The sequence below is a fragment of the Hemitrygon akajei genome, chromosome 13 (assembly GCF_048418815.1).
Source record: "Hemitrygon akajei chromosome 13, sHemAka1.3, whole genome shotgun sequence".
Lineage (NCBI taxonomy): Eukaryota > Metazoa > Chordata > Chondrichthyes > Myliobatiformes > Dasyatidae > Hemitrygon > Hemitrygon akajei.
The window spans coordinates 101,762,069-102,338,784 of NC_133136.1; the positions used below are offsets into that span (position 1 = coordinate 101,762,069).

Here is a 576,716-nt window from a genome sequence, read left to right on the forward strand (position 1 = left end):
CCTGAGATTCATCTCCCTACAGACAGCCATGGACCCCGTACAAAGGATAACACCAACCCCACCACCCACGTGCAGGGAACAAACCACAACAAAAAAAACAAGCAAAAACACAGAATATGAAGCTTAAAAACAAAAGAGTCCATTTTCATTTCAGCTCAATGTTCACATCTGCAGGCTGCTCCGATTCAAAGCCCTGAAAAACACATCATAATGTGAACTACAGTCCAATCCACAAACCACACTCATCTTCCACAGTAACCTCGATGTTTGCAATCTTCATTGACACTTTAATCGAAAGTATCAGCAAGGAATGGAGTTAATCAAGACCTTGCGCCCAACTCTAAACTTCTTGGCCGTGAGGCCGCTTTCTTCCCAGAACCTTCTTGGAGACAGCAAAGCGCCAGGTCACTTAATCGGCCCAAAGAACCACCCTCAACATGTAGATCACAGGTTCCAACAGCATCAGACCAAAGTTTGAAAGAAGAATAACATGTAAAAGAAGTGAATGAAGCATTTTCATGGACCACCTTGAGGGTGTTGTCTGTGAGAGTGCTGTTTGCTGGTGCCATCTTCTTCCAAAGTGACGTCCATTTTTAGTACTTGGGAATTGTTCATGTGAAAGTAGTGGTCTGGGGTTATATGCACTGACCTGATGTTCAGCTCAGTTTATTAGACTTCTGACAACATTGACTCCTTTATTCTGGGAATACACAAGTTCCTCATGCTGTTGGATACAATTTTTTCTGTTTGTAACAATGGACCATATAATGTCTAAGGTTAGTTTTTGCAATACGTCATCTCCCTCAAAAGATAATGGTCCAAAGTTCAGGTTGGAGCATTCCATCGCATTCCATTGTTTTAAAGGAATCAGATATTCTTCAATGTCCCCATTCAATCCAATGTCAATTGAGGACACCAAGTTTTCTGTTCACATGATGAATGGAACAATGAAGCAGGGAAATTTGGCCAAGAAGTCGTGATCTGCTTTTGTTTCTATTCATACACAGGACCTTCCTATATGCACCACAGGTTAAAAAGCTGATGTCACTAATTGTAAACTGCTTCCTGAACACTACCTGCCTCTCCACCTGTTTTCGTATCATCCGCAAACTTGGTCACAATGACGTCAATTCCATCATCCAAATCAATGATATATAACAAAAAAGAAGTGGTCCACCACAGACTCCCGTGGTACACCACTAGCCACCAACAGCTAATCAGAAAAGGTTCCCTTTAGACCCACTCTTTACCACCCGGCTATCAGCCAATGCTTTTTCCATGCTAGTATCTTTCCTGTGATATCATAGTTCTTATCTTGTTAAGCAGATTCATGTGTGGCACTTTGTCAAGGGTCTTCTGTAAATCCAAGAACACAACATCCACTAATTCTCCTTTGTCTATCCTGCTTGTTATTTCTTCAAAGAATTCAAAAGATTTGTCTGGCTAACTTCAGCCAGTTTTATCATGTGCATCCAAGTACCTCAAAACCATCTCCTTAACAATCGACTCCAACATCTTCCCATCCACTGAGGTCAGGCTAACTGGCCTATAGTTTCCTTTCTTCTACTTCTCTCCCTTCTTGAAGAGTTGAATGACATTTGCAATTTTCCAGTCTTCCTGAACCATGCCAGAATCTATAGATTCTTGAAAGATCATTACTAATGCCTCCACAATCTCTTCACCCACCTCTTTCAGAACCCTGGAGTGTGCACCATCTGCTCTAGGTGATTTTTCTACGATCAGAGCTTTCAGTTTTCCAAGCACCTTCTCCTTTGTAATGTCAACTTCACTCACTTCTGCCCCCTGACACTCTTGAATTTCTGGCACACTGCTCATGTCTTCCACAATGAAAATTGATGCAAAGTACTTATTCAGTTTGTCAGCCATTTTCGTGTCCCCCTTTCCTACCTCTCCAGCACCATTTTCCAGCTGCCCAATATCTACTCTTACCTCTTTTACTCTTCATATATCTGAAGAAACATTTGGTATCCCCCCTTAATATTATTGGCTAGCTTCCCATCATGTTCCATCTTTATGACTTGTTTAGTTGCCTTCTGTGGGTTTTAAAAGTTTCCTAATTCTCTAACTTTCCACTAATTTTTGCTCAATTATATGCCCTTTCTTAGGCTTTTATGTTAGTTTTGACTTCCCTTATCAGCCATGGTTGCATCATTCTGCCTATAGAATGCTTCTTTATAGGATGTATCTATCCTGCACCTTCCAAATTGATGCCAGAAATTGCAGCCATTGCTGCTAGTGTCCCCTTACAATCAACTTTGGACAGTTCCTTTCTCATGTCTCTGTCATTCCCTTTACTCCATTGTAAATTTGATACATCTGTCTTTAGCTTCTCCCTCTCAAATTGTGGGGCCAATTCTGTCATAATATTGACACTGCCTCCCTTAAGGATTCCTTTACCTTAAGCTCCCTAATCAATTCCAGTTCATTGCACAACACCCAATTCAGAATAGCTGATCCCTTAGTGATCTCAACCATGAGCTGCACTAAAAAGCCATCTTGAGGGCATTCTACAAATTCCCCCTCTTGGGATCCAGCACCGACCTGATCTAACCAATCTACCTGCATATTAAAATCCCTCATGATTATCATAACATTGCCCTTTTGACATGACTTTTCTATCTCCTGTTGTAATTTGTCACGTCCTGTTCAGAGGTCTATATATAACTCCCATCAGGGTCTTTTCACACTTACAGTCTTTTTTAGCTCTACCCACGTGGATTCTACACCTTCTGATCCTATGTCACTTCGTTCTAACCTCCACGGCCTGGATCAACACATTGATGTCATGTGGAGGCTTGCATGCTTCAAGGACTCCATCAGGCAATGTCAGATCTGGGCCACCCATGTTGAAATGGCTGTGGACAAGATGTCAGGCAAAGACTGATCCAACCCAGGCTCCCTGAACGACTGACTGGTGTCTGTCGCTCCCGGGCCATGCCATATGAAACAACACCAACCTCTTTCCAAGGATTTGATATCATTTTTTACCAACAGATCCACCCAAACCCGCTCTGCCTACCTGCCTGTCCTTTTGATACAATGTGTATTCTAGGATATTAAGCTCCCAGCTATAATCTTCCATCAGCCACAACTCAGTGATGTCCACAATGTTATACAATCTGCTACAAGTTCATCTACCTTATTCCACACACTGCGTGTATTCAAATATAGCACCATTAGTCTTGTATTCATCACTCTTTGCAATTTTGTCCTTCTTTTCCATTGCAACTCATCCCATTGACTGCAATTTTGACCATTCATCAGCCTGTCCTTGCTAGCAGTCTCACTACATGCTACCCCTGTTTGTGAACCATCTGCCTCATCCTCGGCCCCATCAGTCCAGTTCCCATCCCCTTGCTAAATTAGTATAAACTCTCTCGAGCATCTCTAGCTAAACTGCCCACAAGAATATTGGTCCCCCTCTGGTTCAGGTGTAACCTGCCTCTTTAGTACAGGTCATACCTTCCCCTGAAGAGATCCCAAATATCCAGAAATCGGAACCCCTGCCCCTTGCACCAGTTCCTTAGATATGCATTTATCTGCCAGATACTCCTATCCTTACCCTCATTGGTGTGAGGCATAGGCAGCAATCCAGAGATTGCTACACCTGGGGTCCTGCTTTTCAGGTTTCTATCTCGCTCCCTATAATTCTCTCTTCAGGATCTCCTCACTTTTCCTACCTATGTTGTTGGTGCCTATATGCACCAAGACTTCTGGCAGCTCACTCTCCCCCTGTAGAATGGCGTGGACCCAATCTGAGACATCCCTGACCCAGGCAAACGTACCATCCAGATGTCTCTATCACAGCAAGCATTTGAGAATACTCCAACACCCAATGTAGAGGAGGGAGGAATATCAAATTGAAGCCATGTAAAGTGAATGGAAGTCCTGGATATCAGAACCTGTCCAATTAAGTTAGATACAGATGTTATAAGATTCATACATGTCAATCGTTTATTTACTCATGATAGCCAAGAGGATTGTGATCAAGAATACTTTCAGGTTGAGCATGGAATAAAGTGCAGGATTAGCCAATTATGCAGCCATTGCAGGGCAGGACATGGCTTAGTAAGCGCAGGAGATCTAAAGTCATGTGAGGACATGCAGGAAGAATGATCTACCAGAATGAGAGCATCTGCATTCGACCCTTCAGGATTGACAAACACATTTCTGCAGTTAGGAGAGATCTAAGAGCTTAATGTGATCAATAAATCTATTTAATTTATCATTAATTGAGTCCTTAACTGTCTTAATATGTAAACATCAACCTATTATTTAAGTTCAAAGCTCATTTATTATTGAAGTATGTATACCTTATACAACCTTGAGATTTGTCTCCTTAAAGTCAGCCATAAAACAAAGAAACCCAATAGAACCCATTTAAAAAAAGACCATCAAACAGCCAATGTACAGATAGCTAATTGATGTCAATAGTGTGGATCGGGTTATTACATTTTCAAAGAAAAAGCAGTATATTATATTATACAAGGAAATCTGCAGATGCTGGAAATTCAGACAACAACACAAACAAAATGCTGCCTGGTCTGCTGTGTTCCACCAGCATTTTGTGTGTGATATTATATTATATCCTATTTAAAAAGGCAAGTGTATCAAGAAATTGTACCTTGTGGTATAACATTTTGATACATCAGCATATCTGCCACTGCTATTGATTGCCTTCAGTAAGGAATTTTTATTGTCTCTACCACTGTTGTTCACCTTAAAAAGCTGAAACAACATAAAGCCTACCTGTAACAAAGGACAACACACAAGAAGTCTTACTAGTCCTAGGTAACCCCTGCATCCTAGCGTGTATATTTAAGTTTCTGGGAAAAAGTAATGATGAATTTACCTACACTCTCAAGGAGTAGAACAACATTATTAATGTGCACAATTTGTCAAGGAGGTTCTGATAAAATAATCTAAATGATTTTTAAACAACTGCTCTTAGCTTACGGAATCCCACTGATTAACAAAACAATCATGCACCCTTAAGGTCAGAAGATGTTTCACGGTAAAATAAGCAGTTAGACATTTCTGCCACCACAAAGAATGGGGTAATTGGGGAGTGATTTAAAACAAACACTTCCAGTACATTCAAACCTGCTTTCCTTCCTACCACAGAAAATACTTCTGCTCCAAGTGTAAGGTTGTCATAGAATGTCCATATAATCATTCATATGCTCAAAATGGTGTTTGTTGCAAGTGAAATAGCTTGTATTTGCACAGCACTTAAGTGCTTTACAAGCAGGTTCATTCTGAAGTGTCATCTAATTATTATGAAAATACAGGGAATATGGCAGACAATAAGAGTTCATCAATATGTACAATGTCAATGGACAGATTATGGCTGAGTTAGCCTGGATTGAGTCAGCTACATGAACTCACTGACTGTGACAACCTCCTACCTTCAATCAGCCATGGAGAGCTATTTATCTGAATCCACCAATACAAATTTCTACCAGCAAAGCAGCAGGAACCAAAAGTGGTGCCTCCCAAAGGTAAGTATGATATGGCTCGTTGTATCATAATGATGCTGAGCGAAGGATCTATATTGATCAAGCCCCAGACTCTTCCTTCATGTCCACTATTTATGAAAGAGTAGAATGGACCTTGATTAATTCAAGCAACCCACACAAAATGCTGGTGGAATGCAGCGGGCCAGGCAGCGTCTATAGGGAGAAGTACAGTCGACATTTCGGGCAGAGACCCTTCATCAGGACTAATGGAAAAAAGAGATAGTAAGAGGTTTGAAAGTGGGAGGGGGAGGGGGAGATCCGAAGTGAGAGGAGAAGACAGGAGGGGGGCGGATGAAGCTAAGAGCTGGGAAAGTGATTGGCAAAAGGGATACAAGTCTGGAGAAGTGGGAGTATCATAGGATGGATGGCCTTGGAAGAAAGAAAACTGGAGGGGAGCACCAGAGGAAGATGGAGAACAGGCAGGGAGTAATTGTGTGTGTGTGTGTGTGTGTGTGTGTGTGTGTGTGTGTGTGTGTGTGTGTGTGTGTGTGTGTGTGTGTGTGTGTGTGTGTGTGTGTGTGTGTGTGTGTGTGTGTGTGTGTGTGTGTGTGTGTGTGTGAGAGAGAGAGAGAAAAAGGGATGGGGTAAGGAGAGGAGGGGTATTAATGGAATTTAGAGTAATCAATGTTCATGCCATCAGGTTGGAAGCTATCCAGATGGTATATAAGGTGTTGTTCCTCCAGCCTGAGTGAGTATCTTGACAGTAGAGGAGGCCATGGATAGACATATCAGAATGGGAATGGGACAGGGAATTAAAATGTGTGGCCACTGGGAGATCCTGCTTTCTCTAGTGGACAGAGCATAGGTGTTCAGCGAAACAGTCTCTCAGTCTGCGTTGGGACTCACCAATATATAAAAGGCCACACCGGGAGCACCGGACACAGTATACCACACCAGCTAACTCACAGGTGAAGTGTCGCCTCACCTGGAAGGACTGTCTGGGGCCCTGAATGGTGGTGAGGGAGGAAGTGTATAGCACTTGTTCCACTTGCAAGGTTAAGTGCCAGGAGGGAGATCGGTGGGAAGGGATCGGGGAGGGGGAACGAATGGACAAGGGAGTCAAGTAGGGAATGATCCCTGTGGATTGCAGAAAGTGGAGGGGAGGGAAAGATGTGCTTGATTTAATTTCTCATTTCCATCATGCTCCATGATGAAGTCAGCTCCATCGTGGGCACTAGCCTCCCCAACAACCTGGATATGTTCAAGGAGCAATGCCTCAAAAAGGCGGCATCCATCATTAAGGACCCCCATCACCCAGGACATGCCCTCTTTTCATTGCTACCATCAGGGAAGAGGTACAGGAGCCTGAAGACACACACTCGATGACTCGGGAACACCTTCTTCTGCTCCGCCATTAGATTTCTGAATGGACATTGAACCCATGAACACTACCTCATTACTTTTTTAATTTAACTTTCTATATATTATATACACTCCTTACTGTAACTTACAGTTTATTAATATGTATTGCCACATCCTGCTGCTGCAGGACAATACATATGCTGGTGATTCCGATTGCATTCTGGAACACTGCAGCACTCCCTCAGTACGGCACAGAGCCAGTAGCCTAGATTTTGATGCTGAAGACTGGAATAGTACTGGAACTCCTCTGTCTCTGAGATAAGATTGCCACCATGCAAGCCACTGATTGAAACTGGAAACTAAATAAACTGGGAAAAGGAAATGAAATAATTGCATTGCCAAATGATATAGAAATAAATCAGGAGATGGATGAATGTGTTGATTAATGCATCTTTTAAAATGAAACAGAGCAAACTGTTTCCACCGACTTGAAATCAACAGTCCCCCTTATAGTTTGGTCTTGATAAGTTGAGCTCGTTCTGGTCTCTTAAGGTTTACTCAGAGTGTCGGCTGGAGTCAATTCATGCATTGAAAGGGAGGTATTCAGTTTCCTGTCCAACACTCATGTTGATTTTTGATTAATAGCTGGAATGTGTACAAAATTTATGTCAGGTGATTACATTAGCCTGATGAAAATCGGCATTGTACACCAGAAATGAACAGCAGATTTTGATGTGAGATGGAATCCCATTTCTTTTCTCTAGAGTGTTCGTACATGAGATTTCAGTTTGTAACAGTCCCCACATTCACAGTCAGGTACGAACAGGATGGTAGCAGCCCCACATGTTGTGCTTTAAAACATGTTTACGCTGAATCAAGGTGCTGAAATTGGGTTTAGTCAGTTAATTTGCGCTGATGGATTGGAGCCGCCTCGTAAGGCTGTGTTGTTTTTAAGTTCATGCACTTTAATGCAAGCTTTAAGAGATGCAGCATACATGTGCAAGCCAGACATGACACATACCACGCATGATAGCTCCAGCAGATCTAACGGCACACATTATAGAGTGCATACATTCAACAGAAGAAGAAAGTTGTGAGTGCAGAGCCCAGTGAGTAGAATAGTTCATCAATAATCCTCCAGATTATCCAGGAATCAATTTCACTGCAGAACTGAATTTGTGTTTGGTCAAAACTGTTCCTTTACAATCAAAATATCAGATCAATTCTGCTCAGTCGAAGTAGGCAATTAGTTGGAAATGCAAGGGTTACCAAGTATATTCCAAATAGCTTGCTGATTTTTTTCATGTTTTAAGAAGAGTTATCAGTAGGTTTTGGAAGTGACAGTACCTGTGATTGAACTAACAGGAAGATATTTACCAAGATCTTGGCATCTCCATTACATCATTCTACCCTGTTCCAACATGGATAAAATGCATGGCTACAGATTAGTTCCCTTTTTTTCAGTTTTATCAGGCTCTCTGAGCAGTCTGTTATCATGCCAACTGAGGAGCCAATCGTATTGAAATATTTTTACGAAGAACAGACCAAGAATAAAAAGAGGCACAAGTTATAACTTATATTTTACACAGTGTGGAATAAAAAATGAAACTCTCATGAAGCCAGAATAATATAAACAAACATTTCGTGGTGCTCCAGGGTGGGGGGGGGGACATGATTGACAGCTCAATCAGCATTTCTCGCAGACAGTGCTACTTATTGTTCTTGTTTTAAAATGCATTGTGGTGTGCGTGGTCAGTACAATTATGGTGGGGTAGTCAGTTCATTTATTTTAGCTCGGGTTATACAGTTGCTTGTGTGTGTGTTTTGTGCCACCCTGACCTGTAATCGGAATCACCTCCCCGTCTGTGTGGAACTGAGCTGGTGTGGTCTGTGTTATTGTGCTTGTCACAGTAAGAACAGCAGTTGAGATAAATGAGCTCTTCTTGTCTGTCCTCATGGACCGAATGCTCGTCACATTGGTGTCAGCAGTGGGATCAGAAATTGACAGCGAAATTGAAGAGCTACGATGTCGGATGGAGTGCCGTAAGACCCGGGGAATAAGTCAAGGGACTGAGCAGTATGCCTCCCCCGAACCCCTGGGCCAGCCTCTCACAGAGGAGATGCTGACCCAGAGGGAGAACCTGGGAACCGAGCGTCGTGCCTTCCCAGGGACCCCCGATGAAGTGAGCGTAACCAGGGTACACAGCGGCGTGCATCTCCTGCCTCCAGTGAACGCAAGATGCCGCAGCCATGGGAGGATAGGCCTTGTGACAGGCACTGCTGGAGAAAGAGAAGGACCAACAGGCCCTAGTGATTAGTGCAACAAGGTCACCCTGAAGCTCCCCAGATACAATGGTGCCGGCCGCCTGGAACCCTACCTGGTGCATGGCAAAGCGGGTGGAGCCCCAGTGAGACAGAGCTGCACATTGCCTTGGCATTGGAGAGTGATGCCCTGTGGGCCTTCCTCAACCTAACGCCAGTGGAGCAGCATGATTACAGGACCCTTGTAGTGGTATTTTGAATTGAGGGCATTGGAGGGCAGTGCCCTGTGGGAGAAAACCTGAAGGCATTCATGGAAGATCTCCGCCATTGTGCTCGGCATGGCTACCCCCAGTTTCCTCCTGCGTCCCAGGAAGAACTTGCCCTTCACGCCTTTGTGAAGGCACTGGCGCCGGACCGCCTTCAGCAGCATGACGTCACCATCAATGCCAGCAGAGGCGGAGAGGGCAGAAGCAATTCCAGCCCCTCAAGGTGTTCCAGCTTCGCCCTACACCTACACCACACCTCACCCCAATACAGCCATTGGGAAACACCAAGGCCTCCAGCGGAATCCCTCCATTGTCACCTCCCCGGGTGAAGATCAAGGCTTATACACAGACTGCGTGGTGGAGGGAATCAGATGCCGGGCATCAGTGGACACGGGGTCACCCATCACCATCATCCGTCCTGGTGTTCTTCCCAACACGGACCTGCTTGGGTGGACAAGGACGGCGGTCCAGGTGGTTACAGTCACTGGCGACCGTGGGTGATGAGAGGGAAGACACATTGCAGAAGGGAAACACAGCAGAGCACGAGGTGCAGCTCGCTGACATCCGTGAGTCCTGCATCATCAGCCCAGACCTGCTGTCCCGCTGGGAGGCCCATATGGATGTTCTGGGGGGCCCATGGGGATGTGTTGAGGAGCCCGTGTGGATGTGTTGAGGAGCCCGTGTGGATGTGTTGAGGGGCCCGTGTGGATGTGCTGGGGGGCCCATGTGGATGTGCTGGGGGGCCCATGTGGATGTGCTGGAGGCCCATGTGGATGTTCTGGGGGGCCCATGGGGATGTGTTGAGGAGCCCGTGTGGATGTGTTGAGGAGCCCGTGTGGATGTGCTGGGGGGCCCGTGTGGATGTGCTGGGGGGCCCATGTGGATGTGCTGGGAGGCCCATGTGGATGTTCTGGGGGGCCCATGTGGATGTGTTGAGGGGCCCGTGTGGATGTGCTGGGGGGCCCGTGTGGATGTGTTGAGGAGCCCGTGTGGATGTGCTGGGGGCCCGTGTGGATGTGTTGAGGGGCCCGTGTGGATGTGCTGGGGGGCCCGTGTGGATGTGCTGGGGGGCCCGTGTGGATGTGCTGGGAGGCCCATGTGGATGTGCTGGGGGGCCCATGTGGATGTGTTAAGGGGCCCGTGTGGATGTGCTGGGGGGCCCATGTGGATGTGCTGGGGGGCCCGTGTGGATGTGCTGGGGGGCCCGTGTGGATGTGCTGGGGGGCCATGTGGATGTGTTGAGGGGCCCGTGTGGATGTGTTGAGGAGCCCGTGTGGATGTGTTGAGGGGCCCGTGTGGATGTGCTGGGGGGCCCGTGTGGATGTGTTGAGGGGCCCATGTGGATGTGCTGGGGGGCCGTGTGGATGTGTGGAGGGGCCGTGTGGATGTGCTGGGGGGCCCGTGTGGATGTGTTGAGGGGCCCGTGTGGATGTGCTGGGGGGACCGTGTGGATGTGTTGAGGAGCCCATGTGGATGTGTTGAGGGGCCCATGTGGATGTGCTGGGGGGCCCATGTGGATGTGCTGGGGGCCCATGTGGATGTGCTGGGGGCCCGTGTGGATGTGCTGGGGGCCCGTGTGGATGTGTTGGGGGCCCGTGTGGATGTGCTGGGAGGCCCATGTGGATGTGTTGAGGGGCCCGTGTGGATGTGCTGGGGGCCCGTGTGGATATGCTGGGGGGCCTGTGTGGATGTGTTGAGGGGCCCGTGTGGATGTGCTGGGGGGCCCGTGTGGATGTGTTGAGGGGCCCATGTGGATGTGCTGGGGGGCCCGTGTGGATGTGCTGGGGGGCCCGTGTGGATGTGTTGAGGGGCCCGTGTGGATGTGTTGAGGAGCCCGTGTGGATGTGTTGAGGGGCCCGTGTGGATGTGCTGGGGGGCCCGTGTGGATGTGTTGAGGGGCCCATGTGGATGTGCTGGGGGGCCGTGTGGATGTGCTGGGGGCCCATGTGGATGTGCTGGGGGGCCTGTGTGGATGTGTTGAGGGGCCCGTGTGGATATGCTGGGGGGCCTGTGTGGATGTGTTGAGGGGCCCGTGTGGATGTGCTGGGGGGCCCGTGTGGATGTGTTGAGGGGCCCATGTGGATGTGCTGGGGGGCCCGTGTGGATGTGTTGAGGGCCCGTGTGGATGTGCTGGGGGGCCCATGTGGATGTGCTGGGGGGCCCGTGTGGATGTGCTGGGGGCCCATGGGGATGTGCTGAGGGCCCGTGTGGATGTGCTGGGGGGCCCATGTGGATGTGCTGAGGGGCCCATGTGGATGTGCTGGGGGGCCCGTGTGGATGTGCTGGGGGCCCATGGGGATGTGCTGAGGGCCCGTGTGGATGTGCTGGGGGGCCCATGTGGATGTGCTGGGGGGCCCATGTGGATGTGCTGGGGGCCCATGTGGATGTGCTGGGGGCCCATGTGGATGTGCTGGGGGGCCCATGTGGATTTGCTGGGGGGCCCATGTGGATGTGCTGGGGGCCCGTGTGGATGTGTTGAGGGGCCCATGTGGATGTGCTGGGGGGCCCATGTGGATGTGCTGGGGGCCCGTGTGGATGTGTTGAGGGGCCCATGTGGATGTGCTGGGGGGCCCATGTGGATGTGCTGGGGGCCCGTGTGGATGTGTTGAGGGGCCCATGTGGATGTGCTGGGGGGCCCATGTGGATGTGCTGGGGGCCCGTGTGGATGTGTTGAGGGGCCCATGTGGATGTGCTGGGGGGCCCATGTGGATGTGCTGGGGGGCCCATGTGGATGTGCTGGGGGGCCCATGTGGATGCGCTGGGGGCCCATGTGGATGCGCTGGGGGCAACACTCTCCCTTGGTTCTGAAGCCATGGTTCTCCGGCAGGGCCAGGCAGGCATGGCAACACAGTGGACTGCCACAACACAGAGCACCTCGCTAAAACCTGTGATGGGACAATACGTACCATCACCTGACACCGTACCACTGTCATCAGCAACTGCATCGGCTCAGAGCAACGAGGTTAGCAGCACTGCTGTGGCATCCTCTAGCAAGACCTTCCAGGTGGTACGGGAGATGTGGCACTGGGCTCAGGACCAGTGGTGGCAGCCGAAAGATCTCCTGGACCAGCATCTCGACATCTTCGCAGTCAGGGGTGAGGCCTGCGGACGCACAGGGCTTGTCCAACGCCACATTAATACCAGGGATGCCCACCCCATCCAACTATGGCCCCATCGCCTGTCCCTTCCAAATGCCAGGCAGCAGAGCAGTGGATGAAAGAGATGGCAGCGGGTGGCATCATCGAGCCCTCCAACAGCCTGTGGGCAGCTCCAACAGTGGTGGTCAGGAAGAAAGACGGGTTGCGGTGGTTCTGCGTAGACTACCGCCGTCTCAATGTCGTGACCCAGAAGGTTTCCCACCCGCTGCCCCGAATTGAAGATGCCCTGGACTGTATCACGAGTTTGACCTGGTTCATCTCCCTCGATGTCCGCAGTGGCCACTGGCAGGTCAAAATGGCCCTGGAGGTTCTGCCCAAGACTGCTTTCACCATTGTTCAGGAGCTGTGGCACTTCTGGGAAATACCGTTTGGCCTGTGTAACACCCCAGCCACATTCGAGAGACTGATGGCTCACATTCCGCGGAGCCTCTGACAGTCAGACAGACAGACTTTACTGATCCCGAGGGAAATTGGGTTTCATTACAGTCGCACCAACCGAGAATAGTGTAGAAATATAGTAATAGAAAACCATAAATAATTAAATAATAATAAGCTAATCATGCCAAGTGGAAATTAGACCAGCCTATTGGCTCAGGGTGTCTGACACTCCGAGGGAGGAGTTGTAAAGTTTGATGGCCACAGGTAGGAATGACTTCCTATGACGCTCAGTGTTACATCTCAGTGGAATGAGTCTCTGGCTGAACGTACTCCTATGCCTAACCAGTACATTATGAAGTGGATGGGAGACATTGTCCAAGATGGCATGCAACTTGGACAGCATCCTCTTTTCAGACACCACCGTCAGAGAGTCCAGTTCCACCCCCACAACATCACTGGTCTTACGAATGAGTTTGTTGATTCTGTTGGTGTCTGCTACCCTCAGTCTGCTGCCCCAGCACACAACAGCAAACATGATAGCACTGGCCACCACAGCTTCGTAGAATATCCTCAGCATCGTCCGGCAGATGTTAAAGGACCTCAGTCTCCTCAGGAAATAGAGACGGCCCTGACCCTTCTTGTAGACAGCCTCAGTGTTCTTTGACCAGTCCAGTTTATTGTCCATTCGTATCCCCAGGTATTTGTAATCCTCCATCATGTCCACACTGACCCCTTGGATGGAAACAGGGGTCACCAGTACCTTAGCCCTCCTCAGGTGCACCACCAGCTCCTGCTGCGTCATCTATCTGAACGATCTCCTGGCGCATGCAGCCGTTTTCGATGATGTGCTGTGGAAATTGGAAGAGTTCTTTGCCGCCAACCGTCAGGTGAACCTGACAGAACACTGCCTTCTGTGCCGCCAGACGAAGTTCCTGGGGCACGTGGTGAGTGTGGACGGAGTGGCGATGGACCGTGAGAAGGTGTCAGTGGCCAGGGAATGGCTCATCTCCCGCAATATCTCTGGGAATCACAGCTTGCTGGGGCTGGTATCATACTTCTGCTGTTTTTTTAAGGACTTAGCCCCCATTACCAGCTCGCTGAGAAGGGGAGGACCTTTGCCTGAACTGACACCTGGATGTCCACCTTCGACCAGCTCCAAGCTGCACTCACCCAGGCCCCGATCCAGCATGCCCCTTTATTGTTGATACAGATGCCAGCAGTAGGGGCTCGGCGGTGGCAGTTTCTCGACAGTGACAGACATCTCCTGCAGCTGGTGTTCCCCTGGGGGCTTCGCACCACGGTGCTGCGGTCGGTGCACGGGTTGGTGGGGGCCGGCCATTTTGGGGTTGAAAAAGCATTGGGCAGGCTGCGCAAATACTTCTACTGGCAGGACGTGGAGCTCTTCGTGCATTGCTGTGACACCTGCACATCCCAGAAGGGGCCGGGCCGTCAGTCTAGGGTGCCGATGCAGCAGAACCTGGTGGGGTCCCAATGGAGCACGTAGGGGTGGACATTCTGGGCCTTTTCCCTCAAGCTTTTGCTGGCAATCGCTATGTCCTCGTGGCCATGGAAACTTCAAAAAGTGGCCAGAGGCGTACATGGACCTGGACCGGAGAGTTAACTCCACCGCTGACCAGGAGCATAACTTTGAGGCACAGGTGTCTGGTGAGCCCTGCAGGTGGCTGGAAATCACCAAAGTGCGGACCACATCCCCCCTGCCCCCTCACCCACAAAGCGATGGGCTGGTGGAACACCTTGGCTACACAGCTCGTCAGCCTGCCCCGACCCAATTGGGATCGCCACCTATCCCGAGTATCGTGGGCATATCGGACAGCAGTTTAGGAGAGCACCAGCTGTACGCCAGTGCGCTGGTGTTTGGGCGGGAGCTGCGCACGCCGGTGGATCTGGATCTGGAGTTTGGCCCCCCCTCCTGAGCCAGAGTTTCCTGGGGAAGCCGGGTTGGAGTATCTGCAACTCCTCGGGGGTTCCTGCGGGCTGTTCATGATCTGGCTCGGCAGAACCAAAACGCAAACAGCGGCCGCCAAAAATGGACAGGACTGTTATGTGGGGGGACTGAGTATGGCTCTACTCCCCACCCAAAAGAAGGGACTATTCCCTCAAGCTGGGAAGCCTCTGGAAGGTGGAGGTGCTTGACCACAGCTCTGATGTGGTATACCGGGTGTGGTTCCCTGAGCGGTGGAAGGTCTTTGGCTTTGATGCACCATCAATAACTCTCGAAGACGTGAGGTGAGATATAGGCTTTTATTGGCTGGAAGAAAGAACAAGCAGCAATTGACCACCACACTGCATCCTGGAGACTGAGGGAGGAGCAGAGCCTCCAATCACCTTTATACAGGGGTCTGTGGGAGGAGCCACAGGAGCAGTCAGTGGGGGTCTGTGGGAGGAGCCACAGGAGCAGTCAGCAGGGGGGGGCGTGTCCAGACAGGTATATGTAGTTCACCACAGGCTTATTACAAAATGCTTCTGATCCAATCACTATGTTGAAGGCCATTGGTTCACTACATAATTAATAAACGGGGAAGTATTGGAACTATTCGAGTAAACGGTTTTGCTTCCTCAGAACAGCAAATGCAAGAGCCTTTACCAGTAATTGACACCGCTCAGCCATGACTGCAGCTTGAAGGCAAGATCCATTCAATCAATAGAGGAAACGATTTTCAAGCAGTGCTCCCACCCTCTGCTCTACCAAAGCCTGGCAGCAACAAATATAGGTATACCTTCTCTGTTATGGTTCCAGCCCCACTTCCAATTCTAGTTCAAAGAAGCTCTCTCCATCGGTGGCAAAATGCGTTAATTCTGTACATAATCAAACACTTCCCTGTCACATGAAAGATCTCTGTAGCAACCAGTTTATTCAAGCTGTTTACCATATTAACAATTAGCACAGCAGCAGGTTTTAACTGTGTTAGCTGTGCATATCATAAAGTTTGTTCAAACACATAGAATGTATAATGTGTAAATGCTAAATCCGTTACAAAGTGTTTGCTGTTTTCTGCAGCACACTGTAGATCCGTAATGCTTGATCCACCCAGATGATTAAGAGGCAAACAGCTGGAGACACATACCACTAACCCCCTTCAGCCCAACACAGCTGAAATATTTCACCAAGGTTTCCCATGACAGTCATCTGGGAGGAAAGGTATATTAGAAAATATTCCACAGATGATTGCCGCAGGCTTTATCTTCTTTTAAAGTGCATTCCTATCTTCTCCCACCCTGAAAGGTCATCCTCTCCAACACCGCCAACCCACAGCTCCCAGTGTTCCCTCAACTCCCTCCAGATACTTCTGCTAATGCAGCCAACCGCTCACCTCCAGCCCTTTGCTTACTCTCCGTCAAGTCTTGGAATCAGCCTGTTACTTCTGATTCTCGCATAGGAATGCAGACACACCAGAACAACTTCCAGTGGGCACTGGATGGCTTAAAGGGAAGCAGCCTGATGAATCCAGGGAGATTAAACTTCCATTGGATTGCTGCAGGGTAAATGAGTGTCTTGGTTGGCTAGGGGCTGAATGGCTTGGAAGGTCAATGAGAGAAGGACAATCAGGCGCCCACCAGTCTAGAAATGAATGCATGCACTGGATCGTGCTAACCTCTTATGGTTTGCAATTATTAAGGAAATAATGACCTAAGCATTTAACATTAGTTCTTTCAGAGCAGAAGCATTTGCTTGTTTGAACTTCTGGCTAGATGTGTCATATATATCCTGTGCAAAGCTGTGTGTCATTTTCTGTGTATTTAGTAACGAGAATAGTTTGAAATTACCTGAAGTTCTCATTAGCTTGCTGGAAACGGAAGATTGTACTGCAAGAGAGAATGCCCTGTGGAGGGGCAGGGAGTCACTAACAGCAGCGTTTCAATTCCTATATTTGACTCACTCATACAGATGTATACCTCAGAAGTTCCTGTTAGATTCATTGTGTGATGATGGCAAATACTGACAGCAAGATCTGGAGCAGTGAATACTTCAAAGTAGGATCTGATTAATTTTAAAACTAAAAGAAAGGCAAAATACAGGGGATACGGTAATTTGCTTTCCAAGTCGGTCGCAAGGTGCAGACTTCAAACAGACAGCATCAGAGATGAGGATTGATAAATCTGAGTATCTCTGTGCCACCCAAATACAAAACCAACTTGAATCAGAGTATCGCACCCTGCAACTTCTATTGTCTATATGTAGATATTACTTATGTGTGCTGTTTGGAATCCACTGGTAAACGGGAATCAATTACAAATCTTTGTTAAACAAAATTAGTATTAATTCTTCCCTTACTGGATTATGCAAAAAAACCAGAAGAATGTTTTTCATCCATTTAGTGCCAATACAGTATTTGAATTACAAATAATGCAACATTCTATGGAAAAGGACAAAGCAATAAATTTCATTCTTATTTAGCTAGATCAGAGCTGGCAGTAATATAATGGTCAAAACAAACCCCCAACAATAATCTTTTGGCTTCTGTTTATTCATATAAAGAATGTTGTTGGATAGGCCAGCAATTAATCTCAACCATTACTGACCTTCAGAAGGCAAAGGTGAGGGTGAACCATTCTATCTGTCGCAGCCCGAGCAGTAGAGGTGGGTCAGAATACCATTGGCTCAGAGGTTCCATGTTTTAGATCCAGCAGTGCTGGAAGAAAAAGGGATACTATTCCAAGATAGATGGTGTGTGACCTGGGAGGAACCTCTTCTAGGTGACAGGAATTTTGGGTTTGTGGTCACCTGTTAAAGAAGCCTTCAGAAAACTTTGCAATGAGTCTTGTGTAAGATTGTAGCCACATTGATTCAGTGGTGAGGGAGTGAAATGTAAGGTGGAAAATAAGCTATACAAGCTGCTTTGTTCTGAAAGTACTGAGCTCCTTGAGTGTTGTTGGAGTTACATTCATTCGAGTAAGTGAATGGTATTTTCTCAGGCTCCTGATCCTGCTGCAGGTGGAAGAAAGATTTTGCTGAGAGATGAGTTAAATATCCAACTGTGGAAAATCCAGCACATGGTCTTTCCTTGTAAAAAAATACTATGTGGCTGGTCAATGATCCAGGGACTCTGAAGGAATGAACATTGATAATATTACTGTATCGAACAGGGAAGCCTAATGATAATCATTGCCTGGCACTTTTAGTGCATGAATACTTCATGTCACTTATCAGCTGAGTCATGTTGTCCAGGGTTTGCTACTTTCAAGCATGGATGTTTTCATTATTAAAGAAAATGTAAATGGATCTAAATATTATAAATTATCAGCAAATATTCCCACTCTGACCCAATAATGCAAGAAAAGTCATTGATGGATCTGAGTTGTAATCCAGAAGGACTGCTGCAGGAATGTTATAGGACATAATACCTGCCCCTACGAAATACACAAGCTTTCTTTCTATTAATTATGATTGCATTTAATGGAGCGTCACAAATTTGGCTGAGCTTGCATATTAAGAAAGAAGAATCCATTGCAGCCTAGCTCCATCCATCCCGTATAAGTTTTTTAGACAGTCAAAGTATGCTGGTTACATCAGTGTCAATACCTGAGCATCCACAGTGGAATTTATTCCGCATGTGGAACATATCATTGGCCAGATTCTGCAGGAGTATAACCTAGCTGCTGTGGATGGCCACTGCAGCTCATGGAATTCTGGCAGTTGTTGCTAGAGCTGTTCTACATCCAGTTATTGGTGTGATAGTTCACAGAGAAAGGTGTCCATATTGTGAAGATCAGTCTTCATCTCCTCAGAGGGTCATGCAGAGACAATTCCTTCCAAATGTTATTAGGGACAGGTACGTTTACGGCACATAGACTGTGAGGCCAATTAAGTTTTTCTCTCACATGGTTTCCCCACCAGAAACCATAAGTCACATCTGTCAGCTGTGTTCTTCAGAATCCAATCAGCCAGGTTAAAGGCAATTCTGCTGAATGGGAATTGAAGACCCTCACACAGGTGTCTTCAGTTCCCCTTGCTGCTCTGAATTTTGATCAACATGATAGAGAACTGATTCTTAGCAGTAGGTTACAAACAGCTGGAGGTTTCCTTACCCTCCTTTTACCTGACCCAGGAAACCCATAGGTCTGGAAGTCATTGCTAAGAGCTTCTTGGTCTTGGGTTTAAAAGTTACCACAATCTTAAGATCTCATGACTGATATTGAGTTTTATTATGCATTTTATTATGTATTGGTCAACGACGGAGTGTTCACATATCTTTAACCTCTCGATTTTGCAGTCTGAGGTACCCACTTGCTTCAAGCAGGCTTCAATTACACTGGTGCCTAAGAAGAACGTGGTAACCTGGCTCAATGACCATCTCCAGTAGCACTTACATCCACTATGATGAAGTGTTTTAAGATGTTGGTGATGAAACATATCAACTCCTGCCTGAGAAGCGATTTGGATCCTCACCAATTTACTACAACAGGTCCACAGCAGATGCCATTTCATTGGCTCTTCACTCAACCTGGAACATCTGGACAGTGAAAATGCATACATCAGGATGCTCTTCATTGACTATAGCTTGACAATCAATACTATCATCCCCTCAAAGCTAATCAATAAGCTTCAAGACCTAGGCCTCAATTCCTCCTCGATTTCCTCACTTGCAAACCCCAGTCACTTCAGATTGGCTACAACATCTCCTCCACAATCTCCATCAGCACAGGTGCACTGCCAGTCTCTGTGCTTCGTCCCTTGCTGTACTCGTTTTACACTTATGGCGGTGTATCTCAGCACTGCTCCAATGTCATATTCAAGTTTGCTGATGACACCACTGTCATAGGCTGAATCAAAGCTGATGAATCAGCACAAAGGAGGGAGATTGAAAATGTGGCTGAGTGGTGCCTCAACAACAACCTCCCATTCAATATCAGCAAGACAGTGGAACTGATTATTGACTTCAGGGGGAGGAAACCAAAGGTCCATGAGCCAGTCTGCACTGGAGGATCAGAGGTGAAGATAGATAGATAGATAGATAGATAGATAGATAGATAGATAGATAGATAGATAGATAGATAGATAGATAGATAGATACTTTATTCATCCCCATGGGGAAATTCAACTTTTTTTTCCAATGTCCCATACACTTGTTGTAGCAAAACTAATTACATACAATACTTAACTCAGTAAAAAATATGATATACATCTAAATCACTATCTCAAAAAGCATTAATAATAGCTTTTAAAAAGTTCTTAAGTCCTGGCGGTAGAATTGTAAAGCCTAATGGCATTGGGGAGTATTGACCTCTTCATCCTGTCTGAGGAGCATTGCATCGATAGTAACCTGTCGCTGAAACTGCTTCTCTGTCTCTGGATGGTGCTATGTAGAGGATGTTCAGAGTTATCAGTATCTTTAAATTCCTTGGTCTTATCTTATCTTAGGATCTGTCCTGAGTCCAACACATAAGTGCCATTATCAAGAAAGCGCAGCAGAACCTTTACTTTCTTAGAGGTTTGCAAAGATTTGGAATGCATCTAAAACTTTGACAAACTTCTTAAGATGTCCAGTGGAGAGTATATTGAGGGGTTCCATGACAGCCTGATACAGAATGCACTTGAATGGAAAAGCCTACAAAATGTAGTGGGTGCAGCCCAGTCCATCATAGATAGAGCCTTCAGCAGCACTGAGCACACCTACATAGGAAAGCATCGTTCATCATCAAGGACACCCACCATCCAGGCTTGGTTCTTTTCTTGCTGCTGCCATCAGGAGCCTCAGAACTCACACCACCAGGTTCAGGAACATTTATTACCCCTCAACCATCAGGCTCTCGAACGAGAGGAGATAACTTCATACAACTTCATCCATCACTGGCAAGATACACAATTTCCAGCATCTGCAGATTTTCTCATGTTAGTGATTCATCCATCACTGAACTGTTCCCTCAAACTATGGACTCATTTTCCAGGACTCTTCATCTCATGTTCTCAATATTTATTGCTTATTAATTTATTTAATCTTCTCTTTCTTTTTGTTTTTGCACAGTTTGTTGACTTTTGCACACTGGCTGTTTGTCCATCTTGTTGGGTACGGTCTTTCATTGATTCAACTGTGTTTCTTGTATTTACTGTGAATGCCCACAGGCCACGGTAGCTTAGTGGTTAGTACGATGCTATTACAGCTCAGTGCGTTGGAGTTCGGTGTTCAATCCCAGCATTCTCTGTAAGGAGTTTCTGTACATCCTCTCCTTGAAATGTATGGGTTTTTTTCCAGGTCTTCTGGTTTCCTCTCTCAGTCTAAAGACATACCATGTGGTTTAATTAGTCATTGTAAACTGACTATGGTTAGGTTAGGTTAGGTTAGGTTAGAGTTAGTGTTAGGTTAGGTTAGGTTAGGTTAGGTTAGGTTAGGTTAGGTTAGGTTAGGTTAGGTTATGGTTAGGTTAGGTTAGGTTATGGTTAGGTTAGAGTTAACTCAGGGCTGGCAGGGATTGCTGAGCAGTGCTGAAAAGGCCTATTCTACACTGTATCACTAAGAAAATAAATAAAGAAAGAAAGAAACAAACAAATAGATAAATAAATAAATGGAATAATTCTCAAAGTTGCATATGGTGATATATATGAGCTTTGATAATAAATTTACTTTGAGTATTGAACTTTAGTGCACTGAATTCAAATGCATTTTGAACTCACATTCCTGATTATTATAAACGTTCCAATAAATATCACCTTAAAACTATCCTTTCCTTGATCAGATAATAAGAAAACCTACCAACTCTTACCACAACATCCTGTTCCTTTGCTCTGAAGTCATCCATTTATGAGCAGTGCATCGTTTCTCCTTTGCTTCAGTGCAGAGTACTGGTGAGCTTCCTCTCCATCCAGTCTTACCTGAATTTATGTGAGAGGTTCAAATATTAGTAACGCTTTTAAACAATTTTCAGCTTTCAATTTTACACATGAAAAAATGCGAACTATTTTGTTTGGCACACTTAAACATAATTTTACTAAATAAATCCATATGATGTTTCATAGGCTGTACTGGTTGTGCAGCGTTACATCACTGCACCTGGGATGCATTTGGACACCAGAAGAGAAAAAGAAACTTCACACTGAGAACATAGAATTGAGACTGAGGATCACAGGTCTCAAGGGCTGGATTGAAAGGAATCATATTACACCAGTAGCCCATGCTCTTACATTGTAGAGGAACCATTTTGTTCTGCCTGAACATTATGACGAGTTCTGCATCCTGCCATTGTAAGATACAGGAGCAGAATGAGGCCATTTGGTCCATCGAGACTGTTCCACCCTTTGATTATTATCCCTCTCAAGCACACTTTCCTGCCTTCTCCCCATACCCTTTGTAACAGTTTTCATTATGACCTGCAGCACGTTAAGACTGCAACTTGCTGGGATGGCTAAAGCCGGACTCTTAAGGTGGAGTGCGGTTGGCTGAAGCAGACACTGGCAGAGGAACAGGAAGTGCAGCTGATCCAGGAAACAGTGAAGATTGACATAGTTTCAGAGCAAGATGCCTTAATAAACATTGTGCTGTAGCAACACATACAAAATGGTGGAGGAACTCAACACGTTAGGTACCATGGAAATAAATAAGCAATCGATGTTTCAGGCTGAGACCCTTCTTCAGGATTGAGAATGAAGGGGGCAGGTGCCAGAATGAAAAGTTGAGGGAATGGAAGGAGGAGGGCTAGAAGATGATTAGTGAAGCCAGGTGGATTGGAAAGATAAAGAGCTGGAGAAGGAGGAATCTGATAAGAGCGGAGAAGGAAGGAGGAGGGGATCCAGGGGGAGATAATAGGCAGGTGAGAAGAGGTAAGAGGCTAGAGTGGGGAATAGAAGGAGGAGGGAAATTACTTTTACTGGAAGGAGCTATTAATATTCATGCCATCAGGTTGGAAGCTATCCAGATGGAATATAAGATGTTGCTCCTCCAGCCTGAGTGTGGCCTCAAGTTGGCACAAGAGGAGAAATTGATATCCATGTCTTCATTCTATTCCCCATTTGAACTTTTACCTCTACTTACCTGTCAATCATTCCCCCTTGGGTCCCTTCCTCCTTCCCTTTCTCCTTATTCCTTTACACAGCTGCTGCCTGACCTGCTGAGTTTCTCCAGCATTTTGTGTGTTGCTTTGGATTTCCAGCTCTTTCTTGATGGAGAATAGAAAGAAATAGGACAAACATCTTGTTTTCAAAGGAAACCAGGAAGAAGAAAAGTCCTGTTTTTGGCAGGATTTAAACCTCAAGGTGCTTGGTGCAGTCCTCATGAGTAAACTCAAAGCTAGGAATATATCTCTTCTAATCAATTGTACTATTAGCCTTAATCATTGCCCAAGGCATAACAACCCTATCACTCATTACTGCATTCATTAGAACTCAACTTCAACACTCGTATGCCCTAACCTAACCTCAAATCAAAACTTCACATCCATCACCTACTTCTCATATACATCACCAGCTTTGGCACGCTATGAAAGATAGACTAGTCAAAAGTCGCTAGCACACTTCCCTCATCTGCCTCACCTGACAGAAAGTGTTCCACAAACAGAATACACCATTAACTCCAAAGGGAAGAGGATTATACTTTTGTGGATAGAGATGATTAAATGACCAGCCCTTGCTTTTCTTTAAGCATTGGGACTTCACAGTGAACACAAGTTCACTGTTCACAAGTGAACTCCAAAGTGAAGAAATGTTCACTTTCTTCTGGATATAAATACTGATTCATCTTTAACGATGGCTGGTGGCAGGGCTGAAGCATGAAATGTGTCTGTGTCCTCCAACCTAATCGTTCATTTCACGTTCACTTTCCCCTCCTACCGACCTCCCACTCCATTCCACATATTCTCCCGATTCACAAGTTTCAGCTTTGATGCTTCCATCATCACTACACAGCATCACGACGTCAACATTATCCTACTTCCTTTCAGGTGCTTAAGAGAGGTGAAACTTGGCCAGGAGCTGGAGGAACAGCAAAAAAGCAGAAGTGATTAATTTGCACCATCCTAGTCACAAGTGAGGACACTGGCAATTATAATTTTCAGTTCTTAAATTAGTTGTGGCATCTCTGCTTCCCTGGTTGTAACATCCCCACAATGTGCGAGGAAGGGAACGTTTCAGAAGGCAAGGAACGAAATGAGATGCACCATAAGGTGAGGTCAAACTTGGTCAACGCCATGGAGGACTCAGATGAGAACTATAAAGGGGCAATTTCTCTTGTTTTTGGTCTATCCAGTCACAAACAAGAGGAAATCTACAGATGCTGGAAATCCAAGCAACACACACAAAATGATGGAGGAGCTCAGCAGGCCAGGCAGCATCTATGGAAAAAAGTATAGTCGATGTTTCAAGCCAAAACCCTTGGCGACAGGTGAAACTTGGAGGGGTAGGGATGAAGCAATGTGCTAGGAAGTTAATTGGTGAAAGAGACAGAAGGCATGGAAGAAAGAAGGCGGGGAGGAGCACCAGAGGGAGGCGATGGGCAGACAAAGAGTTAACATGAGAGAGGGACAAGGGGATGGGAAATGGTGGAGGGGCAGAGGAGACATTACTGGAAGTCTGAGGAATTGATGTCCATGTCATCAGGATGGAGGCTACCCAAATGAATGTAAGGTATTTTTCCTCCAACCTAAGTGTGGCCTTATCCTGAATGTGGAGTAGGCCAGGGATGGGCATATAGGAATGGGAAGTGGAATTAAAATGGGTGGCCACTGAGAGATCCCACTTGTTCTGGCATTTGGATTGTAGGTGCTTGGCAAAGCGGTTTCCTGATCTACGGCAAGTCTCACCGATATACAGGAGGCCTCACAGATGAATTGTCGCCTCACCTGGAAGGACTGTTTGGGGCCCTGAATGGTAGTGAGGAAGGAGGTGTAGAATTTCTTCCACTTGCAAGGATAAGTGCCAGGAGGGAGATCAGTGGGGAGGGACGAATGGACAAGGGAGTCACGTGGGGAGCGATCCCTGCAGAAAGCAGAAAGTGGTGGCAAGGGAAAGGTATGTTTGGTGGCGGGATCCAGTTGGAGGTGGCAGAAGTTTCAGAGAAATATGTGCTGGATGCAGAGGCTGGTGTGGTGATAGGTGAGGACAAGAGGAACCCTATGCCTGGTAGTGTGGCAGGAGGATGGGGTAAGAGCAGACATGCGTGAAATGGAAGAGATGCAGTTGAGGGCAGCATTGATGGTGGAGGAAGGGAAGCCCCTTTCTTTGAAATAGGAAGACACCTCCTTCATTCTAGAATAAAAAGACTCATTCTGAGAGCAGATGCAGCACAGACGGAGGAATTGAGAGAAGGGGATGGCATTTTTACAAGTAGCAGGGTGGGACAAGGTATAGTCCAGGTAGCTGTGAGAGTCCATTGGTTTATGATAGGCATTGGTGCATAACCTTTTTCTGGAGATAGAGACAGTGAGATCGAGAAAGGGAAGGGAAGCATCAGAAATGGACCAGGTGAATTTGAGGGATGGTGGAAGTTGGAGGCAAAGTGGATGAAATTGATGTGTTCAGAACAGGTGACCGAAGCAGCACCAATGCAGTCGTTGATGTAGCGTAGGAAGAGATCAGGACAGTCACCACTGTAGGCTTGGAACATAGACTGATCCAACAAACAGGCAGGTATAGCTGGGACCCATTCAAGTGCCCATGGCTACACCTTTTGTTTGAAGAAGTGGGAGGAGCCAAAGGAGAAATTATTTAGAGCGAGGACAGGTTCCGCTGGGCAGAGGAGAGTGGTGGTGGTTGGGTCCGGTGTCCAGAAAGAAACAGAGAGCTTTGAGGCCTTCCTGGTGGGAGATGGAGTTTGTATAGGGACTGGACATCCTTAGTAAAATTAAGATGATGGGGGCCAGGGAACCTGAAATCCTTGAAAAGATCAAGAGTGTGTGAAATGTCACGGATGTAGGTGGGAAGGGACTGAACCAGAGGGGATAAAACTGAGTTGAGGTATGCAGATATGAGTTCAGGAACAAGCTGAAACAATGGTTCTACCTGGACAAGCAGGTTTGTAGATTTTGGGTAGGAGGTAGAAACAGAAAGTGCAGGGTGTGGGAACTATGAGGTTGGTGGCAGTGGATAGGAGATCCCCAGAGTCAATAAGGTTGGTGATTGTGTGGGAGACACACAGTCACACAATTTTTTAGTGGGGTCCTGTTCAAGGGGTAAGTAAGAGGAGTTGGTGCTGGGCCTCAGCAAGGTAGAGGTCAGTTCACCAGACTACCTCAGCACCTTCCTTACCTGCGGGTTTGACGGTGAGGTTAGGATTGGGGCGGAGGCAGTGGAGAGCTGGGCATTCGGAAGAAGTGAGGTTGGAATAGGAGAGAGGAGGGTTAAAGTCTTGAGGTTAATGTCCCATCGGCGGCTGGCACTGAAAAGGTCCAGAACAGGCAGAAGACCGGGGAAGGGTGTTCAGGAAGAGGAGAATATACTGGTCTATCCAGTAATGGCCTCAAATGGCAAAAAAATAAAGCACTTAAAGCCTGTGCAATTACAACCTCACAGGTTAATTCTTACATAATTGGCTACCCTGGTAACCCGTGCTTTCCAAAGATGATGCCAGCAAACAATGCAGACAAGGGGTTGTGTTATTCAGATGGTTCACAAAATTGCTTCTTTCACTTCCTTTACATCTTCTTTTTCTTTCAAATACTGTACTACTACTTTTGGAGCCTGTGATCTACATTTTGGTGATGTGTTTTCTGGCTGATTGAGCGATCGGGTGCTTTACTGTCTCCGAGGAGGTTCAGTGAGGCTTTGAGTGAAGTATGTGGCATCAGGGTTAAGAAGCCTGGAAGTGAGGCGTGAGCTCATGTTCAACTCCATTTCTTGCCAATCTAGTTGACTAAAGCATTGAGGAAGTTTGAAATCATCATGGCAAGAGTGGAAGATGAGCAGGTGTCAGTGCCATCGACAGCCTCTCGCTCTCTGCTGCCGGAGGAAGGTCCCTATGTTCGAATGGCCTCTCTTTACCCCAGTGCTGTTGAAGGATGTCCTGGGTCAAGGCTTAATAGACACGGTTTGTGGATTGGACTATGTAGTTCATGTTACAGTGTGCTTCTGTTACCTGGTTGCTCATTTTCTGTTGCTATTTTGTATGATTTTGATCGAGACAGCCTGTAGATTACAAACGACACAGCACTTGATTGAACTGAACTCAGCTGAACTGACTATACCTGAACTGTTTTGTTAATGACCTTGAGGGTTGGTGTTCTATATTCTGTGTTTATCACTCCTTTTTTCACCATGGGCACAATTGTTTGCGTGTGGGGGGAGTTGATGTTTTCTTTGAACAGATTCCGTAGTTTTCTTTGTTTTGTGGCTGTTTGTGGGAAGACAAATCTCAGGGTTGTATACTGCATACATCCTTTGATAATAAATGTACTTTGACTCTTGGAATAAAATAACATTGACCAATTCATGTAAGTAATATTCCAAGACTAATTAGTGAAATCACAAAATTCCATTTCAGTAGATTAGATTAGATGAGGTTCCTTCTTTCCACAGTTGTTTTGCCAATAAAGTCTTTAGTATTTTGTATGTAATTTATTTTATCAGATCTTCCCTGGGAAATTGATTACTGATAATGATTTGAAAAAGCCTGAGAGATTTTTCTTTTCCCATAACTTTTAAATAATTCCTGTTAGTATGTAAGCAAAAAGAAAATTTCAGCATTGGTGTTGAAACTAAGAGGATAAAATATCTGCCATTTCAAGCTGCCTAAATTACGTGAGTTCCTGTCTCCTTTATATTCACTGTAATGCACACCGAGAGGCTTCCTAGACAATTCTCTGAGCATCCAGTGCAAAAGACTTTTAAATCTGTGGAAAAATAAATCCCCTCAGTTAAATCAATGAAGCTTCTATAAAAATTAGTTTGTCAAGTAGATATACTTATGTCAGGAATAAAACTACGGAGTAGAATTTAATGTCAGAAAAAATACATTTCAAGAGATGAGGGTGTATTTTTATGGAGAAACCTGTAAGACACACAAGAGACAAATAAATTATTCTCTGAATTACATGATAAATAGTGTGCTGCATGATTTCTTTTAAATCTGATGGAATGCTTTTAATGAATGCTATATATTTTTTTCATTTTGCAGAAATTAGAGATGTAATAACAAGATGTCTGAAAATAGATTTTAAAAAGATCATAAACTTACAAATAGCAAATTAAAATTGGCTTATGGCATATCATTATATAGGATACTTCTGGTCCCAACAGAGCAGTCATTTTGCAATTTTCCATCATGATACATTCACAAAGGGTTTGTAAAATAAGTGCTAATTTTGTGTGAAAACATTTGTACACACTCACTGACAATTTTGGTATTAACCTCACAAGGTGTGATTCAAGTTCTAAAATTCTGAATAGGTTATAATGGCCTATCACTCCCATATCCATGTTCAAATAGTTTGCTTACAGTTTGAGATGGACAGCAAGATCCCAGTAGGTTCATGTGGTGGTGGGGAGTCTGATTAAAGGGGGAAATATAATTAGGCAAATTAATTCCATCTTAATGAGATGGAAAGAGCAATTGAACAACTGTTGATAGACAAAAAAAATTTACAAGGGTGTTGCCCAGAGGACCTGAGTTATAGGGAAAAGTTGGAAAGGTTAGGATTTTATTCCCTAGAATGTAAAAGATTGAGGGGAGATTTGACAGAGGTATACAAAATTATGAGGGGTATAGGTGGGGTAAATACAAGCAGATACATCTGGAGGTCATGGATTATGGGTGAAAGGTAAGCTCTATAAGGGGTATTTGAGGAGGGACTTCTTTGCTCACTGGGTGTGAGAGTATGGAAAGAGCTGTCAGTGTAAGTCATGGACGCAGATTCGATTTCAACACTGAAGAGAAATTTGGATAGGTGCATGGTTGGGTGCGGTGTGGGCTATGCTCTGGGTGCAGGTCGATGGGAGGGCAAGTTAATGGTTCAGCTTGGATTAGATGGGCCAAAGAGCCTATTTTGTGCTATAGTGTTCCATGACTCCACGGCATGTCAGATTACACTAAAATTACAGGAAATTTTAAATCAGTATTTGCAGGACTCAATGCAATAATATCGATCAGTCCTCAGTGAGATGCAAGAGCTTACTGAATAACTGATCCTGCCTGAAGTAGCCTACAGTGATGATGGAAAGTGGTTATTCTTAATTGCTGATAAAAACATGACGTGGTCGGCAGAGTAGTGGGGGCTATAACTCGCTGTGTATAATTTTCACTTCCACCTTTAGGTGGTGAGGTAACGATGCAGATCACCTGATCACTAGAAAATCTCTCAATTTCATTGTTGTTCAGCTCAGGATAGAATCATTGACGGAAGAGAAGTGCCAGTCAACACTCCATGAAAATATGGAATATCCAGAGTATGACCTGTTGGATGCAAGTGAATCACCACTTCATGTGCTGCTGAGCAGAGGGAAGGTGAACGCTGGCTGTGCTGAATTTAGTGGAAGACCTGGCCTCATTTTGGAAATTTACCTGTTCGAGTGAGAGGATGAAAGCTTAGCAAACAGAGTTTAAAGTGGGCAAGTATGAAGTTTTGCACTTCAGTGAATGGAATCAAAAGACAGCACACACAAAATGCTGCAGGATCTCAGCAAGTCAGGTAGCATCTACGCAGAGTTTCTCATGTTTGTGAATCGAAAGGCAGACTATTACAGGTCCTTCCTCAGTCCAAATGCCTTACATATGTACAGCCGTGTTTGGCAGGGTAACAGGATGGATTTGCTGACTGCTTCATAACTGCAGGGATCTTCTGCCACCTGGAATCTTGGTACTTCCAAATCATGATTTATCTGGGTTAGAAACACTGCACAGGAACAGAGCCATGGAGCCCTGCTGTAATCTGGGAAGGACCTGTAGCTAATGGGGTAAGAGTGCAGGTGAGGGAAATACCAAGGGAACTGGGACTTCTTGTGCACAAATCACAATCAGTTGCCAGCCAGGTACAGCAAGTGATTTGGAAAGCAAATAGTATCTTGCCCTTTATTGTAAAAGAGTTGCAGATTAGAAATAGGGAAGAAATTTACAATTTGACAGTGTGCTGGTGAGACTACCCCTGGAGTGTTGAGCCGACCTTAGCCTTCCTTATCGTTCGGAAATTCCGGTACAGTATTAAGTGCAATTTAAAAATACTCTGTGGACGTCAGCACATTAGTGCAGCAGTTAGCGTAATGCTATTACTGCTCCGGCAAGGCAGGTTCAATTCTGCCACTGTCTGTAATGTTCTCTCCATCACCACGTGGCTTTTTCAGACAGCTCCGGAAACATTCCAAAACGTGGACAGGTCATTGGGTTAATTGATCACATGGGTGTAATCGGCTTGATGGCTCCAAACAGCCTTTTACCAGACTGTATTTCTAAGCTAAAATAAAAAAAATAATATTTACTGAACTAATTTCTGAATAACAGTGTTATCCTATCACATGTGGCAAATTTACATCTGTACACTACGGAGTTTAGAAATATGACAGGTAATTTTATTGTATCCTTTTGTAGACATGACAGCATTGATTCATGTTTCTACTTATAGAAAAAATATCTAAAGGGGAGTGGGGGAGACATGATTATATGATTGGGGCAATCATTTAAAATGAAGGCATATAGGATTGATTCTGACTGAGAATGGTAAACCGTTGGAATTCTAAAGGGTATGCAGTGATATTGAAAGTGGAAGTAGATTTTTGAGAGATCAGGGAATGAGGGCCATGGGATACTGTCAGAGAGGAGGAGATAAGTCTTGAGGCAAAGTAGCCATGACAGTATTGAATAGGAGGGCTAGATCGAGTGCCAAATGGCTTACTTTGGCTCCTATTCCCTTGTGTTCTTATATATTGTTATGGCTACACAGAGTGTGGGGTCTCACTTTCATCATTAAACCCTAGACTAACTGAGCATGGTGAAGACAGAATCCAATTGACATAATCGATGAGACTGAGCATGGGTGCACAGCAGTAGGCTCTCTGGTTCCTTGAACCTTGCTGCCATTCTGCCAATTAGTGTGGTCCCACTGTCTGGAGAAGTGGATGAACTCTCAAATAAACATTGCGAATGTAACCTGCTTTGTGCACTTGTGCACAGCTCTTCGCTTTCCCCAGAGACAGCCTGCCGTTTGAACCCACAGGGCCGCGTAACCATCAGAGGCACTGACTGAGCTCTGCAGCGGTGGCTGAATTGCAGGTCATGTTGTAGCACTCAACATAAGTCACTAACGGTTTCTTGTGATGTGTAGCTCTTGCAAGCAGTGCTCCTGCATGGTCCAGGATTAGAGGTACCTCAGCCTGGATAACCTGGCTGCAAGATATGAACTTCTTGGTGCCTGACCTCTCTCGACTCCTTCTGGTGCAGTTCTGCTTCATTCAAGTTCAAGTTCAACTTTAATTGTCATTCAACCATAGGTGAATACCCATGAATACAGCAAAACAAAACAGTGTTTCTCCAGGGCCATGATGCAAAACACAGTACCAACAGTCATACACAGTACTAGGCAGTAGTACAGATAGCAGTAAACATACAGTCACACAAAAAATATATAATATAGCCAAGTCCTTTAGTCCATGGATGTTGCCTGAAGAAAATGCCCGCAGCAATCCGCAAATGAATGTCATCCAGCTTCTCTTTCATAGAGTGAACACTGGAGGGCAGCACTGACAGGAGGGTCTAGCCCCCAATTCAACATGGACATCGTACCACACCGTCTCCAGTGCTACCTCTCCTGGGTGGCTGCAACAGGCAACACTATGCCATGAGGTCTAGTCTGCGCTACAACCAAGACCACACAGCTGCCCTGCCACTGGTCTCACCAATAAACCAGTGAATTGGGCTTGTGGTATTCTGCATTGCCAATGCTGAACAGAGTTTTGCAATCACGAGAAAAACATCCAAGACAGTCTCTCTCTGTTAGACTGCACACCACCTCCGCTCACTGACTCTGACGCCTTTGTCGCAAGCAGCCCCACTGTCCAGCTCCTTCAACTCGCTGACTGGGTATACCTATAGTACCTGAAGTTCTTCATGTCCAGCAGTGTCCTGTGATCTTAAAAAAAGATGTTTAAAAGAGACAATAACACCTTTGGTTGGCCCCATAGAGGCTGCTGTGTTTGAGCGTACAGCTACCTTACCGGAAGTTTAAAAAGTGAGCATCAAGGTTATTCCCAAAGGCAAGTTCAATGAGGGTTCTTTTAATTTGCAGAAGAAAAATATGGGATCAGGATCTGTCAGGGAAGCAATGAAACATTTTTCAGCAGTAAAAAAATGAAAAAAGATCTGCTAAACATATTTTTAATTTATGAATGATATCCAGAGGTTACTTGGATTTCTAAAGTTCTCTTACCATGTAGCTAAACAGCCCCTTTCATAGAATTGTGAGCAATGATGGAAGTATGTTGGTTGATTGAATTATTGACATGCTGGTGTTCCTGAGATCTGGAACATCAGCAATTCAATCAATAGGTGGGAATTCAACAAAGGGTCCTTATCTATTTTGTAAGTTTTATGGTGTCAAAACCTCCCAAGAATCCATTTTAAATACAAATGGGAAAGTAACAGCAGGCACCGTAACTGATGATCTGCTTTATGGGAAAATATGGAAAACATTTCCACAGCTCTATGTCTGCATGCACATACACCAGAGAACTATTGAATGTTATGTTAAAGCTAAAGGTGAAACCAAATGAATAACAGAAACAATGGAGGCCAGACTGAAGTGATATTCTTTAGGAAATATTTGGAATGGGTCAAGAACAAATGTCTTTCCTTTATATTATTGACATACCATTGAAGAAAAATGAGACACAATAGGGCTATTTAAAGGCAAATATGTTGAAGATATGATATCAGCTTTAGCATGCAAAAGTTTTATTGGCTGTTTTGCAGAGACAGTTAGCAAGACTTTTCCTATAACATGAGCTATTTCTTCAGATTTTTATTGGTAGCTTGTTTTCAGAATTTCACTTTCCTATAATGTCCAATTCAATTGCAGTTGGCTGCTGCAGAATTTTATTTTTTTTAATGTTGCAAGTTACAAGAAGCATTCAGTGCTTATTTCTACTGTTTGCATAGTTTGCTTTTTCCTCTGCACACTGGGTGTTTAATGGGTTCTTCTGGGGTTTCTTTGATTTGTGGCTGTAAGGAGATGAGTCTCAAGGTTGTATAATGCATACACACTTTGATAATAACTGTACTTCTATTTGAACTTTGAAGAAGCAAACTGACTCTGGTGAACACTCTAATTGAACCAGGAGTTGTTACCTCATATGGTGAACAGAACAAGCTGAATAACTGCAGGTCTCAGCGTCAATTCATGTCACCCACACATCACCTACTCCTTTGTCCAGAGTCCTCCACCAGTTTGGCTTCTTGTCGTCCATCAGTTTTCGTCACTCCTATGCTGGAGGGTATCTTTCAGCTGACCAGCCCCAAGGCCAGAGAGTTCTTCCCCAAATCTTTTCTTGCCGTTCTGCTTCCTCTAAGATGTGCTTTCTTACCATGCTGCTTCTTTATATGGACCAATGTTGAACTTTGCTCTTCTGAATACATAACAGAAGTAAAGAAATCAATAATTTTAAAGCTAGCTATCATTTGTAAATCCTCTCTGAGTTTACATCCAGTGCTGAAGGACTGGGGACTGTCAATCTAACAGCATATCGGAGAACTCTTAGAACAGGGGTTCCTAATCTTTTCTTACATCATGGGTTCCTACCGTTAACCGAGGGGTCCATGAACCTCAGTTTGGGATCCCCTGTACGTGTGTATACTGGCTGCAGTGTGCATCATTTACAGAATTTGCCACAGTTACTTACTGATGGACAGCCCAGTGGTGGAGGTAATAGACATGCTGCCTCACAGTGCCGGACACACAAGTTCAGTCCTGACACTGGTAGCTCTTTGTGTGGAGCTTACAAATTGCCCAGTAACTGCAGGGTGTTCTACCAGATGCTCCAGTTTTCTCACACATCCCGAGTACGTACAGTTTGGTGTGTTAATTGGCTACTATAAATGGCCACTCATTTGCAGGAGAGTATTGGGGTGTGTGGGGAGTTTGGGGAAGTGTAGCATCTCTGGTGAGGGGCTCCTTTGTTCATTCTGGGGCAGCTTACTCACCTTTGGTCCCCGGCAGCCTCTCACTGGAGGCTCCAAGTAGCTGTTTGCATACGACAGCAGCCATACCCCAGTACACTCTTTGACAGGCAGGTTAAACCGGGTGAGAGTAGCTGGTGGACCTCATATCCCAGTGGAATGCTTGTCCTAGCATGCAAAGTCAGCTCTGGCACACTGGGCAGATCAGATAAACGGTGGCCAGGAAGGGGCTTCTGCAACACTACATTGAGACCAAAGGCCATGACAAGGAACAGAAGAAGTCATGGTTATCGACTGCAACCAAGGAAGTCCCTTGCTGTGAGCACTATTCACACGACTGGACCCAGACATCTGAGGTGGAGAGGGCAGAACAGTTCAGCGCAGTGGCATTTTCATTTTAAAAACTCTCCTGCTCAGGTCTCTTCATGCAATTCACGTAAGCTAAATACAACAGAAAAACAGAGCAAATCTAGCTGTCATTGTCGGGTACGATGGAGTGAGAGATTCTGGGGAAAGATGATGAGAATACGGGGAGATTAAAACTGGGTTTCATATTGGATTAGTGTAAATGAGTGGTTGATTGTCAGAATGGACTCTATAGGCTGAAGGTTCTGCTCCTTTGCTGTATGTCCCTGTGACTCCATGACTACTATCACAGCTCCATCTACAGCACCTCCCAAAGCTGACATCTTTAATAAGAGCAGCGGGCAAATGAAAACATGGTTATCTGCAGGTTCACCTCCAAATTGCACACCATCCTGATTAGAAAATAAATCCCCAGTCTGTCAATATAGCTTAGTCTATGAATAACCTCTTCTCAGGCTTCAAGCCGGGTACAGGTATCAATTCTAACCAATGTTTCAATGGCAAACTCTGCCATCTTCTTCAGGAATGATGCCTGGGTACGTCTAGTCCAGTGGTATTTATCCATCCCTCCTGATTGGTTAGTACTCATCCAATCGGGTTTCCGTTACTCCACCTTGTTTACAATCAAATTCCAGTTCTTACTTAGAGCGAGACCTTCGTCTTTGTTAAAATTCTTTACCTCAAGTTTTGTTTCAATGGTGTCCTTCACCAGGCGGTCCCAAAAGCCATTGGTGTGGCACAGTGGTTTTGTGCCTTCGAAGGCAGTCCTTTAGGATTCAAAACTACTGTGGAAAATACAGTGGTCTGAGGATTCTGTCATATAGTGCTTTAATTCACAGCATCAGCATTAGATTTATATAGAGCCAAGCCCACAACTATGCACTCACTTCAGGAAAATAGAATCAAATTGCTTTCCTTTACTCAAACAATAACATGTACACCAGTGGATGCTTTACAAAAGAAGTTAGGATGAGGTTTGATGGAGTAGGGTTATAGGTTCCTTTTCTAAACAACAACATTCTGTTTTGAAAGTTATTATACATATTTCTGACAAACGAGAGCTCAATACCATCTTTATTAAAAGAATTATTAACAGAAATGCATATCAGATGGCAAGTGCTTCTGATTGACTTTTCATTGTAAGTTTTTTCCAGGGTTCCAAGAACATTGCTGAGAAAGGACTTAAGAATTTTAAAAAAGTTTACTTGCAATTATTATACATTGAGGGTCATTTCTGAGCAACAGGCATTTGAAACTTCAAAAGGGCAATTGAGGGTGAAATAATATATAAATTGCAAGATTGTTCAAGAGATGCTCTTCAATTCTCTATTAGAAAAGTTAGCAAAGCCTATTGATGTATAATGGAAATGATCAGATTTCAGCCCCTGTGCCAGGAATAATCTGGCTTCTCCCAGCTGGAGATATTTGACTTCAAAATCACCCCAACCTCACCACTCCAAGCCTCAGACCATAATACATTAGAGAATATAGAGGACAAGATCAAGTGGCTGCTATACTAGATAATAATTTGTGATCCAATCACAAACAAGAGAAGATTTGCAGATGCTGGAAATCCCGAGCAACACACAGAAAAATTCTTGTGTGTGTTGATGATTTGTGATAATGAGCAATCCTTGAGAAGCCCAGGAGAAGTGATTTCCCTCTGTACATAATGTGCAAGGTGTCATATGAATTAGCAGCATGAGCTCTGGTCCACAAGCAGGCCTTCATGTTCCTGTGGAGACCAACTTTCGTAATCAAGCCCCATTTGTTTCTTCAATACACATGCGCTAGGTGTTCTGCAACTTGGCAGTAGTGTGCACGGCTTGTGATGCCCAAGTGTTAGCATGTCACCAGCACAGAAGTCCACAAAGCATTCTCCAAATGTGTGCTGTTTGTGTGCAGGAACGCTGTTCATGCCACATAAACAGGTAAACATTTTAAAATCCACTACTTCATGCATAAGAAAATAACACGAACCGACTGACTGAATTTTCCAGCTAGAACCACCGACAAAACTTGAAGGCTGTGAAGGAGGACTGTGATGTGGCAGCTTATTTTGCCCTAAAATAGGGAAAGTCGCATTTAGTATGGGAAATACTGACAAAATGAGGTCAATTTCACCATGACAACGAGGGAAGTTCAGCTGCCCTGGAATTCAAAACAAAATAGAATTGGTAATAGTGACCATAAGACTACCAGATTGTCATAAAGCTCATTTAGTTCACTATCTTTAGTAGGGTAATCTGTTGCCATGGTAAGGTCTGGGTTATATGTGCCTCCAGACCTATATTTGGTTGACAGCATTAATTTTTAACAATAAGGGGCAGGGTGTGTCCAAAATCCTGCCTACTGGGCTTTTCGTTGCATGGGATTGGAACTTTGCAGTTAGCAGTGAAAACTGAGAAAAAAAACAACTGAGAAAACTGCAAGGAATGTTGACTGTGTATGTGGCAGCTTATTTTGCCCTAAAATAGGGAAAGTTACATTTAGTATGGGAAATACTGACACGTTCAGGGTCATAGCAATGTGGTCAACTCCTTTCTGTGCTGCTGATTTGGAGACAGCTCAAGGAAATTCAGAACTGGCAAGAAATACTGGCTGAGTGAAACCCATGTCCTATAAATGAGTTGAAATTAAAAGAGCTGTGTTTGAAATCTGCATGGATGAATCAAAATCAAGATGTGGGTTAGTCATATACAAGACCTTAATAGTAGTTTCAGCACCACGTACACATTGATCCTGAGAGGCAACTGGGGACGGTGTGAAGCATTGGGTTGAGAATGAACTTCTTCACTCGTTGCCTATGAATACATTATTGCTGGCTCTGTCACTGCTCCCCAGCACCTTTGTGAAATGGATCACTAGAACACCCCTCTTCTTGGCTATATTTCACTCTGCCTAAAAACGGTTAGCTACCCATCAGCTGATTGGCATAGGCCTTGGTTAAATAATTCATGGAGACTGTGAATTTCACAGCCGCAGGCAGGACTGCTTGAGTCACGTAAGACTACTAAATCATCTGCAACCATTTTGTGTAGTTCAGTGATTGTTTCCCTAGAGAGCCACTACTTCCTTAGATGCAGGCTCTCCCATTTGTCACGTGGAAAATGTTTTGGCTCTGCAACTCTTCCCCATCAGATATGGTCTAGTTTTGAGCAACTACATTTTATGCATTGTTAGAGCTTCAGCCTGATTTGCACAAGGCAAGATTTCTTCTTTTCTGAAGTATGAGTTTGTAAGCCCATTTTCTCTGCCCATTATTACTTGCGTGTTATTGAGTGGGCTTTATAACAGAATGGGCAGAGATCACCGGCACCAAGTTTCAGAAACATTTTGCAGTGTAACAGTTAACATCCTCTACACTAATTGTAAGCCAGGGCATCGATTGACTTTCCAGCTATTAAATCCCTTTTTAATAATCAACAGCAATCCAAGATATGAATAGCTTCCAACGGACAATGATACAAACAAAAACAACGATATTATATGACGGTATTCCATTCAATATATGGAAAATAATCGTCACTATTATTCACAGACCCCATTCTCCTCAGCAACTAGGAGAATGCTGCATCTGTCAGTGTGATATTGCATTAGAAAACTAAATTCCTTTGTGTTCAAGCTTCTACTTCATACATGGTTGCTGTCTCTTCATAGTACCTGATGAATTGCTGCCTAAACTACATTCGTGCACTCACTTCATAAGGGCTGTTTAAAGTCTGATGATCCAATGTATTTACTTCCTTTACACATGAGGTTATTTAGTTTTTGCTGCAGGAGGTTTGGAAACTGTTTGTAACATGACAAACCCCACTCATTATCCGATGTTCGGCACACAGCACTACTGTGCTCAGAGCATGATAGTTGTAAAATCACCCCAAATGCACTTGCATTTGCACTGCTACTGATTTGTTTCTTGTCTATAACTCCCAAATCTGTAATCTAAATTTTTATTATATGTCTGCACTAAATAAGTCTAAGGGATGAAAGTTAAACACGAGGAAATCTGCAGATGCTGGAAATTCAAACAACACGCACAAAATGCTGGTGGAACACAGCAGGCCAGGCAGCATCCTCCCTCCCCCCTCTGATCCCATCTCTCATCCGTGCCGCTCCCTCCCCCTCTGATCTCATCTCTCATCCATGCCGGGTCTTTACCATTCCCTCCGACCTAGTCCTGACGAAGGGTCTCGGCCCGAAACGTCGACAGTGCTTCTCCTTATAGATGCTGCCTGGCCTGCTGTGTTCCACCAGCATTTTGTGTGTGTTATTGGGATGAAAGGTAAGTGATTTTGTAGAGCATCAATAATTGATCGCAAAGTGCAATATATTGATGTATTTTAGAATATCTAACATTTGTCTTCAGCATTCCAGGGTTCCCACCTGGGATCTACAGTCCCTTGCTTAATGATATTGATAAAAAAAGTAAAGGAACGCCTAAGTTTTAAAAGTTTCCCTGTCTGCTCAGCATTTGAGTGAACCCTTGTCGTTTGAAAGTCTGGTCACAGCTTGAAATTTTGTAAGACAAATGTGCTACATAATTGACCAATCAAAATTGATCACATTTAAACTAATGTCCATGTCTGGTAGGCAGACCAACTAGGTTTTTATTCATGGCATCCAGAAGGACATAATATTATAGCTCCATGTATGAACAATTTAATGATCATCCCTCTATGTTGTCCAAAATACAGTGACAGAAAATATAACTTATTGGCAGCCATAACATTTAGAACCTAAAGCATAGAATATAGAACAGGAGAGCATAAATTTGGATGGCATTTTTACTGCACAATTGGAATACTGGCCCCAGAAAACTTAATCTACCTGCACTTTCCCATCCTGTCTTCTCATCCTTTCAAGATCTATTCCTAGCTAATTGACCACCCTATTTTTCCATGCCCTCTCTCACTCCAACCCTATTCCCTTCTGAACTTACAATGTTGCACTCACTCAGAAACAGCCCTGAAACCAACTTGTCAAATCTACAGGCAAATGCGGTGCAATTCTAGTTTAGCAAACTGACCACCCTCACAGAAGCCAAAGGTCAGCTCTCAGCCACATCTGAAGCATGACACCCCCCACCCCAGTGTACACAAAGTCATGGACCATTTTGCAGCTGAAATCTTCTCTCCATTCTTTGCAAAGTCCATTTCTATCTCCTGCACAAGAACAAGCTGGGCTCTCCATTGTTTCAGCCTGCTTTTACCCCACTGCAGTTACTTCTTCCCACCTTGAACCCATCCTTTCATCCTTTCTCGCCTGGTTCTGTTGCAAACCAATTTGATCCAGGATACCTCTGATATGGTCTGCTAATTTGCTGGTTTCCATTTCCTTGTTCCAGGGTTCATTTCTATCTGTAGTTTTTTTACACTTCATGTAAGATGAGGACCGTCTGATGGCACCCCTGCCTCTTCTTGGACAGAGGCTTAACTAGTTGCCTCCACATGCTGTACATACTCATTCACCTGGCTGAACTCTTTCCCCTATCTCTCCTTCAACTCATTCAGTGGGATATGTGAAATAGACTTTGTGGGCCACCCCCCACCCCCATCAAATTCTACTCCCCAAGCTTGTTCTTTGTTACATTGGTGGCCGCTTCCTGTACACAAACAGAACTCACAAAGGACATGACTTATGCCACCAGTTTTGACTTGCTTTCACTTTCACATGCCCCATCTCTGATTCTTCACTTTCTAGATCTCTTCCTTTCCATCTCAGAGGATAGGCTAAACACAAACATTTCATACAGGCCCAAAGACGCCCACACCTACTTTAATTATGCTTCCTCACACCCTGTAAGGTCCCCTGTAAGGACTCCATTGTCTTCTCCCAGTCTATCCATCTTAAGTGTGTTTGGAGCTGACAAAATTTATGAAGAATGCGGAAGCTGGTGGGGAGAAGGTGAGATCCAGGGAACTCCGTTCTTGCTCTCTCTAGAAGAAGAGGTGATAGGAGAGGTGCAAACAGCAAATGAAAGCAAGTAAAGCAACAATTCATTTCCATTCAGCCAATCTAATGTAATACATTTGCTGTAAAAATGTGGCTTGTTCCACACTGGTGAAACCAAGCAGAATGAGTGATCACTTGTGGTGCACCTGCTTTCAATTCAGTTACCTGACTCTGTAGCTCTCCTTCCCACTCCCAGTCTGGCCTATCTGTCTCCTCCATTATTATAATGAGGCTCAATACAAGACTGAGGAACAGCATCTTCTCTTTGACCTGAGCATGTGCTGCAGCCTTCCAGACTAATACTGAATTCTACACATTCTGGTAAAAGACAGAATTTGCCATTTCTGCCGGTCAGCCACCTGTGATAGTCGGTCATCAAGTGATCTGCCAGAGATACTCACTGGGTAGCATAGCATCTTCGCAGGGATGGGGGGAAAATTGATAATATTTTGGTTCAAAATCCAGAGTTTCTACTTCAGATTTCAGCATCTGCAATATCTTGTGCCTCATTTTTTCTATCTCTTTTCATTAGACCTTCTGGGCATTTTGCATGGCCCTGCGATTTGCAACACATTGAACTTCTTTCTTTGTGCTATCACCCTTCATCCTTTAATCTATTTACTGGAAAACCTCCTTAATTTATTCCCACACTCTGCCATGTATATCCTTTTGACTTCCAAACATCTCACAATTCCTGATGCTTTCCCCACCCTTGTGGTGGATTTTAACCAGGCCAGCTTGAAAAAGTCTCTGAGTAATTATTAGAGACTTTTAGAGAATAATTGTAGTACCAGAGAAACCAACACACTGGACCACCATTAAGAACTCTGACCATGCTATCACACACCCACACTTTGGAAAGTCTCATCTCTTGGCTGTAGTTCTCGCAGAGACTGTAGACCGCAGGAAGGTACAGACAGGGAAGCATTTACAGGGCAGCTCTGAATCCGTCGACTGGACTATATTCGGGATTCATTGTCAAGCCTGAATGAATGCATTACAGCTGTCACTGACTTCATTAAAACCTGTGTGGATGAGTGTGTGCCTATGACAGCTTACTGAAATCAAAAACTGTGGATGAACCAAGAGGTTCACGATCTGCTGAGGGTTAGATTCATGACGTTCAAATCTGGCGATCCAGATCTGTACAAGAAAACAAAGTACTACTTGCGGAGAACTATTTCAGGAGCTAAGGAACAACTCTGAATGTGGTTGGAGGTGAAACTGGAAGTGCATCAGTTCTGGCAGAGTTTGCAGGCCATTTCTTCCTACAAAGTGAACATGAAGCCTAACTTCATGAATGGCAGCAATGCTTCACTCCCTGAGGAGCACAATGCCTTTTATGCTCGCTTTGAAAGGGAGAAACAGCCTGCAGCTATGACAACCCCTGCAGCACTCAGTGAACCTGTGATCTCTGTTTCAGAGGCCAATGTCAGGCTGTCTTTCAAGAGGGTGAATCCTCGCAAGGCGACAAGCCCTAAAATTGTGTACCTGGTAGGATTCTGAAAACTTGTGGCACCCCTGCAACTGGCAGCAGGGGTGTTCAAAGACATTTTCAACCTCTCATTGTTACAGTCGGAAGTGCTTCAATAGGGCAGCAATTAAACCAGTGCTCAAGAAGAGCAAGGTGATCTGCCTCATGACTGTTGTCCAGCAGCGCTTACATCTACAATATTGAAGTGCTTTCAGAGATTGGTTATGGCTAGAATCAACTCTTGTCTCAGCAAGGACCCGGACCCAGTGAAATTTGCCTATTGCCACAATAGGTCAACAGCAGATGTGATAACATTAGCTCTTTACTTGGCCTTGGATCACCTGGACAATACAAATAACTATGTCAGTATGCTGTTTATTGACTACAGCTCAGCATTTAACATAATCATTCCTACAGTTCTGATCGAAAAGCTCCAGAACCTGGGACTCTGTAACCCTCCGCCACCTCAACTTCCTAGCCCGAAGATCAGTCTGCAAATTGAAGGCAACATCTCCACCTCACTGACAATCAACACTAGTACACCTCGGGGTTGTGTGTTTAGCCCACAGCTCTACTAGCTCTATACACATAACTGTGTGGCAATGTACAGCTCAAATGCCTTCTATAAATCTGCTGATGATACAATCATTGTTGGCAGAATTTCAGATGGTGATGAGGGGACATATAGCACAGGAGTGAGATATATTAGCTAGTTGAGTGGTGTCATAGCAATAATCTTGCATTCAGTGTCAGAAAGACTAAAGAACTGATTGTGGACTTCAAAAAGGATAAGGGGAAGGAACACACACCAGTCCTCATAGAGGGATCAGAAGTGGAAAGAGTGAGCATATTCAAGTTCCTGGGAGTCACTATCTCTGAAGGTCTTATCAGGATCCAACATATTGATGCAGCTACAAAGAAGGCACGACAGTTGCTACATTTCATTAGGAATTTGATGAGATTTGGGATGTCACCTAAACCACTCACAAGTTTCTACAGATGTACCATGGAGTGGCTGCATCACTGTTTGATATGAGGGGTGGGGGGGGGGGGCTACTGCAGGGTATCAAAATAAGCTGCAGAGAGTTCTATCAGAGTTAGTCAGCTCCTTCGTCAGCATTAGCCTCTATAGTATCCGGAACATCTTCAAGGAGCGAGGCCTCAGAAAGCCGGACGTCCATCACTAAGGGCCCCCAACATCCACACCATGCCTTGTTCTCGTCGCTACCATCAGGAAGTGTGAAAGCACAGACACAACAATTCAGGAACAACTTCTTCCCTCTGCCATGCAATTTCTGTATGGATATTGAACCCATGAACACTACCTCACTATTTTTTAAATCTATTTTTGCATTACTTATTTAATTTAACTATTATTTATACTTACTGTAAGTCACAGTTTTTTTCTCTATTATTCTGTTTTGCATGGTACTGCTGCCACTAAGTCAACAAAGCTCAAGACATATGCCACTGATATTAAAACTGATCCTGATTCAGATTTTTATTTAGAGATACAGCCCAATAACAGACCCTTCCAGCTCAACTAGCCCACGCCACTCGATTACACCCATGTGACCATTTAGCCTACTAACCCATACATCCTTGGAGTCTGGGGAGGGGGGGGGGGAGATCATGGAGCACCCTGAGGAAACTCACAGAGGCAGGGGGAGAATATACTGACAGTGGTGGAATTGAGCCCAGGTCACTAGCACTGTAATAGTGATGCACTAACTGCTCCACTACCATGTGGTTTTCCTCTGCCCCAGAGTCAACAAGTGGTCTTTGACCTGAAACATTAATTCTATTATTTTCTCCCCACAGATGTGACCTGAACTTCTGACCATTTACTTCTTACTACTAATACCACCGTTTCTTTATAGCTATAATCACATCAAGGTCTTCACACAGCACAGTGTAATGGGAATCTCAAACCTCAGAGGTCATTTTCTCCTATTAGTGACTTTTGGTGGAATGAAACAGATTGTAAGAAATTTATGTTAAGGTTTTCAAATCAATCATTTATAATTCATCAGCAAGAGGGTCAAATATACTTCATGCTTACCAATATCACAATTTCAGAATGGAACAGCTTACTCTCCCAAAGTACCTATAACGAATTCCATAAAAACAATGATTCCTTCCCCAAAAATTATAAACTATACCATTTCCTTCAACAATATCAGTACAGGTTCAGACATTGAGTTTTGCACTTTATCTCACTCTAAGTTTAATTCACTAATTATATTTGTCTTTACTTGCCCTTCCAGGGATCAGATCTGAGACCATGTCAACATTACCATATTTATCAATGTTTAAAAGTACTTCCATTGCCTCTCTTCTTTCTCATCTCCACAAACACATCTTGCCCATTAAAGCTTCTAGATTTCATGGCTCCTCCAATCCTCTGCATCCCTGCATTTATTTCTCCCCCCATTAGTGGTCAAGCTGCAAATTGCTTAGCTTCAATTTCTATAAATCTCTGATCTTCTACTTTGCTTCTCTTCTTCAAGGTTTTCTTTCAAGATGACTTCTGTGGCCCAGAGTTTGATCATTTCTGTGGCTTGTTAGCAAATTTGTGACTTGCAATGCCCTACTTAAGTAACTGGAGGTATTTTAAGACATTAAAATTGCCATACAAACCCACATGTTGTTGATTAGCAATAGAAAACCATTGTAGGTTTTGTAGCACCAAATTAAAAACCAGAAACAAACACGTGAACATGTGTGTTTTTGTTTTAATGTATCCTCAGCAAAATTGCTGGCGTGTTACGACACCTAGTTTTAAATTTCAGTTTTGGATTTCCCCATTCTCAACCAGTTCACCCAGAAGATTATACAAAACAATTTTTCTTCTTTTGCCACTCTTATAACTTCAAATAGATTAAGTAATTGGACCTGTTTACGGATAAAGATGCCTGTGGTCAGATGATTCTATGGCATGCAGTGGTACATACATGAGTCTAATAACAACAGAATAAGAGAAAGAAACTGCCTTTTCTCAAGCTCTTTCCCCTCGTAGGGTCTCACACAACACAGTGCATACAAATATATTGCACTTGCTTTGTAATTGAGAAGTTTTTGCAAAATGCTGTAGCAGATTACACAGATTGTGCACATTATTTCACTTCAGAACGAGTGCTCATTGTGATGGGCATTCTAGTTTATGCAGTTCTCAGGAACCTAACCACATGTCAGTCACCACACATGTTCCTAATGATACTAATCAAATATACGGAGAGTTGAGCATCTGAATAACTGACTGGTGTTTCTGTTTGACAGCTTCCTGTAACTTGAACCCCTTGAAATAAAAAACGTACGATCTGATCACTGTTTCAAATCAAACTGTTCACTGCAAGTTCTTGACTGTTGAAAAATTTCTTCGACAGTTTCATAAACAAGAGGTTTACCTCAAAACAATACAACTCCAATTTTTGAACATGCATACCTACTGCACTAGTCAGAAATACCAAATAGCTGGAAGGGAAGTTTAATATTTCAGCACTGGCAAAAATTACCCCTTTTATCATTACTGCAAAAACCTCCTGCAATGATTTTTATGCAGATGTAAAGTCAACTACAGCACTGTAATGACAAAGGCAATTGATGCTTATCTGCTGAGGCAGAGAAATTACAAATTGAATACTTAGCGTAGATAACTTTAAGCTAGGACTGTTGAGGAAAGAAATATTAAAATTCACGTTATTTCCTTAGGTATGTAGGATTGGTATTAATTTGCAAGTAGTGTTTGCCAATATCGTCAATGAATATTGTAATTGCCTACAGAATGAACATCATTGAATCAATGATGTCCAAGTTTACTTCTGAATGTAAATGGCTGCAGTGCATTGTTACTTGTTCCAGTCATATTGCTGCTGACAACAATTAATAAGAATGTTAAATTCTACAAGTATTTTGACTGGCAGTTTAAAGGCCACGACTCCTTGTGAACTACACAATGTTCCCTGGACCTGGCTCATTAAGTTACTCGCTGAAGGATAAATACAAACAGGCACTTTGACCTGTACAGGGGCTGCTCAAAAGTGGAAGAATTTGCAACGTATTTCTGGTAAACCATATGAAACTGAAGGTGAGATGCTGTAGCATTGATCAGTGTGTAGTTAATCTAATTTTGTGAAATGAATGGAGGATAACTATGTATCTAAATGAACAGGGATTACATAATGTGGCTGTAGTTAGAATGACATAATGGAAACCCACTTGTCAGAAACAAGGTTTAAACCTAGTTGAGTCTGGCAGAATAAAAGATTCATCTGCCTGTTGGTTGTGATATCCACATATGAACTGACCATTTCATTAGGCTGCAAACTTGCTATGGTGAAGAGGTTTACATTTTAAAATGAATCTCAGGACTATGTTGCCTGAAATCCCATAATAGTGGTACATGCTCCTTCAGCAGGTAGGGCAAATGTATAAGGTAATATGCCCCAGCAAGTCCCCAGCAGTGGAGCAGGCAGATGCGAGGACCGGTCATTTCTCAGTGTCCATGAAGACTGGGTTGAATTGCAGCAAGATGGTGGCGGTGGGAGGTGGGGGGGGGGGGGTATTGTCTCAGAACCACTGGCAGAGATCTCCACAGTCTAATATGTTTTACATGTGCTTGTGCACAGGCTCCCTTCTGCAAAAAAAAATTACCACGCAAGAGCATCTTGCCAGCTTGATATCTCTTTGCACTGAAGGATGACTTATGATGCAGGTATTATCTCATTCCTCTTCTATGGAGTTTTGTCTATCCGCACACACAATTAGGTACAACAAGTGGCTTCTTTGATTTCTACAAATTTCAAATAACACAGTTCATCAACATCTTCAAATTTTGTTTGAGCAAGCCACATGTACGTCAGTGTGCACCAATGTACTTATAGCTTAGCACATCATTTAAGCAATTTAAGATGCTTAAGTAGTTCTTTCTTAACCTAGTGGTGAAATGTACTTGCAAATCATAGCATTGCACAATGGAGTACAAGACAGAAGAAGGTCAAAGGGCTAATTATCTAGACCAATCATGCTACTGCTCTGATATTTTTTCACCAGAGCCCTCTACATTCTTCCGTACTGTTCTGGAGACCTGCACACACTGCACACCAAGAACATTGTGAAGCTCTCCCTCAAATTTTCTTCCCTGCTCAATCTTCTTTCAAAATATCTCCATTTAATTGAATGTAATTTATGGCTCAATTCACAACAATCTGGGAAGGGAAGTATACTTTTTACCCCCAAACCCACTGCATTGCTGATTAAGGAAGTCTGAGCTCAGAGCAAAATGATCAACACAGACTCCTGTTTACCATCTTTCCCTGGGTTATTGCTATGCAGATGTCACTAAAGTGGATCACCACAATTTACTTCCATTGTTAAAAGCTTTGAAGTCATGTTGAAGTTAATAACAAGTACCTGAGTTACAGTGGATCAATAACAGCAAGCAGCAGTAATGGACCTCAGCTTCTTACATTTTACAGCTTCTTAAAACACCTAAATTAACCCATAAAAATATGCCTGTAATGGCCTTGTTAAAGACAAAGCATAAGTAATTCTTATAAAGCCACCTCCTCACCTCCATTAAGGGCTCAAAAAAGTCCTTTCAGGTGAGGCCACACTTCACCTGTAAATCTGCTAGAGTCATCTGTTGTGTCCAGTGCTCCCAATGCAGCCTCCTCTACATTGGTAAGACCCATCGTAAATTGGGGGACCACTTTGTTGAGCACCTCCACTCCATCCACCAAAAGCAGAACTTCGCAGTGGCTAAACATTTTAATTCCAATTCCCATTCCCATTCTGACATGTCGGTCCATGACCTGCTCTTGATCTTGCTCTTGTGCCAAGATGAGGCCACACTCAGGGTAGAGGAGCATCTGTCTGGGTAGCCTTCAACCTGATAGCATAAATAGCTAATTTCTCCTTCTGGTAAAAAAAAATTCCCTCCCAACCCCCTCTTCCACTGTGGCCTTCTCTTCTCACCTGCCTATTACCTTCCTCTTTCCCTTTCTCCTATGACCACCTTTTCTCTTATCAGTTTCTTTCTTCTCCAGCACTTTACCTTTCCCACCCTCCTGGCTTCACCTATCACTGACCAGCTAGCCTCCTTCTCCTCTGCCCACCTTTTTATTCTGGTGTCTTCCCCCTTCCTTCCCTGTTCTGAAGAAGGGTCTCAGCCCAAAACATCAACTGTTTGTTCATTTCCATAGATGCTGCCTGACCTGCTGAGCTCCTCCAGTGTTTTGCGTGTGTTGCTTTGGATTTCCAGCATCTGCAGAATTTCTTGTGTTTATAAGTAATTCTATTTGTGAACACAAAATGTACTGAAGATACTGAAGGAACAAATACAAAACGCTGGAGGAACTCGGCAAGTCAGGCAGCATCTAGGGAAGGAAATAAAAGGTCAACATTTCAGGCTGAGACCTTTCAACATGACTGGAAGGGAAGGGAGCAGAAGATTTATTGATAATAGAAACCCATGTTTAGACCCATCATCATCATTTCCCATGTCCTATGATGGTTTTTGACCACAATTGTTCTTGGCAAACTTTTCTATGGAAGTAGTTTCCCATTGCCTTCTTCTTGGCAGTGTCTTTACAAGACAGGCAACCCCAGCCATTATCAATACTCTAGAGACTGTCGGCCTGGCGTCAGACAGGACTTGTGATATGCACCAGCTGCTCATACGACCATCCACCACCTGCTCTCGTGGCTTCACATGACCCTGATCAGGCGGTTAAACAGTAGCTACACCTTACCAAAGGGTGACCTGTAGGCTAGCAGAGGGAAGGAGCACCTCACAGCTCTTTGGTAGAGATGTATCTCCACTCTGCCACCCATTAGACCTGTAAATTAATTGAATTCTGAAAGATTGTTTGTATTTTTATACAGCCAGGTATACCTGTGAATATGTAAATAAATGGTCAGAAAGTCAGGCATTCTGGCCCACTGTTTCCAAGTTAGTATTGCCTACAAATGTGAAGATATGCAGTCTAACCATCACAACTTTAATGAAATTCAATCATTTTAGCTGGAGCAACGCTGAGGAGACTTTGTTGCATCTTGTGATATACTCTTACACTATCAAAATGGAAGTACATAGAGTAATTTTACATAGAATAGCATACACAGACTAAAAATATTCTGGAATTAATGGAGTAAAAGAACTTTAAATATATTGATGCATTGAATGGACAATCCTATCAAAATCCATTTACCTGACAAAATAAGTCTTCTAAGTCATACAGGTAGATCTTAATAACCTTAAATTCATTAACTGGGAGTTAATAGTAATTTATGGAAATGAAGTGATACCTTGTAGATAATTCATGAGGATTTATTTGGACTGAATGCATTCTGTCTGTTTTGTTGTGCATATTGTGTGCCATTCTGCACCAGTCAACTTTAAGTTATGCATTACAGTTTTTCTCATAAATTTCCATCAAACATTTGCCAATGATTTTTAAGAAGAAACACATGTGTTCTTTTCATTTTAGTTCTTGAACAGATTTTCTCTAAATTTAAAATTGAAGCCCATGATTTGTCATTAAATAAGGATGTTAAATATAAATCCGTGGTGTTGGGTTTATTCACTTTTTGGGATCTGGGCATTGTTGCCAAGGACAAATTTTATTGCACATTCCTAATTGTCCTTGAGAAGATGCTGGTAATTTAACTTCTTGAACTGCAGCATTCACTTTGATGGAGTTACTGCTATAACATTATTGCATAGGGAGCTCCTGGATTTAGAAGTAATGGTGATATACTTTCATTATTTAATGTGGGTCTTGGAAATATTCTGGTGGTGATGTTCTACGCATGCAGCCTTCATCCAGACACATAGAAGTCACTGGTATGGGGGGTTTAAGCAGTGACTACTGATGATTATGGAGTGCTAGCGATGAAGGAGGTATATGCTTAGAGTTGGTGATACATTGCCTATCAAGCAGCAGGTTACATTCAATGGCACTTGACAACACTATCAACAACATTTACCTGTACCCTACTGAAGGTGCAGACAGAGGTAGTATTTCATTTAATCAAATTAGATTCATCCTGCATTTCCTGGATAGGACATCCTTGGGCAGCTTTGCACAGTGAATATCAGATCAATTCTGTGTAGGAATGGCTTGGCTAGGGGTGTGGCTAGTGTACCACCGTTGTGATGTTATCTGCTGTCTTCAGTGTCCTTGACATTGCTTGATATTACATGGAATGAACTGAACTGGCTGAAGCTTGTGGTGGTGACCTCACGGGGCAGGATTGTCCATGCACTCAACACTTCTGACTGAAGAGAGTGGAGTGACCTGTACTATGTGTTGCAGGATTGCGTAGCTGTTGCTTTGCTGCATCCTCTGTTTAGCATAATAGTGGTGTACAACCAAGTTACTACCTCACTTCTAGATGCATTTGGTGCATGTCCTTATATGGTTTTCATTAAGCCAGTGTTGATCCTGTGCTTTGACTTACTGGAAATGTGAGGAATGTGTGATGCCTTGTCATTACAAAGTTAGTTTCGTACAACTCTGCTGCTACCTACAACTCTCCATGGATGCCCAATTTAGAACTATTCTACTAACCTCCAATAAGATATTTATACAGAAGTAACAGTGTTTGCCTTGATGAGTTAACAGACTTTTTTTGAGGATGAGGTATCTCGCTGAAGCTCAAGTATTCATCTTTTTTAATTTTCATTTTTCTTCAAGGCACAGCCACAGAGAAAGTTGAGAATTGAAGCACAGTGGAATTTGTTACGATTCCAGTTATGGGCGCGAGATTTTTCTTCACATACCGCAATGTTTCTCTGCACAAAGGAAAGGAATGCAATGTCAGACCCGAGCACTAAGTCCACTTGTTCACAATGGTACAGTGTGAGCTGTACAATTTACAAACACTGTTCCAAGCCGTCCTTACATGTGACACATGCACCACAAGTAAATTAGGCAATGTAAGTAATTTCAGGCAATGTGCAGTTTATATTGTGATGCTACTTGAACTAAATTCTTTAATGTTTCCAATGTCATGAATAGCATGGATCATCACAAGACACTTGAGTCCTACTTCTGTAAAACCTGAGAGGAAATTAACCTTCTACTTGGTCTACAGTCATAGGATGCATCTCTACCCAAGGAGGCGCAAGGTTTTCCTTCCCTTCACTAGTCAGCCTCGGGCAAGGTGTAGCTTGCTTAGCCCCCCAGTCAGGGGCATGTGAAGACATGGGAGATGGTCACATGAGCAGCTGCTGCATATCACAAGTCCTGCTTATGCGATCACTGACACCAGGCAGACAATCTCTGAAGAGTATTGATAATGGCTGGGCTCACCTGTCCTGTAAAGACACTGCCCAGAAGAAGGAAATGGCAAACCACTTCTGTAGAAAAGTTTGCCACGAGCAATCATGGTCATGGAAAAAGTCATACATCATGGCACATAATGAACAAATGAACAGTCATAGGATCTGAGATGTCACTCTTCTCTCATAGATGTCCAGCTTTAAAATGTGCAAATTTGTTGCACCACCACTATTAAGCTCATGGCCAATGACTTTCAGACATCTGTACCACATCTCTGACTCGCAGCAGAAGGACCCAGACCAGTCAGCCTCCAACTCTCCCTCTCCACACCACTGCATCTCTGAACGCATACACAAACTTCTCCCATACACCCTCAAAGATCCAACACAACTCGCAATCCCCGAATTCCCACATCATGTCACGCCTGATGCTTCTTCGATCCTCATCCGTGCACAAGCACACCTCTGTTCAAGATTCAGCAGAAGAAAATCCATTTTGTATGTTTGCACCTTTGGCCCACCTCACGACATTTATTTTACAAACCTATTGAGGTGGTAAAAACATTGCAAACTCTGCATTTCTTATCAAAGGTACTGACTTTATGGTCAATGCATTCAAAGCAAAACAGTCCTCTCAAGTAGCACAGACTGAGACACATAAACACAAAAGATTCAGCAGATGCTGGAAATCCAGAGCAACACACAAAATGCTGAAGTAACTTAGCAGATCAGGCAGCATCTATGGACAGGAATAAACATTTGATGTTTTTGGCTGAGACCCTTCATCAAGACTGTCCTGTTTATTCCTCTCCATAGAAGCTGTCTGACCTGTTGATTACCTCCAACATTTTGTGTATTTTACTGAAGTCAGCTATGACTCAGTTTACGTCCATTTATTACAATAAAGGAATGTTCAGGTCTGACTGCTGCACCAAGTGGCCATCCACGGTCATATGTACCAGCACTAGGGACCAAGGCTGCAGTCAGCATGCTCTGTACAGTACACTTCAGTAGCTCACACTGCATTGCCCGATATTATCTTGCAAACTTTGGACTCCATAACTGCAAAAACAAAGGCTGGAAATACATGGGAAAAATAAAAACCACAGTCCTGACTTGGAAACAATTTCATGATTGCTGTGTCTAAATTCTAAAAATTCCTATGTAAATCTATCGTGACACTATTTTGATTATGTCAGCAGAGCTAAGTGTGCTATAAATACATTACCCTTAACCCTTGCCTCATTAAGGCTCTAATTACTGATTCTTGACATAAAGGATAGACTTTATGAGACAGTCTACCAGATTCCAAGTAATGCCATTAGAGAACTTTGTCAAAAGCTCAGAGATCATAATGTATCAAAAATTTAACTTGCTATATTTTGTTAAGAATACAGTAATTTTTAAATTGAACATCACAACCAATGATTCAACTCTAGTTTTCACAGAAAATTCTGTATTGATTTAAAAGTTTCAGATACAGTATTTACATCAAGCTGCTAGTTTAATGCATCATTTGTGAATGAAATTGCTTCAAAAACTATTCTAATCAAACACCATTCCCTGCTGTTTGATATAACAGATTTTTCATCATACAACACACTGACATCAAGTGGTAACCAAACTGTGCATTTAGCTTCCTGGTGCAGTTTAAGACTGTAGAGATTTGTTCCATATGTCAGTGTATGTGTACCAGCCCGTCAAGGAAATTAGTTTCCCAAATCCTGGCTATCAGCCTAGAAATTCATCAAAGTTTATTAACTATTGTTCACTTATGCTTTCTGTCCAATATGTACAGGAAAATAAATATCTGCTTTACTTCAGCATGCAATTCAAGATATAAATATATTTCAAGTAAGATTTAAAAATAGTTTTATTATGAATAAACATTTTCACAGATGTTGTTAAATAATCTATTGAGGGAATTTTGCCTTTGGGTGTAATCACATTTGAGGAGGTTTGCAAGGATAATTTGAATAGTCTCTGAAAAGGGTGCAGGGTCTATAGTAGATTATTGACAGGCTGCCTTGACTCTGATGCAGCACTTTAGTTCTGTGATGCCCACTAATGATTGCTGCATGCAGGCACAGGGAGTTGATACTTTGAGAGGCTATCACCTCTTAAGTTCAGCCTGTTCTTCTTAAAGGCAGCTTGTACTTCTCAGAGGGGGTGGGGGTAGTATTGACTGTGGCCACAGCAGATGGTGGCAGGCAACATCGCAGTACGGCAGCACACAGGAGACAGCAGTCTCCATAATTCCTCAGTATCACATCGTAAGCTTTGCTACAGCAGATGGAGAGGAGGAGAGATTTAATTTTTCTGCAGCGAAGGAGGAAACCCTCCAGTCAAGCCCTGTGAAAGCATTGATAGTGAGCGCTGTCCATATTGAAACCTGAACATGAAGTTACACTGTTAACGTCAGTGAAAACGTTGTTGTATGCCATAACTTATTAAATGTACCCTGGCCTCAAAGAGTGCATAGATATGGTGGATGGTAACAGTATTTTTCCAATGGTAGAGGAATCCTAAACAATGGATCATAGGCTTAAGGTGAGAGGGGAAAGATTTAAAAGGGAGCTGAAGGACAATTTTTTCATGCAGTAGATGGAAAGTGTGTGGAATAAGCTGCCAGCAGAAATGGTCTAGGCAAGTGTCATGGTATCATTTAAGAAGAGCTTGGATAGATACATGGAAGTGGTGCTTGGAAGGTTATGGGCTAAATACAGGAAATTAGCTGCGTGGCCAATGTTGGGCTGAACAGCCTGTATTCACCTGTATTGCACTATGATTCGATAATTCTATGTACATCAGTTACTCTTCACATTCTCAATATGCAGGAATTTTCACTCAGATAGCCAGATCCCTGAACCAAACTGTGCAGCCCTCAACAAGGGTCTGCCCACTCCCACTTGGGAGAAAATGGTGCGTGAGCAGAGGGAGTGGCACCCAACCTGTCGGACACAAGGAACAGGCTGGGTGTGACTGGGGCAAAGCAGAAACAACAGAAGATCTCCTTAGTTTCTATTCAACCCTCAAATGTTTCAGATTTAAAACTTCAGATGCTGTTCATCTCTGAAAGTCTCTTTGCCACTACTGTCCTCTAGAGTTCTTCTGTCGGCTAACCAAGCATTATAATCTGGTCAAACAGTGGCAGAAGAGGAGGAAGGCAATGAAGGATAAGATATGCTGCTTCTCGATTTAACGTATCCAACAAGCATCTGAAGTTTGCTCCTGCAAGCAATTTTGCCGATAGGCAGGGTGTACATGTAGCTTTAGTGGCTTGGGCTCAGGGCAAAATCCAAGGCGGCACAAATGCCACCAGCACCGCCGAAGGCAAGGTAGGAGTTCTGTGGGGAAGAGTCCAGTGCGTGTGTTACTGGGGCAGCCGATACAGATAGTACATGCAATAGAAATCCTAGCACATGGCAGCCTGCCAGGTTCTGAAAGTATAGCCTTAACATGCTGGAAGCCATCAGAAGAACATCTCTGACAAAAGAAACAGAATTAATGGATGAAGTCAATAAATGTTCTTCTGTACTGGAGAGAATTTGCAATAAAACAAGTGAAAGGACAGAGAGGAGCTTTTCTGAAAATATGTAATCTTCTTACCTTTCCCTTCCTTCTAAGGGAAAATCAGTAGACCTGTAGCTACAGTATATTTCTCAATTGATGCCCCCAGCTTTTGGAAACAGTGCCACCAACTGCTATCCCAAGGTTATTCCAATTTGTAAGACAAAACTTGACGAGACATGTAGGATCGGAAGGGAGTACTAACTCATCAGCTCACTGCAGTTTCCCTATCCACATACTCCTCATCAATCCCACCACTATCCTGACCCATAACCTCAGGTAAAAGAAAAAAACATGTGCCTCCAGGATTCAGTACAAACAAATAGTCTTCACTCTCTTTATCTAATGAGCTGCGTACACCTCACACGTGCAAGCCTGGTAATGAGGACTAATACTGCACATAATTTACTTCATTCAGTGCATTTAATTGAATATGGATAGCTGACATGAAATGCAAAATGTTGGAAAAACTCAGCAGGTGAGGCAACATCTGTACATAGTTGATAACATGAACCATGGTGCTTTTATTGTGTCACTGTTCTGAACTTCGATAGACACAATTTTGTTTGATCTTAGTTTTTGGCTGGCTTGAAGAAAGTAAACAGATTTCCCGAAGAACACAAGTCAGCCTCCATCTATGTTAAGATAAGGCATGCTGATGATGAGGATTCTGACCAGATCTGGTTACACTGACAAATATGACTCCATATGTAACTGGGTGACCAACAAACATTGGACTTAAACCTTAAAAGACACTGATATATCTGAATACCTATTTAGTCCAAGTTCAACTTTAATTATTATTCAACTATACATGAATAGAGCTGAACAAAACAGCTTTCCTTTGGGACTAAGGTGAAAAACATACACAACACATTCAAGGTAGTGTGCTTAAATACAGTCATGCAAATAAAGATAGATATATACAAACACATTTTATATTTTTTTATTCTCAGCCCTATGGGTGGTGTGTGTGTGTATTTTTCCCTCAATCTCGGGTCCACACCTGGGAGCTTGAGGGTTCGGCACAGTATCCTTGCTGCTAACAGTAGTGAGCTCTTCTGGACCGTGATCTCAGACGTTGTTCCCAGGATTTGTTGGAGCCACTCCCTCAGTCCAGGTGTTACAGCCCCAAGTACTCTTTTCACCACTGGATTACTCTGGCTTTAACCTTCCACATCCTTTCTATCTGCTTTTTCAAGCCCTGGCATTTCTCCAGCTTCTCATATTTTTTCTTCCTGATGTTGCTGTCATTCGGGATTGCCACATCTATTACTATTGCTTTCTTCTGTTCCTTGTCCAGTATTACTGTGTCTGGTTGGTTGGCCAGTGCCTGCTTATCAGTCTGTATTTGAAAGTCCCACAGGATCTTAGCTCTATCAGTCTCCAATACCTTCTCGGGTGTTTCCCTTTTGGACGTGGGAGAGTCCAATTCATACTCAGCGCAGACGTGCCTGTACACAATTCCTGCGACTTGGTTGTGCCATTCAGTGTGTGCTGTCCCTGCCTGCATCTTGTACCCTGCTGGATGGTTCAGTGGATTCCTTGCAGTCAGCATCCTGGGTCTGCTCTGGTGTGATAGACCCTGCTCCTGTTGCTCTTCTGCTCAGTGCCTGTTCTTGAGCAGCCATGAGCAGAGCCTCTGTGCTGTCCCTCAGCCCTGTCTTTTCCAGAACTGGTAGGACTTCCTTATATCATCCACCTCTGATATCTGGTGATGGTACATCCAGTGTAGTGGTTTGTCCTGCCATGGCCTCTGATCCTCTGGCTCTGTTTCACCCACTTCCATTTCCATGTCCCCTGCCTGCTGTCTGAGGTGTTCTCCTGGCAGATCAAACTTAACCATAGAACCACAGAACCATAGAACACTACAGCACAGTACAGGCCCTTCAGCCCTCCATGTTGTGCTGACCCATATAATCCTTAAAAAAATACTAAACCCACACTACCCCATAACCCTCCATTTTTCTTTCATCCATGTGCCTGTCCAAGAGGCTCTTAAATACCCCTAATGTTTTAGCCTCCACCACCATCCCTGGCAAGTCATTCCAGGCACTCACAACCCTCTTTGTTAAAAACTTACCCCTGATGTCTCCCATAAACTTCCCTCCCTTAATTTTGTACATATGCCCTCTGGTGTTTGCTATTGGTGCCCTGGGAAACAGGTACTGACTATCCACCCTATCTATGCCTCTCATAATCTTGTAGACCTCTATCAAGTCCCCTCTCATTCTTCTACGCTCCAAAGAGAAAATTCCCAGCTCTGCTAACCTTGCTTCATATGACTTGTTCTCCAATCCAGGCAACATCCTGTTAAATCTCCTCTGTACCCTGTCCATATCTTCCACATCCTTCCTATAATGAGGTGACCAGAATTGAACACAATACTCTGTGCGGTCTCACCAGAGATTTGTAGAGTTGCAACATGACCTCTCTACTCTTGAACTCAATCCTCCTGTTAATGAAGCCTAGCGTCCCACAGGCCTTCTTAACTACCCTATCAACCTGTGCAGCGACCTTGAGGGATGTATGGATTTGATCCCCAAGGTCCCTTTGTTCATCCACACTCTTAAGTAACTGACCATTAATCCTGTACTCAGTCTTTTGGTTTGTCCTTCCAAAATGCATCACCTCACACTTGTCCAGATTGAACTCCATCTGCCATTTTTCTGCCCAATTCTGCAGCCTGTCTATATCCTCTTGTAACCTTCGACAACCTACAGTTCCATCCACAACTCCACCAATCTTCGTGTCATCTGCAAACTTACTCACCCATCCTTCCACCTCTACATCCAGGTCATTTATAAAAATCACAAATAGCAGGGGTCCCAGGACAGATCCCTGTGGCACTCCACTAGTCACCGACCTCCAGGCAGAATACTTTCCTTCCACAACTACCTTCGGCTTTCTTCCTTTAAGCCAATTTTTTATCCAAACAGCCAAGGTTCCACTTATCCCATGCCTCATGACTTTCTGGATGAGTCTCTCATGAGGGACCTTGTCAAATGCCTTGCTAAAGTCCATGTAGACCACATCCACTGCCCTACCCTCATCAATTTCTTTTGTTACCTCCTCCAAAAACTCAATCAGGCTTGTGAGGCACAATCTTCCCTTCACAAAGTCATGTTGACTATCCATGAGTAGACTGTACTTCTCCAAATGCTCATAGATCCTATCCTTAAGAATCCTTTCCAGTAGTTTGCAGACCACTGACGTAAGACTCACCGGTCTATAGTTCCCAGGTTTCTCCCTATTACCTTTTTTAAACAAGGGAACTACATTTGCCATTCTCCAGTCCTCCGGCACTTCCGCTGCAGCCAAAGAGGATTCAAAGATCATAGCTAATGCTCCTGCGATCTCTTCTCTCAATTCCCACAACAACCTGGGGTGTATCATATCCGGCCCTGGGGATTTATCAATCTTAATGTTTTTAAGAAGATCCAGCACTTCTTCTTCCTTAATCTCCACATTGTCCAGCACACAGGCCCGCTCTACTTTGACCTCATCCTGATCAAGATCCTTTCCACTTGTGAATACTGAAGCAAAATATTCATTTAGGACCTCCCCAACCTCCTCCACCTCCAGGCACATGTTGCCCTCTTTATCCTTTAGCGGTCCCACCTTCGTTCTCGTCATCCTCCTATTCTTCACATACGCATAGAACGCCTTGGGGTTCTCCTTAATCCTATATGCCAAGGCCTTCTCATGCCCCCTTCGAGCTCTCCTAAGTCCTTTCTTTAGCTCCTTCCTGGCTACCCTATATTTCTCACGAGCCCCTCTTACTTCCTGCTTCTTATATCTAACATATGCTTCCTTTTTCCTCTTGACGAGTTGCCTCACGTGTTTTGTCAGCCACGGTTCCCTTTTCCTACCATTTTTTCCTTGCCTCAGTGGGACAAACCTATCCTGATCCCAGCTCAAGTGGTCCCTAAACTTCTCCCACATTACTTCTGTGCTTTCCCCTTTGAACATCTGTTTCCAATTTACTCTTGCTAGTTCCTGCCTCATCCCTTCCAAGTTAGCCCTTCCCCAGTTAGGCATTTTACCATTTTGTCTGATTTTATCCCTTTCCGTAGCTATGCTGAAGCTAAGGGAGTTGTGGTCACTCTCACCAAAATGCTCCCCCACAAAGAGGTCTGTCACCTGACCAGGTTCATTACCCAGAACTAGATCCAGTATAGCCTCTCCTCTCATCAGCCGGTCCACATACTGTGTCAGGAATCCTTCTTGAACACACCTGACAAATTCAGCCCCATCTATCCCCCTTGCACTCAGGAGGTGCCAGTTAATATGAGGGAAGTTGAAATCACCCATAACTACTACCCTGTATTTCATGCTCCATTCTAAAATCTGCCTGCTTATCTGCTCCTTGGTGTCCCGAGGGCTATTTGGGGGCCTATAGACTACTCCCAGCACAGTGATTGATTCCTTCCTATTTCTGACTTCCACCCAGACTGACTCCGTGGACTCTCCTTCTGCAGCGTCCTCCCTTTCTATAGCTGTGATACTATCCCTGACCAGCAATGCCACTCCCACCCCCCTTCTCTACCTCCCATCCTATTCCTTTTAAAACACCTGAACCCTGGGACCTGCATCCTCCAATCCTGCCCTTCCTCCAACCAAGTTTCAGTAACGGTCACAACATCGTAGTTCCACATACTAATCCATGCTCTAAGTTCATCCTCCTTGTTCCTAATACTCCTAGCATTGAAATAGACACATTTCAACCCCTTTAACTGGCTACAATTATGTTCTGTCTCCTGCCTGTCCTTCCTCATCAACTCAGAACTCTTAGCATCATGCCCTTGTCCTTCTACCTTAATCCCTGCATTCACATTCTGATTCCCACCCCCCACCAAACTAGTTTAAACCCTCCCCAACAGCTCTATCAAACCTGCCCGCCAGGATATTGGTCCCCCCGGGATTCAATTGCAACCTGTCCTTTTTGTACAGGTCACATCTGCCCCAAAAAGAGGTCTCAATGATCCAGAAATCTGAATCTCTGCCCCCTGCTCCAATCCCTCAGTCACGCATTTATCCTCCACCTCGTTCTATTCCTATTCTCACTGTCGCGATGCACAGGCAGTAATCCTGAGATTACTACCTTTGAGGTCCTGCTTTTCAACTTCCTTCCTAACTCCCTGTAGTCTTCTTTCAGGACCTCTTCCCTTTTCCTACCTACATCATTGGTACCAATATGTACGACAACCCCTGGCTGTTCTCCCTCCCACTGCAGGATAGTTTGGACGTGATCAGAAACATCCGGGACCCTTGGGGGCCATCTTCCTGACATACTCATGGATGGTTCACATTTCTTCCAGGACTGTGGCCTTGACACTTCCAAATCCCTGTCCTCCTTTATTCCAGTGGGTGTACAGTTGCTCGATGTTGGAATTTGGATGGAATCCTCCATGTATTGTTAGTAGCTTTTGGGTCTTGATGTCTACGGCTTCCAGTTTGTTCCTTGGCCAGCACATTATCGTAGCTGGGTATCTGATGACTGGTAGGGCAAATTTGTTGATGGCTCTGATATTGTTCTTCCCATTCAGCTAGCTTTTAATGACCTGTCTCACTCTTTGGAAGTACTTGGATGTTGCAGCCTTCCTTGTGTCCTCATCGTGGCTTCCATGTGCTTGCATGTCAGGTGGACAAGGGTATATATAACCCAAGACCCTGAACAACATCTCCTGCAAATTGATGGTGCAGTTCCCAGCAGACCGCAGATGAATACATGCACACAATCGTATGGGTCCTTTCATCAATCGAACACTGGAGGGCAGCACTGATGGGAGAGGCTCCCAGCCAAGCACTGCCTCTGACTTCTCCTCTGCAGGCAAGCCTGCGGCCGGAGGCCTCATCCTCACTACAATTGAGGGCACACAGATCCCCCCCACCGCCTGTTGCACCAAAGGACAAAGGAAATGGGGTTGTGGCACCTTACATTATCAATGTCCAACAGGGTCTTGTGATCACAAGAGGAACGTCCAGGACAATCGCCCACTCTTACACTGCCTTTGTGCACCAACTCTGATACCTTCAATGCCTTCATGTAGCAGGCAGAAAGGCGGTCTGCACCAAGTCCAGGTCCTCCGCCAGCAAGCAGCTCACTGATGGGGAAAACCTGCGGTACCCACAGCTCTTGAAGTCCAGCATTGTCCAGCGGATGTTTAAATATGACAACAACATCTGTGGCTGGTCCCTGGGAGGCCGCTTCATCTGAGCGCACAGCCATCTTACCAGAAGTAACCAGCTCCTCAATCAGTGCAGATAAAAGGATTGAAGAAGTCACTGATGTGACAATGAAATTCCAGTGACAGGTTTAAACATTACCTTTATGAGTCACTCAGGCTATAGAGCTGGGGAAAAAATACCCCAGATTATAAAATACTCATTATGTTAAACTGGAGAGGGATTAGCATTCTGGTAAATACTAGGAATGAATTAAGAAATTTTAAAGACAGGTATGCACATTGAAATGTGCCCAAACCAAATTCCTTGTTCATCACAGTTCTCCACCATGTTTCTCCAAGTCAAGGTCAGAGTCTTATGATGTGTAACCAAAACGGGAGACAGAAGTTGACGGACTTCTCAGTGATTAACAGAGTCTGCTACGCATTCTGAATCAGTGGCATCCTTAGAACCGGTGTTAACGCATAATGGTTCCATTAGAATTTGTGAGTTTAGAAGTTGATTGTTAATCAATCTCCTATTCCCAGAATAGAAGGCTTATTTGCAGTTTTGTCTGGAAAGCAAAATTGGATATGAGTCATAGTGTTAGTGTTACAGGTGCAGTCTAAGAGGTTTTCAACATAAAGACAATGACTTCTTCATATATAAGCAACCAGCCTTTGCTATTCTGTCTGCATCTGTTATTTTTCAGGAAAAAAACATGGAGGGGTTGCTGCAGGGTATTCACAGAATAACTTTAATAATAGCCTAGTTACAGAAACATCACCAGACTGGAAACACACACCTGCAGAATCTGAAACAGTGCCAAGCAGACTGGACTACATGCAGGTTTGTTTTTAGAGAACATGAACAGAAGCTAGGACACCACATGTACACTAAAGACCACACCCAGTTCAAATGAAGGTAAAGCTAATTCCAGTGCTCCTGTCCCTGATAATGCATCAGAGCTAAGGCATGTCCTAGGTTGTTGAATGATTCTAACAAAATAATTGCAAATTCAACATTTTTTTTAGCTCTACTGCAACTACTGTGAAAGGATGTGGAATAGTGGTGAATTGAAGCTTAGGAAAAGGCTTTTAGCATTCCAAAGAATTGCCTGCAGTTTGTTAATATGCTAGTCCATTAGAGAGGGAAATAATCTTGTCTTGTGACTTTCTAGCGTACCATGTGGATGCTGTGTTGTCTGATCAGATGGAAAGTGGTCCTGAAAAGCCATTAGGGTCCATGTCCAGTTCTGTGAGGAGGAGAAGGTTCTGTACGTCTGTAAGTATCAGCTGCAGAGAAAGAACAACAGTTAAAGCCTTACAGTTCCCAGAACTTAGAGTTATGTGGCGAGCACGAGTTTACCCTTTCTTCTGGAGCTGTTACATTTGAATCAAGAACTAAAGGGCACAAGTTTAAAGAGAGAGGGGAGAAATTTAATCCAACACTTTTTCATGTAGAGAAATATGGGTCAACATGAGAAAATGGGACTAGCTTAGATGAGGCTTTTAAAGGGCAGTACAGTACAACAGGGGAAGGATAGCAGGGGGAACGTCCTATGGATGCTGAGTATAATACACATCTTCCCATGTACTGCACTGAAAGCTCGGATAATGGCTTAGAGCCCAGCACCGAGCACGCACAAGTGTCAGCATCATTTACACACTACAGATCAACTGGGTGATCTTGACAGTGCAATATATTGTCGAAGGTGGAACCATTAGTAGAAGGATTGATTAGCAATTAGGGGCAATGAAGCAGTTTTATTGCACAGTTGTCTTCAGCTAGATTGGTTCCATTGTAGACCTACTTATTAATATCATAGCTTGCCTGCCGCCTGTGTAGGAGACATAAGTATGATGAGAATTCCTGCCAGCAACTAAATTGCAAAGGGTGTTGCCTCCCTTAATAGAGCCATGAGGTTAACGAGGTCAAAATGTATTGGGTGGTACTCCAAGTTTCTGTCACCAAGTTCAGATGTGGCCCAAGTCCGGAGCGGGAGACACTGAAGCAGGTCAATAGTTCACAGACTTTAATGTGAACAGAGTTAAAAGGGAAAAGAAAACAATAAATGCTAGGCCAAACAGGGCCGTTAACTAAACTGTCAAATGGAAAACGAAGCCTACACTGCAGCTGAAAGGAATAACTAAATACAAAACAAATACTGCTAGTCTTGGATTCAACAGTCCAATTTCTCAGGCAAGGCCGAAGGCAAGCAGGTAGTGAAGCATTGCCGTGCTGTGTTCAAGTTTTGACAAGGACTATGACAGAAAGAATTAAGTTAACTACTATCACAATGAAGTAATAATTAGTTGACACATTCATAATCACAAGCACAATTGCCGTATCTGCTGTGCTGCCGAATCGGTGGCTGTGACAGTTTCTTAGACAGTGTCTGCTAGTAGATGATTCAAACACAAGCTGTTCAGCCACGGGGAGGACACAGTTAAGGATCTCCCTGGCAATGGCACCCTGGTGGGCAGCTGGGAGATTTCTCTGCGGTTGTCTCCTGTCCTGAAGGTGGTCAGGATTATTTTTTGAGTTGATCAGTCAGAAGTGGCCAATATGCTGCTGTGGGATAGAATCAAATGGCCTCCTGTCCCAGGACAGAATCACAGTTGAGAAGATCTTTGCAAAACAACTTCTAGCAGGTGTTGACTGCTCTTATCCATGATGAACTTATTTCTAGTTGTTAGTGTGGTTTTGGTATTAGAGCCACACGATTTTTTTACAGCACCGAAGAACTACATATGTCATGGGTGTCGGCCAGTTTCTGGCTGGATGCGCTCTCCCTATCCACCATCTGTTCTGCAATTCTTCGGCTTTCTGTTGGATCTCCGCCTTCAGGTGCCTGTAAATCTGTTTCTTTTCCCTCAAGGAAAAAAGGAGCTTCCAGTCCAGGAATTCCTTACGTTTGTAGTTAATTATCTCCTTGATTTCCTAGTCATTCTCATTAACCCAAAGTGCTTTTTAAAGAAGAACTTGTTAAAGAGGGGTATTTTGGACAAACCGAAATTTTTCCATCATCTAACATGTCTTCCTGCAATTTTCCCGAGTTTGTGTTGATGTTACTGACTGACTTCCACCAGATCTCAGGCATTGCAGTGAAAACTATGAGGAAGTTGTCGTGTTGACCGTTTCCCCAATAATAGATAGATAGATAGATAGATACTTTATTCATCCCCATGGGGAAATTCAACTTTTTTTCCAATGTCCCATACACTTGTTGTAGCAAAACTAATTACATACAATACTTAACTCAGTAAAAAATATGATATGCATCTAAATCACTATCTCAAAAAGCATTAATAATAGCTTTTAAAAAGTTCTTAAGTCCTGGCGGTTGAATTGTAAAGCCTAATGGCATTGGGGAGTATTGACCTCTTCATCCTGTCTGAGGAGCATTGCATCGATAGTAACCTGTCGCTGAAACTGCTTCTCTGTCTCTGGATGGTGCTATGTAGAGGATGTTCAGAGTTTTCCATAATTGACCGTAGCCTACTCAGTGCCCTTTGCTCAGCTACCGATGTTAAACTTTCCAGTACTTTGCCCACGACAGAGCCCGCCTTCCTTACCAGCTTATTAAGACATGGCTGCAATGCAATTGTTCTCCTGATATGTCAGAGCAATTAAGTACATTTTTCTGAATTTCAGTGTGACCATGTAGGTGTTCAGCCTTTTTAAGCAATACAATCTACTGTAACATCACTATAAGCCATATTCATGTGTATTGGACCAAGGGCCCTTTTGCACACAGCTTGGTATTCAATCTCAGTGAGCTACCATGATTAAAAAAACAGATATCTAATAAGAAACAAACCTGTTACAATCCACTTGTGCACTTCACCAATAAATGAGATTACTCTATGCCTTGAGGAGATCTGTCAGATAGAAACATGGATAATTGTACCTCATCCCCTGGTGGATGTTTACAAGTTCAATTCCTCTCAATAATTTGCACCACCAAAACTACTATATGCCACCACCATTATTAATCTGTCTTAAGAGCACTGCAAAAGTTTCTCTAAGATAATTGTCTGCATGACACATCAGTAGAAACAAACAGGTGATCTTGGTTAGTCTCCTGTATTTTACATTGTTGATGTTGCCCACGTTAGCAGATTATCTTCATCTATAATGTTTCTGCCCATCTTTGCTGTAGTACAGTCAACTCAAATGAAATACAAAATCCTAAAGGTTATTAACTAATTATCAATTTTTCATGAGGTGGGAACTCTTTGGGAATTTATATTATTAATATGAATGCTTAATTCAATATAATGGGATGATATTTTTGAAACACTGCCTTTAATTAAAATATCACTTACATATGCATTAATTTGCAGCGGTGTCTGCTCAGCACCAGCCCCAGCTGCTGAAAATGAAACACAATTCTTTGGGGAAGAGTATCCTGATGTGCCCCTCCTATTTATGTAGTTTATTCTCATGTTCCCCCCCACCCCTCCTCCACTCCAATGCAACCAAATCTCACCAATCTGAAGCATTTCATCCTAGACAACATCCAGTAAAGCTACTCTGCACCCTCTCCAATCTAATCACATCCTTCTTAGAACATGGCATGCTGAAATACAAAGAGTACCCCAACTATGCTCTAACTAATGGTTTATAAAATTGTACCATATCTCTCTGCTTTTTTATTCTAACTTCCAGTAAATTGCTTTTTTTTCACTGCCTTATTTACCTGTGTCCCATTTTCAGGGAGGTCCTCTCTGTTCCTCAGTACTCCCAGAGATGCTACTTGTGTATGTCCTGCCCTTCTTTGTCCTCCTAAGGTCATCACAGTGCACTTAATAGGATTAAGTTCCATCTGTCAAAGCTCTGCCCATCAATAGCTTTCTGTAGCCCAACTATCTTCCTTACCATTAATAACATCACCAATTTTTATGTCATATGTAAATTTACTAATCATACCTCATATATTTGTAACCAATTGTTAAAGTACCTGTATATGACAAATAGTAACTGCTAATGTATCTGAGAAACATTTCCCCACATTAAGTCAGAATCATGAATGTGAATAGCAAATCAAGCTGTTGCAGCAGTGCAATGCAAGATATAAAAACTCACTATTAAGTTACAATAAGAAATATTTAAAAAGTAGTGCAAAAAGGGAGTAAAAAAACTGAGGTAGTGTTTATGGGTTTATAGTTCATTCTGAATTCCTATGGTATTCCTAAAATGTTGAGTATGTTTCTTCAGGCTCCTGTATCTCCTTATCCTTGATGGTAGTAATGGGAAGAAGGTCTCCTCCTTAGTGATGGATTCTGTCTTCTTGATGGTGGGGTGGTTTGTGCTTATGATGGAACTGGCTGAGTTTACGACCCTCTGCAGCTTTTTCCAAACCTTTGTGTTGACACCTCCATACCAGATGGTGAGGCAACCAGTCAGGATGGTCTCCACGGTACATCTGTAGAAATTTGCTACAGTCTTTGATTAAATCTCAAATACAAAACTCCTAATGAAATATAGCCACTGGCAACCCTTCTTTGTAATTGCATCAATATGTTCAACCCAGGATACATCTTCAGAAATGTTGACATCCAAGAACCTAAAGCTGCTCACCCATTCCACTGCTGATCCCTTGATGAAAACTGATTTGTGCTACCTCCTTCCCTTGCTGAAGGTTGCAATCAGTTCTTTGGTCTTAGTGATGGTTGTTTTTGCAATGTCATTCAACCACCCAATCTATCTCACTCCTGTACTCCTTCTCATTACCATCTGGGATTCTGCCAACAGCTGTATCATTGGAGAATGTTGAGATGACATTTGAGCTGTGCCTAGCCACACAGTCATGAACGTAGAGCGAGTACAGCAGTGGGCTAAATACACATCCTTGAGGTGTGCCGGTCTTGATTGTCAGCTAGGAGGAGATACTATTTCCATCCTGCACTGACTGTAGTCTCCTGATGAGGATGTCAAGGATCTAGTTGCAGAGCAAGGACAGAGGCTTTGGTTTTGAAACTTGTTGACTAGTATTCAGGAAATGATGGTTAAAAAGCTGATCCATAATAAATAAACAGGCTCACAGGTGACATGTCGCCTCAACTGGAAGGACTGTTTGGGACACTGAATAGTAGTGAGGGAGGAGGTGTAGGGCCAGATGTAGCACCTGTTCCACTTGCAAGGATAAGTAACAGGAGGGAGATATGTGGGAAGGGATGAATTGACAAGAGAGTGGCATAGGGAGTGATCCCTGTGGAAAGGAGAATGTTGGGGGGTGGGGGGGGGGTGAGGAAGGGAAAGTTGTGCTTGGTGGTGGGATCCAGTTGGAGGTGGCGGAAGTTTTGGAGAATTACGTGCTGGACACAAAGGCTGTTGGGGTGGCCGGTGAAGACAAGAGGAACCCTATCCCTGATAGGATGGCGGGACGATGGGGTAAGAGTAGACATGCGTGAAATGGAAGAGATGCGGTTGAGGGCAGCATTGATGGTGGAGGCAGGGAAGCCCCTTTCTTTGAAAAAAGAGGACACCTTCTTCATTCTAGAAAGGAAAGCCTCATCCTGAGAGAAGATGCAGCAGAGATGGAGGAATTGAGAGAAAGGGATAGCACTTTTACAATAAAAGGGTAGGATGAGGTTAGGCCAGGTACCTGTGAGAGTCCACGGGTTTATAATAGATTTTGGTGGATAAGCTGTCTCCAGTGATAGAGACAGTGAGATCGAGAAATGGGAGGGAGGTGTTGGAAATGGACCAGGTAAATTTGCGGGCTGGGTGGAAGTTGGAGGCAAAGTTTATGAAGTCAACAAGCTTGGCATGGGTGCAGGAAGCAGCGCCAATGCAGTTGTCAACATAGCGTAGGAAAAGTGCGGGACAGAAAAAGAGGTCTCCTCTTTTTTTCAAAGAAAGAGGCTTCCCTTCCTCCACCATCAATGCTGCCCTCACCTGCATCTCTTCCATTTTACACACATCTGCTATTACCACATCGTCCTGCCACCCTATCAGGGATAGGGTTCCTCTTGTCATCACCTACCACCCCACCAGCCTCGGCTTCCAGCACATGATACTCTGAAACTACTGACACCTCCAACAGGATCCCACCACCAAGCACATCTTTCCCTCCCCCTCCACTTTCTGCTTTCCTCAGGGATCACTCCCTACGTGACTCCCTTGTCCATTTTTCCCTCCTCACTGATCTCCCTCCTGGCACTTACCCTTGCAAGTGGGACAAGTGCTACACCTGCCCCTACACCTCATTCCTCACTATCATTCAGGCCCTAAGCAGTCCTTCCAGGTGAGGTGACACTTCACCTGTAAGTCTGCTGGGGTCATATACTGTGTTCTGTGCTCCCGGAGTGGCCTCCTATATAACGGTGAGACCCAACATAGATTGGGAAACCGCTTCGTCAAGCACCCACACTCCAAATGCCAGAAAAAGCGGGATCTCCCTGTGGCCACCCATTTTAACTCCACTTCCCATTCCCATTCTGATATGTCCATCCATGGCCTCCTCCACTGTCGAGATGAGGCCAAACTTCAATTGGAGGAACAACACTTTATATTCCAATAAAAACACAAAATGCTGGCAGAACTCAACAGGCCAGACAGCATCTATGGGAGGAGGTAGTGATGACATTTTGGGCCGATTCCAGCATCTGCAGATTCTCTCGTGCTACCTTATATTCCATTTGGGTGGCCTCCAACCTGATGACATGAACATTGATTTCTCAAACTTTTGGTAATGCCCCCCCACCATCTGCCAGCCCCTCTTTCCTTTCTCACCTTATCTCCTTCCCCACCCATTACCTCCCTCTGGTGTTCCTCCCCACTTTTCTTTCTTCCATGGCCTTCTGTCTCTTTCACCAGTCAACTTCCCAGCTATTTACTTCCTTCCTCTTCTTCATGTTTCACCTATCACCTTATGTTTCTCTCTCCCATCCCCTCCCACAACCTTTTAAATCTACTTCTTAGCTTTTTTTCTCCAGTCCCACCAAAGGGTTTCGGCCTGAAACGTGAACTGTGATCTTTTTCATAGATGCTGCCTGGCCTGCTGAGTTCCTCTAGTATTTTGTGTGTGTTGCTCATCACCATAGAAGTGAGTGGTACTGCCAATTGTCATTGAGGTAGCTCAGCTCGCCCTGCTCTTCTTGGGCACTGCTTGATTGATGCCATTTTGAAGCAGATGGGAACCTCTGATTGCCAGCAGTGAGAAACTGAACACTCCCACAGGTTATCAGTGCCCTACCAGGTACACCATTAGGGACTAATGCTTTGTGAGGCTTCACCCTCTAGAAAGATGTTCTAATGTCAGCCTCTGAGATGAAATTGTTTTATTCTTCCTTTCAAAGCACGCATAAAAGATGTTCAGCTCATCAAGGAGTCAGGCTTTGTCTCGGCCCGAAACGTCGACAGTGCTTCTCCTTATAGATGCTGCCTGGCCTGCTGTGTTCCACCAGCATTTTGAATATAGTCTGGTCTACTGATTCAAAGCAGTCCTGTAAACACTCCTCTCCCTCCTTTGATCACAGTCCTCACAACTGGTGTTGTGAGTCCAAAAGAAGCCCCTTCTTTCACCAAGTCACTATTGGATGTGATAACGTGAGGGTGGTGGAATATTTATATCACATATATCATTCAGTAAAGAAAACATTGCATCTTTTTCAGTATTAGGTAATATCAGTGCAAATCTATGCCATACGTCTATTGAAATTTGGTGTCTTTTTAAACTTCCTTCGATGTTCTGTAAGACTTGTGGCTCTGGTTTCATTTGGTTCTACAATTGGGTCACTACAGGGAGTCAGTTGTCACGCAGAGCGGGCTGTGGTAATAATGCATGGAGAGGTTTATTATCTACTCAACTCTGGTTCCAAGTGCAATGGCAGTTGGTATGTCTGCTCAAAATCTCAGTGCCACCCACCGCCTTCTCCCTTTTGTCAATGGAAGTGTTGACAGGATACATACCAGTACTTGGTCTCTGATCTCACACATGTGGGAAACCTGAACCACCAGCAGGATTCATGTTGGTGTATTATTATGAAAGAAACCCTCTGCTTTGGTTTTTACCCCTAGGGATTTTGGGTTTGTTCTATTGTGTTTTTTATTGTGTGGGTGTATTCATGCATCAGCGTTTTATAAACAGTCATGTATTTATTTTAAATGTAGCTTGCACAAGCCACTATTGCCTCTTAAACATTCAATTAAAAGCCTCATTATGTCATTGGGCAAATAATTATTTTGGATTGTTAGACCATTGATTATTTCTAATATGTAGAAATCTGCATCAAAATATCATTTGGGATATAAATGCTAAAATGCATTTTTGCCTGCAAAATCAACATGCAAAGATATTGTCAAAGCATATTCACATTCTATTGATCCAGCAATGTGGTGATATGTCATTGATACATTGAACAGAATTTTCCACTTTCATTTGTAATTTAAAAAATAAATATGCTCAACATCAAAATAATTTCCTTTCATTATTCTTTTCAGCTCTTTGATTCCATCCACAATGCATCTGGTCTGTTCTTTCAACTCAATGCTTTCATGAATCGTCCTTAACGTCAACAGCTGTGCATTGTGAAGCCGATATAAATGCAGACATACAGTATAATCCTAGACTAATATTTAGAAACATCTAGTATTTATACAGCATTTTTCATATTGTTAGGACCACCCATGACATTAGAAAGGCAATGGAACACTGAAAAATCACATAGACAAACACAATGACAATTTTTGTTCAGTTGCTTGATAACTAATGTTTAAATCTGTTTTTTTTGGCCTGTGTTTCTAAGGTGGAAATGCATGGCCAAAATACTGTGAGGACTATTCTGTCACCTACATTTTGTGCCCTCATATTGTGTTGTCTACATCAGGGAGGAAAAAGGTTTTCTGGTTTTTTTAGAAAGATAATACTTCTGACTGGCCAGGGCTCCCTAAGTACTGAAGTAAACAGTATACATCTTCCCCAGTTCTGACAGAAAGTCTTGGACCTGAAATGTTAACTCTGCATCTCTTTCGTCAATTGCTGACTGACCTGCTGAGAGTTTCCAGCAATTTCCATTTTTATTTCTGATTTCCATCATCAAGGACCCCACCATCCAGGCCCTGCTCACTTCTGGCTGCTGCTGTCAGGAAGGAGATACAGGACCCTTAGATCCCATACTACCAAAGTTCAAAATTCAAAGCAAACATTATTATCAAAGTGCATATATGTCACCATATACAACCCTGAGATTCATTTCCTTGTAAGCACACTCAATAAATCCATAGAATAATATCCATAATAGAATCAGTGAAAGACTGCACAACTTGTGCATTCAACCAGTGTGCAAAAGACAACAAACTGCAAATAAAAAAAGAAGAAATAATATTAGTAAATAAATAAACAATAAATATAAAGAATATGAGATGAAAAGTCCTTGAAAATGAATCCATAGGTTGTGGGAACATTTCCATGCTAAGGTGAGTGAAATTGAGTAAAGTTATCCCCTTTGGTTCAAGAGTCAGATGGTTAAAGGGTAATAACCATTCCTGAACCTAGTCATGTGGGTCCTGAGGCTCCTATACCTCCTTCCAGGTGACAGTAGTGAGAAGAGAGCTTGTCCAGAGTGGTGGGGGTCCGGATGAACGATGCTGCTTTCCCACGACAGCGTTTCATGTAGATGTTCTCAATGGTGGGAAAGGCTTTACCCATGACGGCCTGGGCTGTATCCACTACTTTTTGTAGGAATTCCTGTTCAAAGGCATTGGCGTTTCCATTCCAGGCTGTCACGCGGCCAGTCAATGTACTCCCCACTATACATCTATAGAAGTTTATTAAAGTTTTAAATGTCATGCCAAATCTTCGCCAACCCCTAAGGAAGCAGAGATTCTTTGTAATTGCTGGGCACAGGACAGGTACTACAAAATTATAACACTGAGGAATTTAAAGTTGCTGACCCTCTCCACCTCTGATCTTCCGATGAGGACTGGCTCATGCACCGGCCTGAAATCAATAATCAGCTCCTTGGTTTTGCTGACATTGATTAAGAGGGTGCTGTTATGGCAGCACTCAGCCAGATTTTCAATCTCTCTCCTACATGCTGATTCATCACAAACTTTGATTTGGCCTACGACAGTGCTTTCATCAGCCATCTTGAATATGGCACTAGAGCTGTGTTCAGCCAGGCAGTCATAAGTGTAAAGTGTGTAGAGCAGAGAGCTCAGCACACAGCCCTGAGGGGCAACTGTGCTGATAGAGATCGTGGAGGAGATGTTGTCTATCTGAAATGACTGGAGTCTGCAAGTGACAAAATGGAGGATCCAATTGCACAAGGAAGTATTGAGACCAAGGATTGGGAGTTTATTGATTAGTTTTGAGGGGATGATGGTATTGAATGCTGAGCTGTAGTCAATAACAAACATCGCGATACCAGGCAGTGCATTCCAGACATCCACCTCCCTCTAGGTAAAAAACGTACCCCCCACATCCCTTTTGACTCTACCCCCCCTCTCACCTTCAACATTTGCCCTCTGGTATTAGATATTTCCACCATGGGAAAAAGATACTCCCTGTCTACCCTATCTATACCTCTCCTAATTTTATAAACCTCTATAAGATCTCCAATCAGTCTCCACCAATTCAGAGAAAACAACCCGAGTTTATCCAGCCTCTCATAATGGCACATGTCAGGCAGTGTCCTGGTAAACCTCTTCTGCACCTTCTCCAAAGCCTCAACATCCTCCCTATGGTGAATCGATCAGAACTGTGTGCAATACTCCAGATGTGACCTAACCAGAGTTTTATAAAGTTGCAGCATAACCTCTTGACTTTTGAACTCAATGCTTTGACTAATAAAAGCAAGCATTCTATATCCTTCTATTGATCAGTGTAGCCACTTCATGGAGCTATGAACTTGGACCCCATGATCTCTCTACTCAGCAACACGATTAATAGTCTTTCCCTTAACAAGGTACTGTCCCCTAGCACTTGCCCTACCGAGGTGCAACACCTCACATTTATCTGGGTGACTACCTTCTGCCTTCTATGCCGAGTTCTGAATCCAAACAGCTAATTCGCCATGGACCTCATGTATCTTAATCTTCTGGATTAGTCTCCCATGAGGGACTTTGCCAAGTGCCTTACTATTATCCATGTAGACAACATCCACTGCCCTACCTTCATCCATCTCTCTTGTCACCTTGTCAAAATATTCAATTAAGTTGGTAACATGACCTGCCCTGAACAAAGCCGTGCTGGCTCTCCCTAGTTAGGCCATGGGTTTCCAAATGCTCATATATCCTATCCCTAAGAATTTTCTCCAGCCATTTTCCTACAAATGATTCAAGACAAGCTGTTCTACAATACCCAGGATTTTCCCTTGTTCCCTTCTTAAATAGAGGAACAACATTAGCCACTCGCCAGTCCTCCAGGACCTCGCCTGTGCCTAAACAGGACAGGAAGATACTGATCAAGGCCCCGGTCATCTCATTTCTTGCCCTGTTAATAACCTGGAGTAAATTTCACCAGGCCCTGGGGACTTATCCACCTTAATACTCATTAGGATGCCCAAAGCTTCATCCTCCTTGACCTCTAAACACCCTAACCTATTTATACACTCAGCACTGAAGTTGGAATGGATCTAACTCACTTCTCAGGCAGGAGTTGATATATTTCATCACCAAACACTCAAAACACTTTTTCACTGTGTATCTAAGTTCTACTGGACAAAAGTCATTGAGGCAGGCCGCCAGGTAGTCCTTCTTAGACACTGGTATAATTGAAGCCTGCTTAAATCGGGTGGGTACCTGAGACTTCTGAAATGAGAGCTTCAACATTTCAGTGAATATTCCAGCCAGTTGATCAGCACAGGTCTTTTGTGCTTGGCCAGGTGCCCTGTCTGGGCAGGATGCTCATGAAGCTGTTCGTACATCGGGCACAGGGACTGAGATGATAGAATCATTGGGCGATGTGGCAGTTTGTGATGGTTCCACCATACTTTGATGGCCAAAGCGAGCAGAGAAGGCATTGAGCAAGCATCTGCAATCAAAGCCCTGCTGTTGCCTATGTCACTTGATTTAATTTTATCAGGGTTGATGGCATTCAGGCCCTACCACAATTGTACAGCATCCTTCACACATTCAACTTTAGTCCAGAATTGCCTCTTTCCTGTAATATGGCTTTCTGGAGATTGTACCTGGACCTCTTATAATTTTCTTGCTCACCAGATTTGAATGCCTCTGATATGGCTCTCGTGGTTCACCCAGGGCTTCCGGTTGGAAAAGATTCTGAATGATTTTGTGGGGACACACTTATCTACAGCTGTTTTAATAAAGTCCACGACAACCGTGGTGTATTCATTCAGATCCACAGCTGAGTCCTTGAACATGGCCCAGTCCACCAACTTTAAACTCTCCTGTGCCTCCCATGGCCACCTCTTTGCTGTCCTAATCCCTGGAGCTTTACTCTTTAGCCTCTGCCTGTGTGCAGGTAGGAGAAGGACAGCCAAGGATCCGATTTACCAAAGTGTGGTCTGGGCATGGAATAGTAGGCATTCCTTATCTTAGTATAACACTGGTCTAGGGTGTTGGGACCTCTGGTGCTATACGTGACATGCTGATGGTAGTTGGACAGGGTTTTCTCCAAAGAAGCCTCAAATCAGAGTACCACCAAGAGTTTTTCATGAAGCACACACCTCCATCTTTTGCCTTTTCCCAATCAGTTCGGTCCATACGGAACATCGTACATCAAGTTTGATCGCAGTATCTGGCATGCTGGGAGAAAGCCAAGTCACGCTCAGACATTGTATATAGCAATCTCTCATTACACTCTGATATAACAATCTTGCCCTCAGGTCCTGAATTTTGTTCTGCAGCGACTGCAAATTTGCTAATAAGATGCTGTGTAGAGGGGGCCTCATCCCTCTGCGTTTCAGCCTGGCCTGGATTCCCCCCTCAGCCCCTCCTGCCTTGCTTCTGGCCAATGTGATGAACCTTTGTTTGCCTAGTCTTCTGAGACTTCCAGACGATTGTGAGATTTGTAGATCATTAAGCTGATTTAAAAGTAAATTGCTTAAAGGAAATTACAAACCGCAAGTTGAGGTAAGAGTAATTGGAAAGTATATTTAGAAGTACTGTCTGCAGCCAGTGGAACTTTGTTCCGGTTCACCAGCACAATTGGTACGTCTACCACATTTAGAAAGTTATTACCTTCAACCAACAGGCTCCTGAATTAGCATGGACTTCTTCACTCACCACAACACTGAAATGATCATTGAACACAACCTTTGGACTGTTTCAAGGACTCCACAACTCATGTTCTCAGTTTCATTCATTCATTTATTACTTGTTTCTTTCTGTCTTTGTACAATTTGTCACTGGTGCTCCTGATGCCGCCTCTTCTACATTGGTGAGACCCATCGTAAACTGCAGGAACACTTTGTCAAACATTTCCGCTCCATCTGTCACAAGTGGAACTTCCTAGTGGATAAACATTTTAATTCTGATTCCCATTCTTGTTCCGATATGCCAATCCATGGCTTCCTCTTGTGCCAAGATGAGGCCACCCTGATACCTTATATTCTGTCTTGGTAGCCTCCAACTTGATGGCATGAATATCAATTTCTCCTTCCAGTAAATAAATCCGCCTCCCCTTCCTGGATTCTTCACACTGTCCTTTTACCTCTTTTCACTTGCCTATCACTTCACCCTAGGTCACCCCCTCCTCTCCTTTCTTCTATGGTTCACCTTTTCTCTTATCAGATTCCTTCTTCTCTAGCTCTTGACCTTTCCCACCCACCTGGTTTCACCTATTCCGTCCAGCTAGCCTCCTTCCCTCCCCCCAACTTTATTTTCTGCTGTCTTCCTCCTTCCTTCTCAGTCCTCTTGGCTTGAAACATCAACTGTTTATTAATTTCAATAGAAGCTGCCTGACCTGCTGAGTCCAGCATTTTGCTTGTGTTGTTTCAGATTTCTAGCATCTGCAGATTTTTCATATTTCTGATTTGTCTGTCTTTGTTTGTGTGTAGGTTTTCATTTATTTTCTTTATATTTCTTTGTTTGGCTGTGAATGCCTGCAAGAAAATGAACCTCAGGGTGATATTTGCTGACATAGCTGTACTTCGATGATTGATTTTCTTTGAACTTTGAACTTTGAGCATCTTCAGGTTTTTTTGATTTTCATTGTGCAGGCTCATGACTCAGATTATTTACTGAAAAGCATAACTAAAATGAAACAAGATAGCAACAGCAACACACAGAAAATGCTGGAGGCTGAAGGGGTGGTAGATGAGGACAAGAGGGTCAAGATGAGGACAAGATGGGGTGAGGGCAGACATGCGCGAAATGGAAGAGATACGGTTGAGGGCACGTTGACATTTTGGGTCTTTTCCATAGACGCTGCCTGGCTGGCTGAGTTCCTCCAGCAAATTGTGTGTGTAGCTATAGAATTTTGCCATCTTTCTCTCCAGAGCTTTTACTATCAATTGGAATAAAAAGCACTTTTTATGCATAAATCACACTTAAATTTATGTTTGTACAGCTTTAAGTGAGCTTGTTCCCATTTCTGGTTGAAAGCCTGCGCATCAGAAAATTGGATCGCGCAAAGTCATTACTTTTCCAACCAGTTCCCCTCCACCACCCCTCTCCTCCACCTAGCGGAACTTGCCCTCTCTCTGAATAAATTCTCCTTGGCTCCTCTCACTTCCTTCAAACAAAAGGTGCAGCTGTGCGTACTCGCATGGGTCTCAGCTATCCCTGCCTTTTTGTCAGCTAATGTTCCAAGCCTACACTGATGTCATTCCCCCACTTTTCCTACGCTACATCAATGACTGCATAGGTGCTGCTTCCTGTTGACTTCATAAACTTTGCCTCCAGCTTCCACCCTGCCCTCAAATTTACCTGGTCCATTTCCAGCACTTCCTTTCCCTTTCCTGATCTCACTGTCTCCATCTCTGGAAACAGCTTATCCATTGATGTCTATTAAAAACCCACTGACTCTCACAGCTAAAACAGTAAAAGTGGCAGGCAGGCAAATCCAGGGCAAAAATCAAAAAGGGCCACTTTTCAACATAATTGTGTAAGGGCCAAGAGTGTTGTAAAAACAAGCCTGAAGGCTTTGTGTGTCAATGTGACAAGCATTCGTTACAAGGTGGATGAATTGAATGTGCAGATAGTTATTAATGAATATGATATAGTTGGGATCACAGAGACATGGCTCCAGGGTGACCAAGGATAGGAGCTCAACATCCAGGGATAGTCAATATTCAGGAGGGATAGACAGGAAAGAAAAGGAGGTGGGGTAGCGTTGCTGGTTAGAGAGGAGATTAATGCAATAGAAAGGAAGGACATTAGCCTGGAAGATGTGGAATCGATATGGGTAGAGCTGCATAACACTAAGGGGCAGAAAATGCTGGTGGGAGTTGTGTACAGGCCACCTAACAGTAGTAGTGAGGTTGGGCATGGCATTAAACAGGAAATTAGAAATGCGTGCAATAAAGGAACAGCAGTTATAATGGGTGACTTCAATCTACATATAGATTGGGTGAACCAAATTGGTAAGGGTGCTGAGGAAGAGGATTTCTTGGAATGTATGCGGGATGGTTTACTGAACCAACATGTCGAGGAACGAACTAGAGAGCAGGCCATTCTAGATTGGGTATTGAGCAATGAGGAAGGGTTAGTTAGCAATCTTGTCGTGCGAGGCCCCTTGGGTAAGAGTGACCATAATATGGTGGAATTTTTCATTAAGATGGAGAGTGACATAGTTAATTCAGAAACAAAGGTTCTGAACTTAAAGAAGGGTAAATTTGAAGGTATGAGACGTGAATTAGCTAAGATAGACTGGCAAATTATACTTAAAGGATTGACGGTGGATATGCAATGGCAAGCATTTAAAGATTGCATGGATGAACTACAACAATTGTTCATTCCAGTTTGGCAAAAGAATAAACCAGGGAAGGTAGTGCACCGGTGGCTGACAAGGGAAATTAGGGAAATCAAGTCCAAAGAAGAAACATACAAATTAGCCAGAAAAAGCAGCACACCTGAGGACTGGGAGAAATTCAGAGTCCAGCAGAGGAGGACAAAGGGCTTAATTAGGAAAGGGAACAAAGATTATGAGAGAAAGCTGGCAGGGAGCATAAAAACTGACTGTAAAAGCTTTTAAAGATATGTGAAAAGAAAAAGATCGGTTAAGACAAATGTAGGTCACTTACAGTCAGAAACAGGTGAATTGATCTTGGGGAACAAGGACATGGCAGACCAATTGAATAACTACTTTGGTTTTGTCTTCACTAAGGAGGACATAAATAATCTTCAGGAAATAGCAGGGGACCGAAATTCTAGTGAGATGGAGGAACTGAGGGAAATATATGTTAGTAAGGAAGTGGTGTTAGGTAAATTGAAGGGATTAAAGGCAGATAAATCCCTAGGGCTAGATGGTCTGCATCCCAGAGTGCTTAAGGAAGTAGCCCAAGAAATAGTGGATGCATTAGTGATAATTTTTCAAAACTCCTTAGATTCTGGATTAGTTCCTGAGGATTGGAGGGTGGCTAATGTAATCCCACTTTTTAAAAAAGGAAGGAGAGAGAAACCAGGGAATTATAGCCTGACATCGGTGGTGGGGAAAATGCTAGAGTCGATTATCAAAGATGTGATAACAGCACATTTGGAAAGCGGTGAAATCATCGGACAAAGTCAGCATGGATTTGTGAAAGGAAAATCATGTCTGACGAATCTTATAGAATTTTTTGAAGATGTAACTAGTAGAGTGGATAGGGGAGAGCCAGTGGATGTGGTATATTTGGATTTTCAAAAGACTTTTGACAAGGTCCCACACAGGAGATTAGTGTGCAAACTTAAAGCACACAGTATTGGGGGTATGGTATTGATGTGGATAGAGAATTGGTTGGCAGACAGGAAGCAAAGAGTGGGAATAAACGGGACCTTTTCAGAATGGCAGGCAGTGACTAGTGGGGTACCACAAGGCTCAATGATGGGACCCCAGTTGTTTACAATATATATTAATGATTTAGGCGAGGGAATTAAATGCAGCATCTCCAAGTTTGCGGATGACTCGTGGGCAAATTCATGGCAGATGCAATTTAATATGGATAAATGTGAGGTTATCCACTTTGGTGGCAAGAACAGGAAAACAGATTATTATCTGAACGGTGGCCGATTAGGAAAAGGAGAGATGAAATGAGACCTGGGTGTCATTGTACACCAGTCATTGAAAGTGGGCATACAGGTACAGCAGGCGGTGAAAAAGGCGAATGGTATGTTGGCATTCATAGCAAGAGGATTCAAGTACAGGAGCAGGGAGGTTCTACTGCAATTGTACAAGGCCTTGGTGAGACCACACCTGAATATTGTGTGCAGTTTTGGTCGCCTAATCTGAGGAAAGACATTCTTGCCATAGAGGGAGTACAGAGAAGGTTTACCAGATTGATTCCTGGGATGGCAGTACTTTCATATGAAGAAAGACTGGATCGACTAGGCTTATACTCATTGGAATTTAGAAGATTGAGGGGGGATCTTATTGAAACGTATAAAATTCTAAAGGGATTGAACAGGCTAGATGCAGGAAGATTGTTCTCGATGTTGGGGAAGTCCAAAACGAGGGGTCACAGTTTAAGGATAAAGGGGAAGCCTTTTAGGACCGAGATGAGGAAAAACTTCTTCACACAGAGAGTGGTGAATCTGTGGAATTCTCTGCCACAGGAAACAGTTGAGGTCAGTTCATTGGCTATATTTAAGAGGGATAGATATGGCCCTTGTGACTAAAGGGATTGGGGGTATGGAGAGAAAGCAGGTACAGGGTTCTGAGTTGGATGATCAGCCATGGTCATACTGAATGGTGGTGCAGGCTCGAAGGGCCAAATGGCCTACTCCTGCACCTGTTTTCTATGTTTCTACCTGGACTAAACCTCTTCTCACTCTGTCACTTGTAAAAAATGCCATCCCCTTCTCTCAATTCCTCTGTCTCTGCTGCATCTGCTCTCAGGATGAAGATTTTCTTCTTCAAAGAAAGGGACTTCCTTCCCTCCACCATCAACACTGTCCTCAACTGTATCTTTTCAATTTTGCGTACATCTACCCTCACCCCATCCTCCTTTTGTACTCACCTACCACCCTATTAGCCTCAGCGTTCAGCACATAATTCTCCGTAAATTCCACCACCTCCAAAGGGATCCCCCCACTTACTGCTTTCTGCAGAGATCACTCCCTTGTCCTTTCTTCCCTCTCCACTGATCTCGCTTCTGGTACTTATCCTTGCAAGCGGAACAAGTGCTACACTTGGCCCTACACCTTCTCCCTCACTATCATTCAAGGCCCCAAATAGTCCTTCCAGATGAGATGACACTGTGAGTCTGTTGGGGTCATCTGATGTATCTGGTGCTCCTGGTGTGGCCTCCTGTACATCAGTGAGACCTGACCCGACGTAGATTGGGAGACTGCTTCACCAAGCACCTACACTCCATTCACCAAAAAAAGCAGGATCTCCCAGTGGCCACCCATTTTAATTCCATTCTGATATGTCCATCCATTGCCTCATCTACTGTTGCAATGAGGCCACACTCAGGTTGGAGGATCAAAACCTTACATTCTGTCTGGGTGGTCACTAACCTGATGCCATGAACATCGATTTCTCGAACTTTCAGTGATGTTCCCCTTCTCCATTTCCCATCCCCTTTTCCCGCTCTCAACTTATCTCCTTGCCCGCCTGGTCCCTCTGGTCCTCCTTCCCCTTTTCCTTTCTGCCATGGCCTTCTGTCCTCCCCTATTAGATTCCCCTTTCTCCAGCCCTGTATCTGAGTCTCCAATCAACTTCCCAGCTCTTTATGTCTCTCCCCCTCCCAATTTCACCTATCACCTTGTGTTTATCCCTCCCTCCCAATCTTCTGTTCCTGACTCCTCATTTCTTTTTCTTCACTCCTGCTGAAGGGTCTCGGCCTGAAATGTTGACAGCACTCTTTTCCATAGGTGCTGCCTGGCCTGCTGAGTTCTTGCCGCATTTTGTATGTGTTGCTTGGATTTCCAGCATCAGCAGATTTTCACTTGTTTTTTCTTACTGGCAGTATTAGTGCCAATAGATTACAACCTATGCTTTTGATTCTAACTCGGTGTCGAACCTGGAGCAGGCTTTGCAGCAAGTTGCTAAGGTGTCCTGATGGAGCAATATGTGCTGCTCTGTATATTGCAAGCACCCATTGGTATGTCTCAAATGCTAATTGAATGTAATCTCAGAACAAAAACAACCTCTGTGTCTGTATCGTGTGGTTTGACAGCTTCTGGTAATTTCTATTGGTTAGTTAGGTGCAGCCACAGACTTACAAAATTGTCCTTCTCACTCTCCACAGCAACCCCTCCCCCACCTCCCTCTTTTTCCATCCCTTCCATGTTGTTGTGTCGCAGCTGTCATGGAGAGCCCACTTTAAGACATTAAATTGCTTCGGAGCAGTCAGTGGTGGAATGATATGACAGCCACAAGCTCTGTAGAGGAGAAGAGGGGATGTTCAGGCAACGTTTTACTGAAGGGAAAGGATTTTGTAAATGTAAGTTTGTAAATGTCAGCAATGTTGTGTTTTCTTGCTGGTCCCCAGATGGGTGATAAGGTTAACACAGCTATCATTTAGCACATCAAAAAAAATCATTTTCTAAGCTTCTGTGTTTTGCCTTAATAATCAACTGAGCTTCCGAGGAAATGCTGCAGCGTATCCTTCACTTCCTACAGCACAGGCTATCGGAATCGTTTGAAAGAAATAAAACAGCAGCAATACCTTTGGCTTACTTCAAGCTTTGTTTAACCTTGGACTCACTAAATTCCCCTCTCCTGCCTTCACAGCAATTCCCAAATCACGCAGGGTAACGGCTTCACATGTTCTATCAGCCAACGGTAGTCTCCCAAGTGGCCATTCTTTATGTGTGAGCTTAGTCAATGAATGTTAGCAGGTTACTTAACCTGGAGGCATCAAAGTCAGTTTCAGCACTAATGCCAGTTGACATCCACATATATGCAGTAGGCATCACTGAACAATGAACATTGATCATTATACAAATTATGTGGACCTGCTGACTCCTAGCAGACACTTGGACTGCCCCTGCCTCAGGAGTATTTTTATAAAGAGAATTACTTTTGAAAGGTAGCAGTGGATTTGTAACAAATGTTATGGGACGCCGTATGATATGGAACACTATGGAATGCCTGGAATTTTCTTGGCTTTTAATTATCTGCATTAAAGTATAGCTGCTATTTTATTATCCCACAGAGCACCTAAAGAGGCAATAATATTGCCTCTGGATTACGGAAATCCACATAACAGTTGTTTTCATTTGTAAATATGGAACTCCTCCCTTTGTTTTTGTCTTCCCCTTTGCAAACACAGCATTGGAAATGTCTGCTTTTAAATCATCATTTACAATTTTGAATCTAACATAATGTGCATTGACATTCAAATAAAACTATAGTGGCATTAAATCAGATTAAATTAGAAAATGAAGCCTCGGGGTAGCATTACCAAACCTCTAGTAATATAATCAATTGATGTTAAATAATAAATCACAAAAACTCAAGGGAAAACATCTTTTTCTTAACATTCATTAAGAGAAAAGTTTTCTTTAAAGAAAAAAAATGTTTATTTCATTCATTTAAAGATCTATAAATACCTTGGAGGCTACTTGCAAAAGGCAGCAACTGGGACATTAAAGTAATAGAGGGAAGTTATTCATTCATAAGGGGAAATTCACACTTACTAATCTACAGTATATTCCTTGCAATTTATGAAATTTTGAGCAAAAATTGCTTCCTAATCTATAAAGGTCTCCTCTATATAACAAGGCCTCGGGCAGCAAGCAGAAAGTCCAATGTGGAAGCTTGTGATTGTATTTTTTAAACCATCTACCAACAAGCAATAACAAGAATTCAGTGTTTAGCTACCATGCAATTACTCCCATAACCCAAAAATTTAAAAACAATGTTATAAATGAAATCTAAATGTGTAAAAGGAAAGCTATGGAAACATAATGATTCGGAGCTTACAATCACCATACCCCAGCACATTTCCGACAGTGCTCACCCACGTTAACGTGATCTGTCTGGTCAGCTGAACTCCCAAGAGCCCTCTTGTGAAATAGGCTGTGATCTAGCCCACTATGATTGTTTTTTAACAGTTCATTTCTGTCAGAGATCTTTTAACTATTATTAATTGTCTCAGAAGGTATTTAAAAGTGGTTCGAATAGTATCAAATTATTAAAAAGAGGTAAGAAAGCTCATGTACTAAATTGAAAAGACTAAGTACATGAAAAATAATCTAGAGATAGTAAATAAAGAAAAATAAACAACACTCATTGGCGTTAAACATTCTGCATGATATGGAATCCAGAGCTGCAGAAGACAGTTTAACCAAGGTTTCTTATGTAATTTCCCTTTTCTAAAACTCTATTGTTCTGAATAATGGGTCATTACATTGTTCACTTATCTATGCCGCTGCATTAATGAATTAGTTATCTGAGGCATTAGAATCTTTGTCTCGTGTAGTTAATTACTTATTTATAGAGCTATAACGCAGACTAGGTCTTGCCGGGCCCTTGCGCCACACAGCCCAGTAATCTGAGTCTAATCACAGACGAATCACCATGATCAATTAACTAACCAACTGGCAAGTCTTTGGACTGTAGGAGGAAACTGGAGCACCCTGAGGAAACCTACGCAGTCACAGGAAAAATGTACAGATCCTTCCCAGGCAGAGGCAGGAATTGAACTGGGTCGCTGATACTGTAAAACGTCATGCTAACCACTATGTTATATTTGCTTTTGTTGCGGACTACATGCTTTCAGTAATTCTACCAATTGCATTGCTTCAGATTTTTCTATGTTGAAGTTCATTTTTCAACTGCATGCAATTTCTGAAGTTTACTTAATTAATATTTTCTTGTATTTTGTTGCAGTCATCTTCTGTATTAACTATACCTTACTTCCAGTGCATTAGACTTTGCCATTTTGGAGTGGACAAACTTATTCTGAATAGTATCCCAGTAAGATGTGACCAGCTTTACCAATGAATGATTATAACGGAACAATGTTTATCTGGAACCATCTCTCCTAATAAAGTCCAAGCTTGGATAACAAAGCTAAAGCAAACTCCACCAATACAAGATGCTTCTGCATTGGGGATAAGTTTTGAGCTCTTTTCTTTCATCCATCTTGACCATTCCATAAGACCATAAGACCGTAAAACATGGGAGCAGAAGTAGGCCATTCAACCCAAGTTAGCTCCAACATGTCATCATGGCTGATTTATTTCCCTCTCAACCCTATTTTTCTGCCTTCTCCCTGCAACCTTTCACATCCTGACTAATCAAAAACCTATTAATCTCTGCCTTAATTACACCCAATGACCTGACCTCCATAGCCAGCTATAGCAACAAATTTCACAGATTCACCACTCTCTGACTAAAGAAAGTCCTTCTCATCTCCATTCTAAAAGGATATCCCTCTACTCTGAGGCTGTGCCCTCTGGTCTTAGACTCCCCCCCCCCCCCCACCATAGGAAACTTCTCCACATTCATTCTCTCGAAGCCTTTCAATGTTTGATAGGTTTCAATGAGATTGCCCCCTTATTCTTTTAAATTCCAGCATGTTCAGGCACAGAATCATCAATAAATCCTTATATAATAAGCCTTTCATTCCTGGAATCATTCTCGTCAATCTCCCCTGAATCCTCTCCAATGTCAGCACATCCTTTCTTAAATAACAGACCCAAAATTGCTCACGATACTCTAAGTGTGGCCTCAGCAGTGCCTTATAAAGTCTCAAACCCTTGGTAAGATAGGGAGTTGTCTATCCCAGCATGTCAAGACAGACTCCGGCGAATTGAGCTGACGAGACCAATGGAAGGCCCAATGGTCAAGAAGGCGGTCTCTGTGTGGTCTCTGTGTGGAACATGTAGAGCATGACAAGACACAGACGATGTCTTGGTCATCCACTGTGCCTAGTCCCATCTCCAGCCATCTCAACTCTTGTCTTGCCACTGGATCTAGATGGGAATTGGGAAGAGAGAGTGAGGCTGACGCTGCACAACTCTCCCTCACTTAAATCCAAATCAAGCGCTAGTCTCGACATCATCAACAGCCAGCTGGTGGCATAGTGGCATCAGCGCTGGACTTTGGGGCCAGAGGTCCTGAGTTTGAATCCAGCCGGCTCCCGTGCACGCTTTCTATCTGTGTTGGGTTGAGCATCGAGCTAGCAACTTGAGCTCATAAAAAGTACTAATGGTGTCGAGGTCTTCATCGATGATGATGGACGAACCTTATAAAGCCTCAGCATTTTGTCCTTGCTTTTATAATCTAGTCCCCTCAAAATGACTGCTAACATAGCATTTGCCTTCCTCACCACGGACTCAAATTGTAAGTTAACCCTTATTGTGATCCTACACAAGGGCTCTCAAGTCCCTTTGCACCTCAGATTCTTGAATTTTCTTCTCATTTAGAAAATAGTCTATGCTATTATTCCTTCTATCAAAGTGCATACCCTGTATTCAAGGGTATACCCTTCCTGACACTGTATTCCATCTGCCACCTCTTTGCCCATTCTCTTCATCTGTCTAATTCTTTCTGCAGCCACCCTGCTTCCTTACTGCAAGACTGCACCTCCACCTATCTTCGTATCATTCGCAAATGCCTGCACTGTTTTGTGCACTTTATGCAGTCCTGGGTAGGTCTGTAGTCTAGTGTAGTTTTTTTTTCTCTGTGCTGTTTTTTAAGTAGCTCAGTCTAGTTGTTGTACTGTGTCATGTAACTCCATGGTCCCGAAAAACGTTGTCTCGTTTTTACTATGTACTATACATAGCAGTTATGGTTGAAATGACAATAAAAGTGACTTGACTTGACTTGACTTGAAACTTGGCCACAAAGCCATCAATTCTGTCATCCAATTCATTGACATATAACATAAAATGAAGCAGTCCCAACACTGACCCCTGCAGAACACCACCAGTCACTGGCAGCGAATTAAAAAAAGCTCCATTTATTCCCACTCGTTGTCCCTGTCAGTCAGCCAATCCTCTATCCATCTTAGTATCTTTCCTGTAATACAATGCACAGAAGTGATCAGGAATGCTAATAGAACGTTGGGCTATATAATACGCTCAGTGGAGTTCATGTCTAGAGACGTTCTCCTTAAACTGTATAATGCACTTGTGAGGTCACATCTTGAATATAGTGTACAATTTTGGTCATTCAGCATTTGCAGTTCAGTTTCAGCAACAACTCTGGAATGGCGGTGGGGTGAGGGAGCCTGGAGTGGATCCTTAACCACAAGATTCGTTTAAAAGGAGTGGCCGGCCACTGGCAGCTTGATTGGTCAATTGTAGACTGCTTGGACAGAAAGTCCGCTTCACAGAGTGAAGCTAATGATACCAGGTAGATGAGTGAGTGAAATGAAAAAAATATTATTGGCTGTGGATAGAAATGGGTAGTCTTGAGGAACTAGGGGAGAAACATTGGTAGACCTTGCATGTGTGAAAGGAGGTAAGGATAATGGTGGGGAAGGGGGGAGAAATGGGTGTTTGTGGCATTCTAGTGGTAGTTCAGGCTCTCTAGATCACTGGGTGATGAGTAAGAGCTTCTATTTAGGAGATCAGGATTCAATGGTAATCACTTGGTGCCCAGGAGAGGAAACGTGGTTGTTATTTGGCCTGTCTGATGGAAGTCAAAGTGGGGGAGAGGGGAGCAAATAACGATTGGGGAAGGGTCTGATGGTGTTTAGAAGGAGAAAATAACCATTGGGGTGGGTGGGAGTGGGTATAGATAATTACAGATTATAGATCCTGGTACTTGATATATGTTTCTAAGGGTAGATAATTATGCCTAAAGAAAATTCTTTGCTGTCTGGCTCACATGGAGTCCAATTCATGTGGAAACATTTCCTACCTTCATCCTTAAGTGACGTGACTTAGTTTTTTCTCTAATCAATGAAATTAATTTTTCTCTATCTACATTGTCAGTTCCCTTCAATGGTTTGAAGATTTCCATTAAATCATGTCTAGATTTTCTGAATTCTGTGAAGTGTTTCCGGTATGTCTATTGATAAATTACTTTATTATCATCACTTTTACTGAGGTACAGTGTTTTGCATGCCGTTCATACTGACAAATTAATTACAAGAATGTATTGAGGTAGTACATGGTAAATCAATAATAGGAATAATAAATAATGTGTAACAGCTACAGAGTAAGTACAGTGCAGGTCAATAATAAGGTGCAAGGTTATAACAAGGTAGATTGTAAGGTCCATGGTAATGTACTAGGGAACCATTCAATAGTTTGATAATGTAATCTAAGTCTGAAACATAGAACATAGTATATAGAACAGTAGAGCCCACAATGTTATGCTGAGTTTTTAACCTACTCCAAGATCAATTTAACCCTTTTCTCCCACTTAGCCCTCCATTTTTCTTTCGCCTATTGCCTTATATTTACACACGTGTTTTGCACTGCCTCCCTTTTAAAGGCAATATATTCTTCCTTTGCTGTGAGACCCAGAAGTGCTCACAGTTCTCCGAATATAGGCTAATCAGAGGTTTGATAACAGTATACCTTCTTTCCACCTGTACTAAGGTCACCCAGACTGGCAATACTTTAACCATTTTTAATAGTTTCTGTTATTTCTTGTGTACATGAAACTCAAGCTTGCCTTCTATTATAGTCCTCATTTAACAACTGGCAAGAGGAAGTCCTCATTAAAATTTTGGAATACAGTGCAATCCACTAATGAAATTAAGCATCAACACACTCATGATTCTTTTAGGTAGATAAGTAACCGATCACATTTGATATAAGTTTGTGAATCCACCAAGGCTTGTAATACACGGTTAGAATCAGGAGGGGTTAAATGACAAGGGGATAACAGTGTAAGGATATGCAGAGATGGTGTCCTTCAAATTTATGCTGATCTTTTCCATCCACTTTTTAAAATGCAGCAATGGTAACAATTTGTATTTTGATGTTTATGTTTGCATCTGTGTTATGAAAATTGACTGCACACTTGCTTGCCATGTGCCCTGAACAAGGCTGAATAAGAGTCAGTCTTTGACTAATCATTTCACTGCTTGTCTTCTTGCTGTGGTTACAGTGGTCTTGATTTGAGATTCCATCTATTAAAAATGCCCAAGTCATCCTTGTTCATTTGAAATGGGTTCATGGCTACCCATGCATTTTACAGAAGGTCTATTCCAAGTACTGTTGCTGTAGTCAATGATGGGGTTTATACTTCAGACATTGTTGCTGGTCCATTGACATTTACAAGTATATTTGGAGTCTCTTCCACAAAAGCTACATCTGTACCACAATCATTGCATAGCTTCAGTCTGGGAGGGGATTGAATGTCCTGGATTTGTCAGTGAAATAGATGACGGAGACTTCACTTTTCAGGTCAGGAGCCAGATGACAACTATTGACTACAGAGCTCCAGTAATGATACACTTTAGAAGGGAGAAAACTTTGATCCATGCAGGAGTGTAATAAATGCTGAAAACTTGCAGAAAACTCATGCTGTGACTACACGAGGAGCCCAACATTGCAGTGCAGCTGGGAAATCATTTGTGAAGCTCAGGCAGCAAGTTCAGGACTTAAATATATGTGCAGGACATTCCAACCTCTTAGTGCTTCTGCTTCAATAAAAGCCCAAAACTCAGCATTGAACTCCAGCATGTCTCGGCCGAACAACCTGATACTTAGTGGCAGGATCACAGTCCATGGGTGGCTATGAAAAGGTGTCAGTGAGTCAGCTAGAATGGTACTAGTAGTGAATTCATTTCCTTTTGTTTTTGCGTTCTTGTCGGAGCACTAATGTAGAAATTTCAGATGGTACTTAATATTTCTGTTAGGCAGACCATCTGATTTTACTCCCAATAATTTAGATGATTTCTCAGGCTCTCTGTTTACTCTCCTAATGTGAAATCTGATGTAGAAAAATTACCTTTGTTTATGTATCCGTTTCAAGTACGTGGGTGACATACCCAAAGTTGAATTTCCGATCCCTATCAGGATTAAGATCTTGGTGCCATTTCTTTCTTTCACATCACTAACTTTGGAAGTTTTCCTTTCATGTGAATGTCCAATTTATGAAGGGTATAAATTGTGGATGTGGACCTTTCATTAGAAGCTGGGCAAAGAATTCCATTGTTTTTGCATACAGCTGTCAAAATGAAGAATATTTCATGCAGTCAGTCTGGATCTGATCTAAAATCAGACCCCAGAGATGAAAGGATTGCATTCTAATCTGTTATGGCAACCAGTCTCTCCCATTTGATCTGTGGCTTCATATTGATTAGAATTACCCTTCTCTTCTAATCTAATGGCATATGGTCTATGTTCAAAGACCTTACTTTTAATGCCTTACATTATTTTATAATAACATTCATCTCTTTGGAGGACCACCAATGCAGTCATTGTCTGCCTCTGAATTTATACAGCATATACTGCCAAGTGCCACTAACAAAAGTTTTCAAGTCACAATCTCCATTCTTTAACAGAGCCGGGCATCTTGACTCATTAATTTCATAACCTCGGACAGCCTTGTTGAGATATTGGTTAAAAGAGAAGCCTAGAAATTGGATACCAACATTTGCAGACAATCAAATCCATATGTTTTGTCATTTCAGATGAGATTTGAAGGCTTCAAATGCATGGTACAACCAAAACCGACTCAATGACAGCTCATCACAGAGAAAAAAAGGGATTCTTGAGATGCTGGTGTTGTTGAGGCTACAGGTACTGCATCCACATAGCAGCAGAAGGATGTTATCAATAAGATTTGCAAGCATGGAAATCACATCCCCTTGAGAAGAGATCATCATTTGGGCAGCACGATAGCTGCAATAATGTTATTACAGTGCCAGCAACCTGGGCTCCTTTGGGTCCTGATGAAGGGTCTCGGCCCAAAACATCGACTTTCTTTTCAATTTCAGGGAAGCTACCCGACCTACTGAGCTCCTCCAGCATTTTGTGTGTGTTGCTCTGGATTCAATTCTGCTGCTCTCTATAGGGATCTTATACGTTCTCCCCATAACCATGTAGGCTTCCTCGGAACGCTCCATTTTCCTCCCACATTTAAAAATGTACAGGGTTGTAATTTATTTGGTCGCATGGGTGTGATAGGGCCAGAAGGGCTTGTTACTGTGCTGTATCCCTAAAATTCCTCAAGTGAATACTGTTCTTATGACCTTAAAAGTTAATTGTATTCATTATTGGGCAGAACTTCAATTGTTTTAAGAAGACCTGCCTCCCTATTCTAATTTGTTAAATTGGCCAAAACTAACTTGCAACTTATGTGAAAGTTTTGTTTATTATCACTGTTTCCCGACTCACCATATATCAAATACACAGTATAACTGGTTTTAGTCAGCAATGTGAAAATATAATGAGGCTGAAAATCAATATATCCATCATTCTAATATCACAACTTGTTCAGTGATTTCAGGACAGAATGTATGGCTGTGTGTATAGCTCTACTGGTTTTGAGAAGCCATTAGGCTTCTGAACTCCCTGTGGCATTGCATTCAAAGTGTTACCAGATAATTTGTATGGTACCCTCCGATATTTAATTTATGCACTTTGTTTATCTATGTGTAACTCATTTGTAGATTTAATTCTAACTTTCCCAAGTTATTGTGTTGTGTACGTGTGTTATGTGTTCTACTGTGATTTACACTCTGGTCCGGAGAAATGTCTCATTTGGCAGTTTACCTGTATATAGTTAAATGCCAATAAACTTGACTTAATTGTGTTGACATTTTCTTGATAGAAAGTAAAAATCTATGCATCTGCAGATCCCTTTCAGAGAGAATTTATTTCAATTATAAAAGGTTGACTAGCATATGGGAGGGAGGTCCTCCTGTCTTAAGGCTTTAGATCAGTACCTAGTCTTGAGGATAGAGATTTCTTTATTTCTTTTTTCTGTCTGGTTGCTTACAGAAATACTTTGGATATTAATCATCATTTGTAAGAGACGCCTGGGTGATCCTAGAAGGATGGCAACTGTAGTACCTCTCTTACATTATTGGCTATGCATAGGGCAATCAGATACTCTTTCCACTGAAATGCTGAGCACCAATTCCCTCAGGGCTCAGATCTGTCATGTTGCCAGATAATTGCCTATTGTGGAAATTACTAAAACAGTCTGAATGAAGGGCTGAAGAACCCTTCTCTTAGGATGAAGGATAAAAAACAAAACCACACATTCACGGTATTATGTATATTTATCCACAAGGACTGGAGGTAACACCCAGCATAAGAATGTGAAAATATAAGTTACATGCCAGAATATATGAATAGCAATTCCATTTGTTTAACAGAATTCTCACAAATTAAAATGATCTGAACTATAACAATAAATGGCATGAATGCATATTAGGTATCAATCTGATATGAAAAGAAGGAAATTTGGCACCCTCCCTTTGACACTCACCAAGTTTTATCAACGCAACATCAGAAGCATCCTACCAGAATGTATCATGGCTTGGTATGACAACTGTTCTGTCTGTGGCTACAAGAAACTGCAGAGGGTTGTGGAGAGACTTCACTGAAGAGAGTTCTCTTCTTCCACTGCCTCTGTCTCTGTGCCTACTTCTTTGGCAAGGACTCTCCAGCCCACACCAATGACCCCTTCTTCCGTCATCAAACCGCCTCAACATCAAACCTGCAGATAAGGGAGGTGCTATAATAGTGTGGCATATTGACCTCCACCATGCTGAGGCCCAGCGCCAACTCTCATACATCTCCTCTTACTTACCCCTCGAACAGGACCCCATTAAGGAATGCCAGGCCATTTTCTTCCACACCATCACCAACCTTAATAACTCTGGGGATCTCTCATCCATTACCACCAACCTAATAGTTCCTTCACCCTGCACCTCCCTTTTCTACTTCCTACCCAAATTCACAAATCTGCCTGTCCTGGTAGACCCATTGTTCCTGCCCCACTGAACTTATATCTGCGTACCTCGACTCAGCTTCACTTCCTCCACCATCAATGCTGCCCTTACCCGCATCTCTTTCATTTCACGCTTGTCTGCCCTCATTTCATCCTCTTGCCCCCCCCCCCCCAACCAGGGATAGGGTTCCTCTTGTCCTCACCTACAACCCTAATAGCCTCTGCACCCAGCACATAATTCTCTGTAATTTCCACCATCTCCAACGGAATTCCACCACCAAGCACATAGAACCATAGAACATTACAACACAGAAACAGGCCTTTTGGCCCTTCTTGGCTGTGCCAAAATCTTTCCTTTCCCCCCACTTACTGCTTTCCACAGGGATCGTTTACTACGCGTCTCTCCTGTCCATTTGTCCCTCCCCACTGATCTCCCTCCTGGCACAAATCTTTACAAGCTGAACAAGTGCTACACCTGCCTCCACACCTCCTCCCAAACCTACCATTCAGGGCCTCAGTCCTTCCAGGTGAGGCAACAGCTCACCTGAGAGTCTGTTGGAGACATCTACTATATCCGGTGCTCCCAGTGTGGCCTCCTGTATATTTGTGAGATCCAACATAGATTGGGAGACAGCTTTGCTGAGCACCTATGCTCCATCCGTCAGAAAATACTGGATCTCCCAGTGGCCATTCATTTCAATCCTACTTCCCATTCACATTCTGATATATGAGTCCATGGCCTCTTCTACTACTGCGATGAGGTCACACTCAGGCTGGAGGAGCAACACCTTATATTCCATCTGGGTAGCTTCCAACCAGATGGCATGAACATCAATTTCTTGAACTTTAGGTAATGGATTCCCCCCCTTCACCATTCCCATTTCCCTCTCTCACCTCATCTCCTTACCCGCCCATCACCTCCCTCTGGTGCTCCTCTCCCCCTTTCTTTCCTTTATGGATTTCTGTCCTCTCCTATCAGACTCCCCCTTCTCCACCAATCAGTTTCCTGGCTCTTTACTTCACCCTCCCTCCCCCCGGATTCACCTACTACCTTGTATTTCTTCTTCCCCTCAGACTCTCTGACCTTTTTCTCTAGTTCTGATGGAGGGTCTCAATCCAAAACATCAACTCTACTCTTTTCCAGAGACACTGCCTGGCCTGCTGAGTTCCTCCAGCATTTTGTGCGTGTTGCTTGGATTTCCAGCATCTCTAGATTTTCTCTTGTTAGAGAGTTGTGGACATGACTCTGCACATCCTGGAAATTGCCATCCCTGCATTTACTCTGTCTATACTTCTCACTGCCTCGGGATAATGAAAACCTCACCCTCCCCAGATACTCTCTCTTCTGCCTCCACCATTGGGCAGAAGATACAAGTACGGCCAGGCTCAAGGACAGCTTCTATCCCACTGGTATAGGACTATGGAACAGCTTCTTAGTATGATAAGATTGATTCTTGACCTCTCAATCTGCCTCTTATGACCTTGCGCCTTACAGCACTACACTCTCTGTAACTATAGCATATTTTTCTGCATTCTGAGACTGTTCTAATGAACTGATCTGCATGAACAGTATTCAAGACAAGCTTTTCACTCTACCTTAGTTCATGGACCAGTAATAAACCTATTTACAGTATCAGTATAAAGAATACCAGACATATATACTTGTTTTACTACTGTAAATTGGTGCTTGATTATTACATAATCCTGATAATAATAGATTGTTTAAACATTTGTACAGTGGTTTCATACTCTGGCATTTTACACCCTTAAAGATCTACAGGAATCCTTGTCACTTCTGCTTGAGATGCAAATCAGGACTTATGGTCCAGCCTTTTTTGTATGGATAAGGAGGTGATGGATATTCTCCGTGTAGCACAGTAGCCCCAGCACTGACAGGATAACTTCGACATTGAAGCAATTCCAGTGAGGTCCAGTGATGGTGGGGGATGGGTCGGAAATGTCTTTAGTTTACAGAACTTGACCGATGACACCAGCCATCACTTTTTAAATTAAAAAAAGTCTATATTATACTTGTACATAAGGTCATAAATCACAGTGCATTCTCCCAGAGACAGCAGCTGAGTTTGGCAAAACATAGTTGTAATTTCCAACTCAGATTTCTTTTGTTTGCAGCCGTGTGATATCAACCTATTCAATATGCTCTAATGCTTCTTGATTAAAATGGTACAATAATCACATGATGAAATTTCACAGCCACTTCTACTTTCCAAATGCTGTCTAAAACTATGATCAGAATTTGATCTGATCACCAAGGTCAGACCTGGGTAAACTAACTAGAAAGGAGTTCCTGTTTAGCTGAATTTTGCTACTGTGTTTAGTCAAGCAAAAAATAATATTAAGATTTTGGACCAACAAAGTTCAGTTTCAGTGGCAAATCTAGGTGAAACAAAAATGTCAAATTACAGTTAAAATGAAGTTGAGAGGTAATACATAATATAAAATTGTGCCTAAACATACAGAAAAAGTAAGAGAAAAGCAAGTAAAGCAGTAATACAATTCACATATTTATTATTTTTAAAAATGTCTAGCATGTGTAAATTGCAAATCATTATAATAATAATACATGCTGATGTGACATAAATAGTATCATTATGGGTATGAAAAGCTTTTCAGGATCAGAGGGCAAAATGAATTCTTTGGTACTGGTGACAATATGAGGATTAACGATGACAGAGTGTCTGAATCTAGATAATGATGATCAAAATGACTGGTAGAAAGTAACAAGTAGATCTTGCTGCGTTTCTGAATAAATTCTCTAACAACCACAGCAGAGTCACTGATTGCAGAGGTCATGAATCCTGAACATTTGAAATCAATATTCCCTCATTCACAGCAGGCTGTCATTTTCAATAAAACAAAACATATTAGCTGTTGAAGAATACAAATCATTTCTTTGTAAATTATCCATTTCAGGCAGGTAAAGCATTCAAAAGCTACTGACACTTGCAGTCAACCGCAGCACGGAACAATAATTGTCTGAGCTCCAGGAATTTTGAAGCTCTCTGATGGAATGTGAAGCTTCAGCTATCTGTCTCTCCATGCACATTTTCCATATGAACCTTGAGGTAGTCGTTTCTTGTGAACTTCTTGTGACAGAGTTGGCATTCTGCCATCGGTCGATTTGGGTTGTGTGTCAGTTTGTGCCTAATCAGCATTTTTTTTAAGCTGAATGATAAATCGCAGACCTAAAATAATGAAGACACAATGTTGTCAATACAAAAGAACATTTTAGAATACTCTTGTACAAGTTTTGTAAGTTGCTGTTACTGCACTTTATGCTTCTTATCAAGAAAACTAAACAAAACTACAGCAAAATGGGAGGAGCCCATTCAGCTTTCCGAGTCTGGACTAAAGAAGGGCCAACCTGCTAAATTCCTTTGCATCTGTTCCAAAGTCTTACAGATATGATACTTACTAGCCATTTCTGAGTGTACTTAAAACATAAGGAGGATTCCTGACTACAACATCCTTCTAGTCAGTGAGTTATTTTTGTGAAGAAGGTTCTCCTCATCCCTCTTCTAATCAATGCAAGATGACTTTATAACTGTTAATTACTGAAAGAATTATGATACGACAACATTTAGACGTAGAGAGAAGATCTTAACAGGAAGGGAAAGGTCATAACGAGTGTTAATTGATTGTTCAGCTAACCTGCCATCAGGGTGTCTATCACTAGGTAACTAAGAAATTTTCTGTGATAGACCCCATGTTTGAAGAAAGGTATTTTCTTTTGGGTGAAGTGGGTGGGTAGTCTTGACCATTTAGATCTTTGAACTGAGTACTAATTTTTGACAGCACCTAGTCCCAGAAACTAAGACTAATGGAGATCACTTCTATTTCTGAATCCCACCATTCCAAGCAAACATTAATCCAAATCTTCCTCACCATTTGAAGCAACACTTTGGAAATAGTTATTTTGTGTTAGTCCACAGGAAGTCCAACGCCATATACAATGGACTTTACTCCCCTGTTAAAAATTGGGATAGGTTCCTTCACAGGTTTACATCTGCTTCCATGTGTGCAGGCACTGATAGTAAGTTCACATATCTGTTATGCTTGTGTTTATAAACTGATACCAAATATCTATATAGACAATTATTGCTATTTATTTGTTTTATATATATATTTCAAAAGTATGAAAAGTTCCTGGCAAACTTCTCTGGATGATTCTTAATGTTGGGGCTTATTTTACATGCTGATAAAAGGTGATTCAGTTGTAGTTAAATAAAACATCACATTTAATAAAAAGATATGTGTTTACCAATATTATCCTTGAGCTGTTATAATAACTCCTTATTAATATCAATAAAGGTAAAACTTCTGGTAATGTTTCAGTAATTAACAATGCAAAAATATTTAAATACATTTAAATACAAATTTGAAAAAAATAGAAATATATTGTATATTAAAGATCCATAGTTCAATGGTACAGCCACATATTAATCTAACCTGACAATTTCAAACAGTAGAAGGATCTTGGTAAGAGAATACTTACACTGAATAAAAATGGCACTAAGCATTTGCCACTGATGTGATAAGCTGGTGGGCACGAGACAGCACTCAAGCCAAAGAGAAATGCCTTTTGCTTCACAAACAGGATGCTATTTCGTCTTGGAAATATAGATGTCTAGTTCAACTAACCACAGATTGTAGGTTGCAAGGAAACAGAAAAAAAATAGTCTGCATGCAAATCAAAACAGTGGAGGGGGTCCAGAATTTATTGGCATCAGAAGAAAGAAAGAATTATCAGACAGAAATCCCAGAAGGAAAAAGACGATCATGCTTAAATAAATATATGGCATTGAAGTACACACATGATCAGATACACACTTCAATCAGATGAAGGTGACCCAGTTCTGTGGAAAAATGAGGAAGGATTTTCCAAACACAATGACTAGAAACCAAGGTTCTTGCAGAATCTTTAAGTTATAAAAAGATGCAAAGAAACTCGTTCAGTTGCTTGGAAGTGTTTGTTAAAAATAAAATAATTTGCATATTAATAAGGCTCTTATGTCACTAAACACTTTGCAGCTTATGAATTACTCTGGCAATATGATCACTGTTGTTTTTGGAGGCAAATGTAGAAGACATTCTGTGTAATGTAAGATGCCAGAAACAGCAAATTAGATTAATAACTTGCTGATCTAATTTGATGCCATTGTCTGAAAAGTAAACATTGTAATGAGATCAAATGCATTCCCTTCTTCTGTGTGTAATGTCATGAAATCTTCTACTCTGGTAGAGCATCAATATATTTTTCCTTCCTAAATATTACTACACTATTTTAATAGTGATACTTTAAATGTGTAACAGGGTGTATCAGAAGATCAGAATGTTTATTACGGCCTGATTGCTAAAGTCATCCAGTGCAGCCATTTGGGCATACAGCATTAGGATTTCTACACTGACAGTTTGGTGTTTGACTCTATTGAATATCATTTTAAACGTGAGCCTTTGGTGCTCTATGTTACTGATTACTGTCATAATCATTCATTTTAGTTTCCCAAGTTCCATTCGCCCTCTTAAAATTGTAGGCAGTATGGTACCACTGCGGTTTGAATAATGCTATTCCAGCACCGGTGGCCCAGTTTCAACTCAACCGGGTAAGGAGTGCGTATGTTCTCCCAATGACCATGTGGATTTCCTCCAGGTTCTCTGCCCCCCCTCACATTCCAAAGGTGTACACGCAAGTGGGTTAATTGCTCAAATGGGTTTAGTTGAGCGGCATGGGCCCATTGGACAGGAATGGTTTGTCACCATGCTGAATCTCTAAATAAAATGAAAAAAGAAGGAAAATAAGATTTATTCCATTATGTGCCCTCTGTTTTCATCATATTGAATTCCTTATCATTCAAAAGTATGCTTTACTGTGATCATTCCTACATTAATAGTCCCCTACTCTTACTTTTTCTATCTACTCTGGTTCATTCCTCATTACAAAATGCAATAGCAATTTCATCCTTGTTGGTCCTGTTGCCCAGTCGGTTTGGAACAAAAACACTGGAATCACTCAGCAGATTTAGCAATGTCTATTGGTAGAGAAATAAGCCAATTTTTCAGGTTAAGCATCTCTCATCAGAACTGGAAAATGAGAAAACAAGTATGATTTAAGTTGATTACCTGAAGTATTGAGCTCAATATTACATCCCAATGGCTGCAGAATCTCAGCAGCAACTTTGGAGGTGGTTTTTTAATTCAACTTTGGTGGTATCTTTGGAGTATGTCAAGAGGTCAGAGGGGAACGAGGAAAGAGAATTAAAGTAACCAGTGACCAGAGATGTTGAGTTAACCTTACTGACTGAACAAAGGTCAGTTTTCGTTTTCTCTATTGCAGAGGTGGCCACATGGAGTTCTAATACTTTCTTGTCATTCATTCTTTGGTTTTTTTTTTCTGTTTTCATTGATGTCTGCAGAGACCAAGAATTTCAGGTTGTGTGTAGTATACATTCTCTGATATTGACCATTTAACATCATGAGCAATGAATGCTAAACACGAAACTGGAAGAAGAGCAACAGAGCTGGTGCCTCACCCAGGAGGTCTGTCTGCTTCCCTGGATGGCGGGAATGAAACAGGTAGAAGGGAAAGTGCTGCAAATTCTATAATTGCATGGAAATTGCCAGTGGAGGGAGGATGGCTGATGGTGATGGAGGAGCAAGTCATCATTAAAGGGAAGAATCTCTTCAGGATGCTGAATAGGTTTGGGGAAGATGGCTATGGAAAACCATTGAAAGTTGTGGAATTTTTGGAGGATAATCCTTTAAATACAGAGGCTGGTGTGGTGGAAGGTAAAGACAAGTCCTTGTTTTGGCTGCACGGAGAAGAGACAAGAACAGAGATGCAGGAAATAAAGCAGATGCAGTTATTAACTACTGTAAAGCGGAAGAAATGGGTAAGTAAAAGGAAGACATATCTAAGACTTTCCATATCATTGATTTCTAATTTCCTCCTCTGGTAGTCAATAGTCAGCTCCTTAGTTCTGCTGATGTTGAGTGAGAAGTTGCTGTTGTGACACCACTCAACCAGATTTTCAATCTCCCTCCTAAATGCTGATTCATCACCACCTTTGATTCTGCCAACGACAATCGTGTCACCAGCAAATATGGCACTGGAGCTGTGCTTAGTCTCACTGTCATAAGTTTACAGTGAGTAGAGCAGAAGGCTAAGTACACAACTTTATGGTTCACCTACACTGATGGTAATTGTGGACAAGATGTTGTTGCCACTGAAGTCTGCAAGTTAGGAAATTGAGGATCCAGTTGCACAGGAAGGTATTGAGGCCTAGGTCTCCGAGCTTATTGATTCGTTTTGAGGGGATGATAGTATTGAATGCAGAGCTGTAATCAATGAAGAACATCCTGATATACACATCTTCACTGTCCAGATGTTTCAGAGATGAGTGAAGGGCAAATGAAATGGGCTCTGCTGTTGACCTGTTGCATTGGATCCAAGTTGCTCCTCAGGCAGTTTTTTATGTTTCCTCACCCACTTCTCGAAGCACTTAGTGCCGGTGGACACGGGATGATAGTCATTGAGGCAGGTCACCATGTCCTTCTTGAGAACATGTATAATTGAAGGTAGGTACTTCAGACTGCTGAAGCGAGAGGTTAAAGTTGTTAGTGAACACTCCAGTCAGTCTTCAGCACTCGGCCAGCTATACCGTCTGGACCAGGATTCACACTCCTGAAGGATGCACTTATGTCAGCCTCAGAGGCTGAAATCACAGAGTTGTCGGGGGCTGTGGAACTTTGTGAAGATGCTGATGGTTTTGGAAAAAAATTGTTAACTTGATTGCTTTAGTCTACATCCTACCACACACATTCCCTTTTCTCTCTCCTTCCTTCTCCTACGCTAACACTTGTGCTTTCTCACTACCCAGCTTTGAAAAGGGATCCGTCAGTTGAAATGTCATCTCTGATTCTCTTCATATGGATGTCATTTGATCTGCAAAGTGCTTCCAGCATATTCTGTTTTTCTATTGGAGTTTCAACATCGGCAGTTTTTTTGCTCTTATTAGAAATGTGCTATGCATATAATATAGGAATTCATCCTACTTCTAGCCAATTCATTTTAGAGGGTTTTGAAATCTAGCACAGTTATTATTCTAATTATTCATCATTTCCCTAATGTCTTTGCACATTTTAAACTGGGAGAATTAAATACAGTAGCAAAGTTGGAGAAGAGGCAGGAAATCAAGCATTGCTTTCTTATGAATTCATCTGCATTCTTTTCAACAAATTCCAAACAAGAACAAAATTACTTAAACAACAAAATGAGACCCAGAGCTGGACAGGCTTATTTTTCTCCTGTCACCAAAAATTAACCATTTTTCATTATACTCTTGAACACTGTTAAAATAAAAATATTATTTAGATTCTGTTCCATATGTGTAGCTGTGCACAGTAATTATAATACTTAACCTCTTTTAAGCCTATTATTTTCACCTTTTTTTTAAACAATTTTACTACACTCTACACATAAGTACCAGTCAGAGACAGCCACACAGCCTTTCATTTGTAGCACTACAAGTGCTTCGGCTTGTACTGATACTAACCTTGAACCAAGCAATAAGTGATCTGAGGTACAGATTGGTGTGACTAACTTCCTCAGATTGCATCCACCCATTACAGTGTTCAGTTTGATGGCTGGTTAAATTATAACGCTGTAAAGGATCAATGCTAGACCGCTGTACTTTTCAGACAGTGCTGTGGTCAAGGCCTTCTGCAAATCAGACTGCGTAGACATGCAACCTTTCAATCTATAAATGTTGAAACTGGCAATGCATCAAATTTCTAGCAACTGTTAAATAAAGATGATATCTATAATTATCCACATTTGAAAATGGAAGTTGGGGGGTGGGGTTGGAAGTTTTTGGAGTTCTAGCAACTGAAATAAATCAACCAGTCACAAGATGTTCTTCAGCGTCTACCTTCTGTTGATAAAAGGGCTTTCTACACAGTTCAGCTATGGGTCATAAAAAACATGGAAAAGTATAACAGCTGCTAAGGATTCCATAGCAAACTGAAGAACTTTGGCAAATGCAATAATTCAGGTTCCTTAAGTTTATGCTCGGAGCAGCCTGCCAAGTTACCTAACTGTCAGAAATCCACACATCTTTTTGGAAAGAGAATGAAAGCATAACCTGGAATTTCATTCACAGTGCTGTAGGAGTTGTATAGGTACAAAGAACAGATTTCTCAACTTCTAAGAGATTTGTTAAAAGGATTTTTAGTGCACAGAGGATTTTTTGGCAAAAAGAGGTAGAGAAAAAAAGTTAATGGACATGGCATTAAAGAAAGCAGTCTGCAGCTTTGCTGTATTAGCAAAACATTCTCATTTGATACTACAAGAATTACTATTGCAATTCTCAGGCAATAGGCACTGTACGGAAAGTTGGAATTGCATCTCTCAGATATTCATCAGATAATGAATAAATGGCAGAATGGATCTTTTTTAGTTCAGTGTGCTTCATATCTTCAGAATCACCTTAAACCACAAATTTATACAAGGTGATAATCAGACACAGAATCAGGTTTAATACCACCAACATATGTCATGAAGCTTGTTGTTTTGAAGCAGCAGCTCAATGCAATACATAATAATAAAAAACTATAAATTATAATAAGAAAAATGTGTATACAATTAAATTAAATAAGTAGTGAAGTTAGAGAGGGAAAAATAGTGTGGTAATGTTCGTGGGCTCAATGTCCATTCAGAAATCTGATGGCAGAGGGGAAGAAGCTGCTTCTGAAATTTTGAATGTATGTCTTCAGGCTCCTGTACCTCCTTCTTGACGGCAATAATGAGAAGAAAGCATGTCCTGGCTGATGGGGGTGGGGGGGGGGGTCCTTAATGATGGATGTCATCTTGTTTGAGGCACCACCTTTTGAAGGTGTTCTCACTGCTGGGATGGCTATTGCCCATGATGGAGCTGGCTGAGTTTACAACTTTCTATAGATTTTTCCGATCCTGTGCAAAGCCCCCCACCCCCCCCAGATCGTGATACAAGAAGTTAGAAAGCTCTCCATGGTACAGCTGTAGAAATTTGTGTGTGTCTTTGGTGACTTTTCTAGTCTCCTCAAACACCTACTGTCTTTGTAATTGTGTCAATATGTTAGGCCCAGGATAAACCTTCAGGGATGTTGACACCCATAAACTTGAAACTGCTTACCCTTTCCACTGCACAATCAAATAGACTTACTGATATTGAGTGCAAGGTTGCAGTTGTGACACCACTCAACCAGCTGATCTATGTCACTCATGTACACTTCCTCGTCACCATCTGAAATTCATAGATGCTGTTTGAGCTGTGCCTAGCCACACAGTTGTGTGTGTAGAGAGAGTAGAGCAGTGGGCTAAGCACACATCCTTGAGGTGTACCAGTATCGATTGTCAGCAAAGAGGAGATTTTATTTTCGATCCACATAGAATATGGTCTCCTGGTGAAGACGTCAAGGATCCCATTGCAGAGGAAGGTACAACGGCCCAGGTTTTGGAGTTTGTTGATGAGAACTGAGGGTATGATTGTGCTGAATGCTGAGCAGTAATCAATAAACAGCAGCTTGGTGTAGGTATTACTAAACTCAGCATTATAAAAAGAAACAAATTAAAATTTGTTGTGAGCATTGAATGTTGACATTTTAAAAGTTCCCTTCATTTCACTGGTGGAATGGTATTTAGTTTGGCTAGGGAAACTTTCAAACTGTTGTGCAGTTCCTTATTATTTACATTAAACCAAAATAAACTATTCAGCTTTACAGAGACATTTAATGCCACTCATATATTTGAGAAACATTGAATAGATTTTCAAGCTGAGAGAGTTACTTTCATAATTTAATCTGCAAATGACACGAAGAACTAAATCGCAATGTGCATGCTGCCACCCAACAACTTACTCACCTTCAGTGCAAACCAACAGGAGTAACAGGAGATAGTCACACAATACTATGTCAAAATCATCACTTCTATAGCTCAGTGTATATTCATATCTCTACATGTGCAACCCACTGGACAGAGTATCAATGCCTACTTGCACACAGGCTTTAAAATGATTATTTTCTGATGCTGAAGAATTTGTGGTTTGCAGTGGCCAACCACAATTACGGGGAATTCTGAATACCTGAAGTGGCTTGCTGGTAATTGGAAAACATGTGACTCAGCTGACACGAGATAGTTGGTTTGACCGGTTACAGTGTATTCCTGAACAGCAGAAGGGCATTCCTCACTATAGCGTTGGGCATGAGTACTGGGGACAGGCGTTGTGGAGTAGTGCCGGTGGAGATGACAGCAGAAGGGAGATCCAGAATAAGCTCCAAATACCAAAAATATGAATAAATATTTTATAGAATATAGACGCCCCACATTCTGACATAGCCAGAGCTAACAAAAATCTTTATCTCCAACATTCAAATATTCAAGTGGTATTGAAAACTTTTTAGAAACTTGAATACATTTTATAGAAAAATATTAAAATGCAACTAAACTTACTATTACATAGCTCAGACCTTCTCAGACATTCAGGTGATTATTCCATGGTAAGCTAATCGGCTGCTGCAAGTTTTCGGTGGGTAGAAATGTGAGAAGTGTAAGGCCCAGGGAAAGTCAGTGGGGAGGGTAGGATTGCACTATAAGCTGCCATTGACCCAATGTGCCAAACAACCTACTTTTCAATCTCAGGAAATACAGAAATGTGGATCCTGGCACCGGGTGTTCATGCAGATGACCTAATTCAAGTTGTGGGTGATACTTGCAATTTCTAAATCTCACACTGCACTTCATAAGGAGTTGGACACCTGTAGCAAATAACCAACTGCAACTATTTGTATGCGTATCGAAAATGATGAGTTCATGGAGAAATAATTTGTTACCAAAATTATACACAAAAGCTCAGCTATTGGGGATTCTGTACATTTTTCTTAGAAAAAAACATATTTCTTTTCATGTACAGTACTGTTCGAAAGTCTTAGCCACATACATAGAACTAAGATGCCTAAGACTTCTGAACAGTACTGTAGTAATTTCATGTATTGCACAGTACTGCTGCTACAAAATAAAACAACTTTCATGACATTTGTGAATGACGATAAACATGATCCTGATATGGGTCTCTATTGTAGACCAAGAGTGGGAAGGGGGCAGGGAGAGGGGAATCATGGTTGGGAAAAGGGGAAGGGAGAGGGGAGGGAGCAGGAAGCACCTGAGAGACAATCTGTACTGATCAATAAACCAATTGTTTGGAATCCAATTATCTTGTCTGGTGTCTTAGGACTGGATGTGTCTGCACCTGCCCCACCACCCCTGACACTCCTTCTCTGCCACCTGTCCCACACCACTTCCGCGATGCTCCACCCTCGCCATTCCCAACATCCTTTACTCCTGCAAGATTTATAAACTCGCTCTCCACTCCATGTTGACAAATATACAGTACTGTGCAAAAGTTCTAGGCACCCTAACTATATACGTACAAAACATATACAACATACATATGTGCCTTAATACTATACAATACTATAAAACACTGAATACATAAAATCTCAAATGCTACAGAATATAAAGCTGATATTTAGCACATAGAACAAATAATAGTACAGCACAAGAACAAATCCTTCGGCCCATATGAGGAAACTTTATACTGTATCAGATTCATTATACCCTTCCTCCCGCAGATGAGTGATTGTTTCTTGATGTTTGATCCCAATTTATGAAAAAAAAGCACAGTAAGTTTCAGTTACTTACATCACACTGGAATGGTTTTTCTCCTGTGTGAGTCCTCATATGTTCATCTAGACCCCTTTTCTGACTAAAAGCTTTGTTGCATTCCGAGCACTGGTAAGGCTTTTCCTGCAAAAAAAAATAAAGCCGAATGACAATACGCGAAGTGACAGTGAGCCAAGGCAGAAACCCGGCAATTATTTGATTGTAATGTGGTGCTGGATTTGCAGGCTTTATACATCCTCACAGGGGTTCAGTGATTCATCTGGCAAAAGAACATAACTTGTTTGCAAAAGAGACAATAGCACCTAAGGAAATCAAGTTCAAGATTTCTTATCGTTACCCAACAGTAATTTAATAAAGCCATTAAGGCTGCCACTGAAGTAATTTCTACAGTTTATACTGGCAGTGTAATACTGGAGATTAGATTAAACCAAAAGAAAAGAGATACGTGCCTGTTTTACATATGCAATCAATTTACTTTAAATTCCGAAGTCAAAACATGATTATTTTTGGTTTCTCAAATTTACTCATTCTTGTAGGAACAGCGAAATAATGGCTTTCTTGCTGGTGCCGCAGATAAACAGAAATATGTAAAGATAAAGGGAAAAGGGTGACAGTACTGACCGCACTCAATTTAGAGACACACTGGTGCCTTTGTTCATTTGTATGTATTTTTTTAAACTTTTTCAAGACTCAACAAAAATAAAGTTGCTAAAAGGGCAGAATTTGTACATTGTTCTGGTAAATTATCTTTTTTAAACTTACTTATTGAGGTACAATTTATAGAGACTATGGTAGCTGCATAAGATGGCTACAAAATTACAGAAATACCAAAGGATTTTATCAAGATTCTGCAAATCGGAATAGATAGGATATTTAACAATCGGAAATTAAAATCCATCTGTTTGTGATGTTGCTGTGAAGGTTGTTGAAATCATTTAAAATATATATAAGAGCTTTTCTAGTGATCCTCAAAGGTTTAAGTTAACTGAAAATTCTGATACTGAAGGAATCACTTTCAATTTTCATCTTGTGTGACCTTGTTACAAAAACGGCCTGTTGCGTTTCTTGCATTACAACTGAGACCAGACTTCAAAAATACTTAATTGACTGTGAAGGCTTTGGGACACCCTAAGGTTATGAAAGGCACGGTAGAAAGGCAAGTTATTTATTTGCTTCTGTATCAGTACTCCTTATGGCCAGGAATGCCATTTAATGCACTTTGCTGTCTCAGAAAATTCCTTGGGTGGCTCTGGATTGAAATGTTGGCAACAAGACCCTTTAGATAAATGACTGATGGTACAGATGACCTCTCACAGGTCTCATTGATTGAAACAGGTGGAGCTTTTGCTTAATGTTGTGAACAACAGCTAACTCAATAACAACCTCCTATGCAGAAGAAGGGCAACACTTGAAAACAACAAAGTCAAGCAAGGTCTCAGGAAATTCAGCAATCCGCCTGACAGCTGGGAGAGCCGTTCCAGAGGCTCTCAGCTTGAGAAGCCGGGTCAAGGTTCATGTACTCACTATGACGAGCCACTGCAGGACTCATGCTGAGGACTACAGCCTTGCTGGGACCCAGAGCACTCATCATTGGGCAAATAACCCTGTAATCACTGAGAAAAGGTTTGCTGTTCACATACTGAGCTCGTTCTACTCCCACATCACTGCACAAGAAACCCAAACTTTATTGTATTATTTTTTGTTTGCTGGCCTTCTTTCTTTACCCACGAAAAGTGAAGCTACTAGAGGGAAATAAAGATGATTCAGGTTGTTCCTCAGTGCTGGATAAGTCAGAGGTAAAATAAACTTTCTGCTTCTGAATGTTTTTAACTGACGTCCGGGGATGCTGCATTTTGAAAACTATGTGTGAGAACAGTGTTAGGCATACCAGTGCTGCCCACTCATTTCTCCATGTCCCAGAACATCCCTGCAACAAATCAAGCCATATTGAACCGTCCACCAAAACGCTAAGCTCATAAATGAAAACTTCTGCACAATGCCAGAAGTGGTCAACAAACTATAAATAGAGATGGAATCAATGCCTATGGAAAGCAAATGCAGACACCCAGTTTTACAAAAAGTGAAATTAAATGAGAATCCTTAAATCAAAACAGTATTTGGCCTTGGCCTAGCATAATATAAAAGAGAGATGGATATAGGATAGTTGGAAAATGAGACTGGAGAAATAATTACAGGGGGCAAGATTATGACAGATGAACTAAATCAGTATTTTGCATCAGTCTTCACTGTGGAAGACACGAGCAGTGTGTCAGTTGTTGAAGAATGTGAAGGAGGAAAAGTGAGTGTAGTTACTATTACAAGGGAGAAGGTGCTCAAAAAATGGAAAGACCTATAGGTACACAAGTCACTTGGACCAGATGAACTGCACCCTAGGGTTCTGAAAGTGGTAACAGTAGAGGTTGTGGAGGCATTAATGATCTTTCAAAAACCACTGGACTCTGGCATGGTTCCGGAGGACTGGAATGCAAATGTCACTCGATTCTTTAAGAAAGGAAGGGGGAGCAGAAAGGAAATTATAGACCAGTTAGCCTGACCTCAACGGTTGGGAAGATGTTGGAGTCAATTGTTAAGAATAATGTTATGGAGTACTTGGTGACACAGGACAAGATAGGACAAAGTCATTGTGGCTTCCTGAAGAGAAAGTTTTGCCTGATGAACCTGTTGGAATTTTTTGAGATTAAAAGTAGGAATTAATTCCAACCATGACCAACCTTTTAAAGCACTTCACCACAGTAGATTTGATTGCCACTGCACCATGTTCCTTTAAGTAGCTCACCCTGCTTTTCTAGGGCATTGATATGATTGATGCCCTTTTAAAGCATGTAGGAACATCCAAGCACAGCAGCGAGAAGTTGAAAATATCCTTGAAAACTCTTAGCCTGTTGGTCAGTACGGACTTTCAGTGTTCAGCCAAGTACATGCCTTGCAAAGGTTCATCCTCTTGAAGGATGATCTGACTTCAGTCTCCAAGCCAGAGTTCAGAGGATCAAGGTGCTGGGGCATTTGCACAGGTATCATGTTATTGTCTTCTTTCAAAGGTAATTAGGCTCACTGGGGAGTGAATCACCACAGTCACTTATACTGTTAACGTTTGCCTTACAATAGGCAATGGTATACATACCCTGCTACAGTTGTTGTGCATTCATTGTTTCTAACTTCACACAGATATGTCCTTTCACTCTCATGATGCCTTCTGTAGTCACATCAGGACTTCTTGTAAGGTTCTGAATCATTGTTCTTGAATGCAACAGGTCCAGCTCTCAGCAGATTAGTGCCCTGAATGCAATTTTTCACAACCTTCTATGTACCTACAACACCACCTATTTTAGGGACATCTACAAGCACACTAAGCATGCCATGTACATTGACACCCTATTGATATTTAAGTCACCTCAGATCTCATGATCGACTGAAGAACCTGGACCATCGGGCACAGCTCGTCACCATAGCCGAAATTGTGGCAGTAGAGGGGGAATCCAAGCCAGGCTGAAACGCAGAGGGATGAGGACTCTTCTACTTGGCATCTATTGGCAAATGTGCAGTTGCTGGAGAAGAAAATTGAAGACCGAGTACCTGGCCATATACAAAAGACCTCTGCTGACAACTGGTTGGTGTGTTCTGAGATCTTTAACTTCTCACTTTGGCAGTGTGTGGTACTCACCTGCTTCAAGCAGGCTTCAATTATACCAAGAAGAGCGTGATGACCTGTCTCAGTAACTATCATCCAGTTACACTTACATCTACAGAGATGAAGTGTTTTGAGAGTTTGGTGATGAAACATAACAGCTCCTGCCTATGAGGTGACTTAGATCCATTCCAATTTTCCTACTGGGGCAACAGGTCCACAACAGATGCCAATTCATGGGCTCTTCACTCAATCCTGGAACATCTGTCAGCAAGGATGCATGCATCAGGATGCTCTTTATCGATAACAGCTCAGCACTCAACACTACCATCCCCTCAAAACTAATCAATAAACTTCAAGACCTTGGCCTCAATACCTCTTTGTGCAAATGGATCCTGGATTTCCTTACTTGTACACTTCAGTCAGTTTGGATTGACAACAACATCTCCTCCATGATCTCCATCAACACAGGTCCACCATGGGGCTGTGTGCTTAGCCCGCTGCTCTACTTTACACCTATGACTGTGTGGCTAAGCACAGCTTTGATGCCATATTCAAGCTTGCTGTTGATGTTACTGTTCTGGGTCAAATCAAAGCTGGAGATGAATCAGCATACAGGAGGAAGGTTGAAAATTTGGCTGACTGGTGTCATAACAACAACCTCTCACTCAATGTCAGCAAGGCCAAGGAACTGATTACAGACTTCAACAGAGGGAAACCAGAGGTCCATGAACCAGTCGTCATCGAAGGATCAGAAATTTAGAGGGTTAGCAACTTTACATTGCTGGGTGTTACTATTTCAGAGGAGATGTCTTGGACCCAGCATGCAAGGAAACCACCATAGTGCCTCTACTTCCTTGGGAGTCTGAGGAGATATAACATGACACCTAAAACTCTGATAAACCTTCTATAGATGTGTAGTGGAGAGTATATTAACTGGTCACAACCTGGTATGGAAACAGCAATGCCTTTGAACAGAAGGATTTAGCTAGTCCAACATAGATAAAGTCCTTCCAACCATTGAGCACATCTACATGAAATGCTGTTATAGGAAAGCAGCATCCATCATCAGGGATCCCCACCACTCAGGTCATGCTCTTTTCTCTTTTTTTCATCAGGTAGCAGGTACAGGAGCCTCAGGACTCACATCACTAGGTTCAAGAACAGTTACTACCCCTCAACCAACAGGCCCTTGAACAAAAGGGGATAACTGCTCTCACTTGCCCCATCACTGAAATGTTCTCCCAACCAATAGTCTCACTTTAAGGACTCTTTATTCCCTTGTCTCATGTTCTCATTATTTATTGCTATTTATTTATATTTGCATTTGCACAGTTTGTTGTTTTCTGCTCACTAGTTGATCTTTCATTGATCCTGTTATAGTTACTATTCTACAGCTTTACTGAGTATGCCCACAAGAAAACAGGCCCGGCACTTAAACTGACCAAATAAACGAAGAACAAAAGGCTCCAGCACCCTAGAGAGAGGAGTGAAGGTCACAGAGAGTGAACAACATCAGTCTGATCTGGGCCAGCATTTAAATTATCTAATGCACTAGGACCCGGCTACTACAAAGGAATCCAGGCCGAGACCATGCTGCCCAATCACTCGTTCCGGGCCCAGATTTCATCGTCCAGCCTGAAGCTACTCTCAAGCTCTTCAAATCAGCTCAGTGTCCAGGACAATCCAACCTCACCCACGGGCCAGTTGTACAGGCACCGAATCTCCTTTGCCCGGGCCCCGCCTTCTCCTTTTGGCACCTGGAGTAATCCAACCTCATACCCAGGCCAGCTGTACGGGCATCAGAACTCCATCTGCAATGATCTGAAACACACCATCTTGGCTCCCCAAACTCACTTCGCTATCACTCGCCCCTTCGCTGTTTGCAGCAATAATTAAACAATTTACCTCAGAAAAGGTATTTTTAATGATGTTTCAGTCAAGTTTCTGAGCTCTTTGACTATTAGAGAGTTGTTGCACACGCTCAGTAGTGCCATCTTAACCAGAAATTAGATCACATGTGATCAAATCTTCCAGACTAGTCTGCCATAAGGGACCTTATCAATTAATTTGATTAATTAGCATTCCTTCTGTTACTCATTAAGACCATGGGACTGCAAGATATAGGAGCAGAATTAGGCCATTCAACCCATCAAGTCTTCTCCTTTTCCAGTGCTCCAGTATCAATTCTCACTTCTCTTTTACTCTTTATATAACTGAAAAACTTTTGGTATCCTGCTTTATATTATTGGCTAGTCTACCCTCATATTTTATCTTTTCCCTTCTTATAGCTTTTTTAGTTGACTTTTGTTAGATTTTAAATGCTTCCCAATCACCTTTACTACATTATATGCCCTGTCCTTGACTCTTATGCACTCCTTAACTTCCTTTGTCAGCCACGGTAGCCTACCCCTGTCATTTGAGGACTTCTTCCTCTGTGAGAAATATCTACCCTGCACCTTGTGAACTAATCCCAGAAACTTCAGCCATCTCTGCTCTGCCGTCATCCCTGCCAGCATCCTCCTCCAATTCATCTGGGCAAACTGCACTCTCATGCTTCTATATTTCCCTTTGTTCCATTGCAATACTGATTAATACATGTGAGTTATGCTTCTCTCTCAAGTTGCAGTATGAATTCAAGCTTATTATGATCACTGTCTTCTAAGGGTTCCTTTACATTAAGCTTCCTAATAAGTGGTTATTGCACAAGACCCAATCTACGATAGCCTTTCTCTGAGTAAGCTCAAGCACAAGTTGCTCTAAAAACCCATTTTGTGGGCATTCAACAAATTCCCTCTCTTGCAATCCAACACCAACCTGACTTTCCCAATCCCCTTGCCTATTGAAGTCCTCCATTACAATTGTGTCATTATCCTTATGCCTTTTCCAGCTCTCTTATCCCCACATCTTGGCTACTATTTGAAGGCCTATATATAATTCCCATAATGGCTTTTTCAGTCTTGCAGTTTCTTAACTCCACCCACAAAGATTCAGCATTCTCTGACCCTATGTCACCTCTTTCTAAAGATGTAATTCCATCTCTTACCAACAGAGCCACACCACTGCTGCCTGTCCTTTTAATACAAAATATATCTTTTGATGTTAAGCTCCCAACTATGGCCTTCTATCAGCCATGGCTCAGTCATACCCACAACGTCATATCGACCAATCTCTAATTGTGCCATGAGTTCGTCCACCTGATTCTGAATGCTACAAGCATTTAAATACAGCACCTTCAGTCCTACATTCTTGCTCTTTTAAATTTTGCCTCTGTGGGATAATTTAATTATTTGCTCTGTCTGCATTTGTACCTAGTCATTGGCTTGCTGTTCCTTACATTCATGTTACACCCATCATCTACTTGTAAACCTGCTGATTCTATCATACTGGTTCCCATCCCCCTGCCATATTAGTTTAAACCATTCCCAACAGCTCTAGCAAACCTGCCCAAAGGAATATTGGTCCCCTTCGGATTCAAGTGCAGCCCATTATTGCAAGCATCTGATCAGTCAATCGCGACAGCAACTCAACGCATAAAAGCATGAAGACATGGTCAAGAAGTTCAGATGGTGTTCAGACCAAACATCAGAATAGGGAAGAAATTTGATTGTGACTTTGACTGTGGAATGATTGTTGATGCCAGATGGAATGGTTTGAGTATCTCAGAGACTGCTGATATTTAAAGATTTTCATACACAACAGTATCTAGAATGTGCGAAGAATGGTGCGAAAAATGAAAAATAAAAGCATGCAGCTAGTAGCAGTTCTATGGGCAAAAATACCTTCTAATCAGAGAAGTCAGGGAATGTCCAGACTGGCTCAATCTGACAGGAAGGCGTCAGTAAGGTTCAAGTTTCAAGCTTAATTATTATTCAACCATAGATAAATATAGCTAAATGAAACAGCACTCATACACATAGTACAAGTGGTTATGAATTCAGATAAACAGAGCAAAAAGACAAAAAAATATAGCCCAAATCCCTAAGTTGGTCCAGCCTGTTCTTCCACTGAGCGAACACTGGAGAGCAGCTCTGATGGGAGGGACCAGCCCTCAACCAAGTATGAAATCCAGCAGCACACAGCCAGTTGGTGACCGCAACGGGCAGCTCCGAGGCATGAGGGTCTTGTCTGCACAACAACCAAGGCAACACAGCCACCCACCGTCAGTCTCACCAATGAACCAGTGAACTGGACTTGTAGTATTCTACATTACCAATGTCCAACAGGGTCTTGCATTCACAATAAAAGCCTGCAAGACAATCACTTGCACCATCTTGGCACAACAGTAAGCAATAAGCCAAGGCAACAGTCAACAGTACACAACAAGTCCAGTCCCATTGCTATCAAAGCAACTCTCTGATGGGATAGTCCTGCAGTAATTGATGTTTTTGGTATCCAACAGTGACTTGCAACCATAAAAGAGACATATAGGATGAACACATACACCTTTGCTTAGTTCTGGAGCACACTGCCATCCTACGAGGAACAGACCAGTAACTCACATAACAATGGTTTACAACAGTAGTATGTCGAAGGGCATCTCTGAATGTACAACATGTCAAACCTTGAAGTGGGTGGGCTATAACAGCAGAAGTTCGTGAACGTACACTCAGTGGCCACTTTGTTAGGTACATCTATGACATTTCTTGTCTTGTGGCAACACAGCAGTGCAAGACATAAAAATGCTATAAGTTACAATAATAAGTAAGTAAATAAACAAACAGTGCGAAAGAGGAATAGTGAGATAGTATTCATGGGTTCATGAACCATTCAGAAATCTAATGGCAGGAGGGAAGAAGCTGTTCCTAAAATGCTGAGTGTGGGTCTTTAGGCTCCTGTACCTCATGCCTGGTGGTAGTAATGACAACAGGGCATGGCCTGGGCAGTGAGGGTCTTTAATAAATTATATCACCTTCTTGATGTCCTTGGTGATGGGGAGGCAAGTACCAGTGATGGAACTGGCCGAGGTTACAACCCTCTGCAGTTTCTTGTCATCCTGTGCATTGGTACCGCCACACCGGATGGTGATGAAACAATTTAGATTGCTCTCTACAGTACAGCTGCAGAAATTTGCTGCAGTCTTTGGTGACGTGCAAATCTTGTCAAATTCCTAATCAAGTATAGCCCAATCATGCCCTCATTGTGAGTACAAACTGGGAACTAAGTAAATAAGATAGCCCCCTCAAAATGACTTTTGAATGATTTGCCCTTATTTGTTCAAACTGATGCAGTAAGTGTGGCATATTAAGGTCACCCAACTCATTTTTAATTAAGTTTTATTTTTTTATTTCAGTACTGTGTATGCTGTTGAGTAATATTTCAATGGGATCCCATTAGTTTGGATAAAGCAAGGCTACATTGTTTAAAACTAATCTTGTTAAGGGGAGGGGAGGTGTACTGTGGTGCAGCATTGAGGAGTTGGATATAGATTGTCTTCATCTTCTGCAGTTACTTCTGTGCTGTACGCACTCAGTTCAATCTTTCTCACATGTGTGTTCCCAGGGGAATAATCAGTAATCCATTCTTATCTGTGAACAGCTGATTTTTTTTCAGAAGTCTCAAAGTCCAGACATTTTACCTTAGCACCTAGCACACTATTTATTGTGGAGTTTAGCTACTGATTCAAACTAGAAAGCACAACTTTTCTTTCAATTAAAAGAGACAGCTGGTTGAAATCAGTCAGCAACTAACTCAGAAATCACTGATGTTTTCTTTAAATAGAGCTACTTGGAGACTCTCCTGCTGCTGAATGCATACTCATCTGTGAGAGGTTGACATTTGACATTACCTGGAGCCGTGAGCTTTAACTTAACAGCGCTGCCAAGAGAATGAATGCCACAATGTGTGAATGCCACAATGTGCCTTACTTTTGGCAGGCTTAAACACTGGATACACTAATAGCCTATTAAACATGTACACTTTGGACATCATACATGTAGCACCCTTAATAGGTACATGGCAGCTGAACAGAGTTATTTATATCTTATGTTATTCACCTTGATTTGAATAAAAATGAACAAGTAAATACATTCCATAAACCTCAAATACTCCTTTTTTTGCAAAACATTGGCAAGTCCTTATAATTAAGTAATGTTTTAGCTACACGAGAAAACCCGCTGATGCTGGAAATTAGACACAAAATGCTGGAGGAACTCAGCAGACCAGACATCATCTATGGCAAGGAGTGAACAGCTGACATTCCGGGGCAAGAAGCTTCATCTGGACTGCCATACGTTTATATATAATAAACAGAAATGTTCGCAGTGACAGGAGACAGCTTCTAAAACCTTACAAAACTTAGATGTTGAGGTTTTAACATTCAAAATAATGAAACTGCCAATATACAGTTGACCTACTAGCTTTTGGGAAAACAGTATTTTTAATACTTTGAGTCCAGATTCCATGGAGATTTCATGTCTTTCATGTACCATCTAATTTTATTTCAAATATAATTGGAAAATTTCTTTTGCTCTGTTACTCTCAATCCAGTGACATAAACTATGGGTCACACAGTAGTACCAAAAGAAAACAGAACATCAGTTTCTATTTCTACTTGAGGTTGTCAGAAATATCAACCACTAATTAGAATAATTACATATGATAGCTCCAGAGAAAATAAAGTACAAGATGGTATGATGAGAAAAAATATATATTGTAAAGAAGTGAATAACATAAATATGTTGTTATGCCCACTGGGATCTTCTCAATGTACAGATAATTTAACAGAGGTGAAAGATTCTGTCAGTAAAGCTATTTGAAAATATATTCTGAAATCAATGATGTAAAATTTCCTGCAAAGCAGGTGGGATCAGAGGAAAGCAGTATTGCCAAGTGGCTGTCTGTGCCCTTAAGAATTTCTGACTCAATTCCAATTTTTGCTTTCTCAGAATCAGTTTTTCTTGCCTGCAAGAGGTATGTTATTTTAATCTAGCTCTCTTATGAACATAACTCACTCTAATTAAGGAGAGATACTGAGATGATAGCATAGAAACAATATTCAGAAAACCAGCAACAACATTAAAAGCCTCAAAATCCAGACACATATTTGCAAAAGAGTTATTGATGAAATACTGACAAATGATTATGATGATGAGGTAAACACAGTTCACTAAGACATCACTTCAAAAGTATAAAGAAACAGAAATAACACAAGTAGATATAGCAATATACACCCAGTGACTCATTAATAAAGCAGCCAGTGAGTGGCTGTTTGAGGTCTGCTGCTGCTGAAGGTTCAGACGCTCTTCAGCACACAACTGTTGTAACGCATGGTTACTTGAGTTACTGTTGTCTCGCTGTAAGCTTGAACCAGTTTTGGCTATTCTCCTCTCACCTCTCTCATTAACAAGGCATTTTTACCCACAGAATTGATCTTCACTGGATTTTTTTTTGTTTTTCACACCATTCTCCATAAACTCTAGAGACTATTGTGCATGACAATCCCAGATGATCATTAGTTTCTGAGATACTCAAACCACTCTGTCTGGTACCAAAGAACATTCCACAGCCAAAATCACTTAGATCACATTTTCTCCTCATTCTGATATTTAGTCTGAACAACAAATGATCCTCTTGACCAGTGGTCCCCAACCACCGGGCCGTGGACTGGTACCGGGCCACAAAGCATGTGCTACCGGGCCGTGAGGAAATGATATGATTTGTCAATATGAAACGATATGAGTCAGCTGCACCTTTCCTCATTCCGTCATGCCCACTGTTGAACTTGAACGCACACGAGGTCATTATGTACGCGAAGTCATTACCCACGCGAGGTCATCAGTTGCCTAAACGCAGTGATACCCTCGCGCTAGAGATCACTGGTTGGCAGCCGGTGAGAAGTGCCATTGCTACTGGCCTGGAGCGCGGACAGATGGGTGCCACCTCTAAACCTGTTTAGCACACCGAATGCTTGCGGGGAGCCTGGTGCTATAATCTTCGCAGACGACCTAATTCGGGCTCAGGGTTTCTTAAGTAGCAGAGCAACCACCTCACTGCGATCTACTGAAAGTCAACCCTCCAGCCAAATTTTTGTCGGCCGATAGATCCTACCTACCTACAAGGGGGGCAGGCGCGCGCCCTGTCACACTCCTCGCTCAGTCAGTCGCTTTCTCCGGACTGTGACCACCGCAGCCCCGGCACGGGTACCTCCGGCCCTTACCTTGTCCTCTCACTGGTGTGTTGCAATGATTTTATATGTCCATACAAGGAAAATACATGCTGTGTGTTTAATATCTAAAAGTTACTTAAAATGCTATGATGCTATTGACTTATGAGTTATAATTGACTTATTATGTTCATGCGAGGAAAATGTGCGTGTGTTTAATATTAAATTCGTTAGATAAACCCTTTTAGAAACAAAATTGGGTGAATTTTTTCAATGATTTTAAGTTCCCTGGCCCCCATCACCTTATTTTCACTGTGGACATCCAGTCCCTATATACCCCCATCCCCCACCAGGAAGGTTTCAAAGCTCTCCACTTCTTTTTGGATTCCAGACCTAACCAATTCCCCTCTACCACCACTTTCCTCCATCTAGTGGAATTAGTTCTTACTCTCAATAATTTCTCCTTTGGCTCCTCTCACTTCTTCCAAACCAAAGGTGTAGCCATGGGCACCCGCATGGGTCCCAGTTTTGCCTGCCTTTTTGTTGGCTTTGTGGAACAGTCCATGTTCCAAGCCTATACGGGTATCCATCCCCCTCTTTTCCTTCGCTACATCGACGACTGCATTGGCGCTGCCTCCTGCACGCATGCTGAGCTCGTTGACTTCATTAACTTTGCCTCCAACTTTCACCCTGCCCTCAAATTTACCTGGTCCATTTCCGACACCTCCCTCCCCTTTCTTGATCTTTCTGTCCCCATCTCTGGAGACGGCTTATCTACTGATATCTACTATAAGCCTACAGACTCTCACAGCTACCTGGACTATTCCTCTTCCCACCCTGTCTCTTGCAAAAATGCTATCCCCTTCTCACAATTCCTCCGTCTCCACCGCATCTGCTCTCAGGATGAGGCTTTTCATTCCAGGACGAAGGAGATGTCTTCCTTTTTTAAACAAAGGGGCTTCCCTTCTTCCACCATCAACTCTGCTCTCAAACACATCTCTCCCATTTCCTGCACATCTGCCCTCACCCCATCCACCTGTTACATTCCCCAGTAACCGGGTGACTTACCAGCAAAGATAGATAGGTCCATTGAAGCCTGATGCTACTATTTTCAAATGTTTTATTTATAAAGGGGCACAAACGTATGGTTAATACAAAACATTCAGATCATATACATCGTCAAAACTCAATCTAAAGCACAGGTGTAGTAATAATCAATCTATAATGAGCTCTATCGTTGTCTAGGGGATACTGAGTCCAATTGGGTATAAGAGTCACTCAAAGTCTGCAGGCTTCCCCGTTTTGGGAACCGCTGACATTTCATGTGTTGGAGAGAGAGAAAAGGAACACTTGCCCGTTGTCCTTGCGAGGCAAATCCCTGCTGTTAGTTAAAGCGGTTTTTCCTTTTGGGTCCAGCCACAGACTCCCGATCCGGAATCTAACGCACGTGGCTTCCTTCAGAATGGCTTCCCGTGCCGACGGGAAGCACTATCGTGTCTTCTTCGTGTGTCTCCTTGGTGCGTCTGAGGCCCCGCCTCGGCAGCCCACCTTTTATCTGGACTGGCAGGGTTGTAGATGTCAATCAGGGTGGGGGTGAGGCAATCTTTCCCCCATCACCCATCTCACATTGCCTCTAGGGTTTGCACGTAGTCCAATTCCTTATTCCACAAAGGTGTCTCCCAAGACAATGGCTATGTCCAAGGCTTTTGTCTTGCTGAGCGGCCAGACCACATTCCAAACCGTAAGGCTCTCTCTCTCTTGCGATTCTCACAAAGGAGGGGGCTGAGGTCATGACACACCCACCACCCCAATCAGGATAGGGTTCCCCTTGTCCTCACCTACCACCCCACCAGCCTCCAGCTCCAACGTGTAATTCTCCGTAACTTCCGCCACCTCCAACGGGATCCCACTACCAAGCACATCTTTCCCTCCCCCACCTTCTGCTTTCCGCAGGGATCGCTCCCTACGCGACTCCCTTGTCCACTCGTCCCCCCCATCCCTTCCCACCGATCTCCCTCCTGGCACTTATCCTTGTAAGCGGAACAAGTGCTACACCTGCCCTTACACTTCCTCCCTCACCACCATTCAGGGCCCTAGACAGTCCTTCCAGGTGAGGCAACACTTCACCTGTGAGTCGGCTGGTGTGGTATACTGCGTCTGGTGCTCCCAGTGTGGCTTTTTATATATTGGTGAGACTTGACACAGACTGAGAGACTGTTTCGCTGAACACCTATGCTTGTCCACCAGAGAAAGCAGGATCTCCCAGTGGCTGCACATTTTAATTCCACGTCCCATTCCCATTCTGATATGCCTATCCATAGCCTCCTCTACTGTCACGATGAAGCCACACTCAGGTTGGAAGAACAACACCTTATATACCAGCTGGGTAGCCTCCAACCTGATGGCATGAACATTGACTTCTCTAACTTCCGTTAATGCCCCTCCTCTCCTTCTTACCCCATCCCTGATATATTTAGTTCTTTTTTCCCCTCTCCTCCTGTTTTTATCTCTCTCTGTCCATCACTCTGCCTGTTCTCTATCTCCCTCTGGTGCTCCCCTCCCCCTTTCTTTCTCCCTAGGCCTCCCATCCCATGATCCTTTCCCTTCTCCAGCTCTGTATCCGTTTTGCCAATCACCTTTCCGGCTCTTAGCTTCACCCCACCCCCTCCGGTTTTCTCCTATCATTTCACATTTTCCCCTCCCCCTCCTACTTTCAAATCCCTTACTATCTTTCCTTTCAGTTAGTCCTGACAAAGGGTCTCAGCCCGAAACATCGACAGTGCTTCTCCCTATAGATGCTGCCTGGCTTGCTACGTTCCGCCAGCATTTTGTGTGTGTAAATTGAGTGTATCAGCCACTTATAAGTGACTTATAGTTGACTTATCATCTATATTCTGGTCGTGATTTACACCCACCCCCCTGCCCCCCCCCCCCCCCCCCCGTCAGCCGGTCCGCAAGAATATTGTCAATATTAAACCGGTCTGTGGTGCAAAAAAGGTTGGTGGACCCTGCTCTTGATTATGTCTGCCTGTTGTTGTTTGAGTTGCTGCCACATGCTTACATATTTGCATTAATGTGCAGCTGTACAAGTGTAGCTAATAAAATGGCCACTGAATATATAACTGAGAATTTAAAACCAATTAAATATGAAGTGTCAGATCAGATTCCACATGCCTATCAGGACATATTAAATGTTTAGTCATTTTTCATTGGAAACACAAGAGCAAATTGAAGTAGGGCCTGAAAACTCCATGACACGAAATCTTCAACATTATTACTGAACAGATTTACCTATGACAACAGCAGCAACTTTGCCCAAATGTTGGGTGGAGGGAGGGGTACATGGTCCGCCAAATTTATTCATTTGATTTTTATCCAATTGTGTCAGCCTGCAGCAAGGTAGCACAAACAGCAACTGCAGAGCTTGCTTGTGATGTCTGTGAGGTAAGTGTTGGTAAGCAGTTGGTAAATGAGATCCATGAGTGTATACGCAAATAGTCCAGTCTAACCCTTAAGCTTCACACACCACTTTCAAGGTTCAAGATTCAAAGTACATTTATTATCAAAAATCCAATCGTAGTTCCCCGACCATGTACTCTTCTAATTCCTTCCCAAAATCCACAAGCAGGAATATCCTGGTAGACTTTCATTTCAGCCCATTCCTGTCCAACAGAAGTTACTACTTCCTACCTTATTCTATTCTTCTTTCTCTTCTCATCCAGTCCAATCCTACTGATCGTCACAGCATTTCCAACATTCTGCACAATTCTAACAGTTTCTAGCTTCTCTGCACCATCGGAGTCACTTTCATCACGGACAGCTAGTCTCTCTACATCACATGAAGGATGGCTTGATGGGCCTTTCATTTTTCTTTGAACACAGAACCAAACAGTCTCCTACCTCACTTTTTGCTGATCACAAGTGGACAGAGTACTCAAGCTATAGTCCGACTGGCATACTTTACAATTTTAGCATGACTGTAAACAAGATATTACTGATATTACAGCTTCAAGTGGCTGTAATTGTCACAGTAGCATGACGGTTTCTTAGGCAGTGCCGCCTGAGGGCTCGAAGATCACGCGCATTCAACAGTGGTTTCCGACCTTGCCCTTTACGCACTGAGATGTCTCTGAATTCTCTGAATCTTTTCACAATACTATGTATTGTAAATGTTGAAAGACCTAAATTCTCTGCAATCTTGCATTGGGAAATGTTCCTTTTGAACTGACTAACAATTCTCTCATGAATTTTGGCACAAATGGGGTGAGCCACGACCCATCCTTGCTTGCAAAGACTGAGCTTTTGATGGACGCTACTTTTATACCCAGTCATGATACCTCACCTGCTACCAATTAGCCTGCTTAATGTGGAGTCTTCTAAACCTGTGTTACTTGAATATTCTGTGCACTTTTCAATCTTATTTTAACTCTGTCCCAACTTTTGTTGAGTGTGTTGCAGCCATCAAATTCTAAATTTGTGTATATTTACAAAATACAATTAAGTTGGTCAGTAAAACTATTGAAAATCTTTTCTTTGTACTTTTGTCAGTTAAATAAAGGTTCACGTGAATTAACATATCACAGATTTTTGTTTTTATTGCATTTTGGAAAATATCCCAACTTTTCTGGAAATGGGGTTTGTATAATCAATCGATTATCTCTCATCTGAGATTTTCAATTTCATTTACACCAGTATAAAATGATTCCATTGTTGCAGCTCTGTACTCTCAACGGTTGTCCACTGCTCTTACCATCTGAACTAAATGCCGTGCAGTTTAATAAAATTACACCAAAACAAGTGCTTGGAGTAAGGGAAACAGTCTAAAAAAAGACCATGTTATATGACCTTTATTCCATGGTTACTGGAAAATATGCTGTAACATTTGTACTCAATTGTTTCAGGCAGGAGTCTCCAGCGTCAGCCAGAGATTGACACTGTGATTTTCATTGATCCCACAGAGATGTAACACTGTGAGAGCAATGAAAAGATTTTCACTTTAGACTTATTTGCCGACTGTTCATTTTAAAAATGAAATTTTAGGTTTAAGTTTACTGCAGCTCTCAAACTTCACAGACTTACATCACATCCCCTCTTCATCTTACCGTCTCTGATGAAAGGTTTTCAAGTAGTTTTGTTAGCCTAAAGCTCCTTAACACTATTTTCTCCGATCTCTGTACATTCAGAGGCCACTTTATTACACATCTCCTGTACCTAGTAAAGTGACCACCTAGTGTATGTTTGTAGTCTTTTACAGCTGTAGCCCTCCCACTTCAAGTTTCAATGTGTTATGCATTCAGAGATGCTCTTCTGCACATCACTATAGTAATGTGTGGTTATTTGAGCTATTGTCACCTTCCTTTCAGGTTGCATCAGTCTGGCCCTTCTCCTCTGGCCTCTCTCATTATCATGGCATTTTCACCCACAAAACTGCCCCTCACTGGATTTTTCTTTGTGTTTTGCACCATTCTCCGTAAACTTTGCCTGAATATCCCGGGAGATCAATAGTCTCTGAGATACTCAAACCACCCCATCTGGCACCAACAATCAATCCACAGTCAAAATCACTTAGATCACATTTCTTCTCCAATCTGATGTCTGGTCTGAACAACAACTAAACCTCTTGACCATGTCTGCATGCTTTTATGCATTGAGTTGCTGCCAAGTGATTGTCTGATTAGGTATTTACATTAGCGAGCATCTGCAGCAAAGAAAATGACCACTCAGTGCATATTAGCAGTCACCTCAGCAGATGAAAACTTGTGGAGGTGAGGCCAAGGTTAGTCAGGGTGCCATTAGGGTTAGTTGAGCACTGCGGACCCTTGGACATTAGGATTAGGGTTAAGAGTAGGGTTGGGGGATCCCACCACCAAGCACATCTTCCCTCCTCCCCCAATTTTCCGAGGAATCTCTCTATACACAACTCCATTGTCCTTTTGTCCATCCCCACTGATCACCCTCCTGGCACTGATCCTTGCAAGCAGAACAAGTGCTACACCTGCCCCTACACCTCCTCCCTCACCACCATTCAGGACCCCAAACAGTCCTTCCAACTGAGGTGACACTTCACCGGTGAGTCTGTTGGGGTTATATACTGTGTCTGGTACTCTTGGTGTGGTCTTTTGTATATCGGTGAGACCCAATGTAGATTGGGAGATCGCTTTGCCGAGCACCTACACTCTGTCCACCAGAAAAAGCAGGATCTCCCAGTGGCCACCAATTTTAATTCCATTTCCCATTCTTATTCTGATATGTCCATCCATTGGTTCCTCTACTGTTGTGATGAGGCCATATTCAGGTTGGAGGAACAACACCTTATATTCCATCTGGGTAGCCTCCAACCTGATGGCATGAACGTCAATTTCTCAAACCTCCAGTAATGCCCCTCTCACCACACCCCGCCTTCAACATTCCCCTTTTTCCCTCTCACCTATCTCCTTGCCTGCCTTTCTCTAGTGCTCTTCCTTCTAGGACCTTTTGTCCTCTCCTATTAGATCTGCCCTTCTCCAGTCCTATATCTCTTTCACCAATCAACCTTCACCCCTCTCCCTCCTGGTCTCACCTATCACATTGTGTTACTCCCTCTCCTCCTCTACCTTTTAACTCAACTCGTCATCTTTTTTCTCCAGTGCTGCTGAAGGGTCTCGGCCCAAAACATCGACTGTTTACTCTTTTCCATAGATGTTGCTTGGCCTGCTGAGTTCTTCCAACATTCTTTGCGTGTTGCTTAGATAGAAACTACAGGTTATCTACCAGTGTCCCCATAATGTTCAATCAATTTGTTAGCACTTCAGTCAAATATATGTCTGGAGACATGCTGGAAAAGAATATCCCTTTATATTTAATTCCATTGCATCCTACAATGTTCTGTCACAATGCACATTTTTACATAAATTCAGCTTAGTCAAAATCTCTTGCTGTAAGACTGACTTCATGGAAATCAGAATTACGATCCTAATTTGCATATATAAAGATGGACCCACGGCCTTTCAGTATCTACAGAACAGACACACAGTATTAAAGGAGTAATGATGTAGTCACAGTAGGTATTTAACTAGTTATGTGCCAAGTTCACATCTGACAGCATGATTGACAATATTCATTTAATTTGATCACAACTGAACGCTGATATAAAGACAAGATATCTACAATGTGATTTTTTTAATTCTGGAATATCACTCAGCACTTAAAACAATAAAAAGATTATTAATATACTTGAAAGTTATGGCACTTCATGAAGATATACTTGGACAAAAACAGGAGTTAGCACAAGGCACATAATATTCTAACAAGAAAAATACCATGGAAGAGATGGAAAGAGAGGATGAGAACCCTAGAGTTTGCACAGTGTGCTGGTGGAGGTTACAGAGTCAACAAATAATTGGCAAGGGGCAAAACATTTGTAGAAGGAACATTTTTCATCTGGGGTTCAGTCCTTAAGTAACAATCTCTTCCAGTTTTAATAGACAATTATATATTTATATTCACTTTTACACTGGCCTTCATTAATCAAAGTATTGAGTACAGGAGATGGGATATCATGTTGAAGTTGCATAAGACATTGGTGAGGCCTACTTCAGAGTATTGTGTGCAGTCCTGGTCACCTACCTACAGGAAAGATGTAAATAAGGTTGAAAGAGTACAGAGAAAATTTACAAGGGTGTTGCTAGGAGAGGAGGACCCCAGTAATAAGGAAAGCTTCAATAGGTTAAGACTTTATTCCCTGGAACATAGAAGATTGAGGGGAGATTTGATAGAGATATACAAAATTACATGGGGTATCGATAGGGTAAATGCAAGCAGGCTTTTTCCACTGAGGTTTGGTGGGACTACAACTAGAGGTCATGGGCTAAGGGTGAAAGGTAAGAAGTTTAAGGAGAACATGAGGGGAAACTTCTTCACTCTGAGGGTCTTGATGGTGTGGAAGGAGTTGCTAGCGCAAGTGGTGCATGTGAGCTCAATTTCAACTTTTAAGAGAAGTTTGGATAGGTACATGGATGGTTAGGAGTATGGAGAGCTACTGTCATGGTACAGGTCAATGAGAGTAGGCAATTTAAATGGTACAGTATTGACTAGACGGGTTGATGTTTCTGTGTTGTACTTCTCTATGATTCTAAAAAGTATGAATTAATATAAGCCACTTGGAATATGATATAATTTATTGTAAAGTAATATACTTCTCTGTCACTATTTTTGGAGGACAGGATATGTTTATACTGGGATGCCTAGTTTAGCTATCCATTTGATCATCTCCATGAAGAAACATAGTTTAGATCCATATGGGAGGATGTGGTAATGCATTCCATAGTCAATAGTTTGTCAGTACAACTGGGCCACACATTGTTTCTTACTGGATGTTCGATCTGTCAAGTTACTGCTGCAACAACCATGTTCTGGGCAGATTCAGCTAAATACCGTCCACCGTCTTCAAAATATCAAGGCAAAGACTCCAGTTGTTAGGTCAATAATGAGGTATTGATTATGGTTCCATGTGTCATTCCCATCTTAGTGAATACTACCTGCTCTTTCCCACAGTGGGTGATGAGCTGCTTTCCCACAGCTCCAACCCTGACTGCTAAAGCCCCTCTGTTGAGTTTGTACTTGCGGATTTCCCTTCTTGATCCAGTTTCAACCCATGTCCCAAAGGCATGTCTATCAGTAGGTTAATTGGCGACTGCAATTGCCCATAGTGTATAGGAGACTGGTAGAACCTGGGGGAAGGGGGGCAATGGGGAAATTTAACAGAAATGCAAAAATGTGAGGAGAATAGATAGATAGATAGATAGATACTTTATTCATCCCCATGGGGAAATTCAACTTTTTTCCAATGTCCCATACACTTGTTGTAGCAAAACTAATTACATACAATACTTAACTCAGTAAAGAATATGATATGCATCTAAATCACTATCTCAAAAAGCATTAATAATAGCTTTTTAAAAGTTCTTAAGTCCTGGCGGTAGAATTGTAAAGCCTAATGGCATTGGGGAGTATTGACCTCTTCATCCTGTCTGAGGCGCATTGCATCGATAGTAACCTGTCGCTGAAACTGCTTCTCTGTCTCTGGATGGTGCTATGTAGAGGATGTTCAGAGTTATCCATAATTGACCGTAGCCTACTCAGCGCCCTTCGCTCAGCTACCGATGTTAAACTCTCCAGTACTTTGCCCACGACAGAGCCCGCCTTCCTTACCAGCTTATTAAGACGTGAGGCGTCCTTCTTCTTAATGCTTCCTCCCCAACACGCCACCACAAAGAAGAGGGTGCTCTCCACAACTGACCTATAGAACATCTTCAGCATCTCACTACAGACATTGAATGACGCCAACCTTCTTAGGAAGTACAGTCGACTCTGTGCCTTCCTGCACAAGGCATCTGTGTTGGCAGTCCAGTCTAGCTTCTCGTCTAACTGTACTCCCAGATACTTGTAGGTCTTAACCTGCTCCACACATTCTCCATTAATGATCACTGGCTCCATATGAGGCCTAGATCTCCTAAAGTCCACCACCATCTCCTTGGTCTTGGTGATATAGGTTACAGGGAAAATTAGTAAGGAATGTGACTGGTCTATGAGTCAGCAGAGGCCAAATGGCCTCCTTCTCAAGGGTTTAAATAATTGATCCTTATCTGTAAAAATATGGTGAGTGCTTTCATATTGAAGTCACCATGAATTGGAAAGAATTCATGAATCTTTCATCTCGTAGAGCACAAAGCAGCAAATAGGCAGAACAACAAGGGGAACTTGGTGCCTTTGGGTACTTGAAATAGCAATCTTGTTTGATTAGGATATTATAGCCTCTGTGCAACGCTTGCCGTTCTGGTGTTTGGTGCAGCAAGATGCTTCCTTACCATGAACACAGAGATTCTGCATATGATGGAAGCCATGAGCAACACACACAAAATGCTGGAGGCAGCATACTGTATATGAAGGCGGATAAACAGTCGACACTGCCAGCCGAGACCTTTCTCAGCCCGAATCATCAATTGTTTATTCTCCTCCAAAGCTGCTGCCTGATTTGCTGAGTTTCTCCAGCATTTTGCGTGTTTCTTGACCAACTGCATTGTGTTTTTCTTCATTTTTGTGAATGGTGTTGATAAATGGGACAGACAGTTAACAGTCCTGTCCAGAGTACTCGGGGTATAATATACCCGTGCTAAGAGTTCATTTTGAATGACTATGCAAAGCGTCAATAGCAAGGACACCAATAAATGGTGTTCATTCTTCAGATGATCTGGAATCAGGACTAGTACAAATTAGTCCAAAGGTCAGATTTTTTCTTCGTTGGAATTTTTTTTGCATACTTATGGTACTTGGCAATGCAAAACCTTTGTAATTATTGCAGTATTGAATGGAAGCAAATAAAGCATGGCATAGCCATCCATTATCTATGGTTCTTCAGGAATTCTGTCCCGGTGCCACTGATCTGCAGTGGCATGACTGAGCTTGGTGGCATTCACCTGATACACTCTTCCAAAGCAGCAGTAAGGTAGTGCCACCTTAATGGAATATTCGTCTTTCATGACTGAAAAATAGACCAACTTGGCTGTTTCAGATATATTCACTAACATGACTTAATGAGGATAGCTGTTTCTGCATCTTATGGAGGGCATTCAGAGTTGCCAATTCAGCGTCTAATAGCTGTTGCCTGTGTTAAATTCACAGAGAACTTTTATTCCAAAATCTGCTGCACTCTGATAGTTTTAAGGACCCTTGAGGGAAGGGGACAATTTCAAATATTCAAAGAGGGGTGAGTAAAGGAATCTGAAACCTTGTGGTCTGGTGGTAAATGTTTATTCAATCTGGCAGTCTAATAATGCTTTGTTATGTTCTATTCTTTTGGTGGCCTATTGCCAGTCTAACATTTTATGCAAAGCCTACCTAAGGGTGTATTGAGTTTACTACAGCTCAAATTCTCATCATAATCTGCTTTCCAGTAGAATCAGAACTATACACTGTCTGGTATTACAGGCCAAATAACACAGGAACAACTCCAAGCAAAAAGCTACATTTTATCAGAAGGAAATATCTGAAGCCACAAGTCTAACTTTCACAGTGTGGCAAACATTAGAAAGATAAGTTGTAAAAAGAAAATAAAGTCCTGCAGAGGCCAAAAGGAACATTTGTTTGGACAAGCAGCCCCCCTGTGGGTGTCATGTAATGGTTCTGATTGGTGTGGTGCATAGGTAATCCCCCTTTCTTTCTGGGTCAGAAACAGGCTTGTTAAACTCTCCAGCTGTGCCAACAGAAGAACCAGACCATGTGTTGTCAAAAGACACTATCTGATATTTTTTTCTTCTTCTGTGGCAATAGTCAGTTTTCTTCTTAAAAATACACAGAAATCAGGATAAGTTAATTCCAAGGTTAAGAAGTCACATTTTTCTTTGCAGAAACAGTGTAAATTGTCAACAACCATTGACACTGTGCCTGCGATCATGTGTCATGTTTTTGTTTTAACAGTTAATATTCTGAGCCTTGCAGGAAATAGAAGCTCATAAATAGCAGCGATACCCTAGTGTTGGTTTCAGAAATGCCTACAACACATCCATAACAACTCTTGCAAAGAAAAGTGACCATTTCACATAGAACACAGCTGGCAAAGTTAATGGAGGTCAAATTTCATAGCAGCATGCAAATAGTTTTAGAAGATTTGAAGCATAATGCCAGTAGAATGTAATTACTTTTCCAAAAATTACTTCTTCAAAAACCACATGCTACTGGTCCTGGTACTGATCTCCCCTTGATAATAAATGAAAAGTAGTAAAGCTACTCAAGTGCTTTATCTTCTAATTCAAATTTTGGAAAGTGTTAATCACCTTGAGTCCATACAAATTAATTATTATCAACATACTTGGAGCTTTAGGTGCTGCCAAATGTACAAAGACATATGTGAGCCTCCTTACTCAATGTGGCAATACAGTAGCATGGAAAATATACAACTAAAAAATGAAATTCTGCAATGATACCCTAAGTCACTTCTCCAGCTTTACAAAACCCATTGTTCAACGAGAAGCAGAAAATATTAAACAAACCAAATGGAATGCTTGGGTTTCAGTATCAAACCTAACTTGATGTGGGCTAGGATTTAAAATTTGACAAAATTCGGGCAGGAATGGCCAGTGATTGTCAGATTAATTCACAGACACATTTAAAATGCAACACGGGGGTGGGTGGGCAAGGGAGGTTGGTGCCAGTTTGTAAGGTACTCCTGCTTACTACTTCCAAAACTTACTGAGGAAAAGGACCTAGAGTTAGTTTTGTTGGGTTTGATTGAAGCTGACCTCCAAAAGATGAAATGTAGATGGAAAGTGAAATTTTGTACATTTAGATGTCAAAATCTAGAAATGCTAGAACAGGATCTGTGTGTAAACGTGCTGAGTTTATGAGTTCACCATGCACTGTGGAGAACTGTCAAACATATGTTGCTCACTTCTCCACAGAGAAGGGCTCAAAAAGGAAGAGCCAAGCTTGAGCACATCTGATTTCAGCACCTCAATTTTTGAGGATGAAGGCAAAAAGATTTAGAGGCATAGATACCATAGAGACAGGGCACCCTAAACATCATTGTTAATTGTCTTCTGAATTTAACGATGATGTTTGATTGATGTGCAATGATAGAATACATAATTACATGTGGTGTTGCTAAATCATTTTTCTATCCTTATGATAATAGGGTTGGTGAAATTTTATGGTTCTTTTCTCATACCACTTATCTAACAGAGGTAGATGTTTTTGTAGAAATTGTATATACATGTAGGAGATTTGTATGGATGCTCCCAAATTCCCTGCTCTAAGTATAGTAAAAGTTGAACATAAGTAATTGTTTCCTCTGTAGTCATGTTGGAGTTAAAGCAAAACTATGCATAAATTCTACCTCGTAATCATTGCAGGATTATTATAGACAGGTTTTACCATTTGAAAGCAAGTAAAACATGTAGTTTCTGATAAATAATTTATAGAGAAGAAGTCCATGTGAAAAATATTCTTCTGCATGCTACTTAAAGAGTAACAGAATAAGTTACAGGAGGCAATTGGGAAAATCCCAGTGGAAATTCAGAGTTAGGTACTCAGGTTTCACTTGAACATTGTAGAATTTGATGGATGTCACTACTTGCAACTCTACCTTCTTGTTTCTGAACCGTATCACATGCATGGTTATATATTAATATACCACTTCACTATTACAATAAAATGAATATTGGGTATATGATTTAATGACTCATATCATTTAAATATGTACTGAAGATTGCTTTATACTTTTAATAAATTTTGACCTCCTGGATTTCAACTTCCATAGACCATAAGACATAGCAACAGAATTAAGCCATTCAGCCCATCGAGTCTGTTCCACTACTTCATTATGGTTGATCCATTTCCTTCTCAAAGATTGAGGGACAACTTCTTCCCCTCTACCATCTGATTTCTAAATGGATATTGAACCCATGAACACTACCTCACTACTTTTTTTTATTTTTGCACTACATATTTAACATAATTATTATACACACACTGTAATTCAGTTTTTTTCTCTATTATCATGTACTGTATTGTATTGCTGCCACAAAGTAATAAATTTCACGACATATGCTGGTAATATTAAACCTGATTCTGAACCCCGTTTTCCTGTAACCTTTCATGCCCTGACTAATCAGGAACCCATCTACCACTGCCTTAAAGATACCCAATGACCTGGCCACCAAAGCTGCCTGTGGCAACGGATTCCACAGATTCATCACCTTCTGGCTAAACCAATTCCTCCTCATCTCCATTTGAAAGGAATGCCCCTCTGTTCTGAGGCTGTGCCCTCTAGTCCTAGACAGCCCCACTACAGGAAATATCCTCTCCACATCCACTCTATCTAGACCTTTCCGAGTTTGATAGGTTTCAATGAGCTCCCCCTTCATTCTTCTAAATTCCATTGAGTACAGGCCAAAGCCATCAATCGCTCCTCATACGATAAGTACTTCATTGCTGGATTCATTCTCATTAATCTCCTCAGAACCTTCTCCAATGTCAGTACATCCTTTCTTAAATAAGGGGCTCAGAACTGCTCACAATACTCCAAGTGGGGCTTCACAGGTGTCTTATAAAGCCTCAGCAATACATCCTTGATTTTATATTGAATTCAAAATGAATTCAAATATTGTATTCTCCTTCCTTCCCTCAGCCTCAACCTTCAGACTGACCTTGAGGTAATCCTGCACAAAGACTCCCAAATTCCTTTCCACCTCAGATTTTTGAATTCTCTCCCCATTTAGAAAATAGTCCATGGCTTTATTCCTTCTACCAGAGTGCCTCATCAAACACCTCCAAATGATTTTCTTTTGAAAACCTAAGAGTAATTCTGTAAACACTGAAGGGTGTTCCTCAACATATTGAAGCTTGCAGTCATTTTTTAAAAAGAGTTTTCAGATTTGTTGAATTATCAGTATCTCTGCTGGTTGATAATGGTACTTAATGCTGATAATAAGCTTTATCACCTACTGCTCCCCACCTGTGTTTGCTTTTGCCACCACCACTTAGACATAAGCAATCACGCTGTCCAGCTGTTTTTAGTGGATGACTACGTTTAATCCTTGATGCAGCTTTCAGTTATCAGTGAAGAGATTGGTACCAGTGATCAAGCAGCTTAATGGTCTTATATGGGCAGCTACAAACTGCCAGAAACACTTTAACATAAACAGCTTGCTGCTCTCTGCCAGCCCATCTGTCACTAACTCCTTTACCTCACTCTGCTGAGAAGCTGCCAGATTTCCTGAGCAGCCTAACCGGTGTGAATACAGGTATGAACTGAGTTTGTCTCAGACATGAAAACTGCACCCATCTCTGGGAGCAGCTTCCCGCACCTGCCCTGCATTCTTGTGAAGGATGCAAGAAAAAACTTGCCTTGTATTTGACGAGCACTCCTTCAGCCTTCAACATCTCTCTGTCTTTCTCTAGTTCAGCCCTTTACTCAATGTAAACTTTACATTTCTTTCATGCATTCTAATATGAGTTTATTTTGGCTCTTGATTCTTAAGATCATATTTAAGGGCAAGCCCCAACCATCAAAAATATCAATTCAAGTCTTGACAATAATATGTCTGGGAATTGGACAGCCAACCCCATCAGGCTATTATTTTAAGTTACTAGATTTAAATCATTGAAGTTGAATGAGCAATTAGAGCAGTGATACAGTATTGTTCGATCGTTGGAATAGGATTAATTGTGCATCTTGGGTGAATAAAATCATTAACAGCTTTAAGTTCTAATGGAGGAATTAATCTTTTCAAAATAATCACTAATATACCACCTATATGACTCAGTGTTTCTTTAAGTCCTGGTCAGTGACTGATTTAGTTGCTCTTTTAAAATATTAAACTGGCTCCACTCACTGGGGTTTTCCATATTACTCACAACATTTTCTGTGTGCATTCCATGAAAGAGTTAATGGGACTTCTCAATGTCCCAGCAGAAATTCTACCCTCCATTTCTCAATTTCAAAAATGAACCGTCAGTCAAACACAAACTGAATCAATCACACTTTGTTTACATTTGACTTCACACTCACCCAGGCCTGTAACCTATAAATTTTGCAATTCAGTTTGGGGACTGCGTGGAATTTCCTGTGTATTTGTAAGCAGAGAAACGTGGGTCAGAATTTAAGAGAAAAGCCCGGTATATGGAATCAAGAAAACCTGAATGGATCAGTTCTGCACACAGATGATGCGTCTGCTTTTTTTCACTCATCTATTGATCTCTATGTTCAATCTGATCTCAAATGATTACACTGCTGCTCCCCCGGGCTACACAGATCTATACAGCAACGTTCTACAATTTTAATTATTATAGTTCAGATGTAGGTAAAGGTTAAGTCTAGAAAAGACATTTTAAGATTTTTTTTAACTAACCCACCATGACCTGCATTGCAATTCTATCTAATACATTTTTATTGCATCAGTACAACACATTTAAAATTCAGCACACACCCCAATTCCATGTTCCATGTTTTGTAATACAGTGACCAGGAACTGGACAGAAGTGACTCAGCTAGAAGGTAGCATGGTAGCACATTGGCTAGTCCTGCGTTCAAGGAGCAGGGTTCAGTCCTAACCTTATGTTCTATTTCAGTGGGGTTTGATTTTCCCTGCGACACTGTAGGTTTGTGCAGAGAACCATGAATGCATATTGATCAACTACTGTAAATTATGCTTTAGCGCAGGGAAATGGACAAAGGATCAAAAGGGATTTGATGGGCATGTGAGAGAAAATGTTACTGAGATAATCAGTGGAAGAACAGGTCTGAAGAGAATGTTTTGAGAAAAGCGTTGACCCAAGGTGCCACACGCCCTCCTTCTATGTATGTCATGAAGAATGTGAAATCGTGAGAAACAATACATTGAGGGCTACAGGGAAATAAGGAGGTGGGGATAGAGAAAATTGTGAAATTGCTCTGCTGAAAACCAGCATGAACCAATGGCCTCCTTCAATGTTGTAATATCTATAGTTGAGATCTCTCGCATCCAACAGCAGGGTCATAATCAAGCCATTAATTATTAATACATATTAACACAGAACTATTTTAATAAAGGAATGGAATTCTGATGGATTTAGGAGGAAATGACAATCAATACATATAGAGCAAGGCTTTTTAAGACTCATAAAGGCTGCCAAGCTGTTAACTATATATGCCATTAAATACGAACTCACATAATAAAATGTAAGTAAAAGCAATTTGTAAATAGCTTAACCTCATGTCAGGTAACTACTCTTTAAGGTAAGGCAACAAAGCTGCACAGACCATGGGGGGCTGTGCAGTGCATCAGCAATGACTTGCAGGATTTTATGCTTAATTACACATGCACTTATTCCTAAAGCTGTAGCCAATTTTACACTGTAATGAAAGTGAATGCCAAGAGTTCCTCTATTATTGTAGTTGCAAGAGCTGGCCAATCACATAGGAAAATAATCTCTATCACAAGAGTAAGGAAGTTCTCCTTTTGCTGTACAGAGCCTCAGTCTGGCTTAATCCTGGATACCAAATTCTTGGATACCAGACATTGAGATTTTCTACTTTTTTGCTTTATTATATAAATTTGTATTGTTTTCTTGTGATTAAAAAACAAGAATGACTGAATTAAAATCAGTATAATGTTGCAGGGATTTGATAATTAGGCATAGACAATCTAATTTGTTCAATAGGGAAACTCAGGAAGAAGAATACATTCTAAAGGTAGAGAGAAGTTGAATCAGGAAGCACAAGAAGAAGCAGAATATAACTCTGAAACAATCTCTCAACAGGATGTAGATGCTGCACAATCCTTTGAGACTCTGATAAATGTTCGTTAGGTAGTGGCATCAAGAGATATAAAACTATTCTAGTCACAATGGAAGTAATAGGCAGTAACCTGCCTATCACCTTCCCGAGCCCCTTCCTCCTTCCCTTTCTCCTATGGTCCACTCTCATCTCCTATCAGATTCCCTCTTCTCATTCTCATTTTTAGAATCTTTTTATTGGTACATAATCTTCTACAGCTGTAAGATGATACAAAGCTTCAATAAATTAATATATATATAATTAATAAAGCTGAAGAAAATAAAAACTGATCATAAGGAAAGAAGGAAAAAAAACCCCCATCTAACTAAGAAAAAAACCCACTGACTACAAAAAAATGGGGAAAAAACCCATTAGGAATCAACCCCCGGAGCAATACGTCTTCCCATCATCTATATATGTAAAGAAAAAGAATTATCTACTGCCAATCCATATTTATATAGAATAAGATTGGAAGGAAACTATATAAAATAATTCAAATTAAATGATAATATTTGGCAAAAGAGCCCCATCTTCTCTCAAAATCGAATCAGGGATCAAAAGTTCTACTTCTAATTTTTTTCCAAACGGAGACATAACATTACTTGAGAAAACCATTCAATTAATGTAGGGACAGAGGTATCTTTCCATTTTAATAAAATAGCCCTTCTTGCCAACAATGTAACAAATGCAATTACATGTTGATCTGAGGATGAAATACCCTGAATATGATGTGGAACTATTCCAAATAGAACAGTCAATCTGTTAGGTTGTAAATTAATTTTCAGAGCTTCAGAAATTGTAGAAAATAGAGATTTCCAAAACAGTTTTAATAAAGAACATGACCAGAACATATGTGACAAAGTAGCTACTTCAGTTTTACACCTATCACAGTGGTTGTCTATACTAGGGAATATTTAAGATAGTCTCTCCTTTGTTAAATAATAACAGTGAACAATTTTAAACTGAATTAAACAGTGATTGGCACATATAGAAGAAGAATTTACGTTTTTCAAAACTCACAACCAATCTTCATTAACAAAGGTCATATATACCATCCAGAGACAGAGAAGCAGTTTCAGCGACAGGTTGCTATCGATGCAATGCTCCTCAGACAGGATGAAGAGATCAATACTCCCCAATGCCATTCGGCTTTACAATTCAACCGCCAGGAGAAAGATATGTTAAAGTGCCGGGGTTAGGACTCAATGTATTTAAGTAAACTACTTAAGAACTTTTTAAAAGCTATTATTAATGCTTTTTGAGAGGATGATTTTAGATGCATATCATATTTTTACTGAGTTAAGTATTGTACGTAATTAGTTTTGCTACAATAAGTGTATGGGACATTGGAAAAAATGTTGAATTTCCCCATGGGGATGAATAAAGTATCTATCTATCTATCTATCTATCTATTAAGTTCTCTCTTCCAATCTTGTTTAATCTTTAGTGAGAGGTTCTCTTTTTGTAGCAGAAGTTAATTATAAATTCCGCTAATGGAACCTCTCACTAAAGGATTCAACTTCAAAATGGTATCCAACAAATCAAATTCTTGCAAATATGGAAACTTAGATAAATATTGTAAAAAAATGACTAACCTGAAGATATTGCAGAAAATGTGTATGAGCAAGAGAATATTTGTTAACTAACTCTTCAAAAGTCATCAATCGACCATCACAAAATAAATCTGTAAAAGAACAGATCCCTTTATTTCTCCATAGGAGAAAAATGGGATCTGTTATTGAAGGTTTAAATAAAAAGTTCTGATATAACAAACTAGACAACTTAAATTGTTTAAAATTTAAAAAATTGCGAAACTGAAACCAAATCCTTAAGGACTGTTTAATAACAGGGTAAAGATTTAAATTTGGAATTTTAGAGAGTTGTAGAGGTAATGGAGCTCCTAATATTGAAGTTAAATGAAATTGTTTAACAGCTTTTAATTCCAAATCAACCCATAGTGGTTTTTGGCTCTTGTCAAGCCAATATAGCCAAAAACATAATTGTCTGATATTAACAGCCCAATAATAGTCTTAAATTAGGAAGTGCAAGTCCACCATCATTTTAGATTTTTGTAAATGATACTTACTAATTCTTGGTCTTTTATTGTTCCAAATAAAGGAAGAAATGAGAGAGTCAGTTTGATCAAAAAAAATTTTAGTTAAAAAGATAGGTATATTTTGGAAAATATATAAAAATCTAGGTAAAATCATCATTTTCACAGCATGAATATGACCTATTAAAGACAGAGTAAGTGGATTCCATCTAGAAAATAATTGTTTCATGGAGTCCATTAAAGGAACTATATTAGCTTTATAAAGATCTTTATATATTTTAGTAATTATAATACCTAAATATTTAAAAGTATTAACATTTCTAAAAGGAATATCATTGTGTTGCCCTTAAGGCATTCATTTAGTTTATTTTATTTTCGCTTTAGTAATTCGTTTGTAATCGTTTTCTAGTTAAAGTTAAGGTTGTTGAAAGTAAATTCATTGTCTGTGATATATCGCGGCATGCGATGACGTCACACCCGGTTTCGCTGCATCTTGTGGGAAAATACCGGTTTGGAGAAACGGGAAGGAGGGGGCTTGTGTGTGCAGGATCAGCGCGAGAAAAGTTTCTTTCTACGCATTAGAAACATCATAGAAACAATGCCGTAAGTTCATAAGATAATCGATATGTTGAAGTAAAAATGTTAACGCTGATTCTGTAAAAAGTAATGACGGTTGATAAAGTTTATATTCTTTGTTATTTAAAGAGTTGCGGTAGTTTGTGTTGAAGTGTACTTAAAGCCAGTTGATGGCGTAGGTAGATTCTGACTGTATGTTGTACTTTAATGTAGTATAGTTTGTTGTAGTTTTATTTTTGCAAGTATTTATGATGTAAATGTGATGCCAAGAAGGAAACAAATACTGTATATATTTTGTATTGTTTTATCAACAGTTTTCACCATACATTAATGTGGAAGAGTGAACAGTAAACGGTTAATCTTACTGGGATCACGCCTCATTGACTCCGGTTTATACTTCATGTTTATTTCAGAGTTTTTACACCTGTGCAAGAACACTACAATCATTATATATAAAAACAGGGGCATTTAATGGGAACAATTCACTTTTATTCAAGTTAAGTTTATATCCTGAAAATTTACCAAAATCTTTTAGTGTTTCCAAAAGATTAGGAAAATCTTAAAAGATTCCTCAGGATTTGAAATAAACACCAAAAGATCATCTGCATACAGAGAAATCTTATGCATGGTTCCATTCATAGAGATATCATGAATATTTTTAGCTTCACGTAGTGCTATTGCCAAAGGCTCCAATACAAGATTAAATAATAAAGGGCTTAATGGACATCCCTGTCTAGTACCACAAGAAAGTGAAAAAACGAGGACCTGAAATTATTAGTAATAACCGTGACAATAGGATTCTTATAAATCATTTGAATCCACCTATTAAAATTATTACCAAATCCAAATTTTTCTAATAGTTAAACAAACATGGCCACTCAACTCTATCAAATGCCTTTTCAGCGTCGAGAGAGATAGCACATTGAGGTTGCTTAGATATTGGTGAATATATAATGTTCATCAATCTCCGGACATTAGAGAAAGAGTAATGGCCTTTAATGAAGCCCGTTTGATCCATAGAAATGATTTTAGTTAAAATATTAGTTAAAATAAAGGTTAGCCATTATCTTAAAGAGAATTTTTGCATCCACACTTAATAGTGAAATAGGTCTATATGATGAACATTCAGTAGGATCTTTATCTTTCTTAAGGATTAAGGAAATAGATGCTTCATAAAAGGAAGAAGGTAAACTCCCCTTATCAAAGGATTCATGAAATATTTCCAAAAGATACGGAGAAAGTAATCTTTCAAATTTTTTATAAAATACTACTGAATAACCATCAAGTCCAGGAGCGTTACCTGATTGCATTAATAAAATAGCTTTCTGAATTTCATGCTCAGTAATTGGAGCATCAATTATCTGTTGATCTTCAGCAGAAATTTGAGGAAATTTAATCTTATGTAAAAAAGCCTTCATTTTGGAGGAATCTGCAGGAAATTGAGATCTATAAAGATCAGAATAAAAATCTTGAAAAACATTATTAATGTTTTCATGGTTACTTGCTATATCTCCATTATTTTTACGAATCTTTAAAATTGTCTTTTAGCTCTAGCTGCTCTTAATTGGGAAGCTAAGAGCTAATTATTTTTATCCCCAAAAATATAAAATTGACTTTTCAATTTAAGCAAATATCCTTCAATAGGATATGTTAATAATAAATTATATTGTGATTGTAATTCTACTCTTCTTTTAAATGAAACAACATTTGGAGAGATTGCATTGATGTTATCAAATTCTTTAATTTGTTTAGAGGTTTTATCTAGTTCTATTCTTGTTTGTTTCTTCAGTTTAGCTATATACGAAATAATCTGACCACATAAATACGTAAATGTATCCCAAATTACTAACTTTGAGACGTTTCCTGTATTATTAAAGAGAAAAAACTCTTTTATCTGAGTTTCAATAAACTCATCAAATTCTGAACTTTGTAACAAGTGTTCTGGAAAATGCCAAAATGGCCTGGTAGAAAAAACATCTTTAATTTCAAATATTAGGTTTAAAGGAGCATGATCAGAGATAACAATTGCATCATATTCACATTTCTGAACATTAAATAGAAGTCAAGGGTCAACTATAAAATAGTCGATTCCCGAATATATATTATGAACATGTGAGAAAAAAGAGTATTCTCTATCACTAGGATGCATATGCCTCCATACCTCAATTAGACCATAATCAATTAAAAATGAATTAATAAGTGATGCAGAACAATTAGGGAGTTGATGTTTGGGTGATGACTTATCCACTAAAGGATTTAAACAAGTATTAAAATCACCACCCATTAATAACATATATTCATTTAAATCAGGTAATAGAGCACAGACAGCTTTAAAAAAAGAGGGATCATCTACATTTGGTCCATAAATATTAACCAAGACCTCCACCTCCCGCTCACGGACATGTAAGACACAGTCTCTTTCTGTCCGCCTTTAATCTCTTCCTTTCCCGACTTAAACTTTGAAATTTCAACTTTATTCAGTCAGATCTGTAGAGCAACAGTTATAATTATGGCTACTTTAAGAAGCACCAAATGGAACCCGGACCCAGGCAACGGAAAGTCTAAAAAAGCTGACGAGTTCTCAGAGTAACCCCCTTGGGTGAAGGGATTAGAGTCTCAAATCAGCAGTATCAGCACTGAAATAACTCAACTAAAAGAGAAATTTGAAGAAAAAATTGACTCTCTGAGCCTCGATCTTAAAGAAATTAGTCAAAATGCGGCTGACCTTTCTTCTCGTTTGGAAAAGGCTCAACAATGAATCGTGGATCTGGAAGCTCGGTCGTGTCGGAATAAAATTCGAATTGTTGGATTAAAAGAGAATTCAGAATCTGCCGACACACTGGATTATTTTGCTAAAATTTTTCAGTCTTTATTTCCGGAGGTTTGTTCGCAACACCCAGAGATTGAAATGGCTCACAGAACCGGTGCTTTAAAACTTTTGGATCAAGGTAAAAACAGGCACACTGTTGTGCGTTTTCTCCATTTTAGAGACAAAGACCGCATTATTAAGCTTGCAAAAAAACAAAGGTTGTTTCAATTTCAAGGTTCGGAGATTCGCTTTTTTGAAGATTTTCCACACGAAATTGTTAAGAAGCGTACTGGATTTGCTTTGGTTATAAGATTAGCGTATCAAAAAAAGCTCTTCCCATCATTACAATATCCAGCTAAATTAAGGCTTTTTGTCAAAAATTTTGGGGCTCATATTTTCGGTGACTCAGCCAGAACCAGAGAGCTGTGCCTGTCACATGACAGCACTGCCCTCACCTGGTCGGAGGTCACACCACCTGCAAGTCAACATTTCGTCCCTCCTAATTAATCAATGCACACTTAACCATTGGCCACCTTAATTGGATTAACCTGTCTAGCACCAAGCCGTTGGCCCACTGACCTATAAAAGATGCTACATGTGCTTGGCTTGCTCTCTTTTGCCATCCTCGAGGGACCACCCTGCTTCACTCCAGGCTAGAGACTGCAGAACAGCACTGGAGACACATGGTATGGTGTGCATTGAATAGGGTTGTGGGAGTGTTTATTGCTATCCCTTTAGCAAAGAGCTGTGCTTGCCCTTAGCCAAGGGGGGCAAGTATTGTAGTTACTTTTCCCTTGCTTGTATGTGTACCTGTACTCCGTCCCCACACCGTTTTCCCGTGTATTGTATCTCTGAAAAAGACTGGTTTGGATGGTTTTAACCTCAGAAGACATAGCGGGAGAACTGTTGAAAGACTGTAGATAATTTTGAACCACTTAGAATTTTTTCTCTGCAGCATTTAAATGAACTAACTGTTTTTTTTGGTTCTGTATGCTTTTGTAAAGATCTTTTAAGTAATTATTTGGATTTCTTTATGTTTTAAAGATAGATTGGATAATTTAAAGATGGTGATTGTTTTTCTTTTGTGCAAATATTTCAAGAATTGTTTTGGTTGTGTTTTTCTTCCCTTATCTAATATTATGAAGGTTACTCTCAAAATTGAAGGTCGTTTTGTTTTACAAAAAAAAACTGTTCCTTCCAATTTAATTATACTGAGATACATGTCGACTGTACTGAGTTTTATGTTCGGTAGAGGGAGACAGAGATTACTCTTTTCATTTCTTTTTTATTTAGGTAGGTGGGGTTTATAATCGCTTCTATGCTTTTCTTGGGGCTTGTGTCGATTGATATCGACTCATTTCTGGGCTTTGTAGTTTGGGTGGGATTTTTTTCTTTTTTTTAATACCCATTATGGAATCCTGGACATATGCAAATTATTATTATTGTTGTTCGTCTCCGCCATTTTCCACTATCTTATCCTGACATGCGTCTAACTACTCTTTTTAGATACATAGTCTCATGATGATATCTAAACAGTTAAATGTTTTAAGTTGGAATGTCCGTGGTTGGAATCATCCTATCAAGCTTAAGAAAACATTTAAAATTATTAACCGATTCCAAACTGATATAATTTTTGTTCATGAGACGCATATCAGGTTATGTGATAAAAATCGATTTTTTAAATCTTGGAAGGATCCTCAGTTTCATGCAAACTCTCAGATTAAAATTAGAGATGTTTCTAATTTTATTGATTCCAATATCCTTTTTAATCAGGAGGATATTATAGCCGATATTAATTGTAGATTTTTGATTGTGAAAGGATTAATTTATAATAGGAAAACGGTTTTGGTTAGTATTTATGGGCCAAATGTAGAAATTCCCTCTTCTCCAGTCCTTGATCTTTCCCACCCACCTAGCTTCACCTGTCACCTTCCAGCTAGCCTCTGTCCCTTCACTCCCCACCTTTTTATTCTGGTATCTTCCCCCTTCCTTTTCAGTCCTGAAGAATGGTCTCAGACAGAAATGTTGACTATCTACTCACTTCCAGAAATGCTGCCTGACCTGCTGAATTAGGTCAGATAGCGAAATATAAAATCTGGAGCTAGCCTGTGACCTTGGACCGTCTGTATTGCTCAGCTACTAAAGGGAAAGATTTAATGAACTACAAACAAAAATAAAAAACACAAAATGCTGGCAGAACTCAGCAGGCCAGACAGCATCTATGGGAGGAGGTAATAACGACGTTTCGGGCCGAAACCCTTCATCAGGAGTGAAGTAACATGGGATGGTCGAGGGGGGTAAGAAGTGGGGGGAGGGATAAAGTAGAGAGCTGGGGAGTGATAGGCTGGAGGGAAATGGGCTGGGGGGAAGGTGGACACCATCACCAGTGTCCTCACTGTCTTCCCAATTCCAGTAAGTGAAACTACACTGGGCGTACATTATTTCTACTTCATATAGTCTGTGTATTTTTATGTGTTATTTGGTAGCTTCATAGCTTAAAGGTTACTGGAAAGACTGCTCCTGCCGGGAGCGCTTGCGCCGTGTGTTTTTGCTGCGAGTGCTGCCGAAAGTGCTTGCGTGAGATTTTCACTGCAGTGGACAGTACCGCAATAATTGTATAAAAATATTGCTACATTATATAGGCTGTGTATTTATCAGATTATTCCTGCTTTTCCAACATGTTAGTGTTATTTTAGGTTTTATGTGTTATTTGGCATGATTTGGTAGGTTTTTTTGGGTCTGCAAATGCTCACAAATTTTTCCCATATAAATAAATGGTAATTGCTTCTTCACTTTACGACATTCTGGCTTACGAACCATTTCATAGGAACACCCTACCTTCGAATAGCGGGGGAAACCTGTACTGTTTAATAGATGAAATGGTCATTGTAAATTGTCCTCTGATTAGGCTAGGTTAAATACTGTGGTGTTTGAAAGTTTGTGAAACCTGCAGATATTTTTCTATTTCTGCATAAATACGATCCGGAATAAATAAATGAACTAGTATAATGTTGTTTTGTGTTATTTATTTAATTGGGTTCTCTTTATCTAGTTTTAGAACTTACGTGAAGATCTGATCACATTTTCGGTCATATTTATGGGAAATTTTACAGGATTCACAAACACTATAGGTGGGTTGATGGGTGGTGCGGCCTCTTGGGCCAGAGGGCTGTTCTGTGCAGTTTCTCCAAATAAAAAATAAACAAATAAATAAATAAACAATCTGGCAATGGTTCACCCCAGGATGCCACTTTGGCACATTTTTCAATTTAAACAGGCAGCCATCACCGCTGTTTCAGAGCAGCTCAAAGCACAAAACAAAATTTAAAAATAGTAGGTTGAAATTAGGAACATTTGAGACTGTCAACTGGCATCTGTCTTTGAGGCCTCTGCCGAGAATGTGCGGCTTTGTAGCCAAAAATGTAATGGTATCAATCCTGAAGGAAGGCAGACTTGGCCAAATAGTTAATTGGCTATTATTTGGTTTGTTAAGGCATGCTGTTAGTACAAAATGCCTCAAGATTTTAAAATATAGTTTTCAGAAAACTGACCAAGGTGATTCTAATTAAAGTTCCTCTGTAAAATAAGCTAACCATCTAATTATCTATGTTAACTGCAGAGCATCTGTTATTCTATCACAAATCAAGTGAGTTAGTAGGTTAATTGGTCATTGTAAGTTGTCCTGTGATTAGGTTCGAGTTAAATAGGTGGGTTACTGGGCGATATGGCTTGAAGGGCCTACTCTACGCAAAGGGCACAACTACTGTAAGTAGCTACTAATAATATTGTGGGAAAATAGCTAACTTAGTTATTACATGTTGTCCTGTGGGGGTGAGCCTTATTCTGATTGTCAAAAGTCGCTCACGTTGTGATTGGTCAGTTTAGAAACTGCAGCTGCCTTTCCCATTGGATAGATGCCTGGTGTCTGGTTTCAAATATCCTTGGTATATAAAGTAGTATGTGGCAGAGGCTTGCTCTCTTCATCCTTTGTTTTAGGCAAGGCGATTGGGAAGTTATGCTCTGTGCGCACTTTTAATTAAGTATCTTTGTTGAGTATTCAGCTTTGTAGTGTCTGTAACATGAATGTTCTGTTGAAATTTTGCTGTTTGTAAGTAAATTATTAATATAAGTATTTGAAGTCTGTGCATTTCCTGTCTCGTTTGCCGGACCCGCAAACCTGCTTCAACATTATGTATAAACTAATGATAAATTCAATTCAAAGCAAATGGAAGAAACAAGTATCCACTGAATAATGAAATACTTCAAAACCAGTCAACAGAACAACATACAAGTCCATGTAGATTTCCATTATTGGCATTCATGGCATTTTCTTTTAAAACTATCAGCTCAAACCAGAAGAGTCTTAGCTTGTGGGCTTAAGATAAAGAAAAAATGGAGGAAGTCTGTGCCCTTAGAGGCATACCACTAGGAGGCAGGTGCTGAACAGGACTGATGCAGAAATGAATTCATACACATTTCCCCATTAGGTCACTGCAATAAAACAGCTGCAGTTTTGCTGCCACTTGTCGTTGAAGTGAAGCTAGGTAAGTCTGGGCACAGCAGGTTGTGCATTTTACTGGAACTATGTTTCACTTCTCAGTTATCCTCGAAGCAACTTGCTTCACGATGCTTGGGTCGGAATGGACTTTCACAGGAGCGGGTTATCTGCCTGTATACCTGATCCAGACAAACCAGGAGAACTGAGATCGTGGAGATTTTAATGAGTCCTCGTACAAATACAATTTAACTCTTAAGTAACAACTTTTAAAAACAAATCAGAAATATAACCAGAATATTTATTTATTTAAGGATGGGAGTCTGCGGACTGAACAATGAATTGTGGGATGGAGATGAGAGAAGACAATTTTTGTTTCCAGTGAGCGAAAAAATTAGTTGCTCAGACTGGTTGCTTGAACCATGGACTGCAGAATCTGGGCACAATTCATTCCACTGCCAAAGTAAACTTTGAAAAACAGGTGTAGCACACATCGACTCCTGCCTTTCTTAAAGAAAGACACATTCTTAGCACCTGATTACTTCCAAAATTTGAAGTACTCATTGTTTTTTGATGCAGCAGTTGAATTTGATTTTACTTTAAATTTTACTATTTATTGCTCTCGAGTTAAGGAATCAGATAACAAGCAATCCTAGAAGCATTACGCTACAACACAAGGTTACTTAGCCCACTGAGTCCATCCCAGCTCATTGGAGTGATTCAGTCAGCCCCTTCCACCTACTCCAACTATGTAGCTATGAGCTAAGGAGAAAAGACTTGCTCATAACATTCTAGTTGCAGTCTCCTCAGTACCCTGTATAATTGGAGCAAGGTCACCCTTACAGTAAGGAACATGAAAACAGGCCTTGAAAACATGAGAACTGACGCTAAATAATACCGGCTGTACCTGTTCCAACTTACTTAGTAAGAGAACTTCCAATTTTTTTCGATCCCAATCCACGGTAACGTACGCACATCTTCCTGTATACTTTAAATCATCTCTAGATTACTTATAATACCTAATACAATGTAAATGCCATGTAAAATACTTGTTATACTGCGTTGTTTAGGGAATAATGACAAGGAAAAAACGTCTGTACATGCACAAACAACAAGTGCTGGAAGAGCACTTCCGGGTTTTCTCGATTCGCAGTTGGTTGAATTCGTGCATGTGGAACTCGCGGATAAGGAGGGCCAACAGTACAATCTCTTGACCTTGAACCATTCTGGTGAGTTGTAAAAGGTCACCAGGACTTTCTATAAAAACCCATTACCAATGCCGCAACCAAACGTCACCATGTTTGATCTTGTCAGTTCTCAATTTGTAAATATTGTCTGTTGAAGCAAACTTAGGAATTTTATGTTCATTCCCATCTCTTACAGCTTCATAGCAAATCATTTTGCGATAAGTTGTTACGAATAAAAATTGCAAAACTAAGGATTTATCACAGCAAAACCAGATAAATAATGATAACTTTACATATGCAAAATAGAGAGGTGAGTTAAACAGTTTTATAATGAGTTTTAACATTAATACCATAGTTGCAGTTCATAAATATTAACTATGTTGTAATCAATATTGCAGCTGTTGCTTTAGTCAATAGGAAGGAGGGAACAAGGAAGGATAAACTGCTCTTACCCGTGTGTGTGTTCTAATGTGCATTTTTAATCCATCATTCTTGCTGAAAGCTTTGTCACAGTAGGGACATTGGTACGGGCGCTCACCTGCAAACGTCAGAGATAACCATCACTGAACCAGATAATAAACTACAGAGTAAGGGGACTATCTCTGCATATCAAGGGAAAACAGTGTGACCAGTGGAAGACTTTCTCCTCTATATTAATATTTTTTGATCAAACAAGCAGATCAGAGCAATGGGTAAACCTTGTATAAAGGAAGTTTTCTCTCAGCCACTTGAATGCTGGATCAAATTCCACTCTGATCTGTTTGATCTGTGCTAACAAGGTACAATACCACACATACATCTCTCTAAGAAAACACAGAAGGCTTTAGTTCTTTAAATGAACAATGACAGATTCCCACATTGAATGTTTGCTGTTATGTGGACAGCAATGTTGCATGCTTCAATATCAAAGTGAAATTTCACTGTTTAACATCAAGGTGAAAAGGTACTGAACAAATATTGAGTGCAATCAATGTATAAAATACAAAGAAAATGAAAGCAACACTACTAAAGACATGGGTTTTCCAGTTCTTAAGAAAACAGGAAATAGAAGCAAGAGTAAGCTAGTCAGTCCATGCGCCTGCTTGGCCTTTCAATCAAATCATTACTGATATTTTACCTCAGCTCCACTTTCTGGTACTATCTCCTTAATGTCTGAACTCCCTTCTTTGACTTGAACATACTTAGCAATTGGCCCTCCTCGGCCCTCTGGGTTATTGAATTCCGAAGGTTCATTATGCTTATCTGTGCAGAAATTCTCGCCAAAACAGCCCTGAATGGCCAATCCTTATTTAGAAATTAGCTCTAGACAACATTGTCCAAGCATCTATTAGATCCAAGACAAATTTTGTAAGTTTCAATATGATCAACTCTTGCTCTTCTAAACAGGGGTATTACCCATTCTGCTTCATCTATCTTCATACAACAATCTCCTCATTCCAGGAAGCAACATGATGGACTTTCTTTATTGGAAGTAAATTCTTCCTTGCATGTAGAGACCTCAGATCTGTGTACAATTCATCAGGACTAATTGCTGTGAGGTATCTCTACTCTTGAACTCAAAGCATCTTGCAATAATGGCCAACATATTGATTATCCTACTTGCTGTACCTGCATGCTGGTTTTCAGTGCTTAATGTTTAATGTCACTCGGACTCTCTGAACAGCAACCCTTTGTCATCAAACACCTTTGAAAAATACTCTGTTTTAGTACTACCATGAAGTGAATTGCACCATATTTATCCACGTTGTATCTGTTAGATGCTTACTTGAAGTCCCTTAGCATTTTCTCTTCCATTTACACAACTATACACGGTTATCCATCCATAACGATAATTATTTTTTCACTCTCCACAGGAACTGCCGATACTCAACATTTTTTGTGTCCTTCTTTTGGTCTTTGGTCTCAAGATTTTGCAACGTCACAGCTTTGACATATGTCTTTGTGTATTTTGTCTTTCATTTCCCTCATTAACCCCCCAACCTGTTGGTTCAACAAACAGCAAAATCATCTCTGCAACATTGTCCTCATCCTATCAGAATCATTCCCTTTGTCCTATCCACACATATCCAGCAGCCTCCCCACCCTTCCTACAACTTAAAAACTATACATTTTTTTGATTTCCTGGTCCTGATTTAAGTCCTTTGACCTTAAATGTTGTCCTTTTTAGTCTTTCTACAGATACTGCTTGACGTGTTGAGTGCCACCCACTTGTTGCCAACCAATTTAGTCTCATCAGCAAATTTGAATATATTTATTATTACTCACATCTAAATAACGTGCACAGATTTTGAATAATAGGGCTTCTGCTGCACACTATTAGTTACAACCAGCTGACCTAAAAACGAACAGTTCATTACTACTCTGTTTTCTGTCAGTTAATGATGCCTCACTCCATGCTAGTACATTATCACTAATTCCACATACTTTAAGTTGTTTAATAGCCTGTGGTGCAGTTCCCTTTTTGAAGGCCTTTTGAAAGTTCTAATATATTGGATGCATTGGTTCCTCCTTATTTACTATACTAGCTACAATCTCAAAAAGCTCTACTTCGCCAAACACTCTATTCCTTTCATAAATCCACGTTTTCTCTGTCCAATCCTAAATGCTCTGTTACACCAACAGAGCAATGGGTTCCACCACATACCCCACTACTGATCTCAGGCAAACTGGTCTTCAACTTCCCTCTTTATTGGATGGTCACCCACTTAACTGAATAAGTTATGAGCTAACATTTCTTTAAAATAAATAGAAACTGAAAGCCAAAAGTAAGTTTTATTTGTATTTTGACCATTTCTGACAATGGATCTTAGCAATTAATCTTACTTAATGCTTTCACACTCTCTAGTTTATGATGAATACATATCTGTGAAATATTTTAATTCCGCGGTCTACCAATTTTAACAAATAAAAAGGCAAACAAACCAAAATACTATGGAAGCTGAAAATCTAAAATTAAGAAAAGTTAACAATCTTAAGATTTTCACCAGGTCAAGCAAGAATTGATGATAAAGCAACAAAATTATTGTTTTGGGTTATGGCTTTTCATGAGAAAGAAATATTTGTTTCCAATTGTTCAGGGTTCAAAAATCTCTTCTCTTTCAACTGAAAAGGCACTTCAGAATAATCTTTCTAACACCCAACATGTATTTTTCTTAATTATGACATTGTGGAGATCAAACGATTTGCCAATTGTTGTTGGTTATCAGCTGCATTTAATCAGAAGTTTGTAATATCAATTCTGACCAACAGAAAACAAGTAGTAAGACCATAATACAATTTTTCATAATCCCTGAAGTGGTGGTATATTTCATTACCATGGAAATATGAGTACTGAAAACATTAAAAGAACAGAAACCAACAAATTCATTAATATATTCCACTGAATATTAATATGTCATGTTTCTACCATAACTTCAGCTTACACATCTGCAGTTGCATACCTTCAAAAATATTGAATACTTGGTAATAAAAATTGTTTAAAATGCTTCATAGGCCTGATTTTATTCTCACAAATCAATGAATATGTTGTAAAAAAAGATCACTCCCTACTTGTACATAGTTTTCTCCTTCTGCTTGTTCTTTCTTTCCTCTCTTTTCAGTAAGTGTATACCTCAGATAAATATTAAGTGGAGGCTTGTGGCAAATATTACTATATGATATATATGTGTAGTATCTGATATACATCTTATAGAAATGTTTGATGATGAACTTCAATAAAAAATAAATTACAAAAAAATTAAAACGTAGTCTTCATTTTTATCCCTCGTTTCATTAAGTCATGAATAAATTTAAACAGAGCTTTCCTTGTGAGTAAGAACTCAACATAAAGAATGTTCATGGCTCAAACTCTTTAGAATCCCTGCATTTACCTCATCTAAAACATAATAGAAAGCATATCAATTCAAAATGATGGCACATGACATTACTTTTTACATTTGTCTGTTATCACGCAAGCTTTGTTTATGTATTCTGCAGAACGATAACCTAGCATGCCAAATTCCATTTATGTCTGCACAATAAAGACATTCCCGCTTCAAGGCAATATATCAAACAAAATAAGCAGCATGACTGAAAGTCATTAGCTAAAATCTTATTTTCTTCTTTACCTTTGACAATAAAACCAAGCTGTTTTTTTTCCAACATACACTGCAAGGGATTTAGAAGTGAAATAGAAAAAGATAAAGAAACAGATGAGAAGCAAAACAACCAGATAAGGACGGACATAATTACATAGAGGAAAACGCTATTAAAGGGTTTGTTTCATTCTGATTGCCATTTAATGTGTGCAGTTTATAAAGTGATATAATGCCTATTGCAATGAGAAATGGAGAAAAATGGCATGCTGGCCAGAAAATCAAAAATACTTAGAAAATAAAAAAATGAAAAATGCAACAAAGCAAATTTAATGAAAACTGGGAGCCATATAAATGTCACATAATGATGATAAAGAAGTATATTTTAAAAATTGAGGCCAGTGAGCTGGAGAAATGTGGTCAGTAACAAAAGACCACTTTTGTAAAGTGATAGATAAAACTACATGTCAAAGACCAAATAGTTTCTTTCATTGGTTAATTGAATGGAAATATTATGGGGCATCAGGAAATGGTTGATGTGTTAAATGAATTCTTCACATCAGTCTTCATAAGACCTTGGACAAATTCCAGATACAGCTAAACTGATTTTGGAATCTACAACATCTGTAGAGGTCAGCAGAGCACGTGTTATGAAGAAACTCATGCAATTAAATATTTATAAGCTGCATAGCCAGATGGCATATACCTTCCAATCCTCAAGGAAATAAAGGCCAAGGTTCCACTTCATGTTTTTAGTGGTTCCAGAAGTATAGAAACTGCACCTGAGATTTCAGAATGGATGGATATCAATTCAGGAATCGTTGCTTAGTCTAAAGTGAGTGGTCTAGAAATACTCAAAATAATTTCATGGGCTATTATCAAGATCTTACCACTCCATCCTATTCAAATTCAATGAGTAAATAAATTTAATAAGCAAGAGCTAACTAGTGAATATTTGATCAATTGAATGATTCTAACTGTGCAGTTTTGAGCAAAGGTTAACCTTCATGAAATATATGTCAGGTTGACGTGATGAACTGGAAACCAGTTTGCTAATGGTTTCCCAAAGATATCCAGCTGCTGAAGGCAATGAGAAGCATTCACCCTGATTTAGCTTTATCAGTTACAGCAAGAGCAGAGTAATCACCTCAGCACACTGGACTGCAGAACAAAAGTCAGGTACAACTCACATTTCTGATTATAAGACATAGAAGCAGAATTAGGCCATTAAGCCTATTGAGTCTGCTCCACTATTCAGTCATGGATGACATGGACAACAAATTCTTGTTGTGAACGTCAATACACTCAAGTCATGCGAAGACACAGTGTGCTTGGTTCTGGCTGCAGCTGGTCATTCAATAACTTGTTGAACGTTCACACCTAAAGTAAGTAGCATTGGGTAAGATAGCAGCTGGTAAGGGATGCTCATGGAACAATAACTGATGTTGGTATCACAAGGTGTTAAGAAGAAAACTGGCAGAATTGGAGAACAGAAAGTATTAATAAATTACCCAAAGCTCCATCCATGCTATTACAATCACTCTATTCCAAAAAGTATCCTTATGCTTTGGGCAATTCAAACATGACAAAGTACCACGTAAAACTCGACCATAATTTGCTCTGGACCTCCTGCTGGGTGTACTTTTCACAAATTATATTGAGGGACATGCTTATAATATTACAAAAAGTGCTGATGGCACCAAGATATGGTCAGATAATTAGAATAGATAAGATTTATAGGATTCAAACACACTGGGTGAAGTAAGTGCTGAGCTAAAGAAAGGCAGATGGATTTCTAAATGATTAAGTATAAGGGAAACCATGCTGGTACAGGAAATATGAACCATGTGTACTTAGTGGATGGAACCTTTTTTAAATGGGCCAGTTAATTGTGGAACTAGCCAAAGCTCTACTTAGAAGGGAAACATCAACAGGTGCCTCGCTTTACAACAAGGGAACTCTGATGTTTTTTTTTCCACATTGCCTCTCAGTTTTAGAGGGGGCACCACTCTAATTTGATATCTTGAATAAAATTAGCAGTCAATATAAATATAATATCTGGGATCAGAAAAGAAAACTGTGTGTCAGGCAGACTGAATGTGTGAAATGGGATATAATAATTTTAACCCAAATTGTTTAATGGTTTGGGTCGTGTGTAATTTTAAAACACAAATACCCTCAAAGCTGAATTTATCTCATTTACTTCTGATTGTAATGGAAAGCATTATTCATTTCTCCAGTTGCAAACTAAAGCTAAAGAAAAATCTGTTCCTTGCAGCTTTCTTTGGTGGAATAAACCTACACAGTGCGACTAAAATGCATAAATAACTAATTTGCCTGTGGTGTTAGGAATGGTCAGCTTTCAACCTCTGCACATGACAGGCAAATTATTTAAACATTTTAATCACACTATGTAGGTTTATCCTGCAAACGAATGCTGCAAGGAACAGATTTTTTAGCCTTACTTTGAGACTGGAGAAATTAATAATGCTTTCTACTAACTTCCCAAGAAAATCCACTCCCAATCTCAGTGGCTGGAATATCATACCGCTCCAAATGCCTCGCATACAACAAATACTGAATTCACTGAACTCAACCACTCACCACCCACGACCAAAATCCTTGCTGTGGCATGATCTCTACCTAATACTGAAACTGACCTACAACCTTCCACCCAACAGCTTCATTGCACAAACTGTAGCCTGAGTTAAAACAGTAAGTGGGCTTTAGTACAGGGAGGGATTAATGAGACTGGTGTTGCTATTCTCACTGCAGCACAAGAGACGGAGAGATATTCTTTTGGAGATTTAAAAAATTATGTGGGACACCTATAGAGCAGTTAGATTCCTTTGCAAAGGCAGGGGGGTCTATAACTAGAGGAGATGAGCTTAAAGTCAGACAGAAAATAATTGAAGAACTGAGGGGCAAGTTTTTCACACACAGAGTGGTAGGCATATGCAACAAGCTACAGGAGGTGAGGGAGATAGGTACTATCACAGCATTTGAAAATCATTTAGGTAGGTATGTGGAGAGGCAAGTAATAATGAGATATAGGACAAAATGGGCTGAACAGCCTGATTCCATATTGAATGTCTCGGTGAGATTTTCTGCAAGAACCCACCTTCATTGATGACACTTCAACCCTTCACACAACCAGTTGGAAAATCCCACGAGTTAAGTATTAGGATCCATGTGTTTATTCATTATATACAAATATCATTTTTAGGAACTATGATAGGTGCATGTATCCTTTCTGAATATTTTTGATAATTCTGTGACTTATTGAACTGATTTTGTACTCATTGGATAAAAATCAACAGCTGTGTAGCAAGGTGTAATAACAAAGGTGTTATTATGTACATGTGGACACCTGCTCATTTATATCTTATCAGCCAATCATGTAGCAGCAACTCAATGCATTAAAGAATGCAGACATGGTCAAGACGTGCAGTTGCTCAGACCAAACATTGGAATAGGGAAAAAATGTGATCTCAGTGACCTTGTCCGTTGTATGACTGATGGTGCCAGATGGGGTGGTTGGAGTATCTCAAAAACTGCCGATGCCGATCTCCTGGGATTTTCATGTACAACAGTCACTAGACTTTATAGCAAATGATGACAAAAACAAAAAAAAATCCAGTGAGTGACAGTTTTGTGGGTACAAACACCTTGTCAATGAGAGCGGTCAGAAAAGAATGGCCAAACTGGTTCAACCTGACTGGAAAGTGACAGTAACTCAAGTAACCACATGTTATCACAGTGGTGTGCAGAAGAACATCTCTGAAGGCACAACACGTCAAATCTTGAAGTGGATGGGCTACAGCACCAGAAGACCATGAACATAAACTCAGTGGCCAAGTTATTAGGTACCCCTTTGTACCTGCAAGGGATTGTTAACTCAATTGCATCAGAGGCACTTCAGATGGCCTTGAGAGATCTACATTCCACACAAACGCTGTTACTTGTTTGGGAAGGCACCTGAGCAATCCATCAGATGGTGTATTGCTGAGAATGTGTCTCACTGCACACAGAATTAAATAAGCAATGCAAAAAGAGAGGGAAAAATACTGAGGCAGTTTTCATGGGTTCATTGTCCATTCAGAAATCAGAGAACAGGGAGGTAGCAGCAGTTCTTGAAACGGTGTGTGTGTGTGTGTGTGTGTGTGTGTGTGTGTGTGTGTGTGTGTGTGTGTGTGTGTGTGTGTGTGTGTGTGTGTGTGTGTGTGTGTGTGTGTGTGTGTGTGTGTGTGTGTCTGTGTGTGTGTGTGTGTCTTCAGGCTCTTTTACCTTCTCCCTGATGGTAGCAATGAGAAGAGGGCATGTCCTGGGTGATGGGGGTCCTTAATGATGGATGCTGCCTTTTTGAGTTATCACCTTTTGAAGGTGTCCTGGATGCTGGGGAGGCAGGTACCCATGATGGAGCTAGCTGGGTTTACAATTTCCTGCAGTTTTTTCCAATTCAGTGCAGTGGCTCCTCCAGAATAGATGGTGACGTAACCAGTTAGAATACTCTCCGCAGTACATCTGTAGAAATTTGCGAACGTATCAGTGTCTTTGGTGACATACCAATTCTCCTCCAACTCTTAATGAAATATATCCACAGACTTGCCTTCTTTGTAATTGCATCAATATTTTGGGCCCAGGATAGATCTTTAGAAATGTTGACACCTAGAAACTTGAAACTGCTCTCCCTTTCCACTGCTGATCTTTCCCTGAGGACTGGTGCGTATTCCCTCGACTTCCCCTTCCTGAAGTCCATAATCAATTATTTGGTCTTACTGATGCTGAGTGCAAGGTTGTTGTTGCAATACCAGTCAACCAGCTGATCTATCTTGCTCTTGTACACCTCATCGCCATCTGAAATTCTACCAGAAATAGTTGAGTGGTTGGCAATTATTTTATAGATGTCATTTGAGCTGTGTACATGGAAAGAGAAGAACAGTGGGCTTAGCACACATCTTTGAGGTCCCCTAGTATCAATTGTCAGTGAGGAGGAGATAATATTTCTGATCTGCACAGACTAGTCTCCTGATAACGAACTCAAGGACCTAGTTGTAGAGGGAGGTACAGAGGCTCAGGTTTTGTAGGTTGTTTATTGGAACTGAGAGTATGATGGTGTTGTTTGCTGAACTGCAGTCAATAAGCACCAGCCCGATGTAAGTATTACTATTGTCCAGGTGATCCAAGGCCATGTGGAGAGCCAGTACGATTGCATCTGCTGAAGACCTATTGTGGCAATAGGAAATTGCAATGGGTCTAGGTCCTTGCTTAGTTCTGCACCTGGACCATAGCCCACCATACATGCACCCCACCAGCCCACCATCCAGGAATTTATCCAGTCTTCTCTTAAAAGTTGTGTTTGATAAACAACGATTCATCTCCAGAACACAGTGGCAGTTACGTTGGCTCCCAGCTGCCCTCATTCTCCTGCCCCGTCATTAATGTTCTGAAGGGATTAAGGATCCCCAAACACCGGGTATATTTCTGTTTTGCTTCTGCTACAGAGTTGCTTGCAGTGTCTAGGGATCTGGGTTATTTTGTCCTCTGACTTCCTTGACACTGCTTCAGTGAATTGTTCTAAATGTGTGCAAGCACTTCCTGCTGAGGCAGAGTGTCTCTTCTCCTTAAGAGAAACAAGTATGGTTTCAATCAGCACCAGGTACAGTAGATCCAGCTTGTGGTAGGAACTCCTGAAATAACTCAATGAATTTGCACCAGGACTTAAAAGGGTCTAACGAACATTTAAAACACACTCATTTCATGAGTATCTCAGGGCACATCTTCCCAGGTGTCTGAGGCATTCCTGTCCTGATGCATGTTTTTAATACAATCGCTTAGCTCTCTTGCAAAACAAAACACTGTGCTACCAGCAAGCAGAACAAAAATGATGTATGAGTGGATTTAGTCTTCTAAATTGCAATAAAATGAATTCTGTCCAAAATACGTTCTGTTCAAACGAAGGTCAAGTTGCCATATAGATCAGCAGCAACACTCTGACAAGAATTAGATTTTAGTTATTGTCAACTCTGAATCCAATCTCTGGTATTACCTTAAACATTGGCAGCTTGTGGCTAAACACCAGATTACATGTATTTTTGGTACTCTGAAATACCGCTGTATGTAGCTTCAGTTACAAATCAGGCCCCTCTTAAATAAAATCACAACATTGATCAAAAGCAATTGATCAAAAACAAATTCAGATGTTCTCTGTCCAAAAGGAAGTACAGCAAAAAATGTGACCTTCAAGTTCACAATGCGTCAAGGGCGGCCAACACTTTCTGCAGCATTCAGAGAAAGGCATCTGCCCAGAAAGGCAAACTCCCCAAAGAGGCCAAACAGCATCAGCACACAAGAGGCTGCCTAAAAGAGAGAGCTGTTGCAGGGAAGTTGGCTTTTCTGGAAACATTCATTCATTAAATAAACTGGAGTCTTGATAACAAGAAGACCTACCTGGGTCACCAAAGGAAGAGCCTGTCAAGAGGAGGTTAAAACCTCCCCATCCAAGGACATGAATTCCCTCTCAATGGAATAATGTCACAAAAAATTCTCACAAACTCATAATGTCACAAGAAAATACCACCAGATCACTCTCCTTCTACAGACATAGGCTATTTTGTATTCCTCAATGCACACACTCCACCCTCCCCTGCACCACCTCCTACTAAAACACCAACACTAATATCCTTTCTGCTCCACCTCCCACAGAGAATGAAAAGGTGATCCAATGCCTTCCACAAACAAAAGTGATCCTGCAGATGCTGGAAAACCAGATCAACAAACATCAAATACTGGAGGAACTCAGGAGGTCAGGCAGCATCCCTGGAAAGGAATAAAGAGTCGATGTTTCGAGCCAATGTCTTTCATCTCTTTTTATCCTGAAACTGTGATGAGTAGGAGAGAGGCTATGGATGGAAGGGAGAGGGGCTAATGAGCCTCACTTGACTGCAGGACACCCTCTTCCTCACAGGCAGAAGGGCCACCATACTATAAGTTCTTTTTGAGCAAAGGCTATATATGAAAACTTTCATTTTAATTGTAACAACCCTTTAGAAATGATGTTCAAAATATCATTGCCTATAATATCACTTTAATGGTGTTTTGCGTGTAGCTCACTTGAGTATCTCTATCTGCGTTATCTTTGCAAGGCATAGGGAGATAGTTTCACCTTTAAAAGAGCAGGAGGAACACGAGACATCAGCATTTGCAGATGGACTATCAAAAGAGAAGAGATGGAACAAGAAGGAGGAAAGAAGACGCAGGACCAGATAATTAATTTGAAGACCATATTCGGGCTGATTTTGATAAGGCTAATAGTTGATGGTGTTCAGGGTATTGAGCTTGCTTGTCCAAATGTGAAGATGATATGGAGCATGGAGTTGTCTGTCTCCACATATAAACTTCTTTGCAAGGAACAGTTCTCAGGTGACAGCTAGAGGCCACACAAAATCATCCTGCTTCCATACAGTCTTCTCCACTCCAACTACGTCTGGCCTCTACTGCAGAAGAGCAAGCTGAAGCCCTGCACAAACAGCATTCCAGAAACATGTGACATTTTGGTGTGTGCACTTTGAGGGAAGATGTCACACGTGTACAGAGCAGTGAGATGTGTCTTGTGAGCAGATTGCAACTCTCAGAGAGCATTGAAGTGCTACCTATGGAGCACTTTATGATCCTTCAGGAGCAACGGAACAACACTAAATGTTCTCCATGAACAGATTGGTCTCCTGCAGGAACAGACATATGGCATGAGTAAGATTATCCCTTCTGTAGAGTGCAGAGGTATGCTCCACATCCACACAGAGCTTCCACATCATTAACAGAAGATTACACAGACAGCTGACATTGAGGAGAACACTAAAGAATCAGACACCAACACTTTGAGGTCTCTCAACCATTCAACCCTGGGTCTGAAGGGTACCCTGGATTCATGTTCACAATGTAATGTTCTTCAGGATTTCCCCATCACCAACCTTATGGCCCCCTCCTGCTCGTCACTCAGGTTGGAGAGGAAACAAATGTGAGAAGCCATTGAAATAGTCAAAAACCTTTATCAATCCATTTCATATCTCAGGTAATATTGTAGCCACAAACGTGCAGCAGAACACACTCCACCAGGATAAAGAAATTGTGTGAGCTACCAGGAAATTCTTGTAATCCACGATGATCTGAAAGAAGTGGAAAGCCTTTAATTCATGATAAATGTAGGCCATTCCTGGGCCTGTTTCCAGTCAGCCTGGCGAGATGGAAGCAATGGGTGCAAATCCCACTGCCCAGGATGTCAATTTCTCCTTACCGTTCCTCTGTGAGTCAGCTTAGTGATCCCTTAGATTCTTCAATCACTAGCAAACTCAGAAAAATCAGTGATTAAATGTCAGATCAGTGTCAGTCACTTGAAATGATCCAATAACCAGGAAATTGAGAACAATGATGACCTTCACGAGAGGAAGAGGGAGAGAAAAATGAGGGGGAAGGGAAGAGTGGAAAGGTAGGGAGGGAGGGAGTGGGAGAGGGTGAGAAGTGAGGGGGAAGAGGTTGAGAAGGTGAGGGGGAGGGGGAGAGGGGGAGAGGGAAGGAGAGGAGGAGGGGAAGGAGAGGGGGAGGGGAGAAGTAGAGAGGGAGGTATAAGGGGAGGGCATATGAGTAGAGGGGAGGGAGAGAAAGAGGGAGAGGGGAAGGAGTGGGTGTGGGAGGGAAAAGGGGTGAGGTAGAGATGGAGGGGATAGGAATAGAGGAGAAGGGAGGGGGAGAGGGGTAGGAGTAGAGGAAGAGGGAGAGAGGGAGAGGGGTGGAGTAGAGGGGAAGGCAAAGGTGGAAGGAGAGGGTGGAAGGGAGAGATGCAGCCATGTATGGCCAAAGGTTGTTCTTCAGAAAATCACACGCCTGTTACTAGAGCCGAAGAAGACTGTAATATCATGTATGTGATTACCTCTTAACCATTAAAGCGATATAAGCAGGAACATGGCTGTGGGTTGTGGACTGTAGGCATAAGAACCCTGTCCAATTTCACAACAGGCACAATCTCACCCAAAAATGATCACTAATGTAACTTACTGCAGGTTAATATGACTGGATTGTGTAGCACTGGAAACACAGCACCACATGATTCAATTTCAAGGAATTCACGTCCATTTCTAAACTGGCATCAATAGCTTAAAGAGACTGCCTCATGTTTTGTAGCCTTCAATAAAAACAACATATTGCAGCTAAGCACAAACAAGGAAAAATCTGCAGATGCTGGAAATCCAAGTAACACACAAAATGCTGGTGGAATTCAGCAGGCCAGGAAGCATCTAGAGAAAAAAGTATAGTCAATGTCTTGGGCCGAAACCCTTTGGTAGAAACATCAACTGTACTCTTCTCCATAGAAGCTGCCTGGCCTCCTGAGCTCCTCCAAAGTTTTGTGTGTACTGGAGCTGTTTGACTTCAATTGATTTTTCCCTGACTACTGGCATTACATCGTGGAAACTTGATTACTCATTGTGCATCACATAACGAACACTTAAAAGTAATTGAAACATTATACATCACTCAAATTTCCATCGTACCCCAATGAAAGATGACAGAACCAAAACAACATTGGAAAGTTGCCTGTTATTTAGTGAACCACAGAGTAGCTATAGGACCAGTGTTAACAGTTTCCAGTTGAATACCAAAGGGTACTCCATGTCTAATAATGTGATTTCCCATTTCAGATAGATGCTCATTTAAAATCAAAAGCCATAAATTACGAACAGAAAAGATTCTACAGATTCCAGAAATCCAGAGCAATGCATACAAAATTGTGGAGGGGAACTAACAGTCAATGTTTCAACCAAGACTCTTCATCAGGAATTGAAAGGAAGGGGGCAGAAGCCAGAATAAGAAAGTGGGACAAGTGGAAGGAGGACAAGCAAGCAGGTGATAGATGAAACCAGGTGGAGGGAGGGGGGGAGGTGGGTGGTTGTGGGATGGGGAATCAGACCCTTTATTGAGACGTACAAACAAGCTGGATGAACTCAACAGGTCGGGCAGCATCCGTTGAAAGGAGCAGTCAACGTTTTGGGCTGAGACCCTTTGTCAGGACCCTTTATTGTCCAGAAGTGCAGGCCACTTATCCTTAGACCACTCTACTTATTTCAACGTGGCCTTAAGCATAGTCCCCTTCTTAACAGGAGAGCAAGGGTGCTGCCTCAGCACAGATAGTTGAACAGACTTCCAGAAAGCCACTTGAACAGCCAGGTAAACAGATGCCAAACGTGCAAGTTTGATGGGGGGGCCACCAAATTCCTGATGATGATCTTTACATTCACAAACTCTGTACAGAATATGTGAAAAAATTAAAAAAATACAAATAAAAGAAAAATAGTTTAAACTTTAATTTAAAAACCAAAAAGGTACATCCAAACACTAAAAAAATCAATTAAATAACAAACCCACAATGTTTTACTGTGAATAATTTCTTATTTATTCAGTCATAGAGTACAGCACAGAAAGATGCTCTTCGGCACCTAGCTCATGATGAAACCAGTTAAACCATCTACTTCCAACAGCCTCCACTAGGACCATACAACTCTATATTCCTACTATCTATGTACCTATCCAAATTTCTCTTAAACATTGAAATCAAGCTTGCATGGACCACTTGTGCTGGCAGCTCATTCCACACTCTCACAACCATTTCATGGAAGAAGTTTCCCCTCATGTTCCTGTGGGATTCTTAGTCCCAGTAACAGCGGTGTTAACTGTTCAGGCTAACAAAATGGCTTCTCAGTATTGTTATAATGAAATGGCTTCTCTGTAATGCTGTAATGAGTTTCTGTGTCTGGTATGCTTGGGTTATGACCGCCCATAAGGGGGAAAATAACCAATGGAGAATTGTTATGCTATCTTGTATGTGTAAGCTGAGCGGGAGTTCGTGGTCTTTCTCGGGAGGAGAGCGAGGAGGACTGATGTGTGAGGAGTGGACAGCGGTTCCAGAGCGACGGATACTGGACGTCGGCGGTTCGTACGGTGGCTGAAGGCTCGGAAGGTTGTTGTGGATGGAACTGGAGGCGTGAGCTTCAACGTATTAAAATATTATGTGCACAAACTGATAAATTTATTTACTTGGCACCTTTAGGTTATCTGTTTCTACTAACCCATCACTAAGAGAGAACTATAAAATTGCAATTATTTACTCACTTTTGGGTGTATTGTCTGGTATTTGTATTGCGAGCATATACTGGGGGGGGGGGCATTACTCCGTATTTACACCAAAGTATTGCACCACTGGCGGGGCAACGCTGGCTCACCCTAGGCGAACGGGGTTCAACTGGGGGCACGGGAGCTATATTCCCCTTAAACTTCTGACCATTCTCCCTTAAACCATGACCTCTGGTTGTAGTCCCACCCATTTCAATGTAGCTTTGTGCCTGTGACAGGGGCAACCTGGTAAGATTTTGGGGAGAGGGGATAGGGGAGGGGAAAAGGGGCTGATTAAGTGCTGTGAGTTCTGCATAAAATCACACCACCCTACTGGGTGGAACAATGCTATAACTAACACAGCATCTCTCTCACAGCTCCAGTGACTGGGTTGAATACTGACATCTGATAGCTTCTGTGTAGAGTTTGCGTGTTCCTCCTGTGACCAAGTACATTTCCACCCTCACCCCAAAAATTTGTGGGCTACTGGTTTAACTGACAATGGTAAACTGCCCTTGGTGTGTAGATGAATTTGAAAATCAATAGGGGATTTGTTGGTATTGTGGGAAGAACAGAATCGGATTTGTGTTAAAATGGAAGATCTTCAGTCTTGACTCTGGGGATGTTTCTGTGTTTTAGCTGCCTGACTTGGAGAGCAGCAATGGGGCAATGCAAAAGATATTGATCACAATTCAAATAGTGCTCATTCTAGAAATTCGGTATGTAGTTAAATTGTGGCATTACTCTCGTGTCCGGGTAGTAAAAATGTAAATTTAGCAACAATACTTCAGTGGATTATTCCAGACTTATAAAGCAAAAAGAAGCCATATATCAGTGGTCTTTACATTAAAACTTTTCATAATATAAATAAATCCAACAGGTTCAACTATCTGCCACAACATATTCTTTATAAGAAATAATTTACTATTTCATTCATGGGAAATCAAAAATTACATTTGAGAAATGATATGTTGGATGGAAATGATGTAAAAGTGACATCCAACTATACAATGATCAAATAAATGCAAAACTAGCCATGTCTGATTTTATCAAAATTTGTCTGTCTTTATTAATTTGCTACCGCAGTTGTAACTTGTTTTTTTTCCACAACTGTGAAAATCCTTGGTTTATCATTAATCCCTCTCCGAAACACAAAAGCTTAAACAAGAGATATTTGGAACACCTGCTCTTTGTTCCTTGATGAAATCTTGAGAATGAGGTATAAATTGTTTTGTACTGACACTGGTGTGAGTTTCCTTTCTACTTACCTTCTATTTATTTCTCCTCTTAAAGGGGATCTTAAAAAGTCATAGTTGCAAATAAGAACATAAAGGCAAACCATTAGTGCCTCAAACGAGCCCTCAGTGAGCATTAATGGTTTGCCTTTCTGTTCTTGTTCGTAGCTATAACTTTGACCCAAGTCTTACATTTGAATACACTTCTGCATTTTAAATAATCCAAGTATTTTTGCCTCTCTCAAGTTTTTTTTATGTCAATAAATTCTTTAAGTATACAATTTAATTAAGTTATTTGCCACCAACATTTGTTTTGACTTTACTCCTCACCACTTTAAATGTACATTGTGAGTGCTTCTTTCAGACTTTGTTCGAAGTGTGGGTGCTTAACAGTCTCTCGTGTTCACAGTTGATGTGGATGAGAAGTAAATTTGAAATTCAATGGCATTTCACGTCATCTACCTCTACAATAATCATCCCTTATAAAGTTGCTTGAAGTATGCAAATTTGTTTGAATTCTTTCCAGGATTTAACACAACTTGATCATCCACCTTTAGTTAATTCAACGTTGCATTTGTGCGGGTTCCTTTCGTTGGATCTCAGTTAGACCATAAGACCATAAGAAATAGGAGCAGAATTAGGCCATTTGGCCAATCGAGGCTGCTCTACTATTTCATTATGGCTGATCCAATTTTTCTCTTACCGCCAATCTCCTATATTCTCACCGTATCCCTCCATGTCCTGACCAAACAAGAATCTATCAGACTCTGCCTTAAATATACATAAATGCTTGGCTTCCACAGCTGTCCATGGCAAAGAATTCCACAGATTTGCTACTCTCTTAGCTAAAGAAATTTCTCCACTTCTCCAAGCAGCACACACAAAATGCTGGCGGAACTCAGCAGGCCAGATAGCATCTATGGTGAAGAGCGAACAGACAATGTTTTGGGCAGAGCCCCTTCATCCTTATTTCCATTCTAAATGGATACCCCTCTGTTCTGAGGCTGTGTCCACTGATCTTAGAATCTCCCATCATAGGAAACATCCTCTCCACATTCACTCTATAAAGGCCTTTCACCATTCGATAGTTTTGCCAAAACAAATCTTCTACTCCCAGCTTAAAGAAGGCAAACATAAAAGAGGCGGACAACAGAAAAGATTCAAAGATGTCTTAAAAGCCAACATGAAGAAATGTAACATCAACATTAACAGTTGGGAAACCAATGCCAAGGACAGGAAACTCTGGCAAGCCATCATCCAAGAAGGAACAGCAACTTTCGAAGCCAACAGATGTGCAGAATTAGCAGAGGAGAAAACAGAAAGAGAGGCAGCAACAACCAAAGCCTGATCTGCCATCTGGAACTGCCTGTGCAAAATGCTGAAGAACTTTCAAAGCCAAGATTGGGCTCATAAGACACCTGAGAACCCATAAATAGATCAACAGAACGAAGACTATCATCCTCGCCCTCGAGGGATAGCCGCGACGAGGTTTCAATTAGGTCACCCCTCATTCTTCTGAATTCTAGTGAATACAGGCCCAGAGCCACCAAACGCTCTTCATATGGCAAGCCATTCAATCCTGGGATCATTTCCATGAACCTCCTTTGAACCCTCTCCAGTTTCAGCACATCCTTTCTAAGATAAGGGGCTCAAAACTGCTCACAATATTCCAAGTGAGGCCTCACCAGTGCTCTATAAAGCTTCAACATTACATCCTTGCTTTTATATTCTAGTCCTCTTGAAGTGAAAGCTGACATTGCATTTGCCTTCCTCACCAGACTCGACCTGCAAAGGAACTTTTGGGGGCTCCTGCAGATGAACTCCCAAGTTCCTTTGCGCCTCCTATTTTTGTGTTTTCTCTCCATTTAGAAAACAGTCAACCTTTTCATTTCTTCTACAAAGTACATGACCATACACTTCCTGACACTGTATTCCATCTGCCACTTCTTTGCCTGTTTTCCTAATTTGTCTAAGTCCTTCTGTAGCCTCTCTACTTCCTCAAAACCACATGCCCTTCCACTTGTCTTCATATTGTCTGCAACATTTGCAACAAAGCCATTAAATCCATTATCCAAATCATTGATATATAACGTAAAAAGAATCGTACCCAACACAGACCCCATGGAACACCACTATTTACCGGCAGCCAACCAGAAAAGGCTTCCTTTATTTCCACTCCTTGTCTCCCATCAATCAGCCACTGCTTTATCCATGCTAGAATCTGTCCTGTAAAACCACAGGCTCATAGCTGGTTAAGCAGCCTCATGTGTGGCACCTTGTCAAAGGCCTAATGAAAATCCAAGTACTCAACATTATCTGATTCTTCTTTGTCTACCCTGCTTGTTATTTCTTCAAAGAATACCAACAGATTTGACAGACAAGATTTTCCCTTGAAGAAACTATGCTGAAAGGTTTGAAGGTAGATAAGTCACCTGGAGCAAATGGTCTACACTCCAGGTTTCTGAAAAAGGTGGCTGAAGATACTACGGAGGCATTAGTAATAATCTTTCAAGAATCACTAGATTATGGAATGGTTCCGGAACTGGAGAATTTTTAAGGGTGAGGTCTCAGGGGACTACAGGTTCCCTGAGACCTCATCCTTAATAAATGACTCCAACATTTTCCCAAACACAGGTCAGACCTACTGGCCTACAGATTCCTTTCTTCTGCCTCTCTCTATTCTTGAAGAATGGAGAGACATCTGCAATTTTTCAGTCTCCCATATAGTAGGAGAGCACAAAGTGGATTAATTATAATCATGTGCATAGCCTCTTTGTGTGTATATATCCTACAAAGTTTTCTTTTAATTGAGGGACTTAGTTCCACCCTGATGTTCTTTCAGGATCCTGCTTTGCTAATGACCAGGAACATTGATGATCCAGGTTAGTATTATTCAAATGACTTCATCCACAGAATCCGAAGCTGGACAGGCAGACGAGGTGGAAAAGCTGACTTCCGTAGTTTTGGCATCAGAGAAAGGATTCCAGAGAGTCAAAGTGGAGATGTTTTTTCTCAATGTCGTCAGTGTGGAGCTGCTATTGATCATACTAACCTTCTAAAACAGGGGTTCCCAACCTTTTTATGCCATGGAGCAAGGGGTCCTTACATCCCAGGTTGGGAACCCCTATTTTTAAACTGTCAATGCGGTTTTAGAGGTGTTATTTTGTTTTCTCCACATGCCATGCATCCATTGCATTTGATCATTTTGAAACTCCAACCTGTGTAGATTTGCAGGCGTACCAGAAAAAACGATACTGTCTCAAGCACACGGGTTTTCCATTTTAAACTTGTAAGCATCACAAATCACTAATAATTGCACTCAAAAACCTGCTGCTACCAATAGACACAAATGGTGTGCAAGATTCCAGGACTGGCAGTGCAAGGTACAATATGCACTAAATGAACACACCTCACATCTGCTGAAACTTAACACTGCCTCTCCTGTGACCTATACAGTCCCTAATCACAGCAGTCACCATGCAGACACCAGGGAACCTGCTGGTGCTAAAGCTGCTAATAGGTCCATGTGCACTTTTAAGTTCAGTTTCATTTTTTTTAATGCAGAACTTTGGGCCACTGAATAAGTGATGACAGCTGAAAACTGCCACACTCTTGTCTCCACAGTTATGATTTCACCAGTGGTTGCCTGAAAGCTATTAGACCTGCATATTAGTAATTAATTACAGCTTTAGAGCTTGCCGATAAATGCCTCAGTACTGGTATTGAACACAAGCAGAAAAAGGTGGATACTGAAATGTGAGCCTGCTACTTTCAACTTCCTTTGTCGAGCCAGTTGTCCACCTGCCCTCACTAAAATAATGAAGCAAGCCAATTTGGTGCTAGGTTATTCATCATTCTTCCTTCAGTACCAAAGGAACAGGCAGAGCATCATCTCATATGCTGCTTACTAATAAATAACTGTTACTATATAGCATATTGGACATTAGATGAGAGCCCTGGGGTCATGCTCCTGGAACTCTTTGGTGCAAATGCACAGATGATGCAAATCTGCCAACAATAACCCAGCAGCTCTTGTAGTGCCAGTGCTCCCTTGTACTAATGAGCCTTTATATCAATAAGACACCAGCTGTGGCAAAAAGGTAGTACTTGCACTTCTGAGTCAAAAGGTCATTGGTTCCCAATCTATTGACATAAGCATGTAGTTTAGTGCAGTTTTGAGAGTGTACAACACTGTTGGTGGTGCCATATTATAAATGAGATATGAACTGCAGCACCATTTAATCCTTGGAAACAGGAATTACAGAATCTGCTGGGTATTTCCCTAAAGAGCATAGACAAAATTAGAGGCATAGCAGAGGAGGTTTCACACAGCATAATAGGTGGCCACCACATTCAACTAAACGAATAATACAGCTCACCTACATCACTGCCAGCACAAAAAAAAATCCCAATGACTTAGCTATGTAAATAAGTAAAATATAAGTGTTATTGTCCAAATCTATCAGCAAAGCTGAAGTAATTAGAGCTTTAATTAGAGCCACAATCATTCGTTCATTCATTTTTGCTGGCTGGTTTCCTATTGCATTTATTTCAAAGATTTGCAATGCATTTCTCAAAGACAATCACCAGAACTTTGTGGGCAATTGTAAACAGCTCTTTGCGGAGTTCCTGCAAATCAATAAGCCCAACGCGTGAAGGCAACCATGCAGATGATGCACTAGAATCTTTACTTTCTTTGGAGTTTAAGGAGATTTGACATGACATCAAAGACTGTCACAAACTTCTGCAAATGTACATTGGAAAGCTTTCTGACTGGTTACATCGTGGCCTGGTATTGAAACCTCAGTGCACAAGAACACAAGAGGCTCCAGGAAATGATGAACTCAGCCAGTTCAATGATGGATACAGCTCTCTATCAAGGATTATCCACAAAAAGCGATGTCTCAGGAAAGCAATATCCATCATTAAGGACTCCAGCATCTGTGCCACGTCTTATTCTTGCCGTTGCCATTAAGCATGAGGTATAGGAACCTGATTTCCAAAACCTGAAGGTGCAACAACAGCTTCTTCTCCAATGCTATCAGGTTCTTGAACTGACCTGAAAAACTGTAATGTCATGGTCCGGTCCATGAAATCTGCATTCCGGTTCACGGTCCGGTCCGTGGACTCTGGACTCCGAGTCTTCCGGCTGTCCCTTGCTTCAGTTGGGCTTAATCATAGGCACCTGATGTTTGTCTTGGGGCTGGGAATATAAGTGGCCCTGGGGTCAGGTGTGGTTGCTGGTTTGTCTTGTCAGTATCCCCTTGGAACACCTGCTGGGGGAAGGCTAGAGCAGCCATTCGTGATCTCAAGCCTGGTTGGAGGACCACCGCTTCATAGAGCCTTGTTGTCTCTAGTTGGAGTAGTCATCGGAGAATGGATTTGGCCGTTTCCGGGCCAGCTGAGTGGCCGTCTGCCACTCCGAGCTGGATATGGATTCGGCCGTTTCCGTAGCCTGCCAAGGCTGCTGGCCGCCCTGAGACTCAGAGCCACCCTGGATTGAGCTTCCTTTCTGTCCTCGCCTCCGTGGGGTAAGTCAGGCCGTTCTTGCCGTTACCCTGTGGTTGGATCTGTCCGTTCCTGTCCTTGCCTCTGTTGGGTAAGCCAGGCCGTCTTTGACGTTACCCTGAGGCAGAACTGTTCTCTTCCCCTACCCATCTGAATCCCTGCCAGTTTACCTTGGCAGTCATTCCGACCCTGTGTCCTAGGAAGGGTCCTGGCCCTGTGCTCTAAGAAGGAGTACCTCGTCCTGCCCAGGAAAGCCTCAAAGAACCCAAGCCTCATCCAGACTTGTAGCCACGTCTTGTCCTCACCTAGTTCCAGGATCTGAGCCTAAGTCAAGACCCAGGTTCTGGGTCCTTGTCCAGTCTCTGGCTCGGAGTCCAAGCCCAGGCTCCTAGTTCCCAGTTCCTTGTCCTGGTCCTGCTTTCCTAGCCTAAATCCTAGCCCTAGTCTGTGTTCCTGTCCCAGCTCCTAATCTGTGTCCTGTCCTGTCCCTAACTCTAGTCCAGTCCAGTTCGCAGTACTTCAGTGTCTTTGTCTTGCATTTGGGTCCGTTCCTAACGCCCCCCACCTTATGACAAGAGCACAAACAAGAGAAAATTGCAGATGCTGGAAATACAGAGCAACACACACAAAATGCTGGAGGAACTCAGCAGGCCAGGCAGCATCTATGGAAAACAAATACAGTTGACATTTCGGACCGAGATCCTTCAACAGGACTGGAGAAAAAGCATTTAGACAGTCACATGAACAAGGAGTGAATAGAGGGATATACCCTCATTGGCCACTTTATTAGGTATTTTCTGTACATAATATATTGGCTCCTGAGTGTATGTTCGTGATCTGCCGCTGCCATAGCCCATCCAATTCAAGGTTAGACACGTTGTGCATTCAGAGACGTTCTTTAGCACACCACTATTGTAATGCATGGTTATTTGAGTTACTGTTGCCTTCCTGTCAGCTTGAATCAGCCTGATCATTGTCCTCCGACCTCTTTTATTAACAAGGTGTTTTTGCCCACAAAACCGATGCTCACTGTATGTTATTTATTTTTTTCACAATTCTCTGTAAACTCTAGAGACTGTTGGGTGTGAAAATTCCAGGAGATCAGCAGTTTCTGAGACACTCAAACCACCCTGTCTGACACCAACAATCATTCTACGGTCAAAGTCACTTAAATTATATATTTCTTTCTCCATTCTGATATTTGGTCCAATCTTAGAACCATAGAACACTACAGCACAGTACAGGCCCTTCAGCCCTCCATGTTGTGCCGACCCATATAATCCTTAAAAAAAGTACTAAACCCACACTACCCATAACCCTCCATTTTTCTTTCATCCATGTGCCTGTCCAAGAGGCTCTTAAATACCCCTAATGTTTTAGCCTCCACCACCATTCCTGGCAAGTCATTCCAGGCACTCACAACCCTCTGTGTAAAAAAACTTACCCCTGATGTCTTCCCTAAACTTCCCTCCCTAATTTTGTACATATGCCCTCTGGTGTTTGCTATTGGTGCCCTGGGAAACAGGTACTGACTATCCACCCTATCTATGCCTCTCATAATCTTGTAGACCTCTATCAAGTCCCCTCTCATTCTTCTACGCTCTAAAGAGAAAAGTCCCAGCTCTGCTAACCTTGCTTCAGATGACTTGTTCTCCAAACCAGGCAACATCCTGGTAAACACGAGTGCATCTGCAGATGCTGGAAATAAATAAAAAACACACAATGCTGGCAGAACTCAGCAGGCCAGACAGCATCTATGGGAGGAGATAGTGACAATGTTTCGGGCCGAAACCCTTCATCAGGAGGGTTTCCCTCCTGATGAAGGCTTTCGGCCCGAAACGTCGTCACTACCTCCTCCCATAGACGCTGTCTGGCCTGTTGAGTTCTGCCAGCATTTTGTATTTTTTTATTAACATCCTGGTAAATCTCCTCTGCACCCTCTCCGTAGCTTCCACATCCTTCCTATAATGAGGTGACCAGAATTGAACACAATACTCTAAGTGTGGTCTCACCAGAGATTTGTAGAGTTGCAACGTGACCTCTCTACTCTTGAACTCAATCCCCGTTAATGAAGCCCAGCATCCCATAGGCCTTCTTAACTACCCTATCAACCTGTGCAGCGACCTTGAGGGATGTATAGATTTGATCCCCAAGGTCCCTTTGTTCATCCACACTCTTAAGTAACTGACCATTAATCCTGTACTCAGTCTTCTGGTTTGTCCCTCCAAAATGCATCACCACGTCTTGACCACGTCAGCATGCTTTTATGAACTGGGTTGCTCCCACATGATTGGCTGATTAGATATTTACATTAACGAGGCATACAGGTAATAAAGTGGCAACAGCGTGTAGGTCACGTACAGGTGAACAGGATTCGTGTAATTTAGCATCACCTTTGACACAGATATTGAAGACTAAAAGACTTGTTGGTCTGCTCCATTGTTCTACATTATCAGATATCTTCCCCCAATAAGTCATCCATCAGGTTTGCAAAAGTACCTGGTAGATATGTAAAGTTGACATTCTAAATGTGATTTTGCTTTGTTGTGATGGTTAAAAGAAAGTTAAACTAGTAAGTGCATTAGGTTAGGGTTGGGGTTAGGGTGTGCATGTGTGTGGTGCTATTTGTTTCCCAAACTGGCTGCCCATTTGAAACAAATTAGAAAAGTTCTGATAAATTGCAGTTTTTGACTAATATAGTCAATCTGGATAATCCTTTTATTGGAATACTACGCAGAGATCATTCCCGTATGCTGTTTTTCATCCACTCTACTCAGTTTGACAGTGATATTAACTCAGATCCTGGGTACTCGAAACACTTGACAAAAAAAATGCCTTTGATGTAATATGGTGCAATTCCCTGTCACTAATAAAGATAATAACATTATTTTTGGATCAAAGTAGTTCTTGCTAAAAACAGCCAAGACTCACTTCTAACAACAGAGAAATTTGTAATACTTTCTGCTATTTTATGTTAAATGCACAGCCTGCTTGTGATACTGACTGTCAAGTAAAGCAAGTGTCTCAATATTGATAACTGTTCATTACGTGACATGCCGTGTAACGTGGGCGATCATCTTTCCATGACTATGATTGTTCTTGGCAAATTTTCCGACAGAAGTAGTTTGCCATTGTCTTCTCCTGAGCAGTGTCTTGTCAAGCCAGGTGACCCCGGCCATTATCAATACTCTTCAGAGATTGTTTGCCAGGTGTCAGTGGTTGCATAACCAGGACTTGTGATATGCACCAGCTACTCATGTGGCATCCACCACCTGCTGACATAGCTTCATGTGACTCTAATCGGGGTGGTGGGGGGGGGGGGGTAAGCAGGTACTACATTTGCCCAATGGTGACCTACAGTCTAGCGGAAAGATGGAGCAGCTTACACCTCCTTTGGTAGCCAAGTATCTCCACCCTGTCACTCAAAGATTGCTAAATCACTTGCTAATTATTTACCTTTGAATGGGTGGAATGGGATTTAGGCTTAGCTATGATCTTCCTAATTTAAACAATACAGGAAGAAACCTTGAATCACAGTTACTTTTCTTTAAAAGTCCAGTTGTTTCACATTGCTTGAATTGCTCTGCAAAAGGGCATAATTTCAACCATTTATTCAAAGAAAAATCACTTCTCTGCTGGACATCTTCCATTAATTGGACCATGGTTAGATCTTCTTTAGCTATTTTGTTTTATATAAATAAAGGTGAAAGCAGTGTCAACATTTCTGACTAAAACACTGGTGAAGCATGACTGATAGGTAGTTTTGTCTTATAGGCCATATTGAGAAATGAACGATAAGGATATTTCATTCCACAAAACTCCTGTTATACCAAGAGAACTAATCCCATTCAAACTACAAGATTGTAGTTTTACAATATATTCATGCAAGATTGAAAATGCTGGATACCTCAGCAGTTTCTTGTTTTAGACTAAGAAAATCTTAATTCCTGCAGATGCCATACATTAGTAATCCTGAATTAAAATCTACAAAGGAATTTAAAAATTTTATTTAGAGACACAGCCCAGAATAGGCCTTTCCAACCCTTCAAGCTGCACCACTGCACAACAGTCAGAAACCCTGATTTAACTCTAACCTAACCAGAGGACAGTTTACAACGATCAATTAACATTCCCGGTACATCTTTGGACTGTGGGAGGAAACCAGAGGACCCAGAGAAAATCCACACATTCCATAGAGAGGATGTACATAATCCTTACAGAGGATGGGAACACTAAAATGGTTAAATATGTTACTGCAATGCCTTTTAAAAGCTTGGGTGTATTTTTTTTTGCCATGAATTTTACATCAACAAAGATCAGCCACAAACAAAAGAAAATCTGCAGATGCTGAAAATCCAAGCAAGACACATAAAATGCTGAGGAACTCAGCAGGCCAGACAGCATCTATGGAAAAAAGTAGTCAGTTTTTCAGGTGGATACCCTTCATCAGGACTGATGAAAGATAGAAGCCACATTAGTTGCTAAAATTATGAGACCATGCCATCATATTGATTCTTTAATGTAGCTCATAAAAGCTACAGAAAGAAAATTCTGAAATCCATTAGTCTTAGATAAAAAATAAACAATGTGCATTATCAGAAGTTCTCATCATAAAAATGGTGTCATCTAATACATCTGGAGCATGGAAGATCAGCAGAAGTAATTTGTGGGATTATTCTTCATCATCTAATTGATAAATTCATGATGCTGTGGCGACCCACTTTCTGCGCAGGTGAACCGGCTCACAAATAGCCAGCGCGCAGGGGGAGACTTTGGTAATGCAGCTCTGACATCATTTCCGCCCGGAGAGGGCGGGCGCTAGGGATTTAAATGCCAGTGCTGCGAAGTTTGAATAAACTAGTCTCGAAACGACTTACCGACTGCGTGTCATTATTTCAGCGCTGTGTGTAGCACATCGCTACATTGGTGACCCCGATGGTCCAAATGGGATTTGGACCAAAGATGACCGACTCTTCATCTGTTCACGCAGTTTCGCTAAAACTGCCGACTTTCTGGACGCTGCGACCACGCGTGTGGTTTAGCCAAGCAGAAGCCCAGTTCCAGATTCGGCAGATATCCTCTGATTCCACGCGTTACTACCACGTGGTGAGCACCCTTGACCAGGAAACGGCCGCCCAGGTTGCGGATTTCATACAGTCGCCCCCGGAAGAAGGCAAATATGAAGCATTCAAGGCGCTGTTCATTGGGACCTTTGGCCTCTCACAGCATGAGCGGGGTGCCCGCCTGCTTCACCTGGACGGTTTGGGAGGCAGACTGCTGTCAACATTGATGAACGAGATGCTGTCCCTGGCTGACGGGCACAAGCCCTGCCTCATGTTCGAGCAAGCGTTCCTAGAGCGACTGCCCGAGGACATACATCTGCTGCTGGCCGACGCAGATTTCAGCGACCCCCGGAAGGTGGCGGCCCAGGCAGACGTGCTGTGGAAAGCCAAGAGGGAGAGCGTGGCGTCCGTCCGTCAGAATACCAGGCTACGGGCCCAACAGCAGACCAGACCAGGCCCGGCAAGGGGACGCACACAACACAGAGGCAGGAGTGAGGAGGCCAGTGAACCACAAAAGCCCACCGTTGTCGCCCGCCCTGCAAGGGCCAGGGCCAGCCGCCGGTAATGACTATGGTGGCTGGCCACCAGGACAGCCTCTTGTATGTCTGGGACAAACAGTCGGGACACCGCTTCTTGGTCAACACCGGAGCGGAAATCAGCGTCTTGCCCCCGACGGGGTACGACAGCCATAACAGGAAGTCAGGACCCACCCTGAGGGCTGCAAACGGCAGAACGATATGGACCTACAGCACCCGCACAGTGCAGCTGCAGTTCGGCGCCAGCCGGTTCACGTGGGACTTCACACTGGCCGCGGTGGCCCAACCACTCCTGGGGGCGGACTTCTTGTGAGCTCACAGCCTGCTGGTCGACTTGCAAGGGAAAAGACTGGTACATGCCGAGACTTTCCAGACATTCTCCCTGGGTGAAGCCAAGTTGCCGGCCCCACACCTGGACTCCATCATGCTGTCGGACAACGAATTCACCAGAATCCTGGCGGACTTTCCACTGATTCTGACACCGCAGTTCACGGCAGCCATGCCCAGACACGGGGTACAGCCCCACATTCCAACCCAGGGACCACCCCTCTACGCCCGCGCACGAAGGCTCCCCCCCAGAAAAGCTCCGCCTGGCGAAGGAGGAGTTCAAGAGGATGGAGGAATTGGGGATCATATGGAGGTCCGACAGCCCATGGGCCTTCCCCCTGCACACGGTGCCCAAAGCAGCTGGGGGTTGGAGACCATGCAGCAACTACCGCAGATGGAACGAGGCTACAACTCCAGACCGCTACCCCGTGCCGCACATACAGGACTTTGCAGCAAACCTGCATGGGGCAAGATTCTTTTCCAAAGTAGACCTCGTCCGGGGATACCATCAAATCCCGGTGCACCCTGAAGACATCCCCAAAACAGCACTCATCACCCCGTTCGGCCTGTTCGAGTTCCTCGAATACGGCACAGATTTTCCAGTGGCTAATGGATGTGGTGGGACGCGACCTGGACTTTGCATTCACTATTTGGATGACATCCTTATAGCCAGCAGTTGTCGTCAGGAGCATCTGTCCCACCTCCGCCAGCTCTACTCCCGCCTGAGTGATTTCGGCCTCATGATCAACCGGCCAAATGCCAGTTCGGTCTCGATACCATCGACTTCCTGGGCCACAGGATTACCAAAGACGGGGCAACACCTCTGCCCGCCAAGGTAGACGTGATCCGCCACTTTGCCCGGCCCAACACGGTCAAAGGCCTGCAGGAGTTCGTTGGTATGGTGAACTTCTACCACTGTTTCCTCCCCTCAGCAGCCCGTATCATGCGCCCTTTGTACACTCTCATGTCGGGTAAAGGCAAGGACATTACTTGGGACGAGGAGGCCGCGGCTGCTTTCGTTAAAGCCAAGGAAGCCTTGGCAGATGCCGCAATGCTGCTGCACCCCAGAACGGACGTTCCGACCACCCTCACGGTGGACGCATCCGACACAGCAGTCGGCGGGGTGCTGGAGCAGCTCATCGAGGGGCGCTGGCAACCCCTGGCGTTCTTCAGCAAGCACCTACGACCACCCGAACTCAAGTACAGTGCTTTTGACCGGGAACTGTTGGCACTGTATCTGGCAATCCGGCATTTCAGGTACTTCTTAGAAGGCAGGCCATTCACCGTGTTCACGGACCACAAACCGTTGACCTTCACATTCACGAAGTTGTCCGATCCCTGGTCGGCTCGCCAGCAGCGACATCTGTCCTACATCTCCGAGTACACGACGTACATCCAGCATGTCTCGGGAAAGGACAACGTCATAGCGGATGCACTCTCCAGACCAGCTGTCCAGGCCCTGTCCCTGGGGGTGGACTATGAAGCACTGGCGGAGGCGCAGCAGGCAGATGATGAGATGCCCAGCTACAGGACCGCAGTCTCGGGTTTGCAGCTGCAGGACTTTCTTGTAGGCCCAGGTGATAGGACCCTCCTGTGCGACGTGGCTACCGGCCAACCTCGCCCCATCGTCCCGGCAGCCTGGAGGCGGCGAGTTTTCGACTCCATACACGGTTTGGCACACCCTTCTATCAGGACAACCGTCCGGCTGGTCTCCAGCAAGTTCGTGTGGCACGGACTTCGCAAGCAGGTCAGTGAATGGGCCAGAACGTGTGCACAGTGCCAAACAGCCAAGGTGCAGCGGCACACTAAAGCCCCGCCGCAGCAGTTCGAACCCACCCACCGGAGGTTCGACCACATTCATGTGGATATCGTGGGCCCCCTACCAGTGTCACGAGGAGCGCGGTACCTCCTAACTATGGTAGACCGGTTCACGAGGTGGCCAGAGGCGGTCCCGCTCACCGACACATCTGCCGATTCCTGCGCCCAAGCACTGATCGCAACCTGGGTAGCACGCTTCGGGATACCGGCCCACATTACCTCCGACAGAGGCGCCCAGTTCACCTCCGGCCTGTGGTCAGCTGTGGCCAGCCTGTTGGGAACACAGCTGCACCACACAACTGCCTACCACCCACAGTCAAATGGACTAGTGGAACGCTTCCACTGTCACTTGAAGTCGGCTCTCATGGCCCGCCTGAGAGGACCTAACTGGGTGGACGAGCTTCCCTGGGTCCTGCTTGGAATTCATACAGCGCCCAAGTAGGATCTGCACGCCTCGTCGGCCGAGTTGGTGTACGGCGCGCCCCGGCCGTCCTGGGAGAGTTCATACCAGCCCCAAGGGGGCAAGAGGAAGAACCTGCAGCAGTCCAGGACAGGTTACGCGAAAGGCTCAGCAACCTGGCCCCCGTACCCACTTCACAGCACGGACAACCCCGACCCATGTACCCAAAGACCTGCAGAACTGTAAGTTTGTGTTTGTACGTAGAGGCGGACACCGGGCACCGCTACAGCGGCCGTACGAGGGGTCATTCAAAGTGATCAACAACAATGGGTCCACATACGTTCTGGACATTGGGGGGAGAGAGGAGGTTTTCATGGTGGACCGACTCAAACCAGCCCATGTGGACTTGGCGCAGCCGGTCGAGGTTCAGGCACCGCGGCGCAGAGGCAGACCTCCCAAACAGAGGCTGATCCAGACCGTGGACATTGGGGGGGTGTATCGCCGGTTCTGGGGGGGGGGGTTTATGTGGCGACCCACTTTCTGCGCAGGCGAACTGGCTCACAAATAGCCAACGCGCAGGGGGAGACTTTGGTAATGCACCTCTGACGTCATTTCCGCCTGGAGAGGGCGGGCGCTAGGGATTAAATGCCAGCGCCGCCAAGTTTGAATAAACTAGTCTCGAAACAACTTACCGACTGCGTGTTGTTATTTCAGTGCTGTGTGTAGCACATCGCTACAATGCAATCAAATCATTTTACACATGCAGGATTGTGTAATTATAATTATAAACAATATAAATACATACATATACTAATTTTAAAATCTTCTACAAAATAAATTATATTAAACAAATTCAATACAATTGCCATACCACAAGTATGTACAAATACCTTAACACATCAACAACTGAAGCACTGTTAGATTTAAGGTTCAACTCTAATTGGGCTAGAAGTCTTTGGCAATTCCCAAAGGTTCTAATCTAAACTGGCAGCAAGCATTGTCAAATGCAGTCGACTTGAATTTACTAAATGACAGATGGCACTGTGTCTGTCAGTGCACTTTTGCTAAACTGCAATGAGCCGATTGGAAATGGTCCATCACCTCAGAGTTCAGAATCTAGCTTATTATCAATGCCTTTCATGATTAGAATTTTGTTGCTTAACAGTACAGTGCAAAGAGAAAATTACAATAAATTACAATGACTTATTTAGCACATCTCGCATAATCAGGTAGTGTTCAAAAGTTGATGGATCACTCTGAAATCAAATGGGAGAAGGGAAGAAGCAACATCTGAATCACTGAGTGTGGGTCTTCAGGCTTCTGTACCACCTCCCTGAGGGTCATAATGAGAAGAGGATGGCGTGGATCCTTAATAATAGATGTCACCTTCTGGTGGGGTGTGATGGAGTCTACAACCCTCTGCAGCTTCTTCTGATCCTGTGCTTCCTAGCCTTGATACCAGGCCGTGAAGTACTAGTTAGAATGTCCTCCAACACACATCAATAGAAATTTGCAATAGTCTTTGGTGACATACTGAATATTCCCCAACTCCTATGTCTGGTTGAATGTGGTTTACAATTCAAGACTGCAAGCATTTCTATGGAGATTTATGGTTATGGAAAATGTTGATGTTTTTCTATTATTTTGCTTTAGCTGAATGTTACAAATAACTTTCTTTTTAGATATTCTTTCAATTGGTTAAAAAATGATTAAAATTTTAAAAAGTCATTTTTTAAACTTTTAAATATCTCTGAATATCAGTCACTCTAAAACCATTAAAACATTCACCAATTTTTGCAGTTTCCATTGGAAGAGATATTCTGCATAAAGTATATCAGCTATAGGATCCTAAAATAACCTACTTTTTCACCTTACTAGTAAACTGAATGGTATCTTTACAGAGATTATAAACAAATTTTGTCAAAAAATCTTAAGACTAAAGAAGCAAATCTATTACTGTTATTTGTGTTATAAGAAACTTTAATATGACATCACTGCCATTAATGAGGCTCAATATTAATTGCAATGCTGCATTTCTCCCTATTAGCTGTATTACTGCAACTGAGCAAGCAGGGTGGGTGTTAGTTTAGTTCAGATGCATTAAAACTCCAATACTCCATGCTCTATGGAGCATGTCTGCAAATTCCTTCTGCTGTGCGCAACAGCTAAAACAGTGCAGATTACACTAAACATCTTATCAAACACTTACTGCAACTGATGAAATAAAGCAAGATGAATATAGTTATGCACAACCTTGATGAAACACTGCATCTATCTAACTGGCTCATAGCTTTACGGTAGATTATTAATTAGTACAGATTGAGAACATACTCTTCAACATTTGTCACATAAATCATTATCTTAATACACTATACTGCACACTGTTAAAATTCCTATTTAAGTTCATTATACCTTCCCCAATATCTATAAACTTGAAAGGAGCAGACATAAGATGTGTTGCACGCCTTATCCAAAAAACTGGAATTTTCCATTACATTTATAAGAGTTTGGGAACTCAGTTGACAATATTTATACTTAATAGAAAATCGTGTAAGTTTTTCATTGTACATGTGCATACGTGTACATAGAAAAGTATATACAGGACCAGGCCATTCGACCCACAATGCTGTGCTAAACCAGCTAAAAAGCAAATCAAAAACACTCAAACAACTAATCCCTCCTACCTACATAAGGTCCATATCCCTCCATCTTCCTTATATCCATGTGCCTATCTCAACATCCCTTAAAGCCCTAATGCATTTGCCTCTACCACCATACCAGGCAGTGCATTCCATGCATTCACCACTCTCTGGAAAACACTTACTCCTCACATCCCCCTTGAACCTACCCTCTCACCTTCAATGCATGCCCTTTGATATGAGACATTTCAACCATGGGGAGAAGATACTCCCTCTCCACTCTCTCTGTTCCTCTCATAATCTGATAAACCTTTATCAGGTCTCCCCTCAGCTTCCGATGCTCCAGAGAAAACAATCCAAGTTTATCCAGCCTCTCAAGATTGCAAATGCTCTTTAAACCTGGGAGAATCCTGATAAACCTCTTCTGCACCCTCTCCAAAGCATCAAAATCCTTCCTATAGTGGGGCAACCAGAACTGTACACAATACTCTCGACGTAGCATAAGAGGAGTTTTTAAAAGTTGCAACATAACCTTCTGACTTTTAAACTCAATGCCTCAACTAAATAAATCGAACATTCCATAAGCCTCCTTAAGCACTCTATCAACCTGTCTAGCCACTTTCAAGGAGTTATGAACTTGGATCCCAAGATCTCTCTGCTCAGCACCACTTAAGGATCGTGCTCTTAACAGTGTTCTGTCTCCTTGCATTTGCCCTACCGAGATGCAACACCTCATAGTTCTCTGAGTTAAACCCCATCTGCCATTTCTTAGCCCATGTCTACAATTGATCTATATTGTGCTGTATTCTTTGTCAGTCTTCTACACTATCCACAACTCCACCAATCTTGTCACCATCTGTGAACTTACTAACCCACCCATCTACATTTTCATACAAGTCATTTATGTATATACATCAGAAGACTCAGCACAGATCCCTGCGGAACTCCACTAATTACAGACCTCCAGCTCAAATAAATCCCTTCAACCACTACCCTCTGTCTTCTACGTGCAAGCCAGTTCTGAATCCAAACAGCCAATTCATTTAATCTTCTGGTTTAGCCTCCCATGGTCAAACGCCTTACTAAAATCCACATAGACAACATCCACTACCCTACCCTCATCAATAAACTCAATCAAGTTGGTCAGGCATGGCCTGCCACACACAAAGCCACGCTGGCTCTCCCTGATTAGGCCATGGGTTTCCACGTGCTCATGTATCCTATCCTTAAGAATTTTCTCTAGCAATTTCCCTGTAAATGACATGTCTATATTTTCTAAAATTTTCTCTTGTCCTCTTCTTAAATAGAGGTGTAACATTAGCCACTCGCCGTTCCTCCAGGACCTCACCTGTGGCTAGAGAGGATACAGAGAATCTGGTCAAGGGCCCAACAATCTCATCTCATGCCTCTTTCAATAAACTGGTAAATTCCATCAAGCCCTGGGGACTTAACCACCTTAAAAAGAGGCCCAACACTTTCTCCTCCTGGACCTCTAACCACCTTAACATATTAACACACTCAGCACTGATAACTACTTGTGCACACGACAATTAACCTGACTTTTACATTTTTTTGCAATTTATAGGGCTATTGGAAGCAATGCTGACTTTGTCTGGTGGATCCTTCCATGAGGTGAACATTACTTTTTAGTATCCAAAAGTACTTCTGTTACTCACTGAGGTTAATGTGCTACCCAAAAGTCCTGTTAGTACTTGTTTTAAATTTATTTAGCTAATAGGTACCGAAACTTAGTCTATCTATATCAGCCACATATTTCCTTCAAAAGTAATTACTTTTTCAAAAAAATATATATTTTCTGCTGAATTCTGCCGGAACCTGCCAGCAGATAAGTAGAAGCTGTGTTACAGAATTCCATTCAGAGCATGAGCCTTATGATATCTTACTTCGGGAATCCACAGACAGCGCCAAGTGATGTAATTGGTCAGATACCAGCCTGTTCAGCCTACATGAGATCAATATGAACAGAGAAAAATCATCCACCAGGAGTAAGATATGCAGAGCTTCTTACTGAAACAATTACATACATTTTAACTTGTTTTTAAAAGTAACAACTGTAGTATTCTTACACCCTTGAATGACCTATTTAGAAAACTTAATTTTCTTTAAGTTTATTTACCAGGTTCTTATCGCCTTTGAATAATTGGGAAATCATTTTTAGTCGCCAGAAGTATAATGCTGTCACTTACCAGGTATCAACAGGACATCTTTAGGAAATAATAAATCTCTATTTACCAAAAGGAACAGGCACACATCAGGGGCAAGGAAGGGAAGCTTAATTCAAATACGAGTGCTCATTTTATGACGCTTTTCTTTGGGATGACATATTTAAGAATGACCACATCTTTCTGATTACGATCCTGCTAGGATATTAATGGTACTTGAGTGAAGTGTAAAAACAGCTTTGATGAAAATCAAAACCAAAATGCAGATGCTGGAAATCTGAAAGAAAAATAGATAATCCTAGAAAAGCTCAGGAAGTTGGGTAGAATCTGTAGAAAGAAAAACAGTCAGTGTTTTGGGTCTGTGACTTTTGGTCAGTTCTGTTTCTTATTTTTTGTAATTTTTTTATTGAAGTTCATCATCGAACAAACATTTTCATAAGATGTATTTCAGACATTGTACATATATATAATATATGTCACAAATCTCCACATAGTATTTATCTGAGGTATACACTTAGAAAAGAGTGGAGAGGAAAAACAAGCAAAAGGAAAAAAACTATGTACAAGTAGGGAGTGATCTTTTTTCACAACATATTCATTGATTTGTGAGAATAAAATCAGGCCTATGAGGCATTATGTAGTTAAACCATTTTTTCCAGTATGAATCAAATTGTTCCAGCTCATGATTAACATATGCTGTCATCTTCTCCATTTTGTAAATGTCCATTGTAATTTCCATCTATGCATTTAAAGTTGGGCTCTCCTGTGATAACCATTTCCTAGTAAGTCTTTTTACCAGCCACCAACAGTATATTCATTAAATATTTATCTCTTTTCAACCATTCTTGAGGTAAATATCCAAAGTATATGGTCTTACTCTCTAATGGTATTTCACATTTAAAGATGTTTTGTAGGGCATTGTGTATCCCCCTCCAATAGACTTTTATAACAGGGCAGTCCCAAAAAATATGATAATGATTTGCATTTTGATTTCCACAATTTCTCCAGCAAACAGGGAGGTTACTATCATAATGGGATTTCTGAGAGGGTGTAATAAAATATTCTATCAAGTTTTTCCATCCAAACTCCCTCCATTTCTGTGAACGGGTACACTTCCATTGATACCTCCATATTATTGTCCATTCTTCCTCAGATATAATTATCCCTCCTTCCTTCTCCCATTTTGTTTTAATGTCTGAAGTCAAATGTGTTTTAAGATTTGACAACTCCTTATACATGCTTGAAATGATTCTACTACCATTATCTGAATAATACGCTTTTCTAAATAGCTCTAACAAGCATGTACTTGCCTTGGTTACATGTTTTAGTGTCTTATTAACATATTGTCGCATCTGTAAATATCAATAAAAATCTTATTTTTCTAGTAAGTGTTTCTCTTTAAGCATTTCAAAACTGAACAGTGTTCCTTCTTTCATTATGTTGCAAAGAACTGTTATTCCTTTAGCTGTCCAGTCCTTAAATCTAGCATCCACTTTATTTGGTGTAAAATCTGAGTCATATGCACACCATTTAAGAATTGCAATATCTCCCTCTAGATTATATTCTTCTATAGTAGTTTTCCATATTTTAAGAGTCAATTTCACCCATGGGTTATCAATAGTATTTATGTACCTTTGCAGGTTGCTATCAGCCAAAATTGCTTGTATGGGGATGGGAAGTACCCGCTCCTCAATGTTTTTCCATTGAGCGTCATATGTTGGGTTGCACCAACATATCACAGCTCTCAACTGTGCTGCAAAATAATAATCTCTAAGAGAAGATAGGCCCCATCCCCCCCCTTTCCTTTGCTAATCGCAAAGTTTTGAGACGAACTGTAGACCTTTTACCCTGCCAAATATACCTTGATAACATCTTGTTTCATTCATTGAATTGATTTTGATTAATCTCTATTGGTAGGGTCTGAAAGAGATATATCAGTCTGAGCAGTATATTCATTTTAATAGACTCAGTCCTTGAACTGAGACTGACAAAAGGAATCAGGTTCCATCTTGCCAAATCTTCCTTAATTTTTAAAAATAAAGGCTGATAATTACATTCTGATAATTTTGCCAAATCTTTTGGCATAATGATGCCCAAATATTTGAAAGACTCTGTTTGCCATGCCCAGGGATATCTACTTTCAATTTCCCTTGGTGGGCTATAGTAATATGAAAGTAATTGGGTTTTATCTATGTTGATCTTGTATCCTGATAATTGCCCATATTGTTCAAAGGATTGCATCAATTTAGGTAAAGAGTATGTTGGTTGCCCTAGATAGATCAAAATGTCATCCGTGTAACAAGCCAATTTATGCTCTGTCCCTTTAATAGTAATTCCCCTGATATCTTCATTTTGTCTGATGTATTGAGCTAATGGTTCCAGATATAACGTGAAGAGTAGCGGTGACCATGCACAACCCAGTCTTGTGCCCCTTTCTAGGGTAAGACTATTTGATAAATATCCATTGATTTTAATCCTAGCAGTAGGGTTGTCATATAATATCTGTATAGTTTTAATAATTGTGCCTTGGAAACCAAATCTATGTAAAAGTCTGTAAAGAAAATTCCAATTAACTGAATCAAATGCCTTTTCAGTGTCCACGCTTATCACTATTGCTTCGATTTTATTTTTTTGTATCTGATCCATAATGTGAAGTGTCCTTCGTATATTGTCTTGTGTTTGGCATTGTCATATAAAATCTGTTTGATTGTTACGTATCAGTAAGGGTAGAAACTCCTCTAATCGTCTGACCATGATGGAGGTAAATAATCTATAATCTACATTAAGAACGGATATTGGTCTAAATGACCCCCATTCCATTTTATCCTTGCCTTCTTTCGGTATAGCTGAGGTTATCACTTCCTTCCAACTGGGTGGCATTTGTGCCTTTTTTAGAGTCCAGTTCAGTGTGGGGAGTAAAACAGGAATTAACTCATTTTTAAATTCTTTGTACCACTCTGCCGTATACCCATCTGATCCTGGTGACTTGCTTAATTTAAGCCTACTAATTGCAGCTTTTAATTCAACTTCAGTTATGTCAGCAGTCACCATTCTATTTTGTTCTTCACTTAAACTGGGTAACTCTAGAGAATTCAAGAAGGAGTCAATTTGGGTTATGCTTCCCCCTGGAACTTTGGAATATAGAGTTTTGTAAAACACTTCAAAAGCTTCTTGAATTTCACTTAGCTGATTTTTTATCATTTTCGTTCTTGGGTCCCTAATTCCATGAATTGTATTTTCTGCTATCTTTTTTTTCAGTTTCCACGCCAGTATTTTCATAGACTTTGATCCACTTTCAAAATGTCTGTTTCAGAAACATTAAATTTTTCCTGATTTCTTGTGTAGCCAAACTATTAATTTCATTCCTAATTCTTTTAATTTCCCCTAATGTATCCTGTGCCAAATTCAATTTGTGTTTTTTCTCTAGTTCCTTCAGCCTATTTTGTAATTCCTCTAATGTTTTATTCCTTATTTTTTTCTTATATGATGATATCGCTAAAATTTTCCCTCTTAAGACAGCCTTCAGAGTATCCCATAAAATGGGAGGTGAAACCTCTCCATTATCATTAAATTCTAAGTAGAGACCAATTTCCTTTTTAATTTGTTCCTTAAAGTATGGATCATTGAGTAGGCTTGAATTTAGTTTCCAAGTAGTATTCTTTGGTTGTAGGTCAAAATCAACAGATAAATATACAAGTGCATGGTCACTTACATCTATTGTCCCAATTCCATAGGTGGTTATTTTGTGTTTGTCTTTTCCAAATGTTATGAAATAGTCTATTCTTGTATATACAGAATGGGAGCAGAATAATGAGTGTAATCCCTTCTGTCGGGGAAAAGGTCCCTCCAGATATCAATTAAACCAACATCCTCAACAAGTGTATTAACTTTCTTATGTAAGGATTTTGTTTCACAGGTTTTTCTATTGGAAGAGTCTAAGTTTGGTTGTAATTGTAAATTTAAGTCTCCCCCACATATCAGAGACCTTCTGTTTGCTACCATTATATCAGTAATTTTCTGAAAGAAACCAATATCACTTCCTGGGGGTGCGTATATATTCAATAGAGTAACTGAATTTCCATCTATATTTCCCCTTACCAGAATATATCTGCCCTTTTTATCTCCCATTTCAAATACTTTTTCAAAATTTAGCTTACTTGAGATACGAATAGCAACTCCTCTCCTATGTCCTGATTTATATGAGGAGAAAAACAAATTAGTGAAGCCCATTCTCTTTAGTTTTCTATGCTCATTATCACTTAAATGAGTTTCCTGTAAATATACTACATGGGCTTGTTCTTTTTTCATTTTGGATAAAATTCTATTATGTTTGATTGGATTTAATAGCCCATTGACATTAAAAGAAATTAATTTTACTTTGTCCTTAGCCATCTGTATTTATCTGTCAATGTATCATTGAAATTAGCAGAATAAAAGTTAATCGATCTACTCCCTGAACAAATAAGAACCAAGAAACGCAAACAATAACAAAAATGGCAACGAAAGTGTGATTCCAAGGCCGAGGTCTCTGGTAGATGACCCTGCGTTGAGCTAGAGGAAATGTCTAGCTGTGGGGGATAACCCCTCCTACTTGTGAGCTGAGGGCCCCCATTGCAGTATTCATAAAAGTCAGTGAACAAATCCATTACACAGAAAAGATTTCCCTGTGTACTCCTTATATATATATATATAAGTAAAATATATATACACACACACCCACACACACACATATATATTACATACATTCACATATATGCACACACACATATATATATATATTCTCATTTTGGTGGGGAGAAAGGAGAAAGTGAGCCAATAAAGAATAACAATTAAGTAACATAAAATCCATATTATAATAAGTATTTCTCGAGATAGGTATATCACCATCTACTTTTGCTTCCGTTTAGCTTCTCAACATTTTAAAATTTAGCCAAACCTTATGACTCTTCTGGAGGGGGTGAGGACTGTCTTTGGAAAACTCCCGGTCTCTTCCTGATAGACTTCTCTCGGCTTCCTCCCATCTCCCGGCTTCTCGATTCTTGCACTATTTCCTAAGCAGAGCGGGATAATTCCTCTGCCAGGCTTTCCCTCGGTTTGATTATGCTGACGGGCAACCCTCTGGCCTTCATGTCTGTAGTCGCCTCTTCCACTGTCTGATACAGTTGGATCCCATCTTGATAAAACACTCGAAGTTTAGCAGGGTACAGAGTTTGAAATCTAATCCTTTCTTGTTTTAGTATTTGCTTTACTTCAGAGTATTCTTTACGTTTCTGCAGGACCGCAGGGGGGGTAATCTTGGTCGAAATATATTAATTTATCGTCTGAAAACACCCTCTTCTTACTCCAGGCCCTTCGTAGAATCTCTGCCTTGGTACTGTACCGAAGGAATTTAATTATTATTGAGCGTGGCTTATCTGCTCTGTCTTGGGTAGACTTCGGGACTAGCGCACGATGCGCTCTCTCAATTTCCAGCTCCATAGTCGAGGGAAGCTCCAGCACGTCCCACAGCAACTTTCCGACAAACTTCGTCATAGACAAGCCCTTCGCTCCTTCGGGAACGTTGTATATTCTGATATTTTTCCGCCGTGATCTTCCCTCCAGGTCAAGAAGTTTACCTTCTTGTTGATTTAATATTTTTATCGTCTTACTTAGTATACATTCCACGTTTTGAACGTGATCTTCCACCTTCTCAATTCGAGTCTCTTCCACCGCTAATTTTTGATTGATGTTGGCGAGCTCTGACAATATCATGTAGCTGCTGTTTTATATCTTTCTGGAACCCCCTTATCTCTTTCAAAATTTCGATCATATTTGCCGCTTCAACTGAACGAGGCCCAGCGTCCGCCTCGCTAGCATGCGGTCGGGTAGGAGAGCCGCTCGCTGCACTCCTCTCGGCCGCAGGCTCCGCAGTGTCGCTTTTTTAATTTCCATTCTTTTTCCCCATTCTTGCCCCTCTTTTCAGTTCAAATATTTTTCGAAAAATACTATATTTGATGGGTTAATGGGGCTTAATACGCATTTTTCCGGAGAAGCTAGTGACTTAAGCTGCCATTCTCGATGATGACATCAATGGAACCCCCGGTCAGTTCTGTTTCAATTGCTGTTTTTAACCCAAATCAGTATCTAATTCACCACAACATTTTGGACAGATAATTCCAAATATTCACCACTCTCAGTGAAGGGATTTTTCCTTGTTTCATTCCCAAATGACCTAACTGAAGACTGGAACTGTGGATTCCGGACTCTTTAGCCAGCAGAACATTCTCCTTGTTAACAACAGTATTGAGCCTTCCAGGCATTTTTTAATATCATCGTCTACATTTCAATGCTGGATGAACAGAGCCCTTGTTTGTTCAAACCCTCTAAATGTACCAGACCTGTCATCCCATTAACTATCTGCTATATCATTGCTACATTCCATCACAACAAAATACATTCCCCTTTATGTGCATTTCTGACTCTAGATTACAAACCTGAAAACAATGTGAGCAGATTTATTAAGCTGGCAATAATAATATGTCCAACATTATAGAGTAAACTTTGTCATTATTTTTTGGAAAAACATAATAATCTCTATGCAGCATTAGATAAGAACCCTTATAACAATATTGCATCAGACGTGTCAAACAGTTGCAACCACAACCTTGGATCCTGCATTTGATTAAATTCTCTTAAAATGTATTCCATTCAATCAGTATCATGCAAATATTTGCTTCATTCCAATATCAAACACAATGTAAACTACTGGTCATATATCAGGTATTGTTTCTTTAAACTATGGTCGTCGTTGAAAAGTTGGCCTCATTCCATAAGTGTGTTGAATAATTTGATCAACTCCTATACTAATATGAGCATCTACTATACTGCAGTAACTATTTTGGTGTTAGGAACTTAAATTAATTCAGCAACAATGATCTAATTTAACCAATTTCATTGCACTAAACATGGCAAGCAGAGCATGCAAACATATCAATCTGCAGGATCGAACTCTGCTCTCCCAAGAGCAACTTGAGGAGACATTAGCAGTTCAGGTGCCCACTTGTGGCAATCTTGAAACATCACATCACTGAGCAAAATGGGAATGATTATAAGCTCTCCTTCGCCATACTTTTTCACAGCAAGAGAATAGATTTCTTGCTTGCCTGAGGTACAAGCAATCCAACTAGCGATGTCAAACAGCTCCTTATCAGATCATATTTTCATGTATTTACAGTTTTCAGAATTGTGCACAGGTCCAGTTGATTTCCATTCTGTTTAATCTCTGAGATGCAGTCAGAGCTGGGCTAAATATTTCTAACCTTTTTTTCTGATGGGCACAAGCAATAACATAGCATCTGTTGGAATTAAGCAGACAATATACTCAGTTCCAACCCATATTTCTTTTCTAACTCATTCACTTAGGAATAAGGACTACTTAAAAGATTAAACATGATTGCTCCAACACCAGCGGAATAACACACAAAGAAGAAGGAAGTGTTGAACAACTCAAGTTCATTTTCTTTGTAAAGAACAGGACAGAACTAAATTTTCATTATAATGAAGTAGATTGACAAAGCTGATCTGGAAAACACTGTCATTATTGAAAAGCATTCAAATAACACACACAAAATGCTGGAGGAACTCAGCAGGCCAGGCAGCATTAATGGAAAAAAAGTACAGCCCGCATTCAAATGTTATAGGATGGTTTTGAGTTTGCAGCCAATTATGGAAAGTCACATGATACTTCCCATGAATATAACCATTATGAATTAAGATTTATAGATGGCAATTTTTGCTCAAATTCCTGATATACTTTCCTTGTAAGCTTACAAACTTACCCTTGATTATTAATAAGGTGAAAATTATAATCAACAATGAATCCTGCCAATATTTTAATACACTTTACACGTATCCAAAATATATTTATATTCAGCAACTTCTAGCTTACATGACAGCTTTAAATGCTAATATCCTGTTACTCGTGTAATGCATTGCTTGAAGGCACAAGTGTCTTCTAGAAATATGAATACTATCATGGCTTAAAAGCAATTAGATCCTTTTGTAATTTTTGCTTATCTCCAGTTAGAATTTCTCACAGTTCAACACAAGGCACATGTTCAGCTGCTCTGGCTGCCATAAATGTAACTCCTCACTTATCAAAGGGCAAATAACTTGACATTGCACAGTTCTTGCCACTTAGGGGATTCAGTTATTGATATACAAATTAAAATATTAAAAAATCTTTAGTATTATTGAAACATTAAGAGGTGATATCTGGATTAAAATGTTTGTAAGATGAATTCCTTGTTAGTAAATATGCAAACTACTTTAGCTGTGAAGATTTTTAAAGCTGTGGCATTGTAAAACCTGGTGATGGAATGGTACCTTGACTTGTCCAAGACAGAACAGATTAATTGACCAGATAAATGAGACAAGTGTAAGCCACTCTCTCCAAAGGAAATTCCTCATACCTTTTTTCACCAGGATTTAATATTTGTATTAGTCAGTAAATCATCAGAACAGGGACATCCAGCTGCTAGATATTGTGTTTAAGCACCCTTTGAGATTTTAATTGACACACTATGAGAATTCTGAATATTTAACATATTTACAGAGAACCATTTTAATCCTGCCAAGCTTTTATCCCCAGTAAACTGAAGTCAGCAATGCAATGCAATAGGATTTATAAATCTTCTCCACATACAGAATTTCACCAGCTTCACTTAATTTTCAGTACGATACTCCCAAACTCCACTCTACTCCTTGTTGATACTCCTACACACATCACATCCACATGTGGTACTTTCCAAAACTGAAAAAGAACTTTTTTCCTCATCTTGCTGTTGAGTGGCACTACTCATTTGTTAGTAACAACCAAAAAGGACGTTTCTCAGAAGAACAGTTTTCATGGAACAACTAAGAGTTTTCATTCCAACTCTTGAGTTTTCAGTCAAAACATTCAATATCAGAAAGCTGATCTTTCCATTTCATAGTACAGTGACTGAATGATTAGAAATTACATAATTATATTATGCTTTATGCAATTGAAATTTCTTTCCCCAATATGAAATTAATTTCAAAGTAATTTTGCATCACACTGGAAACCTTGCTAGATACATTGTACCACGGACTCCTGAAGTGATTCTATGAGAATAGCTCCTCTTTGAGCATTGCAGGGGAAGTAGAGCAAACACATTCAGGCAATTCAGGATAACTTTGTCTTCTCAGTAGAGTCCTGAATTGTTCACAATGTGCACAAAAACAGCCATTGATTAATGTAAACTGACTTTTGTAGGCATGCACTCTTATCAGTGGGCAACAAATCTGGAGCTAATGCTCAAAAACAGATGAATGGAAAACACTTGCTATCATTTTCAAAGCACAAATCTCCTGCGTTGCGCCCCCGAATGCGTTCATGCCCTTACACAGCACGACCACTTTTCCAATCCAACCCATCAATCCCATGAGGGTATGGCTCTCATACAGATTAATTCACTGCAGAACAACAGTACTCTTCAGCACAATCATCCAAAATCAGGCTCTAATACTGTATGTCTAACAAACCATCCATCATGAAGCTGTAAGGTTCCTCTCCACTTCCAACAACGCTCCTCCTTCATTCCCACCTATACCGTGCCACCTCTTCCTCCACTGCAATCTCACCCCATTTCCTGCCATCCATCACAGAGTTCTGATGCTGCAGATCAGTGGGCTCCAGGCAAGCTATCCCCAGATGCAGAGCAAGCAACACTGAAGCATAGAGTGGCAGTGGGACAATAATCAAAGCAGTGGTTGGCAGAGTATTTTCCCATTTGCAGGAGAATCCTACGTCAATTCCAAGGCTGCAGTCAATTTAACGACCAACTGGCATGTCTTCTGGATGTGGAAGGAAACTGGAAACACATGTGGGTCACAGGGAGAGCATAAAATTCAAAATTGTTAGCACCAGAAGTCATGGTTGAACTTTGGTCACAGGGAGAGCATACAACTCAACATAGATAGCACTAAAAGTCAGGATTGAACTTTGGTCGCAGGAACCGTGAGACAACAGTTTACTAGTTGTGTCACTGTGCCATCTATCTATATATATATATCTATCTCTCTCTTTCTCTCTCTCTCTCTCTATATATATATATACACACACACATATACATACACAGTATGTAAGAAATATATTAGTACCTCCATATGTACTTATGAAAAAAACTAAATAGTCACTTTTTAATATGCATTCTTCATATTATTACAAAATTAAAGGCTGAACTTAGATATGTCAAATTATATAAAGTATATTTAGAATTTCAGGGTATGGGAGATTTGGTGCATTTATGAAGTTTATCTTTTAGAGTGAGCACAAAATAAACTGGGAGCAAATGACAGGCTTTTGTTAAATTTATACTAGAGATATGAGCACATATTTCAAGTGTGCCCTGCATTAGATCAAACTGGTGTAGATTACTGAACATCCCAACACACGCTTTAGGGTGCATTTCAATTACTCCCCATTCCCCATTATCATTTCACAGATTAAGATTTGAAAAAAAAAGTTAGCAGAACCCTCAGTTATATAACTAGTAGTAAGCTGCCCTAATTTTCTGCAAGGGTTGTCCGAAACGTCCACTATACGTAGACTGGATGGGTGGTTTGAAAAATATCAGCAAAATCCCAAAGTAAAAATAACACTTGCTTCCACTGTTTCTCCATAGCAGGCTTTCTTAACCTTTATTATAGAGTCTGGTGGAGCCGATGCACCCCTTCTCAGAATAATGTACCTAAATGTACAAAATAAAATACATTGAATCACAAAATAAACCAATTATATTGAAATAAAGTTATCTGAATATTAAAAACACACAAAATTATAAACACAAAGTACACTGCAGATGCTGGGGTCAAATCAACACGTACAAACACACTGGAGGAACTCAGCAGGTCGGGCAGCATCCGTGGAAACGAACAGTCAACGTTTCAGGCCGAGACCCTTTGTCAGGACTGAAGAAGGAGGGGGCAGGGACCCTATAAAGAAGGTGGGGGGAGGGTAGAAGGTGCCAGGTGAAAACCAATCAGAGGAAAGATCAAGGGGTGGGGGAGGGGAAGCAGGGAGGGAATAGGCTGGAGAGATGAAGAAGGAATGAAAGGGGAAAGCACTATGGGTAGTAGAAGAAAGCAGAATCATGAGAGAAGTGATAGGCAGCTAGAAGAGGAGGCAGAGTGAAAGTGGGATGGGTGAAGGGAGAGGGAGGGAATTACAGGAAGTTGGAGAATTCGATGTTCATACCAAGGGGCTGGAGACTACCCAGACGGTATATGAGATGTTGCTCCTCCAACCTGAGTTTGGCCTCATCATGGCAGTAGAGGAGGCCATGTATGGACCTATCCGAATGGGAATGTGAAGCAGTGTTGAAGTGGGTGGCAACTGGGAGATCCTGTCTGTTGTGGCGGACGGAGCGGAGGTGCTCGATGAAGCGGTCCCCCAATCTGCGTCGGGTCTCACCGATGTAGAGGAGGCTGCACTGGGAGTACCGGATGCGATAGGTGACCCCAACAGACTGGTGAAGTGTTGCCTCACCTGGAAGGACAGTTTGGGGCCCTGAATGGTGGTAAGGGAGGAGGTGTAGGGACAGGTGTAGCACTTACGCTTGCCCGGATAAGTACCAGGTGGGAGATCTGTGGGGAGGGACGTGTGGACCAGGCAGTCACGGAGGGAGCGATCCCTGCGAAAAGCGGAGAGGGGTAGAGAGGGAAAGATGTCCTTAGTGGTGGGGTCCTGTTGAAGGTGGTGGAAGTTGCGGAGGATAATATGCTGGATCCGGGAGGCTGGTGGGGTGGTAGGTGAGGACAAGGGGACAAGTGAGGACTGCTCCTTTCAACAGATGCTGCCCGACCTGCTGAGTTCATCCAGCTTGTTTGTACGTCTTGACAGAAAATTATAATATAGTAACACACATGCTTCTTTATTAATGCATCAAATAACAAACTATACATTTGAAATATAAGCAAGTTAAAATTAAATTTTATTTTTTTAAAGATATATCAGTGTTGTTCCTTCACTTGAATAAGAACATTAAACTGTGGGCTGGTCTTTGACAAAGCAAAATGCATATCATGCTGGACATCCCATTGCAGGGCTGCCCGACAGTTGACCAGCCACGTAGCACAAGTGTCTGCAGACAAGAAGACTGCAATCACGTTCAATCTAACCATAGAACCATAGAACATTACAGAAACAGGCCTTTTGGCCCTTCTTGGCTGTGCCGAACCATTCTTCTGCCTAGTCCCACTGACCTGCACCTGGACCATATCCCTCCATACACCTCTCATCCACGTACCTAGAACCACAGAACGAACATCTGATCTAATAACAACCATAATTTTGAAGTAGTGATGAGTGTGCCATAAATGATATTTTGAGATGTTTGCAACAAATGTCAAGTGATATGAAAACATCTGTGAATTCTATTGGTGACAAAGCCACAGGGTCAGCTAATACTACTGTGGTTTAATATCTACATTCTTTATTGAAGGAAATGCTAAATTTCAGTTAGAGGTTAGTGAAAATAAAGATATACATTTTTTTCCATCCAGGTTCACAGACCCCATGGAATCTACCTATGGACTCCCAAGGAATCTGTGGACTCTCGGTTACGAACCACTGCTCTAGGGGCTTAGCGATCTTCTACTACAACTACAGTCAGAGATCCAGGTAATATTTCTTCTGACAGTAGCACCACAAACCAGAAAGAATGCCTATACCTTCTTTGTTTTGCTCGGTACAAATACATTTGATGATCGAATCCACAGTAGTCAAAACTAATTATAAATATTCCACAACAGCAACTTTTAAAAAGAAATTTTAACATGATTTTTTGTGAAATTATTTAACTAGTATAGAAGATATTAAACATCGTAAAGACAATACTTTTCTATAATCTATTGATCACTGGTAAACTTGCTGAGACTGTGGTTGACAGGTTATAGAAAAACCTTGTCTCATTGTGTTCCACTCAACCCACAGACAGTTGATGAACACTGCTGGATTACAAAGTTGCTAGACCCAGATTTAACCTACCCTCCTATCTGCTGTGCACATGCTCATTCACTTACTCCACAACAACTCTGATTTCTGGGTAATGCTTTTGCTATTTTCTTCACAAGACAGAAGGAAAAATTGTTTTACTTCCATAGGGTCACTTTATTACAGATGAAGAGCTTAAGGAGACATATGTCAGTTATTAAACAATTACGTAAAATCTGCACATAAAAGATTAAAGAGCATCATTTTTTCAAACTTCATCTTTCAAAACAGCAGGGCTTGATCGAGCCACTCCCTAGAGGCTGGCAGCTGTGAATACCCAACAAACCAGGTCATAGAAGGCTAATGTCTTGCAGATATAGATAATGTCAAGCAGCTTGTTGGCAGTTCAGATCACAGGAGAGACAAGGGAGACCTACTCCTGACAGAAATCTCACATTGCTTTCATTTCTCTGTGTTTTTTAATTCACCTACTGATAAACCCAGGGTAGACAAGCTTACTTCAAAGAACAGGCGTCTTTCCACCAAAAGCTCACGCAAAGTTTGACTCACACCCACAATCTTGGAAAGCAATGACAGATGCTGGAAACTGAAAGTAACAGAAAATGCTGAAATTCCAAAATGTACAGAAAATAATGGAAGTAGCACATCAGGCAGCAGACATGGAGCAAGAAACAAAGATTTCAGAATCCTACTAGATGTTCATCAAACTGAAACATGTATTTTCTTCTGCAGATACTGTCTGATTCCCTAAATACTTCCAGTATTTTCTGTTTTTAATTATAGAAATGTATGACTTGCTAATATGCAATCACATCCAATTGTTTGCCTCCATTGTTAATATTTAGTCCACAGAACAGATGAGGAAATGATGGAAGTGTGCTATGAATTTGATTTACATGAACATTTGCTGAGTCATGAATAGGACGCTAAAACCATTGGGCATCTAAATCATTTTTGTAAAGGCAGTTCATGGCTAGGTCAGAGGTATGAAAGAGGATAATGTACAACACAAACATTGACCAGCTGCTCAAACAGAATGTTACTTTGCTGTAAAATTCAATAGAGTTTTTACAAAGTGGAACTGCTAACTCATTGAACTGCCTTCTGAATCTGTTCTGTAAGTTAAAGAAACATCAAAAAGATGCAATCACAGCATTTTAATCCCCCCCCCCCCCATTTTCCTAGACTTGTTTATCTGCTGCCAGAAAGCAGAAGAGCTTTATTGAGCCCTCTGCCAACATACAATGCACTTGTGGTCTTTAGCTGCTGTAGCTCGTCCATTTCAACATTCGATGCGTTGTGCGTTCAGAGATGCTCCTTTGTACACCACTGTTGGATGAATTACCATCACCTTCCTGTCACCTTGAAACAGTCTGGCCATTCTCCTCTGACCTCTCTCAAAAACAAGAACTGCCACTCACTGGATGTTCATTTTTTCACTCCAATCTCCGTGAACTCTAGAGGCTGTTGCGTGTCAAAATCTCAGGAGATCAGCAGATGCTGAGTTACTGAAACCACCCTATCAACAATCATTCCACGGTCAAAGTTACTTAGATCACATTTCTTCCCCATTCTGATGTTCACTCTGAACAACAACTGAACCTCTTGGCCATGTCTGCATGCTTTCATGCAGTGAATTGCTGCCACATAATTGGCTGATATTTGTATTAATGGGCAGATGTCCACATGTACATATTAAAGTGGCCGATGAGTGCATTACACCTTGCTACCCAGCTGTTGACTTTTATCCAATGAGTACCATAAGCACCTATCATATTTCCTCTTCACCCATGCATTGAGCTGCTGCCACATGATTTCCTGATTAGATATCTGCATTAGCAAGCCAGTGTAAGTTCCAATTTCAAGTCTTATCATTCAACCATACTCATGAATACAGCCACACAAAACAGTGTTCCTCTGGGGCTAAGGTGCAAATGCAGTACCAATAGCACACAGCATATATAGTTACGATCGCAGAAAAACAGTCACAAAAAAATAATATAGCCCAAATCCCTAAGTGGTATTGCCTGTAGACTGACAGTGTATGGAATGGAGTCCTGATCCAGCTTGTCCTGCACCAGACAAACACGGGAAGGCAGCAATGATGGGAGGGGCCAGCCTGCGACCCAGAACAGATTCCAGAAGCCTCTATTCCCTTCCACATCACCTCCAGTGTCTCCTCTCCTAGGAAGCTGCAAGTTATGACTCTGTGGCATAAGGCCTGGTCCACGCATCAACTGAGGTAATGCAGCTCTCCTGCCTTCGGTCTCGTTGATGAGCAAGTGAATTGAACTTACAGTATTCCACATTACCAAACAGGGTATTGCGATCACAATTAAAACATCCAAGACAACCATTCGCACCATTTGCGTACCGCCTCCACACAATGGTACACAACAAGTCCAGGTACAACACGGTATGCAATAATTCCAGCTCCATCACAATTGGGCAACTCGCTGATGGGGTGCACCTGCAGTATCGATGTTCTTAATATCCAGCAGTGCCATGGGATTGAGAAAAAAGACAAAGGGCAAACAATTACACTTTAGGTTGAACCCAGAGAGTCCATGCTCACCGCCATCTTACCGCCCCTAATAAAGTGACCATTAAGTGTACTTAAGACACAGTTAGATAGGTTTTTGCATAGTGAGGGAATTAAAGGTCATGGGGAATAGGCAGGCACGTGGAGCTGTGTCCCCAACCAGATCAACTATGACCTTATTGAATGGTGAAGCAAGCTCCATGGGACAGATAGCCAACTCCATTCCGATTTCTTGCTGCCTTAAGTTTCTTCAACCCACTAGGGAAGATAGTGGAACTTAATCAGTTAACTAAACTCCTCATCTTCTTTTACATTCAGATCAAAATCTTGTTTTAATTCAGATTCATTTAAAACCTATAATGTGGCTTGTGTATTTGGACAAGTTCAATTTCCATAATATTACAAAGCACTATGCCCTGAACTGTAAGTAGAAAAGCAACATGTTAACAAGTTTCATTTGAGAAGAGAATCAAAATCTTTTCCCGATCAAATGAGTACCAGAATTGTGGCACATTAACTCGTCTAGAGGACCGAGCTGTGGATGGGAATTTACATAAATGGTGAGCATCAGACAGCATACAGACATGTTGTCTCTTGTCTGCAAGTCAGGAGAACTGAGTACCACCAATGGAGATGAGAGATATAGCATTAGTACAGACTTTTCCACAGAAGATTAAATATGAGATGGAGTTGGCGATAAGGATAGGCCAACCATGGCTGATGGAAGGATTGAGCTTGACGAGCTTCACATTCTTTGCCTTTGTTCTTATGTCAGGAACCAGATAAGCACAGATCTGCAGCATTTTCTATACCTTCTGCAATCTACATTCTTTGCCTTAGTGAGACCAACAGCATTTTAAAACTGAGATAAAATGTGGTCAAAGCATGTTGTAAACCTGAAAGTAAAATACTAGGATAAACTGACTGGGATATACGAGTGAGTTTGTCATATATGATCTTAAATATGTTCAGTATTCAAAACTGCATACTATGATTATTGGCAACATCATTTCTAAAAGTTAATTTTAAAATCTATTTAATTGATATGTAATCATCCAATCTTCTTTAAAAATTTGGATTAGAAGTAGCCATACAAGAGCTGAACCTGATACAAGTTGGAGCCATTTCACTATCTTAATTTCACTTCTATTTCTCAGACTATAAACGACCAAATGACACAAGTAGGAAAGGCAAGGAGGTCCTGAAGAGAGAATTTAGGGAGCTAGGTAGAAAGCTGAAAAGTTGGACCTCCAGGGTAGTAGCCATTTGATTGCTGCCAATAAGGGTAAGAATAGGATGATTTGCAGATGATTGCATGGCTGAGCAACTGGTGCTGGGGTCAGGAGTTCAGATTATTTCTGGATCATTGGGATCTCTTCTGGGTAAGGTATGACCTGTACAAAAGGGATGGGTTACACCTGAACTTGAAGGGGACCAATATCCTTGCAAGCAGGCTTGCTAGAGCTGTTGAGGAGGGTTTAAACTAATTTAGCAAGGGAATGGGAACCAGAGTGATAGGGCTGCAGGTTGACAAGCAAAGGCAAAGTAGTGAGGCTGTCAGGAAGGACAGACAGATAGGGCAAAATTGCAGTCAATGGGATGAACTGCAGTGTAAAAGGCATACAAAATCAAAAAGAGTGACAAATATGGGACTGAAGGTGTTACATTTGAATGCACTAAGTATACGGAATAAAGATGAGTGCAGTGCAGTTAAAGATTGGCAAATATGATGTTGTGGACATCACTGAATCATGGTTCAGAGAAGATTATAGTTGGGGGCTTAACATCCAGGGATCCACATTGCATTGAAAGGACAGGCAGGTAGGCAGAGGGAGTAGCATGGCACTGATGGTAAAAAAAAATCAAATCCTTGGAAAGAGGTGACATATGATTTGAAGATGTAGAATCCTGATGGGTAGAGTTAAGAAATTGCAAGAGTAACAGAACCCTGATGGGAGTGATATACAGACCCCCACCCCTCCCGAACAGTAGCAGTAGACAGGATATGGGCTACAAATTACAAAGGGAAATAGAAAAGGCATATCAAAGGTGCAATGTTATGATAATCATGGGGTACTTCAATATACAGATAGATTGGGAAAATCAGGTTCTCCCAGAGAGAAAATCTGTAGAATGCCTACAATATGGCATTTTAGGGATTCTCATGGTTGAGCCCACTAAGGGATCAGGTATTCTGTATTGGGTGTTGGGTAATGAACCGGATCTTATTAGGGAGCTTATGGTAAATGAGCCGCTGAAGGCCAGTGATCATAATATAATAGAATTCACCCTGCTATTTGAGAGGGAGAAGCTAAAATCAGATGGTTCAGTATTAAGGTGGAGTAAAGGGAATTACAGAGGTACAAATTTGATTGGAAGGGGTTACTACCAAGGATGACGGCAGAGCAGCAATGGCTGAAGTTTCTGGGAGCAATTTAGAAGATGCAGGATAGATATATCCCAAAGAAGTATTCTAAAGGCAAAATGACACAACTGTGGCTGACATTGGAAGATAAAGCGAACATAAAAGCAAAAATCAGGGCATATAATAGAGCAAAAGTTAGTGGGAAATTAGAGGATTTGGAAACTTTGAAAAACCAACAGAAGACAACTAAAAATGCAAAATGGGGGAAAAAGAAATATGAAGGCAAGCTAGCCAACAATATCAAAGATGATTTTTTCACCTATAAAGAGAGTAAAAGAAAGATTGGACCACTTGAAAATTCACTGCAGAGGTAGTACTGTGGGACAAGGAAATGGCAGACAAACTAAATAAGTATTTTGCATTAGTCTTCACTGTGGAAGACTGTAGCAGTACGCTGTAATTTTATGAGTGTAGTTACTGTTTCTTGGGAAATGGTGTTTGGGAAATTTAAAGGTCTGAAGATACATAAATCACCTGGACCAGGTTGTCTACACCTCAGGATTCCAAAAGAGGTTAACTGTAGAAATTCTGGAGGTATTAGTAATGATCTTTCAAGAATCACTAAATTCTGGCATGGTTCTGGAAGACTAGAACATTGCAAACATCACTGCACTCTTCAAGAAGGGAGGGAGGCAGGAGAAAGGAAATTTATAGGCTAGTAATTAGGAAGGTGTTGGAGTCAATTGTTAAGGATGTGGTTTCAGGTTACTTGTAGGCACATCATAAAATAGGCCAAAGTCAGTGTGGTTTCCTTAAAGGAAAATCTTGCCTAGCAAATCTGTTAGAATTCTTTGTGGAAATAGCACATGATAAAATAGGCCAAAGTCAGTGTGGTTTCCTTAAAGGAAAATCTTGCCTAGCAAATCTGTTAGAATTCTTTGTGGAAATAACAAGCAAGATAGACAAAAGGGAATCAGCTGATGTTGTGTACTGGATTTTAAAAAGGCCTTTGACAAGATACTGTACATGAGTTAACTTCACAAGATAAGAACCCATGGTATTACAGGAAAGATACCAGCATGGATAGAGCATTGGCTGACTGGCAATGAAGGGAGCTTTTCCTGATTGGCTGCCAGTGGCTAGTGGTGTTCTGCAGGAGCTGGTGTTGGGACGGCTTCTTTTTGATGTTGTATATCAATAATTTGGATGATAAAATTGATGGCTTTGTGTGCAAGTTTTTTTAAGATCCAGAGATAGGTAGCAGGGCAGGGAAACTACAGAAGGACTTGGGCAGATTAGGAGAAATAGGCAAAGAAGTGTCAATTGAGTACAGAGCTGGGAAGTGTATAGTCATGTATTTTGGTGGACGGAATAAGGTGTGCACTATCTTCTAAATGGGGAGAAAATTCAAAAATCGAACTACAAAGGGACTTTGGAGACTTCATGCATGATTCCCTAAAGGTTAGTTTGTAGGTAGAGCTGGTGTTGAGGAAAGCAGATGTAATGTTAACATTCATTTAGAGAGGACTAGGATATAAAAGCAAGGATGTAATGCTGAGGCCTCACTTGGGAGTATTGTGAGCAGGTTTGGGCCCCTTATTTAAGACATGATTTGTTAACATTGGAGAAGGTTCAGAGGAGATTCATGAGAATGATTCCTTAAATGAAAGGCTTATTGTATGAGGAGCAATTGATGGCTTTGGGCTTTAACATGCTAGAATTTAGAAGAATGAGGAAGAGATCTCATTAAAACCCTACTAAATGTTGAACAACTTAGACAGTGTGGATGTGGAGAGGATGATCCTGTACCAGAGGAAGTTTAGGATCAGAGGGCACAGCCATGGAATAGAGGGACATACATTAGGGATGGAAGTGAGGAAGAATTTCTTTAGGCAGAGGGTGGTAAATATGTGGATTTTTACTGGCACAGACACCGGTGGAGAGCAGGTCATTGAGTGTATTTAAGGCAGAGGTTGATAAGCTCTTGATCAGTCAGGGTGTGAAGGTTTACAGGGAGAAGGCAGGAGAATGGGGTTGCGAGGGAAGTGGATCAGCCATGATGAAATGGCGGAGCAGAAATGATCGGCCAAATGGCCTAATCCTGCTCCTCTGTCTGAAAATGGCAACCCTAATATGTATTGTATTTCATTGTTCACTTACTAGAATGTCTGATATTCTGAGGCTCATCTGCTATCAAATATTAAACCACCAGCAAATTCGCACATCTAATGTATGAAGAAAAGCTGCATAATTCATCCCCATGAATTTATCAATAGAATTAATCTATCTGCTTCCCTATTCCCAAACGCAGGGTGGTTAGCAAGCTCTGCCAACTGAAATACACTATTTAATCTTTTCCTAAAGTTTAAATGAATAAATCAAAAGTAAACCACTATTCCAAACTTTGGATGGTTTCACATCATTGAAACATTCTTTCAATACACTTAGCAAATTCTAATCCTACACTACATAGGGAATCCTATCAGATTTCCCCTTTCTCCAGCCCTCCATCTCTGTCACCAATCAACATTCCAGCTCTTTACTTCCCCCCTCCCCGTTTCACCTATTACCTTGTGTTTCTCCTCCCCTCCTCTCACCTTCTAACTGTGACTCCTCATCTTCTTTTCCCCAGTCCTGATGAAGGGTCTTGGCCCAAAGCATTGTCTGTACTCTTTCCTATAGACGCTGCCTGGCCTGCTGAGTTCCTCCAGCATTTTTTTGTCCGTTGCTTTGGATTTCCAGCATCTGTAGATTTTCCCCTGTTTGAGATATAGGTGTTGACCTAGTCATGTTTTAGACTGACTGACAGAAACTTATTCTGGAAGTTTGAGTCAACAAACACTCCGCGGTGTGTAGTGTCTCAAATATTTTGGGGAATGTGGCACGAGAATTCAAAAGCTCAAGGTGCTAATCTGTTGACTACTATCTTCTCCCTTGCCCCCAATCCCAGAGCATCCTGCTCTATTGTCATGAAGACCGGGTGTATCCTAATTGGAATTTATTCAATTATCTTTTCGGGAGCATAGGGCTCGAAAGAACTTGAGTTAAACAGCAATTAGAGACAGTGTGGATTCATCCTGGTAAGAAAATCACAATACCACTCCAGATGAGCAAAATAGGATTGCACGAAACATGGGCAGTGTGTTCTGATGTGCAATTAACATACACATCTGTTTGTGCAACGCTAAGTCCCTTCTAAGTCCTCAATAATAAGATTTTAGTGACCAGCTTTCAATACAGATTCCGTACAAGAGGTTAGTGAACAACATTAGAGCATGTGGAAAAGGGAACAACATACCAGTTCAGACTGAGTGATATTCATTGGCTAGGAAACAATGAACAGGTATAAATGGATCCTTCTCAGACTAGCGGATTGTGATGAGCAAGGTGCTGCTGGAACCATGCTTCAGTCCATTTGCGCACATTTTATATCAATGATTTGGTTGAAGGTATAAAAAGCAATACTTCCCAAATTTGTTGATGACACATGATGAATGGGAATGAGAGGAGGATAGGGATATGCAGAGGCTTCAAGTAGATATAAAGGTATAGGAACAACATTGTGGTAAAGTGTGATGTCATCCACTGGCAGAAAAATGCATAAATGCATAAATATCTAAATGGTGTGGAATTATTATATGTTTAGGTGTCCTGTACACATCACTGAAAATTAATATGCAAGTGCAGTAAGAAATTTGAAAGGTAAATTCTGCTTGTTTTTATGGTAAAAAGTATGAATACAGGAGGAAAGAAGTCTCATTCCATTTATGTATGAGGTATGCCCTAATGAGACCAAACTGGAAGACCACATACAATTTTGGTCTCTTTAACTAAAACAGATATGGTGCTATCTAGGGGGTACAGTGAAGATTTGCCAGATAGCTTCCTTGGATGGCTGCTTTGTCATAGGAGGAGAGAGCAAGTAGGTTAGGCCTCTATTCTCCAGAATTTAGAAGACTTCATTGAAAATGTACAATCAGTATAGAGCTCGACAGGGTAAAAAGCAGGGAGGATAAAGTGCCTTGAAGCAAATTTGCTGTGTCAAAATAAAAGTTATTTAGGATTGAGATGATGAGAAATTTCAATGAAGGCATTCAATCACTTAGAGCCATATTTTCAGATCCCACACTAAAAAACAGACTGCTTAAGAAAATGTGTGTAGAATAGGGATTCATGCCATTTTCACAGTCGCACACAAGATCCATGCACAATTTCAGAAGTTGTATCTGAGGTCCTTAAGACAGCAGTTCTTGAAACTAGAGTTGGAATTCAAATTGAAATTAGTTTATTAGTGTTGCATGTATCAAGAAACAGTGAAAAGCTTGTAGTCGGTTCATATACAGGTAAGATCATTACATAATGCACCGAGGTAGAACAAAGTAAACCAATAACAATGCAGAATAAAGAAAGTGTAGTGCAGGTAGAGAACAAGGTACAAGATGACAAGATAGATTGTGAGGTCAAGAGTCCTACTCATCTTACTAGATAATCAGTCAATATTATTTTAACAGTGGAGTAGAAGTTATTCTTGTGCATCTTAGTAAGAGCTTACAGTCTTTTGTATCTTCTGATGATGTTAGAAGAGAAGAGAGAATATCCAGGTTGGGTGGAACCTTATTTTATACAGCCTGATTTACCACAGTCCGTGGAGGGGAGGCTGGTTTCAGTGATATTCTGAGCTCTGTCCACAATTCTCTGCAGTATCTTGTCATCACATGCAGAGCAGTTGCCATTATACATCCTGAGGGGATAGTTTCTATAATGCATTGATCAGACAAGCTAGATTTCTTTAGCCTCCTGAGGATATAGAGACACTGGTGAGCTTCAAGGGTTGTCAATGTGTTTGAACCACGGCAGGCTATTGGTGACATTCACATTCTCAACTCTCTCAATTTCAACACCAGTGAAACAGACACAAGCAGACCAAGATAGAAATGTATTCTATGCTGGGCTCAGATCTGTGTCAATAGACACTAATTTGTTTTCAACACACCTGGCATGAATTTGTTTGAGAACTCTTTGTTCAACACTTTTTTTTATTCATTTCTAAGATGTGGGTATTGTTGACAAGATCGGTAATCATCGCCCAGCCCTAATCCAAGAAAGTGAATGGTAATAAACTTTCCTAAACCACTGCAGTACTTCTCAGGCAGTTGGAAAAGGAGTTACAGCACTTAGATCCAGCAACAATAAAGCACAGGAATATGTGCCCATATCAGAATATCCATCTTGCAAAGGAACTTGCAGTTTTATCATTTTACCTAAAACTGAAATAGGATTTAAAAGACAAATTTTGTACATTTTCTGCGAAGTTGTTTTGTGTTATGCTGAAGTTGTGTGGAATAGGATCATTGGGTGACTCCAGTGATCTCTGTTACCAAAATTATTCAAACAAATAGAATACTGTAGATTCCAGTTAATTGGTCCATCGGATAATTGGGGCAGCCACCTACTTTGGACAATTCTTAAAGAACAAAACCTAACAAGAAAATAATCAGGATTATCTTTATTTATTTGGGACGCTATCCCACTTAATTGGGACTGGAGACTGTTGCCAATCAGTTTCTAACTAGTGTCAGTTGAGTGAACTTGTGTGGCCGTTAGACACTTCACAGTACTTAGAGGGAATAATTATTAAATTGCATCAGTAGCATATGTTTCTGTTCAAAAAGCAGTAATTTTTTTGAACTGATGGCTGGCAAGAAATAATTGTTTTGCTCACTGCAGTTTCAAGCATTTGGAATTGGGGATGCCAAAAACAGCTGAGAGTGAAAATGAAGCCATTTCATTTTCTTTGTTAGGAACTACAAAGAATTTGAAGGTATCGACAATCATCTTGAATGTCACAATGGAAATGAAGATTTGGAGGATGCAATTGTCAAAAGATTGTATTATCCGCACTCGGTGTCTGCTCTAATCCTGTTCATTTACAGTCAATCCAAAGAACATGGCAGCATGCTGGTTGTCCTTCATATCCAATGATGACAGTGAAATCTTTGTGTGAGAGTTTTTAAAATAGAAAAGCCTTTGCACTGGGACACCACCACACTCTCAGCCTCAGCAGTCTGGGTCCAGTGGTACAAGTACTGGGGTCTTCAGTGGTTTTCGTGGATCACCATGACTTCTTCTGGGCTTTATTATGCCCCTTGCTCTCCACAAAGCATTGCAGAATCGCCTTCCTTGCTGTTGGATCTCATCCACCCAGTCAGTTGGAGCTGACTATGCATGCTAGGCTAGGAATGACCCTATTTCATCAGTATGAGATCTGTGGCTACCCTCACCTGGTTTAGCCTGCCTATTGAGGAGTACAGTCGCCTACTGGAGTATGGTTGCTGTTCAAGTGGCTACTTGGAGCCACAGGTGATAGCTGAGTGTCTAGTGGGAATAAAAGGTAAGTAGGCTGCATCAAAATGGACATGACATGCCGCTTCACCAGAGTGGCTATTACTTTCTGAACACCCCTACATGGCAGTGTACACTGGATGAATTCCTCTGTTGATAACTATTTTTGATACTGTTGATAACTTTGAGACAGTGATATTTTGATAACTGTTGATACAGTTTTATAGCATTGTAGTGGCATTGGTAGTGTTCTGATTTGTTATGTATTTCATTTAAATACATAACTTGTTACTCAGTTAAAGGGTAGTTTATCTTTTTTATACCTTTAAATATTCCAATGAAATTTTAAACTAACTAGGGCAGCCACTTAATTGGGCAAAAACTTACTGGTCCCAATGTGTCCCAGTTAACCAGAACCCATTGTATGTCTGATCCAGTCATCCTGGTTCTATATATAAAGACACTAAACACACAAAATACTTCAATTTTCCTATATCTGTTTTTTATTTATATTTGCTCTGTTGAATGTTTATCCTTTTGTCTAAACCATGCAGGAAGACCATTTAAGATCTGTAGTCAATAAAAGAAAAATATAAAACTGAACAGAACAAAGCAAATTTGTTGCATCTGGCCCCATGTGGAGTTTAAGACTGTTAACATATTTTCTGCAACATAACTTGACATGGAATTTCTGAAGTCACTAATATTTTTGGTGCCTTATGTCACTCTGTTTAGAAGGACTTTATTGGACACGTAAACAGCTTTCATCTCAGCAGCTGCTGGTGGCTGATGGCCATGACATAGCTTAGGTAAATTAGATTAAATACACATGTTGAATACAGCAAGTTTATAAACACTAGCTAACATCAATCAGTCTTAATAGATGTAAATAAAATCCAAAATTTAAAAGTGACTTGAAAACTACTTTGAAAAAAAAAGATTAATGAAATAACAACCTCGAGAACATATTGCTGGATAAAAATACGCACTTCTGGTCTGAATGAAAATATTCACTAGTTTATCTTCTGTTCTTACAAGCAAATCTAGCAGTTGGCTGGAACTTCAAATTCAGTTTGAAAGAAATTAACTAAAATTACGCTTTATTACTTTCACATTGAAAGTAATAACAATTATCAAATATCTATTGAACACCTTTCATTCAACACATCCCTTCTAAAGTGAACTCTGTGCCTGACGGTTCTTAGACAGCACAGTTCATATTCAACATGAATAGCGACCTTTTCTCCAAATTTTTGATTGAGACTGACTTTTCACCTATTTCTGCCACCTGTTCTTACATTCCTAATTAGAATGTTAAATTATAATTCTGCCCATATCTGAAAAGTCCTTCCTGGGTGTTGATAGAGTAGTAGCAGCATGTGGCACTCTACTTCCAAAATTCAGTTACACTGATTTCATTGCAACTGATTTTTGGAAGTAGATTGCTTTACACCAGACTAACCACATAGCACATTTATTGCTGGCTGAATTTCTTGACCTTAATAATTTATTTACTTTTAATACCTTCATTCTAAATCATAAAACTTAAACTTTAGGCATTTCTTAGATCTGTTGTGATCAATTATTATTAGTGTTTTTTTTAATCTTTTCCTATTATGTCCAAATTTTCCATTGCAAACTGGCAGCACATTGTGAAACCTGAACTACAGCTCCTGTGGATTATAAAAACATATTCACTAGACCAACATGGGCGGCACGATGGTGTAGCAGTTAGCACAATTACCTTAAAGTGCAGCGTTCACCAATCGGGGTTCAATTCCCACCTCTCTGTACAAGTTTGTACGTTCTCCTCGTGATCGCGCAAGTTTCCTCTAGGTGCTCTGCTTTCCTCCCACATTCTAAAGACGCACAGTTTGGATTAGTGAATGGTGGACATGCCATGTTGGCACTAGAAGCATGGCAATACTTGCAAGTTGCCGCCAGCACAATCCTTGGACTGTGTTTGTCACTGCCGCAAATCCAATGTTTTGATATACTTGTGACAAATTAAGTTAATCTCTTTAAACATGGGCTTGTTTCAAGTGGATCTTGGACTTGAGAAACCACTTAACTCTGAATTTCTAAAAAGTACTTACAAGTCTTTACATTCTGCATCAGAAACAGAACTTCACATCAAATTAATGCTTGGTGCACACAAGCACATGCCTGTAATTTAACCCTCTCATGTAAGCATTCAATGGGATAGTCTACTGACTGCTCTTATCTGATTCTAGTTTACTAGAACAGATTTATTTTTAGTATATTTATAAACTAATAGGACCACACACTCTGCAGCAGAAAAAGAATTGGGCAGAAAGAATCATAAAGCTGATATAGAGTCCTTTTTCCTTTCTTTTTTCTGCACACAAGCCATTGGATTATTTATGCCAGCTGTAATGTGAAAAGTCTATTATACTGTTTGATTTTTTCCCCACTCTATATTAAAGTCTTGTACTTTTCTGCTCAATTTCCAATTAACTGCACTCTTTAATGCTAAGTTTTATGTATTGTTTGTTAGCCAAATATCATGGCCCAACAAAGTGGCTTTTCAAATGCTCTGCTGGACCTTGCCCCCACATGGACTTTCTTATTTGTATACCATAAGCAAATGTAAATTTTATATTCAATAATCATGCAGAATAAACGTTATAGAAATCCAGGAAAGAGCCTTCATTCAACACATTGTTCCAATTGAATAATGATGGCTTTGATTTTGCTGAGTAAGGCCCCTCGACTGAATTATTTCCATTGCTCATGTGTGAACTAGTTCATATCTACAGTACAAAGACACTAAATTCTCTGTTATTAAATTCTAGTCATGTCTGCAGGGCAGAACAAGACTTGTCCATAAATCGGTTGAGAATATCTTTGACAAGCATCATTCTCTACTTCTGAACATCCTTGGACATCAGAAACATTCAACAACTTTAAATTTGTTTAGTTATGTATTTTAGTTTTTAAAAATGAAAAAGTAAGCATTTTGTAAATCACAAAAAATGAAAATAAATAAAACCATTAATGCAAACATAAATAATTAATAAAATATATATTACTCCTGTTTATCTGCTTTGAGACTACAAAATATCCATGGAAATGAATGAGCTCTGTAATGTGTGGCAGCTGTGACTTTACACCTGGTGATCTAGTATGGGCCAAATCTGGTTCCTAATCATCCCACTACCACCAGCACTTCAGAGGGGAAAAGGGAAGTCTCTTCATATTCATGCCCATTTCTTTGATACACCTCCAGCAAGAGGCTAGGTCACCCTGAAGTATGTATAGATGTGCACAGGTAAGAGCCAGGGTACAAAAAGCCGACTTCTGTGGAGGTTTAGTCTATTAATTTTTCTTTGTTGGGACATGACATCAGACACAGTGCGAAAGTCTTAATTACTCGATGGAATTGTCCTTTGATAAATGAGTTGGAGGTACCTCAGTCTGGACGTTAATAGATTGGGTTCTTTGAAAATATCAGCTTGTTGTTTTGTGATATTTTCCTCTATTCTCTGCTTTAAACAGCCCGCTGCTGAGAACTTTGCAGTGCATGGATTACCTGACAATTAATGTTGAGTAACGTAGGATAATGTATGATACAAGATCTGAAGTTCACTGGCATTTGTTTATCTCGTTTGAGCGCCTTCTGGTAATGTGTTCATGTCTAGGATTGTTGAGTTTCTTGTTCAAGCCTGCGTACACATACTGCGATTCTGTATGTTGAACTGTTCGGATTTTGTAGTCTTAAATCGAGTCTTTGGCTTAACCCAGAATCCTCCTGTGGCTTACCTGACAGTAGACAATAGATAATAGGTGCAGGAGTAGGCCATTTGGCATTTTGAGCCAGCACTGCCATTCAATGTGATCATGGCTGATCATCCACAAACAGTACCCCGTTCCTGCCTTCTCCCCACATCCCTTAACTCCGCTATCTTTAACAGCTCTATCTAACTCTTTCTTGAAAGCAACCATATCATTTTGAAAACTTGATGCTAATTTCTGATTGCATTAACCCCCAGTAATTTAGACACAAGTGAACTAGTTTTTAATTGGAACTATTCGCAGTGGTACTGCTTATTAGTGGAAATTTCACAATCATGAGTTCGAATGTTCCAACCCTTAATGCATGGTTTGACCTGACTGTTCATTTAGTATCCTGTGATAGAAATGAAGCTACCAGTATGCAGTTATGAACATCATGCCAACAGTACCCACTTTGTGCAATGTTTTCCTCTTGTTTGTTCTCAGCATGAGGGTAACATTGGCAAGATTGCCTTCATTTTTTATTGCAGTTGATGGTCCCTTTTTTTTGAAAATAGCTTCTTTTTTAAGAGCTTGGTAGAAATCAACTTCCTAACTTGATTTTACAGCTGTTCTGCAAATTGCAAATGATGCAGAACTACCAACTTAACATCAAGCCTCAGATCCCATTCTCCAATGTCTATCCATAACCATACCACAATGCAGTGTGTGCTGTGCTTTACGTCCATATTGAATGCTTTCCAACTGGTGTAAAGCTGGAAGCAAGTCAAAGCAGGCTTAGCAATCTTGTACTGAAATTTATTTGAGGTTTACAAAGTGTTAACTTGTGTCTAGGGAAGTGGAAGTATGTTACGTGTGGTAAAGGTCTAGTTTGGCACCTACAAATTTCCTGGCACTACTGGCTTTGGAGCAAGTGCTGAGTACATAATTTTGTTAAAACAGTGCTAAAACAGGAGGCTATTTGTTTCATCAGATCCATGCTATTCCCCCTTATTTTCCTGTAACTGTACTCTCTCATGCCCAAGAGCTCCCCCTGTGTTTTTGACACCACCTACAGTACTGTGCAATAGCGTTAGGCACATTATATATAGCTAGTGTATGTGGAACTTTTGCACAGTACCGCATTTGCCTACAGGGAGCAGAGATCAAGCCTGTAAATCTGCTGGGAACAACGGATATTGCGAATGGTGAGGGAGTGTGAGGAAAGTGCCAGGGCAGCTGGTGCCACAGGTGTAGATACACCCAGTCCTGAGACACCAAGCAAGGTCAATCGATTCCAAACAATTAGTTTATTGATCACTATTGAATTTCCCTCTGGTCTTCCCACTCCATCCCCTTGCCCTTCCCTTTTCCCCAACCATGGTTTCCCCTTTCCCTGCCCCCTTTCCATTCACAGTCCACAATAGAGACCCATATCAGTATCAGGTTTATCATCACTCACATATGTCATGAAATCTGTGCTTTTTGTGGCAGCGGTATACTGCAATGCCTAAAATTACTAAAAAATACTGCGCACAAAGTCTGAGGCACCCGTTCCTGGTCAATTAACAAGACTATCCACTTCCTCCTGTTTTTCCGTGCTGCTGTTCTTGAACTCCTCCCCGCAACACTGCCACGATAGACTGATTCAGAAGTCCAAACCTTGCATCTTGCCCCACCTGCCTGCCCACCTTTCACTGGTGTTGCTGGTCTTTGCCCCTCCTTTAGTATGTTGCTTTCAAAACATCTGTCTGCAGGTCTACCCTGCTACTGCATCCCCACAGCTAACCCATGGCTGAACTTCACAGAATTATAAAGCACTACAGCTTTTTCCCCAACGAGAAATGCCACCTCTCCCTCTTTAAACCCTCCCACTCTATCATGTTTAAAACAATGGAACCCTGGAACACTAACCTGGCAGTCCTGCCCCTCCTGCAACTATGCCTCACTAATGTCTACAATGTGCTGATTGATGCCTGAAGCTCATACACCGCACCTACAATTCTTGCATTGAAATAGATGCTAATCAGTTCATTACTTATTTATTTTGTTTAGAGATGTAGAGCGGAATAGGCTCTTCTGGCCCTCAGAGCTGCACTATTGAGCAAACACCGACAATCCCAATTTCACCCTAACCTTATCACGGGACAATTTACGATGACCAACTAACCTACCCGATACACCTCTAAACTGTGACAAGAAACCAGACAACCTGAAGGATTCCCACAAATTCTACAGGGATTCCTTCGAGAGGACGCCAGGTCTGAACTCTGAATTCTGACTCCCTGGGCAGTAATAATGTTGAGCTAACAACTACACTATTATTTCCATCATGCTCAAGCTTTTAACTCTTGTCTTTGTATGTAGGCTTAACAACATCTTTTTCCACATCCACTCCACTTATTTCCCCAAGTTTGACTGCTTTCTGAAGCTTCCTCAGAACTTTACTCGAGTATGGTTTTCTTTCTTACCCCAAATCACTGAATGGGGCAATTTGCTAGAATCGATGGCTATATGGCCAAGTTTGCAGACAATATGAAGATAGATGATGTTGAGGAAGCAGGAAGGCTGCATAAGGACATAGACAAATTAGGAGAATGGGCAAAGAAGACGCAGGTGGAATAGTGTCAGGAAGTATATGGTCATGCACTTTGATAGACGGAATGAAATCATAGATTTTCTAAATGGGAAGAAAATTCAAAAATTTGAGTTACAAAGGGACTTGGGAGTCCTTGTGCAGGATTTACTAAAGGTTGAGTTGGTGGTGAGGAAGGCAAATACACTGTTAAAACTTATTTCAAGAAGACTGGAACATAAAAGCAAAGATGTAGTGCTGAGGCTTTATAAGGCACTGTTGAGGCCTCACTTGAAACTATTGTGAGCAGTTTTGGCCCCTTTTCTAAGAAAGTGTGTGCTGATGTTGGAGAACATTCAGAAGAGGTTTACAAGTCCAATTCCAGGAATGAAAGTTAATTTTATGAGGAGCGTTTCATGGCTCTGGGCCTGCACTCACTATGGTTTAGAACAAAGGGGGGGGGGGGATCTCATTGAAACCTATTGAATGTTGAAAGGTGTAGATGGAGTGGATGTGGAGAGGATGTATCCAGTAGTGTGGGAGTCTAGGACCAGAGGGCGCAGCCTCAGCATGGAGGGACATCCATTTAGAGTGGAGGTGAGGAGAAATTTCTTTAGCAAGCGGATGGCGAAGCTGTGAAATTCGTTGCCATGGGTGACTATGGAGCCCAGGTCATTTGGGGTATTCAAGGCAGAGGTTGATAGGTTCTTGATTAATCAGAGCATGGAAAGTTACTCTGAGAAGGCAGGAGAATGGGATTGAGAAGGAACATGTAGCAGCCATGAGACAGCATAGCAGAATTGATGAGCCCAATGACCTAATTCTACTTCCATCTCTTATGGTGCTGGGTCTATGAGCAGTTTCCAAGGCACCAGTACTGGGGAATTTCACCTGGCTCACACTTCGCTCTAGGATGCTACACAGAGTGCACCAATATGCTGGCAGAATCTGTCAACAAGTTCAGGACATTCATGTTTGGATGTGGAGATGAGCCAAAGTCCTAAATATACATTTGCAGAGGTAAATGTTAGCAATTCACAATTATATATGGCCTGGCCTTTCTCAAGTATACATTTTAATACTTGAATAAATGCATCATTGTACCTGTGTGGCTTCGAATGTGTACACGCAACGTTCCATTGCTGGCAAATTTCTGTCCACAGTATGGGCAAATCTTCTCTTTCTCTCCAGTATGTGTCTGAAAGACAGAAGGTAATATTCTTTTAATATCAAAAGCAAAGGCAATAAAGATAGATAGATAGATAGATAGATAGATACTTTATTCATCCCCATGGGGAAATTCAACTTTTTTTCCAATGTCCCATACACTTGTTGTAGCAGAACTAATTACATACAATACTTAACTCAGTAAAAAAAAAATATGATATGCATCTAAATCACCATCTCAAAAAGCATTAATAATAGCTTTTAAAAAGTTCTTAAGTCCTGGCGGTAGAATTGTAAAGCCTAATGGCATTGGGGAGTATTGACCTCTTCATCCTGTCTGAGGAGCATTGCATCGATAGTAACCTGTCGCTGAAACTGCTTCTCTGTCTCTAGATGGTGCTATGAAGAGGATGTTCAGAGTTATCCATAATTGACCGTAGCCTACTCAGCGCCCTTCGCTCAGCTACCGATGTTAAACTCTCCAGTACTTTGCCCACGACAGAGCCCGCCTTCCTTACCAGCTTATTAAGACGTGAGGCGTCCCTCTTCTTAATGCTTCCTCCCCAACACGCCACCACAAAGAAGAGGGCGCTCTCCACAACTGACCTATAGAACATCTTCAGCATCTCACTACAGACATTGAATGACGCCAACCTTCTTAGGAAGTACAGTTGACTCTGTGCCTTCCTGCACAAGGCATCTGTGTTGGCAGGAAGGTAACATTCAATGTTTTGGGAACAACTTCTATCCCTCTGCCAGCATATTACCTCAGTATCCATCTTTTGCATTATTTAATTATTCACTGTTCTAACTTGTAGTAATTTCTTGAGCCTGCACTGTACTGCTGCCACAAAGCAACAAATTTCACAGCCTATGTCAATGACAATAAACATGATTCTGATTATTTAGGCTGCACTTCACACACATATTTTGTGATTCTGACATGGTCACAATGTGATCAAGTTTGTGCTTTGTTTTCTGTAATCTGTGTAGGAAACACTAGCAAATATGAATAAACACTGACATAAAAAAGTGATGAGTTCTTTGACTAAAGACTCCATGAAAGAAACTGTATTCAGAATCTTTATCAAAAAAAAAATTACTAGGCTAACAGACATTGAAAATTTGGTGGCATTTTCTATTTTGCTTATATACAGTGCCTACAAGAAGTATTCACCCCCCCTTGGAAGTTTTCATGTTTTATTGTTTTACAACATTGAATCACAGTGGATTTAATATGAAAAACCAAATCATCACATAATTAGATCACTGTGTGCAGTCAAGGAGTTTCAATTGAGTGTAATAAAAATACACCTCTATCTGGAAGGTTCAACTGCTGGTGAGTCAGTATCCTGGCAAAATCTACACCATGAAGACAAAAGAACACCACAAGCAACTCCACAAAAAGTTTATTGAAAAGCACAAGTCAGGAGCTGGGTACAAGAAAATTTCTAAGTCACTGAATATCCGTTGGAGAACAGTTAAGTCAATCATCACGAAATAAAAAGAATATGGCACAGTTGTAAATCTGCCTAGAGCAGGCCCTCCTCAAAAATTGAGTGACCGTGCAAGAAGGGGACTAGTGAGGGAGGCCACTGAGAGACCTATGACAACTCTGGAGGAGTTACAAGCTTCAGTGGCTGAGATGGGAGAGACTGTGCATTCGACAACTGTTGCCCGGTGCCTCACCAGTTGCAGCTTTATGGGAGAGTGGCAAAGAGAAAGCCACTGTTGGAAAAAAAACTCACATGACATCTTGGCTAGAGTTTGCTAGAAGCATGAGAGTGAATCTGAAGTCAGCTGCAAGAAGAGTCTATGGTCTGGAGAAACCAAAATTGAGCTTTTTGGCCATCAGACTAAATACTATATTTGGTATAATCCAAGCACAACACATCATCAGAAACATATTATCCCTACCCCGTGAAGCATGGTGGTGGCTGTATCATGCTATGGGGGTGCTTCACTATAACAGGCCCTGGAAGGCTTGTGAAGGTAGAGGGTAAAATGAATGCAGCAAAATACAGGGAAATCTTAGAAGAAAACCTGATGAAGTCTGCAAGAGAACTGTAACTTGGGAGAAGATTGGTTTTTCAGCAAGACAATAACCCCAAGCATAAAGCCAAAGCTACACAGGAATGCCCTAAGAACAATAAAGTTAACATCCTGAAGTGCCCAAGTCAGAGTCAGACCTCAATCCAATTGAGAATTTGTTGCTGGAATTAAAAGGGCTGTTCACTCATGATCCCAATGCAACCTGACAGAGCTTGAGCAGTTTTGCAAAGAAGACTAGGGAAAAATTGCAGTGTCCAGATGTGCAAAATTGATAGAGACCTATCCACACAGAGTCAATACCGACTAATTTCACACATCACCTGGTGTTTCTCACTACTCCCCCCCCCCCCCCACCTTTTTTCCTCCAGTGCTGCCAAAAGGTTTCAGCCAGAAACGTTAACTGTACCTTTTTCCATAGGTGCTGCCTGGCCTGCTGAGCTCCTCCAGAATTTTGTGTGAATTACTGCCAAATTTGCATCTACTGAACACTAACTTGAAGTGGGTGAATACTTACATAATCAATTATTTTGTGTTTTATATTTTTAATTAATTTAGATCACTTTGTAGAGATCTGTTTTCACTTTGACACAAAAGTTGTTTTCTGTTGATCAGTGTCAAAAAAAAACCCAAATTAAATCCACTGTGATTCAATGCTGTAAGATGAAATTCCAAGGGTGGTGAACACTTTTTATTTGCACTGTAGATTAGTCACAAAGGATATCAGGATTAATTTTATTCCAAATCAATGAAAAATTTTAAGCTTAGCAAGAACATTCCACATCCATGAGTGTATTATACACAAAGTGAGACACATTGGCTTCATACAATACTGAACCTAATGTGCAATGCTAAATAAGCAAGACAATCTATAATATACAGTATCTATTGTATGGATCTATTTTTTTAAGAGCAATGATGCCACCCCCCCCCCCCCCACTTAACACTGTGTATTGACTTGTTGTCTGCACATGCACATCTCTCTCTCTCTCTCATTGCAATGTGAATACACTAATTATAGCCATCTCCCACGTATGTGTCTTTATTTAATCGATATGTGGTGTGCACAGACAAAGCAAACTGGTGAAGAGAACAAACCTAAATGTCAGAGAATATCATGAACTGCACTGACAGTTACGAGACGAGACAGCAAGAGTTAAAACAGCATGCGAAAGCCGAAGGACATGTGAGTAATAGTGAAAGACGCGCCGAATTCAAAATGAAAATAACGTGGCAGTAGCTTCGGCTGGGAAAGTTCACGAATTTGATAGCGTGATTGAAGTCTTATATCAAGTGGGTTGAATTGTATTGTAACGTGAACAAGGTGGAGGAGTAAAAGAAATCCCCTACACATCTTAGCTTATTGGGTAAAGTCTCTTACGCAACTTAGTAACCCCTGCAAAGCCAGCAAGCAAGACGTTCGACGAAATTGTTACAATTTTACAAAATCATTTGTGCCCGAAACTGCTGGAAATAGCTGAGAGATTCAGATTTTACAAAAGGAACCAGACAAAAGACGAAAGCCTTTCTGAATACAATGCAGAACTGCGCAAACTTTCCCAGTACCGTGAGCTTAGAGACAGACTTGCTGATGCATTAAGGGACAGGCTTGTATGTGGCATGCATAGTCAAAGCACTCAAACAAGGCTACTGGCAGAAAGAGACCTAACCTTAGAACGGGCACTGACCATTGCAATATTATTGGAGACTGCAGCAAAGGATGCAGAAGAACCACAGAAAAGGAGGTTAGAATGTGAAATGCACAAGATGTCCCTGAATGGCACAAAAATCCAAAAATGTTATCGGTGTGGCAAATCCTCCCATGATGCAAGTGACTGTTGGTTCAAAGAAAAAATGTGCAGAAAGTGTCACAGACAAGGTCACATAGAGAGAGTGTGCAAGGCAGACAAAAAGCACAACGGAGTGAAAAATCTCAAACACAAAGCTAAGCAAATGAATAAAGTTACTGAATACAAAACAGAATCAGACAACATAGAGTCTGACAAAGGTGAAACTGCATAGTATAACTGAAACAGATCACAAAATGATCTGGATCACAACAGATGTGTTCTGTGTAAAGCTGAAAATGGAGCTGGGTACGGGGTCAGCTTTGTCCATAATTCCAGAGGCTGACTGCAACAGACAGTTTTCTAAGAGAATATTAGAGAAGACCTCAGTGATTCTAAAGATTTACACAGGTGTAAAAGTGTCTTCAAAGGCAAACTGAAAGTAAATGTGACAGAATGTGGCCAAACACAGCAGTTGGAGCTTTATGTATTGAAAAGTAGAGGGCCAGCACTTTTCAGATGTGAATGGTTGAGAAAAATCCAACTAGGCTGGCTGTCAATCAAAGCTGTCAATGTGACATCAACAGGCAACTGCAGCCCAAATGATAGCACTAACCAGATAGCACAGCCCAGATGTATAATGCTAATCAGAAGGAGTTTGAGAAGGGAATAGATAAAAAGATCGGAGATTTCGCCAAAAGCAGTTTGGGATGCCAAAAAGTTCACAATACACCCCCACAGATACCGTTACACCCGTGGGAATAGCCATCTTCACCTTAGCAAAGAGTACATATTGATTTTACTGGGCCATTTGTGGAGTCCATGCTTCTGATTGCTGTGGATGCTGGTCAAAGTGGCTGGAGGTTATACCAAACAAGTCATACCACCTCAGCAAAGACTGTCTCCACTCTGAGGACTATCTTTGCTAGAAATGGTTGACCAGAACAAATTGTGAGTGACAACAGACCACAATACACATCAGAAGAATTCCGACTATTCATGAAAAAAATAGCAGACATTTTAAGCCAGTTCCTCACCACCCAGCAGTGAATGGGTTAGCTGAAAGGTTTATCCAAACTTTTAAGAAGTCCATTAAAGCGACAGACAAGGATGACAATTCTCTACAGCACAAGGTGGATTGGAACTCTGTTCATGTTATGACAAATCAAACACCTGCAAAGCTGTTCATGAGCAGGAATCTCACGTAGACATCCTGAAACCAGATCTACGGAGGGAAGTGCAGAAGAAACAGTTCAGCCAGTTGCCAAGTGAAGCAGCAAGGATTTTTGAGATTAAACAGGAAGCCCTGATGCATGAATACCGAGAGGACAAGAGGATACTCAGTAGGGTAGCTACATGAACTGGACCACTGATGTACACAGTGGATGCTGGAGATCAGACATGGAGATGTCTTGTGGACCAGATACTGGATGCTCAACAGAAGAACACACCTGAGTTGACTGCATCCAACAGACGGACACATTACAGTCCTGAGACTGACCTCTCAGTGATAATGTCACCAACAGCAACGTGACATCGGAAACCGAGAATGTTGTCTTAGACAAGACGCCTACTAAATCCTATGCCACTCCACAGGTCCAGAGGCGGCATCCTTAAAGATCACCACCCAAAAGACTGAACCTTAGAACTGTGAAGTTGTTATGGAATGTTATTGTGAAAGCATACTTATTTTGGGAATATGGGTTTATGAAAGGGAAATTGAATGTTTGATACCTATACAGTTTTATGTTACATTAATCTATAGGGGTAGCAAGTGTAATGTATGGATCTATTTGTTTAGGAGCAATGATCCCCCCCCCCCCCCCCAGCATTACATATTGACTTGCTGTCTGTGTATGTGCTGTTGTCTACACATGCGCATTGTTCTCTCTCTCACTGCAATGTGAATATACCAGTTAAATCCATTTCCCACGTTCATGCTTTTATTCAATCAATATGTAGTTTTGCTTCCAAAACATGGACTATAACACCAGAACTCCAAAGAAACTTAGAAGCAACAGAAATGTGGTTTCATAGAAGAATGTTGAAAATATCATATAGAGATAGGGTAACTAATGAGAAAGTACTCCAACATGCCCATACAAAAAGATCTTTAATGAGAACATTAAATGAGAGGAAACTTAAATTCCTGGGCCATGTCATCACAAAAGGGAGAAATAGAATGCCTTACACTACAAGGCCGTATGCCTGGGAAACGCGGCAGAGAAAGGCAAAGAAGAAAATATATGAACACTGTGAAAGAACTAACAGATCTAAGTGTACGAGATATCATTGATGCTGCATGGATGATCACCCAAGCATGTAACGCGCAAGGCACATGACGAAGAAAATGTAGTTGTACACAGACACAATACCAATACACAGATAAAAACTATGTGGATGTCAAGGTTTTCGGTTTCAATATAGTATATTTTGCTTCATTATCATTCCCTGATATTGTCTGAGTCATGTCTGTTAAGTACTCTTGATTCTAACCAAATATCTTACCAGAAAATCCATTTCTTAGCTGAGCCTGAATATTTCAGAAATAGAAATCGAACTGACCATCTGCTGAGGTGTAATCAGTACATGCTGAAGATTCAGAAGTACCTATGGGAAAGAGTGCAGTCGACGTTTCGGGCAGAGACCCTTTGGCAGGCCAACTTAAAAGTTCCTTCTCCCAGAAAGTTAATCTGATCAACCATTCCAGTTCCCCCACTCCCATCACTGTATGCTGAACACTTTAAGCCACTTTTTATAATGCCCTTTACATTATAAATATATGGTTTTTATGTATTATCCACAAATTATTCTATATCAATACTTTAACTTTATTTTTTATATAATTTTTTATACTCTAACTGTTGAATGCTGTTTTGTTTTGTTGCATGTTTGCTCTGCCCGACCACCACAGCAGATTTCTAATACATGTAAAATGTATGTGGTGAATACATTTGATTTTTGATTCTTTACACCACCAGCATCTCAGATACCTTAGATTTCATAGGTCCAACTTGATGATCAAGTTCTGCTGAGCTTTCTCTGTTCTAATTTATTTCTGCATTTCACCTGAAGCCTCATTAAAACTGATGTTTAATAAGTTACAGCACAGAAGATGCCACATCACAAGAACACAGTGAATGTTGTGTGGAGCAGGTGTGTACTGCTTGGTGTTTGAAGTGGCTTCTAATTTAGAAGGCAATATTTATACTTTTAATTCCAGAAGATAAATTTTGAGTCCAAATTTTAACTAAGGTGCTGTATTCATTAATGTGACTCCATATACCATGACATTTTCATTGTCATCACCATGGAAATGGAAATTCTATTCATTCTTAATAGCAAATGAAATCTGACACCTAATTCATTTTTAACTGATCCCTGGAGCTATAGATGCTGAGAGAATTCTATTATTATATGAGCAATGCAAACCACACAAATCATATTTTTTAAATTGACCATTGCAGACATTAAGGTCTATAGATTTATGGCTCTTATAAATTACTCTTCTAAGAATATATTTTAAGTTATAGATTTCAGTATAAGCTGCAAGATGACATTTCTGAATACAAATGTGATTTGATAAATTTAATGCAGCTTCAGATTGGAAATACGATTTATAAAAGGATATAATAGTGTTGTCATGAAAAATTCAATGTATGAAATTTTAATAACACATCCTTTGAACAAAGTACAATTATAAAATCTGTCCCTCTAAACAGGAATCATGTCCAGTTATGGAGGTATTTAACATGACCGTAGACTGTGATGGAAGCAAAGATCTACATAGCTTCCTTGTCTGAAATATGCAACAGCAGATAATCTTACACTGCAAATTCCACTCATTCAGGTATCTAATCTTTTTAGTACATTTTTCAAACATTCAGTGGAACTAAATAACCAACATCACTTTCAACAAAATCTCGAATGAAAGATGCATACATCAACATAACACTCCTAATGCTTGATTATTTTTAAAGATGTGGAAAAATGGTCTCAGCTATTAGTAGGATTAGTTTTGATTCTATGTAATTACAAATCAATTGCCTACAAACACCCAAGTAAGAGTTCTGGATGCAAATACATGAAGATACCAGATCTTCAATAAGGCCCAGTGCAACAACTGGTGGGACCAACATTACCTGGGAGCTACCACCCAGAGGTTCTGAGGGAAGAGATTCTGTGTTGACTGCAGGGTACATAATAAGAGATGCAACATATATACCATTTTCCAGGTACTCCAGCCCCTTTTGGCCACTCTAAGTTTTTTCAGAATGGTACAATGTGGCATCAAAACAAATCAGTTTTTTTAAAAAAACACACACATCAGCTGAAATTCTTTGTGGATTTAAATAAAACACCGTTGTAAGCTGAATTAACTTTAGACAGTGTGACATGTGATCTTCATCAATGTTAGAAAATTAACTTTCAGAAATCGCCTTGTATTGCTTTTTCTGTAATAGCAATTAAAAATAAATCTTGTTAAACAGGGCAAATAGCACCCATTACTTGCACTCAATTCCTCCTGATTGTAAAAGTAGTTTTTGGACAGACGGCCTGTGCACAGAAAATGAAACAAAAACAGAAGGAATTTCAGCAGGCCAGGCAGCATCTATGGAAAAGAGTACAGTCGATGGTTTAGGCAGAAACCCTCCAGCAGGACTGGAGAAAAAAAAGAAGAGGTGTCAAGAGTTAGAAGGGAGGGGAGGAAGAAACACAAGGCGTTAGGTGAAACCGGGGCGGACGGGGGGGAACAGGGTGAAGTAAAGAGTTGGAAGCTAATTGGTGAAAGAGATATAGGGGTGGAGAAGGGGTAATCTAATAGGAGAGGACAGAAGCTCATTGAAGGAAGAAAAAAGGGGGAGGAGGACCAGAGGAAGCTGACGGGCAAGCAAGGAAATGTGAGAGAGGGAAAAGGGGATGGGGAATAGAGAAGAGGGGGGCATTACCGAAAGTTTGAGAAATCAATGTTCATGCCACCAGATTGGAGGCTATCCAGATGGAATACAAGGTGTTGCTCCTCCAAACTAAGCATGGCCTCATCACAACAGTAGAGTGGGCCATGAATGGACATGTCAGAATGTGAATGGGAAGTGAAATTAAAATGGGTGGCCACTGGGAGATCCTGCTTTCTCTGGTGGATGGAGCGTAGTTGCTCAATCAATCGGTCTCCCAATTTACATCAGGTCTCATTGATACACAAAGAGGCCACACCGGGAGCACCAGATACAATAGATGACCCCAACAGACTCACAGGTGAAGTGTCTCCTCACCTGGAAGAGCTGTTTGAGGCCCCGAATGATAGTGAGGAAGGAGGTATAGGGGCAAGTGAAGCACTTGTTCCACTTTGAAGAATAAGTGCCAGGAGAGAGATCAGCAGGAAGGGACGACTGGACAAGGGAGTTGCGTGGGGAGCAGAAAGCAGAAATTGGGGCAGGGGAGGGAAAGGTGTATTCGGTGGTGGGATCCCACTGGAGAAGGCGGAAGTTACTGAGAATTATGTGCTGGACGTGGAGGCTGGGACTCCCACTCCACCATTATTGCTTAAAAACAAATAGATGTTATTCCTCCAACATAAAGAATGCAGTAAAGATTTACAAAATTATGAAAATGTTGGAAAGACAAAATAGTTGCCGTTAAATAAAATTTAAGCAACACATAAAAATGCTGGAGGAACTCAGTCTGTCAGGAAGAATCTTTGAGGGAAATGAATAGTTGATGCTTCAGACCAAGACCCTTCACCAGGACTGGATCTGAAGGGGGCAATGGCCAGAATAAAAAAGTGAGGGGAGAGGTAGGAGCACACTGTGGCAGGTGACAGGTTATAGAGAATTACAGCACAGAAACAGGACTTCAGCCCATCTAGTCCATGCTGAAACCATTTAAACTGCCTACTCCCAACAACCAGCACTGGGACCATAGCCCTATTGTCCATGTACCTATCCAAGCTTCTCTTAAACATTGAAATCACGCTCACGTAAACCAGTTGTGCTGGCAGCTCATTCTACACCCTCACAACCCTCTGAGTGAAGATGTTTCCCCTCATGTTCCCCTTAAACTTCTCACCTTTCTCCCTTAATCCATGACCTCTGGTTGTAGTCCCACCCAACCTCAATGGAAAAAGTCTGCTTGCATTTACTCCATGTCCCTCATAATTTTATATACCTCTATCAAATCTCCTCTCAATCTTCCACATTCTAAAGAATACAGTCCTAACCTATTCAATCCTTCCTTATAACTCAGGTCCTCCAGACCCAGCAACATCCTTGTCAATTTTCTCTGTACTCTTTTAACCTTCTTTATGTCTTTCCTGTAGGTAGGTGACCAAAACTGCACACCTAAAAATAGGCCTCACCAATGTCTTATACAACTTCAACATAACATCCCACCTTCTGAACTCAATACATCGATTTATGAAGGCCAATGTGCCAAACGCTTCCTGTATGACCCTATCTACCTGTGATGCCGCTTTCAAACAATTATGTACTTGTATTCCCAGATCCCTTTGCTCTACAGCACTCCTCCGTGCCTTTGTGTTCACTCTGCAAGACCTACCCTGGTTGGTTCTACTAAAGTGCAAAACCTCACACTTGTCTGTATTAAAATCCCATCTGCCATTTTTCAACTACCAGCTAACGCATATCCCTCTGCAAACCATGATAGCCTTCCCCATTGTCCATGACACCCCCAATCTTGGTGTCATCTGCAAATTTGTTGATCCAGTTAACTACATTATCAACCAGATCATGGGCATAGATAGATAGCAAACAACAAAGAATCCAGCACTGATCCTTGAGTCACGTCACTAATCACAGGCCTCCTGTCAGAGAGGCAATCATCTTCTACTACTACTCTCTGGCTTCTCCCAAAGAGCTAATGTCCAATCCAAAGGTGGATCCAGGAGAGGGTGGGTGGTTGGGCAAGGGGGAATGAAAGCTGCCCCTCCTGGTTTAAATCTTCCACCTTCTAGGAGTAGAAGGTGGAAGAGCTAAAGGACTGAAGACAGAATCTGATACGAGAGGATAGTGAACTATGGAACAATGGGAAGGAGATGGGAAAGAGAAAGGTGGTGATGGGCAGGTCAGGAAGGTGGAGGAGAGGAACAGAAGGGTGAGAGGGCCATAGGAAAGAGATAAAGGGGAATGGTCACCACAAGCTAGAGAAATTGATGTTGACGCTGTCAGATTGAGGCCACCATGACGGTATATGAGATGTTGCTTGGCCTCTTTGGGGCAGCACAGAAGACGATGGAAAGACAAGTCAGTGTGGGAATGGGCAGTGAAATTGAAGTGGGTGGTTACCAGCAGATGCTGGCTGTTGTAGCAGATAGACCGAAGATGCTCAGTGAAGTCATCCTGTAATCCACATGCAATGTAATGTAATGTAACAGCATGACAACTTCAGTTCTGTGGAGGCAGATAAATCCCCAGGGCCAGATGGTCTGCATCCCAGAGTGCTTAAGGAAGTAGCCCAAGAAATACTGGATGCATTAGTGATAATTTTTCAAAACTCCTTAGATTCTGGATTAGTTCCTGAGGATTGGAGGGTGGCTAATGTAACCCCACTTTTTAAAAAAGGAGGGAGAGAGAAACCGGGGAATTATAGACCAGTTAGTCTGACATCGGTGGTGGGGAAAATGCTGGAGTCGGTTATCAAAGATGTGATTACAACACATTTGGAAAGAGGTGAAATCATCGGACAAAGTCAGCATGGATTTGTGAAAGGAAAATCATGTCTGATGAATCTTATAGAATTTTTTGAAGATGTAACTAGTAGAGTGGATAGGGGAGAGCCAGTGGATGTGGTATATTTAGATTTTCAAAAGGCTTTTGACAAGGTCCCACACAGGAGATTAGTTTGCAAACTTAAAGCACACGGTATTGGGGGTATGGTATTGATGTGGATAGAGAATTGGTTGGCAGACAGGAAGCAAAGAGTGGGAGTAAACGGGACCTTTTCAGAATGGCAGGCAGTGACTAGTGGGGTACCGCAAGGCTCAGTGCTGGGACCCCAGTTGTTTACAATATATATTAATGATTTAGACGAGGGAATTAAATGCAGCATCTCCAAATTTGCGGATGACACGAAGCTGGGCGGCGGTGTTAGCTGTGAGGAAGATGCTAAGAGGATGCAGGGTGACTTGGATAGGTTAGGTGAGTGGGCAAATTCATGACAGATGCAATTTAATGTGGATAAATGTGAGGTTATCCACTTTGGTTGCAAGAACAGGAAAACAGATTATTATCTTAACGGTGGCCGATTAGGAAAAGGGGAGATGCAACGAGACCTGGGCATGCAGGTACAGCAGGCGGTGAAAAAGGCAAATGGTATGTTGGCATTCATAGCAAAAGGATTTGAGTACAGGAGCAGGGAGGTTCTACTGCAGCTGTACAAGGCCTTGGTGAGACCGCACCTAGAATATTGTGGGCAGTTTTGGTCCCCTAATCTGAGGAAAGACATTCTTGCCATAGAGGGAGTACAGAGAAGGTTCACCAGATTGATTCCTGGGATGGCAGGACTTTCATATGAAGAAAGACTGGATCGACTAGGCTTATACTCACTGGAATTTAGAAGATTGAGGGGGGATCTTATTGAAACGTATAAAATTCTAAAGGGATTGGACAGGCTAGATGCAGGAAGATTGCTTCCGATGTTGGGGAAGTCCAGAACAAGGGGTCACAGTTTCAGAATAATGAGGAAGCCTTTTAGGACTGAGATGAGGAAAAACTTCTTCACACAGAGAGTGGTGAATCTGTGGAATTCTCTGCTACAGGAAACAGTTGAGGCCGGTTCACTGGCTATATTTAAGAGGAAGTTAGATATGGCCCTTGTGGCTAAAGGGATCGGGGGTATGGAGAGAAAGCAGGTACAGGGTTCTGAGTTGGATGATCAGCCATGATCATACTGAATGGCGGTGCAGGCTCGAAGGGCCGAATGGCCTACTCCTGCACCTATTTTCTATGTTTCTATGAGGTCTCACCACAGTGGATGAAGCCACACTGGATGCAGTAAGTGACTCTGACAGAATATCACAAATTGCTTTCCAACCAGTGAAGAGCAGATGGAGTAGAAAAGGTGGCAAACAATTTGCACATAGCAATAGCCCAAAAATGAGACAATGATAAAATTCAATGCGTTGTTGACACAGACACAAGGATTGACAGTGATAGGAATTCCGTGTAATGTAACAGCATGATAACTTCAGTTCTGTGGAGGCAGATGTGGCCTCAGTTTAATATCCTGTTGAAAAGTTATCAAAGTTGTGGCACAGTGCACTTGGTGACAGTCCAGACTATATGTTCAACGTTCTGTAGCTGAACTTCAACTCAGAGCTAAAAGTGCTAGTGCTTTGGCTCTGGAGGAGATATGGTATGCTTGTAAATAACATTTCAGTCATGCTGTTGAGCCACTGAAATAGGAAACTCATCAAGTCACTTCTCCACTTCATCAGGCTGACACAAGTGCCATACCTCAACAGCATTCTCCAACCCTTAAACCCAAATCCCAGCAATCTGTGAGCTATTCAAGCAGACAACTCCCAGGGTATTAATTACCTGCTAGAGACATCAGCAGTTCCCCTGGACAAACTTGAATAATTGCATCTTTTGAAGCAATTATTATCTCAGCACAGAGTATAAACTTTAATGTTACACAAATAAAAGTCACCAAGCTAAATTCACCACTGTAACTTATGAAGAAATATTTATAAGAGATATTTATATCATTGTATCATAAAAATATTGGAACTTATGAATAATACATTATTTTCAATTTATATCTACATCCACTGCAATTATAAAATTTACAAGATGTGATTTTTTCCAGTTATTGGCAATGAATCCAATTTTCCATGTGAATAGCTCATGTGGATGAAGTTTAATTTTTGAGTTATAAGATTGTACATTCCTCCTGTTTGGAATGTATTCTGCTATTAAGGATGTGCTTCAAAGAGATGAGAAACAATAATGTCAGTTACACCACATCATTTTTTAAGCAAAATCTTCTATGTGGAAGGCCATAAAGGAAAACAGTTGATTGATTACAACTTACAGAGAAACTGGAAATATGCATTTACTACTATACTACCATCAACCGATTTCTCCCAAATACAGTGCCTATAAAATGTATTCAGCCCTCCCCCTTTGAAGTTTACATGTAGATCATCAGGTCCCGGGGACTTATCAGCCTTCAGACTCAACAGTCTATCCAACACCATTTCTTGCCTAATATAAATTTCCTTCAGTTCATCCTTTACACTAGTTCCTTTGGCCACTATTACATCTGGGAGATAGTCTGTGTCTTCCCTAGTGAAGACAGATCCAAAGTACCTGTTCAACTCGTCTGCCATTTCCTTGTTCCCCATAATAAATTCACCCGTTTCCGTCTTCAATGGTCCAATTTTGGTCTTAACTATTTTTTTGCTATTCACATACCTAAAGAAGCTTTTACTATCCTCCCTTATATTCTTGGCTAGTTTACCTTTGTACCTAATTTTTTCTTGGCGTATTGCCTTTTTTGTTATTTTCTGTTGCTCTTTAAAAGCTTCCCAGTCCTCCGGTTTCCCGCTCATCTTTGCTATGTTATACTTCTTCTCTTTTATTTTTATACTGCCCTTTACTTCCCTCGCCAGCCACGGCCGCCCCTTACTCCCCTTAGGATCCTTCTTCCTCTTTGGAATGAACCGATCCTGCACCTTCTGCATTATTCCTTGAAAGACCTGCCATTGTTGTTCCACTGCCTTCCCTGCTAGGGTATTGTTCCATTGAACTTTGGCCAGCTCCTCCCTCATAACTCCATAGTTCCCTTTGTTCAACTGTAATACTGACACATCTGATTTTCCCTTCTCCTTCTCAAATTGTAGGTTAAAACGTATCATATTATGGTCACTACCTCCTAATGGTTCCTTTACCTCGAGGTCACTGATCAAATCCGGTTCATTGCACAACACTAAATCTAGAATTGCCTTCTCCCTGGTAGGCTCCAGAACAAGCTGTTCTAAGAATCCATCTCGGAGGCACTCCACAAACCTCCTTTCTTGGGGTCCAGTACCATTCTGATTCTCCCAGTCTACCTGCATGTTGAAATCCCCCATGACAACTGTATCATTACCTTTGCGACATGCCAATTTTAACTCTTCATTCAACTTACACCCTACATCCAGACTGCTGTTTGGGGGCCTGTAGATAACTCCCATTAGGGTCTTTCTACCCTTAGAATTTCTCAGTTCTATCCATACTGACTCTACATCCCCAGATTCTATGTCCCCCCTCGCAAGGGACTGAATATCATTCTTCACCAACAGAGCCACCCCACCTCCTCTGCCAGTCAGTCTGTCCTTTCGATAAGATCTATATCCTTGAATATTCATTTCCCAGGCCCCGTCCGCTTGAAGCCATGTCTCTGTTATTCCCACAACATCGTACTTGCCAATTTCCAACTGAGCCTCAAGCTCATCTACCTTATTCCTTATACTTCGTGCATTCATATATAATACTTTTAATTCGTTACTCCCCTCTCCTTTCATATCAATTCCTATTTCACTTGGCCATACTGTATGATCTCTTCTTGAGCTTTCTACTCCATTGATCCTGTTGTCCTTTTTAACTTTTCTTATTTTCACTTTCCCTTTAACTCCATCCTTATATTTCCAGTTCATCCCCTCCCCCCCACTACTTAGTTTAAACACATCCATGTTGCAGTGGCAAACCTGTCTGCCAGAATACTGGTCCCCCGCCTATTAAGGTGCAACTCGTCCCTTTTGTACAATTCATCCCTACCCCAAAACAGATCCCAGTGGTCCAAGAACGTAAATCCTTACTTCCTGCACCAGTTCCTCAGCCACACATTCAGATCCATTATCTCCCTGTTCCTGCCCTCTCCAGCATGAGGAACTGGAAGCAAACCAGAGATAACCACCCTGGAAGTCCTGCTTTTCAGCCTTCTTCCAAGTTCTCTTAAGTCCCGCTGCAGAATGTCCTTCCTCTTCTTCCCGATGTCATTTGTGCCGACATGCACTACCACTTCCGGCTGTTCACCTTCACCCTTGAGGATTCCCTGCAATTGGTCCATGATGTCCTGGATCCTAGCACCAGGGAGGCACATCTGGACATTGCAATCTTTCCTCATTCTTCTTTACAAAACTGCCCAAACTCTGTCAGATTGCATGGGGATTGTGAGTGAACAGCCATTTTCAAGCCCAGCTACAAATTCTCCATTGGATTGAGATCTGGTCTCTGGCTTGGCCACATCAAGACATTAATTTTGTTGTTTTTAAGCCATTCCTTTGTAGCTTTGGCTTTATGGTCATAGGTCACTGGTCATTGTCTTGCTGAAAAACAAATCTTCCAAGTAGCAGATCTCTGGCAGACTGCATCAGGTTCTCCTCCAGGATTTCCCTGTATTTTTCTGCATTCATTTTACCCTCTACCTTCACAAGCCTTCCAGGGCCTGCTGCAGTGAAGCGTCCCCACAGCATGATGTAGCAACCTCCATGTTTCATGGTAGGGATGGTGTGTTTTTGATGATGTGCAGTGTTTGGTTTATGCCAAACATAGTGTTTAGTCTGATGGCCAAAAAGCTCAATTTTGATTTCATCAGACCATAGAACCTTCATCCAGCTGACTTCAGAGTCTCCCATGTGCCTTCTGGTAAACTCTAGATGAGATTTCATGGGAGGTTTTTTTTCCAACAGTTACTTTCTCTTTGCCAATCTCCCATGAAGCTGCAACAGGTGAAGCACCTGGGCAATAGTTGTCATATGCTCAATCTCTCCCATCTCAGCCACTGAAGCTTGTAACTCCTCAGAGTTGTCATAGGTTTCTTCGTGGCCTCCCTCACCAGTCCCCTTCCTGCATGGTCACTCAGTTTTTGAGGATGGCCTGCTCTGGGCAGATTTAAATCTGTGCCATATTCTTTCCATTTCTTGATGATTGACTTAACTATACTCTAAGGGATATTCAGTGACTTGGAGATTTTCTTGTGTCTATCTCCTGACTTGTGTTATTCAATAACTTTTTTGTGGAGTTGCCTGGAGTGTTCTTTTGTCTTCGTGGTGTAGTTTTTCCCAGGATACTGACTATCAGTTGGATTTCCAGACACAGGTGTATTTTTACTACAATCAATTGAAATACCTTGACTGCACACGGGTGATCTCCATTTAACTAATTATATGACCTCTAAAACCAAATGGCTGCACCAGTGATGATTTGGTGTGTCATATCAAAGGGGGTGAATACTTATGCAACAATTATTCTGTGTAAATATTTGTAATTAATTTAGATCTATTTGTAGAGATCTGTTTTCACTTTGACATGAGTCTTTTTATGTTGATCAGTGTCAAAAAAAGCCAAATTAAATCCACTGTGATTCAATGGTGTAAAACAATAAAACATGAAAAACTTCCAAGGGGTGTGAATACTTTTTATAGGCACTATATATGGTTAAAGAGTCTATCTTTGCTCAGAAGCCTAAAAATAGGGAAAGTATTTTTGCTACTTTCTTCATGAACATGTTTAATCGGTTAGGTGCATATTTTATTGTTTTTTTTAAGAGTATTAACCATTACTTCTTAATTGCGTGGCATCATTGTTAACAGAGAGGAAAGGAAATTATTGCAAGGATTAATAAGGTTATTCCATCAACAATTAAGGAACTACAGAGTTTAAGAGCCTGAATCTGTATCACAATTATATTAAAGAATTCAACCTCAGGACCACCGGACTCAAAATCAGTTACTTTCCCCAAGCAGCAAGGCTGATCAGCACCTCCACTCACTAACCAACCCCATCACCACTACTTTATCATTTCCCGTCAGTCATCTTATGTGCAGACACTCCTGTTCCTAGTGTCACTTTATGGAGATACATTCAATCTCTGCCTGTAAGCTATTGTATGTATTTGTATTTATTGTGTTTTTTTATTAATGTGATCTTTATCTTATTGCGATTTTGTGCCGCAATGAACTTGGCGTAACAATTGTTTCATTCTCCTTTCCATATGTGTACTGGAAATGGCATTAAACACTTCTTGAATCCTGAACTACAGGCTATTGCAGACTTTGAATAGTAAGTCGCCAATAATAGATTCCCTTTATTAGGGCTCCCTTGACTTGACCTGTCATGACCATCAGAAGACCTGTGAAGCTGGCTACTTTTCATATTTTACCCCTGATTAATTAAATCAGCAAAGATTATATAAAAGAATGCCAGCAGTTACTTGTACATGTCTGTATTGTTACTTGTAATCACACAACTAAGACAAGGGTTCGGGAAAATAGTGGTAAACACATGCAACAAGAATATTCAGCTCTAAATTATGTAGCATGTAAAGACTTTGTTTCTGTTGTGAGAATCTTGAAATAAATAATAATAACAAATTCCTCCTTAACCTGCTGGGACTAAACTACTTACCACTGTATATGAATGTTTAGGCCAATCAGCTTCCTAAACCAAATCGGGCATTCAATTAGAATACTGGTGATATTAATTGGTCATTGTAAATTGTTCTGTGTCTAGACTAGGGTTAAATGAGTGAGTTACTGGGTGGTGTGGCTCATTGGGTTGGAAGGGCCTGTTCTGCACTGTATTTATAAATAAATAAATATTGCAGATTATTTGCAATGCACATCAACAATCAACTCAATTCTCATAAAGGGATCAGTAGTGGAGAGAGTGAGCAATTTCAGGTTTCTGGGTGTCAAGATCTCTGAGGAACTAACCCGGTCCCAACATACCGATGCAGGTATAAACAAGACAAAACAGTAGCTATATTTCATTAGGAGTATGAAGTCATTTGGTTTGCCAATTGAAACACTTGAAAACTTCTATAGATGTACTGTGGAGAGCATTCTGACAGGCTGCATCACTGTCTGGTATGGTGGGGGGAAGTGACTACTGCACAGGACCAAAAGAAGTTACAGCAAGTCATAAAATTAGTCAGCTCCATCTTGGGTTCTAGCCTCCGTAGTGCCCAAGAAACCTTTAAGGAACGGAGCCTCAGAAAGCCAGTGTCCATCATTAAGGACCCCCACCACCCAGGACATGCCCTCTTCCCATTAGACCACCAGGAAAGAGGTACAGAAGCCTGAAGACACACACTCAGGAATTCAGGAACAGCTGCTTCCCCTCTGCCATCCAATTCCTAAATGGACATTGAACCCGTGAGCACTACATCACTTTTATTTATATATATTTTGTTTTGCACTATTTTAGTCTAACTATTCAATACACATTGGTATACTTACTGTAATTGATTAACTTACTTTTTTCTATCTATATTACCATGTTTGTATTGTACTGCTGCTGCTAAGTTAACAAATTTCACGACACGTGCCTCGGGAACCTGATTCTGATTCCCAAGACCATATATGTCAAACTCAAGGCCCGCAGACCAAATCCGGCCCGCGGTGGAATTATCTTTGGCCTGTGAGATAATATCTAATTACTATTAAAGCTGGCCCCAGTAATCGAAGCGCCTATGGCGTATGATGTGGCTAACGCTGAGTTTATTCAGGTACCAGGTTTTCAGGGTTTTTAGTGTTTATTCGGCAGTCTTGCTCGGCAGTCTTCTTCATAAGAAACCGAATTTGTAAAGTGAAACACTGTAGTTATAGCAGAGACTGAGACACATGAGAGCAGGCTGAAAAAACGGAGGCAACGAAAGCTGCGTTCGCACGCGTCCGACTGATCCGGCCCGCATGAAGCTGCATTTTGCTCAATCCGGCCCGTGACCTAAAATGAGTTTGACACCCCTGCCCAAGACTGTAACTTTCAAGCAACCCATAAGCAGAGTGTGCAATTTGGCTGAAACAGGTGCTGGCAGAGATGGAAAAGGTGAGTCTGGTCTGGGAAATAACAAACAAGTGGAGTGAAAACCAGCTCTGCTTCCTCCAGATCCTTACAGGAGGCCTTACTGATGGTGCTGAAAAGTAGGTGACCACCAGGAAACCTTCCTCACACACAGAACTTAGCAAACCAGAACGGTGGCTGAGCATTTTGGAGATTTTAAGGTACCCAGAAAGAAGCTTAAGGTGGGACTTAGGAAAGCTAGAACAGGATATGAATAGGCTTTAGTGAGTAGGATAAAGGAAAACTCCAAGACATTCTACACATACATGGAGAACAGGCTAAAGTGAGGGTAGGGTCACTCAGGGATAAAGAGGGAAACATGTGCCTGGCTGTGGAGGAAGAATAAATAAATATTTAATAAATGGTCTTTAATAAATACTTTGCTTCAGTGTTCACCACGAAGAGAGTCTCTGATGTACAGGAGAAAAGGCTAATATGCAGATTACATCAAGGTTAAAAAAAAAAGGCAGTGCTGGAGCTCCTGAAAAACATGAGTTCAAGTCAGACCCTGAGCCAAATGGCATATCCCCCACATTATTATGGGAAGTGAGTTAGAAATTGCTAGAAAATTCACAATGATCCCCACGTCCTCCCTGAGTACAGGAGCGGTCACAGAGGACAGGACAATTGTAAATGTTGTTCCTTTGCACAGTAGCATGCGGTAAGCACAACACTATACCAGCTCAGGTTGTTTGGAGTAGGGAATTCAATTCTGTAAGGAGTTTGCACATTTCCTCTGGGAGCCCCACTTTCCACCTAAGTCTCAAATTTCTGGTAATGACCCCCACCCCCCACATCCTCTTTTCCCTCTCTCACCTTATGTCCTTGCCCGCCCAATATCCCCTCTGGTGCTCCTTCCCCTTTTTCTTCCTTTTATGGCCTTCTGTCCTTTCCTATTAGATTTCACCTTCTCCAGCCCTGCATCTCTTTCACCAATCAACTTCCCAGCTCTTTCCCCTCCCCATCCCGGTTTCACCAATCACCTCATTTTCCTCCCTCCCCTCCTGCTACTTTTTAACTCTACTCCTCAGCTTTTTTTCTCCAGTCCTGGTGAAGGGTCTTGGCCCAAAACGTGGGCTGTACACTTTTTGACAGATGTTGCCTGGCCTACTGAGTTGAGTACACAAATTGATGAAGGTCAAGTGGTGGATATGGCCTATGTGGATTTTAGTAAGGCATTTAACAAGGTTCCTCATCAAAAGGCTTGGGATCTACAGGAACTTGACAGAGTGAATTCAGAATTGTCTTGCCCACAGAAGGCAGAGGGTGGTAGTAGATGGAAATGTACTCTGCCTGGAAGTCAGTAACCAGTGGTGTTCAGCAGGGATCTGTTCTGGGACCCCTGCTCTTTGTGATTTTTATAAATGATTTGGATGATATGGTGGAAGAGTAGGTTAGTAAATTTGCAGATGGTTGGTGATGTGGATCAAGTAGAAGGTTGTTGTAAGTTACAAAGGGCTATAGAAAGTATGCAGAGCTGGGTGGAGAATTACCAAATGGAGTTCAGCCAGAAAAGTTTGAAGTGGTACACTTCGGAAGATTAAACTTGAAGGCTAAATACAACGTGAATGGTTGGATTCTTAGCAGTGTGGAGGAACAGAGATCTTGGGTCCCTTAAAGTTGCCACGCAAGTTGATAGGGTGGTTCAGATAGCAAATGGTGTGCTGGCCTTTATTAGTCATTGTAATGAGTTCCAGAGCTCTGACGTAATACTGTAGCTCTACAAGACTGTGGTTAGACGAAACGTGTTCAGCTCTGCTCACCTTGGTATAGGAAGCATGTGGAAGTTTTAGTGAGTTTGGAGAAGAGATTTACCAGGATGCTGCCTGGATTAAAGAATATACCTTATGATGCAAGGTTGAGCGAGTCAGGACTTTTGTCTCTGGAGCGAAGAAGGATGAAAAGCGACTTGATAGAGGTGTATGAGATTATGAGAGGCATTTTCCCAGGGCAGCAAAAGTCAGTACCAAGAGATATCTGTTCAAGGTGAGTGGAGGAAAGTTTAGGTGAGCTGGAGGAACTCAGCAGGCCAGGCAGCATCTATGGAAAAAAAAGTACAGTTGACATTTCAGGCCGAAACCCTTCAGCAGGTCTGGAGAAAAAAAAAGCCTGTACTGTGTTGTTTTGCTGCATGTTCTACAAACATTACCCTGCTCTAAGATGACATCATGGACATGATAGCAAGTTTTCTGCTGTTGAACAGGAAACTTTGTTCCTCAGGAAAGTGAATTGCAGATGTCCTCTTCACCTGTGTGATCTCTGCTTATTTAAAGACAGTGATGTACCACAAGGGGAATACCTAATAACATTTCTAGGAACTACTAATGGACAGAAGGTATCAAGTCAGCAACTGCCACACCAGTCCCTTTAGACATATAACTTGAAAGAGTTCTGAATATCAACAAGTACTTGCACAATGATTGTAAGAGATGTTAGAAATCAGGGAAACTAATCTGTAGTTGACTAACAATCCCTTTAAATTACACTGAAAGCCAACTCTTCCTGCCACTGAGTTAATATGTCTAGGCAGTTGAGTGTGAAAATGCATGTTGATGGACGCTCTACCCACCACATATACTTGCAGCCATTGCCAACTCTGTTCAAACTAACATTTTCACCAAATTAATTTGCAAAAGTGCACCCACAGACCATCAAATAAAAACAAATTAATACAGCAAGGGTACAGTCTTTGGTCCACTATATCTGCATTGATATAACTAATCCCATCTGCCTGCACGTGATATTCCTCATTCCCTGCCTGCTTATGCATCAGAATCAGGTTTATTATCACTGGCATGTGTTGTGGAATTTGTTCACTTAGCAGTAGCAATTCAATGCTGTACATAATATTGAAGAAGAAAATAATAAAATAATAATAAAAGTAAATTAATTACAGTATACATTTATTGAATAGATTAAAAATCATGCAAAAAACAGAAATAATATATATTTAAAAAGTGAGGCCGTGTTCACGGGTTCAAAGTCCATTTAGGAATCAGATGGCAGAGGGGAAGAAGCTGTTCCTGAATTGCTGAGTGTGTGCCTTCAGGCATCTGTACCTCCTACCGGATGGTAACTGTGAGAAAAGGACATGCCCTGGGTGCTGGGGGTCCTTAACAATGGACGCTTCCTTTTTGAGACATCACTCCTTGAAGATGTACTGGGTACTTTATAGGCTAGTATCCAAGATGAAGCTGACTAGATTTACAACCCTCTGCAGCTTCTTTCGGTCCTGTGCAGTAGCCCCTCCCTCCATACCAGACAGTGATGCAGCCTGTCAGAATGCTCTCCACAGTACAACTATATAAGTTTTTGAGTGTATTTGTTGACATACCAAATCTCTTCAAACTGCTAGTTAAGTATAGCCACTGTCTTGCCTTCTTAATAATTGCATCGATATGTTGGGACCAGGTTAGATCCTCAGAGATCTTGACACCCAGAAACTTGAAACTGCTCATTCTCTCTACATCTGATCCCTCTATAAAGATTGGTATTTGTTCCTTCATCTTACCCTTCCTGAAGTCCACAATCAGCATCCAGTGTATATTGGCAAACAAAACCTTAACAATGGATACCACAGAATCTTTTTTTTGGAGTTTTTAAACACTACGTATTAACCGTTTATACAGATTGCTTCTCATTTTCTTCAGCAGGTTCTATAACCTGTTATTTACCAATGAAATAACTGTGAGATTTATTTTTAATCAACTTCCTCCAGGACAGGATGCAAAAGGGCATAATAGACAAAAAGTAGTAATAGACAAAGAGAGGGAATAAAAGGAGTGTTGTGAGCAGGTTTAGGCCCTTATCTTAGAAAGAATGTGCTGAAACTGGAGAGGGTTCAAAGGAGGTTCACCAAAATGATTCCAGTACTGAATGGCTTGTCATATGAAGAACATTGGATGGCTTTGGGCATGTATTCACTGGAATTCAGAAGAATGAGGGGTGACCTCATTGAAACCTATCGAATGGTGAAAGGCTTTGATAGAGTGGATATGGAGATGATGCTTCCTACGATGGAAGAGTCTAAGAACAGAGAACCTAGCCTCAGAATGGAGTGTCGTCCTATTAGAATGGAGATGAGAAGAAATTCCTTTAGTCAGAGAGTGGTGAATTTGCAGAATTTTTTGACACAGACAGCTGCAGAGGCCAAGTCTTTATGTATAGTTATGGCAGAGGTTGATAGATTCTTGATTGGTTAGAGCATGAAAGGATATGGGTAGAAGGCAGGATTTTGGGGTTGAGATGAAAATTGTATCAGCGTGATGAAATGGCACTTCATGGTTTCCTGTGGCATAAACTTGAGCCAGTTTGAAAATTTTCAGAAATGATTCTCCTGGTATATTCAAAAAGAGGCAGTAGAATAAGGATTCTCACTCAGAAAGTCAATGTAATCTTGCTACAGCTACTGCCTTACCAGCACTTTTCTGAAATTGGAGGTTTCCAGCATTCAAGGTTTAATTTTTCTTTTCTTTATGAAGGAAGAATCTCTCATACCTTTTTATGACTCTTCAGCACAGAGGGGGTGACAAAGGCCTTGTCACACAGATCGCATTTGTATTTCTTGTGCCCGTCATGCACCACTTGAATGTGGACGTTCAATGTATCCTTCCTCTTGAACGTTGCATCACAGTGATCACATTTGAAGGTGCGTTCACCTAGACAAAAACAAAAAGGATTATTTATGACGTTCTAATTTCTAAATTAGCAAATGGATTAATAACAAATGAAAACTAAGTGAAATCAGGGAAAACAAAATGAATAATGAAATAACAAATAAACCAGAAAAAAATGTTCAAAAGTAAAAAAGAGACAAGGACTACTTCTGAAACCATATAATCAATTTTATACAAAGAGAATCAGCACAAATAGCAAATGAGATGGCTAAGTAGTTAATCTATTTCTCATAAATTTGCCTGAATTAGGAATGCAGCTCTCTCTTTTAAGCAACAGATCATACAGGCTCTTAGGTTAACGGATGACTATGGTTTAAAATCCACAATTACAAATCAGAAATAGAACTTTGCTGTCGCTGTCACTGTCCACACTATATATGCCAACACGGTAACCTCGGAACACTAAATTCTGCTTCTGAAATTCAGCTCAGTAAATGGAATTATATTTCAGCTGCAGTTTAGCACATCTATGTTACCACAATGAATGTTGAGTGCGTTTAACAGAGGGGGAGTTTTTATTGCTATCTTTCAAAGAAAACAGACTTTCCATTCCAAGTAACAGAATGATTCTGTTTGAATGTCAGAATTAATTTTTAGAACCATTTGTGGGCTCCACTTTAAAAGTTTATAGAGGGAGAAGCCCATTTGACTTAATACATTTTATATCATTGTCTGTTTGAGCCTCCTCACTTCCTTCCTCATCTAATGCTATCAGAATAACAATTTATTCCCTTTTCCTCATCTGGTTACCAGGCTTCCCTTTAAAGGCAGCCACACAATTTGCTTTATCCAACAGTGTGGTCAAATGGTTGCATGCAAACCACATCTTGGGGTAAAGAATATTTATTTTCCTAATTGCTTCAGTGATCACATGGTGACTCTGCATTGATTATCCTTCCTTTTGCTCTTGGGTCTTGTGGAAATCTTTGCTTTTGTGGAAATTCTTTTGTAGAAAAGAAGCAGCCGGCTCATTATATTTTCCCCTATAGTAGCTTTCAGTGTAAGTATTACTCTTGTAAATACATGGTGTACTTTCCACTACATTGTTCTTGGTATTATGATGGTAAACAGTTCTCCAAGTAGGTAGTTATATTTCGTATAACTTTGCTACCTTACAATTTTATAAATTATACTTATGGTACTTTGTTTATTTTTATGGCCTTTTCCTACCAAGTCTTGTGCATCAATTATCCAATACAATTCTTGGTATTACATGAATTTTCATGGGTTTTTAATCATTGGATGTAAGGAGTAATGTCTATTGCAACTAGTTTTGCTTGATGGGACTTACTAACTTACTGCCTGTCACTCTACTGGCATTCAGGGCAGCAGTGAAGGTCCTTCATCTCTGTCTATACCATCTCACACAGAAAAAGGGTTCTTCATTGCTGTTTCCGTAACAATTATTTTTGACCAGTCAGGGTTGTTAGCCCTGAGCTGAACCCCCAAGCCTGGAGGACCAGTGGACCACTTTTCATCTAACTTCTACCCTTTGACCAGTTTGGCACGGGTGACCATACCAAGAGCCAAAGCACAAGTTTGCTCCAAGGAAACTGGGACCATAATCCAGACATTGGCCTGGTTTCAAAGATCGTCAACATCAATACCAAAAGAGCTTGCATCAGGAAATGACTGAAAATGCCTTTGGGATTTTAGAACATTGTAGTTAGAAGCACTGATGCAAAAATTGAATGAATTCACTGACTATTATTCTTTACAAGTATTAAAAAAGTATAAAAAACATGAAAAGATACGGTGAAAGGAAATGCTCACTGTTGTGAATCAGTAGATGCCTCTGCAGGGAGAAGGGAGTTCGAAACAAAGCCTTACATTCCTCACATTGGAATGGTCTCTCTTCTGAGTGTGTCTGTCAATGAAAGAGTTTGCATAAGCAGCACAGAACTGTGATACCTACTAATCCAGCCAAGTTAATTATTTATTTTATATAAATCAAATAATGTAAGTTCACTACATTAACGAAAAAAAAATATATATAGCCAAATAATCCAGACAAGGCCAATGAAATTGAATTTCACAGCTTCCTCACATGTAAGAACACATCATTCACATACCTGTATATCTCACTTCTAAAGCTACAAAACAAGTTTAATCACCCAAAGATGGAAAGATGTGGTGACCAGACCAGGTGACAAAGCCAATGATAAAGTTAAAAAGAGAGAGCAAAATAAGAATTAATTACTTTTCTTCATTTCCTGGGTGATCAACTGGGGTATAAAGCTCACAAATGTAAAAAAGCAACAAAGATTGTCGACTAAGGTGCAAATCAGATGGAGTAAGGTAATAGCCTTCTACTCTTGTCCATCCCCCAAAGGCAGGAATCACCGATGGTCCAAGAGCTTCAAAATTAACATGGTATAAAATGGGAAGCAACATAAATACAGCAAACAAATGTGTGAAAGATGAATTGCAGATGAGAAGAAGCAGCATAGATTAGATGCTGAGAAGATGGGATATTAAATGGAGTTCAATTTAGGAAGCAGGTAGAGCTGAGACTGGAGACAAAGTTATACAATAATTCTTTACCAATAGCAGTATGGAAAAATGAAGTTTGGTAGATATATAGATATAAACAAAGTTTGAAATTCAGGAAGTACTCAGCAGGCTAGGCAGTATCTATGGAAAAGGGTAAACAGTTAATATTTAGGGCTGAGCCCCTTCATTAGGACTGGTTTTCGGCCTGAAGCAGTCACAGTTTACATTTCCAAAGACGATTCATGGCCTGCTGAGTTCCTCCAACATTTTGTGTGCATTACTTTGATTTCCAGCATTTGCAGATTTTCTCATGTTTAAAATTCAGATCAGGGTTTTAAAATTTACTCTTCCTGTGCTTCATTGGCTTCACTTTGAGTAAACATTAAATGTTCAGAGAAAGTTGGAAATCAAGAAAACTGCAGGTACGGAAAATGTGAAATAAAAAAACCCAGAACATTGGAAAAATCTGTGTTTTAGCTCTCAGACCACTGATCTGAACTGAGAGAGAATCAACTTAATTGAGGACCAGAAAGGGTGGGGAAGGGTTGTGAATTTCTCTAATTGTGTAAAATATGGTGCTTACTAAAAGGCATAAAAGCACTTTTGTCTGTGAAATATACTACTGATATTGTAAAGTCTATGTTGGCCAAACTAATGTTGAACAATCTGGCCTACAAGGAAGACTATGTGAATGAAAGAAAAAGGTATGGCAGAAAAATATAGCCTGCCCTGATAGACACATAAAGAAAGAGTGAGTTCTCCGAAGTTGGCCTGCTGAGTTCCTCCAGCATTTTGTTGCTTTAGATTGAAGGTTTAAAAGAATCGCAGCCTAACTTGGAAAGACTATTTGAGTCACTAGATAGTGTGGGGGGAAGAAGTGAAAGTGAATCTTTTGCAGTTGCATGGGGAAGTGATGTAGGCTGAGGACTATTAGCTGGGGATAGAAGGGAGGACCAGCAAGTCACAAAGGGAGTGATTTCTTCAAAATATTGAAAAGGGAGGAAATATGTTTGCTAGTGGACTTCTGTTGGTATTGGCACAAATTGATCTCTGACTCTATGGGTGCAGGTCGATGGGACAGGGCAAATTAATAGCTCAGCAGGGACTAGATGGGCTGAAGGGCCTGTTTCTGTGCTGCAGTGTTCTATGACTGTAGAACCTGGTAGGTAGAAGGTGAGGACCAGGAGAACTCCATTCTTTTTATGCAGGAGTAGATGGGTGGAAGTGCAGGAAATAGGTGAGATGTTTAAATGGACTTGGACATGAGCAGAGCTTCAACCTGGAATTAAAATCATTGATTTTAAAGCTAAAATGGAGAAAATCTTAATTTTAAACTCACAATCACAAATTTATTGCCTTCATGGATTACCTAGATTTATCTTAAATCTGTTAACCTACAATGCTATAATACTCAGAAATGACAAAATCACAGCAGCACTGTAAATTGACAGTTTGGAAAGCAGCCACTGGGCCGATTTACAGCTAAATATAGCAATTTCTTCTCTGAAACCAGAGAGAATGAGATCAAGAGCTAACATGTGCCATGACACTTTAGTTAAAGAAATGTTAATACACTCACTTTGCAGTTCTTAATAGGACATCACAATGGTTCCTGGGCCTCCACACATACAATACGTTTTCACCGTGAGCTGCCAAGGATTTGCACAACCTATCTCGGTATGACCTTGTACTTTACGGTCTACCTGCACCGCACTTTCACTTTGCACTACCTCAATGCATTGTTGTAACAAATTGATCTGCGTACAAGGCAAGCTTTCCCTACACTTTGGTACACATGACAACAATTAACTAATTAGATGTCACATGTTTATAATAAACAATTAACCTACCAGCAGGTAGGTCTTTGGACAGTGGGAGGAAAGCAGAGCACCTGAGGAAACCCACACAGTCACAGAGAGAAGATACAAACTCCTTACACGCAGCAGCAGGAATTGAACCCTGGTCACCTATACTGCAAAGCCATGTTCTAACCACTACGCAACCATGCCACCCCTAGTTTAACAGCATCTAATTTAATAGCAAAAGCCGAGGCATGAAAATGAAGCCCAATAAAGTGCAAGTAAATACATAATGAAGCGGTAACTCACATCAGCCTCAACACTCACAAATATTCTTGAGCCAAATTAGAAATAATAGAAGGCTCAATTTTACAGCAAATTCAGAAGAGGGACAACAAATCCAGTGAAACATGAAAGGCAGTTGCAAGAAAAGGGAATGTAAACGATACAAGGGATATGTAGCTCAACAGCCCTTCCCTTACTGGTAGCCATGAATTTATTAATATAGTGGCATATTCCTAGAACTGAAGTTTGGTCTTATAGGGGCAAAGAGAAATGCAATTAATGCTATGTATTTGCTGCATTCACCCATGAATTTGTAAATAACAAAGATATTTTTGCTCTAAACTTCCTACTACCGATCAGTTGATCCTTTGCCAATCACCTGCAATTTTCCTTTATAAATTTATGCATTAATTGACAATTATGTCTTCTTTTAAAAATACCAAGATCCCACTGGGCTAATTGGGATACTTCAAGCAACAATCCTGAGAAATAGATGTTTTGAGGAAGATAAGGACACAGTCTTCCTGCAGAATATAACTATGATGGATTACTGGGGTGTCAGATTAAATTACTCCCCTAAACCTAAACTCCCCTACAGTTTCTGGTATGCAATATGAACTATTGAGAAAAATGATAATCCTGTAATATGTGATCCTGTAAAAAAATTACTTTCCCATCCAACCATCCCAAATAAAATTTCATGGTTGAAGTTAACTGCAGCCAGAAACATTGCCTATCTGTACTCAATCTGTACTGTTCAGCAATATTATCCAAAACAGTTTTCCTGCCAAATTCATTCCAATAGCTTGGAGAAAAAGGTGACAAATACTAAATACAAAAGCTGTGACTTCTTTTTACTAAGATTTTAGGTTTTTTTTCTTCAAACACATCCCTATCTTTTAAGGAAGAATTCATTTTTAAAAATTCCAGAGAAGAACTCAGAAGATACTTGTGCCTACAGTGAGCAGGATAGTGTATGGAACTTGCTATTTTGTGGAATAGTTGGGAAGAATAACATGGAAGCCTTGAACAGGAACATCCATTAGTTTATGAGGTAGAAGGGTAAAGAAAGTATTGCTGATGGTGTTAGGTGATCTACCATGAGAAAATAATAGCAATATCTGTTCGGACCAAACCGTTCTGCACATGGGTCAAACAGATACATTCACGGTCTAAGTTCTACATACGGAAAACTGGTTTGAATAGGTCAGTACTGTTCTGTGTTTAATATTCTATCTTTCATCGGTGTAAATGGGTTAACCACATATCTATTCAAGGGTAGCCAAAACACACAAAAGAACTCAAAACTCCCTCAGGGAAAGAATGATTATCAATGTGTGATAAATGGCATTACTCAAAACCGCTGATTTACAATGAAGATATCAAGAAGAGTGCAGAAAGTAGATGTGAGGCAATGCATGGTGACCTTGTCTGGATCTTACAGCATTTTACAGGGGGAACATAAGAGCTTCCAAAATCTGAGAAGGAAATTGACCAAATAAATTTTAGCTGCAATCTAATAATCCCATCGCTGAAGTCATGGGCAATGTCTGCCAGCTGAAATGAGAGAAGGCATAACTATCTGTATCTGTTATCAGAATACTCAGTAAAATGATGTTTGTACAAGAACTGATTTTACTTGTGATATAGAATAAAAATTGAAAAATCTTGCAGCTCACTGTGCAAAGTAATTTAACCAAAGGGATGCAGACTTCTCCATTGTATTTGAGAAATTTTATTTAAATTGATACTGAACAATTTGCAGTGTTTCTTCAGACAATTATTTCTAAATCACCAGGAGATCTTGCACAGCGGTGCCTGGGCCAAGCCTGAAGAATGGTAGCAATTGATGCAGCTTCTATCACACAGTCTGGCTTATGCTTTATAGTTAATCTACTAAATTGGCTGGAGAAGGAAAACTCTGATTTTAAACCTCCGCTGCCTTGCGGCCATACCCACCCATGGGAAAGGCTTCAGGAGTAAATCCCGAGGAAGAAATCCGGGGTCGGGCTCCCTTGGGCAGTTTGATGTTGTTTATAACTTCACTCTGGCAAACTCTGTGATGAAACTGGTGCCAAGTTGTATCAGCACTTGCCCTTCCCTTGGACTACATCAGTGACGTGGAGAGGGGGAACCCGCACATGGACAACAGCTGGTTCTTCAAATCTTCCCGCCCAGGCTTGCACCCTGGAGGGGACACAGTCCACTAGAGGTGCAAACCCATGATCCCCTGGGATCGATGGCTGCCTACCTACTCAACTGGCCGGTGCAAATAATGAATTAAGTAGAAGCCATTAAGTTCAAACCAGCTGGCAGCAAGAATGGTCCTCCCAGTCAGATTCTTGTTTTACAGTCAAAATATTATTCCCTATGCATCCTGCCATTGGAACAGTGGCAGTGGGGAAAAGATGGTCACTCTGCTCTTTGAAGACTGGAGTTTTGCTAAGAGGATGTGGAGAAGGTTACAAGGTCCTTATATTGGCCTATTCTATAGAAACTTGTAAAAAAAGATTCTGATGTTGGGCTGTTTTCTAGTTTACACACCAAAATGGACATTAAGTGCTGGAAGATCATCAACTCAGTGGAAGACATTCTACTGTCTGCTTAAAACTTATTGGTCTTCTATTATAGCAAGATACTGTATCTGCGAGTGAACACTGTCAATTGGCACATTCCAGGCAGCAGGAATGAAAACTGACGGATACACTGACATTTGGTGCTGCCAATGCAAAGGGCTGGGGAGAGGGGGAAAGGACTGCAGTCTAGCTCCTTCGGTTGCTGTGCTGGACAGGGAAGCCCCTCACAAAATGACGGGGTATATAATCCCATGGCACCGCGAGTGGCAATGGTGCTACACTTCACAAAAAGTGTTATCATAACTGAAGGTATTGACAAAATGATACAGAGAATGTAAAGCTGTTTTTTCTTATTACGAAGCAAGCTCATGTCTAAAATTTTTTAAAGAAATCAAAGGATTGTGACTACTTATTACAATGCAGGTATAATTTAATCAAAAATTCATGAATGAAAAAGTCTATTGTAATTTCATGTAACTACTAATAGCCCAACATGAACATCAGGGCTCAAGCCATTAAAAGAATATGTTCAATTCCACCCTGTTGGTGAAAAATTATTAATAACTTACCAAGAGAATGAATTGGACAGGGGAAGGATTGAGATCCCAGATTTACCAGCAGAACTCTTCATATTTTGTGGAGCAATTCAAAAACCAAGAAATAAATCAGCTCAGTTACTAAGGTAATACCACAGTAGCAAGCATTACTTGCTTCCACTCTGGTATTGTACACTCTGTCAGAATTGGAGACTCTTTACCAAATGGGATAGGTGCAGTCTGAAGGGCTGAATGGGTGGGTAGCTTGTGAAGTAGTTCACTGCCTACACAGAGCCTTTGTATACTCCCTGTGCATAGCCTAATGATTTTCAATACCACCCTGAATGTTCCTTCTCCGCTTCTGCAAGAAAGCTTTGACAATTTCAGTAAACTTTTCCTGTTTGGTAATCTCCCTCCATGATAGACCTCAGAATATAGACTGTCTTTTTCAGGAGTTTGGATATAGGCATATGAACATCAAGGCCTGCCAAATATGGCTGACTGAGGATAAGCTGGGCTGTCAGTCTGGAAGAGCATGCTAATGTTGTTTCACTTCCAGTGAATTTGTAGGATTTTACAGAGGCAGCATTGTTCCTTCTTTTCTGGTGCCCTGAAATGCCTGCTGTAGGTGACCCAGGTGGCAGAAGCATATAAATTGGCAGGGATTACTGCTGTGCAGTAGAATAAAAGTTTATTGAAGATCTAAGGTCTCAATCTTCAAATACTATTTCTCTCAAGTGACCAAAGGTTATTTTAGTGGATTGAAGTTATGATGATTTTCATTATCAATGTTTGCCTTTACTGAGATACAGAAAGTATTTTAAGCTTTCCAAGGTCACATAATGAACCTTTGTAATTGGAGGGTGCTGTGGAACAGCGGGAAAGGTTGATAGAAGATTTTGCTTTTGGAGGTGTGTCTACTGCCTGTCCATTTTTATGTTCTCTGAAAAAGTCAACAATGTCCTGGAAATGGATCTCAAATACCAGCTTTGTTGTCTGTATATTGTACTTACCTCACTATGAAGGCAGACAACAGATTACAAAGGGATATTTCACAAAGAAAAATTAATAGCACTGGCAGCCTGCAGTCAAGTTGGAGGTGAGGAAATCTATCAGACAATTTTCTTTTCATCAAGGAATGATAAATCCTGAGTCCGAATAATGGCCACTGGTGTAATTTCAAGTTCCTATTCAGTAGAATTTAATAGTTTGGTATGTCAGTGCATAGTGAGAAAGTGATGCAGGTTCAGTTGGATATGGCTTAAGTCTCTGCAAATAATACAAAGATGACTGGTATGGTTAGTGAAGTTGGTAAGCATCCCTTTGCTGTCTGGATCTTCCATCTTCTACGAGTGGCCAAGCTCTCCTGCATTCTCCTCTTCTCACCTTCCCTAATCTTCCTTTTCATTCTCCCCCCCCCCCCCCTTCCCCTCATTATGTAAAGGCTCTACTTTTCTGTTTGCTGAGTAGGGCTGTATTCAAGCCATTGCAAAATAGGCCACCCTGATGAGAGAGCATTTGCAGTCTGCAAAATTTCTTACTAAGTAGATCAAATTTCAATCTAGCATGTTGTGACTTATAGGAGCACCCAGCTCACCATCCAATAGAAAACACAGGCATGAGAAAGTTCTGGGTTTTGAAGAGGAGCAGTTTATGACAGCCTAAACCTTGTGATGGTTTTTAATACTGGCAAGTTCTCTTGTGAAGCCTGGCTCAAATGGGCAAAGGAAGAGTAGGATATGTTATTTCTTCTTAGAGCAGTTCTCTCAGCAACACTGTGATTAGCAGTAAACTCAAACATGGAATGGATAGGCTGCATCTGCCTGGATGTATCCCAAGACTAGAAAGTTGAATATGAGGACTTTGATTTTAACCTTGACTGTATAACAGTTTGAGTACTATTGCAAACCTGCAACATACGCCACAAATCTCTGTGATAGCTGTCTTGGCAAACCTGAGATTGTGCTTTGGAAATGTGGCCTTGTAGACTGTAATGAAACCTTTGGTTATGAGCCCTCTTTTCTGCCTCCTTTTTCTGGATCCCCACTACTGCCCCAACCCTGACGTGCTTGATTCCACATCATTCAGCAGCAGCAGTTTCCAGGCAGTAAAATTGAAGAAGAGGCCTTCTCATTCTTCAGTGCTGACTGGAGGCAGATGTTGGAATTAGGATTCAGCATCCAAAGTGCCTTTGAGCAGAGGCCACCACACATGAAAGTGCAAGCATTCTATATTGCACAGCTATAGAGTAAGAGATGGAAATACATGACTGAGCTGCAAATAATCGACAGCAGGGAGTTTTTATAACAAAACAACTGAGTGTAACCAGTCAGCACATAAAAAGCTGTTGATCAATTTTGCATACATTACTAAACAGAGTGATCTGAATACTAGGTCTCTGTAAAGGGATGAATATTCTGTGAAAAGTGATTCAGTTCTTAACAATATCTCTAAGACAGTCAGAGGCACAATGGAAATAACTTCCCTGGAAGACAACAACTCAAACACCACAAAACAATCTAGAGGATATCAGGGATTGAGCAAGCCACTGATCAGCGCTGCATCCTCCACCACCATCCATCCTTTAACATTTGCACTATGCTCCTTGAGCAACTTTTACATTGCAAACTGTTTTTGTGTCCTTTAGTGAGTTTTACATTTCAAAAATACATGACTACCACCGAACTTTAGCTGGGTCTTCAGATTCAGCAATAATGGTTTTTAATAGCGCGGTTAATGTTGAGTGGTGCAAGTAGGTACAAAATGGTCATCATCCCTATACAAAGATATAACATTAGTAGCAGGTGACCAAAGACATAACAGACCAGAGGCCAATAGCAAAGAAAATGTTATCACCTCAATCATTCATTCCGCTTTGAAACACCATATAACAAAGTTAGCTTATAGCGCATATGCACACACACACTATAAAAGCATGCAAGCAAACAACTTTATCACTCCCCTCCACCACACCCCCTACACACACGCACACACAAGCATGCACACAACTTTATCACTCCCCTCCACCACACTCCCTACACACACGCACACACAAGCATGCACACACACTCCGCGGGTTCATACAGTTAAATCAATTAAACAGCCAAGGTGAGGACAAGGCTTTATGAAGATCCCTGCCATCAGTGATGGCAGGGCTCAGCACATACGTGGCAATTAAAAAGCTGAAGCATTTTCAACACTGTTGCACCAGAAGTGTTGAATAGAATATCCATCTCAACTTCCTCCCAAAATGCTCAACATCACAGAAGCCAGTGTCCAACCAATTCAATGCAATTCACATGATACTAAGGCAATACTGCATTCACTTTCATTTAATTATTCCCATGGTCACATAGGTCTTCCCTTATCAGTGACATCCCCCTTCCCCATCCTCCTTGCAGTTTAAGTAGCTTATTTTTTCTCTCTTTCCCGTTTCTGATGATGTGTCTTCGATCTGAAACATTAACTATTCTTCTTCCCACAAATGTGGCCTGAACTACTGAATATTTCCATAATATTCTAATTTTATTTTTCAAATCAAAACTAACTGCACCTCAAGACAAACTGCTCCAGTACAGTTACAACACTGGCATCTACCCTACCCAACAATGGGGAAAACTGCTCAGGTATATTCATTCACAAAATGCAATCTGACTCATTATCACTCAAAACTGGCATCAGTGGGTAATGAATAGGTAATGTCCCCTATAAACTTTTCTGCTACCATAACATGGGATGTTCACTGAAGTTTGCATAATGTTCGATTCTATCCTAAGTTGGTAACAAACATAGCAGGTTTTATGCATCATAATCTTGACAACATTCAGCATGGGCTGATAACTGGCAAGTAGCATTTGTTCCACAGAAAATCCTGGTGATGTTAATTTCCAATAAGAGAGAATCTGGCTACTTGCCCTGACATTTAATGACTAACACAAAAGTTTCAATGTCCCTGGGGACCAGAACGTGACACAAATGGACAAGTCAAATAAATGCCACACCTACATGCTGCTGTTGACGCAGCTATCTCACAACTGAGCTGCCAGACTCTGCTTAAACCACATCATCAGGTTCGCTGATGATGCAACAGTGAAGAGTCGGCATACAGAGAGGAGGTAGAGAGGCTTGTCAAATAGTGAGAGAATAACAACCTGCCTCACCGTAGACAAGACAAAAGAGCTGATTATGAACTTCAGGCGGGCATACATAGGTTGACCATTCTCCATTGAACATCAATGCCTATGTCTTGGACACAGTGTAAAGCACAAAGCTCCGTGGTATGCACATAAGGGAAAATCTCACAACACCTCTTCATTTCTCTCTCTGGCTATCCATCCCATAGGATGATGATGGTTCCTCTCTGTCAGTCAGTGGGGTTTGATACGTGCGTCCTGGAGTGGCTGTACAGGCCAATCCCTGACAGGCACTGCTTGCCACATACTTGGCAGGTGAGGCCTGGAGGGGCAGCAGGGGCAGAAGCTCTGTTGTGGCGCTTCCTGTGCCTTTCCTCTGTTGTCTCTACGAGCCTGTTCTCAGCAGCTCTACGAGTTTGTTCTGATGGCGTCCCTCCACTGTGAGCGATCTTGAGCCAGATCCTCCCATGTTGATGGGGCAATGTCAGCTTTCTTGAGGCTCCTGTGCAGAACATCCTTGTACCATAGTTACTGGCCTCCTGATTTTCGGGTACCACTGGACAGTTGGCTGTACAAGATGTCCTTGGGCAGTCTTCTGTCAGGAATTCTGACAATGTGTCCTGCCCAGCACAGTTGGGCTGACATCACCAAGGTTGAAACTGCTGGCACTCCGGCTCGAGAGAGGATCTCGGTTTTGGAGACCTTGTCTCGCCAGGTGATCTTCATCAGAGAACGTAGGTGACGCTGCTGCAGTTGGTCGAGCTGGCGTAAGTGACTCTGATATGGGCACCACGTCTCACATCCGTATAGCAAGACTGATATGACAATGGCCCTGTATATCTTGCACTTGGTGGCCAACCTGATGTTCTGTGACCAAACTCGATCTTTCAGCTGACCAAAGGCAAAGGAGGCTTTTCTGGTTCTTGACTCAATCTCTCCATCCAGAGATGCTGAGGATGTTATTTATGCTGCCCAGGTAGCAAAACTTGTTGACAGCACTGAGACGAGTGTCGTCAATGAGGACAGTTGGTTCTTCATAGCCTGAGCCAGGAGCCGGTTGGTACAAAACTTCCGTCTTTTTCAGGCTGATTGTCAGTTCCAAGCTTTTGGCTGCACTGGCAAAGCGACTGGTGATCTCCTGTAAGTCTTTGAGAGAGTGGGCAACCAGTGCACCGTCATCAGCAAACTGCAACTCACGTGCCACAATGTCCCTGACTTTTGTTTCTGCTCTCAGTCTTGCGAGGTTGAGGAGCCCGCCATCAACCCTCGTTTGTAGGAAGACCCCTGACTTCAGGTCTGATGTGGCATCCTGAAGAACAGCAGCGAAGAATAGTACAAACACAGTAGGAGCCAAAACACAACCCTGTTTCAAGCCATTGCTGATGGGAAATGGGTCTGACAACTCACCACACATGTTGATGCAGCCTTCCATGCCCTCATGGAACTGATGGATGATGTTGGTTAGGCGTGGGGGCAACTGAATTTTGGTAGGAGCTTCCACAGGCCATCTCTACCAACAGTGTCAAACGGTTTGGTTAGATCAACAAATATGACATAGAGACTTCTCTGCTGCTCAATACATTTCTCTTGGAGCTGCCTCAGTGAGAAGATCATGTCCACTGTACTACGGCCTGTTCAAAAACCACACTGGCTTTCTGGAAGAATGTTGTCAACGATGTTGAACACCAAGCATCTAAGGATGATATTCGCGAGGCATTTTTCCACAACTGACAGAAGAGAAATGCCATGGTAATTGTTGCAGTCTCTCTTGTCTCCCTTGTTCTTGTAGATGGTCAGGATTGATGCGCCTTAGTAGTCTTGTGGTAGTTCTGTAGCTCCCCACAACTTGGTGAACAGCTGGTGCAGGCATGATGTCAGTGTGTTACCACCATACTGGTAGATCCCGGCTGCGATACCGTCAGACCCTGGTGCTTTGTTGGGTTTTAGTTGTTTGATGGCTTTGATGACCACATGAAGAGTAGGGGGAGCATCTGGCTCGAGGGTGGGTCGAGGGCGTACTCTGCCTATTGCTTCATCGGTGATGATTCTTGGTCTGTTCAGCAGCTCGTGGAAGTGTTCTTGCCATCTTTCCATGTGCTCTGACTTCTCAGCGAAGATGGATGTACTGTCCTTGCTCAGGAGTTAAGCAGTGCCTTGTTTTGATGGACCATACACAACATTGATTGCTTCATAGAAGCTTCTTGAGTGATTACATTCAGCGAAGGCTTGTAACTCCTTGGCCTTGTCCGCCCACCACTGGTCTTTCATAGCTCTGAGCTGCCTCTGCAAAGCTGACTTTGCACTCAAAAAGGCATGTTTATTGGAACTTGAGTTTGGGTGTCAAAGAAGAACCTGATGTGCAGCTGCCTTAGCTCTTAGAAGGTCTTGCACAGATTGGTTGCTCTTCTCAAACCAACTTGCACTTGACTTTCCCCAAGGTGTCCCAGGCAGCGCTGTAGACTGTTTCTTTGAAGGCATTCCAGTGCTCAGTAATATCGTCTGGTGGATTCTCAACCAGTGTGCTTACAGCAGTTTCCATGGAGGATTTCAGGGCATCAACACACTCACTGTGTTTCAGCTTGGTGGTGTTCAGCTTTCTGGGTGGTTCAGTCTGTGTGGAGTTTAGTTTGTTAGTCAGGAAGGCACAGCAGCATCTACATATTCTGAGCAGAGTGTGGCATGCAAGTTTCCCAACCTCCATTCTAACAATCATGAGCGTCCTGTCTGGCTGCATCATTGTATGGGATGGAAGCTACAAGGCATCGGACCACAAGACCCCACATAGGATCATTGGGTTTATCTTCTCCCGAGTTCTTGACATTTACCAGAGCGTTATATACAAAGGACCGAAGTATTGTGGAGGATCCCTACCACCCGTCCCACGATCTCTTTGACCCACTACAATCAGGAAGGAGCTACAAGAGCATCAAGACTAGGACTTCCAGACTGGATAACAACTTCTTTCCCCAGACTGTGAAACTAATGAATACCCTGCCACCACTGAGGTCTCATCACTAGAACAGCAAGCTGTTTATTGATTACCTGTGCTGTGTTTTTCATGTGCATTTTTAATTATATTTTATTAACTTATTTGTGATGATATTTTGTTTCATGTGCTGTGTGTGAAATATGTATTGGGGATGCATCATGGCAGGGAGGAACATTATATCATTTGGTTCTAATATGTATGGTTAGATGACAATAAACCTGAACTTGAATTTGACAATTACGGTATGCAAGTCGAGGCTCAATATTCTGAGGTGAGTGATTCATCTTCTGACACCGTGGAGCCTTTCCAACATCTGCAACGCACAAATAAACAGTGAAATGGAGTAATCACCCCACCCCCACAACAGCCCTGGTTCCTGGTTGAGTGCAGTGCCAAAAGCTCTCAGAAAGCATGACATCATTCAGAACAAAGCAGCCCACATGAATGAGACCACAGCAACCACATTAAACATTCATCCCTCAATCACTGGTGCAAAGGGCTGCAGTGTGTAACATCTACAAAATGCAATGTGGTTACTCACCCAGGCTACTCCGGCAGCATCTTCCAAACCCCAGGAACTCTACTACCAAGTAGAGCGAAGGTGGCAGGCACATAGGAACACCACCATCCACAGCTTCTGCTCCACATTATGCAGCACTATGGACTAGTAATACACCACTGATTCTTCACTGTAAGACTGAAAATCCCTGCCCAATAGCAGTGTGGGTTCATCAAAAGTACTGTGTTTGTTCAAGAAAGAGGATCACTACTACCTTCTCCTGGACAATTATGTATGCACCGTAGATACTGATCTTACTGGTAATGTCCAGATCACAAAAACAAATACATAAAATGAATATCCTCCTCACTTCCCTCCACCAATTCTCATTCACAAGCCCATTAACACCCACTCCTCCATTCTCTTGCCAGCAATTTATACTCAGACAAGTTACAATAATAATTTATCTAACAGCAAGATGCTGGTGTTTGGGAGGCAAGTGGAACACCAGGGAAAGACATATAGAATATGTAAACTCTACACAGAATAGCACCTGATGTAATGAAACCCAGATCACTAAAGGTTAACAGTTTAGATAGCTTCATTTGAGATAGTTAACAAATGTCCTTCCACAGCTACTGTGGTGTTTGGGCAAAAGGAAAAAGTTAAATTAGTCACTCAGAACATTTTGCCAGTCATATTTGCAGATAGCACAGAGGAAATAAAATACCAACATAGAAGTCAAGTTGTCAAAGTATATCATGTGTGATCTCATATTATTTGCGGTTTATAACATTTGCGCAAGCATAATAGAAGAGTAGCCTGTGAGTTTTCGGGGCAGCAATAGTTGTATATGCAATGCTTCTCTATGAATCGGAACTTGCAGAAAAATGCAGTAACTACCGATGTAAATTGTGCACCTATTTCGTGCAGCGCTGTGCTCTGCCCTCCAGATAACGGGTATTATTTTTCATTTTATTTCTACGCTGGAGACCACACTGTGGTGTATTTGTTCCACTGCACAAAGCATCTAGCTCAGCATCCTCGTGAGATTGTGGAAGTTCTAAGACATACTTGGTTGGGATTTTGCCAGCTGTGCTTCAACACTGGTCTCTTCATGGACGTCAGTGGTGTAGCTCAGATTTGCTGCTACTTCAAATTGTTGTGATGACAGAGGTACAACAGAACTTCAGAGCTTAGCAACAGCTGTGAGGCAGAAAGTTAAGTATTAGCGATTTTACACTTTTTGAAATACTGGATGTTTATAAATAGTGTTCTGAGTGTTGAAACTTTTTTTCAACTTCACTTGTAACATCCCTTTTAGCAAACAAGAATAACGAGAGAAATGTGGTTGATTTTCCCAGCCCAAACACCTTGTCACATATTGATGATTCAATGGAATTTTATTTTTTCTACCAGTGGTAAATCAGAAAAGATAGATGGAATAACTTTCAGGGCAGGCAGTTTTGGACAATACGGCGATTTGTAGATATAAGTTAGGTAGGTAGATCACATCCGGAATTATTTTCAGGTAGCGGACAATTTTCCTTGCACGCTGCTCTGATATATTGGAAAATTGCGTACTAGGCAAGTTATAGCAGTGGCCTTCTGTCGGGTGAGTTTTTATTAAGAGATCACCAGCACTTAACGGGAACCGGCTGGATTCAAACTCGGGACCTCTCGCCCCGAAGTCCAGCGCTGATGCCACTACGCTACCAGCCGGCCAGATATAAGTTACAATTGGTTAATAAATAACCACATACCCAGCTTCCCCTCTGCCATCCGATTCATAAATGGACTTCGAAGCTTTGGACACTACCTCAATTTTTAATATACAGAATTTCTGTTTTTGCACATTTTTTAATAGTCTATTCAATATACATAATTGATTTACTTGTTTATTTATTATGTTTTATTTTATTTATCTTTTTTTCTCTCTCTCTGCTAGATATTGCATTGAACTCCTGCTGCTAAGTTAACAAATTTCACGTCACATGCCAGTGATAATAAACCTGATTCTGAAACGTTGATTAGGACACTGTAATGACTCATCTGTACCCATTCAAATAATGAATAGGTCTGTTTTTTATCTACAAAACTATCATCTTTAGAAGGAGCAGTGTGCCTGTTCCATTCAGAGCGCCAAGCACAAATTTCAAGATTTGTGGAAGTCATTTCAACCTAAGGTGATTGCTCAGATACCAGCTTCATAAAATCAATCCCAGTTTCATGTCCCAAGGAATTTTATTTTCTTCCTAATTGAAAGAGAGTGACTGCCACATTAATTTCCCATTGATGAATCACATTACTACCAAATATTCAAAGCATTAAGGAAGTAACCAGGGAAACAGGAATACAAAACATACGTATACTATAGAACAGCAAAAGCAACCCCATATGGAAATGTAATCCAATGTTAATATATGGGATTGGGAGCCTTAGGCACAGCTTAAACATTAAGTAACAAGATGGCCTTAAGTTGTTGTTGCAAGCAGACAACACAAAAATATAGAGCCACAAAAACTGTTGATGTTACCAAGTACTGAAGATGCTGGAAGCCCTCAGCAGTTTCAGTAGGAAGAATCATGGAGTTGCCATTCCAGTTCAAGGACCATTCATCATAAAACACAGATCACAACCTCATCTTGTAGTTCATACCCTCTAATCCAGGCAGAATTTTCTGAGTCCTTTCCAAAGCTTCCACAGGATGTACATTTCCTTAAATGAGATTAAAAGGCATGCTTTCCATGTAGGTAGACCTTACTAAAACCTTACATTTAAATTCAAACTTGATCAGATTAAACTCCATTTGCCATTTCTCTGCCCATGTCTGTAACTGAATTATATTCTGCTCTATCTTTCAACAGGCTATGCTGTCCACCATTTTTTGTAACCCCAGAAGTAAAATATTGACCATAAGACATAGGAGCAGAACTAGGCCATTCAGCCCATTGAGTCTATTTCACCATTCCATCTTGGCTGATTTATTATCCAACTCACCCCATTCTCCTACCTTCCTCCTGAGGCCCCAACCAATCAATAACCTATCAACATCCATTTTAAATATACCCAATGACTTGGTTTCCATAGCCTCCTGAGGCATTTAATTCCACAAATTCCCAACATCTGGCTAAAGAAATTCCTCATCTCAATACTAGAGGGTCATCCTTGTATTTTGAGGCTGCACCATCTTGACCTAGATTCCCCCACCTTCAAAAACATCATCTTCACGTCCACTTTATCTAGGCCTTTCAATATTCAATAGGTTTCAAAGAGATCCTCACTCATTCTTCAAACTCCAGCAAGTACATGCCCAGAGCCATCAAACACTCTTGATATGTTAACCCTTTCATCTTGTGAACCTCCTGTGGTCAGTAAGGGTGTGTTAAGTTGTAGTGAGGTGTGGGTTGATGAAGGAGAAAAGAGAATGTCTATAATGGGCGCAGGTGAAAGCTGCTAAAGTGACGATTAATTTAAGCACGTGGCAGAATTGAAAAAAGATAAACTAGAAAAGAGAGTACAATACATCTAAGGAGAAAAAGAAGTGGTTCATTGAAAATGTTAAAGTTAATATTAAATCCCAAATGTTACAAGATACCCTCATAGAAGCTAAGATGCCATTTTTGTAAATGTGTTTTTATATGTGGATTTTCAATATTTTAAGTTAAAATTTAACTAATGTAATAATAAGCTATACTGAAATATATGCCAGTGTTTTATTTTATGGATGGATAGTGGGTTTTTTTTAAACACCATCACTAAATGTGACTTAAAATATATACAGCATATTCCCATTTAAGGTTATATATATTTTAAGTCACATTTTATTAACAAAAGGTAGCAACAATCTTGGCATATTGTATGCTGACAATACTGGACAATAACATTTTAGTTCAATTGAAATCCATTTCTATTTATCAGCTATGTAACCATGCATCACCTTGCTAATATGTGTAATAAGCTTACAGTAAAGCCCTTCTAAGATCAGTGTATCAAAGATTTAAATTGTGACTGCTGGGGTACAATCGCTTTAACCAGCAAGGAAGAACTGTAGGCTATGGGATGTCCCAACTTTTATTAATATTAATTCAAAAATAAACCAATCAGCAACATTTGTACATGAAAATGTGAATCATATATTAGTCAGGTGTTCCATCCCTTTTTTCTATCCTCGAGTGCTACATCTACTCTAATATAGGAATTTAACATACTTTGGACATGACGTTCTTGAAATACTGCAATACCTTTACCAAAGTCAATGTTGTAAAATACCAACTACGGAGATCATCCTCTTCCTTATACATTTAAGATATAGGCTAATATGAGCTTGCCTTCAAATCCACTTTGCTGCTTGATCCCTACAACCCTCAACTTGCAGTACAAAATTATCTACCTTAGTCTTGAATATATTCTCAAGGAGACAATGTCCAAAGCTTTCTGGAATAGAAAAGTTCCAAAGAGTCACATCACACTGAAGAGATTCTACCTTATCTCATTGAGATTATTTATCAATCTGTTAAATTCTGTAAAGTACAGGCTAAATTTGCTTAATCTTTCCTCATGTGACAACAACCTCACCACAGCAATCCATCACTTCATCCACAGGATGTACCTTTCCATAAAAGGTGTGCTGTGATTGAGGCTGATCTCACCAAAACCTTGTACAATTCAGCAAGATGGCCCTATACTTGTACCCAGTGCCCATGGAAGAAAGGCAAACATTCTATTTGCATTTCCAGTTAGTTTTCATACTTGTGTGATAACCTACATGCTAAATGATTTCTCTGAAGATTAGCATTCATGAATCTCACAATGTACAAATCATATTCAGGTTTATATTCTCCTGACCAAAGTGAACAGTATCACACTTTCCTACAATCTATTCTATCAAGCATATTTTTGACTACTCACTTAATCTGTTAACAGATTTTTGTGTTCATCTCAGAATATACTTTCCTACCTACATAAGTATCATAAGAAAATGTAACTACGTTAACCTTATTATAAAGGGTATCAGCCTAAAATATTGTTCATTTCACTCTATAGATACCTCCTGACTCAAGTTTCTCCAGAATGCTATGCCTATTGATATATTAATCACCATCTTTTATCAAAAACATCAGTATAAATTGTACGTGGCTTAACTCTAAGGCATCAAATTAGTTACACACCCTGTCAAATAGAATTTGAGCAATATGTCCTCCTCTTATTTTCTGTGAGTTAGCTCACTGTTTATTCATGCTAAATACATTGCAAACAACACCATGAGTTCTTGGTGCATATCATTGAAAGACTTCTGGAAACTGAAAGTGTCGACATATACTGACTGCCCTTTAGCTGTACTGCAGTTACAACCTCAAATAACTCTGAAAGCTATCAAATATAATTTCCTTTTCATAAAACTAAGATGACAGTACCTGATTGTGTAATTATTTCCTAAGTGAACTACTATTACATCTTCAAGCCTTGGACTTCAGTATTCCCTGGCAACAAATACTGAGCTGACTGTTGCATATTTTTCTCTGTTAATTCTTTCTTCTCACTTGGATTTATTGGAAATGTGTTATATTTTTTGTCAGGATTCTCCAACAACGTGGCAAGTCACAACCACATTATTTCTGCAGACCGCTTTTTGGAAACTCTAGATGCATGCTAGAAGATGTAAAAGATCTGCAAATTTTGTCTTGGTACTTTTTCCCCTTAGTGATATTGAATAAGTTCTCTTCCTTTTTATTTTATATATAGTATATCTCCTGATAATTTATTCTTGTAGTCTATTTTCTTTATCAATTTTTATATTTTGCTGTTTCCTTATATAGTCTGAATCCTCTGTCATTTTATACTTTGCAACTGCATAACCTTTTCCTTTCAATCAATTATTCCTTAAATCATCCATTAAATATCACTTCTCGTGCTAGCTTTAACATTTAGATTAAAGGTCCTTAAATCTCTAACAGGCTATTTACTGTCATATCACTGGATTCACCTTAATCCCCTCAGACTTAAGCTTCTCACTCTCAAACTGAAAGTGAAATTCTTTCATGTTATGATGCTACTTCCCCAGAGATCCTTTACTATGGGATCACTAATTAGTTCCATCCATTCACACATGACCAGATCTAAGATGTCCTTTTCACCTGTAAGCTGCACTACAAACTCTCCTCAAATACTCAATAAATTTTCCTCATGAACTCAACATCTTTAACTTTGCCCATTTGATTTTCACGGTTTATTTGAAGATTAAAGTTATCCATGATTATTTTATTACCCTTCTTTCACATTCTTGATTGATATTCTCAGTGGAATGCTGCAGATCTTCTGTAGAGATCAGCATGAATGTCCACAGACTACGCACACAAGTTGTTTCCCATCTGCTTTTTGTTTCTCATCTCTACTCAAACTAATATTGTATCCTGATCTTCTAAGACAAGATTTAATCTCAAAAATTTAATTATGCCTTATTTGTCCCAAGCACTTTCCATTCTTTTTATTTTCCAAAAATATCAATACCCAGGAATATTCATTTTCAGTCTTGGTCACTTTACAATTTATTTCTTACGTGAGGTGTTGATTACCTTCAAGGACCACATCACTCCTTCTATGGTAGGGGTTCTTACAGTGAGGTCCATCGACCCCTTGCTTAATGGCATCATTAAGAAAGGTTAGAACCCGTTTGACGGTAATAAGGGACACAGTGTTCCGGGGGGAGATTGGCGTGGCCCGGGCAACACAGCTACACAAGTGACCAGCTACACTGACAGAACAACTCTGAAAGTTGGTGATGTCTCACTTCAATAAAATGGAGCAATGAAATTAATGACATAAATGAGATTTCAAAGGACTAAGGGAACACTTATAAGAAATGAATACAACATAATTGAACTAAATGAAATTTAATAAACAGATTGACTTACCTTTCTTCTGATAATCAAGTTTTCCCATAGTTTCAGACTATTATGACAATTGGAATAGCCCAACTACGAGGATGTCCAGGCAAATCTCAGCTGAAGACCTGCACCATTGCCACTTTCCTTACCTTACTTGCAGTTCAATTACTGTTTTGTGCATACGTATGGTTTACATACATTCTGAGCCACTCACAGCCTATCACGTATTAGTTCATGCTCTGCCACCCCCGTGTGTAAACGATTTTGCAGCCGCACCAATTCATTCCATTTTTTTTCCACCTATAATGTCTAGAAAACGGCCTGCAACTTCCAGTGAGTGCAGTACATCTAAGATGTATGGGAAAAGTATTAGCATGGATGTGAAACTGCAAAGGATTCAGCATTTGGAAGTGGTTGAGCATCAGGTTGATGTTGGCACCTCTTTGAAATTTGCGATGTTAATCGGTAATGATTCTGACTGGGAGCGCAGCAATAAGGCAAAAAGAGGTATTCTTTTCATGATTTCCTGCTACTGAGCACTGCTTCATGAGAGGAAACTTAAGAAACGGCAGTCAAATCTCAATGCCTATTTGAAGAAGAAGCCAAGGTCAGAGGAGAACCCACAGCCTGGTCCCTCCTCTAAGATGTAACCAACACCCGTTTCCCATTGCTGCTGCGGCGAAGTGTTACCGTTCCACTGATGTACAGGTTCGGCCTATCTGTCTGTTCCTCCACAAATTACTGTGATACACAAAAGTAAAAATCATATATCTTGGGGCTGATTTTTTTAAAAATCAGGCACACATGCCTATTTGCGTAATGTTATAATGACCCCACATTGTGCTGATTTACACAGCACTCCACCTCTGAGGAACACATCCTCTGCGTTAAGTGGGGTCTGAGTGTATACATAAAGACTTGGCCTCCACAGCCACCAGTGGCTACAAATCACTCAGATTCACCATTCTCTGGCTTAAGAAATTCCACCTCTTCTCTGTTCTAAAAGGTTGTCCTCTATTCTGAGGCTGTGTCCTCTGGTCCTAGACTCTCCCACCAGAGGAAACATCCTCTCAGTGTCCAATCAGTTAAGGCCTTTCAACCATTCGATAGGTTTCAATTAGATGATCTCTCATTCTTCTGAACACTAGTGCAAGTCAGGCCCAGAGCCATCAAACACTCTTCATTTGACAAGCCGTTCAATCTTGGAATAATTTTTGTGAACCTCCTTTGAACCCTCTCTAATGTCAGCACATCCTTTCTAAGACAAAGGGCTCAAAACTGCTCACAATACTCCAAGTGAGGCATCAATGCTAACATCGCATTTGCCTTCCGCAACACGAATTCAACCTGAAAGTTAACCTTTAGGGAATCCTGCACAAGAACTCCTAACTGCCTTTACACTTCAGATTTTTGGATTTTCTCTGTTAGAGAAAGTTCTTCTAACAAAGTTCATGACCATACATTTCCTGACACTGTACTCTATCTGCCACTTCTTTGCCCATTCTCCTAATCTAAGACCTTCTGTGACTTCCCTACTTCCTCAAAACTACCTGCCCCTCCACCTATCTTTGTATCAACCACAAACTTTCCAACAAAGCCATCAATTCTGTCATCCAAATCACTGACATATAACGTAAAATGCAGGCCCCAGTCAGATCCCTGTGGAGCATCATTAGTCACTGGCAACCAACCTGATAAAACTCACTTTATTCCTACTCTTCCCCTCCTGACAAGCAGACACTAATTAATCCATGCTAGTACTTTTCCTGTAACTTGTTAAGCAGCCTCATTTGTGGCACCTTGGCAAAGGTCTTCTAAAAAATCCAAATACCCAATATCAACTGGCTCTTCTTTGTCTATCCTGCTTGTTATTTCTTCAAAGAATTCCAACAGATTTGTCAGGCAAGATTTTCCCTTGAGGAAACCATGCTGTTGATGGCCTATTTCATCATGTGCACCCAAAACTACAATCTTAACAATCGATTCCAACATCTTCCCAACCACTGAGGTCGTAACTAGCCTATAATTTCCTTTCTGCTGCATCCCTCCCTTCTTGAAGAGTGGAGTGACATTTGTCATTTTCTAGTCTTCCGGAACCATTCTAGAATCTAGTGATTTTGAAAGATCATTATTAACGCCTCCACAATCTCTTCAGTCACCTCTTTCAGAACTCAGGGGTGGTGGAGGCGGATATGATAGGGTCTTTTAAGAGACTTTTGGATAGGTACATGGACCTTAGTAAAACAGAGGGCCATAGGTAAGCCTAGTAATTTCTAAGGTGGGGACATGTTCGCACAAGTTTTCAACCATGAGCTGCTCTAATAAGCCATCGCATGGGCATTCTAGAAAATTTCCCCTTGGATCCAAACAACCTGATTTTCACAATCTATATGAATATTCAAATCTCCCATGAATTTTGTAATATTGCCCTTTTGGTATGTTTCCTTTCTCCCATTGTAATTTGCAGACTACTGTTTGGGGGTCTGTATACAATTCCCAGTCTTTTTACCTTTGCAGTTCCTTAGCTCTACCCACAAAGAGTCAACATTTTCTGACCTTCTGTTACCTAAGGATTTGATTTCATTTTTTAACAACAAAGCCACGCCACCCTCTTTGCTTACCTGCCTGTTCTTTCAATACAACATGTATCCTTGGATGTTATACTCCCAGCTATAATCTTCTTTCAGCCATGATTCAGTGATGCCTACAACATCATACATGCCAATCTGTACCTGCACTACAAGTTCACCAAACTTATTCCACATACTGTGCACATTCAAATAATACACCTCTATCCTGTATTCACCTTTTTTGATTTTGTCCACTTTTACTTTGCACTCATCCTGTTGACTGCATTTTGCCCTATCATCAGCCTCTCCCTGCTATGAGTCTCACTACACATTACCTTTGTTTCTAAACCAACTACCTCATCTTCAGCACAATCACTCCAGTTCCTATTCTTCCTGCCAAATTAGTTTAAATCCTCCCGAACAACTCTAGCAAAGCTGCCCACAAGGATATTGGACTCCTTCTGGTTCAGGTATAACCCAACCCTTTTGTACAGGTCATATCTTCCGCAAAAGAGATCCCAATAGTCCATAAATCTAAACCCCTGCCCCCTGCACCAGACCCTCAGCCACACATTCATCTGCCAAATCATCCTATTCTTACCCTCACTGGTGCAAGGTACATGCAGTGATCCAGAGATAATAACCCTGGAGATCCTGTTTTTCAGTTTTCTACTTAGCTTCCTTAAATCTCTCTTTAGGACCTCCTCACATTGTCTACCCACGTCATTGGTGCAAAATATGTACCAAAACTTCTGGCTACTCACCTACCCATTTGAGAATGCCATGGACCAAATGTGAGACATGCCTGACCCTGGCACCTGGGAGGCAATATTGCTTCTGTTCCTCAGAGTATAAAACCTCCAGGCCACTGCAGTCCTCTTCGCCTCTCTTCTTTTCTGAGCTGCAGCACCAGACTCGGTCCCAGACACCCAGTCACTGTGGCGCCCCCATGGGAGCCCGTCCCCTCAACAGTATCCGAAGTGGGATACTTATTATTGAGAGGAACGCCCCTTGGTGTTTACCGCAAAGGTATTAAAGGTTACGAAGAAGAAGGCAGGAGAATGCAGTTGAGAGAGATAATAAAATCAGCCTAGAATGGCCGAGCAATCTCGATGGGCTGAATGTCCTAATTCTGCTCCTTTATCTTATGTCTTATGAGATGAAAGAAATACTCTTTATTTTAAGAAATGGGTGAGATGCCCATGTATCTAACCAGTTCTTTTTTAAAATTTCCAGCATTAGACAAGAGCCTGATGACTACAAGGTACTCCTTGTATTTTAGATGTAATCCCGTTACCTTTTTATCCTCTGCAGTTTACATCCCTTCTCTTTGCCATAGATCCTTGATGACTACAAGGTACTCCTTGTATTTTAGATGTAATCCCGTTACCTTTTTATCCTCTGCACAGTTTACATCCCTTCTCTTTGCCATAGATCCTTGATGATTACAAGGTACTCCTTGTATTTTAGATGTAATCCCGTTACCTTTTTATCCTCTGCAGTTTACATCCCTTCTCTTTGCCATAGATCCTTGATGACTACAAGGTACTCCTTGTATTTTAGATGTAATCCCGTTACCTTTTTATCCTCTGCACAGTTTACATCCCTTCTCTTTGCCATAGATCCTTGATGAAACATATCTTCTTGAGCCCTTCCTTATTGGTTGGGATGATGATTTAACCTAGTATCAGAAAGGCAACACATGAACTGAACGGAATATAAAACAAGAGCCTAATTTTTGCAGGGAATTGTGGCAGTGTAGCATACAACTTCTGGTATTTTCCGGTGGTAGAGATGGAGAGATTGTATGGCAGAGCACAGGAACAAGCTCTTTAGCCTGTGATCCATTTCAACCATCCAATTTACATTTTATAAGCTCCCTGCACTCTCAACTCCTCTAAGATTCTACCACTCATCTGCACACTAGCATCAATTTACAATGGTCAATTACCAAATGACCTTGGGGTGTGAGAGAAACCAGACCACCCAGAGGAAACCCATGCCGTAATGGGAAGAAAATGGAAAATCCACATAGACAGCAGTTGAAGTCGGGATTGAATCCAGCTTCTGGCACTGTGAAGCAGCAGCTCTACTGTCTTAACACCATGCTGCCTCATATGAAACCAGTTTTGATATTCTCACATTAACATGGTATTATCTACAGAAAATCTAACTAATTTTGCTGAGAAATTAAATTATGCTCTCTAGTTGCTCTATGATGGTTTTGTGATAAATTATTTCTCTGACTGACTTATTAAAACCTTTCATAATTTTCTTCGAGAGTGAAATAATACCCAACTAAACAATATAAAGTTTAAGTCTCTGTTTTCTCTCCTTGGGGTTTGCCTGAAAATGTTCAGACAAAACCAAGAAGATAAAAACAAAGCTTTTAACCAGCCAGTTATTCAGTAATATGAACTTAAGATCATATGATCCTTTGTATTTAGAAGCATGTACTTACAACAGAGTCAGGATTATGAGTTGGAGTAGAACCAACCATTTATCTTGGAAGTTAGTAACAGTTAAAATATTTGAAGGATGAAGGGAAGAAAACACTAAATAAAGATCACAAAATGCATTGAATCGGAAAATTGGAAGTCATATATTCAGATGTACACTGTAACTGCCTATGTTAGGAGGGCAGTGTCACATAATTCTCATAGAATCATGAAACATTATATTAGCAAAACACTGCTACAACACATTTAAAGTACTCTGCAGGCTAAAGGTTAATTGTGCTTTGGTTAAAATATGCCTGAGAGACAAAAGTTCAATTTTTCTTCTTCAGCAAGTTTCAGGATGTCGGCTTCTTTCTAGTCCACTGTAAAAACTTTATAAGAAGGGCAGTTAACAGACTGTGAAGGTCAACTTCAAAACTGTCAAAAATGAATCCATGAAAATCCCCGTAACGTACATTAGCTCTTCTGCCAGATAGGAGAGTAATCTGTGTCTTACCAAACAGACAAATCCTGTAACATAAGGCATGGTTTTTTTTACAGGACTTTTTTAAGACCTGGTTTTTAAGGCATGGTTTTTTAAGGACTGGTTCACTAAATAAAAGCACATTACAATTAAAGGCAAAATACCGCCAAAGCAACATAGATAAAATGCTAGAGGAACTCAGCAGGTCCATGGAAATGAACTGTAGGTGTTTTGGGTCAAGACCCTTCTTTAGAACTGGAAAGGAAGGGAGAAGATGCCAGAATAAAAAGGTGGGGGGGGGGGGGACAGCTAGAAGGTGATAAGTGAAGCCGGATGGGTGGGAAAAGGGCTGGAGATGAAGGAATCTGAAAGGAGAGAGAATGGACCATCAGAGAAAGGGACGAGGGTGGGGGGGACCCAGGGAAGGTGAGAGATAATTGAGAAGAGATAACAGGCCAGAGTGAAGAATAGAAGAAAATTACCAGAAGGAGAAATCTGTATTCATGCCATCAGGTTGGAGACTACCCAGATGGAACACAAGGTGCTCCAGCCTCCAGCCTGAGGGTGGCACAAGAGGAGCCCGTGGACCGACATGCCAAAATGGGAAATGGAATCAGAAATGTAGTGTTTGGCCACCAGGAAATTCTATTTCTGGCAGATAGAACAGAGGTGCTCGACAAAGCAGTGCCCCCAATTTACAATGGGTCTCACGAATGTATAGGACACCACATCAGGAGCATCAAATGCAATAGATCCCAGCAGATCCACAGGTGAAGGTCACCTCGCCTGTTTGGGGCCCTGAGCGGAGGTGAGGGAGGAGGTGAAGGCAAGTGTAGCACTTGGGCTGCCTGCGGGGCTAAGTACCAGGCAGGAGATTAGTGTAGAAGGATGAATGAACAAGGAAATCACAGAGGGGAGAAACCCCTGCAGGGAGGTGAAGATGTGTTTGTGGTACGATCCCTTTGGAGACGGCAGACATTAGAGAAAATAGTGTGCTGGATACAGAGGCTCATGGGCTGGTAGGTAAAACAGCAGGAACTCTCTCATTGTTAAGGTGACGGGAAGATGACTCGGTTGAGGGCAGCATCCGTGGCAGGAGGAGGGTTAGGGTTAGGGTTGTTTGGAGGAGGAAAGGGAAGCTTCACCTTGGGAACAGATGCAGTAGAGATGAAGAAACTGAGAAAAGGAGACAGGGTGGGCTAGAAGTGTACTCAGGATAGCTGTGGGTATATTAGTAGGTTTATAAAATATGGTCAGTCAGCATTTTGTCTCCAAAGATGAAGACAGAGATCAAGAAAGGGCAGGGAGGTGTCAGAAATTGACCACATGAACTTAAGGGCAGGCTGGATGTTGGAGGCATGGTTGATGAAATTTATGAGCTCAGCGTGGCTGCATGAAGCAGCACCAATGCAGTCATCAATGTAGCAGAAGATGAGTTGAAGAGCATTACCAGGAAAGGCTTGGAATAAGCACTATTCTACGTAGCTCATGAAAAGGCAGACATAGCTGAGGCTCGTGTGTCCATATCACCAAAATCTCTCATCAACTTAAGTTGACATAGCTCCCTATCTGCTGTATGAATTCCCAAAGGTAGCTAATACATTTCTTTATATTAAGTACTTTAAATGATATTTTACACAAAAACATAGTGAAACCAAATTAAAATGGATTTGTTGCGAGACAACTGTGTTTGAAACCTATGTCCATTGATCATGGTGATACAAGATGCTGAATAAGAAGCCACAAACACAGGGTTGATGGATAGGCCATCTGTACATGATTACTAAACCTGTTCTGATGAAAGGATATTGACTTGAAATATTAGCTGCTTCTCTCTCAATCAACTGCTGCCTGATCTGCTGAGTGCTTCTGTCATTTTATGGGTTTTTTTTCATTCTCTCGGCTTAAGCAAGATCATCCTAATGACATCAGTTGCAATGCCGAGGAAAGTAATCAATGTGGTCAGTCATGGTTTACCAAGATCATTTTCTCCAAAGGGTATCCTAATGATGCTTCTGCTTTATCCTGGCTGTCAAGATCTTCAGCATAATTGAGCAAAGCTAGTACTATGAAAAGGAGCTGCACTGGGAATAGGCAGTGACACGGTTTGGTCTTTCATGGCATGATGCAGTTCCCACTCACACGGCACAGCAAGCCATAGCTAAGTAGCTGATTCAGTGTAACTTCCACAAACTCAGTAGCGCTTTGGAATTTTTCTCAGCAGATAACTTGGAAAGCTGTTTAAATTGAACACACACAAAACAATCCCCTTAAGCCCTGGTCTCAATAGATTCAGTTTGAGCAACGCTAAATTAGTTATATACTCTCCCTAAACGTTGCTTCGCTCTCATATCCTTACATGCACATGGAGCATCACAGCTGCAGTTTGGCGAACAGAATGTGTTATAAAATGGAGCAACTCAAAAATGGTCTTTAATCTTTAAGGATATTATTCCTGGCTCTACTGCACAGTAGATGGAATATTAGCTGGGAGGACGGGTGCAAGGACTATGTATTCAACATAGTGGTAGCCAAAGTCACAAAACTGTACCTGCAATAACTCAATAAGAGCACCTAGTCAAATGGTGTAGTCACTGCCATCTTGGAGCAGCAACTGCCAATGAGAAAGCCAATCAGGGAAAGTTTGACTATTGAGGCAATGGATAGTGGTGGGAAGAAGAGCAAGAGGAGAGAAAATTCTACATTTTGTATATTATTCATTAGCTTATGTCGACTAATTTTCCCTCCTCTTGCTCTTCCTCCCACCACTATCCATTGCCTCAATGTTAAGTCTTTAAATGAGAAATAGTCTCAAACAGCAATCACCTCATTCAATAATCTTCCATTAATTTTCAAAGGTAGGGTCTCAGTTCTATCCAAAACAATGCTGATGCCTGAGCCCGTCAAACATTGGGACTACTAGATCTATCACTGGTGGATCTAGAAGGATTCCAAGGACAACCTCATGATATTTCCATTCAAGTCCAGTTTGCAGCTAAAATGCTGTGCTTCAAAGAAAAGAAACACTTACCTTTGCTGCATCAGAGATTCTTTCACACTTGTTAAGGGAGTAGAGACCTACCTGAAAGGGATGCTTCCCCTTTTTCTACTTCTTTCCAGTTAACACTCCAGCATGATAATATTCTCAGTAACATGCAATTTGAGGTTTTACTTTGAAGAGCTGGAACAGAGAAGATTTGGCCATTTCTTTTTGGCAGAGAATAAACCCTCCCAAAGGTACAGCAAGGTGCTGTGTGGATCAGGTGATCCAGATTGCTTCTCAGCCCTTGTCAGGAAATTAGAAAAAAATTTCATGGCTAGGTGGAGATAAAAAGATGCATTGTCCAACCCAAATGACAAGGAAAGCCCATTTAACGTTAGACATATACCCCTCAACATAGTGTGGCCAAATGCATCACTGAGGAGCAACAACATAAAGAAAAAGCAACATGCCAAATAATTAATGTCAGGCATCCTCTTTCTGCAACGACCTTCCTTTCATTGATTAGCTGGCATGGACTCGATCAAATTGCTCAACAGAGGCAAAAGCCAGGAAGAGAGTTCTCTTAATACAACAGAAGACTCCCCTCAGGAGTATTAGAATGGTCTCAAGCACAAAATGGGAATGTTGATCTTATCAAAGACACAGACTTACCAACAAAAGTAAATATCAGAGAAGCAAAAGAAAGCACCACAACATATTTCCCACCATTTTTAAAGAAAATCAATTGATGGCATCATCTTTGATATACTGTTAATACGTTCAGAAGTAATCTTAATATTATAAGTCCTAGGGTACAGCTATTTAAAGCATAGAATGATATGTGCAAGGTCTGCATACTGTGCAGAGGATGAAAGAAATTTTCAGTTAGGTTCACATTTACACATTTTGACTGCCGATCTTCTCAGTGATTAATAATATGCTATTATTGCACTGATTTTGATTTTCACTCTTCTTTACACTGCTAATCCTGCAAATAGTACTCTCTAGATTGTGTAAGTGGGATAAAAGATCTGCAGTTGTATTTAGGTACCTTCTAAGGTCTGTAGATATATTCCTCCATTCTCTGCATCCTTATTTAATATACGTATTGTTATGCATATCTCAGGACTTATCAGCAGTTCTTCATTAGTCACAGACTTACCTGGGTGCAAACTATCCCATTTATCTGCTCCTTCACAGTGAAAAGGAAATTACCTCCAATCACCTATTACTTTCTCATCTGTTTATTCTACCTGGTATATCTTCCCATTCACATAATGAAAACCTTCCCTATACATATCAGATAACTGCACAGAAATTCAATCACATTTTCAGTTTAACCCTATGTCAAACATGCTTGTGACCATTTTCAACTGGGTGCTTTAATATGGACTGAAATCTCTGTACAACAGAATTAATATTATGGGGCTTTCCGTCCATGTGTTGCTACTACTGAATGATTACACTTGTCCAAAATTTAGCAGATAAGCACTTTGGTCTCATGCTGTTAATTCATTTTTTTGAAAAACATGATTTAACAGATAGAGGTACATTGCAACACAGATGACCAAGAAATATTACAAACATCCCCAATGGTGTAAAAAGCCTAGTCATTCATAAGAAGATTCAGTTATTGCGTTGTGCACGCCTATGGTTGTATTCGGTCACAAGTGAAGACTATATTCTGGTTCTTGTAATTACTTCATAATAATTCGGTAATTTTGTGAAGCTTTAGCAGTTCTCTTGAGCTATCCTCTATAACATTTTCTTCTGTCCATTCTGTTGGGTGCAGTCTTTCATTGACTTTATGATGCTTATTGGATTTATTATATGCCTGCATGAAAATGAATCTCAGGGTTGTATATTGTGACATATATGTACTTTGATAATAAATTTACTTTGTATGTGAAGTAGTAGCTCTGAATAATATCTTTGGGCCCTTGCAAGTTCCAAGTATTGAGTACCACCCTCTTAGAGGGAATGAAATACTTTCCTATTCATATTGGCACTGTGTTACCAGTAACTCCGCCAGTTTAGTATGTCATACCTAGAATTATGGTTTTTATTATATCCACTCATATGCTTTCAAGTCTGCAATATTAAAACAGTACAAAATCTTTCTTAATTTATTTCCACTGCCTTTCATTTTGATTTACATTTAAACCTAGTGAGTGCAGACTTTAAGATCTTGTGTTTGGTATCTCCAGCGCAAGAAGTTGACTTTATGAATGATTTATCTAATATGTAATCTTGTCAATTTACTGAAAATATAAATATTCATTTCCTTGTCTATTGCTGCAGTAGACACTTAAAAAAAGACTTCTCAAACATGTTTCCTAATCCTCAATCCAGTCCTGAAGAAGGGTCTCAGTCTGAAACATCGACTGAGACGCTGAGTTCCTCCAGCATTTTGTGCGTACTGCTTTGGATTTCCAGCATCCACAGACTTTCTCATGCTTATTCTTAATCCTCTTCCCTTCTTTCTGAATCCACATGGGCTGTGCATTACCTGGCTGTGCTATTACAAATGTTCTCCCCGGAGATACCATAAAATCACCAAGGTAATTCTCCTTTCAACTAATATTAAATCATAAATATTGAAATTATAAAAATAATTTACTTCTTTATTCAAAATGTTAACAAATTTAGATTATGCTTCTAACTAGATGTAAGGCTAGGCAGATCACTTCTTTCTTGAGAGTAAGGGTTCTCTCACCCCTCTGATCATGCTTTACTATTTAAAGTAAATGCTGTTTGCTTTCCCTTGGTCTCCTCAGCCAACTCACCATCTGCAGCTAAAAACCCACAACTACATCAATGATGCTACCAAATAGGTGTTAGCATATAAAAGTTTAAGTGAAAGGAAAACAAACAGGCTAAAGAGAAAGCTTTAATGCTGTGTTATTCCATACACTGAACTGTTCCTGTAGTTCTATTTTAAGCTCTTCTTTATGACTCCAGTTTCTCTTGCTTCTCTTTGTTGTCCATGTATGATTGTACAGATGCACATACTGACCAAAATCTGCGGTGTAACAAGCTGTCCTTTATTTTCATTTTTCTATAGCCAATTCACTCCTTTCTAATTCTAGTTCATTTCCTGCTTCCCTATCTGCCCAGCTTCTTTGCTTTCATTGCGTTCTTGCATTTGTTTCTACACAACCGCACTGTTGACTGCTTTCTCCAGTTAGAGGAAAGCATGGGCAGCCATTGTTCAAACCAAATTCCTGTTCTGTCATGAATGTTTCTGTTTCTTTCAGAGCCACGTAATTGCAAATTTTGCGCAGTGAAAATGACAGAGTATTGGTTAAAATAAATAAATAATCAGCTGCCACTACGAAGCGCAAAAGCTAGCACTCTGAGCTTTCCATCAGTACCAAGTTCAAAACCGTTCCATCCAAAATCCCAAACATATAAAAATTCCTTACGTGTCATTTACTGCATTTATAGAAATTACCAAAATAACACTATGAGAGCATTTCATGAACTCTCATGTAGAAAGTTGCACAAAAGCCACCAGTTTTAAAATTATTTATTTGTCCTTCAACTGGAGCAAGTGCCAGTCTTAGCATTTTCACTGCTCATTTATTTTTATTCTCAGAAATGTCTTTGTTTCAGCAACAACCTACAATCTATATTGTAACATAATAATCTTTCTGCTGTCAATAATACCTCTGATGCAATTGCAGATGGACAATTGCAGGAGTGTTACAGCAAAGTTATTGGCTCAGAGGCCCAACTCTGAAGCCCAATTGCAAACGCTAAAAATGAGGAAATAAATGTGGTCAAGGTCCATGAATGCAGGAAAAGAAACAGTTGTTTCTTGTAAAAGTTTTGTTCCAAACTCTACCATCGCTGCCATTAACAGAAATAGTTAGTTGCCTATGTCATAAGATAATAGACTATAAATGAAAGAAAAAAAGTGGTTCACAGTGAGGCTAGCAAAGGAAATACCACTTTGGTAAGTATCTTCTTCCACGGTTGCTAGTCCAAATAAATTAGAACAGTGTCATGAGGCAATTATTGAATTGAAAATTAGCGCCATAGTCTTTTCAACCCTATTTGTAAAAAAAATAGGAAAATAGATCTAACAGAACATAAATGTTACTTAGAAATTTACTTGTATGTTAACAATAGAAAATAGCATAAAATCTCAAGCCCAAAATTGTCAGTGCTATGGTATTCTACTTCTTACATCAGCCCCTCATCAAACACCCAACAGAATTTAGCTGATGCATCAAGATTTGCAGATCTTAACACAGGCTGCCCTCAGTTACAGCAGAACAATAGGCTACAGTTACCATAGAAAGAAAAATACACAAAAACTGAAGAAACTCAGCGAGTCAGGCAGTATTTGTGGTGAAAGAACCAGTTTTATGACTCACAGTCAGGTATTGTTTGACATGCTGGGTAATTTTTCTGTTTCAGCTGTGTTTTGTTTTTCACTTACATCATTCATATTGAGTTTATTGACAATTTAAAAATAATTTTGGAGAGTTATTAATTTTGGTGATTGGAAGTTACCAACAAATCATAAGATATACTGTTTTAAACTCAGTAATTTCCATTATTGATTTATGAAAGCCAACACCTCTTTCCTCGCTGGGAAAAGCATAGTTAATGGTTGAAATATGGTTGAACAGTGTGTGTTTTATGCTAGAGCTGACCTTGGCCAAAATCATTTGCAGGAGCAAATGGAATAACTCGGGCTATTCAGTGTCATAGGTTGTAGTGAGGAGGGAACGGGGGAGGGAGGGGGGAGAGAGTTGTAAGGTGTCGCATCTATCAGAGTGAAACAGGAATGGGAGATGGTGGAGAGAGATCTATATCAGAAACTTGGGGTCAGGCTTTGGTCATTGAGAAGGAGAGAAGAAAAGAAAGGATTCAGGACCAAAATCAGGTTGGAGTGTGGCAGCTAGCCCATGGACAGGGAAGATGAAGACTTAAGAATGATGACTGTTGGGGTAGCATGGAGATGATTGCTAGTGCTATCATCATCTAAGGTTACAATGGTGGGAATCTTAAGAAGGACAAGCAGTGAATGTTAAATGGAAAAAGAGCCAGTTCTCAATAAATCCCAAGTGCCAGATTCCATTATCCAAATTTCTTAAGAAACACTGCCATTTGGACAGCACATCCACATTTAGCATACTTTCCGGACAGTGCGACCAAGCATTGGATGAGGACATCCCATAGCTTCATAGGTATAGAGAAGCAATTTATTGAATTACAATAAGAGCACAAAAAATGTCCAATGCCTTTCCTATAAAATTTCAATGTGAAGCACAAACAAATAAAGCAACTTGCAATAAGTCAAAGAGAGGTTTACCCTCCTCTAAACTTGAAAACGCCAGCCTTAGAGTCCATCTAAAATTAACAAATTAGGATGAGCTTGTTACTTATTAATGAAGTCTTCATTGCCTGAGGAAATATTGTAAGCTTACTGACTGATTGACTGCCAATTTTAAAGATTAATTAAATTCTAAAAACAATAAAAGACTATCCTTTGCAGTTAAACAGAGATTATTGTGAAAGAAATCTGTTTTCCAAAGATCTGAGAGAACATTAAGATCAGTTATGGTATATATGCAGCCTTTGCATGTTATTTGTTTACTTAGTGCCCGATTTTTTATATAAATCAATATCATGCAGATTTAGTGTGTGTGTTTACTACTGCTCTTGCTTCCACAGGTAATGGCAAGGGTAGCATTCAAATTAAGAGGACCAAGATGGCTGTAGAAGATTATGTCTTTTTTATTTATAAAAGAAGTCATCCACTTCTACAAAGAATTATTCCCAGAAAGCAGCTAGAACTGCTGAATCACACAGCTACCAATGTGCATGGAAAATAGGGAATTTTAAAGAAAGCTTTTGTTATGATTCCACAAGATCAGAGCTTCAGTGGAGATAAAATACTGGAAAAATTCATGTAATTGAAAGCCAACAAATCTCTGGACCCAAAGCCAAAAATATTGACAAATTAGATGGAAAACAATCTGAAAAACAAAGGAAATGTTGTCTCTATGTTATCAGGTTTTTAATATAAGAATATGGAAGTTCTACTTCAATTATTATAGTGTTTGTGAGACAACATTTAAAGTGTTATATACAGTCTTGGTCACCAAACAAAAGCCACATATGAAGTGCAACTTTCATTAGATTGATCCTCATCATACAAACAAAAAAATCAGTAGCTTGGGTCTATTTTCACCGCAGCTCAGAAGAATAAAAGGTCCTGTTGTGCCTGCTGACAAGCTGGGACTAGGGCATGAAAAGTCACAAGATAAAACTGAAAGTAAAACAAACAAATCTCTTTGCCCAGAGGGTAAAAATCTTCAAAATATTGTATCCAGGTCTACAAATGCTCAAGTTATTAGGAATGTTCAATGTTGAGGTTGATACATTTAGTGTGTAAAGGAAATTGGGAAAAATGGTGAGAAAATGGACTTGAGGTTGTAGAGCTCTCATAATGCGGTTGAATAGCGCCCGTCCTTCGCTAGTATTTCTTACACTCATTCCCAAATCTAACTACGTTGCCCGCATCTGAAAACTGCACACAGCAGCCAGGAGAAAGATGGAAAATGCAAGTTGATCGACCTATTTAAAGACAGAGAGTTATCAAACTCATGTTAGAAACAGCACTTTGTTTAGCAGACAAATCGATAAGTAAACCAAAGGGTTTTTTTTTGGGTCTAACATTAAATCTCAACAGACCTGAGTACTTGAGCAAACTATAAAATAGCTACTGAGCTATTCAAAGTCCAGTAATATTTTTACCCTAATTTTCAGATGTAGTCATTTCACATTAAAAAGTCAACAAATCGGTGTAGAATAAACTATACAGAAATAGAAAGCAAAATCTATGAGGAAATGTGCACAAGAAGTATTATTTTACTTTTGTGTCTGTTTCAGTCAACATTCTATCCACACACCAACCATCTCATTTTAGGCTAAGCAAATAATAGCATATCTCACCAGCAAAATCCCAGGAACATTTAGCATCTCAGTCATTCCGTTGTCAGGGGTAAGGAAAATGCAAATTATTAAAGGGCAAACAAGCAGTGTGTGCAGTGGTCAGACTGATTCAAACTTCAATATAAAATCTGGAGGTAGAATGGAAATTCAGAATCCTGCAACTGTCAGCATTTAGACGTCTGAATTGATCCAAATGAGTAAATTATATTACATACACAATAAATAGTGGTCAGTGATATAAAAGAAAAGATAAACTTTTAATTAGTTATTACAGCAGAACATAAAATGAAAGAGCTCCCAGATACTGAGGAGCCACAGAAACTCATTTGACACATTACAACCCTTATGGTTGTAAGACTTGTCCCTGTAACAGTGTGTATGACAAAGTATCGTGGATATTGGAAATCTGAAATGTGAACTGTACAGACAAAATCACAGACAGAACAAAATGAGGAATTCAGCTCTGGAAACCCTCATTACAACTTATGACTATCATAGACACACAAAGTCCATATGTTCAATGAAAAGGGTGGGGTAATTGGAACTAAAATAGATTCTCAATGTGTTAAAGGCAAAAGTAATTTAAATGACTGAAGGCTTGGTGAGATATGGCAGAAATGCATGATAAACTGATTTAGCAAAAAACGCAAGTGCTGACCAACACTTGCATGGCAAATTTTAATATCCTATTGGTTATATATTGTAAGATAGAACCAAAGATCAACATTACATCAGACAATGCACAAGGAATAAAATCTGAAATCATTCTACTAAATCAGGAAATCAGAAAGTTCATTGGTCAGGCAGTTTTCATTCAAAACTTTCTTAGGATTAATGATAAAAAAAACTGCTCAAAGGCATTCATACAGCAGAAAAAAGTAATGATAATATATAACACATCGGCTTTCATATTTCAGGCATCTAATCAGTACATTGATTCTTTCCCATTGTTTCAACTTGGACCACAAAGAGCTCAAAAGATGCTATACACCTATTTAGCATTTTTACAGAAGTATGAGCACTAGAGTATCCCCAGTATCAAACTAAAATTAGCAGGAGCAAATTATAAGGAAGGAGCACAACTACATTTGAACAGCATTTCAAATCCAAACAAAAATTGAATAGTTTGACATGCTATTCATCACCCAGAATGGTATTAACAGCATTGACATCCCCTACCTGTACTCAAAAGTACTTATTAAAAAAAATGTTCAACTGGGAAATTACTAATGACTTACCGATATGCAGAGCTTCCCCAGGTCCTTGTGCTGTGGAAAGGGTGATGTCAGTCAGTGCAGATTACAGACATTGTGATATAAGCAAGTGCAAATTTATCAAATTATGAGTGATAGTCGGCCATTTTAAAGATTTTTATTGCAGCCATTCGCAGGGTTAATTATGTACTTGTGTGTTTATATATATACATACAGTATATATTGCTATACACACCAACATATATACATATTTATATACACATACATGTACATACATACGTATATATACTAAGTTCATATTTACCTTCTTGTGGTTCTTGTATACATTTCTGTGAGCAAAGCCTTTTCCACAAAGTTTGCATTTGTACGGCTTATCCTCACTATGGATAATTTTATGCGCAGTTACTTGATCTAGACGTTTGAAAGACTTACTGCAGACCTCACAGGTGTAAGGGCGTTTCTCTGTGGAGAACGAGGAGCAAATATTAAACTGTCAGTTTGTAAAGGAGGAAAGATGAAAGAAAGACTTTAACCACTGAGGGAATCTTGCAATTAGGTCAACACAATTAAGATTAAACCAATTAGAAAGACAAGCAGCATGCCTTTTGGATTATGTGTATCAAATTACTTTTGTAGAACAAGCCTCGGTATATCTTCTGCAAATTGCACATCTTAAAGCTCTGCCTTCTATATACCAACTCTCTTTAATTAGTTTCAGTCAAAAGAGAATGACTTCAAAGAAAAGTAGCTTCACACCATGAACATAGATCAGCTCTTTTTCAGATTAAAGACAGTTAAGAAGCTATGACAAATTTATTTTGTGTTGCTTAATCACCAGGAGAACAGGTCACAAGGCAAGCTACAGAGAGTGAAACTTCATACTATCTGCTTTTTTTGTAAGAAACACCAGGATGAAATTACCTGAATGGGTAATCATATGGCGTTTCAACTGGTTTGCTGATATAAATTTTTTGTCACACTCCTGGCAGTTGAAGACTTCATGAATCTTGAAATTTAAAGATAAAAAGTGATTAGCGCATGCAAGTAAGGTATCAGATCAAAGGCACAGATTTTCTGAGGTTGCTTTGAGGAAATTTAATGACTTTTCTGCCTTGGGCCAAGTTATCATTTACAATTGCACTGTAATTGCCTTCCTAATAATCTCTTAAGAGTATGGTTATGAAAATAAAACCCAACATTTTAAAAATTACAAGACAGAAAATCTATGGAGGATGAGGGATGTCAGCTAAGTATGAAGGATTTTCAAATGAAAATTAACTGAGAAAATTAGGTTTGATGAAATATTGTAATTAAACTAATTGCAGGAGATCTGATGACCCCAGAGTTCAGATTCACCTATTCATCAGAATGTACTATTAGTTTATTCTATAATGCACGGCATTTGGATTTTATGGGATTATAGAATTAAGCCCAATTCATACCTTTCCATCTATAAACCTGTACTGCTCTGCACATGTCATCATAATACAAAAGAAAATGTACTTAAAACAGACATGAACAGTATACGTAATTCTTATTTATCTCATTAATAAATGCAAATTAGTATTCCGATAAGCCAACATGCACTGCCCTTTGGTGATACTAGCAGATTTTTCAGACTATTCAATATTATTCCAATTAAGACCAAGCTAATAGTTAATGTATTTTTTTATATATTGTACTCTACAATATAAGAAGTTTTCCAGGGAACCTTATAAATGCTGGGAACAGGTTGCTGGTCAGTTTGAAGAGTGGGGAATGTCATCCTAGCCAGTTGAATTGGAGCGTGGGAATTGGGGCAATCATAAGTCAAAAGGGAGCATGGGAATAAGGGCACTATTGAGTCAGAAGGAAACAGGGATCTCAGTGAGTCTGAAGGGAGCAAGGAAACAGGGCAATGTGGGAACTGGGAGCTTCTTGAGACAGAAGGTAAAAGCAGGAATCAGGACCCCACTGCTTCAGAAAAAGAGCGTGGTAACCAAGGCTCAGTTGAGTTGGAACAGAGTGCAGAAACAGGGGCCCCAGTGAGTTAGGGAAGGGGACACAGCAAATATCGGCAAAGTAAACCAGATGCCAAATCAACAGGATTCCAAATAATCAAATGCAGATTATTACAGTTGGATCATGACATTTTTGAATTTTGTAAAGGAATTGATTGTGAAATGCTGATAACAAGGATAAAAATGTTTAAGAAACAATAGAAGGGGTATAGTAGGCAAATACTCTGCAGTCTGGTTGCACGGTTGCAAAATCTTAAAGATGACAGTCATTTTGGGAAGTTATTGTCTGAGCAAGGACTTGAGATATTTTGATTATTTCCACACAGCACAGAGGCAAGGGATAACTGTTAAAACTTGTTTTAAAATTCTTCACTGTTTTGGCAATGCAAACAGGAAAAGATCATTTCCTCTGGTTAGGGTGTCAGTGGCAATGGATCATTGATTTAAAACAGCCACTGAGAGAACGTGAAATGTGGAGTTAGGATAAATTGTGTTGTTCGATTGTTTACTGTAGCATGGAATACACTGCCACAAAAAGAAACTGGGATAGAAAATATTTTTAAAGAAAAATGAGAATAAAAATCTTAAATTGGAAGAGAAATACAATGGCATTAATCCTGGATTTCTCCAGCAAAGATCAAGCACAGATGCAATGTGGCATCTGGCCATCATCTGTATGTTGGACCACCACTGGTCCTAAACTCAATTGTAAACAGCTAAGGAAATATAAGTATTCTATATGCATGACTACAGAATGATAGAATTAACTATTTTAAAAAGGTGAGAAAATTTCTGAAATAATATGGTTTTAATTATTTTACTTGATTTTTTATTTCATTACTTCTATAAATTAATAACATTCCCCTGAATATTTTCAGCAATTGAACAATATATCATTAATAGCAGATTGAAAGTCTAAGTTAATGAAAATGGCAAAGCTATAATTAAAGTTCTCTAAATTGTACCTATTTTGCCTGACTGTAGAAAAATCAGGAATTGCTATGTTAATAGACATTAAATCCCTGCTACCTGGCAGTACCTTTTTAACATCAGACCATATGAATACATTTAACTGATCCCCTGCCATTACACTATAAGCTACAAACAGTAACATCACAGGATGTATTACAATCCTAAAAAAAATTGAACAATTGACAACTGTGTATCTTTTAGAGTAACTTAGCTTTGGGGATGAGAGGGGAATAAAGAGAGAATTTGTATTTTTGATTTGTCATTGCATTTGCTGATACTTAATTAGGTAGTGGCTTTAATTAAATAATAGCCATAAAATGAACAACAAACTGTTTAAACTTCCCTCACGAGCCAAGGAGTAGGATCAAGTGATACTTTTTTCTTCAAACACAAAATCTGAGATCTATTTCCCCCACCTTTCGCACAATTAGACTCCACCAGCACAAGAAAACTGTAGCATCAAACTTTCAAAATGAAATCGCAACAATTGTAAACATGGCGCAGTCCAACATTTTATCCAGCTTCAGGTACACACACCTGGTGACATCTCTAGTCATACTACAGATGCTTAACACTCAAATGACATAAACTGAAATCAAATGCTCCAGACAATAGGTTTGATGGAAGACTCATGGGTTCACTTTGCACTATATTCCTGCCTTTCACATTAGTTGAAGTAGCCGTCTATTGATATCAAGAGACCTAACTGAGCGATTTCGGAATTCAAATACCTATTGGATCCATTCCATTCTGAAAATGGTGGAGGTCAGGGCAGAGGAATGGTGAATGGTGTCAAGTACAGCAGCATCAAGAGCTCCTCACATCCGATGACTAAGTTCTTACTAGTTATTAAGAGGGATGACCACTCCATTGTCCCAGGTTTTATTTAACTTAGTCTGTTCACTCCTGCCAATTTTTCTGACATGGCTCAGTCCTTCCAAGCCAGATCCCTAGCACCTTCAGGTAGTTACACTCGATGGTGAAAGGGACAGTGGGCCTATCAGGTCAGTTGCTGAAGAACATTGCTTTATTCTTTCTGCAGTTGGTTCTGTCCTTGATGCCACCAAAAACTGGCCACATATGCTGATTAGTTTGCAGATTGACCATGAATCTGAGCAGGAGATGGTGACGTCCATGCACGACCAGGCATCTTCTGCCTTTACAGAGATATGTAAACTACTGTGAGAGGCAACATCGCAGAGGACTGGCGAGTAGCCAATGTTGTTCCATTATTCACAAAGGGAACTAGAGATAATCCTGGAATCTAAATATTGGTGAGTTTCACATGGTAGGGAAGTTGCTGGAGAAAGTTCTTAGGAATAGGATTTATCAGCATGAGGAAAATCATGGCCTAATTAGGGACAGCCAGCATGGCTTTGTGTGGAACAAATCACGTCTTACCAACTTGATTGAGTATCTTTGATACATGACGAGAATGACTGATGAAGGTAGAGCTGTAAATGTTGTCTACGTGGACTTTAGTGAAGCATTTGACCAGGTTCTTCATGGAAGGCTTATCCAGAAGATTAAGATGCATGGGATCAATGGTAGATTGGCTATTTGGATTCAGAACTACCTTGCCCATAGAAAAGAGAGGGTTGAGGACAAAGGGACTTATTCTAGGTGGAGGGTTGTGATTAGTGGTGTTCTGCAGGATTCTATACTAGGACCTCCAATGTTGTGATGTATATAAATGACCTGTATAAAAGTGTAGATGGGTGGGTTAGTAAGTTTGTAAATCAGAATCAGGATTATTATCACCAGATTGATTCCTGGGATGGCAGGACTTTCATATGAAGAAAGACTGGATCGACTAGGCTTATACTCACTGGAATTTAGAAGATTGAGGGGGGATCTTATTGAAATGTATAAAATTCTAAAGGGATTGGACAGGCTAGATGCAGGAAGACTGCTTCCAATGTTGGGGAAGTCCAGAATGAGGGGTCACAGTTTAAGGATAAAGGGGAAGCCTTTTAGGACCGAGATGAGGAAAAACTTCTTCACACAGAGAGTGGTGAATCTGTGGAATTCTCTGCCACAGGAAACAGTTGAGGCCGGTTCATTGGCTATATTTAAGAGGAAGTTAGATATGGCCCTTGTGGCTAAAGGGATCGGGGGTACGGAGAGAAAGCAGATACAGGGTTCTGAGTTGGATGATCAGCCATGATCATACTGAATGGCGGTGCAGGCTCGAAGGGCCAAATGACCTACTCCTGCACCTATTTTCTATGTTTCCATGTTTCTAGCAAGTGTCGTGAAATTTGTTAACTTCGCAGCAGCAGTTCAATGCAATACATAATATAGAAGAATAAATAAATAAATTACAATATATGTATATTGAATTGTTTAAAAATTTTGCAAGAACAGAAATAATATATATTTTAAAAAGTGAAGTAGTGTTCACGGGTTCAATGTGCATTTAGGAATCAGATGGAAGAAGGGAAGAAGCTGTTCCTGAATCGCTGAGTGTGTGCCTTCAGACTTCTGTACCTCCTACCTGATGGTAACAATGAGAAAAGGGCATGCCCTGGGTGCTGGGGGTCTTTAGTAATGCACATTGCCTTTCTGAGACACCGCTCCTGGGAGATGTCCTGGTTACTTTGTAGGCTAATGATACTAAGTGATACTAATGATACTAAGATTGATGGTACTGTGGATAGCATAGGTGACTGGCAAAGAATATAGCGGGATATAGATTAGCTGCAGATATAGGCAGAGAAATGGCAGATGGAGTTTAACCTGGCCAAATGTGAAGTGTTGTCCTTGGTAGATCAAACGTAAAGAGACAGTCCACTGTTAAGGGCAAAACCCTTAGCAGTGTTTGTGAGCCAGGAGATCTTGCGGTCCAAGTTGGTAGGTGCCTGAAAGTGGTTGCACACGTCAATAGGGTGGTTAGGCAGCAAAAGGCATACTTGCGTTAATTAGTCAAGGCACTGAGTTCAAAAGTAAGGACATTATGTTACAGCTTTATAAAACTCTGGTTAAGCTGCATCTGGAGTGTTGTGTACAGCTCTGGTCACCCCATTACAGGAAGGAAGTCGAGGCTTTGGAGAAGATGCCAAAGAGGTTTACCAGGATGCTACCTGGATTAGTGGGTATGTGCTAAAACGAGAGCTTAGGCAAATTTGGGTTGCTTTCTCTGGAGCAGCAGAGGCTGAGGGGAGATCTGATCGAGGTTTATAAGATTATGAGAGGCTTAGATAAACAATTTTTTTCTAGGATTTAAATGTCTAATATCAGAGGGCATGCATTAATGCTGAGAGGGGGTAACTTGAGGGGCATGTTTTTGTACACAGAGTGGTGGGAGACTGCAATGCAATGCTTGGGTGATGGTAAAGGCATAAATATTAGAGACTTTTAAGAGACATTTAGATAGGCATGTGAATGGGAGGAATGTAGATGTATATGTTATTGTGTAGGCAGAGGGGATTAATTTATCTGGCCATTTAATTGCTAATTTAATTGGGTCATTGTGGCTGAAGAGCTTGTCCCTGTGCTATACTGTTCTATGCCCTTTGATAATGCTCCCATGAACTCCTCTCCCCCTAACCATCAAACCAGCGACAATGATTTTCTACTTCCTTTCCACTGGATCACAGCAAGCAACGGTAGCAAACCAATGCCATATTTCACCATATGCTGCTTGTCACAATTACAGCCAGATCACTGAGTTCTCTATTGACAAAGGAATACTTTCAGTGAGGAGTGTTATGCCCTCGGCCCCCTCCTTTGTGAGAATCGCAAGAGCCCTAGTCAAGAGGGGGGTCAACTGACCCAAGAGGGGGAGAGACGTGCGGAAGGCCACGTTCTCCCGAGAAGCAGAATAAAGGCGATATTGACTATTGTCTCATGAAGACCACGTGTAAAGCCCTCGGGCAAAGTGGGCTGGTTGAGAGAGAGATCGCATCACCTACAACCTGATTGACACCTGCGATCCCGTGAAGAAGTATAAAGGAGGGTCTGAGGGGGGGACAACCCTCAGACGCACCAAGGAGACACCAAGGAAGCACGATACCGATTCCCGTGGGAGCGGGAAGCCATTTTGAAGGAAGCCACGTGCGTTAGATTCCAAATTTTGAATCTGTGGCTAGAACCAACGGAAGACCGCTTTTAAATAACAACGGGGAAGCCTGCTCCCCTGATTCCAAGGATTTGCTCTGTAAAGACAACGGGCAAGTGTTTATCCTTTCTAAACCATCTCTCTCTCTCTACAACGTGAAAACCCCAGCGGTTCCCAAAAGGGAAAAGCCTGCAAACTTCTGAGTGACTCTTTATATTTCAATTGGACTCAGTATTACCCCTAGACAACTATAGAGCTTATTTCTGATTGATTATTATTACACCGGTGTTTTAGATTGAGTTTTGACGATGTATATGATCTGAATGTTTTGTATTAACCATACGTTTGTGCCCCTTTTTGAATAAAACGTTTGAAAATAGTAGCATCCGACTCAGCTGATCCTGCTATCTTTGCTGGTAAGTTACCTGATTACGAGGTTACGTAACAAGTGGGGGCTCGTCCGGGATTTGAAACTAAAGGGGAGGGTCAGTGAATCGGGCTGTAAGTCCAAACTTAAATCTGGTTACGCAGGTAGCCAGACAGGAAACCAGCAAAGATGGATGTGGATGAATTTACGAGAAACCCGACGGTAGAGGCGCTAGGGAAGGCTACAAAATCAGACTTGGTAAATTTGGCGCAGGCGTTAGACCTCACAGCGGTGAAGCCAGCAATGAAAAAGCAGGAAGTGCGAAGGGTCATACAACAGTATTACGTTGGGAAGAAGGTGTTTGCAGCTGAGGATTTGGAAAATATCCCCGAAAAGAGATTAGCGAGTGGGACAGATCAGGCAGAGTTGGAGAAAGCAAGGTTAGACCATGAGCTTAAAGTAAAGCAGCTAGAAGCAGCTGAAAAGGCTGCGGAACGAGCTGAAAAGGCTGAGGAAAGAGAGCATGTGTTCAAACTAAAGGAATTAGAGATGAAACGGGGTCATGAGCTCCAGCTAAAGCAGCTAGAAGCAGAAGCAGAAGAGAAAGAGAAACAAACGAGCCATGAATTGGAGCTGGGCAGGCGAAAGCAAGAGCGAAGAGCTCAAGGGGTAGAGAGAGAGGAGGGGTTTGATGTTAGTCGGGCGTTGAGGTTGGTCCCCCCGTTCAAGGAGACGGATGTTGATAGTTATTTCTTGCTTTTTGAGAAGGTGGCAGTGAATCAGAAGTGGCCCAGAGAGCAGTGGGTGGCGTTGTTACAAAGTGTGTTACAAGGGAAAGCACAGCGGGTATATGCCGCGCTGCCCCCAGAAAGGGACGGGAATTATGATCAAATAAAGGAGGCCATTCTCCGAGGTTACGAGTTAGTACCTGAGGCGTATAGACAAAGGTTCTGAAATTTAAGGAAAGGGTGGAATCTAACATATACCGAGCTAGCCCATGAGAAGGGTGTGCTCTTGGACCGTTGGTGCACCGCTGAAAAGGTGGCCGAGAACTATAGGCGTATCAGGGAGTTATTTTTGATTGAGGAATTTAAAGGTTGCGTTCCAGAAGAGATCCGAATGTATTTAAATGAGAGGACGAATCAGTCCATCTCAGAGATGGCTAGGTTCGCAGATGAATATGCCCTAACCCACAAGCCAAAGTTTTCCTTGCCAAAAAGTTACCCGAGAGACCGTCGGAACGGCAGGGAAAGCCCGCCGGCTGAGGCGGAGATCCCGCCGGGAGCTAGCAGAAAAAGTGAGGATAACAGACAGGAAACCTGGAGACCCCCTGGTTTAACCTGCTTTAATTGTGGGAAGGTGGGTCATATCGCATCAAAATGCTTTGCTCCGAGAAAGGAGCCAGAGAGGGAGAAAGCAGCGATCCCTATCGGGCGTGCAGTGGTAATCAGGAAATCGACAAGAGGGCCCCAGGTAGATGGAATACAGGAGGGGCGAGAGACATTTAGTTCCGAAGGAACCGTGTCTTTGAAGGAAGGGGACCCCCCCCATCCCCATACGAATTTGGAGAGACATGGGGGCGGAGCTATCATTAATTAGCCGTAACGTGTTACCCTTCAGACCTCCGACGGGCGAGGTAGCCCTGAGAGGCCTAGGGAACTGGATCAAAGTAGTGCCTTTGCATAGGGTCCTTCTCGATTGCGAGTTGGTGTCAGGACCTGTGGAACTGGGAGTCCTGCCGGAGTTACCGGGGGAGGGCGTGGACCTCCTTTTGGGTAATGACCTCGCGGGTGGGAAGATGGGAACCGTCCTGATAGTTGAGGCCCCGCCCATGGAGTCCCCAAGCTGTCCCGCATGCGCGGACACTTGCAGCCTGTCGAGAAAAGCAGCTGAGAACCAGAGCAGTTTAAATCGGGCCAGTAGTGATTGGCCAAGACGTTTTTACCGACCCTATACCACGAGGGTTCCGAGGGTGGTAAAACAGAAAGGAGTAAAGTGAAAGGGGGTAAGGGCGAGGAGATAGCCCCCCCCCTTAGTGAAGAGAAAGGTCCTAGAGGTAGGAAATAAAGATGAGAAATGGATAAAGCTGTTAAAAGGTCCAGAGTTGGACGTGGTTGATCTGTCTGGTTTGGCAGAATTGTTTGGAGAAGTTGAGAGTTCTAAAGATGTTCTCGATGGTCCCGAGAGTGAAATGAGGGCAGTCTTAGAGAGGAAGGGTATCCTTGCTGTGGAGAAGTCAGCTGAAATGGCCGAGGAGGTTGTTTCAGCTCGCAGGGTTGCGCCTTCCCCAACGGGGGGCTGCCTAGAGAGTAGCCAGAAGGATCGGGGGACGTTAGAATTTGAAAAAGGTACGGGTATTGAAAGCCTGGAAGAGGCCAATGTCCCGTTTGAGTGTGTCCAAGATGGGGATGCACGTGGTGCTGAACCTAGTCACGGAGCTCAGGAAAAAGTGGAGGTATTTGACTCAGCTGGACGAGACGGCCGTCCTTTTGGAGCAGATAGACTTGGTTCGGGAAAAAAAGGGTTAACCTTGGGAAGTAAGAGTTCCCAGGTGTTTGGGCTCGAAAGTGGGTTACAAGTTGGTGAGGTAAATATTATTATTGAAGGAAAAGGGAAATGTGTAGTTCCCAAATTGAATGAAGAAAATTTAAAGGCTGGACTGATATCAGAAGCAGCAACCAGGCTACAGAGACAATGGCTTGGTACCACAAAGCCTGTGAATCAATTACAGGTTGAGTTGGAAGGTAAAGGGGCCCCACACGCTATTGTTATTCCAGAGTGTGGTGTGAAAAGGCAGAATTTGAAATGCTGTTTGAACAAAGAGTTTAAACTAAAAACTAACAGCCTGAAGGGTCCTGAAGAGGAAACTAACAACTTGCATAAAATTAAAGAATTGGGTGGAAATTCGGAAGATGGTCTAAGTTTGGAACACATTGTTGATAAAATAACTCCTATGAAAGGAGCGGGCGAAAGCCTATTTCGCCAGGGTGCCCAAGATCACCATGAGGGAATTAACCGGAAAAGAGGCGAGGGTTAATGGGGACGCCATTTTTAAATAGCAGAAGCCGGTTTTAAGGGATTTTGACAAAGTATGTGAATAATAAAGACAACACCCATGGAAGCTTGACTGTTAAGTTTGAAAGTAACATAAAAATTAGTATTTTGCATGAACTTTTGTAGTACACACGTAAGCTAAGATCACAACTCTTTAGTTATGTTGCTGAAGAAAATAAATAAATAAGGTGGTTATTAAGCTGAAATTTGATGCTACCAGACTTTAGTATGGCACGTGAGGTTAAGGTATTAAAGAAAGGGGCACTGTACTTGTTACCTGTTTAGATACTGACTTGAATGTATAACGGTAGCACTCTGTGAAGAGAAAAGCTTGTGTAGTATGTAGATTCAAAAAAAAAAGTCCTGTACCAACCTGTTTTTAACCGCTGGTAAAAAACCTGCTATGGGGGGAGGTGTTATGCCCTCAGCCCCCTCCTTTGTGAGAATCGCAAGAGCCCTAGTCAAGAGGGGGGTCAACTGACCCAAGAGGGAGAGAGACGTGCGGAAGGCCACGTTCTCCCGAGAAGCAGAATAAAGGCGATATTGACTATTGTCTCATGAAGACCACGTGAAAAGCCCTCGGGCAAAGTGGGCTGGTTGAGAGAGAGATCGCATCACCTACAGCCTGATTGACACCTGCGATCCCGTGAAGAAGTATAAAGGAGGATCTGAGGGGGGGACAACCCTCAGACGCACCAAGGAGACACCAAGGAAGCACGATACCGATTCCCGTGGGAGCGGGAAGCCATTTTGAAGGAAGCCACGTGCGTTAGATTCCAAATTTTGAATCTGTGGCTAGAACCAACGGAAGACCGCTTTTAAATAACAACGGGGAAGCCTGCTCCCCTGATTCCAAGGATTTGCTCTGTAAAGACAACGGGCAAGTGTTTATCCTTTCTAAACCATCTCTCTCTCTCTACAACGTGAAAACCCCAGCGGTTCCCAAAAGGGAAAAGCCTGCAAACTTCTGAGTGACTCTTTATATTTCAATTGGACTCAGTATTACCCCTAGACAACTATAGAGCTTATTTCTGATTGATTATTATTACACCGGTGTTTTAGATTGAGTTTTGACGATGTATATGATCTGAATGTTTTGTATTAACCATACGTTTGTGCCCCTTTTTGAATAAAACGTTTGAAAATAGTAGCATCCGACTCAGCTGATCCCGCTATCTTTGCTGGTAAGTTACCTGGTTACGAGGTTACGTAACAGGAGAACGCCACTCACCAGCACAATCACACAATTTCTTGTAAGTGTACAGAATGGACCCCTTAGTGCTCTTGCTCATCACCTGCATTCAGCATCAGACCTGATTTTGTAAGCACCATCTTCTTGCACACAGATCAAGCATTCCACATCTGAACTCTAAAGCTGTACGGTTGTATGGAGTTGCTCTGCAGCAACCACACTTCAAATTCCCTCTGCCTCGTGCCAGAATACAGCACCCTATTGCTGACTGTATCTCCCCCATAACACTCCAACCTGTTTAGTTCACCCATTGCTGAAGTAGCACTGTGGGGTGTCAGTTGCAATGAGACACTTTGATCATCATCTTCATTCCTCCCATCCTCCATTTCCTCTACTCTCCTCTCTAGAAGCTTCATCTCCACATGCTCCTCCTGATTCATGGCCCTTTGATTATAGGCTAACAGGACACCTCTCCTCTTACTCTGAAAGGATAAAGCAAAATAAATTTATAACCTCCATGGAAAATACTTCATGTTCTTAGAATAGGACTAAAAGTAATGAAGATGATTGCAGTCAATCAAATTAAATGGATGCAGTCATCAAAACAGAACATTATTAATGAACACAATTCACCTCATTCATGAGGTGGTTTGCCCCTCTGTAGTCATTATGTCTATGAAGAGTAGAGTCTTTTGAGCTTCTGGACTGTGAGGGTGACATCCTTCTTATTACTCGCTGGCTTTAGCCTCCCTAGAGGAGATGTTAGTCACTGAATATGTGAATAGAATGAGTGGGAGGAAGTGTAGAGTCTGTCTGGCTAAGTACGTCCAGATGAACCTGCAGTATTACTGGTTGTGTGCAGCCCTTCTTGATATATTTTGTGAGGTCATCTCAGTCCTAGAGGAGAGCAGTTGAGGAAGTTCCTGCTGGGCTCTACTTTCATTGGCCCTGGTGTAACTTGTGGCTCCCTGACTACATGAGACGTCCTGCCTCGTGCAGTTATAAGCATTCCTATGTCCCGTTCTGTAAACTCTCCCTCTCCTTCTCTCACGCCTCTCTATCTTAAACGGCAGCGTCTTACTTCAGCTTTGCAGGCGCTGAACAACACTGATATGAGCTCTTCAGCCAACTGGGTTCATGCCAAACATTCAGCACCTATTGACGCTAACCAGACATAAACCCCATTTTATTCTCACAAGTACCAATCAAGTCTCCCCAGATTCTAGCACTCATGTACAATCTAGGGGCGGTATACAAGTGCCAACTAATCTCCTACCCACACACCTTTGGAATACAGGAGGAAACCCATGCAATTACCAAATGTACAGAGAAGGCATCTGAAATCGGAATAAACTATGGTATCTGGCACGGTGAGATAGCCAACCTACTAGCTTTGGCACTGTGTCCTACGTTTAAGTGCTAACACCCTTCTCCAATAGCCTTGTAGTAAAGTATCTTCAGCTGAGCAGAATTAAGCTTTGCCCTATCAGAAACCACACAGTTTGTGTTTTCTGCGTGGCAACACATTAGCCCTGTACAAGCTTGCTTTTGACTAACTATAATATTTTTTAGGGTCAACTTAACTTGGCACAAGTATTAAAATGCAGAAGTAGGCGCAATCTAATTTCTAAGCTTTAACTCTTAAACAAATGAGATAATTATTTCATATTGTCCAAATATAATGTTGGACATTGTGAGCTTATTCAGCTCATAAAACAGAGTAACAGAAGAACTTATTAAGAATCTATCATGCACAACTAGACTAAATGGTTTCTTCTGACGGAATTTCAACATAAACATCATTTGCCAAATCACAGTCCATCTCATTTAATATGATGGCTCAGTGAGTTACAAATGCATTTGTGTCAGCATCTGCCACTTGATAAGTTCCCACAAATGCCGAGAAATTAGATGAAAATCAGTTCTGATGAAGGGACTTTTACCTGAAACATTAACTGTCTGTGTGCTCTAACCTGCTGAGTATTTCCAGCATTTGCTTTTTTTTCATTTTAGATCACCAAGAAATTAAACTGCACAATTATGTGTCTATTTTAAATAATACAACTTGATTTTACCCAGGTGCAACGGCTTACCAAAGTTCGCTGCCATCAATTTACAGTGGCAGATTCACTGAAAGATATTTTGACATATTTCTTACCATATCTAAATCACCATATTGATTCACAAACAACTCGCTTCTTGTAAAGCAATCCCTATATTTTAATCCTCTAAGATGTATTTTTAAAAACTTCAACCAAAATTATAGTCTTTTTAGTGTATTCTCATGTGTTTGGTGAATCCTTTTGTTTAGTAACAATCATGTGATGTGACTTGGGAATATTTGCTCTGCTAATATAATTATTACAAATATAAATTATTGTTCTATTTACTGATGCTTCAACAGTGATCAAGACAGAGACAGCTGCAGATTTCACTGCTACTACGCAATAATAAAATCAAGAAAACATTCTAAATCTGTAAATTTGTATCACTCTCATATTGAGCCATTAGTTAAAAGATTAGCAAATGTAATTTACTTTCACCCTAATCAATTAGCAAATGTTTTCATTGCTTGGGATTGCTAGAGCTCACATGGGGACTAATTCACCCAACAGAACTATCTAGAGGAAGTATCTCAGTATTAACAGCCGACAGTAGTGACCTGACACCCTCATTCAAGCATGAGCATGCTTGCATGCTGTGAGCAGTAGACTCGAAGGGGGTCTCTTGCCTGCCTGACCTTTCGATGCTCCTGTAGAGTTGCAGCCGAAGAACACTTCTTGTTACACACAGAGCACATAAATCTCCTCCGCGAGTTTCCTGCAGCCAGAAAAGAAACACCATCATATTGTAAAAGTAATAAGCTCAAATAATGAAGCTAAAATAGATGATAGACTTTTATAACTTTTCCTTTCTTGGTGTCCTCACTAGCAAACAAGCAAAGTTTCAGAGGACCAGTCAGTAGCAAATGTTCTTTTGTTCAAGAAAGGAAATGGGGATAATCCAGGTAATTATAGGCCAGTAAGCTGAATGTCTGCGGTAGGAAAGATTTTGGATAGAATATCAAGCAATAGAATTTATGCACATTTGGAAAGGCATGGCCTGCTTAAGAACCGGAAGTATAGTTTTATGTGGGACAGGTCAGGTTTTACTAACTGGAACAAGTTTTTTGTGGTGACAATGGGTAATGCAGTAGATGTTATGTACATGGACATAATCTAGGTAGGTAGGTTCAAAAGATAAAGGTGCATGGGATCCAGTGTGAATAGCAAGTTTAGATGTGGAACTGGTTTGTCCATAGAAGCTGGAGAGTAGGGATCAATGACCAAGGAACTGACTGGACGTCAGTCAGCAATGAACCAGCGGTATTCTGCAGTGATTGGCATTGGAACCTCTGTTGTTTGTGACACATTAGAATGATTTGGATGAAAATGTGGATGGGTGGATTAGCAAAGTTCCAGATGGCACCACGATTGGAGGAGTTTTAGACAGCGTAAAGGACTATCAAAGAATACAGCAGGATATAGATCAGTTACAGACCTAGGCAAATAAGTGACAGGTGGCATTTCACCCAGGCAAGTGTGAGCTGATGTATTTTGGTAAGTCATATGAAAAGAGAAAGTGTAGAGGAAATGATAGACCCCTTTACAGCACTAAGGTTCAGAGGGATCTTGGGGCACTGGTCCATAGTCCACTGGATAAAGTGATAAAAGCGACGTGTTTACTGCACTGGTAGGGGTGGTGAGTATAACAGTAAGTAAGTCACGTTGCAGCTGTATAATACATCAGTCCATGCTTGAAATATTGCATGAAGGTCTGAAAGTCCCAGTATAGAAAAGATATGGAGTCAGTGGAGAGAGTGCAGAAGAGCTTTATCAGGATACTGCCAAGATTAAAAGGTTAGAGCTATGAGGAAGGATTGGACAAGTTGGGTTGTTCTCTCTGGGCTGAGGGGAGAGGCTGGTCAGAGGTTGAGGGGAGCCTTGGTAGAGGTTTTTTTAAAATTATAAGCAGTTTAGGGTAGAGAGTAGGTGTCTCGAATAGGTTTTTAGACGTTGTAATAGAAAGCAGATGGAGTTTAAGAGACTTTTGGATAGATAAATACATATAAAGGGAATGGAGGGATATGGAAGATACACAAGAGGAGGAGATTTAGTAAAAATTGGCATCAAAATTGGCACAACATTATGGACAGGATGGCCTGTCCAATGCAGTATTGTTCCATGTTCTATGTTCGATACTTGTTTTAATTCCATTAAACAAGATTGTAATTCTCAGTGATGCATGTCATTTAATATTAACATCCAAAATTGACTTGAATTACAAAGATAATGATTACTCCAAACTATTACGTAGCAGTCTTTAAATCAATAATATCAGTACACCTCACTCTCATGATTGGAGTATGGTCAAGCTCTTCCTTCTTGTCAAATCATCATTATTTTCAGAGCCTTGTTATACTTGAAGGAATACAATTTAGCACTAATTCAGAAGGTTCATTATCCTTTACAGGAGAGCAAAGAAAAGCTCTCTCTAATGAAAATTAGTTAATTAAATGGTCTCTGCAACTTCCATGTGCAACTAACGAACAAGACTAATTCATAAACAATAAAATAACAGCAAAATGTTAACATTCCGGGAGCGTGACCAGTATCAGTAGTTTACAATGTCATCAGTTTATTCAGATAAGTGTGTAAAGTGCAATTGTCACCATTTAAAGGCAGAAATTACATTCAATACAAACCGTATGAATTTTTTAATCAAGTTTATAATCAATCTTTTGCAAGGGTCAGGTATAAGAATTCCAAGTAAAAGCCTGATACTTTGTCAGCATTGCAACTTCAGATAATGCAGCTTTTTGAAGTTGCAACATATGTTCATTACTGAAATTATTCAATAGACTGACAACCAGTTGTGACTTTCTTATACAAAAAGGCTAATACATTTTTGTTGAGATTCTACAGAGGAGATCAGAATCAAATTATGACAAAAAAGATCATTCTGAGATTCTCATACAGCCAGATTTGCTACCTACGCTATTCAACATGTATTTGTTCTGCCAGAAAATAAAACGTGCATAACAGAAAAAGATGCAAAAAGAAATGGTTAGAGGAAAAAAAACAAAGTACTCTTTTGCTAATTTGTGAATCTTGCTCAAAATTTAATTGCAGTATCCTGAAGGCTTCAACAAACTGAGCTATTTAGGCTGGCCTTTCTGGAATCAAGTTTTAACTGTAATAAAATATGTATTTTGTTTGTTAATCACATCCACCCAAAATTAAATTTTCCAAAAGACAGTAGTGCTAACAGAGGTTAAGCAGTTCATTTTTTCAATTTATGTCTCATTTACAATTCATTAAAACCCAGAACACTTAACCACATGAATTACATTTGGTTTTGTTATACTGCAGCTCAATCATTCAGTCATTAAGTTTAATATAATTTCTACATCAACTAACAAAAATATTTGAAGAATTAGCAGTTAAGAAAGAAACACCATAACTGCATGAGCATGCTGGTTCTGTACAGCCTGCTTTTATCAGTTTACACATACTTACTTGCTGTACTACTGTAGGTCATTTCCCACACATAATTACTAAATGCCACAAACTAACTGATCAAAAGGAACATGAACAACTAAAAGAGAGCCATTTCTAGGTCATTCATGATATATGTGCTGATTCAATTAGCAGTCTATTAATATCCAATGTATTTTCCAAAATCATCTTCATTTCAATAATATCCATAAATTAGATCCACTTTATCTTGCCAATGACATTAATCATGACACTCTTGCTACACCAATACTTGAATATTACATTGCATGTTAAAGGTCAATCACCAGATGTATTTCACTTCCTTTATTTAGCTGGTTCAAGAATTGATAGAACATGTAGCCAATGTACCAAGACCTGCTCCGTTCCATAACTAATGAGCATCTGTTTCATACTCACATATTTACTTCACATCTAGCGCACAATCAAAGCAATGATTGGACTTCACTATTTTTGTTCAATTTAACTGATTGAAAGCTAATGACGCTGTTGTTATATTTCTGAAAATTCAATTCCTTGTCACACCTTCAGAAAACAATGCTTACTAGGAGTTGGTAGTGAACATTACTAAAACTAATAAAAATAATTCATCCTTTCATGGGGCAATGGAGCTTGGACCTTACATTTTCTTGATTGACCAGAAGGGAAAATTCACTGTATTCTCAGTACAGGTAATGAACAACACTGCAAAAAAGACTGACTTGAACAATTTAACTGAACACCACAAATCATGTATAGTCATTTTTTTTAAAGAATGCATTTTCAAACTGCAAGAGGAGCACAAAGAATTCAAAACATTGCTTCCAGGAGTTACAACTAAACCATTTTATACCATCTTTACAATTAAGTCCAACACTAGACCTGTTAAATTCTCCATGCAATTTCAACATTTTTGTAAGGATTGATTTGTCCTTTTTAAAAATTAAATAGGTACATAGCTACTATTCATTAATTTCACCACTGAAAATCAAATAATTAAAATAATTGAGACATGCTTTAAACATCTACAGATATGATTCCTCTAAACCATAGTCCGAATTACAACTGCATTAAACCAGCTGTTGAGCAGAGAAGATTACTTATTTTAGGTGCAAACATTCAGGAATATGTTCCATGCAGAAATTAGGAAACAAGCAGTGATATTAATGTCATTGGGGATTTAGGGAGATCAAGTTCTCCCCAACATTCACTTCTACCATTTCTCACATGACCCCCACATTAGCAAAATATAATTGTATAGACCCTCAATACACATACTATAAAAAGTACAACCTGCGCCATAACTCTATGGATCATACAAATTACCAGTACTTTCTTTACTCATTGCTGTGTAGCTCCTTAAAAGCCACTACAAGAAGAAAAAGCAGGGATTAGATTTTATTAGAAACACTGTGAGCTTGCTAAAGTCAGTATGCATTCATTCCACACATGATCCTTTTTCTACCCCACAACTACTCTCCATCATTTCTACCAGAACCATCACTGGACTAACGAAAATTGGCATTTATTCCTACAAATTAGAAGAGATGCAGAAACTTCTCTAGGAAAATCAGGAACTTCTCTAAGTAAATCAATACAAATTATGACAGCAAAACCTGTCAAATTATAATCTAAACATATCCTTTCTCACAGTCATTACAATCACTAGCTTCTACACTGATGAAAATACAAAAGTTGATCATTATCAATCAATCAATAAACATAGCTATTAACTAAAGGGCAGACATACGAATATAAACATGTCCAATGACTAGTTTTTTCAAATCAGTGAAAACAAAAATAGAGCTTAATAAAAAAAGGTATAAAAAGTGCAACTGTCTTTATAGTTTATTGATTCACTCACAATAGAGATGAAATAGAAATACATGGCTACACACCTCTAACCTATAGACAATAAAATGTGACAAGCATGTTCCAAAATATGTCCAAAATTACTAATTTGATAAAGGACATAATTCACATTTTGTAAAACATATAAAGCTGTTACATCTATAAAAAAGTCAATATTAGGCAGTTAATTTTGAAACCGGCAGCTGAAATCAAGTTAACAAATTTATTAGAATTTGTTGAGAAAGTAACTAAAAGGATATAGAGGAGCCAGGGTGAAGTGCACTTGGATTTCCAAATGGTATTTTGTAAAACATTGCGCAGACATTTCAGTGACTGGGGTTCAATTAGGATTTGACCATGTGGGTATTCATTTCTATAGACACTGCCTGACCTGTTGAGTTCCTCCAGCATCTACAGAATCCCGTGTTCTTGGGTATGCTTTAGATGCCCACGTTTCTTCCCAAAGATGTGTGAACTGGTAGGTTAAACTATAACTGTAACATGCCTCTGGTGTTGAAGTGAGTGATATAATCTGGAAGGAATCGGAATATAGAACAGGCTCTTCAGCCCTCGATGTGGACCAACTAATTCCATCTGCATGTACATAGTCTACATCCCTCTATCCTCTGCCTCTTCATGTGCCTCTCTAATTGCATCTTAAACATTACTATTGTATCTGCTTCCACCACCTTCCCCGGCAATGCATTCCCAGCACCTAACATACTCAGTATAAAAAATCTTGTTTTGTAAATCATTTAACTTCCACCTCTCAAACTTAATATGAATGTAAATGACTATATATGCTATCTGCATAGCAGAATTAGCATGTCTACATAGCAGACATGGAAGCAGAATTAGGCCATTCAGCCCATCGACTCTGCTCTGCCATTCCATCATGATGACCCCAGATCCTATTCAACGCCATACACCTGCTCTCTCACCATATCCCCTGATGCCCTGACCAATCAGGAATCTATCAACTTCCACTTTAAATATAACCAAGGACTTGGCTTGGTCTCCACCACAGTCTGTGGCACAGCATTCACAGATCCACTACTCTCCGGCTAAAAAAAATTCCTCAATTCCGTTCAAAAAGGTCACCCCTCAATTTTGAGGCTGTGCTCTCTAGTTCTGGATACCCCCACCATAGGAAACATTCTCTCCACATCCACCTTATCTTTTCCTTTCGACATTCAGTAGGATTCAATGAGATCCCGTGCATTCTTCTAAATTCTGGTGAGAACTGCCAAATGCTCCTCGTATGTTAACCCCTTCATTCCCAGAATCATTCCGTGAACCTCCTTTGGACTCTCTCCAATGACAACACATCCTTTCTGAGATATGCAGCCCAGACGTGTTAACAATACTCCAATTGCAGCCTGACTAGTGTCCTTATAAAGCCTCAGCATTATCTCCTTGCTTTTATACTCTACTCCCCCCGGAATAAATGGCAACATTGCATTTCCCTTCTTTAACACAGACACAACCTGTAAACTAACCTTCTGAGAGTCTTGCAGGAAGGCTCCTAAGTCCCTTTGCACCTCTGATGTTTTATCTGCAAACTTTGCCACAAAGCCATCAACTCCATTATCTAAATCATTGACAAACAATGTGAAAAGTAGCCGTCCCAATACTGACCCCTGAGGAACAACTCTAGTCACTGGCAGCCAACGAGAAAAGGTCCCCTTTATTCCCACTTGCTGCCTCCTGCCTGTCAGCCATTCCACTATCCATGTCAATATCTTCCCCTGTAATGCCTTAGAATTTTGTCTTGTTAAGCAGCCTCATGTGGTACTTTATCAAATGCCTTCTGAAAATCTAAGTAATGACATCCACTTCCTCTCCTTTGTCCACCCTGCTTGTTACTTCCTCAAAAAACTCTAACAGATTTGTCAGGTAAGATTTCCCTTCACGGAAACTATGCTGACTTTGACTTATTTTATTATTAGTCTCCAAGTACCCCAAAACCTCATCCTTAATAATAGACTCCAACACTCTCCCAACCACTGAGGTTAGGCTAACTGGCCCATAATTTCCCTACTTTTGCCTTCCTCACTTCCTAAAGAGCGGAGTGACAACTGCAATGTTCCAATCCTCTGGGACCACGTCAGAATCAAGTGATTCTTGAAATCCTGCTGAAGGGTCTCGGCCCAAAACATTGACTGTACTGATTTCCATAGATGCTGTCTGGTCTGCTGAGTTTCTCCAGCATTGTACGTGTGTTGCATAGATTTCCAGCATCTGCGCATTTCCTCATTTTTGATCCTTGGTAGATCATGACTTTATCTCTTCAGTAACGTCTCTCAGGACTCTGGGATGTGGTCCATCTGGTGCAGGTAACTTATCCACCTTTTGAGTTTGTCTAGCACTTTTTCCTTTGTAATAGCAATGGCATTCACTCCAGCTTCCTGATGCTCATGACTCACAGACCTCTGGCACCTCTACAGCATAAAATGGAACTACTGCAGATTACTATAATACATACACACACAAAATTCCCGTTAACTGGGAAACGTTATTACCAGTACGTTTTTGTCCAATTAACTGAAGTTTCATGGAAATAGTTTAAAAGGTTTTAAAGGTATAAAAAAGACTGAGTAACAGATTATGTATTGAAATAAAATATAGAACTAATTATAATACTACAAGTATCACTGCAGTGCTATAAAATTGTGTAACTATTAACAGTTATCAAAGGTAAGCTGTCATGTACTTTTGATTAACTGTAATTGAACAAAATCAGTGCAAACACCAAGTGCAGATAATGAACTGCCTTCATACAATACCAACATCAACAGCATCCTCCAAATCTTCATTTTTATTGTAAAATTCAAGATGATCATCAATACTTTCAAATTCTCCATAGTTCCTAACTTGCTGAAGTTCCTTTTTCTTTTTGGGTACAGGAAGAATGGTGGATGTTTTGAAACAGGAGGGCACTCGACACTGGGAGAGGGAGAGATTAAAAATGTCTATAAGCACACCTGCCAGTTGTACTGCACATACTGAGTACTCGCCCTGGGATGCCGCCCGTCCCGCAGCCTTCTACTGTCCACACGTTGGAAACACCTGCGTACTTTGGCCTCAGAGATGACCAAGCTGCCGGTAAAATCAGCTGTAGGTCTCCTCAGGGGCTGATTGTTGGCAACATCAAATTGAGCGTAAAAAACATTTAGCTTGTCTGGGAGAGAGGCAGCGATGTTGGAAACTCCGCTGCATTTAGCTTTGAAGTCTGCGATGGTGTGCAGACCTTGCCATAATCTGCAGGTGTTGTTGGTGGAGAGTTGTGCCTGGATCTTGTCCGTGTGTATTCTTCTTTCGCTGCCTTGATGACTGTGCAGATCGTAGCTGTTTTTCTGGAGTTCCTGTTGTCACAAAAGAAAGCGGAAACCTGGACTTCTTTGATTTACGAAGTCATCGGTGTGGTTTTTTCTCCTTCATATTAACAGCCAACTTGTGCAATTCACTGTGATTCTGCTTGCTAGACTTAGAGCAACAATGGGATATGGGTCAGAGTCTTAAAAGGTATCCCTCCACGGGACAGCTGGTCAAAGAAGTGAAGGGAATGCATGAAACACAGTGGGAGAGTACAAGCTCTGAACAGAAAGAAATAGTGAAGAAGGGAGGAATTTTATTGACATAAACCATGAATAGGATAACTACTCCAAAAATCTGGGGGCAGGAAAGGTGGTGGGATGGAGGAAAGCAAAGAGGATTAGTCAGGTAGAATGAGACAGAATGGGAGAGTTAAGGTAAGAGAGAGAGAAAAAAGAGAGATGGAGAAAAGCAGACAGGAATAGAGGGTTAGGCAGACAAACAGAGATACACAGAGAGGCAGAGTGGCAAGTTAGTATGAGGAAGATAAAGAGCATATGGAGAAAAAAAATGAGGGAAGAATAGAGAGGTAAAAAGAGTGGTCAATATAAAGATAATGAGTGGGGAGGATAGAGAGAGTAAGCATTAGATACAATGGAGATATACAAAGAACAAAATGAGGAAAATGAAGAGGATAGAGAATGTGAGAAGAAAAAACAGAGATGGGGAAAAAGAAAAATCATGAGTGGTGAAGAGACAGTCAGAAAGTAGGGAGAAGCCAGAGAGGGAAAGCAGAATAAAGAGTAGACTGGGGAAAGTGGATGAGGGAGGGGGAGAGAATGAGAGAATATGACCAGAAGCCTGCACAGTTCAAAGCAGCATTCCTTTATGTGTGGTTTTGAATTAACAATCTTATACAAAATAGTTAGCCTTTCCAAATTAGGATCCAGAAGCCAACAGATGTACGTTCTTACCAATGCTTTGAACGTAACTTTATCTGCCATTTCCTATCTCAGGCTAAGATTGCTTCAATTTTAAAGTCATTTCCTATAGCTTTGTTTTCTAAACATTCTGAACAGACCCTCTGGAACTAACTTCAGAAGTTAATTCAACGAAGATGAGATCATTGCAATTTAAGATTTTCAGCCAAGGCTACTTCCCAGTTGGAAAACGGAAGTTTGCACTTCCCAAGAAAGTATGTGTATATAATATAAAACTGTTCAATACAAATGAATGGCTAGTTGGGACGATTTCACATGTTGTAATCACTTACTATTGGAACCTATGATACTCAATTTTATTAGTACACTCATGCAACTATAACCCAATCTTTAGTTTGAAAGAATTTCAATCCTTAGAACTTTACCAAGATTGAATAAAAGTCCATAAACACATAGTCCATATTTATTCTGAATAACTACAAAAAGGGATCTACAAAAAAGAACTGTGTATGTAATATTAAACTTCTCCTCTCTCATGCTTCCAAGGGAAGCTACTGACAAAATGCCTAAATTACAGTTGAAATTTGTAACCATTATTTGTCATTTCTGTCAATGATGAAATAATTTTGAACAATTCCTTTTGTAATTTATCCCCAAAAGTGCTCATAATCTAAGCAATGCCAAATCCAGTGCATCAGTTTCTTTTTCAGAAAGGGAAAGAATTTCTTTTAAAAAACAGCAAATAACTTATGTTGAATCTGGCCCCACAAGTCTGTTCCAATTTGTTTTAATGATATAAATGTCAGAAACCTTCCCTAACTGGAAATGTCATCAAATTTATTCTTTTAGAATACAGCACGGCTTTTGTTGGTGAGATTTGCTCAAATTCGAGCAACATGAACTAAGTCTAAATAAAAATGCATTGGAGAGGTCTACAATGAATGTTTGTGCCAACACTCAACCTCTACTTTACTACTGGCACAGCTATTGCTGGCCCATGTACAGCTTTTAATTGACCTATATCAGGATGTGGTTGATCAACTACAGCTCAGCATTTAATACCATCATTCCCACAATCCCAATTGAGAAATTACAGAACCTGGGCCTCTGTACCTCCCTCTGCAATTGGATTCTCGACTTTCTAACTGGAAGACCACAATCTGTGCAGATTGGTGATAACATCTCCTCCTCGCTGACAATCAACACTGGGGTACTTCAAGGGCATGTACTTAGCCCACTGCTCTACTCTCTCTATAACCATGATTAGGCATAGCTCAAACACCATCTATAAATTTGCTGATGATACAACTATTGTTGGTAGAATCTCAGATGGAGATGAGAGGGTGTACATGAGTGAGATATGCCAACTAGTAGAGTGGTGTAGCAGCAACAACATGGCACTCAATGTCAGTAAGACGAAAGAGCTCAATGTGGACTTCAGGAAGGAACACATACTAATCCTCATAGAGGGATCAGAAGTGGAGAGAATGAGCAACTTTAAGTTCCTAGGTGTCAAGATTTCTGAGGACCTAACCTGGTCCCAACATATCAATGCAGTTATAAAGAAGACAAGACAGCAACTATACTTCATTAGGAGTTTGAAGAGATTTGGTATGTCAACAAATAATCTCAAATACTGCTATAGATGTACCGTGGAGAGCATTCTGACAGGCTGCATCACTGTCTGGTATGGAGGGGCCACTGCACAGGACCGAAAGAAGCTACAGAGGGTTGTAAATCTAGTCAGCTCCATCTTGGGTACCAGCCTACGAAGTACCTAGGACACCTTCAAGGAGCGGTGTCTCAGAAAGGCAGCATCCATTATTATGGACCTTCAGCACCCAGGGCATGTCCTTTTCTCACTGTTACCATCAGGTAGGAGATACAGAAGCCTGAAGGCACACACTCAGCAATTCAGGAACAGCTTCTTCCCCTCTGCCATCTGATTCCTAAACGGACATTGAATCCGTGAACACTAACTCACTTTTTTAATATACAATTATTTCTGATTTTTGTACGATTTTAATCAATTCAATATACGTATACTGTAAATTGATTTACTTATTTATTATTATTTTATTTTTATTTTTCTTCTATATTATGTATTATATTGAACTGCTGCTGCTAAGTAACAAATTTCATGACACATGCCGGTGATAATAAATCTGATTCTGATTCAAAGTAATTTGTTCATGGTTCCCACGCACCCTTACCCTAGCACCATGCCCAGCCACAAAAGTTATTACCAATACAATTTTGGGATCCCATAGAGTATGCTAGAGATAAGAAATATGAACAGGGCAGAAAGTGGGGTTAATGTAAACAGACTTGGTACTCATAGGAGAGAAGGAGGAGAAGAGAGAGAAAGAGGGAAGGGGAGGGGGTGGGAGGGGGAGAGAGGGCTGGGCAGGGGTGAAGGGAGAAGGAGAGGGTGAGGGGGACAGGGAGACTGACTATAGGACGGAGGTAGCAGTCGAAGGAAATTCAAGAATTTGCAGGGCATCAAATCACCTACATATTTAATACTAATCTCACTCATTTCAGTGACTGCCATTTACGCTGACACTGGATTAATACTTTTCTACCGTAATGTCTAAAACCTCTCCAGATCACACATCTATATCACTTAAATAGTTCAACTGGACTGAATGGAAGAAATCTTTATGAATAATGCAAAGTATACCCTGAAAGACCTGAGGCAGACTCCTATATGAGAAAATTATGGGAGAAGTTCTGAGCGCCTCTGTAAAAGTAAACATTCATAAAATTGTCTGTTGAACCTCCAAAGTGTGTTAGCGTCCACTCAACAGGTGTAGGATCATTGAACACAAAAACAGGTCTTTGGTCCATGATGCCCGCAGTGAATTAAACTAAATCTCTTCTGCTTGTACACGATCCATACAGTATCTCCCCATTGTCTGCATATGCATGCATCCAGCTAGCAGCAGCTTCTTAAATGCGACTATTGTATCTGCTTTCACCACTAACCCTGCCAGTGTGCTCCAGGTACCTTCTATTCACTGCGTTAAATATTTGTCCCATGCATCTCCTTTAAACTCACCCCCTCTCGACTGAAATGCACATCCTCTAGACTTGACATTCCCAGGTAAAAGATCATGACTGTCTACCCTTTCCTTGTCTCTCATAATTTTATAAATTACTATCAGGTTTTCTCTCAGCCTACACTGCTCCATATTAAAGAACTCAATCTTGTCAAACCTCTCTTTATTACTCATACCCTCTAATCCAGGCAGCATCTGGTAAACCTCTTTTCTTCCCTTTCCAAGTCTCCACATCCTTCTTCTAATGGGGCGACCAAAGTTACACACAAAATTCCAAGTGCAGTCTTATATTGCTCTAAAAGCTGTTATACACTACAGTGTTTATATATATATATATATATATATACCTTTCGCATTGCTTTGCAGGTGTGAATTGTAGCCTCATCTACTACATGCAGACAGAAGAAGACTCTACCTCCACTCCCTGCAAAAGAACTAAAATTCCTTGGCATTCTTTGGATTCCTTAGTCAAGAGGAACTATTTCAGTCACCTCAAACCCAACTCTTCACCTCAATGGTATCGTGATCATCACCCATTCCCAGAACCTTCGGCTCACTGATAATTAATTATCCTCGCAGCGTTGCATAATTTCTCACCGTAGGTTCAACTAGGTTGGTGCTTGTTAAGTAGTTCATACACAGTTGTAAAGCACAAAGGTGATTTAATATTCAAAAGCACATTAGCTTTTGTGACTCAGAAGTCAATGAATAATGATAGAGTAACTTCTAAAGACCTGTGTATAACTCCAACCACTCACAAGATTGAAGTCAGTCTGTCATCTGCCTCATTCCTACGTGAGGACTACTTGGCCTTCCTTCACCCTATATTGCTGTTAACTATGGATTACCTGTAATTTGACAAGTTACGACAAATTGAACCTCCCTGAAGTAAACATTTCATTGTGATTACCTAATTAGATGACTACGCTCATGCTGAGGTGCAGATTCTGCCACACACTTGGCACTTTATGTTCTTTTCCTATTGCACATTATAAATAAATGCGGGATAATAAGTAGCAACAGGAGGGTGGAGGTTTATCAGGTTTTGTGCATATTAAGCATCAATATTCAGTTTTAAATCCGTTGTATGTACAGTATAAGCTACGGTTAAAATGTTTCTAGTTGTGCTTATGCTCACCAATCAGTGAGAGAAGTGACAGCGACGGGATGAGGCAATCCTTCTGATGTCGGGCCTGTATTCTGTTGTGGCAATCCTGAGGCACTGGCCAAGATGTGCATTGGAGAGTCTGTTTCTGTCCTGGTTCTTGATAGAGTTCATTGAAGAAAATGATGACTCACATATGTACATGGAGGGGAACAGTGTGAGTAGGAGCATTGCAATAACTCACATGTTTTTGAATTAAGCTTGGGGAACCACGTTGATCCAAAAGTCACTCACCCCAACGTCCTTGTGTTGTGCTTTGAGCAAATCAGATGTTCCCATTTCCAAGACCTCCATCTGAAGAGCTGCCTCATCTATGGCAACACCAGCCTTTTGGCCTCTGCAGTCCACTGGCCGTCAGCCGAAACGGAGAATGGTGTCTCAGGAAGAAGAGGATGTCACCTGAGAGTTTAGGGGAGCTTTCAAATCATTCCCTAAAGTTTTCTGCCAGGCTCGTCATGAAATCCTTCATCACTGGAACCTCCCACATTTCGTTCTTCTCGCAATGCTCCCGGAGACGTGGAAAGTGCAACTTTCTCCCGTGAATGTCTCCCCCCAAAAGGTTCAGCTTTGACCAGAAAGCAGTAGGTCATGCACTCTATGGTGGCGTAGGTCAAGCCTACGGTATGGGACAAGGTTAAAATAAATTAGAGCAGCGCGCGCTTTATTTACATGTTATGACAGGTGCATTCACGTAAGTGCCAGTGGGTCGGCACGGTCCAGACATTTGGTTCTCGTGGTCCGGACCTGGCCCGTGGTCCGCCTATTGGGGTTGTCTGACTTAGGACATGCCCTCTTCTCATTGCTTCCATCAGGAAGGAGGTACAGCAGCCTGAGGGCACATACTCAGTGACTCAGGAACAGCTTCTTCCCCTCTGCCATCAGATTCCGGAATGGACACTGAACCCATGAACACTGCCTCACTATTTTTTTTTGCACTACTTACTTAATTATTTATAGATAGGAGTTCTTAAAAACATTTCTTACTGTAATTCACAATTTTGATTATGTACAGCAATATACTACTGCCACATAACAACAAATTTCATGACAAACAGTATGCCAGTGATATAAAACCTGATTCTAATTCTGTAAAGATTATCTCTTTGTAGAGGAAGAGCAAGGTAATGCACTTGAGAAGGTGTAACAAGGGAAGAGAAACATAAAGTACATGGAGATATTAAGAAGAGTGGAAGGATAGAGGAATCTTGGAATATTATGCCTACTGATGCATAATGATATCAGGAAATAACAATAAGATAGACTAAAAAGCATACAGATGGAAGTATTCTTTTAATTAGCTAAGTGACAGAATAAAGGGAGGTTATGCTATAAATATAGACAGTGCTTGGTAGACCACAAGATACTGGAAATAAGGCAATTCTTGAAGAAGAGAAAACATTAGTTTTCACATGACATTTGTTTCTACTTCTTTTTGTCCCCGAAATGGCTGGTTACTTCAGAAAGAATATCCTCCCCATAGATTTAACTTCCTGCTTATTGTCTTACATCATTCAGTCACTTGATGAGCACTCTTCTAGGTCCTGGATCATTTCACAGCATCCGGCAGCAAAAGTTAAAAAGAAATTTCAAAGTTTCAAAAATACTGGATGAGCGGCAAAGGAGTAGAGGAAATAATTCAAGCTGCACTCCTGTGATTTGCAACATCATCTAAAACATCTGAATAGGTTAATGCTTTGCAATCTATTTCCACCTACCCAGTATCTCCTTTCAGTAAATGTTTATTACACTGGCATCCTTTAAACAGAGAAATGTTGTATGGCTTATATTAATGCTTTGATTTGTCAATAAAGGTCACAGAAACACACTGTTTTTGGGTAGTTTTGTGATAGTACTGTTTAATACTCAGAAAACACTAAAAAACATTTTGTACATTTTTCCTTGGAAGGCATTCCACAACTATCAGTTTTACAAGAACATTATGTTACATCTTCCATCGTTGAATTGAATCCCACAAGGCACTTTGAAAATCCAAAAGGATTTGAGGATAGGGTTCCCTTTCACATTTTTTAAAACAATACAGCTTCAAATCTACCAGGAATCAAAATACTAGAGCTGAAACCTGACAGAATAGTAAGGAAGGCAATCTTCAATATTTTTACTGAGGTGGCTCCTATTACATTGTTTAACCATTACATGAAATCTGATTTGGTCCTTGGGGAACCACTGAAGTGAAAATGACTTTCTTCCAATTCACTGCCAGCAAAACTGAGTTTAGGAAGTGTGAAGGAACCATGAACCAGTATTTTCGGATGAAACACTATCCGAGGCGAAGCACGGTGGGCGAGGAAACCTACCACAGCATGGATTTTCCCCTTCTCTCCAAAATTATTGGGCTGGTTATTGTTTAATAGTTTGAAGACAAGAACATTTCCCCAACTTTCCCCCCTTCCCAAAGGACATACTCCTCTTTCAGATGTAATTAGGAAAATGCTTGTGGTGGCATAGATTGAACTTGTTCCTGTTTGCAAATTTCATCATGTTCTATGTTTTACAACTTTCTTCCTGTGCAAAGTAGGTGTGGAAAACCTATCCATTCATTCTCAAGGATAAAGAAGCCTCAGTATCTATTCAGATACTGAAATGATTAAAAGCATGGTTGAATATATCCCTTTTCCCTACTTTGTATGAGAATGCTTGTTCTTAACCAAACTGAATTAGAAAGCAGTAAGCATAACATTGAATCAGAACACAACCACTGAGAGTTGGTCCTTAAATGATGCAGAAGTTTAAAAGTAACAAACACAGCATCAGAAGTTAAGCAATATCACTCTGTGAAAATGCATTCACTTGCTGAAAAAGGTGCAACTGAAAAGCAGTTTGAATCGAATAATCTTGCACTTATTTTAGTATGGAAAGATTCTCTAAACAAATAGAACAAATTCCTGAACACACAGACCGAGGAGATTTTTCAACCACCAGAAATTTTGAGCAACATGCACAAAACACTGAGGAAGTCAGGAGGTTAGGCAGCAGCAATGGAAGGAAATGAACATTCAACGCTTTGATCCAAGATCCTTTATCAGGACTGGAAAGAAATAGTGCAGAATTCAGAATAAAAAGGTAGGGGAAGGGGAGGAGAATATTAAACTAGCAATTAATAGGTGAGAAGAGCAAAATATTTGCCTGGAGATGAAAGGGAATAACGTGAGAAGCTAGGACTTAATAGGTGGGAGAGGCAAAGGACTTAAGAACAAGGAATCTGACCAGATAGGGCAGTAGACCATGGAATAAAGGGAAGGAAGTGGGGAACCAGAGGGAGGCATTGGGCAAGTCATGAGGGTGGGGAAGAGAAGCAAAGCGGCTGATGGAGCCACAGGAATATGGAAAAACAAAGGGGTGGAGTGAAAAGGAAAACAGAGGAGAGAAGTTACTGGAAGCTAAGGAAATTGTTGATAACATCATGTTGAAGACTACGAAGATGGAATATGAGGTGGTGCTACTCCAATCTGAGGGAGTCACAGAGCGATCCAAGCGGAGAGTGGAGGGGAGGCAGGGAAAGATGTGCCCAGTGGTCTGATTCTGCTGAAGTTGCAGAGAATGATACATTGGCTGTGGAGGCTTGTGGGGGTGGTAGGAAAGGACAGGGGTAACCATTTCCCTGCTATGTCAGTAGGGTGATGGGGTGAGGAAAGACATGCAAGAAACAGAGAAGATACAAATGAAGGCAGCATTGATAGTAGCAGAGGAAAACCATTTCTCCGGAAAAAAAAAGAGAACATCTCAAATGTCCTGGAACGAAAAGCCTCATCCTGAGAATAATGCAGTGGAGGCACAGAAACAGAGAGAAAGGAATGGCATTCTTATAGGTGCCAGGGTGGGAAAAAGAAGCTGTGGGAGTCAGTGGGCTTGTGAAAAAATGTCAGCGAAGAAGCTTTCTCCAGAGGTGGAGACAGAGATATCAAGAATGTTGAGAAAGATTTTAGAAATGAACGAAGTGATTTCCTGAACACAGTGACTTTAAAGTAACTTAAAGCTAAGTGCATTCTTGTCCACAGCCTGCAGTTCTTAAAAGTTAAAATCAAATAAAAGTATATTAATTAGATTTAACTCTTCACTATAAATCAAAGAGTACAGTGCAATCATAAGCAGATGAGAACATTTTTGACTCATCCTGCACACCTTTGCATATTTTGCTCTGTTCCCATGAATTCACAACACAACAGTTCAGAACGAACATACTTTATTCTGATTAGTTTTCTTACCTGTGTGCACATTCTCCTTGTGCTTCTTTAAGGCATCTTTGCTCTTGAACCTTTTCCCACAGCTGCCAGCCTTGCAAACAAACCTGGCATCCTCTTTACAGGCTTCCTTATGCTGTTCAAAACTGTGGTAGACATTTGGTAAGAACCACAATGTAATACAAAATGTACCCTCTTTCTAATGCATGCAAATCTTGTTAATACATGCCACACAGCAGAACTTCTGGTTTCCTTCATACTTTGCCGAACCAGGGTGGAGATGAAGCAAAGCAGTGTTACTTGCTTTATATATGTTTTTTTTTTAATTCACATGCAAGCTGCTCAGGTTGTTACGGAAAGTAGAAGAGGCCAAACTTGTAGCAAAATGGACAACTGTGGTTCAATACGAAACCTGGACTCAGAGCTGAAGGAGATGCTGCAGACAGAACATTGAAAGCTTCGAGAGCTGTCATCGGGAAGGACATTTTCAGTACACTGTAGAACACTACAAGCAAAGGAAAAAATGCAAAACTTAATAGAGTAATTTCTTTATCAAATCATTGCTCTAATATGCAGGAAATCAACATTATACCATGAAAGTCAATAAGCTTTCTTTAAAAATACCTGCACATGTATTTAACAGATTAAACATGTACAAAACACCAACTAGGTTACAGCAGGAATGTAGACAGTACTCCTGATTACATTACAGGAAAAATGTAATTGCACTAAAGTAAGTGCAAGCGAGAATATTGGCAGAACTAGAGAATTTCAGGTATTAAAAGATTACAGATATTTCCTTTGGAACAGAAAAGATTGAGATTTATATGAAGCCAATAAAGTATGAGGGGGGTTCACATCAAACAAATAAAAAATGTTTTCCTTTACAGAAAGATCAATAACCAAGGATGCAGAAGGAATTGGTATAAGAGCTTAAAGCAATGCTAAGGAGAGTATTTTACCAACAGAATGATGGGGACCTGAAAGATACTAGCTAAAAGGGGAGTACAGCCATAAACCTTGATCATGATGTCAAGAAAGGCACTAGATATGTCAAAACCTATGTAATGGCAGTGGACTAAGAGTGTAATCAATTTGGTGCCAAGCTGGATAATTCTTTATTTGGCTGGCAGATACATGATGGGCTGAATGCCTTCTAAAGTACAATACATTACTATCACTTTATTGTTTGTACCACTTTCCACGAATGTGAAAAAAATGACTTTAAAATTCTGACTTTAAATTCCATAAGACCATATAGGGGCAGAATAAGGCCATTCAGCCCATTGAGTCTATTCTGCCATACCATCATGGCTGATTTGATATCCCTCTCAGCCCCATCTGCCTGCATTCTCCCAACAACCTTTGATGCCCTGATTAATTAAGAACCTGTCAACCTCCACTTTAAATATACCCATTGATTTGGCCTCCACAGCCATCCATGGCAATGAATTCCACAGATTCACTACCTGTGGGAAAAGAAATTCCTCCTCATCTCTGCTCTAAATGGATGTCTCTTTATTCTGAGGCTGTGCCCTCTGGTCCTTGATTCACTCAATAGAGGGAATATCCACTCCACATCCACTCTAAATAGGCCTTTCAATACTCAATAGGTTTCAATGAGATCCTCCCTCTTTCTTAGATATTGCTCACAATACTCCCAAGTGTGGGTCTGACCAATGCTTTACAAAGTCTGGGCATTACATCTTTGCTGTTACAGCCCTCTCAAAATGAATGCTAACATTGCATTTGCCTTCCTCGCCACCGAGTCATCTTGTAAACTAACCTTTAGGGAATCTTTCACATCGACTCTGAAATCCTTTTGCGCCTCTGATTTTTTAAAATTTTCCCATGTTTAGAAAATAGGCTACACTATTATACCTTCTACCAAAGTACATGTCTACACATCTCTACGCTATATTCCATCTGCCACTTCTTTCTCCATTCTCCTTGTGTAAATCCTTCTGCAGGCTCCTCGCTTCCTCACACACAAAAAATCTACATTTCATCTAAAATTCCTTTCTCAATTTTATTAATAAAATCAGTAAACACTAAAAAAGCAAATTAATAATTCTACTAACAGTGAACAGAGAAATTTCAAACGGATGAAGGAACTCTATGATATAATTTCAGGGGTAATATTCAGATTCAGATTCAGTTTATTGTCATTTAGAAACCACAAATGCAATGCAGTTAAAAAATGAGACAACGTTCCCCAGAATGATATCACAAAAGCATATGACAAAACAGACTACACCAGAAAATCCACGTAACGTTTGGCAATCCCCAATCCAGAGTCCGGAGAGGCTGCTGCGTATTAATATCGCGCTACCGTCTAGCGCGTTCCCCGGAAAGGAGCTCCAAATCCACCAGACAAAAACAAGACCAAAAACTAAAGCTACAAGACCTGCAGAAAACCACATAATTACAACATATAGTTACAACAGTGCAAACAATAGCATAATTGATTTAAAAACAGACTATTGGCACAGTAAAAATAGTCCAAGATGTGAAAGGACTGTAAGTTCAAAAGAAATCACCACAGTTTCCACAAGTCCCCAGGGTCCCGACAGACTCGCCATCCCACGCCAGCGGCAGAAGGGAGTACCCCCGCTATGGACTTCCAAGGCGCCGCCTGACTCAGCCTTGCAGATGCAGCACACAATGGAAGCTCCGTCGAAACCAGCCTCGCAGACGCAGCACACACCGAAAGCGACCTGAGTCCGTCGAACCTCTGAGCCGACGACCATCCCCTTTAGCACAGCTTCTCCGAGCTCCATCCACTGCCGAGCGTATTAAGACGGCCCCTCCAACGGCCATCGGCAACGCGACCCCAAGGACTGGGGGCCTGTTCTTCCCAGCAGAGTTCCGGACCTCACAGCATCAGCAATGAAGAAGGTCTTCCTGGAATTTCCCGATGTTTCTCCATGCTTCCACGTACGTTTTCAATCGGTTATGATTGCACACGGCACCCCACTTCACAAATAACAGATCATCAGTTCCGGATATGATGTATAAATAATATTTAAAGTTTTCATACAAGTTTGACACACTTCTAAAATATAATAACAGCCATCATTTAATCTGGAATCCACGGAGGGGAGTGATATACAGGACCATAACTTCATAATTTTTGATTCAAATAAATTAAAATCAATTACAAAGTCTATATAAAACCTTCCATTGGACTTCCGGTAAGATGTCAATTGTTTAGCTGCTCCGAACCTTTGTTCCGTTACTGTCGCTACCTTTGCACTAAATGTCTCCATTTTATAAAGCTTAGATAGGAATTATTTCGGTATCTCTTACTTGCCTGTGAATATATCTAACCTACAATGTCTAGCAAGAGCTCTAAATCCGGGAGAAAAGAAACTACGACTTCGTCGGGCTTGATGGAGGCGCTTGCAAATCTCCGAGACGAAATCTTAAAGCAAATTAAAACCGCTTTCAAACAGTTAGAAGACAAACTGGATCGGATCAACGATAAAGTGGACAAACATGCTGAACACTTATCTCGCATCGATTCGACTTCTGAAGCTTTAGAAAGTCGGGTTCGATACTTGGAGACTCTCTGTTCCAGCTTAGAGGAAAAATCTAACAAACTTCTTTCCAAAATGGTGGATCTCGAAAATCGTAGCAGACGCTGTAACATCAGAATTCTGGGATTACCAGAGGCGACTGAAAAGGGATCAACCGTGAAGTTTTTCGCCGAGTTTCTCTGTGAGATATTCGGGAAGGATCTGCTTCCAAACCCGCCCGAGCTCGAACGGGCACACAGAGTTAATGTCCCCCCCGGAATTCTGGGCTCCCGCCCGCGACCAGTAATCTTGTGTTTCCATCAATACCAGGTAAAACACAGTCTGATTGTGGAGGCACGTCGCAGAGGCTCTTTTTCTTTCCAGGATACAACCATTCGCTTTGTGGAAGATTTTGCACCCCAGACTTTAAAGATGCGCGCTGAGTATAAAGGCGTAATGAAAGTGCTTTTTGATCGTGGTTTCAAACCTTCCTTTCATAATCTTGCTGACCTAAGAATCAAGTTTAATACCGGGGAATTCAAGTGGTTCAAATCAGCGAGGGAAGCCGAAGCGTTTGTGGCAAGTCTTCCGGCTATCCAGTCATCTTCGGAATCTGATCGGACTTCCTAAAATGGTGGATAAGTACTCCTCGTAGTAAAATTACTTTCTCTGGACTCGGAATTCACTTGAATCACTCAGACATTATTCACTGAAACTCTAAAGGCTGTTGATAATCTCTCCCGGGATTTGGTGTGTGTGTAATCTATTTTCACCTCTGTATAACTTTACCTACAGAGTTCTACAACTAAATCTAACTTGTTTTGGAGGTTTGAAGTCTTTAGTGAAGGCCTCCCTGTTTGTCGGTTCACAGTTCAACTGCTGATTTATTTTTCCTCTGTTTTAAATACTTATTTATTTTATCTTTTTCTTTTCTTCACCCCCTTTTTTTCCATTCTCTGAATGTTTTTTTCTCCCTTCTCGGTAAACGGTTGATAAATACTCGTCTTGAATTTACAATTTTCCCCTTCCTCTTTTTTTTCTTTTTCCTTCTTACCTTTTTTTTCCCTTTCTCTTACTTTATTCTTCTATAATATTTCGCGGGTAGATTAGTTTTGGTTTTCTTCCGATTTTCTCTGTATTAAGTTGTATATCTCGGCAGAAGGTGTTCTAATCTGTAGTTATGTTTCCTAGTGCATAAACTAGTTACTGTTTGTTATAGCATTTATACGGAACTGCTGTCAATGACACAGATCTGGATGTTGTATTTGGGTTAATTTCTTTGGTAGAGCTAGCTACTTGTTTTGGTAGCCGTCTAGTTTTGGGTTGTGTGGGTGGGGTGGATTTTCCAGTTCCAACATTTCTTTATTGTTTAGGACATGTTTATATTTTGACCTTACGAATCTATGTTTACATCTCTGCTCCCAGACTGCTATTGTACTGCTTGACTTTTTATATGCCTGCTGCCTTTTATGCATTAGTAATTGATAATGGCTAGTGCACTTAAATTTGTGAGCTGGAATGTAAAGGGACTGAACCACCCTGTTAAAAGGAGGAAGGTATTCTCACATATTAAACAACTCAAAGCTGACATTGCTTTCCTCCAAGAAACTCATATTCGTTCATTATTCAGTTCTCAATTCGAATTTAAAGTTCCATAAGATCTGGGGGCCTTTTATCGACTACTCTCATAACCTTCCTCTTGACTAGGGTTTTTTTTTTCCTTTCGGTCCCTTGCTTTCAGCTCCCTTTCTTTTCTGGTAGTAGGCATTATTATCCTCTGTTGCTAAGTGTATTCACAGTCTGGGAGTTTGACTGTCCGGACTTATACTCTCTATATTGTGTGGTGGTTGGTCTGGAATTGTTGTTTTTTTTTCTTGTGTTGTGGGGTTTGGGGAGGACACTAAGCTCACTTGTCTTTAATTTAGGTGCTTTTTTGTTAAATTCTCTTCCTCTGTAGCATATTGATATTGTATGCTTAACTTTGCTCTGTATTAATGCTCCTCATTGGGATTTGGGGTTTTTAATTTTGTAAAATGTTTTGAAAAACTAATTAAAAAAATTTTTTTTTAAAAAAACCTTCCATTACAGCAACTACTTGCATTTCATCTCACCGTTAAAAGTACCAAAATAATCATGCCCTCAAATAAGTAATTACATGATTACAAAAATATTGACGTCACCGGGGAAGACTGAATGCACGTGTCAACAGCTTTACATCGAAAAGAACTTCAGAAACCGATGGAATCTGACAAAATGACCCGGAAGGAAAGTTTACTGACAGCTACATGATTTACAAATAGCTCAGAGGGGGAACTCATTGAACATTCGCAATAGTAAACCATTCCTGTACACTCTTCATTTCAATCATCTATGCTTCTCATACTGGCACAACAATCTGCAAAGTTCACAAAAAATACAAAATATCCAATTAAACCACCAGGGCAACATACCCCCTAATTAATGCCCAAAAATTACACAAGGATATGTATAAGAATTTTTACAAGTAGATGCAGTAAGCTCCTTAAGCACACTCTGCCACATAACAAGATCCTGGCTGAGTCATGCGGTATCCATTTCCCATATTCTCCACGTTGTGTCCAAAAACTTACTGACCTCAGCCTTGAGCATCCTTAATGACTGAGCATTCACATCCCTCCTTCTGCGTAAAGAATCAACACACCAAGGTCCATAAGACCATAAGATATAGGAGCAGAAGTAGGCCATTCAGCCCATCGATTCTGCTCTGCCATTCATTCATGGTTGATCCAATTCTTCCAGTCGCTCCCACTCCCCTGCCTTCTCCCCACACCCTTTGATGCCCTGGCTAATCCAAGGTCCTCCTGCATGTCAATACAAACTTGTTTCTCAGCATTTGTAAAATCTGTTTTCCTAATCTTCCTACAAGCTCACATCTTAATTCTTGTCTGTACCAATTTACAGACCATGCATTCACCAGGACAGATTTCCAATTTTCCCACTTAGCTTTATCATCAAGAAATCTAGGTAGGTCACACTCTGCCTTTCCAGTTACTAATATACTGTAAATTAATAGCCAAAGGTCCAGGTCTCATTCCTTTGAAATCCACTTCTATCTAACCGTATCCTTGAAAGAAATAAGCTTGTTTTTGGCATTTAATCAGGTTCTCCTTCCACTACCTTGTTTGTTACCTCCTCCATTAGAATGGCTCAATACATAATATCACGTCAATTGTGTTTTACCATTATAAAATTTTCTGAGCACCTTTTATTAAATTCACGACAGTGAATTCAGGAATTGTACTGCCATTTCTTGAACTCATCCACCAAATTACTTTTGCCAGTCTGCTTTTCCCCCACTGGTTTTGCTTCATTCTTTATTATCAGGATAGTACGCTCCTTTTTCATTTTGGTCATCCTTTTGCAATGTTAAGAATCCTGGATTACTTAAATCTTGACCTCACTCAGCTTGTAACCACAGCTCTGAAACATACATTAGATCAAATCGATTTGTACTGTCAGTTCCTCTATTTTGCTGTAAATGCTTCTTTATTCAAAACTTTTGGTTTTTGATTTAAACAGTTTTCTTTGAATTGACTCTCCTCTGCCCTATTTGTCTCACTCTGCCTTTGATAACCCACATTGGTTGCTTGATCTATGGCCTTATCCTTTAAGCCCAAATCAACAGCCTTTCCTTCATTTGAAGTCTGCCCCCAAACCATAGCTTACTAATTTAATCGTGTTTATACCCCTAGTTATCTGATTTACTGAAACATGGGTTCCAGCCAGGTTTTCACTGGACGTACAACATGCTGGAGGAACTCAGCAGGTGGGGTAGAGCCCCTTCATCAGGACTGAAGAGGGAGGGGCAGGGGCCCTATAAAGAAGGTGGGGGGAGGGTGGGAAGGAGAAGGCTGGTAGGTGCCAGGTGAAAAACCAGTAAAGGGAAAGATCAAGGGGTGGGGAAGGGGAAGCAGGGAGGGGATAGGCAGGAAAGGCGAAGAAGGAATGTAAGGGGAAAGCACTATGGGTAATAGAAGGTGGCAGAATCATGAGAGAGGTGATAGGCAGCTGGAGGAGGAGGCAGAGTGAAACTGGGATGGGGGAAAGGAGGGGGAGGGAATTATCAGAAGTTGGAGAATTCAATGTTCATGCCAAGGGGCTGGAGACTACCCAGACAGTATATGCTCCTCCAACCTGAGTTTGGTCTCATCATGGCAATAGAGGAGGCCATGTATGGACATATCTGAATGGGAATGTGAAGTAGAGTTGAAGTGGGTGGCAACCGGGAGATCCTGTCTGTTGCGGCGGACCACCCACTTCAACTCTGCTTCACATTCCGATTCGGATATGTCTATTGCCATGATGAGGCCAAACTCAGGTTGGAGGAGCATATACTGTCTGGGTAGTCTCCAGCCCCTTTACATGAACATTGAATTCTCCAACTTCCGGTAATTCCCTCCCCCTCCCTTCCCCCATTCCAGTTTCACTCTGCCTCCTCCTCCAGCTGCCTATCACCTCTCTCATGATTCTGCCTTCTTCTGCTACCCATAGCGCTTTCCCTTTACATTCCTTCTTCACCTTTCCTGCCTATCCCATCCCTGCTTCCCCTCCCCCATCCCTTGATTTTTCCCTTTACTAGTTTTTCACCTGACACCTACCAGCCTTCTCCTCCCACCCTCTTCAGTCCTGACGAGGGCTCTTGGCCCAAAATGTTGACCGCTCGTTTCCACGGATGCTGCCCGACCTGCTGAGTTCCTCCAGCGTGTTGTACGTGTTGCTTTGACCCCAGCATCTGCAGTGTACTTTGTGTTTAGGTTTTAACTGGAGCCTGTCTAAATGGAACGGTACACTTATACCCAGCCTTGGTCCCAGAGATTCATAAGTCAAAAACCATTTGTTCGGCAACACTTTCTGAATTCCTTATTCAATATTTTGATTTGTCAAACCCTCTGCAAATATAAACAGCTCAGATAACCCTTGAGATTCCGCATTACTGTTTGATTTGGAACTCCCCAGAAGAATTTGACTCCAAGTTCTAGTTACTTCCTATGTGGATGAAGGTAAGTGGATCCCTCCCTTCCCACTTATTCCCTAGACTTCAATCAAGTACCACAGCCTTTGGAACTCTGTCAGTGCTTCAGAGAATATGAACGTTGTTCTCAATTACTATGATGTTCCACTTCATTCCCAGGTTTAATGATCCTCTATTCCTTGGTTCTGTGATCAGGTTACTCGTATTCTGTATTGTCTTTCTTCAGACAGACATTCTCCATACTCAGAGCCAAAAGTAAGTCAAATGGAATACCAGCAACAAAGGAGCCTACTCAATGAATTTAAAAAAGCAATGACACACGCTGGCAAGAAACTTAAGTTCTTTTCACCCCTTCTTTTACTTGTTAGATAAGGTGAAAGGCTGAAATTCCTGCATCATAGCATCCCTCATGCCCACAGCAACATATTGGTCAGCTGTCCAAATCTAAAGGATGTGGCAAGTTCTTAGATCAAAGGGTGCATGGAGTTATTTCTTTCCCCAATGCACCACAATAGCCAGCAACTCCTCAATGTTGCTTCTTTGATATTAAAACATTTTTCATTCACCCTACTACGATTTCAAAATGATCGAGATATTCCAAATCGCATACGATGAGGGTGGCTGTAAAACTCCTGAGAAAACTCAACACTTAAGAACAAAGAAAATGACATAATTGATACCTCTTGAGTTTAAACATTTCTTGCAACAGTGGTACTCCATGACAACAATACTTACTGCCTTGAATAACGCTGCACTACCCCAAAGCTTCCAATGTGGTAACCTCTATTTCACATCAAAGTAAAATATTTATTTTTATATACATTATACTCAGAAGGAGGCCAGTTGGTTCATTGATTCTATCATAACTCTCAGAGCAATCCCATCAATCACATTCCTTACTTACTTTCTTGTAACATATTCCTCCTCATGTCCCAACTCCAGACTAATTTACCTGCCGTGAGCCTGCTGTTGCTAACTAAAATAACAGCCACTACATCAATCAGAAGTGGTCGGAAACTGGAGCAGCTGAAAGAAACCCAGTGATGACAGACAGACAGACTATACAAGTCCCACACAGATAGCACCAAGAGAAGAGGTCAGATCAAATACGGCTGCTGAAGCTGCAGTTGTGAGGCAGTAAAATTATGACTGTACTACTGTGACATCCCATTTTTCTTACAAAGGTTTATCAAAGCCAAGGAAACCACAATGGAACAAAATGTAAAACATAATCGCGCACGCGCGCGAACACACACTTACTCGCACATCTCTAAAGTAAGTAGCATCATGAAAAGTCTCTGCCATCAAAAGACTGTCGTATAAACAGGTATGTTAGAAAGGAGCTTCCTGATGACAATGTGGGAATAATGAGGTGTGTTACTGAACAGAAAGCTCTTGATCTGAGCTCACCTAACATGTTTCACTTGTTGAGTTACAATTGAACTCTATGTCAACTGATCATAAATACAAGGATTTCCAGATCCAGACTGCAGTCTAGTGACCTCTTTCAGAAAGTCAAAGAATAAGAATGGTTTAAATACAGTGATAAAATTATCTGGTAACCCTCAATACCCATTTTTATGCATAAAGCAATTGTTACTGCATGCTGTAAACCCACTATTCTTTAGATCAAAGTAATTAACTTAAAAAGTAATTTATTTGAAGAAGATCATCCAAACCTGGCAAGATATATCAAATGAGAGCCGCATCTCCAATACCCTCCCAACAAAGGAAGTGATTATGCCCATGGTGGTTTCTTCACTTTGCGGACACCTAAAATATTTTGGGATTGTTTTATTTTACTTAATTTAGAGATACAGCATGGTAACAGGCCCTTACAGTCCAGTGAGCACACGCCACCCAATTAACCTACTAACACACACGTCTTTGGAAAGGGTGAGGAAACCGGAGCACACAGAGGAAACCCATACAGTCACGGGGAGAACGTACAGACTTCTTACAGACAGTGGTGGAATCTTTGCACAGAATTTGTATTCCAAAATTTGGATGCATGAAAAGCAGATCTAACAGCACCTAGTGCCTAGTAATATTAAAGAGTTAAAGTATTTTAGTAAACAGGGAATTTCTAACAATGCCAAAGAGATCTCTCAGATGCCCAACATTTCTGCCAACCATCTTACTGTTATTTATCATTACACTATTATATATAACACATTAATAAAGAATCCAGTTGGCTGGTTAGTAATCACAAATTAAAAATGTAATATATAGCCAAAAAATGATAAGTCTCTTCTGATGCTACATGCCATGTCCTGTTTGCACAAATTGTGAAACAAACAAGATCATGCCATGTGTTTCTCTTTATCTCTGAGAAGTGAAGCAGATGTTTTTTTGGACAACAGTTATAATGCATAAAAAACAATTAAATAATGTAGATTTCAAAATTACTGACTAGTGCAACTATTGCTTTGCTTTTGCAAAGAAGTGATTTCAGATATGCATCAAAACAAAAACATAATTACAATTTAAATGGGAAATGTGTCTGAGGACCATACTATTAAAAACTGGTTTCAGTATATTTAAGTTCCAAACATTTCTATTGCAGCTCATTGCAAAGCAGGTTTTAAGCTCTCAGGAAGCATAATAATGCCATAGTAATACCATAGCCAAAAAAATTCCATAGTGCTTAAAAATATTTCTAGTGTCAAATCAATTAGCAATAATATGCTGAATACATAATGCAAACACAGCCAGCAGCTTCTGTCCACACGATGCACAGTCAATGTGGAGTATGTACAGTGTGAATGAGGATCATCATCACCAGCCTCAACTCCACCATCCAATGTCTTATTGGAGCTGTCCTGTGAAAAGGAATCTGAAATAAACTTCAAATACATCCTTCCCTCACTGACAACCAACGGCGCACCTCAGGGGTGCATGGCTTAGCACTACTCTCTCTACAAACACAATCAGGCACGTGGCTAGGCACAGCACAAGCATGACTATAAATTCACGGATGATGAGCACTGCTGCCGGCAGAATTTCAGATGGCAACGCAGGGGTACACAGGACTGAGACAGATCAGCTGGTTGAGTGGTGTCACAACAACAACCACGTGCTCAATGTCAGTAATCCTAAGAAACTGATTGTGGACTTCAGGAAGGGGAAGTCGAGGGAACACACACCAGTCCTCATCGGGGGATCAACAGTGGAGAGGGTGAGCAGTTTCAAGTTCCTGGGTGTCATCATCTCCGAAGATCTGTCGGGGGCCCAACATATTGATGCAATTACAAAGAAGGCACAACAGTAGCTATATTTCATTGGAAGCTTGAGGATATTTGGTATGCCACCAAAGACTCCAGCACATTTCCACAGATGTACCATGGAGAGCATTCTAACTGGTTGCATCACTGTCTGGTATGGAGGACCAATGCACAGGATCAGTAAAAGCTGTAAACTCAGTCAATTCCATCATGGGTACTAACTTCTCCAGAAACTAGGACATTTTCAAAAGGAGATGCCTCACCATCATAAAGGACCCCACCAACCAGGACATGCACTCTTCGCATTACTACCATCAGGGATGAGATACAGGAGCCTGAAAACACACATTCAACATTTTAGGAACAGCTTCTTGTCCTCCACCATCAGAATGGTCCAAGAATCTCTAAACACTACCTCACTATTTTTGCTCGCTTTTATTTTTAATATCCACACAATATTTCTATTGTAATTTACAGAATATTTTATTTTTATGTATGAATTGTACTACTGCCAACAAACAACAAATTTCATGTCATTTGTCAGTGATAGTACACCTGATTCTGTTTCTGATTCAAATATTCAGTGTTCACCACATAAATAACAGCAAGGGACATTCCCTGCAACTGAGCCATTTAAATCATCACTGAATTGCACATTTGTTGATGAGTCCTTAAGGTTGCCAACCACCCAGCCCCCTACATCCCTCAGCCAGTATGCTCCAGTACAGATAAAACAACCTATCCAATTTCTCATTTTAACTATATTCTAGATAGCTGTGGACTTTTTTGTAGAAACATGGCACCAAGACAACATTCATGCACCATCAATCAACAGCCAACAACACCTTGGAATTTGGGCTACATTATTACTTTTTTTTAAATGTTTTGTTTTCTGCTATCATAACTATATGAGCACCCAGGAAATCATCAAGGAGCAATGCATCATGAAGTACACCCATCACCAAGGACATACCCTCTTCTCATTGCTACCATCAGGAAGTAGGTACAGAAGCCTGAAGGCACATACTCAATGATTCAGTAACAGCTTATTCCACCCTGCCATCAGATTTCCCATGAACACTACCTTACTATGTTTTTTACTTTCTGCACTTTTAATTATATAATTCTTACCATAATTTATAGTTTTTAGTATTATATATTGCTTCTACTGCTGTCACATACAACAAATTTCATGACAAATGCCAGTGATGTTAGACCTGATTATGATTCTGATTCTACGTACCGTGTGCTATGTGTGGCTGTTTGTTCTGTGCTTTGTACCTTGGCCCCAGAGGAACGTGGTTTCATTTGGCTCTATTCATGTGTATGGTTGAATGACAATTAAATTTGAACCTGACCTTGAACGTCGGCTTCTTCACATTCTCTGTTATTACCACTACCATGCTGTAGTGTGGCAACCAGGACTGCACACTAGGTGCAGTCTAACCAGTGCTTTGTAGACCAACACATCATGCCTCAACACTTATACTTAGTGTCTGAGCCCATGAAGGGAAGCATGCCAAATGACGACAACACTAACTGCCTATGTTGCTACCTTTCAGGGAGCCTTGGACTTGCACCTCAAGGTCTCCCTGTACTTCAATGCTCCTAAGATCCTTGCTATTTATTCTGTACGTCCAAACAGAATTTGATCTCCCAGACTGCAGTATCTCACCACTCCATCAAACTTCGAGCTGATTAACGTCCCTCGGATTCTTTAAACAAACTCCTTCATTATCTACAACTCCACCTAATTGTGTGTCATCTGCAAACTTTAATAGAGTCCCACTAAGCTGCATTTGATTGGTCAACATACAAACAATTGAAACCTTTAGTTCCTTCCTTCTTTGGATGCCTTATCAGCACTCGTGTATACTGTCTGCCATGATTTCAAGGACACCATTCATGAATCCTAGCATCCACTCTCAGCTCCCTGGGGTTGTAGTCATTCCTGTGTGCAGTGGTTACTGAACCATGTAAATAATTCATTTTAGTGGTTGGAATCAAGTCACCTTCCCTTCAAGAAATGAACATTTTATCACATTGGAAGTATGGATTCACTTCCACAAGTGGCACACATTAAAAGGACACATTAACAACAAAGACATATGTTGTTATGGTGTTGTACTTCATTGCCATTCTATCATGTTTCAATTGGCAATATAATTCCCAGTCTATGGATTTAATTTAATTTCATTACTTCATTTGTTATGCCTATCACTAAAAGATTAACTGTAAGTCAGCAAATGAAACATGGCCAATATTAGTTCTGCAACAATTTTTTTCTGGATCAGAAGCAGTACAGAAGTAAACTAGCCACATGTCTTTTAAATGTATCGCTTACTTTAGATGAATGAAAAGAATTCTATGAAGGATCCATTCAAATAAGATCAGCTCAATAATTAAATGAACACGTGAAATTAGTCGGTACTTATCCAAGGTTTACACTCAAATTCTTTGGATTATCCATGTAAAATTCTTTTAACAGAAATCAAATTTGAAGAAAAAACATGTGCTCTAAAGTAAAATAGACGTAATATTCAAAACAATGTAAGGTTAATAGGATGGATCTGTGCCACTTGCCTACAAAACATGTGCAAACAGCATCACCAGGAAAAGGAAAGGAACCAAAGGAAGTGGGTCATTTTAAATGGGTGGTCCATCTGCTAAATTCATAAAGCATGTACAAGCCATAAATGTAACATTATATTTCTTGTTTCAAAAGATCTTTTTCATGCTTACCAACCTCCGTTCCAGCAAAAAAGCAATCTCCGTTCCCTCCCCCCACCACAACTATTGCCAACATCTACAGGGGGTGTTATATATCACTCTTACTTAGTATGTAACTGTGATTGTGACTGGTCGTCTGTCATATCCAACGATGACTATTGGATTTGTGCAGTTCTGTTCTGTGTACGTAGGTGGCTGCCAAGTCCAACTTGTGAATGACAAGAAGGACATGAAAACTGTGATGGAACTAGAAGTGGAGCCACTGCTATTGTTTTCTTTCTTTGTCGGGCAGTGATTTAATTCTGCTCAGTGCCTCTCCTCCCGGTTGTTGTGACCAGTTCATCAGCCGCTTCGGTCTAGTGCACTCTGTTCCAGACATTTTGGTACAAGCCCAGCGTGTGCAATGTTAACTCTCACATGGTTACGGGACCTGCCTCGATTCCTCTTGCTCAGTAAAAGCTCACCTTATAGTAGCTGCCTGAGGATTCGGAAATCCTTCATGCCTATGACATCCCCTGTCCACCGAAGCTATGCTTTTACGATCGTGGCCTCGACGCTCGTGGTCCCTGCCCTGTCGAGGGCCTCTGGGTTGTTGACTCAGTCCAGCCTATGGATGCCAAGGATGAACCTCAGATTATATATATGGAATCCCTTTAGCAGTTTGAGGTGTCTGCTGTATACAGTTCAGGTTTCACATCTGTACGGAGATTGCTGAGTACAACAGCTTCGCACACCTTTAGTTTTGTGGACAGGTGGATGTTGCGCTGGTTCAACACACACACACAATCACAGTCAACCAAGGCTCTGTCTGGCCTTGCAAATCCTGGTGCTGATTTCTGTCTAGTGAGGCATCACTGCAATTGACACTGCTGAGATAACTGAATTCTTCTACTGTTCTCAGTCTTATTCCCTCAATACCGATTGAGGGCCAGTAGCAGCTGATTCAGGAGCAGGATGAAACTGGACTTCTGTCTTACTTGGGCTGATGGTAAAACCAAAGAAATGCAAGGCTTCAGCAAACTTGTTGACAAATAGCTGAAGATCGGACTCAGTATGAGCCATCAGAGCACAGTTGTCAGTGTAGAAGGATTCAAGGATGAATTTCTTGGCCATCTTTGCTCTGGCGCTCAGATGACGCCGGTCAACTTCAGGCAGACACCACATTCGAGATCTTTAATTGTGTATTCAGCACATTTGGGAAGAGCAGGTTGAACAACACAGAGGCCAGCATACACATTTGTTTCACACAGTCTGAAATGTTAAATGGTTGTGAAGTGTCACCACTTACGAGGATTTGGGTAGTCATATTATCATGAAAAAGGCGGATGAGGTTGACAAATTTGCGTGGACATCCCAGTTTTGACACAATTGTCCAGGGTGTCTCTCTGTTTGTGCTATCAAACACTTTAGTTATATCTGTAAAGACGATGTATACATCTAAGTTCTGCTTGACACATTTTTCTTGAAGCTGGCAAACAGAGAATTTCATGTCAACGGTGCTGCGACCCAGACAAAAATCACACTGTGTCTCCAGACTGTTCTTTTTTGACACAATGGTAATTAAGCGGGTGTGGATTAACACAAGCCAGGATCTTCCCGGTTAGACAGGAGAGAAATGTCGCAGTAGTTACCACCGTCTACTTAGTTGCCTTTGTTCTCAACAGTGGGATTATAGTGGAAAGCCTAAAGTCTTTAGGCATGTTTTCTGCCTCCTAAATGCTTGTCAGGATGTTGTGAATGTTTGCCTGAGCAGCTGGACCGATGGACTTGAATACTGGTCCATCAGCCCTCCCACACTTACTAGGAAGCAACATATTCTGCAGTCCTACAGTCCAAGTTATTCAGAACCCAAAATTATTGACATGAATAAACTACTTATTCCCTATTGAATAGCCATATATCAATCTTCCTCAATTGAAGAATGAAACAACTTTCAGACATTCGAACAGCTTACAATATTCTTCCAATAAGTGAGTCTTATCCTGTTTCTTCTTCTTAGGCACACTCTTAGAGTTAATGTTACAATCAAATCAGTCATTGCCTTGTTTAAAGGTTTGAGGGGCCTACTCATGCTCCTAATTCACATCTTTGTATATAGTCCCTCATAAGTGAGGTTAGCCAGTAGTGCCTGTGCTCAACTAACCTCCAAGTTCAGCTCCATCTTGAAAAGTTCTCCTCCATCAAAAAAGGCAAGAAGGGTCATGAAAAGCCCTTTGAGCCAAAAGAGCCTTGCACAATCTAACTCTGTTATTTAGGTGGAGCCAGAACAAACCCTTCCCAAAAGATGAAATAACTCTTCAGTTCTGATTAAACTGAATTCTAGCTTAACTTGAACTGTTAAAATTGTGATACGAGAGAATGTTTCTGACAATTGGAAAACACAAACAACAGTATTATCTCAAGTAGTTTAAAATATTTTAATACAGTCGGCCCTCCTTATCCACGGGGATTGGTTCCGAGACCCCCAGCGGATACCAAAAAACGCGGATGCTCAAGTTCCTTATTTAACCTGGCTCAGTGCGGTAGTCTTTAGGACCCAGTGGAACCCTGGTCTTTATTTAACATGTCTCTGTGCAGAGGACATTAGGACCCGGCACAGCTCTGAATCCGCAGTGTTTCTGTTCACGAAAGTAATCACGATCACGACTGAAAATAAGGTGGAAGTAATAAAGCGATCAGAAAGCGGTAAAACGCTATCAGTCATTGGAAAAACATTAGGCTACAGTCAGTCAACAATCGGAACAATTTTAATGGAGCATGTGAAAGGCCCTGCCCCGATGAAAGCTACAATTATTACTAAGCAATGCAGTGGCTTAATTATTGAAATTCGTATGTTTCTTAAGTGTTTTATATGCATAGAAAGGTAAAATATGTACTATATACTAAGAAAAATGTTTGACTAACTGATGCTAAATAATACCAGATGTACCTGTTCCACCTTCAAATCTGACTTAAAGACGGACTCAGGAATGGAACTCATTCATAACCCAGGGACTGCCTGTACTTTTAAGTCATTTCTAGATTACTTATAATACCTAATACAATGTAAATGCTATGTAAATAGTTGCTATACTGTATTGTTTAGGGAATAATGACAAGAAAAAGTAGTCTGTACATGCTCAAACAACGAGTGCTGGAGAGAGTACTTCCAGGTTTTCCCGATCCACGGTTGGTTGAATCCGTGCATGCGGAATCCACGGATACGGAGGGCCGACTGTACACTCAAACAGTAGTCAACAGTTTTTTAAAACATGTAAATTAACTTTTAATTTAGACCCTCAGTGGTTTCAGTCCATTGCCATTTTCTGGATTTCCGATAAGGGTCAGGCATATTACTCCAAATTTGGGTACCATTGCTGGATTCTTCTTAGGGATAACACGTACACATCTTGTGTACACAGTCCTGGAAACAGTTCTCAGCAGTACAGAATAACACTGGCAGGTCCACTCAAAGTCTTCTGTAAAGTGTGCATCATTGCAACCACAGTGTAGCACATGCAGACACAGCTTAGCTGCAGAACGAGACTAGTGACGATGCAAACTCAGTGGGAACTGCACATCTAAGATAGTCTCTCCTTGCAGGATTATAGCAGTAGGGCCACAAATGAGAAAGCCATCAGGATCCAGTCATACTGGCAAATACTTACTTCCATGACTAACTTAAAGATCATTCATGGAAGAGTTTAGGAAAAAGACTTCTACTTGCAAAAATAAATTAATATTTTTGAAACTAACACATGTAGCCTAGAGATGATAGGGTCAATCATAGTGGAATGTAGCAACAACAAAACTTCCCCACAACCGCTGATGATGTCATGCCCATTAGGTTTTTTTTAAATAGCACATACCTTACTTCATAATTTAGAAAGTTTGTTCAACCTCAAATAAATGAAGTTAAAAATAAATAACCTCCACTCAAAGATTGTTTAATGGCTAAATCACAAACCAGAAAATCTATAAATGCTGGAAATCAAAATAATACACAGTCCTGATGAAGGGTTTCAGCCCAAAATGTCAACTGTCCTCTTTTCCATAGATCCTGCCTGGCCTACTGAATTCCAGCATTTTGTGTGTGTTGACTAATGGTAGAGAAAGTGCACCAAGTTCCTGGGAGTTCACATCATGGATGACCTCATCTGGTCCCTTAATATCACCTCCCTGAACAGGAAGGCACAACAGTATCTCCACTTCCTCAGAAGATTGAGGCAAGCAAGTCTCCCACTCCCCATCTTAACTGCCTTTTACAGGAGCGCCAATGAAAACATCCTGACAAGCTGCAGCTCCATCTGGTACGGGAGCAGTCGAACGTCGCACCTGAAGTCCCTACAGTAGACTGTGAGAACAGCTGAGAGAATCGTAGGGGTCTCCCTAGCATTCAGCAGGGACATTTATCAAGAACACTGCAAACTCAGGAAGGATCCCACCCATCCATCCATCCAGCATCCTCTTTGACTTTCTGCCATCAGGCAGGAGACTCTGATGCATAAAAACAAGAACAGTCTGGATGAGAAACCATTTCTTCCCAAAGGCCAATAGACTTCTGTACTCCCAGTCACATCGTATTCAAGGTGTCACTGGTTAATCTGTTCCGTACCTTACAATACGTAATATTAATGCACTTTAGTTTGTTATTTAAGTGTGCTTCATCGGTAGATTTTATCCTTACCTTCATAATTTATCATGTGTAATGTGTTTTACACCCTGCTTTGAAGAAACATTGTCTCATTTGTATATACGTTATGTATGGAGTTAAATGACAATAAATCTCACTTGTCACTTGCTAATCATTCATTTTAAATCTGTGATTAACAAATCTATGGTAGCTAAAAACATTCAGACTTCTTTGGAATGAGCATATATATGAACTTGGGTCACAGATTAGCCACAATCTCATTAAATGGAGGAACAGGGTCAATTCTTATGTGCTTTTACAGTGCACCAAGGCACCTGATCCAGGGATATATACAGCAATGTAAAGAACTTGCTGGGATATTATGAAAAACAGAAAGAAAGCAAAAGGTAAAAAGCAACATAGGATTCGTCCAATTCCAATTGTTTTGACATTTGAAATGAAAGGCTCAAAAGTTGGCAAATGTCTAAGCCAGATTATTTGCAATACTTGGAACAGTTTTGCCCTCTAAGTGCCGATTCTCTAATTGTACTTACTGTCTCTGCAAGGCCTGTTTAATGGGGAACTTCTTGCCACAATTCCTACATTTGAATTCCTTTTCTTCACTGGGCTTCTGGTGTAGAGACTGAAGGTGCTCTGCCAAAATGTCCTGGCTCCGGAAACAGCTCTCACATTGTGGGCAACTGTAACCTTCTTTATTACCCAACAGATCTATGAAGATACAATTGTACTTGGGTAAATTTGATGAAGATAATAAAATGTCCACATTGTCTCTCTATTTCAGTGATGTTCGCAATAACCAAAATTCTGCAAACGTTGTCAATAGTCATCATATTAAATCCCTCAAATTATTAGTATGGGAGATATAAAATTGGGATTTTAACACTACAACAGTCAGCATAGTAATTATCGTTAATAAAAAAAAACCATTACTGAGTCAGTACTTGCGATTTTAGCTCATTTTTCCCAACCCTGTAAGAATTGCATTGTCAACTCAGAACATTCAGCATCAATGCTGAAAAGCTTAAAGATAAAACAAAGCCCAGCCATTAGTTTCTTTACTTTTATGCATTTCTACTTTATCATCAGTAAGACCAAAGAACCGAATGTGGACTTCAGAAAAGGTAAGCCAAGGAAACGCATGCCAGTCCTCATAGAGGGATAAAGGGATCAGAAGTGGAAAGAGTGAGCAATTTCAAATTCCTGGGTGTCAATGTCCCTGAGGACATAACCTGGACCCAACACGTTAATGCAGATATAAAGAAGGCACAACAGTGGCTATATTTCATTAGGAGTTTGAGAAGATTTGGTACGTCTCCAAAAAGAAACTCGATAATTTCTACAGATGTATAGTGGAGAGCATACTAACTGGGGTTGGGAGGGGGGGCTCTTGCAGCACAGGATCAAAGTAAGTTGTGAACGTAGTCAGTTCTATTATGAGCACTAGCCTCCAGGACATTTTCAAAGAGCAATGCCTCAAATAGGAGACATCCATCATTAACCATATAACAATTACAGCACGGAAACAGGCCATCTCGGCCCTTCTAGTCCATGCTGAACGCTTACTCTCACCTAGTCCCACCGACCGGCACTCAGCCCATAACCCTCCATTCCTTTTCTGTCCATGTACCTATCCAATTTTACTTTAAATGACAATATCAAACCTCAATTTTACTTTAAATGACAATATCGAACCTGGGCCCTTTAAGGGCCCCCATCACCCAGGTCAGGCCTTGTTATCACTGCTACCATCAGACAGGAGGTACAGAAGCAAGAAGGCACACACTCAAAACAATTCAGGTACAGCATCTTCCCGTCTGCCATCCAATTTCTGAATGGGTATTAATCTCATGAACACTACCCCACTACTTTTTTTTTATTTCTATGTTCGCACTACTTATTCTACTACTTCATACAGTGTCTATAAAAAGTATTCATGCCTTGTAAGTTTTCATGTTTTATTGTTTTACAACATTGAATCACACTGGATTTAATTTGACTTTTTTTGACACTGATGAAGAGAAAAAGACTTTTCCATGTCAAAGTGAAAACAGATCTCTACAAAGTGATCTAAATTAATTAAATTCCTGTGTAGCTTTGTTTTTATGCTTGGGGATCATTATCTTGTTAAAAAACAAATCTTCTCCCAAGTCACAGTTCTCTTGCAGACTGCATCAGGTTTTCCTCCAGGGTTCCCCAGTATTCTGATGCTTTAATTTTCCCCTCTACCTTCACAAGCCTTCCAGGGCCTGCTGCAGTGAAGCATCCCCACAGCAAGATGCAGCCACCACCCTCTTCTCAAGGGCTGGACAAGAAGGTATCTGAAAGGAGAGGAGTGTAGACCCTAGGAGAAAGGGAAGGGGGGGGGGGTGTGACCTGGGGAAGTGTTGGGCAGGTGGCAAAAGGTTAAAGGTCAGAGTGAGGAATAGAGGAAGGGTGGGGGGGAATTCTTACCAGAAGGAGAAATAGGTTATAATGAAAAGGACTTGGCCTGACTGTGACATGTTCATTTGAATATGAGATCTACTAGAAAACTAACAGCCAAGGGGCACTTTATCTCACTTGGAACCTTTTGTTAATTCTGCCTGTAGCCCTTCACCTCAGCAGAGGAACTCAAAATATTTGCATGCAAGCAACACTGTAAGCCATCACAATGCCAAGCTTGTGAAGCATTGTATTATATATACATATATATGTGTGTGTGTGTGTGTGTGTGTGTGTGTGTGTGTGTGTGTGTGTGTGTGTGTGTGTGTGTGTGTGTGTGTGTGTGTGTGTGTGTGTGTGTGTGTTAGATAAAGCAAGGCAAGTAGCATGCAAAGCTCAGCAATCCATGACCAATGGTTAGTTCAATGTACTCTACATTCCTTCCAAGACCAATCTTGTTTGATGTAGGATAATTGAATAACCAAATGAAGGTGAGAGCACCATGAAATTCCAGCCTCAGTGATAATGGTCTTAAGCATTCAAGTCCAAAGGACGAGACTGAGGCACTTGCAACCAGAAGTGCGAAGCAGATAATCTCTCCTGACATCCATCCATGGGCTTAACACATCAGAGAATCCAGTTTTCACTAAATATCAGAAGGATATTATGTATCAAATGGAGGATATTATGTATCAAAGTCTAAAAGCTCGAATGATGCCCCAGCTATATTCATCAGAACACGATGCAGAAATAGCCTTACTTCTAGTCAAAATCTTCCAACACAGCTCCAGCATTGGCATCCACCCAAAAACAGAGGAAAAATTCCCAGATGTTACTTGTTCATAAGATAAAGGGTAGACGCATTTTGGCTAAATAATTCTTAGACAGTTTTCTGGAGATCGTCAACAAACATGGTTGAATGATATAGAAAGCATTTCATGCAACATTCCTTCCCAAATAGCCTGTTTCCTGGTGCTCACTACAAGGACCATTTACCTTTGGAGACAAATATATCCTTCATCCAAACAAAAACAAAGAAAGGAGTTAAATCTTTCTGGTGAGGTGATAGTGACAGTTCTTTAACAGCAGAGTAGCATTTTACCAAATAAGATATCACGGAGCCATGGGAAAATACAAATAAATGGTAATGAAGCAAAAGCTTGCCAGTGGCCAGACTCATATTTAGGACAAGGGAGGGTACATGCGATTTTAAGAGGACAAATATCCCCAATCTCAACCTCCACTGCAGAACATCCCTAAAGCCATATCTGAAGACAACCAGTACCAAATAATTCATCCATGACCTACCTTCCTAAGCAAGATCAGGGAAAGGACATTGGCAAAAGATTGTACAGCATTCAGTTTCAGTGGTAATGAATCAGGCAGGATGCAGCAAAATATGAACATGAAGGTTCAAGCCAATAAAAAGAATGCAAAGTCAAGCATCAGACAATGACCATCTCAGTGAAGAAAAAGTCTAGCTATCTTCCCACTACATTCAACAAGATGAACCCCGAGGAATTTATGATTAACAGAACCTGGAAGTCACAACTGAACAAAAGTTTAACTGTTCCAGGGAGGATAAAACCTGTGGATATAAGATCTGGCTATCCTGTGACAAATTACTTACCTCCTGACTTCCTAAAGCCTTTCCATTATCCACAAAGTATGAGTTAGATGTGTGCCCAAATTATAAACACTTAACTGGGTGAGTACAGCTCCAAAAACTACTCAAAAACCTCAATATGCTTTGGGTAAACACATTCTCTGCTTTAATATTATTCCCTCCACCACTTGCAATAAATCCTGGTTTTGCTAGGGGCTCTTTCTATCAAGCTTCATATCGAAGATTTAGTCTTGTTCTCATTCCAATGCCCCCTCTAACTGAAGCTCATCCACTCCTACAGCTGTAAAAGATATCTGTACTCTCCTAATTCAGAATGCTTCATTATCTCCCCCACAATCTCCATCAGCACAAGGCTGTGTGCTTAACTCCCTGCTCTACTCACTTTATACTTATGACTGTCAGGTTAAGCACAGCTCCAATACCATATTTAAGTTAGCTGATGACACCATTGTCATTGGTCAAGTCAAAGGTAGTAATAAAGCAGCTTATAGGAGGGAGACTGAAAATCTAGCTGAGTGGTGCAACAACAACCACTTATTCAAAGTCAGCAAGACCAAGGCTCTGATTACTGACTTCAGGAGGAGGAAACCAGAGGTCTGTGAGCCAGTCCTCATCGAGGGATCAGAGTTGGAGAGGGTCAGCAACTTTAAATTCTTCTGATTTATCATTTCAGAGGATCTGTCCTGAGCCCAACACACAAGCGCCACTATGAAGAAAGCGGGGCAGTGCCTGTACTGCCTTAGAAGATTCATAATGACATCTGGAACTTTGATAACCTTCTACAGATGCATGGTGCAGAGTGTATTGACTGGTTGCATCATGGCCTGGGATGTAAACAACAATGCCCTTGAACATAAAATCCTACAAAAAGTAGTGGATACGGCCAGTCCATCATGACTAAATCCATCCCCACCACTGAGCACATCTACACAGAGTGCTGTCACAGGAAAGCAGCACCCATCATCAAGGACCCCACCCCCACCCCCAGCCTTACTCTTTTCTCATTGCTGCCATCAGGAAGAAGGCACTGGAGCCTCAGTCTTGCGACTTGTTCTCACACACACTCACATATCCATCAAATTCTCTCATTCTTTTGCCATTTGTCTGCACTATTGGATCATCTACAGTAGCCAATGTTTGGGAGGGAACAGACACAACAGGATTTAGGTTTGTGGAAAGCTTGCAAGTTCCATAAAGACAGCAGCATCCAGGGGTCAGGGTTAAACCAGGTCGTTGAAGTGTGAAACAACAGAACTAACTGCTGCATCACCATGTCACACAATGGTTCCTTCATGACAACCTTGCTTTCACCTACCAAGGCACTAATATCTGAAAATCCCTTTCTAACAACTTGGCTCCTCTCCAAATCTTCCTACTTCACAAGTCTCTATAAAATCTCCTTTTTTCCCAGAATCTTAAGTATTTTGCCTTTTATCCCCTGCAGCACATTGACAAAATTTGCTTGTTACATTTCTGTGAAGCATTTTGAAAACTTTTATTACAATGAAAGTACTAACGACATACACTTGTTATTGAATACATAAAAAGATTATACAAAGCAAAGCCTAAGGATAAACAATTACAAGTCCAAAAACTTAATTTCTGGCCTCATGTTTCATATAATATGCAAAAGAAGAAATTGATAACTATATCTTCAATGCAATGTAATGAAAATCTCAAAATGAATTGAAATATGCCACACAAATGAAAACCACAAATAACTTAACTCAGCAGATAAGTCTACCTTGTACAATTAATTTATGCCAATTGGAATAAAAATCATAATGGAAAATACCTTTGTCACCAGATGTTTGAATATCTTTAGGATTTTCTTCATCCTCTTTGTTGACTATTTTCTCTTCCTCCTCTTCCTCTAGCTCCTCCATCTCACTATCTAGGTAACCAATCAGTAATTCCGTGTCTGTTTCTATGTCATCCACAGCCAAATAAAAAATGTTTTCGCCCTCCTAAAAGTAATCAGAAAAGTGGCTAAGTTATTTCAGTGAGAATTTGCTCACAACTGTTGCATGTTATCACTGTCTGCCTTGCATACTAATCAGTTTGCTTGGCTTGAGAATATTGAGAGATCTACACTGGCTGGGCCTTCTCCTGATACTCTGTTTTCATCCAAAGATCATTTGTGACCATTATAGACACAACTTGTGGACTGCAATATGGCAGACTGTCCCAATACCTAGATGCCCACACTCCCAGTCTTAGTTTTTCTGGATGTGGAGACTCAATGGAGATAAGCTTCGGCACCCAGAAGGTGTCAAGGAGAAGGAAGAGGCTCAAAGCAATGGAAATCACAAGCAGTACACTCTTGGGCTTTCTCCCATATTAAGACATTTCTATCTTTTATAAATGTATGAAAGTAGACAGTCACAATTTCTTCAAATGGATTTAAATAATTTAAAAGCAAATAAGTAAATAATTTGAACTAAAATACTTTAAAATACAAACATTAGTTTAAAATGTTAAAATGAAGTAACATAACTCAAGCACAGAAGTTTTCTCCCAGAGCTGGCAACCTATTTGAATAAATGTAATCTTCATCAGTCCTCTTGGATGGAAAGACTTTATATCCCAACCACTGTTCTGCCTTTAACATTAATGGAGAATCTAACAACAGAGTTCTGGCAAGAGATCTTTGATTGGACGTATTAATGAGGTTTTTCACTCACAAATGCTGCCTGATCTACAATGAATTTTTTTCTAATTTTCTGCCCAACAGAGTGTCAAGGCACATGATGGTCAATGTAAAAAGTTCCAGGGTAATGTAAAAGCATTCTTGTCAATATTCCATATTCTGTGATCATGGACCAAAAGCAGATTAATAGTAAGAAAATCTATATGCCCCAAAGGAAGATAAATTCTATCCAAGATTAATGATGTGGAATTTTCAGAATAGCTTGTAATGCTACCTTAATTTTAACATGTTCGAACAATAACTACTTGGAAGATAATGCAGAAGCTCTCCAAACCTATCATATGTTTAATGCTACCAAAGGAGATAACGAAATAAATTAAAATTTCTTTTTCAAGTTTAACCAGTAGTGCTAGTTACAACTGTAGATGGTGTATAGTTAATTGATTCCAAATTAAAACCATCATGGCAATGTTGGACAGCTTTAATTTGAATAATGTATATGTTGCTGGCAGGGCTAGTATTCAATGCCTGACAAACAGTACTTAATAAAGCAGTAATGTGCTGCTGTTTGGAAAAGAAAAGGTTGTTCCAGAATTCAAGCAACACACACAAAATGCTGGTGCAGCATGCCAGACAGCATCTATAGGAAGAAGCAATGTCGACATTTCATGCCGAGACCTTTCGTCAGGACTAACTGAAATAAAAGATAGTAAGAGATTTGAAAGTGGGGGGGAGGGGGAAATCCAAAATGATAGAAGACCAGAGGGGGTGGGGTAAAGCCAAGAGCTGGAAGGGTGATTGGCAAAAGGGATACAGAGCCTCCAGATCCAACCTATAATTCTCCGCAACTTCCGCCACCTCCACCAGGATCCCACTACCAAGCACATCTTTCCCTCCCCCCCTTTCTGCTTTCCACAGGGATCGCTCCCTACGTGGCTCCCTTGTCTATTCGTCCCCCCATCTCTTCCCACCGATCTCCCTCCTGGCACTTATCCTTACAAGCAGAACAAGTGCTACACCTGCCCTTACACTTCCTCCCTCACCACCATTCAGGGCCCCAGACAGTCCTTCCAGGTGAGGCGACACTTCACCTGTGGGTTAGCTGGCGTGGTATACTGTGTCCGGTGCTCCCGGTGCGGCCTTTTATATATTGGTGAGACCCGACGCAGACTGGGAGACCGTTTCACTGAACACCTATGCTCTGTTCACCAGAGAAAGCAGCATCTCCCAGTGGCCACACATTTTAATTCCATGTCCCATTCCCATTCTGATATGTCTATCCATGGCCTCCTCTACTGTCAAGATGAAGCCACACTCAGGTTGGAGGAACAACACCTTATATATCCTTTGGGTAGCCTCTAACCTGATGGCATGAACATTGACTTCTCTAACTTCCATTAATGCCGCTCCTCCCCTTCTTACCCCATCCCTGATTTATTTATTTCCCCCCTTTTTTCTCTCTCTCTCTCTCTCTCTGCCCATCACTCTTTGCCTGTTCTCCATCTCCCTCTGGTGCTCCCCTCCCCCTTTCTTTCTCCCTAGGCCTCCCGTCCCATGATTCTTTCCCTTTTCCAGCTCTGTATCCCTTTTGCCAATCACTTTCCCAGCTCTTGGCTTCACCCCACCCCCTCCGGTCTTCTCCTATCATTTTGCATTTCCCCCCCAATCCTACTTTCAAATCTCTTACTATCTTTTATTTCAGTTAGTCCTGACAAAGGGTCTCGGCCCAAAACATCGACATTGCTTCTTCCTATAGAAGCTGCCTGGCCTGCTGCATTCCACCAGTGTTACTTGAATTTCCAGCATCTGCAGATTTCCTCGTGTTCCAGAATTAAGTTGAGCAGAAAGCTCCAGCATGAAGATCCAAGAATAATAAAGGAAAAACAATATGCTTTGAGGCAGAGATGGAGGGAAACCTAGAATCCCGCTCTCTTTGTCCTTCTCGATCAGGGTTTCTCAAACGGTTTTCTGCGACATGTCACTAGGGGTTCCTCAAGAGCAGGGGTTCCCTAAGACCTGAAAATTACTTCAAGGGTTCCTCAGGGCAAAAATATTGAGAAAGGCTGTTCTAGATGACAGAGAGCACAAGTTTGACAGATGCTATGGTACAGATAATAAAACATGAAATAGAAAAACAATTGTTCTGAATTGTGCTCCAGAGATCTAACACATGCCAGTTATTTCAGTGTTTTAATGACCTCAGTGATAAAATGGGTTTCTTCCATCACAGAAATTCCCAGGCTGGTAGGTTAATCAGCCAATTTAAATTGCCCATAGTGTGTAAATTACTGGGAGGGGAGAGTTGATCAGAATTTGAGGAGAATAAAATGGGTTGGTCCAGATACATGTAAAAGTGGATGCATGGTGGTCAGCATGGACTCACTGGGCTGACTATGACTTTACAGACTTCTGTAAGTTCCACCATTTATTTATTCAGGAATACAATGCAGGGTATGCCCTTTTGGCCTTTTGAGTCACCCCGCCCCACCCTAGCAACCCCACAACCCCGATTAGCCCTAACCTAATCACAGGACAGCTTACAAGGACCAATTAAGCGACCTGGTATGTCTTTGGACTGTGGGAGTAAACAGGAGCGCCCGGGGAAAACCCGCACATTTCATGGGGAGGACGTGCAGAGACACCTTTCAGAATGGGGCCAGAATTGACCTTCAAACCCTGGAATGCCCCGAGCTGTAATAGTGTCGCACTTACCACTGTGGTGCCTATCTACAGGATGTTATTAATACCATTGAAACTCCTATCTCTACAGTCAACAAGGAACAAAGAAACAGTCATGGGAGGCATAATTTGAAAAGAAAGATGAGGAAGGAGTGGGACAGAGAAGTGTGGGGCTTGTTATAAATGGTGGAGGAAGTAGAAGAACAAAAAATGGGCAACTGAGATTCAGCCAAGAAATAGACATTTGGACAGATAAGAAAAGACATACACAGGCATCAACAAGAGCAGTGGAAGCAAAAAGCAAGTGTTAATGATAGTGACAAAGGTTGGGAGAAACTGAGCTCAATAGACAATATGCCAGGCTTGCTTATAAGAGATCATAACCAACCCTCAAGGCACAGAGGTCAATGTCACTTTCTTTTAACATCTGAGCACCAGAGCAGGAAACTAAACATGTGCTGGCACGCTTTTGCAGCGTCTTGGAAAACCTACTCAACAGGTGTGTACGTTTTCTCCATGTCTCTCACTTTCACTGCCTCACGATCCTACAGCGGATATCTAATACACCTCAGGGTGCAGTTCATAGTTGCATTAAGCAAGCAATGAAATGCATTGTGTCTAGCCATTTATGACCTTTGCCACTAACTTCATGGTTTAATTGAAGAACTTTTGATCTACGTACATGCAGGCAACATTCATTGGGCACATCTCCTTCAGGAAGATAAAACATCAGCCAAATGAATAAGGACATCATGGTCTAAATAAGCGGTTTTGAGCTGACCAGATTAGCTCAGTACCTTGAGAACAGCCACCATGCATGCACTTATCCCCAGACAGTCTGACATCCCTTCAATACGTGACTTAGTAATCTGACTGCTGAAACCTATAAATGTGGTTAATGTCAACTTTGCACAACTTTAACTTGTCCAAGCATAGTGCTTTCTTCATTTTGCTTATCAAGTATCTATCTAATCCTGCCTTAAAAATAATCAAAGACTCTTCCAAAACCTTTTAAGGAAGTGATTTCCCAAAATTCATGCCCTCCTGAGAAAATAACATTTCTCCTCATTTCTGTCCTAAATGGGCAAATCATTATATTTAATCAGTAATCCTTAATGACAGATCTTCTCACAAGCGGAAACAACGTGTATGCTCTAATCATGTCTCACCTCACTTTTCTAAATTTCCGCAGATACGAGCCTAGACTGTTCAACCTTTCTTCATCTATTCTAAGAGTTAGTCTAGTAAATCTTGTCAGAAATACTTTGAACACATTTACATTCCTTGAAATAAGTCCGATTGTGTCTAAGTGTTTTTGATGTGGTACAACTGGAGTATTACTTCTCTACTTCATTATTCCTCCAGCAATAAACAATAATATTAGGTTAGTTTTCTTAAATACTTGCTATGTCTTCATATTAACTATGTTCTCGGATCTCTTCCGATATCAGGGCTCAGCAATCTCTCACCAGTTAAAGAATGTGTTATTTTCCCTGATACAATGGACAATTTTATATTTTCCCATACTACTCCATTTGTCAGATCTTTACCTATTCATTTTAGTTCTATCCCTTTGTAGATTCCATGCATACAATTTGCCTACCAACCTACATGGGCCCTTTTAATAAATCCATCAAGCCCCATCATATTTTTATACCCCACCAATCTCTCCATGGTAGAGGTAAAAATATGTTCGACATCCACCAAGATTGTAAAGTGGATACTTGATCTGAAGATTTTTTCTGAAGATAATTCTTTGGGGTAAACAGCAGTGCAACTGGGAATGGCCCTACAATGCATCAGTGAGGATTCAACCAGTTTGAGCAACAGTGCTGCAGTTCCTCAGCACACCACTTCATCTCTCTATGCCCCTGCTTGTGTGATGCTACCTTAGCTGTCCCAACAGAGCAGGGAGGGTGCCTCACACTGACATGAGTAATGCCTATGAGAAATTGCTGCCACTTACTGAACCAAATCCCAACAAAGTCATTGTTCAAAAGAAGTGTTCCGAAAGCACTAACAAGAAATGATAATTTTTCCGCTTCGCAGAAATTGCTTGATCTGGTGCATATTGACAGCATTTTGTTTTTTTTTAAATGAAGTAAATTAGAAAGGAAATTTAAAACATTCAGAAAAAAATTGGCTTTGATCTACTTGTTAAGATTTGAAAAAAGGATAAATGAGAAACATATTGATTCAAAATGGTAGATACCATAAATTTTTGAATGTAGGTATCTTTAAACATACTTATCCTTTTTTTCTAGACCCACAAACAAACCTTTACAATGATATACCCTGAAAATTCTGCTGTTTGATTTCAAACCAACAACGTCTTGCAAATGAACATTTGTTATGAGCACCCCAAAAAGAATCTTTGGGTACTCAATCTTTAAAAAAAATCTCTAAATGAATTACAAACAGCCATCCATATGGCAGCAGCAGTGCTCAGAATGATGGCATATAGAGCAACACACACAAAATACTGGAGGAACTCAGTGGGTAAAACAGCATCTATGGAAATGAATAAACAGTTGATGTTTCAGGTCGAGACCTTTCATCAGGACTGGAAAGAAAGGGAGAAGACGCCAGAATAAAAAGGTAGTGGGAGGGAAAGGAGAACCTGCTCGACGATGATGGGTGGAGCCAGATGGGTGGGAACAGTAAAGGGCTGGAGAAGAATTAAGTGGGATACAGCTCCAGCTTTGACCTAACTACCCTGAGAGGATGCCACATCAGACACCAAAATATAAAATGTTTGTTTAATGAAGTTTCCTAAATGCCACCATCAAACTGTGTTTATCTGATTAACATCCAGCAAAGTTAAACATCACTAGAGTTCCAGCCAGCCAAAGATTCTTATGAAACCTTTCAGAACATGGAGACTGGCTGATGTTTTAATAATCTGATATCCATATAGTGTCACGAGGTTTCTGTTGTCCTTTGTATTGCTAATCAATGCAGTAGATTCAGAAACAAAATAACCTGAAATATTTTCAAAGTAAACCTCCAGAAAACTCAGTTTTTTTTCCCTGAGAAATAAACATGCTAAATGCTAATTCCGGTTTCAGCTTTATCCATGTCAGTCAGTACACAGAAAGCAATGAAAGAGCAAAGTAATGGCAGCATTTTTCTCAATGAACCATTGCAATAGATGTTACAAAAATTGTTGCATCAGCACCAAACTGTGAATCATTTCTCACCAATCTGCAGTCAATGACAATACGTGGCCTCTGTTTTCCTACAGTTTAATCCTCATCTATATTACAACAATATTTTTAGCTACAAGGCAGTTCTTCATAACTTGGCTCTGTCGAGCCATAAGAAAATTCCTCAGTGGAACTCCTTTTTGTAAAACACTAGCTTGTAAAGAGATCTGAAGATCAATGAGCATTGTTATTTATTTCAGCCAGGATTTTTCTATTTTCTATTAAAAAGATGTCCTTTCAGGAGATTTGTAAAATGGAATGATTGTACTGTACCACCGAAGATTTTACAATGGCATATTAAGATTTTCATCATTGATGGCCAAGCTCTGAGTCATCATGAATGTACGTACTGAAACGTGAGAGGGAATGGTCTCCATAGCATAGGTCCATAATAAGATCCTGGAAATTATGGATCATTTCACATTTCTCATGGGCCACCTCTCACTGAAGGCACAAATCAGTTGCATACCCAGCTCCAGACTCCCAAAACAGGCATTCTGTTCTGAGCTCCACAACAGCATGAGATTACCACAAATGTTTTTAAATTCTCCTTGATAACGTGTAACATCACCAGTGACTCATGGAAAACCTTCGCCCATGAGTGCTCAAAATGAAGAAGCATTTGCAATGGCACCAAGAACCTCTAGTCCAGTGCTGCCCAACCTGGGGTTCACAGATCCCTCTGTTAATTATAGGAGTCCATGGCATATAAAAGGTTGGGAACCTCTGCTCTAGTCCCTTTGCCAGGGATACACAGAAACTTAACATGACAATGGAAAGGAAACCACATTTCCCAAACTATCAAATATCTCCTCCCACCATTCAACCAGAATATGGCAGAATCTACAGGTACTACACCTCAAAGTCCACGGAATTAGAATGGAAGCAAGTCTTTCTCAGCCCCAAGATTCTACGTAAGGAGAAACAAAGGCTCCATTACATCACGCTTAGCCCTAGCTATCCTGATAACATACTCTGACAACAAGACTAGAAACATAGAAAACCTACGGCACAATACAGGCCCTTCAGTCCACAAAGCTGTGCCGAACATGTCCTTACCTTAGAAATTACCATGGGTGATCGATAGCCCTCTATTTTCTAAGCTCCATGTACTTACCCAGGAGTCTCTTAAAAGGCCCTATCATATCCGCCTCCAACACCGTTGCCAGCAGTCCATTCCGCACACTCACCATTCTCTGTGTAAAAAACTTACCCCTGACATCTCTGTACCTACTTCCAAGCACCTTAAAACTGTACCCTCTCGTGCTAGCCATTTCAGCCCTAGGAAAAAGCCTCTGGCTATCCACACAATCAATGCCTCTCATCATCTTATACACCTCTATCGGGTCACCTCTCATCCTTTGTCGCTCCAAGAAGAAAAGACTGAGTTCACTCAACCTATTCTCATAAGGCATTCTCCCTAATCCCCAAATTACTTCATCTGCACAATGGTCTGACACAACACTTTGATCCTTTAATAGTGACAATTCTCAATATTAATGTCTTTTTAGTATTGAGATGCTCTCTGGAATTAAAATTGAGCAGAATACTTCAATTTTACAGAGGCAATGTTGTTTTATTGAACTCCTCTATCCCTCCAAGTCATTAACATTTGCTGCTGATGACAGCTTTGCATCTATCCAAAGTAAAACAAAAATATAAAGTTCTTGTGTTTATTGAAATGCTTTTTTGTCAGATTCCTCAATGATCCTTTATATTGAATGACTGGTTACACTAATAGTAATACAGGTGTCCCCCGATTTACGAATGTTCGCTTTACACCACTTCACTTTTACAAAAGACCTACATTAGTAACCTGTTTTCGCATTACAAAGAGGATTTTCGCTTTTACAAAAAATTTTCCCATATAAATTAATGGTTCTTCACTTTACACCATTTCAGCTTAAGAAAGGTTTCATAGGAGCACTCTACCTTTGTAAAGGGGGGGACCACCTATATCTTGCTGGCTGCGGAGCTTGGAGTAGAATTATCAAAGTGATATCTAAGCAAGTCAAAAGGCAATTCCATGTCTGCACATTCCCTGCTCATATGCATTACCTTGGTATGGCCATTAGGAGGAAGCAATGAACATGCAAATTACATTTATTTGAAACATCTGAAGGAGGTTTAGTTTTCTATCATTTAAATACAGAGTTTTGTTTGATAGTATTCATAAGGTAACAGTTTACCCAGCCCACTGAACACGGGACATGTGTCAAAGTAAATGACTGCTTCGATATTTTTATTATACATAGCACATGAAATGTTTGGTAGTACGGGCCCATAAGAAAAGCAAATCCCAATTCAATATTTGATATATGCTATTTCAGATGCTGCCGCAGTAAAATGTACCAAGCCTGATTCTGGCCCTGTGGCCTACATTGAGAAGAGTGTGTTCGCACATAAATAGGCTGAGTTGAGTAGCTAATTATGGATTTTGCAGAGAAGCTTGACAACCCTAGAAATAACTTACATACACAGAGTGGCTTGGGCAAAGGACGAAGCTCCGTGTTCATAAAATAAGCCACTTTGTCAAATAATATTGTTACTTAAGATCAAAGATTCCTTACTAACATTGTAGTGATGCAGTGGGTGGGGTGGGCCTGTTTGGTTATATAATTCTTCAAATGATGTCTCTTCTACATACAAGCTCCTTTTATTTGTCATCTCAGCAATCAACATTAGTGACCAATCACATCATGGAAATCAGAATCAGAATCAGAACCAGGGCATGTGACGTGAAATTTGTAAACTTAGTAGCAGCAGTTCAATGCAATACATAATATAGAGGAAAAACTTAAGAAAATAATGATAATAAATAAATAGTAAATCTTATTCAGTATACTTTATACAGTATATATAGAATAGATTAAAAATTGTTCAAAAAACAGAAATACTATATAATAAAAAAGTGAGGTAGTGTCCAAGGGTTCAATGTCCATTTACGAATCAGATGGCAGAGGGGAAGAAGCTGTTGCTGAATCGCTGAGTGTGTGCTTTCAAGCTTCTGTACCTCCTACCTGATGGTAACAGTGAGGAAAAGGTCATGCTCTGGGTGCTGGAGGTCCTTAATAATAGACGCTGCCTTTCTGAGACACCGCTCCTTGAAGATGTCCTGGGTACTTGGTAGGTTAGTACCCAAGATGGAGCTGACTAAATTTACAAACTTCTGCAGCTTCTTCTAGTCCTGTGCAATAGCCCACTGCAGCCTGTCAGAATGCTTTCCACGGTACATCTATAGAAGTTTTTGAGTGTATTTGTTGACACATCAAATCTCTTCAAACTCCTAACAAAGTATAGCTGCTCTCTTGCCTTCTTTATAACTACATGAATATGTTGGGAACAGGTTAGATCCTCAGAGATCTTGACACCCAAAGCTGAAAATGCTCACTCTTTCCACTTCTGATCGTTCTATGAGAATTGGTATGTGTTCCTTCGTCTTACCCTTCCAGAAGTTCATAATCAGCTCTTCAGTCTTACTGACGTTGAGTGCCAGGTTGTTGCTGCGGCACCATTCCACTGGTTGGCATATCTCACTCCTATACACCCTCTCGTCATCACCTGAGAGTCTACCAACAATAGTTGTACCATCAGCAAATTTATAGATGGTACTTGAGCTATGCCTAGCCATACAGTCATAGGTATACAGAGAGTAGAGCAGTGGGCTAAGCACACATCCCTAAGGTGCACCAGTGTTGATCGTCAGTGAGGAGGAGGAGGTGTTATCACAAATCCGCACAGATTGTGGTCTTCCACTTAAGAAGTCGAAGATCCAATTGCAGAGAGAGGTATAGAGGCCCAGGTTCTGCAACTTCTCAATCAGGATTGTGGGAATGATGGCATTAAAAGCTGAGCTATAGTCAATGAACAGCATCCTGACATAGGTGTTTGTGTTGTTCAGGTGGTCTAAAGCCATGTGAAGAGCCATTGAGATTGCATCTGCCATTGACCTATTGTGGCAATAGGCAAATTGCAGTGGGTCCAGGTCCTTGTTAAGGCAGGAGTTCAGTCTAGTCATGACCAACCTCTCAAAGCATTTCATCACTAGATGTGCTACCATGTGATAGTCATTAAGGCAACTCACTTTATTCTTCTTAGGCACTGTTATAATTGTTGCCTTTTTGAATCAAGTGGGAACTTTTGCCCATAGCAGTGAAAGGTTGAAAATGTCTTTGAATACTCCCACCAGTTGGTTGGCACAAGTTTTCAGAGCATTACCAGGTACTCTGTCGGGACCGTCTGCCTTCTGAGGGTTCACTCTCTTTATGGACAGCCTAACATAGAGGAAAGATAATTTGCTCTAGATCTGTTAATCCATTGCTGGTTTGTATAATTTATTCAATTTACTGGCAGACATTGCTGGGATTGTGATTGAAGTCACTGGAGAGACGCTGAAGCGGGTGATATACAAGTCTTTATTCAGCAGAAGCAGGCATTTTCCTGGAGACACTCTAGATCAATGCTTCCTCTAATTTTTTTTAGCAGCTGCATTGCCTGAGAATGAAATATTTAAACAACCTGAAAACTGTCGCTTTTTAATTTTTTTTTGTAATTCAGTACTGTGCAAAAGCCTTAAGCACAAATATATAGTAATGGTGCCTAAGACTTTGTATAGTACTGTAGTAAATTTATGTATTGCACAGTACTGCTGCAAAAAGAAAATCATGACATATGTGAACGATGATAAATCTGATTGTGATATGGGTCTCTATTGTGGACAGAGTGGGAAGGGGGTTGGGAGAGGGGAATCATGGTTGGGGAAAGGAAGGGAGCAGGAAGCACCAGAGAGACAAGCTTTAATGATAAATAATCCAATTGTTTGGAACCTAATAAATTTGCCTGGTTTCTCAAGGCTGGGTGTGCTTTCACCCACACCACCCTCTACCCATGGCACTCCTTTTCTGACCCACCTGCCCCACACACCTCCTGTGGCACTCCATCTTCACCATTCCCAGCGTTCTTTAATCTCACTCTCCACTCCACATTGATAAATGCAGTACTGTGCCACAGTCTTCGGCACCCTAGCCATATGTATGTGCCAAAGGCTTTTACATAGTACTGTATGCATACTATGAATATTTAGACTGAAAATTGAAAAATCATGTACTTTTGATTTTATTTATTCATTGAACGGTATAATGAAATACAGTACAATGAAAATATTCAGTGTTTTGTAAACCTTTAAACAGACAGTGTCTGCGCTTAGCGGGCCGACAGTTTATTAAAAATGAGCTGCCAACTTCCATTCTGTATTTATTGTTACAATTTGTAACAGTGTTGTAACTTAAAACACAGATGATGTAGTTATGTCAAAGCTCTAAAATGTTTCAAAGGTTGTGGTGCACTTATTATTTTGAAAATTTATGGAATATATTTATTAGCACATAATTACAGGATATTTCATAATTATATTAACAGATTTCAAAATTGTATCAGCAAAATATCAAAATTATATTGCCATTGTATAAAAGGAAATTCCAGCTGCATGGCAACAAAGGCTATCTGCGCCGGAGCATTTCAATTATTGTGTGGCTGTGGACCCGCATAGCTTAGAGAGAACAGTTGTCTCAGTAGAGTCTCACAAACCCAAAGGAACATCACATTTTAATACCCGTAAGATCAAACGGTAACAGGAGAAGATTCAGTACAATTTCAATAGTTAAAATGGCATTGGTCACTTCAGTACTCTGGGTTGACAAATGGTCCCTTTGAGTGGAAGTATGTTGTAATTGATTAGACACTTCTGAAGGTTCAAACACCTTTGGGAGAAACTAATTGACACAAATATTCTAAAACCTTTTGACAACAGAGAGCCAGACAACCAAAATTAACATTTTCAGGGCTGTCTCTGAGTACATAAATATAGTAAGTACACAAAGACTATTGATTATCTATACCCGTGATCATGATTGATATGCCAAGATTCAACATCCGTTTGGTCTGCCAGCTTCACGCAATTCACAATGGTGCAAATAACCAGCTATGTTCCCTGGTTTGATGCAAGACAATTTTCACAAACCCATTGTCTTAATGTTTGGCTCTTGCATATGAAATTCTTAGTTTGTGGAGCAGGCTGTGCTTTTAACTTCAATTTACTGCTTGCAATTTACAAAAAACACTGAAGACCAATTGCAAGCTTCCTGAACGTATTTGCATTTACAGTAAGAACTGAAGCCTAGTTCTTGCTTGAATTGATAGGTGTTATATTCACATAACTCCAGAAGACTCCCTAATGAATATTTTTATCTATTTACCATATTTAGAGATACAGTGCGGAATAGGCCCTTCGAGCTGTGCTGCCCTAGTAACACCCGATTTAACCCCAGCCTAATCACAGGACAATTTACAATGACCAATTAACCTACAATCCAGTATATTGTTCTTGTGGATATAATATTTAAAAGAGATGCATCTATTTTGGTTTAGCAAGACTATGCTATTAAAACTATACATGAAATGTGTCAAGTATGTTATTGATTGCAAACCTCAAATATAAATGATAGTTCAATGTTGTATCCTTCAGAAATACCTACTTTGATCACATTAATCAAAGAGCTATTGGATGCCAAAATATAGACTTCTATTGTATCTTATAGAGGACCGTGCAAAAAGTCTTAGGCACCCTAAATTCTTTAGAAATTTTGCTTTAGATGTTTTATCTACCGCATTAGTGTGTCAATAGAAAAGAGTTCATTTTAGATTTCCAATCATTGTGAAGAAAGTTTTGCTTGGAAGAGACTTTGCTGATGCAGAGAGACCATAATGATAGGGTGGAAAGTGGAAAACTCCAAATATACTTGAGTAAGCTGAAGTCAGTTTTCAGAGAAATATTAATCAGGCTCTCTGCCAACATTCTGATGTATATTTAAGGAAATTGTGAGGTAATTTCAATGGAAACAGATCTTCAATGCCGTGCGATTCAACCAGTGATAGATAACATGCTCTGGACAATGCAATGTCTGAGCAAGGGCTGGAGATATACAGAATACTCAGATCTCTTTTTATTCTGCCCTCGCTCGATAGTTTCCCCGTTTTCTTAAGCTAGACAGATCGGTAAACTGCAGTCCCACATAGCTGCAGTTTGAGGACAGTTTTATTATTCACCAACGCCTTACAGTATGCAGGAAGCTGATGTAAAAAGACAATACTTCCCAGCATTCTCACAAAAAGTAGATCCAAATATTGAATGAAATTCCTTCGACTTCTACCTAAGTGTTTCTAACTACTAGCAACTAAATGAAATGTACAAACAATATAAAATTTCTGACTTGATGAAAGCTGATTGCTTTATATGAGATAATAAGTCATCAACAACATTTGTGAAGTTACAAGTAAGCAGTGAGATCTAGTAATTAGAAATAAAATAACAAATCACATCAGGGGAGACATAACACTTTCAATTTGTCTCAGCTGCCATTCTCTCTGAAAATACTGTCTTAATGTATAATCAAAATAGACAATAATAATTACTTGGACTATTTAAATTTGAGACCAATAAACAAATCTCATGTTTGACTGGTGATTAATTAATCTGGAACAGAACTCATCCTAAAATATCTATTACAAGCTAAAAAAATTTCATAAATTAACATTTCAAAAGACATGACAGCTGACTCAAACAAACTCATTTTGAATAATTTTTCAACAGGTTAAGAACATTGAACCAACAGCTATACTGGACTTCCAACCAGGAAACCTGCTGCTGTCCTTAGTATGTTTGTGTATTGTCCCTCAGTCGTGGCATGACAACAAATAAGCTATACATATCAACCAAAGACAATTAGAAATATGTCTAAAACTCACTATTCTGAGTATCTTAAACATTTTTAAAGCTAAAGTTGTAATGTATAGTTTGAAAGAAATAATTTGCAGTTCTTTATATAGTTAATCCGTTCTTGGCCACAAGTGTTCTGGCCACGAGAGCCGCAGATCATTTTGTATGATTGTTGCTTTCTATACACAAGCTGCTTTTCATACCACTTCCTGCGCAGGCAGTTTTTATTCCGATTTGAAATACACAGTGGAAAGACATTCATCTCCATCTGCTCTTTATTTGCCATTGAAACAGCAATATCTGTAAGTAATATTGGTAATATTGTTAAACGTTTAGTAGATATATTTTGAACAAAGTATTATATTTAAGTTTATCTTTGTGCCTTGTGCTTACATCATATAGATATGGGATGTTACATACATATACTACCTTGTTTAACACCTCTTAAAATCAACAGTATTAGTATATGCAGATAATTCTGTATTGAATTTAATACACATTTTAGTTAACTCTCTATGGTTTCACAAAAAAAATTCTCATTAAAAAATCTCTAAAAGAAAACCTCCATGGTGTGATTTGAGAAAGGTTGTTTAGCTCGGTGCACAGTGAGGGCAGCAGAATAAGCTTTATGGAAATGGCAGTCTAACAAATACTTGCTGCTTATTAACAACTTCCAGTGACTTCCAGCTCTGCATCAACGTCAATGAACTTCTTGCCTTTGGTATTTTAATATGTCCTACCTCCAACCTTAATGGCTGGTGATTACAAGAAGAGTTGGAAAATAAACACGTTATAATCAAAAGAACATTCCAACCTGTTCTTAAAACTCTCATAAGTCTGTATTGATTGCTTTGGCAAACACTTTGCTCCCCAAGAAAAAACTGTTGTTTCCTCTTACACCGTAGCACAACATATTATAGAGATTATTGCTCTTAATTCCTTTTTATAATAACAATTCATTCTACTTGAGTAAATGAGTCTCATATTTAAAATAAATAGTATATTATGAAACAAAAATATCACATTTGAATTTAAATTATTATAATTTGACACTGCTCAGAAAGATGGACTTAAAATATTCAGGAAGTCTTCCTTTTAACTCCTCTCTAAATCCATAAGCAGGACTGTCCTAGTAGACCCATTGTTTATACCTGTTCCTATCCCACAGAACTTCCCCTCTTCACTGCATTCACTCTCCTTCACCTAATCTCCTCAACATCTGTCACTTTGAATGTTTCTGGTCTTTTGCCCCAAATTGCTCAATTTCAGTATATACAGTACATTCAATCTCACTATACCTCCATCCTTCACTAAGATACCCTGAGAGATCTTTGACTTTTCCTTGATCAGAGACCCATACTGTCCCTCCTCCAAACCATTTCATCTCGTTTTAATAATGTGCAACTTCTCCCTCTCACTTACTCCAGCTATAAGAATGCACATGGGTTCAATCTCTGCCTTTGTGGGATATATGGAATAGTATTTGTTTTATTCCTGTCAGGCAACACCTTAGCTCTTTCTTCACTCTCTAGATGACTATATTGGTATTGTTTCCTCCTCTCATACAAAGCTCCAGAGCATCAGACTTCAGATTTAGATCTATTGCATCTACAGTACATCAAAACATACAGTGAAATGTGTCATTTGTGTTAACAACCAACACACGCAAGGATGGGCTGTGGACAGCCCACAAGCGTCACCGCACTTCCAGTGCCAACATATCACACCCATAATGCTTGGCAGGACAAAGCAGACCACAATAAGATAGAACATACCAAGCAACAAAAGCAGACCATCCCCGTTCCTCCCTACACACATACAGTCCTTTAACCCTCGGAGAGGCCGCCATCTTCAGCCTCCAACAGACTCATGGACTCACAGACACTGGGCCCTGACTTCCTCAGTGGACTTTCAGAGACTCACAGACCTAGACTCCGGCCATCGGGTTTCAACAACTTCCAAATGACCTTTGAGCTTCCATCTTCAGTATCGACCCAGGACTCATAGATGATGATAAGTGAAAACTGTGCATGAAGGCCTGATTTTCATGTCTCAAAAGCCTGATGACGGAGCTTTGAAATTAGGCCTCAACTCTGGTCTTGCCAATGACGGAGTCCCAAAAGTCCTCACCTGTTTCTGGGCCCAATATCCAACCACAAATTAGTCTCTAGCCTTCAAGTGTGGTGCAAAGGCTTCAGCCTGTACTCTAATTCCTCCACATCCCTACCCCTAAACATACCCCTAACACCCCTCTCTGTCCCTAAAACCATCCATATGAATTATAATTCTAAAAAATAACAAAACAAACAAGCGTGAGGCACAACTGCAGTGGAGACGGCAGCTCGGCGTGATCTTGAATAAAAAAGGGACAGTGACAAAGAAAAAAAAAATCACCACATTTGCAACCAACATATATCATAATCTTGCTTTCAAGAGGCCCACCTCTGACACTTTTCTGCCCTTTCACTATTTCCATCTAATAGAGCAGGTAAGCGATCACCATCCATTAAAAGCCACTGACTCCTACAGCTATCTTAACACCTCCTTTCACTCTGCTTCCTGCAAGTTCTTCCAATTTCTCGACATTCAGCATATCCATTCTGCTCCAGGTCTTGTGGTCTTATTCTGATTGCCCCATCTTCCATATCGGAATTTCCAGGTTCTCTTCCTTTTTGTTCAGCCATGATTTCCTCTCCTGCATTGTCAACAGGGGTCTCAATTGACCCTATTCTAGTGCTTTCACTTCAGCTCTCAAACCCTCTTCATCTAGCTCTCCACTCTTTTGGAAATGAATAAACAGTTGCTACTTCGTGCCAAGACCCTTCTTCAGGATTGAGAGGGAAGGTGGGAGGTGCCCAAGTTAAAAGGTGGGGGGAGGAGAAAGGGGCTAGCTGGAAAGTGATTGGTGAAGCCTGACAGGTGGGAAAGGGCAGGGGCTGGAGAAGAAAGAGGCTGATAGAAGAATAGATAATAGGAGAAAGGGAAGGAGGAGGGGTCCGGGTGAAGAAATAGGCAGCTGAGAAGAAGTGAAAGGCCAGAGTGGGGGAATAGACGAAGGGGTGGGAATTTAGTTTTGATCACACCACCCCATCGCCTGTTCCCAGGATGTGGCTTTCCATTCCAGGACATCAGACATATTCTCCTTTTATAAAGAGCAGAGTTTCCCTTCCTCCACTATTGATAGAGCTCCCACCCACATCTGCTCCATTTCCCGTACATCCGCGCTCACCCCATCTTCTCGCCACCTTAACAGAGATAGAGTCACTACTTCGTCAAGCACCTCCACGCCATCTGCCACAAGCAGGTCTTCCCAATGACCAAACATTTTAATTCTGATTCCCATTCCAACACGTCAGTCCATGGCCTCCTCTTGTGCCAAGGGCGGAGGAGCAACACCTTATATTCCGTCTGGGTACCCTCCAACCCGATGGCAAGAATATCAATTTCTCCTTCTGGTGAACGAAATTTCCCCCTCCCTCCACTTCCTCCATTCCCATTCTGACCTTTCACTTCTTCTTAGCTGCCTAATATTTCTGAGTCCCCTCCTCCTTCCCTTTCTCTCCTCTCCTTTCCTATCAGATTCCTTCTTCTCCAGCCCTTGATCTTTCCCACCCCTTGGCTTCACCAATTACCTTCACCAATTACCTTCCAGCTAGCCTCTTTCCCATTATCCCCCACCTACTAAATCAGGCATCACTCCCCTTCTCTCAGTCCAGAAGAAGGGTCTCAGTCTGAAATGTCAACTGTTTACTCATTTCCATAGATACTGCCTGACCTGCTGAGCTCCTCCAGCATTTTGTGTGTGTTGCTTTGGATTTCCACCAGCTGCAGCTTTTCTCTTGTTAGAAAATAAATAACACTAAGAACACGATAGGGAGTCCTTGCAAGCGAGTCCATGTGTTGCGGAATCTGTTCAGAGTTGAGGTGAGTGAAGCTATCTATGCTGGTTACACAGACTAATGGTTGAAGGGTAATAACTAACTGTTCCTGAATCTGATGGTGTGGAACCTAAGGCTCCTCTACCACCTTCCCAATGGCAGCAGTAAGAAAAGAGTTTGACCTGGATGGTGGGAGTCCTTGATGATGAATGCTGCTTTCTTGTGGCAATGCTCATTGTAGAAATGCACAATGGAGGGAGGGCTTTGCCTGGGACAGACTGAGCTACATCTATTACTTTTTGTAGGCTTTTCCATTCATGGACATTGGTGTTTCATCCAGGTCATGATGGAACAAGTTAGGATAACTGGCATGATTACTTCATAAAGTTGCAACTACACTCAAGTTAATTCAAAGAACACTATCCGATCTTCTGACTTGAGATAGTGCAGACTTTTCAGTTTGTATTAGAACTGGCCGGAACAGGTAAGACATTCTTGCCATAGAGGGAGTACAGAGAAGGTTCACCAGATTGATTCCTGGGATGGCAGGACTTTCATATGAAGAAAGACTGGATCAACTAGGCTTATACTCACTGGAATTTAGAAGATTGAGGGGGGATCTTATTGAAACATATAAAATTCTAAAGGGATTGGACAGGCTAGATGCAGGAAGATTGCTTCCGATGTTGGGGAAGTCCAGAATGAGGGGTCACAGTTTAAGGATAAAGGGGAAGCCTTTTAGGACCGAGATGAGGAAAAACTTATTCACACAGAGAGTGGTGAATCTGGCGGTTCATTGGCTATATTTAAGAGGAAGTTAGATATGGCCCTTGTGGCTAAAGGGATCAGGGGGTATGGAGAGAAAGCAGGTACAGGGTTCTGAATTGGATGATCAGCCATAATCATACTGAATGGCGGTGCAGGCTCGAAGAGCCGAATGGCCTACTCCTGTACCTATTTTCTATGTTTCTATGTTTCTAAAAGGATATCAGCCTGCTACATTCTTTCCCCTTCTCCCTCTCTCTACATTTTTCCTGATCAGCAGAGCATTTTCAACATTCTTTGTTCTCATTGCAGTTACGAGTGGCTTTATACTGTTGCTCTCAATGGTAAATGCTAGAAAACATGCCAATTCAAGTACAAATTCAAATTTAAGGCACTGAACTAGTATACAGAGCCTGAGTATTAATCTAGAGTTACAAGTTTAAATCCCACATAGCAGCCAGGGATTTTTAATTCAAATAATTAAGTAAACCTGAAATCATTAGAGCAGAGGCCCTGTAAAAAATATATAATGTTCACTAATGCTCATCATGGAAAAAAAAATGGCCTTTTTTGGTTTTGTTTATACAAATGTGGATGCCTCTTGGCAGCCTTCCAAAATGACTCAACTAGGCACTCAATCCAGTGACCGATTAGGTAAGCCAAGTCCACATCTAATGAACAAATTACTCAGTTTATTTGCTTATGTCTACCTTGCTCTTTATTAAGGCCAAATAATAACATTTTATCAAGTAGTGCAACACATGATGATAGACTCACTCTCATCTGGATCTTGCATATCCAGTAATTAGCCTATTTGCAACTGTTTCATTTATATTGTCATGCACAATAACTTAGTATCAGTTCTGTCACCAATAAAACAGTCATGTTCTGAGAATCTAAACAATTACTATGTACAAAGAGATAATAACCAATTCCCCACTTGGCCTCATTGGTCTCAAGTCATTTCATCACCTTCTCTTTCAACATTTGCTAACCCCAGAATTTAGTTAAACCTATCGGCAGTGTTAACTCACTCTAGCAGAAGAGTTACTGCCTTTTGGGAATTCCATCTAAGCAGTACAATATCCATATATTTCCAAAATAGGAACTGGCCTGTTCTCCATAAGTAGGAGTCCACACATCATCTCCTCATGTTGTTATCAAGGGTCTGCAGAATATAATAAATCACACATGGGCTCCCATGAGAAGGAAACAGGTTGCACACTTTCCAAAATATGCCAAAACAGTTGGATTGCTGTTTCAGTTTTTACTTGTTATTATGGCAGCAGGCACTCTACTGACAGTTGTAGAATGCAGATATCTCAATGGGCCCATTTCACATTACACAATAACAGCAACAAAATCTTCTCTAATGCTCTGATCTGGAATTGATGTCAAATGCATCAAAGGCGGCTTTCCAATTCCTTCTGATGCAAACATTTTACTGGAATCATCAATAAACTAAACGAAAACAATTAAAAGCAACAGCCTACTGGTGAGTGGAGTACGATTAGCCATTCAAAGAGCAACTTTTAAGACATAAATATGTCTCCCTTCTTGTCTCTACTTAAAAGTACAACTAAGGCAGTGATTTCTACTGAACCATGGCGAAGAGATTCAGTTATTATTGCAGACTATACTCCATTACACAGGAGTAATGTTAACTTAAACATACTTCATATGTAAGATTATTATTTCAGAACACCATATAGATACTGGGATAAATAAATCAGATTAGTTTTTATGGGTAATTTCAGATGCAGGAAGATGCAAGCAGAGTTCCACTGGGCTGTACATTGACTAACCATTAACCGGATTGGGGAAATTCCATTACCATTGAGATTTGGTAAAGTTTTCATTTTTAATGTGAAAAGGTAAGTACCAAGAATGCAAAATAAATAAACAATAAGTTACTTTATTTTCCAATGAGAAAAGTCCAAGATTTTGAGGTACTACAAACTTAGGTAAAATTTCAACTTCTGCCCTTGAATCAGTTTTTCATAGCAGGTCAATAAGGGAGCTACAAATGCCCTCAACAACAAAGAAAACATGGGATAAATAAGCAGTCAGATAATCCCAAATCCCCATCATTGGTGAAGGAAAACAAGGAGGGAGAAACTTAAAATAATAACACAAACACTTAACAATTATTTTACACCCTGCCATTCAGGCTGAAATGACAAACCAGATCACGTATAGAGACTAAGTGAAAATGGGCTAAAAGTCTTAGTCTCTTCATCCTCAACATGGTGAAAAATAATATACTATCAGCTAAACGAAACACTTCCATCTGTATCTTATGTTTCTGACTCAAATTACGTTATGGGCTTTCTAATGCAAGTTTGTCATCACAACCAAGTCCTCAGTGAAGCAGTACATTATTCATGTGAGGAGAGATGGATTCAACATCAATCTTAAACAACCAGGATTGATGATATTGGAAGTCTAATGATTTCCTCATAAAAAAATAAAGGTTGGGGAATTTAGAAATGTATCCCCTATACCAGTTCCTCTGCAATAAATCTCAGAACATTCTTTGGCAGCAATTACTACAGGACCTTGAGAGGTCAAAATTGAATTCTGGGGTCCGAAAGAAAATAATCTGGTGCATCGAACTAACCAGCAGTGTTATCAATGGGTCATCCGCAAACTCTTTCGAGGACTTTACCTCCAATTTGTACTAGTTCCAATTGTTGCTTTGAAGGAAATCTTGAACGTTTATGAAACAATAAACCATAGCTTAATAAGTAACTGACTGCAACTGACAAAATGATTATTATTTCAGTGAGCTAATATTTTAAAAATAGTAATCGTTAACTTCGAATATTTCATGCCCCATACCCTTCAGCATTTCTTTACTCTAGCTTGTAACTGAGAGCTTTCCCAATATGGGATTTAGTACTAGCTGCCTTTGAGTCAGATTGAAAAGTAGTTACATAGACAGAAATGTACGTACACTCTGCAGTATCCTTCAAATTTATGAATTATCTTTCATAAAAGTTTAAATCTATGCCTCTCAAAAATTAAGAGAACCTGTATATTAATTGACTTGTTAGAAAGAACTATATATATTTTTAAAAAACATTAAATAAAGTGTAACATAATGGAGACAGAGATTCTGGAATGTGGAGTTCCCATCAGCTGCTTGCAGGAACTCGGTGGGCTGAGCAGGTAAAGGAAATATGTTGATTTTTCAGGGCAAGACCCTGTATCAGGACTAAAAGTGGGGAAGCAAACTGGCAAGAACACGAGAAGGGAAGTGAGACAGAAGTTCAGGGTGATTGGTGGACTGAGGAGGGGTGTAAGAAGGTTGTGCCGGTTAGGGGAGGGGAGTAGGTGTGGGGTTGGAAGACAGTGACAGGCAGACAAACAGAAAACAAAAGGCAGATGGAGAAGGTGGAGGGAGAGAATGTGAAAGTTAGAGACAACTGTTGGAAGGAGACAAATAGGAACACAAAGGAACACAATGCTAGAATCTGATAAGAAATGAAAGTGAGAATGGGGATCATTAGGGAGAGATGGAATCAGGCACTGAATCAGATGAATGTTGGGGGTGTAGGGGGAGCCAGGAGGTGAACTGCGTGTGTAGTGGGTGAATAGAAGGAACCAGGAGAGGGGGAGAAAGTGATGAAATAGAAGATGAGGGTTGTGGTAGGGAATGGGTGGGAGGGAAAGGAGATAAAAATGTGAGTACTGGAACAAGATTTGAGGAGAGATAGGAAGGAAAGAGGGGGGTTCTAAAATTGGAAAGTCCAATTTCCATCTCGTTAGGTTGCGGGCTACCCAGGTGGAATAAGAAGTTAAATTGGGCTTCACCCTGACAGAAGGAAGGATGAAGATGAGCAAGTCAGCATAGGGACAGAAAGGAGAACTGAAAGGGAATGCAACTGGGAGCACCGAATGGCCAATGCAGGCCAAAACCCAGATCTCTGTTTGTAAATAATGTGAGCAAAAAACGATTATTAGTCACCAATAAATGCTGGTCTTGGAGTTCAAGATAATACAAGAATATTAAACAGGTGAATTGGACAATACTGCCATGTGGTACATGCTGTGCATGGAATGGTGAACAGGGAGGAGTCTCGATTAGTGAGAGCAGGGCCACAGTAGTTGACCAACATATACTGCAGCAATGAAATGGATCAGAATCAGGTTTAACATCACTGACATATGTCATGAAATTTAACTTAGTATGGCAATGTACGGCTGCCACTAAATAATCAATCACAGCAAGTACAGTGCCTTTAAAAGAATTCCCACCACCCCAGAAGTTTTCATATTTTATTGTTTTACAACATTGAATCACAGTGGATTTAATTTGGCTTTTTTTATGCTGATCAACAGAAAAGGACTCTTTCATGTCAAAGTGAAAACAGATCTCTACAAAGTGGTCTAAATTAATTACAACTATAAAACACAAAATAATTGATTGCATTAGTATTCAACCCCTTCAAGTCAGTATTTAGCAGATGCACATTTGGCAGCAATTACAGCCTTAAATAGGTCTCTATCAGCTTTGCACATCTGGACACTACAATTTTTCCCCATTCTTCTTACAAAAACTGCTCAAGCTCTGTCAACTTGCAAGGGGATTGTGAGTGAACAGGCATTTTCAAGTCCAGCCACAAATTCTCAATTGGACTGAGGCCTGCACGTTGACTTGGTCACTCCACGACATTAACTTTGTTGTTTTTAAGCCATTCCTGTGTGGCTTTGTCTTTATGCCTGGGCTCATTGTCTTAGTGTAAAACAAATCTCCTAAGTCACAATTCTCTTGCGGACTACATCAGGTTTTCCTCCAGGATTTCCCTGTATTTTGTTGCATTCATTTTCCCCTCTACCTTCACAAGCCTTCCAGGGCCTGCTGCAGTGAAGCATCCCCACAGCAAGATGCAGCCACCACCATGCTTCACGATAGGGATGGTGTGATTTTGATGATGTGCGGAGTTTGGCTTCCACCAAACACAGCATTCAGTTTGATGGCCAAAAAGCTCAACTTTGGTTTCATCAGACCATCAAACCTTCTTCCAGCTGAATGCAGTCTCCCACATGCCTTCTGGTAAATTCCAGCCAAGGTTTCATGTGAGTTTTTTTCTAAAAGCAGTGGCTTCCTCTCTGCCACTCTCCCATAAAGCTCTGATTGGTGAAGCACCCAGGCAAAGGTTGTTGTATACGCAGACTCTCACATCTCAGCCACTAAAGCTTGTCACTCCTCCAGAGCTGTCTTGGTTGCCCCCCTCACCAGTACCCTTCTTGCTCGGTCACTCAGTTTTTGAGATGGCCTGCTCCAGGCAGATTTATAGCTGTGCCATATTCTTTTCATTTCTTCATGATTGACTTAACTGTACTCTAAAAGATATTCAGTGGCTTGGAAATTTTCTTGTATCCATCTCCTTACTTGCATTTTTCAGTAACCTTTTTGCAGAGTTGCTTGGAGTGTTCTTTTGTCTTCATGGTGTAGTTTTTGCCAGGATACTGACTCACCAGCAGTTGGACCTTCCAGACACAGGTGTATTTTACTACAGTCAATTGAAACGCTGTGACTGCCACAGGTGATCTCCGTTTAACTAATTATGTGACTTCTAAAACCAATTGGCTGCACCAGTGATGATTTGGTGTGTCATATTAAAGGAGATAAAAACTTAATCAATTATTTTGTGTTTCATATCTGTAATTAATTGAGATCACTTTATAGAGATCTGTTTTCACTTTGATATTAAAGTTTTCTTCTGTTGATCAGTGTCAAAAACAGCCAAATTAAATCCACAGTGACTTAATGTTGTAAAACAATAAAACATGAAAACTTCCGGGGAGGGGGTTAAATACTTTTTATAGGCACTATATAATAATAGTTAAATTAAAAATCGTGCAAAAACAGAAATAATTTTTTTTTTAAAAGAATTTAAAAAAATTAAGGGCAGAAGAGCCTGTAACACGCACACAAAATGCTGGAGGAATTCAGCAGGCCAGGCAGCATCTATAGAAAAGCGTAATTAGTCAACACTTCTGGCTGAGACCCTTCTTCAGGGCTGGGATGAAGGGTCTCAGCCTGATACATCGACTGTTTACTTTTTTCCCCTTAGATGCTGCCTGGCCTGTTAAGTTCCTCCAGCAATTTGTGTGTTGCCTCAATTTCCAGCATCTGCATATTTTTTCATCTTAATAATAATAAAAATGAGTTAGCACTCATGGGTTCCCTGTCCATTTAGAAATTGGATAGCAAAGGGAAAGAAGTTGTTCCTGAATCACTGAGTGTGTGCCTTCTGGCTTCTGTACCTCCTTCCTGATTGTAACAATGAGAAGAGGCATGGTCTGGTTGATAAGGGTCCTTAATAATGGACGCCACCTTTCTGAGGCACCACTCCTTGACAATGTCTTGGGCACTATGGAGGCTCGTACCAAAGGTGAAGCTGACCAATGTTTACAACTTTCTGTAGCTTCTTTCAATCCCCCAAACCAGACAATGACATACCAGATCTCCTAATGAAATACAGCTGCTGTCTTGCCTTTATAGCTGCAATGATATCTTGTGACCAGGTTAGATCCTCAGAGATATTGACATCCAGGAACATAAAATTATTTATTCTCTCCACTTCTGATCCCTCTATGAAGATTGATTTCTGTTCCCTCATCTTATCCCTTCTGAAGTCCACAATCAGCTCTTTGATCTTACTGACGTTGAGTGCATGGTTGTTGCTGCGACAGCACTCAACTAGCTGGTATATCTCACTCCCATGTGCCCTCTCGCCTCCAGCTGAGATTCGACCAACAATGGTTGCATCACCAGCAAATTTATAGATGGCATTCGAGCTATGCCTAGCCACACAGTCATGAGTATAGAGTAGAGCAGTGGGATAAGCACATATCCCTGAGGTACACCAATGTTGATCAACAGCGAGGAAGAAATGTTATTACCAATCCTCACAGATTGATGCCAGGCCTCCTTCCTACATGCTACCCAATGCACATACTGAGAATTACTTATTCCACAGCAGATTTATACCATATGTGACTATTCACAGATAAGCGAAGGAACAAAGGTAAGGAAGGTGAAAGGTAATATTTATTCCCCACATACGAATGCAATATACCAAGCCATCTAAACTACAACCAGAATTCAAAATGTGCACTATGCATAGGCATCGCCATTATTATTTGTGTAGCATTAAATTCCTAACGAGCTATGATAAATGTTCAAAGCACTACAATTCCAGTTTGATATTTGGCCACACCAATTAAATGACTGACAAGAATCTAGTAACAGAACATGTATCAGAAAAAAAAGTAAAAGTGATTTTCTTTGGTGGTCCAGATAAGGAGCAAGGAGGAATCCTATCACGGATTGGAGAAACAGAAGAATGTCAAATCTCCTGAGTCTGTAAAGTGAACACTTTGGTAGCCTAGAGAAAGGTGAATCACAGTCTTACATTAGTTTGATCTTCACTTCTGCTTTAAATATTTGGACTATCTGTGTTATTATGTGTGTAAATAACAAGAAACGTCAGTCCCCAGTGTTCAATGGAACCGGAACAGTCAGTGACATTGGAGAGGTTGCACACACTCGGTGTTGAGCTAGAATCCATTACTAGAGTGTCCCAAATAAATCTGTGCCAGCATTTTTACCCATGCTGTTTGTCTTTATTAAGAACAAGCCTAACATGCTGTCAGATGGAGAATTACAGGACTCTCAAAGTTAAGACCAAGATTTACCCAATTAAAAGTGACAGGTTACACTGAAGAGAACGTTCCAGTAAAAAGGGGGCTGTACAGGGACCTTCAAGCACAAGGGGCAGCAACTAAAGGCACAGCTACTGATTGTTGAAAAGTGTTTTTGTACAGGCTTCACAGTCCAAAAATGTCCACACTTCACTTATGGAAGTGTACACAGATGTTTTTTGATCTAACTTGAGAAACAGCATCCATGAGAGCTCAAGAGAGGCACAATAACTCCACCTTCCATAGACATCTGTACCAGCTACACCAGCACGACAGTCAGGATGCCAGTGTCACAGGATTGAGAAGTTGGCAGTCCTGCTTCCACACCATGAAGCTTCAGTTCATCAACTTCCAGTTAAAGACTTGAAATCAAAAGTAACTCCACGATCCTCTCTGAAGTTGAAGAGGGAAAATAAACAGGAAAATGGGAACCATGCAGTCTCCAAGGTCAGAACAACAGCAACAGTTCAACACAAACCAACAGGAGTTGCCATCTAAGATACACAGCCAGCAGAAAGAGATTTGGGAATTGAGACAGAATCAATTAGAACTTGTGCAAAGACTCACTGATCAGTCCATAGCTCCATTATGAGGCACATAGAGCAAACTATGGTCACACAGCAAGAAAAAGAACAGGGTCGAACAGATAAAATCTTGGCAGAAGGATGTGAAAGAAATGAACTTGTTGATCAGAGACTGAATACAGCAAATGAAAGCAATACATATATGGAAAATAAATAGCAGACCCAAAGGATCATTAAACCACCATAGAGACTGATTGAAAGTACTAAGTGTATATACTCATTACAATTGACGTTAATGTAAATATCTTTGTTGGAAAGCATTTTTTTTTTGCAGGTTTATGAGGATATAGTATCATGATTGTTTATTGTGGAGGAAAATGTGTTATTATGTGTGTACATAATAAATAACTTCAGTTCCCAGAGTACAATGTGGGCAGTACACCCGGAAGCAGAAATGACATTGGTGAGTGGGCACACGAGCTCATGTTGAGCTGGAACCATTACTAGAGTGTCCCAGATAAATATGTGCTAGTATTTTTACCCATGCTGTTAGTCTTTATTAAGAACAAACATAACACCACCGTACTGTGAACTTCCATATAACCATGGGGTAAAGAACAACTTAAACCACTCTATTATAAATAACAATGAAGTTGGCATCAGCATTAAAAAAACACAATGGCAACTTTAACAAGGATTAATGATAATTACTGCTTTTCCCAAGTACTTCTTGTTTGATTTTTTAAGACATTGATATAGAAGTTTAAATTAAAATTGAATGCATCAATTTATTGATTAGGCTACATCATGGCTGAAATAGACCAAGATTACGGCAAGTTTATAGAAACCCATTATTTCAGATAAAAAAACATAATTACCATAATCCACAGATAGATCTCAACTGTCTATTAGAACTAAATGCTAATTTACTAGCATTACAACTGACTTGCAAATTGAAGAGAGGTACAGTGTCACTGTAGGTGGCTATATATAAAGGAATGGAAACAAGACAACTGAAAAACCATCAGCCACCTTCCAAGGCCTCTGTGGCATTCCCATGTGTACCTGAATTGCAGCCAGATTTTTCACTTCTTGTGTTGGGGCCTGATGGACAAAGCGCAGCCAATTTGAATGCCGAGGATTGCTGGCATCCAGAATGTATAAAACTTCTCCCTTATTTCCACGTACCTGCAAGAGCAAAAGAAAATGCAGAATTACAACCAGCCACAAAAAAATCTGGCAACATTATTCAAAACATACAAGAATTTATTTTCTTCCACATGACCCTGTGGGTTTCCTCAGGGTGCTCCGGTTGGTAGGTTACTTGGTCATTCTAAATTGTCCTGTGAATAGGCTAGGGTTAAATCAGGGGATTACTGAGCGTCACAGCTTGAAGGGCCAGAAGGACCCATTCAGCGTGGTTATCTCAATAAATAAATAACTAAATAAGACTTGTGTAAATACACATTTACAGCTAACAAAATCCTTTCCTTTCGATGAGCAAGTGTGTTTACAATGGAAATACTGTGTACTGTCCAGTATTTTAAAAAGCGCGATGCAAAAGTGTGTAGGATGTAGTGAATTTTATATGACAAGCTCAAACTTCTCATATGTTCACATTTATCAAACACATATCATCTATAATTTGAGTGTGATTTGAAAACCTCTCCAATTTGTTCACAGTTACTTCCAAGTCAAAGTTTAATCTTAAATTATTCTCTCCTCCTACTGTTACAAACTCTACAGGAGATTCTGATTATTTTGTTTTGGACATTAGCTGCTCTAATGAAACAGCCAGAGACAATTATAACAAACACAGAATTTTTACAATCTTAACCTCGGTGTGTTGCAAGTAATAGGTCAAATTAATGAGACCTCCAGCTTTGTTAGCAGACCAGAGCATCCTCAAATTTCGTTGGTATCCCAGAATGCCCTGAATTTGCAGAAACGTTCAATAAACAGGTCATAAATTAGACCTTCCAAGGTTTATTGAAAGAGTCATTAATCAATATATTGTCAGGTAATTTTAGCAAAAGTATATTTATTAGAAACCTTTCTTTCTCAGATCATATAAATCCTAGAGATCAGCTGGAGAACTGTGACTGTTTGTCCATTTTGAGTTTCTTTAAAGTCACATCCTCTGATTTGAGTTACCCAGTAACACCACCACCTAACAGATTCTGTAAAAATACCTATGCTGCTTCTTGTTCATGAAGGAAACCTTACAATTAAGTAATTTTCATCACTGGAAAAAAGAATTAGAATGAGAGAAAATCAGGCACTGCTCAGTCTCATTACATTAAACTTTCATAGAATGGTGAGGTCCTGATGAATCAGATCTCTGGTTTCAGTTAACTGTAATTGTAATACTTTTCAACAGCAGCTACTGTTCAAGTTCATTCTCAATAAAACATCATTCCCTTAATCTTAGTCTATAAGCAATGTCTGGTGTAACAATGTTTTAATTAGTATTATTTGATATAGATAGATGGTAAATCCTTTATCAATTCACTATACGTCTATTATGTTTCTCAGCTTCCTGCAACCTTATTGCCACCGTGTGAATTAGTTGTTAAAGAGGGCACCTTTATATTGGCTAAATCATTCTTTGACCTGACAAGTTCAATGACTGAACAATTCACATGCAGAGTTAATACCACAAAATTAACTTTACCAAATTAGAACAATTGCATTGAAAATTATGAAAGCATTTTAATGTTAAAATGAGAAACTTAAGAATTAAATTTAAACACTTAAAATCTGTTAAAAAGTATTGACCACATTATATAGAAAGGGCAATACATTCCACAACATGATTATGGATGGCAAAAGCTGGTTTCTGTAATATACCATTTCTCACAAGATATTTAATAAATTCTGAAAAAATAATAAACTAATAACTCACAACTCCCTATTCCAAGCTGTTTGCTCCCTCACCCTCTCCCTCTCTAGTGACAGAGAGCCTCTCTGAGATCCTGAAGTGTTGGGATGGACTAGAGTGTTTTTTTTTAAGGACTCCAGATCAAAATCTCTTTGGGAGCTTTTGCTATTGCTTGCATGGCGGGTGGGGGGTGTGGGGGGGGAGGGGTTGGTGATTTTGCTGGTGCAAGTTGGGGGAGGGGGAGTGTCAATGCTTCTGCTGCTGCTTGTGCATGGGGGGAGGAAGATTGGCTTTGGTGTTCTGATGTTTCTGACATTCATTCTTTGTTTTTCTTCTTTCATGGATGTCTGCAAAGAATAAGAATTTTAGGTTGTATACTTTTATGCATTCTCTGTTATTAAATTGAACCATTTGCACCATACATGCTGGTCTCTTGAAAATTTATTTGTATTTTAATAATTGTGTTCAATGTATTCTCTTTATGTATCCAGCTTAGCATTCAACAATGGATATTCTTTATCAAATACTCTTCACCTGCATCTCCCAACATGAAAATTTTGTGTTCTGTGCAGTTCAAATACATCTTCAACAATCTTCTGCCTAGTTTCCTCAATTCAGTAATGAGCTATTTTTAAGTAATTCTCCTAGGTATACACAATTAGGCTATTTTAGTTACCTACAGGAAAATTGGATTTCAAATCTGATTTAATAACAATCGCTCAATAACTCACTAGTCACAATTCATCAGTTTTTTTTAAACCATTAAAAACAGAGATACAAGTCAGTTCAAGTAGACATGAAAGTAACATTGGGGTAACACAGTCAGGAATTTATAGTTCTCTTGTTTACAATAGTAGGTACCAACTGGCTTTGGTTAGTAAAGATGGATTTGAACCACTGATATCCTGAACAGTTTGCAACACCCAAATTCTCACTATTTATAAACAAGAGAAAATCTGCAAATGCTGGAAATCCTACCAACACACTCAAAGTGCTGGAGGAACTCAGCAGGCCAGGCAGCATCAATGGAAAACAGTACAGTTGATGTTGTCCTCACCTACCACACCACCAGCTTCTGCGTCCAGCACATAATTCTCTGTAACTTCTGCTGTCTCCAACGGGATCCCACCCTTCCCTCCCCCTCACTTTCTGCTTTCCGCAGGGATCGTTCCCTACACATCCCTTCCCACTGATCTCCCTCCTGGTACTTATCCTTGCAAGCATTCAGGCCACAAACAGTCCTTCCAAGTGAGGCGACACTTCACCTGTGAGTCTGTTACGGTCATTTACTGCGTCTGGTGCTCCCAGTGTGGTCTCCTGTATATCGGTGAGACCTGACATAGATTGGGAGACCACTTTGCCGACCATCTACGCTACGTCTGCCAGAACAGGTGGGATCTCCCAATGCCCACTCATTTTAATTCCACTTCCCATTCCCATTCCAATATGTCTATCCATGACCCCCTCCACTGCCACAATGAGGCTACACTCAGATTGTAGGAGCAACACCTTATATTCCGTCTGGGCAGTCTCCAATCTGATAGCATGAACATCAATTTCTTTAACTTCTGGTAACGCCTTTCACCATTCCCCATCCCCTTTCCCTCTCTCACCTTATCTCCTCACCTCCCTATCGCCTCCCTCTGGTGTTCCTACCCCATTTTCTTTCTTCCATGGCCTTCTGGCCTCTCCTATCAGATTCTCCCTTCTCCAGTCCTGTATCTCTTTCACTAAACAACTTCCCAACTCTTTACTTCACCCCTCCACCTCCCAGTTTCACCTATCACCTTGTTTTTCTTCCTTCCCACCCCCACCTTTTCAATCTGCTCCTCGTCTTTTTTCTCCAGTCCTGCTGAAGGGTCATGCACGAAACGTCGACCGTACTCTTTTCCACGGATGCTGCCTGGCCTGCTGAGTTCCCCCAGTATTTTGTGTGTGCTTTTCACAATTTATGTTTGATTCACTGTTTTTCATCATTTTAAGTTCTAGGAAGATTCCACTATAATGGATCCCAGTAAATTGGAGCACATCGAGACCAGTTCATTTTGGCCCAATTAAGCAGCATAGTGTCCCAAATAAACAAAGGAAATTCAAGTTATTTTCTCAATTGTTTTTTGTTCTTTGAGTTGTCCCAAATAAATGGCTGCCCCGATTAACCGATGGCCCAGTTAGCCAGAATCTACTGTATTTGGCGACTATCCATGAGGAATGCACAAGGGGTATTGATGGAAGGGACAATTTAACCATTATAAAATGGTGCACTAGATTTTGGATAAACATGGATCACCACAACAAAGCTATGGAGGGTTACTGAGTTTTGTAAAATGATACAGCAGAAATTGATATATGTATATTGCATTAATCAGAGCTGTCTTTGATAATGAATATATTGCGTATGGGTCAGCCTCGCCAGCGGTCCTAAAGCCCCCTAGATAAAGCTCAAGCTCAAGGACTGAGATTATGTTATGGTGCTCTTAAATCATCCTCAATTTCGGCATTCACAGTAAAAATAGGTGAAGTTCCCTTTACGTGTACGCAGGTTGCAGTTAGCAATGGTTTATTGAGGTAACCTAAGAGGACACAGAGTTGGTTATCCAAAATTGGCAACACTAGTAGAGTATTGGGAGCACTGCATTCATAAGGTCTTCAGTTTTAGGTGGATGGGAAATGAATGGGTACAAAATCTTGGGTTGATTAATGTGGAATAATGTCCCAGTGTACCCCTTTCTGTCGCTCTTCCATGGTTTTTATATTTGTCTGTGGTTGATATAAGACTGATTGTATATCAGTGGCACAGGTAGTTCAGCAAGGCAGGTGTATTGGCTTCTTGCATATCCATGCAGATGATTCAAAAGATCTAGTATCACATGGTTCAGGAATTTCTCTTTGTTCCAAAGTTTCAGGTGATTATTAAAAGACTATCAGAAGAGTATCCATATTCACATTTGAGATGCTTACTATCATTTTAACCATGGAATGGGTTGAAGTAGTATGTCCTGATTATCCTTCTATGCTCTGATTAGTTCTCATTTTTGACGTTTATTTAAACAGGTATTTCAATGTGTAGGCCAGATATTCTTCTTGTGATTCTGTTGAAGCTGCAAGATCTAGGTTTGTGTATCCAGTTCTTATGGGTCCCTGTCCATGTTTGGATTGAAGGAAATGAGATGGATGGCATTCCAGCCAAGCAATGGCTAAAAATTAAGGATGCATAAAAGGGACGTGAAAACCAAAATTAAAAAATCTATTCAATCACCGTGGCAGCAAAGTTAGGACAATGAAAAGAATAGAACATTATTTATATAAAATTCAGAGGATGGTGGGAACTCAAATGGGAGATGGGCATTAAAGGTTGGGTAAGCTATACTCACACATTTATGTATCGGACGTACTATGTTGAATAATTTCATGTTCAGCATTAATATGCATGATAAGGGCATTTGCAAGGAGTACACTCGTCAAGAAACAGTGCAGCATATACTGTTTGAATGCAGTCCCTATGAGGTGCAAAGGAAACATCTCATTGTTAAATTGAGATCTTTGAGGTCTTTGGGACAGACAGAGTTTTAAAAAATGGAAAGTTTGTTAGGATATCACTGCCATAGTAATATTTATATCTGTGTATTCAACTTTCTGAAAAGCATTAGACTTTTTGATTTTGAGAATTTTGGGGGGGGGGGTAGATTAAGTAGGTAAACTTCCTGTTTCTTTGCTCCACTCTTCACCTCAGAAGCTGGTGATAATGCACCTTGTGTTAGTTTGGAACCACAATTAAACTCTACAAGAAGAAGAAATCGGCATATTGAGATAACCAAGTTAAGGTCTTGTTTTTATAAACTTGAACTTAATAACTAGGAACAAGTTTGTCAGACAAGATGGGCAGATCATGTTTTTGGGGAGGACAGATAACAGTTAGCATTGGCAGGGAAGATATTGAATGGTCTGTTTCAGAAAATGCAGAGCGATCAGGCTAACACAGTGGCAACATAGCCTATATTAGGTGCTTAGAAACAAAGGATATTGTGAGATGAGAAATTTAGAGGCCTGTCTGAAGTTCAGAAGACCTTTGACAAGGAGCCACACATGAGGCTGTTCAACAAGCCATGAGCCCATGGTATTACAGTAAAGATTCGAACATGGAATAAAGCAGTGGATGATTGGCAGGAGGCAAAGAGTGGGAATAAAGGGAGCCTTTTCTGGCTGTTGGCTTGCGATTAGTGGTTTTCCACAGGGGTTTGTGTTGGGACCGATTCTTTTTACATTAAATGTCAATGATTTGGATGATGGAACTGACTGCTTTGCTGCAAAGTTTGCAGATGACGTGAAGATAGGTGGAGGGGCAGGTATCTTTGAGGAAGTAGAGAGGCTACAGAAGGACTTAAAGACAGTTTAGGAGAATGGGCAAAGAAATGGCAAGTGGAATACAGAGCAAGGAAGTATATAGTTATGCACTTTGGTAGAAGTGAAAGGGTTGACTATTTTCTAAATGCAGGTAAAATAAAAAAAAGGTGAGGTGCAAAGGAACTTGAGAGTCCTGGTGCAGAATTCCCTAAAGTTTAATTTGCAGGTTGAGTCTGTGGTGAGGAAGGTAAATGCAATGTTAGTATTCATTTCGCGAGGACTAGAATATAAAAGCTAGGATGTAATGTTGTAAATCCTTTATTTTAGTATATTTTAAAACTTAAATTAATATTTAAACCTGTGGGAATATCACAAATGAAGAAAAAAGAAATGTAATAGCCAACTTGAAAAACAAAATTTCAGTTTTACTGAAGTTAACTTCAATTCATTCCAAGCACAGCAATTCTGAATGATTCAAACTCCAAATTAGTATTACTGTCTCACTTATTGTAATGTTGAGACTTTACAAAGCACTGCTGAGGCCTTACTGGAGTTTTGTGAGCAGGTTTGGGCCCCTTATCTTGGAAAGGATGTGTTGAAACAGGAGAGGGTTCAAAGGAGGTTCACGAAAATGTTTCCAGGATAGAAAGACTTGTCATAAGAAGAGCATTTGATGGCTCTGAACCTGTATTTACTGCTATTTAGAAGAATGAGGAGGGATGACCTTATTGAAACCTATTGAATGGTGAAAGGCCTTGATAGAGTGGATGTGGAGAGGATGCTTCCTATGGTGGGAGAGTCTAAGACCAGAGGACACAGTCTCACAATAGAGGGGCATCCTTTTAGAATGAAGATGGAATTTCTTTAGCCAGAGAGTGGTGGATCTGTGGAATTCTTTGTCACAGGCAGCTGTGGAAGCCAAGTCTTTATTTAAGGCAGAGGTTGATAGATTCTTGATTGGTCAGGGGATATGGGGAGAAGGCAATAGTTTGGGGCTGAGAGGAAAACTGAATAAGCTATAATGAAATGACGAAGCAGACTCAATGGGCCAAATGGCCTAATTCTGCTCCTATATCTTATGGTCTTATAGCCTCAAAGAGGAGTTAGCAAGGAAATCAAAAACAACGCCATTATGGTGTCTTTAGGGTTTAAGTAACTACAATGTGATTGTCTCTAAAATTAATAAATTCAGGACTGAAATTCAGCATCTCCAAATTAACAACAAAGACCAAAAACGTGTCAGGGTTGAAAACTAAGATATGAAAATCAAAGCACTGTACAGCTCCCCGTTTGCCTAGCACACAATGGTTAATTGTCTGTGAAACTGGGCAATCAACAGAAGCCTCTGGACATGCAGGAGTACTATCAAACACCTTCCAAAATAAATCAAAATCAGAAAATACTGATGTTCAAATATTAAATACAAACAAAAAAAAACAAAAATAATCAAAGCAGAACAAGCAGCATCTGCAGAAAGAAAACCACGTCACGTTTCAGGCTTGCAACCCTTTTTCTGAACCATGAAACGATGAAACAAGTCAGGTTAGGGTGTTGAGAAGGTGAGGAAGAGCATTGTGGGAAAAGAGAATTTCACTCTCAATGTGACAGTTTGGAGCAGATAAGCTCCTTTGCCTTTGTAACATGTTGCCAATGTCCTAACAGTCTGCTTAAGACCAGGTGACATAGGAGCAGAAATAGGCCATTCCGCCCATTGAGTCTGCTCCGCCATTCCACCACGGCTGATTTATTACCCCTCTCAGCCCCATTCTCCTGCCTTCATCCTGCTTCCTTCAATGTCCTGACTAATCAAGAACCTAAAACATTCACTTTAAATATACTCAATGATTTGACCTCCACAACCACCCGTGGCAATGAATTTCACAGATTCACCACCCTCTGGCTAAAGAAATTCCTCCTCATCGCTGTTCTAAATGAAAGTCCCTCTGTTCGGAGGCTGTGCCCCCGATCCTTGACTCCCCCACTATAGGATGCATCCTCTCCACATTCACACCACCATCTAGGCTTTTCAATATTCAATAGGTTTCAATGAGATCCTCATCCATTCTTCTAAATTCCAGTGAGTACTGGCCCAAAGCCATCCAAATCTCCACCTACTTTAACCCCTTCATTCTCTGAATCACTCCTGTGAACCTCTTCTAGATCCTTGAATGCCAGTACATCCTTTCTTGGGTAAGAGTCCCAAACCTGCTCACAATACTCAAAGTGCAGCCTAACCCATGCCTTATAAAGCCTCAGCATCATATCCTTGCTCTTATATTTTAGTCCTTTCAAAATTAATACTAACACTGCATTTGCCATCCTTAACACCAGCTGAAACTGCAAGTTCACCATTAGGGAATCTTGCACAAGGACTCCCAAGTCCCTTTGCACCTCTGATTATTGAACTTTTTCCCCCTTTTAGAAAACAGTCTACACCTTTGCTCCTTCTACCAAAGAGCATGCCTGTACACTTCCCTGCATTAAATTCCATCTGCCACTTCTTTGTCCATTCTCTGTATCTGCCAAAGTCCTTCCGCAGCCTCCCTGTTTCCTCACCACTACCTGCCCTTCCACCTATCTTTGTAATATCTGCAAACTTGGCCACAAAGCCATCAATTCCATCATCCAAATTGTTTATATAAAGCAAATGAAGCAGTCCCAATATCAACCCTCACAGAGCACCCCTAGTCAGCAGCAGCCAGCCAGAATAGGCCACGTACACTCCCACTCTTTGCTGCCTGCCAGTCAGACAATCCTCCATCCATGCTAGTATCTTTCCTATAGTACCATGGGCTCTTATATTGTTAGGCAGCCCCATGTGCAGCAACTTTTCAAAGACCTTCTGAAGATCAAAGTGAATAACATTCACTGACTCTACTTTGTCTATCCTGCCAAAAGAATTCCAGCATTTATCAGATAAGATTTCCCCTCATGAAAGCCATGCTGACTTTTGCCTCTTTTATCATGTGCTTCCAAGTACCTCGAAATCTCATCCTTAATAATGGACTCCAATATCTTCCCAGCCACTGAGGTCAGGCTAACTGGCCTATAATTTCCTTTCTTGTACCTCCCTCCCTCCTTGAAGAGTGCAGAGACATCTGCAATTTTCCATTCCTCCAGAACCATTCCAGAATCTAGTGATTCTGAAAGGTCATTGCTAATGTCTCCACAATCTCTTCAGCTGGCTCTTTCAGAACCCTGGAGTGTAGTCCATTGAGTCCAAGTGATTTATCTACTTTCAGACCTTTCTGCTTCCCAAGCATCTTCTCCTTAGCAATAGCAACTACATTCACATCCATTCACACTCACACTCTTGCACTTCTGGCATACTGCTGGAGTCTTTCACAGTGAAGATTGGCACAAATTACTTATTAAGTTCATCTGCTTTCACTATGTCCCCCCATTACTACCTCTCCAACATCATTTTCCAGTGGTCCATTATCCACTCCCACCTCTTTTTTACTCTACGTTAGAGGTCCTTTTCTGCAGCCTCTTTCCCAACTCTCAATATACACTGCATGGGACTTCTCCCTTTCTATCTAGGTCACTGGTGTCAGTGTGCACCATGACCTCTGGCTGCTCACCCTCCCTCTTGAGAATCTTCTGCAGCTGCTCTGAGACGTCCTGGACCTGGACCTGACACCTGGAAGGCAACAAACCATCCTCGCGTTTCTTTCACGGCCACAGAAACTCCTGTCCGTGCAACAAACCCCCAAACAGACTCTTATTACTATTGCACTGCATGACTTTAGCCTTCGCTGCTGAGCTGGCTGCAGTGCCACTGACTTGGCTGCTGTTGCTGTGCCCTGATAGATCATCCCCCACCCCAGCAATATACAGAGGGGTAAACTTGCTACTGAGGGGAAATGGGCCATAGGACTATTTACTTCTCCTGGTGGTCACCCACCTTGTATATGAAGCGTGCACTCTGTGTGTGACCAACTCAGTAAAAGTCTCTCTATGAGTGTTCAGCCTCATAGATGATCCTGAATACATCTAGCTCCAGCTCCTTGACATTATCAGTCAGGAACTGCAGTTAGGTGCACTTCCTGCAAATTAGTGAACAGGGAACTGTTGGTACCCTGAAAACCACATCTCACAAGTGGAGCATTCAACTGACTGAACTACCACCCTGCCTACAATTGTTATATTGTTAACTTCTCAAGGTTAAGTTCTAGCCTGTGTCTGTTCTTGCCCATGCCTGTTGAGCCAAGCCTGGCCACTCTAACACTGTCCATTCCAACAATGGCTGCTCCACTTACATCTCACTTCTTTTCATTGGCCCCTGCAAGTGCCTCACCAATGTATGGCCTCTCATCAAAATATCGAATTGTCTAACCTAATCAGAGACATCTAGCAGGCTAGTTCCAACAAGGCTCCACCAGCAGAAATATTCCTTTTTCTCTTCCTTTTTAGCACTTTAAAAGGACTGTTCCCTTTGCGATTCCCTGTCCCACTTCTTTGTCCCCATCTATTACTCCCTGTCATGTGTGTGTCGGTGTATGTGTGAAGATAGCATGGTGATGATAGGCCTCCTAGGTATGCAGCTGAATTTTTTATCTCCATAAGAAGTGTATGGTGATCACTCCTACTGACTGCTGTAGAACTTGGAGCAATTTTACGTTGTATTTCCAACCATATACAAAATGATCAACTGTCTAGGGTCATCTGCTTTGTTTTTTCAAAATCTACCATGGAGCAAAGTAAAAATACTTATATTAAAAACTCCTCCTGATGTACCTAAGAGTTTATATGCCCATTAATCAAAGTAATCAATGTTTGGAAAATTTGAAACATTACATCCTATCTATGAAGATAGGTTGAACAAATCAGGGCTTGTCTCTTTGGAGTGTAAGAGGATGAAAGGTGAAAGGTAAATTAATAGGACATACAAGATGATGAGAGGCATACATTGAGTGGATAGCTAACACAAGGGGAGACATGATTGGAGGAGAGTATAGGGGGGAATGTCAGAAGTAAGATTTTACACACAGTGGTGGGTGCACGGAATGTCTGCTCAGGATGATGGTAGAGGCAGGCACATTAGGGACATTTAAGAAACTCTTAGATAAGCTCTTGCATGATAAAAAAAAATGGAGGGCTATGTTGGAAGGTTAGATTGATTCAGAGTAGGTTAAAAGGTTAGCTCAACATCGAGGCATTGATTGTGTGGACAGTCAGAGGTGTTTTCCAGGGCTGAAATGGCTAACACAAGAGGACACAGTTTTAAAATACTTGGAAGTAGGTACAGAGGAGATGTCAGGGGTAAGCTTTTTTTTAAATGCAGAGAAAGGTGAGTGTGTGGAATGGGCTGCCAGTGACAGTGGTGGAAGCAGATACAATAGGGTTTTTTAAGAGACTCCTGGATAGGTACATGGAGCTTAGAAAAATAGAGGGCTATGGGTAACCCTAGGTAATTTCTAAAGTACATGTATGGCACTGCATTGTGGGCCACAAGGCCTGTACTGTACTGTAGGTTTTCTTTGTTTCTAATACAGACCAATCTGCAACAGTTAGTTTGAGATTGGTTTGCTGCCTGGACTTCACACGGACAGTATCTAATCACACACTTAATCCAATGTGTTGCCAGAAGAGTTAACTTGGCTAAAAGGCAAGCTGGATCCTTAAATTGTTGGTGAAGCCCTCACACGCATTTCCTCTATTTCCAGTGTTCACCTCTCCTCACTCAGACCAGAAATAACATTCCATTCATCCTCACCTTTTATCATCCCAGCCTCTGCATTCAATACATCATTCTCAACATTTCTGCCAGCTCTATAGAGATCCCACTACTGGTCACTTCTTCCCCTCTTTTCCCCTTTCTGCTCACCACCATCACTCTCTTCATGACTTCTCCCCATCTTCTGGAACATTCCCTGCAAAAAATAGGAGGTGTAATATCTGCCCTTTCACTACCAGCCAGAGGCCTAAGCAGCCCTACCAACTGAGGCAAAGATTTACCAAACCTCTTCCAACATAGCCCCTAATTCTTTTTTACAACTGTGAAGACCAATCATTGCTCTAAGCAGGAATTTATTTATTTTTTCTTTTAAACACAGCCTGAAAACTGTGTGGCAATTTAAATAAGACATAAGAGCTGAATTAGGCCATTCAGCCCATCGAGTCTGCTCCGCCATTCCATCATGGCTGATTCCAGATCCGACTACACCCTGTACACCTGCCCTCTCACCATGTCCTTTGATGCCCTGACTGATCAGGAAACGATCAATTTCCACCTTAAACATACCCACCGCAGTCTGTGGCAGAGCATTCCACAATGTTCTTTTAATTCAGATTATTGTCATTTAGAAACCACAAATGCAAAGCAGTTAAAAAATGAGACAACGTTCCTCCAGTATGTTCTTTTGTTCAAACGGTTCTTTTAATACATACTATGAATATTTAGAATGAAAATTGAAAAAAAAATCACATGCATTTGATTTTACTTATTAATTGAAGGGTATAATGAAATACGAAACAACAAAGAAAATCTTTCATGTTTCAAACCTTTAAGCTTAGACAGCTTCAGTGTTCAGCAGGATGGAGGTTTATTAACAATGAGCTACAACTTCCATTCTGTGTTTATTGTTACAATTTGTAACAGTGTTGTAACTTGAAACACGGACAATGTAAATATGTTGAAGCTCTAAAATGTTTCAAAGTAAAAGTTGTGGTACATTAATTATTTAGAAAATTTATGAATTATATCCATTAGCACATGCAGGGTACTTCCCGGCCTGAAAATACCTATGCTCTTAAACGGAAAAGCCTAGTGGATACAGCCTAGTTCATTATGGGTAAAGCCATCCTCACCATTGAGCACATCCACAAGGAAGGTCATCACAGGAAGCAGCATCCATCATCAAGGTCCCCCACCATCCAGGCCATGCACCCTTCTCACCGTTGCCATCAGGAAGGAGGTACAGGAACCACAGGACGCACATCACCAGGTTCAGGAACAGTTTTTACACCTCAACCGTTAGGTTCTTAAACAAAGAAAATAACTCCACTCAACTTCACTCACCCTAGCACTGAAAAGTTCCCACAACCTTTGGACTCACTTTCAAAGACTCTTCAAATCATGTTCTCAATATTTATTGTTTATATATTTATTTTCCCCCTTTCTTTCTGTATTTGCAGAGTCACTGTCATTGGTTGCTTGTCCATACTGTGGCGTGTTGTCTTTCATTGATTCTATTGTGTTGCTTGTATTTACTGTGAATGTCCACAAGAAAATGAATCTCAGTATATAGTGAGAGGTATATACTTTGAACTTTGAGATCTTCTAGCATTCGTCTTTTCTCTCCCAAATTCCTGCACCTTCAGTTTCTTTTGTCTTGGATCTTTTAATTATTACTGAGAATCATCCAGAATCAGTCTCCATCTGAAAACGTTGTCATCACAGCCTTCAGCTGATTCAATACATCACAGGAAAATTGAAATTCGGGGATGCACTGGAAACTGTAGAGACAATGGCACTGATATCATCCAGCCATGAGACAGAAGACAAGTGTTCTGGAAGTAGATACCTTGCTGCCAATACTGTTTGAATACAGCCCTAATGATAGTGGAAAATTGCCAGAGCATTTTCTATCCAAAATACCGCAAATCCAATCTGGCAAATTACCAAACCATCAGCGCATTCCAGTCAACAACTAATTAATGAAGTGGACTGTTGAAAACGCTTCCAGGCGGCACTTCTTCACTTTGGGTTGTGTCGTAACCATTTAGCTGCAGATCTTTCCATTGCACTCACTAAAGGAAAAGAAAGCAGCCGAAATTGAGAATGGCTACCCATGACAACAACCTCTGAAAAGAGACTCGGAGTCTCATACACTCCTCTGGGTAGGTAACATTATCCGATCATGGCACAGAGGCAAACTGGCACCATTCTGTAAGGAGTCTCTGTATGTCCTCCCCGTGGAATGCGTGGGTTCTCCCAGGTGCTCTGGGTTCCTCCCACACTCCAACAACTTACCGAGTAAGTTAATTGGTCATTGCAAATTCTCCCGTGCATTGCTAAATAAATAAATAAGATTCTACTTACAATCCGATACTGAATATTATGTTCCAACACAAGGACTGTGAGTGAAAATAAGGAGACTTGGTAAAACTTAATAGGAATGGATTCCTTTGGCTAGAGTTTATCTAATGAAGATGTTTATGGCTGCTGGAGAATGATCATTTCAATTCAAAGATATTGCTGCAGGAGTTCTCCAGACAGTACAGAAGGTCAAATTCTGTGGTTTAAACAATGACCTCCTCTCAATAAGATATTGATATCCATTAAAGTCTGCTGTGCGTTCATTCTGGTTTGCAACTTCTCACATACAAAAGCAGTCCATGATGACATGCAACAAGAACTCTTCAACTTTCAGGCACAAACTGTTATGTGGAAAGCAATGCTCATACCAACTAAATACCATATCCAAAAATAACCACTTCTAACAAGAGAGAAAAAAAATGAAGCACTAACCTGTGAATTTCAACTGTATTCAGATCCCTATACGCACATCATCAACATCGTACAACACCAACAACAGAAAGGTGATTAGTTCAGCTCATAAATATTTTATTTTGCAAAAACACACAAGAAGATTTTTTTATGCAGCAATTCACCTTATTTTCAAAGCCTCTCAACTGCTTACAAAAGACAGGCCATGAATCAACATTGGGCTTCAATACTCAGCATCGACTACAGAACCTGACGATTATCAAACACCATGTTTGAAACTCCGGACTTGCCGATGATGGGACCCTGAATATTAAGCTTCAAACTCTTGTGTCACTGATACGTGAACCTTGGTGGTCATTAGACCTCATTCCTTCTTGCACAAAACTCTGACAACAAATCAAGGGTGGGGGGAGCTACCAGCCTTTGTCCTCACTAGACTGTGGCCTGACATCCCGGATCAATACACTGACGTCCCATGTCCACATTGCTGTACTTCCAATATGGAGTGAAGGCTTAAGACTTCCACCTACCTTCTAATAACCCCAATCCACTTCCCTGTCCTCAAGACCATAACCTTGCCCCTAAATCCCTGCTCTCTGTCCCTAAAACCATTTCCATAAACCAAAAAAAAACACCTCAAACCAACTAAACTTGAGCTGCAACTTTAACAAAGGTCGCAGCTCGAGACCATCTCGAGCGTGTAGGAAAGTCTCCAGCAGCAGGTGCCTCTCCAACTCGTTTATAAACTTGACTTGGAAAATATATCACCACAACTTTATTGCTGCTGGGTCAGGGTAATGGAAGGCGAAGCACAGTGGGTCTTCATACAGATTTAACTTAATATGAGAGCTACATTCCACCTTCTCCATGAAAGTTTGTGATGGGCAAGTTGTCCTTACCAGCTATGCTCACATTCTGTGAATGAACATAGAAAAAAAGTTCACTTAAGAGCTTATAATCCAACAGTACTCAAAGGAGAAAACGACAAATTGCTGGAAGAGCTCAGCAGGTCAGGCAGCATCTGTGAAGGCAGAGGGATCGTGAACTTTTCAGGTTGAGACCCTTCATCAGGACTGGGAATGTAGAGAGGAGAAAGCCAGCATAAAGAGGTGAGAGGGAGGGATAGAGGAAGATGGAAAGGGGGCAGGTGGAGCTAAGTGGGAATGGGTTTGACGTGGAATTGGGAAACACTGGCATGTGTGTGATGAGTAGAAACAGATTGAGAGAAAAAAAAATAGCTGCCACCTTAAACTCCTGGGATTTATTAGGTCAAGTGTATTCCCACAGTGCTGACTGAGAGAGTGTTCCGTTACTATGATCCAGCCCAGCAGCAATAAAGTTGTGGCATTACATTTCTAAGTCAGGTTCATAAAAAATTGGAAAATAACTTGTTTGTGAAGGTTTTCCTACATGTTATAGACTGCCCAGGCCAAATACCAAGTACTGTTCTAGTACTTCTCACCTTAAGTGCGTATTAGACATTTTAGCTCTGGGGAAAAAGATACTGTTTATGCTCCTCATAACTTTATCAGATCTCCCTTCAGCCTCTGGCACTCCAGAGATAACAATCCAAGTTTGGCCAACTTCTCGTTATAGCACATGCCCTCTTCTCAAGCAACGTCCTAGTAAACCTGTTCTGCACCCTCTCCAAAACCTCAAAACCATTCCTATAACAGGGCAGCCAAAACCGCATGCAGTACTCCAAGTGCGGCTTAACTACAGTTATATAAAGCTACAACGTAACTTCCTGACTTTTGAACTCAATGCTTCAACCAATAAAGGCAACTATGCCATTTTCCTTTTTAATCGTCCTTTCAACCTGTGTAGCCACTTTCACGGAGCTATGAATTTGACCCCAAGATCCCTCATCAACACTGTTAAAGACCTTGCCCTTAATGGCATACTATCTTTTTGCTTTTGACCTACCAAGATGCAAAACTTCATGTGTGGCCGGGTTAAACTCCATCTGCCATTTCCCACCCATGTCTGCAACTGATCTATATACTGTTGTATTCTTTGCCAGTCTTCTATGCTATTCCACAACAACAATCTACATATCACCTGCAAAGTTACTAACCCACCCATCTATATTTTAATCTTCGTCTTTTTCCATACATCACAGATGGCAGAGGTCCCAGTACAGATCTCTGTTGGACACCACTAATCACAGACCTCCAGCTAGAAGAAGTCCCTTCAACCAGTACCCTCGTCTTCTATGGGCAAACCAGTTCTGAATGCAAATGGCCAATTCACCATGCATCTTTGGATGAGCTTCCCATGGGGGACCTTGTCAAATGCCTTACTAAAATCCAAGTAGACCACATCCATTGCTCTATCTTCATTAATCATCCTGGTCACCTCTTCAAAAAAGCTCAATCAAGTCTGTAAGACACAACTTGACTGACACACAGCCATAGTGGCTCTCCTTAATCATGAATCCTATCCTAAGAAGTCTCTCCAGTAACTTCCCAACACTCTTGTGAGACTCCCCAGTCTTTAGTTTCCAGGATTTACCCTGGTACCCTTCTTGAATAATGTAACAACATTAGCTACTTTCAAAAACACAAAGTACACTGCAGATGCTGGGGTCAAAGCAACACGTACAACAAGCTGGAGGAACTCAGCAGGTCGAGCAGCATCTGTGGAAATGTTGACTGCTCGTTTCCACGGATGCTGCCTGACCTGCTCAGTTCCTCCAGCTTGTTGTATGTATTAGCTATTTTCAGTCCGCCGGGACTTATCTGTTGCTAGAGAGGACACAAAGATACTGGTCAAGACCTCTTTTCTTGCCTCTCTTAATAACTTCAGGAATATCCCATCAGGCTGTGCGGATTTATCCACCTTAATGTTCTTTAAGAGACCCAACACTACCTCTTCCTTAACCTCGAAATGCCCTAACATATCAAAAAGACTCAGTTCTAAACTCCCTATTCTCCAATTCCTTCTCTATGGTGAATACTGATGCAAAGTACACATTAAGGACTTCACTCACATCCTCCACATCCAAGCAAGGGTTCGCCACTTTATCCTTGGATGGTCCTACCCTCTCCCTAGTTATCCTCTTGCTTTGATGTATGTACAGAATGCCTTGGGATTCTTCTTAATCCTACTTGCAAGGAATTTTCATTAGCTTTCCTAATTCTCTTCTTTTTTTGTAATTTATTTTTTATGAGTTCTTTTCTGTCTTCTTTACAATCCTCAAGGGCTCTGCTTGATTCCAGCTTCCTCAGCTTTACATACTTTTCTTTTTTCTTGGAGAAGGCCAAGGATGAACACTCCAGTGTGGAAAAGGGAAGGGGCAGTTTACAACCTGATGTTATTAACACTTAAATTTCCTATTTTTAGTAACCCACAACCCATGTTCTTTTCTCTATGCTTCAGATCTATTCACTTTCTCTCAATACCTCTCCACCATCCTTCCACCATTCCATTGTATCCACTTGTTCCTCACTTTCTTACCCCCCACCCACCTGGTTGTTGTGGTGACCATCCACACACTTACATCACTGCATCGCCCATTCCCTTACTAACTGGCTCCAACTAGCCACCATCTCTCCCTTACCTGGTTTCCCTTACACATTCCTTACTTACCAGATTCAAGAATATGCAGGATTCAATCATCTCCATTTATCACCTCTCTATCCAATCCCCACCTGCCCATCATCCCCATCCTCATCTCGATGCATCTACTACCTAGCAGTTACTGCCTCATCCTTTCTCCTCACTCATTATACGAGGAGTGATTGACAAGTTTGTGGCCTAAGGTAGAAGGAATCAATGTTAGAAAACCTAGCACATTTATTTTTCAGCATAGTCCCCTCCTACATTTACACACTTTGTTCAGCGTTCATGGAGCATATGGATCTTGGACCTCCAGAAAGTGTCCACAGATGGGTGATTGCTAAGTTCGTAGCCTAAAGCAGAAGGAGATGCGTTATACAGCTCTCATTACATGCACATGCAGGTCAACTCTTTGAGTGATTATGCAGAAAGTTTGAAGTTAATAACTCATCAGGGGTGATTGATAGGTTCGTGGTCTAACGTAGAAGGAGATGAGTTATTAACTTCAAACTTCTTGCATAATCACTCAAAGAGTTGACCTGCATGTGTATGTAACGACAGCTATATAACTCATCTCCTTCTACATTAGGCCATAAACTTATCAATCACCACTGATGAGTTATTAACTTCAAACTTCAAGATCCTATTCATTCCCGTCTTATCCTCTTGCTCTTTACATACTTGTAGAATGCCTTGGGGTTTTCTTTAATCCTGCCCACCAAGACCTTCTCATGACCCCTTCTGGCTCCCCTAATTTCATTCTTAAGCTCCTTCCTGTTAGCTTTATAATTTTCTAGATCTCTAACATTACCTAGCTCTCTGAACTTTTTGTAAGCTTTTCTTTTCTTCTTGATCAGACTTATTACAGCCTTTGTACACCACGGTTCCTGTACCCTACCATAGCTTCCCTGTCTCACTGGAACGTACCTATGTAGAACTCCACACAAATATCCCCTGAACATTTGCCACATTTCTTCCATACTTTTCCCTGAGAACATCTGTTCCCAATTTAAGCTTCCAAGTTACTGTCTGATATCCTCATGATTCCCCTTACTCCAATTATAACCCTATTCCCAGAGTCTCCCAATGCCTTCTGGCAAACTCTAGCTGAGATTTCATTTGAGTTTTTTTTTCCAATAGTAGCTTTCTCTTTGCCAGTCTTCCATTGAGCTGTGACTGGTTCAGCACCCAGGCAACAGTTGTTGTATGTGCAGACTCACCCATCTCAGCCACTGAAGCTTGTAACTCCTCCAGACTTGTCATAGGTCTCTTGGTTGCCTCCCTCACTAGCCCCTTTCTTGCACGGTCACTCAGTTTTTGAGGAAGGCCTGCTCTGGGCAGATTTATAGCTATGCCATATTCTTTCCATTTCTTGATGACTGACTCCAAGGGATATTCAGTGACTTGAGAGTTTTCTTGTACCAATCTCCTGACTTGAGCTTTTCAACAACCTAATCACAGGGTTGCTTGGAGTGTTCTTTTGTCTTCATGGTGTCGTTTTTGCCAGGATACTGAATCACCAGCAGTTGGACCTTCCAGATAGAGGTGACTGCACACAGGTGATCGCCATTTAATTATGTGACTTCTAAAACCAATTGACTGCACCAGTGATGATTTAGTGTTTCATATTAAAGGGGAAGAATTCTTTTAAAACACAAAATAACTGATCGCATATTTGTGTTTAATTTAGATTACTTTATTGAGATCTGTTTTCACTTTGACACAAAAGAATCCTTATTTTGTCAATTAGTGTCAAAAATGCCAAATTAAATCCACTGTGATTCAATGTTATAAAACATGAAAACTTCCAGGGGGAGGGGGGAAATACTTTTTATAGGTACTGCAGTTAAGAAAGTAGCAAAGAAAGTTATTACTGAGAATAGTAGATTGGCGAGATCACACTCACTTCCATAGTCTAATTTCACTGTGATTTCATTTTATTGCCTTGAGTCTGGTAAAGAAATATGAGATTTTTGTTTATTTCACCAACACAACACATAACAATCGGAAGTGTTTCTTCCAACTCACGATCCACATTCCAAAAGGTGTTCCAGGAAAAAACCTTTGTTTTATTCTTTATTTCCCCCAAGACCACCAAAGAAGATAGACATTGTCACAGGAAGTTAAACAATCAGCAAACACACAAACCCATTACAAAAGCACTGAATCCCAAGTGGACTGTGTTAGCACTTTCTACAATCACTTCAGTGAGGTTTGCAAGTGGGGCCATACAGATTACATGTCTGATATGTCATCATATAAGATCAATGAATCAGATATCTTCCTCAATGTTTCCCAAGTGAGGTTATAGGGATGTCCCATATTGGAGGGGATCAGCACACAGTTTCTTAAAAAAAGAACCTTCAGTTGTGAAGGGAACAATATCTGTAGAAGTATTATGGTCTGGGAGGAATTCTGATTAGTTTACAACATGTGACAGAATGCAATAAGAGCAACTACCTCCCACATCAGCCTTGGATCCATGCTTTCATCCAGTTCATGAGGCATTCTTTTCTCTCCAGCAAACGGCCCAAACTTTTCACCCTGCCAACAAAAAAAAAGTGGGTTTTTTTGCTTCCTTTCATGACAGAGTGCATCTCCAGAAAAAAAATGTTTTTTTTGCTTCCTGTAATGATAGATTGCATCTCCAGAAAAAAAATCAGATCAGCACCAATATGCATTTGATTCTATTTCAAATTTGCAAAACAGATACTCGGATTACAACATAATATTGTTTTGATTATCTTTAATGTGTAACTATAAATCACTATAACATCTACAGTCAATGAGTTGCAAGTATTTCACAAATGGAAGTCATTATATTTTGGGACAAGACAAAAATCCTATTGAAAGGAACAGCAATCTGCCAAAGGTCAGCCTGAAGATTTACTAAACTTTCCAATATCTATGGATTATTACTCACAGTTTGAGAAATTATTTAAGCATTTTTTTTCTTTCTGGAGAAACTTCTGAGGGTATTTCACTAAATATTAATCATTCATTTTATACAAGTGGGCTTCCAGTGCTGTGCAAGAGAGGGATATCACCCAAAAATAATAAAATTATGAAGATAGAAACCACCTGGTGCAATAAATTACTGGAAATGAAGCCGGGTTTATAAGGGGACAAACACCACCAATGAATTAATAGCTTTAGCTCATGTTCAATTGAAATCATGATTTTAGTCATGTTATTTTGCTTAAGTATCAAAACAATGGAGAATGGATATAAATCAGAATTAAATCTCAAGTGGCCTATAGTGAAGCCTTCATCATGTAAATAAACTGTATTCTACCCAGTTAATGCTAATAAATTTCAGAAGCTAATAATGTTTAATTTCAGATACCTTAACATCTTTTCTTAAATTTCATCGTATTTTCAGTGTCTATTTTTACAGTACATAATACACATAGTTGGATATTTCGCTAAAATGTTTTTATTTATACAATCTTATTTCTTCTTCACTGTGGTCCAGGGAGTGGAAGCAGTCAAAAGGATGCCAGAATGAAAAATATTAATGTGTTTCAAAAAGCAAGCAAGAAAGTCTATTGTTAATAGGGCTGCAATCCTTAAATTCAACAATAGTAACAGGTTTAATTCTCATCTCAAGAACAAACACTATCAAACAAAGACCAAAATAAATTCCTTATTTGAAATCAAACAATGCTGACTTTAAATGAAGTATCTTAGTACAGTACCTTGACCCCTACCCTCACAAGTCACTGAGAAAACATTCCAGGGACAATAGCAGAAGGAAGACCCCACACGCAATCATCAACTGGATAACGGAACTCAGAGTGAATACACATGCACTTATTTTTTTAGAAGTTTAAAAATCTGTCTGTTATTTTCTTCCACCCCCAATCAGCAGATTTCCAAAATGATCATTTGAACTTGCAGCACGTGCATGCAATGCAGACAATAAAGATGAACAGTACATGCAGAGAATAATGTACTTTATAAAAACTTCCACAAGAAAAGAGTTAAGCTAAACCAAAATATTCTCTTTGCTTACAAACAAAGCTAGAGTTGCAATGTATATTTATCAACTTCAAATCCAGAGGTTTGAATTCAGGAATGTTCTGTATACATACCTGTTTTAGTGATATATTAAAATGCAACAAAGTCACAAAATCTGGTGCAGAGCTAATGTATTTGGAAAAACAATTTACTATCTGCAGAAACTATTTCCTTATCGTGGTGAATCGTTCAGATTAAACTGGACATTCAAAAACAACTACAAATTAAAGATATGCCCTGATACCCAATTAATACAATCCATTTTTTATTAAATACATGTGACATATTGTCTTGCATACTGCTTTCCACAACTTCTCAAAAACTGAGTCAGGACCGAGCAGGCATCATCGAACATGAGGTCTGTTTTTTTCCAAGTGAACTTAAAGTACAGCATGACCATCTGTTATATTAGCAGTGCCATATTTGCCCACCCCAAGGAACTTTAGGCTGATGAGACAGGAATAAAGAGAAGATTTGAAGGAGGAACGACTTTTGTTAACTGATGAATCTGATCCAGGACGATTCACTTATTACTTAGCAATTCGCCTACCACTGAAGCAGGTCTATGGCAGATGCCATCTCTCTTGCCCTGCACTCAACTGAGAGAAAGACACCCACGTCAAACTCATCACCAACTCCGGACCCTGGGAGTCAACATTTCCCACTGCAACTAGATCCTTGACTTCCTGACCAAAGTTTACAAAGGGAGCTGGAAAAGGCATGTCATTAGAATAATGTCACAACAGTGATGGGGGACTCCAATATGCAAGGGGATTGGGAAAATCAGGTTGGTGTCAGATCGCAAGAAAGGGAATTTGTTGAATGCCTATGAGATGGCATTTTAAGAGCAGCTTGTGTTTGAGCCTACTAGGGAAAAGGCCATCTTAGCTTGGGTGTTGTACAATAATCCATATCTTATTAGGGAGCTTAATGTAAAGGAACATTTAGGAAACAGTGATCATAATATGATTGAATTTATGCTATAATTTGAGAGGGAGAAGCATATGTCACATGTATCAGTATCGCAATGGAATAAAGGGAATTACTGAGGCATGAGAGAGGAGCTTGACCCGGTGGATCGGAGGAGGATACTGGTGGAGATGATGGCAGAGCAGAGATGGCTGAAGTTTCTGGGAATAGTTCACAAGGTGCAGGATATGTCCCACAGAGGAAGAAGTTCTCATGTGGCCGGGCTAGGCACCATGGCTGACAAAGGATGTTAAGGTCTGCATAAAAGCCAAGGAAAGGGTAGATAAAGTAGCAAAAGTGAGTGGGAAGATTTTAAAATCCTACGAATGCAACTGGAAAGTTATAAAAAGGGAAAAGATGAAAAATGAAGGCAAACTACCTGATAATATAAAGCAGAATACCAAAAGATTTTTAAGTTACGAGGGGTGATTGATAAGTTTGTGGCCTAAGGTAGAAGGGGATGAGTTATTAACTTCAGACTTTCTTCATTTTCACTCAGAGTTGAACTGCACGTGCATGTAACGAAAGCTGTATAACTAATCTGCTTCTACCTTAGGCCATGAACTTATCAATCATCCCTGCTGTGGACTACCTGGAAGTCCAAGACACTCTCATTACATGCATATGCAGTTCAACTCTTTGGGTGATAATGCAGAAAGTTTGAAGTTAATAACTCATCTCCTTCTACCTTGGGCCACAAACTTATCAATCACCCCTGCTGTGGACCACTTCTACAAACAAGGGATCCGTATGCTCCACGACCGCTGGACTAAGTGTGTATGTGTAGGAGAGGGCTATGTTAAAACATAAATGTGCAAAGTTTTCTAAAATTGACTCCTTCTACCTTAGGCCATGAACTTATCAATCACCCCTCGTATATAAAGAGTAAAAGGAAGGTGAGAGTTGATATTGGACCACTGGAAAATGATGCTGGTGAGCGAGTAATGGGGGACAAAGAAATGGCAGATGAACTTAATGAGTACCTTGCATCAGCCTTTAATGTGGAAAACACTAGCAGTGTGCCAGAGGTCCAAGAGTACCATTGTTATTACAAAGGGAAAAGTGCTAGGCAAACTGAACGGTCTTAAGGTAGATAAGTCACTTGGACTAGATGGATTACATCCCAGAAGCCAGAGAGAGGTTGCTGAAGAGATAACAGCTGCTTTGGTCATGATCTTTCAAAAATTACTTGATTCTGGCATGGTCCTGGAGGACTGGAAAATCCACACTTTAAGAAAGGAGGAGGCAAAAGAAAGGAGATTATAGGCTAATTAGCCTAACATCAGTGGTTGGGGAAGTGTTGGAGTCTATTATTAAGGATGAGGCTTCCAGGTACTTGCAGACCAGTGAAAAAAAAATCACTCAGCATGGTTTCTGCAAAGGGAAAATTTGTCTAACAAATCTGTTAGAGTTCTTCAAGGAAGTAACAAGCAGGGTGGACAAAGGAGAGGCAGTGGATGTCATTTGCTTGGATTTTCAAAAGGCATTTGATAAGGTGCCACACATGAGGCTGCTTAACAAGATAAAATCCCATGGCATTACATGAAAGATACTGGCATGGATAGAGGAATGGCTGACAGGCAGGAGGCAGCAAGTGGGAATAAAGGAGGCCTTTTCTGGCAGGCTGCCAGTGACTAGTGGTGTTTGTCAGAGGTCAGTATTGAGACAGCTACTTTTCACATAGTTTGTCAATTGCTTGGATAATGGAATTGATGGCTTTGTGGCAAAGTGTGTGGATGATATGAAATTAGGTGTAAGTGCTTTGATTGTATGGACCAGTTGGATCATAGGGTCTGTTTCTGTGTTGTATAATACCACATGACTCAATAGCAGATCTTTTGACCCAAGATGTCTGTGCCCATTGTGATGCCAATTTATACTGATCCTATTTGCCTGCAAATGGCCTGCATCCCTCCATTCCCTGCTTGTTCATATATCTTTCAAATATTGCTATCATATCTTCTTCCTCCATCTTCCCTGGCAGAGCCTTCCAGGTACTTTGCACTCCCTCAGAAATCTCCTCTGAATATTCCCCCCATCTTTCAATCTATGCAATCCAGTATTTGACATTTCCTCCCTGGGAAAAAAGACTGACTATCCACTATGACAATGCTTAGCATATTTTTTATTATAATATATATATATATATATATATATAACAATCCAAGTTGTCCAACCACTTCTTATAGCTCCTACCTTCTCCTTAAAGCTAATATTCTCTAATCCAGGCAACATCTTTTTTGCATCCTCTCCAAAATTTTCACATCCTTCCTGTAAGTTGTGATAAGAACTACACAGGAGTTAAATCAATACAGCTTCTATCCTGGTGAATCTGTGCTGGAAAGTACGAGTAAACTGTATCAATAGATATCCTCCTCCAGCTCAGGTATCGTCCTCCAGAATTGACCAATGTAGCAATACAGATGTGACTTTAATGCAAATGTGCTGGAGCAGCCATTCACAGAATTGATATAGAATTTCAAAAAGTAACAGAAATATATTGAAACCAATTTATTATTAATGGCTTCCAATATTTAATTCATTTGCTGATATATTGTTTAGAAGCTACATTTTATATACTGATAACAAGGGGAACCATCTTGGGAAATAGAGAAATAGCACTTGATTGAGGGTGTTATTTTGAGCTTTCCTCCTTAAATCTCTTCCAGCTTGTGTGAAATAGATGGAAACCTGGAAAAACGTTTAAGTATAGGACAGCATTGCAAAGAAATGACTAACTCACTGGAAAATGTATTTACAGATCCTAGTTGAAAAGCTGATTGCTTTTTCTCCCTTTCACTCTTAAGATCGACCAATCACTACCACATCACCTCCTAAACATTTTCATTCTAAAAATATAAAAGAAATAAGCTGGTTTACAATCTGTCATCATGCCTGAAACCTCTATCTCCCCCTTATTCCTTCGCTTTGCATGACTTACGGGCTGTGTTGGACTTATGATTGAGTTCTGTTCCTATCAGTATCTACAACTCTCCGGCAGTATATATTACCTAGTGATTCTAACTCCTACACTTTTTAAAAAATATTTTTTATTCAATTTTTAAGATAATTACATAGAATTAATAGAATAATAGAATAACATATCAGCCCTCCCCCCTCCCCTTAACCCTTCCCCCCCTAACATCCCTATCTGGAAAAAAAAGAGAAAAAAAAAGAAAAAAAGGAAAGAAGAAAGAAAGATTGCCTGGATATTGGAAGATCGACACATGCTCCATGGAATTCAAAATAGCTTTAATATATGTATTTGTTTCTTTCCCCAAATGACTAATAACTTTATCTTCGGAGCACCTATATATTTAATCCTATCTTTTGTAAGTAAGGGTGCCAAATTTTCAGAAATAAGTCATATTTATTTCTTAAATTCTAAGTAATTTTTTCAAGTGGAATGCAGCTAAAAATTTCATTATTCCAACGATCCATACTTAAGTATGAATCCGATTTCCAAGTAACTGCAGTAGCCATTTTGGCTACTGCCAATGCAATTTTTATGAATTCTTTCTGATATTTGTTCAATTTAGGTTTCGGTTTTATCCCTTCAATATCACCTAGTAATAATAATTTTGGGTTATGTGCAAGTTGTATTCCAATAACTTGTTCCAATAAAACTCTTAAATTTATCCAAAAAGGTTGAATTTTGAAACAGGACCGAGTGCAAAAAAGTACCAATTTCTTGATTACATCGAAAACATTGATCAGATAAATTTGGGTTTAATCTATTTATTTTTTGTGGTGTCATATATAATTGTTGTAAAAAATTGTATAGTACTAATCTAAGTCAGACATTTATTGTATTTGTCATACTGTCAAGACATAGTCTTGACCAACTTGTTTCATCAATTTTAATATTCAAATCAGTTTCCCATTTTTGTCCTGACTTATGAATTGCTTGTTTAATTGTCTGTTTTTGAATTAAATTATACATACAAGAAGTAATTTTTTTTTTAATTTTTAAATTTTTCCTTTTTGAATTAAAGTTTCTATTTCTTTAGGTTTCGGCATTAACATTGTTTGACCCAGTTTATCTCTTAAATAAGCCCTTAATTGGAAATAACAGAAAAGAGTATTATTTGATATTTTATATTTATTCTTTAATTGATCAAACAACATCAATATACCTCCTTCAAAACAGTCTCCTATATATCTAATCCCTTTTTGAAACCAGTTATATAAAAGTATTCCATTGTAAAAGGAATGAGTCTATTTTGAATTAGAGGTCTCTTTGCTAATAAAGATTTCTTTATCTCATCATCAACATTTGTCTTGTTCCATAAATCAATCAAATGTTTTAATATAAGAGATTCTTTCTTTTCCCGTATCCATTTAGATTCCCATTTTATATAAAATCTTCCAGTATATTTTCTCCTATCTTATCTAATTCTATTCTAATCCATGCCGGTTTATCTTCATCAAAAAAGATGCAATAAATCTAAGTTGATTTGCTTTATAATAATTCTTAAAGTTTGGGAGTTGTAACCCTCCTAGGTCAAATTTCCATGTCAACTTTTCCAACGATATTCTTGACATCTTACCCTTTCAAAGAAACTTCCTCACACTTTTATTCAACTCTTGAAAAAACTTTTGCAGCAGTTGTATTGGTAGTGTTTGGAATAAATACTGTAATCTAGGAAATATATTCATTTTTACAGCATTGACTCTACCTAATAATGTTACTGGTAACATCATCCATTTATCAAGATCTTCTTGAATTTTTTTCAATAATGGCAAATAATTTAATTTATATAAATTCTTTATATCGTTATCAATTCTTATACCTAAATACTTCATACCATTTATCGGCCATCTAAATTGAGTTACTAGTCGACATTGACTATAATCTCCTTTAATAAGGGGTAAAATTTCACTTTTATCCCAGTTTATTTTATACCCTGATATTTTCCCATATTCTTCCAATCTAAAAGATAATTTACGCAATGAATGCAATGGGTTTGTTAGATAAATCAGAACATCATCAGCAAATAGATTAATCTTATATTCCTCCCGGTTAACTCTGAAGCCCATAATATCTGAATCAGTTCTAATTAATTCAGCTGATGGTTCTATCGCCAATACAAATAAAGCAGGTGATAATGGACAACCTTGTCTAGTTGACCTTGTTAACTGAAATGGTGTTGAAATTTGACCGTTTGTCACTACTTTAGCTTTTTCAACAGCGATTTTAATAGTATTTAACAGTATTGCCAAAAAAAGATAGAGATCTTTTAAAACCAACATCATATAGTCCTATTTCTTTGTTGAACACGGATTATAAAATAATAGCAAAAATTTTATCTAATAGATTATCCAAACATTTACCAAAATTAATACATATGGATCAAACAGGATTTATTAAAAATAGACAAGCGGCAGATAATGTAACTCGATTACTTAGCATAATTCATTTGGCATAAAAGAGGGAGGAAATGAGTGTGGCAGTTGCTTTGGATGAGGAAAAAGCAATTTTTGATAGATTGGAATGGGATTTTTTTATTTAAGGTATTGGAAAAATACGGGTTAGAAGAATCTTTTATAAACTGGATTAAAACCTTAAATACTAGTCCTAACTCCTACTCTTGAAGGAACACGACTTCTGAAGAGCCATCTTTTCTCTTTGCCTTCACTGTAGCCTTGCATAAAATGATCATAACCCAAACTGCAACCTGAAGAACAAAAGACTGTCCTGTATGAGACTGGCTTCATAAGAAACATTCTCTCCAGGGGCCTAAATGGCAACATGTGTGCCATCACCTTGTGAAATCCAGCTGTTGGTAAAATTGGACAGCCTTAGTAGAGTTCTATCTCCTGTTGACCAATGATTCAGTAATCCATTTGACAATTATTGTGCAAAAACAGCCACTTAATGCATCTTCTGAAACAGTCTAGAAGAACTAAGCAACTTTCCGGTGCTCTTTGTTGGTGGAATTCACTTAAGTTTTCATAGAGGCTTATTCAGTGCCTTAATTGATGTACTGCAGGCCTTGTACTAAAAGAAGCATTCACCCTCTAACTCTATCAGATATATACATATTTGCATGCAGAAGTCATTCAAAATTCCTGGGATCTCTTTATTCTTAATTCTCTAATTGTCTTCTTTGCCAGAGTCAAACTTAGTTAATTTATACCCCATTCAGAGTCACAATCTAGATTTTCACTTCTGTGAATAAGGAGAGTTTGCTACACTCACAGATCTCAGGAGTAATACTCTATGCACCTGTTTGCTTTGGGCATAAACAATCCCATTTGAATTTTTTACTGACTATCTACATATTCTAACTGTTGATCTTCCTTCTATAAACAGCAAACAGAATCTGATTGCTGTCTCACTTGCAATGTTCCTCCAGCATTTTGTGTGTGATTCTTTGAGACTTCACCGTAAAATGACACTGACTTCAATTGTGATTTTAATGGCTATGAAAGATCCCGAATAAGGAAAATGCAAAATGCAACTGCATCTTCAATTTGTTTAAGTGTACAGAACCAGTTGAAAATCAAGGTTGTGGCAACAGTGAGAAACAGAAAGCATCAGATAAAAACCTGATTGACATTAACTGCCATTTAAATAGGCACCACTTAAAACATGCAGAGAGGTACAAGAATTTAGTTATTGTATGGGCTCCCTATGGCTGTTGTCAAGTATTGAACTAAAGGTTACACCTCTTGTACATCTCCAGCTCAATCTGTGACAGAATCTGTAGATCCTATATTGGCCCCATTTCAGAATCTACAGAACTATAGTGAAAAAAAACATAAAGGTAACATTTCAGGTCAAAGAACCTTTGTTTAAACTAGGACAGAGAGAAAACAAGTCAGTACAAAATTGTTAAGATGGGGAGGGATACCTTGCGTAAGGTTAGGGTTGCCATGGAAACAGGTCATAAAGATTCCCCAATCAAATGAGATAATGGGCTAAGGAAGGGCAGGGCTATAGGACATGTCTGGCAATTCAAGATGTGCTGAAGGAGAGAGATCCAGCTTTTGTATTTTTTAATTGTTTCTTTCACCAACAGGACTAGAGTGGATCCAGGGAATCCTCAATCCCAAGGGCCTACCTAAGAAGGAAAAGGCACAGGAACCACTTACAAGTAACCAGGATATCTGTGTAAGAGCTACAGTGCAATTTGCTGAATTAAGTCTTCCTCTCAGCTTCTGTCAACAGAAGTATTTAACTTGCAAGGATTACCAGAGACTACAAATGTCCCGATTTTGATGTCAAAAGGATCCCAGCAAACTATTAGAAATCCGGAAAAGGGAAATATTTGCAGCTGGACCATTTTCAGGTGAAATGGCTATGCTACTTTAAACAGGTAAAGAAGATCTGATCTTAATTCACAAATGGTTTCATATCTCAATTTTAAAAGTTTTATTTCATTATAAAAAACCATTTCGGAATCAAAATGCTTTGAATGCTATAAATCTGAAATTTAAAAAATACGACAAGTATATTAGCAAACCTGCCAGTATAACTAAAAGATGGCAAGCTTGATGTTTCAGGTGCATCATCATTCAGCAGACATTTGATATTAGAGAGGCGGGAAGGAGTAGTTTAATTCAGTGGCCGAAACGAGCGCCCACATAGTTTGCAGCAAAATGAGGTGCACATATAGGAAAGGCGGGTTGCTTCTATTATCCCGAGGGATTCCTTCTTTGTCACCCAGCCAGCAGGCTGCCTGCCGTTGGGGGCCTGAGGTGAGAATGCGCTCAGAGAAAGCTTCGGACTCAATACGTGGCACTCGAGCAAGATGCCTTCCATTGCGATCCCTTCAGCAGACCCACTAAAGTTACGGAACCTCGGAAAACAACACAAAACCAGGATTCATCCCTCCTTTTTTGAATAAAGAAAAATAAAACTTGTTCTTATTGTCTCCTCGTTTCAAACAAAACATCACAAACCTTTTTCACTCGTCTGGCAGTGTACAGGCCGATCCCCTCTTGTACTTTGGACGACTTGAGGGAGAATCTATCGGGTACGTACATGCCGAGCATCGTGGCGGCGGGGTGGGTTGGGCGCAGTGGCGGCTGTCATCGCCCCGATCGCCTGCGGGAACGTACTGCCTGTCCCGGCACCGCTGCCATGTTGGTATTGCGGTGCCCGGCGGCGCCTCGCTGATTGGCTCAACTACTTCCCTCCCTCTCTCACTCGCAGCAAACTTTCCGCACAAGGCGCCGGGTTCATGCAAGTCCGCTGGACCGAGCTCTCTCGGGCTCCCGTTCATCCGAACCAGACCGCGAGTGAAGCCGCCTCCCTTGGTTATCAATAAATCCGGCCTGAGAGCAACGGCGCCGCTGAACTGAGAAAAACTTCTACAGAATGGGAAAATGAACTTTAATAAATGTTGTCACGGCCTTTTAAACAGAGCAGAACCTGTCGCAATGTCTCAAAAACCTTATTTTTGCGTTCCCCTAAATAAAAGGTATAGTTGTTTGTCAGGGGAACTCAATTTTGCCATTTTTCCACTGATCGGCAACATTTAAAATAAACCACACTTGTCTGACGGTTTGTGATAGAGTAAAATCAAGTCCACGAGGTGGTAGTTACGGCCAAAGTTGAAGGATGAACCATTCAGAACAAACATGGTGTGAAATGGTCTCTGTGAACCGAAGATGGTTGCCGACGGGAAGAAGTCACGTCCTCACGTTATCCTGGACATCCTGACATTGAATGAGGATGTAGAGGAGAATTGCTATCTTAATTGCTCCTGAGAAATTGTTTAGTCCGTGTCTATTGCTGATTCGATGTACTCTTTCAGAATTAAATTGATCAACATGTACAGAGACGTATCTGTAAAGGTCGTGTGGTGCAAATCGGCTGGTCTATCAAATGACAGCATTTGCTTCACTTTAATAATCCACAAATCTGGAGCGTAAATACTTGATTCTGGCCTCTGAAAGCAGCCTTGTATTTTCGATTGGAATTACCAGAGCATAAATGATGTCTCTGCCTTGTGTTCAGAATGATGCAAGATGCTTGTCAAAATAGAATTGTATACACTGGGAAGTTGAGCCAAACACAAATAAGAACAGACAGTTGGTAGGTCTGGTAACCTTGGTGGAGGAACAAAGTTATCAGATCATCGAGGAAAATGCTGAGAACTCACATTGAAAAGCTATTGACTTGAAACTTGAACTGTTTCTCTCAACACTAATGCTGTCTGACCTGTTATTCCATTTTGTCTTGAATTAACAGCATCTACATTTTTTGTTTGTTTTTGTTAAATTGGAGAGTTTGGTCTCACCTCTGCTGGCCCCCACATTATTAATCAATGAAGCACACCAAAACAATTTAATATATTGATTGCAATAGGTTCACCTTCAGTTTTGTTTTAAATTGAAGATCTGCTTGTCAGATGAATGAATTTGCAAAATAATCATTTTAGTTGGAAAATTGATAAATAATTCACCAAAGACTTCATAAAATACTAATATTTTTCTTATAAATAATAATAGGAATTGTGATGATTCAAATTGCTTAAAACTCAACGACTACTTTTCTATTCTGTCATCTAAGGCCTGAATGCACAAATCTTGTAGATTTGTCTTCTGACCTTTGACATATGGAGTAAATCTGGCAGCTGACCTCTCTGCTGTTTTATTTGAGGAAAATTATTTTCTTCATTATTGCTTTCTTTAGGCATTTCACATGGCAAAAAAAAATTATCACTAGTTGGTATCTCATACTGTCTTTCAGCAACAGTCACAGTGTTGATTATTTTGTCAAGCGTTGTAGAGTATGTATTCTTACACACCACACACACACACACACACACACACACACACACACACTATATAAATGATTATGGAAGAACTTGTGCAGAACTGATTTGACAGCAACTAGGCCATGTCAATCAACTTAAAACTCATTATGAAGAACATATGTGATTTGCTGGTATTGAACAGCAGTTACTGTTACTCAAGTGCTCTTTTGAAGGGATTCTCAATTGGTTTCTGGTATGTTGAGGGGTGATTGCAATTTCTATGATATTGCTGAGGTTTAACTTTTAACTACTGTCGTGAACAAGTCATTTCATAAAGACTCTGCATAGCTTGTGGACTACATGGATGCACTTCAGTTGTATCCCGTCAGAGTTGCTCATGACCTGGTTAGTGAGCTATGGACCAAGAGGGTAACATGCTACAGGAGGATGAAGAAGAGGAGACTTGAACCAGCAGCACTGTCTACAAAGCGTATTCCAAAAGTATTACTCATGCATCTATCTAGCAAAAGATCACTGCCTCTGGGGTTTGTGGTTTAGGAATGAGGTATTCACAGAATTCTGCCACATTAGGAAGATACAGTTGCAATAAAAGGGAAGGACCTCAACAACACAGCCATTTGAAACAAGTATCTTGAATTCCATTGGAAGCAGCAGAGAATATAGATGCTGAAGTCTGCTGTTTAAAAAATAAGTAGCTCAGGCAGTATCCATACAGGGAAAGGATATGTAAAAATGCTGCATCAGGACTGAAAGTGGAGAGAGAAAATAGCCAATATAAAGAGGAAAGAGAGACACAGAACACTACACACATTATTACAGGCTCTTTTTCTGTCCAGTCCTGCTGAAGGGTTTTGGCCTGAAACATCAACTGTACTTACTTCTATAGATGCTGCCTGGCCTGCTGAGTTGCCCCAGCATTTTGAGTGTGTGTTACAGGCTCTTCTGCCCTTAATGTTGTGCTAATCTTTTAACCTACTTCAAATGCTTTATTTATTGAGATACAGTGTAGAATAGGCCCTTCTGGCCCTTTGAACCCCACTGCACCATTTAATCCTAGCCTAATCACGGGACAATTTACAATGACATATTAATCTATATACCAGTACTTTTTTGGACTGTGGGAAAACCCAGAGTCATGGGGGGAGCATACAAACGTCTTACCAGCAGCTGTGGGAATTGAACCCCGGGTTGTTGGTACTATTAAGTACTGTGCGAACCACTATACTACCATGTTGAAACTGACCCTCTGTGGAGAGGAGTAAGACAGTACATGATTGAGGAGGAATGAATGATGGCTGTTGTTTATCCATAGTGAAAGTGAATCAATGGGGGCTTGGGGAGTGTGCCTTAACGGGCTCACATCCATCAGCAAAATCCAGGCCATTTAGAGATTATACCTTGCTTAATCGAATATCAGCTGTTTTACACTATTGTCTAAAGTCAAAGTTATTCAAGTTCATGGTTATTGTCATTCAACTGTAAACATGTATACTATCAACGAAAACGTTGTTCCTCTGGACCAAGGTGCACAAGTCAGTACATACAACTCACACACCACACAAAGTAATATTACCAGAAATAAATCAACAAATAATAAATATATTCCTGAAGATTGACATTTAGCATAAGATGCATTTACAACACAAGTTAAAAAGTAAACGGTGTAATGCTACTGATGCTTCGTAAATGATGAAACCTGGGTTGGAACAGGGCTTTCAGTAGTCTCACAGACTTGTGGGCAAAGCTGTTTCCCATCCTAACAGTCCTTGTCCTCATGCTACAGTACCTCCTGCCTGATGGTAGGGGGTCAAATAGATCGTGGGACAGATGGGAAGAATCCTTTAAAATGCTAAGGGCCCTGCATCTGCAGCACTTCTGATAAATAGATGGGTGGAAAAGAGACCCTGATGAACCCCTCGGTGGTCCTTGCAATTCTTTGTAGGGTCTTATGGTCACATGGCTTGCAATTCCCATATATATGATGGTACATCTGGTCAGAACGTTCACAATAGTATTCCTGTAAAAATTGGTTCCCAAGATGAAATCCCTCATTCCTCAAGACATTTCAGTAAACCTTTTTTGCACCATCTCTAGGAATTGTATATCCTTCCCAAATTGTCGAGTCTGGATTTTAAGACTAAAATAAGGAGAACTGAGTCTCTCAGAGAATTATAAATCTTTAGAATTCTGCACTTTAAATCACAAAGTGCATTTAAGGTTGTGACAGATACATTTTCAGACTCTTTAGGAATCAGTGACTGTGGGGATCAGACAAGAAATTGTCAAGGCTAAGACAAGATGGGCCATGATCTTAAAGAATGGTGAAGCAGGCTTGGGGGATGAAATTATAAAATTTGCTTCTATTTCTCATGTTCTTATTGTATGTTCTTCCTTTCCATTCTCATCTCCTCAGGTAATAAACTACTACTCCCTGCTGACAAGCAAAGATCGGAAAGACATTGAAGCATGGACTGTGTAAAAGGAGATAAAGTGCAAGCAACAGGAGAGAAGCTGGATATTCAGCAGTGTTCCATGATACTCTGCACTGTTGTATCTCCAGATGCTGTATTAAAATTGGAGATGCCACCTTTGCTCAGAAGTTTAACAGGATCTGTCATATTAATACAATGGCTACAGGTATAGGTCAGTGATTGGGTATTTTTCAGTGAGGACTTGGTCCCATCTTTTCAAAGCATTTTCCATCATCTGAAAAAACTCCAGAAGTTTATCACCACAGAGAACACAGCTTCTAGCTTGATATACTGCGGCCAGTTTGTCTATCATCTCCAAGGCTCACAGCAGAAAATCACCAGCTTTATAGATAAAGCCAAGAAGCACATGGAAATAACACTGGCTTGACGTCCTCTCCCAAGTCATACACCACACGTTTGAGACTAAATTGCTACTCCTTCATCAGCAGGGGACAGATTCCAGAATCTATCTCCACAGCATAAGAGCATTGAAATAGGAGCAGGAGTCAGCCATTTGACCTGTCAAGCCTATTCTGCCATTCAATAAGACCAAAAGACATAGGAGCAGAACTAGGCCACTCCACCATTTCATCATGGCTGATTGCAGATCCCATTCAACTCCATAAACCTGCCCTCATATCCCTTGATGCCCAACATCCACTTTAAATATAACCACGAACTTAGCCTGCACCACAGTCTGTGGCAGAGCATTCCACAGATTCACCACTCATTGACTGAAAAAATTCCTCCTTGCTTCTGTTCTGAACGGTCACCCCTCAAATTTGAGGCTGTGCCCTCTAGTTCTGGATACCCCCACTGAAAGAAACATGCTCTCCATATCCACCTTATCTATTCCTTTCAACATTCAGTAGGTTTCATGGAAACATAGAAAACCGACAGCACAATACAGACCATTTGGCCCACAATGCTGTGCCGAACAAGTACTTACTTTAGACATTACATAGGGTTACCTATAGCCCTTTATTTTTCTAACCTCCATGTATCCATCCAGGACTTTCTTAAAAGACCCTATCGTATCGACCTCCACCACAGCTGCCAGCAGCCCATTCCACTCACTCACCACTCTCTGCATAAGAAACTTACCCCTGACATCTCTGGACCTACTTCCAAGCACCTTAAATCTGTGCCCTCTTGTGTTAGCCATCTCAGCCCTGGGAAAAAGCCTCTGACTATTCACATGATCAATGCCTCTCATCATCTTATACATCTCTATCAGATCACCTCTCATCCTCTGTTCACTCTGCCAAGTTCACTCAACCTATTCTCATAAATCATGCTCCCCAATCCAGGCAACATCCTTGTAAATCTCCTCTGCACACATTCTATAGTTTCCACATCCTTTCTGTAATGAGGCGACCAAAACTGAGCACAGTACTCCAAGTGGGGTCTGACCAGGGTCCTAAATAGCTGCAACATTACCTCTCGGCTCTTAAACTCAGTCCCACGATTGATGAAGGCCAATGCACCGTATGCCTTCTTAACCACAGAGTCAACCTGCGTAGCAGCTTTGAGTGTCTTATGGACTCAGACCCCAAGGTCCCTCTGATCTTCCACACTGCCAAGACTCTTGCCATTAATACTATATTCTGCCATCAAATTTGACTTACCAAAATGAACCACCTCACACTTATCTGGGTTGAAATCCATCTGCCACCTCTCAGCCCAGTTTTGCATCCTATTGATGTCCTGCTGTAACCTTTGACAGCCCTCCACACTATCCACAACACCCCCAACCTTTGTGTCATCAGCAAACTTACTAACCCATCCATCGATTTCCTCATCCAGGTCATTTATAAAAATCACAAAGAGAAGGGGTCCCAGAACAGATCCCTGAGGCACACCACAGGTCGCCAACCTCCATGCAGAATATGACACATCTACAACCACTCATTGCCTTCTGTGGTCAAGCCAGTTCTGGATCCATAAAGCAATGTCCAATTGGATCCCATGCCTTCTTACGTTCTCAATAAGCCTTGCATGGGTCACCTTATCAAATGCCTTGCAAAAATCCATATACACTACATCTACTGCTCTACTTTCATCAATGTGTTTAGTCACATCCTCAAAAAATTCAATCAGGCTCATAAGGCACGACCTGCCCTTGACAAAGCCATGCTGACTATTCCTAATCATATTATGCCTCTCCAAATATTCATAAATCCTGCCTTTCAGGATCTTCACCATCAACTTGCCAACCACAGAAGTAAGACTCACTGGTCTATAATTTCCTGGGCTATCTCTACTCCCTTTCTTCAATAAGGGAACAACATCCACAAGCCTCCAATCCTCTGTAACCTCTCCACTGATGATGCAAAGATCATTGCCAGAGGCTCAACAATCTCTTCCCTCGCCTCCCACAGTATCCTGGGGTACATCTTATCCAGTCCCGGCAACTTATCCAACTTGATGCTTTCCAAAAGCTCCAGCATATCCTCTTTCTTTTATGTCTATATGCTCAAGCTTTAAAGTCTGCTGTAAGTCATCTCTACAATCACCAAGATCCTTTTCTATAGTGAATACTGAAGCGAAGTATTCATTAAGTACCTCCACTATCTCATCTGGTACACACTTTTCCACCGTCACACTTGATTAGTCCTATTCTCTCACATCCTATCCTCTTGCTCTTCACATACTTGAGGAGTGCCTTGGGGTTTTCCTTAATCCTGCTCACCAAGGCCTTCTCAGGGACCCTTCTGGCTTTCCTAATTTCATTTTTAAGCTCCTTCCTGCAAGCCTTATAACCTTCTAGATCGCTATCATTACCTAGTTTTTGAACATTTTCTAGCTTTTCTTCTTGACTAGATTTACAACAGCCTTTGTATACCATGGTTCCTGTACCCTACCATCCTTTCCCTGTCTCATTAGAATGTACCTGTGCAGTACTCTACGCAAACATCCCCTGAACATTTGCCACATTTCTTCCGTGCATTTCCCTGAGAACATCTGTTCCCAATTTGTGCTTCCATATTCCTGCCTGATAGCCTCATATTTCCCCTTACTCCTATTAAATGCTTTCCTAACTTGTCTGTTCCTATCCCTCTCCAATGCTATGGTAAAGGAGATAGAATTGTGATCACTATCTCCAAAATGCTCTCCCTCTGAGAGACCTGACACCTGACCAGGTTCATTTCCCAATACAAGATCAAGTACAGCCTCTCCTCTTCTAGGCTTATCTACATATTGTGACAGGAAACTTTCCTGAACACACCCATCTAAACCCCTTGCTCTAGGGAGATGCCAATCAATATTCGGGAAATTAAAATCTCCCACCATAACAACCTTGTTGTTATTGCATCTTTCCAGAATCTGTCTCCCTATCTGCTCCTCAATGGTTCTGTCACTATTGGGTGTCTATAAAAAACACCCAGTAGAGTTATTGACCCCTTCCTGTTGCTAACTTCCACCCACAGAGACTCAGTAGACAATCTGTCTATGACTTCCTCCTTTTCTACAAATGTGACACTACCTCTGATCAGTAGTACCACGCCCCCACCTCTTTTGCCTCCCTCACTGTCCTTTCTGAAACATCTAAAGCCTGACATTCAGAGTAGCCATTCCTTCCCCTGACCCATCCAATTCTCTGTAATGGCCACATCATAGTCCAAGTACTGATCCACGCTCTAAGCTCATCTGCTTTGTTCACGATACTCCTTGCATTAAAATAGACACATCTCAAACTATCAGTCTGAGCATATCCCTTCTCTGTCACCTCTCTATCCTCCCTCTCACACTGTCTACAAGCTTTCTCGATTTGTGAGCTAACTGCCTCTTCCTCCGTCTCTTCTGTTTGGTTCCCCCCCCCGCCCCCCCCCCCTCCCCAGCATTTCTAGTTTAAACTCTCCTCAGTAGCCTTAGCAAACCTCCCTGCCAGGATATTGGTCCCCCTCGGATTCAAAGGCAACCAGTCTTTTGTAAGGTCATTCCTCCCCCAAAAGATGTCCAAATTATCCAGAAATCTGAATCCCTGCCCCCGCTCCACTATTATCAGCCATGCATTTATCCTCTACCTCACTCTATTCTTATACTCACTGTCGCGTGGCACAGGCAATAATCCCGAGATTACGAGATTTGATGTCCTGCTTCTTAACTTCCTTCCCAACTCCCTATAGTTTGTTTTCAGGACCTCCACCCATTTCCTATCTATGTCATTGGCACCAATACATACCACAGCCTCTAGCTGTTAGCCTTCCCACTTCAGGATATTGTGGACGTGATCAGAAATGTCCTGGACCCTGGCACCTGGGAGGCAAACTACCATCCATATTTCTTTCTTGCATCTACAGAATTGCCTGTCTAACCCCCTAACTATAGAGTTCCCTATCACTGCTGCCTTCCTCTTCTTTTCCCTACCCTGCTGAGCCACAGGGCCAGGCTCTGTGCCAGAGGCATGGCCACTTTTATTTCTCACAGGTAGGTTGTCCCCCCTATCAGTACTCAGTTTCAGTGAGATCCCACATATTCTTCTAAATTCCAGTAAATAGGTGCCAGATGCTCCTCATATGTTAAGCCTTTTATTCCTGGAATCATGCTCCTAAACCTCCTCTGGACTCTCCAATGATGTTGCATCCTTTCTGAAATCAGGGGCCTAAAACTGTTGACAATACTTCAGGTGTGGCCTGACTAGTGTCTTATAAAGCTTCAGCATTATCTCCTTGCTTTTATATTCTATTTCCCTTGAAATTAATGTCAGCATTGCATTTGCCTTCTTTATCACAGACTCAACCTGTGAATTAACCTCCTGGAAGTCTTGCTCAAAGATTCCCAAGTCACTCTGCACCTCTGATGTTTGAATTTTCTGCCAATTTAGATAATAGTCTGCACGATTGTTCCTTTTACCAAAATGCATTATCATACATTTCCCAACACTGTATTCCATCTGCCAATTTTTTGCCCATTCTTCCAATTTATCTAAGTCCTGCTGTAATCACATTGCTTCCTCAACACTTCCTACCCCTCCACCAATCTTCAAATCATCCACAAACTTTGCCACAAAGCCATCAATTCCATCATCTAAATCACTGACAAATAATGTGAAAAGTAACGGATCCAATACTGAAACTTGAGGAACACTATTCACCGGAAGCCAGCCAGAAAAGGCTTTATTCCCACTCGCTGCTTCCTGACTTCCAGCTATTCCTCTATCCATGCCAGTATCTTTCCTATAACACCATAGGATTTTATCTTGTTAAACAGCTTCATGTGAGACCTCTTATCAAATGCCTTCTGAAAATTCAAGTAAATGAAATCCACTCTCTTTTGTCCACCCTGCAAGTTACTTCCTTGAAAAATTCAAACAGCTTTGTCAAGCAAGATTTCCCTTCACAGAAACCATGCTGACTTTGACTTATTTTATCATCAGTCTCCAAGTACTCCGAAACCTTGTCCTTTGTAATGGACTTCAACATTTTCCCAACTACTGAGGTTAGGCTAACTGGCCTATAATTTCATCTCTTTTGCCTTCCTCTCCTCTTAGAGAGTGAAGTGACATTTGCAATTTTCCAGTCAATAAGACCATAAGACAGAGGAGTAGAATTAGACCACTTGGCCCCTTGAAACGGCTCCACCATTCAATCAGTGCTGATTCTTTTTTCCCTTTCCTCTACCCCATTCCCTGGCCTTCTCCATGTAACCTTTGATGCCATGTCCAATCAAGAACCTGTCAATCTCTGCCTTAAATACACCCAACGACCTGGCCTCCACAGCTGCATGTGGTAAGAAATTCTAGAAATTTACCACACTCTGGCTAAAGAAATTCCTTTGTCTCTGTTTTAAATGGACTTCCCTCTATCCTGAGGAGGGGCCCTCTTGTCCTAGACTTCCCGACCATGGGAGACATCCTTTCCACATCTATTCTGTCTAGCCCTTTCAACATTCCAAAGGTTTCAATGAGATCCTACTCATGCTTCTAAATTCCAGTGAGTACAGACCTAGAGCCATCAAATGTTCCTCGTATGATAGCCCTTTCATTCCCGGAATCATCCTTGCAAACTGCCTCTGGATCCTCTCCAATGCCAGCACATCTTTTCTTAGATGAGGGGTCCAAAGCTGTTCACAATACTCAAGGTGAGACCTCACCAATGACATAAAGCTTCAGCATCACATCCCTGCTCTTTTATTCCAGACCTGTTGAAATGAATGCCTTCCTCACCACAATCTCTACCTACAAGTTAAACTTCAAGGTGTTCTGCACAAGGACTTGAAGTCCCTTTGCATCTCAACTTTTTGGATTTTCTCCGCATTTAGAAAATACTACCAAAGTGCCTGACCATACATTTTCCAACATTGTATTTCATTTGCCACTCTCTTGCCCATTCTCCTAATCTAAGTCCTTCTGCAACTTACCTGTTTCCTCAACACTACCTGCCCCTCCACCTATCTTTGTATCATCAGAAAACTTGGTAACAAAGCCATCCATTCCATTATCTAGATCATTGATGTACAGCATAGAAAGAAGTGGTCCCAACATCAACTCCTGCAGAACACCACTAGTCACTGGCAGCCAACCAAACAAGGATCCTTATATTCTAACTTGCTGCCTCCCATCACTCAGCCAATGCTCTAACCATGTTAGTAACTTTCCCGTAATACCAGCCTCATGTATGGCCCCTTGTCAAAGGTCTTCTGAAAGGCCAAATGTACAATGTCCACTGCATCTCCTGTATCTATCCTACTTGTAATCTCCTCAAAGAACTCCAAAGGGTTTGTCAGGCAAGATTTTCCCTTCAGGAAACCATGCTGACTTTGTCCTGTCTTGTTCTGTGTCACCAGGTACTCCATAACCTCATCCTTAACAATTGACTCCAACATCTTCCCAACCACTGAGGTCAAGCTAACTGATCTATAATTTTCTTTCTGCTGCCTTCCTTCTTTCTTAAAGAGTGGAGTGACATTTGAAATTTTCCAGACCTCTGGCACCATGCCAGAGTCCAAAGATTTTTTGAAAGATCATTACCAATGCCTCCACAATCTCTAATGTTACCACCTTCAGAACTCTAGGGTGCAGTTCCTCTGATCTGGGTGACTTATGTACCTTTAGGTCTTCCAGCTTTTAGGCACCTTCTCCCTTGAAATTGTAAGTGCATTCAGTTCTCTTCCGTCACACACCACTACATCTGGCACACTGCTAGTGTCTTCCACAGTAAAGACTGATGCAAAATACTCATTTAGTTTATCAGCCATCTCCTTGTCCCCTGTAGTTATTTCTCCAGCCTCATTTTCTAGCACTCCTATATACAATTTCATCTCTCTTTTATTTTTAAAAACTTGAAAAAGTTTTTGCTATCCAATTTGAGATTGTTTGCTAGCTTGCTTTCATATTTCAAGTTGTCCCTTCTAATGATTTTTAGTTGCTCTCTGTAGGTTTTTAAAAGCTTCCCAATCCTCTGTCTTCCCACTAATTTTTACTTTATTGAATGCTCTCTCTTTTGTTTTTACATTAGCTTTGACTTCCCTTGTCAGCCATGCTGGTACTATTTTGCCATTTGTGTATTCCTTCAGTTTTCAAACACATATGTCCTGCACCTTCCTCATTTTTCCCAGAAACACATACCATTTTTGATCTGTTGTCATCCCTGACAGCAGCTCCTTTCAATTTACTTTGGTCAACTCTTCTCTTATACCACTGTATTTTCCTATACTCCACTGAAATATTGCTATGGCAGACTTTTCTTTCTCCCTCTCAAATTTCAAGTTGAACTCAGTCGTATTGTGGTCACTGGCTCCTATGGGCTCTTTTACCCTAAGCTCCCTAATCACCTCCGGTTCATTACATAACACTCAATCCAGTACAGCTGATCCCCTAGTAGACTCAACAACAAACTGCTCTAAAAAGCTGTCTCATAGGAATTCAACAACCTCACTCTCTTGTGATCCATTACCAACCTGCATGTTAAAATCTCCCATGACTACCATAACATTGCCCTTTTGACTCACCTTTTCTATTTCCTGTTGTAACCTGTGGTCCACATTCCAGCTACTGTTGGGAGGCCTGTATATAACTGCCATCAGGGTCCTTTTACCCTTGTGGTTTCTTAACTCAACCCACAAGGATTCAACATCCTCCAATCCTATGTCATGTCATTCTACTGATTTGATGACATTACCAGCAGAGACACGCCACTTCCTCTGCCTACCTTCCTATCCCTTCAATACAATGTCTAACTTTGGACGTTCATTTCCCAACTACAACCATCCTTCAGCCATGACTCAGTGACGGCTGAAACATACCTGTCAATCTGTAATAAGATCATCCACCTTATATCTTCCACTCTGTTCATTTGAGGCTTGAGCACAAGCTACTCTAAAAAGCCATCTTATAGGCATTCAACAAATTCCCTCTCTTGTGATCCGATGCCAACTTGATTTTCCTGATCCCCTTGCATATTGAAGGCCCCCATTATAATTGTGACATTATCCTTATTACATGCCCTTTCCAGCTTCCTTTGCAGTCTCAACCCCACATCTTGGCTACTATTTGAAGGCCTATATGTGATTCCCTCAATGGTTTTTTTTACCCTTGCAGTTTCTTAAATTCACCCAAAGATTCAACATTCTCTGGCCCTATGTCACCTTTTATCATTACAGCCAAACCACTGCCTATGCCTTCTTGCTTGTCCATTCTATACAAAGAATATCCTTTGATGTTAAGCTCCCAACTACGACCTTATTTCAGTCGCAACTCAGTGGTGCCCACAACCTCATACTGACCAATCTCTAACTGCGCCATGAGTTCGTCCACCTCATTCTTCGCCCTTAAGAATTTTGCCTCTGTGGTACAACTTAACTCCACTCTGTTTGCAGTTGTACCTGACATTTGCCTGTCCTTCCATACATTTATATCATCTACTTGTAAACCTGCTGGCTCATCCTCAGCTCTATCATACTGATTTGGCTATAGAGTCAGCTGCCTTTTCCCCATAACCCTTAATTCCCCTGCTATGCGATCTGTGTCTTAACTGTATTTAATGAGTTTGCCTTTACAGCATCTGAGTATAGAGTTTCATAGATTCACTGCTCTCTCAGAAAAGCAGTTTCTCTTCATTGCTGACCTATATCTATTCCCCCGAATCTTGAGGCTATGCCCTCTAGTTCAAGTCTCACTTACCAGTAGAACTCAATCCCTTTCATAATTTTATGTTTCTCTAAGATACCCTCTTGTTTTTCTGAATTTCAGTGAATATATCTGCTCTCCTCAAAGGCTAACCCCCTCAATTCCAAAGTCAGAGACTGGAGTTCAATTCCAGTGCTGTTCTGTGAGGGGTCTCTGTACATCCTCCCTGTGGAATACATGGGTTTTCTCCCACAGAATACGTGGGTTTTCTCCCAGTCCTCCAGTTTCCTCCCACAGTCTAAAGATGTGCTGGGTAGGTTAATTGGTCATTGTTAATTAGGTTAGGGTTAATCAGGTTTGGCGGGGATCGGTGGGGTTGTGTGGTTCAGAGGGCAGGAAGGGCCTTCTCCACACTGTATCGGGAAATAACTAAATATTTTTGGGTCTCCATGCGCTGGAAACTAAATCCCAGGCAGATCTTTTATCATGCCTATTAAATTCTGGTTATGCTTTATCAATATTATAAATGTGCTTATCTGAAACAGAGAAGCCATACAACTTTTGTAGCAAGCATTTATCCCTTAATCAAGCATTCCTAAATGAACAGATAGTCTCATCCAAACCTCTGCTGTGAGTATGCAACAGAAATTCCCTTGTCCTGAGCACATCTATTTGTTGACATATCTTAGCTCCCATTGGCAATGTCTCTTTATAAAATTTCCGTGCATGGGTTCAAATCAATGAATCAACTCATCCTTCTACATTTTGATCATCTCTAAAGATAATCTGAGAAGTTTTAGAATTATAGAATAATGCATTAAAGAAGCAGGCTAATTAACTCTTTGTTCCTTTGCTCGCTCCTCGAGGTTCAATAGCTGTCATGCCCTCATCAGGCTTAGAAGATAACAACTTTCTTCCAGAAAGTAATTGACTGCCATGTACATTACTGCCAAATGTTTACTTGTCCTTTGGATTTTAACCATACTCAGAATCTGGCTAGTAAATATGAATCTATTAGTGTACATTCTCAAAAAATGCTGGAGGAACTCAGCAAGCCAGGTTGCTTCTATGGAAAAGAGTAACCAGTTGAGGCTTCAGGCAAGATACTTGGATTTCCTGCATCTGCAGATTTTCTCTTGATAGTGTATATTCTCTATGTTATTACATTATCAAAATTGGCTTGCTAAATTGTTACTTCATAAGTAAAAGGAAACAATGACTTAAGTTTAAGTACTACAATAAAATCAAAAACATAGCATGCAAAAGTATTTGACAAGATCATTGAATCTTGTGTGAGAGAAAAGGAACAGTCCTTTCATACACACCTGAGAAACACAACAAGAGCATTGCCAAATAGATAGTTAGAATTGTATTTTAATGGAGATGATTCATAAAGTTCACAATCATAAAAACATAGACATTTAAGACTGAACTTTATCCTTATAAAATAATTTACAGATCCCTATGTCCTATATTGCATGTACGATTAACAGGGCAGCTAGTTTAAGCGGCTTGGGATGATGAAATAAGTTAAAATGCAATTCATGCAGTGTCGGTGACAAAAAGCTGACAGTACTTGAGTGTTATCCTGCCACTGAGGATTACTTATATCAATGCCAGGTGTGACAAGGGACTTGCAGTTATGTAATTGCAAAAGCCAGATGCTGTCTAAGTGCATCAGTCTTAGTCTCTTCAAATAATTACTGAATTATGTAAACATAAATATACAAGTTGATATCTTTCTAAATTACAAATACAGGTTGCAACATCTCAGCTGTTTAAGTAGTCAGTCTGTATATTTTCATCTAATAATGTTCATATTTCAATAATATTGAGTCTGTACACAGAGACACTAACAAGACCTTCTTGTTTTGACCAGTTTGCTCTGATACTTGACAGAGTGTCCTCCATGTCCTATGACATAAACATCCAGAAGATACGATCTGCCTGGCTGTAGCCCTCTGATTGTCTCTGTAGTCACTGCTTTTTGTAGGATATGACTATGGAAGTATTTGCAGACCACTTTCTCAGATTTCTTTCGTGTGTCTGGTCCAATACATTGGTTCTGCTCTCTTTTCTTCTGCTCTTCACTGTAGTTATTCTCCACAAGCCTCTTATAAACACAAAACTTGTTTCGTTCCTGTGTGCCTAGCCATGCCACAGTGACTGAGGAACATGTGCGGAGCTTGTCGAAGACTTTTATTCGTGTGTCTTCTGGTACAGAAGGAAAGGGTTGCTTGTTTGGCCTGTTGGTGGCCAAGATCTTCAGCAATGAAGCACCTGTCTTGCTTCCTTTCAGCCTGATAAGGTACTTGGCTTTTGGTTTTCCTCTTAGCTGGAAGTGACGTACACCTTCCATATTCTGTGAGAGCATAAGTTTCCCATCTCTCCTGACCTGGATTTGGATTCCATCCAGACACGAGTGAACATACAGCATCACCTTCTGGTGAGAAGAGACTGGAGCAAACCTTAAGAACTTGACCCCTTTTCGTTTAATAAATACATCAGTCACTTTTCCATCCTTCAGTTCCATTGTCTTCTGCTTAGCCTCTTCCTTAGTTTTTGCAAAAGTCCCCACATAGGCAGTGCTCATATTTGAGTTGGTGTTGACTGCAAAAATGTCAAAGTAGTACTGTGTGTCTGGTTTCAGCTCTGACACAGTGAAAATGCTTTTGTTGCCAATGCATATCTGCTGCAGATCTACACCTGGTGCTCCAGCCATATGTTGTGATAAGCGTGTATTAACTGGTTTGGCCGTCTTTTGTTCTCTGCTGGGGCCATTGTCTGAAGGAAAGCCAAAATAGGCAAAATCAAAAGGACTGAAGTCTAATCCAGGCTTGGGTGCTGCCATGAAGGTATCATCAGCATTTAGTTTTGCTTCCACTGCACAAAGACTTTTGAAGTTGTGCTCCTTATTGATGATCACACAGTACTGGATGGGTTGCCTCAATTGTGAGATGGTGGGACTAGGTTTCCAGGCCAAAGTGACAGTTGTACGTCCAAAGGAGGTCACATCCACACGTGGGTCATAGGGGAGCTCAGGATAAGGCTGATCTGAATCAGGTGTGGTAGAGGCATAAACTTTGAAATTTGTATCTTTTTCTGTTGAAATCAGTTCCAAGCGGTACAAACCGGAGGGTGAATTAGATGCTCGGTATGATTCAACATCATTGCCTTTGTAAGAGTACAAATTGGTGCCAAGCTCTTTCAGTGCTTGTTGTTTCTGCTTCTGCTGCTCCAGTGGTTCTGGCTCTCCTGAAATGACAAACACTGAATTAGTTTAAAACTGCCGGTAACACTGGTCCATCACGCTGTACATGCAGGAACAACAGTGCGACTCATTAATCTCACTGGTTATTTATCTCAGCATAGATTGTACGAATGTTCTGTCAAAAGACAATCTGTGCAAACAGCACTGACAATACACTAACAGTAATGTAATGGCTACAAAGGACTCTGCAATTTTCTGAACATCTGCAAACCAATATGTAACACCCTGGGAAAGGTTTCACTGCTGACGTAATGGTCTTTCTGTGGAAGCAGTGTTTGGGTTATGGTGAGAGATAACGGGTGCTTTGGAATGTGAGCTGTCCAATGACAGGAGGGTGTTTTCGTGCCGTGTGCCTGACCCCAGGGTGATCTGGGTCTTTTGTTTGGCGGGAGATGAAGGGAGAAGACTCCGGAGGGAAGAGATTGTAGAACTTGATCCAGAGCAGAGCCATGGTCCGACAAAGGCCGGTGAGATCGAAGGAGCATTGGCGAAGAGGAAACCATGAGCTCCAACTTGTGGGCATTAGACTGTTTCATTAAAATGAGCCCTTTTCTTTTTCTTCACTAGCCCTGTGGTCAAAGTAAGAATTATAAATTCTGTGTTGTTTAATTGTCTGTGGTGTACTGTCTGTAATTTCGTGGTACTGATTTGTAACGGGAACAAATCACGCTGCATCCACACAGACGGGGGGTTTTGGGGTGGACTCACATCTCAATCTCACCCGTTTGGTCGGGCCAGAGATTGTCTTCCCCAGACTTACACAGCCTGAGGGTTACAAATATACTAAATTTTCTTCTTCTTTTCTTATTTATGGGATCCCTTGAATGGCAATAGGATAAAAAACCAGGTGTTTCGAACCTGGGGTCCATGGACCCTTTGCTTAATGGCATTGGTCCACGGCATAAAAAAGGTTGGGAATGCCTGCTTTAGACAGAACCTGGAAGCAAAATCCCTCCGATATCTGCATTGTGAGTCAGTGTGTTTGTCCTTTAGGTATATTGACATCAGGCCTCTTGCCACAGTGCTGAGTTCATACCCAGTTTTTTACCATCATTTTAATAGAATTACCAATGGCACTGAAAAGTGCAGGAAAATGTTTTGATTTGATTTAATTAATATTAAGTGTTTAATTAATTTATATGAGATAAATGGGTTTTGAAATATATTATTTTATCTTTTAAATAATACCTGATCATTTAAATCTGTTTTATGTTTTTAAATACCTGTGCTTATTAATGATCAGAAGCATTTAAAAAATGTTAAAAGAGACCTTTCAACCACACACTGCAAGATATCAAAAGTAGATCAAGGCAATCTGGAAATGATGCCTCAAGTGCACTGCCCAAAGACAAATCAATTCTTACATCCACCTCCACCTGGAGCTTGGTTAGACCATCCAGACTGCTGAAGCTCAAGACATCTGCAAAGAGCATACAGGGGCATGTGTGAATGAGAGCCAGGTTGAGTGCAATCCAGCTCAACAAAGTGGCTCAGATTGAGAAGATTCAGGTAAATAAAGCTATGTTACGGGTTCAGCAATCTAATATTCCTCCACATTACCAACAAATTTTTCTGGGAATTTCACTCTTGCACCTTGCAGCCATTATCAGATAAATGCTAAATTTCCACCAGCTAGAAAACTATCACTGACTTATGGGTGATGGAAAAAAAGTACTCAGGGTAAAGGAGGGAACACCAAAAAGTTCCAGAAGATGTTGAGTCTTCTTCTCCCCAAAGCCACAACATGTGGTGCAGTCGACCAGCATGGAATTTACGGACCAATCTCCCAAAATCTGAGTTGCTGGCTATTGCCCAAAAACTTGTGTCTACTGTGAGCAACACCCATCACTATCCCTTCCAAATTCCAAATACATTTTGTCAAAAAACAATTCTTTTGAACTCCTAAACTTTAGAATACATTGCTGAGTGTTAGGTGTTTTATTAAGGTTTAATGTAAATTGCAAAGACAAAACAAAAGGAAATTAGCATCTTCAGCTATTTGTAAGATTTCTTAGGAAGGCTTGATATCGTACAAGTTCCTTTGGTAATGTTCATAACACTACAAAAATATTTTTTGCTGCATTTTACATTCTGCAGTTAAGATATATTTAATATAGAGATACAGCAAAATAATTGGAGGTGTTACAACAGCGTTCCCCTTATTAAAGGGAGGCAAGGGAGGCAAAATACATACAGTATGAGGAGCTATTGTAAAACTCTTCTGCAGGCATTTCATGATAAAAGTGTAATAGTTAGTTCTGAATTTAAAAAGTCATGCTCTGTTCATGTTGCAGTTGAAAATAAATGGGAAAAAATAGCTTCCCCCTAACATAAATGGAATTACATCACCCTATCCCTAATCTGCAGAGAGAATTCCTATTTCTGTTCCTTCTACTTGCCTATGCTTAAAATGGATTCAATTTACTATTAGAGCTGTAGTTTGTGGGTTGTTAGTTCAAACTCACTTCAACCCCAATTTGCACTCAAAGTTTGTTGGAGGTACACATTTCAATTCACAACCATTTATGTCTGATCTCTTCCAAAAATATTGAGGTTGCAAAATTGGAAGTTCAACCGCCTGCAGGCAAACTCAACTTTGGAGCTGTTTGAAGTTCCTGTGGCTTGAGCAGTCTTTTGATCTGTCAGCAAGTTCGAGACATTTACATTCAAACAGCAGTCGATTTCTGAACTTCCTTTGTGAATTTCTCCTCAACATGTTCTAGCGAGCATATGTAGTTAGAAACCCAATTATCTATTTCAACTAATGCATAGAAGCTCCTTGAGTGCTTTTATATCACTTCTATTTGATTAAGCATTAGTTATCACAAAAACAATATATACGTAACATGTTCCTTGAAACAGAATAAACACAAGAGTTCTGCAGATGCTGGAAATCTTGTGGGAAACGCACAAAATGCTGGAAGAACTCAGCAATTCAGGCAGCATCAATGGAGGGGTTAAATGGTCGATATTTTAGGCTGAAACCCGTAATCAGCACAGAAACAGAGTGCTTGTTCCTGCCTTTACACAGAGGAACTTCTTCTAAATTTGTTTTGAATTCAAATGAAACATACCATTTGGAATATTCCAAATTGGTTATACATATTGTCTATTCTGATCCCAAAATGAAATGCTGATAACTGAAAAATTCAGAAGACTGACTTTTAACCAGAATAGATATAATATAATAATCCACCTTGACTCTATTCATGTACAGACTGAAACTCCTGATTTGATTCAAGGATATATTACTTAGAACTCCATTCACCTCAATTAAACTATATAGCAATTTTATTTCATATAAGGGGTGTTGATCATTAATTAACCATGTTGAGGAATTAAACCTTGTTTTCTCATTATATTCTTACCAGACCCTTCTCCACTCGACTCCTCAGGAAGTTCTTGAAGAGTTAGTTTCCATTCTAAGGGGGCATCACATGGTGTGATGGTAATTGACAAGGGTGTATTGTCTTCCTCAACCACAAAGTAGTATCTACAAGTACAAAGTGATAGCTATTAATGTTAATTATTTATTTGCGTCTTAAAATACTTAGAAGGTAGATTTTACTAATAGGTACTATTTTTGATTGAAATGGATATGGTAACAAGGCTAACAGTTTATGGTAAATAGAAAAAAGAACATTTAGTATATAATTGTATTCCGCCGTAACAACTTTCTACTGTAAGAATCTGCAGTGAGCAGAATATTCTAATAGGGACATAATATTCTTCAGCATTTTTGCTTGCTCTGCTACTCCCACCGGCTTTAACAAAATGCTTTCTGAAGATTGCAGAGCGTATAAAGCAGGTCAAAAGTTGTATTTTTGGCATTTATATATATATTTTGATAATGTGGTGGATTTCTATATCATACAATAGACAGCTTTGCCATATCTGAAGTAAGCTGTAAGCTGTAGTTTTCAATACCACTACTGCAATGATAACTAGATTGTTCATCACAAATGGATGGCTTGTGTGTTATTAATTTATATACTATTTATTGAGATACAACGCAGAATAGGCACTTCAGGCTCTACGAGTTGCATCACCCAGCAACAAGGTTTTTAATCCTAGCCTAATCATGGGACTGGTTACAATGACCATTTAACCTACCATCTTGGGACTATGGGAGGAAACCCACATGTCACAGGGATACAGTACAAACTCCTTACAGGCAGCAGGGAGAACGGTAAAGCATTATGCTAACCACTACACTACCGTGCTGTCCCCGTTACCTATAGAGCTCTTGTGCCCTTTTCTAATGGATAAGTGTAAAGATTTCCTCTCAAAGTCCAACCTTACATCCCTGTCATGAGAGGTAGAAACAGGCAAGGCTGACCCAACAGGGTGAAGTTGTATAGGCCAATCCCCTGTACTGTGGATACTATAGATTATAGAAACATTGATGAAGTCCAACCATACCATTGAGATGGAAGGTCATCAATGGCCTTCAATGTGCTTCAATATAGCACAGACAGGACAATGGAATTAAATGTAAACATTAACATAAATGGAATAAATGTACAGTGTGTTAAGCAACAAAAAGAGGAAATGCTGAAAATACTCCACATGTAAGGCAGCATCTGCAAAAGAGAAAAACAGATAAAAATTTCAGGTCATTGACCTTCGCCAGAACGATAAATATGAGAACATAAATGTGTTTTAAATTGTTGAGTTAAAGAAAGTTAATTGAATGGAGAAAACAAAGGGACTGCTGGTGATAGATTGGAGATTCAATATTGCCTAGTTAATACATTCCTTTTGAAGATTTAGGCAACTGGAAATAGAAATAAATCAAAAGAATATGTTGGAAATCTGAAACACTTTGAAATGCCTGAAATACCCAATAGATCAGGCAGCAACTGTGAAGAAAGAAAAGCTAAATTAATAACTGTACATTAGAACAGGTCAACTCTGACACAAGCAGGAAAGCTGGTTATCTGAAATTAATAAATTTAACATTAACTTCTGAGAGCTGCAAAGTACCTAGTTTTTCAGTGATATTCAAATATAATTATAAATAATATTTATATACAGCAATATGTAAATAGTTATGGTTATAGTTTACATTGCTGTCATGAAAATGGGTGGTGTGCTTTGATTCTGTGTTCAGCACTTCAGTCACATTCAATTTTGTGATTAATTTTTGAAGATTTCCGTGGGATGTTAACCTACGTGTTTGAGATAAAATAAGCATTACATCTGTGAAGTGTGGTTAATAACTGAACAGGACAGTAGAAGGAAATACTATTTATAGCATAAAATTTGGAAATTAATCCTGTCTTGATTGAGTCATAAAAAATGAAAATAAGAATTATAGATTTTGTAAATCAGAAATGTAACCTGGTCTCAGTATAACTTTCTCTAACTTTAGGGAATTCTTTCTCGTAACTGAGCATTTCTGCTCTAAGTCATACATCCTAGACTTTGATTCATTTTTCCACTCTGCATTGGTACACAGCAAATTGCAGCCCAGCTAATAGCATAATCAGCTTCTAACTGTCCATTAACCTATTTAAACTGGCTTCACCTGATAAAGTCATATTCCCTTTCTCCTATCCATCTCCAGCCACCTTCTCTTCTATTTTCCAGAGTCACAGTCATAGAACACTTCAGCACAGAAACAGGCCCTTTTCCCCAACTTGTCTATGCCAAACTATTATTCAGCCTCGTCCCATCAACCCAGACCATAGCCCTCCGTAACCCCTGCCCATGCATGAATGGATCCAAATTTCTCTTAAGTGTTGAAATTGAACCCATATCCACTACTTCTGCTGGCAGCTCATTCCACACTCTCACCACCCTCTTGAGTGAAGAAGCTCCCCCTCATGTTCCCCTTAGACATTTCTCCCTTTACACCTAATCCATGACTTCCAGTTCTGGTCTCACCCAATCTCAGTCGAAAAACCCTGCTTGCATTTATCCTGTCTGTACCCCTCATAATCTTGTATACCTCTATTAAATCTTCCCTCATTCTCCTATGCTCTAAGGAATAAGGTCCTAGCCTATTCAATCTTTCTCTATAACTCAAGTCCTCAAGTATTGGCGACATCCTTGTAAAGATTCCCTACACTCTTTCCTCCCCAATACCACTCCCCCCAATATGATGTCAAAAATTATGGTTTAATTACTTCTCCAGCCTGCATAGATTAATGTTCTATATGTCATTCTATTATCAAAAAGAGCCTCACGGTGGTGAAACTCATCCTTCTTCTCAGGTAGTCATGCAGGAAATATTCTGCCACATACACTCCAAATTAGGCACTGCATACAATACTCCAAATTAGGCCTCACCAATGTCTTATAAAACTTCAACATCCCAATTCTTGTACTCCGTACTTTTATTTATGAAGGCCATTGTGCCAAATGCTCTCTTTACACCCCTATCTACCTGTGAACACAACTTTCATAGAATTATGGATCTGTATTTCCCTAACCTCTCTGGTTCTACCACAATGTAGAGTTCCCAACTGGTCACTGCATAGGTCTACCTTGCTTTGTCCTTCCAAAGTGTAACTCATCACAATTATCAGTATTAAATTCCATCTGCCATTTTTGAGCCCAATTTTCCAGCTGGCCCAGACACCAGTACACAACACCTCCAGTCATGTTGTCACCTGCAAATTTGTTGATCCAGTTTACCTACAATGTCATCTATCAACGTCTGTATGATAAGCAACAACGAACCCACCACCGATCCCTGTGGCATACCACTATTCACAGCACTCCAATCAGAAATGCAACCATCAATTATCACTCTCTAGCTTCACCCCTGAAGCTAACATCTAATCCCACTTGTTACCTCATCCTGAATGCCAAGCAACTCAACCTTCTTGACTAAATTAACATTCCGCACTTTGTCAAACCCTGATGGTATTGGGTTTGCTGACCGTCAAGTTCTAAACTCAAATGAAAACTTAAAGCCCTATCGATATAGATAGCTATAGTACCCTCAACTAAAGAGAAGTTACAGTATAACTACTCAGTTTTCAAAGACTAGTTTACTTCCCCGTTTATCCTTCATGGTGAGTTTAGCTGCTGATGCGCACTATTTCAGCAGTGGATCTTCTCTCCCTAGCAAGGAGAAGATACTTCCAGCTAACAAAGTTCATTTATTTCCAGTGATACATGTTTAAATCCAGGCAACATTCTTAAAACAAGTATATCTTATAAAACATTTCCAAATTACAAACCATTTCTAAAACACAAAGGATTTCCAAGACACAGGTTCTATTTCTATAAGCTTACAAGACATACCAACATTCCTTGCAGAAATCAAAGGTAGAAGAGTGGATTTTTATTCGCCCCATTTTTCTTGATGTTTCTGAGCCTTCCTAAAAAGCCTGGATTGCTCTCTAGATTTATACAGTTCCTTTGTCACTTGCTGACTTCACATACATGATATTTTTTTTAGATACCTTTTCACAAAAGTGGACTAAAAGCTTCTAGGGATGGAGTTCCCAGATGCCCACAATTAATGCTGGGAATGCTGACTCTCTGAACACACAAATCTTCCAACTATTAAAACAGCAGCTATTTGGTATGCTAAGTGATAATATCAATCTGGTCTGCAAACTTCCTTGAATTAAATAACTCAGCTAGTATTGCAAACATGAGGAAATCTGCAGATGCTGGAAATTCAGACAATACACACAAAATTCTGGTGGAACACAGCAGGCCAGGCAGCATCTATAAGGAGAAGCACTGTTGACGTTTTGGGCCGAGGCCCTTCGTCAGCTAGTATTGTCTGGTTTGAAACAAGCCCAGTTAGATAACCATTGTCTTTTACTGCACCTCTTGAGCAATAAGCCAAGAGTTTTTGGGCCAACAAACTGTCCTTTTAACCTCAAACTGATTATTTACAATAACAACTGAAGACTGGCTCCTGTTTACAGCAAGAAACTGAACAAAGAATATTGGTTGGAAGTTTAAATTAAAAACAGCATTTTGATCTCTAGAAGTTCACAACAGTTATGTTTAGAAAGCAAAGCTTGGCAAAAATGAAAATACTCCCTGCCCCTGAATAGTGAATAACCATCTCAAAAAGCCTAGCTAAAGTCCATGTAGACAGTATCCACTGCCTTTCCTTCATCAACTTTCCGGATAATCTCCTTAAATAATATTACTATCCTTCAAACCTCTAGCACCTCACCTAAGGTCATTTTAAATACTTCCGTCTGAGTCCCTGCAATTTCTGCACTAGCTTCCCACAAGATTTGAGGGAAATCTTTATCAGTCCCTGAAGATTTATCCATGCTAATTTCCTTCAAGTCAACAAGCACCTCCTCTTCTGTAATCTGTATACAGCCCATGACTGTTTTGCCTCATTTCTACTGTTACCTGAGTAAGCACAGATCCAAGATAATACATTCATAATAATAATAAATAATGCAAATAATACATTGTATTATTTCTCTTTCCTAGCTTTGACAAAAGCCTTTGACCTGAAATGTTAATTCTGCTGCTCTATCATAGATGCTGTCTGACCTGCTGACTATTTCTGGCATTTTCTGTTCCCAATACAATTTTTCAAATGTGATTGAAGGTTATTTCTAAGGTTGGGTAAAAATAGTCAATTGCAACTCTGGAACAGTGGTTGTTGATTATTAATAGTCAGAATTGTAATAGTGCAGAGTTAACTTAAAAAGTTCTTGACTAGTTGAATCTTGCTTCTTGACAATTTTAGTTCAATGATGAGGTACCGAGGTTCCTTCAAACAATAATTTCAAAGATCAACTTGTGCCTCTGAATGCATAAGTTTTAAAGTTACTAACAGATTCATGATAGCCTATCTGTTAGTATTCCATATGAATTCATGAGGAAGGGAGCAAACTTATTCAGATTCCACAGCCCCAATCCTGGGGATGCTGAGATGCATCCAGACCTGGTAAGTACAAGGCTACCAGGGACCTGTGCAGCAAGGCTGATCAGAAGATATCACTTCAAGAAATCTGAGCTATTATGATGCAAATCATGGTAATATCAGAAGCTTTTCATTAGAAATTAGCTGATAAGGAACCATTTCTGAGTATTTTTCTCATTATGATGGCTAGCTGGAAGTGCAAGTTATGAATTTGGGATCTTGTCGTACATCGCAATATGATATTGGTGGTACCTATTTATAAATGGAAGTACACTGTCCAGAGAGTATTATTATCAAATAGATAAAGCTGTTTGCAGTTTGCAAGGCTGGCCAGGTTGTGAATTCTTGGTCTTTACAGGATTTCAATTAGGTGTTGTGTTGATGTTGAATTACTCTCATTCCTATCCCTAAATCATGAAATAAATTACCTTTTAGGTGCATCCCTGAAGAGATAACTGCTGATCTCAGCTCCATCTGGGATGATGGAAGAATCATGGAAAAGAGACTTGTCTCGAAGCTGCATCTGGAAGAGCTCTTCATCTCTGGTGGGTAGCTTCTGTGTCCTGGAGTCTGTTGCAAACAGTAGCAGTGATGTCACTGCCCAGGATATGATTAACATCTTCCTAAACCAAGAGCAGAACAATTATCAGGGAGATACTAACATTTTTTAAACAAACACACTCAACATATGGTCTAATTCTGATGAACTTAAGAGGTATTGCTATTTCCAGGATATGAATTAAGTTGTTCATTTCAAAAAAAAGACTAGCCTTATTTTATTTGTGATTATTCCATACAGAAGCAAGGTACTGCTACTTCAGAGCTGCAAATGATTTAATAAGATGATGTCACAAGATATTGTTACCTTAGAATAAGCACAATTTCCACACAGATCTTCATCCCCTCCTTCTTCACCCCCATCATACATTTTTGTTTTGGACCAAAGATATATAGAGTTTTCCTGCTGAAATTGTCTATGTATCAGATTCTGATAGGATGAACAATGTGAAGTTAGATCATTCAAAACATTAATTGTCTCCTTTAATAATTATAAAAGATAGATTTCATCTCTATCAATTATCCATAAATAAATTTAGAAGTCTTTGAATTTTAAATTGTTTTAAATATTAGCTTCCCCAATAGGTCAGTTGGAAAATCTATCTCCCATCCAAAATTAAAATATTTGGATAAGAAAATTTTCCAAAATGTAGCAGGAAGGTTTCCCAGTGTTATCTAAGACATGCTGCAAGAAGGAGCAGCAAAATGACTGATCCCTGTTACACAGGGGCATGAAAATTGGATTCAGCTCTATTGTACCTCCAATCAGAAAAATTACCAAGACTCAAAGTTCAAACACCTGTCGGAAAAAAAGAATGTTTTGATGAAGTACCAGGGGTATTTAATGCCCTTGAAACACTGCTGTGAGTCAAATTCGGAATGTCGAAAACTAGTGACAAAATTGTTATTGCTATAAAGATGACTAAAAGTTCTTTGTTGCTTAAACCATCCTCCTACCATGATTTTATCTATTCAAACTATTTAGTTACCTTTTTTACAAATGTTCAATAATAATTTATGTTGTACATGCTCCATTCTATTTATTACAAAATACAAATAAGACAAAGAGGATGTTTTTAGACGGGATAGGGTAAGTGGAATATTAATTTTTACAGAAATGACAGACAGGCTAATAAGGCTCAATTGTAGATGGCAGAGATGGTTGCCCTTATGCATGCAGTGAATACTCAAGGTGTACAAAGCGAGATAAGCTATTAACTGAAGGATCGGTTTTCATTTCTCCTCAAATGAAAATATTTTTCACATTATGTCAGGACCTCTAATGATGGATGCTTCAAAAAGGTGGCATCCATCAGTAAGATTCCCCCCTAGCCCCCACCCTTCCCCCCCCCCCCGCCACCCAGGTTATGTCCTGTTTCCATTGCTATCATCAGAAAGGAGGTACAGAAGCCTGAAGGCACAAACTCAATGATTCAGGAACAGCTTCTTTCTCTCTGCTATCTGATTTCTGAATGGACATTAAACCCATGAACTCTATCTCACTACTTTATTTAATATATATTATATATATTCAATGTAATCCACAGCATTGCTTTCTTTATGATTATGTATTGTAACATACTGCTGCCGCAAAAAAACAAATTTCATGACTTACGCATGTGTTATTAAATTATTAAATCTGATTCCAATCCTGTCCTCCAAAATGTGATAAAACCAGCTTAAAAATAAGGAATTCACAGGCACAGTAGGTAAATTGGTGTCTTTCAATTCTCAGCAAGGCTTCCACCCAGGAAAACAAAGTTGAAAAGCTAAACCTGTGACCAACGTAACAGAAACTGGAAACTGCACCAACTCCTCCCTCACCATCCTCACCAGTACCCACCACCTGATGTCAAAATCTATGGCTTGATTCATGTCCATGTGTCATTTTATCATCAAAAAGATCCTCACAATGCTGAGGATCTCCTCTCAGGTGGCCACTGTTAATACATATAGCAAATATTCTGTCACAAACAACAAATAAAAGCTGTCAAAAACCCAGCCTGCAAGCTGGAATTTTCAGAAGGTGCTCTCTGCAGGGTCTCCGGACCAGTGGCAAAAGGTTAGAAAGTTAACACACTGTGCTTGCAATGAGGTGTTACAACTTCTATCACAGGTTACAATTAAAAGCAATTACTAAAAGGAATATATTAATGAAGTAACTAAAATACTGAAATATTTTATTTATTTCATGTTTTTCACATTTCACATGATATAGGAGGCTACTCAGCCCATCAAGTCAATGCCAGATCTCACTAATTTCATCAGTTCCATTTTCCCACTCTGGAACGTACTCTCTTCTACAATGCACATGGGGCGATTTTCAGTAATTAATTAACCTACCAACCAGTACTTTCTTGCATGTGGAAAGAAACCAGTAAAGTCCAGGCAATTCATTTGAAAACAGGGGGAAGATGCAGATCCTCACAGACAACCTGTTAGAGTCCGGTCCGGAGACTGCCTTCCGACTCTTGCTCCGGTCCGTGGACTCCGGACTCCGGGCCTTGCAGCCAGCCCTCCTGTCACACGGAGCCATTGGATCATCTTGGCTTAAGGAGGTAAACCTGTCGCCTATTGGGGGCAGGTGTTTATAAGGGGCTCGGGTACTGAGCCTAGTTAGGGGGTTGTCCTGCTCTGAAGCTGGTTTAATTTGCTCTGTCCTGGTTGCTCTTTATCTGTTCTGTCGGTCTTGTTCACCTGCTTCTCTTGTGTGCACTGGTCCTGCTGTTCTGACTTATTTGCCTTGTCTGTGCTGTCATGCTGTTGGTTGCCTTTCCCAATTTACTGGTGTATCACAGTAGTCCTTCTGCTCACACTGGACCCAGCTCCCTTCTGTTCCCTTGCCTCTGTTGGGTAAGCCAGGCTGTTGCTGTTACCCCTTGGGTGGTTCTGGCCCTTCCTGTCCCTTTCCTCTGTTGGGGAAGCCAGGCTGTCTGCTGTTGCCTGGTGGGGGGGACTCAGTGGGTTGTGCCTGCACCTGCCCAGGTGTCTGTGCCTTGCCCAGGCCTCTGTCTCTGCCCAGGATGTTGCCTGCCCTGAGGACTCCTACCCTTTCCTCCTCTTGTTTCTGATGGGTTGTGCCCTGCACCTGCCCAGGCCTCTGTGTTTCTGCCTGAGAGGCGGCCCTGCCTGGGATCCACGTGGCCCGCCCTGAAGACTCTGACCCTTTCCACCCATTGCTCCCTATGGGTTGTGCCTGCCCCTGTCCAGGTCTTCTGTGCCTTGCCCAGGCCTCTGTGTCTCTGCCTGGGAGGTGGTCCTGCCCAGGATGTGGCCTGCCCTGAAGACTCTGACTCTTTCCACCCATTGCTCCCTACAGGTTGTGCCTGCATCTTGCCTGGGTCTCTGTTCCTGCCTGGGAGGTGGCCTTGCCCAGGAGTTATGCATCCGCCCCAGGGGGCTCTTCTGCCTGTCATGAACTCTGGGATCCTCCTGCCCTGCCGGAACTCTGGGATCCTCCTGCCTTGCCTGACCTCCGGGATCCAGCCCTGCCTGCATTACCCCTTGCATGCCATGACATCCCCATCTTGTCCTACTCCTAGTACTTCAGTGCCTGCGTCCTGCATTTGGGTCCATTCCATGTCTGCTCGTGACACAACCATGAGGTCAGGATTGGGGATGACCAATCCCCAATGAGGTCAGGACCCAGTTTGGATTGGGGATGAGCATGCTGATTGTCAATAATAGAAAATGGCTAATTTCAGGGGATCTAACTTTGTTAAAATGGAAACAGACATTGGCAGGGAATTCTGTAGAGAAAAAAATCTTTACAATTTGTTACAGGTATAAGCTAAGTACATTCCCATCAGAAAGAAAGTTACAGGAATAAAGATCAGGAGCATTTGGATGACAAAGGGTGCAGAGAAAATGATGAAAGAAAGTGTTCAGTCCAGTCAATTCTTCAAACAAGTATCAAGCTACTAAATATAGTAAGTTGTGGAAAAAAATAAACTAACACAGCAAAGACATGATGATTATGCCCAGGTAATTTTTGAAAAAGACATACACATCAAAATTTGATAGCAATTTAAATAGAATTACTATGGGAGGATGTTACATGGATGGTGGGTGAAGATTGATTTGGACAATTGTTTGGTTTCTATTCATATATCATTCATATCACCTCCAACTTATTTGTCTGGTCCACTATCAAAAATATAAGCTGAAATGATTACAGCCAATGTGAATGAATATACTGATTCTTTTGCAGATAAATAAACTGTCTTGGAATTTCATCCTAGGACACAGCCTGGAAGTTAGTCACAAAAATGTGCCCATTTTCACACCCTATCTATCATAATTACATTTAAATTTTCCGTCAAATCCTTGAAATATATATGAACCTAATACAGGTCATAAATTATCAAAACAATCTAGGCCTAAGGAAGATTTTAAACTCGCAACACATCTTTTTTAATGTAAATTTAAGTTTCAGTTAATTTATACATGCATAGTTTTAAAGTAGAATAAGAAAGTTTCTAGTTTGTTTAAAAGTTGTGTATGGTGCGGTCATTAAAGTAAATTGAAAGACAGAAAATAGAGAATGAGAAATAGGAGCAAAATTAGGCCATTCAGCCCATCGAGTCTGCTCCACCATTCCATCATGGCTGATTTATTAACCCTCTCAACCCCATTCTCCTGCCTTTGACACACAACAAATCAAAATGCTATCAACCTCTGCTTGAAATATACCCAATGACCTGACCTCCACAGACATCTGTGGCAATGAATTCCACAATTTCATCACCCTCTGGCTAAAGAATAATTTTGGCTAAAATGCAATACCTCAGTAAAAATAATTATGTTAGTCATCAAAGTAGAAGTTCAAGATTTCAAACAATAAACATAACTTGTTTTCTGTTGTGTCTGAAAATCAAACTGAATTTCCAAGGGGCTCAGTTTAAGTTAAAATACAGGAAATTCATATAAATAATTCTGAAATTTGGTTTGTAGTTAATGTGGGAATAGAGGTGTCTGGGAGGGGAAGAATTGACAGAAGATCATAAAATATAACTGACAATTTAGCACACGGCTCAAAATTTTGTTTTGCCCCCAAATTAATATGATTCATACAGGAGAGTAAAATCCTTATTTCTTCTCCCTAATTTCAATGCATTTTATACTTACATTAGGTTCAAGAGGGTAGTTAGGGAAAGGATAGGTTCATTCAAGGGCAAAGGAGAAAACTTATGTATGGAACCACAGAAAGTGAGTATTTACAAAAGAGGATTTGGGTGATAGTGAGAATAAAGAGGGGGTATTTTGAGATTCTAAGGCATGGTGATATGAAGGAGGTTGTGGTTTTGGGCATCTTGGAAAGCAGTTTCAGTGGGTTCTATCCTATGTAATGAGGGAAGCAAGGAATGAAATTGCTGCCATCTTCATGGATATCTTTGTATCCCCCCCTAGCCACTGGAGGCTGGAAAATAGCCAATGGTCTTCCTTTAAGAGGGACAATGGTAGGGAAATGATTAGAGAAGATTCTTAAGGACAAGGTTTACTTGCATTAAAAAACATGAACTTATATCCTTGCAATAACCTGCAAAGGAGGATTGATTAAGATTTTTGAGGAAGTTCTGAAGAGAGTAGGATAGTGGATGTTGTCAACATGGATTTGAGTAAAGAATCTGAGCACGGGAGAGACGGCCAGCAGGAGAGAAGCCTCCTGAGGGCATCATTGTTTTTGCTCGGAACATTATAGCACAGGAACACAGCCTGCAAGCCCATCATGTCTACACCAACCATTATGCCAATCCCACTAATCTCATGTGCATGAACATCCCTTGATCTCCTATCTGTTCATGTGCCTCTTAATATTACTCAAGCATCAGCGTCTACCACCTACCCCGGCAGCTACCCATCTCTGTGTTAAAACTTGCCCCACACATCTCCCGTACACTTGCCCCCTTTCATCTAAACCACATAACCCCCCCCCCCCCCAGTACTTGACTCTTTCAACTTCGGAAAAAGACTCCGACTATGGACCTCTCAAGATATTATATACTTCTTTTAGCTCATCTCTCATTCCCTGGCGCTCCAGTCCGGAGTCATCCAGCCTCTCTTTATCGCTAATGCATTGTAATCCAGGCAACATCCTGATAAATCTCTTCCACGCTGTCTGCAAAGCCTCCACATCGTTCCCGTCGGGAGGATACCAAAAGCATACAAATCACTCCAAAAGTCTATAAGTTCCAACCTAACTTTCGAAGTTTTAAACTCATTCCGCCAAACGATGAAGAAACCTTCTTTGCCACCTTTATTTCTCGTGTTGTCACTTTCAGAGAGCTATGGACTTGCACCTGAAGATTCCCATGTCTATCAATGCTAGTGACCTGGCGAGATAGTCCCACCCGTGCAGGATGAATCGTCCCGCACCCGCGGATCAGATGAATTTTTTTGTAGGCGGGTGGCGAAAGTACGTTTGTCGTGTTGGGAACGGGTTATCTTCGATCCCGAGTGACTGCTGAAGAAAATTAAATAATGAATTAGGTAGCAGTTTTTTTCAATAATGAGGCCTCCTCAGTCACAATGTTGTTTTGTGAATATTGCAGAGTCCCGTTCTCTCGCAAACTGATACCCCCGTGTCCTGTGTTCCGGGAAACAGAAAGGGGGCACAGAGATCGCTAGTGAAGACGCACATCGAGAGGCGGCCCATCTTCAGAGGTCCACGAGAGAGGGCCGCTGGCACGGGGAGTGAATTGGACCAAGTGCTGGGACCGCGGCTCCCCTGACCCAACTGTGAAAGGGTGTGAAGCAGCCCCACCCACAACGAGCCATCCCACACCGCCAGTTCCTCAGTTCTTGCTGAATAATGGCAACTGACGACTGAGGGAAGGACAGGGGCCGGTTCTCAACAGGAGCCGTATTAGAAGCAGTTAAAATTGCTGTTAACGGAATGTAGTTTAAACTTTCTCCTTCCATTGAACGAATACGTCTCGCGAATTCTCCAACGTATTGACGTTAATACATTTTCGATATTACTTTTACGCAAGTTTGTTAATCTTTTCCACAATTCAATCGATGCGTTCTGAATTCATCTGCAACTCAGTTAGGATCTTAGTAATAGAATATTGGACCGTACACGCGCAAGCAACAACTTACTTTAATGCCTTCGATGCTGGAAAATATTACAAGTCACTTCATATGAGCGCAATAAAACAACATTCGAGCGGAAGAGTTATTCACAATCATTTATGGGCGAGCATCAGTACCTGAATATCGAGATTCTAAGAACGGGTTAAATAGGAATGGTGATAGTGAAGGTAAAGCTCAGATGGTTTCATGACCTAACATTAAAATCTAGACTTCTGTTGTTAATGCTCAAAGGAAATTGTGTTACGCCAAACTTGAACACCAACCTAAAGTACATCTATCTCGACTGATCAATTGGATCGCTGGAGGAAATCCTCTTTCACGCGATTAAACCTAAAGCATTGTCTCTTCAGCCAGCTTTCGGAAAGACACCGGAAAGAAGTCACGCAACCATCAGTCCTGAGGCTATTTCAGCGCCCCTGCCTTGTTTGCTGATAAACCACTTTACTTCATAAAAACTGTAACCTCAGTCTTACGTGATCCCAAAGTCTGTATCATTTGTCGTAATCAACTAAAAGTAGACAATTCGCTGTATGAGCGGGCCAATGCCCGGGACACGTGGTAGTTCCGATGGCTGAGTTTCCATCCTGACGCCTCATGAATATGATCTCATTCAGGCCTCCGTTGGTCTCGATAGACCATGGATTTGCACCTTGGAAAGTTTCCAGGTTTTTATATATATATATGGAAGACCGACAGTTGCCCAAGCTGCAGGTCTCCCCTCTCCACGCCACTAATGTTGTCCAAGGGAAGGGCATTAGGACCCATACAGCTTGACACCGGTGTCGTGGTTAAGTGCCTATTCAAAACTTTTATTGGTGTAACATTCCGCCACACCAGATCCCATTCAGCTATTACCTGGCTCGCATATACTGGCTCATGATCCAACAATGTTTTGATGTGAACATGATCTTTGCGCCTTTCACACCCCCCCCCCCCGCCCCCCACACCCGTAAACCTTGAACATCACTGCAGCGCTCTCAGACCTCCGGGTTCTTCCATTTCTTCCCTCTTACACAATCTCAGTTTCAATCATTTCACCGTGGGTGCTATCCGAACACTTAAGATTCTCTCCCGGATTCTTTTTACTTATTTAGTCTCACTTTCAGGGTCTCTTTCCTATTATTCACCCCTCTTAACATCCACGAATACGATTGTATCAGGTTATGTTTCAAAATGCTCTTAACGGTCCTTGAACAATATCCGTTGCAGAAGACACATGAATGTAAATTTGATCTGGAAGTTCACAATCAGGCATACTGACACACACTGAAACACTTACACTGTAGGAAATACTTGTATGGCGTAACTGTCTGTGTTCTTATGACAAATTACAAGAAGACAGGCCGGCAGAGTTCGCTCCACGCCTCGGCTCATTTCGTGGTAATGGCCATGCGACTGGGGAAGGAGAACGGCGTTCGAAGATGAAATATGCAATCTCAACATTACTGCGACCTTTAGGGAAACCAAGCTAATGGGTCAGCACCTTGGTTGGGATTGGACTCAAATTGCCAGCCGGAATTATACTCTGGCAATGTCATCTATCGCGCTCTGCAAATATCTCTCCATCTCCCTGTATCGTTTCTTACTTATGATTGCCTGTCACTTCTCTCTCGAGGAATGACAGGTAATGGAAGGCATTCCCGGTACCCGGTGGCAATTGTCCAACAAACACTTTGTTATTTGGTGCAGGATTTAGACGCCTGGCCTCCTTGTGAACTCTGTGGACATATTTTTGACAGCTCTTCGCGGTAATGGTTTCCATTATCGGGGTTTATTAAAAGCAATGAGGCCGCTGCTGGAACCTATACACACTGCTTTTCATTGATCTCGTTAAACCCGCCACACCGCACATCTGCTCCCTTTTCAGATTGATTTCAAGAGCTATGTGATTATTTACTTTTAATCACCGAACGTGCCTTTCAATCACGTTAGATTTAAATATTTATCATTTTGGTAGCGGAGTGTGAATATTATGATTTAAGTTGAAATTGATAGACAGGAGTCGATTTTTCTCTCGCAGCCGACATGATTATAGTTGGCAGGTGGGAAGGCTGCTCATTTTGTAAGATGCGCTTCGGGGAGCATTGTTATTGGGACTATGAGCTGAAAGTGAAAAGTTGTGGGCTGTCGAGCCAAATATTGGGTTACAGCAGTCCCGCACTTCTTTCCCATCCTATTTTGTGCCTCTCCTCACACCACTGCCCGCATGATCACTACTTCAGGATGCGACCCCCTTTCCGAGTGGGCTTGCAGTGACAGTTCTCGTCTCAGATGCGTTCAGGTGACGGTGCTGTACTCAGGACGCGTAAGAGCCACCACTTCCGGTGAGCATTAACGTGTGGGTCCGCAAAAGGCTTAACTCCCACAATCTACTTTGCCCCAGCGTCCCCTCCCACCTAACACGCGATGCCCTACACTATTCCTTCATCCAAGCCATCTCCCCCCACCACCACCATCACCCTCACCATTGCTCCCTCCCTATGCTTCAAGCACCTTGTGCTATAACCATCAGCCTGAGCCCCCGCCCATTACAACCCCTAGTCACAGAATAAACGTCCCCAAGCCTCGAGGTCACATTTCGCATGAATGCAGTCGAGACGAATCTGAAAATGTTTGACTAAAGCACGGGAGGTTGTTTAAAGCTCGGAATTTGGAACCAATAAAACGCATTGTGGTTGGGAGTGAAACGGTTTGGAAGAACTGACAGAAAATTACACGACAGAGCAATTCGAAATTTAACTTTGTTCTGCCCTTTTTATATGCCACAATAGCTAAATAAGTTTTTAAAATATCAGGAATCCGAGAGGCTTTCAGGGATCTAAGGTTCCCGTTTCGAATTCTCTTCCCATCATACATATGATAAAGTTTGCCTTCAAACCCTCTGTGTTGCGGAAGAGAAGCTCTTCGGACTCTCAGATAATCACGTCCCTAGCGTAATCTCAGATTATAATTAGGTCTCCATTGAAACGAATTGTTCTAGCCTTGGGGGCGATGTTGGTCCCGATGTTCAGTTGTTTTGACGCAGATCACACCCGTGTCTTTCCGCGACTCCTTGTCAAAGAATGCTTGATATCATTTTACCAAGTTGAAGACACTTCATAAATGTTTGGAAAGCACTGCAGCTGCCAATGAACATGGCTGAATACAGAAAAATGTTGTCAGCTTCAAGCGCTAAAACAACCATTAAATCTTCGTTTGTTCTCGACTAGCAGGGAGGGACTGTGCGAATATCATTCGATATGGGGTTGTTGACTGCGCTGATAGCCTGGTTAGTATGAGTGTCAGGACAAAGACCACATTAAAATGGGACCATGGTATAGAAAGAGGGGTTCAGCCTCTGGCTGAACAGTGAACATTTGAGCTATACCTACCGCCAGATTTATTTTTCAAACCTGTGATTTAAAATGCAATTTAAATTATTATTCAGCAGGCCATTTTACTGTTAGACTGCTCAAAAGTTAAGGGACAGATTCAGAATGGCACAAGAAACAAGGGGGGAATTAAACCTGGAAATAGGGTCAGAACATTAAGCTGATGGAAAGAAGTTAATGAGAATGAATTTAAAGGGAAAAAGACGTAGAACGATGGGGCAAGTGTGAAAGAGAGGGCTTGAAGAAGAACATCAAACAGATGAGACAAGACTGGAGGTATAAGCAGATGACCATGGAAATACAAGTTGCTCACATGACAAGAAAACTAACCAACTGAACAAAGTGTTGCAAAAACCTGAATGGCTGCTCTGAGCAATCAAGTATGTGGATAAGTTCTTGTTTTCAATGCCCTCCACCCCGCACCAACTCTGGTGCTAGGGTTAACATGGAATTCCAGTTACCACAGAGGCTGCCTAAACCAAATAAGGAGAAAATGCCAGACATCCCAATATTGAAATAAGGATAGGTTGCTCATATTTATAACTTAAATTTTTTGAAAAAACTCTAATTAAACCAAAGAAGCGCATCTACCTGGGATCAAGTGGTTTCTCTCCTGGAATCTTAAAGGTCAGTGTATATTTGGAAAATATGAGTGAGGCAAACAAATTCTACACCAGTTTTCTTAATGTCTGATATTAGGAAACCACTTAAGTCTCCAAATGAAGCACAGAAGACCTTTAAATTTCTTAGCTGATTAGAGAAAGTTAACCTCTACTTATAAGAAGTAGGTGATGTCTGACAAACCTGATCTAATTCTTTTTTTATATATGTAGTGGCTGGGAATGTCTATCGTTTTTTAAAAAAAAACTTTGAACTTGCAAAAATATTTGATAAACTCCTTCATAAGTGCCTGTTAAGGTGGGTGAAAATCATGATGTTCAAGGGATAATGATGACTTGCAGTAAGGAATGTAGCTATATGGCAAAAAGCCAAAAGGAATAATTGGCAGGTACTGCCAAATGGCAGAACTTTAATGAGTGGTATCCAACAAAGGTCACTTTGGAGTCTCAATTACACACTAGATTTATTAATGGTTTAGATGTTGGGACAGAAGATCACCTATTTAAGACCAGCATAAAATTTAGTTGCATTTAAGACATCAACAAATTAAATGTATGGGATTTTTTAAAGAAGGGTTATTAATTTAGGTAGACATGCACCTAAAAATGACAAATCAAATTCCACACAAATGGTGAAAAGCTGGAATTGCAACGTCAGAGCAGGCCTGTGGTCCACACAGAAAAGGCATCAGATTCATGCAGAAAATGATCAAAATCTGAATTTCAAATGTTAACATACAATGGTCTATTATTAATAATTAGAGGGAGACTTTAAATGAAGCCTTCAAGGATGGATTTGGTAGATAAAAGAAATGATCCACCTGTTGCTTGAGAAATATAGATTGGTAAGTAGTGATGGGAAAGGGGGGTTTATGGAGAGGAGGGTAACTGGAACTGGCAGTGGAAATGAAGCTAAGCACAGGGATGGTGGATATATGGCCTACACAGTTACATGCCAAATATTATAGAAATTTGGCATTCTACAGTGTAAGTCATAATTATAGGTTAATTAATTGCTAATAAAGGCAGGGCATTAAAGGAAATGGAACATATTCAAGTACATGTAGTTAGTTCATAAACCAGCCAAAATTCCACTGAAGTGCTAGATGGGCTACTTTGTTTCAATGATAGGTCTGACAGGTTAAGCACCTGTTTCATTACAAGCAAACAAAGTGAAGGGTACGGGGATTTAGAAGACATTCCTCGACAGATATACAGTAGATTTCCTCTATGGTTCCTTTAGCAGATTTAATAACATGTTTAACATTAATTGAAGTTATGCAATAAATTTAAACCGAAGTGTACAGGGCTTGAAACCCGATCTTGATAGAATTCCCACTAAATTTAACCGACTTTATGAAATATTCATGAAAATGTATAAAATATAGCTATTCACGCCTGCCTTTCAGAGGCGTTATTAAAATGCAAAACACTTCTTCTCGGTAACATTGATATGTTTACTCATATTAAAAGACAAATACTACATTCAATGAAAATTAGCTAGATTTGAAAACATCTTGAATCTTTTATTTATGGCATCAAGTTCAAAGTTAATGTAAATGGACTTGTGATCTAATAAACTACCGAGTAGATGGTAGTTTGCATGTCATCATATTTCCGTCACAAGGACAGCGAAGAAGGAAACACTAATGATGTGGACTGTTGAGGAATCATCCCCACAGCCTGATACGCTGCGCAGAAGGAGACTGGGATTTTGTTTTGATTTATGCTGCGGTCAACTCGCACATTGGATTAAAGAGAAGCAGAGATCGGATTACACTGCAAGACGCCCATTATTTCCTTACTCATGTCTGTTTGAAAGTTAGCCACAACGAGTTGATTAAAGTAACGAGCTCTGATCTGCAAAAGAAGGAATCGCTACTTATCTTGATTATAATACATAGAAAAGTGTGTGTGTGTGTGTGTGTGTGTGTGTGAGTGTGTGTGTGTGTGTGTGTGTGTGTGTGTGTGTGTGTGTGTGTGTGTGTGTGTGTGTGTGTGTACACACACACATATAAACCGACCCTTTGTCCTTTCCTATCCAGTCGTGTTAATCAGGGTCTACATGCCAATTACACATTGAAAGAAGGTCGTGGTTGCATATATTTCTAAAGGGTTTCCATGCAATGTCCAATCCAACCCCTTCCTTTCAGGATGACCCCAGATCGCAGGCTGTGCACACTCTGGAATTTCACTGCTCTCTTTTGCGAGTAATTAACAACTGCTGTGAGCTTTTGTGAATTGATGCATCTAATTTTGATATTATTATATTTGTGGTATTTTGAACTCGAGATATTGTAGAGTTCTACTGCTTTCAAAACAAACTCCGCCTTCAACACAACTTGGCCAAGGCACCCTGGCGTGGAAAAGCAGACGCAACAAAGACATTCTGTTACAGTACTGTTTGTATGTTTTTTAACGGGCCTTGCAGGAGAATCAGTTTCCAGCGGGGGTTAATGGGGAATTTGAATCCTCGTAAATAGTATTTATTAATGAGTTCCAGATCAGCGATATACACTGACAGGATATCGCCAGCTCGTGGCAGCTTTAGCAACAATCTTATATCACAGTATTATTACCACTGGACCAAGTATTTCACAAACGGACGCGGCTCGTTGCCTTTTCGGTAGATTATTAATCACCGTTAGTTTTCTGAAAGTTGAAGCGCTGAATATTTGCAGTCTTTACAGCGGTGCTACTAAAGGGTTAAATGATCACCGAACTGATAACCATCTGCATTAGAGGATATTGAACAAAAAAAGGTGGCGCTTGCGTCCACAGTTGATTCCAACATTTATCTTAGTCCACAAGTACGAACGTTAAGGCGAAAGCTGAGCAGAAGAGTAAAGCTAAAGAACCAGGCATGAACCGACCTGTTCAAGCTGTCGTAAGAAAAGCAAGATCATACGGGACAAAAGATGAAAGGAACAGTAGAAAGCGGCGCTCTGCCGCGGCGGAGCCTGGTTGTTTCTGACCCGGTCCTGTACGAACTGAGCTCAGATACGAAAAGCTTGCTGACCGCTCTCTGTCGGGGCGGGGCACAGAGAACAATTTAGGCCATAGCTTAAGACCAAAAGTTTAGATTTAATCAAGCCTGTACTTTACTGGACCTTAACTAAATCGACCTCGGTGCCACGGCGCACTGCTTTTTCTCTCTCCAAGTAGGGTGTTGATCTACCATCCCGGATCTCAGTCGCGGAAGGCGAGTGGTGGACGAACTGGGTTTAAACCCTGTAATCACTGGTGCTGGCGGCTCGCAGTTGATCTGTCTCTTTTCGCGTTTTGACGCCAGCACAAGTTTGATTTTTTGAAATTGAAGGGTACCTTTTGTTGAAATGATGATGAAAAAGAGGGGTGGGTTAGCTTGGCTGGTGCTTAGTGTGATCCGGATCACAGTTAGCCCGGCTGCTGGTCTACTGCAAAACAAGTTTCAATCAGCCGTGGATGCGAAATTACCAAACAGCAACAATTTCACATTCACTGATGTTTGTCTACCGCCAAATGCCATTTCATCATGAAGCTCCTTTATGACACTCAGCCGGCGACTGAACCGATACCAATAATGAACGAAATCGTGTCGATGCTTCACCGAAGTTTAACGCCAGGAATGTTATTTTTTCTCTCCCCGATATTCAAAATAAAACGCAAGGCTCCACATTTCCGGTACATTTGGTAGCAGAGAAAGTTTCCAAAAGTACCAGGATACAAGTCTACCTGACTGGTCCAGAGGATGGAAGCCAAACTTTCAGAAGCAACCACTCGCAGTCAGAAGCTCGCCTGCTGGAAGCTTGTTTGTGGGAAACAACTTTCCCGACAACAGGGAAACTTACACAGAAAAACGCGTGCTGAAAATCATGAACAAAAATGCAGCATTGCTGGAAAGTGCGTTAAGGCTGGTTCTTTTACCACAGATGCTGCTTCACCTGCCGAGTGTTTCCGATATTTTCTGGTTTTATTTCCCAATATCATTTCTGATTGTTTATGGGAACGTGACATCAACGAAAGGCAATAAACCCCTTTATACCCTTCACATGCAAATCAAAACACTTCATCCGTTGCACATTAGCGAAACAATTTTTAAAAATCCTCGGCAATGCTTGTTTCTCCAACCCACGTCTTCCCGTAATCAAGTGAAAGCGAACTATTACCTGAAATCCGCTGGACCAAAATTGGTTGCTTTAACCATTTATAAGTGCTAAGCCGCGTTCGTAGATACGCGAATAGGTGAGCGAAGGACGAATATCATTATGTTTTTGTCAATTATATATAACAAGTGTATTGCACTGTCTGGATTAAATACAGTAATCGACAGCATGCGCCAATATACTTTTTAAAGCAAAATATGACACACAGCGTCTGATACAACACAGGTCTCAAGAAAATTCCACAGTTAATTTTATTTTGCCGTGAGATTCTTTTGAGGGTGGGAAAGAAATAGTATTTCTTACCTTGAGGTAATTATTTGCATTGCAAACTTCCAACTCTGTTAGTCCAGTTTATTTTTCTTCGCTTAAGATCCCACGTTTATTTTGAGAGAGAGTAAGGGGAGAAGAATGCTAAATAAATGCAGACAGAACTTGGATGGCTGCCAGTGAAGCTACCCTTGTATCTGAAATGTGGCTTTTTGTCTTGCTCTCTTCTAAATTCCGCAAAGCCGAGTCTGCAAGGAACATGTGTCGGATTGCAAAGAGGCAACGTGTGAGCATCAGTATCTGGCTCGCTCTTTCGGTCTCACTTTCCACAGTGCAGAGGTAAGACTGAATAGAAGTTGCGCTCAAACTCCACTCACTCTGTCCCGTTCTTGGCTTCTACCAATCCACACGTCGATATCCAACTGACCAATCACAGGCCAGCAGAGTTACCTTCGCCAATTGCCAAAGACAAAGAATGCGGAGGGAAAAGCCAATCAAAGAAAGAGAACGCGCCATTTTAACCAATAACAGAGTGACTGTTTTCCCTTTATGAATGAAAACTGGAGCAGCGGCAGCGTTCGGACCAACCAGCCCGAGTCCCGGCTTAGAGCAAGAACTAGCATATAAACACCATATTTCAAGTCATTAGCACCATTTACCAAGAATCATTTTGCACGAAATTTGCAAATATATCATTTGTTCGCGAGTCCACCGTTTTATTGCGTAACTATTAAATTCTACGTTATCTTTTCTTCGGTCTTGGCTAATAATGTCTATTGAGTTGAGCGAAGTTTTTGGAGGCGATGAATTCGCTCGAATCTCCATCCAAAACCATAGCTACATTCTGGGATGACTGGTCAGCATAGTGAAGGATTTTTGAGATTTCTGTTGTTTGCTTGAAGTCTGCACACCGTGGTTGGATCTGCGTGCAGTGCTGGGCGGTCTATTTAATGCAGCGCACGGGCAGACTCAGTGTGACACTGGCACCAATAATGTGTTTTTATTGTCACACCGCGACTTGCATGGTTGCAAGGTTTCAGATACAAGGCGGTTTCCAATTGACACAAATTGCAGTTAATCGCACCCTGCCCCTCCACGGCCAAAATGCCCTATTCCATTAACGCCGCAGACACACGCAGCCAGGAGGGTAAAAGACTGGGCAGATCAGAGCAATGAGGGCAGCAGAGGGGAATAAGAACAGTGAAATAGCTGAAGAGTGATGCAGACACAAAACGATATAGCACAGCAATTTAACTTGCGCGCGCGTACACACATGCAAGTAATTACGTGTTAACTTGTTTATGACTGGCATCTGTCACTTTTTAATAAAAATGTCTCCTTCCTCTCTCGATAATTCCATTTTTACAGCGGTGAAAATGCACGGATTGCAAACTCTTAATACCTGTAAATTGTAATCGCATTAAATAGAGCGACATCTATTTACAAACAGGATTTGTGCACAGCAGCAACGAAAAATGCAACTGGAACCCCCTAGCACCTCCAGGTCGTCTGGAGTAATGAATGTTAACGTCACACGGCTGATGTATCGGGATAGACGAATTAATTCTTGATCTGCAGTCTTGCCCTCAGAAAGCCAGCTCATTTCATCTCCTCTGAATCCAGACGTTGATGGACCTGTTCGATATTTCCACCAGTTAATTGCTTCGGAAGGGGGAGTTGACTTCCATAGAAATAGGCAAATAGAGAAATAGGCGCAGTACACTTTATTATTTACTTATTTGTTCGTTTATTGAGCGATACAGAGCGGAGTAAGTAAGCCCTTCCTTCGAGCAACGCCGCCACAACAACCCCCGACATATCTGGATTAATCCTAACCTAATCACGGTACAATTTACAATGACCAATTAACCTACCCGGTACGTCTTCGGCAACTGTAACAGAATTATGCACACTTGTAATTCGAGATAACGTTTGCGTAGTGATTATGCTTCATTTATTGCTTTTAAAATTAAACAGTTTTTCACTGATACTGGTATTTTCAGGCAATAAGCGCAGAGAAGTGGCGAACGGGTAACTTTAGGTTGGAAGAAAATCAAACAAAACTCTGGAAGTTAAGTTCCGTACACACCCTGCCATCTAGTGGTCAGAAGCGGTAGTGCGACGTCTTCGAGAGCGAATTTCTGCGAGTTTGGCGGTGTAATTGCGAGGCTGACATAAATAATTTAAAAACCAATTATAATTTTGAAACAGATAATAAAATCATCCCTTGTAGAAAGGAATACCAAAGATTGTGTCCCATCTTCAAAACATACCTTTATAAATAAACAATGTACGTGTTGACCTGTGAAGAATATTTTCTTTATGAGACTGGATATTGCAGTGGAGTCTGCAAGAAATGTAAGGTTAGGCTCGTTAATATTCGGAAGCAAAACTAAGCACGCAGAATTTTTATCTTAAGCCTGTGAATTTTACAGATATACAGTAATAATGGTTATAAACCGATCAAGTCTGTAGCAGTTCAGGGCCTCGTGATCAGTGGTGTGCCTCAGGGATCTGCCCTGGGTTCAGTGTGGTTTGACAGCCATATGAAGATTCTGTTAGCGATGTTATTAACATCAAAATTGGCAGTGGTGTGGACAGTGAAGAAGATTGTCTGAGATTACAAGAGAATCTACAGAAACTGGGGAAGTGGGCCAAGGAATGGCAGATGGAATTTAACTCAGACATGTGTGAGGTACTTTTTATTTGCTAGTAAACCCAGGGCAGGACGTACACAATAAATGGAGAGCAGTGCTCAATGGGGTACAGGAACATAGTTCTGTGAAAGTGGTAGAGGGTAATGAAGAAATCATTTGACAGACTTGCTGTCAATGGTCAGAGATCAGGAGTTGGGACTTCATATTGCAACTGCACCAGTCCATTATGAGACCCGTCTTGGGATATTGTTTGAAATTACATCACCAAACTTGCAGGAATTATTAAACTGGAAAGTGTGCCAAAAATTACAAGGATGCTATTGAGACTGGTGGGCTTGAGTTAAAAAGAGAGGCTGGGTAGGCTGTGGCTTTCTTTCTTGGGAGTGCAGGAGGCTGAGGGGTAATCATAGAGGTAAGTAAAGTCATGAGAGGTATGAATAACCTGATCGCACTCTTTTTCTCAGGGTACGGTAGTCTAAAACTGGAGGACACGCATTCAGCATGAGAAGGGAAAGATTTAAAGACTTGAGGTGCAACTTTATCACACAGAGTGGCGGGTATGTGGAAGGGTGTGCATAAGCACAAGTATTTGAACAGGTACACCGATAGAATAGATTCAAAGGGATATGGGTAAAATGCAGGCAAATGGGATCAGCTCAGGTAGACCTTTTGGCCAGCATGGGCCAGTTAGGTCAAAAAGCCTGTTTTCAATCATACAACTATGATTCTAAAATTGGGTAAATGAATAATAATCATGAAAATGCTTGCCTGCTTCACATAAAATAAGGGCTGTAATCTGGCATGTCTTGAAAGCGCCGTGTATTTTTTTGTTCCCGAGAATTGCTCTCATGCTGTTAACGTCTCATAATTGGCCCCATTTTTATTTATTTTCAGGTCCTGCTTACTTGGCGCCCTGCTCCGCATGCAACCGTGAATCACCAACTGCTCGGGAATCCGAATTGCAGCAGGTGCTCTGCGCCACCCCGTGGAGGAAGAAGGAACTGCAGCCCTTCACATCGCCCTGCAAGTCAACAGAGGACTTGTAAGAATAATGGCCGCGCTGTCAGCACTCACCGTTATTAGGAAGGAAGCCAGTCAGTAATTCTCCGAGTACGTAACTGAGTGGTTAATCACAGGAATTCAAAAGCTACTGTCATGAATTCTTGCCCCACCCCCCCAAAGAGTATGTACTATTAATAAGCACCCCCTCCCATGGAATCAGGGAATTAACTTGAATTTTAAGGTTTCTGCAAACTATTGTTCTGTAAAGAAAAATCTCCTGAAAAATTAATGTCTCATTGAATGAGATACAGACGAGCTTTTAAGGATGCAGTTACAGCTCCGTAAATCTCCAGGTAGTTTAGAAAATAGTTTCAATGTTTTCTTATGATATTTCAGTTTCTATATTGATCACATGAATATAGCCCCTTATTTTGCTGTAAAATACTTTAAAAGTTATGTGAGACAGTATTTTTCTGAATTATTGATTTGCTACCTGTGAGATAGTCAATGCCATTGACTGTTCAGCCAATTTGATAAGCATCGTACTTCCAGCATGCCAAAGTTTACTTGGGATTGACCTCGGAGACCAATCTTCATCAGGATGAGCCAAGAGAAAGCGTCTGATCCTGATGGTGTACCTGGCCAAGTACTGAAGGGATGTGCTAATCAACTAGCTGGATGTTTTGCCTTGGCTGCCTGCTTCAGCCACGCTTCAATCAGGAAGAACATGGTAACCTGTCTAATCCAGTAGTACTTACAGGTACTGTGATGAAGAGTTTTGAGAGACTGGTCATGAATATCAACTCCTGTCTGAGGAGTGACTTGGATCTGCTTCCATTTGCTTACCAACAGACACCATTTCATTTGCTCTTCACCCAGCTCTGCAACATCTGGAAGTGAAGGTGCATACGTCAGGATTCTCTTCCTTGACTACAGCTCAGCATTCAATATCATCATCCCCGCAAAGCTAATCAGTAAACTCTAAGATCTATGCCTTGATACATCCTTGTTCAGTTAGATCCTCACTTGCAGACCTCCATCGATTTGGATTGGCAACAACATCTCCTCCACAATCACCATCAGCACAGGTGCACCACAAGGCCACGTGCTTAGCCCCCTTGCTCTACCGACTTTATACTTATGGCAATGTATAAGAACAACCAATGCTGCTACCACAACAACCTCTCTCTTAATGTAAGCAAAGCCAAAGAGCTGATTATTGATTACATGAGCCAGTCCTCATTAGGGGATTGGAGGTGGAGAGGGTCAGTAATTTTAAATTCCTTGGCATTATCATATCAGAGGATCTGTCCTGGGATCAGAAGATAAGTGCCATCACAAAGAAGGCAGGACAGCATCTCTACTTTCTTACAGGTTTGCACATCATTTAGAACTTTGACACACATCGATTGATGCCCAGTGGACAATATCCTGACGGGTTACAGCATGGCCTTCTATGGAAGCACCAATTGCCAAGAATGGAAAAGCCTACAAAGCCTGGACACAGCCCAGACAAAACCCTCCCCACCACTAAGCACATCTACAAGGACAAGTGCCACAAAAAGCAGCATTCATCATCAAGGATCCCTACCTTCCACATGATCTTGCATAAGAAATAGGAGCAGGAGTAGGCCATCCGGTCCATCAAGCCTGCCCTGTCATTCAATAAGATCATGGCTGATCTGTCCGTAATCTCAGCTCCATCTACCTGCCTTTTCCCCATAACCCTTAATTCCCCTACTATGTAAAAACCTATCAATCTGTATGTTAAATATATTTAGTGAAGAAGCCTCAACTGCTTCCCTGGGCAGAGAATTCCACAGATTCACCACCCTCTGGGAAAAACAGTTTCTCCTCATCTCCGTCCTAAATCTTCTCCCCCGAATCTTGTGGCAATGTCCCCTAGTTCTAGTCTCACCTACCGATGAAAACAACTTTCCTACTTCTATCTTATCCATCCCTTTCAAAATTTTGTATATTTCTATAAGATCCCCTCTCATTCTTCTGAATTCCAGAGAGTATAGTCCCAGGCGACTCAATCTCTCCTCAAAAGTTAACCCCTTCATCCCTGGAATCAACCTGGTGAACCTCCTCTGCACTGCCTCCAAAGCCAGTATATTCTTCCTCAAGTGTGGAGACCAGAACTGCACACAGTACTCCAGGTGCAGCCTCACCAATATCCTGTATAGTTGCAGCATGACCTCCCTGCTCTTGAATTCAATCCCTCTAGCAATGAAGGCCAACATTCCGTTTGCCTTCTTAATAACCTGTTGTACCTACAAGCCAACTCTTTGTGATTCATGAATAAGCACTCCGAAGTCCCTCTGCACAACAGCATGCTGCAATTCTTCACCATTTAAATAATAATCTGCTCTTCCATTATTCCTTTCAAAGTGGATGGTCTCCAATTTACCAACGTTGTATTCCATCTGCCAGACCTTGACCCACTCACTTAACCTATCTATATCCCTCTGCAGACTCTCCACATCCTCTGTACAATTTGCTTTTCCACTCAGTTTAGTGTCATCAGCAAATTTTGTTACACTACACTCAGTCCCAAATCATCAGTATAAATGGTAAACAGCTGTGGGCCCAGCACCGACCCCTGCGGCACCCCACTCACCACTGACTGCCAACCGGAGAACCTCCCATTTATACAAACTCTCTGCCTTCTATCAGCTAACCAATTCACTATTTATGCTTCCTCTGACTCCATGCATCCGTATCTTATTTATAAGTTTCTTGTGCGGCACCTTATCGAATGCCTTCTGGAAATCCAAGTATATCACATCCACCTGTTCCCCTCTATCCATTGCACTCATTATGTGCTCAAAGAACTCCAGTAAGTTTGACAAATAGAACCTGCCCTTTCTGAATCCATGCTGCGTCTAGCTAATGGAACCACTCCCTTCTAAATGTTTCACTGCTGTCATCACGAAGGAGATACAGGAGCCTTAGGTCCCACACCACCAGGTTCAGGAACGGTTATTGTGTACCAAATGCTCTATCCTCAGTCCTATCACTCCAGTTCTTAAATCTACTGCAGCCAAATTAGTTTAAACCATCTCAACAGCTCCAGGAAACCTTATTTATTTATTTATTTATTTATTTATTTCTATTTGCACCGATCATCTTCTTTCGTACATTGGTTGTTTGTCAGTCTTTGTGTGTAGTTTTTCATTGATTCTGTTGTCAAGTCACTTCTTATTGTCATTTTGACCATAACTGCTGGTACAGTACACAGTAAAAACGAGGTAACGTTTTTCAGGACCATGATGCTACATAAAACAGTACAAAAACTACACTGAACTACTATATAACCATATAACAATTACAGCACAGAAACAGGCCATCTCGGCCCTTCGAGTCCGTGCCGAACGCTTACTCTCACCTAGTCCCACCGACCTGCACTCAGCCCATAACCCTCCATTCCTTTCCTGTCCATATACCTATCCAATTTTTTTTAATGACAAAATCGAACCTGCCTTCTACTGGAAGCTCGTTCCACACAGCTACCACTCTCTAAATAAAGAAGTTCCCCCTCGTGTTACCCCTAAACTTCTGTGTAAAAACAAAACAGGAAAAAAAACTACACTAGACTACAGACCTACCCAGGACTGCATAAAGTGCACAAAACAGTGCAGGCATTACAATAAATAATAAACAAGACAATAGGCACAGTGAAGGGCAGTAAGTTGGTGTCAGTCCAGGCTCTGGGTATTGAGGAGTCTGATGGCTTGGGGGAAGAAACTGTTACATAATCTGGTCGTGAGAGCCGAGTGTTCCTGTGCCTTTTCCCAGATGGCAGGAGGGAGAAGAGTTTGTATGAGGGGTGCGTGGGGTCCTTCATAATGCTGTTTGCTTTGCGGATGCAGCATGTAGTGTAAATGTATGTAATGGCAGAAATTTGGTGCTCTTTACGATCTCTACCGAGGAGCCGTCGATGTTCAGCGGGGAGTGGTCGCTCCGTGCCCTCCTGAAATCAACAACCATCTCTTTTGTTTTGTTCACATTCAGAGACAGGTTGTTGGCTCTGCACCAGTCCGTTAGCCGCTGCACCTCCTCTCTGTAAGCTGACTCGTCGTTCTTGCTGATGAAATCCACCACGATGGTGTCATCGGCGAACTTGATGATATGATTCAAGCTGTGTGTTGCAGCACAGTCGTGGTCAGCAGAGTGAACAGCAGTGGACCGAGCACACAACCCTGGGGGGGCCCCCTGCTCAGTGTGATGGTGTTGGAGATGCTGCTCCTGATCTGGACTGACTGAGGTCTCCCAGTCAGGAAGTCTAGGATCCAGTTGCAGAGGGAGGTGTTCAGGCCCAGTAGGTTCAGCTTTCCAATCAGTTTCTGAGGGATGATTGTGTTGAATGCTGAACTGAAGTCTATGAACAGCATTCGAACGTATGTGTCCTTTTTGTCCAGGTGGGTTAGGGCCAGGTGGAGGGTGGTGGCGATGGTGCCATCTGTTGAGCGGTTGGGACGGTACGCAAACTGCAGGGGGTCCAGTGAGGGTGGCAGCAGAGTCTTGATGTGCTTCATGACGAGCGTCTCGAAACACTTCATGACGATGTGAGGCCGGACACTGAAGACTTCCTCGGCACAGGGACAATGGTGGCAGCCTTGGAGCCATGACCATCCCGTTGGCAGCCTTGGAGCCACCACCATCCCGTTGGCAGCCTTGGAGCCACCACCATCCCATTGGCAGCCTTGGAGCCGTCACCATCCCATTGGCAGCCTTGGAGCCACCACCATCCCATTGGCAGCCTTGGAGCCACCACCATCCCATTGGCAGCCTTGGAGTCACCATCCCGTTGGCAGCCTTGGAGCCGCCACCATCCCGTTGGCAGCCTTGGAGCCATCACCATCCCGTTGGCAGCCTTGAAGCCATCACCATCCCGTTGGCAGCCTTGGAGCCATCACCATCCCGTTGGCAGCCTTGGAGTCACCATCCAATTGGCAGCCTTGGAGCCACCACCATCCCGTTGGCAGCCTTTGAGCCACCACCATCCCATTGGCAGCCTTGGAGCCGTCACCATCCTATTGGCAGCCTTGGAGCCATCAACATCCCATTGGCAGCCTTGGAGCCATCATCATCCCATTGGCAGCCTTGGAGTCACCATCCCATTGGCAGCCTTGGAGTCACCACCATCCCGTTGGCAGCCTTGGAGCCATCACCATCCCGTTGGCAGCCTTTGAGCCACCATCGGGTTGGCAGCCTTGGAGCTGTCAACATCCCGTTGGCAGCCTTGGAGCCATCACCATCCCGTTGGCAGCCTTGAAGCCATCACCATCCCGTTGGCAGCCTTGGAGCCATCACCATCCCGTTGGCAGCCTTGGAGTCACCATCCAATTGGCAGCCTTGGAGCCACCACCATCCCGTTGGCAGCCTTTGAGCCACCACCATCCCATTGGCAGCCTTGGAGCCGTCACCATCCTATTGGCAGCCTTGGAGCCATCAACATCCCATTGGCAGCCTTGGAGCCATCATCATCCCATTGGCAGCCTTGGAGTCACCATCCCATTGGCAGCCTTGGAGTCACCACCATCCCGTTGGCAGCCTTGGAGCCATCACCATCCCGTTGGCAGCCTTTGAGCCACCATCGGGTTGGCAGCCTTGGAGCTGTCAACATCCCGTTGGCAGCATTGGAGCCGTCACCATCCCGTTGGCAGCCTTGGAGTCACCATCCCGTTGCCAGCCTTGGAGCCATAACCATCCCATTGGCAGCCTTGGAGTCACCATCCCATTGGCAGCCTTGGAGCCACCATCATCCCGTTGACAGCCTTGGAGCCGTCACCATCCCATTGGCAGCCTTGGAGTCACCATCCCATTGGCAGCCTTGGAGCCACCACCATCCCATTGGCAGCCTTGGTGCCATCACGATCCCATTGGCAGCCTTGGAGTCACCATCCCGTTGGCAGCCTTGGAGCCATCACCATCCCATTGGCAGCCTTGGAGCCATCACCATCCCATTGACAGCCTTGGAGCCATCACCATCCCATTGGCAGCTTTGGAGCCACAACCATCCCATTGGCAGCCTTGGAGCCATCACCATCCCATTGGCAGCCTTGGAGCCATCACCATCCCATTGGCAGCCTTGGAGCCACAACCATCCCATTGGCAGCCTTGGAGCCATCACCATCCCATTGGCAGCCTTGGAGCCATCACCATCCCATTGGCAGCCTTGGAGCCACCACCATCCCATTGGCAGCCTTGGAGCCATCACCATCCCATTGGCAGCCTTGGAGCCACCACCATCCCATTGGCAGCCTTGGAGCCACCACCATCCCATTGGCAGCCTTGGAGCCATCACCATCCCATTGGCAGCTTTGGAGCCATCACCATCCCATTGGCAGACTTGGAGCCACCACCATCCCATTGGCAGCCTTGGAGCCACCACCATCCCATTGGCAGCCTTGGAGCCACCACCATCCCATTGGCAGCCTTGGAGCCACCACCATCCCATTGGCAGTCTTGGTGCCATCATCATCCCATTGGCAGCCTTGGAGTCATCACCATCCCATTGGCAGCCTTGGAGCCATCACCATCCCGTTGGCAGCCTTGGAGCCGTCATCATCCCATTGGCAGCCTTGGAGCCATCACCATCCCATTGGCAGTCTTGGTGCCATCAACATCCCATTGGCAGCCTTGGAGTCACCACCATCCCGTTGGCAGCCTTGGAGCCATCACCATCCCGTTGGCAGCCTTGGAGCCACCATCGGGTTGGCAGCCTTGGAGCTGTCAACATCCCGTTGGCAGCCTTGGAGCCGTCACCATCCCGTTGGCAGCCTTGGAGTCACCATCCCGTTGCCAGCCTTGGAGCCACCACCATCCCATTGGCAGCCTTGGTGCCATCAACATCCCATTGGCAGCCTTGGAGCCACCACCATCCCGTTGGCAGCCTTGGAGCCATCACCATCCCGTTGGCAGCCTTTGAGCCACCACCATCCCATTGGCAGCCTTGGAGCCACCACCATCCTGTTGGCAGCCTTGGAGCCACCACCATCCCATTGGCAGCCTTGGAGCCGTCACCATCCCATTGGCAGCCTTGGAGCCATCATCATCCCATTGGCAGCCTTGGAGTCACCATCCCATTGGCAGCCTTGGTGCCATCACCATCCAATTGGCAGCCTTGGAGCCACCACCATCCCGTTGGCAGCCTTGGGGTCACCATCCCATTGGTAGCCTTGGAGTCACCATCCCGTTGGCAGCCTTGGAGCCACCACCATCCCATTGACAGCCTTGGAGCCGTCACCATCCCATTGGCAGCCTTGGAGTCACCATCCCATTGGCTGCCTTGGAGCCACCACGATCCCTTTGGCAGCCTTGGAGCCACCACCATCCTATTGGCAGACTTGGAGCCGTCACCATCCCATTGGCAGCCTTGGAGCCACCATCCCATTGGCAGCCTTGGAGCCATAACCATCCCATTGGCAGCCTTGGAGCCACCATCGGGTTGGCAGCCTTGGAGCCACCACCATCCCATTGGCAGCCTTGGAGCCACCACCATCCCATTGGCAGCCTTGGAGTCACCATCCCGTTGGCAGCCTTGGAGCCACCACCATCCCATTGGCAGCCTTTGAGCCACCACCATCTCATTGGCAGCTTTGGAGCCACCACCATCCCGTTGGCAGCCTTGGAGCCATCACCATCCCATTGGCAGCCTTGGAGCCACCAGCATCCCATTGGCAGCCTTGGAGTCACCATCCCGTTGGCAGCCTTGGAGCCACCAGCATCCCATTGGCAGCCTTGGAGCCGTCACCATCCCATTGGCAGCCTTGGAGCCGTCACCATCCCATTGGCAGCCTTGGAGCCACCACCATCCCATTGGCAGCCTTGGAGCCATCACCATCCCATTGGCAGCCTTGGAGTCACCATCCCGTTGGCAGCCTTGGAGCCGCCACCATCCCGTTGGCAGCCTTGGAGCCATCACCATCCCGTTGGCAGCCTTGAAGCCATCACCATCCCGTTGGCAGCCTTGGAGCCATCACCATCCCGTTGGCAGCCTTGGAGTCACCATCCAATTGGCAGCCTTGGAGCCACCATCCAATTGGCAGCCTTGGAGTCACCATCCAATTGGCAGCCTTGGAGCCACCACCATTCCGTTGGCAGCCTTTGAGCCACCACCATCCCATTGGCAGCCTTGGAGCCGTCACCATCCTATTGGCAGCCTTGGAGCCATCAACATCCCATTGGCAGCCTTGGAGCCATCATCATCCCATTGGCAGCCTTGAAGCCATCACCATCCCGTTGGCAGCCTTGGAGCCATCACCATCCCGTTGGCAGCCTTGGAGTCACCATCCAATTGGCAGCCTTGGAGCCACCATCCAATTGGCAGCCTTGGAGTCACCATCCAATTGGCAGCCTTGGAGCCACCACCATTCCGTTGGCAGCCTTTGAGCCACCACCATCCCATTGGCAGCCTTGGAGCCGTCACCATCCTATTGGCAGCCTTGGAGTCACCATCCCATTGGCAGCCTTGGAGCCACCATCCCATTGGCAGCCTTTGAGCCACCATCGGGTTGGCAGCCTTGGAGCTGTCAACATCCCGTTGGCAGCCTTGGAGCCGTCACCATCCCGTTGGCAGCCTTGGAGTCACCATCCCGTTGCCAGCCTTGGAGCCATCACCATCCCATTGGCAGCCTTGGAGTCACCACCATCCCGTTGGCAGCCTTGGAGCCATCACCATCCCGTTGGCAGCCTTTGAGCCACCATCGGGTTGGCAGCCTTGGAGCTGTCAACATCCCGTTGGCAGCCTTGGAGCCGTCACCATCCCGTTGGCAGCCTTGGAGTCACCATCCCGTTGCCAGCCTTGGAGCCATAACCATCCCATTGGCAGCCTTGGAGTCACCATCCCATTGGCAGCCTTGGAGCCACCACCATCCCATTGGCAGCCTTGGAGCCGTCACCATCCCATTGGCAGCCTTGGAGTCACCATCCCATTGGCAGCCTTGGAGCCACCACCATCCCATTGGCAGCCTTGGAGTCACCACCATCCCATTGACAGCCTTGGAGCCATCACCATCCCATTGGCAGCTTTGGAGCCATCACCATCCCATTGGCAGACTTGGAGCCACCACCATCCCATTGGCAGCCTTGGAGCCATCACCATCCCATTGGCAGCCTTGGAGCCATCATCATCCCGTTGGCAGCCTTTGAGCCACCACCATCCCATTGGCAGCCTTGGAGCCACCACCATCCCATTGGCAGCCTTGGAGCCACCATCCCGTTGGCAGCCTTGGAGTCACCATCCCATTGGCAGCCTTGGTGTCACCATCCCATTGGCAGCCTTGGAGCCATCATCATCCCATTGGCAGCCTTGGAGTCACCATCCCATTGGCAGCCTTGGAGTCACCACCATCCCGTTGGCAGCCTTGGAGCCGCCATCATCCCATTGGCAGCCTTGGAGCCACCATCCCATTGGCAGCCTTGGAGCCATCATCATCCCATTGGCAGCCTTGGAGTCACCACCATCCCATTGGCAGCCTTGGAGTCACCACCATCCCGTTGGCAGCCTTGGAGCCATCACCATCCCGTTGGCAGCCTTGGAGCCATCACCATCCCGTTGGCAGCCTTGGAGTCACCATCCCGTTGGCAGCCTTGGAGCCATCACCATCCCGTTGGCAGCCTTGGGGTCACCATCCCATTGGCAGCCTTGGAGCCACCACCATCCCATTGGCAGCCTTGGAGCCGTCACCATCCCATTGGCTGCCTTGGAGTCACCATCCCATTGGCAGCCTTGGAGCCACCACCATCCCATTGGCAGCCTTGGTGCCGCCATCATCCCGTTGACAGCCTTGGAGCCGTCATCATCCCATTGGCAGCCTTGGAGTCACCATCCCATTGGCAGCCTTGGAGTCACCATCCCATTGGCAGCCTTGGAGCCACCACCATCCCATTGGCAGCCTTGGTGCCGCCATCATCCCGTTGACAGCCTTGGAGCCGTCACCATCCCATTGGCAGCCTTGGAGTCACCATCCCATTGGCAGCCTTGGAGTCACCATCCCATTGGCAGCCTTGGAGCCACCACCATCCCATTGGCAGCCTTGGTGCCGCCATCATCCCGTTGACAGCCTTGGAGCCGTCACCATCCCATTGGCAGCCTTGGAGTCACCATCCCATTGGCAGCCTTGGAGTCACCATCCCATTGGCAGCCTTGGTGCCATCACCATCCCATTGGCAGCCTTGGACCCACCACCATTCCATTGACAGCCTTGGAGCCGTCACCATCCCATTGGCAGCCTTGGAGCCGTCACCATCCCATTGGCAGCCTTGGAGCCGCCACCATCCCATTGGCAGCCTTGGAGCCACCACCATCCCATTGGCAGCCTTGGAGTCACCATCCCATTGGCAGCCTTGGAGCCATCATCATCCCATTGGAAGCCTTGGAGTCACCATCCCGTTGGCAGCCTTGGAGCCATCACCATCCCGTTGACATCCTTGGAGCTGCCATCCCATTGGCAGCCTTGGAGCCACCACCATCCCGTTGGCAGCCTTTGAGCCACCACCATCCCATTGGCAGCCTTGGAGCCACCACCATCCCATTGGCAGCCTTGGAGCCGCCATCCCATTGGCAGCCTTGGAGCCACCACCATCCCATTGGCAGCCTTGGAGCAGCCATCATCCCATTGGCAGCCTTGGAGCCGACATCATCCCTTTGGCAGCCTTGGAGCCATCACCATCCCGTTGGCAGCCTTGGAGCCACCACCATCCCATTGGCAGACGGAGCCGTCACCATCCCATTGGCAGCCTTGGAGCCGTCACCATCCCATTGGCAGCCTTGGAGCCATCATCATCCCATTGGCAGCCTTGGAGTCACCATCCCATTGGCAGCCTTGGAGTCACCATCCCATTGGCAGCCTTGGAGCCACCACCATCCCATTGGCAGCCTTGGAGCCACCACCATCCCATTGGCAGCCTTGGAGCCGCCACCATCCCATTGTCAGCCTTGGAGCCGTCATCATCCCATTGGCAGCCTTGGAGCCACCATCATCCCATTGGCAGCCTTGGAGCCGCCATCATCCCATTGGCAGCCTTGGAGCCGACATCATCCCATTGGCAGCCTTGGAGCCATCACCATCCCATTGGCAGCCTTGGAGCCACCACCATCCCATTGGCAGACTTGGAGCCGTCACCATCCCATTGGCAGCCTTGGAGCCACCATCCCATTGGCAGCCTTGGAGCCACCACCATCCCATTGGCAGCCTTGGAGCCACCATCCCATTGGCAGCCTTGGAGCAACCACCATCCCATTGGCAGCCTTGGAGCCATCACCATCCCATTGGCAGCCTTGGAGCCACCACCATCCCATTGGCAGCCTTGGAGCCGTCACCATCCCATTGGCAGCCTTGGCGCCACCATCCCATTGGCAGCCTTGGAGCCACCACCATCTCATTGGCAGCCTTGGAGCCACCATCCCATTGGCAGCCTTGGAGCCACCATCCCGTTGGCAGCCTTGGAGCCACCATCCCATTGGCAGCCTTGGAGCCGTCACCATCCCATTGGCAGCCTTGGAGCCATCACCATCCCATTGGCAGCCTTGGAGCCACCACCATCCCATTGGCAGCCTTGGAGCCGTCACCATCCCATTGGCAGCCTTGGCGCCACCATCCCATTGGCAGCCTTGGAGCCACCACCATCCCATTGGCAGCCTTGGAGCCGTCACCATCTCATTGGCAGCCTTGGAGCCACCATCCCATTGGCAGCCTTGGAGCCACCATCCCGTTGGCAGCCTTGGAGCCACCATCCCATTGGCAGCCTTGGAGCCGTCACCATCCCATTGGCAGCCTTGTAGCCACCATCCCATTGGCAGCCTTGGAGCCACCACCATCCCATTGGCAGCCTTGGAGCCGTCACCATCCCGTTGGCAGCCTTCTATTGTACTTCTCTGTTGTATGTCTGGAAGATAGTGACTTTAACAATAAATTTAATTTGATCTTTGAACTTTGAGACCAGCTGAGGACAGGGAAGAAACATTGTCATGTGACAGAGATCACTTGATCCTCACGGATGTTTATTTCAATGCGAAGGTTAGCACTACCGCTATGCTGCTGCCTGGAGCCTCTGGGCAGTTGTCACATACTCAACTGTTATAATGAAAACGGAAAATGTTGTGAAGGCTCAGCTGTTCATCCAGGACCTGTGGAAATAGAAATTCATCTCTAGATACAGACCGTCTCCTGACATCTTTTACAAATCTACTGCTTATCACAGTTTCCTTGACTGTACCTCATCCTACTCTGCTGCTTGTAAAAATGCTATTCCCATTCTGCGGTTTCTCTGTCTGCGCCGCACCTGTTGTCAAGATGAGGTTTTCCTTTCTAGAACATTTGAGATGTCCCCTTTTCTTAAAAGAAAGGGGTTTTCCTTCCACCATTGATGCTGCCCTTACCCACATCTCCCCCATTTCCTGTGAGTCTGCCCTCATCCCAACCTCCTGCCAACACAACAGGATAGAGTTCCCCTTTGTCCTTACTTACTATCCCATGAGCCTCCCAATTCAGCACGTCATTCTCTGCAACCTTCACCATCTATAACGGGATCCTACCACTAAACCCATCACTTCCTCCACTGCATCCACACCCACCCCCGCCACGTTCTGCAAGGGTTGTTCTCTACATGACTGCTTTTTCCACTCATCCCCCCCACTGATGTCCACCCCCCACCAGCAATTATCCATGAAAGTGCTAAACATCCTCCCTCACCAACTTTCAGGGCCCTAACCAGTCCTTATAGGTGAAATGATACTTCACTCCGAGTCCGTCAGGGTCATCGGTATGTGCAGCCTCCTCTGCATCAGTGAGACCTGATGCAGACTGGAGAGACTGCTTCATCCAACACCATTGCTCTGTCTACCACAAAAGGTGGGATCTCTCAGTGGCTACCTAGTTCATTTTGACTTTCCATTCCTATTCCAAGATGTCAGTCCATGGCTTCTCTGCTACCATAATAAGACTAAACTCAGGTTGGAGGAGCATCACATCATTTTCTGTCCAGCCTTTGACCTGATGGTATGAACGCTGATTTTTCCATTCCCCCATTCTGTTTACCCCCTTACCTTTTCTCTCCTCATCTACCCATTACCTCCCTCTGGTTCCGGTTCTCCTTCCCTTCTTCCATGCTCCACTGTCCTGTTAGATTTCTTTTTCTTCAGCCCTCTACCTCTTCCATCTATCATCTCCCAGCCTTTTACATCATGCCCTCCCCACCCTCCCTCTTTCCCCCTCACCTCTTTTGATCTTATCACCTGCTAGCTTGTGCTCATGCCCACTCCTCTCCCCCCCCCCCCCACCTTCTTACCTTCTTACTTTGACTTCTGCCTCTTCCCTTCCAGTCGTGATGAACGATCTCGGGGTCTTGATCCAAATGGTCGATCGCTTATTCGCCGGTGTAAATCTGACCCAACTTGCTGACTTCTCCCAGTATTGCAGGTGTGTTGAAATAGAAACAAACTGATTTCCTTTTGTCTGATCTTGTGAGTCTTTCCAACATCTTCTTGCTTTTATTTCAGATTTCCAGTACCCTCAATTTGTTTTTGAGACTTTTATTATGTCAAACATATATTTTTGTGGAATAAAGTCAAAATTGTTGGAGTTACTCCTAGTACAGGAACTATGGTGATATCTATTACTGTGTGGGAAACAACTTCCTAAACAACTTTCCTCCTGCGTTGGAGGAAGCATACTAAGCTCTTCAGTGATTACTGATTGGTCGGAAAGTGATTTCTGTTTTGCTCCCTGACTTGAAAATATCTGCTCCTTAATTGTTAGATCTTGTTAGCACACGTTTGGAATGGTAATCTGTTCTAATTCTTCAGGGGTGTAAGGAGAGAGTGGTGAATGTAAGATTTTATCCCAAGTCTGCTCAATCTTGCTTTGCACATTACATTTTTGCAGTCTTAGTAAAATCATCATAAATCTTTCCTGTACTCTCTCCAGTGTTGCCAAAGATTTCTTTTGTGGTAGTTACCACAAACATAGACAGTACACGTTGAGGTCCAACTAGTGTTGTGTGCATTACCTTCCTCCTCATGTAGTTAATGCCTTCTCTTGGAAAGGAAAGCATCATGTTCTACTGTCTTTCATTATTGTAGGTATTCAGTTAAAGGTCTCTTTGTTCCTCCACATCTTTCAGTATCCTCCCATTTATTGTGATTTCCCTTGAAGCTCCTTAAAAGTGGTGCAGAGCAAAGCATTCGGACACTTCTAATGATTTGACACTCGGAGGTATTCATACTGTGCAGCCTGACTTGCTCAGTAGTGTGGTGGTTAGCAAAACGCTTTCCAGCAGAGGCGACTAGGGTTCAAATCCCACCACTGCCTGTAAGGAGTTTGTGCGGTCTCCCCGTGACTCTGTGGGTTTCCTCCCTCAGTCCAAAGATGTACTGGTTGGTAGGTTAATTGGTCACTGTAAGTTGTCCCATGATGAGGCTCGGACGAAATTGGGGGGTTGCTAGGTGGCTGGAAGTGCCAACTCTATGTTATGTGTCAACAGAGAAAAAATTATTTTTATTTAATCTAGGAAATCTGATAAAGTACGGTATATAACGGAGTTAACAAAATGCATAAGCATTCAAGACAAATTGTAGGCAAGTTATATTGTATCATCTCTGAAAATCTAATTGAAGGCAAGTCAACAGGAAAGCTGGAAAACATTTTGAAGAAATGGACTTTCCATGAACTCTCTTGTTAAATTTTTGGTTGGCAGAAACTACAGAAGCCTTCGTCAGACAAAACTACTGCTAAAAGATAAACTACACTATAGATATATTCAAGACCCAGGCTTCCACTATCACGCAGTAATTATACTGGATTATTTCAGGAGTTGATGTGAATTGGATCTTTTCTATTTAAACAAAATTCTGTTTGATAATTGTCTGATATTTTTCAGTGCTATGCATGCCATTTGAAAAGATCGTAAATGCACTGTAATTGATGACATTTTCAGGGTTAATCCAAATTTATGTCTCTGCTGATCTACTAAATTTATGTTTCTCACTTGTCCAACCCATAACAAAAATATGTATCAAGTCTGGCATTCATAATGTCTCAGGTTACAAATCCCAAGTCATGTCATGAGAAATTGTAATTCAATTGGTCCTGATCTGATCATAAAAATGAATTATAAGACTAGCTGTGAAATATCTATCCTGTAATAGCCCAAACATGTATGGTCCATGAGCCACATTTCCGTAGTGGCTAAATGTAATCCAATATTTTAAGAAATTTTCAGTGTAATAGAATATTGTTTCTAATGTCATTTTTCAGAAGGAAAATGGATGCATTTATAGTAAAATAAATCCACTAACAAAGATCACAAAGCCAATTATTATCATACATCTTATAAGTAAGCAAGAAAACCAAAAATGAAAACACACTTCAGTTATTTAAAATTAAAAAGATTTGCCACGTACAAAAGAAATACAGCTAACAATTATCCTTATTTCCGTGTGCATATTTGATGCAACCATATTGATGTAATCATGCCGAAGGCAGTTTGACTTCATTAGGACTTTGAGGAGATTCGGATTGTCACCAGGCTCTCTCACAAGTTTCTGCAGATGAATTATAGAGACCATTCTCATCAGTTGCATCACCGTCTGGTGTGGAGGCATCAATGCACAGGATTGGAAGAGGCTTCAGAAGGTTATAGACTCAACCAGCTCCATCACAAGCCCAAGCCTCCTCACCATCGAGGACACCTTCAAAAGGCGGCACTTTAAGAAAGTAGCATCCGTCATTAAGGACCCTCACGTTCTGCGATATGCCGTTTTTTCGTTACTACTGTCAAGGAGGAGGCACAGGAACTTGAAGACCCACTCTAGGTTTTTTAGGGACAGCTTCTTCCCCTCTGCAGTCAGATTCCTGAACAGTCCATGACCTCATGAACATTACCTCACTGTTCTTCTATTGCACTCTTTTATTTACTTATTATTGTAACATTCAGTAATTTGTTATGTCTGCATTGTGCTGCTGCACAAAGGAACAAATTTCACAATTGAGGACAGTGATTATAATCCTCTTTCAGATTCTGATTCTCAGATTGTTTAGACTAAACAAAGTCTAGAAGTAAGTATTCATGAATAGCACTTTGCACTGCCGCCTGTGTACGTTCTCCCTGTGACAATGTGGGTTTTGTGCAGGTGCTCCGGTTTCCTCCCATAGTTCAAAGATGTGTCAGTTGGTAGGTTAATTGGTCATTGTAAATTGTCCTGTGGTTAGACTACGATTAAATTGAGGAGCTGGTGGGTGGTGGGTCTCGAAGGGCTGGAAGGACCTATTCTGCGCTGAATCTTAATAAATAAAATAAATGATGAATAGATTTACATAACATTGAGCATGTAGGAAAGGCATTGGTCTATTTATTTGAAAATAGTCCCTCTGCAGCTGGTTTCTCGGCTTCCTCATTGGGACACCACAGTCTGTGTAATCAGAAATAATATCTCCTCCTCGCTGACAATCAATACTGGGGCACTTCAAGGATGCATGCGTAGTTTTCTGCTCTACCCACTCTATGCTCACAATTGCATGGCTAGGCACAGTTAAAACACCATCTGTATACTTGCCAATGACACAACTATTGTTGGCAGAAAGTCAGATGGTGTCAAGCAGACATACAGGAGCAAGATATATCAGCTGGTTGAGTGGTGTTGCAGCAACAACCTTGCACTCAATGTAAATGTAACATGTTGTGAAGGCTTCTCTGTAACGTTTCACTGCTAAGGTTAATGTAATGTTCGCTGCTGAGGTAATGGTTTCTCTGTAGCACCAATGTCTGGGTTATGGCTGGAGATAACAGGACTGTGGTATACATGTTAGCCAACCAGGATTTTGTTGCTCTGTCTTGTGAATCTGGAGGAAGATTTTTTTGCGGGCTTTTGCCGGGGAGAGATGAGGAGAGAAGATGCGAATGGAGAGATTTGATAGACCGCCAAACAGGGTGGATTCGGAGCGAGGGTCTGAAGGGCAGCGATGATTGGAGGAGGTCAATGATGGACGATTGACTTATCAGTGAGCTCCAACTTTGCACCACAGACTGTTTAATAAGATTGGGCCCTTCATTTTTCTTTATTTTGTTTCTCTACTAACCATAGAGTCAAAGTAAGAATTATAAAGCTGAATTATTTAATTGCATATTGTGTACTATTTGTTATTTAGGGGTACTGATTTGTAACAGGGGACACATTGTGCTGTATCCACCCAAACGAGATTTCTTAAGTTTGGATGGGCTGGGGGTTATCACCCCCTATATTAAGCCAGTAACCGAAGCGAGAGTTACATTAGTAAGACCAAGGAATTGATTGTGGACTTCAGGAAGGGGAAGTGGAGGGAACACACACCGGTCCTCATCGAGGGGTCAGCAGTGAAGACATGAGCAGTTTGAAATTCCTAGGTGTCAATATCTCTGAGGATCTATCCTGGGCCCAACATATTGATGCAATTACTGAGTATTACAATACACAGCCAGCCATGCCAACTTCTGGGGTTTAGGCGTTCTAACTCCCTCGAGTATGACTAGCTGGTGTGGCCCCTTTAAAAATCCCTGCTAATTGGCAATCATGTTTTGGCCCCAAGAAATGAATAATTAAAGAGGACCTGAACTGAGGCTCCGTGCCCATTCGTAAGGCCGACTATCGATTTAGCCTAGTGGTTGTTTTGTTCTCAGTTCTTGATCCAGTTTGATACCATGTCTCAATTCTTGCTTTGGCTACTCCAGCAACTGGGTCCAAACCATTTTTGTCAAGGACTCTGGTCACAGTACGACTGAGCCAACATGGACCCAGTCGGTTATTGGAGCCTTTCATCAGCTGTGGCCAGCCAGAGTGAGAAAATTTCAATACAGAACTTAGAGAAGCACAACCTCCAGGTCGCTGTGTGCAAACTATTGCACGAAGGAAGCGGAAGTCACTCGGGTGAGGCTGTCTGTTGCTCTGTGGAGCCAATCCCGGAGAGATTCGACGGTGACCCGGGCTTTTGCTGCACCTTCCTCATCCAGTGCTCATTAGTGTTTAAACTCCAGCCATCCCAGTGCGGAAAAGTGGCCTTCCTTATCTCTCCTCTGACTGGAAGAGCTCCGGCCTGGAACGCTGCGCTTTGGTAACACAGCTCGGATACTTGCTCCAATTCTGAGGAATTTGTGGCTGACATTAGGAAGGTGTTCCATCACTCCCCTGGAGCCTGCAGAGCCTCAGCCTGCCTGATGAAGATTCAACAGGTGAAAGGTCAGTAGCTGACAACTCGATTGAATTTCAGACCTTGGCCCGAGCAAGTGGCTGGAAGGAGGAGACCTTGGCCATGCGATACTGTCACGGACTCTGAGATGAGCTGAAGGATGACCTTGTCATGACCTTGCCATGGGTCTTCTTCCTTCCATGGTAATTGTGGATCACTTTTCAAAGGCCTGTGTTAGGGTATTTCCTTTTCCACACAAGACTCAGACCCAGGTATTTGTTAGGAGACTCTTTATTTACATGACCTGGAGAACTGTCTCTCCGGAGAGCAATGACTCCGCTTACGATCAGTACCTACACCTCTTTTATGGCTAATCCTAACGGGAATGGATTGTTCGACATTTCCATATTTGGTATTGTCCCAAGCAAGCAAGAGGGAAAAGCCTCGTGGTGTACAGCTGCAAGCTAGAAGCCAATGCCACGTAATCTGAGGTCTAGAACAACAGGGGAGAGGGCAGCTCCACCATTTTCTGCTGATCCAGGCCTTAGGCAATACAGACACACAGTTCTATAGTCCCACAAAAGGTACTTACCTGACCCAGTTTAACAAAGTCCTCCACAGCCTGCAAATTCAACACCTTGGACCGACTATTATCTGCGGCAGAGACGGTCGAAATTGTCCTGCACCAGGTCTCCAGGATCCACAGTCTTCCGGTAGATGTTGAGTCAGATCACAGTCTACAATTCACATCCCATTTCTGGAGGGCATGTTTCAAACTGATCGGGGCAACAGTGAGTATTCCTCTGGTTTTCACCGACAGCCCAACAGCCAGATGGAGCGGGAGAACCAAGGTATGGAACCTACCCTAAGATGCCTGGCCTCTAAACAACCAAATGAATGCAGCAACAATTTGATGTCGCCCACAACACTTTATGGCATTCGGTGCACAGGATGCTCCCTTTCCAATGCCAATTTGGGTATTGTGCTCACTCTTCCCTGAGCAAGAGGCCAAGTTTGTGCTTCCTGAGGCCGAAGATCTCATCTGACACTGCGAGGAGAGATGGTCTAGGGCAAGGGTAGATTTTGTTAGCTTCTACCCTTGAAGGCTGAAGTAAAGGCTAACGACAAGGGAAGACTGGGACCAGTTTTGCAGCCTGGGCAACAAGTCTGGCTGTCGACTCAGAATTTCTCTCTCTGAGTGGAGTCCAGGAAATGGTGCCCAAGTTCATTGGACCCTTCAAGATTCTCAGGAAAGTAAACCCGGTGGCTTACACCTTGCAGCTTCCCAAGACCCTCAAGATCAATCCCACTTTCCATATTTCCAAGTGAAAGCCTGTGAACACCAGCCCTTTAGTCCCACCACCATCGGTTCCATCATCACCTGAGTTTGTCGATGGGGAACAGGTTTTCACTGTGAGAAGAATTTTGGACTCATGAACTTCAGGATGTTTGGCAGTTCCTGGTGGACTGGGAGGGATTTGGACCCAAGCAACGGTGTTGGGTTCCTGAAAGGGACATCTTGGATCTGACTCTCATCCATGACTAAAATCATTGTCTCTACGAGCTTCCAGGGCTGTCAGGAGTCAGCCATAGGGGAGGGGTTGTGTACGACACGCATGCCAGCTTCCGGGTTTAGACACTTTAACTCCCCGGTGTATGGAGAGCTGGCGTGGTCTTTTTACTAATTCAGGACAGTCCTTCTAACTGGCAATCATGTTTTGGGCACCAAGAACAGAGTATTTAAAGAGCATCTGAACTGAAGTTCAGTATTCAATCATAAGCCCTACAAGTGATTTTGCCTAGTGTTTGCTCAACTCTCGATCCAGTTTGATACTGAGTTTCGATCCTTGCTTTGGATACTGCAGCAGCTGGGTCCAAACCATCCTCATCAAAGACTCTCAGCTCACAAAGGAGACACGGCAAAAGTTATACTTCATTAGGAGTTTGAGAGGAATTATTACATCATCAAAGACATTCACAAGTTTCTACAGCTGTACGTTGGAGACCATTCTCACTGGTTACATCACCGTCTGGTCTGGAGCGGCCACTGCACAGGATCAGGAAAAGCTTCAGAAATCTGGAAGCTCAGCCAGCTCCATCGGAAGCTCACACCTCCCCAGCATCCAGGACACCTTCAAAAGGTGATGCCTCAAAAATGTGGCATCGATCATTAAAGACTCCCATCACCCAGGATATGCCCTCTTCTCATTGCTACCATCAAGGAGGAAGTACAGGAAAGTGAAGCCATACACACAACGTTTCAGGAACAGCTTTTTCCCTTCTGCCATTTTCTGAATGGAAAATGAACTCTACCTTCTCTTTCTGCACTACCTATTTAATTTATTTATATAGTAATTTATAGCTTTTACTATTATGTATTGCAACACACTGATGCCACAAAACAACAGATTTCCACAACACATGCCAGTTATATTGAACCTGACTCTGATTCTGATCTGATTATGATTCTGGCATTCCCGACTGGTTGAGAAATGAAGCATAAATATATTAAACATCTCTAAATATTGTTTGCACTATTTCTCCAAATTAATGCTTTGTTTACACTGAATTCTCAATCAAAAGTAGCTGATTGGCACATATATTTTAATCTGGAAAAGCGTCAGATGCTATGATTTATGAAGATGGAAAGCATACACTTTTACTAGTCAACACATAGTATTCAACTATGAAGGCCACAGCAGAACATTTCTGCCACCTGTCTAGATAGACCTATTACAGAGTTATCATGGGAACTTAATATTATGACTATTAGTGGTACCTATGGTATTAGGATTTCTACTTAGAAATGATGACAGGGAAGTTGCTGCCAAAATTAGAATACATTATAATGGTTAGATATGTCCTCCAATGTGCAAATGCAATTGGGAAATCTCAACAAGCAGTCCAAATAAATGAAAGTGACAAGTGTGGTGATATCATGTGCAATGATATGCCAGTACATGATTGGACAGAGCACTGAGCATGCACCGGATTACTAGAATATTCTAGCACGTGGCTAGCTTAAGACATGTTTGTTTATTAAGCAAATACATTGAAAAATATTTTGTAGATCAAAATGTGATTATTTTAATTTAATACTTACTAACAAGTTTGTTGTATGAAATAGTACCAAATTTTAAGCTTTTATTAAGGTCATTTATTTTATGATAACAGATCATTGTTTGTGCATCTTTCATGGTTTTCTTTAATTAGTAAAACAATGACACTGTTTTTATTTTGGTGACTTTACTAAGATATCTCCTTTTTCTGAAGATTTCATATAATTTACAAGGTGAGGCACCGGACAGCTTCAAGTAGCTGTGACACACAAGGTATAATTTGCTAAATATCATCACCAGATTAATGGGGAAAACCTTTAACAAGCAGTTGTTAAAGCACGATAACACAAGAAAAATATCTCTTTCATGGAGTGATGACAATTACATTCCCATTTATTTTGTTGTTGCAAGTTGAGGTTACCCACATCAAGTGCTTCCATTATATAGAAATAGAGCAGCCCGCTCAAACACACATACTGTACATCATTTAGCTGTTTGAAAAAAGGAATAGAAGACTGTTATTCTTCACAGACTAAAAGCTGTTCTTGTTCAATAGATTGCAGTAAATATGGTCACTGGTCTGTGCACTGTAAAGATCAAACATCTTTATATTTTTACAGCTATTGAGCAAAATATCCAGAATAACTTCACAGTTTTAAGACTTGTTGAGCTACAAACACACCTAGGGTCAAATTCTCTGCAATTGATTTTTGTGTTGAATCAGTTAGACCTGCAAGTCGGATGGTGCTGAAGAAATGTATCTACAGATTCAGCCTGGCCTTGGTACTGCCCACTCACCAGCCTTTCAGCAGAGACTCAGTTTCCTGTTTACAACAACATGTTTTTATTACCCAGTGACTCAGTGTCTAGCCCCCGCTTAATCTCTTCTTTGACAGATTATAACATATCAGTCTTGAATTAAGTAGAGAGGAAGTCGTGTTATGGTTTGCAGTTTGAAACCAGCCTTCTGCATAGCCCAGAACCGTCTCAGTGTTATGATTCCATGTAATTATTTTTCAGCAAGGAACAGGTGGCCAGCTGATGTGGGCAATAATGAAACTCCTTTGGATAAGAGTACAAAAGAAATGAAAGCAGGACTAGACATGAGATGCCCTTTAGCTTACGGAGACAATAACGAGAAATAAAGGCTGGATCAGGCCATTTGGCCCCTCTTTCTGCCATTCTGTAGGATCATGATGGATATTTTACCACAGTACCACTTTTCTTTTTTTAACCCTATGTTCCTACTATTCAAAGAAGCCTACTTGGTGATTGGGTCTTCCAATGTCCACTCGAGGGGAGAATTCCAGAAATTCACTTTGTATTCCAAAGAAATTTATAATTTCTTCTCATGTAGTCCTAGGTGGCTGCCCCTTTAATTTTGGGAAGTGACCCCTGATTGCAGACATGAGAAGCATCAGTCCAGTATCTATCCTGTTGAGCTATATATGAATTACATAGGTATCAATGAGAAGACGTACAAGGCCGGTCTGCTTAATCTCTCTTCCTAGGACAATTCTGCAATCCTCCGACACCACCCCCAACCCACACCACCATTCTCATGATGGCGAGTGAATGACTCAGCACGAATAGCCGGCCAAATGGCAAGCTGCAGCAGTTGTTTCCTCAAACAGCTGATAACTGATTTTGGTCATATAATAACCGTTTTGTTTTAACTTAGTGCTGTCCTTAATCTCTGTAATTAGCCATGAATCTTTTGATTTCCCCAAAAAAATTGTGCACTCAGTGGCCATTTTGTTAAGTACCTGCTATACCCATAAAGTATGATTGTGGTCTTCTACTGCTGTAGCCCATCCACTTCAAGGTTGGACATGTGTGTTCAGAGATGCTGGTCTGCACACCACTGTTGTTACATGTGGTTCTTTGAGTTATTGTTATTCTGTCAGCTTGAACCACTCTGCCATTTTCCTCTGGCCTCTCTCATTAACAAGGCATTTGCACCCTGAGAACTGATGCTCACTGCATTTGCTTTTGGTTTTCTGCACTTTTCTCTGTAAACTGTGGTGCGTGAAAATCTTAGATCAGCAGTTTCTAAGATACTCAAACCATCCTGTTTGACACTGACAATCACTTCACGGTCAAAGTCACTTTGATCACATTTCTTTCCCATTCTGATGCTTGGCCTGAACAACGACTGAATCTCTTGACTATGTCTGCATGCTTTTATGCATTGAGTTGCTGCCAATATTTGCATTAATGAGCAGGTGTACAGGTGTACCTAATAAAGTGGCCACTAAGTACAGTTTACAACCAAGTGAAATATTTTAGTGGTTGCATTATTTATTTACTCACTGCACATAACCTAATTTCTCAACCTCATTTACCCTAATCATCCATCACAGTTTTGCAGTTGTTCTTACTGAAATTGAAGGCACCAGTTTCTAGCAGACTTGTGTTCTTTCTGAACTATACTGATTTTGACTCTTCCGCAGGTCTTGGGTTTTTTGAAGATGCATTTTCTTAAATAAATGTCTTATCCATTTGAGTCCCGAAGAAGCTATAGACCTCTGAAAAGTGATTTGATGTTTGGATTATTTTATGAAATCATATGTAAAGAAAACAACTGATTTGCCTGTTGATCCACTTTCAGGGTTGGAGACTAATACATTTAGAAATATGAAATTATCGATTTTAATTAAAAACTTCTTTCATTACATCTTTATTCTTTCATTCATCTTCATGAATATTGTTGGAATCAAATTCCCAGATTTTGAAAGAATGTGTTTTGAATGGAATAATGTGTAATGTGAAGCAATGATCTTTTTACAGGTGGTATCAATTAATTTATGATTTTAAACTCCAGAACAGGCTTTTGTTCCTGCTATTACCCTGTGCTTGTAAATCCACAGGCATATACTCTAGTTGGAACAGTCCAGGTTTGAGTTAATTCTCTTTATTGTGTCACTATTTCAACTAAATATCAATAAAACCCCGTTTTGAATATAATGGAAATGAGCATCTTTGTGTATGGGGAAGAACAATTGAGAATGATTATTTGTCAATATTGCAGCGCTAGATTAGAGCATTTCCCAGACAGGTAAATTGTTGTTGTTTTTCTACAGAAAGTATAGTTTTAGGGTGGGAAAAACACAAGCAGCTTACTTGCAGAATGGTGCCAGAAATCATTATAAAAGGAGACATTTCTCCTTGAGGAGCTTTTGACCTTGGCGCTCGCTGGAAACAAACACTTGGAAAAATGCACAGGGGAACCATTGGCAAGTGAAATATTCTCCATTACATATTGTCAGCATACTTCCTCAAAGTTCCTGTTTTATTGCCCAAGGTTTGAATTAACAAATTTACCTAGTATTGTTCAGTTTTCAAGTTACCAGCTTTTCTCCATTTTAGTCCTTGATCTATTTTCCTTGAGCATATATTGAAGACAGAATTAGTTATGGTGGAAGCATACCCTGAAATGCCAATAATTCCATTCTGGACTGCCAGCATGCCTCTTCACAGGTCTCGCCGAATCTGGCATTGTTTAGAAAGGTGAAAGTCCTGAACTTTCCAGCTGTTTTCCCAGGTATTTTGCTGACAGCTTTTTGATGTTGGACCTCTCTTGGAGTAACAAACAATTAGTCTTCATACCAGAACGCCATGTCATTCTTTCCAATGGAGTGGAGTAGCTGAATGGGACATAGTAACTGTTAAGTATTTAGCAGACTTTCTATTAATTGAGTTTACTTTAATATTTTTTATTGTGTAAATGTGTTTGCAGTTTAATTCTTAGTATGTTAGTTTTGTTCCTTTTTAACAGACTGTGGATTGATACATTTAGGGCGTACTGGAATTTCTTGAAGTTTTAAATGTGACGGAAGATGTATCATTGGCTCTATCGTTGATTCCTGTCAAAAGTCACCAGGACCTCCAGTGAGTTGGGCCAGAGAAGTACCGTACCCGAAGCCTACATGCCTCTCGGCCTAACTACACTTTGATGAATGCCTCCTGACTGCAGGGAGTCAGTTCCATCATCCAAGAAAAGTAATAGAGGTAATGCTGGGAATTATAGTTCAAATAGTCTTACATCAGTGGTGGGCAAACTATTGGAGAGGATGCTTAGAGGCAGGATTTGTCAGCATTTAGTGAAACATTGTCATATTAGGGATGGTCACCATGACATTGTAAGCGGCAGGTCATGCCTCACAAAGATTATCGTGTTTTTTGAGGAGGTGACAAAACAAATTGATGAAGGTAGAGGGATGGATGTAGTGTATATGGATTTTAGTAAGGTGCTTGACTAGGCTCCCCATAGTAGATTCAGCCAGAAAGTCATGAGACATGTGCATGGCTGCATGGATTCAGAATTGGCTTTCCCATAGAAGACAGAGTGTGGTAGTTGATGGGGCATATTCTGCCTGGAGGTTGGTGACTAGAGGTGTTCTGCAGTGATCTGTTCTTTGTGATCAGCTTTTTGTGATTTTGTAAATAAGATAGATAGATAGATAGATAGATACTTTATTCATCCCCATGGGGAAATTCAACTTTTTTTCCAATGTCCCATACACTTGTTGTAGCAAAACTAATTACATACAATACTTAACTCAGTAAAAAATATGATATGCATCTAAATCACTATCTCAAAAAGCATTAATAATAGCTTTTAAAAAGTTCTTAAGTCCTGGCGGTTGAATTGTAAAGCCTAATGGCATTGGGGAGTATTGACCTCTTCATCCTGTCTGAGGAGCATTGCATCGATAGTAACCTGTCACTGAAACTGCTTCTCTGTCTCTGGATGGTGCTATGTCGAGGATGTTCAGAGTTTTCCATAATTGACCGTAGCCTACTCAGCGCCCTTCGCTCAGCTACCGATGTTAAACTCTCCAGTACTTTGCCCACGACAGAGCCCGCCTTCCTTACCAGCTTATTAAGACGTGAGGCGTCCCTCTTCTTAATGCTTCCTCCCCAACACGCCACCACAAAGAAGAGGGCGCTCTCCACAACTGACCTATAGAACATCTTCAGCATCTCACTACAGACATTGAATGACGCCAACCTTCTAAGGAAGTACAGTCGACTCTGTGCCTTCCTGCACAAGGCATCTGTGTTGGCAGTCCAGTCTAGCTTCTCGTCTAACTGTACTCCCAGATACTTGTAGGTCTTAACCTGCTCCACACATTCTCCATTAATGATCACTGGCTCCATATGAGGCCTAGATCTCCTAAAGTCCACCACCATCTCCTTGGTCTTGGTGATATTGAGACGCAGGTAGTTTGAGTTGCACCATATCACAAAGTCCTGTATCAGTTTCCTATACTCCTCCTCCTGTCCATTCCTGACACACCCCACTATGGCCGTGTCATCATAACGTGGATTAGGAAGTGGAGGGGTGTGTTAATAAGCTAAGATTCAGATTTGTATTTATTTATGATATAAACGGTGAAAGTTACAGTGAAATACATGATTTGTATGAAGAGCCAACATACCCAAGGATATGCCTGGGGGCAACCCACAAGAGCTGCCTCACGTTCTGCTGCCAATGTAGCATGACTACAATGTTCAGCAGAACAACACGAGCAGCAGCAACAACAACAGTAACAAAACAAGACAGTTACAGCTATTCTTTCCCACATTCCCACCCACTCACACACATAGACAGGTGTCCAATCCCAGGAAAGGCAGCCTCCAGGCCTCTAATCCCAGGACAGGTCACCTCCAGGCCTCCAATCTCAAGATTGGCCACCACCAGGCATCCATTCCTAGGTTAAACTGCCACCAGGCCTTCAATCCCAGTTCAGGCCACCTTTGGACCTTTAATTCCAGTCAGGCCACCTCCAGGCCACCAATCACAGGTCAGGCACTGCCTCTGGGCCTCCAATCCCAGGACAGGCCACCTCCAGGCCTTCAATCCCAGGTCAGGCCACCTCTGGGCATCCTATCCCAGGTCAGACAATCTCTGGACTCCTAATCCCAGGGCAAGCTACTCTAAGCCTCCAGTCCCAGGACAGGCTGCCTCTTGGGCCTCTAATCCCAAGGAAGACTGCCTCCAGGCCTCCAGTGCTTGGCCCTAGACTCTGACTTACAGACATTGGGCCTCCAAACTCCAGTCTCTGGCCCTACCTCGCAGACCTCTGGATAAGGTGATCCAGAGGCCTTGACCTTAGTTCCTCCACCTCTGGACTCACTGAGCTCTAGACTTCAACCTTTAGCTTTGCCCTCTGGACTTCTCTGATGTCTGGGTATTCACCCCAGGACTGCTGATCATAGTATTCACCTCTGAGCCTCGATTCCGGAACTCGCTGACCACGGCTTTTACCTTCAGGCCTCAACTTCTAGAATCACATGGATCTCTGACTCTGGTGACCCCAGCCCTTGTGACTTTGGCCTGTACAAACCTCTGATCTTGGACTCACTGATTTGGGGATCGTTGATCTTTGTAGGGCCTGCAGACTCGGCCTCCAGGATCCAATCTGGACACTGAACATCGGTTCCTACCCTGACTCTTCACTTACTACCCCTGACCTCTAACCCTTCCTCATCCCTGTTTTTATACCTTAACCTGACCCCTAACTCCCCACACTGGTGCAAATACTGTCGCTACAAGCCTCGAAAACAATGAAGTCTAAGCCATGACATCGACAGACCGATGCAGCTCTGTGCCATCTGTACCTGAACACCACTCCTGCCCCTCCTCCTCATTTACTACCCGCCTCTCCTCTAACTCTCTCTTATCTCTGTCCTGTCTCCAAAACCATTGCCATGAACCTAAAAAATCGACCAAGTCTGAGCCTCAATATCGACGGACGTCGCAACTTGGTGCCGTCTTGACCGGAAGTTTGCCAGAGGGTTGGAGGTGTTATGGATGGTGCAGAGGATTGCCGTGGGCTACAACAGGATATAGACAGGTTGCAAACGGAACTCAATCTAGTGAAGCGTGATTGATACACTTTGGAAGGTCCATCCTGAATGTGGTGTGCAGTGTTAATGTCAGGATTCGTAACTATGTGGGGGAGCAGAGCAACAAAGGGTCTCTTTCTGTGCTGTAGAACTCTGAATCTGACACTCAAATAGTACATCATTCTTAAAGCAATGATTGCAAATTCTGTAGCAATATCCCCAAAACATTTCCTAGTAAACTCTAAATATACACACTTTCTGTGCATTGTTGGATTGTATACTGTTTTAAGACTGTTCATTACACATGCACACACACAAAATGTATCTGTATTTCATGTGTACTAAAGATAATGTGTCACATTCTCTTCAACTTTTCAAAAGTAAATCAAGTCACACCATTTGTTGAAACAGTAACGATGATTGCATTCCAATGTACAAGAAAAAGCACTGGGGAGATTAGTATATGTCAGATGCAATTTCCAGGACTCAGGAGAGCGAACTACAGAAAATAAATTGCACAAGACTGACTCCATTAGGCACACATGGGAGCTAGATCTCTTTGTGTCTGTCTAAAGGAGAGGTGTGGGAAGTTATACGATTGTCAGCTTATTCAATTTCCACCTGCAATAAAATCCTAGAAGTCCAAAGTGAGGTCATTTTCCAAGCACACTATCCCCTGCACTACACTCAGTTTACATTTTGGCTCATTCTGAAAAAAGATATGATAAGAAACTAAACATGCCTGTGTGTTTGCATTCTGAATCTGACCTAAAATTCATCATGATCAGACTCTGGCATTTTTGACACTACTACCTCCTTCGATCTAATTCCTTTTATCATGGGCCTTTTGTGGAAGGGGATTCCTGATCTCTCACAAAATAAACTTTCCACATTTGTGCTGTGTGTGTGGTCCAGATGTCCCTGTTGTTTCAGTTGAAGTACATGGAGGCTAGGCTTCACTGTTGGCGATGGTAGTGAATAAACACTTAATGAATGCATTTTAAACAACTGAGTCGAGGCTGCTGTGAAAATGCAGTGGAACGATGCCATTAAGCGATCATCTACCATTATTGACAATAGCATTTTCTGGTCCATATTAAGTTTACAAGCTTCTCCTTTCCAGAAAAGTGCTTCTTGAAATCTCTCCAAATCACTCTGCATTGCCTCGTTTAAACACCTCCTTGATCAGGCTGTGGTATTTGTAGCTGATACTGGCATTTACTGATGAGAATATTCCACTAGACATCGATGTTTCTACAAAATATTTTCCTGGGAAGGCTGTAGCCTCTGAATTTGATCTTAATCATGGCCAATTACGGAGCATGTTTTACTCTAACCCTGAATCAGGAGAAATGTCAAACTGATGGCAGATTCACTGTCACTGCTTTACGCTATTTTACATTGTACCACCTCTGGAACAACTTCATTTTACTGTTTGCTTAAACTTTCCAGTGACAGAAAGACTTTTCAGAATGATAACGGCTTTTATTATTTGTGATAAAAACAGAAAATTCTGACAATACTCAGGTCAGACAGGATCTGTGGAAAGATAACATTTCTGATTGAAGACTATGACCCCTGGTTCTGACAAAGAAATGAGAAGATTATGTCTCTTTCCACAATGTTTGTGTCATTTTCCATTTTTCATTTTTATAATTTTTTTATTGGTACATTATCTTCCACAGCTATAAAATGATACAAAACTTCAATAAATTAATATGTATACAGTTAATAAAGCTGAAGAAAAAAAAGCTGATCATAATATCATTTTCCATTTTTGTTTTGAATTTCCTGCAAATACAGTTTTGTTTAATATTTTCTGTCTTCCTTTTTGTGTTTGAGGCAGTTTCACAATTTCATTGGCATTAACTTATTACTGCAAAGAAGGCAGTTTTCCAATACTATGAGGGGTGATTGATAAGTTTGTGGCCTAAGGTAGAAAGTGTCAATTTTAGAAAACCTGGCACATTTATTTTTCAACATATTCCCTCCAACATTTACACACTTAGTCCAGCGGTCGTGGAGCATACGGATCTTCGACCTCCAGAAAGTGTCCACAGATAGGTGATTGTTAAGTTCCTGGCCTAAGGTAGAAGGAGATGAGTTATACAGCTCTCGTTACATACACATGCAGGTCAACTCCTTGAGTGATTATGCAGAAAGTTTGAAGTTAATAACTCATCTCCTTCTACCCTAGGCCACAAATTTATCAATCACCCCTGCTGTGGACTATTTCTGGAGGTCCAAGATCTGTATGCTCCATGATCTCTGGACTAAGTGTGTAAATGTAGGCGGGGACTATGTTGAAAAATTAATGTGCTAGGTTTTCTAAAATTGACCCCTTCTACCTTAGGCCATGAACTTATCAATCACCACTCATATATCTGCTGGTCCAGCAGTAGTAGGCAGTGGAAACAGGGTCTTTGCTGAATTAGTTTTTTTTTGGCCATTTCTTTCTTTCAACAGCCATATAATCAACTGCAAAGCCTGCCTAAATGTTGAGACTTGTTTATAGGCTGGCAAATATCACAGAATAGGTTTTGAAAATCTGTTCTACAAGCTTTTTAGTGTACTTCTATATGTAATCTTGACTGCTGTGCAATGGAATAATGTTATGAGGAGAAATGGAACCTTCTCCACAGATCTTACAAACACTTCCTCAGGGGTTAAAGCGAATTATGTTTCCTATACTGAAACCACACCTATATAACATGATTCAATTTGGGAATAAGATGTCTGCAAGCAGTCCAGAATAAAAGTTCTCTAGCATGGTTTGCAATGCAACACTTCTCTTTTCAGGTCTTTGATTCACAAATTCCTGGAATTCAAACAATCTTTCCAGGTGAAGCAGGAATTCACTTTCATTTCTTCCATTCTAGTGCACTACACTAGATGTTTACAGTGAGCTATCCTCTACATTCAATGTTTACAATGAACTATCCTCTACACTGAATGTTTACAGTGTGCTATCCTCTACACTCGATGTTTACAGTGTGCTATCCTCTACACTGGATGTTTACAGTGAGCTATCCTCTACATTCAATGTTTACAATGAACTATCCTCTACACTGAATGTTTACAGTGTGCTATCCTCTACACTCGATGTTTACAGTGTGCTATCCTCTACACTGGATGTTTACAGTGAGCTATCCTCTACATTCGATGTTTACAGTGAACTATCCTCTACACTGGATGTTTACAGTGTGCTATCCTCTACATTCGATGTTTGCAGTGAGCTATCCTCTACACTGGATGTTTACAGTGTGCTGTCCTCTCCAATGGAGAAAACAATGTAGAGGTGGTGAACACTTTAAGGAGCACCTACGTTTAGTCTGAATTTTGAATTTTACAGGTTAAAGTGATTTGATATCTTGGTCTCTATCAGTCAACTTCCTGTGATATTGATTCAACCTGATTTTTTCTGTTTTTTCCTTTCTTGTTGGAAATGGAAGACATTCCCAGTCTGACCTACCAGACATGTTTTCTTGCTTTGCATTTCAAACTTCCACAGTTCTTTGTCAATGTTCTGACATCTATGTTCTCACTAGCTGCTCCCATTCCCTCACTCATTAACAGATAACCTTGTTTAATGTTTATCTCTTTGATCATCCTGGTTTTACCAGTTCTCCCTGCAGTGTAATAAGCTTCCTTCCTCTGATTCTCAGTTCTGATGAAGAGTCTTTGATGTGCAATGTTTCTCTCTCCACCAATACAGCCTGACCTGCTAGGTACTTCCAACATTCTCTGCTTTCGATTTTGAAATCTTTGTTTTCTGACTCCTCCTACTCAAACTCATGTCAGTCAGTGTAAAAACAGAATATCACACTGTGGGTTGTTTAGTACCCGAAGTACAGCTGGTAGTGCCACTGACTCACACCTCAAGCAACCGAGCTTTAATCTTGACCTTGTGCTGTGTGTTGTTCTTCCTGTGAAGGTGCAGGTTACCGCTGGCTGACATGGTTTCTGCCTACGTCCCACATAATGTGTAACCACTGTATTTTGCCCCTAGTGCGTAGATGAATGGCTGGGTCTGTGGGGGGAGGTGAATTTGATGAGAATATGGGGACGATGAGATGGATATCAAAAAACCTGCTGATGCCTGAAGTCTAAAATCCAAATGGAAAATGCTGGAAATACTCAGCATGTCAGGCTGCATCCGTGGAAAGCAAAGTCAGCGTTAATGTTTTGGGTCAAGATCCTCCATTAGATCATAAGATATATGAGCAGAATTAGGCCATTTGGCCCATTGAGTCTGCTCCATCACTTCATCATGGCTCATCCTTTTACCCTTCAGGACCCTGTATCGCTTCATAACCTGCCTAATCAAGAATCCATCAATCTCTGCCTTAAATATACCCAGTGACTTGGCCTTCACAGCCACCAGTGGCAATGAATTCCACAGATTCACCACCCTCTGGCTAAAGAAATCCCTCCTCATCTTTATTCTAAAAGGATATCCCTCTATTCTGTGGCTGTGGCCTCTGGTCAAAAAATGCGCTCCATATCCACTCTTTCGAGGCCTTCCAAGATTCGATAGGTTTCAATGAGATCACCCTTCATCCTTCTGAATTCCAGGGCCATCAAACACTCCTCCTTTCAGCCCTGAAATCATTTTCATAAACCCCCTCAGGACTGTCTCCAACACCATCCCATCTTTTCTTAGATAAGGGACCCAAAACTACTCACAATACTTCAAGGGCAGTCTGACCAATGCCTCATAGAGCCTTAGCATTACATTATTGTTCTTATATTCAATTCCTCTTGAATGAATGCTATCATCGGATTTGCTTTCTTCACCACCAACTCAACCTGCAAGTTAACTTTTAGAGAATCCTGCAGCCTCATGTGTGGCACCGGAATTAAAAAAAATTAGTATAAAAATGTATGCTTGATGGGTTGGTACAGGCTCTGTGGCCAAAGGATTGTTTCCATGGTGTTTCTTTCTATCACTCACAGAAATATCATATTTTAGAGGCAATTATAAGATATAACAAGGTGACTAGAAACCTTTTCCAAAGGATGTGCAATTTCTCATCTGCATTTTCATATCACCCTGTGAAATTTATTTGGAATTTTTTTTTGCTGCCAGCATTTCAGGGGCTTGTGTTCTTTTCTTGCTTTATGGAGACCTAATTAGTGACCAGATTACATCATTATATTGTGGCAAATAGTATTCACACAGTATGAAAAGAAATTCTTCAAAGCGGGTGAGATTGAACTCTTTTATGCCCACGGATTTCACAGAAGTAATAATAGATTCCATATAAGTTAATATTGTAGACACAAATGAAAGTGCCCCATTTATGCAGCTGGAAGTGTAATGGTGCCAGGGAAGCAGGAAGCCATGCCCAAACGAACTCGTCTCTTCCCTACATAATATATATATTTTACCTGGTGCCACTATGAGAAACTGGATACTTGGCAGTCTCACAGCAGCAAGTGACTTCATTTGTCTCTTCACTTCAATCTCTAAACAGGGACCCAATGAAGCCTTGCAAGATCTAACAGAATCTGAGCTCTCCCCTACAGATGGAAGAACAAAGCTTGGGTTGTTTATCTTTACAGCCCTCCCTCTGTTTGCTGTATCCTTTGAATGTAAAACTCCCTTTTAGTTTGCTCTGATTGTGCCTGAAGGAGAAGGGGTAGAGCAGGTGTCTGCCTGCTTGAAAACAGCAACACTTGGAACCACCAACAGATTTAGCCCACTCTCTCTTGCTTCAAAAAACAATAGCAATCACACAGGTGTTCTACTAAAATTATAAACACTTCTCATTCTCCAGTTATATGTCAGGCTTAAGATTTTGTTCCGTTCATTATCTATATCAAAAGAAAAACCAACATAACACATGTGATATCTCAGACTCAGAATAGGGAATCGGCAATTTCGGACTGAGTTGAGGAGAATCTTCATGTGGAGGGTGGTGAATTGATGGAATTCCCTGTCCTAGAGCGCTGCTGAGATTGAGATTGATATATTTCCGGATATTAAAGGAATTAAAGGATATGTGAATAGTTTGGAAAGGTGGCATTAAGATTAAAAAATGCAGCCAAGACCCTGATGAATGGCAGAGCAGACAGGAAGGGCCAGCTTCTAGTTCTTACACGTCTTTATGTTTATTTCACTATCCTTTGTGCTGAAAGTGCTTTCTGACGTTACTTTGCTCAGTCTCAAACTAACCTTAAGCTACAATGAACCCATGTACACTATCCGGCTATTTTTCTTTTTTTGCTCTCTTATCGACTACCTATTTAATTTATGTATGTGTATATATATCTATAAAATTCTGAGCCTGAGACCTCCATCAGTCAAGTTGACCATGGATATTGTGTCCTAGCTGTCTAGGTAAACAAGCCTGGGTAGTACTATATGGAGAGCAAGCCCATGTAGCAAGCTTCCCCTCTCCACGTATCTGATGAACCCAAAGAAACACCAGAGACCCATACAGTTTGGGACCAGCATCATCACAGCAGTTGTCAGTCAACATTGAACTCAATGTAGGACCGAAGCCTTCCCCGTGAATGGGTAGAGCTGCAAGGCAGCAGAGGTCAGAGGTCAGAGTTTTCCTTCTCCTGGTTGAGCTGACAACCATAGCTGATGAGTCCCATTTGCCCGAAGAAACTGGTTTTAAGGCGCAAGTAACCCGCCTTTGCCCCTTCTCCTGTCAGTAAAAACTTTGTAGAGATCTGTTTTCACTTTGACATAATAGTCTTTTTCTGCTGATCAGAGTCAAAAGAAAAACAAATCAAATCCACTGTGATTCAATAAAACATGAAAACTTCCACGAGGCGGAGGATATGAATACTTTTCATAGGCACTGCCCCAGGAAGATGACACCTGCCATTAAGGACCCTCACCACTGGGGACATGCCCTTTTCTTGTTGTTACTGTCAGGGAGGAGGTACAGGAACCTTAAGATTTGCATTCGACAGTTTAGAAACAGCTTCTTTCCCTCTGCCATCAGACTTTTGAATGGTCAATGAGCTAATGAAGATTTTATAATTCATAGCAATTATACATACTTGCACTGCACTTCTGCTACAAAACAATGAATTTCATGTCAAATACGGCAGTGATAATTAATAAATTTGATTCTGATTCTGGATCCAATGGTGTCAAAACAGAATTGTTCAACTATAGCTACCTTTCTTGTTTTCTGTCAACATCGCATTAGTCTTTTCTCCCTGCCCACCTTCTGCACTTGGATGCAGTGATCCCTCTCTGTTGACTCTTCCCCCTTGTAAACATCCTATCAATCTCCCACAGCTTCTCTCTTCACCTTTGAAAAATGTATCCTGCTCCACACTTCTGAAGGCTAGTGGATTGCTTAACTGAATGCTGAACTGAATTCCACGTGCCACAGTTTCGTCCAGTCACATAACATTATTTTGCAACTCTTTGCCCTTGTCATTACCATTTACTGTCGTCGAACTTGGTGTTGCTATTCAATTTACAAACGCAGCTCTCTGCTCTTCATGCCAATCATTAATAAAGATTGTGAACAGCTGAGGCCATGATATAGACCTCTGGGGGATACTGTTTGCTACAATCTGGTAAATTGATCATGTGCCCACAGTTGGAGATGACAGGTCTGATGTATGAAGAGAGACTGGATCAATTGGGCTTACATTTATAAGAGTTTAGGAGAGTGAGAGGGGAATTCATAGAAATCCAAAAATTCTAACAGAACAGGAGAGATTAAATGGTGGAAGGATATTCCCCATGCTGGCAAATCCAAGACAGGGATTACAATCCAACAGTTTAGGGCAGAGATGAGGCAAAATTTCTTCTCTCAGAGAGTGGTTAAACTGTAAAATTCTATGCCATAGAAAGCAGTGGAAGCCTAATCATTAAATATATATTTAAGGAGTTATATATTAGGAGATGGTGGGTTCAAGTGATATGGGAATAATGCCACAACAGATCATCGTATCTGAATCATCCAGGGATATGGAGATAAGCATATCTGGCTGGTTAAGGGATATTGGAATGAAGCCACAACAAACCACTGGATGGTCGTCGATGATCATATGGAATGATGGAGTAAGCACAAACGACTGAATGGTCAACACTTGCTCCTCTTTTCAGTTTTAGTATTAAATATGCAAATAGGTGATGAGTACATCTCAATAGAATGATTTATGTGACATAAGCGCGAAGAGTTCACATAACCTGAGGCTCCTGGTGTCTGGCAATGAATGTTTAAAGCAGTTCTCGTTGACTCTACAATAATTGCACATCGGCCACTTGCAAATAATCTACTCTAAAACAAAAAGACTGCAGGTTCTGGAGAATTTGAAAGAACAGCAGAAAATTCCCAAAAAAATACTCAGTTATTTTCAGCAGATATGTGCAGAGAGAATTTTAAGAAGATGCACATTGAATGCAGAGGAACAAAGTAATGTTTTTAATAGAAGCTCTTTTAAGAACCTGCTGAGCATGGAAGTTGAATACTCTATAGTTGGAAAGGTAAAAAAAAAGTAGCTGAGATGCTTGGACACAGAAATAGGTAAACCTGTAGCTAGCAGACAGAAGAGAGACAGAAAACTGCAGAAAACTGGAGAAAAGCCAGAAATGAACAGTGCATGGAAGGCATCAGTACAGCAACATCAGTGTTTACTGTAAATGGGGAATGAGACAACATACATACTGGCAGCCTAAAGATTTATCATTGAAGATGAGAGTTTTTTATGGCATAATTGGAATGAATGAAAATCATCTTCATTTAAAATGATATAATGGCTAGGGAGAATTAGGCTGACAAATTGCAGGCACACAATACCACCATATGAGAATGCAAAACCGTTAAGACAATCACGAGGACATCATATTCTAATTCTGAGAAGAGAAAAGCTTAGATGATAAAGTTGGAACACAAATCTGAAGGCAGAAACTTTGTGTACTGGTCAGGTTCTGAGAAGAATCTTAAATATTCCATGCCAGCATGTACTGTCTGTAAACACTGCAGAACAAAACCATCAGATACTTTCCTACAAATGTAGCAGTGTAATCCATGAACAGTTTAGAAAGCCCAGGAAGATCAGAAAGTCAACAATAATTTTATATTCTTTATTTGCTCTCATTTCAAAATGATTTGATACTTGACATGTGTAATTATGCAAACAGCAGAATGTCCAATCAAGAAGTTGTGATTGATTCTTTTAACACATAATGTACTTGAAGATTTTTTTGTCATATTACAGACCAGAATTCAGGCAAAACTGTTTGAGTGCTGTAAAACTGTATCAACAAACAGTCCCTGTGTATTATTCAGTCTCTGACACTCCAGCTGACGTTATAATGGTTATAAAATAGGCCAAAGTCAGCATGGTTTCCTGTAAGTGGAAATCTTGCCTGACAAATCTGTTGGAATTCTTTGAGGAAATACCAAGTGGATGTTATGTACCTGAATTTAAAGAAGGGCTGTGACAAGGTGCCATACATGAGGCTGCTTAACAAGATAAGAGCCCAGGAAAGATACTAGCAAGGATAGAAGATTATCTGACTGGCAGGAGGCAGAAAGTGGGAATAAAGGGTTGGCTATTGGTGACTAATGAGGGTCAGTATTGGGACCACTTCTCTTCACATTATATGTCACCTATTTGGATGATGAGATTTGTAGCTTTGTGGCCAGGGTTCCAGACAATACAAAGATCAATGGAAAAGCAGATAGTGTTGAGGAAGCAGAGATATGGGGAAGGACTTTGACAGATTAAAAGAATGGGCAAAGAAGTGACAGATAGAATATACAGTAAGGAACTATATGGCCATGCACTTTGGTAGAAGGAATAAAGGCTTAGACCATTTTCTAAATCGGGAGAAAATTTTAAAATCAGAGGTGCAAAGGGACTTGAGAGTCCTTGTGCGGGATTCCCTAAAGATTAACTTGCAGGTTGAGTCAGTGGTGAGGAAAGCAAATGCAATGTTATTTATTTTGAGAGGACTAGAGTAAAAAAGCAAGGATTTAATGCTGAGGTTTTATAAGGCATTAGTCAGACCACGCTTGGTGTATTGTGAGCAGTTTTGGGCTCCTTATCTAAGAAAGAATGTGCTGGCTTTGACGACAGTCCGGAGAAGTTTCACAAGAATCATTCCAGGAATGAAGGGTTAATATATGAGACAAGTTTCATGGCTACAGCCTGTACCCACTGCTGTTTAGGAGAGTGAAATAGATCTCATTGAAACCTATCAAATATTGAAAAGGCTAAATAGAGTAGCTGTAGAGAGGATGTTTTCTATAGTGGGTGAGTTTAGGACCAAAGGGCACAGCTTCAGAATACAGGGATGTCTATTTTAAACAAAATGAAGAGGAACTTCTTCAGCCAGAAGGTGGTGTATCTGTGGAATTCATTACCATGGGTGGCTGTGGAGGCCAAATCATTGAGTATATCTAGAGAGGAGATTGATTGTTTCTTGATGAGTCAGGGCATCAGAGGTTTTGGGTAGAAGGCAGGAGAATGATGTTGAGAGGGGTAATAAATCAGCCACGATGGAATAGCAGAGCAGAGTCAAATGGCCAAATGGCCTAATTCTGCTCCTATGTCTTATGAACATGATGTTATAAAGTCATACAGCAAAGGAACAGCGCCTTTGGCTGTCCAAATCCACGCCGATCATCTATACTGTAACCCTGCACTAATCCCATTTCCATCAATTGCAAATTCTGGCACTCACCCATACATTAGGGGCAATTTACACCAGCTAACTAACCTAGCAGTTCACATGTCTTTGCGATGTGGTAAGAAGGCAGAGCACACAGAGGAGATGCACCATCACAAGACAAGCGTGTACTGTACCCTCTATATAAGCAGCACCAGAGGTCGGAGTTGAACATGAGCTGTGAGAAAGTAGCTCTACACATTGCTTCACTGTGCCACATGCACACATTTGGAAAGACAAGTTTCTGAGATGACGAGATGAAATATGAGTCAGCATTCAGTTTGTTTCCTATTCTGGTACATTCTACCACAGGATCCCCCAGCAGAGCTGCTGATGTATTAGACACTCACATTTATTACAGCCCGTCCTGGAAAAGGGAGGAGGGACAGCAGCTCAAATATAATAAAAATTTTGATTTGAATCCTAACAACTCAATGGGAATGCAAAAAGATTATCTCCTCAAGAAACCCATGGAAACCGAAAACAATAACATGTGAACGTGTGGTGTTGTCGTTATTTTTCAATAAAGTGTTAGCATATGTTCTGAAGCTCTTACTATTTCCCAGAATGTATTTACTGGCTCTAGAATGCCGATCAGTTCACAATATACTACAACGCACATTTATCGTCACGTTCTGTGCTAACACCTAATCAATTCCCTCTATGTGCAAACAGATTGTCACCAATTCCATGTATTCTCACCTTTGTTAATTTGCTCTTATGTGAAATTATGCCAAATGCTTACTAGGACCAGACACACTTTGTAATCCCTGCTTACTCAAAAAATTCAAAATCTTCCTTCAAAACATTTTCTATTTATAAATACAATTTACGGCTTTTATAAGCTAAGGCCTTCAGTACTTTGCTCTCCATGAGATAGTTTGAGACATGTCAAAGGTCTGCATAATAATCACTTAGGTGCTGAAACGTAGTTATTCTTAATTGACATTCTGTGAAAAGATTTTAACACATTAAAATCACTCATTCCAACGTACACAAAACACACAAGTAATAGACGTAAGTATGAGGGATGACCCAGGCAGTGAATTGCTATTGCGGAAAATGGTACCTCTTTAAAATACAGGATTTTACCATCTGTAATCAACTGCTAAATAGCGAAAGTGTGCACAGTATGATGATTGTGCTGATATATAGTATTATAGACAATAGACAATAGGTGCAGAAGTAGACCATTCGGCCCTTCAAGCCTGCACCACCATTTTGAGATCATGGCTGATCAATTACTATCAATACCCGGTTCCTGCCTTGTCCCCATATCCCTTGATTCCCCTATCCATAAGATACCTATCTAGCTCCTTCTTGAAAGCATCCAGAGAATTGGCCTCCACTACCTTCCGAGGCAGTGCATTCCAGACCCCCACAACTCTCTGGGAGAAGAAGTTTTTCCTTAACTCTGTCCTAAATGACCTACCCCTTATTCTCAAACCATGCCCTCTGGTACTGGACTCTCCCAGCATCTGGAACATATTTCCTGCCTCTATCTTGTCCAATCCCTTAATAATCTTATATGTTTCAATCAGATCCCCTCTCAATCTCCTTAATTCCAGCGTGTACAAGCCCAGTCTCTCTAACCTCTCTGTGTAAGACAGTCCAGACATCCCAGGAATTAACCTCGTGAATCTACGCTGCACTTCCTCCACAGCCAGGATGTCCTTCCTTAACCCTGGAGACCAAAACTGTACACAATACTCCAGGTGTGGTCTCACCAGGGCTCTGTACAAATGCAAGAGGATTTCCTTGCTCTTGTACTCAATTCCCTTTGTAATAAAGGCCAACATTCCAATAGCCTTCTTCACTGCCTGCTGCACTTGCTCATTCACCTTCAGTGACTGATGAACAAGAACTCCGAGATCTCTTTGTATTTCTCCCTTACCCAACTCTACACCGTTCAGATAATAATCTGCCTTCCTGTTCTTACTCCCAAAGTGGATAACCTCACACTTATTCACATTAAACGCCATCTGCCAAGTATCTGCCCACTCACCCAGCCTATCCGTTACCCTGAATTCTCCTAACATCCTCATCACATGTCACACTGCCACCCAGCTTAGTATCATCAGCAAATTTGCTGATGTTATTTTCTATGCCTTCATCCAAATCATTAACGTAAATGGTAAACAGCTGTGGTCCCAATACCGAGCCCTGTGGCACCCCACTAGTCACCACCTGCCATTCCGAGAAACACCCATTCACCGCTACCCTTTGCTTTCTATCTGCCAACCAGTTTTCTATCCATGTCAATGTCTTCCCCCTGATGCCCTGAGCTTTGATTTTACCCACCAATCTTCTATGTGGGACCTTATCAAATGCCTTCTGAAAATCGAGGTACACTACATCCACTGGATCTCCCCTGTCTAACTTCCTGGTTACATCCTCGAAAAACTCCAACAGATTAGTCAAGCATGATTTACCCTTGGTAAATCCATGCTGGCTTGGCCCAATCCTATCACTGCTATCTAGATATGCCACTATTTCATCCTTAATAATGGACTCTAGCATCTTTCCCACCACCGATGTCAGGCTGACAGGTCGATAGTTCTGTTTTCTCCCTCCCTCCTTTCTTAAAAAGTGGGATAACATTAGCCATTCTCCAATCCTCAGGAACTGATCCTGAATCTAAGGAACATTGGAAAATGATTACCAATGCATCCGCAATTTCCAGGGCCACCTCCTTTAGTACCCTAGGGTGCAGACCATCTGGACCTGGGGATTTGTCAGCCTTCAGTCCCATCAGTCTTCTCATCACCATTTCCTTCCTAATGTCAATCTGTTTCATTTCCTCTGTTACCCTAAGTCCTTGGCCCATCCATACATCTGGGAGATTGCTTGTGTCTTCCTTAGTGAAAACAGATCTAAAGTACTCATTAAATTCTTCTGCCATTTCTCTGTTTCCCATAACAATTTCACCCAATTCATTCTTCAAGGGCCCAACATTGTTCTTAACTATCTTCTTTCTCTTCACATACCTAAAAAAGCTTTTGCTGTCTTCCTTTATATTCCTGGCAAGCTTGCGTTCGTACCTCATTTTTTCTCCCCGTATTGTCTTTTTAGTTAAGTTCTGTTGTTCCTTAAAAACTTCCCAATCATCTGTCCTCCCACTCACCTTAGCTCTGTCATACTTCTTTTTTTTTAATGCTATGCAACCTCTGACTTCCTTTGTCAACCACTGTGGCCCCTTTCCCCCCTTTGAATCCTTCCTTCTCTGGGGGATGAACTGATTTTGCACCTTGTGCATTATTCCCAAGAATACCTGCCATTGCTGTTCCACTGTCTTTTCTGCTAGGCTAGCCGTCCAGTCTACTTTGGCCAGCTCCTCCCTCATGGCTCCATAGTTTCCCCTATGTGATCATGAATTCAATTGCATTCTCCTTTTGATTCCAAATTTCAAACTCAACATTGCAGAAGACTGGGAAATAAAACGTGCTTTATTTACCTGGAGGAGGTAGAGGATGTGATTCTTATGGATCTTATTACTTTGCTATCTGAACTTTCCTGTGTAAACCGTGATTCAATAAAGCTCCAGATATCCCTTAAGTTAATCTGGAAAAATCCTATGGAAATTCACCCCTGTATCTGACAACATTCCACAGGCTCTGGTTGAGTAAGACCAAGATCATATCCCTTTGCATGAAGTAGCAGTTGCACAATACCACCAGTCTCACTGCCTGCTGAAAGACAATGGAACTGTGGTATTAAAAGTGTTGCTTCCTTGCTGTTACCTTTCCTATCGATGGTTAAGTACTGAAATCTACATTTGCTTCATCAGCATTTCATGTAAAAAAAAGGTGACTGTTCTTGTGAGGTGACGAAACAATCCAATTATGAACAGATAATAAACTAGCCTGAACAATGAACATCCCCACTCCCTTTATAACGACTCCAAAATGTTCATTGCATGAAGAAAGCCTAAATGATCAGACCCCTTTTGCCAGTTTAATGTCTCTTGGTTACAGGATTTATTTGCCCCATTTCCATTCCTGTATTATCTTTGTTCAAGCATTACTATCCCTTCTAACATTTATTCTCAATCTTCTTTGCTTCATCTCAGCACAATTCCTTGCTGAATCTCAAATTATTCATTCATTCCATAGAACTTCTAAAATAAAAAGCAGTATTCTGTCCTCTGTAACGGTAATGTAAGGTCAGGTGCAACTCAAAACTGGCCCCTCAGCATCATGATAGCTGTACACAGCGCATCTAGAGCAGTGACACTTATTTGAATTTCATTTATCAATCTTCACTAAATGTAAGTGAAGTCCTTGTTCTTAATTACTGTTAATATTTCAAATTAATTTACATCATTGAAGTGGTGTTTTAAATGCATTTTAGCCTTCAATCAGATGAGGTCTTCTGGTGGTGCCAGCTGGCAGCAGGCCATCATGGTGGTCTATGGGCACAGCCCTAGCCTCCACCATCTTTAGTCTAGTCACTGTTCCCGCTCTGTCTCACAGAACACCAACAGCAGTGAGGCCTGCAAAGTACGGTCATGAGTATTCTGTGAGAAATGGATTCAAGGTGCGTCTGCATCTAGCTTAATCTAACCCATTCTTCATGTTCAGTTATCTGCTTTGTTTCAGTTTGTTAATGCACTAAGTGTTATTCATGATGACTAACTCTAAACAAAATAAGCAACAGAGTGAGACCACCCACTTCTTTCCCGATTAGTAACAGTGTTAAAGATCAGAAGGCTGGAGTTGGTAAATTAGAAGCAAACATAAATAACATCGTTTTGATTCCTAACAAAAACATTAACCCATTTGTGTCATAAATTAATCCCTTTTTAATGGAATTTTGTTGCTGTTCGTTTTCCATGCCAAACAGTGTGAATTTAAGCACCTTGTTTGAACAGAAGGACAGAAACTCTGCCATTGGATATACATAAAATACTTTCCCTCCCAAATTGTAATGAATTTGCTCACTCATTTATTTTTAACTGGTTTAAAGCTTTCCTTAAACCACATTAATAAGAATCTCATACATAACAGTTATGTTTTATAAAGCAAATTTGATAAATATAGGGTGTGGGAAAAACAAGGAATATGAAACTAATGGGGTGTTCTTTCCAAGTGTGAAGGGCTGAATTAATGGCACAATAACTCAATGATTATCACACAGGACCAGAAAAAGCAATTCAACATCTCTGTTCCATGGCTGTTATTTTTACAACTTGTATTGATGTTAGATTACACTAATTAATTCTAAACCTGGAGAAATATGTGATTGTGTTTATGAATAGATTTTCCTTTGTTACTTTCCAAATAACCACACAAAGAGTCAGGTTAAATTTCCTTTTTTATCCAAAAACATTTGATTTAACAGTCACAATATGTTACAAAGGGTTCTACATTTAATATTTACACAAACGTTTCATCAAAATAATAATAGGCGGATACAAAAATATTGACACAGCAATAGTCATTCTATAAGCAAATGAAAATTAAATGTTTTCATGCACCAGTATCCATAATGAATACTAAGATCATTTTTTCTGATTTACGTATGTTTGGAAATATAAAACTAAGTTTTCAATCTCAGGACTGGCAATGGAATTATGTCTCTAATTTGCGTGTAATTACATAGATTTCAGTTATTTGTCCGCAGAAACTCCCCTGAAGTTACGGGAGAATTTGCTACAGTTCCAGTTGCTTATGCTCCTTAAAGAGAAAAACTGGCTGTTTTAGGCACAATATTAATCCCATTACTCCCATCCCCAACTCAGCCAGTACTACTTAATACCCTTTTTGAATGGAGAATTATACATCTCAGGTGGAGAATCATCAACAGTGAAAAGGAGTGATTAGTTTTTACCTCAAATTTACTGTACACAAAATGATAGTGGTGCAAAAAAAAGAAAAGAAATCTGGGTAGCCACAGGTTTAAGGGATTTATTATCCACACTACTTCTCCCACTGGGAGGCACTACTTCAAGGTATTTTAAACATTTTGATATGGCCAACTTAAATATCCCAGCCATATCTCCAGTTCATGTAAAATTTAGGAAAAACAAACATTTAGCACCTGAGACATGCAGTACAGAACAAATCAGTATTCAAACAAGAGCAGTGTTTTTGAGTACAGTCCCATGCCCCTCAAAAAAATCTAAAAAAACATAACATAATGAACAGATTTACTTGCAGATCATATTGCAAACAATTGGAACAGGCGTTTCGTACTCAGCCAAGTCCTGCAAATATTGAGATGACTGGCCAGTTAATCTTGTCTAGCTGCTGTTAGTCTCAGCAGAGACAATGGCCTACACACCAACTAACATTTGAGAAGCAACTAGGTCACTGACCACTAGAACCACTCAGTTGAGACATCCAAAGAATTTCATGAACAACAATATTGCATCATGGCAACACAGAGACAAAGCTGTTACCTCACAGTCCCAGTGACCCTGGTTTAATTCCAAACTCTAGCGCTGTCTGAGTAGTTTGTACGTTTTCTCTGAAATCACCTGGGCTTCCCCTAGATGTAGAGCTTTCCTTCCCCATACTAAAGATGTGAGAGTTGGTAAGTTAATTGGTCACTCTAACTGAAACCTACTGTATAAATGGCAGAATCTAGGGACGTTGATGGAAACATGGGGAGAGGGGGTATAAAGCAGGATTTCTACGTGATTAATATACCGTATATGGCTGTTTGAGGTCTCAGGGTCAAAGGGCCTGTGTCCGTGCTGGACCATTCTATGATTCTACGTAGTCCTTCATATACTGTACCCTTGTGATAGCTGAAGTTTTGTGCTGAATTGTTAGAAAGGGCACAACAACAACAACATCATTTCTGCGGTACCTGCAGCAACGCAAAGCTTTGTGATCCTCTCCACAAGAATTCAAGAAAGCTAGAATTGATACTGAGCCAAAGGAGGAAACGTTTTGATGGGTGACCACAGAGAATCACGTAAGACATCCATTGAGGCGAGGAACCCAGAAGGTAATGAGAAGGAATTTCAGAGCTCACAGCTTACAGAGCTAAAGGCTACAACCTGAAGTAGCTTAACAAAATGTAAAACAAGAAATGTGCAAATTAAGTTCAGTGCTTTCATCCTCCATAGATTTCTGCTTCTTTATTTAAAGATTAGCTTTATTTGTCACATGTTCATCGAAACATACAATGAAATGTGTTGTCTGCATCAAGGGCAGGCTGACAGCCTTCAAGGTTACTTGCCTTAATATGTCTGAATATAGCTGCACGCCAAACTTTCTCTTACAGTGCTCATAAAAGACCATGGGGTTTTTAGTACATTGAACTGCAAATATAAACTATTACTGTTGTTGAAACAATCAATGGAGGCAAGCTTCTGTATTGTTCTTTAACGTGTTTCTCTTAGAAGAAGCCAACAATGTGCATTAACTGAGGGCAACTGCATCAGAGCAATGATTCGCAAAGACCTAGTGTTGTTTTAAAATATTGACAAACAGTCACAGCAATGATTTTATCCTGCACGTTGCTATTCTGGATTTCTTTTTGCTGAGGTAACATCTGCAAGTAAATATAGAAAATTTGTTATTAATTGAAAACTATTTTCAAATTTTATTTGCTACTGTTTGATTTTAGGCTTTGCAATGAATGTCATTACTGGTATTATCTAAATGCTCTGCCCATTCACAAGCATCTTAAAAATGAAAATGTGGGGATGACTTAGTGGACTGAAACACTTGAGCATGTAGACATTAAGAAAGAGGATGTGCCAGAGCTTTTGAAAAGCATCAAGTTAGATAAGTCGCTGGGTCTGGATGAAATATACCCCAGGCTACTGTGGGAAGCAAGGAAGGAGATTGCTGAGCCTCTGGCGATGATCTTTGCATCATCAATAGGGACGGGAGAAGTACCAGAGGATTAGAGGGTTGCAAATGTTGTTCCCTTGCTCAAGAAAAGGAATAGAGATAACCTAGGAAATCTTACTTCAGTAGTGGGTAAGTTTTTGGAGAAGATCCTGAGAGGCAGGATTTATGAGCATTTGGAGAGACATTGTCTGATTAGAGATACACAGCATGGCTTTGTCAAGGGCAGGTCGTGCCTTATGAGCCTGACTGAATTTTCTGAGGATGTAACAAAACTCATCGATGAAGGTAGAGCAGTGGATGTAGTGTATATGGATTTCAGTAAGGCATTTGATAAGGTTCTCCATGCAAGGCTCATTCAGAAAATAAGCATGGGATCCAAATGTGAAGTGATTCATTTTGGTATGTCAAATTTGGAGACAGAATTTAATGGTAAGACTCTTGGCAGTGTGAAGGATCAGAGAGATCTTGGGCTGCGCAGGTTGACAGTGTTGTTAAGAAGGTGTATGGTGTGTTGGCCTTCAACAACTGTGGGATAGAGTTCAACAGCCAATAGGAAATGTTGTAGCTATACAAGACTTTAGTTAGATCCCCTTTGAAATACTGTATTCAGTTCTGGTCACCTCACTACAGGAACGATATAGATACTAGAGAGAGAGTACAGAGGAGATATCGAAGGATATTGTCTGGATTGGAGAGCATGCTTTATGAGAATAGGTTGAGTGAACTTGGCCTTCTCTCCTTGGAGTGATGGAAGATGAGAGGTGACCTGATAGAGTTGTATAAATGAAGAGCGGCATTGATCATGTGGATAGCCAGGGTTGAAAGGTACTTGGAAGCAGGTATGGGGGGATGTCAGAGGTAAGTTTTTCCACACAGAGTGGTGGGTGTGTGGAATGCATTGCCAGCAGTGGTGGTGGGGTGGATACAATCGGGTCTTTTAAGACACTCTTAGATAGGTACTAGAGCTTAGAAAAAGAGAGGACTATGAGGTAGGGAAATTCTAGGCAGTTTATGGAGTAGGTTACATGGTTGGCACAACATTGTGGGCTAAAGGGCCTGTAATGTGCTGCAGATTTCTATGACCTTTGAAAGTACTGACACAAAAGAATGTTTGATTGATACATGGGTTTGAATTTATGCTCCTGTACCATTATCCAAAGAATAGCAAGAATTTTGTTTTAATGTAATCATGCAGCACTGGTCAAATTCTTACCTTTTGGTCTGCAGTCTTGACTATTTTGCTGACCTGATGAGGGCTGATTGGTGTATGGAACATACCAAGAATATTCTGGCTGCAAGTTAAACAAAAATTAAAAAATTGCTGCAAGTATATTGAACACCTAATGAAACTGAAAAGATAGTCTTGCGTTCTCTGGTCCAGATGCAGAGGATAGTTCCAATGTTAATGGTAAGTAATGCAAAGATACACTTTTAAACTCATCTGATCCACATAATCTTGTTTGACTATACCACAGCAACAAATGTCTCTTTTGCAAAGTTGTTCTTGATGGAAAAGGCAAATTAAAACTTTACTTTGAACTGAGTACATGATGGCAAAAATGGGGAAAAGTGATAAATGCACAATGAAGCCAAGATTCCAGGATTAGACTTGGCAACATTCTGATTTCCAAGCACTTTTATGAAGATATGTACTTAAAATTTTAAATTCAAAGCCATCTTATTTCAGACATGACTCTTGTAATTTTCAGAGAACCTATAGTGGGGGACTGATCATGAATGGGAATGCCAAGCCAGCAGTAATGAACTGTGGAAGTAATTTAAACATCTTCCTTGCTAGGGAAGTGGACACAAGAAACACACTCTTGGCAACTTTAAGGCAGGCAGAATGGAGCAGATATTTGTCTTGGCAAAAGAAAAACGGATAAGTTGTTAAACTGTTTTTCCAGATAAAATTTTTAAAAAACAGGCGTTGTATGAAATGCGAGACCAATTTGTTACTGCAGATTTTGCATTATTAAACAAAATCATATTCAGTACTTGGTCTTTGTATTAATTGGCTCTATTTTATAATATGATATCTCATGTGTTTCCTGCACTGCTCCAGAGCCAGTCCTTTGATATTTCCATTAACCTGTGAATCCACATTAAAAATTTAAAGCTTTATTAAAAAATTACCCAACTAAAATAAATTAGACCCAATGATTTATCCTTTGAATCAATGGTATTTGTGCAACAGAAGGAGGCAATTCAGGCCATCGTTTAACGTTGGTTATCCATAAACTAACTCATGGTTCAAAGTCCTACGTTATGATTCTTCAGGAACTTAACTTGGCACCTTTTAAATATAGTTTCTGCACTCTTTCAAGTAGTGATTTACAGACCTCCACCACTCACTATATGAAATAGTTTTTTTTCCCCTCAAATCTCTGCTAATCCTTCTACCAATTAACTGAAATCTATGGCACCTAGTTAGGAAATACACTAAAGCTTCTCATCATTATATAAACTTAATTAAATTTCTATCCAGCGTTCTCTATTCCAAAGGAAACATTTCCACGTCTACCAATTTTTCTTCAAAGCTAAAGTTCTCCAGTCTTGGCAACATCCTTGTAAATTTCTTCTGCATATTCTCTAGATCCATCACATCCTTCTTAGATTTTGACTGCTCCAGGTGCAGTACTTTATATAGATCTATCGTGACCTCTCTTGCTCCTCCATTCAATACCTCAAAATCTACCAATAAATCTTTTATGCAGTTTTTAAACTATCTTTTCTACCAATTCTCCTACCTTCAGGGTTCAAGGATACACACTCTTTGTCTTCTACATTTCTTTATGTTCTACATAATTTTTTGTGGATCCTTTTAGATTTTTACCCCTTCTCAAACACATTACTTTGCCTTTTTTTGGATGGAATCATTATTTACAACCTGACCAAGCCACCAATCTGCCCCATAGTTTCCTCACTGATGCTGATTCCACTAATTTCAACACCATCAACGAATTAAACCTGTATAATTGATAAATATGACAAAAAGCAAGTCCTCACACCGAGCACTGCATTATCCCACTGCACATTCTCTCCTGTTTTTACTTTCAGGAGTGATCTGCCAATCTGGACTTTGTTAAACACCTTGCTATGTAAACCTCATCAAAAGCATTTCAAACACATTGTTATCTGCTCAGATGTTGTAATTAAACAGATAAACATTATGAACATGAGGAAGTCTGCAGATGCTGAGCAACACACACAAAATGCTGGAGGAACTCAGCAGGTCAGGCAGCCTCTATGGAAATGAGTAAACAGTCGATGTGTCGGACCAAGACCCTTCTTCAGGAATGAGAAGGAAGCAGAAAGATGCCAGCATAGAAGGGTGGGGGGAGGGAGGGAGGCCAGCTGAAAGGTGATAGGTGAAGCCAGATGGGTGGGAAATATAAAGGGCTGCAGAAGATGGAATCTGATAGGAGAGGAGACTGGACCAGAGGAGAAAGGAAAGGAGGGGACCTGGGGGAAGTGATAGGCAGGTGAGAAGAGGTAAAAGGCCAGAATGGGGAATAGAGAAAAAGGGGAGGGAGAAGGAAAAATTAAACACAACTTGTCTTAACAAATCAAAGCAAACTGTCCTTGATTAACTACTGCCTTTCAAAATGCTGATTTATACCATGTTTTCAAACTTTTCCCAACAATTTGCCCAGCATTGATGTCAAATTGGCTGGCCTATAATTATGCACAATGTCCCTCTCTCCCTTTATAAACAAAAGTCTCACACAGCCAGACACCTGCTGATGAACTAGTCCCTATCAGAAACTGTGGATCTACTTACTGTAAATATGTGGGTAATACAGTGAACACCAGGCACAATGGGGCAAAACTTTGTCCTGAAATGTAGCATCAAACACTGTGACAGTAAACTGACAGCCTGCCATAGTGAATCATAAAACAGGACGTCAATTCACCAGAGCCTATTCTGTTTTGCTGTCTGAGACACATTTTCACCCCACTGCAGCTTGCTTGAAATCTATTTCAAGCTTATTGTGATTTCCCACCCTCGAGTAAACCCCATGCTCTTCTATGAACACGCTGGCCTGCTCAGGCCACATCCTCATTATGGTTTAATGTGGTCAGCAAGAAGCTTAAATTGAACTGACTGCAAAAGTAACTTCACATTAATGAACTCAGATTTGATGTTACAGAAACAGCTTTTCCCTCTGCACTGTCAGATTTCTATATGTCCATGAACACTCTTTTTTACACTATTTAGTTTTGTAATGTACAGTCGGCCCTCCTTAACCGTGGATTCAACCAACCACGGATCGGGAAAACCCGGAAGTTCTCTCTCCAGCACTCGTTGCTTGAGCATGTACAGACTATATTTTCTTGTCATTATTCCCTAAACAATACAGTATAACAACTATTTACATAGCATTTACATTGTATTAGGTATTATAAGTAATCTAGAAATGACATTAAAGTACAGGCAATCCCCGGGTTATGAACGAGTTCCGTTCCTGAGTCTGTCTTTAAGTCAGATTTGAAGTCGGAACAGGTACATCCGGTATTATTTAGCGTCAGTTAGTCAAACGTTTTTCTCAGTATATAGTACATATTTTACCTTTCTATGCATATAAAACACTTAAAAAACATACGTATTTCAATAATTTAATCACTGCTTTGCTTAGTAATAACTGTAGCTTTCAGCAGGGCAGGGCCTTTCACATTCTCCATTAAAATTGTTCCGAACGTTGATAGACTGTAGCCTAGCGCTTTTCCAATGACCAATGGCGTTTCACCTCTTTCCGATCACTTTATTACTTCCACCTTATTTTCAATCGCGATTGTGATTATTTTCATGAACAGAAACACTGCGGGTTCAGAGCTGCGCCGCCAGGTCCTAATGTCCAGCGCACAGAGATGTGTTAAATAAAGTCCGGGGTTCCGCTGGGTCCTAAAGACCACCGCACTGATACATGTTAAATAAGGGACTTGTGCATCCGCGAATTTTGGTATCCGCGGGGGGGGTCCTAGAACCAATCCCGCGCGGATAAGGTGGGCCGACTGTATTGCTATTTTATGCCTTTGCATCATACAGCTGCCATAAAACACATAGAATCATTGAAATCTACAGGCCCTTCAGCCCATAATGTTGTAACCTACTCTTGAAACTGCCTAGAATTAGAATAGCCCTCTAATTTTCTAAGCTCTATGTAACTTTCTAAGAGTCTCTTAAAAGACTCTTTAATGTCATTTAAGGCAGAAATCATAAATTTTATCCTGATAAGCAGAACAGTAGAACAATGTGACACGGAAGGAAGCAATTTCACTTTTTGTTTATTCCTGCTCTTCCATAAAAGTAAGTGAAATTCAATCATGTTTACCAATAGCAAGCTGTGTAATTTTCAACTCTGCTGCATGAGGAACCGAGGCTGAGGCTGAGGCTGAGGCTGCGGGCCTGCTGTGGCTGCACTGAGCTTCCTGTCTATGGACTCACTTTCATTCTGAATGCTGCTGTATACTTTTCATTGTTTGCACGATCTGTGCTATCTTTTTCTCTGCACATTGGGTGTTTGTTGGTCTTTTTCCAAAATGGGCTTCTTGTTTAGTGGCTGCCTGTTAGGAGCTGAATCTCAAAAGTCGTATAAAGTATACATACTTTGATAATAAATGTACTTTGAACTTTATACAGTGACCGGTGTACTTTGGAAAAACAGTTTATTTGCAGTTGAAGAGAAAGGGAAAGATAGAGTAAAACAGAGAAGAGGATGTTCAATTTAAAGTTCTTGCCTTTGACTACTTAAACAAGAAATAATTCTGTGTTGTATTTGTTCCTAAGTGGGAATGTTTGTATCTGGTTTCTCATCATAATCAAGTATGGTGAGTCATAGATGAAAGCAAACCTTCTCATCAGTGACATTATCTGCACAACAGGGAAGAGGAGGAGGTCTCGAGTGAAGTGAGAATCTTATGTTTTTCTTTCCTGTAGAGCAAGGGATATATTTACATAGATACGGGCATGAGTACTTTTAAAAATGCACTCAGTGGCCACTTCATTAGGTACACCCGTTCATTAATGCAAATAACAAATCAATCAATCACGCAGCAGCAACTCAATGCATAGAAGCGTGCAGACATGGTCAAGAGGTTCACTTGTTCAGAATGTGGAAGAGCTGTGATCCAGGTGACTTTGACTGTGGAATGATTGTTGGTTTATCAGAAACTGCTGATCTCCCAGGATTTTCCCAGACAACAGTCCCGAGAGTTTACAGAGAATGGTGCAAAAAAAACCAAGAGTCATCCAGTGAACGACAGTTCTATGGACAAAAATGCCTTGTTAATGAAAGAGGAGAATGGCCTGACTGAATCATGCTGACAGTAACTCCAGCAACCACACATTACAACAGTAGAAGAGCATATCTAAATGAACAACACGTCAAACTCTGAAGTGGATGGGTTACAGTGGCAGAAGACCACACCGGGTTCCACTCCTGTACCAAACAAAGTGCCCACTGACTGTACTTTCCACACACCTAATTTCCTCTTTTATCTTCTCTTTAAGTTAGAAATTACTTTAATATATTCTTTAAGCATTTTACAGTGTGGTGCAAAATTAATGACTACTCACCATAGGCTGCTGATAACCTCTGTTTGCTGTCTGTGCAGTTAGAATTGCTGGGCCTGGATAGTGGATGGGAATTCCGAAAGGGGCATGTCCATAATTAACGCATGGTGCACAGGGTGCATAAGTAACTGGCAGGCAAGGGGCGGCAGATGACTGGGAAAACTCCCTGGCCTGTGAGAAAGACATAAAAAGCAATAATGAACTACTCGGTCATTGTGTCTTCATTAATGCTCGTCTTAAGCCATTGTCATGTATTGTGTCTTCAATTTTTTACTTTAAGAACCAGAAAGCAGCAGAACTTTTATCATTTAAAACCATCGTTGTTCCTCTGAGCACACCACAGCTGGACCTAAAGCCAACCCTTACAAGTAGTTCAGCTGTTCGCTTCAGTTATTTACATGTTAACTCTGCATTTGTATCTCCCGAGGAGATTTCAGCCCTTCATTCAGAGATGGAAAAGCTCACAAAACGCAACTGAGCAGAAATAGCTTTTCACCCGTTTATTGCATTGAATTACTGTTGTGCTTAGCATTAGTACCCAATCAGAGGATTCCATTAAAATAACAGGATTTGGAATGATTACCTTTGAAAAATAGTTAGGGTGGTATTTTGCATTAAGATGTAACTTGATGGTTCTGCCCAGCCACAGCCTTCAGGGCTCACAGATACTGTTTCTCTGAAACACGGGAATCAGGTCCCAGACTTGGACTTCCCTCCATGGCAGTGGCACAACATGCTGGCGTAGAGATGAGTGAAAATGACGGCGAGGGCACACATGTGCCTTCAGTACGAGCCTAGTGCTGCGAGTGACCGCAGTCCACCGTGAATCGTGGGCCCATTGCTCAAATCAACATTGCAGCATCTCTGTCTCACTGCCTGCTACTCTGACGGCATTCAGGGAAGCAATGGAGATCCTCCCTCTGTCCATCTGTGTTTGGCCATCTTTGCACCACCACACTCAGATGTAGAAGGATTCTTCATTGCTGTTTTTGTAACAGTTTTGTTTGACCAGTCAGGGTTGTTAGCCCTGAGCTGAACCCCCGAACCTGGAGGACTGGTGGACCACTCTTAGTCTGGCCTTCACTCTTTGACTTGTTTGCCTGGATGACTCCTACAAAGAGCCAAAGCATAAAGCCAGCATAACTCTCTGGGCCATTGAGGCACACAAACCTGCAATCCACAAAAAGGCTGTGGTCCTCTATACTGTGAAGTATTTTGAAAGATCTTGAGACCCAACTTGCTGCGAGTAGGTGCACCTTGTAAACACAGGCACATGCAAGCAACAGCACAGCTGGAACCCTTTATTTCAAATCTACTGGGTGGGGGGCATGTTCCTTGTTTTATTGAGGGTTAAAAAAGGTTGGGTAATGTGTATTGCTGTTTTAATTTCTTCCAACAGAGCAACGGTGAGAATAATTCACATTGATTATGCCAACTCTTCATTAATGACTGGAAAAATATTAAGTGAATGATACCAGTTAGTGCCATTTTCCTAGTAATCAGTTCTTTGACTGAAAACAGTTGATGTATGTACAAAACAGCTTGTACGTTTGATTCAAACATAAAATGTGGCACCAAATCTAATTTTTCAGCAAATAATGCAATGTGGGCAAGATATTAATGCAATTCACTTGACTGTAAACTGGTGCATCGAATGCCAAACAAAAACAAGGAAGTCAGGCTAAACTGCTCTGACTTGCTGGGTGCATTGAGTTCAGTACTGGCCGCTGGATCTCGGAGTGTCAAATCTCAGGACAGCATCTATTCCAAAATGATGCCATGACTAAGTACATTCAGTTATGTGGATTGCTCTCTCGAAAGTGACTTGATAGATCAATTAAACCATAATTGGCAATCCAAAACAAAGGAAACAGGAAAATTCACCATATATCTGCTCCTGTGTTAAAGTTATTTAACAGTGGACTTCTGAGGTCTAGCACAAGTGTGGTGGATTTGAACATGACAAGGATATACAGAATGCAATAGGAGACTACTTGAGGAAGATTATGAGAAAACTCCAACAGTTTCTGAAGGAATTTAAGCTTCAATAATTCTACTTGAATCCTTTAAAATGATAAACTTTTTCTCCTTTCACATTTCCTTTGAATCTACTTTTTTTTTTAAAAAAGGAACTAAAATATGAGATGAGATTTGGATGCAGAAATATTAACTTGGATGGTTTTGATATACATCATCATTCTTACCAAATACAGGGGTTTAGTCTGTATGGAATCGGAGTACAGACTCACTGTCTCGCTCCTGACTTTATTTGGCTTGTTGCCATTCTGACTGGGGCCTTTAGTTCCAAAGCCAAAGCTTTTTGCTAAAAACAAAGCAATCTGACCAGTGTGCAGGGCTTTTGAACAAGTTTCAGAAGGGACTGAGGCATTATTTGATGTTCTTCCTGGCACCACAAAAATCAAAAGTACTGCTGCTTGTCTCTTTGCTCATCCACCCTCATTACATCTCCCACACAATTTAAAAAAGCCACCCCAGAGAAATTGCCAGATTACACGAGTTTCTTGCCTCCACCCCATCTCAACGCCACTGTGTTATCTGTCTGCAATTCCAAAGGACATGAATACTGGAGCTCTTTGAAAGCTATCAGTCTCCAAGTGGCACACACAAAATGCTGGTGGAACGCAGCAGGTCAGGCAGCATCTATAGGGAGAAGCGCTGTTGATGTTTCGGGCAGAGACCCTTCGTCAGGACTCACTGAAAAGAAAGATATCTTTCCTTTCAGTTAGTCCTGACGAAGGGTCTCGGCCCAAAACGTCGACATTGCTTCTCCTTATAGATGCTGCCTGGCCTGCTGCATTCCACCAGCATTTTGTGTGTGTTGCCTGAATTTCCAGCATCTGCAGATTTCCTCGAGTCTTCAAGTGGCATAATCCTGTTGACACTGCCAAAGGATACTCTAGGCTGATACATTTGATTTTTTTCTTCTCAGGAAAAAAAAAGGAGAGCCTGCAATATTTTAAAGTAGTGCTCATTATAAACAAAAATACTTGTAAGTGACCTACAAGTCAAGTACTCATTGGGAAAATTGCTGTCTTCTTTAAAGTAATGCCTGGAAGGGCAAGTATTTTGGTCTGCGTCAGAAAGAATGAAAGAAAGCAATGAATCAACAAGACAGCATTACTGTGGATAGCAAAAAATATTGAACACTTGGAAATGGAGTGGAAAACACTGTCAACTCGGGCTAGATGTGATAAGGAAACCTTTCCTTAGATTAATTTAATCTACTTCCTTACATCAGGATAAGATGTAGTGTCTTTCTAAATGAAAGATGGATATTTATATAGTGCCTTTTCAACATTAGAAATTCATCAGCAATAACACAATTACTTTTTTTTTTTAAACAGTCTTTTCCTTGGAGATAATATGGGTTATCCTAACAACAAGTCACTGTATATTGCACACTCACAAACATCATTACTCACACACTTATGTCAGGAGGTCATAGGGAAAATTGCTGCCTTCTTTAAAGTAACGTCTGGAATGGCAAGTATTTTGGTCTGGGTCCTCATATGATAAGCTTTTTAATCCTAGATTTTTATTCTGGGATTTTCCCCAAAATTCACAACAGATTAGGGAAAAACTTCTGGTTGTGTTTGTGTGGTATCCACATACAACACATATAGTCAAATTCATTTTCAAATTCAGATCCATGCACACAATTTCACATTTTCTTGTGAAATGACAAGTTAACAATGCATAATAATTTACACCACAATCGACCGAAACAAAATATAATAGAAATCTGTTTAAAAAGGACATTTAAGAAACTCTTGGATTGGCACGTGGATGATAGAAAATGGAGGGAAAAGTGAGACTGATTTTAGAGTAGGTTGAAAGATCAGCTCTACATCATGAGTTGAAGGTGTGCTGTAATGTTCTATGTTCTAACGGATAACGTCTCATTGACTTCTGTAAAATGATGTCGGGAGAAGTTCCCTATGATATATATATATGTTTAAAAAACAGTATGTTCTTTACCTGCTTCTTTAATTTCTTCCCCAGTAAGTCCTTTTCTTTTCTTTCCTTTAAAAAATCTTCTTCGTAAGTTTTCAGCTGTAAGACAAATAAAGAAAATTTATTTTGCGAACAGCTCATCTCATGAACAAATGAATAAAGCACCAGTGGAACTCGAAGCAGCTATGTATACGAGTAGCTGACGACAATGAAACAAACTCAGTGGAGAAGGATGATTACCCGTGTGTTAAGTAATGTGAGTTTTGTTTGCAGCTGCTCAATTTTTTTCTTCAGTTCTTCTTTTTCTTCATTCATTCTTTCCCGATCACACCTTTCTCTGTGGAAGTCTTCTTCAAATATCTGCACCTTTAACAGAATCATAATTGTTTTAAAAGCCTGCAAGTATAACTTACATTAATCTTACCTGATCAATAATTTTGTTTTTAATACAGAATAAATAATGCAGTTACCAACATCACTTTCCTAAGGTAACTTAAGATGGAAATGAATTGCAAACAGCAGAAAAAAAAGTTCCAATTAGACACAAGGAGACGTGAGGCCTGAATCAGGGCCAGGATATTAATAACATCAAATCTAAACAGAATACTACTTTGAATAAGCTGCAATAATTTTAACACATAGTCAAAGATGTTGGTGAACTAAATATTTAAAGTACATTAAGACAATAAGGATGGTCATAGTTATATTTCTGAGATTTCCATTCACTCTTAATAAAAATGGCTACACACATACAGAGAAAAATGAACCAATATCTTTTCCTTTGATGTATGGATATGTTGCAGTTATGTAGCAGTTTTAATAAAATTAAATGCCCCAGAATAGAGATTTTGGAAATAAAAGGTCTGAAGTCATAGATACATTGAAATCAAAGTGAAAATTTCTAAAATAAATAAAAATACTTGAAAAATAAATCAAACAAAGGAGTGGAGCTCTCTAAAATGTAAGTTTGCAGTGATTAGTACTGAACATGGTTATTTCTAGCCTAACTTTCAATGAAGTATGTGTTACCTGTTGCTTTAACACCTCAATCTGTGTTGTCAGTTCTTCAGGGCGAGGTTTTCCTGTTGTCTCTCTTCTATCAAAACTGTGCGGCATGCAAAAAGCATTATGCTCTCTTAAAGCTTCAGACAAAGCCTGCAACAAAAGTATTTCCAATGAGTCTCAAAAACTTTGTCTAAGCTTCATTTTTATCTACATCTGGCATGAGTAAATATGGGTCAGGACCTTCAATGTACTGATTAGGGTGGTACACCAGGATGGAGTTTCATGGACTTGAGTTATTGCATCCCCATCTGGAGCCTTTGCCTACAGCTCTGCATTCTGCTTAGCTAAATATTTGTAAGATACAGTACTGTTCAGAGAAAATTCCACAGGCTTGGCAGTGAAATCTCTAGCGAAATTTTAACCACAATATCAGCAACCTGGAAAAACTACCATTGAGAGCCATTTTAATACATATGGACCAGCTATAACAACCGAGAAAAAAGATTTTGACAACTGTAGAGCACCTCTGCCAACCCTTGAAATATAACACAGAGGGGAGGGGTGATGGGAACTTGGTTAAAACACATTTGTTTTTGGAAGTATATCCTTCATCAGCAGGAATGAAGTGCTAATGAGGAGTCTACTTCTGACACTGACAGAACTCCTTTATTTGCAGAATTTATAAAAGTTCAAAGTAAATTTGTTATCAAAGTTCTCTATCTTCTCAGCTTCCTGGAAGTGCTACATCTTGGCAATAGCAACAAGGCTTATGACCCTCTTTGTTGTTACGTTCATAATCTGTGTCTGACATAAAAAAGTGTAATAATTCTTCAAAAAAACGGTTCCACTTTGTTTCTTTCTGCAATCAGCACAGAAGATTTGGAGCGTAGAAGGTTGAGGGGGGATTTGATCAAGGTATTTAAAATGTTGAGAGGGATAGATAGAGTTGACGTGAATAGGGGAGATTCAAACGAGAGGACATGATTAGAGAATTAGGGGGCAAAAGTTTAAGGGAAACACGAGGGGGTATTTCTTTACTCAGAGAGTGATAGCTGTGTGGAATGAGCTTCCTGTAGAAGTAGTAGAGGCCAGTTCAGTTGTGTCATTTAAGGTAAAATTGGATAGGTATATGGACAGGAAAGGAGTGGAGGGTTATGGGCTGAGTGCGGGTAGGTGGGACTAGGTGAGATTAAGAGTTCGGCACGGACTAGGAGGGCCGGAATGGCCTGTTTCCGTGCTGTGATTGTTATATGGTTATAAGATTTAGGTTTAATCTAGTGTACCAGGAAAGTAATCTTCACTGCAATGCTTAGAAAGTCAAGGAGTTGCCCCTAAATATGTTCCATGTATTCAAAACTTCAACCATAAATCTTCAAAACAGTACTTCAACTCTCCTCTGTGAATTTCTATGTTGTGTGAAACAGCAGGAGACTGATATTTAAATATAAACTGGTGGACATAATCCAGTAATGCAGGACACATCTGTTTCTAAGGTTTGGGATTATTGTATTGAGTCAGTTACCAAATTGATTGATTTGTACAATTTCTTATTTCACTTTTCCATATGTTTTTGTCATATAGTTAAAAATGCTCTCATTGTGATTTTGGCCCTTCAAATGTTTTTGCTAAGTGGTATAGTCACCTTTTTTTCCCCCTCCTCTGTATTTAGTTTGTTAGTTCCATAGGTCTCCTTAGTCAGTCCCTGTTCCTTCCCTCAAGAGGCACTGTTCCTATGTTAAGGCAGGTTTGGCAATCTTCTGAGTTTCTTTGTCCCTTTTTCCCCATTTAAGGAAGAATATCTCCACTTAGACTTTACTTTAAAGGCAATAGGAAACTAAGAAATCAATTTAGCACAGCCAGAGTGGAAGAGAAAGCATATTTATTTATTTAGAGATAGATACTGTGTGGAACAGATCCACTGGGCCCAATGAAATGTGCCACCCAGCAAGCTGCCTATTTATCCCTAGCTTAATCACAGGACAATTTACAACGACCTACTAGCTGACTATAGGAGGAAATCAGAGCACCTGGAGGAAACCCACAAGCTTGTGAAGATCATACAAAATTTCTTGCTGAGGACGCTGCAAATTGAACTCTGAAGCCTCAAGTTGTAAAAGTGTTGCACTATGTAATGTTACTGTGGCACACACACACACACACACACACACACTCACACTCACACTCACACTCACACTCACACTCACACTCACACTCACACTCACACTCACACTCACACTCACACTCACACTCACACTCACACTGACCAAATTATTGAGAAAAGACATCTGCACAAACACTTGAATCAGCAAGTCAGCATATAATCATATAGACCAAGCTTTGGTGTATGGGAGATGATGTTACTGTAGGTAGCTACCTGCTTTTGTAACTGGATCTATGACTTGAGATTTGCTCCCAACAGACCAATTTCTGTTCCAATACTTTGTATGAAAATGTAATGCTCTCATGTACTTCATACCATATGAAAGTAATATACGGCACCTAACCTGGTGTTTTCTGTCGACAGAAGCCTGTTATTCATTTTATCTATTGGTAAATTAAAATATAAAACTATGAAATTTTGAAAATCATGAGAGAGGCCAGCATTATGTTACTACTAAGACCATGACAGACAAAATTTATCCAGTTAAGGTTTGCTAAAATGGAATGTTAATGCCCTCTAGTTTAGGAGCAGAGAGAGCTGCATTTTTTAAAAATTGGCAAATTATTTTGTCATTGAAGATGTGGGGAATAAATCTCCTGGTTGATGAGAGACCAATTTGTTTGTGTAGTTATTGCCCCGGGCTACAGATGAACATGTGGATACAAACAAAATAACAACTTTACAAACCTTATTCAAATAAGCAATTTCATGCTCATAATATTCCTTCTGTTTGCTTGTTGAAGAGTGACATTGTTTTAAATGCTTGTTTTCTTCTTCAGCTTCAAGCAATTTTGCATTTAGTGCCTGTTTTTCTTCCTTAAAAAAGGGAAGGAAAAATGTAAGTAATATAAAAGACCAGATTTGTGGAGACCAGTTCAACCAACTCCAATTCCACTTATTGAGATGAACATACTGTATATTAGTTGCAACACTGCAATAGCCTGGGAATACAATAACGTTCAAACATTCCAGTAGAAGGACTTTTTAAGGATAAAGATTAGCTTTATTTGTCACATGTACATCGAAACATCAAAACATACAGTGAAATACATTGCTTTCCATCAACGACCAACACAGACCAAGATGTGGTGTGGGAAGCCCGCAAGCGTTGCCATGCTTCCAGTGCCAACATAACATGTCCATGTATTACAAACCCTAACTTGTACATCTTTGGAATATGGGAGGAAACTGGACTCCCCAGAGGAATCCCATGAGGTCACTTGGAGAACATACACACTCATACACATACACACAGTCAGCAGCACAAACTGATCCCCAATCTTACAGCTGGAACTATAAAGCGTTTCATTAACTGCTATGCTACTGTGTCATCCATAACTTGTTCATTGCTAATTACATATTATTTGTTTTCAAGCCAATAATAGCAAAGACATACTTCTGCTGTTTCAAGTCTGGCTTTAGCCAGCAGCAGCTTCTTATCGAAATCCCTCTGCTTCTGGTCCAGTTCCTTCTCCAGGGTACTCAGTGACTGCTGATATTTGATGAACCTTTCCTTCAACTGTGGAATACAAGAGATAATGCAGGATCTATGATAAACTGCGATATTATGAAATATTCAATAGGGTGCTGAACTAAGGCATGCATTAAGTTGCATAAATATCAGTACATGCTATTGAATTCATCTTGGCAAAACAATTAACAGAGAGAGAATAGAGTTCAAACAAAATATACATATATTTATTAAATGCTTGTTTTATTTCCCCTGCCTTGTTATTCTTTCAGCACCAAACAGCATCTTCAACCAAATTAATACACCAAAGGCCTGATTATTGGATAGAAAAGATGTAATTTTGTCATAATTCACTAGGGGGTGTTTGAGCACAATTTAGCATTAAATTAATACCATTATGAGTTGGGACTTATCCAAATGTGTGTTAGAAAAGAGCAATAATAATGAAAATAAAGCAGTTGTATTAATTTAATGCAAAAATGTTGTATAAAGCTTTAAAGCTTTTCTGGATTTATGTGTTATCGTATATATTTATTAGCAGATGCTTATGAGTGAAAGGGAAGCTGACAAGTGGCAGGATTTTAAGGGGGAGTTATAGAGTTCAGAGCCAGCATTTTCCCAGTTAGGGTGAAAAGCAAAGATGGCAAGATTAGGGAATCTTGGAGGACAACAGATATTAATGGTTTGACCTGCAGGAAATAGAAACATAGAGCAGGTATTGAGGAAGTCTCATGAGAAATATAGTAGGTGAGAACTTAAGAAAGAAATTAGGAGAGGAAATGAGGCCATGAAATATCCTTGGTTAGTATGATCAAAGAGAATCTGAGATATTTTGTAAGTAGATCAGGAGAAAGAATGGATGCCCTTGGGAATAAAAAGAGGCAATCTATGTGTAGTGTCAGGCAATGTGATTGGAGTCCAAAATGAATACATCTCATCCTATTCACCAAGGAGAGGGAGGAAGCGTATGATGTTACGGGACACATAAAGGTTGATAAACCCCAAAGGCCGTACGAGAATTAATCCAGGTTGCAATGGGAAGCTAGGAAAGAGGTAGCTGTGGTTATTTTAATAAATTACAGGAACTGAAAGCTGAGAGATTGCCATGTTTTACCTTTTGTTCATACAATGTCTTCATATTCCTGAACTCACGATCCCATTGTTTGTTTATCTCCAAAAGCTATAACAATAAATTTAGAATCCAAATTAAAGACACATTGCAGAATACATAAACTAAAAGGCTAATCATTTGAAATTTTAATATTTTGGAATGCACTACTCCATGGACATACAAAAATCATAAAAAAGGAGGGAACAACTCTGGAATTTCAGAAACTTGGAAGAATTCATTCTAATACAGGACATACCATCACAAAACACTTCATCCCCTTACTCCCCTTTAATATTCTAATAGGCTTCGCAACATTCTGGCCAAACATCGGTCACTCACAAACCAAGTTCCAAAACATGCTTCCAAGTAGGACCCTGAGCATCCCATCTGTAACTCCCCACCAACTCCCCAGACTGACTTCTCGTTTCCATAATGAATCTCAATGGGAGTTTGATGCACAACACTTTGTCCTTTGACTGAGTACTTTATAGACTTGCTGAGTCAACAAAGAATTCTGCAATTTCAGTTCACAATTCTTCCATTTTATTTTCAGGCAACAGAGTTCATAGCTTCCACTCAATATTGCATTCCCTCTCAGATCTCTAGATCAATCCTTACTTTTTATTAACCTATTTTACATGCCATCTCTTTTGCTCTTTACTTGGCACATCACGTTTTCCTGCTTTTCTTGCTTAAAACCTCTTACAATCCTAATATTTTCTTATTCTAATGAAAGGTCACTCATCCGAAACATTATCTCTATTTCTATCTCTACAGACACCGCCTGGTAGAGATACATAAAAATTTCTAAGTCATTGATTGGGTAGATAATCAAAATCTTTTTTCCAAGGTAAGGATACCAAAAACAAGAAAGAATTGGTTTAAGGTGAGAGAAAAGTGTTTCAAAGGAATTCAGGAAAAGTAAATAGAATGTTTTCAAATAGAGTATTTCCAGGATTTTTAACTGCAATGGTTATAGCACATCATCGCAAAATAAATATTTCTTCAGCTTAATTCCAACCAGCAGAATCTAACTCCCAGCTGTTTCACCCTGGGCAAGATTTCAAAACTAAGTCAAAACTTAGACAAACTAGTTATTCTTTAGATTTAAAAAGTTTCTACCAACTCTTAACCAATGTTACCACGTCATATTGACAAATGCCTGCACAATCTTATGCTCTCTCCACTCACTACTACAAATTATGATCATAACTTAAACTATCCCTGACTGAAACCTATCCATTTGTCTAGTTCCTTACATCACTTCAAGTTCATCCCTAAAGTCCCTTTCTCAAGAATTAGCCCTTAGAGTTTCATTACCTTTGTTTTGACATTGACTTTCGTCAGATTCCTCAAGTTCAAAATGCTTTGGCAAGCTTTCACTGTGAAATCATCTATGGAATTGTAACCAAAAAAGGCAAACTATGACAGTTTCAAAATTAAGATACCTCTTTTTTCTGATTTTCCAAAGTCTGAATCTGTCTTTCAAATGCCTCCATTTCACTTAAAGAAGGCTCCCCCTTGTTTTCGATTTCCATTCCAGTTATATTCTATGAAGGAAAAAAATGGAAAAGATTTTTAATTCTCTTATTTCTGTCTGATGCTTTTCTCTTCTATTCAACTGCCTCCATTTGACATAAATTTGCAATCTAGGTCAAATGCTGGTAACATTCAGAATCCAAACTGGGTTTACTTGTAGATAAGACTGAGAATATTTTTACTTAATTGAGAGCAAAGTTTAGTTATAGATAAGTTTTTGAGAAAATCAGTCACTGACAAATTCAGTGAGGCTTCCATACTCTTTTGAGTTTTCAGTTCATTCATTTGATACTTTGCTCAAATACTACTATCAGACTTGGAACATTTATGGTGCCTATGAATATTATTAGCTTATTTATGTATATTAATATAATTTGTTCTCATTAACAGGCTCATTAATTCACGCTGAGTAATTTTTTTTTTAAATAATAAGGAATATTAATGTTTAATGATACAAAAACCTCAAACCTCAGTTAACAGTTTAAAAGCCTCAGTCACAAGCTTAGCACTCACTACACGTACATCCTTACCTCCTGTCTCCTCCATGGTCATTCAACACCATCACTTCCACCCTTATAGTTACTTGTTCCATACTTAAATCTGACTGACCACCAACTTATCAATGCCTTGCAGCTGCTGTCACTTCTCCGAGGAGTTGCCTCCTCCTATGACCCATTCCATCAGAGTAAAGACATCTCCTACATTATTGGCCCACACTGATACTAAAAATATTGAAAAACATGGTCTCTTTGCCACCTCTTTTCATCTAAACATTGCAGACTTCACTCAGTTTATTGATTATTTGATTCTGCCAACCCCACACCCCATTATATCACATAATTCCTATTTCACCATCACTGACAAAGCTCTCAGCCATTTCAGCCTAGTCTCCACTGGATTGTCGCACTTCTCAACTACTTCTCCTCTCCATTTTTTTGCGGAAATCAAAGGTGCTAAGGGAATTCAGGGTGGGCTTGTTAATGAAATAATTCCTGTCATTTTGCTTAGAAGAAATTAACAAGTAGAGAGCAGACAATGACAAAAAAGCTCAACTTTTACAATTTCTATTCAATTACAATTTCTAACTGTCTGTACAAAAAAAGTCCAGTATTATTTTGATGTTACAGTCATCTAGGCATGAATTACAGACCCTTTCACGCCAGGTGTACAAACTGCTGTGCATCTTGCAAAGTTAAACAACTCTACCTGTTCAATATGAACTCTCATCTCCCTTTCTTCAGTCGAAGCTCTTTGCTTATTTACTTTAAGTGTTGGCCTTTTCAAAGCAAAGATGAAAACCGTGTATTCCCACTTCCGACTGGTAAATATAGTCCTCTGATTCAAATCTGTCTTCAATCCCAGGCTTTTAAACCATCCCAGTCCCTTTTGTCATATTTCGAGCCACACCAAATTACACAAAGGCATTTCAACATTTTTTGATGACAGCTGATGTGAAACAGAACTGGGCTTCCCGATATGTTGCAAACCACTGATATCTCCCTCCAATGAGTAAGACAATAAATCAAATCAAACAATACCTGGAAGTTGAACGCCCTGTAAAACTGGCCAGTGGCGGACGAGGAAGGACCAACAATATCACTGCACCGTACAAGAGCGGCCGAACATAAGCTCACGAAAGAATGTAATAGGTGTTCCGCATGTTGTCTCTGTTACAGAATGAAACCCTCCTCGTTCGAAATCGATCATCATCGTCAATATAAAGCAGCCGGGAGCGCCTCTTGCTTCTGAATAGAACTGGAGAAACTAGTATAGCTTGTCCTGGTTTAAGTAGATCCGAAATCGAGCTCAATGTCAGGTGCCATCACCAACACTCGGAGGAGTCAGGAAATTACCTGACAATTATTTCTGTACGGTCGCAGGAGGGTAGGATGTCTGAATGCACACCTTGCCTCATAAAACGTACAGTAGTTTTAGAATTTACAGCGGAGGACCTGTGTTTTAATTGCTGCTTGCATGTGACCCTGTTTATTCAGAACCACATAGATATAATGATCAACACAGAGCCTCCTCGCTGGGTGGAGGTAATGAGTCGAGATTCAGCCGCACACGTCAGCGTAATTGCTTAACTACGAACCTTATGCTCCCGTTATTAAACCCCATGACCCCTCTAGGCTTCAATCCGATGTATAGAACACTCATTAAATACAGTTCGATTTTAATGTACACGAACGTCTTGCTTCATACGCAATGACTAACAAGTTAGTTACTTGTGGAGTAATCTGGAAATTCCACTGTTTCACACCATTTCTGATTTTTTTTATACACAGGCCATCACTGTCGGTTTGCACAACAGCGCTGAAGTTGCTTTAACATTATGCCTGCTCCTCCCTTGAAATGACGTTCTTACTTATATAATCAATCGCTATTGTTATCAGGATAGCCATGATCTTGCATGATGTAGCGCCTGGGAGGTGGGGGGGAAGAGAAGGATTAGAATTGATGTATGTGCGACTACGATACCACGTCGCGGCATCTCGATGTCGGAAAGTTAATTCCCTCCAATCCCGTGAAAAATTTGAAGGCACGAGCCAATCTGAGGGTAACATCAAATCAGCAATCTAGCTGGAAAAGCGTTCAGCCGCTTGAATTTTGATTAAAACTCCCCGCTCTGTCCAGCAAACTCCGCAGGCCGCCAGACTCATAGTGCTCTGAATGTCACCGTCTCTTCTACCGTAGCTCTTGTTTTATTTCGAATCTATATTTTGCCTTTGATCGTAGATTTAGTTCAAAATTCGAAAAATTAAAAACTCTACAGAAATGCGACCCAAAAGCAGGAAAATGTTGGAAGCACGCAGCAGCATTCGTGGAAAGAGAAACAGTTAAATTTTCAGATCCGTGACTTTTTATCAAGAGTAGTAAAGTCAGAACTATATCAAACTGGTTTAGAAAATCCTTCACGAATGGAATTATCAATAGGCTTCTTTTAATTAACATGAACTCTGCCTTCATGAAGGAGTGGGCGCTCCTGTTACTCTAACCTTTTTCAGAGACTAACATTCAGATGTTTAGAAGAGCAGTCCATTATTTGCCATTTTGTTGTTTACAGCAGCAAATGATAATTCAACCCAAGATCCCACCCCTGGCCACACCTTCCCTTGTGGTTCTGCTGTAAAGCTGACAACAGGCCAGGCGGTGTTCCCTTCACGATATGGTATGGTGCTGATTCCCTATGTCTCCAATCTCCAGAAAACCTTCACACGTTCACGGGAGCCGGCAGAAGCACCCGCCGAAAACGAAACGGAAAGCCAGCTTCTCGCACCTGAGTTCGGCTCTCCGGCGTGTAAACAGAACCGCCGGCACCTATTACACGCGTTTCTCTTTATCAGAGATACAAGCAATGCCTGGTTAGCCGAAGATTAGCTTTATTTGTGACATGTACAGAGAAACGCGACGTCTTGCGTCAATAACCAACACAGTCCAGGGATTGTGCTGGAGACAGCTTGCAAGTGTCGACACGCTTCCGGCGCCAGCACAGCACACAAACACCTCACTAACCTTTGTAAACATTGGAGAAAACACACGGTCACAAGGGGAACACACAAACAGGCAGCGGCGGGGATTGAACCCCGACCGGAGATGACTGGCGCCGTAGAGCGTTGCAGATGCTGACAGCGACGGGAGCGCTGGTATGGGCAGTTGGCATCCCCTCGGAGCACACTCCCAGCACCGGCCTGTGTGAAAACAGTTTCTACAGATCCACACCCACCCCGAGCTGCCTGCGACCGGATCAGCGCTGTAACTGACATCATTATCTTCCTGAAAATTACGCGGAAAAAAACCGCGCTAACGCGGTAACTTCATGGCTTACCGACATTGGGAGATTCAGCAGTATCTCCCAGCTTTCTGTGAAACCATTAATCGGTCAGACCCCATCGTACGAGTTGCACACGGTGCAGACAAAATGACAGGTGCGAAGGTGTTGCTGCTGCCCTCTAACGGAGCCTGACTGACGGCCTTGGCATCAGCTGGCATTCTGGTGCCAGGACGCGAAGCGGTGCCACCCACTTACGGAGGTCGGTATCCGCCCAAGCGGACACGGACTCCGGCCCCGCGGCCTCTGCCCTCGCACTCACTTCGACCCGGCTTTCTGCCGTCTTTACCACACTCGTCTTCGCGATTTCAAGCCTACGCTCTGCCGGTGGTGTATCTGGCTGGGTCCTCAAACAGTGATGTGCATGGTATGTGTTCCTGATTTCCTCCCACAGAGGAGGGAAACGTGCTGGGCCATTCAGCAATGCTCCTTCGCCTTGCAGGTCTCTGTATAAGTACAAAATAGCACTTTCCTTTATCTCAGACTTAACCTCCCAAACTTCAGTCAGATATTAACTCAACGTGGGCCCATACAGGATTTCCACACTACACAGAAGGCAACCATTTGCCCCATCAAGTCCAGGCCATCCCACAGAACAATCCCATTCCCTACTTCTAGCCGGATTCTCCCCATAATCTCATAAACTGATTAGAAAAAAATGTACAAAAATATTGATACAAATAATCAGATAACCATCTCTACACTACCTTGTTGTCTCCAGGGAAATTCCTCATGCCAGGTCAGTTTTGCAGCAATCTAATATTTTAGATTGTCTTAAAGTTCAAACCAATTACTGTATGTTATTATGGCATGCTGGGAACAGCAAACAAAAAATGGGAAATTTTCCCACCCTTACTAAAAGGGAAGATGTTTTATGGCATTAGGAGGAATGCCAAAGTAAATCTTCTCATCTTTTATTTAATTACTGGGACATAATTCATTTGGTACAACCCAACTGTGGAAACTGCTGTGCCGTAACATTAGGGCAAGAACTGTTAGGATGGAATACATTTTCCTGCCCCAGGCCGCAAAACTACCGAACTGTCTGCCATCCTCAGGTCTCAGTACGTATGAAGCGGCAGTAGCGTTAATACTGTTCACTTTTTAAACTTGTACTGTAAATGCACTTTATTACTTGTTCGTTTATTTGATGTAATATTAATTTATGTGATTCAGTATATACTGTGTTGGGCTCCTTGGTCAGATGAGATGTTGTGTACTGTTGAATGACGATGAATTTGAACTTGAAAATGAGAGTGGAAAGAACTCTCATTTTGTGCTTGCAGACCGGCTGCAAGCCATGTGACATTTGGTGCGGCATACAGCAGCTTGTGGCACAGGGCTTCTGACGGGCACATTCTGACACCTCCACCTGAGATGCACCATGTTACAAGCTGGTTGATGTGGGGAGAAACACACTGGCCATTCGAGGTAGCCTCTCAGACTTCCCTGCCAAATTCTAACATCTGGATGTCATGAGTACCTTTAGGATAAAGCTGAAGGTTATTGGCTGTGGAGGCAATCCTCCACTAAATGTAAAGGAGCAATGGTGATCTGATGCTTAGGCATTCAGATCTTGTGAGCTGGAACAGGTCAAAGGATTGGAAACATTGGAGGAGGGCACCCTAATCCTTTGTGTTAAGACAGTGTTAGCTTTATCCATTTCTCACTGAATAACACAAAGGCAAACCACAACATGATCCTTTCTAGTTTTCTCTCCCTGGAAGTTTGACTATAGGGCTGTTTTGAGAAAGAACAACTGGGAAAAAAGGAGTGAGTCACCAGCAAGCAGTTGCATGTAGAGCCAGTAGTCAAGCCCACAAGAACGTCACCACCCAACGTGATACACTGAAGCCCGAGTTATGACGGCTGTTGAAGCTTGGAAATACCGATGAGCTCAAGATGAGTTTGTGCACATCCATTTACACTATCGGCCTGATGCTTCTTTTCGCGACTGTGAAATATGCTTCTCTTTAGCTCCAAATTGGGCACAGAGTCCATATTAAATCTGCAGTGGAAGCCCAAGTCCAGGAGTACTTCCTGGTCACCGAGTTGAAAGGATCAACACACTTTGAAATGGAACCCTTAGCTTTATGCCACCCACCGATCTTATATGTCAATGATTTGGATGACAGAAGTGATACCTTGTGTTTTCACACAACACGAAGATAAGTGGAAGGGCAGGTAGTGTTGAGGGAGCAGGGAGTCTGCCGTGGACTCAGACAAATTAGGAAAATTGCTAATTGCTTGGCAGATGGAATACAGTACAAGGAAGTGTGTGGTCATGCACTTTGGTAGAAGGAATAAAGGCGTAGACTGTTTTCTAAACGGAAAGAATTCAAAAATCAGATGTGCAAATGAACATGGGAGTCAATGTGCAGGATTACCTAAAGATTAACTTGCAGGTTGAGTTGGTGGTAAGACAGGCAATGCAATGTTATCATTCATTTCGAGAGGACTAGAATACAAGAACAAGAATATAATGCTGAGACTTTATAAGGCATCTGTCAGACTGCACTTGGAGTACTGTAAGCAGATTTGGGCCCCTTATCTAAGAAAGGGTGTGCTGGGTTTAGAGAGGGTCACAAGAATGATCCTGGGAATGAAAAAGTTAATATATGATGAGTATTTTATAGCTCTGGGCTTGTACTCGCTGGAGTTTGGAAGAATGAGGGGGTTTCTCACTGAAACCCATCAAATACTGAAAGGCCTAGATAGAGTGGACATGGAGAGGATGTTTCCAGTTGTGGGGGAGTCTCAGCCCACGGAGCACAGCTATAGAAGAGAAGAACAGCCCTTTGTGACAGAGAAGAGGAGGAATTTATTTAGTCAGAGGGTGGTGAATCTATATGGAATTCATTGCTACATTCAGCTGTGGAGGCATTGGGTATATTTAAAGTAGAGGTTGATAGGTTCATGATTAGTAAGGGTGTCAAAGGTTACAGGAAGTTGGCAGGAAAATGGGGTTGAGACAGATAATGAACAGAGCAGACTCGATGGGTGCATTTAAATGGACTAGCACTCTGAATAGAAAGGGTTGGTGAGGATAAGCACTTTATTTTATATTAATTATTCTAATTTACACCAGGTAACTTCTGAACAAGTTCATTGTTGTTTTCACTTACATGATTCTTGACTGTTTAGATATATTCATTCATCATGTTTGCTCTGGCCATCGCTCTCTGTCTGAGCCGAGTCGTGGCTCACGGACTGCTCCACATGGCAGCTGTGCAGCAAAGCCTGGAAATCGTAGGAGCTGCACAGATGCAAATGCCAAGTGCGTCTGCAGCAATAGTGTATGGCTGCATTAGTGGCACAGGCTGGACCCAGCAAACTCTGGCTCAGTATAATGTTGACCTGCTGACTTTGCCGTGAACCACATCTCTCACCTGCCTGTGCTTGCTCTCGCTGGATACAAACACCAAGTGAGTCGACCCTTTGTACCAGAGAACTGTCAGATGTGGAATGGGAGTGTTTGTGTGACATTAGGCCTCAGTTGACAGTCCCCAAGGCCCTGCACTCCCAGCATCCGGCTGGTCTTTGATTGCTCACTGCAGTTAAAGGTATTCTTAAACATTTTAAAATATCTCTGACAGACAAATACATTGAAAATCTGTTTGAATACATTTTAAATATTAAAGACACATTAAAGAACATATAATTAAGGATGATAAGAGAAGTCAAATACTCATTTGTACTTACTTTTTTCCCCACTAGGTTGGTGTTCCTGTTCAAATAGAAAGGGGCTGTTATTCATACACCTACGTTCGTGGGGCAAAGTTGAGGGTCCAGACATAAGGTGATTCTGAGCCCTCTCATTTGCTCAGTGGTGAATCCAATGGCAAAGAGGACACTCAGTTCTGACAACTAGCTTGTCTCTGAGCTGTGACTGGTACAGAATTGCTAGCCAGCGATTAGCGCACTCTTGCCCTTTATTATTTACAATTGATTTTCTAGTCAAGAAAATTCTCTTGAAGAAAACAAGAAAACTGAAGGAGGATCTGCCTCCTGAAAACATAGCACATTGTCCTGCAGTTATTACAACCCTCCCGGCGTTTGGAGGTAGGAGGTGTCCTAGTAAAACATGCGATTGGGTAAGATATTAGCTGTTGTTCAAGGAACAAGTATGAACAGATCTAGGCCTGTTTTGCTATGGTATGCTACATTCACATCCGTTTTGCAGTGAGGGAGTTGGGCCCTTTACATATTACTGCTCTTTACAGTCACCGCTTTCCACTTCACAGTTAATAATAGTGGCTTAAGTGGAGCTGAGTACCACTATAATGTCCCAAAAGATGTGTATTGCTATTCTGTTATTCTCTGTCACAGCAAAAACTCAAATTAACCATACCATGTTGCAAGCTATTAACAGGGAAGAGATGAAAGGGCCTTTTTCCAACATTGTTGGCCTGAAAAACAGGAAGCCAACAACTAAATATATCAAGTGTTATGCGGACCACCCTGATGTGTTGATGTGGAGATCACCTTGCAGAGCACCTCACTCTGTCTACAATGACCATCTTGAGAATCCAGTTGCATACCATTTTAAATCTCCTTCTCATTCTTACACTGAACTGTCTGCCCTCATCTTTCTCCATAGCTATGGAGAGGCCAAACACAAACTGGAAGAACAACATTTCATTTTCTTTGTGGGTAGCTTAAAACCAAATGGTATGAACATTAAATTTTCCACTTACAGTTGAACCACTTCTCCAACACACATTTATTTGCCCATAGAGTTTTCTTCTCCCATTGTTTACTTCTGCCATCACTGCACTACCCCGCCCCCCCCACTTGGTTTCACCTGCCCATTGTTTACGCTCCATCTGGTTCCGCCAATTACCTATTAGCCTCTATCCCAAACCCTCATACTGCCAATCCACTACACTTTCAGTCCAAGTGCAGGCCATCATCCCAAAGCATTCACAGGTGCCGTTTGACCCACAGAGTTCTGTCTTTACCCACCTGTTGCAATATTCAGAGGGCGTAGAGCTGGTCTTGACAAAGTCTCCTCCATGCCTGGAGCAGACTTCAGATTTTTAAATATGTGTATCAGGGTCATGCATACAATACAGTGCTTCAACTATGAGTTTTCAGGTACAAACCATCAGGGCATGAGCTGTGCAGTCCTGTCCTTTCACATTAAAGATTCAACGGCCTAACCAATTGCCCTTGAAGTTTGTGCTGGAATCACTCAATAAAAAAAGACCATTTTCTTCCTTTCTCACATCCCTAAAGTGGTCCATCCTGCTGCCTTTTCATCCAAGTTCTTACTAGGGCCTGTTTTCTTAATCCCTTACCTCAGGCCTATATGCCAGTCGGTTAGCACTGGAGCTGACCAAACTTACACCTGGCCCAGAATCAATGAGGTGGTGCAAGACTATGATGGTATCCTAATGAGGCTTTGGGCCTTCTATTGGCACAATCAATGGGCAGAGCACTACTCCTACAACACTTAACTCTGAGTTAAAGATCATAGTTTGAGTCTTTGTTATTAGAGTCTTACCTCCACTCCCCCCACAAACACCCCATCAATTCCTAACACCTCCCCCACCCCCCACAAATCCTCTCCACTATCTAAAAAAAATTTATTGAGATACGGTGTGGAATAGGCCCCTCCGGCCCTTTTATCCCAACAATCCCCTGATTTAATCCTGGCCTAATCATGGAACAATTTACAATGCCCAATTAACCTACCAATTGGTACTTCCTTGGACTGTGGGAGGAAATCAGAGCACCTGGAAGAAACCCATGCGGTCATGGGGAGACCGTACAAGCTCCTTATAGGCAGAGGTGGGAATTGAACCCAGGTCATTGGTACTATGAAGTATTGTGCTAACCACTATGTTACTGTTCTGCCCTACAAGACATCTGCGAGACATAGCAGATAAATGCCTCTCCAACAACACAAAAGAAACAAAGCAGCTTGAATGAAAAGTTAAAAAAATGCAGATCTGGGTATTTTAAGCACCTTCTGTTTATATTTTCTAAAGCAGTTTAAATATATGTTTGTGGCACTGTGACAATTTTTTCCTTTCACAGCATCTCCTAAGCATTCCAATTTAACCAGCTAGAAGGACAAGGACAATGGAATACAACCAGCTTTATCACCCACATGTGGTTCCTAATTACATTGTTGTTTCTGAATAAAAGCTCTCCAGTGCTCTGCAAGTAGCTTCACCATGAGGATGACAACGCTACAAAAATGGTACCCCCCCCCCCCCCATCCCACTGCCACCACTATGTTCTTAGGAACGACCACTGTACACATTCACCTTGCATGATAGAATTAACAAAGACAAAGTTATCCTCAAACTCAGAACTTTGGCTAAGCAGAAAAGAGAAAAAATATCCAGTCCTGGATGCTCACAAAGTAGAAAAATTTCTTCTTTACATACCAAGTCAACAATATTTTCAAATCATAAACACGAGAATTCTGCAAAGCAACACACACAAAAGGCTGGAGGAACTCAGCAGGTCAGGCAGCGTCGATGGAAATTTATAAAGAGCTGACGTTTCGGGTTGTGACCCTTCTTCAGGACCTTTTCCAAGTGTTGGCTTCTACCTGATTTCACAGATCAAATGACACTGGAAGTCTCTTTCGTGTACACGGTGGTTCCACCATAATGGGAATTGCACACTCTACGGGCAGTCCACGATTTCATGAAATGAAGTTTAGACTGGCCTTTTAGTTTGCCTCCACTGCTCGCTCATTCCTGGTGGTGCTGCTAAATAATCGCCTACTCACTGCAATAAATATATACAATATCAAAGAGAAATGCAGATGCTGAAAACCTGAAGCAAAAAGAGAAAAGTTGGAAATACTCAGTGGCTCAGATCACTGGAAACTGATGTGTTCTGGTACAGTTTTCTGAACTGAAATGTTAACTTTGTTTCTCTTTCTATAGAGGCAGCCTTACGAGCTGAGCATTTCCAGCATTTATGCATAGAATAGAAACTGTTAGCAAACATAATTTAAAGCTTAGGTGTTTAAGGGTTGTGTTATGTGACAAGCTGCTCTTTTTGTGCTGCAAAACATTTTAGAACTGTAGAAAAGTACAGTAAGAAACCATTGTAAGGTTATACCTAATGCAGTGCCCTTGGCAGTTTGAATTAGCCACACTGATGCAGCAACTAAGAGGGGGGATAGTGACAAACTCACCTGCTGGGTTGAAGGATTCTCTTCATCTGTATTTGTCCTCTGGTGCCTGGAGGCAATTTCAAATTGCTCTCCCATAGTTTTGTTCACCTTCTCCTTCCAATTGTATGCGTCAGTACTTACATTCACAGTTGTGCACCTGCTTAATGTAAAGGTAAGAGTACATTTAGAGCGTCCAGTTGCTCCTGCTTTTACTAGACACAGCTCACTTGCAACTCTGACTTCAACAGCAAAAGTGCTGTGGTGAAGTTCACAGAGGTGGTGTTAGGTTATATCTGTGATGCAATCTCTTTGTGGCTTTTACACAAATTAGCAGATCCAATTTCCTCCTTTACCACTCCACGACATTACGATTTACTGCCTGTTTTTCCATCCATGCTATCAATGACTTCCCCTCAAACACTTACTGAAATGCCAGGGGTTTCATCTTAGGTCTTTATTTATTCCTCATTTACTTATTACCTCTAACATGTTAACACAACAGTTAGCGTGACATCATTACAGCTTGAGGCATCAGAGTTCAATTCCCATGTCATCTGTAAGGAGTCCTCCCTGAGGAGTGCGTGGGTTTGCTCTGGGCCCTCCAATATCCTCCCACAGTCTAAAGACATACAGTTAGTAGGTTAACTGGTCATTGTAAATTGTCATGAGAAGCGTTACAGTTATTGATATTCCCAGCCTTGTCTTTGCGCCCAGTGATCTCATTTAGATCCTGCCATAGTCTACTGGCATCCCTCTGGTTAGCCTGGGCTTCCAACTTGGCTCGATATTGCCTCTTGGCACCCTTAATGGCTTTCTGGAGTTCACACCTGGATTCCATGTAGTGACTGGTATCCCTGGACCTAAAAGCCGCAGTTCTAGCCTTCAAAAGGGACTGGACCTCATAATTCACCCAAGGTTTCCGGTTAGGGAATACCCGGATCGTCTTGCGAGAGACACAGTCTTCTGTGCATTTCCAGATAGTCCGTGACAGCTGAGGCATACCCATCGAGGTTAGCTGCCGAGTCCTTGAATACTAACCAGTCCACCGATTCAAAGCAGTCACGGAGGACCTCATCCATTTCCTATGTCCAACGCGACACCACTTTTGACACCGTGACCTCCCGCTTCAGTTTCTGTTTGTAAGCTGGGAGGAGGAGTACGGCCTGATGGTCCGATCTTTGCAAATTCCCCTAAGCCTACAGCCCATTATGAAATCCTGACCTACCTTCAATTCTTATTTTCTTTACTTATTCATTGATAATCCTGTTATTCACTTTCTTTAATAAATAAAGAGCAATTTATAGAGTTGCTAAATGGATAAATACATTGCACTACACTGGATAATTAACAATCAGATAAACAACAAATTTCACAATATATACCAGTGATATGAAGCCTGATTCTGAACTAAGTAAAAGTTATGGCTTTCTCTGAAGGAGCTATGGTCGCTATCATTATTGATCACTATGGTCACTATAGTCACTATTACTCTGCACTAAATAGGGGTATGGCTTTCTCTGAAGAAGCTATGGCGACTATTATTTTCTTCAAATTTCTTTAAATGCATTGGGATCTATAAACTGTAAACAAAGACATAATTTGTTTCTGTAGCAAGCATGTCCTAAATTCCCATAGTATGATGAAATCTACCATTTTTATGTGACCAACTCAAAAGCAAAAAAAAATCTATTAATTTGAAATCCACAGAAATAGCCTGGAGTTTATTTGTATAAGAGCTAATTACAACTAAAGCATACTAGACTTACATTTGTAACGATTATTGTCAGTAGCAAACAGGATGATATGCAAATATATTGATAACAGTTGTTTCAGAAAGCAATTGCTTATATACTGGTGCTTTCTATAATAGCTCACTAGGAGAACAAAATGAGCTATGTCACTCCCAAGTGCGTTCACACAACGCTGTGGGCTGAATGCACTGCTCCTCTGCTCTACTGTTCTATGTTCTAAGTAAATTTGAGTCTATGTTAATGGTCACATGATCACTCTGATTAGTGGCTGAGGGCAAAAGCTTCAGCATTTTTGCATTCTTTTTCACAAAGTATTGAAGATCTGCATTCCCAAAGCAAATCGATGCTATATTTCTAGATCATTACAAAGCTTGTTTTTTGTTACATTAATAATGCTTCATGTTAATTAACTGAAAGAATTTGTATGGTTCATAAATTATATACTTCTATGGCTTTTGATTGACATCTTAATCTGAATTTCACATTTGGCACGCCCAAATTTCTAAACCTTTGTCCCCAAAATGATTCCACGTCCCACACAGATGCTTGATAAGTAGGTTCTTATGCATTTCATCTGTCAGTGAAATTTCTGTCTGTCCTGAATTATGCCATTTAACAGCTCCATGCTGAGTTTTTTTTCTACTAATTTGTATACTATAATTTGTATCCTTTTTAAGTTAACCCCATTAACATAGCTTCCATTATTCCAAACAAGGATCTGACAAAATGCACAAAGCCCATCATACAGGAATTAGTCAGAAATTACATTTTGCCACATTTTCTCAGCTTCTTCATGGCGTACAGTAAAGTCAGTAGCAGGGATAAAACTTCTAACCAAACGTTCTACGTTGAAGGCAAGCAACACTCATTAAACAGCAGTAGCTGATCTAACTACATATCAAAGGTCAAACCACTTAGCATGATTACATCTTCGTGTTGGGCACACCTGATTAGTTAACGCCTAGGAATTTAAAGTTTCCAACTCTGTTCACTGCCGTTCCCCAAATGTAGACTGAAATACTCCGAGGTGAAGCTGTGGGGCCATTTGGTAATATTGAAGAGGGACTTGCAATATATCAGTGCAATGGATGTTCCTCATAAGCCTTCTGTATCAAAACTTTCTGTCACTCAAACCCTTGACAAAATATTCTGTATTTATTTTTTTCCTTACATAAAGAGCTAATTTTTATTCTAGATTGTGTTTTTTTCTGCTTTATGAATTCTGTAAAGGTAATTTCCATTGCCCAAACTGCAGTAGGGCGGGTGTACACTGTATCTGCTGGGACACTGAACAATTATAAGTGTCTCTTTTTAAACACAGAGGTTTACAGAATTGACTGCATATCTGTCAACAAGATCTAAATGCATGTTTACTTGCTGCAGGACAGTAGGACCTGTGTGTGGGTGTCCATCTGTGAGGAACTGCAGGAGATCACTGTAGGTAGAAAGGAAAAGTGTATATTGAGGATTGAACCACTTGTTACCAGTAATAGATTCCTTCCTTGGGGGTTAAGTTACAGGATCAATAGCTAGAGTTCTGGACGACTGATTCAGAGCCTTGATCATGAATTCTACTAAATAATTATATTACCATATAGGGATTTTTAATTTAATTAATTAAATAAACCATGAATACTAAGGACATCTAGCAACAGTATCATGAAGCCACTGGATTGGTGTAAAAAAAACATCTAATTTTATTAAAGGAATTCAACCATTTTTGTGTGCTATACCAGCCTCGCCTTCATGTGGCTCCAGATCCACCCAAGGTGATTTACTCTTAATTGTCCCCTCAGTTCAAGAGTAATTTGTGATAGACAATAAATATAACGTCCACATTCTACCAAAGTAAAGCACTCACGTCTGTGCCACACGTACTATTCAGTGCCAATTATCAGTTCATCTCGAATGAGGGTGGGTGGCTTCTCTAACCAATAAAGCAAGGCTAGTGGTTCACAAGATTCGCTCTGTTGTTGACTCTGGCACTCCTAAGATCTGCTACTGATTTCCTGTGAAAGGTGACTCGACTATGAAGAAGTCTAGTTCATCCTGCCTACAGAAAGGATCTTGAAGAAATGACAAAAATGTCAATGTAATCCATTTATTTTGTGCTTTGCCATGCCTCTTCCATAATAGTAACACTCCCTTGAACATCAGGTCCAGTGTGTTTGAATCATTTGCCAACCTACACACCACAGTGCCCAGTTGAAGTAGGTCAGTAAGTTGCATCTTTTGGTCTTTAACCTGATAGCACATTCACTTATCTTTTCAAAGGTTCAAATTATATGTTTTATCGAAGTATGTGTGGAGTATTCCAGCTGAGTCTTTACCAGGTCTGTAACTCACAAAGATCTGAGCAGAGTGGACTAACACGTCACCTTAAAATTTTTCAATATCCTTATAAGAGACCTCACCCTTGGTATGCAGTGCTAATAAACCCATTATGATTTCATTTGTCTCTCTCCCTGTGCCTAACTGACTAACACTCTTTAATGTTGCTTTGTTCTGTGTCCTCCCTCAGCACTTCAGTTAATGCCATCTGCCTTCAGCAATATCTCCGCGTCCTACATACGCAACAGATGGGTGTCACCTCTCAGAGGCTTCTTGTTCGCCAGCATATTAGCCATGCCCATCGCCTGCCATCACTGCTGCTCCATAAAGGTTTTCCTTGTCTCTTCCCTCACACTTGTTCATGTTACTTCCTTAGTAGCAATAGCCCAATTTTGTCACCAGGGTTGCATCCATGGGTTGCTCTGCACTGGTGTTCAACAAGCAGCAAGATTAGAGCTTTTAACTAAATATCCTTTATTGAAATAAACACTACCCAATGAACAGCAGTGTCTGATATAATAATGTACTAAAAGTCATGTCACTAGCACACTTGGTCCTTTTTTGCTCACTCAGTATTCTATGTACACATTTGACTATGATTTATTTTATATTAATTAGAGATAGTGTGGGACAGGCCCTTCCAGTGCAATGAGCCACTCTGCACAGCCACCCACCTATTTAATCCTAGCCTAAGCATAGTATGTCCACTTAACCTACCCACTGGAACAGTATGTCTTTGGAGTGTGTGAGGAAGTCAGAGCATCTGGAGGAAACCCACAGGGAGAACATACAAATGTTCGAGGACTAGGCCACAAGCTGCGGTGTTGCCTGCTTACAGCTGCCAGGAGAGAAACGATGGAGCCAGTGCCCTCCAGCAGGGGCGGTGTGGCATGGCATCCAGGTGGAGGATGGTGCTGCCCCCCAGTGTTCACTTGGCAGAAGACAAGCTGTACTGTGGTTGACTGCAGATCCTGCAGCATTCATGGCAGGACTATTTTTTTGTGTGGCTTTATCTTACTGATATCTTCATGTGCTCGCTATTTTGTATGTGCTCTGTGACTGTTAGTACTGTGTTTTGGATCTCGGCCCCGGAGTAAAACCAACTCGTTTGGATGTTCACGTCTGGTTGAATTGAATTGAGCTCCTGACATGTAGCCATTACTCTGTCCTGAGGCTTAAGTATAATGAGTACAATATTATAGCAATACCGCAACGACATTGCAAGCCTCTCGAGGATGATATCTCTCATGTTGAAGTACTGTTTGTAGATTGCAATGTAGCAAGTATGCACAAGCCTGAAGCATATCTCATAAAGCAGAATGATGAGTGTTTTTTTTAAATGAGGCTTCCAACCTCACGTATAGCCATTACAATATACATCATGCTTACATATTACAGGGCTTGAAACACAAATTCCTACAAATAGTCTCCAAACAGATGTGTTAAACTTTCTGCTAATTGGTATCTAATTTAAGGCCAATTTGTATCTTATAATAACTGTCTAGAGATAAAGAATGGTGAATAGATTGCAGGAGAAAACAGTTGGGCATTCTACAGGAAATTATAAGAGAAAGTATGCTACAGGACTCAACCTTGAAGTCTGGATCAAGGATATGGAGAAAACCACATGGTATCATCTTGTTTTTGGATGCATCTGACTGGCACTGGTCATTTTGTTAACTGAGCACTTTGGTCATCTCAACCATTTCACCAACAATCACCCAGAAATATTTCACCCATTTCTACCCCCAAAACCCAGAGGCTCCCCAGGTGATTGTGCCTGGCATTCAAACCTCCCTCCAAAACTGATTTATCTTCAATTATAAAGTGTTGGTGTTTGCTAATGAGAAAGCAGTTGGTTGCACTTCTGGTGAAGAGGCAAATACCAGGGAGTTGTAACTGAGTGAAAAGGAAAGACAGGGAAGCATCTGTGCACTACGGGATGCAGGCACACACTTCCTGCCGCGACGAGTTTAAAACCCTAAAACTCGGTGTCAAAACTCCTTTCAGCTTTATGTTTTAGCAGGCAGTTTAAACTTTTATTTCCAACTGCATGGAGGAACAGGCTTGGTGGTTAACAGTACCGTGGGACTTTGAAACGATTAAAGGAATAATTATTATATTGGAACAGCACAGCTTCTATGAATGTTATTAATAAAATACCATTTTCTGTTGCTACCTAATGCTCAAGTTCCAAAGAATATATAGTACCCAAAAGGGCTGTTTTATGCTATCTCATTTCAGAGTAAGAAGCCGATTCTGCCCGATTTCAGTTTGACCATCTTGTGTCTTCTGGCACCAGCTGTTAAGTAAGCTCTGGCAAAAGGAGGGAAGCAGTCCTGAACCCCATTCAGTTATGAAGGCTGGCACAGTTTTAATTTCTGCCCCTGGCATCGTAAGTGCACTAACCTTCCTCCAGGCTAAGACTGCTCTGGATGCGTTTCTAATTTTCTGTTCTCATACCTCAACTGATGACAAAAAAAATGAAGAAAATAAATTTACCATTAAATCCAGAAAATGCTGAAAGCACTCAGCATGTTAGGGAGCATCTACAGGAAGAGAAACAGTTGATGTTTCATGTCTGGAACTGTGGAGAGGAAACTAGTGAGTTTTCAGTAGCAGAGGAGGTTGTTTGGGGGTGGTGTTGGCATATGGTTAGAACAAAGGTAGAACCAGATAATCTGATGTGGTAGATAAGGGGCAGTCAAGATCAGAATAAGCTAATTTGTCTGTGTAATGTGTTGCAGTAATCCTCATTGTAACAGTGCAGCAGCCAGAAGCTCAGAGTCAGTCCTGCAAACTGAGCGTGGCTGTTCCACAAGGCAGTTTGCATTTGGTTTCTCCACTGTAGAGGGAGCCATCTTGTGAACACCGAATGTAGTACACTAGATTGGAATTTAATTGGGTGTCACAGTAGCACAGTAGTTAGTGTCACAGTGCCAGTGATCAAACGATTGGAGTTTAATTCCTGCCCTTATCTGGAAGGAGATTGAATGTTCACCCTGTGACCAGCTGGAGGTTCTCCGGTTGCTCCGGTTTCCTCCCGCATTCCAGAAATACATACAAGGCCATAAGATGTAGGAGCCATTCAGCCCATCGAGTAAGCTCCACCATTCCATCACAGCATACGAGGTCACAAATGCCAGTTTCTAGCTTTATTTCATTTTAAACATTTGCAAACAAAATATTTTTCCATCTATTTAGATCCTCACCTATAGAACACTTGTTACCCATGTTCCAGTCCATATGGTTTTGCTCTTCTATCAGTGAAAATTAGAACCTCTTTGGCACAGTCTTATTAGTGACTGTTTCTGTCCTACCCAAGTGCACTCTCACAGCTGGTTTTTGATACATGGCCCATTTTGGTAAATGGCCCATATCATGGCTTTCCATAATGAAGCCCCTATTATCTGTGCGTGTATCAGGATACACAAATTGAAAAAGAAATGTGTCGATTTATTTACTTTTTTTTCTCATGCAACATTAGTATGGGTGAATTTTATTCCATATCCCAAATTTTTGGGTAGTGGTTTGTGAATTCCATAAGGGCAAATGTCCATTATGTAAGCACAGAGGTTATCTGTATTCTGTTGTTGATAAATATAATAAATGTGAACTGTCTGTGATAACAACTCAGAAGATACCATCTCCTAATTACTCTGAATTAAGTAAAGACAGAGAGAGCCATTGGCATTTTATCTGAATTGATATCTGGTCCTCTTGTTCCTGCACGGTCATACCAAAACCCCCACATGGGGCTGAAGGAGGGCTAGTTTAATGGGCTAATAGCCACAGTCTAGCAACGGTTTGGTGATCATCATTAAATTTGAGAAAGTGAATACAGTGTCATGGTCAGTAGTGGAAAATGGAACAATAACATTTATAATAAACAAGTGTAGCTGCTATCTAATGATAACTCTGGCTGCAAAAGGAGGAGGGTGGGGTATGGGGCTAGGAACCCCACCCTGTAAAAACACAGTGCTACAGAAATGCCAACAGAAGATCCACAGGCCTCGTCTCTGGGAGAGGAAGGATACACCAAGTTGGGCTACTCCTGGAGACAACATAAGAGTCTGGCCAGGACAGAGGACTCTTGTGAACTACTGTTGTCAGCCTACGCCCCAGTTGGGGTGATGGGCTTAAACACCACCCCTACCCAATTGGAAGTGGTATACTACACAGTCTAAATCTTTCATATGAATTAAAATTTGCTTTGTCATTTTCAGCTTGCAGCCAAACTAGTTGTGAATAACTAACAACATTGACTGTGACAAGTGTTATGTGTCGGTATTGTTTTCTCTTAGCTGGAGGTAGGCTACTGGACTGTAGAAATAGCTGTATGATTCATTACAGCATCAGCAATCCTAGCTTTGCTAAAATAAAACTTATATCAGTAAAATATGATCAGATCTATGTAAACTCCATAGCCCAATAGTTGGTACTAGACAAAATGCAGATATAAAGAAAATGAAGTTTTTTCATTTAATTGCAATTTTGGTTCCAGGGTCAACAAATTCACAGCTTCAATCACTTCAATCCAACAAATTAAACTAGTTCATTTTAGTTATCCTAGAGGCCTGTGGCACTCTTGGCAATGGGAACCCGTCAACTGTGCATTCATAGACATTCTGCCTCCCCGTGCAAGGCATGCACAGCTATTAACAGATATCAAAAACTGAGCTTCCATCAATTGGATCTGTCATGTAACATTGCTGACTTGAATTTATATTCAACCTTAAAGATAACTCAGAATCAGCATTTCCCATGCTCTGCTCTCATTATCCAGTACTGGTATGGGATATAAAAGTATTACAGTAAAGTTCTTTTGAAAGAGAACGGGACAAAGATTTTCTTCAGAGAATTTTGCATAAAATCACAAATTTCAAAATAATCTTTACATTTCTATAAATTCAACAGTTCATTAAGCATAAAGCAGATGCTCATTTCCCTTTATTAAAACTGAAATTTTACCCAGAAAGTTACCAGAGAGACTAATACTAAACCGTGGTGAAAATCATGCCAATAGCATTAACAAACTATTTTAAAACTGAAAATAAAAGCCAAACTGCTTTATACATGTTCATTTAAAAATATTTTAAAACAATATTAAGTATTTTTAACCAGAGGGAGATATTGTCTTATCAGAAGTCAGGTTGCATATCTGTAAGCCAGTATAAAGACTTCTGAGGGGATTTCCAGATCGGTGTGGTGTTCCCCCATGCAACTTATTTCCATGATGTAAAATGTTTTATTCTTATGGGAACAGTTAGTGCTGTCCCATGAGCTGTTACCCAACTAGAAATCACATTGATGGAGGGGAAGCAATGACCAGAGCTGTAGTACAAACTGTTCAGTCACCTAGTTTAACAGTGGAGCAAGTAAGCTTTATGACCACAGCAGCCATGTTCTCAAACTGAACTAACTGGCAACGTTAACCCAATTGAGTATTGATTAGAATGACTCAAATTATTGAAGTTTCCCTACTTATTTCAGTAATAATATAATTTGATTGAGTGCCACTGGAAAGTATATTATATTATTCACTGAAGGAGCATAATGTTACTATTCTTCTGTGCATGCTTTATTTAGTTTCAAGAAATACATTACCGGTAATTCAGATAGCAATTCACTTTTTCTCTCCATCTTAATTGACCCATAAGTGAAAATTGTTTGTAAATTTGTTGAATCCCTTATTTTTTTGCTGAATATTAAAGCTCAAAGTCTTAATTGTTTTAATCTATTGATGATCAGAAGAGTGATGCAATTTAATTTTATAATATAACTTTAACTAGGCGTCCATTAATGTTCTAATCTGAATACATGATTTGTCGTAAGCATTACCACAGGGCACAGGAGGCAGTGAAGGGGATACCAATCATAAACTAGTATTTTCATTTTACAACCATTTCCTTTTAGAAATATTAAAAGGAATAAATAGAAATCCTTTAACTAAATTTCAAATACCACTACTCTTCCCAAGCATTGTTTGCTTATCACAATTTATTTGTCTGAAAGCTGGGAGGATTTGAATGCTTACAGGAAACATCCTCATTATTTTGCACATTGAATGGTTTCATATATATAATGGCTATTTCTTTCACAAAGGAAATGGAAACAAGTCGTGCTGCAAGCTTTTGCACACATTGATCATATGTGCCATTGCTCTCTTCACTCGTCACTTAACAGTGAGCACATTGGATTCTGTAGAAAGTGAGTACTGAAAATATTATTAATTCAGTCAGCCAAAATACTACATCAGTTCTGTATCTGCCAAGGTTGGCCAAAGTAATCAAAGAAATGTTGTAATTATTCAAGAAAATCCTGATGGATTGAGATTGATTCACGAACAAGAGAAAATCTGCAGATGCTGGAAATCCTTCTCTCAATTCCTCTGTCTCTGCCACATCTGCTCTCAGGATGAAGCTTTTCATTCTAGAACAAAGGGGCTTCCCTACCTCCACCATCAATACTACCCTCAATCCTATCTCTTCCATTTCATGCACATCTGTTCTTACCCCATCCTCCCACCACCGTACCAGGGATAGGGTTCCTCTTGTCCTCACCTACCACCCAACCAGGGATAAGGTTCCTCTTGTCCTCACCTACCACCCTACCAGGGATAGGGTTCCTCTTGTCCTCACCTACCACCCAACCAGGCTCCACGTCCACACATAATTCTCTGAAATTTCCGCCATTTCCAATGGGATCCCACTACCAAGCACATCCCTTCCCTCCTCCCAACTTCCTACTCTCTGCAGAGATCGCTCCCTATGCAACTCCCTTGTCCATTTGTCCCTGCCCACTGATCTCCCTCCTGGCACTTATCCTTGAAAGCAGAACAAGAGCTACACCTGCCCCTACACCTCCTCCATCACTACCATTCAAACAGTCCTTCCAGGTGAGGCGACACTTCACCTGTGAGTCTGTTGTGGTCATGTACTGGGTTCGGTGCTCCCTGTGTATTGGTGAGGCCCGACGTAGATTGGGAGACTGCTTTGCCAAGCATCTACCAGAACTTCCCGTTCTCATTCTGTAATTAGGCTACACTTAGGTTGGAGGAACAACAACATATCTCCTGTTTGGGTAACCTCCAGCCTGATGGCATAAATGTGGATTTCTCAAACTTCGTTTCCCACCCCCTTTTCCCTCTCTCACCTTATATCCTTGCCCACCCTTCACTTCCCTCTGGTACTCCTCCCCACCTTTTCTTTCTTCCATGGCCTTCTGTCTCTTTCGCCAATTAACTTCCCAGCTCTTTATTTCATCCCTCCCCCTCCAGGTTTCACCCATTACCTGCTGCCTCTCTCCATCCCTCTTCCCACCTTTTAAATCAGCTCCTTTTTCTCCAGTCTTGCCGAAATGTTGACTGCACTTTCTCCCCCATGGGTGCTGCCTGGCCTGCTGAACCAGCATTTTGTGTGCATTTGGGAACGACATCAAAATGACTGCCTGTTTCAGCAATGATTCTATAATTCTGTTTTTTGGTATTTCAATTGTGTATGAAGCTTCTTATGGAAATATTGTTATTCTTCAGTGTTGCAGTATAACTAGGATATCCCTTTGTTCTAGTTATGATAAAACGGGGCTTTGCTGTTTATTCAGTGTGCAATCAATGTGTAAGTGCCATGTTTCAGAGATGGTAACAGAATATCATTTACTATGAAGAATGTGATTCAATTAACAAGCACACTATCGAATGGTGAAAGATCTTGATAGAATGGATATGGAGAGGGTGCTTCCTGTGAATCTAAATCCTTTTGCAATAACTAAGGTTATTTCTGGATGTCAGATTATTCAATATTCTGAGAGTTATACAGTTACTTTTAAATAATAAAAATACAGGTTCCCCACCTCTTTTGTTTTCACGCTTTACAGGAATTGTGTGCTAACTTACCTATATTGCTGCAAATATTACCCTTCACAGGGGTAGGCACTGGGGGTGGGTCTCAGTCATAAGAAAGATACTGGCTTTTTGGATGACTATGCGATATAGAAAACTAAACAGAAATCACTGAGTCATTTTCCGGGAAAGACCAATGCACTCACTGTACAATATACTCAATGTACTTATTAAAACAGCATAGTGATAATCTCTGTGCCAAAACTTTCAAGTTGGAACCAAAAATCATAAGTGAAGGGAAAAAGGGCACTACTAAGATTAATCTGTGTTCTGGGTACTACTTAAGTTTGCGTCAAAAATCACATTTGCATTTTATTTTATCAACTTAGTTCTGAAGGTGCCTTTGATAAGTGTAATTATTTAGGAATAGTGTTTATTGGGACTTGAATATTGTATCTGAAGTCATAAGATCACAAGACAATAAGATCATAAGATATAGGAGCAGAATTAGGCCCATCAAGTCGCTCCGCCATTTCATCACAGCCAATCCACTTTCCTCTCAGTCCCAGTCTCTGCCTTCTCCCTGTATCCTTTCATGCCCTGACTAATCAATAATCTATCAACCTCTGCATTAAAAACTCGGCCTCCGCAGTCACCTTTGGCAACGAATTCCACAGATTCACCACTCTCTGGTTAAAGAAATTCCTCCTCATCTCCATTCTAAATGGACGTCCCTCTATTCTGAGGCTGTGTCCTCTGGTCTTAGATTCCCCCATCACAGGAAGCATCCTCTCCTTATCCACTCTATCAAGGCCTTTCACCATTTGACAGGTTTCAATGAGATCCTCTATCATTCTTCTAAATTCCAGCAAATACAGGCCGAGAGCCATCAAATGCTCCTCATATAATAAACCTTTCAATAAAGGAATTATTCGTGTGAACCTCCTCTCAACCCTCTCCAACATCAGCACATCCTTTCTTAGATAAGAGCTCAAAACTGCTCACAATATTCCAAGTGAGGCCTCACCAGTGACTTATAAAGCCTCAACATTAATTATATCCTTGCTTTTAATATTCCAGTGCTCTTGAAATTAATATTAACATTGCATTTGCCTTTCTCACCACCGACTCAACCTGCATCCTGTACAAGGACTCCCAAGTCTCTTTGGACCTCAAATTCTTCTTGATCATGCTTCTTTTACAGTTTAAATTGTCAATAATCTTTAATCTTCTGGGGATAAAAATAGAGCATGTGGAATAGATAATCAGCTAGAATGGAAGAGTTGGGCCTCCCAGTAGCTGACACAAAATGCTGGGCAAGTGTCATTTAGCTTCCAAACACTTCTTTCCTTAAAGTTGCAATCAACATAACAGAATAGGTGGAGGTTTTCATCGGGGTTTTGGGCAGAGTGACTTGCTGGGAACGATAATCTTATTCCAGCTGTGTAACAGGTTATATGTAGGTACCGTATGTATTGTACAAGTTGAGGAAATGCGACTTATAAGCCAGGCTTAAAACTGAATCAGACACGCAAATGAATGCTCTATTATATTTTCAGTTGTTGTCTGGGGACTGGAACTCAACGCTTTAGCCTCACAGTGACTAGTCAGCTTCTACTGCTTCAGTCCAGTAGTTAGTGGTCCACCTTTAAGCATTAAAACTATTGTCAGCAGCAACAGAACACAACACTCCGGGAATAAATAAATCAAGCATGAATTACCAACTGTGAGGTAGACATAGAACAAACTGTACTGCACTAACTATTACATGAAAGGTATTTAGGCTAACTGTACTATTCCAAGTGTATCTGTCACAGCAAATCTGAAGAGAAGAACTTCAGCCTCTACATTTATTTAAGTTTTCTGGTAGTATAACAAGCTAGAGCCAGCTCCTACATTAACACCACTATTTATTTTCTGAAACGCAGAAAGCACTTGAATCAGATATATAGTTTCTATTTTCCCCAGTGAGATGAGCCTACGGCAAGGAGGAATGTGATGAAGATGAGCAGGGAGAAATTTAAAGGAAAGCTGAGGGGCAAGTTTCTCACATGGTTCCCTGGAACAAGCTGCCCAAGGAGGTGGTGGAGACAGACACAACCATAATGTTTCAAAGGAATTTAGACAGGTACTTAGATAGGAAAAGCACTAAGGGATACTGGTATAATGCAGGCAAATTAGCAAAAGTATGCATCACGGACAACAAACATGAGATCGGTCAAAATGCCCCATTTGTGTGCTGTATAATTCTATAGATCTCTATGAGTATTTCAGTTTTCGCTTCTTTTTTTGGTTCATGTTTGATTAGTTTCTTCAGTTTACTAGCAGATGACAAAATTGCCAATTCTGCTCATTAAAAACATTTAATTGACAAAATGCATCAACTTTTGCTCTCTTTAGATTCCAAGTAAATAAAAAACAGCAATTAATAAAAAAAAGTCTAGTTCAGACTGCAACTTAGTTCTTGAAAAATATCTTTTTAAAAAACTTTCTCAAAATAACATTGTTTCTTGTCCCATTTCTCTCTGCTTTTTTACTCTTGATGCTCTTGCATCTGTAGACTCCCTATCTGTTGCAAAAGCCAGTGCAGCATTCTTAAAACAAGATAAATAAAAATATAAACGCTGGATGACTGAAGAAAAGCACAATAAAACATGGAACCGTACAGCACAACACAGGCCTAACAGCCCACAATATTGTGCCAGCCTGTAGACCTACTCCAAGATCAATCCAACCCTTCCCTCAAATATAACCCTCCAGTTTTCTTTCATCTGTGTGTCTCTCTATATTAAATATCCCTAATCTCTACTACTTACTCTCTTAACTTACCTCTCACATCCCCCTTGTACTTCCCTCCAAAGCAAGCACAAAGTTTTCCATTGGTATTTTACACACAAGGAAAAAAATCTCTAAATATAAAGTAGAAATTTTAAAAATTCTGTATATATTAATACCCTTTGGCAAAAATCTCCCTTAAATTCTCAATTTGGGCGAAGTCCGTGGATAAAAATTTCCCACCATATAACAAGCATTATTCAAGGCTTGCTGGTTTTTTTTAAAAAAATGCAACACACACAAAATGCTGGAGGAACTCAGCAGGTCAGGCAGCATCTATGGAAAGGAATAAACAATCAACAATTCAGGCCAAGACCTTTCTTCAGGACTGGAAAGGAAGGGGGCAGACACCAGAATAAAAAGGTGGGGTAGGGGTGGGGAAGGAGGTTAGCTAGAAGGTGATAGGTAAAGACAGGTGGGTAGGAAAGACAAAGGGTTGGAGAGGGAGGAATCCGATAGGAGAGGAGAGTGGATCATAGGAGAAAGAGAAGGAAGAGGGGACCCGGGGGACGTATTTGGCAGGTGAAAAGAGGTAAGAGGCCTGATGGGTAATGGAAGTGGGGGGGGGGGGGGGGAGAGATTTTTTTACTGGAAAGAGAAATTGATACTCATGCCATCAGGTTGGAGGCTACCCAGTTGGAAAATAAAGTACTTTTCCTCCACTGTGTGGGTGCCTTCATCTTGGTGTAAGATGAAGACATGGATTGACGTGTTGGAATGGGAATGGGAATCAGAATTAAAGTGTTTGGGAAATTCTGCTTCTAATGGATGGAGCAGAGGTACTCGATGAAGTGGTCCCCCAACTTACAATGGTGTCACCAACGTAGAGGCGGCCATATTGGGAACAGCGGACACAATAGATGACCCCAGCAGATTCACAGGTGAAGTGTTGCCTCACCTAGAAGAACTGTTTGGAGCCCTGAGTGGAGGTGAGGAAAGAGGGAAATGGACAGGTGTAGCACTTAGGCCATGTGCAGGGATAAATACTGGTGGGGGGGAACTAGTGGGGAGGGTGGAATGGATAAGGGAATCATAGCGGAAGCAATCCCTGTGGAAAGTGGAGAGGGGTTGAGGTAAAGATATGTTTAGTGGTAGGCTCCCTTTGGAGATGGCGGAAGTTACAGAGGATGATGTGCTGGATGCAGAAATTCATGGGGTGGTAGGTTAAGGACTGGGGAACTCTCACTGCAAAGGTGCAGGAAGATGGGGTGAGCATGGATGTTCACAAAATAGAGAAGCTGTGGGTGAGGGCAGTATCAATGGCAGAGGAAGGGAAATATTTTTGGTTTCCTGATATTATTGAATGTCTTTTGCTTCAACTAAATGGAGATAACAAACGACCCTTGAGAAAAGGTTAATGATAGGGGATGTATGAAGTTCTTGCGAAGAGTGAAAGGAAATGGCATTAACATTTGTCTTTTGTCTGACTTTTTGTTCTCCAGAATCTTTGGAAGGATTATACAATGGAAATCTTTCAACCTCTATAAAAGAATACTTGTGACACTTTGCAGTATTCTTATATGGCATTTAGTACCTTGATAAGTTTCCAAAAAAAAAAATTCACAGTATGTTATAAATCAAACATTTATTCTACCAGGCTGCTGCCATGCCTTAGTTTTATTCCATATATTGTGAATTTAATAAATAGTCTGTGAGTCTCATCACCGTGGTGATGAGACTCACCACCGACCGTGGTGGGTCTCATCAGCAAGAACAACGAGTCAGCTTACAGAGAGGAGGTGCAACGGCTAACGGACTGGTGCAGAGCCAACAACCTGTCTGTGAATGTGAACAAAACAAAAGAGATGGTTGTTGACTTCAGGAGGGCACGGAGCGACCACTCTCCGCTGAACATCGATGGCTCCTCAGTAGAGATCGTAAAGAGCCCTAAATTTCTTGGTGTTTACCTGACGGAGAATCTCACCTGGTCTCTCAACACCAGCTCCATAGCAAAGAAAGCCCAGCAGCGTCTCTATTTTCTGCGAAGGCTGAGGAAAGTCCATCTCCCACCCTCCATCCTCATTACATTCTACAGGGGCTGTATTGAGAGCATCCTGAGCAGCTGCATCACTGCCTGGTTCGGAAATTGCACCATCTCGGATCGCAAGACCCTGCAGCGGATAGTGAGGTCAGCTGAGAAAATCATTCGGGTCTCTCTTCCCACCAACACAGACATTTACACTACATGCTGCATCCACAAAGGAAACAGCATTATGACGGACCCCATGTACCCGTCATACAATCTCTTCTCCCTCCTGCCGTCTGGGAAAAGGCTCCGAAGCATTCGGGCTCTCACGACCAGATTCTGTAACAGCTTCTTCCCTGAAGCTATCAGACTCCTCAATACCCAAAGCCTGGACTGACACCTTGCCCTATTGTCCTGTTTATTATTTATTGTAATGCCTGCACTGTTTTTGTGCACTTTATGTAGTCCAGTGTAGGTCTGTAGTCTAGTGTAGCTTTCTCTGTGTTGTTTTTTTTTTACGTAGTTCAGTCCAGTTTTTGTACGGTGTCATGTAACACCATGGTCCTGAAAAATGTTGTCTCATTTTTACTATGTACTGTACCAGCAGTTATGGTCAAAATGACAATAAAAGTGACTTGACTTGACTTGGGTTGGGAGCATGAATTCTGACTATTTTGCCTGACATCCTGCCCAAGCATTAAGCATTTGCGGATCTCAATGGAAACTTGCATAGGAGTTATTCATATTTAAATCTGCCAGTTGCAAATATTCTTTAATAAGTAAGAAGAGCTTGCTGCAATGTGTCAGTCTGAAACCACTGAACTGTTGGCTTTCTTTAGTTTTAGAAATATTCTAATATGTCTTGATTCTAGTTATTAAAACATCTATTATGGATGCATCTATTTCTCAGAATAATCGCTATCTCAATCCATTCCAATGGTAGTGTGCTTAACATCTCAAACTTGAACATTTTTCCTTGTAGCCAACATTGACAGAATAAATATGATTATGGACTCCTACAGTGAGTTGCTGGAGAGTAACAGTGAATTTTAAACCAGTAATTTACTCAATCGAATTCAGTTGTTTAATAAAAATATGGAGAAGCCAGCACAGTTATTACAAGAGCAAACACGAGGAAATCTGCAGATGCTGGAAATTCAAACAACAACACACACAAAATGCTGGTGGAACGCAGCAGGCTAGGCAGCATCTATAGGGAGAAGCGCTGTCGACGTTTCGGGCCAAGACCGTCTCGGCCCGAAACGTCGACAGCGCTTCTCCCTATAGATGCTGCCTAGCCTGCTGTGTTCCACCAGCATTTTGTGTGTGACAGTTATTACAAACCTGTTTTTAACTCGACATCGCTTGGTTTTAAGATATTATTAATTGCCAAGGGAGGTGGTTACATTCCCTGATGTTGAAGGGTGGGCACAACTATGAGGAGTCATTATGCCCATGGCTTCTTGTGCATAAATACAAACAGCTTAATTATTGGTCAAAAATGGAAAGGAATTCTGCAAGCATCGCTACTACTGGAAGAATGCCATTGATGAACCATCGAAAGACGGTGAGGATATTGAATATCACCGGAAGGAACTCCCGAGTCTGGGCTGATTGGTCTCCAACAACCACAGCATCCTCTTTTATGATGTGTGACCGGCCGGAAGACAGTTTTCCCCCTGATAGTCACTAATTCCAAATTTATCATTGATTCCTTTCTTGATAAAATACAACATTTGCTATATAATGAATATATAAATTTGCTATATAAATAAATACTTCATCTATTTGTGCCCGTCAGTCCTTGATACATTTCAGGGTAGTGCATCAGGCACATATGTCAAAGGATAAACTAGCCCGTATTTTTCCCAATATTAATCCTATTTGTGATAGATGTAATACGCAGGCAGCCACTTTAACTCACATGTTTTGGTCTTGCATAAAAGTTGGAGAATTTCTGGAAAGATGTTTTTAAAACCTTATCTAAAGTGCTGGATCTGGATTTTCAACCAAACTTATTTACAGCTATTTTTGGGATTATTCCATTGGAAGCAGGATATATTCCTGCTTCCGCTCAGCGGATGATAGCCTTTTCAACCTTATTGGCTAGGAAAGCTATTTTACTTAAATGGAAGGACCCTAACCCTCCTACCGCCTTTTATTGGTTTTCCTCTATCATGTCCTGGTTAAGTCTAGAGAAAATAAGAAGTCGGACATTGGATACATCCTTTAAATTTGAAGAAATCTAGCAATTGAAAAATTCAATATTTTCAGATGATCTGATTTTTATACTGATTCTCTTCCACCTATTTTTTCAGAACCTTGGATGTGATCAGAGAATCTCTCTTCTCATAGATTTTCCTCCCAGGATGGACAGCCCAGCCCTTTTTTTCTATTTAGAATAGTGTTTTTTTTCTCTTTTCTTCTATATGAAAATTTCTAACAGTCCTTCGAAGAGAATTATACATTCTATATCAAATTTATACTTTGTAGATCAACACTAAGTGTGATTCTGATATTGTTTATTTTACCTTCTGTATGAACTGCTATTGACATCTATACCAGAGATATTCTCCTCCTGTTTATATACACACTTTTTAAAATCAATAAAAAGATTGAAAAAATAAAGATTCCTTTCTTTAAAAACGTATTATTATATATACTGTATTTAAAGACAATGATTGCCCAACAATTTAGATGATAGCAGATTAATAAAACACGCAAGGAAGGAATTCCTTATTATTCAACGTGAAAACAGACCAGATGCATTTTGATTTCATATAAACCTGATATTGGAGAGTTTTTTTAAAACGGATTCGCCATTCTTACATATACAAAGACAAGATCTAAACTCTGCTTACCACGACGTGACTTGCGAATGGCTCTTTGCTATACCAGTCAATGCAAAAATGAAGCGGCTCCACAGAGAAATACCTGATGTGAGTAAAACGGAGAGCAGTCAGTCTATGAGAGTGGCAGTTCCTACATATATATATATATATATATATGTAAAAGAATAAACGAATCCACCCTTTTCAAAGGGCAATTCCTCAGATATATAGTTACTTTTTCACCGGAACTCTCGTTAAAACGTTTCAATCATTTTTTTAGTCTCCCACGGATTTCTCTAAACTGAGTGGAGATAAGCTGAATCACCCCCTTCCCTTTGCGTGGTGTCGCAATTACGAGGATTCCCTCGTTTGCCGAGCCGCCTCGCAGCAAAGGGTAAACATACTCCCACACAACGCAGGAGGAAGCCCTGCGGGAAAGCCTCGGCGAAGGGTGAAGCCTCAGCTTACACCGGTGGAAAACTTTACATCAGCAACAACTTTACTGAGCTGTAATTTACAGTAAGGATAGCTACTATATCCCGCCCCATCTTTTTTTATATATTAACCGTAAATGGCCGTTCCTTTTACAAAATGAGTATGTAGGTTTATTGAACTTTTTGTGTCAAATGACACAGAAACTTCTCAGAAAGAAGTGCTGCTGCTGTCTGTGACTGTATTTCGAGCCCAGACCGGAGGATGAGACTGATGCTCAGTCCCCACCTCCATTTCCTAATGAAATTCAGTTACATTAATTGATGCTTAAAGAGATTATTGTGGCTAAAAGGCGTAGCCATGGGTGTATGCCTGCCTTTATGTCGGTTACATATGTAACCTATGTTCCAAGCCTACACTGGTGTTACTCCCCAACATTTCCTACGCTACATCCCACTTCCTGCATCCATGCTGATTTCTTCGACTTTATCAACTTTGCCTCCAACTTCCACCCTCCCATCAAATTTACCTGGTCCATTTCCGACGCCCCCCCCCCCCCTTCTCCATCTGTCTCTATCGCTGGAGACAGTTTATACACTTATGTCCTTTATAAACTGATGACTCTGCCATAGTTGGATGCATCAGCAAGGGAGATGAGGCTGAGTACAGGGCTACAGTGGGAAACTTTGTCACATGGTGTGAGCTTAATGTGAAAAAGACTAAGGAGCTGGTCGTGGACCTGAGGAGGGCTAAGGCACCGGTGACCCCTGTTTCCATCCAAGGGGTCAGTGTGGACATGATGGAGGATTACAAATACCTGGGGATACGAATAGACAATAAACTGGACTGGTCAAAGAACACTGAGGCTGTCTACAAGAAGGGTCAGAGCTGTCTCTATTTCCTGAGGAGACTGAGGTCCTTTATCATCTGCCGGACAATGCTGAGGATGTTCTATGAGGCTGTGGTGGCCTCATGTTCGCTGTTGTGTACTGGGGCAGCAGGCTGAGGGTAGAAGACACCAACAGAATCAACAAACTCATTCGTAAAGCCAGTGATGTTGTGGGGGTGGAACTGGACTCTCTGACGGTGGTGTCTGAAAAGAGGATGCTGTCCAAGTTGCATGCCATATTGGACAATGACTCTCATCCACTCCATAATGTACTGGTTATGCAGAGGAGTACATTCAGCCAGAGACTCATTCCACCAAGATGAAACACTGAGTGTCATAGGAAGTCATTCCTGCCCGTGACCATCAAACTTTACAACTCCTCCCTCGGAGTGTCAGACACCCTGAGCCAATAGGCGGGTCCTGGACTTATTTTTTCCACTTGGCATGATTAACTTACTATTATTTAATTATTTATGGTTTTATATTGCTATATTTCTTCACTATTCTTGGTGGTGCGGTTGTAACGAAACCCAATTTCCCCTCGGGATCAATCAAGTATGTCTGTCTGTCTGTCTAAACCCACTGACTCTCACAGCTACCTGGACTATAGCTTTCCCCACATTGTTTATTGTGAAAATGCCATCCCCTTCCCTCAATTCCTCCATCTCCACTGCATCTGCTCTCAGGGTGAGGCTTTTCATTCCAGAACGAAGGAGATGTCCTCCTTCTTTTAAAATAAAGGGGGCTTCCCCTCCTCTATCATCAACACTGCCCTCAACCTCATCTCTTCCATTTCGCGCATGTCTGCTCTCACCCCATCTTCCCACCACCCCTCCAGGGATAGGGTTCCTCTTGTTCTCACCTACAACACCACCAGCCTCCGCGTCCAGCACATAATTCTCTGTAATTTCCGCCATCTCCCGCGGGATCACACCACCAAGAACCACCCCCTCCCACACTTCCTGCTGTCCGCAGGGATCCCTTGTCCATTCATCCCTCCCCGCTTCTATCCCTTTGGGTATTTAACCTTGCAAGCGGAACAAGTGCTACACCAGCACCTTCACCTCCTTCCACATTACCGAGCACTTCCAGAAAAGAAGTGGGACGTCCTAGTGGCCACACATTTCAATTCTAATTCCCATGACCCCTTCTACTGCCACGATGAGGCCACACTCAATTTATATTCCGTCTGAGTAGTCTCCAACTGGATGGTATGAGTATCGATTTCTCAATCTTCCGGTAATGACCCACGTCCTCCTCTTCCTCTCCTTCTCCTCTCCTTCACCATTCACCATTTCCCCCCCATCTCTCTTTATCTCCTTACCTGCCCATTTCTTTCCCTTCCCTTTCTTCTATCAGATGCCCCCTTCAGCTATTTATCTGTTTCACTAACCGATTCCCAGCTCTTTAATTGACCCCCCAACCCCTCCCGGATCCACCTATTACCTTGTATTTCTTCCTCCCCTCCCCCATCTTACTCTGACTTCTCATCTTTTCTTCTCCAGTCCTGGATGAAGGGTTTCAGCCTGAAACGGCGACTGTTTATTCTTTTCCATAGATGTTGTCTGGCCTGCAGAGTTCCTCCAGCATTTTGTGTGCGTTGATTGTGGCTGAATTAACGGGTGATCATTTAATGCATCATTGTACTTGTGCAAATCCCTTCGTGCCTTCCTCCACAGTAATGCATTTATATTTCAAAATTTCCAGTATCTGCATTTAATTTGCCACCTAGCTGCCAGACATCCAATTATTTTTTTCAGAGGTGTTAAGCCATGAACCATTTAATGTTGTTTCCAAGTCAGGATGGTGTGTGGCTCTGTCACAACCAGGGACAATTTAAAGAAAAAGGGATTTTTTTGTTAGCATGTGGACTGTATTTTCTTAGTGTCACCTCATGAGTATGCAGTTATCCTGGATTGTCGTTTTATGTCAATTGTTTGTCTTTGCTCTAACTGGACTTTCACTTTGTTTTGCTGGTGACTCATTTGGGATCATGGGGCTTTTTAAGATCTCTTTATAATTATCACTTTTGTTCAATTTTGGATTATTTAATTAGCACAGTATTTCAATGTCTTGTATTGCAGTTATTGGTTTTGGGGATTATCGTGTTGTCTGGACACCTATGTTGTCTGCCTGCTACTTAATTCCTACGTGCTCCAGGCTGTATTTCAGGGGGGCATGCCAACCCCTTTTTGTTTGGTGGTTGTGGACCCTTGTCTGGTGAAACTCAGACCCAGCTCTTCTGTGTATTGTGCTCTTCAGGATTCTGTGTAGTTTGCTTGAGTTCTTGTTAGTTTTGCTGGTTAATTTACACAATAAATCTTTTGCTTTATTTGAATTGCTGATGTCTCTGTGATTCCTGCACTTGAATTTGCTAGCGACCCTCACAGGTTCAGAGAGCAATATAATGTGCATTGAATCCTCAGAATCCATGACACATTACTGCTCAAAATGAGGAAAGCACATGTGGGATGTTAATGAGGACCTCAAGGTCACATGTCAGCAACACATTGAGTGCACCACCTCCCTAACTACCCACTGACTCCTCATGCGCCGCCTGATTTCCCACATCTCTTTCCCAGCCACCAGAGAACCAAATGAAAACAAGTCATCCTTGACCCTAGGAAAGATAGACCTTCTGCTGGAATGAGTTTGAGCGGAATGTCATAGGGGTGCACTAGGTAGCGTCCCCTTTACATGTTGCAATGGTTTGCAGAGTTGCTGCCAGGCTGAGCCTCACTCATTGCTTATGCAATAGGAAGTTGATGTAGTTGTAAACCACTTCTAACCTTTGCTACTATCTGGTGAAATTCTATATCAAGTGGTCAGGTGTTACGAATGTGCCACGACTCTGAGGGGCTGAAGGGTACAAAGTCGCCCCCTCCTTCTTGAGAATCGCAAGATTGCTATTAATTCGGGTCTTGGACCCAGGAAATGAGAGAGAATCCTCAAGGTTTTGGAATGTGTCCTGGCCCCTCAGCAAGACAAAGCCACGGATAACGGCCATTGTCTCTTGGAGATGGAATTGTGTATTGAGTACTGTACTATTCATTGAAGCCCTCGGGATGACCAGAGAGGGCTGGATGAGGGATTGCATCATCCCAACCTGATTGACATCTGAGACCCCGTGAGTAAGGATAAAAGAGGGTCTGGTGAACAACCCCTTGAGACACACCAGGAGAAACGTATGAGACCGGTGGGGATGTGTGTGTGTCCATCCTTGCCTGGATGACAAGTCCTCCACGGAACGGCCTCGCTAAAGGACGAATATGGATCAAGATCAGATCAAGGAAAGCCGGCAAGTTTCTTTTCTCAAAATCTCTCTCTCTCCAACAATTGCAAACCCAGTTGAAGCCAGCAAACCAAAGGCTGAAGCCTGCATGAACTGAGTGACTTTTATATTTCCATCGGACAATACATTATCCCCTAGACAACGATAGAGCTTATTTCTCATTGATTATTATTATACCTGTACTTTCAGATTTATTATTGACAACGTATATTATCTGCATGTTTGCATTGATATTATTTTTGTGTCTTTTTACTAATAAATACTGTTAAATAGTATCAGACTTCAATGGACCTCTCCATCTTTGCTGGTAAGTGACCCAGTTACGGGGTTTAACAATGCTGGTGAAATTCTATATCAAGTGGTCAGGTTCCCACTAAATCCAATATCTGGACCTCCTTATCTTGTTATCATTCTGTTTCGGGACTGGACAGCCAGCTGCTGTGGTGGGATGTCTGCCAGGAAAATGCAGGCCTGTTCCTCGACAGAGGTTGGTAAAAGCTGCCACATGGGAGGGAGGCCTAGACCTTCATCAGGAGCCGATGAGAAGTACCCCTGGTTTTCCTAGCATCAAACAAATTCCTCAAAGAGCTGAGAGCTACTGAAAATGCCAGAAGGTAACAACTGGACTCCAAACTGCAATGCTGGAACCTAGGTCAAATCTGTTCAAGGCTGAATGATGACATGACAATAGATTCCTCCATCATTAAAAACCAAGGCAGCAAACAAATGCCAAGGTTGGGTAGGACACCATCGCTCTTTTCACTGTAGGAGGAGAGTTAATTTTAAGACTGCTTTGTTTACCTAGCAGATTGCTTCTACGAGCAAACATTCAATGCTATAGAAGTGTCAGCATGTCTATTCAAATTATGGGAAACACTAGTCAGTACCTCAGATGGCAAGAGTTCTATCCTGAATGTTCAAAGGTGAAACTTCACACCATTTGTCCACTCACCTTAATTAAGTCAGTGAACTGGGGTGAGATGTTCCATTGGGCAAGACGCTAGGGTGAAACTAAAACTGACATTGCCATGCTCGTCAAGTTGGTCGTTTTTGCAGCAGCATTGAGCACATTCATTTAGGGTTAAGTTAAAATAACTGGGGAGTGGGAGGGGGCAGCCTTAGTTGTGGAGCATTCATTCAGAGAAGCAAGTTAAAATCCCTCCACAGCATCAGGGGAATTTAAATTCAAACTATTAAATGAATTGGATTTTTTAAAAAACTCTAGCCTAAGAAGAACAAACATGAAATTACTGGATTTTTATAAAGATGTATCTGGTGAAAGGAAATCAATTATTCTAACCAACAGACACAAGAATTCAGAAGAAGAGTCAGGCCGTACTCAAATAATGTCTTCATAAAAGCCAACATAACATTTCTTTTCCCAGTTGTTTTTTGCACCTGCTCATTACCACTCAACAACTTGTGTACAAGATCCTTCTGAACATAAACACTTATTAGTCAGTCAGCATTTAGCAGTGATTTTCAGACATGGCCACTGAAGTAGGTGACCACATTTCTCCTCATTATATTCTATCTGACATGTTCCTGCCCACTCTATTACTTTACCTCAATCCCATACAAGCTTCTTTATGTCTGCCTCTCTATTTGCATTACCATCTAGTTTTGAGATCATCAGCAAATTTGGTAATAGATGACATTTATTCCATTTGCCAAATTATTGATGTTGATTGTGCCAACTAAAGGAAGGACCATGTCACCTTCCTCTTTGCTTTATGTCTGATAACCAATTATAACTACTGTATAACTAATTCCATTTGTTCTAACTTCATTGACCAACTTCCTGCATGGAACTTTATCAAAAAGCCTACTGAAAACCTAAATGTACTATATTCCCAGGTTCTCCTTATCTATTTCATTTGTCACTTTGAAAGAGCTCCACTGGATTGTCCCTCGTGATTTCCCTTTTCTACATCTGTGTTGTCTCTTCTCAATCCAATTGTTCATCATTACAGGCTCTGTTATTAAATCCTTTATTATAAATTCAACACATTCTTTGCTACTGATATTAATGGGTAAGGAGTTCCATATTTTCCTCTCTTTTATTGAAATAGGTACTCACATTTGTTAGTTTCTGATCTATAAAAACCCACTCCAGGATCTCTAGCATTCCGAAAGATAATAGAAAATACATCTACTGACTCTATAGTGAATTCTTTCAAATTTCTTGGCTGTAGATCGCAAAGATTTGCCTGCTTTCTGTGTTACTATTTCTCTCATTTGACATCAATAATAATTTCTTTAGGTTGTTTTATTCTTGCTAGATCCTTGATTTTCTATTTCTAGTTTTAGATGTCATGTCCAATCTTTGTAAACGTCTAAGGAAGTAGATGTGCTTTCTTTGTATTTACTGGGCCTAGGACAGGTTCTTTGAAATGCTAGCATTTAAAGTTGCTGACCCTCTCCACCTCTGATTCTCTAATGAAGATTGGCTCATGGATCTCCAGTTTCCTCCTCCAGAAGTCAAGAATCAGCTCTTTGGTCTTATAAAATTGAGTGAGAGACTGTTGTCGTGGTACCACTCAGTCAGATTTTCAATCTCCCTTCTATATGCTGATACCTTTAATTCTGCCAACACAGTGGTGTCATCAGCAGTCTTGTATCGAAGTCAGCAGTCATTGCTTAGCCACACTGTCATAAGTGTAGAATGAGTAGAGTAAGGGACTAAGCACACAGCCTTATGGTGTACCTTTGTTGGTGGAGATTGTTGAGGAGATGCTGTTGCCAATCTGAACTGACTGGGGTCTGCATGTACGGAAATCGAGGATCCAATTGTAAAAGGAATTATAGGGGCCTAGTACATGAAGCTTATTGATAAGTTTTGAATGAATGATAGTACTGAATGCCGAGTTATAGTTGATGAAGAGCATCCTGATATATGTGTCTTCACTGTCCAGATGTTCCTGGGTTGAGTGAAGAGCCAATGAAATTGCATTTGCTGTGGACCTGTGGTGCCAGTAGGCAAATATGTGTGCATCCAAGTCGCTTCTCATGCAACTGTTGAGAAGTTTCATTACCAAGCTCTCAAAGCACTTCTTCACTGTGGATATAAGAGCTACTGGATGATAGTCATTGAGGCATGTTACCACATTCTTCTTGGACACAATATAATTGAAGCTTGCTGAAAGGAGATGTTAAAAATGTTGGTGAACTCTACAGCCAGCTGATCAGCACATCTTTAGTACTCAGCCAGGTATCCTGTGAGGACTGGATGCTTTTGTCATTAAAGCATAAAAATAGACACAATTATTTGTTTGAATGTTGTGTTATTTTCCCATTCCCTATTATAAATCCTCCTGTAAATGAGCCAGATTAACCATCCCTAGTGTTTATGAAGCTCTTTAATGTTTTACATGTTTTGCCTGGTTACTCATATGTTATTTCTTGGCTTTCTTTATCAATGTCTTGCTCTTCCTGTGCTGATCTATCAACATTTTGGCTGGTTAGCATTTCTGTATAAGCTTCATTCTTTGATTGAAAAGTGGGTTCTCCTGTCAGCCATGGATAGTTCAGTGTTCCTGTTGGGGTTTTGTCATAGGAGAATATATCCTGTTTCCTGTTTGTAGGTCATGCACTACTTTGCCTATCCACCAACATATCTTTCCCACTTAACCATCGTACCTTTGTAGTTCCTTTTATTCAAATTTAAGATCTAGTTTTGATTTGTTGAATTATTTTGAATCAGGTTAATTTAATCCATTCTTGTTCTCTAAGTGAAAGTAATACTAAATCTTTTATAAATTAGGAAGGCAAAATAATTTGTTGACCTTTAGAAGAAAAATTAAGCAGAAGAAGAAGAATATCTTGCTGCAGTTATTTAGAGCCCAGGAGATTCTGCCCCTTAACTCTTGTTGCAGCTCTGGTCTCTGTACCAAATGAGGAATATATTTGAACAAGAAAGGTTCATCAGATTGATTCCTGAGATGAGGTGACTTTTGTATGAGGATGGATTAAATGGATTGAGATTATATTAATACATTTAAACATACTTTATATACAAGGATGATACTTCCCCAGATTAGGAAAGGATTTCATCACATGGAGATCAGCTATTCAGGACTTCTTGTTGTTTCTCGCCTCACCTTGTGGTGAGTTGGGTGACAACATTGCCACTTCTTTAGTATCTTTGTTTGTTTTATCATGAGGCTGAGTTACCAGTGTGGATGGAAGGTGTACAAGGAGGTGGCCAGATTCGAACCCGGGACCATTCCCCTCAAAGTCCAGTGCAGGTTCCACTACATCACTAGTTCAGGAGATAGTTTAAACTAAATTCTTCATATAGAATGTAAAGAATATTTGGAATTCTCTAACCTAAAGATTCTTGGAGTTCACTTGCTGGGTATATTCAAAGCAGAGATATTTGACATGTATAGATAATTGGATATTAAAGCAATCAAGGGAATATGAGGTTAGAACAAATGAAGTGGCTTAAAGTTTAAAGATTATATATGATTTTAATGAAAGGCAGGTGAGCCACGAGGGATTAAGTGGGCCATTCTTGCTTCTATTTCTTATGTTCTTCAATTTTTCCTTTCTAAGCTGGGTCTCAGATGACTGAACTCCAACAACCACAATTTACTTCCTTTGTGCAAGACTTGACCAGCTAGAGCAGAACTCCCCTTAATTTCCATTAACATTAACTTTACTAAGGCCCTGAACATTAAATAAAATGTTGATTTGACATCAATGCCAGTAACCTTAACTCAGCTTGCCTATAGACAGATTAACTTCTGTGTGTCACTTTTCAGTTCTTTGGCAAATCAGTATTCATTATTCATTGTTCGTTTCTCTTGTCAACTTGTCAAGGTCAACTTCTTGTTCCTTCTAGTGAACATCAAGGGAAATTCCATCAGTGATGAAGGAACAGTGATATATTTATCTGTGATTGCGGGCTTTGAGGGGAATTTGCAGCTGGTGGTGTCCCCATATGCCAGTTGATTGACCCTTACTAATGACGGAGGTTATAGAGGCACCATCAGACAAGCCTAGAAGAATGACTGCTATGGATTTTGTAAAAGATACATCCTGCAGTCCTATCCACCAACAGTGGTAGGAATGAATGGTTGGTTAATTTGTTCTCCGATCTTGGCAATTTACCTGCAAGCGTTTTAGCACCATGCAAAGAGACATCGTCAGTGTTCTTTTGATTGTGGTGTATCCTCCAAATGCTTGGCCTTTATATACTTCTCAATCAGCTGATTGGACATCATTCCAGAAACTCATTTGTGATGTGGGAGGAAAACTTGTCACCGATTGGCAGTATGGCGAACTTCATCTGTTGTGGTCTAGAATTTTGCTGGCATCGGCTCATAAATAGGATTGAGGTCTACATGTTTGTTTATGGAACTGTTCATGGAAATCCACGCTTCTAGGAATTCTCTTGCATGCTACGTGTTCATTTGCACCATGACTTTCATTGATGCCCTTGTGAATTTGTGCCCCTCTTGATCCTCATGGGTAAAGACCAGGGAGAGTTGGTCATGCCGCTTCACAGTCAGTTGATGTTCGTGGATCCTCATGGATAGTTTTCTCCCAAGTTCTCCGATGTAATATTTGCTGCAGTCTCCACATTGGTCTTGTCTACTAGCTTGGTTTATTCTACAGTTTAGTTGACCAAGCTGGAAGAAAATTGTCCACAAGTATCCATGAACATCAACTGGCTGTAAAGCAGTATGGGCAACTCTCCCATCATCCACCCGAGTTACACGTCTTCCGAGGAAATGAGTATTTAGAGTAGTAGATGTGCTGGAAACCAAACAGACTTCCTTCACCTGGATATTCTTGAGGTTTCCTTTTAGTGTGTGTGGCCAAAACTTTGAGATGATTCATTATTAGATCATTACTGGACTTCTTCCTGGAGCCACCATTTTCCTGTCCACTGGTCCGCCTGGTTAATTGTGACTCCCAGGAAGCTGACAATGGGGAATTGGTCAAAATTAATACCCCTGAATGTTGAGGTAGTGGTTGGAGAAGTTCATTATGGGGAGTTGTCAATTCCTGTGTAACACAGATCTTGATGTACATAGGAGTGTAGTGACTCATTTCCTTAGGATTATGAATTGAATGGAATCATCACCAAATACCAGCAAAACAACTGCAGGTGGCTGGACCAAAGGTATTAGGCCAAGGAGCTCCCGTAGCATAGACCTGGGGCTACGTTGATTTATCTTTAACAACTGTTATCATTTTCCTTTATGTGTGTAATTATACCCAATTAACATACTGCCTCTTATTCACAACGTGATGAAAGAGGAAATCAAGTCTTTGTCCATGATTCGGCATAGCTAAAATGAGATACAAAGCAGAGGTCAAAGTAAATTGAAAAGCAATGGGTGTGTTACTGAAGAATAAACACTGGTTGATAGGAGTGTCAAGTGCCTCATCCAACACTTTGCTCATGACTAATGGTTGAATAATGGAATGAGAGGTAGCCAGGTTAGATTTGTCCATCGTTTTATGAATGAGAAAAAAACTGAATAATTTTCCATGTTGGCAACATAGAAAGGAGCTGGGGAACTCAGCAGAACAGGCAGCCACTAAGCATGGGAGTGAACAGTGATATTTCAAGTAGGGACTATTTACCAGGTCTGGGAAGAAATAGGGGAGATCGGTAGTATAAAAGGGTGATGGGTGGGTCGGGGGGGCAGCTGGAGTGAGAATCGGAAGGAAATCCAATTGAAGGGGATAATAGGCACACAGATGAGGCAATCTGCAGATGCTGAAAATCCAAAGCAACACACACACAATGCTGGAGGACCCTTCATCAGGACAGGAAATGAGAAGTTAGAGTAAGAAGGTGGGGGAAGTGGAGGAAGTACTACAAGGAAGTAGGTGATGGATGAAACTGGGGGGGGGTGGCAAAGGGGGAATCTGATAGGTGATAGTAGAAGACCATGGAAGAAAGGGAAGGGGAGAGGCGATGGGCAGGTAAGGTGATGAGGTGAGAGAAGGGAACAGGAATGGTGAAGGGGGGCAATTACCGCAAGTTCGAAAAATCGGTGTTCAGGCCATCAGGTTGAAGGCTACCCAGGTGAACTATAAGGTATTGCTCCTCCAAACTGAGTGTGGCCTCATCACGGCATAATAATCAGGTGAGGAAGGGAGGAGAGAGGGAATGATGCAAGAAGCTGGGAAGTGATGGACAGAAGTGACAATGGGCCAACAAAGGAGGAGAGAAGATCATGGAATAAAGAGAAGGAGATGGGGAGGAGAACCAGTGACAGAGGAAAGTGCAGATGTTGGGCAGATGGAGATGATGGGGGTGTGAAAGAGACGGAATGATGGATGCCAATGGTATCAGGAGGAAGAAAAGTGTGTGGGGGAAGGGACAGAGGGTAGGGGTTACAGAAATTGGAGAATTCAATGCTCGTGCCATCAACTTGGAAGCTGCCAAGGAGGGATGTGAAGTGTTATTCTTCTAATCGGTATTTTCAGGTTAGCAAATGTAATAGTGCTTCTGATATGGACTGGAGAGAGATATGATTAGTTCTATAACATAACCGTTCACCCCCTGCTGCCAGAAAGGAGTGAAGCTTCATAAACTATGCTAAGTCCATTTCTCAGCTATTTCTTCACATCACATGTCCTGTGATGAGGGTGATCTTGAGAGTATCCATAGAACCTTCTATTCCTTTCTCATCATGAACGATATAGATCAAGCCATCTTTTAAAGATATCAGTGTGCGTTTCTTCATTCATACGATGTACTAGCAAGTTCCTGGAATCTTCAGAATAACCCTATTAATATCTCCATTGCAAAACAACCGTGTGAAGTGGTAGAGTAAGGTACTGTCTGTTAGATATCAGAGTACTTCTGTTAAATTGAGGAAGTAATTTAGTTCCTCTGATAATAATAAAAAAGATAATCATACAATAATTATGTATTTTCAGGAATTAAATGCTTAATAAATTCAAAGAAATACTTTAAATAACTTGAGGAGGAAATTGGACTTTGAAAATCCCCGTTTAGCAGATTGTTGAAAAACCTAAATAGAAGTGATAATAAAGGTTAACCAAATATCCCACAGAAGTAAAAAAATATATAGTTTCAGAGGTTTAAAATGATGTCTCAACTGAAGGAGGCACACAAGTAAGAGTGGAACAGTTTAGATGAAGGTCAGAGTGACATGCTGCTGAAAATCCCCCCAAGAACTGCTGAAAGCAGTGTGGCTCCTTACTGTCACTTTGCAGTCTTCTAAAGGAATAGGCATGGATGATTTGTCTGCAAGTTAACTTGAAATAGAGTGTATGGCTGTCAAAAATTTGAAGTGTTATGTTTTAATGTATCATGGGTTTAGCATCCTTTAATGTTGATAAGGTCAGGGGCATTGATAAGGAATAGTAGCTGTTAAAGAAGCTTACTCAGAAAAATGTACTCTATTTTCAAACTGGTGATACTGATTTTAATCAGTATCCAGGTGTTTGAGGGTGACAAAATCATTCAAGTCAACTTCAAACACCTTGTGATTTTGTAAGTGTTTTCTACTGGTACTGTTTTAAAATATTAATTAATGTTTATTTATATCTTCTCTGTTCCCGTTACTTACTGGAAGTTTTTCCTGTGAGTCTTTTGAGGGGTCAGATGATGTGCCCATAAGACACTGTAGCAGAATTAAGCTGATTGGCCCATCAAATCTATTCCGCTGTTTGATCATGGCTGATCCATTTACCTCACAAACCCATTCACCCCTGTAACCTTTCATGCCCTGACTTCAAGCTCCGCTTTAAATACATTCAATGATTTGGCCTCCACAGCCGGCTGTGGCAATGAATTCCACAGCTTCACCACTCACTAGCTAAAGGAACACTTCTTCATCTCCTTTCTAAATGGACGTCCCTCTATTCTGAACTTGTATGCTCTGGTCCTAGACTCCTCAACTGTAGAAATATCCTCTCCACATACAATCTAGTTAGGCCTTTCAAAATTAGATAGGTTTCAATGACATCCCCCTCATTCTTCTAAGTTCCAGTGAATACAGGCCCAGAGCCATCAAACACTCTTCATTTTCGTGAACCTCCTTTGAACCCTCTCCAAATGTCAGCACATCCTTTCTTCGATAAGGGGCCCAAAACTGCTCACAGTACCCCAAGTGAGTCCTCATTAGTGTCTTATTAAGCCTCAACATTACATCATTCTATTGATATTCTAGTCCTCCTGAAATGAATGCTAACATTGCATTTGCTTTCCTCACCACTGACTCAACCTGCAAGTTAACCTTCAGGAATCCTGTATGAGGTCTCCCAAGTCTATTTGCACCTCAGATTATCTACATTTTTATTTTATTACTTCTTCCAAACTGCATGACCATACATTTCTGGATACTGTATTCCATCTGCCACTTCTTTGTCCACTCTCCTAATCCATTTAAGTCCTTATGTAGCCTCCCTGTTTCCTTAACCCTACCTGCCCCTTCATCTGTGTTCGTATCGTACACAAAATTGGCCACACACCCATCAAATCTGTCATAACACCACTTGTCACCAGCAGCTAATCAGAGAAGTTTACCTTTATTCTCACTCTTTGCCATTCAGCCAATGATCTGTCCAGGCTAGCATCTCTCTTGTAATACCATAGGCTCTTATCTTGCTAGGCAGCCTTATGTATCAACATCATTGTCAAAGGCCTTTTGAAAATCCGAAAATCCAAATACACACATCCATTGATTTTCATTTATCCAGCTTGTTACTTCCTGAAAGAAATTCAACAGATTTGTTAGGCAAGGTTTACCCTTAGGGAAACCATGGAGACTTTGGCCTATTTTGTGTTCCTGCAGGTACCCCAAAAACTCCTCCTTGACGATCAACTCCAACCACTGAGGTCAGGCTAACTGGCCTATAACTTCCTTTCTTCTGCCTCCTTCCCTTCCTTCTCGAAGAGTGGAATGACATTTACAATCTTCCCAGTCTTCTGGAACCATACCAGAATCTAGTGATTCTTAAAAAATCATTACTAATGCCTCCAAGATCTCTTCAGCTTCCTTTTTCAGAATCCTCGGGTGTAGTCCATCTGGTCAGGTGACTTATTTAACTTCAGACCTGTCAGTTCCCCAAGCACCTTTTCCCTAGTAATAGCAACTGCACTCACTTCTGCCCCCTGACACTTTCGAACATACTATCTGTCATCTCCAAATAATCTCTTATAATAAGCTTATCTCCGTATAAGCTGAAGGACATCAGTTTGCAGCTCCAGTTCCATAATACATTCAGGAGCATGTTAAGCCAAGAAAGATGATAACATCACACGTAGTCTAAGGGAGGCTGGAGAGAAAAAGAGCAATTGCCAATGATATAGGCCAGCCTCTGTCTCCTTACATCTCTCAGCCATTTTGGGCACTTTCTTCTGGGAATCGAAACCCGGAGGGTCAAATTTATACCAGAATTTATATCATCCTGTTTGTGCATATCAAGGTATAACTAACAGGTAGCATTTCTGCTAAAGTCAATTCTATGCCGTTATTTATTTGCAAGTCTTTCAATCAACTACATTTAATTCAATGTTCACAACTTGCTTTTTCTCCATCTGGAGAAGCTAGCCACAGACTGGTCACCACAATGGTGACCCTGAGTTCCCTGCTCCCTGTAACTGTAGTTCTCCATCCCACTCCCATTCAGTTGGTGGCTTCTGTACTGTTACAGTGAGGCCCAATGTAGGTTTGAGAAACAGCACCTCATCTACTGTCTCAATACTTGGCAGCTTTCTGGACTCGATATTGAACCCTACAATTTCAGGTAGCCTGATGTCTGTCTGTATCAATTGTCTATCTTTGCTTTTTCTCTCTGGAATTGGAGGACATAATTAACCTAACCTCCTTGATCTACATTTTTCAACTCCTACGGTATTTTATATCTGTAACTACTCCCATTCACTGTTTGACAGATAAACCAGTCCCCATGGTAACCCAGGGACTTCCCCTTCACCACCATCCCTGCAGCTTAACAAACACATTCTCTCTCCTTCCTAGTCCCGACCAAAAGTCTTTGAACTGAAATATAAACTCAGTTTCTCTTCCCACACAGATGTAGCCTAACCTGCCAACTATCTCTAGCATTTTATATTTTCAGTTAAGCTTGATTCTACATCCATCACTTACTACACATTAATCACAGAGGTTACTTTCAAGTTCAAAGTAAATTTATTATCAAAGTACATATATGTCACCATATACAACCCTGAGGTCCATTTTCTTGTGGGCATATTCACCAAATCCATAAGGGGAAAATAACCATAATAGAATCAATGAAAGACCTCACCAATTAGACATTCAGCCAGTGTGCAAAAGGCAATGAATTGTGCAAATACAAAAAGGAAGAAACAATAATAATAAATTTACTTATTTCCTTCTAAAATTTATTCATTTGTAGGATGTGGGCATCGCCTACTAAGCCAGTATTTATTGCCCATCCCTAGTTGCCTGCAGTCCCTGAGGTGTTCTCTGAGGAACTGCACCCACAGTGCTGTTAGGAAGGGAATTCCATGATTTTGACCCAGTGACAATGAAGGAATGGTGGTATGTTTCCAAGTCAGGATGGTGGGTGACTTGGAGGGGGATTTCCAAGTGGTGTTGTCCCAGATATCTGTTGTTCTTGTCCTTCTAGATGGTAGTGGTTGTGGGTCTGGAAGGTGCTGCCTTAGGAACTTTATAAGCAATAAATATCAAGAACATGATAAGAAGAGTTCTTGGAAGTGAGTCCATAGGTTATGAGAACATTTCAGTGATCAGCGAGTGAAGTTGAGTGAAGTTATCCCCTTTGGTTCAAGAGCCTGATACTTGAAGGGTAATAATTGTTCCTGAACCTGGTGATGTGAGTCCTGAAGCTCCTGCACTTCTTCCTGATGGCAGCAGTGATCAAAGGGCATGACGTGGTTGGACAAGGGTACCTGATAATGGATGCTGCTTTCCTATGGCAATGCTCCGTGTAGATTTGTTCAATGATGGGGAGGGCTTTACTCGTGATGGACTGGACCATATCCACTACTTTTTGTAGGGTTTTCCATTCAAGGGCATTGGTGTTTCCATGCCAGGTTGTGATACACTTAGTCAATATACTTCCCAACACACATCTATAGAGATTTGTCAAAGTTTTAGATACTATGCCAAATCTTCCTAACCCCCAAGGAAAAAGGTGCCACCATGCTTTCTTTATAATTGCACTTATGTGCTGAGCCCAGGAATGTTAACTCCGAGGAATTTAAAGTTACTGACCCTCTCCACTTCTGTTTCCCCGATGAGGTCTGGCACATGGACATCTGATTTCCTCCTCCTGAAGTCAATAGTCAACCCCTGGGTCTTGCTGACATTGAGCAAGACATTGTTATTGTGGCACCACTCAGCCAGATTTTCAGTCTCCCTCCTATATGTCGATTTGTCACATCCTTTGGTTTGGCCTACAACAGTTTTGTGTCATCAGTAAACCACAATATAGTACTGAAGCTGTACTTAGCCACACAGTCATAACTGTGAAGCACCTAAAGCAGGGGCTAAGCACACAACCTGTGCTGATCTTCAAACCTTAGAATTAATCCTTTCACACTATTGTACTTTGGCTTTTCTTATGTTTTGGTCTCAGCAGGATTTGTGAAATTAGACTGGATAGTAATCAGGGTTCCAAAGATCAAATAACTGATAGATGTAAAAGAAGGTGGAGGAGATGATTGGAGTGGTTTGCTCAAGAGGGGCATTGGAGGACGTGAGTCTTACCTGCTCACTTTGGAGAGAACTGCATCTTCTCCCCAGAGAGAGATGCTGGCTGCAATTATGGATGTCACTGTCCTTAGCTCTTATTACTGGGAAGATCTAAGATTTTCTGAAAAACAATGTCTAGAAATTTTGGAGGTCCAATGTGGGTGTGCCAGATGGGTGTTGTATCAGGATGCTAATGACCGGATTGATCTTGGGTCCCCTACTGCAAATCCCTTGAGTCTTTGCAAGGCATTGTATGCTACTGGCATGTTATTGCACAGTTCCATGGTATAACAATGTGAACTGAAAGTGTAAAGGAGGGAAGTAGAAAAGTGGTGTGGAGGTGAGCAGTCAGTTCACATGTGGAGGTCCGTGGTAGGAACCTGGCTGATGGTCTTCAAGAAAGTTGGTAGCTGAACTCATCGGACCAAAAAGCCTTTATCCATGCTGTATTGCTCTGTGTCTCTGTGATCAGCCTAAGCCAAACAGGAAGTTATTACCAATATAAAACTGGGAAATGTTGAAAGCACTCAGCAAGTCAAGTTTCATGTGTGGGAAGAGAAACAGGGATCATGTGTGTGCCCAGGAAGGGTGGTTCAATGATTACTGAGTCAGAGCCCTTGGCTGATCAAAGGGTTGGGGAGGTGAGAATGGTTAATGGATGTCAGTCACAGACAGCCTCAGTGGACTAAAGTGTAAAATGGTCAGATGCATGACTCACAGACTTGAGAAGTGAGGGAAGTCAGGACAGTTAGAACGTAGGACATCAGGAGCTCTCAGAGATGAGAGCCTGTGACCTGGGGACTGGTCTGTCAGTGACTCTGGGATAGGAGAGGATTGTAGAAGGCAAAGATTAAAGCAAGATCTAGGACTTTTCTGATAGGGATCCAATCTTCTGTTGCAGTATTAAAACCTGTCAGTGCCCAATGAGAACCTAGATTCCATTGCAACGTTCCAAATTTGCAGTGAATGATAATGATCTGTGCACAACTGACATGAGTCATACAATGGTGAATTGCTCCTGAATTATCCACTCAAATTTTTAAAGACTTGCTAAATCACCCAGAAATGGCTGTTATCACTTACCATTCCAAGTGAAATCAATTTTCATTTTCATAATACTGCATAAAAAGCATCTTTATGCAAAGTAATTTCTAGGCACATAAACCATCCAGCATTTACAACTAGGTTACTGTGTTAACACTGAGTTGCCTACAGGAAACAGTGAGTTAGGCCAAGTATAGAAACAGTTATGAGAGCCTAAAGTCTATTTTTCTTTTTTGTTCTTTCAAAAAGACATGGAGTAACAGAAATTAACTTTAAGATAAGTATCATGGGAAAATTGCATAACAGTGTAGGATTGTACTGTGAGTGGAACAGAAGAAGCTGGGAGTACACTTATCTGAATAGTTGGTTGAAAGAAGCATTACAGGTGGACAGTGTGATATAGTCAGGGCATTGACTATAAAAGTTCAGACATTATATTGCAGTTGTTAGTGAGGCCACACTTGGAGTACTGTATTCATAACAGGAGAGATGTGGTTGAATTGGAAAGAGTGCAGAAAAGATTTACAAGGATGTTGCCAGGACTAGAGAATATGAATTGTACATAGCGATTTTCCAAGTAAGCTGTTTTTTTCTTTGGAGCTTAGGAAATGACGGACAGCTTTATTGAGGTTTATAAAATGATGAGGGGTATAGATAAAGTGGATGGTAGCACTATTTTCCCAAGGTATAGTGGTCCAAACCTAGAGGGCATAGATTTAGAATGAGGGGGGATGATTAAAAAGAACTTGAGAAACAATTTTTTTATGCATAGGGTGGTCTGTTTGGGGAATGAGGTGCCGGAAGAAGTGGTTGAGGAAGGTAATATCGCACAATTTCAGAAGCCCAAGAATCATGGACAGGTGCATGGGAGGGCGTGGCTCAGAGAGAAATGGGCTAAGCACAGGAAATTGGAATTAGATGGGGGGGGGGGGAACTGTAGTCAGCAAGCAGTTGTTGGACCAAAGGACCTTTATCCGTGCTGTACTGCTCAGTGACTCTGTGATCAGCCTCAGGCAGACAGGAAGCTAATACCAATATAAAACTAGGAAATGTTGAAACCACTCAGCAAGTCAAACCTCATCTGCAGGAAGAGAAACAGACTTAAGTTTTCAGCTCAAAGGCCTCTTGTTAAAATTGAACACTTTCTCTACCAACCGATGCGGCTTGACCTGCTGAGCGTTTGCAGTATTGTCTGCTGTTATGTTAGATCTCCACCATCTCCATATCATTTATATTCAGGTAGTTATTTACTTCCAACAGTCCCACTGTCTATAAGAAGGCAACTGATTCCTTCATTGTGTGCAGATTATCTGATCCTGATGGTAATTTTGACCTGTAACTCACAATGGCTGGTTGTCATAGTTAATTCAGCAGGAACTTTTCATGGCACAGAAGGAAACTTTGGACCTTCATTGCTTCTGGATTTCCTCCTCCTCCACTGAGCTTCCCCAACCTTAATTTAAGTCAGGATACTGTTCTATGGGACTCAGCCCACCAGGATTCTGAAGAAGAAAATATCCCTCCCATTCACAGGCCAGGTAAAACTACCTGCGAGTTTAGGCAAGAGTCCAACAGAATCTTTGCAGGTGAGCTCCTTGAATTAAAGTCTCCAGGAAACTATGTTGCAGGCTCTGGATAATTGCCAAATGGCCTCTACAACTTGTGAGTTATGACCTCGACTTAGTGCATAAATCTTAATATAACACTGAATATAAAAATTAGTTCCCCTTCAAAACATTTGCATAATTAATCAAATAGTGGAAAAAGCACTTTTTATGACCTCAGAATGTCCCAATCATGGCAATTATTGTTTATTATTCTATTCACAGCAAGCTCCCACAAGAATCTACAGAATGAATAACTGCGGCAATGCAGTGGTGTAGCTGGTACAGCTGCGACCCCACAGTGCCAGAGATCCAGATTCAATCTTTATCTCCAGTGACATCTGTGTAGAGCTTTTACATTCTCCCTGTGACTTGCAGATTGCCTCTGGCTGCTCTGGAATCCTTCCATCTCTCAAAGGCTTATGTTAATCAGTCTCTGTGAATTGCCCCGGTGTATAACTGAGTGGAAGAATGTGGAGATTTGTTGAAAATGAGATTAGTGAAGGAATAATGTAAATGGGTGGTTGATGATCAGTACAAATTCGATGTGCTGAAGAACCTGTTCCCGTGCAGTTTCTCTCCATGACTCCCTGACTCTGTCTGTTGTTGTAGATGCTGATTTGGGATGAATGCTGGCCAAAGCCTGAGTGACCATCTATATGTTGTCAGAGTTTCAGCCTAACATCTTAGATATGAAATAGCACTTCTGATTGTAAAACATTACTTTGGTTTCAGTCCATGGTTTGATCTCTGTAGCGGGTGTCAATCCATGGACTTTATCGTGGGGTATGCGCGCCCTTGCAGGTGGGCTGCAGAACAGGTTCGGCAATGGCGCTCATGAGGATGCACATTCTAGCCAATTGGTCTTCCATTTTGGTGTTCCTTTTGTTCCAGTCTTGTTGAAACTTGACCAAAAGCATAGCAACATCTATTCTACACACACAAACAATGCCATTCAGGGTCCCAGGGCCCCAGACAGTCCTTCCAGGTGAGGCAACACTTCACCTGTGAGTCGGCTGGTGTGGTATACTGCGTCCAGTGCTCCTGGTGTGGCCTTTTATATATTGGTGAGACCCGACGCAGACTGGGAGACTGTTTCGCTGAACACCTACGCTCGGTCTGCCAGAGAAAGCAGGATCTCCCAGTGGCCACACATTTTAATTCCACATCCCATTCCCATTCTGATATGTCTATCCATGGCCTCATCTACTGTCAAGATGAAGCCACACTCAGGTTGGAGGAACAACACCTTATATACTGGCTGGGCAGCCTCCAACCTGATGGCATGAACATTGACTTCTCTAACTTCCATTAATGCCCCTCCTCCACTTCTTACCCCATCCCTGACATATTTAGTTGTTTTTTTTCTCTCTGCCCATCACTCTGCCTGCTCTCCATCTCCCTCTGGTGCTCCCCCCTCACCTTTTCTTTCTCCCCAGGCCTCCCGTCCCATGATCCTTTACCTTCTCCAGCTCTGTATCACTTTCGCCAATCAACTTTCCAGCTCTTAGCTTCATCCCGCCCCCTCCGGTCTTCTCCTATCATTTCGCATTTCCCCCTCCCCCCACTACTTTCAAATCTCTTATTATCTTTCATTTCAGTTAGTCCTGACGAAGGGTCTCGGCCTGAAACGTCGACAGTGCTTCTCCCTGTAGATGCCGCCTGGCCTGCTGTGTTCCACCAGCATTTTGTATGTGTTGTTTGAATTTCCAGCATCTGCAGATTTCCTCGTGTTTGCAACATCTATGCTCCCTGCTTGCCTTCATCCTTGTTCCAGGAAAGAAGACTAACTATTTTATTTGATGCTGTAATGGAGCAGTATTCATTTAGTAATAAGTCAATGCTCCCTAGCTGCAGTGTTAGTGTTAGCCTGTTGGCCCAGCATTCATTGTTTTTCCTTTTGCCTGCACAGTTCTTATTAAAGGTCAGTTCATCCACGTCAGGGTGCTGGCAAGATCCACCTTTCCGTGCAACCCCTCCAACTTGTGCTGGAGGGCAACCATTAGGAACAGCTCTCCTTCTATGTTGTTGATTCGACTGAACTGCTGCTGGTGCTTGGCTTTCCTTGGGCTTTCTCGACACAACCTGTAGATTGATTGGTCGCTAAAAATTCGAGCCCTTTTCAGCATATCCCATTCTGTGCCAGCTGCTAGTGTGGACCTGTCTGGTGTTCCAGCTGACCTGCTTGAGATCTTCAGTGAGAATAAGGCTGCCTCCCTACCTCCGCTCCAGCTATACAACTGCACCATTGACCTCTTACCCAGTACTCCTCCTCCCTCTCTTTTCCTTCTCTCATCCAGAAACACCGGCCATGTAAGAATGCTTCAAGAAGGCAATGGCCTTGGGGTTTATCTGTCCATCAACCTCGCCAGCAGGGGCAGGCTTCTTGTGAGCAAGAAGGATGGCAGGCTTTATCCCTGCTGTGATTATCAACCTCACAACAACATCACAGTGAGGCACGGCTGCTCTTTTCTCCTGCTTGCCTCTGTGTTTGAACATCTCCAAGGAGCAACTATATTTGCCAAGATAGATCTGCTTAATGCTTACAACCTGTTTCAAATAGATCCGTAAGGCCATAAAATATAGGAGCAGAATTGGGCCATCTGGCCCATTAATTCTGTTCCGCCATTTCATCATGGCTGATCCATTTTCCCTCTCAGCCCCAATCCCCTGCCTTCTCCTCATATCCCTTAATGCCCTGACTAATCAAGAATCTATCAACCCCCACCTTAAATGTACCCAATAACCTGGCCTCCACAGCTGTCTGTGGCAACAAATTCCACAGATTCACCACTCTCTGGCTAGAGAAATTTCTCCTTACCTCCATTCTAAGTGGATGTCCTCCTTTTCTGAGTCAGGGCCCGCTGGTCTTAGATGACCCCACTTCCCAGCGTCCTCTCCACATCCACTCTAACTGGGCCTTCAACATTCAATAGATTTCAATGAGTTCTCCCACACCCCCCTACATTCTTCTGAATTCCCGCACATTGTTTCTTAGAAAAGGGGCCCACATTAATCCAAACGAGGACTCACCAGGCCTTAGGAAGCCTCAGTGTTACATCCTTGCTACCTTAATTACTTCTGAGAAGGGAAAAGTGAAAGACAGCATTCAATGCTTAAACTGTTGAATTATTTTCATTTTGTATATTTGGATGACATTATGGTGTATTCCCAGGAACTCTCACCAGGGACACGTTCACCATGTCCAGGGGTTCTCGGATGTCTCCTCGAGAATAACCTTTCTGCCAAGCCAGAGATATGTGAGTTCCATTAAGAGCAGGTGGTGTTTTTGAGCTATATACACACCCCTTCCAGTGTTTAAATGGATCCGAGTAAAGTTCAGGCAGTCACAAAGTAGAAATGCCTTTTCTGTTCTAAAATGATCTCCCTCTATTCTGAGGTTGTGCCCTCTGGTCTTTGACTCCCCCACCATAGGAAACATCCTCTCCACAGCCAGGCTATCGAGGCCTTTCGATAGGTTTCAATAGGATCCCTTCATTCTTCTGAATTCCAGTGAGTACAGGCCCAGGGCCATCAAAAGGTCCTCGTATCTTCAAATCCAGAATAATTTTCATGAACCTCCTTTGAACCCGCTCTATAATTCTTTTATTCTCCAAATAAAAGAAAACTGTGACTTGAAGCTGCTTGTTGAACAGCATTAAGTCAGATAGTGTTGTCAGATTTAAAATACTACCATTGCTTCATTGCAAAATGTCATTGTCAGTTGCTTTAAAGACAGTTTATAATTCTGATACCTGGACAAAGACCACAGGTGGTGATAACCTTGCAGGCTAATGAGTGGGAATGATAATGAATGAACGTGAGGCTTTACAGAGAGTCACAGGACTGAGCGAAGATGAGCAAGGGTGGCTACCAGCATGGATTATGCAACACTGGGGATGCAGTCATGAAGTAAATGCCAGAATATGTTTTATCATTGTCTAACCCGCTGGAGCTTCTTTCAAAATGCTTCTGACCACTAATGACAAGGTCAGATCTGGGTCATTGCAATAAAACTTTGTCATTTGGACCAGGGCAAGCTTTGCTCACAATCAACTTTGATAGCTGGCTAAACCGTGTCACAACTTAGCTGGTTGTCAAACTTGCGAAAATTTTGGAATTTTTTGTATCTTATATTTAAATGCATTATCTAACTGCAGTCATATCAAAATGGTGTAAGCAACTCGATCTCTTGATCGCCCGCAGTAATTCCCTGCCTTTCAAAGGAGCGGATGAATGTTTCTGTGACGGGTCGAAGGAAAGCAAACTAATCATTACTCCTGATCTGATCCAGTGAAAAGGAAACAGCACAGTAAGATAAAGAATGTAATAATAAAGACAACAATAAATATAAATGCATAAGATAGCTCGATCATTGATTGTATATCTAAAAAGTGGCACTAGGCCCAAGAGTGTCTGTACATAAGGTAACTTTGACTGGAAATTATAAACTAGTGGTGATCAGCTTTACTGCTTGGGGAATATGACTGTTTTTGAGTCTACTGGTCCTGGTGTGGATGTTATGTAGCCTCCTCCCTGATGGGAGTGGGACAAACAGTCCACAAGCAGGGTGGGTGGGATCGTCATGATATTGCTGGCCTTTTTCCGGCACCTTTCTGTGTTTATGTCCTTGATGCAGGATAGGCTGACATTGGTGATACGTTGTGCAGTTGTAGATCCTTCATGTCCACCACAATGCAGTTTCCTAACATGTTAGGATGTTCTCTACTGCATATCTGTACAAGGACATGTGCATAGTCCAGCTCTCTTCAGCCTCCTCACAAAGTAGAGGTGGTGGTGAGCTTTCCTGATTGTGTAGGATGTGTTCTGGGACCTTGAGAGGTTGTGTGAGATGTGAAATTCTAGGAGTTTGAAAGTGCTCGCAGTTTCCACTGTTGTGAGGTGGTGTGTGAGTGGTTTGAGTTGCCGGAGGAGCCATTGCATCTCTGTGTGTCGCCATTTTAACTAATACTCTAACTACGTCACCTGGATAGCTGTGATATTTACTTTCTGGAGGAAGAGACTCTATAGCAAAACTAAGGGCATAAACATGCTGGGATTAAGTTTTCAACTCATTTGCAAACACACTGAACATATGATTTAGAACATAGAACAGTGCAGCACAATACAAGCCCTTCAAGCCATGATATTGTGCCAAACTTTGACCTACTCTAAGATCAATCCAGCCATTCCCTCCTACATAGCCCTCCATTTTTCTTTCATCCATGTATCTGTCTAAGAGTCTCTTGAATGTCCTCAATCTATCTTTCTCAACCACCATCTCTGGCAGCATGTTCCATGCACCCACCATGCTCTGTGTAAATAACATACCTCAAACATCCCCCTTATACTTTCCTCCAATCTCTGTATATTAGCCATCTCTGTCCTATCATGAGGCAACCAGAACCAAACATAATATTCCGTGTTGTCTAACCAGGGAGAACTGCGATATTATGTTGTGGCTCTTGAATGCAGTCCTCCGACTAACGAAGACCAACACACCATTGCCCTCTCAACTACCCTAATAATTTATGTGGCAACTTTGAGGGATTTATGGACATGGAACCCAAGATCCCTCTGTTCTTCCTCACTGATAAGAATCCTGCTATTAAGCCTATACCTTACCTTCAAGTTCAACCTTAGAAAGTGTATTACGTCACATTTTCCAGTTTGAATTCCATCTGCCAATTCATAGTCCAGATCTACATTATATCAATGTCCTACTGTAACTTACAAAAACCTTTTGCACTATTCACAGTACCACCAACCTTTGTGTCATCTGCGAACTTCCATTTCTTTATTCAAGTCATTTTATAATACAAAGAGCAGTGGTCCTAAAACAGATTCCAACAGAACACCACTGGTCACTTACCTTCAGACAGAGTACACTCCATCTACTACAAACCTCTGCCTTCTGTGGAAAAGCCACACAGCCAAATTTCTCTGGCTCCCACACCTCCTGATTTTTTGCATGGGCCTACCATGGGGAACGTCTTCAAGCAACTTAATAAAAACCACAATCCACTGCTCCACCTACATAAATTTGTCATTTCCTCAAATAATTCAGTCAGGCTGTGAGGCATGACTTGCCCCTCACAAAGCAATGCTGACTATTCCTAATCAGACAGTGCTTCTCCATAATATAGTCATCAGTTGAAGCATAGTGAATTCTGAAATTCCTTTCAATTGAAGTCAATGGAGTAGAATTTCAGAAACAGAGAGCAACAATTATGTACTTGCGCCTTCTATGGCTACTGCATGGGACTGATTTCAATCAGTCACTTTAATGTACTGTGCCAGAATAGGTGTGAGTCCTTGGCAAAGGATGATGCACTTGCCATTGAAAATGCAAAGTCATAATGTTTCAGACTATTTTGTTCCAATGAATTCTCATACTGAACTGGACAATCTGACAAAGCATAATGCATCCACTTTATCAGATATGATTTATTGCACTACACTTTACTGTACATAGTGCTTGTGCCTCCTACCAAAACATGAGGTGACATTTTGAAGTTACTCAATCTGTCAAGCAACACATTTCAAAGTTTGACCTTTTCTGCTTCTGTTAAAGTAATTTGTAGAGCAGAAACATTAGCCTTATGACACTTGCCACTTGAAACAGAGTTACACAAATCAGTAAAATTACAAATATTTAATATTACTAAACAGCTCATGGTGAGCGGCATGTGCATCGTTGTTTGTGTGGGAAGATAATTGGTCTTTTCAAGAGCTCTCATTCACAGCCTTGTGGTATAATTGAACACATTGCTTATAAACGGGACTCAGACATGTGCTTACATATAAAAAAAATTGTGCCTTTTTAAAAGTGTTTGCACCTATTTCTTGTTAACATTTTCACCAACTATGAAAGTGGGAAAAGGACCTTCTGTCACCATTTAACTCACCCCCACTCAGGAAAATGGACAAAGGACTTTGTGTCACTAGTCATCTCACACTCAGGAAAATGGAAAAGGACTTTGAGTCACTACTCATCTCACACTCACTCAGGAAAATGGACAAAGGACTTTGAGTCACCGTTCACTCACACTCGGGAAAATGGAAAAAGGACTTTGAGTCACCGTTCAACTCACACTCACTCAGGAAAATGGACAAAGGACTTTGAGTCACCGTTCACTCACACTCGGGAAAATGCACAAAGAACCTTGAGTCACTAGTGATCTCACACTCAGGAAAATGGATGAAGGACTTTGAGTCACTAGTCATATCACTCACACTCAGGAAAATGGATAAAGGACTTTGAGTCACCATTCACTCACACTCACTCAGGAAAATAGACAAAGTACTTTGAGTCACTATTCATCTCACAGTCACTCAGGAAAATGGACAAAGGACTTTGTGTCACTAGTCATCTCACACTCAGGAAAATGCACAAAGGACTTTGAGTCACTAGTCATCTCACTTACACTCAGGAAAATGGTCAAAGGACATTGAGTCACCATTCACTCACACTGACTCAGGAAAATAGACAAAGGACTTTGAGTCACTATTCATCTCACAGTCACTCAGGAAAATGGACACAGGACTTTGTGTCACTAGTCATCTCACAATCAGGAAAATGGACAAAGGACTTTGAGTCACTAGTCATCACACTCACACTCAGGAAAATGGTCAAAGGACATTGAGTCACCGTTCACTCACACTGACTCAGGAAAATAGACAAAGGACTTTGAGTCACTGTTCACTCACACTCACTCAGGAAAATGAGCAAAGGACTTTGAAACACCATTCACACCCACTCGGGAAAATGGACAAAGGAGTTTGTGTTACCATTCAATCTCACTCAGGAAAATTGACGAAGGATTTTGTGTTACCGTTCACTCTCACTCAGGAAAATGGACAAAGTATTTTGACTCACTATTCGCTCATACTCGGGAAAATAGACAAAGAACCTTGAGTCACTAGTGATCTCACACTCAGGAAAATGGATAAAGGACTTTGAGTCACCATTCACTCACACTCACTCAGGAAAATAGACAAAGTACTTTGAGTCACTATTCATCTCACAGTCACTCAGGAAAATGGACAAAGAACTTTGTGTCACTAGTCATCTCACACTCAGGAAAATGCACAAAGGACTTTGTGTCACTAGTCATATCACTCACACTCAGGAAAATGGATAAAGGACTTTGAGTCACCATTCACTCACACTCACTCAGGAAAATAGACAAAGTATTTTGAGTCACTATTCATCTCACAGTCACTCAGGAAAATGGACAAAGGACTTTGTGTCACTAGTCATCTCACACTCAGGAAAATGCACAAAGGAATTTGAGTCACTAGTCATCTCACTTACACTCAGGAAAATGGTCAAAGGACATTGAGTCACCGTTCACTCACACTGACTCAGGAAAATAGACAAAGGACTTTGAGTCACTATTCATCTCACAGTCACTCAGGAAAATGGACAAAGGACTTAGTGTCACTAGTCATCTCACACTCAGGAAAATGGTCAAAGGACATTGAGTCACCGTTCACTCACACTGACTCAGGAAAATAGATAAAGGACTTTGAGTCACCTTTCACTCACACTCGGGAAAATGGACAAAGAACTTTGAGTCACCGTTCACTCACACTCACTCAGGAAAATAAACAAAGTACTTTGAGTCACTATTCATCTCACAGTCACTCAGGAAAGTGGACACAGGACTTTGTGTCACTAGTCATCTCACAATCAGGAAAATGGACAAAGGACTTTGAGTCACTAGTCATCACACTCACACTCAGGAAAATGGTCAAAGGACATTGAGTCATCGTTCACTCACACTGACTCAGGAAAATAGACAAAGGACTTTGAGTCACCGTTCACTCACACTCAGGAAAATAGACAAAGGACTTTGAGTGACCGTTCACTCACACTCACTCAGGAAAATGGACGAAGGACTTTGAGTCACCGTTCACATCCACTCGGGAAAATGGACAAAGGAGTTTGTGTTACCATTCAATCTCACTCAGGAAAATTGACGAAGGATTTTGGGTCACTGTTCACTCACACTGACTCAGGAAAATAGACAAAGGACTTTGAGAAACTAGTCATCTCACAGACACTCAGGAAAATGGACATAGGACTTTGAGAAACTAGTCATCTCACAGACACTCAGGAAAATGGACATAGGACTTTGAGTCACTTGTCACTTCACTCACACTCAGGAAAATAGACAAAGGACTTTGAGTCACCGTTCACTCACACTCGGGAAAATGGATAAAGGACTTTGAGTCACCGTTCACTCACATTCAGGAAAATGGACAAAGTATTTTGACTCACTATTCGCTCATACTCGGGAAAATAGACAAAGAACCTTGAGTCACTAGTGATCTCACACTCAGGAAAATGGATAAAGGACTTTGAGTCACCATTCACTCACACTCACTCAGGAAAATAGACAAAGTACTTTGAGTCACTATTCATCTCACAGTCACTCAGGAAAATGGACAAAGGACTTTGTGTCACTAGTCATCTCACACTCAGGAAAATGCACAAAGGACTTTGTGTCACTAGTCATATCACTCACACTCAGGAAAATGGATAAAGGACTTTGAGTCACCATTCACTCACACTCACTCAGGAAAATAGACAAAGTACTTTGAGTCACTAGTCATCACACTCACACTCAGGAAAATGGTCAAAGGACATTGAGTCACCGTTCACTCACACTGATTCAGGAAAATAGACAAAGGACTTTGAGTCACTATTCATCTCACAGTCACTCAGGAAAATGGACACAGGACTTTGTGTCACTAGTCATCTCACAATCAGGAAAATGGACAAAGGACTTTGAGTCACCGTTCACTCACACTCGGGAAAATGGACAAAGAACTTTGAGTCACCGTTCACTCACACTCACTCAGGAAAATAGACAAAGTACTTTGAGTCACTATTCATCTCACAGTCACTCAGGAAAATGGACACAGGACTTTGTGTCACTAGTCATCTCACAATCAGGAAAATGGACAAAGGACTTTGAGTCACCGTTCACTCACACTCACTCAGGAAAATGGACAAAGGACTTTGAGTCACCGTTCACACCCACTCGGGAAAATGGACAAAGTAGTTCGTGTTACCATTCAATCTCACTCAGGAAAATTGACGAAGGATTTTATGTCACTGTTTACTCTCACTCAGGAAAATGGACAAAGTATTTTGACTCACTATTCGCTCATACTCGGGAAAATGGACAAAGAACTTTGAGTCACTAGTGATCTCACACTCAGGAAAATGGGTAAAGGACTTTGAGTCACTAGTCATCTCACACTCAGGAAAATGCACAAAGGACTTTGAGTCACTAGTCATCTCACTTACACTCAGGAAAATGGTCAAAGGACATTGAGTCACCATTCACTCACACTGACTCAGGAAAATAGACAAAGGACTTTGAGTCACTATTCATCTCACAGTCACTCAGGAAAATGGACACAGGACTTTGTGTCACTAGTCATCTCACAATCAGGAAAATGGACAAAGGACTTTGAGTCACTAGTCATCACACTCACACTCAGGAAAATGGTCAAAGGACATTGAGTCACCGTTCACTCACACTGACTCAGGAAAATAGACAAAGGACTTTGAGTCACTGTTCACTCACACTCACTCAGGAAAATGAGCAAAGGACTTTGAAACACCGTTCACACCCACTCGGGAAAATGGACAAAGGAGTTTGTGTTACCATTCAATCTCACTCAGGAAAATTGACGAAGGATTTTGTGTTACCGTTCACTCTCACTCAGGAAAATGGACAAAGTATTTTGACTCACTATTCGCTCATACTCGGGAAAATAGACAAAGAACCTTGAGTCACTAGTGATCTCACACTCAGGAAAATGGATAAAGGACTTTGAGTCACCATTCACTCACACTCACTCAGGAAAATAGACAAAGTACTTTGAGTCACTATTCATCTCACAGTCACTCAGGAAAATGGACAAAGAACTTTGTGTCACTAGTCATCTCACACTCAGGAAAATGCACAAAGGACTTTGTGTCACTAGTCATATCACTCACACTCAGGAAAATGGATAAAGGACTTTGAGTCACCATTCACTCACACTCACTCAGGAAAATAGACAAAGTATTTTGAGTCACTATTCATCTCACAGTCACTCAGGAAAATGGACAAAGGACTTTGTGTCACTAGTCATCTCACACTCAGGAAAATGCACAAAGGAATTTGAGTCACTAGTCATCTCACTTACACTCAGGAAAATGGTCAAAGGACATTGAGTCACCGTTCACTCACACTGACTCAGGAAAATAGACAAAGGACTTTGAGTCACTATTCATCTCACAGTCACTCAGGAAAATGGACAAAGGACTTAGTGTCACTAGTCATCTCACACTCAGGAAAATGGTCAAAGGACATTGAGTCACCGTTCACTCACACTGACTCAGGAAAATAGATAAAGGACTTTGAGTCACCTTTCACTCACACTCGGGAAAATGGACAAAGAACTTTGAGTCACCGTTCACTCACACTCACTCAGGAAAATAAACAAAGTACTTTGAGTCACTATTCATCTCACAGTCACTCAGGAAAGTGGACACAGGACTTTGTGTCACTAGTCATCTCACAATCAGGAAAATGGACAAAGGACTTTGAGTCACTAGTCATCACACTCACACTCAGGAAAATGGTCAAAGGACATTGAGTCATCGTTCACTCACACTGACTCAGGAAAATAGACAAAGGACTTTGAGTCACCGTTCACTCACACTCAGGAAAATAGACAAAGGACTTTGAGTGACCGTTCACTCACACTCACTCAGGAAAATGGACGAAGGACTTTGAGTCACCGTTCACATCCACTCGGGAAAATGGACAAAGGAGTTTGTGTTACCATTCAATCTCACTCAGGAAAATTGACGAAGGATTTTGGGTCACTGTTCACTCACACTGACTCAGGAAAATAGACAAAGGACTTTGAGAAACTAGTCATCTCACAGACACTCAGGAAAATGGACATAGGACTTTGAGAAACTAGTCATCTCACAGACACTCAGGAAAATGGACATAGGACTTTGAGTCACTTGTCACTTCACTCACACTCAGGAAAATAGACAAAGGACTTTGAGTCACCGTTCACTCACACTCGGGAAAATGGATAAAGGACTTTGAGTCACCGTTCACTCACATTCAGGAAAATGGACAAAGTATTTTGACTCACTATTCGCTCATACTCGGGAAAATAGACAAAGAACCTTGAGTCACTAGTGATCTCACACTCAGGAAAATGGATAAAGGACTTTGAGTCACCATTCACTCACACTCACTCAGGAAAATAGACAAAGTACTTTGAGTCACTATTCATCTCACAGTCACTCAGGAAAATGGACAAAGGACTTTGTGTCACTAGTCATCTCACACTCAGGAAAATGCACAAAGGACTTTGTGTCACTAGTCATATCACTCACACTCAGGAAAATGGATAAAGGACTTTGAGTCACCATTCACTCACACTCACTCAGGAAAATAGACAAAGTACTTTGAGTCACTAGTCATCACACTCACACTCAGGAAAATGGTCAAAGGACATTGAGTCACCGTTCACTCACACTGATTCAGGAAAATAGACAAAGGACTTTGAGTCACTATTCATCTCACAGTCACTCAGGAAAATGGACACAGGACTTTGTGTCACTAGTCATCTCACAATCAGGAAAATGGACAAAGGACTTTGAGTCACCGTTCACTCACACTCGGGAAAATGGACAAAGAACTTTGAGTCACCGTTCACTCACACTCACTCAGGAAAATAGACAAAGTACTTTGAGTCACTATTCATCTCACAGTCACTCAGGAAAATGGACACAGGACTTTGTGTCACTAGTCATCTCACAATCAGGAAAATGGACAAAGGACTTTGAGTCACCGTTCACTCACACTCACTCAGGAAAATGGACAAAGGACTTTGAGTCACCGTTCACACCCACTCGGGAAAATGGACAAAGTAGTTCGTGTTACCATTCAATCTCACTCAGGAAAATTGACGAAGGATTTTATGTCACTGTTTACTCTCACTCAGGAAAATGGACAAAGTATTTTGACTCACTATTCGCTCATACTCGGGAAAATGGACAAAGAACTTTGAGTCACTAGTGATCTCACACTCAGGAAAATGGGTAAAGGACTTTGAGTCACTAGTCATCTCACACTCAGGAAAATGCACAAAGGACTTTGAGTCACTAGTCATCTCACTTACACTCAGGAAAATGGTCAAAGGACATTGAGTCACCATTCACTCACACTGACTCAGGAAAATAGACAAAGGACTTTGAGTCACTATTCATCTCACAGTCACTCAGGAAAATGGACACAGGACTTTGTGTCACTAGTCATCTCACAATCAGGAAAATGGACAAAGGACTTTGAGTCACTAGTCATCACACTCACACTCAGGAAAATGGTCAAAGGACATTGAGTCACCGTTCACTCACACTGACTCAGGAAAATAGACAAAGGACTTTGAGTCACTGTTCACTCACACTCACTCAGGAAAATGAGCAAAGGACTTTGAAACACCGTTCACACCCACTCGGGAAAATGGACAAAGGAGTTTGTGTTACCATTCAATCTCACTCAGGAAAATTGACGAAGGATTTTGTGTTACCGTTCACTCTCACTCAGGAAAATGGACAAAGTATTTTGACTCACTATTCGCTCATACTCGGGAAAATAGACAAAGAACCTTGAGTCACTAGTGATCTCACACTCAGGAAAATGGATAAAGGACTTTGAGTCACCATTCACTCACACTCACTCAGGAAAATAGACAAAGTACTTTGAGTCACTATTCATCTCACAGTCACTCAGGAAAATGGACAAAGAACTTTGTGTCACTAGTCATCTCACACTCAGGAAAATGCACAAAGGACTTTGTGTCACTAGTCATATCACTCACACTCAGGAAAATGGATAAAGGACTTTGAGTCACCATTCACTCACACTCACTCAGGAAAATAGACAAAGTACTTTGAGTCACCGTTCACTCACACTCACTCAGGAAAATAGATAAAGGACTTTGAGTCACCTTTCACTCACACTCGGGAAAATGGACAAAGAACTTTGAGTCACCGTTCACTCACACTCACTCAGGAAAATAAACAAAGTACTTTGAGTCACTATTCATCTCACAGTCACTCAGGAAAGTGGACACAGGACTTTGTGTCACTAGTCATCTCACAATCAGGAAAATGGACAAAGGACTTTGAGTCACTAGTCATCACACTCACACTCAGGAAAATGGTCAAAGGACATTGAGTCATCGTTCACTCACACTGACTCAGGAAAATAGACAAAGGACTTTGAGTCACCGTTCACTCACACTCAGGAAAATAGACAAAGGACTTTGAGTGACCGTTCACTCACACTCACTCAGGAAAATGGACGAAGGACTTTGAGTCACCGTTCACATCCACTCGGGAAAATGGACAAAGGAGTTTGTGTTACCATTCAATCTCACTCAGGAAAATTGACGAAGGATTTTGGGTCACTGTTCACTCACACTGACTCAGGAAAATAGACAAAGGACTTTGAGAAACTAGTCATCTCACAGACACTCAGGAAAATGGACATAGGACTTTGAGAAACTAGTCATCTCACAGACACTCAGGAAAATGGACATAGGACTTTGAGTCACTTGTCACTTCACTCACACTCAGGAAAATAGACAAAGGACTTTGAGTCACCGTTCACTCACACTCGGGAAAATGGATAAAGGACTTTGAGTCACCGTTCACTCACATTCAGGAAAATGGACAAAGTATTTTGACTCACTATTCGCTCATACTCGGGAAAATAGACAAAGAACCTTGAGTCACTAGTGATCTCACACTCAGGAAAATGGATAAAGGACTTTGAGTCACCATTCACTCACACTCACTCAGGAAAATAGACAAAGTACTTTGAGTCACTATTCATCTCACAGTCACTCAGGAAAATGGACAAAGGACTTTGTGTCACTAGTCATCTCACACTCAGGAAAATGCACAAAGGACTTTGTGTCACTAGTCATATCACTCACACTCAGGAAAATGGATAAAGGACTTTGAGTCACCATTTACTCACACTCACTCAGGAAAATAGACAAAGTACTTTGAGTCACTAGTCATCACACTCACACTCAGGAAAATGGTCAAAGGACATTGAGTCACCGTTCACTCACACTGATTCAGGAAAATAGACAAAGGACTTTGAGTCACTATTCATCTCACAGTCACTCAGGAAAATGGACACAGGACTTTGTGTCACTAGTCATCTCACAATCAGGAAAATGGACAAAGGACTTTGAGTCACCGTTCACTCACACTCGGGAAAATGGACAAAGAACTTTGAGTCACCGTACACTCACACTCACTCAGGAAAATAGACAAAGTACTTTGAGTCACTATTCATCTCACAGTCACTCAGGAAAATGGACACAGGACTTTGTGTCACGAGTCATCTCACAATCAGGAAAATGGACAAAGGACTTTGAGTCACCGTTCACTCACACTCACTCAGGAAAATGGACAAAGGACTTTGAGTCACCGTTCACACCCACTCGGGAAAATGGACAAAGTAGTTCGTGTTACCATTCAATCTCACTCAGGAAAATTGACGAAGGATTTTATGTCACTGTTTACTCTCACTCAGGAAAATGGACAAAGTATTTTGACTCACTATTCGCTCATACTCGGGAAAATGGACAAAGAACTTTGAGTCACTAGTGATCTCACACTCAGGAAAATGGGTAAAGGACTTTGAGTCACTAGTCATCTCACACACACCGGAAAATGGACAAAGGACTTTGAGTCACCGTTCACTCACACTCAGGAAAATGGAAAAAGGACTTTGAGTCACCGTTCACTCACACTGACTCAGGAAAATAGACAAAGGACTTTGAGTCACTATTCAACTCACAGTCACTCAGGAAAATGGACAAAGCACTTTGTGTCACTAGTCATCTCACACTAAGGAAAATGGACAAAAGGCTTTGAGTCACTAGTCATGTCACTCACACTCAGCAAAATGGTCAAAGGACATTGAGTCACCGTTCACTCACACTGACTCAGGAAAATAGACGAAGGACTTTGAGTCAACATTCACTCACACTCAGGGAAATAGACAAAGGACTTTGTGTCACTAGTCATCTCACACAGGGAAATGGACAAAGGACTTAGTGTCACTAGTCATCCCACACTCAGGAAAATGGTCAAAGGACATTGAGTCACCGTTCACCCACACTGACTCAGGAAAATAGACAAAGGACTTTGAGTCACCGTTCACTCACACTCACTCAGGAAAATAGACAAAGTACTTTGAGTCACTATTAATCTCACAGTCACTCAGGAAAATGGACACAGGACTTTGTGTCACTAGTCATCTCACAATCAGGAAAATGGACAAAGGACTTTGAGTCACTAGTCTTCACACTCACACTCAGGAAAATGGTCAAAGGACATTGAGTCACCGTTCACTCACACTGACTCAGGAAAATAGACAAAGAACTTTGAGTCACCGTTCACTCACACTCAGGAAAATAGACAAAGGACTTTGAGTGACCGTTCACTCACACTCACTCAGGAAAATGGACAAAGGACTTTGAATCACCGTTCACACCCACTCGGGAAAATGGACAAAGGAGTTTGTGTTACCATTCAATCTCACTCAGGAAAATTGACGAAGGATTTTGTGTCACCGTTCACTCTCACTCAGGAAAATGGACAAAGTATTTTGACTCACTATTCGCTCATACTCGGGAAAATAGACAAAGAACCTTGAGTCACTAGTGATCTCACACTCAGGAAAATGGATGAAGGACTTTGAGTCACTAGTCATATCACTCACACTCAGGAAAATGGATAAAGGACTTTGAGTCACCATTCACACATACTCACTCAGGAAAATAGACAAAGTACTTTGAGTCACTATTAATCTCACAGTCACTCAGGAAAATGGACACAGGACTTTGTGTCACTAGTCATCTCACACAGGGAAATGGACAAAGGACTTTGAGTCACCGTTCAATCACACTCACTCAGGAAAATAGACAAAGTACTTTGAGTCACTATTAATCTCACAGTCACTCAGGAAAATGGACACAGGACTTTGTGTCACTAGTCATCTCACAATCAGGAAAATGGACAAAGGACTTTGAGTCACTAGTTTTCACACTCACACTCAGGAAAATGGTCAAAGGACATTGAGTCACCGTTCACTCACACTGACTCAGGAAAATAGACAAAGAACTTTGAGTCACCGTTCACTCACACTCAGGAAAATAGACAAAGGACTTTCAGTGACCGTTCACTCACACTCACTCAGGAAAATAGACAAAGTACTTTGAATCACTATTCATCTCACAGTCACTCAGGAAAATGGACAAAGGACTTTGTGTCACTAGTCATCTCACACTCAGGAAAATGCACAAAGGACTTTGAGTCACCGTTCACTCACACTCGGGAAAATGGACAAAGAACTTTGAGTCACCGTTCACTCACACTCACTCAGGAAAATAGACAAAGTACTTTGAGACACTATTCATATCACAGTCACTCAGGAAAATGGACACAGGACTTTGTGTCACTAGTCATCTCACAATCAGGAAAATGGACAAAGGACTTTGAGTCACCGTTCACTCACACTCACTCAGGAAAATGGACAAAGGACTTTGAATCACCGTTCACACCCACTCGGGAAAATGGACAAAGTAGTTCGTGTTACCATTCAATCTCACTCAGGAAAATTGACGAAGGATTTTGTGTCACCGTTCACTCTCACTCAGGAAAATGGACAAAGTATTTTGACTCACTATTCGCTCATACTCGGGTAAATAGACAAAGAACCTTGAGTCACTACTGATCTCACACTCAGGAAAATGGATAAAGGACTTTGAGTCACCATTCACTCACACTCACTCAGGAAAATAGACAAAGTACTTTGAGTCACTATTCATCTCACAGTCACTCAGGAAAATGGACACAGGACTTTGTGTCACTAGTCATCTCACAATCAGGAAAATGGACAAAGGACTTTGAGTCACCGTTCACTCACACTCACTCAGGAAAATGGACAAAGGACTTTGAGTCACCGTTCACACCCACTCGGGAAAATGGACAAAGTAGTTCGTGTTACCATTCAATCTCACTCAGGAAAATTGACGAAGGATTTTGTGTCACCGTTCACTCTCACTCAGGAAAATGGACAAAGTATTTTGACTCACTATTCGCTCATACTCGGGTAAATAGACAAAGAACCTTGAGTCACTACTGATCTCACACTCAGGAAAATGGATAAAGGACTTTGAGTCACCATTCACTAACACTCACTCAGGAAAATAGACAAAGTACTTTGAGTCACTATTCATCTCACAGTCACTCAGGAAAATGGACACAGGACTTTGTGTCACTAGTCATCTCACAATCAGGAAAATGGACAAAGGACTTTGAGTCACCGTTCACTCACACTCACTCAGGAAAATTGACGAAGGATTTTGTGTCACTGTTCACTCTCACTCAGGAAAATGGACAAAGTATTTTGACTCACTATTCGCTCATACTCGGGAAAATGGACAAAGAACTTTGAGTCACTAGTGATCTCACACTCAGGAAAATGGGTAAAGGACTTTGAGTCACTAGTCATCTCACACTCAGGAAAATGCACAAAGGACTTTGAGTCAATACTCATCTCACACACACCGGAAAATGGACAAAGGACTTTGAGTCACCGTTCACTCACACTCAGGAAAATGGAAAAAGGACTTTGAGTCACCGTTCACTCACACTGACTCAGGAAAATAGACAAAGGACTTTGAGTCACTATTCAACTCACAGTCACTCAGGAAAATGGACAAAGCACTTTGTGTCACTAGTCATCTCACACTCAGGAAAATGGACAAAAGGCTTTGAGTCACGAGTCATGTCACTCACACTCAGCAAAATGGTCAAAGGACATTGAGTCACCGTTCACTCACACTGACTCAGGAAAATAGACGAAGGACTTTGAGTCAACATTCACTCACACTCAGGGAAATAGACAAAGGACTTTGTGTCACTAGTCATCTCACACAGGGAAATGGACAAAGGACTTAGTGTCACTAGTCATCCCACACTCAGGAAAATGGTCAAAGGACATTGAGTCACCGTTCACCCACACTGACTCAGGAAAATAGACAAAGGACTTTGAGTCAACGTTCACTCACACTCACTCAGGAAAATAGACAAAGAACTTTGAGTCACCGTTCACTCACACTCACTCAGGAAAATAGACAAAGAACCTTGAGTCACTAGTGATCTCACACTCAGGAAAATGGATGAAGGACTTTGAGTCACTAGTCATATCACTCACACTCAGGAAAATGGATAAAGGACTTTGAGTCACCATTCACTCACACTCACTCAGGAAAATAGACAAAGTACTTTGAGTCACTATTAATCTCACAGTCACTCAGGAAAATGGACACAGGACTTTGTGTCACTAGTCATCTCACACAGGGAAATGGACAAAGGACTTTGAGTCACCGTTCAATCACACTCACTCAGGAAAATAGACAAAGTACTTTGAGTCACTATTAATCTCACAGTCACTCAGGAAAATGGACACAGGACTTTGTGTCACTAGTCATCTCACAATCAGGAAAATGGACAAAGGACTTTGAGTCACTAGTTTTCACACTCACACTCAGGAAAATGGTCAAAGGACATTGAGTCACCGTTCACTCACACTGACTCAGGAAAATAGACAAAGAACTTTGAGTCACCGTTCACTCACACTCAGGAAAATAGATAAAGGACTTTGAGTCACCGTTCACTCACACTCAGGAAAATAGACAAAGGACTTTGAGTGACCGTTCACTCACAATCACTCAGGAAAATGGACAAAGGACTTTGAATCACCGTTCACACCCACTCGGGAAAATGGACAAAGGAGTTTGTGTTACCATTCAATCTCACTCAGGAAAATTGACGAAGGATTTTGTGTCACCGTTCACTCTCACTCAGGAAAATGGACAAAGTATTTTGACTCACTATTCGCTCATACTCGGGAAAATAGACAAAGAACCTTGAGTCACTAGTGATCTCACACTCAGGAAAATGGATGAAGGACTTGAGTCACTAGTCATATCACTCACACTCAGGAAAATGGATAAAGGACTTTGAGTCACCATTCACTCACACTCACTCAGGAAAATAGACAAAGTACTTTGAATCACTATTCATCTCACAGTCACTCAGGAAAATGGACAAAGGACTTTGTGTCACTAGTCATCTCACACTCAGGAAAATGCACAAAGGACTTTGAGTCACTAGTCATATCACTCACACTCAGGAAAATGGACAAAGGACTTTGAGTCACCGTTCACTCACACTCGGGAAAATGGACAAAGAACTTTGAGTCACCGTTCACTCACACTCACTCAGGAAAATAGACAAAGGACGTTGAGTCACCGTTCACTCACACTCACTCAGGAAAATGGACAAAGGACGTTGAGTCACCGTTCACACCCACTCGGGAAAATGGACAAAGGAGTTTGTGTTACCATTCAATCTCACTCAGGAAAATTGACGAAAGATTTTGGGTCACTGTTCACTCACACTGACTCAGGAAAATAGACAAAGGACTTTGAGAAACTAGTCATCTCACAGACACTCAGGAAAATGGACATAGGACTTTGAGAAACTAGTCATCTCACAGACACTCAGGAAAATGGACATAGGACTTTGAGTCACTTGTCACTTCACTCACACTCAGGAAAATAGACAAAGGACTTTGAGTCACCGTTCACTCACACTCGGGAAAATGGATAAAGGACTTTGAGTCACCGTTCACTCACACTCAGGAAAATGGACAAAGTATTTTGACTCACTATTTGCTCATACTCGGGAAAATAGACAAAGAACCTTGAGTCACTAGTGATCTCACACTCAGGAAAATGGATGAAGGACTTTGAGTCACTAGACATATCACTCACACTCAGGAAAATGGATAAAGGACTTTGAGTCACCATTCACTCACACTCACTCAGGAAAATAGACAAAGTACTTTGAGTCACTATTCATCTCACAGTCACTCAGGAAAATGGACAAAGGACATTGAGTCACCGTTCACTCACACTCAGGAAAATGGAAAAAGGACTTTGAGTCACCGTTCACTCACACTGACTCAGGAAAATAGACAAAGGACTTTGAGTCACTAGTCATCTCACTCACACTCAGGAAAATGGACAAAGGACATTGAGAAACTAGTCATCTCAGAGACACTCAGGAAAATGGACATAGGACTTTGAGTCACTTGTCACTTCACTCACACTCAGGAAAATAGACAAAGGACTTTGAGTCACCGTTCACTCACACTCGGGAAAATGGATAAAGGACTTTGAGTCACCGTTCACTCACACTCACTCAGGAAAATAGAAAAAGTACTTTGAGTCACTATTAATCTCACAGTCACTCAGGAAAATGGACAAAAGACTTTGAGTCACTAGTCATCACACTCACACTCAGGAAAATGGTCAAAGGACATTGAGTCACCGTTCACTCACACTCAGGAAAATAGACAAAGGACTTTGAGTCACTGTTCACTCACACTCACTCAGGAAAATGAGCAAAGGACTTTGAATCACCGTTCACACCCACTCGGGAAAATGGACAAAGGAGTTTGTGTTACCATTCAATCTCACTCAGGAAAATTGACGAAGGATTTTGTGTTACCGTTCACTCTCACTCAGGAAAATGGACAAAGTATTTTGACTCACTATTCGCTCATACTCGGGAAAATAGACAAAGAACCTTGAGTCACTAGTGATCTCACACTCAGGAAAATGGATGAAGGACTTTGAGTCACTAGACATATCACTCACACTCAGGAAAATGGATAAAGGACTTTGAGTCACCATTCACTCACACTCACTCAGGAAAATAGACAAAGTACTTTGAGTCACTATTCATCTCACAGTCACTCAGGAAAATGGACAAAGGACTTTGTGTCACTAGTCATCTCACACTCAAGAAAATGCACAAAGGACTTTGAGTCACTCGTCATCTCACACACACTCGGGAAAATGGTCAAAGGATTTTGAGTCACTAGTCATCTCACTTACACTCAGGAAAATGGTCAAAGGACATTGAGTCACCGTTCACTCACACTGATTCAGGAAAATAGACAAAGGACTTTGAGTCACTATTCATCTCACAGTCACTCAGGAAAATGGACACAGGACTTTGTGTCACTAGTCATCTCACACTCAAGAAAATGCACAAAGGACTTTGAGTCACTCGTCATCTCACACACACTCGGGAAAATGGTCAAAGGATTTTGAGTCACTAGTCATCTCACTTACACTCAGGAAAATGGTCAAAGGACATTGAGTCACCGTTCACTCACACTGATTCAGGAAAATAGACAAAGGACTTTGAGTCACTATTCATCTCACAGTCACTCAGTAAAATGGACACAGGACTTTGTGTCACTAGTCATCTCACAATCAGGAAAATGGACAAAGGACTTTGAGTCACCGTTCACTCACACTCGGGAAAATGGACAAAGAACTTTGAGTCACCGTTCACTCACACTCACTCAGGAAAATAGACAAAGTACTTTGAATCACTATTCATCTCACAGTCACTCAGGAAAATGGACAAAGGACTTTGTGTCACTAGTCATCTCACACTCAGGAAAATGCACAAAGGACTTTGAGTCACTAGTCATATCACTCACACTCAGGAAAATGGACAAAGGACTTTGAGTCACCGTTCACTCACACTCGGGAAAATGGACAAAGGACTTTGAGTCACTATTCAACTCACAGTCACTCAGGAAAATGGACAAAGCACTTTGAGTCACTAGTCATCTCACACTCAGGAAAATGGACAAAAGGCTTTGAGTCACTAGTCATCACACTCACACTCAGGAAAATGGTCAAAGGACATTGAGTCACCGTTCACTCACACTGACTCAGGAAAATAGACAAAGTACTTTGAGTCACCGTTCACTCTCATTTACTCAGGAAAATAGACAAAGTACTTTGAGTCACAATTCATCTCACAGTCACTCAGGAAAAAGGACACAGGACATTGTGTCACTAGTCATCTCACAATCAGGAAAATGGACAAAGGACTTTGAGTCACTAGTCATCACACTCACACTCAGGAAAATGGTCAAAGGACATTGAGTCACCGTTCACTCACACTGACTCAGGAAAATAGACAAAGTACTTTGAGTCACTACTCATCTCACAGTCACTCAGGAAAATGGACACAGGACTTTGTGTCACTAGTCATCTCACAATCAGGAAAATGGACAAAGGACTTTGAGTCACCGTTCACTCACTCTCAGGAAAATAGACAAAGGACTTTGAGTCACCGTTCACTCACACTCACTCAGGAAAATGGACAAAGTACTTTGAGTCACTATTCATCTCACAGTCACTCAGGAAAATGGACAAAGGACTTTGTGTCACTAGACATCTCACACTCAGGAAAATGGACAAAGGACTTTGAGTCACTAGTCATCACACTCACACTCAGGAAAATGGACAAAGGACATTGAGAAACTAGTCATCTCACAGACACTCAGGAAAATGGACAAAGTACTTTGAGTCACTAGTGATCTCACTCACACTCAGAGAAATGTTCAAAGGACATTGAGTCACCGGTCACTCACACTGACTCAGGAAAATAGACAAAGTACTTTGAGTCACTATTCATCTCACAGTCAATCAGGAAATTGGACAAAGGACTTTGAGTCACTAGTCATCTCACACTCAGGAAAATGGACAAAGGGCTTTGAGTCACTAGTAATCTCACTCACACTCAGAAAAATGATCTAAGGACTTTGAGTCACCATTCACTCACACTCAGGGAAATGGACAAAGGACTTAGTGTCACTAGTCATCTCACACTCAGGAAAATTGTCAAAGAACATTGAGTCACCGTTCACTCACACTCAGGAAAATAGACAAAGGACTTTGTGTCACCGTTCACACTCACTCGGGAAAATGGACAAAGGAGTTTGTGTTACCATTCAATCTCACTCAGGAAAATTGACGACGGATTTTGTGTCACTGTTCACTCACACTGACTCAGGAAAATAGACAAAGGACTTTGAGTCACTTGTCACTTCACTCACACTCAGGAAAATAGACAAAGGACTTTGAGTCACCGTTCACTAACACTCGGGAAAATGGATAAAGGACTTTGAGTCACCGTTCACTCACACTCACTCAGGAAAATAGAAAAAGAACTTTGAGTCACTATTCATCTCACAGTCACTCAGGAAAATGGACAAAGGACTTTGTGTCACCGTTCACTCTCACTCAGGAAAATAGACAAAGGACTCTGAGTCACCGTTCACTCACACTCACTCAGGAAAATGGACAAAGGACTTTCAGTCACCGTTCACACCCACTCGGGAAAATGGACAAAGTATTTTGACTCACTATTCGCTCATACTCGGGAAAATAGACAAAGAACTTTGAGTCGCTAGTGATCTCACACTCAGGGAAATGGGTAATGGACTTTGAGTCACTAGTAACATAACTCACACTCAGGAAAATGGATAAAGGATTTTGAGTCACCATTCACTCACACTCAGGGAAATGGACAAAGGACTTAGTGTCACTAGTCATCTCACAATCAGGAAAATGGGTAAAGGACTTTGAGTCATTAGTCATCTCACTCACATCCAGGAAAATGATCAAAGGACATTGAGTCACCGTTCACTCACACTGACTCAGGAAAATATACAAAGGACTTTGAGTCACCGTTCACTCACACTCAGGAAAATGGACAAAGGACTTTGAGTCACTGTTCACTCACACTCACTCAGGAAAATGAGCAAAGGACTTTGAAACACCGTTCACACCCACTCGGGAAAATGGACAAAGGAGTTTGTGTTACCATTCAATCTCACTCAGGAAAATTGACGAAGGATTTTGTGTTACCGTTCACTCTCACTCAGGAAAATGGACAAAGTATTTTGACTCACTATTCGCTCATACTCGGGAAAATAGACAAAGAACCTTGAGTCACTAGTGATCTCACACTCAGGAAAATGGATGAAGGACTTTGAGTCACTAGTCATCTCACTTACACTCAGGAAAATGGTCAAAGGACATTGAGTCACCGTTCACTCACACTGATTCAGGAAAATAGACAAAGGACTTTGAGTCACTATTCATCTCACAGTCACTCAGGAAAATGGACACAGGACTTTGTGTCACTAGTCATCTCACAATCAGGAAAATGGACAAAGGACTTTGAGTCACCGTTCACTCACACTCGGGAAAATGGACAAAGAACTTTGAGTCACCGTTCACTCACACTCACTCAGGAAAATAGACAAAGTACTTTGAATCACTATTCATCTCACAGTCACTCAGGAAAATGGACAAAGGACTTTGTGTCACTAGTCATCTCACACTCAGGAAAATGCACAAAGGACTTTGAGTCACTAGTCATATCACTCACACTCAGGAAAATGGACAAAGGACTTTGAGTCACCGTTCACTCACACTCGGGAAAATGGACAAAGGACTTTGAGTCACTATTCAACTCACAGTCACTCAGGAAAATGGACAAAGCACTTTGAGTCACTAGTCATCTCACACTCAGGAAAATGGACAAAAGGCTTTGAGTCACTAGTCATCACACTCACACTCAGGAAAATGGTCAAAGGACATTGAGTCACCGTTCACTCACACTGACTCAGGAAAATAGACAAAGTACTTTGAGTCACCGTTCACTCACATTTACTCAGGAAAATAGACAAAGTACTTTGAGTCACAATTCATCTCACAGTCACTCAGGAAAAAGGACACAGGACATTGTGTCACTAGTCATCTCACAATCAGGAAAATGGACAAAGGACTTTGAGTCACTAGTCATCACACTCACACTCAGGAAAATGGTCAAAGGACATTGAGTCACCGTTCACTCACACTGACTCAGGAAAATAGACAAAGTACTTTGAGTCACTACTCATCTCACAGTCACTCAGG

At 41.2% G+C, this 576,716-nt stretch overlaps 3 protein-coding genes across 12 annotated transcripts; all 3 read right to left on the reverse strand.

Annotated features, from left to right (window-relative positions):
* Positions 1–91,827: 91,827 nt before the first annotated feature.
* On the reverse strand, positions 91,828–391,252 carry prdm5 (PR domain containing 5). 5 transcript variants are annotated; one of them, XM_073065176.1, is made up of 17 exons: positions 390,638–391,239; positions 380,201–380,284; positions 359,568–359,690; positions 331,106–331,277; positions 325,796–325,970; positions 306,559–306,651; positions 306,171–306,292; positions 288,811–288,899; positions 275,356–275,440; positions 274,739–274,896; positions 274,459–274,488; positions 237,350–237,443; positions 235,398–235,558; positions 211,157–211,250; positions 144,989–145,074; positions 104,395–104,499; positions 91,828–94,846 (listed from the first exon to the last, which is right to left on the reverse strand). In XM_073065176.1, exons 1-17 carry the CDS (start codon positions 390,728–390,730, stop codon positions 94,682–94,684), a joined length of 1,929 nt encoding a protein of 642 aa, XP_072921277.1. In that variant the 5' UTR covers positions 390,731–391,239; the 3' UTR covers positions 91,828–94,681. The 5 variants fall into 5 exon arrangements, 4 of the variants coding, with proteins under 4 accessions (XP_072921277.1, XP_072921278.1, XP_072921279.1 ...); XM_073065177.1 differs by having other exon boundaries at positions 288,820–288,899; positions 390,638–391,237; XM_073065178.1 differs by lacking the exon at positions 274,459–274,488 and having other exon boundaries at positions 390,638–391,240.
* Positions 391,253–405,357: 14,105 nt separating this feature from the next.
* On the reverse strand, positions 405,358–432,577 carry ndnf (neuron-derived neurotrophic factor). Of its 2 annotated transcripts, none has more exons than XM_073065181.1 (4): positions 432,228–432,577; positions 416,564–416,754; positions 410,641–410,765; positions 405,358–407,256 (listed from the first exon to the last, which is right to left on the reverse strand). In XM_073065181.1, exons 2-4 carry the CDS (start codon positions 416,752–416,754, stop codon positions 405,854–405,856), a joined length of 1,719 nt encoding a protein of 572 aa, XP_072921282.1. In that variant the 5' UTR covers positions 432,228–432,577; the 3' UTR covers positions 405,358–405,853. The 2 variants fall into 2 exon arrangements, with proteins under 2 accessions (XP_072921282.1, XP_072921281.1); XM_073065180.1 differs by having other exon boundaries at positions 416,564–416,758.
* A 47,309-nt stretch (positions 432,578–479,886) lies between these two features.
* LOC140738088 (TNFAIP3-interacting protein 3-like) lies at positions 479,887–504,461 on the reverse strand. 5 transcript variants are annotated; one of them, XM_073065184.1, is made up of 11 exons: positions 504,068–504,461; positions 500,148–500,249; positions 498,703–498,768; positions 497,514–497,636; positions 496,805–496,933; positions 493,981–494,106; positions 493,192–493,317; positions 492,976–493,050; positions 488,980–489,147; positions 483,613–483,691; positions 479,887–482,094 (listed from the first exon to the last, which is right to left on the reverse strand). In XM_073065184.1, exons 1-11 carry the CDS (start codon positions 504,071–504,073, stop codon positions 482,063–482,065), a joined length of 1,032 nt encoding a protein of 343 aa, XP_072921285.1. In that variant the 5' UTR covers positions 504,074–504,461; the 3' UTR covers positions 479,887–482,062. The 5 variants fall into 5 exon arrangements, with proteins under 5 accessions (XP_072921285.1, XP_072921284.1, XP_072921286.1 ...); XM_073065183.1 differs by lacking the exon at positions 504,068–504,461 and adding an exon at positions 503,755–503,992; XM_073065185.1 differs by lacking the exon at positions 504,068–504,461 and adding an exon at positions 501,777–503,001.
* Between the last annotated feature and the right edge of the window lie 72,255 nt (positions 504,462–576,716).

Bases quoted from the DNA above. Each gene is read 5' to 3' on its own strand.
- prdm5 (XM_073065176.1), bottom strand. From the start codon at position 390,730: ATGCTCGGCATGTACGTACCCGATAGATTCTCCCTCAAGTCGTCCAAA. The intron at 331,278-359,567 runs GTACACATGGGA...GATTACTTTTAG, and splicing joins AAAATCTGGCTGCAATTCAG to GAGGGCGAAAACATTTTTTA. The intron at 288,900-306,170 runs GTAAGAAAACTA...TTCTGGCTGCAG, and splicing joins CAAGGAGAATGTGCACACAG to GAAACTCGCGGAGGAGATTT.
- ndnf (XM_073065180.1), bottom strand. From the start codon at position 432,247: ATGCAAATAATTACCTCAAG. The intron at 410,766-416,563 runs GTAATTTATTTC...TTGTACTTGTAG, and splicing joins TTCAGGGATGCACCTAAAAG to ATACTACTTTGTGGTTGAGG. The intron at 407,257-410,640 runs GTAAGAATATAA...TTGTCATTTCAG, and splicing joins GTCGAGTGGAGAAGGGTCTG to GAGAGCCAGAACCACTGGAG.
- LOC140738088 (XM_073065182.1), bottom strand. From the start codon at position 501,465: ATGAGAGTTCATATTGAACAG. The intron at 496,934-497,513 runs GTATGTCTTTGC...CCCTTTTTTAAG, and splicing joins CCAGACTTGAAACAGCAGAA to GAAGAAAAACAGGCACTAAA. The intron at 483,692-488,979 runs GTGAGTAGTCAT...TTTAACTTGCAG, and splicing joins GAGGTTATCAGCAGCCTATG to CCAGAATATTCTTGGTATGT.